The following is a 467,411-nucleotide window of genomic DNA, read 5'->3' as shown; positions in this document are numbered from 1 at the left end:
CTGTTGGATGAACTATCGTTAGGTCTACAGATGTCTATTGTATGTAGGACCCCTTATACTATGTTGCACTCATGATTATGTCATTTAGGAGCATCCAAATCCATGCCATAATTTACCAGGTTTCATTGCACTCGGGTTTCGCACTCTCCTTCTCACTGCCAGGATTTGATTGTCCAGGAGGTGTGGTGGTCAATGCCGGGTGTTCCCTGGCAATCAAAGGCATGGTGACTGCATCATCAGGTCTGAGCAACGACCCAAACAGAGCTCTAAACAGATGTTATGTCATAAATTATGTTGGCATATTAAATAGTTTTTAGGTAGTGTCCCCCACAGCACAACAGCTTTCCAGTGTACTCTGAAATCAATGACTGCCATGTAGCCGGTGAACTTGACTATTAAAAAGTGATTGATTGAACTAAAGAATTGATTAAAACTATTACTGAATTTTTATAAAACTTTTGTCATGTAATGGAGACGCATCAAAAGTTTTTATCCAGACAGGGCTGACATCAGGAATTTCAGGGCCCCATACTGGCAACATTTTTGAGCCCTGTTATGATCCTTAGTGGCTGAGGATCACGAATAGACCAGCAAGTGAATAAACTAAGGACAAGCTCTAGTGAGATGGTAACTGGACTGATCGCAAATCTGAACCTATCCAAAACAACTAGAGGTAGCCGGTGAACGTGCCTAAAAAATTCCTAGACGTTTCGAGCCAGCCTGAGGAACTAGATACGCCTAAAGAGAAAGAAAGACCTTGCTTGCCTCCAGAGAAATAATCCCCAAAGATATAGAAGCCCCCAACAAATATTAACGGTGAAGTAAGAAGAAGGCACATACGTAGGGATGAAATCAGATTCAGCAAATGAGGCCCACTAGTACTAGAAAGCAGAAAATAGAGCAGGGGTCTATGCGATCAATAAAAAACCCTTACAAAATATCCATCCTGAGATTACAAGAACCCACGCACCAACTAATGGTGTGTGGGGAGAAACTCAGTCCACTAGAGCATCCAGCAAGCAAGGAAATCACATTTTAGCAAGCTGGACAAGAAAACATGATAAACACTGCTGATCAAAAAAATGAGCAAACAAAACTTAGCTTTGTCCTGGATGGACTGGGAGCAAGGTAGTCAGAAGGAATCTGAGTAGCACTGATTACATCGACAGCCGGCAACAAGAGGAAGTAAAACAGAGCTATATAGGAACCTCCCAGAGGATAACGAACCAGCTGATAGCCAGAGACCAGCAGGATAACAAACAAAGCCACCAGGGAGAGCCCAAAGCAAAAGTCACACCATACCACCAGTGACCACAAGAGGGAGCCCGAAAACAGAGTTCACAACAGTACCCCCCCCTTAAGGAGGGGTCACCGAACCCTCATGAAAACCCCCAGGGCGATCAGGATGAGCCACATGGAAGGCACGAACCAAATCGGCCGCATGAACATCAGAGGCGACAACCCAAGAATTATCCTCCTGACCATAGCCCTTCCACTTGACCAAATACTGGAGCCTCCGTCTAGAAACACGAGAATCCAAGATCTTCTCCACCACGTATTCCAATTCTCCCTCAACCAGCACCGGGGCAGGAGGCTCAACCGGAGGAACCACAGGTACCACATACCTCCGCAACAACGAGCGATGGAACACATTATGAATAGCAAATGATGCCGGGAGGTCCAGACGGAATGACACAGGGCCAAGGACTTCCAGAATCTTATAAGGACCAATAAACCGAGGCTTGAACTTAAGAGAGGAGACCTTCATAGGAACGAAGCGAGAAGACAACCACACCAAGTCCCCAACGCGAAGTCGGGGACCCACACAGCGACGGCGGTTGGCAAAGAGCTGAGCCTTCTCTTGTGACAACTTCAAATTGTCCACCACATGATTCCAAATCTGATGCAACCTATCCACCACAACATCCACTCCAGGACAGTCAGAAGGCTCCACCTGACCCGAGGAAAAACGAGGATGAAACCCCGAATTACAAAAAAAAGGAGAAACCAAAGTAGCAGAACTAGCCCGATTATTAAGGGCAAACTCGGCCAACGGTAAAAAAGTAACCCAGTCGTCCTGGTCAGCAGAAACAAAACATCTTAAATAAGTCTCCAAGGTCTGATTAGTTCGCTCGGTTTGGCCATTCGTCTGAGGATGGAAGGCCGACGAAAAAGACAATTCAATGCCCAACTTAGCACAAAAGGTCCGCCAAAATCTAGACACAAACTGGGATCCTCTGTCAGAAACAATGTTCTCAGGAATCCCGTGCAAACGAACCACATTTTGAAAAAACAGTGGAACCAACTCGGAGAAGGAAGGCAACTTAGGCAAGGGCACCAAATGGACCATCTTAGAAAAACGATCACACACCACCCAGATGACAGACATTCTCTGAGAGACAGGGAGATCTGAAATAAAATCCATGGAAATGTGCGTCCAAGGCCTCTTCGGGACAGGCAAAGGTAACAGCAAACCACTGGCACGAGAACAGCAAGGCTTCGCCCGAGCACAAATTCCACAAGACTGCACAAAGGAACGCACATCCCGCGACAAGGAAGGCCACCAAAAAGACCTGGCCACCAAGTCTCTGGTACCAAATATTCCAGGATGGCCCGCCAACACCGAAGAATGAACCTCGGAGATGACTCTGTTGGTCCATCTATCCGGGACAAACAGTCTCTCCGGTGGACAGCGGTCAGGTCTATCCGCCTGAAACTCTTGCAGCACACGTCGCAAATCTGGGGAGATGGCAGACAAAATCACCCCTTCTCTAAGGATACCAGCCGGCTCTGAATCTCCAGGAGAGTCAGGCACAAAACTCCTAGAAAGAGCATCAGCCTTCACATTCTTCGAACCCAGCAGGTACGAGACCATGAAATCAAAACGAGAGAAAAACAACGACCAACGAGCCTGTCTGGGATTCAGCCGCTTGGCCGACTCGAGATAAATCAAATTCTTGTGGTCAGTCAAGACCACCACACGATGTTTAGCTCCCTCGAGCCAATGTCGCCACTCCTCAAATGCCCACTTCATAGCCAACAGCTCCCGATTACCGACATCATAATTCCGCTCGGCAGGCGAAAACTTTCTTGAAAAGAAAGCACATGGCTTCATCACAGAGCCATCGGGGCTTCTCTGCGACAAAACAGCCCCCGCTCCAATCTCAGAAGCATCAACCTCCACCTGGAAGGGAAGTGAGACATCTGGCTGACATAAGACTTGAGCCGAAGAAAACCGACGCTTCAGCTCCCGAAAGGCCTCCACAGCCGCAGAAGACCAATTAGTCACATCAGAACCCTTCTTGGTCAAATCCGTCAAAGGCTTAACAACGCCAGAAAAATTAGCTATGAAGCGACGGTAAAAATTAGCAAAACCCAAGAACTTCTGAAGACTCTTAACAGATGTAGGCTGCGTCCAGTCATGAATAGCCTGAACCTTGACTGGGTCCATCTCAATAGTAGAAGGAGAAAAAATGAAACCCAAAAAAGAAATCTTCTGGACTCCAAAAAGACATTTTGAGCCCTTCACAAATAAAGCATTGTCACGTAGGACCTGAAAGACCATCCTGACCTGCTTAACATGAGACTCCCAATCATCCGAAAAAAACAGAATATCATCCAGATACACAATCATAAACTTATCCAGATATTCACGGAAGATGTCATGCATAAAGGACTGAAAGACTGAAGGAGCATTAGAAAGTCCAAAAGGCATCACCAAGTACTCAAAATGGCCTTCAGGCGTATTAAATGCAGTTTTCCATTCATCACCCTGTTTTATACGCACAAGGTTATACGCACCACGAAGATCTATCTTGGTGAACCAACTAGACCCCCTAATGCGAGCAAACAAATCAGTTAGCAATGGCAAAGGATACTGAAATTTGACCGTGATTTTATTCAAACGGCGATAATCAATACAGGGTCTCAGGGAACCATCCTTTTTAGCCACAAAAAAGAATCCTGCACCAAGAGGGGATGAGGACGGGCGAATATGTCCCTTCTCTAAAGACTCCTTTATATAACTCCGCATGGCAGCATGCTCCGGCACAGATAAATTGAAAAGTCGTCCCTTAGGAAACTTACTACCAGGAATCAAATTTATAGCACAATCACAGTCCCTATGAGGAGGTAGAGAATTGAGTTTGGGCTCCTCAAATACATCCTGGTAGTCTGACAAAAACGTAGGGACTTCAGAAGGAGTGGACGAAGCAATAGACACCACAGGAGCGTCACCATGAATTCCCTGACAACCCCAACTTGACACCGACATAGCTTTCCAATCCAGGACTGGATTATGAGTCTGCAACCATGGTAGACCCAACACGACGACATCATGCAAATTATGCAGTACAAGAAAGCGAATCACCTCCTGATGAACAGGAGTCATGCACATGGTCACTTGTGTCCAGTACTGAGGTCTATTCGTAGCCAATGGTGTAGAATCAATTCCCCTTAGTGGAATAGGGAATTTTAAAGGCTCCAAATCAAAACCACAGCGCCTGGCAAATGACCAATCCATCAGGCTCAGGGCGGCACCTGAATCTACAAAAGCATTAACCAGGTAAGATGACAGGGAACAAATCAGGGTAACAGACAAAATGAACTTAGGCTGTAAAGTACCAATGGTGACAGATTTATCAACCTTTTTTTTGCGCTTAGAGCATGCTGAGATAACATGAGCTGAGTCACCACAGTAAAAGCACAACCCATTTTGCCGTCTATAATTTTGCCGTTCACTTCTGGTCAGAATTCTGTCACATTGCATAGATTCAGGTGTCTGTTCAGAAGACACCGCCAAATGGTGCACAGGTTTGCGCTCCCGCAAACGCCGATCAATCTGAATGGCCAGAGTCATTGACTCATTCAGACCTGCAGGCGTAGGGAACCCCACCATGACATTCTTAATGGCTTCAGAAAAACCTTCTCTGAAATTTGCAGCCAGGGCACACTCATTCCACTGAGTAAGCACCGACCATTTCCGAAATTTCTGGCAGTACACCTCTGCTTCATCTTGCCCCTGCGAGAGGACCAATAACGTTTTTTCAGCCTGGTTCTCAAGATTAGGTTCCTCATAGAGCAATCCAAGGGCTTGAAAAAACGCATCTACACTAAGCAATGCAGGATCCCCTGGCGCCAATGCGAAGGCCCAATCTTGGGGGTCACCACGCAAAAAGGAAATGATAATCTTAACTTGCTGAACGGCATCACCAGAGGAACGAGGTTTCAAAGAAAGAAACAACTTACAATTGTTCCTAAAATTCAGGAACCTAGATCTATCTCCAAAAAACAACTCCGGAATAGGTATTCTAGGCTCTGACATAGGACTGTGAACAACAAAATCCTGAATACTTTGAACCCTAGCAGCAAGATGATCCAGACTGGAAGCCACGCTCTGGACATCCATGTCAGCAGCTGAACTCAGAGCCACACCAAGATTAAGAGGAGGAGAGAAGCTAGCCACAGCAGCTAGACACACGGCAACAACAACAACAAAAAAAAAAATTTCTCAAGGCTTCTTTTCTCCTGCTTCTGCCATGCAATTAACACTTTACGGGCCGGCTGTACTGTTATGATCCTTAGTGGCTGAGGATCACGAATAGACCAGCAAGTGAATAAACTAAGGACAAGCTCTAGGGAGATGGTAACTGGACTGATCGCAAATCTGAACCTATCCAAAACAACTAGAGGTAGCCGGTGAACGTGCCTAAAAAATTCCTAGACGTTTCGAGCCAGCCTGAGGAACTAGCTACCCCTAAAGAGAAAGAAAGACCTCGCTTGCCTCCAGAGAAATAATCCCCAAAGATATAGAAGCCCCCAACAAATATTAACGGTGAAGTAAGAAGAAGGCACATACGTAGGGATGAAATCAGATTCAGCAAAAGAGGCCCACTAGTACTAGAAAGCAGAAAATAGAGCAGGGGTCTATGCGATCAATAAAAAACCCTTACAAAATATCCATCCTGAGATTACAAGAACCCACGCACCAACTAATGGTGTGTGGGGAGAAACTCAGTCCACTAGAGCATCCAGCAAGCAAGGAAATCACATTTTAGCAAGCTGGACAAGAAAACATGATAAACACTGCTGATCAAAAAAATGAGCAAACAAAACTTAGCTTTGTCCTGGATGGACTGGGAGCAAGGTAGTCAGAAGGAATCTGAGTAGCACTGATTACATCGACAGCCGGCAACAAGAGGAAGTAAAACAGAGCTATATAGGAACCTCCCAGAGGATAACGAACCAGCTGATAGCCAGAGACCAGCAGGATAACAAACAAAGCCACCAGGGGGAGCCCAAAGCAAAAGTCACACCATACCACCAGTGACCACAAGAGGGAGCCCGAAAACAGAGTTCACAACAGAGCCCATTTCGGAGCCCTAGGGTCCAGCCCAGCTCCACCTCTCGAACCTTCCACAGTCCCACTGCCCATTCTTGGAAAAACTCTACTTCTGAACCACGTCATCACCAATCACGCATTAAGGCCACGTTCACACTTTGCGGCCTGCTCTGTGGGTTAATCCCGCAGCGGAATTGATAAATCTGCAGGGCAAAACTGCTGCGGTTATCCCTGCAGATTTATCGCGGTTTGTTCCGCGGTTTCCGCTGCGGGTTTCCGCCTATACTATTGATGCTGCATATGCAGCAATATGCAGCATCAATAGTAATGTAAAAAATAATAAAAATTGGTTATACTCACCCTCCGATGTCCAGATCTCCTCGGTGCTGCAGGCGGCTGTGCCGACAAGGACCTTCGTGACGTCACGGTCATGTGACCGCGGCGTCATCACGGTCATGTGACCGCGACATCACCACAGGTCCTGCTAGCACAGCAACTGAGACCGGACGCCGCGGGCAGCGCTGAGAGGTGAGTATAGCATCATTTTTTATTTTAATTCTTTTTTTTACACCAAAATATGGTTCCCAGGGCCTGGAGGAGAGTCTCCTCTCCTCCACCCCGGGTACCATCTGCACATTATCCGCTTAACTTCCCGCAACGTGGGCACAGCCCCATGCGGAAAGTGAGTGGATCAATGCATTTCTATGGGTGCAGAATCGCTGCGATTCTGCACCAAGAAGTGACATGCTCCTTCTTTTTTTCTGCAGAAAAGCCGCGCAGCTTTTTCCGCGGAAATCCGCAGCGTGGGCACAGCGGGTTTTGTTTTCCATAGGGTAACATTGTACTGTACCCTGCATGGAAAACTGCTGCGGATCCGCAGTGTCAAATCCGCTGCGGATTCGCGGCAAAACCCGCAAAGTGTGAACGTAGCCTTACAGTTCCCATCGAACACCATATCACGTATGTAGTAGGGTGGGGGCACACACATCGTCACTTTCGGGCCCGAAATTCCACATATAATAGACCGCAAGGGCCCGGGGCGCGCTGGCAGCTTAAGAACAGATTCTGCAGATTCTGACGTCACTGATGTCAGACGTGGCCGGCCCCCTCTAGTGCGGCTGTTATACTGGGTGAAGGAGAAGTGCACAACAACGGCAAGAGGGAAGGGGGAGCCCAAACACTAAGGAAGAAGGGGGTGGAGACCCCTAGCCAGATCTAAAATCACCCTGTCTGCCCTAAACGTCCCTATATGGGTTCTGCACTTAATGCCGAGTAGGAACCTAATCCCTGCCTGTCCCTAGCGATAGGCTCTACATAGGGAGGGGATGGGGTAAGCACTAGTCTGTCCCCACTAAGACTAAAGACAGGAAAGATGGATGGGGGAAAACAGCTTGAGAAGACAACAGAGATGTCACTCCAGCAGTTCTCCAAGGATCCTCAGGGTAATACACTAACAGATTACTAGAACTTCCAACAAGACTGCAGCGATTATGAGCTAATACACGGACCATGCTGCAGCAATTGACTGTACTTAATCCTTCAGCACAGGTGTGTGATTAGCAGCAGAAGGTGGAGGTAACTATTGGGTCCTAGAGGGAGAAGGATATCCCTCCATAACAGAGATGCAAAAATCAAGAAGGTTCTTGAGCTAAACGCAAAGACCTTCTACAGCCGGATCCAGGATGACTGTCTGTCACAGCTGACACACCCGTGACAGCGGCAATACAATGTAAGTAGCTGTGGCTGTGATAGACTGGGGCCTCGGGGCTTATAAAAGCAAAGTAAAGTAAATAGCCTGGGCCCCGGCATGCCACGCAGTCTGCCAGACTGTTTATATAGTGGACTGGCTGTGCTGCCTCACCACGGGCTGCGCAGCGTGTGTCACCCAGTCTGGGCCCTCCTTTTTGCTTCTGCTCACAGGGCCCTATACACCAGTAATGGTAGTAATACATTAATGACGGCTCTGTGTCTATTTTCCGAGACCCCTACCGATCACTAAAGCAATGGAGCAAAAGCCCTCAGCTGAGCACTTCAAGACTGAAGACGGGATCCTCAGTATTATAGTAGAGAACAACTTTATTGGGTGCTTTTTAATTTTACCAGAAAGTAGTGATCTCAGCAACTACCGCCATCTTTGAGACAAGACAATAGTTTTCTAAAATTACACTTTAAGATCACTGAAATCTTCTATACACCTCATGGTTTTTTTTTCTACCTCCAATGCCTTCTCAATCATCCTTCCATACATATGAGCATTTTCAGTTGCAAAAGGTTAAAAAATAGGAATCAGGCATATTGAAATCCAACATACCCAACCCTTCTTTCCTCCAACACCCGCCACTTGCAGAGAGACAGGGTTCCTTATACATTACAGAGTCAGACAGTCCTGATGAAATGTGTGTTTCTGCGGACTTAGATCTAATGTGTACGGTCACCTTAAGCCTTCTAATACCTTTGCAATTGAGCAATTGTCTTCCGGGACATAATGTTTAGGTTGCGTTAATACCTTCACGCATGGCATGTCTTAATACGATGTTCGAGGTCATTAGAAGCAATAGCGGAAATGTATGCTGTATGATACAGCTCTATTACCCCCAGAAGCAATAAATGAGTAAATTCATGATGTGTGACATCATGCACCGAGCTTTAGATTAAAGTTCACCAGGAATGAACACAATGTAACAGTTTGTTTTCTTTCTAAACGTCACTCAGTTGATAGAAGGAAACATCATAAAATGAGTAATAAATAACTATTTTAAGTCGGGTTTTACTTTGTTACTATTTTTAACTTATTGATAGTATCAACGTAATTCTTCAATTTTTAGTATTGCACGCGACAGATGGGAAGAATCACTAGCATAGCACACAAAAAAAATCATCCAGGGGTCTGGGTTGTCAAGAGTCTCCCCCAATTCTCTGCATGAAACATTACAGGCTGCAATCAGAATCTGTCTGATAATATTGACACTATGTGTATGTGACATGGGAAAAACAAACACAAACGTATCACACTGCTGAGCTGTAAGGCTATGTGCACACGTTGCAGATTTCCTGCAGAACTGCAGCGGATTTTTCTGCGCAGAAAAGGTGCAGTTCCGCACTGTGATTTAGGCCATGTGCACACGTTCAGTATTTTTTGCGTTTTTTCGCTATAAAAACGTGATAAAAACGCAAAAAAAAAAGCTTACATATGCCTCCCATTATTTTAAGTGTATTCCGCATTTCTTGTGCAAATGTTGCATTTTTTTCCGCGAAAAAATCGCATCGCAGAAAAAAAAGCAACATGTTCATTAAATTTGCGGAATTGCGGGGATTCCGCACACCTAGGAATGCATTGATCTGCTTACTTCCCGCACGGGGCTGTGCCCACCATGCGGGAAGTAAGCGGATCATGTGCGGTTGGTACCCAGGGTGGAGGAAAGGAGACTCTCCTCCACGGACTGGGCACCATATAATTGGTAAAAAAAAAAGAATTAAAATAAAAAATCATGATCACCTTCGATGGCCCCCGGAGTCTTCCCGCCTCTCAGCGGTGCATGCTGCCGCTTCCGTTCCTATAGATGGTGTGTGTGAAGGACCTGCGATGACGTCGCGGTCACATGACCGCGATAACGTCGCGGTCACATGACCGCGATGACGTCGCGGTCACGTGACCGCGACGTCATTGAAGGTCCTGCACATACACACCATCTATAGGAACGGACGCCGCTGAGGAGACCGGCTGTCTGCAGAAGGTGAGTATAACCATTTTTTTATTATTTTTAACATGATATCTTTTTACTATTGATGCTGCATAGGCAGCATTTATAGTAAAAAGTTGGCCACACTTGTCAAACAGTATGTTTGACAAGTGTGACCAACCTGTCAGTCAGTTTTCCAAGCGATGCTACAGATCGCTTGGAAAACTTTAGCATTCTGCAAGCTAATTTCGCTTGCAAAATGCTAAAAAAAAAAACGGGAAAAAAACGCAAAAAAAATGCGGATTTCTTGCAGAAAATTTCCGGTTTTCTTCAGGAAATTTCTGCAAGAAATCCTAACGTGTGCACATACCCTAAGGCCCCCTACACACAATCAGGAATTCATGCAGAAAATTCCTGTGAAAATCCGGACATTTCTGCCGGATTTCCGCATGAAAACCGCATGCGTTTTTTGCACGTTTTTGACGCGGTTTTGACGCGTTTTTTTCCGGACATTTCTCAATGCATTAGACAGTGGGAAAACCGTGAAAAAAACGAAAAATTAATGAGCATGTTCATTATTTTTCCGCAATGCGTTTCTCATGCGGAAAAACACACATCATGTGCACAGAAATTGCGGATGTCATTAAAAATGATGGGATGCTTAATGTATGCAGATTATTTGCGGTTTTATAGCGTTTTTATAGTGCAAAAACGCTAAAAAAACGCAAATAATCTGCAACGTGTGCACATAGCCTTACAGTACAATGTAAGTCAATGGTAAAAGAAAAAAAAGCTGTGCAGATGGTGCAGAAAAATCAGTGCGGAATTGCTGCAGATTTAAAAGAAGTGCATGTCACTTGTTTTGTGCAGTTCTGCAGCGTTTCTGCACCCCTCAATGATAAAAATCTGCAGTGGTAAAATCTGCACTAAAACTACACAAAATCCGCAACAAAAAACGCACAAAAACTGCAGAAAATCTACACCTGCGGATTCTGCCAGGAGATGCAGATTTAGTGCAGAAAATTCTGCACCACATTTCCTACGTGTGCACATAGCCTTAGGAGCGCACAGGTAACAGTCCTATCTGGAAACTGTGCATTCTGGAAATGATGTAGGGGTAATCTATATTGTTTGAACTCTTTCCTTTCCATATTACTCAGCTAAGAAGACGTAATAGGGTTTGGTACATGATGGTGGCCCTTTTGTTACATTAGAGATCATTTCTCTTCAATTGATATGCAGAGGCTGGACTTGAAGAAAAAGGATATAAAAGGAATCAAAATTGTTGGGAGGATCATCAACAATCTTAGATACGCAGACGATACAACATTGATAGCAACAAGCGTAGATGGAATTATTACAGAGTTTCAAGATGACCGGAAGTCAATAGGTGAACAGCCACGGGCATATCAACAACGTAGTCAGCGGACTTCAAATCAAGGAACATCTCACTGGAGATGAAGACACGCCTCGTACATAACTCTGTGGTATGGATACAAAACCTGAACGATAAAGAATCAACGCCTTCGAAATGTGGTGTTGGAGAAGTAAAGATGTCATCAATACCATATGACCAGAGAAGACCCTGGTGGACCTACTGTATCTAGGCTTGCACAAGATCAATCTTCCTACAGAGCATTCATCTATCAAGTCGCCATGACAGCTGCGTGTCCCAGAATACACTGAATATTACGACAATGGATGCAGATGTTGCCAGGCTTGTCTGTGATCATGAAAGTACCCTGATTAGTGTAGGGCTCTTGTGCTTCCCTGATAATTGCCAGTCCTCTATTCAGAAGGCAGTGTACAGATAATTGCACCTTGCAGGAGCCGCCACATAGTGACATGAGGATACTGTAAGGAGATGGAGCAGCAACCAGGGACGTGGGGTCACGATGCCTGGTTGTCAGTGCCATGTTCAGGCTATAAATACGCTTTTCGCAGTACCGGTAATTGTTTTGTTGCTTCTAGTAGGTATAAAATTCTCACTGGAAAAGATGAGCTTGTATTACCCCCTGCTGACGTCTTTTTCTCTTTGTCATGAAATCCCTATTGCCTTGCAAGATTTCAGGGCGTTTCCTTGAAGAGCTTTATCTCAGGTATGTGATAAGACTGCTACCAGCAGAATATTTGCTGTTATAACCTGGGCTACTGTGTCGCTAGGATTAGATTAATAACATTGCTTATTGTACTGATCCTGCTCATTTAGATGATATGCTGATCTGTGCAGCTGGGACAGACTCTAAATGGAATCAGTGTCCTTCTGCCTCTGGCAGCTGACAATATAACTACTTTTTACTTCCCTTGGAGAAGGAGTCTTCTCGTCTATACTGCCGTGTGTAGTTCCTTTTCTGACAAGCAGGCAGAAAGCTATTTTTAATGGTTGATCTACAGTGAACATAGGATCCACTATGTACAGACCTGGCTGTGGGTGGAGAAACTGAGCATGTGCGACCACTCAGGTGGATGTGCACATTGATATATATTTTGACCACTAGGTGGTGCCATACAATGTAAATAAATGTCATTATTCAAAGACATTAACCAGCAGCTCTTCCTCGGCCAGGGTATTCAGATAATTTCACGGTAAAGGCAGCAAACTAAAACTTTGCCAAAAGAAGCCACCTTTTTATAGATCTAGCATTTTTTTCCTCTGCAACCCAGATAAAGCCTATACAGGGACATATTTCCAGACTAATCTCAAGATATAATGCAAATCTTTGCCAAAAAATTAAATTTTCCTTTTCATTCTAGAATTACGCTCTAAAGATTATTTCCCTATAGTGATCGCCAGAGGTCAAAGTGGACAGATTGATGGCATATTCTAGTGTTAAAGGATCTTTACTTAGACACTTTAAAGGCTTCAGACAGCATAGGGGATAACACACAGACGGCTGAGGGTTCTTCTACTGGGACTCCCACTAGTGATACCAAAAAATGGGGCTCTGCAGAGCCTAAGGGTGCTTTCATGTTGTGTTCTGGCACCCCTGGCATTGCGTTCTGGTGGGCCCGTCAGAGCTTACATCCGAACCCCCTGCAAAAAGTGGTTCAGACGTATGCCCAACGGGGCCATAGACTATAATGGTGCCAGCAGAGCGAACGTGCTCTCTGATGTGCATAATTTTAGGGACTGTACGGCAGACATCCAGACGTACTAGACTGCGTGTGGATGTCCACCTCCAGTAGGCATATACGCCTGAAAATGAGGCACAACAGAGCATAAGTTCGCTCTGCCGGCACCATTATAGTCTACAGCCCCATTGGCGCATACGTCCGAACCCCATTTTGCAGAGGGTTCAGACTTAAGCCCTAATAGGGCGACCAGGTTCCTGAACTCAGTGTGAAAACACGCTTATCTGAATGCACCGCCACTCAATCCATTCTCTATGGGACTGCCAATGATAGCCGAGGCTGGGGGTCCCAGTGGTCAGGAAGTTACCCACTACCCATTTAAATACTGAGAAGGCTCCTGCCACTGATCATTGGTGCAGAGGAGAGCCTAGCCATGCTGTTTACACTTTTAACTATTTTGGGGGCTGCAGAAGTGCCAGGACATCCAGGAACATGCTGCCCCCCAACCATGCATCCATAAGTACCAATAAAACATATATAAACACAGGTAAAAAAAACAGGTAACAATGTATATATAAAAAAAAGTTAAATGGATATTTCCGTATTGATCTCTATGTGTTTGCTGCTGGCAGCATTGTAGAAGTGATTCATTAGCATACGATACACAAAGTTGCCGCTCTCCTACCAGATGTTCCAGTACAAAGACTTTGTCTTTATTTACTAGATCGTCGTTATTAAATATGCATGAGGCTCAATTGTACCTTTCTCTGCTACAAGTGCATCTATTACACAGAGCGTTAAACAAGAGTGAGTTTTCCCTGGGGGCTGATGCAGGAAAAAAAATGTACATACATATATTTATTAAGGAAATAGAAAGGGGTCTTGAACAGAGTAGCATCTAGTAATAGATGTGCAGACAATCGCTGCAGGACAATTTAATATACTTGTCCAATCCAAACAGATAAAATTTTTACGTTTTTAATAGTTAACATCCTGCAGTTATCGAATCCAAATAGAACCGGGTAGGCATGGTTCGACTTACGCGTTTTGGATAATTATTTTTAAGCACAAAGTAATAAAATAAAAATAAAAAAACACTACATAATTGCAGGAGGAACGGGCTGAGTACCAGTCATGAGAACCTCTGAAGTGCCAAGGATCATGTGTATTATTTTTTATTATTTAACAGTCTTCGGCTCGATCTTGAGCCATGGCGACTTGATGGATGAACGCTCTGTAGGAAGATCGATCTTGTGCAGCCTAGATAGGTCCACCAGGGTCTTCTGCGCCATTATGTTGATAGTATCTAGCCATCAGGTTGCTGGTCTCCTCTTCGCCTTGTTCCTTCTATTCTTCTGACCATGATGTCCTTCTCCAGTGATCGCTGTCTTCGTATAATATGTCCACAGTAGGCAAGTCGTAACTTGGTGATCCTTGCTTTGAGTGACATATATGGCTTGATTTGTTCCAAAATTGATTTGTTTATTCTTCTTCCGATTCATAGGATTGATAACATCCTTCTCCTGACCACATTTCGAAGACGTTGATTCTTCTTCTGTCTTGTTTCTTTATTGTCCAGGTTTCAGATCAGTATGTTAAAGCAGGAAAGACAAGACTATGCACGAGACGCGTCTTCCTCTCCAGTGAGATGTTCCTCTCTTTGAAGACCTTGTCCAGTGACCTCATTGATGATTTGCCCATAGATGTTCTTCTATTGACTTCCACTGTTGTCGCCCCATCTTGAGTGATCATTGATCCAGGTAGATTTAAGTCCTTTACTCCTTCTAGTTCATTGCCAGCCATCACAAATGTATCCCGGTCGTACCTGGCAGTAGTCAATATCTTTGTCATCTCTGTGTTGAGTAGAAGTCCCATGTTCGAGCTTTCCATCTTGACTCTCCCTAATTTGTCCTTCATTCCATCTACACTTCTTGTATCATCTGCGTATTTAAGATTGTTGATGATTTGTCCCGCAATTTTTATTCCTTTTTCTTTTCGGAAGTCCAGTCTTCCTGAAAACAAATACCCCAAAGACAAAAAAAGTTACTTAAAGTAATAAAAAACCTCAAATGATGTTGCAGACCTTCAATTTGTAAAGACCCCTGCAAGTATGACTCAAGGAGATTAGATTTAATTTAGGAAAAAATGTCCTTTAAGTCACATTTTCTCAAACTTGTTCAAGTCTTATGAGGTTCTGACAGAATTTATAGATCTTTCCTCTGAAATATTGTGGAATAAACAGGCCGGGTTTGATGGTAACAGCTACCTGGGGTATTTACTGAAAATAAAGCCGCGTTCTCTTCACCTGAGCCATCCAGATTTTTCTTGCTGTTGTTTCACTTTATAGGTCAAACTTATTTATCTCTAAGACTTTTTTGTCACTTTTCGTATAAGGGAAGATAAGAAATTCATGGAAAAGAAAACATAAATTGCATTAGTCGGATTCTTACATTGCAGCTCGCTATGTTTTATTGGCAAAATAAAAATAAAATTGGAATTATCCGGCACCGTACAGTTCTGCACCATCCACAGAACCTGCTAGGTGCAAAATTGTGCAGTTGTATTAATTACATTGGAAAAACACAATACAAATAAAATGTAAAAAAAAAATCTAAGAGTTTCTCATGAGTTGAATGTGCATTAATAGGTATTTGCCCCTAAAAAGCCCCATAAAACACCCTAAGGGTTTGGGCACACTTTCAGACGTGTGTGACCCAAGCAAATTTTACAGGAAGACGCTTCAGAACAATCCACAAATTTTAATTTTTCAGGAAATAATCTTTTTTTTCTATTAGTTTTTGGAAAAAAAATGATTTTACTGATGCAGTTTGGAAGGTTTTTTTTTCCTCCAAAATTTGCATCTACTGCTCCAAAGTTTCCACTTTAAAAAATATGACATGCATTTTTTTCCACCAATTTCTTCAAAACCACTTCCGTAAAAAAAATACCAGCTACAAAAAAAAATCCTCATAAAAATAAAGTGGATTTCCCTTAGAAATGAATTGGGAAAGTTTTCCAAGTGTTTTTGAAGAAGTTTTGGACCCGACCTTGTTAAAAAAAAATCATCAAAAATTCTTGAAATGTAACGATCAGGAAATACTTTTCTGGGGCTTTTTTTTTCCTGTTTTGCATCCAGTTTTTTACTTGACAGTGTCAAGTTTTAGATGGATTCCATGTGGAAACATTTCCTGAAGTAGATTCCTCTTGAAAAAATGTGCCAGATTTTTTGGCCTCCGTGTGAATCTAGCCTTTTTTAAGACTGTTCTTATTCAAGTTAAATCAACTTTCAATTCTTTTTATGCTTTATCAGGTTTTGAAAACCTCGGTGTGGAAAAAAAAGTAAGTGATATGTCACTTATTTGTGGCGGATTTTGCTTCTTTCTTGTCAAAAGGCTACAAAACACTATTTTTTTGCATTTACAGCATTCCTTGTATTGCAAAAATGACCTGCCAACCTGTCAAGTCAGTACGATTCTGGCAACGCCAATTTTTTTTTTTAAGGGGTGAACATTTTTTTCATTAAAAAACAAAACCAAAAGAAGTAAAATGTCACCCCCTTCGAGAGACACCTCAGGCCTCCACCTGAGGTAAGACGCTTAGTTTTCACCTCATGGCGTCGACAGAAGCGCTAAAGTCAAGGAGTCGGGCAACTAATATAATAATGTAAAAACAATAATGAAAAATATCGTTAAAAATTGCAAAATCAAAATTTAAAAAATGTATGTGGTATCGCCGCGTCCATAAGTGTCCAGACTAATATAGAAATATCATATTTGTACTGAAATGGAAAAAAATACTAAAAAAAATCAAAGTGGCAGAACAGCTGTTTTTCTACGGAAAAAATAAAAGGAAGAAAAATCAAAAAGAGGGGCTCCCTGGCAGTGAAAAGTGTGCAGAGACTTAGAGGAGGCGTTGGACATGGTAATGATTATTTGGGGGCGAAATGTCTCAAAATTCACGTCAAATATCGTCTATAAACATACATGGGGCACACCAGACAAGACGTGGAATCTTGGTGCAGCGGCCATGTGTGTACATTGTAGAGGGGTTTTATATTTTTTGCTATTTCTCCTCATTTATTTGATATTCACTGTACAGTCAATGACACTACACCTATTCAGAGCCACACAGTTATGTAACGTCTGTCAGACACAGCCGCCTGCCCTGACTGACGAACACAGCAGCACAGAGCACAGAGGCCTGGCGTCATTCCCGCGCCTGGCAGGTTACCATGGGAACGCCCTCAGCCCCTGGAGAGCGAATCACGTGGAGGTGTTTGGACCCTGCTCGGCGCCCGTAGTCGGAGCAAAGATGGCGGCGCACGATAGTGACGGAGAGGAGGATTTTGTCACGTACGGGAAACCTCTGGAGCAGTACGAGGAGGGTGAGAGGCTGTGCGGACACTTCCACAGGGACATGGGAGCCCTCGTACCGCTGCTGCCTTGGCTCTAGCTGTGCAGAGGGTTGGTGGGGAGGGAGGGAGGGAGGGACTTTTTTTTCTGTATATCTTTATTTGTAACACAGTATTAACAATAAATACAGGCTTATGAAGGTAGAACAGGCCGCAGTGATGCACCCTGTGTAGTCTGCGGTGGTTGTCCAACTTTTTAGTGTCTTCCATAGAGTTATATGTCCCCAGTGTTCGTGGCCTGTACAGTCGTGATGGTTGTCAGTGTTTGTGGACCGGGCAGTACTGAAGGTTGTCAGTGCTCGTGGCTCAGGCAGTCCTGGAGGTTGTCAGTGCTTGTGGCCCGGACAGTCCTGGAGGTTGTCAGTGTTTGTGGACTGGGCAGTCCTGGAGGTTGTCAGTGCTCGTGGCTCAGGCAGTCCTGGAGGTTGTCAGTGTTTGTGGACCGGGCAGTACTGAAGGTTGTCAGTGCTCGTGGCTCAGGCAGTCCTGGAGGTTGTCAGTGCTTGTGGCCCGGACAGTCCTGGAGGTTGTCAGTGTTTGTGGACTGGGCAGTACTGAAGGTTGTCAGTGCTCGTGGCTCAGGCAGTCCTGGAGGTTGTCAGTGTTTGTGGACCGGGCAGTACTGAAGGTTGTCAGTGCTCGTGGCTCAGGCAGTCGTGGAGGTTGTCAGTGTTTGTGGCCTGGGCAGTCCTGGAGGTTGTCAGTGTTTTGTGGCCCTGACAGTCGTGATGGTTGATGCTGCTCATGGCCTGGACAGTCGTGATGGTTGTCGCTGCTCACGGCCTGGACAGTCATTGTGGTTGTCACTGCTCATGGCCTGCAAGGTCGTTGTTGTTGTCACTGCTCATGGCCTGCACGGTCGTTGTGGTTGTCACTCCTCGTGGCCCAGGCAGTCGTTGTGGTTGTCACTGCTCATGGCCTGCACGGTCGTTGTTTGTCGCTGCTTGTGGCCTGGACAGTCGTGGTTGTCGCTGCTTGTGGCCTGGACAGTCGTGGTTGTCGCTACTTGTGGCCTGGACAGTCGTGGTTGTCACTGCTTGAGGCCCCGGACAGTTGCTTCAGTGCCCATTTTGCCTGAGCTCCCATTTGCAGCATCCCACTTGGCTCTTCTGTCTGGCTTTGCTCCTGCCCACATCGTCTACCTCCAGATCTTTCACTGTTGTGTTTCTTTCTGTGATCGTGTCACCAGTGCCATTATTCCTGCAATATCTCATATCCTGTGTTCTGCTTTCTTAGGGGAGCAGCCCAAGAGGCCTATACCTCTCCAGGAACAGACTGTGAAAGACGAGAAAGGACGCTATAAACGCTTTCATGGCGCCTTCACAGGAGGGTTTTCTGCTGGATACTTTAACACAGTCGGGTCAAAAGAAGGTGAGACATTTTATCCTATAATCGGTAGGGTCCTGTTTTAATTTACTGGAACTGGACAACCCCTTTAAATGGAAAAGGAACATTTTATTTTTTAATGGCAGACCCCCGAGAATGTAGGTCCGAAAGTCCTGTCTGATTTGGGGCTGTCGTGCACGACTACCATAAGTCTCCGTTCAGGCAAAGGAGTTTAGTGCCCCCAATTGCTGGGAGTATTAATGGTCAGACCCCAAGTATTATATGTTTATCACTTATCTTAAATGTTACTTAGTAGGACAACCCCTTTAAGAAGCCTCCAATTGTGTAGGATGTCAGAATGGCGTACGTATGCTACATTGGGAATCATTTGCTTTTTTGTTATTTTAGGTTGGACGCCATCAACGTTTGTGTCTTCGCGACAAGGAAAATCGGAAAAAAATGTCAGTAGACCGGAGGATTTTATGGATGATGAGGTACTGAAAAGACACAGCAACGTGTTAATGCATAGTGAAATGTAAGAATCTTCATGGCCATAAATCCGTTCGTAGGAAAACTGAGTGATCCTCGGTCTCAGCCTGTGGCTGAGCTTCAATGACGGGCCAAGATGATGCTAACAGGAGTTTTCAGCAGGTCTCTGGCTGACACAATTACCCAGTGGTCTCCGGAGATCGCATCATGGGAGCCTATGCGCATTGGCACTTGCACGCTTTTCATTTAAATGCCGCTGTCAGAGATTGACAGCGGCATTTAAATGATTAAATCACGGCTGGAGCTTGGCGTCAGCTGCGACTACATATTCCTGGTTTCTGCCCCTTGTGCAAGTTGCTCAACTCCTGAGCCCCCTCCAAACGTAAAGACCCCTTCCCAGGACGTGAATGCAATGTCCTTTTGCAGGAAGACGAAGAGCAACAGATGCCTCCCAAGTGTATTGAGATATCACCTTGTCTATATCCTTACTAAGTCGTCATCATCATTGGACTCTTGACTTATGTAATCCCCCTTGATTTACAGGATCTTGGAGAGTTTGGGATAGCACCAAAGGAAATACTGACTACGGACGATTTTGCCTCAAAAACCAAAGATCGAATACGGGAAAAAGCCAGAGAGCTTGCATCGGTCACAGCACCAATCCCAGGAGCAACCATATTGGAAGATCTAATAGCTCCAGCAAAGTAAACTTTTATGTCAATTTCACTTTCAGTACATGTTAGTTACCATTTCACTGGCCTGAGCGCACTCGTGCCAGCATCAATGCTGAATAATTTACTGTAACGATCCTTGAAGCAGACAACCTTAGTATTGCTCAAAAGTTTTAAGAAACAAAATCCAGCAAGTTTTTTTTTTTTTTAGTATTTTGGTCACCGCAGCCTGCCAGTTTAATTTACTTTTATTATGTTGTGACTAGCGATGAGCGAGCGTGCTCAGATAAGGTGTTATCCAAGCACGCTCGTGTGCTAGTAGTATAGGGGCACGCCAAACATATTCTATGTTCAAGTCGCTGCGGCTACATGTCTCACTGCTGTTTGACAGCTGCAATACATGCAGAGATTGCCTGCATGTGCCGCGGCTGTTGAATAGCAACAAGACATGTAGCCGCAGCGAATCGAACATAGTATTCGAGCACACCGATGATACGCTATCGGCACACGAGCATGTTCGGAAACACCCTATCCAAGCAAGCTCGTTCATCAGTAGTTGAGACAACAAGTTAAATTGCCGCCCTACTAGCCAAGGTTCACTAAAACATTTTCTGAACAAGATTTTTTGTGTCGTCTCTTTTTTTGCATTGTTTTTTTTTTTTTTCCATGTACTTTTGTTATCTTCAGGATCACGATAGGAGTGCAACTTTTACGGCAGATGGGGTGGAAAGAAGGGCAAGGAGTAGGGCCCAGGATAAAGAGGAGAGCTCAGAAGAAAGCAGCCGGTAAGTGGAACAATACTGAAAATATCAAACCAAAGGTCCATTTATATTAGTTGACTACTTAAACGACTACTTATTTGCCAGTCGATGGTTGTTTAATAGCCTTTTTTACACAGGATGATGCCCTGTTGAGAACGATGATGTTTTTTGCTGCACAGTTGATCTGCAGTCTGTTTATCTAGGTCCTGGGAACGATCATCCATAATAGTCTTTTATCGTAAATGGCCTTACACTAGGGCTGGGCATCATACATGGGGGTGCAGGTATGAAACCTTATATGAGTAAGCGGTATAACTTTTTATTAGCTCTTATTTATACACCTACTTTTATAAAAGTGGACAACGTCTTTTAAATGTAAAAGGAATGTAGTAAAGTTTTACAGGCACATTGTTACAGAGCATTACTGGAGAAGTATGACCGTGAAAGCGATCGGTAACGTATGATTACAAGTGTGCGTGGTCAGCCACGATGGGTGAGGTTGCAATGTGTCCGGGTAAAGATCTATAGGGATTCCTGCACTGATTCATCCGTCGCCAGCAATTTCGAGAGAAGGTTATAGCAACACAAACACATCAAAAAGCAAATATCTAGCAATAAATATGGCTGCTGGAACTTGATGGTCAGGCGAGTCACCCGTGAGTAAGAATTTATACTGGGCCACGTTGTGTCATATACTTATGTGCATAGTGCAGAATGTCGGCATCTTTCATAAAATAGGTGTCGCGTATTCTTGATCATTATTGTAACCTGATTTTCTACATATTTGCTCAGAAAAAAGCAACTTACAATGAGTTGTCGTTTTTTTTTTTTTTTTTTTTTTTTTTTTTTTAAAGAAAGTTCACGTAAATCTTTGCAAGTCCAAAATGTGCATTTTGTTTTGATTTTACCGTTGATTTCACATTATTCCTATCAAGGGGTAAGAGCTGAGGTCAAAATGTGCTACTTTTTTGGGTCAAGAATGATTTGTTTGTGCAAAGTATGGATGTGGTTTTGATAATCACATCCACTTGTGCAGTACATAGAGCAAAGGCGCAGACAATTACTGATTAATCCTAAAAGGTCACTTATAATATTAAATATTGAAAGTTTTAATCAAATATATGCATTGTAGAACAGATAGAAGAGTCAAGTTTGTTAAAGTGTTATTTTTGCTTCCAGAAAGTAATGTGAAGACTTATGGCTGTGCGCTGCCTCCTACGGGCTCCGAGGAAACTGAGGTGGGTTTCCACAGCTAATGATTGTTTTACAGGAGAGAGAGTTCAGGGGGCTCCATCAAGGGGAGATCTATCACAAAGCAGAAGTTATGAGTATTTTTGCAGCTCTGGGGTATGATACAGGCGGTAGATCGGGATTGCATTAGTGACTTTTTCTGTAGATTAATTCTATACATTGTACAAGGCTGAACATTTACGTTTTCTTATTTACAGGATGAAGAGGATGACTACGTACCTGAGAATATTACATTTGCACCCAAAGATGTGACTCCCATAGACTTCACAGTAAAAGACAATGTCCATGGTCTGGGTTACCGGGGCCTTAATCCTCATGAAGCCTTGTTCGGCTCTCTGACCACACACATGAATGTATTCAGCGACGCCTCGGAAAAGACGAACAGTTTACTGGGTGATGTGCGACAAAGCAAAGGAAGGAAAGTGGGAATCTCTGGGCAGGTGAGGAGCAGGTTGTTGGTACAACTTGATATCCACTAATATGTACATGTGTAAAAGCCAAACCACAGAAGCCTGATGCTATTTTGGCTACTGGCTTCATGGGCTTTTGCCTTTTTTGTTTCCTCAGGCTTTTGGCGTTGGTGCAATGGAAGATGAGGATGATGATATTTACAGCGTCGACTCCTTGTCGAAATACGACACGGTCCTGCGAGAAGAGGAGGCCGGAGACGGACTCTTTGGATGGACGGCACCAAAAGAGTACAAAAATAAAAAAGGTACCAGACGGCTGTGCCAATCTGAGCTAAAAGTAAAACCCTGCCATGTATTACTCCCATTAGCCTCAGCAAGTCTTAATGTTGTGAAACTACAACATCCAGGATTCCCCGACAGCCGCTGACTGCGGCGATGGCATGTTGAGAGTTGTAGTTTCACAGCAATAAGGAGTGGAGTAACAGTAAACTGCAGGATCTGACTACACGCGGTGTGTTTGTAGTCTGTAACCATGGAGACACACAAGCCTGCATAAGAGCTGTATACACACAAAATATAACTGCAGCAGAGTAATAGTAAAAAAAAGAGCTGGAACTTGTACATAGTTTCCAAACATTCTGACTATAGATCTATTAGTGGGGTTCACTTTCCACCCTCCATCCGGAAAGAGCGAGTATTGTGTGGCAGCTGCATCTGTAGACGGCAGGGGCAGCCATCTATCGGCAGCCTCTCTTTCTCACACAGACTGGCGGACGCTGTGTGCCAAGCGCTTGTATGCAGAGAGGCGTGCCCGATGTGTTTATTTGCGTAGCTGTGGGCAGTGGAGTGTTTGCAGTGCACTCCTGTTTCTGTATAACCGCAGCTGTCAGATTAACCCCTTTCCTTGCTTAATTTCTCTAGTCACCTTCCACGACAGCAGTATCGGAGGATGTCTCCCCGCCCTAATATGGGACAGGAACAGAAAGAGGTTAAATACCCCTCCCCTTCCTGCAACCACCAGTGTTTTTCCTGTCCCCTATGGGGCATGAAGAGGTTCTCCGATAGTGCTGCCGTGGCCGTGCTCCGCGGTCCCCGCGTGACTTGGGACCCCCGCCCGCTCTTCCTGCGCCACCTTCGGGTGGCAATGCAGAGCGGTGTAGTGCTCCGGGGTCCTCCTGCAGCTCCCCGGCTTCCTCCTCTCCCCACGCTGCTGCGGGGTTGGCGCGCGCGCGCCGGAAGTGACGCGCTCCGGGACTTCCGGTTTTTCGAACTGGAGCTTTGGCGCGCGCCGGCCGGCGTCCTGAACCTGGGAACAGCAGCGGCGGCCAGGGCGGGCGTCTCGGACCCCCCCCAGGGACACTTTCGAGGGAGGAGCACCAAACTCGCTGGAATCTCGGTAAGACTACTTATTCCTGACTGAGGAGCCCTCCTAGTGAGACGTCTGTCGGTGACTGTACCTCTGGCGTTATGGACGGCGACAAAACCTCTCACTCTGCCACTGCAGAGCCCAGCGCGCACCCCTCTACTGTAAGTAGTGGGATGATGTCCCTTGCTGTCCATTCTTTAAAAAGTTTAAGCGGCTCAGTCCACCTTTCTCTCTCGTTCCAGGGAAACAAGGTCACTGGCACTAGGAAGCCCAGCCGCAAGTGTGGTGCTTGTGCAGCCAAGCTCCCCTCAGCATACACAAAGAAGCTCTGCCAACCATGCACAGACGAAGTGCTGCGTAGCGAACAGCCTTCTTTAATGGATAGCATTAGAACCCTCATCAGGGAGGAGGTTCAGTCCTCTATGGCAACCTTCTCTCGAGCCCCGACCCCGCAGCCTCCCCCTCCTAAGAAAAGGAGATTGGGCCGGGTAGCCTCTGACTCAGGCGAGATACATACCTCGGGTTCAGAATACAGCTGGGAAAAAGAGGGTTCTACTTCTACTTCTGCTCCCAAATCGGATAGTAGGAAGTACCTCTTCTCCTCTGAAGATTTGGAAGAGTTAATTTCCATGGTGAGAGGCACCATGGGGGTAGAGGAGGAGATAGAGGGCCATTCCGTGCAGGATGATATGTTCGGGGGTCTGAAACCTAAATCGGTAAAAGGATTCCCCATACATGAAAACATCGAGAACATTATCCTCCAGGAGTGGAGCCTGCCAGAAAAGGGGCTGAACGTCCCATCTGAGTTCAAAAATCGCTTTCCCCTGGAGGGAGATTGTTCTTTATTTGATATGCCCAAAGTGGATGTTCAGGTGTCAAGGGTCACTAAGAAAATGGCCCTACCCTTCGAAGACTCCTCCCAACTTAAAGATCCTATGGATCGTAAAACTGAGAGCTTACTGAGGAGATCTTGGGACACCTCAACTAACTTATTGAAATCCAACGTAGCCTCAACATGTGGCCAGATCGTTGTTTATTTGGCTTCGTACCTTAGAGAACCACCTCGTACAAGGTACATCCAGAGAGGACATCCTTAATTCTCTTCCCTTGCTCCAAAAAGCAACCGGATTCCTCGCGGACGCTTCCGCGGAATCAGTTCGGGTAGCCGCTAGATCTGCTGTCCGTACAAACTCAGCAAGGAGGGCCCTGTGGCTTAAGTCTTGGGGGGGAGACATTACCTCAAAGTCCAAACTTTGTGGTATCCCTTTCCAGGGCCATCATGTCTTTGGACCAGCCTTGGACGACATCCTGGACAAGGCTTCAGACAAAAAGAAGGTCCTTCCAGAACAACGGAACCCGAGGAAGCGGTTTTTTCGTCCCCCCCGTGAACAACCACCCCAACAGAACTATAGGGGAAAAGGCAAAACGGGGCGATGGAGCTACCCTAAAGGTGGGAAAGCCAGAAACATCATGGTCCCCCAGCCCCAGCAGCCCTCTGAAAAACAATGACTGCTTCCACGTCGGGGGTCGACTCTCGAATTTTCTCTCCAGGTGGCAGGAGATCACCAGGGACGAAGTGGGTCCTGCATACCATACAGGATGGCCTAAAATTGGAATTCGAGAGTCCTCCTCCTCGCCATCTAACAATCACTTCTCCACAATCTCCAAAACTTCAGGAGGCTCTGAGGTCGGATATTCTAAGCCTGCTCCGGGAGAAAGTGATTTCCCACGTACCACATCGGCAAAAAGGAGAAGGCCATTATTCCCATCTCTTTCTGGTGAAGAAACCCTCAGGGAAACACCGTATCATCGTAAACCTGAAACCTCTGAATCAGGTGATAAGATATCGAAGATTCAAGATGGAATCTATCAGATCAGCGATCCCGCTGATTGGACAGAACTGGGTAATGGCCACATTGGACCTGAGGGACGCATATTACCATGTGCCAATACACCCAGACCACAGGAGGTTCCTCAGGTTCGCCATCTCCCAAAACAAACGGATCAGCCATTACCAGTTCAATGTCCTTCCTTTCGGAGTATCATCAGCTCCACGGGTCTTCACCAAGATCATGTTGGAAGTGATAATCTTTATCCGACAACAGGGGGTCTGCGTCATTCCATACCTGGACGACTTCCTCCTCATTGCTCCATCAGCTTCTCGCCTCAATCAGGACGTGGCGAAGGTTCTCAGCATCTTAACGTCTCTCGGGTGGATTCCAAATCTGGCAAAATCAGATCTCCGGCCATCTCCCCAGAAGAAATTTCTAGGAATTCTGCTGGACTCAGAAAAGAGAATGTCCTTCTTACCCAGGGACCGTCGGATAGATCTGGTCCACAAGATCTCCAGATTCAGAGACCAGAAATTCCCAACTCTAAGAGACTCTATGTCAATCCTGGGTTCTCTAACATCATGCATCCAGGCAGTCTCCTGGGCCCAGGCCCATACAAGGATTCTTCAATCTCACATCCTGTCGTATTCAAGAGGACACCAGATGGCTTTATCCAGGAAAATTCCTCTTCCCACTCATGTAAGATCCTCCCTCTCATGGTGGCGGAACCCCCGAAACTTACAGCGGGGAGTCAGCTGGGATCAGACCCCTCTCCGAATACTTACAACAGACGCAAGTCAGAGAGGTTGGGGTGCTGTGATCGAGAAATCCCACTTTCAGGGTCTGTGGTCCCCAGAGATGAGACGCAGCTCCTCAAATTTGAGAGAGTTAAAAGCAGTGGAGGAGGCGCTAAAAGCCTCATCGGCCCTCATCCAGGGTCACCATGTACGGGTGATGTCCGACAACATGACCACTGTCGCCTACCTCCGACACCAAGGGGGCACGAAATACTCAAGCCTAAAGCTAACTGCTGGAAGGATTTTTTCCTGGACAGAGAAACACCTCCTGTCCATCTCTGCAGTACATATAAAAGGGCTGGACAATTCCCAGGCGGATTACCTCAGCAGGAGGGACTTTCATCCTGGGGAATGGTCCCTAAACCAGGAGATATTCCTATCCTTGGTCCAGAGGTGGGGAACCCCCGAGGTGGACCTGTTCGCCAGCAGACAGAACAAAAAGTCAGACCACTTTTTCTCCCTGAACATCTCAAACGAGACTCAAGGACTGGACGCATTCTCACATCCTTGGGAATTTACCCTAGCGTATGCCTTCCCGCCAATCCCATTGCTATCCAGAACATTGCAGAAAGTCCGGATAGAGCAAGTCCCAACGATTCTGATAGCCCCACTGTGGCCAGGAAGAGGCTGGTTCAACTCGTTGACAGACATGTGCTTAGAAGGTCCAATCCTACTTCCCCAGAGACGCGACCTGCTTCAACAGGGTCCTCTATTTCATCCAGACCTGCACAAGCTGAAGTTAGCAGCCTGGCTTCTGAAGCCGAGATCCTGAAGGCCAGGGGGCTCTCTCAAGACGTGATTGAAACCCTACAAAAAAGTAGGAAGCCGATAACTAATGCCATTTATGGGAAAATATGGAAGAAATTTTCTTCATGGTGTCTTCCGAACAAACCAGATCCATTTAACCCGGAAATTGCTCAAATCCTTCAATTCCTCCAGAAGGGCTTGGAGATGGGACTCTCACCAAGTACCCTGAAGGTCCAAGTGTCGGCCCTCGGATCTTTCTTTGACCAAGATCTGGCAAGTCACCGATGGATCAAACGGTTTATAGCTTCAGCAACAAGAATCCGTCCAAGACGTCTCATCCACACCCCTCCGTGGGACTTGAATCTTGTCCTGAACAGTCTGACCGGTGACCCCTTTGAACCCCTTTCAGCCTCCAACTTAAAGATCTTGACCCTAAAAACGGTCTTTCTGGTGGCCATCACTACCGCCAGGCGTATAGGGGAGATACAGGCTTTATCAATCCGGGAGCCATTCCTGACCGTAACTATGGACAGCATAATCCTGAAATTAGATCCTTCCTTTATGCCTAAAGTGGTCTCTGAATTCCACAGAAATCAAGAAATCCTCTTACCCTCTTTCTGTCCGAATCCATCTAACCCAAAAGAGGAGATCTTTCATACCCTGGACATCCGCAGAGTGGTCCTATTCTACCTTCAACAGACAGAAGGTTGGAGGGTGGATCAGAATCTATTCGTCCAGTGGTCAGGACGAAATAAAGGCAAGAAGGCAGCCAAAAGTACAATAGCAAATTGGATCAAACAGGCCATTAGCCTTGCCTACTCATCCCAGAATCTGACTCCTCCATCTTCTCTAAAAGCACACTCCACCCGTGCAGTCTCAACTTCCTGGGCAGAGAGGGGTAGCGCATCTTCAGAGCAGATTTGCAGAGCCGCCACCTGGTCGTCAGTCCATACATTCACCAGGCACTACAGGCTCAACTTCAATAGGGACCTATCGTTTGGCAGACGAGTTCTCCAGGCTGTTGTCCCTCCCTAAAGAAATTAGCGGTTGGTATTGCTCCGATACTGCTGTTGTGGAAGGTGACTAGAGAAAATAGAATTAGAACTTACCGGTAATTCTCTTTCTAGGAACCTTCCACGACAGCACTAATTTCCCTCCCTATCTGATTTATGTATTAATTGTTTCCTGCACTTAAGTGGTAACTAAACATGCTACTGTGTCCAGAAAAAACACTGGTGGTTGCAGGAAGGGGAGTGGTATTTAACCTCTTTCTGTTCCTGTCCCCTATTAGGGCGGGGAGACATCCTCCGATACTGCTGTCGTGGAAGGTTCCTAGAAAGAGAATTACCGGTAAGTTCTAATTCTATTTTTGAGCAAGAAATCCTATCCTCAGCAGAAATTAATTGGAACCGTCGGGAGATGTTTTCACGTCCAGAGACCTCACCTGTCCATTTGCTCTAATTAAAGGAGTTGGCCACTTTGCTAAAAGTGTTCCTCCGGGGTTTCCCATTGCAAGAACCTCGTCTGTACTGAGGGTGACGTGCTCAGTATTGCAGTACTGCAGCGCCCCCCACAGTGAGAATAAAGCATTGCACAGTGCAAATGAAATCCCCCAGTTGGTCGGATGTATAGTACATGAATACACCATTCTGTTTTGCAGATTTTCTCTTATCTACTTTATGCTCTGACTTATAGATCTGGGACTCCAGTTTATAACCCCAGAATAAGATGACACTGAGTTGCTTAAAAAAAAAAAAATCTTCAAAGTTCTCTGCTCCAAAAAATTATCTCTATGATTGACTCGCTATGTGACATTATTTTTTTTTTCTGCATTTTTTAAATTATTTTTACTTTGTGAAAAGTTAACTTTTTCTTTTGTTTTTGTGTTTTAGGCCCGTCCAAAGAAATTCAATATATTGGAAAAATGCTGGAAGGTTTTTGTCTGGCAGCACAAGTGCCTCCATCTAAAAAGGTAGGTGAATGGAGGATTGTCATTCTTTTTATTAAAATGATTCTTTTAAGTGGACATGTCTAAATATCATTAAAGAGGTTGAACAGGTTTTTTTTTGTTTTTAAGCCTACTCTGGAGAAGATCTAAACATCATTTTTCCATGCCTCGGCAGTCCAACGCTGATTCATGGGTAGTCCTTCGATCTCTTGTTTACAAGCTGTAGGCATGTGACCGCTGCAGCCAAACAGTGCTATAGCAATGGCACCATAGCTCAGAAACGAATGGTGCGGTATGGTACATGGCAATGGATTGGCTGCAGTGGTCACAACAAGTGGGAGGACCACCAGAGCATATCTGTACTGGATCAACGCAGGATAAAGGAGACATTTTTTTGTTATACAACATTTAATACTTTTTTATTTTATTTTATTCTATTTTTTTTTCTTTACATGTCAAATCGTGGTCAAAGATTATCTGCGTTTTTTTTTTTCTAATGGCTGCTTTTTTAGGAGTCTAAAATAGTTTGTGTTCTGCCGGGGACTCAGTTTTTTTGATACCGCAATGCTTTACACTTCACATTGCTGGTGTTTTATAACCACAAGCCCATCTGACGCCAGTGATTAACAAAGAATTGATTTCCATTACTTTTAATATTTATTGTCTTCTTTTATCCTCAGGTTTATCCAGCTCCTGACCTCCCCAAGGATTACAGGCCTGTTCACTATTTTAGACCCGTGCTAGCTGTGAACAGTCAGAATTCGGCAGTTCTCCAGGCCATGATTGAATCCTCCTCGAAACCCAGTGTGGCACCTGTCAAAGAGCAACCGTCCAGCAGACACCAACTCAATTCTTCCCAGCGCAGAGAGTTGTTGGGAGAAGCTCCTCTTCAGGGTGAGTGGGACACATCTCTACTACCCTTGCAGTCCCTGTCCCCCGCCGGTCTCTTTGCTGCTTCTTCCTTGGACAGTGTTTGACCACTGCAGCCTATCAATGGTGTAGTGGTGCTGGATGACCCCTTCACTTTAGATATTGCTTCTTATTTTCATTAATGTTTTTTTTTTATATGTCTGATTCTTTAGGATCCACATCTGTGATGGAGCTTCTTTCTGAAAAAGACAGAGGGCGAATCCAGGATGTGAGGCAGAATCTGGAAGAACAGAGAACCAAGGCCCAGAAACTTGCTCAGGAAGCTTTGAAAAAACGTTTCCAGGCTTCCGCTGTAGAAGAGAAGGACAACAAGTTGCAGCAGAGTCTGCTTGACAGGCAGCTGATCCCGGAGCATGCCGGAGAGTTTCGGCCATTCGAAAGAAATCCAGAAAAGCAAAAGAGATATGAAAACTATATTAGGAGCCTTCACAAGGGACAGAAAGGTACCAATGACTAATGAGTTAAAGGGACTGTTTACTTATGAGCGATCCATGAGCTGATGAAATTAAACATGGGGTCTGCCAATATTGACTTCATGTTGTGTTATGAAAGTTGGTAATTTTTGGTGTCTGGGATACCCTTTTAAATGAACTTTATGTTTACAATTTAGCTGAATTCTTTCTTTTTTTCAGATGCTTTGGAGAGCTGCCTAGATGCCAACATGACCGAATGGGAACGATCCCGTGAGCGAGAGGAATTCATGCGATCTGCCATGTTGTATAAGCCCACCAACTCCCATCTCTCCTCTCGGTTCACCAGGGGAAAATATGAGGACGATTCAGACACTGTTGAAGTACCGAGGGATGAGGAGGTGTGTGCGTAGCTGTATGTGTATATATACACACACACACACACACACACACACACACACACACACACACACACACACACACACACACACACACACACCCCTGTACATAAAATACGGCGGGAAATTGTTTCAAGATTGTTTCTTCCTTCACCGTCCCCCAAAAAACCTCCCTGGGTTTCGCTGTCACCAGCTTCCTCTGGGGCATGGTCAGCCACCGTTACAGTGCCATGTAAGCAGTCACCGCCCATAATTCATAAACCTAAAACTTACCCAAAACACATATTATCTCTTATTTACCACAACCAATAGATAGGATTCCAGGATATATCATAGAAAATATTGAAGAATTCTAATATATATACCGTATATACACACTGCCGGAAATACTAATTGAATTAAAAATATATATAATTATATATTTTATGAACTATTTTCAGCAGCTTCTATATTGAATATAAAATAAATGTATGGGATAGATATAGCCCCTTTAAGACATTAGAATACCCCTTTAATATTGCCCATGATGCTAACCATGCACATTAGCAATAGCGAGGGTATGAAAATTCAGAAGGTGTAATTTCATCCTTTGCCTTTGATGTAACCGCCTCTTGTTTCGCACTAACTTTATCATCCTCCTCCTGTCTCCTGCAGGGTGATATAAATGACAAGGCCTCAGCGGTGAAAATGAAAATGTTTGGAAAACTGACGAGGGATAAATACGAGTGGCACCCTGACCGACTGCTGTGCAAACGGTTTAATATCCCCGATCCTTATCCAGGGTAAGCTGCAGGAGAATGCCATTCATACAGTGTCTGCAGGCCCCGACTTGCCTGTCGGTCTGGTCAATAGAAGGACACATTAGGAATAATATGCTCCCTTCAGAAGAGAATTAAGCAAAAAGATATTGTGGAAGACAAAGAGGTCACCAACATTATTATTCACCTCAAATGGGGTATACTCATAATAGAATAAAATGGGACCAAGAATAGGACCATAATGGACAGACTGTAACAATAAACACCAAACCAACCAAGGAAAAACAGTCAGAAGTCCAAATATATATAAATGTACAGAAAAACTTTATTATTAATAATGACAGATAAAAACATAACAGAAGGAAGCAATCCCCGTGCTACCCATGGCATGCACCTGAAAAGGGCAGGGGATAGGTGCCTCTAGCATAAGCAGGTCCACCCATTAACCATAAGAAAAAAACAATCGTCGTGTAGGACTAGTAAACAGTAACTGCATGTAAAGAGCAGTGAAGTCTACAATTTAGCAGCAACGCCCACACACAATGCACAGAATACATAGGGGTGGACAGGGGTGAGGTGCCCGTTCGTATTAGGTATACTCCTGCATTAACCGGTATGTATTCTGTGCATTGTGTGCCTTTTCAGGTGCATGCCATGGGTAGCACGGGGATTGCTTCCTTCTGTTATGTTTTTATCTGTCATTATTAATAATAAAGTTTTTCTGTATATTTATATATATTTGGACTTCTGACTGTTTTTCCTTGGTTGGTTCCCTTCAGAAGAATCTATTTATTTTCTGGTACACTTTCATTCCAAATGCTCACAAAATCAACATTAAAAAAACAGGATTTTTGGTTGCTTACCATAAAATCTGTTTCTCGGAGCCTTCATTGGGGGACACAGGAACCATGGGTGTATGCTGCTGCCACTAGGAGGCTGACACTATGCAAATGAAAAAGTTAGCTCTTCCTCTGCAGTATACACCCTACCGACATGAAGTAGGATATTCAGTTAGTGAGAAAGCAGTAGGAGAAGCAACATGTAAAAGATAGAAAACTCAAACTAACACTATAACACAATAAAACAGAGCTGTTCAACTTGGGAGGGTGCTGTGTCCCCCAATGAAGGCTCCGAGAAACAGATTTTACGGTAAGCAACCAAAAATCCTGTTTTCTCTCTCGCCTCATTGGGGGACACAGGACCATGGGACGTCCCAAAGCAGTCCCTGGGGTGGAAACAGCAGAAAAACTCCATTCAGGTCGGAGGACTCACCACTGCCGCCTGCAAGATCCTTCCGCCTAGGCTGGAGCATATAACATTTGGCAAATGAGTGAATGGAACACCAGGTTGCCACCTAGCAAAGTTGTAGGGCGGATGCCCCATGGTGTACTGCCCAGGAGGCGCCCACTGCCCGGGGTAGAGTGAATCTTAATCCCAGGAGGAGTCACTCTGTTCTTGACCCGGTAAGCCTCCAGAATAGCAAGTCTGATCCAGAGAACAATCGTTACCTTGGAGGCTGGCAGGCCTCTTGGAGTACCGTCTGGAATGACAAATAGACGGTCCGTCTTCCTAAAGAAGGTGGTCCTAAACAAATAGATCCTCACCACCCTGACCAGGTCTAGCCTGTTCAGCGAACGCCCCAGAGAATAGGGCGGAGCAGAACAAAAGGTGGGAAGGACGATCTTATTCAAGTAAAAGGAGGACACCACCCTGGGAAGAAAAGGCGACGAAGGCCGTAAAACTACCTTATCCTGGTGAAGAACCAAGAAATGGGGCGACAGGAGAGAGCCACCAACTCTGAGGCATGCCTAATGGAGGTGATGGTCACCAGAAACGCCACCTTGCGGGACAGAACAGACAGTGAGGCCTCATGGGGAGGTTCAAGGGGGGAACCCCACTGAGCCTCCAGAACAAGATTGAGGTCCCAGGGATCCACAGGAGTCTGGTACGGGAGAGCCGCATGCGCCACTCCTTGAAGAAAAGTTCTGATCTGAGGATGGGACGGATATAAATCTTTGTACCGTGATAGCCAGTAGCTAAGGGCTTCTGAGAGGGACTTCAGAAAGAGAATGGAAAGGGTTGCTAACTGACCCTTTAGAGAACTAAGGGCCAGCATCAAGTCCCACCTTGAGAAAATGGACGAAATGGAAGGTTCAACAGCAAAGCTGTTAAATTGAGCAACCAAGAACTCTGTGGCAGATCGGTCCTTGGTACAGAAGATCTGGCCTGTCTGGGGGCCTCCAGTGGGAGTCCGCGAGGAGATTGGCTATCTGAGCAAACCAGAACCTTCTGGGCCAATCTGGTGTGGTCAGAATGGCCGGCACCCCTTCCGCATTGATCTTCAACAGCCTGGGAAGAAAAGGAAAGGGAGGAAACAGGGAAGTACAAATTGCGACCCAGGAATGGCCAAAGCATCGGTATCCACAACAAGAGGATCGCAAACCTGGTAAGAAACGGTGGAACCTTCATAAGCAGTCGGGACGCCAAGAGATCCGCGTCCGGAGTTCCCCATCAAAGGTAAAATTGAAGGAAGACCTCCTGATGCAGGGACCATTCTCCTGCGCAAGGCCCTCGCGGCAGAGAAAAACACTGCGGCCTAGTTGTCCACGCCGGGGATATGCACTGTGGATAGTGCCGAAACTGTCGCCTCTGCCCAGAGGAGGATCTTGGATACCTCCGTCATTGCCAAGAGACTCTGATTCCCTCCCTGGTGATTGACATATGCCACAGCTGAGGCATTGGATGTCTGGATTCTGACTGGCAGACCTCTGAGAAGCCTTTCCCAGTGAGTCAGGGACAGAAGAATGGCCCCTCTCAAGGGTGTTGATCGGCAGAGAGGACTCTTGCTCCGACCAATGCCCCCTTCACTGACGGATGGCGAGAAACCACGCCCCAGCCGGGAATGCTGGTGACCGTCGTCACCACCTGCCATGGGCGAGAAGGGAGGACCGGACCTGTGGAATGAGAGGAGATGACAGACACCAGTTGAGACAATTAGAATCGGACGGAAAGCTGAATAGGATGATCCAGAGACAGCACAGACCTGTCCCACTGAGAAAGGATGGCCTGCTGAAGTGGTCTCAAGTGGAACAGCGCAAAAGGGAACGCTTCCGATACTGTCACCATGGGTCACAGAACCTTCATTGCTGAACGGAAGGAAGGCAGCCGAGGGCCTTGCAGAGAGCGAACTCCGTCCTGGAGAATTGCCCGCTTCTCCTCGAGAAGAAAAACCCTCGACTGACGGGCGTCGAACAGCATGCCTAAGAGGACGAGGCGCTGACTCGGAACAAGACAAGACCTTGTTCTGTTGACCAGCCACCAGAAACGGGACAGGCAATCGAGGATGATGGTCAGACTCTCCTGGGCCTGAGAGAGGGGCAGAGCCTTGATGAGGATGTCTTCGAGGTATGGAATGAGCACTAGGCCCCTGATCCTCAAAATGGCCAAAAATGTAGCCATGATCTTTATGAAGACACTGGGAGCGGTCGCAAGACTGAGCGGCGGGGCGACAAAGTGGAAATGACTCTTCTGCGCCGCGAAACGCAGGAAACTTAGGGAAAATCAGAACATGGAGATAGGCTTCTTGGATATCTATGGAGCACAGGAATTCCTGTGGTTCCAAGGAAGCCAGAACTGAACAGAGGAACTCCATCCTGAAATGCCACAGGCGGAACCTTCTGTTCACTAACTTCAGAGCCAGGATGGGTCGAACTGCGCCGCTCTTCTTCGGCAGTACAAGCAGGTTTGAATAGAAACCTGTGAAGCGTTCCTGCTGTGGGACGGAAACGATAACCTCTGAACAAAGAAGGAAGGTAATGGACGCAAAAAAACCTGGGATCAGAGTAGGATTTTTTAGAGGGCGGACTTCGAAGAAGCAAGTCCGGGGCCGCAAAGCGAACCCTATCTTGTATCCAGAGGATATCACCTCCCTGATCTAAGCATCCTCCACCGAGGCCAGCCAAACATCCCTGAAAACAGGAGATGTCCGCCCAAACTGAGAGGAACGCTGGGCCCTTAGCCCGAGTTATGCCGAGGAAGATCTGCCAGGTCTAGGCCTGGTGGACCTACCATGGGAGTTGTGGGAACGCCGGGAAGGGGTAGGCTTGAAGGAAGCCTTTTCTCTAGCCAGACGAGACCGCGGTCTGTGTTAGCTAGAGGAATCTTCCGACGCCGCGAAACAGCGAAAGGACAAAAGGGAGCTGAACTACCATTTCAGTGGAGGCCGGCGAGGCTTGGAGAAAACTCGTGCCTCCCGTGGCGTCCTTAAAGGGAACCTGTCACCCCGTTTTTTCGGTATGAGATAAAAATACCGTTAAATAGGGCCTGAGCTGTGCATTACATAGTGTATTTTGTGGACCCCGATTCCCCACCTATGCTGCCGAAATACGTTACCGAAGTAGCCGTTTTCGCCTGTCAATCAGGCTGGTCTGGTCAGATGGGTGTGGTGTCCTCCCCCAGATCTTGCGTAGTTTTCCGTTGGTGGCGTAGTGGTGTGCGCATGTCCAACGTCCCGAATCCTCTGCCAGGGGTGTAAAAACAACAGCGATGTCCGTTATTCCATTGGTGGTCGGTGGGCGCGGCCATCTTGCTTTGGCCGCAGAAGCGGCGCTCTGCTGGCCGCGGCTTCAGGAAAATGGCCGCGGGCATCCGCGCGTGCGCAGATGGCTATCGCGGCGGCCATTTTCGTGAAGCCGAGATGCGAATTCTGCTTCACGAAAATGGCCGCCGCGATAGCCATCTGCGCACGCGCGGATGCCCGCGGCCATTTTCCTGAAGCCGCGGCCAGCAGAGCGCCGCTTCTGCGGCCAAAGCAAGATGGCCGCGCCCACCGACCACCAATGGAATAACGGACATCGCTGTTGTTTTTACACCCCTGGCAGAGGATTCGGGACGTTGGACATGCGCACACCACTACGCCACCAACGGAAAACTACGCAAGATCTGGGGGAGGACACCACACCCATCTGACCAGACCAGCCTGATTGACAGGCGAAAACGGCTACTTCGGTAACGTATTTCGGCAGCATAGGTGGGGAATCGGGGTCCACAAAATACACTGTTGTAATGCACAGCTCAGGCCCTATTTAACGGTATTTTTATCTCATACCGAAAAAACGGGGTGACAGGTTCCCTTTAATAATTTGTTCCAGCATGTAGTCAAAGAGAAGGGCCCCCTGGAAGGGGAGGATGGTAAGGGACTTCTTTGAAGACAAGTCCGCTTGTCGTGTGTAGAGCCGAATATTCCACCAGATGGCCACCATATTGCTGGACGCCTGAGCTGCACAAGCCTCGCATCTAGGGAGGCAGATACCAGATATTTCCCTGCATAAGAAATCTAGTCCGTCAGGTCGGCTATCTCCCCCGGAGGAGCTCCAGCCGGGGTGCCCTTACACGGCTGTTTGGTCCATCTAGCTATGGTCCTTGAGACCCAGGTAGAGGCAATGGCTGAGGCACAAAGCAGAAGCAGCCGCTTCAAAGGCTGATTTATCCAGCGATTCTATAATTGTATCCTTGGAATCCAAGAGGGATGCTGCATTGGAAAGTGGAAGGACCAAGTTGGTAGACAGTCTGGGGACTGACGAGTCCATAATTGCCCTCTTCCTGCCGAGGAATCAGTCCAGTTAGCGATGAGCTCAGGGGAGAAGGAATATAGGATGCCGAGACGCTTCCCTGACTGAAAGCATCAGGCATGGTTCACCTTTCCCCTGGCAAGTACCACCACCAATTTAGTGTGTGGGGCAAAGACCTTGGAAGTTGGTTTTGACTGTCTAAATGAAACCGTCTATTCTGCGGGTTCCGTAGAGGTATCCATGATGCCTAAGGTCTGGTTGATCGCAACAATAAGGCTATGTACCCTATCACTCATGCTAGAGGCCTGTAGTGAAACCAAGTCTGAAATTTCCTCTGCAAACATGACCGAGGACGCCCGTCTGACTCGGGAGAGGAGGATCTGGAAGAGGGATCTCACCGTTCCAGACTGGAGGGCGAGATGGAGCGGGAAAAGAACTTAGAATTTCGCTCCTGTCTGGATCTCTTGTGACCTGTGTTGAAAAGGCCGGACGGAGAATCCTGTGACCCACTGGCAACTGCGGTCAAGCACGGACACCAGGGTCGTGACATCCTGGTGAGGTCTGCCACAGACTGAGACAGAAGGAAAGCCCACCCAGGGATAGGGGTCTCGGTTAGGGACTCCTGGACGGTGATACAGTGGAGATGCTGCAGCTGACAAGAGGAAGCAGGAGGACAAGAACGCTCTCCTTTTAGTATTAGGCCTGGTGAGCAGACCCACTAAATGATTCCCGAAGGTTAGAAGGAAGGTGGGATGCAGAGGGGAGTAATAGGCTGCTAAGCCGAGCTACTCACAGCAGAAGTATAGTCCTGTAGTCTGCTCCCGGCTGTAGCTGCGACCAGCATCATGGCCCGGGTCCAGGGCACCAGCAGGGAGACGGCGACCGAAGGAGGATGCAGGGAACCCAGCTGGAGAAAGCGTGCGCTGGGGAAAGGGACCCGCTCTCAGAAGTCGGAGGGGGGAGGCGAGTTAGCCACCGGGTCCAGAGGAGCAAGATGGTGGCGATCCCAGGGCGACTGGGAAGGATGAGGGTAGTGGGCGGAGCCAGCGCCCAGTGCAGGAAGAGCATGACGGGCGGGAAAAAAGCCCGCCCGATGAAAATGGACGGAGTCGCGGCGCCGGAAGTAGGCCCAGGCAGAAGCCGGGACCTAAATTAGAGGCCAGCGACCGCCGGAGAGGGCCGCTGCGCTGAAGAACGAGCGATCCGGCGGAAAGGGGAACAGCGCGACTGCCGCCAAGGTCGCCGTGCCGGACGACAGAGGAACGTGCCCGCCGGAGGAAGTAGACAGCGGGGCTGCCTGTAGAGACCGCAGTGCCGGAGCAAGGAGGCCGCCCATTGCCGGAATAAAAGGCCGCGCGGCTGAAAAGTCGCCACGCCGGAGGAAGATTGGGCGGCCCTCCGGAACAAGGAGGGGAAGAGAGGTGCCAGCAAGGCCGCTGCAGTGCAGCGACGATCCTTGCCCGTGGGACCTGCCGAACAAAACAGGACAAGGTAGCCTAGTAACAGCAGTCCTTAGTATAATAAAAAGGCCCAGAGGGATCCCTCTCCTTTGATTTCCTAACTGGGATGGGTGGGGGGAAATACTCACCTCAAAAACTCCCACGCCGTCCGTTACTAACCTTAAGCCGAGAAAGGTGTCAGACGTCCATAGAGCTGATGGTGGACGTCCTCGTCTCGTCCAACTGACAGGCTCTGGTGGGCGAGTGGGTGGGGGACGGAGCTAGGACCGAACTTCTAAGCACGCTTGTGTGCTAGGATCATGGTCCTGCTATCGGATCTATGAGGATACGGGGTGGCAGTACACGCCGTACTCATAGTCCATAATGTGGGATTACAGGTGTGGCTGTTCACCCTGTATCCCTCAGGAAAACCTGAAAGAAAACGACGCACATTGAGGTACATAAGGGTCTAATGAAAGACCCGTGTCCACCTCCTACTGACACTAAGCTAAACTGAATATCCTACTTCCTGTCTGTAGGGTGTATACTGCAGAGGAGGAGCTAACTTTTTCATTTGCTTAGTGTCAGCCTCCTAGTGGCAGCAGCATACACCCATGGTTCCTGTGTCCCCCAATGAGGCGATAGAGAAAGAGCTTTTAACATTAAAATTCAACGGCAAGCTGATGGGGAAAAAGCTCAATGTTGGGTTTCGCTGTCACCAGCTTCCTCTGGCGCTTGGTCAGCGGCTCTTCCAGCGTCATGTAAATAGACACCGTTTGAAAGTCATAAACATAAAACATGCCCAAAACACACATAATATCACATTAAACACCTCTGGAAAAGATAAGATTCCAGGATATATGGAATGCAAGTTTTGAAAAAATTCTAACTGGAATGATTATAGATATTTGGAGATTTTATTTTTTTAGTTTATTGCATGTTTATTTCTAGGTCGACCATCATTGGCCTTCCAAAAGTCAAAAGGGACAAGTTCTCTGTCTTCAATTTCCTAACTATTCCTGAAACACATGCACCTGAGAAGTCGCAGCTGACGTCTCAAGACAGTAAGTGCTCATTTTTATTTATTTATTTATTTTACCGTAAACTTGTAGGATAAAAAACTGAAATAAAAATGGATGTTTAGGGTATGTGCACACGCTGCGGATTACTCTGCGGATTTTTTCGGACTGATTTTGGTAAATCCACAGGTAAACCTCACTGCGGATTTCCTGCGGAATTACCCCGGATTTACCGCATTTTTTTTGCAGATTTTGTGCCGATTTCACCTGCGGGTTTACACCTGCGGATTCCTATTATGAAGCAGGTGTAAACTGCTGCGGAATCCGCACAAAGAATTGACATGCTGCGGAATAAACAACGCTACATTTCCGCGTGTTTTTGTCCGCACCATGTGCACTGCGTATTTTGTTTTGTTTACATGGTACTGTAAACTCAGGGAAAACTGCTGCGAAACTGCAGCGGCCAATCTGCTGCGGATCCGCAGCAAAATCCGCAACGTGTGCACATACCCTTAAAGTTAAAACAAATAAAATAAATAAAAATGGATGCAAAAGTGCATACATCCATGGGATAAGTATTGCAACGCTCCTTACTTTTTGTAGTCAGTTATTTTGTTGATTTATACACTACAGAACCAAAGAAATCATCCAGGTGGGATATGTCCGCTGCTGAAGAAGAGAAGAAAGACTCGGTCAGCAAGTTTTTAAGTCTAGCGCGTGGTAAGAGTGAAGGAACAAAAGAAGAAACCACCACAAAACCAAAGAATTCTTCATCTACAGCAGCTGCCGATGTGCCAGCCCAGGTATGTCTATAGCTCCGGTGTAGGCTTACTTATAGATTTAGGTAAAAGGTTGTGTGTAATCACCTCCATAAAATAGTGCCGGTCCCAGAAGCAAAAGTTTATGCTCAAGGGCACAGGTCATTATTTTTATTTAAAAGCTACGTACTGGAGTCGAGCTAAAAGATTTGCAAACCTGTTCCTACCTGACGACTTTCCCGGCTCCACTGCTGACTACTAGACCCTACAAAGTCATTACATTTAGGTGTGACGCACGCCTGAAGTCACAGGGGCCTCCGAAAAGATGCTGCAGGTAGTAGGAGGTTCGCCGAACTCTTTTGAATCTTTTTTGCTAAACTCTACTATGCACAATTTTTGCAGTTATTTTTTATTCTTTATTGGTGCCTGAAGTAGGAAATTAAAGGGAACCTGTCACCCCCAAAATGGCTGGTGAGGTAAGCTCACCGGCATCAGGGGCTTATCTACAGCCCGTAGATACGGATGGGTGTCTCCGGTCCGCTCCGGCGCCTCCCATCTTCATTCCATGACGTCCTCTTCGGGTCTTTACGCCGCGGCTCCGGCGCAGGCGCACTTTGTCTGCCCTGTTGAGGCGCCGGAGCGGACCGGAGACACCCATCCGACCTGACCGCACCGGGACCGCCCCTGGGTGAGTATAATCTAACGTCTTTTTCTCCTCTTTCAGGTAACGTAGGGGGCTTATATACAGCATTACAGAATGCTGTAGATAAGCCCCTGATGCCGGTGAGCTTAGCTCACCAGCCATTTTGGGGGTGACAGGTTCCCTTTAAGCAAATCTCTGAATTACTTTAGAGTTCTTGCCTGATGCGATTTTAATCGGTAAAAAGGTGTTCCCATCTCCAAGATCCTATCTGATATGTAGCAGGTGTAGTAATAATAATATTAGCAAATATCTCCATTTTGAAATGTAGTATAGCTCTTCTGATTAGCTATGTAACTTACCCCAGATGCAGGGAATTGCGGTGGCTTAGATATTCTTAGTTACAACTGCTCAAAATGGGTTCCTTGTGGGGATTCCACTTCCTTTTATTGTGAAACATTTTTTTTATAGGGCTAAATATGTCACTTTTCTAGGGTCCATCAGATCGCACAGAGCAGGATCCTGAAGAGGAGGAAAAGAGGCCGCCGATTGACTTGTTTAAAGCGATATTTGCTGATTCATCTGATGAGAAATCCTCCTCTTCAGATGAAGAAAGTGAAGAGGATTCGTCTTCTGCCCCCAATGCGGAGGCTGAAGCCAGCAAGTCGGAGGCTGCGGCACCATCCATGGTCCAAGGTAATGGATCTTAGCATTACTGACCACTCTCTTACCGATAAACTGGGCAGAGGAAGCAATCGATACTCTCCCACCCGATCAAATGCTCATATCGTACACTTGGTGTATGCATCAAACATTTCCAGGGGTCGACATTCACTAGACAGACCACAAGTGTATCCTAGATATACTTTAATTTTTTTCCGTGTAGAATAGCAAAGCGTATCCGTACTTAATGTAGTCGGTCAATCGCAGGATCCTGCGGCTCTTCTGCTTTGTCTTATTTTTGCGCTGCAGTATTTACTGTTGTAGTTCTAGCATGAAAATAAATACTACCGTATTACTGACATCTTTGTCCCATATTTATTCACAGAACGTGAATCAAAAATTTCGGATCCTCCGGCTGTTTCTGCCGCAAAGGAAGATTCGGAAATAATGGACACGGAAGAATTTGGTCCCAAGTTACCGCCTGCACCTTCATCTAGTAAGTCGTTCAGCTGGTGCATAGAAAATTCAATCAGATGGGTAACCAATTGTATGTAAAACAAATTCTGTCAAGCACAATTTATAAAACAAATCATCCCAAGAATTTTGTGCAAAAAGACAATATTGTATAAAATAAATATTTTATTGAAAGAATAATAATATTATATATAAAATAATTAATATGACAGCTGATAGAAGCACATATAATAATCAATATATAGGTATCAGAACATACAAAAATTACATTAGTACAAAAAGCCAGGCGATGCAATAATAAAATATAAATAGCAGACACAGAGAGCCCCCCAAAAAATATCTAATAACAATACCAAATTAATATGTATACATATATCTGTGCATAAACACCAAATCACAGAAGTATAATAACCACACAATGTGTAAAGACCAAAGTGCACTAGTGCCAAACAAAAGAAATATAGGAAATATATATGTCCTATTAGGAATCAAATACAACCAAGAAAAATCTAATAAAGTGCCAATAAACTAAAGTGCAATAAAAATGTGCATTATTGCAAAACTATATTTACACAAAATGTGGAAGAAACCACAAAAAAGTGCTGTAGTGCAATGATGACAAAATTGTGTAAAAAAGTTTTTATGGAGGCAACCTATATCAGACACTCTAGGAACCTGTGTATGTATCCTATAAAGGAATCATCCATATCAGACACTGCTAAAAAACCTGTGAAATGTGCTGCAATCCCTGTGGATGTATCCTATAAAAAAGCCTTCCATATAAGGCGCTGCTGAAGACCCATAAAGTGTCGTAGTGCTAAATAAAACAAAGACTGCAATCGCCTGGCAGAAAATGTATGCAAAATTATAAAGAGTACATCATACCTAAGGCTACTTTCACACACAGCATATTTGCTGCGTATTTTTACGTGCGCGTATTTTGCTGCTGCTTTACCTGCGTTTTTTTACGCAGGCAAAAAACGCAGCTGCTTTCACACACTGCGTTTTTTGCTGCGTTTTTTGCTGCGTTTTTTGCAGCTGCGTTTTTTTCAGCATTGTGTACTGAAAATAAAGTTTGTTTGAAAAAAAAAAAAAAAGGGGAAAAAAAAGAGTCATTGAGGTCATTTCCTGTCTTTATGACTCGGAATACAATACACACTGGAGTTAACATCATGTCGATTCTGCCAGCTGCAATGGCCTTGAGCCAAAGACGCCTCAGCAAGCGGAACAGACATCAGCTGGGGTTTACTAACCCCACTGTCACTAACCCCAGGTTACTAGGGCAGGCGTCAGTCAGACGCCCCCCCTCGTAACCCTGTACGGTAAGGGTATGTTCACACGATCCTGATTTCAATCCTTTTTTTTCAGGACAAAAACCGCAGCTCTTGGCAGAAAACGCACGTGCGTTTTTGGTGCGTTTTTGATGCGGTTTTTAGTGCGTTTTTTTATGCAGTTTTCTCTGCAGATTGTCTGTGTTTGACACAAATAAAGCTTTAACTGCAGTGGGGGAAAAAAAAAAAGAAATGATGTAATTTCCTTGTCCAACCCTTTTCTTCTTCCATCCTCCATTTTGGGACTAAACACCAAAATGAGTGGACGTGTTTTGAATGACAGCGCTCCGCAGAGTGCTGAGCGTAGGCCAGATCACAGCCCGCGGATCCAGCTCTATCCAGCTATTTAAGTCTACGTTCACATTTGCGGTTTGCGCCGCAGCGTCGGGCGCCGCATGCGTCATGCGCCCCTATAGTTAACATGGGGGCGCATGGACATGCGTCGCACTTGCGTTTTGCGCCGCATGCGTCACTGCAGCGCACGCATCCGGCCGCAGAAAGTTGCATTTTTGCTGCGTCCAAAATCAATCAAAAAAAGGACGCATGCGGCGCACAACGCAAATGTGAACATAGCCTAAGTGCCACGTATTTAAGTGCCACTTATTTAAGTGCCACGTATTTCTTTGCCACGTATCACGTATTTCAGTGCCACGTATTTCAGTGCCACATATTTCAGTGCCACGTATTTCAGTGCCACGTATTTAAGTGCCACGTATCACGTATTTCAGTGCCACGTGCCACGTATTTCAGTGCCACGTATCACGTATTTCAGTGCCACGTGCCACGTATCAAAGTGCCACGTGCCACGTATCAAAGTGCCACGTGCCACATATTTCAGTGCCACGTATCAAAGTGCCACGTGCCACGTATCAAAGTGCCACGTGCCACATATTTCAGTGCCACGTATCAAAGTGCCACGTGCCACGTATCAAAGTGCCACGTGCCACATATTTCAGTGCCACGTATTTAAGTGACACGTGCCACGTATTTCAGTGCCACGTATCACGTATTTCAGTGCCACGTATTTAAGTGACACGTATCACGTATAAGTGCCACGTGTCACGTATTTAATTGCCACATATTTAAGTGCCACGTATCAAAGTGCCACGTGCCACATATTTCAGTGCCGCGTGCCACGTATTTAAGTGACACGTGCCACGTATTTCAGTGCCACGTATCACGTATTTCAGTGCCACGTATTTAAGTGACACGTATCACGTATAAGTGCCACGTATTTAATTGCCACATATTTAAGTGCCACGTATCAAGATTTTCCATGGAGAACAGACACATCCAGAGATATGTCTGCTCTCCACGGCTGCAGCAACACACTGACAGGAGCCATAGTTCCTGTCGGTGTGTCACTGCGCATGCGCGAGCGAGTTTACCGGCGGTCATTGACCCCGGCACTCTCGCTTAACGGCAGTGCTGCGTGGGAAAGTTCCGAGACGCCGGAGTCATTGAACTCCGGGACAGTACGCGATACACTGCTAGGAGCTTCGCTCCTGGCAGTGTATCGCCGGAGAGCAGGGGATCGGCGTGGGACACTCGTTTTATGGATTCTGCGGACAGGGAGTATGAATTTGGTTTATTATTTTTGGATTTTTTCCTGGAGGATCGAGGGCTTCGCCTACCAGTGTGCTGTTGGTGAGTATATACTCTATGTTATGTGTTGTATGTACTGTGTGTCATGTATGTGTATTGTGTGTAGGTGTTTTGTGTAACTTTACAATTGTGCTAAGTTGCCGGACACAGGGACAACTCTCCCATCCTAATACCGGATGGGAGTAGTAGTCCCATACGGCGACTTAGCACAATGGTGGCACTAGCGTCGCATGGGGAGACACACACACACACACACACACACACACACACACACACACACACACACACACACACACACACACACATACCAAATCGATCAGCAGCCCCACGTTGAAGGACTCCATGCTGCTTCACTGGGGGGCGGGGGCTTCCCTCTTCCTGTCCGACGTCACGTCCGGTCCTGGGTGTCAACCCCTCCGTACAAAGACGCCGACACCCAGGACAAAGGCGCTGTGTGTGGAAGGTAATATGGGGCCCTAGGGGGATACGCAGACACGCCGCTGCGTAAAGAATTGACATGTCAATTCTTTTTACGCCGGCGTGTTTGCAGACAAAAGCGCCGCGTTTTTTTGCGGTGTGTCTGAACGGCAAAGTGAATTTCTCATTCACTTTGCCGGCAGACGAAAATGACATTGCGCATTTTTGAAAAGCGCCCGCAAAATAGCGCTCAAAAATGCGCTATGTCTGAAAGTAGCCTAAATGCTCCTGGATCCCTACGTACGTTTCGGCGTTTAGCCTTCTTCCTAATAGGACATATATATTTCCTATTTTTTTTTGTTTGGCACTAGTGCACTTTGGTCTTTACACATTGTGTGGTTATTATACTTCTGTGATTTGGTGTTTATGCACAGATATATGTATACATATTAATTTGGTATTGTTATTAGATATTTTTTGGGGGGCTCTCTGTGTCTGCTATTTATATTTTATTATTGCATCGCCTGGCTTTTTGTACTAATGTAATTTTTGTATGTTCTGATACCTATATATTGATTATTATATGTGCTTCTATCAGCTGTCATATTAATTATTTTATATATAATATTATTATTCTTTCAATAAAATATTTATTTTATACAATATTGTCTTTTTGCACAAAATTCTTGGGATGATTTGGTGCATAGAAAATGTAGAGAACACAAAACACTATTTTTTGTGCCCACACGTTTCCTTAATTTAACGTGTGCTCATTGTCTCCGTCATGCAGCAGCGACACCGTGGGACCCTATCATACTTACATGTGTTCATACATGGCAGATAGGTTTATCAAATTTTTAGTTTTTTGTTGTACTCACCCACTTTCAGGCTGTCCTCCGATGTCAAGCACTTACTCATCAGGAAGTCTGAATGAACCCACTAAGAAGCAGAAACATAAAAAACACAAAGAAAAACACAAGGTGAAAAAGGAGCATAAACACAAGAAGGAAAAGGTGAGACCGTGTATCTTTTAATCTGTCATCCAGCGAGATTCTCCACTTTCTCTGCAGCTAAAAGATACACGGGGACGTAATAATAATTAACTGTCATCGTTATAGTAGAGACGCGATCAGTTAGGGTAAGTGCATCCGGGGGAAGAAAATCCGCTGAGCATTAGAATAGCAGCACCAGAAAAATCCACATTTTTATTCGGACTCCCATTATAGCACCACGAGAGAGGGGATCCGCCCTTCAGGAACAGGAACCCTACAGATACAAAAAGGGCGGCACATCTCCCATGCATCAGTTGGTTTCCTGTTCCTGTAGGGACAGGATCCTACAGATGAATCCTAAGGATCCCAGGCCGGCCGAATCAGGTAGCGGGGGGGTCTCCTACCTCGGCCGGTGCGGGAGTTCCTGGAGACGCCATGGTGGTCCTGTCTGGGCTGCACGTCGGTGGCATTTTTCAGCAGGGAGCAGAGTCTGGAGGATTCCTGTCTCCACCAGTGCCGGTAAGTATTCCCCATCCCCTTCAGGTCTGTGCGGTATGCGGTGCAGCAGGGTTGGAGGTGGGGGCCGTCCGGAGCGCTGCTGGCCGTCTCTGGCGTCCTGCGCCGCTCTCAGTTTGTGCTGCAGCGTTTCCGGGCCGCGGTGACGTCGGGGGGGGCGGAGTCTGCGAGCACTTCCGGGTTGCTGCGCATGCGCAGTCAATCCAAGATGGCGGCACCCACCGGATCCTGAACGCCAGGTTCAACGCAGGCCCTCTGACCTCCCAGCTGCATCCTGGATTGCGTGGACCAATGGGGACAGCGCGAGGCAGTCTGCTGACCGGAATCAAGGGGGATTTTTAAGCAGGTGTCAGATTCAGAACCCTGCTTTGGCCTCATTTCATCATGGAGAGTGATGGTGATCGGCAGCCTCAGCTGCTGGATGAAGTGCAACAGAAGCCTAAGGAAAAGGAGCATGTCAGGAGTGACCAGTCCAGTCGTAAAAGCTCATCCAGGCAGGGATCGAGAGCATCAACTGGGAAAGAACCCCCTCGCATTCCGGTACCTTTTTCGGCGGGCACTGGTAAGTGATCTACGTGAATGTTCACTCAGTGACGCAGGCCCCTTATACTTTGTCATTTTAGGGGAAGAAAAGTACGGGCAAGACGAAACATAAGGAGTGCGCCCTCTGTGGAATCCCCTTACCAGATTCTTGTCCCAAAAAATTATGCACCCCCTGTATACAGCAGACGGTGAGGTCTACAGGAGTGGTGGGGGTGGAGTGACATTGGGATAGAAGATATCACCTTTATTGTCCTCCCCCAGGTAGCGGAAGAATCTATGAGTGCGGCTAACTTAAAGGAAATGATCCATGTGGAAGTAAGGGAATCCCTGAGGTCCCTATCACAGGCAGGAGGTTCAAAGTATAAAGCCCCCTTGAACTCTGATTCTTCGGAGGAAGAAAGAGAAGAGGGTTCCTATGGCTCTGTTCCCTCTTCCTCTTAATCAGAAGAAGACTCTAGCCGATTCTGTCTGCCTCTGGACCGGGTAGACAAACTAGTAAAATCGGTCAGAGGTACAATGGGCATAGAAGAGCCTAAAGCGCAACCTTCCAGACAAGAGATGATGTTCAGCGGATTAGATCAAAGAAAACGTAGGTCTTTTCCGTTGAACGAAAAGATTCAGGAATTAATTCTCCGGGAGTGGAAGAAACCTGAAAAGAAAGGCTCTTTACCACCAGCATTGAAGCGCAGATACCCCTTTGATGATCCAGCTGTTGATACCTGGGACAAGGCCCCTAGATTAGATGCTGCAGTGGCGAAAGCATCAAAGAAAGCCTCCGTACCATTTGAGGACATCGGGACCCTTAAGGATCCTCTTGATAGGAAGGCAGATGCTTTCCTTAAGGGTACCTGGGAAATGGCGGCCGGATCTTTGAGACCGATAGTAGCTGCAACTTGTACGGCTAGATCCTTAATGGTCTAGCTTGATCAGTTGGAGTCTCAGCTTAAAGAAGGTGCTTCCAGAGATATAATTCTGAATGCTCTACCAGTAATTCAAGAGGCCGCTGCCTTCCTGTCGGACGCTTCAGTTGATTCAGTTAAAGGGCCACTGTCACCCCCTCCAGCCGTTATAAACTAAAAGAGCCACCTTGTGCAGCAGTAATGCTGCATTCTAACAAGGTGGCTCTTTTAGTTTTAGGTGCATGTATTACCAAAATAAAGGTTTTTATATTTTCGCCAAAATACCTTTCTTTGGCCAGGGAGGCAGGTCCTCACCCCCCTGCTTGTAACGCCACATTGCCGTCACTCAAATGTTCAGGGGCGCTGGGCACCGCCCCCTCCGTGCTGTTTACCCATGAAATCCGGCGCCTGCGCTGTGTATCGCTGTTTGGTGCAGGCGCAGAGAGCTCTGGCCGTCTGACGTCACAGCCAGGCTTGCAGACTGCGCCTGTGCGGCGAGTGCGGCCACCCACCTTGGTAATCCCAGCCCCGCAGTGTGTTATGCATTATGCAGAGTGCGGGGCTGGGATTCACAAGCAGGGCGGCCGCACAGGCGCAGTCTGCAAGCCTGGCTGTGACGTCAGACAGCCAGAGCTCTCTGCGCCTGCACCAAACAGCGATACACAGCGCAGGCGCCGGATTTCATGGGTAAACAGCACGGAGGGGGCGGTGCCCAGCGCCTCTGAATATTTGAGTGACGGCAATGTGGCGTTACAAGCAGGGGGGTGAGGACCTGCCTCCCTGGCTAAAGAAAGGTATTTTGGCGAAAATATAAAACCCTTTATTTTGGTAATACATGCACCTAAAACTAAAAGAGCCACCTTGTTAGAATGCAGCATTACTGCTGCACAAGGTGGCTCTTTTAGTTTATAACGGCTGGAGGGGGTGACAGTGGCCCTTTAAAATGGCGGCCAGAGCAGCGGGACTCTCCAACGCGGCTTGTAGAACCTTATGGTTGAAGTGCTGGTCAGGAGACATTCAATCAAGATCGAAACTGCGCTATCCCATGCAAAGGGGAATATCTCTTCGGCCCAACTTTGGATGAGTTGCTGGAAAAAGCAGGAGATGACAAGAAAAAATTCCCAAATTTATCATCAGCATCCTACCGTCGTCCTCTTAACAGAAGGAGATTTGGTCGGGGAAGGAAGCGCGTATCCTCACCCTCTACAGACAATTTTAGATGGGAGGATAGACGCAGAAGAGGTACGGGCTATATGTTCCGCCGTTCCTCAAAAGAACGTAAGAAACCGGACCAATGACTAGTAATCCCTGTGGGAGGGAGATTGTTAGTCTTCTCTTCAGCACGGTCAGACATCACGAGTAGTGTTTGGGTTCGGGGCATAATATCGGATGGACTGAGACTTGAGTTTAGTCACCTGCCTCGATATAAGTTTAAATTAACTCCCTTGCGTTCTTCCCCCTTGAACAGACGGCTTTTGAAGCGGAGGTCATAAGCTTATGCCTTAAAAAAGTTCTGATTGAAGTTCCGGAATCAGAGAGAGGAAGAGGGTTCTACTCTCCTCTATATCTGATTCAAAAACCAGACAAATCATTTAGAACTATTATAAACCTTAAGTCCCTTAATGAGTTTCTGGTTAATAAAACATTTAAGATGGAATCAATCAGTTCAACAATAAAGATGCTGTTCAAACACTGTTTCATGGTAGTTGTAGATTTAAAAGATGCATACTATCATGTACCTATCCATGAAGACTTCCAAAGATTCCTAAGGGTAGCGGTTCTTATGGGAGGAATAGTTCGCCATTTTCAGTTCAGAGCTCTTCCCTTCGGTCTGTCAGCAGCGCCTAGGGTATTTACAAAAATAGTTGCTGAGGTCATGGCGCACTTACGAGGATCTAATATTCTCGTTATTCCTTATGTAGATGATTTCCTTATAGTGGGGAATTCAGCAGACCATTGCCTTTCACAAGTAAAAACGGCCACGTCCAGACTGGAACACCTAGGCTGGATTATAAATTATGAGAAATCCCGATTACAGCCCCTAAAAATTCAGAGATTCCTAGGGCTGCTATTAGATTCGGAGGCCCAGCAATGTCGTCTTCCACCAGATAAGTTGTTGTATATTCAACAACAGGTGTCAAAGGCGATTGATAAACCCTCCATGACCCTTAGACAAGCTATGTCGCTGTTAGGGTCCCTGACTTCATGTATTCCCGCTGTCCGTTGGGCTCAATTTCACACCAGACCTTTACCGTCTGAGGTACTGGTTAATGATAGGGCCTTACAAGGGTCCTTGCAGGGTCAGGTGATATTAAGTCCAGTAACCCTTACATCTCTTAGATGGTGGCTAAATGAGGACAATTTATCGGCAGGAGTTCCCTGGGTGACACATGTGACTCGTGTAATAACCACAGACGCTAGCCCCGCGGGGTGGGGGGCACACATGGGTGACATTGTAGTTTCTTCCAATCAGAGAGAGTTAATGGCAATTGAACTTTCAGTTAAGAAGCTCCTCGTATATCTACAGGGTCACCATGTCAAGATCCTCTTGGACAACCAGGTGGCGGTGGCTTACGTAAATCACCAAGGTGGAACACATTCCGAATCTCTAATGAAAGTGGCGGATCGCCTACTCCAGACAGCAGAAAGGCATTTTCTATCTTTAACTGCCCTGCATATCAGAGGGAAGGAAAACTTAAAGGCAGACTTTCTAAGCCGAAATACCTTAAGACAAGGGGAATGGTCTCTGAACAGAGACATCTTCAATCACATTGTCCGCAAGTGGGGTCATCCAGAAGTGGACCTATTTGCCACCAAGGACAACAGAAAAAAAAGGAAATTCTGTTCCCTAAATCCCAGGGAGAATCCTCTGGCAGTGGACGCCTTCCTGATAGAATGGGATTTTCAATTCTCTATACTCCTCCTTCTAGACCTGTCCTCTGCCTTCGACACAGTTGACCACTGCCTCCTACTACAGATCCTCTCTTCCTGTGGGGTCAAAGACCTTGCCCTATCCTGGATCTCCTCATACCTTGCCAACCGCACATTTAGCGTTTCCTACTCCCATACTACCTCTTCATATCACCCCCACTCTGTTGGTGTCCCCCAAGGCTCTGTCCTAGGACCCTTACTCTTCTCAATCTATACACTCGGCCTGGGACAACTCATAAGGTCCTGTGGCTTCCAGTACCATCTATATGCCGATGACACTCAGATCTACCTCTCTGGCCCAGATGTCACCGCTCTGCTGTCCAGAATCCGAGTGTCTATCAGCCATATCCTCCTTCTTCTCCTCTCGCTTCCTCAAGCTCAATGTGGACAAATCTGAACTCATTATCTTTCCTCCATCACGCATATCTTCCCTACCTGATCTATGTATTAAAATAAATGAAATCACACTTTCCCCTGTCCCCAAAATCCGCTGCCTCGGAGTAACCCTTGACTCTGCCCTGTCCTTCAAACCGCACATCCAAGCTCTCGCCACCTCTTGTCGCCTCCAGCTCAAAAATATTTCCAGAATCCGTCCTTTCCTCAACCCACACTCTACCAAAGTGCTTGTGCATGCCCTAATCATCTCCCACCCCGACTACTGCAACATACTCCTCTGTGGCCTACCTTCTAACACTCTCGCACCCCTCCAGTCCATCCTTAACTCTGCTGCCTGACTAATTAATCTCTCTCCTCGCTACACTCCTGCTTCACCTCTTTGCAAATCCCTTCACTGGCTCCCAATTTCCCAGCGTATCCAGTTTAAATTACTAACACTGACCTACAAAGCCATCCATAACCTTTCTCCTCCGTATATTTCCACACTAATCTCTCAATATCTTCCCTCACGTAATCTCCGGTCCTCCCAAGACCTCCTTCTCTCCTCCACACTTATTCGCTCCTCACCCAATCGCCTCTAAGACTTCTCCCGAATATCACCCATCCTCTGGAATTCAGTGCCCCAACACATCCGGTTATCCACTTCTAATATAAAAATAGATTTTAATATTGATGAAGGAATACCCATAAATCAGATCTTAGAATTTCTGCAGAAGGGTTTGGAGCTAAATCTATCCACTAGTACGCTAAAAGTACAAGTCTCAGCCACTATTGGGTCTCAAGGTTTATTAAGGCATCTAGTAGAGCTAGACCGATACACAAGAATAGGTCGGTACCTTGGGATCTCAACCTAGTCCTTTCAGCCTTGACTAAGGAACCGTTTGAGCCCTTACATTCAGCCTCAATTAAGATGTTATCCCTTAAAACAGCTTTTTTGGTAGCAATAACATCTGCTCGTAGGGTAGGGGACATCCAGGCGCTTTCCAGACTTTCCCCTTATACAGAGTTTTTACAGGAGTTATCTATATATATATATATATATATATATATATATATATATATATATATATATATATATATATATATATATATATATATATATATATATATATATATATATAGATATTGATATATATATTGAGATATATAGATCTCACGTGTGGTATCTAGTTACAATGCAATAAAATATTTTTGTATATAAACTGTATATAATGTATATTTGTTTGCCACTAACCGCGGTAGTCCTCTCAGGCTCTGAAATACAACTGATGCATGGGAGAGGTGCCACCCTTTTTGTATCTGTAGGTTTCCTGTTCCTGAAGGGCGGATCCCCTCTCTCATGGTGCTGTCATGGGCCTCCGAAAAATGCCGCTACCGGTAAGTAGCTTAATGCTTTCTTAATATGTAAATGAGCTGTTAAGATCTATGGGTGGGAAAGAGATCTCTCTGAGAATCTGCCTCCAGAGCTTATTACCAGTGAGACATGTAATGACTGACAGTCTGATCTACATGTCTCACACTGGTAACGACCACTTTTATTGATAATAAGATCTGGAGGAAGATTCTTGGTGAGATCTATGTCCAGCCCGTAGATCTTAACAGCTCATTTACATATTAAGAACATCAGATTTTTCTGGAATAAATCATCTGATCGCAGATATCAAGGTATCATTTTATTCAGCTTTCTATGATTTACATGACCATATAGACGGCTTAGGAGGGCTGATCCTACTGATGGATTCCCTTTAATGAGCTAAAACAGGAAAATCCCAATTGGCCCTTATTTTTTAATTTAATGCAAGGGCAGGGAAGAGAAGTAATGCTTTTTATATGGGGGAAAGCAACAGAAAATTAGTATTAATTAAAAAAATATTGATTGTATGCCAATTTGATTTTCTGTCATAGAAGAAAAAACACAAAAAGCAAAAGCACAAAAGTAAACAAAAAAGTAGGAAAACCAATGACAAGAGCACAGACTGCGACGATGACAGCAGCGGAAGTCCCAGCGAGGCTGAAAACACAGGGGACATAACGCCCAGAGAGCTACTGAAGAGGTAGGTGGTCTTAAGTAAGGTGGTCTTATACTCTGTGGACAACTACATCAGCGATAGTTGATGTGGGTTTTGTTTTTTAGACTCCTGCTGCAGACAGGGCTAAGGGGGAGGCTCCTGCTGCAGACATGGCTAAGGGGGGGAGGCTTCTGCTGCAGGCAGGTGTCTGTAGAAGTTCTCCTTCCCACTACACAGACTCCCTCGAGTGATCCTGCTGCTGCATCTTCTCTTATATGTCGCATATGCTGTAGTGACTGAGAAGAGCCATATCCGCATAGGGAAAAGGAACATTTAATGGACTCTAGCTTTTAATATTTCATAAAGGCCAACCCTTCAGTTTGTTTTTTTTGCTGTGATTTTTTTTTAATTATGGTAAAACCATAGATGTGTTTTTTAAAACTAAAAATGTCTCTTTTGCCATAATTAGCATAATTTCTGAAAAATGTACAAAACTGTCTTCTGAAAATTCACCCATACACCGAAATGCAATTTGGCATTCAGTGTGTATATGGATATATTTATTTATTGTGTACAGTATTCATTATTATACATTATTTCTTTATTTTCCAGGTTGAAAAATCTTCCCATTCCTCCCTCAAAGCGATGATAGATCTATCCGCCAGTGAATGGATCTCCTCACCTTCTTCCCCAGCCACAATATAGTTGTGTACAAAAGCTTTAATGTAAATGTGTATATATAATAAGGAAATGTATTTCTATTAAATAAATTCAGGACTTTGTTCTATAAGGCTGTCTGCGTGTATTCAATACTCTGGTGGTCTATGCATGATCTTATATGAAATAGGGAGCAACACGGCTAAAAAGTTACTCAAAACAGACAACCCCTTTAATAGAGGGTGTTACTCACCATGGCTCTTCAAATTTTTGGCTGATATTGCAGATTTATTTTCCAGGACGTCCCCCTGACAGCACACTGGAGGACGTCCCCTCCTCCTTGCAGGGACAGGAAAAAACACAAGAGAGGTTAAAAGGTCCCACTCCGCCCCCTTTCCTTCAGTGTTTTTTCCTGTCCCTGCATGGAGGGACACACGAGAGCAGCGTGCGCGAAGGCTTACCGGAGGGCTCAGGGGGATCGTGCGGCTGGTCCAATATCCTTCCACCTGTCTAACGGCCCAAGGCAGAAACTTCCCGGTGGGGAGTCCCTCTGCCACAGAGACCAGTCAAGCGGACGGGCTCCTGGGTAGAGCCGCTTCCTCCCGGTGGGGGGCTCTCGACTCGGGTGCCAGGAGAAGAGGCATCGGAACTATGTGTTCAATACAGGAACACGGAGGAGTCGGCGGTAACAGTGCTGAGCGTCACTTCCGGTGACGTCAGCGGAGGCCCAGCGTGCGTTCCACATCGTGGAACGCGGAAGTAAGTGGGAGAAAGTAGCCGAGGTCACTTCCGGTGACGTCAGCGGTGCATCCGGGCTGGCGTTCACGGTGTGGGGGGCGGCAGGCGCCAAATTCATTTAGTCGCGTTCAGGCTGCCTAGTGTCCACATGTACAGGACCTGCGGTCATACGATCGGTGGCGCTGATTGGCGCAAAAGCTTCAGCTCCAAGAAGGGATCATGTGCAGGTGTCAGGATGCCTGAAACAAAGGAAGATATGGAAATCAGAAGCGAGGATGTCGGGGTAAGTGCGCATAGCGCAAATACACCTGAACTCACATATAGACACTAAGCCCAGTCCCTATTCTTGTATTATTAGGACAAGGATATCCCACAAACACTCCTCCCAACGGCAAAAAAGCCAGGCAAGGCCTTGGTAAAATCTAGCCGTTGCTCCATGTGCCATGTAAAGCTTCCAGAAGCGTACAAAAAAGCACTCTGCAGCACCTGTATTTCCAAGGTTGTAAGAGAAGGAACAACCAACGTTATTATCGGAGATGAGGAGTTTAATCAGGGAAGAAGTACAAGCTTCCTTGGCTACCATATCACAACAGCACCACTCCAGTCCAGGTCCGAGCCGCAAGAGACCTAGATGGGACCCAGAGCAAGAAGACATTGATAAATCGTCAAATGAAGATTCAGACTTCAAAAGCTCAGATCAGGAAGAGGGAGAACTTCCAGTGGAAGAACAGGATCAAGGAAGGAAATACCTCTTCCCAGTGGAAGACACGGAAGATTTAGTGCAAGCGGTGAGAAATACTATGCAGTTGAAGGAAGAGCCGCGTCCAAAATCCAGACAGGATCTGATGTTTGGAGGTCTAACATCTCAGAAGCAGACGGTATTCCCTGTAAGTGAACATATCCGGCTGATAATATTGCAAGAATGGAAAGAAGCAGAACGTAGACTAGTGATGTCCCGGGAATTAAGGGCCGTCTACCATTTGACCCTGAGGATGTCAAAACATGGGAAGAAATCCCTAAAGTCGATGTTCCTGTGGCTAAAGTTACGAAGAAGACTTCTATTCCCTTTGAGGATTCGCCAAGCCTCAGGTATGCCATGGACCTCAAGGCGGACATTCTCCTACGTCGTGCTTGGGAGACGTCAGCAGCCCTGATACGGGCAAATATTGCGGCGACTTCGGTAGCAAAATCCATGTTCATATGGATGGGGCAGTTAGAGGAGCATTTGGTTAATAAAACCCCACGGGCTGAATTAATTTCTTCCCTTCCCATTATAAAATCAGCTACAGCCTTCATGGCTGATACTTCAGCCGAATCTGTGAGATTTGCGGCTAGAAATAGCTCTTTATCTAATGCAACCCGTAGAGCCATATGGCTTAAATCCTGGTCGGGAGATAACGCCTCTAAAAATAAATTGTGTGCCATTCCCTTTGCAGGATCCCGGGTATTTGGACAGGCGTTAGATGACATCTTGGAGTTTGCGTCGGATAATAAGGGATTCCCTGAGGATAAACCCAAAAAGTTTCAGCCTTTTCAGAGAAGGCCGCCACCCTGCAAACCAGAATATAGGGAACAGTGGAGATCCAACAGAGGGTCCTATAAAAGTTCCTAAACCCAGAACAGAAGGGGAAGAAATTCCCTTTTTGGGTCAAGCTCTAGACCTAGGAGGCATTGACGCCATAGGTATGGGGGGCAGGCTCAGTTTTTTTCTCCGCAACTGGGGTCAGATCACACAAAACGAGTTTGTCTTAAACATAATATCCAAGGGCTACAAAATAGAACTTGTATCTCCTGCACCCCAAAGGTATATCTCACCGACAACTGTGGCAGCCGACTCTCCAATGTTCTTAGACCTGCAGGAACTTTTCAGCTCCCAGGTCATAGTTTGGGTTCCCGCATCAAAAATAGGCAGGGGTCACTACTCTTCCCTATTCTCAATCCCGAAACCGTCAGGGGAAAGTCGCACCATCACAAACCTTAAAACCATTAAACGCTTGGGTCAAATACAAGCGGTTCAAGATGGAATCCATAAAATCAACTATCCATCTCATAGACAAAAATTCAGTAATGTGCACTCTCGACCTGAAGAGTGCGTATTATCAGGTTCCAATTCATCCAGCCTCTCAGGAACTTCTGAGGTTCTCGGTAAGTTTATCGGATCAGACCTGCCACCTCCAGTTTCAATGTCTCCCATTTGGTTTGGCTTCAGCCCCAAGAATATTCACGAAGCTGATCGCAGAAGTTGTTGCATACCTAAGAAACCAGGGAATTACAATAATTCCTTATTTGGACGATTTTCTCCTGGTGGGTCGATCAGAAAAAACTTTACTCCTACACAGAGATCGAACCATAGCGGTGCTGGAACACCTGGGATGGGTCGTAAATCGGAAAAAATCTCATCTAAAACCCGAATCTCGGAAGGTATTCCTGGGAGTGCTTCTGGATTCAACTTGCAGAGAGTCCTTTCTGCCAAAAGAAAGACAAGAGTCAATGAGAAAGATGATCATACAGTTCTTGAAAGGTCGAGTTACCATAAGATCAGCCATGAAGATCTTAGGGAAAATGACAACCTGTATCAACTGTGTCAGGTGGGCCCAAGCCCACTCAAGACCATTACAAAGACAGATTTTATCGGTCTGGGATAGTTGCCTGTTGTGAATTCCGCTCTTGGGCTCCCTCCGGTGGTTGTAAGTGGCACTTTTTGTGAGTTCTGCTCTTGTGCTCCCTCTGGTGGATTTAAGTGGAACTGCTGCTCCTTGGATTTAGCAGTCAGCAGCTGCTTCCACTGATCGTCTATTCTGGCTCGGCTATTTATCCTGGCTCTATCCTTCAGCTAGTGCCAGTTGTCAATGGTTCCTGCTTGGATTCACATCTCTCTTGGATTTCCCTGATATTCTGACCAGTTCAGCAAAGATAAGTCCTTGCTTTGTTCTTTTGCTTTCCACTTGTTGTGGACTTAATCGTTCAGCACATTCTATGTTTTTTTTCTAGTCCAGCTTGTCAGTATGGATTTATTCAGTTAAGCTGGAAGCTCTGGGAAGCAGATTTACCCTCCGCACCTTTAGTCAGGTGTGGAGATTTTTGTAAACTCTGTGGTGGATTTTTCTAGTTTTTAATACTGACCGCACAGCATTCTGTCCTGTTCTATCTATCTAGCTAGATTGGCCTCCTTTGCTACATCCTAGTTTCATTCTGTGTATGTCATTTCCCTCTCCACTCAGTCAATATTTGTGGGGGCTGTCTGTCCTTTGGGAATTTTCTCTGAGGCAAGATAGCTTTCCTGTTTATCTTTAGGGGTAGTTAGTCCTCCGGCTGTGACGAGGTGTCTAGGGAGTGACAGGAACATCCCACGGCTACTTCTAGTGTTGTGTTAAGCTCAGGAACTGCGGTCAGTACAGGTACCACCTCCTCCAGAGCACGTGCCATGTTGCTCCTAAACCACCAGTTCATAACAGTACAACTGGCCAAAAATGAATTAAATGCATCTCAAAAGAAGGAAAAAAGAAAAATTCTGAGCCATTTTTTTTTTCTGTAGTCTGTTTTGTCTTTTTTTTCCTCTTAATCTCTGGGTGGTTCAGGATTTTGGCGCTGGCATGGATGTTCAGGGTTTGTTTTCTCGTGTGGATAAACTTGCTGCAAGAGTACAGAGTATCCAAAATTATGTTGTCCAGACTCCGGCTTTAGAGCCTAAAATTCCTACTCCTGATTTGTTTTTTGGGGACAGATCCAAGTTTTTGAACTTTAAAAATAACTGCAAATTGTTTTTTGCTTTGAAACCCCGTTCCTCTGGTGATCCCATTCAGCAGGTTAAAATCGTCATCTCTCTGCTGCGTGGTGACCCTCAGGACTGGGCATTCTCCCTTGAATCAGGGAATCCGGCATTGCTTAATGTAGACGCATTTTTTCAAGCGCTCGGATTATTGTATGACGAACCTAATTCTGTGGATCATGCAGAAAAAACCTTGTTGGCCCTATGTCAGGGTTAGGAAGCGGCAGAATTATACTGCCAGAAATTTAGAAAATGGTCTGTGCTCACTAAATGGAATGAGGATGCTCTGGCAGCAATTTTCAGAAAGGGTCTTTCTGAAGCCCTTAAAGATGTTATGGTGGGGTTCCCCACGCCTGCTGGTTTGAGCGAATCTATGTCTCTAGCCATTCAGATTGATCGGCGCCTGCGCGAGCGCAAAGTTGTGCACCATATGGCAGTGTCCTCTGAGCGGAGTCCTGAGCCTATGCAATGTAATAGGATTTTGACTAGAGCAGAACGGCAGGGATTCAGACGTCAGAATGGGCTGTGTTTTTACTGTGGTGATTCTGCTCATGTTATTTCTGATTGCCCTAAGCGTACTAAGAGGGTCGCTAGGTCTGTTACCATCAGTACTGTACAGCCTAAATTTCTCTTATCTGTGACCCTGATTTGCTCATTATCGTCCTTTTCTGTCATGGCATTTGTGGATTCAGGCGCTGCCCTGAACTTAATGGACTTGGAATTCGCCAGGCGCTGTGGTTTTTCCTTGCAGCCTTTGCAGAGCCCTATTCCTTTGAGGGATTGATGCTACACCATTGGCCAAGAATAAACCTCAGTATTGGACTCAGCTGACCATGTGCATGGCTCCAGCACATCAGGAAGATTGCCGTTTTCTGGTGTTGCATAACTTGCATGATGTTGTTGTACTGGGTTTTCCATGGTTACAGGAACATAATCCGGTGCTGGATTGGAAATCTATGTCTGTGACTAGTTGGGGTTGTCAAGGGGTACATTGTGACGTTCCTTTGATGTCAATTTCCTCTTTCCCCTCTTCTGAAGTCCCTGAGTTTTTGTCGGATTTCCAGGATGTATTTGATGAGCCCAAGTCCAGTTCCCTTCCTCCACATAGGGACTGTGATTGTGCTATTAACTTGATTCCTGGCTGTAAGTTCCCTAAGGGCCGACTTTTCAATCTGTCTGTGCCAGAGCATGCCGCCATGCGGAGTTATGTCAAGGAGTCTTTGGAGAAGGGGCATATTCGGTCGTCCTCGTCACCATTGGGAGCGGGATTCTTTTTTGTTGCCAAGAAGGATGGCTCCTTGAGACCCTGTATTGATTATCGCCTTCTTAATAAGATCACGGTCAAATTCCAATACCCTTTACCTTTGCTTTCTGATTTGTTTGCTCTGATTAAGGGGGCTAGTTGGTTTACTAAGATTGACCTTCGAGGGGCATATAATCTTGTTCGTATTAAACAGGGTGACGAATGGAAAACTGCATTTAATACGCCCGAAGGCCATTTTGAATACCTTGTGATGCCTTTCGGGCTTTCTAATGCTCCTTCTGTATTTCAGTCCTTCATGCATGATATTTTCCGCAATTATCTTGATAAATTCATGATTGTGTATTTGGATGATATTTTGATTTTTTCCGATGATTGGGAGTCTCATGTGAAGCAGGTCAGGATGGTATTCCAGATCCTTCGTGATAATGCTTTATTTGTGAAGGGGTCTAAGTGCCTATTTGGAGTTCAGAAGGTCTCTTTTTTGGGGTTTTATTTTTTCTCCCTCGTCTATAGAAATGGATCCTGTTAAGGTCCAAGCCATTCATGACTGGATTCAACCCACATCGGTGAAGAGCCTTCAGAAATTTTTGGGCTTTGCTAATTTTTATAGCCGTTTCATTGCCAACTTTTCCAGTGTGGTTAAGCCCCTGACCGATTTGACGAAGAAAGGCGCTGATGTGACGAATTGGTCCTCTGCGGCTGTTGAGGCCTTTCAGGAGCTTAAACGCCGATTTACTTCTGCCCCTGTGTTGCGTCAGCCGGATGTTTCTCTTCCTTTTCAGGTTGAGGTTGACGCTTCTGAGATTGGGGCAGGGGCCGTTTTGTCTCAGAGGAATTCTGATGGTTCTTTGATGAAACCGTGTGCTTTTTTTTCCAGAAAGTTTTCGCCTGCGGAGCGCAATTATGACGTTGGCAATCGGGAGTTGTTGGCTATGAAGTGGGCATTTGAGGAGTGGCGACATTGGCTTGAGGGAGCCAAGCGCCGCGTTGTGGTCTTGACCGATCATAAGAATCTGATTTACCTCGAGTCGGCCAAGCGGCTGAACCCTAGACAGGCTCGATGGTCCCTGTTTTTCTCCCGTTTTGATTTTGTGGTCTCGTATCTTCCGGGATCTAAGAATGTTAAGGCTGATGCCCTCTCCAGGAGTTTTTTGCCTGATTCTCCTGGAGTCCTTGAGCCGGTTGGCATTCTTAAAGAAGGGGTGATTCTTTCTGCCATCTCCCCTGATTTGCGGCGGGTGCTTCAGGAATTTCAGGCTGATAAACCTGACCGCTGTCCAGTGGGGAAGCTGTTTGTTCCTGATAGATGGACTAGTAAGGTAATTTCTGAGGTTCATTGTTCAGTGTTGGCTGGTCATCCTGGGATTTTTGGTACCAGAGATTTGGTTGCTAGGTCCTTTTGGTGGCCTTCCTTGTCGCGGGATGTGCGTTCTTTTGTGCAGTCCTGTGGGACTTTTGCCCGGGCCAAGCCTTGCTGTTCTCGCGCTAGTGGGTTGCTTTTGCCTTTGCCGGTCCCTGAGAGGCCCTGGACGCATATTTCCATGGATTTTAATTCGGATCTTCCTGTTTCCCAGAAGATGTCTGTTATCTGGGTGGTTTGTGACCGGTTCTCTAAAATGGTCCATTTGGTACCTTTGCCTAAATTGCCTTCCTCCTCTGATTTGGTTCCATTGTTTTTTCAGCATGTGGTTCGTTTGCATGGCATTCCGGAGAATATTGTGTCTGACAGAGGTTCCCAGTTTGTTTCTAGGTTTTGGCGGGCCTTTTGTGCTAGGATGGGCATTGATGTCTTTTTCTTCGGCGTTCCATCCTCAGACAAATGGCCAAACTGAGCGAACTAATCAGACCTTGGAAACCTATTTGAGATGCTTTGTGTCTGCTGATCAGGATGATTGGGTGGGTTTCTTGCCATTGGCCGAGTTTGCCCTTAATAATCGGGCTAGTTCGGCTACTTTGGTTTCGCCTTTCTTTTGTAATTTTGGTTTTCATCCTCGTTTTTCTTCGGGGCAGGTTGAGCCTTCTGATTGTCCTGGTGTGGATTCTGTGGTGGACAGGTTACAGCAGATTTGGACTCATGTGGTAGACAATTTGACGTTGTCTCAGGAAAAGGCTCAACGTTTTGCTAACCGCCGTCGGTGTGTTGGTCCCCGGCTTCGGGTGGGGGATTTAGTCTGGTTATCTTCTCGTCATGTTCCTATGAAGGTTTCTTCCCCTAAGATCAAACCTCGGTTTATTGGTCCTTATAAGATTTCTGAGATTATCAATCCGCTATCTTTTCGTTTGGCCCTTCCAGACTCTTTTGCCATCCATAATGTTTTCCATAGATCTTTGTTGCGGAGATATGTGGTGCCTGTTGTTCCCTCTGTGGATCCTCCTGCCCCGTTGTTGGTTGATGGGGAGTTGGAATATGTGGTGGAGAAAATTTTGGATTCTCGTTTTTCGAGGCGGAGGCTTCAGTATCTTGTCAAGTGGAAGGGTTATGGCCAGGAGGATAATTCTTGGGTTGTTGCCTCCGATGTCCATGCCGCCGATTTGGTTCGTGCCTTTCACTTGGCTCGTCCTGATCGGCCTGGGGGCTCTGGTGTGGGTTTGGTGACCCCTCCTCAAAGGGGGGGTACTGTTGTGAATTCCGCTCTTGGGCTCCCTCCGGTGGTTGTAAGTGGCACTTTTGTGAGTTCTGCTCTTGGGCTCCCTCCGGTGGATTTAAGTGGAACTGCTGCTCCTTGGATTTAGCAGTCAGCAGCTGCTTCCACTGATCGTCTATTCTGGCTCGGCTATTTATCCTGGCTCTATCCTTCAGCTAGTGCCAGTTGTCAATGGTTCCTGCTTGGATTCACATCTCTCTTGAATTTCCCTGATATTCTGACCAGTTCAGCAAAGATAAGTCCTTGCTTTGTTCTTTTGCTTTCCACTTGTTGTGGACTTAATCGTTCAGCACATTCTATGTTTTTTTTCTAGTCCAGCTTGTCAGTATGGATTTATACAGTTAAGCTGGAAGCTCTGGGAAGCAGATTTACCCTCCGCACCTTTAGTCAGGTGTGGAGATTTTTGTAAACTCTATGGTGGATTTTTCTAGTTTTTAATACTGACCGCACAGCATTCTGTCCTGTTCTATCTATCTAGCTAGATTGGCCTCCTTTGCTACATCCTAGTTTCATTCTGTGTATGTCATTTCCCTCTCCACTCACAGTCAATATTTGTGGGGGGCTGTCTGTCCTTTGGGAATTTTCTCTGAGGCAAGATAGCTTTCCTGTTTCTATCTTTAGGGGTAGTTAGTCCTCCGGCTGTGACGGTGTCTAGGGAGTGACAGGAACATCCCACGGCTACTTCTAGTGTTGTGTTAAGCTCAGGAACTGCGGTCAGTACAGGTATCACCTCCTCCAGAGCACGTCCCATGTTGCTCCTTAACCACCAGTTCATAACAGTTGCCAGGCGTCTCTGGACAGACGGATTCAACTATCAACAACAGTAAGAAGATCATTACAGTGGTGGACACAACCCAGCAACCTAAGGACAAGTGTTCCATGGATTCCGACTCCTTGTGTGGTAATCACCACAGACGCCAGTCAGTGGGGATGGGGAGCACACCTGGAAGGACGTTTTTTTCAGGGCAAGTGGCCCAAGGACGTCAGCCACAAGTCTTCAAATTTCAGAGAACTTTTAGCAGTTTGGGAGACCTTAAGACGAAACCAATCATGGCTAAAAAACAAGCATGTAAAGATTCTAACAGACAACATGACAGCAGTGTCATTCCTGAGACACCAGGGAGGTCCTAAGCACAAAGCACTTCAAGATCTAGCGCAAAAGATATTTGCCTAGGCAGAGAACACAGTTCTGTCAATTACAGCAGTGCATGTAGAAGGGTCTCAGAATACCCTGGCTGACTACCTACGCAGGAAGAAGGTCTGTCCGACAGAGTGGGAACTAAACCAAGAGGTTTTTCAACTATTATGCCACCATTGGAGAACCCCCAAGATAGATTTGTTTGCCACAAGGAAAAATTCAAAGATGCCCAGATTCTATTCTCTCAACCCTTCAGACATGCCAGAAGCTGTAGATGCCTTAAGCCAGACTTGGGACGAACCACTCTCCTATGCGTTTCCTCCATTGGCACTCATTTCGGTGGTGCTCAGAAAAATTCAGGAAGACCAAGCAACAGTTCTGATGATTGTGCCATTCTGGCCGAAAAGAAGCTGGTTTCCGTTGCTGGGATCCATGACAACAGAGAACCCAATCAAACTCCCTCTATGGAAGAACATCATTTATCAGGGTCCTGTCTTACATCAAAACCCAGAAAGGCTACACCTTTCAGCATGGATCCTGAAAGGGACATGTTGAAAGCTCGGGGTTTATCAGATGAAGTAATTTCAACTATCCAAGCGAGTAGAAAACCGGTAACTTCGGCAATTTACTACAAGATCTGGAAGAGATTTTGTATGGAAGGTGGCAGGTCTACAGTGTTACCAGATAACCCGGACATTCCCAGAGTTCTGGATTTTCTGCAATCTGGATTCAGCATGGGGCTTAGGCCTAGTACCCTTAAGGTACAAATTTCGGCATTTTCTTAGATTATCCTTTAGCTTCACACCCATGGATAATTAGGTTTGTTAAAGCCATACAGAGATTGCGTCCCACCTTTAGACAGTTAGTTCCCTCTTGGGACTTAAATTTAGTCCTCAGGGCTCTATGTAAAGATCCTTTTGCCTTAGGAGAAAACATGCCTATCTCAGTCCTACATGGAAAACAGCATTTCTAGTAGCAATTACGACAGCTAAAAGAGTGGGAGAAATTCAGGCTCTATCTATTAGGGATCCCTACCTTCAGGTTCACGATGATCACATAATTTTAAAATTAGACCCATCGTTTATCCCTAAGATAGCTTCAATACAAAACCGAAACCAGGAGATAATTTTACCATCTTTCTGCGAAAACCCCTCGAATGCAAAAGAACAATCATTACACTCCCTTGATGTCAGACAAGCAGTGTTAGATTATCTAGAGGCCACTAATTCCTGGAGAAGAGACCCTAACCTATTTATCTTGTTTGGGGGAAAAAAATAGGGGCAAAAAAGCTTCTAAAACTTCTATAGCTAGATGGATCACAACGGTAATTTCTAAAGCCTACTCATCAGAAGGGGTAGATTGTCCAGCAGGATTTAAAGCTCATTCTATTAGGGCTATCTCAGCATCATGGGCTGAACGAGCGGGTGCGTCGTTAGAACAAATATGTATGGCCGCAACCTGGGCCAGAGTAAACACATTCTGTAAACATTACAAACTTGATGTGTTAGCAACTCAGCAAACGTCATGCCGGAGAAAAGTTCTCCAAGCAGTAGTCCCACCCTAAGGGCTTGTTTCCACATGCGAGAATCATGTCCGTGTCTCGCATGTAGAAACCAAGCTCTGGTGTCTGCACTCCGGAGCAGAGCGTGCGGCCGCATAGGAACACATGGAGCCGCACAGCTCCGCTCCTGAGTGCTGGCGCCAGAGCTTGGTTTCTACATGCGAGACACGGACGTGATTCTCGCATGTGGAAACAAGCCCTTAAAGGAGTTTATCTGGTATTCTCCAGTGTGCTGTCAGGGGGACGTCCTGGAAAATGGGTATTAGACCTACCGGTAATTCGGTTTCCAGGAGTCCATCCTGACAGCACCGTTACTTTCCCCCCCTATGTATACTATTTTCATATGCTGTAATATGATGTGGTTAATAAAAAATTCTATTTGCATCTATCCATGAGTGTCAAAACACTGAAGGAAAAGGGGGCGGAGTGGGAACTTTTAACCTCTCGTGTGTTTTTTCCTGTCCCTGCAAGGAGGAGGGGACGTCCTTCAGTGTGCTGCCAGGATGGACTCCTGGAAACCGAATTACCAGTAGGTCTAATACCCATTTTCCCTGTACCAGCCTATACAGGGAGGAATAGTAATACACAAAGGTCGTTCAGATGGAAGGCCCAAGCTCCCCAGGGTGAGAACTGCTGTGTGCCATCAACTTGTGATTCTTCTGCAACTGATCCGTATCTGAAAAACTGGATGAAATCCATCTATAGAAGTCCTAGACATAAGAGTTGGGAACAGCTGCGGAGAGACACAGACAGATGTTGCTGCTACTTCGATTAAATGCTTTCTCATCCAGCACTGGATTCACAGTTACACTGCTCAATACTATTATATGATACCCTCCAAGCTACTGATGCTATTTAGTAAGTATTTTATCTGACCTCAGAGCTGGATTCACATCTACAATGTAAAAGTAAATGCACCCTTTAAATGAGCACTTTTCCACCCTAGTGCCAGTCATTAGATTTCAAGGTGGACAGAGGGAATAGAGCAACTATTATCTCAAGGGGCAGAGGAGCATAGGTGCAACTCGGGCAGCTGCACAGGGGCCCTATAGGAAAGGGGGCCACAAAACTAGTAATGGTTCCTTCTCTCTGTTAGATCACATTTGAGAAGGGGTTTTATGAAAAGTCATCAATAAGGTCTCCTATGAGCATTATTATGGCAGGAAAATAGCGCCTGGAAATCAAGGAGCTTGTTTTTAGTTTATTATCAGAGGCTGCTGTTGTTGGTGTTTGTCACCTAGATATGTATTCTCCTTAGGTTCGCTGCTGTGACATCACAACTGTCTTTCCGTCAGGTTCGCTGCTGTGACATCACAACTGTCTTTCCATCGGGTTCGATGCTGTGACATCACATCTGTCTTTCCATCAGGTTAGCTGCTGTGACATCACAACTGTCTTTCCGTCGGGTTCGCTGCTGTGACATCACAACTGTCTTTCCGTCAGGTTAGCTGCTGTGACATCACAACTGTCTTTCCGTGGGGTTACATGCTGACACATCACAACTGTCTTTCTGTGGGGTTAGCTGCTGTGACATCACAACTGTCTCTGTCCCATTAGCTACTTTGACATCACAACTGTCTTTCCGTCGGGTTCGCTGCTGTGACATCACAACTGTCTTTCCGTCGGTTTCGCTGCTGTGACATCACAACTGTCTTTCCGTCGGGTTCGCTGCTGTGACATCACAACTGTCTTTCCGTCGGGTTCGCTGCTGTGACATCACAACTGTCTTTCCGTCGGGTTCGCTGCTGTGACATCACAACTGTCTTTCTGTCGGGTTTGCTGCTGTGACATCACAACTGTCTTTCTGTCGGGTTTGCTGCTGTGACATCACAACTCTACCACCAAACCAGGAGTTGGAAGTCAAGAATCCTTCATTCTGTTCCGGCGCAGGGTCCCTAACTTCATTCACAATTTACCTAACCTTGCCCCAGTGTCAGTCGTTTCTGTCAGATGCCATCGCTTCGCTCTCTGCGGTGGGGCGAGCAAAGACGCCTTTTGGCATTGCATGTGCCGTGTATCTGACAGTCCAACCTCACTGATAGCATCTGGCCGGTCAGTGACATCACTGATGAAACGGTCAGCAGAGTGCGTCCGCTGGTTTCTCACTGAACGATAGGTCCCCTGTGACAAGCCTCTCCTGGGCAGATACTACCCCGGCCACTGGGGGCGCTGTTTTACCTGTGTCTGTCACACCCAGACCTTCTGAAATGAAACCTCAGCCGATCACCCGTGGGTTATTTGAGCCTGTTCCCCGTGTCCCGCAGAGCTCGTGGGTTATTTCTGTTTCCAAATAATGATCAGTAATAATCCAGTCAGTGTCAGAAAGAATTATTGAACCCTCCGCACAGAAAATGGTAGGCACGGTACTGTATAAGGAACGTGCCTCTGACTGCAGAGCCCTTAAGGGATAGCTAGATGGGAAAACTGTGTCAGTGCTCAATTCCCCCCTCCCACTACTTCCGCAGGTGATGTCATGATTGGGACGCCCAGCGGACCAACCGGGGAGAAGAGGGGAGTCTGGCCACACCCTCAGGGGTTAAATTCTAGTGCCGGGACCCGTGCCTCCCTCTTTCTCCCCGGCTGACCCTCGGAAGCTGTTGTCCCAGGATATCCCCTGCAGCCATGTCCGAAGCTTTGTTTGAGGTCCTGCGGCGGAGAGCAGCACAGGAAGGTGAGGAATGGTTAAGAGATTTTGCATCCAGCCTGGGGACTCACCTCCCTGTGCCCTCTCAGGACCCACTGACTTCGCCGCAGGCCTCTCCCTCTTCCCCAAGGGCGCCATCCTGGGCCGCAGTCGTCTCACACAGCCACTGAGCCCCCATCCCTTCCTGTGCCGCGGAGCTCATCGGCCCTGCATGTTCCCGCGCTCCTTCGGGCCTCCTCCGCTTTGCCCGGGCCCCCACTCCAGCCCGGACCGCTGGCCTCCCCTTCATCCCTCGGGCCCCAGTCTTACTCTGGGCTCTCCCCCCACCATAGAGGCCGCGCTACCCGGTCCCTGCTCACCTCCTCCCCCATGCTGTCCACCGCTCCCATGGCTCAGCTGTTGGAGGCAGGCAGGCGCTCCACTCGGTCCTCCCGCCCCCTGGAGCGTCTTCATGTCGGCGGCGGTCAGGCGCTCCCGAGCCGACGTGCCGCCGCTGCCGCTCCATCTGTCGCTGCTGCGGGGGACGCCATGCAGGGGCCATGGTCTGGGTATTCCAGGGTCTGGCCCCAGACAGCCAGCAGGCCCTGCATCGCGCGCACAGGTGAAGCTCCGCCCACTTCCGGTTTGCGGGCCCGAACTTCCGGTCTTGCAGCTGGCGCTCTGCTAGCTCCCTCTCCCTTCTCCTCAGTGCCCAGGCCTAATTACATGACAGGCCAGGACCGAGCCACGCTGCGCAGCGCTGCACCGGCCCCAACCACTCCGGTTCTACACTACCGTGGACCTCCGGCCAGCCCACTCCTGGCCCGCCATGTCCCCCCAGCAGGCACATCAGCGTTGCGGGGGGGCGGTCAGGGGCCAGAGCCCACCACACGGCCGCAGAGCGCGATGACCGGTCTAACCGGACCGGCCAGCACGCTCTGCAGCCAGGAGAGTACGCACCAAGCACGCACACAGTCGCACCAAGCACGAGCACAGCTACAATAAATTATTCGCCACCGACACCCCCATGGTCCCAAACGCAAATCGCTAGCAGTTTCCTACGAGCCCGCGCCCCCTTAAGCTCATCCCGCAGTGCTAGCCTAACAGTCGCTGCGCCTTTCCTCGCTCTAAACCTTACACCGCCACTCACGCCCCATAGCCAGAATAGCGACCCCCCTACTCCCGAATTAAATGCCCCCAACACAACCCCTAGACAGGGCAGTCGCAGGCATACATGCCGCAGATCGTCTTCACCGTCATCAGTAGAGTCCCGCCACCGTCCTCGCCGTCCCTCTAGCTGTCGGCATACCCACTCCAGTCGCCGACACCACTCATACAGGAGCCACCATTGATCCCGCTCCTCCAGATGGCGCTCGCCATCCACAACCGACGGTTCAGACACATCGGGGAGTCACGACGGGCGGTACCTGTCGCACACCGAAAGACGGCGATCTCACCGGTCATGCAGAGTGGTTACCCGGTGGGAACAGATATTGACACCCCCCGTCACCGACCAGGCGGAGATCGGAGCCCCAAATAGCCTCTCGTCCTCGAGCACACAACAGATCCGTCACGCGCTCCGTCTCTGCCTGCCGCACAGGGAGAACTACCATACATACCTCCCCGGTCCACCAGCCAGCACCGAACCATTGAGGCAACAGTAGCCGGAGCACCTCCCTCTCCAGGAGTCGCTCAGCACCAGACGCAATACAGCAGAAAACATCCCCATGCCACGGCGCTGGTCGTTGGCCTGCCATCTTCATTCTTCCGGGCGGGCGGTCAGCACCAGGACAGCGCCACGGCGGGAGCCAGAGTACCTTCGTCCAGAGACACTCTGCCTGCACCTGACAGCGGTGAATTCCCCGATTTCAGTGAGTGCTCTACAATACAAAATGTGGGAGAAAGCGAGCTAGCATCCGCTATCAAGGCCAACTGGCGATACAGCGGGTGAGAACGATCTACACAGGAGTCAGAGTTCCTCCATCATTGGATGTCACTCCTCCTGCGAGGTGTAAAATCAATAATAAATACGAACGAGCTACACAGGAGTCGGAGTTCCTCCTTCATTGGATGTCACTCCTCCTGCGAGGTGTAAAATCAATAATGAATACGAACGATCTACACAGGAGTCGGAGTTCCTCCATCCTTGGATGTCACTCCTCCTGCGATACACAATGATGTGCGGTGTAAAAACAACAATGAATTAATGGCGAACGAGGCAGTTACTGGAATCAATGCTGAAGTAAGTAGTTACTAAGAACTAGCGACACAGGAGTCGGAGTACCTCCATCATTGGATGTCACTCCTCCTGCGACACACAATAGTGTGCGGTGTGAAATCGATGCTGAGCGAGGCTGTTATTACAACAAGAAGACGAGAAAATGAGATTATTAATGGGCTGACATATTTTTAACCGGAGTATAGTCAAATTAATCTCAGGCTTTACATAAGTTTTTTCATCTCCTGCAAAATCATTCCGATACTGGAAATATCCGGTAATCTAAAATCTGCAGGCGATTTCCCCTAAATTTTACATCAACAGATCTAACAATAGGCTGAACTAGGTAGAGCATGAGCCCCCCCCCCCCCTTTTTCAATCATTGCTATTCAGAACTTCTAAGAATCTCGCCATTACGCATAATTAAAAAAAAAAAAAAAAAAAAAAAACCTTAAAAGATCAACGAACCCCTTAAGGTGCATCAGCTAACGACGCAAACCCCCCCACCTTCCTTACCCAAAAGGCACATCGGTTAACGACGCAATACCTGCAGAAGAGACGTCCGTAACCTACTCTTCTTTTGACAGGGCTGTCGAGCTCGTGCGCGCAGCTGGGCCCGGGGCCCTGCTGGCGAAGTCTGACATAAAGTCAGCCTTCCGCCTTTTGCCCGTTCACCCTGAGTGTTTCCATTTATTAGGTTGTGAGCGGACAGGCTATTTTACTTTGATAGGTGCCTACCTATGGGCTGCTCCATTTCCTGTCATTATTTTGAGCTTTTCAGTACCTTCCTAGACTGGGTAGTACAATACGAAACTGGTAGCAATTCAACAATTCACTACCCTGACGAATTTTTGTTCGTTGGTCCCAGGGACTCCAGACTCTGCTCCTTTTCTTCTCCAAAAGTTTAAGTTTTTAGCTTGTAAATTCGGAGTACCACTTTCACCGGATAAAAACAGTCGGCCCTTGTAACGTTCTGCCTTTTCTCGGTAAAGAAATAGATATCAATGCAATGGTTTTTCGACTACCAGCTGATAAGGTTCAAAAAACTCTGCAAATGGTTAAAAACTTCCATAAAGTAAAAAAAAAAAAAAAAGTCACCCTACAGCAGATGCAGTCCCTGCTAGGATTGCTCAACTTTGCCTGTCGGGTAATGCCAGTGGGCAGAGCTTTTTCACGCTGACTATCACTAGCAACCAAGGGCACAGCCCAGCCGAGCCACAGAATTAGACTAAACCGCTCCCTGAAGGCAGACTTGCTGGTCTGGAGGACATTCCTGGAGTCCTACAATGGGCATACATGCGTTATCGCACGGGAGACGCCAAGCAACGATTTAGGCCTAGTGGCTGGTGGAAATTTTACAGATGGTTTCGCGGCAATCTACAAGGACCAGTGGTGAAAAGGCCTATGGCCTGAACTATGGACCACGGCCGCATGGGGCCGTGAAACATCACTGGTTGAAATTTTGGCAATAGTAACATCAGTCGAGCTTTGGGGTGCCCAATTGGAAAATACGAACATCAGATTTTTAACCAAGCAGCCGAGAACAGCAAAACCCCTAAACAGCATATCCTCTTCTTCACAGCCAGGGCTCGCGCTGTTGCGCCGCCTAGCACTACTATGCCTCAAACACAACATCTGGTGCCGTGCCAGATTTACAGCGAATGTAGATGATAAAATTGTTAACTCTTTGTTATCTTCCGATTGGCAGGCATTCAAACTCTTCCTCCCCAAGGCGCAGACATCGGGCCTACGATGTCCTCCTTCCCTCTTGGACACGGTGGCCAATCACTGATGCCCTTGATTCGTGCTTCAGTGACACCGGCTACTTGGCAGGTTTACGGTAAGGCGTGGGAGGAGTGGTGCTCGCTAACTCAAGGAAGGCCAGTCGACAGGTGCGACCGGGTGAGATGCGACGTCTTAGTAGAACTCTTAGAACGGCTCAGGTGGAGAGGTGCGTCAGGGACATTAGCGCAACGTCATCTATCGGGAATAGCCTTCTTCTTTCAGCTGCTGGGGCAGGTGGATGTAACCAATTTTTCATCAAACAAGCCGCTAAAGGCGGGAGAAGGCTCCAACCTAGCCAGGAATGCCGTTGCCCAGTTTCCTTAAGGCTACTGCACGACATACTTGCAATATCTTCTCAGCGTGCAAGTCACAATACAAGGCAACGCTGATATCTGCAGCGTCGCAATCGCCTTCTTCGGGGCGCTTCGCATCAGTGAATTAGTGCCGCAGTCAAAAAACAGCATCAGTAGGCGGTTTAATCAACGAAGACCTCGTCATATGCAGCGAAGCTTTGCGCATTAGAGTAGGGAGATTCAAATGTGACGCCACCGGGAGGGGGGCATGGGTATTGGTCAAGGCGTCAGGCGGCCCTATATGCCCTCTAAAAATAGTCAAACACTATACGGTAGTAAGACGTACGGGTAGATTTTTTCTTTCACACACCGACGGGTCCCCGCTTACAAAATATCAGTTTCAAGCGAATTTTATATAGTGCCTAGAGGCAGTCAGCGTTGCCCTGAAAGAATATGAGACACATTCCTTCCGAATAGGGGCGGCTACCGAAGCAGCTAGAGCGGGGGGGTATCGGAAGTCGAGGTGCAGAGAATGGGCCGCTGGAAATCCGCATGCTTTGCCAGATACATAAGACCAGACCTGCTTTAACACTTTTTGTCTCTTACAGGCAGCTTTAAGCCCACAGTTTGGGTAGTTGGGGCATTCTTTTGTCTACTGGGCATACGAAAGAGCCAAACTGCGGCCGGGCGGAGCAAAGTTCAGTTTCCCGAAGCTGGAAGTCAACTGGAGAGGCATCAGAGGGCTTCGGTGGCATCAGATCTTCCCGGAGATGGTCGACATCGCCACGAGGGCCAAGGGGGCCGGTGGTTCTAGTGCTAAATGCCGGAGGAAATGATTTGGGCAAGCAGAAAGGGGCCGAGCTGTACACAGTAATGTCAACAGATATTGAGCGGCTTGTTTGTTTATTACCGGATATGGTGGTGGTGTGGTCTGAGATAATTCCTCGAACGGTTTGGCAAGGAGCCAAATGAGTGCGTCACGAAATGTAATTGCCCTTCTCTACTTTGCAAATAATAAACTGTGACCGACCTGTTCAACGCATCCAGGTTTGTCGGTATCTTTTATTACGGAGTGGTGGGACGGGGGAAGGCACTGGTTACGACACACGGGTCTCTGCAGTCTGGTAGGCACGGTACTGTATAAGGAACGTGCCTCTGACTGCAGTGCCCTTAAGGGATAGCTAGATGGGAAAACTGTGTCAGTGCTCAATTCCCCCCTCCCACTACTTCCCCAGGTGATGTCAAAATTGGGACGCCCAGCGGACCAACCAGGGAGAAGAGGGGAGTCTGGCCACACCCTCAGGGGTTAAATTTTAGTGCCGGGACCCGTGCCTCCCTCTTTCTCCCCGGCTGACCCTCGGAAGCTGTTGTCCCACCCTCCCTCCCTTAAACTGGTTGAATGTACTGTGCTATTATTGTTAAAATGTTTTAAATTATTAAAAAAATATATATATATATTTTTGACGTTCTTTTTATATACGTCACAGCGGTAGGTAGAGGGGGGCAAAGGTTCGTAACCTCTCATCGGCTTGCTGGCCCAGCGGTCGTCGGCGGGGCCTTCAGCAATGAGTGCGTCGCGAAATGTAATTGCTCTTCTCTACTTTGCAAATAATAAACTGTGACCGACCTGTTCAACCCATCCAGGTTTGTCAGTATCTTTTATTACGGAGTAGTGGGACGGAGGAAGGCACTGGTTACGACACACGGGTCTCTACAGTCTCAGTGAGCGGGAAACAAATCATTCCTCCTGCAAAGAGGAATCACAATGGAGCAGCAAAGTCCAGGACGATTAGTCCCAAAGTGAGTCCAGAAGAAACGTACGGACTACAGATGGAGAACGGAGCAGTCCCGGGGTGAAACGGATGCCAGCAAAGGATGGAGTCTTGCCAGGAGACGGTCACCCCTCACATTTGGGGTACTGCGGCTAACACAGGTTATGGGGGTCCTCTCTGGATGATACTGGGGTACTGCGGCTGACACAGGTTATGGGGGTCCTCTCTGGATGATATTGGGGGTAGTGCGGATGACACAGGTTATGGGGGCCCTCTCTGGATGATACTGGGGGTACTGCGGATGACACAGGTTATGGGGGCCCTCTCTGGATGATACTGGGGGTGCTGCGGATGACACAGGTTATGGGGGCCCTCTCTGGATGATACTGGGGGTACTGCGGATGACACAGGTTATGGGGGCCCTCTCTAGATGATACTGGGGGTACTGCAGATGACAGGTTATGGGGGCCCTCTCTGGATGAAACTGGGGGTACTGCGGCTGACACAGGTTATGGGGGCCCTCTCTGGATGATACTGGGGGTGCTGCGGCTGACACAGGTTATGGGGGCCCTCTCTGGATGATACTGGGGGTGCTGCAGATGACACAGGTTATGGGGTCCTCTCTGGTTGATACTGGGGGTACTGCGGATAAGACTTTTTGGTTATGCACCAGTTCAGACTAGATGGCTGTTCAGTCAGTTTTTCTATATTTACTGCGGATAACACAGGTTATGGGGGCCCTCTCTGGATGATACTGGGGGTACTGCAGATGACACAGGTTATGGGGGTCCTCTAAGGATGATAATGGGGGTGCTGCAGATGACACAGGTTATGGGGGCCCTCTCTGGATTATACTGGGGGTGCTGCAGATGACACAGGTTATGGGGGCCCTCTCTGGATGATACTGGGGATACTGTAGATGACAGGTTATGGGGGCCCTCTCTGGATGCTAATGGGGGTACTGCGGATGACACAGGTTATGGGGGCCCGCTCTGGATGATACTGGGGGTACTGCGGATAACACAGGTTATGGGGGCCCTCTCTGGATTATATTGGGGGTACTGCGGATAACACAGGTTATGGGGGCCCTCTCTGGATTATATTGGGGGTACTGCGGATAACACGTTATGGGGGCCCTCTCTGGATTATAGTGGGGTACTGCAGATGACACACGTTATGGGGGTCCTCTCTAGATGATATTGGGGTACTGCGGCTGACACAGGTTATGGGGGCCCTCTCTGGATTATACTGGGGGTGCTGCAGATGACACAGGTTATGGGGGCCCTCTCTGGATGCTAATGGGGGTACTGCGGATGACACAGGTTATGGGGGCCCGCTCTGGATGATACTGGGGGTACTGCGGATAACACAGGTTATGGGGGCCCTCTCTGGATTATATTGGGGGTACTGCGGATAACACGTTATGGGGGCCCTCTCTGGAATATAGTGGGGTACTGCAGATGACACACATTATGGGGGCCCTCTCTGGATGATACTGGGGGTACTGCAGATGACACGGGTTATGGGGTCCTCTCTGGATTATATTGGGGGTACTGCAGATAACACGGGTTATGGGGGCCCTCTCTGGATGATACTGGGGGTGCTGCAGATGACACTGGTTATGGGGGCCCTCTCTGGATGATAATGGGGGTGCTGCAGATGACACAGGTTATGGGGGCCCTCTCTGGATTATACTGGGGGTGCTGCAGATGACACAGGTTATGGGGGCCTTCTCTGGATGATACTGTGGGTACTGCAGATGACAGGTTATGGGGGCCCTCTCTGGATGATAATGGGGGTACTGCAGATGACAGGTTATGGGGGCCCTCTCTGGATTATATTGGGGGTACTGCGGATGACACAGGTTATGGGGGCCCTCTCTGGATTATATTGGGGGTACTGCGGATGACACAGGTTATGGGGGTCCTCTCGGGATGATACTGGGGGTGCTGCGGATGACACGTTATGGGGGCCCTCTCTGGATTATATTGGGGGTACTGCGGATGACAGGTTATGGGGGCCCTCTCTGGATTATATTGGGGGTACTGCGGATGACACAGGTTATGGGGGCCCTCTCTGGATTATATTGGGGGTACTGCGGATGACAGATTATGGGGGCCCTCTCTGGATTATATTGGGGGTACTGCGGATGACAGGTTATGGGGGGCCCTCTCTGGATGATACTGGGGGTACTGCGGATGACACAGGTTATGGGGGCCCTCTCTGGATGATAATGGGGGTACTGCGGATGACAGAGGTTATGGGGGTCCTCTCGGGATGATACTGGGGGTACTGCGGATGACACAGGTTATGGGGGCCCTCTCTGGATGATAATGGGGGTACTGCGGATGACACAGGTTATGGGGGCCCTCTCTGGATGATACTGGGGGTACTGCGGATGACAGAGGTTATGGGGGTCCTCTCTGGATGATAGTGGGGGTGCTGCAGATGACACAGGTTATGGGGGCCCTCTCTGGATGATACTGGGGGTACTGCGGATGACACAGGTTATGGGGGCCCTCTCTGGATGATACTGGGGGTACTGCGGATGACAGAGGTTATGGGGGTCCTCTCTGGATGATAGTGGGGGTGCTGCAGATGACACAGGTTATGGGGGCCCTCTCTGGATGATACTGGGGGTACTGCGGATGACAGAGGTTATGGGGGTCCTCTCTGGATGATAGTGGGGGTGCTGCAGATGACACAGGTTATGGGGGCCCTCTCTGGATGATACTGGGGGTACTGCGGATGACACAGGTTATGGGGGCCCTCTCTGGATGATACTGGGGGTACTGCGGATGACACAGGTTATGGGGGCCCTCTCTGGATGATAATGGGGGTACTGCGGATGACACAGGTTATGGGGGCCCTCTCTGGATGATATTGGGGGTAGTGCGGATGACACAGGTTATGGGGGCCCTCTCTGGATGATACTGGGGGTACTGCGGATGACACAGGTTATGGGGGTCCTCTCGGGATGATACCGGGGGGTGCTGCAGATGACAGAAGCTCAACGGATTTCAATGACAGTCGCCGGTGACACAGGCTGCAGCTTTTTACCACGTCACTCACACGGGGGTCTCAAAGCTAAAGGCTACTCCTGTTTATGGGGGCAAAATACTAAAATTGTAGGAGAAAAAGGAACAAAACCGTCAAATGTTCGTCACCTCATGACGCCGCACAGCGCCATTCCCGCTTCTGCAATCTGCAGCGCTATACAGACTACGGCCAAACTATAACGCGCCGCCGCCGCTAGATGGCGATACACACAGTAATAATTCCTACAACTACAATATGACATATATAACGTCACAGATTATTTTGATTATTAGTAGGAAGGACATGTCGGCGCTAGGACCCTTGTCTGCACAAAGATGGCAGGCGCCGGCAAAGTGCAGGATGAATGAGGACTTCTCGTCCATGGGATAATATAAATGTAGATGATGTCCCACCCCGGGTGTCAGTGATCTTACGACATGGGCTGGGTCACTATCTGGCCACTTCAATTAATAAAGAGAAGAAAAATAAACATTAAAAGCAGAAAACAAATGTCCAAACAACAAAAGGCACCGCTGGGATTCGAACCCAGGATCTCCTGTTTACTAGACAGGCGCTTTAACCAACTAAGCCACGGCGCCGCACGGAGGTTCAGGCTCAAAACCGGAACCCTCAGCAATAGCCTGAGCCGGCGGAAGCCTCACACAAAACGAAACCGGTCACTAATTATTTTATTCAGCTTGATTGCTCTTAATTTCATCTAACCTTATTATTTATCTATGTGGGGATGACTGGGGGGATCATACTGTGTGTGGGCGTGTTGTGTGGACATCATACTGTGTGGTGAGATGACTGGGGGGATCATACTGTGTGTGGGGGTGACTGGGGGTATCATACTGTGTGTGGGGGTGACTGGGGGGATCATACTGTGTGTGGGGGTGACTGGGGGGATCATACTGTGTGTGGGGATGACTGTGGGGATCATTCTGTGTGTGGGGTCGTGTGGCCATCATACTGTGTGTGGGGGTGTTGTGTGGACATCATACTGTGTGGTGGGATGACTGGGGGGATCATACTGTGTGTGGGGATGACTTGGGGGGGATCATACTGTGTGTGGGGATGACTGGGGGGATCATACTGTACTGTGGGGATGACTGGGGGGATCATACTGTGTGTGGGGGTGACTGGGGGGATCATACTGTGTGTGGGGGTGACTGGGGGGATCATACTGTGTGTGGGGGTGACTGGGGGGATCATACTGTGTGTGGGGATGACTGTGGGGATCATTCTGTGTGTGGGGTCGTGTGGCCATCATACTGTGTGTGGGGGTGTTGTGTGGACATCATACTGTGTGGTGGGATGACTGGGGGGATCATACTGTGTGTGGGGATGACTTGGGGGGGATCATACTGTGTGTGGGGATGACTGGGGGGATCATACTGTACTGTGGGGATGACTGGGGGGATCATACTGTGTGTGGGGGTGTTGTGTCGACATCATACTGTGTGGTGGGATGACTGGGGGGGATCATACTGTGTGTGAGGATGACTGGAGGATCATACTGTGTGGGGGTGTTGTGTGGACATCATACTGTGTGTGGGGGTGACTGGGAGGATCATACTGTGTGTGGGGGTGACTGGGAGGATCATACTGTGTGTGGGGATGACTGGGAGGATCATACTGTGTGTGGGGATGACTGGGGGGATCATTCTGTGTGTGGGGTCGTGTGGCCATCATACTGTGTGTGGGGGTGTTGTGTGGACATCATACTGTGTGGTGAGATGACTGGGGGGATCATACTGTGTGTGGGGGTGACTGGGGGGATCATACTGTGTGTGGGGGTGACTGGGGGGATCATACTGTGTGTGGGGTTGACTGGGGGGATCATACTGTGTGTGGGGATGACTGGGAGGATCATACTGTGTGTGGGGATGACTGGGGGGATCATACTGTGTGTGGGGGTGACTGGGGGATCATACTGTGTGTGGGGGTGACTGGGGGGATCATACTGTGTGTGGGGGTGACTGGGGGGATCATACTGTGTGTGGGGTTGACTGGGGGGATCATACTGTGTGTGGGGATGACTGGGGGGGATCATACTGTGTGGTGGGAGCTGTTGATTAAGGTTTTAGGCCTGAATAACAGGATCAAACGACTAAAAACTTTATAAAGAGTAGTTGGTAAGTGGTAGTGGTAAGAATGCAAACCACCATTAGTGCTATTGTAACATGTTGCAGCAGCAGCAGCAGCGCGTCACCAGAATTTTGCTCAACATTAGGCAATAAAATTAATTTTAATAATATTGAGCAGAATTTATTTACAGCCTATTGGTTTGGTATTTCACAACAGCAATGGCCTCTCATTTGGCCACTCAGGAAATTTTTATTTGCCAACCCCGACATACACGCATGTAATCACATATACATAGGCTTATACATATACACAGTAATACACACACTTATAGAACGCATTCACACTCAGCTATTCAGAGAATTATACACCTGCACATACACAGGCGGCCTCGACCAATCAGAGGCGCGGGATTTCCGGGACAGACAGAAAAACCCTTAGACAATTATATATATAGATACACACACATATAGTATATTCATATACACACACAGCACATACAGGTCCTTCTCAAAAAATTAGCATATAGTGTTAAATTTCATTATTTACCATAATGTAATGATTACAATTAAACTTTCATATATTATAGATTCATTATCCACCAACTGAAATTTGTCAGGTCTTTTATTGTTTTAATACTGATGATTTTGGCATACAACTCCTGATAACCCAAAAAACCTGTCTCAATAAATTAGCATATTTCACCCGTCCAATCAAATAAAAGTGTTTTTTAATAACAAACAAAAAAACTATCAAATAATAATGTTCAGTTATGCACTCAATACTTGGTCGGGAATCCTTTGGCAGAAATGACTGCTTCAATGCGGCGTGGCATGGAGGCAATCAGCCTGTGACACTGCTGAGATGTTATGGAGGCCCAGGATGCTTCAATAGCGGCCTTAAGCTCATCCAGAGTGTTGGGTCTTGCGTCTCTCAACTTTCTCTTCACAATATCCCACAGATTCTCTATGGGGTTCAGGTCAGGAGAGTTGGCAGGCCAATTGAGCACAGTAATACCATGGTCAGTAAACCATTTACCATTTATTTATCAATAAATTAGCATATCAAGAAAAGGTTCTCTAAACTACCTATTACCCTAATCTTCTGAATCAACTAATTAACTCTAAACACATGCAAAAGATACCTGAGGCTTTTAAAAACTCCCTGCCTGGTTCATTACTCAAAACCCCCATCATGGGTAAGACTAGCGACCTGACAGATGTCAAGAAGGCCATCATTGACACCCTCAAGCAAGAGGGTAAGACCCAGAAAGAAATTTCTCAACAAATAGGCTGTTCCCAGAGTGCTGTATCAAGGCACCTCAATGGTAAGTCTGTTGGAAGGAAACAATGTGGCAGAAAACGCTGTACAACGAGAAGAGGTGACCGGACCCTGAGGAAGATTGTGGAGAAGGACCGATTCCAGACCTTGGGGAACCTGAGGAAGCAGTGGACTGAGTCTGGTGTGGAAACATCCAGAGCCACCGTGCACAGGCGTGTGCAGGAAATGGGCTACAGGTGCCGCATTCCCCAGGTAAAGCCACTTTTGAACCATAAACAGCGGCAGAAGCGCCTGACCTGGGCTACAGAGAAGCAGCACTGGACTGTTGCTAAGTGGTCCCAAGTACTTTTTTCTGATGAAAGCAAATTTTGCATGTCATTCGGAAATCAAGGTGCCAGAGTCTGGAGGAAGACTGGGGAGAAGGAAATGCCAAAATGCCTGAAGTCCAGTGTCAAGTACCCACAGTCAGTGATGGTGTGGGGTGCCATGTCAGCTGCTGGTGTTGGTCCACTGTGTTTCATCAAGGGCAGGGTCAATGCAGCTAGCTATCAGGAGATTTTGGAGCACTTCATGCTTCCATCGGCTGAAATGCTTTATGGAGATGAAGATTTCATTTTTCAGCACGACCTGGCACCTGCTCACAGTGCCAAAACCACTGGTAAATGGTTTACTGACCATGGTATTACTGTGCTCAATTGGCCTGCCAACTCTCCTGACCTGAACCCCATAGAGAATCTGTGGGATATTGTGAAGAGAAAGTTGAGAGACACAAGACCCAACACTCTGGATGAGCTTAAGGCCGCTATTGAAGCATCCTGGGCCTCCATAACATCTCAGCAGTGTCACAGGCTGATTGCCTCCATGCCACGCCGCATTGAAGCAGTCATTTCTGCCAAAGGATTCCCGACCAAGTATTGAGTGCATAACTGAACATTATTATTTGATGGTTTTTTTGTTTGTTATTAAAAAACACTTTTATTTGATTGGACGGGTGAAATATGCTAATTTATTGAGACAGGTTTTTTGGGTTATCAGGAGTTGTATGCCAAAATCATCAGTATTAAAACAATAAAAGACCTGACAAATTTCAGTTGGTGGATAATGAATCTATAATATATGAAAGTTTAATTGTAATCATTACATTATGGTAAATAATGAAATTTAACACTATATGCTAATTTTTTGAGAAGGACCTGTAGATATACACATCCATACAGACACATACACACACATAGTACATACATAAACACACACATATATATAGTATAGATGCACACACATATACACCGTACATACACACAAACACACTGCACACACACACACATATATAGTATATACATATACACATCCATACAGACATATACACACTCATTACATCATAAAGAACCAGAATCCAATAACGAGACATAAACAGAGGTCTCTTATTTTGCATTTTCGTCCCTTTCACCTTTATTCCTGCTGTAATAACAGGCATTATAATTCACATCTAATATAAATGTGGTATCACATAGCACAGGGGCTGGTGGGGGGCACGCTGGGCAAGGTGGGCATACTGCTACACGGGGCAGAGAGGCGACAGAAGAAGCATTTGGTGATCACGTTTGCATTGTCCCAGTACATGATAGGAAACGGCTTCTTGCACTGTTCACACTGAAAAAATATGAAAACTTAGTAAACAAACAGAACTTTCCGCCTATAAAACAACAGTCTCACCCGCCACGTGACCCACATCGCCCACTCCATCACTTATACCACATATATATATATGGCGGGGCCGGCGTCCTTTCTCTTGTTCTTCGGCACATTAAGTCCTTAGTGATTGACAGGAGTATTTACCTGCGTCAGCCGAGAGCCGATCGCCTTCTTGTTCTCAATGACTGCGGGGATTTCTTCGTAATTCTCTATGTTCCACAGTCGTAGTGTAGAGTCCTGTGTGGATGGAGAGTCTGTAATCACATGGGCATTGCATCTGTCCTTACAGGGGTCATCCATGGATCAAGCTCTGGAATCAGTCATGTGCGGTGACCCCAAAACCGTCCACATATACCTCAGTATACTAATCCAGAAACCGCTGTAATGGCCGAAGAGGCAGCAGGAGCGGCTCGTGATTTTACCTTAGAGGAAGACAAGATCCACTTCTTGTTGGCGCTCAGTGCAACATCCAGGACCCAATCAGTGTGACCCTAACGATGGGATGGAGAGATGGAAGGAGGGATGGATAGAGGGATGAATGGATGGAGGGATAGGAGGATGGAAGGATAGAGGGAGGAATGGAGGGATAGGAGAATGGAAGGAGGGATGGATAAAGGGATGAATGGATAGAGGGATGAATGGATGGAGGGATAGGAGGATGGAAGGAGAGATAGGAGGGTGGAAGGAGGGATGGATAGAGGGATGAATGGATGGAGGGATAGGAGGATGGAAGGATAGAGGGATGAATGGATGGAGGGATAGGAGGATGGAAGGATAAAGGGATGAATGGATGGAGGATGGATGGATAGAGGGATGAATGGATGGAGGGATAGGAGGATGGAAGGAGGGATAGGAGGGATGGATAGAGGGATGAATGGATGGAGGCATAGGAGGGTGGAAGGAAGGAAGGGAAGGAAGGATCAAAATTTAGTGCCAGTAGAAACCTCCATGTCCACGGACCAGTAAATACAGAAAAATTAAAGAAGGGCTGCAGTCCCATATAATCTAGGTGAAAAAGTGACTTAGTGACCCATTTATTCCATGCTTGCATTTTTTCTGAAACATGGAATAAATAAATCACTTTTTCACCTGGCCTGTATAGGAGCGCTGCCTTCCTTTTGCTTTTCTGCAGGTAGGTAGATGCAGTCACCAGAACTCAGGGGAACTTACCTTTAGCACAAGCTTCTTGCACTTGGACAGAACATCCCAGAGGACAATTGTTTTATCATATCCTCCGGATAGAAGGACGGACGCTTAGGAGGAAGAAGAACATCATGGTCAGTGTCTCATAGAGACTCAGGTTAGAATTTGAACCTCTTCCTGGACTGTCCCTATAATCCAAACCTCCCCTTCCCATATTTAAGACTTTTCTTGCGCTGCAGCCCTTCTCTAGAATGCGCTACCCCAGAAAATCAGAATAATATCCAACATCCAGTGTTGCATATGCCCTAAAACCCACAATTTTTTGCAGGCCTCACACAATCCATAATCTAACTCTTCTTTATTTATCCAGTTCTTCATTATACGTCACAGTCTGATCAGTTTCCCCAGTTTTGGAAAACCTTTTTTTTTTTTTTTTAAATATATACAAACTGCGCTTTACTCACCCTCTCCGGTCTAGGGCTGAGTCTCTGCCGATGCTCCTGATGTCTGTTATTGTCAGCAGGGCTGACATCCCACCGATAGCACTGCAGCGAATCACTGAGCTCAGCGGCTCTGCCTGATTTGATGGCATGAACCCTGCAGACAATTACAGACACTGGGAGCTGTGGAGGAGACTCAGGGCTTGAATTCCCCAAAATAACTCACTATCCTGTGAGAAGACGCAAGAGCTGACTGATCCTGTGTGAGCGTTTTGGAGATGTTCGGGTCCTCTATGGCGGAATTCTCCGGTGTTAACATCCCAGACTTTTAAGCCTTTATCCCAGGATGCTGTGCACAGCGAGCGGCCATTGGGACTGAAGCCGCAGTCTGAAATCACATTGCCGTGGGCCCTGCAATAAAATGATACTAGGATAATGGTGCCGTCCTGTGTAATCCTGCAGAATACTCGTCCTCACTCTTGCCGCTACTTACCGTTTGATTTGGATGGTCATACGTTTTGCAGTTATGTCCCACAATTTTACAGATCTGTCAGATGATACGGAACAAATTCTCCGACTTTCCGGATCAAAACAGCATCTTGTTATGGTGGACGAGTGATGACCTGAAAGAGGGAAGAATCGCTTGGCTTTATATATGAACACATAAGCGAGGGTCCGTGTCTGCGAGTTACACCCCACAACTGCCAGAGGAAACGTGCACAAATAGACACTATGTGGAATTCTGTGCACCCGTCTGACCGAAGGTGCATGCTGTGGTTTTTCTCCAATTGCACATGTGAATTGTGCCATTGACTTCATAGGGCCCAGGTGCTGCCTGTATGCAGCCCGTTGAGGACTGGGACAGTAACACAGACCAAAACTACGGTCACATGAAGTTATTTCTAACTTATTGATCGCTGGGGGTTGCACCGCTCGGCACTGAACTCCACTATTTCCAACAGGGGTTCACATGCTCAACCTCTGCTCCGATTAGAAGGGGCTCTACAAAGCCTTATTGGGGTCCCTATCTTATGAGAAACCCTCTTTAACCCTATAGCAACTAATCAGATCGCTGCAGATAATTTCAGGAGCAAATCAGTGTTTGAAAGCAGAGATCTGATTGGTTGCATCGGCCCCATCTCAAGTCTGGAAGGAAGCAGAGAGTAGTATTTCCAGGGATAACTTACTATTGTAGGACTAACCCTTTAATGAGTAGGCTTACCTTTAATATACATCACTTTGGAAGCCATCGTGCAATCAATGATACAGATGCCATTTTCTACATCAACGCTGCAGACTACGTGTTTTCCATCTCCTGAAACGTTGCATGATGTAACAAGGCCATCGAGGCTCACCGACCACTGGTGACAGAATATTATATTATTTATGATACATCATATACAGTATATATAGAGTAATAGTAATTATTACATACCAGCATTTTGCCGGTCTGGAAATCCCAAAGCTTGACAGTTTTGTCATATGATGATGTCACCATCCTAGAGGTCAGGAAAATGATGATTAACACAGTAGAAGGAAACATTAATCATAAAAAGCATATAGGAATATATGAGGCTGCAGAGCTCTGGTCAGGTGAGCCGCGGTCGGACCGTGAATGTTGGATGTGCAAAATTCAAAGTTGATGAGAAAATTGTCACCTGGTGTTGTCACCTGTCGGATTGCACTCAGAGATAGGACCGCTGTGCTCATCTTTAAAATCACAGATCGAGGAACAAGTAGAGATATCCTAAAAATAAATAAAAAAAACGTAAAATTAATGTTCAGTCAGGAAGAATCAGATATAGTTATGGCTGCCTCCACATCATCACAGTGCTCTCTATAAGTGACATTACATGGCCAGGTGACCATTAACATCCAGCAGATCCCTGCTCTGGCTAATAATGGGGGCTCAATACGGGATCTTTCTATAACGTGACCATGAAGCACACGTCAGTAGCGACCATGTCAGCGTCTGAACGCAACAATTCCTGGACAATCCCTTTAAAGAAGTTTCCACTACTTTATCATTGATGTCCTAGGTCGGGGTCTGACACAAAGCACGCCCGATGATCAGATGTTCTTGGTGTCGGCGGTGGCCGGGACTGCTCAATTGTGGAGCTGTTCCGTCTTTCTGATAGTGGCGAGGCGCAGGGTACTGCATATCCTCCCCTTATTTATTTGAATAGGAGGCAGATGTGCAGTACCCAGCGGTCACTATCAGAAGACGGAGCAGCTCTGCAAATTGAGCAGTTCCGGTCAACGTTCGCCTAAGACATCTGATTGGCGGGGGTGACGGGTGTTGGACCCCGACTGATCATACATTGATGACCGATCATAAGGATAGGCTGTTAATGGTAGTGGACAACCCCTTTAAGGGCAGTATGGGACTTGCCTATGAGCACTGTATTGCCTACAATATGGATTCATAGTAGAGCCATGACGGGCTGTAATTCTGGATAGCCCATGACTAGGTGTTCAGGCTGCCAGATGACGATGACGGACCACAAAAGTGTTACAGTCATGGAAACACAGTCCCCAAATTTGCAGGTCCAGCCCAGTACCCCGGGGGGGCCACCTACCCACAGTTTTGCTGTTGCATCATGGGAACTTGTCAGGAGTTTTGTATCCTCAAAACAGAAATGGCAAGAAGTGACAGCCCCGCCGTGTGCCTTTAAGACTCTAAAAGGAACCTGAAAAAAAATAATATAAATGACAAATCTATAAAAACACAATGTGCTCAAAAATGGCGATTGTGTGAAAGGAGGTGTTGTCCACACGGTTTCTTCTGCTTTGGACAAGACATGAACACTGCAGCCGATCAGTGTCTGTTGATCGCCTGCAGCGCCCAAGTGACTGGTTAACGTTTATTCAGCTTCCACAGGAAAATCAGAAATGGAGAATGCTTTTTCTGTGGATTGTTAGCGTAATTCCTGGGGACGCGCTGCCCCTCCGGACCGTGGATCTGTCATACACCCATTTTAGCGTGAACATTTTATGAGCGGTCTGTATAAGTGTACACGGCGTGTATATATGGCGCGTGGACGTGTATTTATGCACTATATGGCGGTATTAGGCATAACACCTCCGTCTTTTGTGATAAAAAAAAATAATGACAGAATTTTTTCATAACTAATTCTTGGAAAATGTATGACTTTATTTAACCACTTCAGTTAATCCACGTGCTCTATTGTTACACTGAATATAAACAGTTTACATATAAAGCTGATTGGAAAAAAAAAATACGATACTATAAACCAATGAGACGGCACCTTTCATTTTTTTCAGTTGCTCCTGAACTATAAAAGCTGCAATGTGATTGGTTGCTATGGGTGACATAATGGTAATTATTGAAGTTATGTATACATAAAGTTGATTGAACGAAAAAAATTATTACAACCAATCAGCTTGCTCCTTTCACTTTCTAGCTACATTTAATATATGAAAGCAGAAACCTGATTGGTTGCTTTGGTCAGTGCTCGCTGAGTTTTATGTAATGATGACTGAGGGCAGTGTGACCACCTGGGACAATCTCTCACTGTTCCACACGGTCTCCTCCTCGCTCGGGTTCATTCCGTTCCAGTGAAGGGACATCTCACTTCCGGAGTTCTCATCACCATAGCAACCGGGTACAGTGGCTGCGCTGGGCCAAACTGATGTAGTAATGCGCCATCTAGTGGCCACTTGCCGGAAGTGTCGACAACTACACATTCCAGTAGTCCCCTGCAGCTGGAGGAGGCCGGGTGTCTATTTTCTAGGAACAGCTTGCAGTCACCCTTGTGTACCCTGTATTTTTAAAGGGGTGTTACAGTGATCGTCTATAATTATGACAGGCCGATAATGAGGGATCATGGGGGAGACCCCAACAGAGCAGGCTCATTTGCACGCCGCGCCAAATTAAAGGGTCAATCCCATCTTCATGGATGGATAGTGCACATTAAAACAAGCACTTTTGTAAATTAGTCCTTGAGCTCTTCACATTTTTCTTTAGTTTACAGCTCGTTGCCAAGGAGACCGACCACTGCAGCTCTCTAGCTTATAAGGACTGCCCCGAAGCTGGCCGGGGTTAGGAGGTGACAGCGCACGCTCCAGTGATCCTCGAAAACCCGACTTGTAGCGAATATTTGTTAATACAGGACGACCTTGAACCCAACATTTCCAGTAAGTGAGGTTTGTATTTCTGCAATGTTTTCCACCAGGACTGATTAACCTCCTGTATAAACACTGGGTATATACAGTGCACGTTGGGGAGAGGATGGCATTATAGATTTTATTTGTGTGCCAGTGTCATCTTTCCCACATCAGATCATCCTCATCATCACTGCGTCCAGGTAAGATCTCAAAGTGATGGTAAGTGATATGTCATCCACGTCCGACCACTGGGACCCTGGGCAATCAGTAGAACAATTCTAGGAAAGAGTTGTGCACCTATAGGCGCTACTGTCCGCTCTTATTATAGTTCATGTATATTTACATCAGGCGATTCCTGCTGCCCAAACTGAATCAGGGCCTGGCTACACGATTGCAGCCAAGGATATTATTCCCTGAAATGTTCCAGAGTTTAAGAAAAATTATACTTTGAAGATCTGGTTGGGGAATAGAATAGTCTTGTGGTGCCCCTGGCCGGCTCTTCCCAGCGCTGCTGTAAGTGACTGACAGATTCCTCCCTATGTACATGAGAGTGAGATCAGTCAATCACCTACAGTGGCGCCAGGAAGAGCCGGCCGGGGGCAGAGCAGGACTAGTCTGGTCCACCGCTATCGTCGCTGGCCAAATCTTCAACGTATATATTCTCTGAACCGCTGAAGAGTTTCAGAGGATAATATACCCGCTGTAGTTGTGCAGATTTATGATTCAGGCAGAATGAATTGCCCGAAATGAGAGGTGGTACCTAACATGTGAAGCAGATCAATCAGGGTCTTCAGACCCCCACCAATCAGCCACAAAGTGCACAGACTCTGTTGTAAGGCTGCAAATCCGCATATGGTGTCCGGACCCTTATAGTTAGTATTGATCCTGTGCATTGTGCTGTGAACTCTCTCACTGTACCAAAAAGGGGCATTTTCAGAGCATGGTGGGGCTCTCGGGTCCAATCTGTTGCATGTTAGCTAGTACCCATCATGTATGTATGTATGTATGTATGTATATATATATATATATATATATATATATATATATATATATATTGAAAACCTCAGGAATGTAATCAAGAGGATGATGGATAGTCACAAGCCATCAAACAAAGAAGAACTGCTTAATTTTTTGTGCCAGAAGCAGTGTGAAAGACTGGTGGAAAGCATGCCAAGACGCATGAAAGCTGTGATTAAAAATCATGGTTATTCCACCAAATATTGATTTCTGAATTCTTCCTGAGTTAAAACATTAGTATTGTTGTTTCTAAATGATCATGAACTTGTTTTCTTTCCATTATTTGAGGTCTGAAAGCACTGTGTTTTTTTTTTGTTTTGTTCTTTTTAATTTTGACCATTTCTCCTTTTCAGAAAAAAATACAAAATTTATTGCTTGGAAACTTGGAGACATGTTATCAGAAGTTTATAGAATAAACGAGAGTCCTCAGTGGTTGATACCTTTTAATGGCTAACTGAAAATATGGTAACAAATTGCAAGCTTTCCAGACTACTGAGGTCTCTTCATCAGGCATAGACTAATACAAATTCTGAAGAATCACATATTTAGACACAACACAGCACAGAAGTAATGCCATAGATAAGACAGGTGATGTGAAGCAGAATTATCATTATGTGAGAGGGATAGATATAGATATTGGAACAGTTCAGAGATAAGGAAGTCTTAATCTTTCATGGTCCTCTGAATGGGTCTGGTTTTTGTTGTGATGAGCCCAGAAGGTCTGAAGAGCAAATTCCTTAACTGATGTAAAAAGACATAAATCCATTCGACACACTCATTCCTGCACTGAGAGTGTCAAAGGTCGTCATAAGTTTATATTCCCAGACTCTTCTGTCTCTCCGAGATTTGAAATTACCTTTTAAAACAAGTAATTTCATGTCCATGATGCTGTGATCGGGGAAACAAAAATGTTTTGCTACTGGTAGGTCCATTCTTTTTTCTCTTATTGTGTGGCGATGAGAGTTCATCCTTGTTCTCAGTTTCTTCCCTGTCTCCCCAACATACAGACCCCCAGTTGGACATTTAGCACAAATAAATAAATGTACCACATTAGATGTGATGCAGCTGAAAGTACCTGGTATCTTGTAGTCCTGATGTGAATTAGGGTTCTTTATCTTGTCCGTGGTCATTATAAATGGACAGGTTTTACATTTTTTCTGATTGCAGGGAAATGTTCCTGCAGCTGTTGGAGCGGACAGGGAGTTTCTGATAATGATGCTTCTTTGATTTGGGGGCTGCCTAAAACACAGTAGTGGGGGTCTGGAAAAATGGATTGTAATCAGGCATCTTTTTGTAGTAAAGGTTGTAATTTCCGTGCAGCTCCCCTTAGCACCTCCAGATTTGGATTGTAGGTAACTACTAGAGGTACCCGGTTATTTTCTTCTTTAGCTTTGTAATGTAGCCGGTGATTCCTTGATATTCTGGTGGCTCTTGTAATTTGGTCTTCAATTGTTCTTGGATGGTAGCCCTGATTCAAAAAGGTTTTTCTGACGCGACCAAGGTGTTTGTCTTTATCCATTGGTTTGGAACATACACGATTGTATCTGATGACTTGGCTGTAGACAATAGAGTTTTTTATGTGTTTTGAATGGAAATTGTTCCATTTAAAGGGAATCTGTCACCCCAAAAATCGTAGATGAGCTAAGGCCATCGGCATCAGGGGCTTATTTACAGCATTCTGTAATGCTGTAGATAAGCCCCCGATGTAAAATGAAAGGTGAGAAAAACAGGTCATATTATACTCACCCAGGGGAGGTCCTGATTCTGTTCGGGTCCGATGGGTGTCGCGGTCCGGTCCAGCGCCTCCCAGCTTCAGGGCCGGCATTTAGCACAGGCAGACGAGGCAGACGAAGAAAAAAAAAAAAAAAGGGTGTTCCAGCTCCTTAAAATATCGATACTTTATTTTTCCATTAAAATCTTGATACAAACATATCCTTGCATAATTGCGAATGCTGCAGTGAGAGCTCTCACTGCAGCATTCACAATTATGCAAGGATATGTTTGTATCAAGATTTTAATGGAAAAATAAAGTATCGATATTTTAAGGAGCTGGAACACCCCTTTTTTTTTTTCTTCGTCTGCCTGGTCTGCCTGTGCTAAACGCCGGCCCTAAAGCTGGGAGGTCTAATTCATTAGCCGCAATAATCTCTTTTTACTGTTTAGACCAGGCAGACGCCTGGGGCCCCCACCTAGTTAGCACTGTTTTATCTGAAGAGTTAAAAAAAAAAATTAAGAGGGGGTTGGGGGCAATTCTTTGTCTTGGGCCCCCAATGTTTTCTGACCCTTAAGGCCCCGTCTCACATAGCGAGATCGCTAGCGAGATCGCTGCTGAGTCACAAGTTTTGTGACGCAACTGCGACCTCAGTAGCGATCTCGCTATGTGTGACACGTACCAGCGACCAGGCCCCTGCTGTGAGATTGCTGGTCGTGTCGGAATGGCCTGGACCTTTTTTTGGTCGTTGAGGTCCCGCTGACATCGCTGAATCGGTGTGTGTGACACGGATTCAGCGATGTCTTCACTGGTAACCAGGGTAAACATCGGGTTACTAAGCGCAGGGCCGCGCTTAGTAACCCGATGTTTACCCTGGTTACCAGCGTAAAAGTAAAAAAAAAACAAACAGTACATACCTTCCGCTGTCTGTCCCCCGGCGCTGTGCTTCTCTGCACTGTGAGCGCCGGCCAGCCGGAAAACACAGCACAGCGGTGACGTCACCGCTCTGCTTTCCGGCCGCTGTGCTTACTGTTGTGAACTCTGTGTTCAGGCTCCCTCTTGTGGTCACTGGTGGTATGGTGTGACTTTTGCTTTGGGCTCCCCCTGGTTGCTTTGTCTGTTATCCTGCTGGTCTCTGGCTATCAGCTGGTTCGTTATCCTCTGGGAGGTTCCTATATAGCTCTGTTTTACTTCCACTTGTTGCCGGCTGTCGATGTAATCAGTGCTACTCAGATTCCTTCTGACTACCTTGCTCCCAGTCCATCCAGGATAAGCTAAGTTTTGTTTGCTCATTTTTTGATCAGCAGTGTTTATCATGTTTTCTGTTCCAGCTTGCTAAAATGTAATTCCCTCGCTTGCTGGTTGCTCTAGTGGGCTGAGTTTCTCCCCACACACCGTTAGTTGGTGTGTGGGTTCTTGAAATCTCAGGATGGATATTTTGTAAGGGTTTTTTATTGATCGCATAGACCCCAGCTCTATTTTCTGCTTTCTAGTACTAGTGGGCCTCTTTTGCTGAATCTGATTTCATCCCTATGTATGTGCCTTCTTCTTACTTCACCGTTAATATTTGTTGGGGGCTTCTATATCTTTGGGGATTATTTCTCTGGAGGCAAGCGAGGTCTTTCTTTCTCTTTAGGGGTAGCTAGTTCCTCAGGCTGGCTCGAGACGTCTAGGAATTTTTTAGGCACGTTCACCGGCTACCTCAAGTTGTTTTGGATAGGTTCAGATTTGCGATCAGTCCAGTTACCATCTCCCTAGAGCTCGTCCTTAGTTTAATCACTTGCTGATCTATTTGTGATCCTCAGCCACTAGGGATCATAACAGTACAGCTGGCCAACAAAGTGTTAATTGCATGGCAGAAGCAGGAGAAAAGAAGCCTTGAGAATTTTTTTTTTTTTTCTTGTTGTTGCCGTGTGTCTAGCTGCTGTGCTAGCTTCTCTCCTCCTCTTAATCTTGGTGTGGCTCTGAGTTCAGCTGCTGACATGGATGTCCAGAGCTTGGCTTCCAGTCTGGATCATCTTGCTGCTAGAGTTCAAAGTATTCAGGATTATGTTGTTCACAGTCCTATGTCTGAGCCTAGGATACCTATTCTGGAGTTGTTTTCTGGAGATAGATCTAGGTTCCTGAATTTTAAGAACAATTGTAAGTTGTTTCTTTCTTTGAAACCTCGTTCCTCTGGTGATGCCGTTCAGCAAGTTAAGATTATTATTTCCTTTTTGCGTGGTGACCCTCAAGATTGGGCCTTCGCATTGGCGCCAGGGGATCCTGCATTGCTCAGTGTGGATGCGTTTTTTCTGGCCCTTGGATTGCTCTATGAGGAACCTAATCTTGAGAACCAGGCTTAAAAAGCGTTATTGGCCCTCTCGCAGGGGCAAGATGAAGCAGAGGTGTACTGCCAGAAATTTCAGAAATGGTCGGTGCTTACTCAGTGGAATGAGTGTGCCCTGGCTGCAAATTTCAGAGAAGGTCTTTCTGAAGCCATTAAGAATGTCATGGTGGGGTTCCCTACGCCTGCAGGTCTGAATGAGTCAATGACTCTGGCCATTCAGATTGATTGGCGGTTGCGGGAGCGCAAACCTGTGCACCATTTGGCGGTGTCTTCTGAACAGACACCTGAATCTAGGCAATGTGACAGAATTCTGACCAGAAGTGAACGGCAAAATTATAGACGGCAAAATGGGTTGTGCTTTTACTGTGGTGACTCAGCTCATGTTATCTCAGCATGCTCTAAGCGCAAAAAAAAGGTTGATAAATCTGTCACCATTGGTGCTTTACAGCCTAAGTTCATTTTGTCTGTTACCCTGATTTGTTCCCTGTCATCTTACCCGGTTAATGCCTTTGTAGATTCAGGTGCTGCCCTGAGTCTGATGGATTGGTCATTTGCCAGGCGCTGTGGTTTTGATTTGGAGCCTTTAAAATTCCCTATTCCACTAAGGGGAATTGACTCTACGCCATTGGCTACGAATAGACCTAAGTACTGGACACAAGTGACCATGTGCATGACTCCTGTTCATCAGGAGGTGATTCGCTTTCTTGTATTGCATAATTTGCATGATGTTGTCGTGTTGGGTCTACCATGGTTGCAGACTCATAATCCAGTCCTGGATTGGAAAGCTATGTCTGTGTCAAGTTGGGGTTGTCAGGGAATTCATGGTGACGCTCCTGTGGTGTCAATTGCTTCGTCCACTCCTTCTGAAGTCCCTACGTTTTTGTCAGACTACCAGGATGTATTTATGTATTTGAGGAGCCCAAACTCAATTCTCTACCTCCTCATAGGGACTGTGATTGTGCTATAAATTTGATTCCTGGTAGTAAGTTTCCTAAGGGACGACTTTTCAATTTATCTGTGCCGGAGCATGCTGCCATGCGGAGTTATATAAAGGAGTCTTTGGAGAAGGGACATATTCGCCCGTCCTCTTCCCCTCTTGGTGCGGGATTCTTTTTTGTGGCTAAGAAGGATGGTTCCCTGAGACCTTGTATTGATCATCGCCTTTTGAATAAAATCACGGTCAAATTTCAGTATCCTTTGCCATTGTTAACTGATTTGTTTGCTCGCATTAGGGGGTCTAGTTGGTTCACCAAGATAGATCTTCGTGGTGCGTATAACCTTGTGCGTATAAAACAGGGTGATGAATGGAAAACTGCATTTAATACGCCTGAAGGCCATTTTGAGTACCTGGTGATGCCTTTTGGACTTTCTAATGCTCCTTCAGTCTTTCAGTCCTTTATGCACGACATCTTCAGTGAATATCTGGATAAGTTTATGATTGTGTATCTGGATGATATTCTGTTTTTTTCGGATGATTGGGAGTCTCATGTTAAGCAGGTCAGGATGGTCTTTCAGGTCCTGCGTGACAATGCTTTATTTGTGAAGGGCTCAAAATGTCTTTTTGGAGTCCAGAAGATTTCTTTTTTGGGTTTCATTTTTTCTCCTTCTACTATTGAGATGGACCCAGTCAAGGTTCAGGCTATTCATGACTGGACGCAGCCTACATCGGTTAAGAGTCTTCAGAAGTTCTTGGGTTTTGCTAATTTTTACCGTCGCTTCATAGCTAATTTTTCTGGTGTTGTTAAGCCTTTGACGGATTTGACCAAGAAAGGTTCTGATGTGACTAATTGGTCCTCTGCGGCTGTGGAGGCCTTTCGGGAGCTGAAGCGCCGGTTTTCTTCGGCTCCGGTCTTATGTCAGCCAGATGTCTCACTTCCCTTCCAGGTGGAGGTTGATGCTTCCGAGATTGGAGCGGGGGCTGTTTTGTCGCAGAGAAGCTCCGATGACTCTGTGATGAAGCCATGTGCTTTCTTTTCAAGAAAGTTTTCGCCTGCCGAGCGGAATTATGATGTCGGTAATCGGGAGTTGTTGGCTATGAAGTGGGCATTTGAGGAGTGGCGACATTGGCTCGAGGGAGCTAAGCATCGTGTGGTGGTCTTGACTGATCACAAGAATTTGATTTATCTCGAGTCGGCCAAGCGGCTGAATCCCAGACAGGCTCGTTGGTCGTTGTTTTTCTCTCGTTTTGATTTCGTGGTTTCGTACCTGCCTGGTTCGAAGAATGTGAAGGCTGATGCTCTTTCTAGGAGTTTTGTGCCTGACTCTCCTGGAGATTCAGAGCCGGCTGGTATTCTTAGAGAAGGGGTGATTTTGTCTGCCATCTCCCCAGATTTGCGACGTGTGCTGCAAGAGTTTCAGGTGGATAGACCTGATCGTTGTCCACCGGAGAGACTGTTTGTCCCGGATAGATGGACCAACAGAGTCATCTCCGAGGTTCATTCTTCGGTGTTGGCGGGCCATCCTGGAATATTTGGTACCAGAGACTTGGTGGCCAGGTCTTTTTGGTGGCCTTCCTTGTCGCGGGATGTGCGTTCCTTTGTGCAGTCTTGTGGAATTTGTGCTCGGGCTAAGCCTTGCTGTTCTCGAGCCAGTGGTTTGCTGTTACCTTTGCCTGTCCCGAAGAGGCCTTGGACGCACATTTCCATGGATTTTATTTCAGATCTCCCTGTCTCTCAGAGAATGTCTGTTATCTGGGTGGTGTGTGATAGTTTTTCTAAGATGGTCCATTTGGTGCCCTTGCCCAAGTTACCTTCCTCCTCCGAGTTGGTTCCACTGTTTTTTCAAAATGTGGTTCGTTTGCACGGGATTCCTGAGAACATTGTTTCTGACAGAGGATCCCAGTTTGTGTCTAGATTTTGGCGGACCTTTTGTGCTAAATTGGGCATTGATTTGTCTTTTTCGTCGGCCTTCCATCCTCAGACGAATGGCCAAACCGAGCGAACTAGTCAGACCTTGGAGACTTATTTAAGATGTTTTGTTTCTGCTGATCAGGACGACTGGGTTACTTTTTTGCCGTTGGCCGAGTTTGCCCTTAATAATCGGGCTAGTTCTGCTACTTTGGTTTCTCCTTTCTTTTGTAATTCGGGGTTTCATCCTCGTTTTTCCTCGGGTCAGGTGGAGCCTTCTGACTGTCCTGGAGTGGATGTTGTGGTTGATAGGTTGTATCAGATTTGGAATCATGTGGTGGACAATTTGAAGCTGTCTCAAGAGAAGGCTCAGCTCTTTGCCAACCGCCGTCGCTGTGTGGGTCCCCGACTTCGCGTTGGGGACTTGGTGTGGTTGTCTTCTCGCTTCGTTCCTATGAAGGTCTCCTCTCCTAAGTTCAAGCCTCGGTTTATCGGTCCTTATAAGATTCTGGAAGTCCTTGGCCCTGTGTCATTTTGTCTGGACCTCCCAGCATCATTTGCTATTCATAATGGGTTCCATCGCTCGTTGTTGCGGAGGTATGTGGTGCCTGTGGTTCCTCCGGTTGAGCCTCCTGCCCCGGTGCTGGTTGAGGGAGAATTGGAATACGTGGTGGAGAAGATCTTGGATTCTCGTATTTCTAGACGGAGGCTCCAGTATTTGGTTAAATGGAAGGGTTATGGTCAGGAGGATAATTCTTGGGTTGTCGCCTCTGATGTTCATGCAGCCGATTTGGTTCGTGCCTTCCATGTGGCTCATCCTGATCGCCCTGGTGGTTTTCATGAGGGTTCGGTGACCCCTCCTCAAGGGGGGGGGTACTGTTGTGAACTCTGTGTTCAGGCTCCCTCTTGTGTTCACTGGTAGTATGGTGTGACTTTTGCTTTGGGCTCCCCCTGGTGGCTTTGTCTGTTATCCTGCTGGTCTCTGGCTATCAGCTGGTTCGTTATCCTCTGGGAGGTTCCTATATAGCTCTGTTTTACTTCCACTTGTTGCCGGCTGTCGATGTAATCAGTGCTACTCAGATTCCTTCTGACTACCTTGCTCCCAGTCCATCCAGGATAAGCTAAGTTTTGTTTGCTCATTTTTTGATCAGCAGTGTTTATCATGTTTTCTGTTCCAGCTTGCTAAAATGTAATTCCCTCGCTTGCTGGTTGCTCTAGTGGGCTGAGTTTCTCCCCACACACCGTTAGTTGGTGTGTGGGTTCTTGAAATCTCAGGATGGATATTTTGTAAGGGTTTTTTATTGATCGCATAGACCCCTGCTCTATTTTCTGCTTTCTAGTACTAGTGGGCCTCTTTTGCTGAATCTGATTTCATCCCTATGTATGTGCCTTCTTCTTACTTCACCGTTAATATTTGTTGGGGGCTTCTATATCTTTGGGGATTATTTCTCTGGAGGCAAGCGAGGTCTTTCTTTCTCTTTAGGGGTAGCTAGTTCCTCAGGCTGGCTCGAGACGTCTAGGATTTTTTTAGGCACGTTCACCGGCTACCTCTAGTTGTTTTGGATAGGTTCAGATTTGCGATCAGTCCAGTTACCATCTCCCTAGAGCTCGTCCTTAGTTTAATCACTTGCTGATCTATTTGTGATCCTCAGCCACTAGGGATCATAACAGCTTACACAGTGCAGAGAAGCTGATGCCGGGGGACAGACACCGGAATGTGAGTATATAGTGTTTGTTTTTTTTTACTTTTACGCTCGTAACCAGGGTAAACATCGGGTTACTAAGCGCGGCCCTGCACTTAGTAACCCGATGTTTACCCTGGTTACCCGGGGACCTCGGCATCGTTGGTCGCTGGAGAGCGGTCTGTGTGACAGCTCCCCAGCGACCACACAGCGACAAAACAGCGACGCTGCAGCGATCAGCATCGTTGTCTGTATCGCTGCAGCGTCGCTGTGTGTGACGGGGCCTTTAGCAATGCCCCTGCGTACAGCTAATAGTGGCAGACCCGTTGGCCTATATAAGGCCCCTAAATATGGGGGCCACAGTGCAATGTTATCATTTGGGGCCCCCACTTTAAATTTTTGCCTAGGGCCCCACTTTGTCTAAAACCGGCCCTGCCCAGCTTCATAGTATCAGAGAGATTAGTCTGCACTCTTGCTATATCTACAGAAGGAGCTGGTTTAACGGACAAAAAGTCCTAAGTAACGGTAATGAGAAAATACACCGCACTCACGGATGGAATATATTGCAAATAAATCATATAACAATTTATTAGTGTACATACACATCAAAGACAGCAGTGCAAATTTATGCAGTAGAAAGCGCATATACAAATGACGTTTCGAACCCAACCGGGTTCTTAATCATATAACACTTATAATGATATGTAGTAAAGAGAATTTGGGAATATCCCATATCGCTAGATAGTAGAGCCTGCTGGTAGAGAAGTGAAGAGCGGTGCTGCCGCACAGCAGGGCGCGGGAGCGCCGCTCTTCACTTCTCTACCAGCAGGCTCTACTATCTAGCGACAGCTAGCCTCCAACTGGATGCTTCCTACATCTGTTTTAGCATATCTGGCCAGTGCAATATTCTATCCCGGTTGGGTTCGAAACGTCATTTGTATATACGCTTTCTACTGCATAAATTTGCACTGCTGTCTTTGATGTGTATGTACACTAATAAATTGTTATATGATTTATTTGCAATATATTCCATCCGTGAGTGCGGTGTATTTTCTCATTACAGCTTCATAGTATGACGTCCTCTTCTTGTCTTCCTGCGGCGGCTCCGGCGCAGGCGTACTTTGTCTGCCCTATTGAGGACAGTGTAAAGTACTGCAGTGCGCAGGCGCTGGGCCTCTCTGACCTTTCCCGGCACCTGCGCACTGCAGTACTTTGCTCTGCCCTCAGTAGGGCAGACAAAGTACATCTGCGCCGGAGCCGCGGCAGGAAGACAAGAAGAGGACATTATCCTATGAAGCTGGGAGGCGCTGGACTGGACCACGACACCTATCGGACCCAAAAAGAACCAAGACCTCCCCTGGGTGAGTATAATATAACCTGTTTTTCTCACCTTTCAGGTTACATCGGGGGCTTAGCTACAGCATTACAGAATGCTGTAGATAAGCCCCTCATGCCGGTGGCCTTAGCTCATCTACAATTTTTGGGGTGAAGACACAAAAGAGCACAGTAAGACCAAAAACACTCTGATGCAAAAAAATTCACAGTAATAAACAAGTGCTAGTAAAAAGATGGAAAAAACAGGGTATTTGGTTGATATGTTTTTTGCAAAAAATGTATACTAAGCTGCTCCACCAAACGTCAAGGTATACCCATATAGAGCAGTCCTAACTGATGTATGCAATCCCTATCTGATGTACAGGTCCTTCTCAAAAAATTAGCATATAGTGTTAAATTTCATTATTTACCATAATGTAATGATTACAATTAAACTTTCATATATTATAGATTCATTATCCACCAACTGAAATTTGTCAGGTCTTTTATTGTTTTAATACTGATGATTTTGGCATACAACTCCTGAAAACCCAAAAAACCTGTCTCAATAAATTAGCATATTTCACCCGTCCAATCAAATAAAAGTGTTTTTTAATAACAAACAAAAAAACCATCAAATAATAATGTTCAGTTATGCACTCAATACTTGGTCGGGAATCCTTTGGCAGAAATGACTGCTTCAATGCGGCGTGGCATGGAGGCAATCAGCCTGTGACACTGCTGAGATGTTATGGAGGCCCAGGATGCTTCAATAGCGGCCTTAAGCTCATCCAGAGTGTTGGGTCTTGCGTCTCTCAACTTTCTCTTCACAATATCCCACAGATTCTCTATGGGGTTCAGGTCAGGAGAGTTGGCAGGCCAATTGAGCACAGTAATACCATGGTCAGTAAACCATTTACCAGTGGTTTTGGCACTGTGAGCAGGTGCCAGGTCGTGCTGGAAAATGAAATCTTCATCTCCATAAAGCATTTCAGCCGATGGAAGCATGAAGTGCTCCAAAATCTCCTGATAGCTAGCTGCATTGACCCTGCCCTTGATGAAACACAGTGGACCAACACCAGCAGCTGACATGGCACCCCACACCATCACTGACTGTGGGTACTTGACACTGGACTTCAGGCATTTTGGCATTTCCTTCTCCCCAGTCTTCCTCCAGACTCTGGCACCTTGATTTCCGAATGACATGCAAAATTTGCTTTCATCAGAAAAAAGTACTTGGGACCACTTAGCAACAGTCCAGTGCTGCTTCTCTGTAGCCCAGGTCAGGCGCTTCTGCCGCTGTTTATGGTTCAAAAGTGGCTTTACCTGGGGAATGCAGCAACTGTAGCCCATTTCCTGCACACGCCTGTGCACGGTGGCTCTGGATGTTTCCACACCAGACTCAGTCCACAATCTTCCTCAGGGTCCGGTCACCTCTTCTCGTTGTACAGCGTTTTCTGCCACATTGTTTCCTTCCAACAGACTTACCATTGAGGTGCCTTGATACAGCACTCTGGGAACAGCCTATTTGTTGAGAAATTTCTTTCTGGGTCTTACCCTCTTGCTTGAGGGTGTCAATGATGGCCTTCTTGACATCTGTCAGGTCGCTAGTCTTACCCATGATGGGGGTTTTGAGTAATGAACCAGGCAGGGAGTTTTTAAAAGCCTCAGGTATCTTTTGCATGTGTTTAGAGTTAATTAGTTGATTCAGAAGATTAGGGTAATAGGTCGTTTAGAGAACCTTTTCTTGATATGCTAATTTATTGAGACAGGTTTTTTGGGTTTTCAGGAGTTGTATGCCAAAATCATCAGTATTAAAACAATAAAAGACCTGACAAATTTCAGTTGGTGGATAATGAATCTATAATATATGAAAGTTTAATTGTAATCATTACATTATGGTAAATAATGAAATTTAACACTATATGCTAATTTTTTGAGAAGGACCTGTATTTAAAAACCTGATCATCTGTATATTACCTGTATAAGAAGGGTTCAGAGAGGAAATGTCCTTTTCCCGGCGCCTGCGCACTGCAGTACTTTGCTCTGCCCTTAACAGGGCAGACAAAGTACGCCTGCGTCTGAGCCGCGGCAGGAAGACAAGAAGACAACGTCATCCTATGAAGCTGGGAGGCGCTGGACCCGGACTGCGACGCCCATCGGACACGAACAGAACCGTGACCTCCCCTGGGTGAGTATAATATAACCTGTTTTTGTCACCATTCAGGTTACATCGGGGGCTTAGCTACAGCATTACAGAATGCTGTAGATAAGCCCCTGATGCCGGTGGCCTTAGCTCATCTACAATTTTTAGGGTGACAGATTCCCTTTAAGGTATGTTGGACGGTCAATTGGCTTCTGATACAGAGATGTCTCTATTTCATTGTTCTGCAGCTTAATGATGGTGTCCAAAAAGTTAATTTCAGTGCTGGAGCAGTTGAGTGTTAAGTTGATGGTGGGCTGAAATTGATTAAACTGTTCATGGAACGTCTTTAGCAGTTGCTAAGACTCCGTCCAGATAATTAAAATATCATCAATGTAGCGGTAGCAGGCCAGAGGCCTGATGGGACATGAGGACAAAAAGTCGCTTTCAAGCTTGGTCATGAAAAAATTTGCATACTGTGGAGCCATTTTACTTCCCATGGCTGTACCAGTCTCCTGTAGATGAATCTTGTTGTCAAATTCAAAGTAATTGTGGGTGATAATGAATTTTGTGAGTTTCACCACAGAATCAACCCCAACTGGGGGTCTGTATGTGGGGGAGACAGGCAAAAACTTAAAACAAGGATGAATTCTCATCGCCACACAATAAGAGAAAAAAGAATGGACCTACCGGTAGAAAAACATTTTTGTTTCCCCGATCATAGGACCATGGACATGAAATTACTTGTTTTAAAAGGTAATTTCAAATCTTGGAGAGACAGAAGAGTCTGGGAGTATAAATTAATGCCAACCTTTGACACTCTCAGTGCAGGAATGAATGTGTCTAATAGATTTATGTCTTTTTACATCAGTTAAGGAATTTGCTCTTCAGGCCTTCTGGGGTCATCACAACATAAAACCAGCCTCATTCAGAGGACTATAAAACATTAAGACTTCCTTATCTATGAACTGTTCCAATAGCTATATCTGTGCCTCTCACATAATGATAATTCTGCTTCACGTCACCTGTCTTATCTATGGCATTACTTCTGTGCTGTGTATAAATATGTGATTCTTCAGAATTTCTTTTAGTCTATGCCTGATGAAGTGACCTGTGTAGTCTCGAAAGCTTGCAATTTGTTACCATCTTTTCAGTTAGCCATTAAAAGGTGTCAACCACTGAGGACTCTGACTGTTATGATCCGGTGGTAAGATCACAAAACTGACCTGATAGGTAAACCTGAATATTAGGACAAGCTCTGGGGATGTGGCAACTATAGTGACTATAGTGACCGCAACCCTGATCCTATCCACACACACTAAAGGCAGCCGTGGAGCGTTACCTAAAAACCTAGACGCCTCTTCACAGCCTGAGAAACTAACTACCCCTAGAGAGAAAGCAAAGCCTCACTTGCCTCAGAGAAATAACCCCAAAGTTTAGACAGCCCCCCACAAATAATAACGGTGAGTTAAGGGGAAAATACAAACGTAGGAATGAAAAACAGGTTTAAGCAAATGAGGCCCGCTAACACTAAATAGACAGAAAATAGCAAGGGATCTGTGCGGTCAGTACAAAAACTATCAAAAACTACGCAGAAAGTGCAAGAACCCCCACACCGACTCACGATGTGAGGGGCGCACTCTGCACCCCAGAGCTACCAGCAAGCGAGAAATCACATATAAGCAAGCTGGACTGAACTCATCATATACTGAGAAACATATTCAAGGAAATAATGAGCAAAAAGCACTAGCAGACTTAGCTTCTCCAGAAGAAGACAGGTCACAAGGAAGTCCAGGAGAGATCAGAACCAGTACTGAATACAACGACAGCAGGCAACAAGTGAAGGTCCAGGTGGAATTAAATAGGGACCAGCATAGCAGGAAATGAGGTAGCTGAGCCCTGCTACAGACCTGCAGTATCGCTAAAGGCCACCAGAGAGAGCCCAGTCGGAATTCACAACAGTACCCCCCCCTTGAGGAGGGGTCACCGAACCCTCACCAGAGCCCCCCAGCCGATCAGGACGAGCCGAATGAAAGGCACGAACCAAATCGGCCGCATGGACATCAGAGGCGACAACCCAGGAATTATCCTCCTGACCATAGCCCTTCCACTTAACCAAGTACTGAAGCTTCCGTCTCGAAATACGAGAATCCAAGATCTTCTCCACCACATACTCCAATTCTCCCTCGACCAAGACCGGAGCAGGAGGATCAACAGAAGGAACCACAGGCACCACATATCTCCGCAACAATGACCTATGGAACACATTGTGAATGGCAAACGATGCTGGGAGGTCCAAACGAAATGACACAGGTTTGAGGATTTCCAAAATCTTATAAGGACCGATGAAACGAGGCTTGAACTTAGGAGAGGAAACCTTCATCGGAACATAACGAGAAGACAACCATACCAAATCCCCTACATGAAGTTGGGGACCCGCACAGCGACGGCGGTTAGCAAAGCGCTGAGCCTTCTCTTGTGACAACGTCAAATTGTCCACATCCACAATTGTTCCAAATCTGCTGCAACCTATCCACCACAGAATCCACCCCAGGACAGTCAGAAGGTTCAACCTGACCCGAGGAAAAACGAGGATGAAAACCAGAATTGCAAAAAAAAGGCGAAACCAAAGTAGCAGAACTAGCCCGATTATTGAGGGCGAACTCAGCCAATGGCAAAAAAGTCACCCAATCATCCTGATTAGCAGAAACAAAACATCTCAGATAAGTCTCCAAGGTCTGATTAGTTCATTCGGTTTGGCCATTCGTTTGAGGATGGAAGGCCGATGAAAAAGATAATTCAATGCCCATCTTAGCACAAAAGGACCGCCAAAATCTGGACACAAACTGGGATCCTCTGTCAGACACAATGTTCTCAGGAATACCATGCAAACGAACCACATTCTGAAAAAATAGTGGAACCAAATCGGAGGAAGGCAGCTTAGGCAAGGGCACCAAATGGACCATTTTAGAAAAACGATCACAAACCACCCAGATAACAGACATCCTCTGAGAGGCTGGGAGATCCGAAATGAAATCCATGGAAATATGCGTCCAGGGCCTCTTCGGGACAGGCAAGGGCAAAAGCAATCCACTGGCACGAGAACAGCAAGGCTTGGCCCGAGCACAAATCCCACAGGACTGCACAAAGGACTGCACATCCCGCGACAAGGAAGGCCACCAAAAGGACCTAGCCACCAAATCCCTGGTACCAAAAATCCCAGGATGACCCGCCAACACCGAAGAATGAACCTCGGAAATGACTCTACTGGTCCATCTATCCGGGACAAACAGTCTCTCCGGTGGACAACGGTCAGGTCTATTGGCCTGAAATTCCTGCAGCACCCGTCGCAAATCAGGGGAGATGGAAGACAAAATCACCCCCTCTCTGAGGATACCAGCCGGTTCAGAAACTCCCGGAGAGTCTGGCACAAAGCTCCTAGAAAGGGCATCAGCCTTCACGTTCTTCGAACCCGGAAGGTATGAAACCACGAAATCGAAACGGGAGAAAAACAGCGACCATCGAGCCTGTCTAGGATTCAGCCGCTTAGCCGACTCAAGATAAGTAAAATTCTTGTGATCTGTCAAGACCACCATACGATGTTTGGCTCCCTCAAGCCAATGTCGCCACTCCTCAAATGCCCACTTCATTGCCAACAACTCCCGATTACCAACATCATAATTCCGCTCTGCAGGCGAAAACTTTCTTGAAAAGAAAGCACATGGCCTCATCACAGAGCCATCAGAGCTTCTCTGTGACAAGACAGCCCCTGCTCCAATCTCAGAAGCATCAACCTCGACCTGGAAGGGAAGAGAGACATCCGGCTGACGCAAGACAGGAGCCGAAGAAAACCGATGTTTCAGCTCCTGAAAGGCCTCCACGGCCGCAGGAGACCAATTAGTCACATCAGAACCCTTCTTGGTCAAATCCGTCAAAGGCTTAACCACACTGGAAAAATTAGTGATGAAGCGACGGTAAAAGTTAGCAAAACCCAAGAACTTCTGAAGACTCTTTACCGATGTAGGTTGAGTCCAGTCATAAATAGCCTGGACCTTGACTGGATCCATCTCAATTGTAGAAGGAGAAAAAATAAAGCCCAAAAAGGAAACCTTCTGGACTCCGAAGAGACATTTAGAGCCCTTCACAAACAAGGCATTGGCTCGCAGGACCTGAAATACCATCCTGACCTGCTTCACATGAGATTCCCAATCATCAGAAAAGACCAAAATATCATCCAGGTACACAATCATAAATCTATCCAGATAGTCTCGGAAGATGTCGTGCATGAAGGACTGGAACACAGAAGGGGCATTAGAAAGCCCAAAAGGCATCACCAAGTACTCAAAATGGCCTTCGGGCGTATTAAATGCTGTTTTCCATTCATCGCCCTGCTTTATACGCACAAGATTATACGCTCCACGAAGATCAATCTTGGTGAACCAACTGGCCCCCCTAATCCGAGCAAACAGATCGGACAACAGTGGCAAAGGATACTGAAATTTGACCGTGATGTTATTTAGAAGGCGATAATCTATACAGGGTCTCAGAGAACCATCCTTCTTGGCCACAAAAAAGAACCCCGCACCCAAAGGGGACGAGGACGGGCGAATATGCCCCTTCTCCAAAGACTCCTTTATATAACTCCGCATAGCGGCATGTTCTGGTACAGACAAATTAAAAAGTCGTCCCTTAGGGAACTTACTACCAGGAATCAAATTTATAGCGCAATCACAATCCCTATGAGGAGGTAGGGCACTGGATTTGGGCTCATCAAATACATCCTGGTAGTCCGACAAAAATTCAGGGACTTCAGAAGGAGTAGAAGAAGCAATTGACACCAAAGGAGCATCGCCATGAATCCCCAGGCCACCCCAACTTGACACAGACATTGCTTTCCAATCCAGGACTGGATTATGAGCTTGCAGCCATGGCAGACCCAACACGACAACATCATGCAAATTATGTAACACAAGGAAGCGAATCACCTCCTGATGTGCAGGAGTCATGCACATGGTCACCTGAGCCCAGTACTGAGGTTTATTCTTGGCCAATGGCATGGCATCAATTCCCTTTAGTGGAATAGGGAATTGCAAAGGCTCCAAGATAAAACCACAGCGCCTGGCAAAGGACAAATCCATCAAATTCAGGGCAGCACCTGAATCCACAAAAGCCATAACTGAGTAGGATGACAGAGAGCAAATCAAAGTAACAGACAAAATGAATTTAGGTTGTACAGTACCAATGGTGACAGACTTAGCGAAGTTTTTTGTGCGCTTAGAACAATCTGAGATAACATGAGCAGAATCACCACAGTAAAAGCACAACCCATTCTGACGTCTGTGATTTTGCCGTTCAATTCTAGTCAGAATCCTGTCACATTGCATCGACTCAGGCTTCTGCTCAGAAAATACCGCCAGATGGTGCACAGGTTTGCGCTCCCGCAAACGCCGATCAATCTGAATGGCCAAAGACATTGACTCACAGACCATTTCCTAAATTTCTGACAATAAACCTCTGCTTCATCCTGACCCTGGGAGAGAGCCAGCAAAACCTTTTCTGCTTGGTCTACCAGATTTGGTTCCTCATAAAGCACTCCAAGCGCCAGAAAAAACGCATCCACATTTAGCAATGCAGGATCTCCTGGCGCCAGAGAGAATGCCCAATCTTGAGGGTCACCACGCAACAAAGAAATAATAATTTTAACTTGCTGGACAGGATCACCAGAGGAACGAGGTCTCAGAGAAAGGAATAATTTGCAATTATTTTTAAAGTTCAAAAACCTAGATCTGTCTCCGGAGAACAGCTCAGGAATAGGTATCTTAGGCTCTGACATAGGACTGTGGACTACAAAATCCTGAATGCCCTGTACCCTTGCAGTGAGACGATCCATACTAGAAGACAGACTCTGAATGTCCATAGCTACAGCTGAATTCTGAACCACCCAGAGATTAAGGGGAGGAGAGAGGCTAGACACACTGCAGAGGAAAAAAAAAATGAACTCAGGATTTCTCTTATCCCTCTTTTGCGATGCATTAACTCTTTACCGGCCTGCTGTACTGTTATGATCCGGTGGTAAGATCACAAAACTGACCTGATAGGTAAACCTGAATATTAGGACAAGCTCTGGGGATGTGGCAACTATACTGACCGCAACTCTGATCCTATCCACACACACTAAAGGCAGCCGTGGAGCGTTACCTAAAAACCTAGACGCCTCTTCACAGCCTGAGAAACTAACTACCCCTAGAGAGAAAGCAAAGCCTCACTTGCCTCAGAGAAATAACCCCAAAGTTTAGACAGCCCCCCACAAATAATAACGGTGAGTTAAGGGGAAAATACAAACGTAGGAATGAAAAACAGGTTTAAGCAAATGAGGCCCGCTAACAGTAAATAGACAGAAAATAGCAAGGGATCTGTGCGGTCAGTACAAAAACTATCAAAAACTATCCACGCAGAAAGTGCAAGAACCCCCACACCGACTCACGATGTGAGGGGCGCACTCTGCACCCCAGAGCTACCAGCAAGCGAGAAATCACATATAAGCAAGCTGGACTGAACTCATCATATACTGAGAAACATATTCAAGGAAATAATGAGCAAAATGCACTAGCAGACTTAGCTTCTCCAGAAGAAGACAGGTCACAAGGAAGTCCAGGAGAGATCAGAACCAGTACTGAATACAACGACAGCAGGCAACAAGTGAAGGTCCAGGTGGAATTAAATAGGGACCAGCATAGCAGGAAATGAGGTAGCTGAGCCCTGCTACAGACCTGCAGTATCGCTAAAGGCCACCAGAGGGAGCCCAGACGGAATTTACAACATATGACATCTAAATACTTTTCTATCTACTGGCTAACACCGTACAAAGATATATATCTTTCATGTAGAATAAATGAAAAATTTACATTTTACTTAAAAATATACCTTAAAAAGAGAAAAATCGCACAAACTGAAAATTTTGCAGTGGTCTCTTAATTTTTGCCAAAGCTGTGTATATACACACATTAATTTACAGGTACTCCTTTACTCTTTGTATTGTTAGACAGTACTCCGCTATCTCAAAAGATCAGAAATATATAGTTTCTAAAGTCAAAATGGTCAAAATCAGAAATTTATCTTGTAGGGTTTATGAACAGGTAAAAGGTTTTGCTGCAGATTTTGTGCAGCAATTCTGCATCAAAGTTGCTGTATGCAGATTTATGTCACTTTATGCATTGCATGTTCAAAATCCACAATTGCAGATCAATTCACTTACGGGAAAAAAAATTTGCAACCGCTTTGTGCCAGCTTTTTTTGTTTGTTTCTTTTTTCTTGGCGAGTCCTGCACTGACCTGTGACATGGCGCGGCTGAGAGGAGGCGTTTTTGTATGCATTGCATAAACTGCCAACTTATAAAAAAAAAAAGTGCAATGCTCCAGCAAATATTGTTTGGATCCTGATTTTACCATAAGTTCACATTGGGTGTTTTGCTGCATTTTCTTCAAGCTTTTTTAATGCTAATTTTAGCTTCTTTTCACAGTACTAGCAAAGCCTATGAGATGTCTGAAATCTCATGAACACATTTTTTTTTTTTTGTCATCAGTATTTTGTGCTTTGCATGTGTTTTTTTTGGGTTTTTTTTGCAGAGCATGTCACTTCTTTCAGCATTTTTCACCAATTGAACTGAATGTAAAAAAAAGCATGAACAAAAATGTAGCAAAATGTGAACTGAGCTTTAAAGTCAAGTTGGAAAAATTCAATGGGTTCCCATGTTATAAAAGAAGAATATTTCTTCAATAAAATAGATTACAATGTTTCTTATGTTCCTTTGTACTACTGATTTATGCATTGCTTTGATTTAGTGACAGTGACCATTTAAGAACTACATTTTGTAAGTCATTAGGCTTTCCACCTGGTTTTCGGGACATCTCCCCCAACCCTGGTCCACCATCCCCCAACCTCAACCCCTACCCTACCTCACATCGAAACCTTAATAATCTTACTAATATTATTTGCACTCCTTCATCTCCTTCTTTTAATTGTGCCCTTTGGAATCCACGGTCTGTATGTAACAAGCTTCCTTTCCTACACAATTACTTTCTGAAACACTCTCATATTCTGTTGGCCCTCATGGAAACCTGGATTCAGGATTCCGACACTGTCTGTCCTGCTGCCATTTCCCATGGTGGCTTACAATTCTCACATTCGCCGAGACCCACAAACAGACATGGTGGTGCAGTCGGCATACTCCTGTCCCCACAATGCACTTTCCAAGTCATCCCCCCAGCTCCATCACTCTCATTCCCTTCTTTTGAGGTCCACACCATCAGGCTCTCTCGTCCCCTCTCCCTCAGAGTAGCGGTCATATACCGGCCCCCAGGCTCACCCACGCACTTTCTGGACCATTTATCTGCCTGGCTGCTGCACTTCATAACCTCAGAACTCCCAACCCTTATCCTGGGAGACTTCAACATCCCCATAAACAGCCCCACTTCTACGTCTGCATCCCAGCTTCTATCACTAACCACTGCTCTAGGCCTCTCACAGCTCTCAACCTCTGAAACACACAAAGAAGGTAACACCCTTGACCTGGTCTTCATCCGGCTCTGTTCAATCTCCTACCTAGATAACTCACCGCTTCCCCTCTCTGACCACAACATTCTCTCCTTCACACTCACAATTCCTTGCCCACCCCAGAACCCTCTTACCTACCACACATTCAGAAATCTACATCCTATCAACCCAAACACACTTTCAGACTCCCTACACTCATCATTGTCCCCAATCTCCTCTTTTTCCTGTCCTAATCTGGCTGTACATCACCACAATGACACTCTTAGAAGCATCCTGGACCAAGTAGCGCCCCTCAGAACCTCCAAGCACAGAGTAAAACAGCCCTGGCTCACAGGGCCGGCTCCAGGTTTTTGAGGGCCCCGGGCGAAAGAGTCTCAGTGGGCCCCCCCCCCCTTTAAAATATATCACGATTCATGATGCCCAGATACAGCGGAGAAATATAGGTATAGTACAATGCCAGATTTCACTTCTTACATGAGTGATAGCTATTGTAAATTCTGCAGTGTATATATACAGGGGAGAGGTACTGTGCAGTGTATATATACAGGAGGAGTGGTACTGTGCAGTGTATATATACAGGAGGAGCGGTACTGTGCAGTGTATATATACAGGGGAGAGGTACTGTACAGTGTATATATACAGGAGGAGAGGTACTGTGCAGTGTATATATACAGGGGAGAGGTACTGTGCAGTGTATATATACAGGAGGAGCGGTACTGTGCAGTGTATATATACAGGAGGAGAGGTACTGTGCGGTGTATATATAGAGGGGAGTGGTACTGTGCAGTGTATATATACAGGAGGAGTGGTACTGTGCAGTGTCTATATACAGGACAGGAGGAGTGGTACTGTACAGTGTATATATACAGGAGGAGTGGTACTGTGCAGTGTATATATACAGGGGAGTGGTACTGTGCAGTGTATATATACAGGAAGAGTGGTACTGTGCGGTGTATATATAGAGGGGAGAGGTACTGTGCAGTGTATATATACAGGAGGAGTGGTACTGTGCAGTGTCTATATACAGGACAGGAGGAGTGGTACTGTGCGGTGTATATATACAGGAGGAGTGGTACTGTGCAGTGTATATATACAGGGGAGTGGTACTGTGCAGTGTATATATACAGGAGGAGTGGTGCTATGCAGTGTATATATACAGGAGGAGTGGTACTGTGCAGTGTATATATACAGGAGGAGTGGTACTGTACAGTGTATATATACAGGAGGAGTGGTGCTATGCAGTGTATATATACAGGAGGAGTGGTACTGTGCAGTGTATATATACACAGGAGGAGTGGTACTGTACAGTGTATATATACAGGAGGAGTGGTGCTATGCAGTGTATATATACAGGAGGAGTGGTACTGTACAGTGTATATATACAGGAGGAGAGGTACTGTGCAGTGTATATATACAGGACAGGAGGAGTGGTACTGTGCAGTGTATATATACAGGACAGGAGATATGGTAATGTGCAGTGTATATATACAGGACAGGAGGAGTGGTACTGTGCAGTGTATATATACAGGACAGGAGATATGGTAATGTGCAGTGTATATATACAGGACAGGAGGAGTGGTAATGTGCAGTGTATATATACAGGACAGGAGGAGTGGTACTGTGCAGTGTATATATACAGGACAGGAGATATGGTAATGTGCAGTGTATATATACAGGACAGGAGGAGTGGTAATGTGCAGTGTATATATACAGGACAGGAGGAGTGGTACTGTGCAGTGTATATATACAGGAGGAGTGGTGCTATGCAGTGTATATATACAGGACAGGAGTGGTACTGTACAGTGTATATATACAGGGGAGTGGTACTGTGCAGTGTATATACTTCAACAGCCGCCCAGCCCAGGCCCCCAGCACCTGTCCTGTATATATATTATATACACTGTATCTATACAGGCTGTGCTGGGGGCCTGGGCTGGGAGGCTGCTGTAGTATATATATATCAGCTGCAGCCGCCCAGCCCATGGCCGCCCCAGGTCACCCAGTCCCAGACTGTCAGAACATACAGCGATATAGCATTGCACTCACTCAGGTGCTGGTAGGAGCTCGGTCTCCTTGATAAGTTCAGGAGTGCACACAGTCAGGAGATTCAGAGCAGGAGAACTCTCCGCCCACAATGTCACGCTGGCTGTGTCCTTAATTAACCCCTATGTGTGCCTGGCCCTGCACTGACAGTGAGAAGATGCTTGTGCCAGCGCAAATTGAAAGGGTAGAAAGGGTTAAAGCAGCCAGATGGCTCTATGACTGTGTGAGTGGGCCCCCCTGTCTCGTCAGGGCCCCGGCAATTGCCCGGCTAGGCCGGGTGTTGACGCCGGCCCTGCTGGCTCACATCGCAAACTCGATTTCTCCAGCGATGCTTGTTGTGAATTTACCTTTTGGCTCCCTCTAGTGGCTACTAGTGTTTTTACTCTGGGTATGTCTATCATCCCTTGTATGCTCACCTGGGTCGTTAGGTCAGGGGTGTTGCTATATTAGCTCCCTGGACCTTCAGTTCAATGCCTGGCAACGTTGATATCAGAGCTAATCTGTAGTGCTCTTTTATTCTGATTCTGGTTCCTGCTTGATTAAGCTAAGTCTGCTTTCTTGCTTTTTTGCTATTGATTTTGTTTGCATTTTTGTCCAGCTTGTACATAATCTGTATCCTGTCCTTGCTGGAAGCTCTAGGGAGGCTGGAGTTCTCCCCCCGGGCCGTTAGACGGTTCGGGGGTTCTTGAATCTCCAGTGTGGATTTTTGTTAGGGTTTTCGTTGACCATATAAGTTATCTTACTACATTCTGCTATTAGTGAGTGGGCCTCTCTTTGCTAAACCTAGTTCATCTCTGTGTTTGTCATTTCCTCTTACCTCACCGTTATTATTTGTGGGGGGCTTGTATCCAACTTTTGGGGTCTATTCTCTGGAGGCAAGAGAGGTCTTTGTTTTCCTCTTCTAGGGGTAGTTAGTCCTCCGGCTGGCGCGAGACATCTAGCGACCAACGTAGGCATGTTCCCCGGCTACTTCTAGTGTTGGCGTTAGGAGTAGATATATGGTCAACCCAGTTACCACTGCCCTATGAGCTGGATTTTTGTACTTCGCAGACTTGCTGATATCTCTGAGACCCTCGCCATTGGGGTCATAACAGTTTGCCAGGCCAGTATTAAATGTTAAATGCATTGCAGAAGCGGGATTATAAGAAAGAAAGTTCTGAGGTTTTTTTTCTCTCTCTCATTTTTTTTTTTTCTTTTCCCCTTTACATCTGAGTGGCTTGTGATTGCTGCAGACATGAATGTCCAGACCTTGATTACAAGTGTGGGCCAGCTTGCTGCTCGTGTGCAGGGCATACAAGATTATGTTACCAGAAATCCTATGTCAGAACCTAAGATACCGATTCCTGAACTGTTTTCCGGAGACCGATTTAAGTTTAGAAATTTCAGGAATAATTGTAAATTGTTTTTGTCCCTGAGACCCTGTTCCTCTGGAGACTCCGCTCAGCAAGTGAAAATTGTTATTTCTTTTTTACGGGGCGACCCTCAGGATTGGGCTTTCTCGCTGGCGCCAGGAGATCCGGCATTGGCTGATATTGATGCGTTTTTTCTGGCGCTCGGTTTGCTTTATGAGGAACCCAATCTTGAGATTCAGGCAGAAAAAGCCTTGCTGGCTATGTCTCAGGGCCAGGACGAGGCTGAAGTGTATTGCCAAAAATTTCGGAAATGGTCCGTGCTGACCCAGTGGAACGAGTGTGCATTGGCTGCAAATTTTAGAAATGGTCTTTCTGAAGCCATTAAGAATGTGATGGTGGGTTTTCCCATTCCCACAGGTCTGAATGATTCTATGGCCCTGGCTATTCAAATCGGCCAGCGGTTGCGGGAGCGCAAAACCGCAAATTCCCTCATGGTGTTGTCTAAACAGGCACCTGAATTAATGCAATGTGATAGAATCCTGACTAGAAATGAGCGGAAAATTCATAGACACCAGAATGGCTTGTGTTACTACTGTGGTGATTCTACACATGTTATCTCAGCATGCTCTAAACGTCTTACTAAGGTTGTTAGTCCGGTCGTCATTGGTAATTTGCAACCTAAATTTATTCTATCTGTAACTTTGATTTGCTCACTGTCATCGTATCCTGTCATGGCGTTTGTGGACTCAGGTGCTGCCCTGAGCCCTATGGATCTGTCATTTGCCAAGCGCTGCGGATTTGTTCTTGAGCCATTGGAAAATCCTATCCCTCTTAGGGGTATTGATTCTACGCCATTGGCAAAAAATAAACCGCAGTTTTGGACACAGGTTACCATGTGCATGACTCCCAAACATCGGGAGGTAATACGTTTTCTTGTTCTGCATAAAATGCATGATTTGGTTGTTTTGGGTTTGCCATGGTTACAGACCCATAATCCAGTCTTGGACTGGAAGGCTATGTCAGTGTCAAGTTGGGGCTGCCATGGAATTCATGGAGATTCCCTGCCCTTGTCTATTGCTTCTTCTACGCCTTCGGAAGTTCCGGCGTATTTGTCTGATTATCAGGATGTCTTCAGCGAGTCTAAGTCCAGTGCACTGCCTCCTCATAGGGAATGTGACTGTGCAATAGATTTGATCCCTGGCAGTAAGTTTCCTAAGGGGAGACTGTTTAATCTGTCGGTACCTGAACATACCGCGATGCGTTCGTATATCAAGGAGTCTCTTGAGAAGGGGCATATCCGTCCTTCTTCTTCCCCTCTTGGTGCGGGATTCTTTTTTGTGGCCAAAAAGGACGGATCTTTGAGGCCTTGTATTGACTATCGGCTTTTAAATAAGATCACTGTCAAATTTCAGTATCCTTTGCCGTTGTTGTCAGATTTGTTTGCCCGGATTAAAGGTGCCAAGTGGTTCACCAAGATAGACCTTCGTGGTGCGTACAACCTTTTGCGCATTAGGCAGGGCGATGAATGGAAAACCGCATTCAATACGCCCGAAGGTCATTTTGAGTACTTGGTGATGCCATTTGGGCTCTCTAATGCACCTTCAGTTTTTCAGTCCTTCATGCATGACATTTTCCGGAAGTATCTGGATAAATTTTTGATTGTTTATCTGGATGATATTCTGTTTTTTTCTGATGATTGGGACTCGCATGTGGAGCAGGTCAGGATGGTTTTTGAGATTTTGCGTGAAAATTCTTTGTTTGTAAAAGGCTCAAAGTGTCTCTTTGGTGTACAGAAGGTTCCCTTTTTGGGGTTCATTTTTTCCCCTTCTGCTGTGGAGATGGATCCAGTCAAGGTCCAAGCTATTCATGATTGGACTCAACCCTCGTCAGTTAAGAGTCTTCAGAAGTTCTTGGGTTTTGCTAACTTCTACCGTCGTTTTATCGCAAATTTCTCTAGCGTTGTTAAACCGCTGACGGATATGACCAAGAAAGGCTCTGATGTAGCTAACTGGGCTCCTGCTGCCGTGGAGGCTTTCCAGGAGTTGAAACGCCGGTTTACTTCGGCGCCTGTTTTGTGCCAGCCTGACGTCTCACTTCCCTTTCAGGTTGAGGTGGATGCTTCGGAAATTGGGGCAGGGGCCGTTTTGTCGCAGAGAGGCCCTGGTTGCTCTACTATGAGACCTTGTGCCTTTTTCTCTAGGAAGTTTTCGCTGGCAGAGCGAAATTATGATGTGGGCAATCGGGAGTTATTGGCCATGAAGTGGGCATTTGAGGAGTGGCGTCATTGGCTCGAGGGTGCTAAGCATCGGGTGGTGGTCTTGACTGATCACAAAAATTTGATGTATCTCGAGTCTGCTAAACGCCTGAATCCTAGACAGGCCCGCTGGTCATTGTTTTTCTCCCGTTTTGACTTTGTGGTCTCGTATTTACCAGGTTCTAAGAATGTGAAGGCCGATGCTCTGTCTAGGAGCTTTGTGCCTGATGCTCCTGGAGTCGCTGAACCTGAGGGTATTCTTAAGGAAGGAGTTATCTTGTCAGCGATTTCTCCAGATCTGCGACGTGTGTTGCAGAGATTTCAGGCTGGTAGGCCTGACTCTTGTCCACCTGACAGATTGTTTGTGCCTGCTAAATGGACCAGCAGAGTCATTTCCGAGGTTCATTCCTCAGTGTTGGCAGGGCACCCGGGAATTTTTGGCACCAGAGATCTGGTGGCCAGGTCCTTTTGGTGGCCTTCCTTGTCAAGGGATGTGCGGTCATTTGTGCAGTCCTGCGGTACTTGTGCTCGAGCTAAGCCTTGCTGTTCTCGTGCCAGCGGGTTGCTCTTGCCCTTGCCTGTCCCGAGGAGACCTTGGACACACATCTCTATGGATTTCATTTCGGATCTCCCGGTGTCTAAAGGCATGTCTGTCATCTGGGTGATATGTGATCGTTTCTCCAAGATGGTCCATCTGGTTCCTTTGCCTAAGCTGCCTTCCTCTGCTGATCTGGTTCCTGTGTTCTTCCAGAACGTGGTTCGTTTGCACGGCATTCCTGAGAATATTGTGTCGGACAGAGGATCCCAGTTTGTTTCCAGGTTCTGGCGATCCTTTTGTGGTAGGATGGGCATTAATTTGTCGTTTTCGTCCGCTTTTCATCCACAGACTAACGGACAAACGGAACGAAGTAATCAGACTCTGGAGGCGTATTTGAGGTGTTTTGTCTCTTCTGATCAGGATGATTGGGTGACCTTCTTGCCGTTGGCTGAATTTGCCCTTAATAATCGGGCTAGTTCTGCCACCTTGGTTTCGCCATTTTTCTGCAACTCCGGTTTCCATCCTCGTTTTTCCTCGGGACATGTGGAGCCTTCTGACTGTCCTGGAGTGGATTCTGTGGTGGATAGGTTGCAGCGGATCTGGAATCATGTGGTGGACAACTTGAAGTTGTCACAGGAGAAGGCTCAGCGTTTTGCCAATCGCCGCCGCGGTGTGGGTCCCCGACTTCGTGTTGGGGATTTGGTATGGCTGTCTTCTCGATTTGTTCCTATGAAGGTCTCCTCTCCCAAATTTAAGCCTCGATTCATTGGTCCTTACAAGATATTGGAGATCCTTAATCCTGTATCCTTTCGCCTGGATCTTCCGGTGTCGTTTGCCATTCACAACGTATTTCATAGGTCCTTGTTGCGGCGGTACGTTGTGCCTGTGGTTCCTTCTGCTGAGCCTCCTGCTCCGGTGTTGGTTGAGGGCGAGTTGGAGTACGTGGTGGAGAAGATCTTAGATTCTCGTCTCTCCAGGCGGAGGCTTCAGTACCTGGTCAAGTGGAAGGGCTATGGTCAGGAGGATAATTCCTGGGTGGTCGCCTTTGATGTGCATGCGGTCGATTTAGTTCGCGCCTTTCACGCCGCTCATCCTGATCGCCCTGGTGGTCTTGGTGAGGGTTCGGTGACCCCTCACTAAGGGGGGGGTACTGTTGTGAATTTACCTTTTGGCTCCCTCTAGTGGCTACTAGTGTTTTTACTCTGGGTATGTCTATCATCCCTTGTATGCTCACCTGGGTCGTTAGGTCAGGGGTGTTGCTATATTAGCTCCCTGGACCTTCAGTTCAATGCCTGGCAACGTTGATATCAGAGCTAATCTGTAGTGCTCTTGTCTTCTGATCCTGGTTCCTGCTTGATTAAGCTAAGTCTGCTTGCTTGCTTTTTTGCTATTGATTTTGTTTGCATTTTTGTCCAGCTTGTACATAATTTGTATCCTGTCCTTGCTGGAAGCTCTAGGGAGGCTGGAGTTCTCCCCCCGGGCCGTTAGACGGTTCGGGGGTTCTTGAATCTCCAGTGTGGATTTTTGTTAGGGTTTTCGTTGACCATATAAGTTATCTTACTACATTCTGCTATTAGTGAGTGGGCCTCTCTTTGCTAAACCTAGTTCATCTCTGTGTTTGTCATTTCCTCTTACCTCACCGTTATTATTTGTGGGGGGCTTGTATCCAACTTTTGGGGTCTATTCTCTGGAGGCAAGAGAGGTCTTTGTTTTCCTCTTCTAGGGGTAGTTAGTCCTCCGGCTGGCGCGAGACATCTAGCGACCAACGTAGGCATGTTCCCCGGCTACTTCTAGTGTTGGCGTTAGGAGTAGATATATGGTCAACCCAGTTACCACTGCCCTATGAGCTGGATTTTTGTACTTCGCAGACTTGCTGATATCTCTGAGACCCTCGCCATTGGGGTCATAACAGATGCTCTAGGAGTGCTGAACGCTTATGGAGGAAAACTCGCACACCAGAAGACTTCATACACTTCAAATTTATGTTAAAAACCTATAACTCTGCCTTTCACGTCGCCAAACAGACCTACTTCACCACTCTGATCTCCTCACTATCCAACAACCCCAAGAAACTTTTTGAGACCTTTCCTGGCCTCCCACTTTATAGAGAAGATAGATAATGTCAGGAAATCTGCTCCCAAACACCAAGCGCAGCGACTCCCTCCCTGCATTTCCCCTGGCTCACTCTCCACATTCGATCCCATCACAGAAGTCTCCAGGCTCCTCTCTTCTTCTCATCTGACTACATGCACTACCGACCCCATTCCCTCACATCTCCTCCAGTCTCTCTCTGCAGTCAAAACAACTCACCTAACTACAATCTTTAATCTCTCCCTCTCTGGCATTTTCCCCTCTGTCACAATTCACACCGTGACTGTCAACAGTACGTCACGATCGGCGTGACCTTTGGCCAGCCCACGGCTATCACATGTGCAGGGGGCTTATCTTAATTATCCCTCCACTGCTCCAATGTGATGAAAACACAAACAAGGCTATTGACCTCACAATTTACCGCAGAGGCTTAGTTTAGTTATCCCACTGCTCTGCAATATAACACAAAGTGCAGGGATTTATGTATATCCCGCTTTACAGTTCTGCTTGAAAACTTGCAGCTGTCTGGCGGTCCCCTTACCCTCAGGTCAGATTAGGTACTGCACCTAGGGTAATTAGTCGCCAGAATGGCTGCCTCCTATGTACTGGCTATTGGGCACGCTGCAGTGAGGGCGATATAACTACTCCCACCCAGGCAGGAACAATAATTATCAATGCCGCCGTCGCTACGACTCCCAAAAGCGCAGGACAAGGTATGCCGCCACCAGCTTCGATTAACGGGTCTGAAGCTAACCCAAAACAGCAGCGTAATTCCCTTCAGAAGACTTAGGGTACGTTTTAGAGCAGGAGAATGAAGCTAGTATTTTAAATATTTTACTCCATAAAGATCAGGCAGTGTTTATAAAAAGGTATATAAAGATGTTACAATATGAGTCAAAGTATGTATGTACAAAGCAATTATAAAATAACATGGATTAAAGAAGAAAGATAAAACTCACATGTGCTCAGATCATCTCAGGCAACCATGCTGGTAGGCGGAGCCCCAAATGTCCCAATTCATGAGATAAGACCTGCTGCATCAGCTCCTCAGGCAAAACTGAATGCTGGGTGAAGTGCAGAAACTTATCACTGCAGCCTTGTGACATCACTAAAGGGGTTGAGTTAACATTGCCCTCCTCTCTCCTCAGCCGTACAGTTTTCTGTGCAACAATTCTTATAACTCTCATATCGTTGCTCGAGAATCTGGCAGAGTCATAATACACACCTCATCCATCTTGTATTAAAATTAGCTCTCTATTGATACCAAATTCGTCCTAGTTGTTCCACATGGTTCCGGAGAAATCCATACTTTTTACTCATTGCGTTTACCTGCTAGTGATTACAGTGGTTGACAGATCTACCGATGGAAGTTAGCAATATATACTTATTATTTTTGTAGCCCAAATCGGTGGCCCAATATCTTACTATAATAGAACAAAGAACCTCCTGTCTTTTGAGACAGATCAGACCAGTTTCAGCTGAAGCTGGAGGGAGATTTGTGCAGTTACAAGCGCAATAAAAATTCTTGTGGGGTTGCCATGAGGGATTTGGGATCCACATACATACATCTCTGCCAGCAGAAACACAGAGAGAAGGGGGGTCAGAGCCCACAATATGTGTGCTAACAGGGACAACTAAAAAAATATTATACATTATCATCACACTTCCCCTTCTGATGTGCGCTACGGAGGCAGGACCTCTCGGTAGTCCACCATGCGCACCTTAGCAGGTTCACCCTGGTGGGACAGTCCATCCACATTGCCATGCTCCCTGCCCATTTTGTGTTTAATGGTGAAGTCAAACTGCTGAAGGGCAAGGCTCCAGCGTAGCAACCTTCCGTGGGTTCCACACATGGCGTTTAGCCAGCGCAGAGGGTTGTGGTCGGTCAACAAAGTGAAGGCGCGGCCATACAAGTAGGGCTGCAGGCGTTGCAGGGAGCAGATTATGGCCAGGCAATCCACCGGGTACTCCTCCAGTCCTTGACGTAGTAGGTTGACCATCCGCTGAAAAGTGTCGGGCATTCTTGATGCAGATGGGCATGACTGTGGACTCATACAGTGCAAAGGGTGTGATAAAGGCGGACTTCTCCTGTGCCTTGGGGCTCAGGGGAATCTGCCAGTATCCTCGACTCAGTTCCATTATGGTCAGGTATTTTGCGCCAGCTAACCTCTCAATCAGCTCCTCGATGCGCGGCATTGGGTGCGCATCAGAGGCTGTGATGAGCCCCCTGTAGTCCATGCAGAACTGGGTGGTCCGATCCCGCATCGGGCCCAGTCTCATCTGCTCACCGGGCCCCTACCCTCCCGCCGCTGCGGCAGTTTAACGCTATTGACGTGCGGGTTCGAGCCCACACATCAATAGTTAACAGTCGCCAGCCAATCGGAGGCTGGCTGCTGACGTAACCCACAGCACGCACTTCGCCGGCGTCTGACGTCATTGTCAGCCGCCGGTGAGTGCGCGCTTCACCTGTGTGGAGGGAGGGAGCCTCGCCGCCGCAGGAGCGCAGCCAGGTAAGAACTCATGTTTTTTTTGTTGTTTTTTGAGAGCGGCGATCCAGGGGGCCCCGGGGCAGAATGCTGGACACGCTGGAGGCAGAAATGCTGGACACACTGGGGGCAGAAATGCTGGACACACTGGGGGAGAAATGCTGGACACGCTGGGGGCAGAAATGCTGGACGCACTGGGGGCAGAAATGCTGGACGCACTGGGGGCAGAAATGCTGGACACGCTGGGGGCAGAAATGCTGGTCACACTGGGGGCAGAAATGCTGGACATGCTGGGGGCAGAAATGCTGGACACACTGGGGGCACAATGCTGGACACCCTGGGGGCTGAATGCTGGACACGCTGGGGGCAGAATGCTGGACACACTGGGGGCAGAAATGCTGGACACACTGGGGGCAGAAATGCTGGACACACTGGGGGCAGAATGCTGGACACACTGGGGGCAGAAATGCTGGACACACTGGGGGTAGAATGCTGGACACACTGGCGGCACAAGTGCTGGACACACTGGGGGCAGAAATGCTGGACACACTGGGGCAGAATGCTGGACACACTTGGGGCAGAAATGCTGGACACACTGGGGGCAGAATGCTGGACACACTGGGGGCAGAATGCTGGACACACTGGGGGCAGAATGCTGAACACTGGGGGAAGAAATGCTGGACACACTGGGGGCAGAAATGCTGGACACACTGGGGGCAGAAATGCTGGACACACTGGGAGCAGAATCTAGGACACACTGGGGCAGAATGGTGGAGACACTGGGGCAGAATGGTGGAGACACTGGGGGCAGAATGGTGTAGACACTGGGGCAAAAATGCTGGACACACTGGGGGCAGAATGCTGTATTCACTGGGGGCAGAATGCTGGACACACTGGGGGCAGAATGCTGGACACACTGTGACAGAATGGTGGAGACACTGGGGCAGAATGGTGGAGAAAATGGGGCAGAATGGTGGAGACACTGGGGGCAGAATGGTGGAGACACTGGGTACAGAATGGTGGAGACACTGGGGGCAGGACTGGAGACATAGGGGGCAGAATGGAGATACGGGGCATGATTGGAGACACGGGGCAGAATGTAAGACATGGGGGCATGATTAGAGACACTGGGTGCAGGTTTGGAGACAGATCGTGCAGGATCATGGGGCAGGATGAATACAATGGAGACAGATGAGGCAGGATGGGCAGAACATATGGGGCAGGATGGGGAGATCATATGGGGCAGGATGGGGAGATCATATGGGGCAGAATGGATACTCATGAGGGCAGGATGCAAGAACATATGGCTGGAGCAGGAATGAGACACACGGGGTCTAGGATGGGGAATATTATTACCATAGGGGCTTATTAAGGGATATTATTACTGCAGTGACGTATTTATTTTATTTTTTGAGTATACTGTTTTAAATGAGGGGGTCCTGTTACTGTGTAGAGTGATACTATGTCGCCTTTTTTTCTTCATGTGGTGTAATGTAGAAGTTGGGAAAAATTAAGTAATGTGTTCTGCAAGAGGAGCTCGAGATAACTGTGTTATTTCCTGCAGAAACAAGTCCTGGCTGGAAGAAGTGATGGCGGTCTGTGCTGGATGAAAGTTGAAAGATGAAGGACTTCACCTAGAGACGTCACTGGTGAGTCAGTGTGTTACCTATACACTGACACTATACACTGTATACTATATACAGAGCTCCAGTGTATAATGTCACCAGTGATCACTGTATTACCTATACATTATATACAGAGCTCCTGTGTATAATATCACCAGTGATCACTGTATTACCTGTACACAGACACTGCATACTAAGTACAGATCTCCTGTGTATAATGGCACTTATGCTGATAGTATTGTGGTTTTTATCTTACTGATCAGTATTGTAGTATTCAGTCACTATGTGGTGGTAATATGTGGTCTGGACATGGTGTTGCGGTATTTGTCCCTTGATTGTGCTATTTGGTCACTATGTGGTAGTCATATGGTGTCTGGTCATGGTGTTGTGGTATTTGTTCCTTGCATGTGATATTATTGGTCATTTTAAAAATTGAAAAATAAATATAAATATACATAAATTTTATTGCATATTTTAATAAATATTTAATAGGTTACAGCAGAGTAGAGCCCGGCCAAAAGTGTCTACCGTGTTATGGTGGCGGCTTAAAAAATCTTTTGGCCAAAACAAAAACTGCTGGCTATATGTGTGATCTGGTGATGGGAACTATTAATGTGTGATGGGTGAGAAGTGGAGTTTTTCCGAGAGCGGTGAGACTATGGACAGTTTGAGCGGTGGAGCGTGGAGGTGGGGCTGGAGTGGAGCCTGGGCGGAGTCTCAAGGGGGCCCCGAAAAATTTGCCAGTATGGGGCCCCGAAATTTCTAGTGGCAGCCCTGACAGTACGTCACGATCGAGGTGACCTTTGGCCAGCCCACGTCTATCACATGTGCAGGGGGCTTATCTTAGTTATCCCTCCACTGCTCCAATGTGATGAAAACACAAACAAGGCTATTGACCTCTCAATTTACCGCACAAACTGCAGGGATTTATGTATATCCCGCTTTACAGTTCTGCTTGAAAACTTGCAGCTGTCTGGCGGTCCCCTTACCCTCAGGTCAGATTAGGTACTGCACCTAGGGTAATTAGTCGCCAGAATGGCTGCCTGCTTTGTACTGGCTATTGGGCACGCTGCAGCGAGGGCGATATAACTACTCCCACTCAGGCAGGAACAATAATTATCAACGCCGCCGTCGCTACAACGACTCCCAAAAGTGCAGGACAAGTTATGCTGCCACCAGCTTCGATTAACGGGTCCGAAGCTAACCCAAAACAGCAGCGTAATTCCCTTCAGAAGACTTAGGGTACGTTTTAGAGCAGGAGAATGAAGCTAGTATTTTAAATATTTTACTCCATAAAGATCAGGCAGTGTTTATAAAAAAAGGAATATAAAGATGTTACAATATGAGACAAAGTATGTATGTACAAAGCAATTATAAAATAACATGGATTAAAGAAGAAAGATAAAACTCACATGTGCTCAGATCATCTCAGGCAACCATGCTGTTAGGCGGAGCCCCAAATGTCCCAATTCATGACATAAGACCTGCTGTAACAGCTCCTCAGGCAAAACTGAATGCTGTGTGAACTGCAGAAACTTATAACTGCAGCCTTGTGACATCACTAAAGGGGTTGAGTTAACATCGCCCTCCTCTCTCCTCAGCTGTACAATTCTTATAACTCTCATATCTTTGCTCGAGAATCTGGCAGAGTCATAACACACACCTCATCCATCTTGCATTAAAATTAGCTTTCTATTGATACCAAATTCGTCCTAGTTGTTCCACACGGTTCCGGAGAAATCTGTACTTTTTACTTGGTGCGTTTAGCTGCTAGTGGTTACAGTGGTTGACAGATCTACCAATGGAAGTTAGCAATATATACTTATTATTTTTCTAGCCCAAATCGGTGGCCCAATATCTTACTATAATAGAACAAAGAACCTCCTGTCTTTTGAGACAAATCAGACCAGTTTCAGCTGGAGCTGGAGTGTTATGACCCCAATGGCGAGGGTCTCAGAGGAACGTGGAAGTCTGCAGAATACAAAAATCCAGCTCATAGGGCAGTGGTAACTGGGTTGACCATATATCTACTCCTAACGCCAACTCTAGAAGTAGCCGGGGATCATTCCTACGTTGATTCTAGATGACACGCGCCAGCCGGAGAATCTAGCTACCCCTAGTAGAGGAAAACAAAGACCTTTCTTGCCTCCAGAGAAGGGGACCCCAAAGCTGGATAGAAGCCCCCCACAAATAATGACGGTGAGGTAAGAGGAAATGACAAACACAGAAATGAACCAGGTTTAGCACAGAGAGGCCCGCTTACTGATAGCAGAATAAGAAAGGTAACTTATATGGTCAACAAAAACCCTATCAAAATCCACACTGGAAATTCAAGAACCCCCGAACCGTCTAACGGTCCGGGGGGCGAACACCAGCCCCCCTAGAGCTTCCAGCAAAGGTCAGGATATAGATTTGGAACAAGCTGGACAAAAATACAAAACCAAAACAAATAGCAAAAAGCAAAAGGCAGACTTAGCTGATATAACTGGAACCAGGATCAGTAGACAAGAGCACAGCAGACTAGCTCTGATAACTACGTTGCCAGGCATAGAACTGAAGGTCCAGGGAGCTTATATAGCAACACCCCTAACTAACGACCCAGGTGCGGATAAAAGGAATGACAGAAAAACCAGAGTCAAAAAACTAGTAACCACTAGAGGGAGCAAAAAGCAAATTCACAACAGTACCCCCCCCTTAGTGAGGGGTCACCGAACCCTCACCACGACCACCAGGGCGATCAGGATGAGCGGCATGAAAGGCACGAACTAAATCGGCCGCATGAACATCAGAGGCGACCACCCAGGAATTATCCTCCTGACCATAGCCCTTCCACTTGACCAGGTACTGAAGCCTCCGCCTGGAGAGGCGAGAATCCAAGATCTTCTCCACCACGTACTCCAACTCGCCCTCAACCAACACCGGAGCAGGAGGCTCAGCAGAAGGAACTACAGGCACAATGTACCGCCGCAACAAGGACCTATGAAATACATTGTGAATAGCAAACGACACAGGAAGATCCAGACGAAAAGATACAGGATTAAGGATTTCCAATATCTTGTAAGGCCCAATAAAACGAGGTTTAAATTTGGGAGAGGAGACCTTCATAGGAACAAAGCGGGAAGAAAGCCATACCAAATCCCCAACGCGTAGTCGGGGACCCACACCGCGGCGGCGGTTGGCAAAGCGCTGAGCCTTCTCCTGTGACAACTTCAAGTTGTCCACCACATGATTCCAGATCTGCTGCAACCTATCCACCACAGAATCCACCCCAGGACAGTCAGAAGGCTCCACATGACCCGAAGAAAAGCGAGGATGGAAACCAGAGTTGCAGAAAAAAGGCGAAACCAAGGTGGCGGAACTAGCCCGATTATTAAGGGCAAACTCAGCCAACGGCAAGAATGTAACCCAATCGTCCTGATCAGCAGAGACAAAACACCTCAAATAAGCCTCCAAAGTCTGATTGGTTCGCTCCGTCTGTCCATTAGTCTGAGGATGGAAAGCAGACGAAAACGACAAATCAATGCCCATCCTACTACAAAAGGATCGCCAGAACCTGGAAACGAACTGGGATCCTCTGTCTGACACAATATTCTCAGGGATGCCGTGCAAACGAACCACGTTCTGGAAAAACACAGGAACCAGATCGGAAGAGGAAGGCAGCTTAGGCAAAGGAACCAAATGGACCATCTTGGAGAAGCGATCACATATCACCCAGATAACGGACATGCCCTGAGATAGCGGAAGATCAGAAATGAAATCCATGGAGATATGTGTCCAAGGTCTCTTCGGGACAGGCAAGGGCAAGAGCAAACCGCTGGCACGATAACAGCAAGGCTTAGCTCGAGCACAAGTCCCACAGGACTGCACAAATGACCGCACATCCCTTGACAAGGAAGGCCACCAAAAGGACCTGGCCACCAGATCTCTGGTGCCAAAAATTCCCGGGTGACCTGCCAACACCGAGGAATGAACCTCGGAAATGACTCTGCTGGTCCACTTATCCGGGACAAACAGTCTGTCAGGTGGACAAGACTCAGGCCTATCAGCCTGAAATCTCTGCAACACACGTCGCAGATCCGGAGAAATAGCTGACAAGATAACTCCATCTTTAAGAATACCAACAGGATCAGCGACTCCAGGAGCATCAGGCACAAAGCTCCTAGAAAGAGCATCGGCCTTCACATTCTTTGAACCTGGTAAATACGAGACAACAAAATCAAAGCGGGAGAAAAACAATGACCAGCGGGCCTGTCTAGGATTAAGGCGTTTAGCAGACTCGAGATACATCAGATTTTTGTGATCAGTCAAGACCACCACACGATGCTTAGCACCCTCGAGCCAATGACGCCACTCCTCAAATGCCCATTTCATGGCCAATAACTCCCGATTGCCCACATCATAATTTCGCTCGGCAGGCGAAAACTTCCTAGAGAAAAAGGCACAAGGTTTCATAACAGAGCAACCAGGGCCTCTCTGCGACAAAACGGCCCCGGCCCCAATCTCCGAAGCATCCACCTCAACCTGAAAGGGAAGTGAGACGTCAGGCTGGCACAAAACAGGCGCCGAAGTAAACCGGCGTTTCAACTCCTGGAAAGCCTCCACGGCAGCAGGAGCCCAGTTAGCTACATCGGAGCCCTTCTTGGTCATATCCGTCAAAGGTTTCACAATGCTAGAAAAATTAGCGATAAAACGACGGTAGAAGTTAGCGAAGCCCAAGAACTTCTGAAGACTCTTAACTGACGAGGGCTGAGTCCAATCAAGAATAGCTCGGACCTTGACTGGGTCCATCTCCACAGCAGAAGGGGAAAAAATGAACCCCAAAAAGGGAACCTTCTGTACACCAAAGAGACACTTTGAGCCCTTGACAAACAAAGAATTTTCACGCAAAATTTTAAAGACCAACCTGACCTGCTCCACATGCGAATCCCAATTATCAGAAAAAACCAAAATATCATCCAGATAAACAATCAAAAATTTTTCCAGATACTTCCGGAAAATGTCATGCATAAAGGACTGAAAAACTGAAGGCGCATTGGAGAGCCCAAAAGGCATCACCAAGTACTCAAAATGACCTTCGGGCGTATTGAATGCGGTTTTCCATTCATCACCTTGCTTAATGCGCACAAGGTTGTACGCACCACGAAGGTCTATCTTGGTGAACCACTTGGCACCCTTAATCCGGGCAAACAAGTCAGACAACAGCGGTAAAGGATACTGAAATTTGACAGTGATCTTATTTAAAAGCCGATAATCAATACAAGGTCTCAAAGATCCGTCCTTTTTTGCCACAAAAAAGAATCCCGCACCAAGAGGGGAAGAAGACGGACGAATATGTCCTTTCTCCAAAGACTCCTTGATATATGAACGCATAGCGGTATGTTCAGGTACCGACAGATTAAACAGTCTTCCCTTAGGAAATTTACTGCCTGGGATCAAATCTATAGCACAGTCACAGTCCCTATGAGGAGGCAGTGCACTGGACTCAGACTCACTGAAGACATCCTGATAATCAGACAAATACTCCGGAACTTCCGAAGGCGTAGAAGAAGCAATAGACACAGGCAGGGAATCCCCATGAATACCACGACAGCCCCAACTTGAGACTGACATAGCCTTCCAGTCCAGGACTGGATTATGGGTCTGTAACCATGGCAGCCCTAAAACAACCAAATCATGCATTTTATGTAAAACCAGGAAACGTATCACCTCGCGGTGTTCAGGAGTCATGCACATGGTAACCTGTGTCCAATACTGCGGTTTATTTGCTGCCAATGGTGTAGCATCAATACCCCTAAGAGGAATAGGATTTTCTAATGGTTCAAGAGTAAAACCACAGCTCCTAGCAAATGAGAGATCCATGAGACTCAGGGCAGCACCTGAATCTACAAACGCCATGACAGGATAAGATGACAGTGAGCAAATCAAAGTTACAGACAGAATAAATTTAGGTTGCAAATTACCAACGGTGACAGGACTAACAACCTTAGCTATACGTTTAGAGCATGCTGAGATAACATGTGTAGAATCACCACAGTAGTAGCACAAGCCATTCCGGCGTCTATGAATTTTCCGCTCATTTCTAGTCAGGATTCTATCACATTGCATTAAATCAGGTGTCTGTTCAGACAACACCAGGAGGGAATTTGCGGTTTTTCTATCACATTGCACCGAATTAGGTGTCTGTTCAGACAACACCATGAGGGAATTTGCGGTTTTGCGCTCCCGCAACCGCCGGTCAATTTGAATAGCCAGTGCCATAGTATCATTCAGACCTGTGGGAATGGGAAAACCCACCATAACATTCTTAATGGCTTCAGAAAGGCCATTTCTAAAATTAGCGGCCAGTGCACACTCGTTCCAATGTGTCAGCACGGACCATTTCCGAAATTTTTGGCAATACACTTCAGCCTCGTCCTGCCCCTGAGACATAGCCAGCAAGGCCTTTTCTGCCTGAATCTCAAGATTGGGTTCCTCATAAAGTAAACCGAGCGCCAGAAAAAACGCATCAAGATCAGCCAATGCCGGATCTCCTGGCGCCAGCGAAAAACCCCAATCCTGAGGGTCGTCCCGTAAGAACGAAATAACAATTTTTACTTGCTGAGCAGAATCTCCAGATGAACAGGGTCTCAGGGACAAAAACAATTTACAATTATTCACGAAATTCCTAAACTTAAACCTGTCTCCGGAAAACAGTTCAGGAATCGGTATTTTAGGTTCTGACCTAGGATTTCTGATAACATAGTCTTGTATGCCCTGCACACGAGTAGCCAGCTGGTCCACACTTGTAATCAAGGTCTGGACATTCATGTCTGCAGCAAGCATAGCCACTCTGAGGTAAAGGGGAAGAAGAAAAAAAAAAACTCAGAATCTTCTTTCTTATAATCCCTCTTCTGCAATGCATTAAACATTTAATACTGGCCTGGCAAACTGTTATGACCCCAATGGCGAGGGTCTCAGAGGAACGTGGAAGTCTGCAGAATACAAAAATCCAGCTCATAGGGCAGTGGTAACTGGGTTGACCATATATCTACTCCTAACGCCAACACTAGAAGTAGCCGGGGATCATTCCTACGTTGATTCTAGATGACACGCGCCAGCCGGAGAATCTAGCTACCCCTAGTAGAGGAAAACAAAGACCTTTCTTGCCTCCAGAGAAGGGGACCCCAAAGCTGGATAGAAGCCCCCCACAAATAATGACGGTGAGGTAAGAGGAAATGACAAACACAGAAATGAACCAGGTTTAGCACAGAGAGGCCCGCTTACTGATAGCAGAATAAGAAAGGTAACTTATATGGTCAACAAAAACCCTATCAAAATCCACACTGGAAATTCAAGAACCCCCGAACCGTCTAACGGTCCGGGGGGCGAACACCAGCCCCCCTAGAGCTTCCAGCAAAGGTCAGGATATAGATTTGGAACAAGCTGGACAAAAATACAAAACCAAAACAAATAGCAAAAAGCAAAAGGCAGACTTAGCTGATATAACTGGAACCAGGATCAGTAGACAAGAGCACAGCAGACTAGCTCTGATAACTACGTTGCCAGGCATAGAACTGAAGGTCCAGGGAGCTTATATAGCAACACCCCTAACTAACGACCCAGGTGCGGATAAAAGGAATGACAGAAAAACCAGAGTCAAAAAACTAGTAACCACTAGAGGGAGCAAAAAGCAAATTCACAACATGGAGGGAGATTTGTGCAGTTACAAGCGCATTAAAAATTCTTGTGGGGTTGCCATGAGGGATTTGGGATCCACATACATACATCTCTGCCAGCAGAAACACAGAGAGAAGGGGGGGGTCAGAGCCCACAATATGTGTGCTAACAGGGACAACTAAAAAATCATATTATACATTATCATCACACCCTCCTCCTTCAAACACTCTATCATTACTCCATTACTAAAGAAACCCGCCCTAGACCCATCCTGCACAAACAACTACAGACCAGTCTCCAATCTACCCTTCGTCTCTAAACTCTTGGAGCGCCGGATCTACTACCACCTTACCCGTTACCTCTCCACTCATTCCCTCCTAGACCCTTCACAGTCTGGTGTCCGCCCCCTACATTCGACAGAAACGGCACTCATCAGGGTGACCAATGACCTTCTGACAGCAAAATGTAACAGTGACTACTCTCTGCTCATTCTTCTCGACCTTTCTGCAGCTTTCGACACTGTTGACCACCCTCTCCTACTCTTTAGGCTCCAGTCACTAGGCATTAAGGACACTGCTCTCTCCTGGTTCTCCTCCTATCTTTCTGACCGCTCCTTCAGTGTTCTGTTCTCTGGCTCCACTTCATCTCCTCTTCCTCTCACTGTCGGGGTACCTGAGGGATCAGTCCTTTGCCCCCTTCTCTTCTCCCTCTACACGGCCCCAATTGGACAGACCATCAGCAGATTTGGCTTTCAGTCCCATCTTTATGCTGATGACACACAACTATACACGTCATCCCCTGGCCTTACTCCTGCTGTACTACAGAACGCCAGTGACTGTCTGTCCGCAGTCTCCAACATCATGTCCGCTCTCTATCTGAAACTCATCCTCTCCAAAATTGAACTTCTTCTCCCGCCATCTACTAACCTCCCTAAATCTAACATTTCCCTCTCCGTGGGTGGCACCATAACAACACCTCGGCAGCAGGCACGCTGTCTGGGTGCTATGTTTGACTCCAATCTCTCCTTCACATCCCATATACAATCTTGCCCGCTCGTGCTGCTTACACCCAGAGAACATCTCTAGAATCCGTCCTTTTCTCATCATGGAAACAACAAAAACCCTCACTGTCGCCTTGATCCACTCCCGCCTGGACTACTGCAATGCTCTACTAATTGGCCTCCCCCTTACTCGACTTTCCCCTCTCCAGTCCATCCTTAATACAGCAGCCAGGGTTGTCTATCTAGCTATTCGTTACTCGGACGTGTCCGCTCTTCGCCAGTCGTTACTCTGGCTGCCTCTTCATTACAGGATACAATTCAAAGCACTTGTTCTCACCGACAAAGCTCTCCACAGTGCAGCAACCCCTTACATCTCCTCCCTCATTTCTGTCTATTGGCTTAACCGACCACTGCGCTCTGCAAACGACTTTCGACTAACCTCTGCATTAATCCGTACCTCCCACTGCCGACTCCAAGACTTCTCCCGTGCTGTGCCAATCCTCTGGAATGCTCTACCCCAAGATATTAGGACCATCCACAATTTGCATAGTTTTAGGTGCTCCCTCAAAACACATTTGTTCAGAGCGGCCTATCACGTTCACTAATCAAAGTCATTTTATGTTTGTGTGTGTGTAGCCCATTCACTATCTCCAGCTATCCCCCACCCCCTGAAGATGGCTGGACCACCATTGTAAATAGATCATTGTAAATACACACCTGTACTTTGTATCTCCCCCACCTCATTGTAGATTGTAAGCTCTCACGAGCAGGGTCGTCTTATTTTGCTTTAATTATTGTATTGCTTACGTTGTTACTTATGACTGTTGTGTTTGAAACTGTTAAGCAGTAAAGCGCTGCGGAATATGTTGGCGCTATATAAAGATTATTATTATTATAATTCTCTAGACTATGATTGTGATCTAAAAGATGGATTCAAAGAAGAGGACGTTTTGGTTGTGCATCGCCCTGTGGACCACTGTGCACGTGCTGAATATTCAGAGAGTGAAAGGTGTAAATGATGGTAAGGAGAGTAAGATGACGTTAACTGGGTTTTATGTAACTTTTCCACTGCAGTTACAACTATTCCAGAAGCCAAACTCCAAATTAGATTGGTCATCTTGAAAAAAAACTAATGGAATTACCCAGGACTTTCGAGTGAATGCTGATCCATAGGTTATACCACTAACATATGATCGTTGGTGTGCAATCTCAAGAACCTCCACAGATCAGAGGATCAAATAAGCTGCAGCACCCCACCTGGTCATCTCGGCTCCTTCGCTGCCGTAGAAATTTAGGTCTGATGGCCCTAGAGATGCAACAACCTGGGCTGGAATCCAACTTTTGGGATGAGTTTATATACGGTAAATCCCTTCTTAGTTTGGGTTAGGACATATAAAACATAACTTTTACTGTCATCATTAAAAATTGAACAAACAAATAATAAAGTGCTCACGCCGAAAACCGTGCAGATAAAAAACTGGTTGTGTCTCACCAATTGTAGACTCAGGTACCCATATAGATGGATCAGGGTGCCCGGGAGGGTCCAGTAACAAGATGGAGCAATGTGAAAGGGGATGGGGAATTGTTACCTATTCCCCTGTCGTGCCCCAGCATTAACTCCTGTCCTTACAAGGACAGGCCCAGATGAGCCCTACACTGGACACCCCCCGCCAGATGTGTTAGTGAAAAGCGCCTCCCAACGCGTTTCTTCTCTAGTTGCAGAGATTCATCAGGGGAGTTCCATAAAGTCCATGAGCACAATTTAGCTCAGGTACCCAAAATTTGAGGATATCAGCAGTGGCCGTATGTCCTCTGGTATCAGACAAATTTCTGTGTGGCCGTATGCCACAACCGGTGAGTCAACCAGATATGGCACCCGCTGCCTATTTATAAAGATAGTGGGCAATATCCCCCCGTAAGTGAAAACCAGGATGAACACCCCCTATGTCACATACCCCAATAAATCGCTGCGCCACACTGCGTTCCACGTCTCTGGAACGCACGCCCGCTCACATGGATGCCCTGTATCCGGCCGCCGCTTACACTGAGCGCGCCCGATAACCGGAAGTGCTGGCGCCATATTGGACGACCGACTTCCGGTGCGCCGTTAGTCATATGCGTTCCAGGGAAGGACGCACCTTATGACGTTGAGGTGTGTGCGCTGCAATATCCATCCAGCCCGCGGCACCCAGCCGCAAACATGCGTTCCGGCCTGGGACGCACCCGCGCCTCCCAAGGCATAGTTATAAGTGTGTGTTACCATCTGGAGCGCATTAACGTTTTGAACCGTACGTTACCACAGCATATGTCCCAGGGTCACTACATACCCTTATTCAAAACCCTGTTTACGTTTTGCATGGACCCTCCATGGCTGGAAATGTCCAGACCAAATATTATATGCATGCAGTCCGCACGTACACAATAGATGGAAGAGGGTAGAAGGGGTAGAGAAGGGAAAGGGGATAACAAATGTATGGTATATACATACCCTTAAAAGAAACCAGCTAATAGCTGAAAGTGGCAGCAGGAAAATTAGTGATTAATCAAGTTTGTCCAAAATGGATATATGTATCCCTCATTACTGGAAATATTCCGATATATTTTACAAAAGTTATAGCCCATCGGTACCAGATTTATTCTGAAGAGGGAGACCAAGGGGCAGTATAGTGATACTGCACCATAAGCTTGCAAGTGTTTTGTTTATCATGACTGTTTCAAGGGACCAGGACAGACACTAGTGTGTCTCCTATCAATAATGTGGATACACATAAAAATAAATAATATCACAAACAGAGAAGGATGACAATCAACAGGGAGACAGTGCGTCGGGGGTGACCATGAGAAACCCACAGGGCCTACAAAAAGCAGCCAAAATTAAGCTGCTCATTGAGTCCATGCGGGTGGCAGGTGTCCAACACAAATATCCATCTTGCCTCTCTCTGTAGCAAGATTTTATCAAAGTCACCTTCCCTAGGTGGTGGGGACACCTTGTCAATCCCCATAAAGGCTATGGCTTTAACATCTCCACCATGCTCCACGTTCACATGTCTGGCAATGGGGGTATCCCTCTGATTCCGGATATCCCCCAGGTGTTCCCCTACCCGTCTCCTAAGTTCCCGGGTGGTTTTGCCAATATAGGAGATACCGCAGATACATACAGCCCGATACACCACCCCTTTGGACTTACAGTTAATAAATTGCTTGATGGTATACGTCTTCTGTGTACGGATGTTGTAGAACTCCTTGGTCACCTGTATTGATTCACATGCAATACAGCCACTACACCTATAACAGCCCACGGGCCTCTTAGGCAGCCAAGTGGACTGCCTATCCCATATGCTCGGGTAGTGCAGAATCCGACAGCACGGTGTATGAGGGATCTGGAAACTATCTTACAAAAAGCTAAAGCTGATGACCTCATAAGCCAGGAAGAATACAACTTCCTCCTCCCTCAGCACCCGATTATGGCTACCTTTTATGCTCTCCCTAAGGTCCACAAATGCACAGTACCTTTAAAGGGGAGACCCATTGTTTCTGGGATAGGCAGTATCTGCCAGAATATAGGTACCTACATTGATCACATTTTAAGATCATTTGTGATATCCCTTCCATCGTATATCAGGGATACTATGGACTTGTTACGCAGACTAGAGGGGATCTCTATTGAATCTGGGTCATTTCTGGCAAGTATCGACGTGGAGTCACTGTACTCCTCCATCCCACATGATTGTGGGATGCGGGGGGTACGGTACTTCCTGAGTACGAGAGGACAACAATTTGTTCCTCATAATGAGTTTTTGCTTATCCTTCTTGAATATGTCCTCAATAACAACTACTTTCTCTTTGAGGGGAAGGTCCTCCACCAGCTCAGGGGCACTGCTATGGGTAGCCCGTGTGCACCTAGCTACGCCAATCTGTTCCTGGGCTGGTGGGGGGATACTACCGTATTCACTGAGGCAAATGAACATTTTACCGTCTATATTGACCTTTGGGTCCGTTATATAGACGATGTATTTGTTTTGTGGAAGGGTGATCGAGATACCTTCCACGAATTCATGGTATCATTAAATCAGAACAATCTTGGTTTGAGGTTTACATCAGAATTGGAGGAAAAAAGTCTCCCGTTCCTTGATATCTTGATTTCTAAAAACAACCGTGATGGTCTGGATACTACAATCTTCAGAAAACCTACCTCCACAAATTCGGTATTAAGGTGGGATAGTAACCATCCATATTCCCTCAAAAAAGGTATACCAAAGGGTCAATACCTTCGTCTGAGAAGGAATTGCTCTGATGAGGCAGACTTTAGGATTAAAGCAAGAGACCTCAGAATCTGGTTTCTGGAGAGAGGGTACCCGGATCGGGTGCTGAGGGAGGCATATCAACAAGCAAAAACTCGGGTCAGGAATGATCTATTGACACCACGGAGGAGGGAAAATAATGAGGTGAATACCATCAGAATGGTCTGTGCGTTCGATAATGGGGCTGCACATGGCAGAGCGGTCCTAAGTAAACATTGGGGCATCCTTGCAATGGATGAGGACCTGAGGGAGGCAGTGGGTACGGTACCCCAGGTGACCTACAGAAAGTGTCGAACACTAGGGGACCGACTGGTACACAGTCATCTCACCACACCGGTTCAGTCCACTTGGCTGCCTAAGAGGCCCGTGGGCTGTTATAGGTGTAGTGGCTGTATTGCATGTGAATCAATACAGGTGACCAAGGAGTTCTACAACATCCGTACACAGAAGACATATACCATCAAGCAATTTATTAACTGTAAGTCCAAAGGGGTGGTGTATCGGGCTGTATGTATCTGCGGTATCTCCTATATTGGCAAAACCACCCGGGAACTTAGGAGACAGGTAGGGGAACACCTGGGGGATATCCGGAATCAGAGGGATACCCCCATTGCCAGACATGTGAACGTGGAGCATGGTGGAGATGTTAAAGCCATAGCCTTTATGGGGATTGACAAGGTGTCCCCACCACCTAGGGGAGGTGACTTTGATAAAATCTTGCTACAGAGAGAGGCAAGATGGATATTTGTGTTGGACACCTGCCACCCGCATGGACTCAATGAGCAGCTTAATTTTGGCTGCTTTTTGTAGGCCCTGTGGGTTTCTCATGGTCACCCCCGACGCACTGTCTCCCTGTTGATTGTCATCCTTCTCTGTTTGTGATATTATTTATTTTTATGTGTATCCACATTATTGATAGGAGACACACTAGTGTCTGTCCTGGTCCCTTGAAACAGTCATGATAAACAAAACACTTGCAAGCTTATGGTGCAGTATCACTATACTGCCCCTTGGTCTCCCTCTTCAGAATAAATCTGGTACCGATGGGCTATAACTTTTGTAAAATATATCGGAATATTTCCAGTAATGAGGGATACATATATCCATTTTGGACAAACTTGATTAATCACTAATTTTCCTGCTGCCACTTTCAGCTATTAGCTGGTTTCTTTTAAGGGTATGTATATACCATACATTTGTTATCCCCTTTCCCTTCTCTACCCCTTCTACCCTCTTCCATCTATTGTGTACGTGCGGACTGCATGCATATAATATTTGGTCTGGACATTTCCAGCCATGGAGGGTCCATGCAAAACGTAAACAGGGTTTTGAATAAGGGTATGTAGTGACCCTGGGACATATGCTGTGGTAACGTACGGTTCAAAACGTTAATGCGCTCCAGATGGTAACACACACTTATAACTATGTCTTGGGAGGCGCGGGTGCGTCCCAGGCCGGAACGCATGTTTGCGGCTGGGTGCCGCGGGCTGGATGGATATTGCAGCGCACACACCTCAACGTCATAAGGTGCGTCCTTCCCTGGAATGCATATGACTAACGGCGCACCGGAAGTCAGTCGTCCAATATGGCGCCGGCACTTCCGGTTATCGGGCGCGCTCAGTGCAAGCGGCGGCCGGATACAGGGCATCCATGTGAGCAGGCGTGCGTTCCAGAGACGTGGAACGCAGTGTGGCGCAGCGATTTATTGGGGTATGTGACATAGGGGGTGTTCATCCTGGTTTTCACTTCCGGGGGGATATTGCCCACTATCTTTATAAATAGGCAGCGGGTGCCATATCTGGTTGACTCACCGGTTGTGGCATACGGCCACACAGAAATTTGTCTGATACCAGAGGACATACGGCCACTGCTGATATCCTCAAATTTTGGGTACCTGAGCTAAATTGTGCTCACGGACTTTATGGAACTCCCCTGATGAATCTCTGCAACTAGAGAAGAAACGCGTTGGGAGACGCTTTTCACTAACACATCTGGCGGGGGGGTGTCCAGTGTAGGGCTCATCTGGGCCTGTCCTTGTAAGGACAGGAGTTAATGCTGGGGCACGACAGGGGAATAGGTAACAATTCCCCATCCCCTTTCACATTGCTCCATCTTGTTACTGGACCCTCCCGGGCACCCTGATCCATCTATATGGGTACCTGAGTCTACAATTGGTGAGACACAACCAGTTTTTTATCTGCACGGTTTTCGGCGTGAGCACTTTATTATTTGTTTGTTCAATTTTTAATGATGACAGTAAAAGTTATGTTTTATATGTAGGGGTTATACTCTTCTAGCTGAAATTAACGGATTCCCCAAGAGTTGTGCAATAGCTTGGTCATTGCTATAGCTATAGCTGTATATATGGGTTAGGACATAGCTAAAATAGCTGGGATTGTTCATGACCAGTGGTATAATCAAGCCACTGGCCCTGACTGTGCCCTTTCCAATGCTGCAAGCAACAGAGCAGCAAATTGGCACTAAAAATGACCGCAATAATCCAAAATAAAATATATCCAAACAAAAATCAATTTATCTATTTATTGTTACACATGTAAGGACTCACAAATATGGAAACAGGGTAACATAGGTACACCTCAAAGAGATGATCGCACTTAAATGTTTCACCCCAAAAGTTTAGGAAAGTGTAAAATCTTCCAGACAAAAATGATCCCTGAGCTGTCTATGACTATAAACGTAGGAAGCCTCATCTATTCTGTTATGTTTTGCTTTCAGCACCTAGAGAATTTCAGTACTTGGAACACTACAGAACCAAGATCGCTGGAACAGATGGGGAAAATCTGGATCTTAGGTTGGTGCAAAAATCTGTAATATAAGTTTTACCTGAGAAAAAGAAATGCAGAGCCAACATTATTTTGCTAAAGTCACAAAGGTTTAAATTCACATTACCAATAAAGCAATAAATAAAATAAAAAAACACATAAAACAAAATAGGGCATTCATGCTCCCAACACAATAGTGGTAGTGCCATTTATCCAACACACATCAGGGGCAGAATATCTTCATAGTCGAAAGAAATCAGTGGGTCAGTATTTCATATATTCATTTGCTTTATCTTAGGTTTTGTCTGTTATTGGTCAGAGTGTGAATGTGCACCTACACATTGCACTTATACATACAGGAGTGATAGTCCAAGGTTTTGGTGTTCCTTTAATTTTTCTTACTTGGTACCTTTGGGGGTGTGCCTCCTATCTATTTAGCTTTCCATGTAAAACACAGTATTGTTCCCCGCAGACCCCCATACAGTATAATGTCCCCCACAGCCCCCATACAGTATAATGTCCCCCACAGCCCTCATATGGTATAATATCACTCACAGCCCTCATACGGTATAATGTACCCCCACAGCACCCATATAGTATATCACTCACAGCCCTCATACAGTATAATGTCCCTCACAGCCTTCATACATTATAATGTCACCCACAGCACCCATATAGTATATCACTCACAGCCCTCATACAGTATAATGTCCCTCACAGCCTTCATACATTATAATGTCACCCACAGCCCTCATACGGTGTAAAGTACCACACAGCACCCACATAGTATGATATCACCCACAGTCCCCATATAGTATGTCACCCACAGCCCCCATACAGTATGTTCCCCACAGCCCCCATACAGTATAATGTCCCCCACAGCCCTCATATGGTATAATGTCACCCACAGCCCCCATACAGTATAATGTCCCCCACAGCGCTCATACAATATAATGTCCTCCACAGCCCTCATATGGTATAATGTCACTCACAGCCCTCATACGGTATAATGTCCCCCCACAGTCCCATACAGTATGTCACCCACAGCCCTGACACGGTATAACGTACCCCACAGCACCCATATAGTATAATATCACCCACAGCCCTCATACAGTATAATGTCCCTCACAGCCCTCATACAGTATAAAAGTACCACACAGCACCCACATAGTATGATATCACCCACAGCCTCCATACAGTATAATGTCCCCCACAGCCCCCATAAAGTATAATGTCCCCCACAGCCCTCATACGGTATAATGTCACCCACTGTCCCCATACAGTATAATGTCCCCCACAACGCTCATACAGTATAATGTCATCCACAGCCCCATACAGTATAATGTCCCCCACAGACCTCATACTGTATAATGTCACCTACAGCCCTCATACGGTATGTCACTCACAGCCCCCATACAGTATGTCCCCCACAGCCCCATACAGTATAATGTCCCCCACAGCCATCATACAGTATAATGTCACCCACAGCCCTCATATGGTATAATGTCCCCCACAGCCTCCATACAGTATAATGTCACACACAGCCCTCATACAGTATAATGTCACTCACAGCTCACATACAGTATAATGTCCCCCATCTCCCCCATATAGTGTGTCCCCCACATCCCCCATATAGTATGTCACCCACAACCCCCATACAGTACAATCTCCCCCACAGCCCTCATACGGTATAATGTCCCCCACAGCCTCCATACGGTATAATGTCACCCACAGCCCTCATATGGTATAAAGCACCCCACAGCACCCATATAGTATAATATCACCCACAGTCCCCCCATACCGTATAATGTCCCCCACCTCCCATATAGTATGTCGCCCACAGCCCTCATGCAGTATAATGTCCCCCACAGCCCCCATACAGTATAATGTCCTCCACCTTTCCCATGTAGTATAATGTCTCAAATAGTCCCCTATACAAAAATCTATTTATCTATTTATTGGTATACATGTAAGAATACACAAATATAGAGACAGGATAACATAGGTCCACTTCAAAGAGATACTCGCACCCAAATGATCCATCCCAAAAGTTGATGACTGTACAGCTCTCTATACACTGTATTGTCATCCACAGACCCCATAAATTATGATGTCCCCCCATAGTACTCCAAACAGTATGAAGGCTTCACAATTCCCTATACATAGTATTTTCCCCCCACACAATATGATGTTCCCGACAACCCTAATATAGTATGATGTCCCCAACAGACCCAATACATTATGATATCCCCCCACATCCTACAATATAATATAATGCCCCCTATAGCCCCCATTACAGTATGTTGGTGCCTACAACCCTCTATACAATTTGATTATCTCCACAGCCCCCCATACAGTAAGAAGGCACCAACAGCTCCCCATACAGTATGATGGCCCCCGTACATTATCATGACTGCACAGCTCCCTATCTACCACAACCTCCACCTTTTCTGCCGGCTTGCCGCGCAGTGAACCGGTGTGATGCAGTGATGACATTGTGCCACCTGACGTCACTTGCATGGCGCCGCCTAAAGTAGACCCCAGGTCGGAAATTGCATGCCTACTGCTGGTATAAGAGAGAGAGTAAGGAGCCAGGAGCTCTATGCTCCGACGTAACTGTTACCACTACTGACATCCTGAGAACGCTGATACTGTTAACAATGTTGTAATCAATCCTGCCCATGGCCAGAGTGGTCCATCTGAAATTTGTGAGATTTGTCCCATGCCAGTCCGGCCCTGCACATCGGTGTCAGAACATTGTCCTAGTGGATAAGAATCAGCGGGTCAGTCTGCACCTGATATACTATCCAGAAGAGATCTAACAGATTCACACTACCCAGGTCCAGAGTCCACTTCTTTACTCCATAGAAGCCGGCCCAGGGTAGTGCGAACGTCCTCGGCCCGTAGTTGAACGCTGGCATCCTAGGTGCCACCTGTAGTTTATGGACTGGACTCACTGCTATTCACAGCCATCTGATGTGTAGGTTTGGAAAAAGGTATTAAAAGAGAATTGCAAAAATATACCCACAAAACAATTATTTACAAAAAATAAAAAATAGGCGTCATCTGCTGGTATGAAGCCTTATATACTAGTTTAAAGTTGTTTTTTTTTAAGCAAATAACGAATATTGGATGGTAACATATATTTTTTTTTTACAGGACTGAAAATCAAAACTTACAATTATGGATGGAAACGTCACGAAATGAAGACAGAGAGGAGATAGCCAAGGTGGGTGAACACATAGATAAAAGACAATGGCTCATAAGGAAATGCAGCCTGGGTGTCAGTATAACGGGAGGAACTAAAATATTACATAATACAACTTAAAGGGAATGTGTCAACAGAAAATAACTTTTTTATAAGCATAATTTTATTATTTTTCCATTGATGGAATTATTTGAGGACTTGTTTTTTGTGTGCAATCTTATTAGCAGTAGTGATGAGCGAATATACTCGTTACTTGTGATTTCTCAGGCACGCTCAGGGGTCCTCCGAGTATTTTTTAGTGCTCGGAGTTTTAGTTTTTCTTGCCGGTGCTGAATGATTTACATCTGTTAGCCAGCATAAGTACATGTGGGGATACCCTAGCAACCAGGCAACCCCCACATGTACTTATGCTGGCTATCAGATGTAAATCATTCAGCTGCGTCGCTATAATCGAGTACCGTATATTCGCTCATCACTAATTAGCAGCATTTTAAGTGGTGGAAAAAAAATCAGGAATATGTAAAAAAAAAAATTGCTTGTGTCATCATGTTGCAAGAGCCATAACGTTCCAATTTTTGGGTGATGGAGCTGTAGGAGGCTTGTTTTATTGACACCATTTTGGGGTAGATATAATACTTTGATTCATATTACATTGTAACGGGGTCTGCTGTGCTGGAGTACCTCTTTCAGTACCACCCCGTGTTTTAGGAGGTCCACTCTGCTTTGGCTGGATTCTGAATGAAGGACGCTGACTGGAATGGCTTCATTACATGGGCGCATATAAAATATCACTGCTTCTCCACGTATTTCCAGTGTGACAACACTTTACTTACAGGACACAGAATATATCACAACAGATACAGAGGGCAGGCCAATTCAAAAGCGGCAGGCCAGACATACATTACAATAGCCGCAGGTGGCCGGAGCCTGCCGATATTTACTGTGGGAATTACAAAGGTGGGGAAGGTCAGAAGGGGGATATCTTGTCCGCTCTGCCCAGGGGGCGCAGCCTGTGGGCTGATATATTAGGGACCTGCATCTCACATGGAACCTATTATACATACATATAACTGCATAACATATTCTGGGTGCTGGGGGGTTCTGTAACACGGCTCCCCCTTTCAGCGACGCAATCGGCATACACAGTCTGATCCTGAACGGATTGGTTTGGGGATGTCCGAAGTTTATGGGGTTGGTACAAGTTACGTTTGTCGACTTAGTCCATCGGCGTTACCATTTTGTTTGCCGGGTCTGTAGTGGATGGTGAAGTCCAGAAGTTGTAGGGCTAAACTCCACTGCAGTAATCTGGCGTTGTCTCCGGAGACCCGATTAAGCCAGACTAGGGGATTATGGTCCGTTAGGAGGGAAACTGTCGTCCATACAAATATGGTTGCAACTTTTTGAGTGCCCATACTACTGCCAGGCACTCCTTCTCGATGGCCGCATACCTTACTTCACAGGGCAGTAGTTTCCGACTCAGGAAAGCTACTGGGTGTTCTTGGCCCGACTTGGCTCAGTACTGCCCCCAATCCAAACATAGAAACGTCTGTGTGAACAAGGAAACGTTTAGTTGGATCGGGTGCGGCCAATACAGGGGTATTGGTGAGGGCGTCCTTTAGCTGGCGGAAGGCTTCCTCACATTCTGGGGTCCAGGTTACCTGATGGGGTTGGTTCTTACGGGTCAGATCAGTGAGGGGCTTGGCTACGCTGCTGTAATTGAGGACAAATTTCCTGTAATACCCTGCTGTCCCTAGAAACGCCATGACCTGGGTTTTCGTGCGTGGGGTGGGCCATTTGGCTATGGCCTCAATCTTGGCTGGTTCTGGTCGCTGTTTCCCACTTCCCACCCAATGTCCTAAATACTGAACCTCCGCTTTGCCCACGTGACACTTGTTTGGGTTCAGGGTGATTCCGGCCTTGTGGATCCTGTCTAATACTGTCTCTAGGTGATTTAGATGTTCTTCCCATGTCACGCTGTAGATGGCGATGTCATCCAGGTAGGCACAGGCATAGTCCTGGAGACCATCCAGAAGCCGGTCAGCCAGCCTCTGAAAGGTCGCAGGGGCATTCTTCATCCCGAATGGCATAACTTGAAACTGGAATAAGCCGAACAGGGTGACAAATGCAGACTTGGGAATAGCGTCGGGACTAAGGGGAATCTGCCAGTAGCCTTTGCATAGATCGATGGTGGTCAAATACTTTGCCCCCGCCAGCCGGTCTAACAGCTCATCCACGCGCGGCATGGAATACGCATCTGTCACCGTTTTCTCATTAAGCCTGCGATAGTCTACACAAAACCGTGTAGTCCCATCCTTCTTGGGCACTAACACTACGGGGGATGCCCAGGGACTGATTCTTCAATGACCCCTAAACGCAACATCTCTCGTATCTCTTGTCTCATCCCTTCTCGTACAGACTCAGGGACGCGAAAGGGGGGTTGTCGCAGGGGGGTCGAATCCTGGGTCTCAACCTTGTGTTGTGCCAGGTGGGTGTACCCCGGTCTCCCTGAAAACATCCTCTGTCGCTGCCTCAACAACGCCTCCGCCTGCTGTCTCTCCCAGGGACCTAGGTCTTCACCCCAGTGTACCTGGTCCCATGTTTTAGACTGAGTCCTCTCCCCTAAGACATCAGGCAAGGTGAGTCCGGCTAAATCCTCTGCTTCAGGTGCACAGATGGCCACTACCTCTTCAGGGCGCTCCCGGTAGGGCTTCAGCATGTTCACGTGGAACATGCGGATAACCCTGGGGTCGTCGCAATCGGCGACATTATAGGTGGTGTCGGCTATTTTCCCCACTACCTGGTAGGGCCCCTGCCATGCAGCTTGGAACTTGTTCTGCTTAGTGGGTTCTAACACCAGGACCTTCTGTCCTATCTTAAAGGTGCGTTCTCTGGCCCTCCGATCGTACCATACGCACTGGCGCCGTTGGGCCACCTGCAGGTTCCCACGTACAGCCTGGGTCAGCTCCTGTAGGCGGTCCCGGAATTCCAGCACATAGGGTACAATAGGTACCCCTTCTATGGTGCCCTCCCCTTCCCAGTGTTCTAGCACTAAGTCTAGGGGTCCCCTTACCCGCCTCCCGTATACCAGTTCAAACGGGGAGAACCCCGTGGATTCTTGGGGTATCTCCCGATAGGCAAACAGGAGGTGTGGCAAGAATTTCTCCCAGTCCCTATAGGTCCTGGTAAAAGTCCCAATGAGTTGTTTCAACGTTCCGTTAAAGAGTTCACACAACCCATTGGTTTGCGGGTGGTACGGGGCGCTCCTAATGGACTTTACGCCGCACAGCTTCCACAGTTGTTTGGTCACTTCTGCTGTAAACTGGGTACCCTGGTCCGAGATAATCTCCCAGGGAAATCCAACCCGTGAGAAAACCTGGAGCAGGGCAGCCGCCACCGTCTCTGCCAATATGTTAGGTAACGCAACTGCCTCTGGATACCGTGTGGCATAATCTACCACTGTCAAAATATACAGTACCTTTTCCCTGACGGACTGGGTTTGGCTAACGGCCCTATCAGATCGACCGCTACTCGTCTAAATGGTTCCTCCACAATGGGGAGGGGGCGTAATTTGGCCTGGCAGCGATCTCCTCTCTTGTCAATGCGCTGGCAAGTGTCACAGGTCTGGCAGTACTGACGAACATCATAGGTTACCCCCGGCCAAAAGAAGTTTTGTGTCAGACGATGCCTGGTGCGACTGACGCCGAAGTGCCCGGCCAAGGGTATGTCATGAGAGATTCGCAGTAACTCCTGCCTGTACTTCTTGGGAACTACCAGCTGTCGTTTTATAGTGGGGCTCGTCCCTGTGTGGTGCTGCTCGGTAACCTGGTAGAGGAGTCCCTGCTGCCATACAAACTGCTCCCCTTCCAGTAGCCCTCTCCCCTCCTGTACCTTCCCACGATGTCCCTCTAATGAAAGATACTCAAGTAACTCCTTCTTAAATTCAGCTGGGGTGGCCCAAGAAATGTGTCTGGCTATGGGAATACGTGTAGGGCTGGGGTGTCTTACCTGGGCCTCCTCTGAGTGTGATTCTGCCTCCGCAGCTCGAGCTTGTCTTCAGGTGGTCACAGGATATGTCTCAGCCAGAGGGGCGACCGAGAAGGCAGACAACATAGGCCCCAAGTCATTTCCCAGCAAGACGTCTGCAGGCAATTTCTCCATCAAGCCGACCTCAACCAGGCCATCGCCGACTCCCCAGTTCAGGTGAATCCTGGCAGTGGGCAGTCGATGTATGGCTCCCCCTGCTACACGGACTGCCACTGTCCGGTCCGTCTTCTCTTGGTCCCGGACGAGATGAGGCTTCACAAGGGTCAAAGTTGCTCCAGAATCTCTTAGTCTCTGCATACGTTTCCCATTAACCCACACGACCTGTCGATGCTGTTGTCGATTATCTGCCCGGGCCGCCTGCACGGGGTCTACTTCATGCAGCACTTCCTCCATCTCTTCCATCCCCTGGTTAGTCATAGCCCCCAATGTTGGATCAGCTTCGCCTTGGTAGCAGTGTACAGCGGCCCGGCTGAAGGTAGCTGTTCCCGCCTTTGGCCACTGGGTACGCTGAGTCCGGTTGGGACATTGTCTTTGCAGGTGGCCCAGCTGATGGCAGGTGTGGCATCACGCCCCAGGGGGACTGTGGTAGGTCAGGTTTTGAGCTGGTTCCCCGACAATCTTCTGTGGTTTGGGGGCTTCCAGACCTATGGGAGGACCCATAGTGACCATCTTTGATCCGGACGGCTGAGACCTCCTGGCATCATGGTGTTCGTCGGCCAGACGAGCGGCCTCCTCAAGAGTCATTGGTCGTCTGTCCCGAAGCCATTCCTGTGTCTCGGGGGTTAGTCCATTAAAGAATCGCTCTAACAAGAAGAGCTGGAGGACATCCTCCTTAGTGGTTGCTTGGCTCCCTTGTACCCACTGTAGCAGTGACCGCCATAATTTACAGGCCCATTCAGCGTGGGTATCGGTTACGCGTTTTATAAGTCCGCGAAACTTCTGGCGGTATGCCTCTGGTGTCAGCGCATACCGGGCCAAGATCACTTCTTTGATCCGCTCATAGTCCATACAGTCCTCATCAGGTACCATGCGATAGGCGTCTGCTGCCCGGCCTGTCAGCTTGCTGGCCAGAATCTGAACCTGTTCCTCCGGCTTCACTTGATGCAGGGCACACTGCTGCTCAAAGTCCTGCAGAAAGCCATCAATGTCTTCCTCTGCCTCCCCCAACTGTCGGAAGGCATTATACTGGATCTTTTTGTGGCTTACTGTTGAAGGTACCTGGGCGGAGGCCAGAGCTCCCCCTGCTCGCTGACTCTCCTCTCTCCGCTCTGCCATCTCCACCTTGGCCAGCTCTATTTTGGTCCGCTCTGCCATCTCCATCTTGGCTAGCTCTATCCTGGTCTGGTCTGCCATCTTTTCCTTCAGATCCGTACGCACATCAGCCATCACCTCTCGTATGATCTCTACTGCAGAGTTTGGGCCATAGAACGCCAGTCTGTTCTTTACCTCCCTCTGGAATTCAGTCTCCTCCACGTTCACATTGGGGGGCGCTGCACTGTCGTGTTCCATCATGGCTGCTATCAAATCCGCTTTTGTTTTGTTGCTGGCGATTAACCCTCGAGCTTCCACCAGGTCTTTTAATGTAGTCCTCTTTAACTTCTGGTAGTTATTTTCCATTCATTCCTTTCCTCCTGTAGATGGGGTATCACATCCCGCTGTCTGCCACCAGTGTAACGGGGTCTGCTGTGCTGTGCTGGAGTACCTCTTTCAGTACCACCCCGTGTTTTAGGAGGTCCACTCTGCTTTGGCTGGATTCTGAATGAAGGACGCTGACTGGAATGGCTTCATTACATGGGCGCATATAAAATATCACTGCTTCTCCACGTATTTCCAGTGTGACAACACTTTACTTACAGGACACAGAATATATCACAACAGATACAGAGGGCAGGCCAATTCAAAAGCGACAGGCCAGACATACATTACAATAGCCGCAGGTGGCCGGAGCCTGCCAATATTTACTGTGGGAATTACAATGGTGGGGAGGTCAGAAGGGGGATATCTTGTCCCCTCTGCCCAGGGGGCGCAGCCTGTGGGCTGATATATTAGGGACCTGCATCTCACATGGAACCTATTATACATACATATAACTGCATAACATATTCTGGGCGCTGGGGGGTTCTGTAACATACATTTTTTGAGACAGATGGAAAAACACCCACAATTTTGGCGGTTTTATTTTTCTCCTCGTTACGTCGTTTACCGATCAGGTTAATTTATTTTATACTTTGATAGATCAGACTTTAATGAACGCAAAAATACTTTAAATGCCACTGTCACAGATTAATAGCAACATTTATCTGCTTAACAGCCGCTGGAGGAGTTTTGCTCCATCTGCGGCTGTTAGAGGAAGATGATGGCTTAATAACTCAGCAATCATCTGCCGGCAAAGATATAGGCTCAGTTTCTGAGCCCGCATCAAAGTCAGGGAGCCAATATGTCATATGTCGGTAAGGGGCTAATATGTATCACACATAAAATGTAAGAAATTTACAATATATGCCCGTTTTACCAAAACCTACTTTTACATAAATGTTTCTACTCATAGGTGGTTTCCAGAGCTGTGAAAGAAAACAACAAGGAGCTAGAAAGGAAAATACCTGACATTAGAATAGACAAAGAAATAATTCTACAACTTGGATCTGATGGTCCTGTCCAACGTGCCGCAGACCACTTGTTCAGCAAGGAGACAGAAATAAATCGCCAGAAAGCCTTACTGAAATATGATGCACAATCTGAACAATTCAGACTTGTAAAAACAAATAATGCAATAGATATAACTGGAGATACCAAAATCACTATGGTTGGACATGGCGGTCACAGAGATGGCCATGTGTTTGTAGGTGGAAAAACATCTGATCAGTTGGCAAAAGATATATTGAAGCTTCGTGAACCTTCATCCCCAATTCATTGGTCTTCAGGTTCACCCAAAATTAGAGAAATCAGTATAGTCTCTTGTGATGCCGGGGCAGGGAAAGAAGGAAAAACCTTTGCGAAAGACTTCCTTTTGGACCTGGATAATGCTGGATTATCTATAGGTTCACTCTCTCTTCGCACAACGAGGGTCATAGTGCAGGAAGATGGTAGCAAACGCACTGTTGATTTTAATAATCGAGCGCTGTGGGGCAAATACATCCCAATTCACAAGCGAAAATTCTATTTAGATAATAATAAAAATCTCATGGAAGAGAGTGTCTCAAAGGAGAGAAGACCAGAATGGATAGAAAGTCAGAACATTGAATACGAGTTTGACCCTCTAGCGCCGAGGAATATAGAAAATGATCCGTTATTTTACAATGAGAATGGGGTGTTATACCACGTTAACGATGAACGTGTTGGCCAACTAATAGATGACAATGTGAGAAGGTTGTTTAACACAGAAGCTCAAGAGGTAAAGACCATAGGTTTAGATGTATATTATAAAAATAGCATGGATGAAACTAGAATGAAAGAAAATATTAAGGTCCAAGTTGTAGAAGGATTAGATAGTTTAAAAGAAAATATCAAATACATCATACAAAGTTCTAATGAGATGAGAAGGAATGAGCTGAACAATGTCGCTGATATACTGAGTAGGCATGGAATTACAATTGACAATAATAGGAATTTAAAGGATATATGGAATCATCTCTCAAATAAAAGAAATATTGGGCAAGTTAATGTCATTTTTCATCAAATTCAAAACACTTTGAAAAACACGGTTAAATATTATCGATTTAAGGACTACATCTACAGCATAAACTTGGAAGACTTTTATGTTAGATTATATGGTGTAACTAAAGCTAAACTCATAAATCAAGAATTTTGTAACATTAGAAATCAGGAAAATGTAGATTATGATACAATGAGATTGGAAAGTCCTTCATTGTTTCTGGAAATGGCACAGCAATGGGTAGGCAACCACCACCGTGATATCGGTAAGATAAATGCTTATAACGGGATGGCTGTCCTCGCCACTCATATTTCTGAGGCTGTTCGGAATCCAGCAATGTTTATCACAAATCGTCTACTGTGGGATACAGAATCATCATGGTCACAATTTCGTCACAGGAACCCAATGGCAAGAGGGGACACATGGAGTGGAAACCATGCCGCAATAGGACTGGATTACGAGACCACTGCAGCAGAGAACATGAATGATCAGGTTGCACAGGAAACAGTATCGGCAATGAAGCTTTGGTTAACCAGAAAATTCCGAACAAAATATTATCATTACAAACCTAAAAATCTACCCGAACCAATAGAAATGTCTCAAAATGAAGCCAACAGAATAACCCAAAGCATATCGGAAACTCTTCCTATAAATGAACTAAATATTGATGAAAACTGCAGAAGGCGAATATGGCCTAATACAGAGCAATTATCTGACGATGGCATGAGTTCTTTTAAAGATCTGGAAGAGAGAGCAAGGGGAAAAAGCTTAGAAACAGAATTCCACTTAAAAATGGCAGAGGACAGACAGCAACTAAAGGAGCAGATCACCAAGAATATAAAGGAACTAGTCTCTCCAAACTTTGGTGAGAAATGGAAAATAAAATCAATAGAGAGCGATGAACGTGCAACTACGATAGACTTAGAAAATGAAATGAATCCCTTGGAGACTAAGAAGATTGAAGTACCAGGTAAAAAGGGATCTCCGAGTTCAGATGAAGTCTTACATTCATACTATAATGATGTTTCTGGTTACGAAAAAGTCAATCGTGGACTTGGAATCTATGGAACCTTGATGGGATTTCAGAGCGCCAATCAGATGTTTGCGGAAGGACGAAAGTCGGAAGGATCAGTAATGTTAGCCCAAGGTGTCCATGGAATAACAGAGCTGACTGGTATCAATTCAGCAGTTAATAAATTTGTTGGCGATATTGCACAGAAATCCATTTCCCAGATATCTGTCGGACTTGAGGAAGCATCAGCAGTAAAGTTCACAAGTGCTCTGACTGAAGCCAGTGCCGTAGCTAAAACAGTCCCCATGCTTTCTTTAGGATTCACAATATTTAATATATATGAGGATCTTCATCAGAAATCTCCAGTTGGGATAACAGATGCTGCTCTTGATAGCATAATATTTATCACATCTCTGGCTGGTCCTGAAATGCTTCCAGTCACTGTGGCTTTGAGTATTGTCCGTCTTGGTATTGACCCAATGTACCATGAAATAAAACATGAGTTGGATGCTTTACCCTCTGGTGCCGGCGTAGAAGACAAATTCAAGGCTGTATTAAAGGGGATTGGATTAGCCCTAAGAGATATAGGGTACAGCTTTTTACAAATATTGCAACAGATAACTCTCCCGGGATTTTTCTATAACATTTATAACCTCGAACAAGAGCACAAAAAGTCTATGGATCTTGTACACAACCTGCAGACTGCTGAGAACTACTACAAAATCTTAGATGTAGATGATGGACACAGGTGTCACAAAAAGATAGACTTCACTGAAGGGGAATATTCTGCCTATGGAGGAAATTTACGGGTTGAGTTAACGGACCAGAGTACAATGAACATTACATTAACTGATCCTCTTACTTCGAACAAAATTGTGAAAGTGATTCCCTTTGAAACAAATTGTGAGTTGGTGGATCTGGTTATGGGGATTGGAGAAACAGTAAATATTAAAATGATGCATAAAACCGCCACCATGTTTTGGCTCATACCCTGGAAAACAAAAGATGTTATTTCTTCCATGGCACCCGAAGACAGATCTCTGCATGGTACATATGTGGGCAACTCCAAACCAAATCGATTCTATGCCGTGCAGCAGAACATTATCAAAGGACTTTCCTACACTCTGGACAGATACCACTATGAACTATTTGGCAATGATGGTAATGACATTTTTTATTTAGGGCCTCAGAAAACCTTTGTCCATGGTGGGAACGGTCAGGACATCTATTACATCCCGAAGAACGCGGGACAAACCGAGATCTGTAATCAGGCAAACGATAACGAGATGGACCTCCTCATTTTCAACATTCCTCTTCAACAAATCAATGCAAAAAAAGTACAAAATAATCTGAAACTTTTCAACAATAACCTTCATGAAATCCTGATTAAAAACTGGTTCCTTGGAGAAGAATATAGGCATATGACTTTTAAAAGTGTGGAAGGGGCTCTGTTAAAGACTGGGCAAGTTAGAATGAACAGGATTGTTCCTCTGGAGCCTTTTAGTTTAGATTTTTCAAGTAAAGACTCTGGTGCACGGATTTATCTCAATGATTCACTTTGGGAGACAGTGGTCACAGTTATCGGCAGTAACAATAGTGACATTATATACGGGAATCGCCTTAATAATGTATTTCAGGGAAAAGGTGGTAAAAATTATTTGGCTGGAAGTGACGGGATGGACATGTACATTATACAAGAGAAGGAAGATTGTGACACCATTAACAACTTTGCGTACGATGGCCTGGTAGACATTGTACAGTTGCCGGCAAGCTATGCAGACCTGAAGGTTGACGTTGTTCCTCAGCACTCTTTGAAGATTTGGAAACCCAGAGGAAAAATATGTGTGATCATGGAGGATTGGTACAGAGGGTGGCATTGGCAACACGTGATATTCAAATCCCAAGATTTAGTGGTGTTCCAGATCACCAACACGTCAGAGCCAAGGATTATTCCACTAATATTAGACTACAGTCAGTTCCCTAAGGGGATAAATATTGATTTAAATACCATTCCCAGAAACGAGAATATAATGACCGTGATTGGATCCTCTCACTATGATATCATCCAAGGTAATGAGAAACCAAATTTCATCCAGGCAGGTAAAGGTGGGGGATCTCTTACAGGAAGAGGAGGAAGTGACACCTATGTCATTGACTGTGGGAAAGAGAATATGTTCATTGATAACTATGCTGAAGATGGCGCCATGGATGTCCTTTTCATCAAGAAGAAATACAGCTCACTAAAATTCGATCTTGCTAGGTCGCAGACAAATTCCACTTTTTCATTTATTAGTCTTCAAATCCATGTTGCTGACTTTTGTAGCATTTTACTACATAACTGGTTCAGATCAGAAAGCTACAGACATTTGCAAATACAAACTGAAGATGGAATTACATTCAGTATTCCCAGTGGACTCACACCTGTAATATATGCTGTAGATAACTCCAGAGATACAATACCTGACGTTGTCATTGATACCAGGTCCGGGATCTATGAAGGAGCAACTAAGATAATGGGTCCTCCCAGATACACCATCATATTAGGAAATGAGAAAGACAATTATATTGATCCTGGGACGAATGGAGGAGTAATGTCAGGTGGAGAAGGCAGTGACACCTATGTACTGAAAAAGCATTATAAAGGCATCTACAAGCTTAACAATTATGCTTTAGATCTACAGGTGGATTATCTTATACTTGATGTCAACTTTAAAGATATTTTAGTCAGATTTGACACATATCACAAGACACAAATAGTAATAAGTTCTCCAACAGTTGCCCAATGGGAATGTAGACTTGAAATGTTGCAGAAAGCTACGGACCATATACATTTGATAGTTAAGACAAATGACGTGTTGTTCACTTTCACCGACCGTTTGGAAATCCAGCCATTATTAGTAGATGAAAGATTCTCGTCTATGGATTTACACCTTGATCTCTCTAGTAAGACTCTTCATGAAGTACCGATTGTATATGGGTCTCTCCAGAAAAGAAACTTTATTACTGGAAATACTTTAAATAACACAATCATAGGGGGTAAGGACACGGACGTAATCTACGGTCTAGAAGGAGATGACATACTTCAAGGTTCTAGTGGGAAAGATTACCTCTCCGGAGGACCTGGAGACGACAAGATTCATGGAGGCGAAGGAAACGATCTTATTTTAGGTGGTGAAGGTGATGATGTTATCTACCCCGGTCAGGGGGCAGATGCAGTTTATGGAGGTACTGGATCCGATACTTTATTATTCTTTGGAGATCTTCAAAAGAAAACTGGTGTGTTTGTAAATCTATATCTTGGATATGGAGCCGGTTCAGATGCTGAAGGTGACCTCTATTTTGGAATTGAGAACGTGGTGGGCACCAGTTATGACGACATCTTGATAGGAAACGACGATAGCAACTATATCAGAGGCGCGGGAGGTAACGATCTTATTCAACCATTGGGCGGTAATGACTTTCTCCAAGGAGGAGAAGGCAAAGATATCTATAATCTCATGGACGCTACAGGAACTAAAATGATTGATAATTATGCCAGTGATGGTAAAGCAGATGTAATTTACATTAATCATTCGGAAGAACTAGAAATAACTAAAGAGAGATCTCAAGATAACCTTCACATAACCATTGACCATAAAAATGATGAAAAATGTAAAATAATTGTCAAAAACTGGTTTAGGTCAGAAAAATACAAGCACCTCGTCATCTATACAATGGAAGAGGCAATTTACAAACAGAAAGGAAATGCTGAGAGTTTATAAAGAAGAGACTGTCAACTAGTAACAGTAATGACATCTAATACATCACAAAATAAGGATGATTGTAATCGTGAATACTGTACCGTGATATGCATTGCTTTTTGTAATTAAAATTGCCTTACAGAAACATAAAGCAATTTTAATAAACCAGCAGATTTTTGAATATACAAGTTAAAAGAGATAATTTTGACACTTTTTTCAATTCTTTTATAAGCATGTAAAAAAAATGAAAATGTGCCATTTTTCTTTCCGCTTTTGTGATTTAATAATTAAAACTTTCCTTATCACCAACTTTAAGGTGACGTCTATATGATAGAAAGAGCTTATCTAATAAGTACTACTCTAAAATCAGCAGAGACAACATACATAAAATCTGGGGAAATGAATTAAGATGAAAAACATGGGAAAATGTCAACTTTTTACAAATTAAACTTACAATGATAGCAAAAAAAACAAACAACAAGTTTTCTTGTATGTTCAAATCATAAATATACACAAATATACAAGTTTATTGCACTGGGGTCACTGGGGATTTAGTTGTGGATCTGTTACAGCAGACTCCCCTATAAAGGAGTGGTTCTGCAGGGGTGACCACAGACCTTTTACACACGTGGTCAAAATTGTTGGTACCCCTCATTTAATGACAGAAAAACCCAAATGGTTACAGAAATAACTTGAATCTAACAGTAATAATAAATAAAAATTCTATGGAAATTAACAAATGAAAATCAGACATTGCTTTTCAACCATGCTTCCACAGAATTTAAAAACAAAAAAAAACCTCTTGAAATAGGCCTGGACAGAAATGATGGCACCCTTAACTTAATTTTTTGTTGCACAAACTTTTGAGGCAATTACTGCAATCAAACGATTCCTGTAACTGTCAATGAGCCAGATTGTAGATTGTTGAAGAGAGAGATGCATAGTGAGAGTAAAGTTCAGCATGGACGTGCTGCTCAAGGAGTTTGGAAGCCAATTGGAGAAAAGATATGGGGCGGTAGCTGGACATAGCGCTCGGGTCAAGGGAAGGCTTTTTGAGGATAGGTGTGATTGTGACATGTTTGAAAGCAGAGGGTAAGGTACCAGAGGTTAGTGATAGATTGAAGAGATGGGATTAGTGTGGTGGTGAGGTTGGGGAGGAGGTGGGATGGGGTCAAGTGCACAAGTGGTGAGGTGTGATTTGGAGAGATGAGCAAGCTGTCCTTCAGTGATTTTTGGAGAGGGAAGTTATGGGGTTAGGACATTGGTCTGGCATACAAAGGGATTGTGGTGGTTTAACAACAAAGACTTGCCTTGTTTGGTCTATCTTATTTTTGAAGTGTGTGGCAAAGTCCTCAGCAGAGATTAAGGAAGTCGGAGGGGGCAGTGGTGGGCGGAGGAGGGAGTTAAAGGTGTTGAACAACCGTTTGGGGTTGTGGGATAAAGAAGATACGAGGGATGTGAAATAGGCCTTTTTAGCAGAGGTGAGCTGATTTGAATACGAGTGTTTCTTGTTTGAGTGCAGTGAAATCATCTTGCGAATGCGTTTTCTTCCAACGCTGTTCGGCGATTCTGGATACTTGCCGAAGCTTTTTAGTGATGTTATTGTGCCAGGGTTGTCTATTGATTGGTTGCACTCTATGCATGACAGGGACGACCGAGTCGATGGCTAATGCCAGAGTGGCATTGTAGAAACTAGTGGCAGTGTCTGTGTCGTGGAGTGAAGCTATGGAGGACAGTGGCTAAATAGAGTCAGAGAGTGTGCGAGGGTCTAGATGTGCGAGGTTTCTGCGGGGGTGCGCATGTTGCTGGACATGGATGACAGGTGTGGAGGACAGTGATGAGAAAGTGAGTAGATGGTGGTCAGATAGAGGGAGAGGGGAGGTTTTGAAGTTAGATAGGGAGCAGAAAGGGGTCAAGACTAGGTCTAATGTGTGCCCGTCTGTGTGGGTGGCTGAGGAGGACCACTGAGTAAGTCCAAAAGATGAAGTAAGGGACAGGAGTTTGGAGGCTGCTGACTGGTGGGTGTCAATGGGGATGTTGAAGTCACCCATGATGATGGTGGGAATGTCAGCAGAGAGAACGTGAAGGAGCCAGGTGGATAATTGGTCAATAAAGGCAGTGGAAGGGCCCGGAGGTCGGTATATGATGGCCATTTGAAGGCTAGAGGGAGAGTAGATGCGGACAGAGTGCACTTCAAATGAGGGGAGGATAAGGGAGGGTAGAGGTAGAATTGGGTTAAAGGTACAGTTGGAAGAAAGGAGAAGGCCCACTCCTCCACATTGTCTGTTGCCAGGACGAAGAGTGTGGGTGAAGTGGAGGCTGCCGTAACATAGTGCAGCATGGGAGGCTGTGTTAGAGGGTGTCAGCCATGTTTCAGTGAGGCCCAGGAAATATTTCAAAAGGTAAAGAGGTCATGAATCACGTGGAGTTTATTGCAGACAGAACGGGCATTCCAGAGTGATCCAGAGAGAGGGAGCAGGATGGTGGGCGTCAAGGGCACGGATTTGAGGTGGGCAAGAGTTCGGGTGTTTATGTTGGGGTTGGGAGCCATAGAAGGGGATAATAATGGGAGGTATGAGATGTGGGGGTCCAAGATTGGGAGATATGTCGCCAGCAGTGAAGAGAAGCAGAGAGAGACAGAGCAGGTGGGAGGAGAGTGGGCGGCTTGTTTTGTGTTTTATTAGCAGGTCAGAGGAGGAGGTCAGTTGGGAAGGCAGGAGGGTAGGAGAGATTATTACTTGGTTAGAGGGTGCTGGGGTTTGGGGATAACAAAGAAGAGTGAGGAGTAATGGAGCCAAAACTGTTAGAGCGTATGTCAGCATGATGAGAGTACGTGTGGTGGAAAGGGAAAGAAATTTAGTACATTTGTAACACCCCAGGTAACCGGTTGTTACAGTGATGTTGCCTTCCTTTCGGGGAGGGCGATATCATACTTGGTGGCAAGGAGGATTCTCTTTACCAGGTAATGCACCTACATTCAACATGTTCTGAATCCTGGCCAGAAGGGAGAGCTCTGAACCCGGATTCAGGGGAGCTCTCCTAGCTTTAAGTATCCTGGCCTGGAGGAGGAGTTAGATTAGTCTGGAGCAGACACTGAAGAGTGAGGAGAGGAGAGCAGAGAGTGCAGCCGTGCAGCCAGGACTGCGCTGCAGCTCCAGGATGAAAGGATAACCCGAGGGATTGAATGCAGTGAAGCGTTATAGGAAAGGAGCACAGAAGAAGGAATGGGGCTGAGAGGGGAACTGTGACCGGGCACCCTCAGAGCCGAAGCGCAGGAACCAGGCACCGGGAGCCCACGAGGTCATGTTGTACTCCAGGTTACACGGCAGAACTGGAGGGCATAGGACTGTATGTTATTTGCCCACACCACACCTGAAGGTGAAGCAGCACCTGAAGAGCCCGGGTCGTGATAGAGATCCTATAAAACAGCTCATGCTGCCCACCATACGGGTAACAATCCCAGGACAGGAGAGAGAGGACTTTGCCAGCAAGCTACAGGCAGCAGGGACCTCGCAAACTAGCACGAGTAGGAAGGCTTATGTGTTGTGAATTTGGTTTCTGGGCTCCCCCGGTGGTCACTGGTGGTACTAACGTGGGTTTGTCATCTCCTCTGTTCACCTGTTTCCATCAGGATGTGGGAGTTTCTATTTAGCCTTGCTCCTCAGTCATTTCTATGCCGGCCAACAATGTTACCAGAAGCATTTCTGTTGCATGTTCCTGCTCCTAGACTACTTTCAGCTAAGTTGGATTTTTGTCCTAAGTTTGTTTGCATTTTTGTTCCAGTTCTCTGTGTTTGAATATTTCTGAGACTGGAAGCTCTTGTGAACTGAAATTGCCACTCTGGTGTCATGAGTTGATATTAGAGTTCTAAAGTAATTTCAGGATGGAATTTTGAATAGGGTTTTCAGCTGGCCGTGAAGTCCCCTTTTCTGTCTTCCTTCTATCTAGTAAGCGGACCTCAATTTTGCTAAACCTATTTTCATACTTCGTATGTCAATTTCCTCTAATATCACCGACAATATTTGTGGGGGCTACTGTCCGCCTTTTGGGGAAAATTTCTCTAGAGGTGAGCCAGGTCTGTATTTTCCTCTGCTAGGGTCAGTCAGTTCTCCGGCTGGCGCTGGGCGTCTAGGGATAAAACGTAGGCACGCTACCCGGCCACTTTCAGTTGTTGTGATAGGTTTAGCTCACGGTCAGCTCGAGTTCCCATCTTCCAAGAGCTAGTCCTTTTTGTATGCTCAACTATGTTCTCTGTGTGTTGAGAACCATGACACTTATGGACCTCACCTGGGAGAGGGATCCACCTTTGGCTCCATGCCGGCTGGACCATATCATCACCTGTTCCTGGTACCCTGGACTGTGCCCTGCTACCATCAGTAAACCAGGTAAAGACATTACAACCTTGTGTCCTCCATTTCTTATCGGCATTCACCACCCTTGCCACACACATTGGGAGCCCTGGGGACCCCGCTTCACCTGTGGGAAGAGTCACCATCTTACTGCAGTAGCATCACCCCAGAGGACCCCTTTAAGCAGAGTCGGTCCCCTCTGACTGAGAACCACAGGTGGCGTCACAAACACAAAACTTTATTAATCCCTTAAGAGACCTTTCCCCTTTTACTTGGGCGCCCAGGGCCACGGATCGGGTTGCAGCCACTGTGACATCCCCTTTAAGTACCGGACCCAGTACCGAGTACCCCACGGCACTGGCAGGCGACTCACATTAACAGTGGTTAGTCGTACCTTCTGTTCTCTTCTGGCTCATTTCTGGCAGATTTCTGTTGTCATCCTTTTAGAGCCATCCTTCTGGCATATTTCTGCTGTCATCCTTTTAGAGCCATCCTTATAGAGACAGACCACGGTCCAGACAGACCTGCCGCTCTGAATTTATAGCAGGCTAAGTGCACATGAAATAGGCCAGGTGTGATCAGGAGGGAGGAGCAGCAGGGAGACTGATCACAGACACGGGAGGGGATTAATTAGAAGTCAGAAGGGAAAATGCAAAAGGAAATCATCAGAATCAAATGGAAAAATAAAGCCAACTGTGTGTTAGCATCAAAGAATTATGGTGGCAAAACATGCAGGAAGGAAAAATTAAACAGTAATAGCAGCCAGAGGGCATACCAGGAATAGCAGATGAATGCAGGGTGAGAAGAATCAGGAAAGTTGGGTGATGGTGATGGGATTGCAGCCAGAGGACATACCAGGAATAGCAGATGGATACAGGGTGAGAAGAATCAGGAAAATTGGATGATGGTGATGGGATTGCAGCCAGAGGACATACCAGGAATAGCAGATGGATACAGGGTGAGAAGAATCAGGAAAGTTGGGTGAAACACACCATGTCACCAAACAACACAGTGAGTATCTGTAGGCCCTATATACAGGCCACTCACTGATTCCAAAATTGTAGACACCTGTGATGATAGTTAGTGAACACAACATGCCCCTTTTGTTACATTATTTTCAGGGGTGCCATCATTTCTGTCCAGGCCAATTTCATGAGTTTTATTTTTTTTTTTAATTCTGTGGAAGCATGGCTGAAAAGCAATGTCTGACTTTCATTTGCTCATTTTCATAGATCTTTTATTTATTATTACTTTTGTCAGATTCAAGTTATTTCTGTGACCATTGTGGGTTTTTCTGTCATTAAATGAGGGGTACCAACAATTTTGACCACGTGTGTATCTGTTCTCATCCTATTTGGCTGTTGTTTTGGTCACTTTTGTATTTTGTCATTGCTCTCACCCCTAGAGGTACAGTAGCATGAGGCGGTGTCTACAACCCACAGAAGTTGTTCAGGTAGTGAAGCTCATCGACGATGGCACAGCAATGTGAGCTGTGACAAGAAGAGTAGCTGTGTCTGTCAGCATACTGTCCAGAGCATACATATACACTCACATATATAGTACACACACACACATAGTACACACACAGACACATATACAGTACACACACAGACACATATATATATAGTACACACACACACACACACACATACCGTATATACTCGAGTATAAGCCGAGATTTTCAGCCCAAATTTTTGGGCTGAAAGTGCCCCTCTCGGCTTATACTCGAGTCATGGTCGGCGGGTGAGGGGGAGAGGGCGCTGAGGCATACTTACCAGCTTCCGGGGCTCCTGACGCTCCCCCTGCCCGTCCCACGGTCTCCGGGTGCCGCAGCTCTTCCCCTGTTCAGCGGTCACGTGGGACCGCTCATTAGAGAAATGAATATGGACTCCACTCCCATAGGGGCGGAGCCGCCTATTCATTTCTCTAATCAGCGGTGCCCGCTGACAGAGGAAGAGGCTGCGGCACCGAAGACCAGCTGTCCGGGGGAAGGAGCGGGACGCCGGGAGCAGGTAAGTATTACATATTTACCTGTCCACGTTCCACCCGCCGGGCGCCGCTCTGTCTTCGCGTCCTCTTGCTCTGACTGTGCAGGTCAGAGGGCGCGATGACGCATATAGTGTGCGCGCCGCCCTCTGCCTGATCAGTCAGTGCGGAGAGACGCCGGGACGGGACGCTGAGGAGCTGCAAGCAAGAGAGGTGAGTATGTGTTTTATTATTTTTATTGTAGCAGCAGCAGCACAGCTTTCTATGGCACAGATTTATATGGCACATCTATGGGGCAGTAATGAATGGTGCAGAGCACTATATGGCACATCTATGGGGCAGTAATGAACGGTGCAGAGCACTATATGGCACAGCTATGGGGCAGTAATGAACGGTGCAGAGCAGTATATGGCACAGCTATGGGGCAATAATGAACGGTGCAGAGCACTATATGGCACAGCTATGGGGCAATAATGAACGGTGCAGAGCACTATATGGCACAGCTATGGGGCAATAATGAACGGTATGGAGCACTATATGGCACAGCTATGGGGCAATTATGAACGGTGCAGAGCACTATATGGCACAGCTATGGGGCAATAATGAACGGTGCAGAGCACTATATGGCACAGCTATGGGGCAATAATGAACGGTATGGAGCACTATATGGCACAGCTATGGGGCAATTATGAACGGTGCAGAGCACTATATGGCACAGCTATGGGGCAATTATGAACGGTGCACAGCTTTCTATGGCACAGCTATGGGGCAATTATGAAAGGTGCAGAGCACTATATGGCACAGCTATGGGGCAATAATGAACGGTGCAGAGCACTATATGGCACAGCTATGGGGCAATTATGAACGGTGCACAGCTTTCTATGGCACAGCTATGGGGCAATTATGAACGGTGCAGAGCACTATATGGCACAGCTATGGGGCAATAATGAACGGTGCAGAGCACTATATGGCACAGCTTTCTATGGTACAGCTATGGGGCAATAATGAATGGTGCAGAGCACTATATGGCACAGCTATGGGGCCATAATGAACGGTATGGAGCATCTATTTTTATTTTTGAAATTCACCGGTAGCTGCTGCATTTTCCACCCTAGGCTTATACTCGAGTCAATAAGTTTTCCCAGTTTTTTGTGGCAAAATTAGGGGGGTCGGCTTATACTCGGGTCGGCTTATACTCGAGTATATACGGTATATATAGTACATACACACACACACATATATGGTAGATACACACACATATATATAGTACACACACATATATAGTACACACACACGGTACATACACACATATATAGTTCATACACACACACACATATATATATATATATATACACTACATACACACTCACATATATAGTACATAAACACACACATACACCGTACATGCACACAAACACACTGCACACACACACACATATATAGTATATACATATACACATCCATACAGACATATACACACTCATTACATCATAAAGAACCAGAATCCAATAACAAGCCATAAACAGAGGTCTCTTATTTTGCATTTTCATCCCTTTCACCTTTATTCCTGCTGTAATAACAGGCATTATAATTCACATCTAATATAGATGTGATATTACACGGCACAGGGGCTGGTGGGCATACTGCTACACGGGGCAGAGAGGCGACAGAAGAAGCATTTGGTGATCACGTTTCCATTGTCCAAGTACATGATAGGAAACGGCTTCTTGCACTGTTCACACTGAAAAAATATGAAAACTTAGTAAACAAACAGAACTTTTTTTCAGGAGCAAATCAGTGTTTGGAAGCAGGGATCTGAATGGATGCATCAGCCCCATCTCAAGTATGGAAGGAAGCAGAGAGTAATATTTCCAGGAATAACCCTTTAATGAGTAGGCTTACCTTTAATATACATCACTTTGGAAGCCATCGTGCAATCGATGATACAGATGCCATTTTCCACATCAACGCTGCAGACTACGTGTTTTCCATCTCCTGAAACGTTACATGATGTAACAAGGCCATCGAGGCTCACCGACCACTGGTGACAGAATATTATATTATTTATGCTACATCATATACAGTATATATAGTGTAATAGTAATTATTACATACCAGCACTTTCCCGGTCTGCAAATCCCAAAGCTTGACAGTTCTGTCATATGATGATGTCACCATCCTAGAGGTCAGGAAAATGATGATTAACACAGTAGAAGGAAACATTAATCATAAAAAGCATAGGGAGCATTGATCCCCCCAGTGCAAACTGCCCTCATGTTCGGATCCCACATTGATGTGCCAGAATGGCACCTGGCCCACTGATGCATTACAGGGACAGTTATACAGCCGAGAGGCCACCATGTAAGGGTGCATTTCCTGTGCAGCGGCCTAGCGGATATCATCATCATGGCGGCTTCATTAATAAAAGTATATTATCTCATTGAGACAAACTGTTTAAGGCTGGTTTCATGAATCAAAAAAAAATTGACGGTCCAAGTACGAGACGAGATGTCCAAACCGACCACCATGGTTCTCCTAAACCTAACCCAACATCCTCATAGGAATATATGAGGCTGCAGAGGTCGGGTCGGGAGAGCCACGGTCGGACCATGAATGTTGGATGACTAAAATTCAAAGCTGATGAGAAAATTGTCACCTGGTGTTGTCACCTGTCGGATTGCACTCAGAGATAGGACCGCTGTGCTCATCTTTAAAATTACAGATCAGGAACAAATAAAATAAAAAATAGAAAAATTACTGTTCAGTCAGGAATAATTAGATTTGGTTATGGCTGCCTCCATATCATCACTGTTCTCTCTATAAGTGACATTACATGGCCAGGTGACCATTAACATCCAGCAGATCCCTGCTCTGGCTAATAATGGGGGCTCAGTACGGGATCTCTCTATAACGTGACCATGAAGCACAGGTCAGTAGCGACCATGTGAGCTTCTGAACGCATCAATTCCTGGACAATCCCTAAGAGGTTCCCACTACTTTATCATTGATGTCCTAGGTCGGGGTCTGACACAAAGCACGCCCGATGATCAGATGTTCTTGGTGTCGGCGGTGGCCGGGACTGCTCAACTGCAGAGCTGCTCTGTCTTTCTGATAGTGGCGAGGCGCAGGGTACTGCATATCCTCCCCTTATTTATTTGAATAGGAGGCAGCTGTGCAGTACCCAGCGGTCACTATCAGAAGACGGAGCAGCTCCGCAAATTGAGAAGTTCCGGTCAATGTTCGCCTAAGACATCTGATTGGCGGGGGTGACGGGTGCTGGACCCCGACTGATCAGACATTGATGACCGATCATAAGGATAGGCTGTTTATGGTAGTGGACAACCCCTTTAAGGGCAGTATGGGACTTGCCTATGAGCACTGCATTTCCTACAATATGGATTTATACACTGTGTGTAAAATTATTAGGCAAGTTGTATTTTAGAGGATTATTTTTATTATTGCTCAACAACTATGTTTTCAATCAACCCAAAAGACTCTTAAATATCAAAGCTTAATATTTTTGGAAGTTGGAGTGGGGTCTTTTTAGATTTGGCTATCTTAGGAGGATATCTGTTTGTGCAGGTAACTATTACTATGCAGAATTATTAGGCAACTTAATAAAAACCAAATATATTCCCATCTCACTTGTTTATTTTCACCAGGTAAACCAATGTAACTGCACATAATTTAGAAATAAACATTTCTGACATGCAAAAACAAAACCCCAAAAAATTAGTGACCAATATAGCCCCCTTTCTTTCTGATGACACTCAGCAGCCTTCCATCCATAGATTCTGTCAGTTGCTTGATCTGTTTACGATGAACATTGCGTGCAGCAGCCACCACAGCCTCCCAGACACTGTTCCGAGAGGTGGACTGTTTTCCCTCCCTGTAGATCTCACATGTTATGAGGGATCACAGGTTCTCTATGGGGCTCAGATCAGGTGAACAAGGGGGCCATGTCATTATTTTTTCTTCTTTGAGACCTTTACTGGCCAGGCACGCTGTGGAGTAGTTGGAGGCATGTGATGGAGCATTGTCCTGCATGAAAATCATGTTTTTCTTGAACGATACCGACTTCTTCCTGTACCACTGCTTGAAGAAGTTGTCTTCCAGAAACTGGCAGTAGGTCTGGGAGTTGAGCTTCACTCCATCCTCAACCCAAAAAGGTCCCACAAGTTCATCTTTGATGATACCAGCCCATATCAGTACCCCACCTCCACCTTGCTGGCGTCTGAGTCGGAGTGGAGCTCTCTGCCCTTTACAGATCCAGCCTCTGGCCCATCCATCTGGCCCATGAAGAGTCACTCTCATTCCATCAGCCCATAAAACCTTCGAGTCAGTCTTAAGATATTTCTTGGCCCAGTGTTGACATTTTATCTTCTGTTTCTTGTTCAAAGGTGGTCGTTTTTCAGCCTTCCTTACCTTGGCCATGTCCCTGAGTATCGCACACCTTGTGCTTTTTGTTACTCCAGTAACGTTGCAGTTCTGAAATATGGCAAAACTGGTGGCAAATGGCATCTTGGCAGCTTCACGCTTGATTTTCCTCAATTCATGGGCAGTTATTTTGAGCCTTTTTTTGCCCAACATGCTTCTTGTGTGACCCTGTTGGCTATTTGCCATGAAATGCTTGATTGGTCGGTGATCACGCTTCAAAGGTTTGGCAATTTCAAGACTGCTGCATCCCTCTGCAAGACATCTCACAATTTTGGACTTTTCAGAGCCCGTCAAGTCTCTCTTCTGACCCATTTTGCCAAAGGAAAGGAAGTTGCCTAATAATTAAGCACACCTTATATAGGGTTTTGATGTCATTAGACAACACCCCTCCTCGTTACAGAGATGCACATCACCTGATTTACTTAATTGGTAGTTGGCTCTCAAGCCTGAACAGCTTGGAGTAGGATAACATGTAGAAAAAGTATCATGGGATCAAAATACAACTTGCCTAATAATTCTGCACACAGTGTAGTAGAGCCATGACGGGCTGTAATTCTGGGTAGCCCATGACTAGGTGTTCAGGCTGCCAGATGACAATGACGGACTACAAAACTGTTACAGTCATGGAAACACAGTCCCCAAATTTGCAGGTCCAGCCCAGTACCCTGGGGGGGCCACCTATCCACAGTTTTGCTGTTGCATCATGGGAACTTGTCAGAAGTTTTGTATCCTCAAAACAGAAATGGCAAGAAGTGACAGCCCCGCCGTGTGCCTTTAAGACTCTAAAAGGAACCTGAAAAAAAATAATATAAATGACAAATCTATAAAAACACAATGTGCTCAAAAATGGCGATTGTGTGAAAGGAGGTGTTGTCCACACGGTTTCTTCTGCTTTGGACAAGACATGAACACTGCAGCCGATCAGTGTCTGTTGATCGCCTGCAGCGCCCAAGTGACTGGTTAACGTTTATTCAGCTTCCACAGGAAAATCAGAAATGGAGAATGCTTTTTCTGTGGATTGTTAGCGTAATTCCTGGGGACGCGCTGCCCCTCCGGACCGTGGATCTGTCATACACCCATTTTAGTGTGAACATTTTATGAGCGGTCTGTATAAGTGTACACGGCGTGTATATATAGCGCGTGGACGTGTATTTATGCACTATATGGCGGTATAAGGCATAACACCACCGTCTTTCCTGATAAAAAAAAATTATGACAGAATTTTTTCATAACTAATTCTTGAAAGATGTATGACTTTATTTAACCACTTCAGTTAATCCACATTCTCTATTGTTACACTGAATATAAACAGTTTACATATAAAGCTGATTGAAAAAAATAAAATACGATACTATAAACCAACGAGACGGCTCTTTTCATTTCTTCACCTGCTTCTCAAATATAAAAGCAGCAATGTGATTGGTTGCTATGGGTGACAGAATGGTAATTATTGCAGTTATGTATACATAAAGTTGATTGAAAGAAAAAAAAATTATTACAACCAATCAGCTTGCTCCTTTCACTTTCTGATTGGTTGCTTTGGTCAGTGCTCGCTGAGTTTTATGTAATGACTGAGGGCAGTGTGACCACCTGGGACAATCTCTCACTGTTCCACACAGTCTCCTCCTCGCTCGGGTTCATTCCGTTCCAGTGCACTGAGTGCAGGGATATCTCACTTCCGGAGTTCTCATCTCCATAGCAACCGGCTACAGTGGCTGCGCTGGGCCAAACTACAGTAGTAATGCGCCATCTAGTGGCCACTTGCCGGAAGTGTCAACTACACATTCCAGTAGACCCCTGCAGCAGGAGGAGGCCGGGGAGGTGACCATTTCTAGGAACAGCTTGCAGTCACCCTTGTGTACCCTGTATTTTTAAAGGGGTGTTACAGTGATCGTCTATAATTATGACAGGCCGATAATGAGGGATCATGGGAGGGGGGATCCCAACAGAGCAGGCTCATTTGCACGCCGCCCCAAATTAAAGGGTCATTCCCATCTACATGGATGGATAGTGCACATAAAAACAAGCACTTTTGTAATTTAGTCCTTGAGCTCTTCACATTTTTCTTTAGTTTACAGCTCGTTGCCAAGGAGACCGACCACTGCAGCTCTCTAGCTTATAAGGACTGCCCCGAAGCTGGCCGGGGTTAGGAGGTGACAGCACGCGCTCCAGTGATCCTCGCCAGCTTCAAAACAGGGACTACAAGCTCAATAGAAAAAAACACTACGCATGTTCTAAAAGCAGTGGTCGGTCTCCAAGACGACGAGCTGTAAACAAAAGTGTTACCTCAAAAACGGCTGAACATTTAAATAGAAAAATTGCTCGTATTTATAAGCTCGATCTGACAATACCCAGTTATGAAAATGGGACTATCCCTTTAAAACAGCGCCCTCTAGAGTTGCATGGCCACATCTGGTACTGCAGCTCAACCCACTCCTCTCTCTAGGAGCATCCGCTACATTATTTCTGTACATTAGCCCATACTCCCTAACGCTCCTGAAATATGCACGAATCTCCCAGGCTCAGGGGGGACATGGAAGATGCAGGACTTAAAAAAAAGGAAGAGATTTTGGAAAATGTGGCTATTATGTATTATCCCTCCAGGATGCCGTTTATATGGGATGATTTATTGGACAGAGTCCAGGTCTCTGAATGTGGCCTCGGAGGCTATGGAAGATGTATGACTTGGAAAAGAGGTCCGAATGCTTTATTAGCTATGATGTCTAAGAGGTTCAAGGGAATATATCAGCAGCAGGATTTATCTATGTAATCTGAGAGCAGAATTATGTAGGCGCAGAGACCCTTGATTCTAGTGATGTGTCCCTTATTAGATCATTACATCAGTGTTTTATCAGCAGGAGATTATTACTACAGGACTAGGTGTCTCGTGCCTCCTGGTCCAGCCCTACTGCGAGGGATCCCGTGCATTTCAATTAAACCTATTTGTGCACATAATTCAGTCTCTAATGTATCCAGCAGTTTGATGAACGGTGCCAAGAATGTTTCCATCCTACAAACTTACAGTCATTCACATAAAAATTATATAAAATGATGGACACAAGCGAAACCAAAAGTAACGAAAACCCGACTTGTAGGGAATATTTGTTAATACAGGACGACCTTGAACCGAACATTTCCAGTAAGTGAGGTTTGCATTTCTGCAATGTTTGCCACCAGGACTGATTAACCTCCTGTATAAACACTGGGTATATACAGTGCACGTTGGGGAGAGGATGGCATTATAGATTTTATTTGTGTGCCAGTGTCATCTTTCCCACATCAGATCATCCTCATCATCACTGCGTCCAGGTAAGATCTCAAAGTGATGGTAAGTGATATGTCATCCACGTCCGACCACTGGGACCCTGGGCAATCAGTAGAACAATTCTAGGCGCTACCAGGGGCTGGCTGGTAAATTTTGGCCTGGGTGGCAAGTACACAGCAGTGGCCCATTAGCAGCGGCCCATCCTTATTGTGTTTACCTCTGGCTGATTTTAAAAGGGAGTAGAGGTTACAAGGGTTTAAAAAGATAACGTCGGAGTAATGATGGGATACTTGTGGTCAAATGCTGACTAGATTCTCATCCACTTCTCTCAGTGAGCTACTCAGAGAGTTGTCTCAGACTCTAGTCTGCTCATGAGCATCGCAAGTATGCAAACTCATACTGGCGATCACTACGCTGGCAATTCCAGGGAATCGTGACCATGTGTACAGTGCTCTATCCTGATTCAGTAACATGCGATCACACAGAGTCACTGCAGAAAATCATCTAGAGCCCAGGAAACAGTGTTGGAAAAAAGAAGTGTGTGGCTTGGAAATTGCATTTTGTCCTCATAGAATTGATTCATATATACTCACCTCCATTGTAAAACAAACAAAACAGTCCACCCTAAGAAGCAGTCATTAACTTTTTTCTTTAAATCTGTGTAAGGCTATGTGCACAAGTTCAGGATTTTTCCCTATAAAAACACGATAAAGACTCTTAAAAAACGCATACATATGCATCCCCTCATTTATAATGCATTCCACAATCTTTGTGCATATGTTGTGTTTTTTTCCGCGAAAAAAGCGCATTGCAGTAAAAAACGCATGTTCATTAATTTTGCTGATTTTTCGTGTTTTTACCGCTATATAATGCATTGGGAAAGCTCCGGAAAAAAATGCGAAAAAAAACGCGAGCGGATTTCCTGCAGAAAAAGTCCAGTTTTGTTCAGGAAAATTCTGCAGAAAATCCTGACGTGCACATAGCCTAAGGCTAGTTTCACACTAGCGTTAACTGCAATACGTCGCAAATGCGTCGTTTTGCCGAAAATACGCATCCAGCAAAAGTTCTTGCTGGATGCGTTTTTTCGTCATAGACTAACATTAGCGACGCATTAGCGACGCATTTGCGATGCATTGCCAAACGTCGCGTCCGTTTTGCGACGCTTGGGCGTGTGGTAGCGGACCGTCGGGAAAAAAAAACCTTACATGTAACGTTTTTTGCTCCCGACGGTCCGCTTTTTCCGACCGCGCATGCGCGGCCGGAACTCCGCCCACACCTCCCCGCACCTCACAATGGGGCAGCGGATGCGTGGGAAAAATGCATCCGCTGCCCCCGTTGTGCGGCGGGGACAACGCTAGCGTCGGGGACCTCGGCCCGACGCACGGCGACGGGCCGAGCCCGACGCTAGTGTGAAAGTAGCCTAAATGTTAGTTTAGTGCAGTGTCAGCACAGGTGTATCTAGCCTTTCCTGCACCCGGGGCAAAGGATCAGTTTGGCACCCCCCCCCCCCAAACCTCCCTTATTTGAACCTTACCTCTATTGAAACTGTATGACCAAGCCAAGGTACATTCCTGAATCCCCATAATGTCCAGATTTCTGCCCCCATAATGTCCAGATTTCTGCCCCCATAATGTCCAGATTTCTGCCCCCATAATGTCCTGATTTGTGCCCTCATCATGTCTTGATTTCTGCCCCGATACTGTCCAGATTTCTGCCCCCCACAATGTCCAGATTTCTGCCCCCATAATGTCCTGATTTCTGCCCCCATATCATATGTTCCTCAGATTTCATCCAGCCCCCTGGCTTTGCTTCAGTCCTCACACTCAGTGACACAATTTACTACCGTTGCCCTTCGCCCCTGCTCCCTCCCTATCCTGCAGGCTCCATATAGCCGACCCCAACCAGTCCCCTTAAATTTCAAACATTATCTGATTCTTCGGTCGGTGTCTTCAGCTCCTTTACCCCGCGGTCTGGAGCTGGAGCCTGGAGAACTTACTGCCAACGCCGCAACGCAGCCTGTGCTTGCCCTGCTGTGTCTGTGAAGAGTGACGTCAGCCGTTGCTGGCGCTTCACTGATGCGGAAGTGCCAGTGGTGGTCAGGGCTTAAAGAGAAGGGATCACAAGGCAAGCCAAGGAAGGGTACTAGCGACAGCTTCGGCGGGGTCGCTGTACACTTGGGATTCGACGCGCAGCACTTTCTCTGAGTCGGCTGTTAATTTGACAGCCGGCTCAGAGAACGGGATTATCACAGTGTAGGGGCGGCAGAATGCCGCCGCCGAGGAGCCTCCTTGGACCACATCATCAGGCGGCCCGCTGGTGCCCCTCTGTCGGCTGCGCCCGAGGGAACATGCCCCGGATTCTTTTAGGGTGCGTGTCCACGGTCCGGATTGTCGGCCCTTTGGACAGAGAGGAAAACCCACTCCGCCCAAAGCGCCGTCCCCTTCTGTACAAGCGGTGTTTCCAGATGTGTTCAATGCACACATCCGGAATCTCCGCACCCCATACATAGGACTGTCTTATTTACCTTGCTGAGACGGAGCATCACCGCAAGGTGAACAGATATGCTGTGTTCTAAAAAGACGCACCGCATGTCCATAAACGTAGGGCCGCCGGATGCGTGTTCACACGCATAGTGGAGACGGGATTTCATAACATCCCCTCCACTATGCGGTAACATCTGGACGCTGCGGGTTGAACGCTGCGGTTGTACGCAGCTTTCAATCTGCAGCTAATCCGGATGTAATCCAGCCCATGGACACATACCCTAAAGCAGAATATAATTGACATACAATTATAACCTTTCTGTGTAGTAGACCTGGATATATTTAGAAATATGGATACAAGATAATACGTGACTGGTGTATCAGTGACATATCATCTGTATATACATCAAATATAATTTCTCAGAGGGGCCACGTGACAGACCATGACTGTCGTGGAGGCCAAACCAATAAGCTGAAATTAATTCTGCTCAGGGCAGAGCAAAGTTCTGCACATGTGCGGGCAAAGGCCAAAGAGTGCTGATGCATGCGCATTATACAGTAGTACTGTGCTGTGCCCTCAGCAGGGCAGACAGAAGAGCGCCTGCACAGCAGGAGCACAATGGGGAACACTGTGTGGATGACATAGGATGCATCACCCAAACGAAGGAGGGAAGGAGAACACCATCGCAAGATGAGAGGAGGCACAAGACCAGCGGCGTCCATCGGACCGGACTGCCCAGTAGGTGAGTATAATAAAACCTATTTTTTTACGTCACAGGGCGTCATATACACAGCATTAGAACACTGTCACATGGGGCTGAAAGGTGGTGGTCATAGGTTATATGGTAATAACCTGGTGACAGGTTCCCTTTAAGTATACTGACATCTCCCCTATATACAGTATGAGTCCACACACAGCCCGCCATATGAGGTATGAGCCTCCACATAACTTCTTTATCTACAGCATGAGCTGTCACATAACCCCTTATATGGAGTTTGAGCTCAACATGTTCCCCCTATATACAGTACTAGATGGTGGCCCGATTCTAACGCATCGGGTATACTAGAATATGCATGTGAAGCGCCCCCACTGTCGCAGGGCCGAGGGGTACCCGGTACCGGGCCTCTTTGTCTCGGTTCTGGGATTGTCACGGTGGCTAGACCCGGTCCGTGACCCTGCTAAGGGGCGTCCAGTAAAAGTTGAGAATGATGATGTGTGGTGCAGGGTGCGATGAATAACGACACAGGGTTGCAGTCTCTTTACCTCTTTACTGAAGGCTTCAGGATCCTCAATCCAGAGCACTGTTAACAGGGCTGGCTGAGACCGGCCGGTCCGATGGCACCTCCAGAGTTCCCTTTGCAGGTGGAAATCTGTGCCTTCCTTCTAGCGCTTGTGTGTTGTAGTCCTTCCCTGCTGAGCACCACGGGATAGTCCTCACAACTGTTGTGTCTGTTTCTGATGTTCCCTCACAACTGATTCTGATGTTCTCCTCCGTCCCCCAGATGATATGGCTAGGACGCACCCGTATGACGGGTAGGCCTGGAGTTCTTCCGGGACCCTAGAGTCGCCCCTCTCCCACTGTTGCCCCCTATGTCTGCTTAGGTGATTTAGGTGAGACAGCCCGCCTATAACTGACTGTCCTGCCATTGGTTTGAAGTAAGGCTTGGAGCCAGTACTTCCTCGGCGTTTCCGGCCACCGGCTACACGCCTCAGTAGGATGTTGCCTCGATCTTACAGCACGACTCCTACTGGTGTTTTCTCCTTGTTGCATTGATCTCGTTTCTCACTCTTCACAATAGACCTCGCTTCTTGTCCTTTCTTGGGGTACCGCCGCGATGAAGTGCAGGCGCGGTCCCGTAAAGCTCTTTCTGTTCGCTAGGCCTCTGTCAGGATCCCACCCCTGACAGGGACCCCCCTGAATCTTCCCCTGCAACACCCTCTGCCACAGGATGTTGCCTGGTTCCAACCCAGTCAGCTTTCTGTCTGCCTTCCCATCTAACCCCCAGTTTTACCAGATTGTGAGGAGTGCCCTTAGCTCCCCCTGGAGGCCAGACTATGAAGTGTATTGGTGTCTGTGATACCTGGTCAGGTGAACTCCTTCAGTGCCATCAGACGTACCATCACTCCCCTTAGCGGCGGAGCGATGTTACTGCAACGACCAGGTGTCTGGGGCGCTGCACATGTCCACGTAGTATATTGCACAGCCCACGTAGTATATTGCCCAGCCACGTAGTATATTGCCCAGTCACGTAGTATATTGCCCAGCCACATAGTATATTGCCCAGCCACATAGTATAATGCCCAGTCACATAGTATACAGCACAGAGCCACGTAGTATACAGCACAGACACATAGTATACTGCTCAGACACGTAGTATACTGCTCAGACACATAGTATACTGCTCAGTCACATAGTATATTGCCCAGCCACATAGTATATTGCCCAGCCACATAGTATATTGCCCAGCCACATAGTATATTGCCCAGCCACATAGTATATTGCCCAGCCACATAGTATATTGCCCAGCCACATAGTATATTGCCCAGCCACATAGTATATTGCCCAGCCACATAGTATATTGCCCAGCCACATAGTATATTGCCCAGCCACATAGTATATTGCCCAGCCACATAGTATATTGCCCAGCCACATAGTATATTGCCCAGCCACATAGTATATTGCCCAGCCACGTAGTATATTGCCCAGCCACGTAGTATATTGCCCAGCCACGTAGTATATTGCCCAGCCATGTAGTATATTGCCCAGCCACGTAGTATATTGCCCAGCCACGTCGTATATTGCCCAGCCACGTCGTATATTGCCCAGCCACGTAGTATATTGCCCAGCCACGTCGTATATTGCCCAGCCACGTAGTATATTGCCCAGCCACATAGTATATTGCCCAGTCACATAGTATATTGCCCAGTCACATAGTATATTGCCCAGCCACATAGTATACAGCACAGAGCCACATAGTATACAGCACAGAGCCACGTAGTATATTGCCCAGTCACGTAGTATATTGGCCAGTCACATAGTATGCACCATATCCCTGTTAAAAAAAAGAATTAAAATAACAAATAGTTACATACTCACCCTCCGTTGGCCCCCGGATCGAAGCAGCCGGTTACAGATGCTCCTCGCGCGCTCCGGTCTGAAGAATACATTGCGGTCTCGCGAGATGATGACGTAGCGGTCTCGCAAGACCGCACGTCATCATCTTGCGAGACCGCAATGCATGGAGCGGTCACTGGGGCGTTGCGAGGAGCGTCGGTAACCGGCCGCTTCGATCCGGGGGCCAATGGACAGTGAGCATGTAACTATTTTTTATTTTTTTAATTATTTTTAACATTAGATCTTTTTACTATTCATGCTGCATAGGCAGCATGAATAGTAAAAATTTGGTCACACAGGGTTAATAGCAGCGTTAACCGAGTGCGATACACCGCGGTCAACGCTGCCATTAACCCTGTGTGAGCGCTGACTGGAGGGGAGTACGGAGCGGGCACTGACTGCGGGGAGGAAGGAGCGGCCATTTTTCCGCTGGACTGTGCTCGTCGCTGATTGGTTGTGGCTGTTTTGCCACGACCAATCAGCGACTTGGATTTCCATGACAGACAGAGGCCGCGACCAATGAATATCCGTGACAGACAGACAGACAGACGGAAGTGACCCTTAGACAATTATATAAATAGATGAGCCCTCACATAGATCCTTATATTTAGTGTGAGTCCTCACATAGCCCTCTATATACAGTATGAGCCGCCTCATAGACACTTAAAAAAAATGTGAGCCCCCACATGTCCCTCTATATTTCGTATGAGCCCTCACATGGCCTCTCTATATACAGTATGAGCCCCAAATAGCCCACTATATTCAGTATGAGCCCCTATATAGTATGAGCCCTCACATAGCCCCTATATATAGGCACACATCCTACATATTAATGTATTTTAGCCAAGGTTTTGGGCAATAGATACTATTTAGACTCATGCTGCTATTATATCTATGCTGCTAAAATTCTAAATTATACGAGTTAATTTGCCTCAGTTTTCTTTCAGTACCATTTCCTGTTTTAAATCATTTTAATATTGAAATAAAAATTAATATTTTTAATACAAGTTTTTGTCACTTCTATTTTATACCAGCAACCAATTGGTGCTTTAGGTATAAAGGTTGTATAGACATGAGATGATGTCTGGATGTCTGTAACACAGTATATTACAGTGATGGCGAAGCTTTTAGAGACAGAGTGCCCAAACTGCAATCTAAAACCCACTTATTTATCATAAAGTGCCAACACATCAATTTAACCGCAATACTGAGGTTTTAGATTAGAAAGACAACTCCTACATTAGCGCCCTATAGTGTCTATACTATAGAATAGTACAGGGGTCAGGAACCTTTTTGGCTAAGAGAGCCGTAAACGCCACATATTTTGAAATATAATTCCGCGAGAGCCGTACAATATGTTTAAAGGGCCATTGACAGATCAATCGCTCCAATGTTCACTTAGTACAGCAAGGAATGCTCCTCCCTGCTGTATAAAGCCACAACTGGACTGAAACAATGGTAATTAGCAGTAAAAAAATTAAATAAATAACTTACATTGTGAGCTTGCGATGCATGACATCAGTCCAGCAGTCTGGCTTCTTCTTTTTCCTGCGCATGACTGGAAGCTGGCATTGTTCCCACCTGATGTTGAGAGAATGCCAGCTTTGAGGCATTCGCAGAAGAAAGAAGCTGGAATGTTGGACATGTCACACAACGCATTGTCAGTTATGTCAATTATCTATTTTATTATTTTACAGCAAATTATTGTTTAGGTCCAGCGGTGGCTTAGTGCAGCAGAGAGGAACACTCCTTTGTGTACTAAGTGACCGCTGGAGCAATTGTATCTGTCAGTGGCCCTTTTAAAAGTGTTGGTCTTACAGAAAATGAACAAAAAAGAGAGGCTCAGACCCATAGGGAACTAAAGCATTTACTACTTAAAGTGGTACATACAAGCAGGCACACCCAGCGTAAGTTCTGGCGTCGGCACATTGGAGCGGAGCTGTGCAGCTCCATGTGTTCCTATGCGGCCGCACACTCCGCTCTGGAGTGCCGACGCCAGAACTTGGTTACCACATGCGAGACACGGACGTGTTTCTCGCATGTGGAAACAAGCCCTAAGTGCCATTATACACAGGAGATCTGTACTTAGTATGCAGCGTCTGTGTATAGGTAATACAGTGATCACCGGTGACATACACAGGACCTCAGTATATAGTATACAGTGTATAGGTAACACACTGACTCACCAGTGACGTCTCTAAGTGAAGTCCTTCATCTTTCATCCCGCACAGACCGCCATCACTTCATCCAGCCAGGACTCGTCTCTGCAGGAAATAACACAGTTATCACGAGTTCCACTTGCAGAACACATTACTTAATTTTCCCAACTTCTACATTACACCACATGAAGAAGGCGACATAGTGTCAATCTACACAGTAATAGGACCGCCCCGCCATTTAAAACAGTATACTCAAAAAATAAAATAAATACATCCCTGCAGTAATAATATCCCTTAATTAGCCCCTGTGGTAATAATATTCGCCATCCTGGCCCCCGTGTGTCTCATTCCTGGCTCCAGCCATATGTTCTCCCATCCTGCCCTCATGAGTATCCATCCTGCCCCATATGATCTTCCCATCCTGCCCCATCTGTCTCCATCGTATCCATCCTGCCCCATGATCCTGCCCCATCTGTCTCCAATCCTGCCTCCAGTGTCTCCAGTCATGACGCCATGTCTGTCATCCTGCCCCGTGTCTCCAATCATGCCCCGTTTCTCCATTCTGCCCCTGTGTCAAGCATTCTGCCCCTGTGTCCAGCTTTCTGCCCCTGTGTCCAGCTTTCTGCCCGTGTCCAGCTTTCTGCCCCTGTGTCCAGCTTTCTGCCCGTGTCCAGTTTTCTGCTCCTGTGTCCAGCGTTCTGCTCCAAAGTCCAGCGTTCTGCCCCAATGTCCAGCTTTCTGCATCAGTGTCCAGCGTTCTGCCCCAATGTCCAGCGTTCTGCCCCAGTGTCCAGCGTTCTGCCCCTGTGTCCAGCGTTCTGCCCCCTTGTCCAGCTTTCTGCCCGTGTCCAGCTTTCTGCCCCCGTGTCCAGCGTTCTGCCCCCGTGTCCAGCTTTCTGCCCCCGTGTCCAGCTTTCTGCCCCCGTGTCCAGCGTTCTGCCCCCGTGTCCAGCGTTCTGCCCCCGTGTCCAGCGTTCTGCCCCCGTGTCCAGCGTTCTGCCCCCGTGTCCAGCGTTCTGCCCCAGTGTCCAGCGTTCTGCCCCCGTGTCCAGCGTTCTGCCCCCGTGTCCAGCGTTCTGCCCCAGTGTCCAGCGTTCTGCCCCAGTGTCCAGCGTTCTGCCCCAGTGTCCAGCTTTCTGCCCCAGTGTCCAGCTTTCTGCCCCAGTGTCCAGCTTTCTGCCCCAGTGTCCAGCGTTCTGCCCCTGTGTCCAGCGTTCTGCCCCCGTGTCCAGCGTTCTGCCCCCGTGTCCAGCGTTCTGCCCCCGTGTCCAGCGTTCTGCCCTCGTGTCCAGCGTTCTGCCCCAAAGTCCCTTCTGCCCCCCTGTGTCCAGCTTTCTGCCCCCCCTGTGTCCAGCTTTCTGCCCCCCTGTGTCCAGCTTTCTGCCCCCCAGTGTCCAGCTTTGTGCCCCCCTGTGTCCAGCTTTGTGCCCCCCTGTGTCCAGCTTTCTGCCCCCCTGTGTCCAGCTTTCTGCCCCCCTGTGTCCAGCTTTCTGCCCTGGGCCCCCCCCCCCCATCCCCCCCCCCCCCGATCGCCGCTCTCAATAAAAAAAAAAAAAAAACAAGTTTTACCTGACCGCGATCCTGCTCTGTCTGGTTATCGGTGGGGGCGGCCATCTTCCTGAGGCCGCGCATGCGCAGATGGAGATCGCGGCGGCCATTTTTCTGAAGCCGAGATGCGAACAGGTAAATTCTGCGCCGCCGGCGACCCGCCCCCCGCATTGTGCCGCCCCCCGCATTGTGCCGCCCGGGGCGGCCCCCCCCCCCCGCCCCCCCCTTCCTACGCCACAGGCTGTCTGCGAGCCAGATACGGCCATCAAAAGAGCCATATCTGGCTCGCGAGCCATAGGTTCCCGACCCCTGGAATAGTATATATTCTATTATAGAATAACAAAGAATGATGACCCCCATCACAGGGTGATTTTCCAAAGGTAAACCCAACACAGCTCTCCATACAGTATAATGTGCACAAAATGTCCTCCATACAGTGTAATGGTTCCACATAGTCCTCCATACAGTGTAATGGGCCTCACATAGTGCTCTATACAGCATAACGGGGCTCTGCATTCCATACAGAATTATGGCCCCACAGAGTGCTTGATACAGTATTGAGGTCCCACATGATGCTCCATTCTGTATAATGGCCACACAGTGCTCCATACTGTATAATAGCCACACATGATGCTCCATACTGTATAATGGCCCCACGTGATGCTCCATACTGTAAAAAGGCCACACATAGTGCTCCATACTGTATAATGGAACCAGATGATGATCCATACTGTATAATGGCCCCAATTGATGCTCCATACTGTATAATGGCCACACATAGTGCTCCATACTGTATAATGGCCACATATGATGCTGCATACAGTATAATGGCCACACATGATGCTGCATACAGTATAATGGCCACAAATGATGCTGCATACAGTATAATGGCCACATATGATGCTGCATACAGTATAATGGACCCACGTGATGTTGCATATAGTATAATGGCCTCACATTAAAAAAATCCACTTACCTCTGCCCGTTCCAACGCTGATCTGGTCTCTTCATCTATCAGTCCTACCTGTGGGCACGAGCGCCATCTAGGCAATAGTGCCGCCACCACTCTTCTCAGCCCGCACGCCATCCTCGTCCTCAGCCCATACGAGATCCCCGTCCTCAGCCCGTAAGCAGACTGATGGAACGGCGCGTGGCCTGATGGGGGAGTTAGGAGCAGAGGATAGTGGCCGTGGCACCGACGCTAGGGAAGAGAGTGGTGGCAGCGATAGTGCTGAGATGGCGCACGTGCCTACCAGGAGGGCTCTGTGTGCGTCCCCTCTGGCATGCATGCCATAGGTTCACCACCACTGGTATATTACATACCAGTCATACACTAATCTGTGTAGTAATGTCCTATACTATGAGCACATGCCTGCAGTGTTATATGCACTGATCACACCTGGAACTGGCTGCAGACCTCACATTATAATGTATGGAATTATATGTGACATATAATGTTCTGGAGCCAGGCTCAGGAGCAGTCAGTGCAGGATGACTCTGTATACTGGGGTCTGACCCTGACTGGGAGTTATTGCTGCAGTTTGAACTTTCCTGCAGATCGGGTGACGCTGGAGCCGATGACTCCCACTGACAGAGCGACCTGAGCTGCATGAAAGTTCACACTGGTGCAATAAATCCTCACACCGTGCTTCAGAGCCTCCGACGCAGGATCCGGCCCTGTCCCTGACCTCTTGCCCCGGCCCCCCAGCTGACCTCTTCTCTGAACCTGCTCTGTCTCATACCGGAGGATGGCAAGAAGCATCCTGGCCAGCGCGCTGCTGAGGTGAGATCAGAAGACATGCCCACACAGTGTGCAGAAGAGTGGGCGTGTCTACAACACAGGGATGGCCGCCTGGCATTTGTACACTTTAGTACAGAGCCACTAGCCTTCTTCTAGGCAGCAAAGGGCCGGGCGTCCCGCAACTGCTGCCGGGGGGACCGGCCCGCAACTGCTGCTGGGGGGACCGGCCTGGGGGGCACTTGCCCCTCTGCCACCCGGCCCAGCCCGCCCCTGACTGTTGCATGATCACAAACTGTTCCTGTAAATAGTTTGCACATTCTTAAAGGTGCTCTCTACTGGTTTTACAAAGGAGGCTTTTACAGAGACTGCCTCTTAACAGGAACTGCTGTTAATTCTGCTGTAACATAACTTTGCCTTTCAGACCTGAAGAAAAACCCATTGGTGCGGCAGAATTCCGGGTCAGGATTACACATCTTGTAGCCCACCCATGTCCAACGTTCGGGGGTTCGTAACAGGTCCCTCATATCACGTCACGTCGCCTTTAGGTAAACTTGTATACTGCTGATGTGATTACTTTGCACTACCTCATTGAGAGACTTGAATTCGCCTTAAAGGGATGGTTTACCAAAAAGTTAATGTATTACATAGTTAATATTATGTAGCCTGAAAGTTAGTGAAATGTTGGGTAATGATGTACTTTGAATAAAATTGAGATTTTATGTGAGTAAATTAAAGGAAAATGCAGTGAGCCCGTGGGGGTTGATAGATAGTCCTGCATGAAGAAGAGAATGTTGATTTGCACTTTGAGGTTTTATGATAGTATACCCTTAGAGGGTACTTGCACTTAGTACATAGTATACCTGTATGGGTAATTGTGTTTCATAGCTAGTTAATAACTGTTACTTACTTAACTGAAAGTCGCGCGCACAATGTAAATATGTTCCTGTTTGTAACGTTCAAGTGTTCTCACCTCCCATAAAGGGAACTGTTGTGAAATTGGATTTTGGGCTCCCCCGGTGGCCACTGGTGGAATTGAACTGGTGTGCATCATCCTCTCTGTTCACCTGTTTCCATCAGGATGTGGGAGTCGCTATTTAGCCTTGCTCCTCTGTCACTTCCATGCCGGTCAACATTGTAATCAGAAGCCTTTCTGTGCATGTTCCTGCTGCTAGACAACTCCCAGCTAAGTTGGACTTAGTCCTTGTTTGTTTTTGCATTTTGTTCCAGTTCACAGCTGTAGTTTCGTTTCTGTGTCTGGAAAGCTCTTGTGATCTGAAATTGCCACTCTGATGTTATGAGTTAATACTAGAGTCTTAAAGTAATTTCAGGATGGTATTTTGATAGGGTTTTCAGCTGACCATGAAAGTGCCCTTTCTGTCTTCCTGCTATCTAGTAAGCGGACCTCAATTTTGCTAAACCTATTTTCATACTACGTTTGTCATTTCATCTAAAATCACCGCCAATATTTGTGGGGGCCTCTGTCTGCCTTTCGGGGAAATTTCTCTAGAGGTAGCCAGGACTATATTTTCCTCTGCCAGGATTAGTTAGTCCTCCGGCCGGCGCTGGGCGTCTAGGGATAAAACGCAGGCTACGCTACCCGGCTACTGTTAGTTGTGCGGCAGGTTTAGTTCATGGTCAGTTTAGTTTCCATCCTTCCAAGAGCTAGTTCGTATGTTTGCTGGGCTATGTTCTCTTGCCATTGAGAACCATAACAGTTTGACCGGCCTAAAAGGGTTAAATTAATTGACAGAGAAAGGAGAGAAAAGAGAAGTCTGCTGAAGATTTTTTTTTTTTTTTTTCTCAGTCCTGAGTGTGCTTGTAATTGAATCTCTTGCAAGTCTGCCTATATTGCAGCCTTTCTCTCTCTCTCTCCTTCTAATCCTGGAATGGCTCTGTGTTCACCTGTTTAAAATGGATATTCAGAGTTTAGCTGCAGGTTTGAATAATCTCACCACGAAAGTTCAAAACTTACAAGATTTTGTTGTTCATGTTCCTATATCTGAACCTAGAATTCCTTTGCCTGAATTTTTCTCGGGGAATAGATCTTGCTTTCAAAATTTCAAAAATAATTGCAAGTTGTTTTTGTCCCTGAAATCTCGCTCTGCTGGAGATCCTGCTCAGCAGGTCAGGATTGTGATTTCTTTGCTCCGGGGCGACCCTCAGGATTGGGCTTTTGCATTGGCTCCAGGGGATCCTGCGTTGCTCAATGTGGATGCGTTTTTTCTGGCCTTGGGGTTGCTTTATGAGGAACCTCAGTTAGAACTTCAGGCGGAAAAGGCCTTGATGTCCCTATCTCAGGGGCAAGACGAAGCTGAAATATACTGCCAGAAATTCCGTAAATGGGCTGTGCTTACTCAGTGGAATGAGTGCGCCCTGGCGGCGAATTTCAGAGAGGGTCTCTCTGATGCCATTAAGGATGTTATGGTGGGATTCCCTGTGCCTGCGGCTCTGAATGAGTCCATGACAATGGCTATCCAGATCGATAGGCGTCTGCGGGAGCGCAAACCTGTGCACCATTTGGCGGTGTCTACTGAGAAGACGCCAGAGAATATGCAATGTGATAGAATTCTGTCCAGAAGTGAACGGCAGAATTTTAGACGAAAAAATGGGTTGTGCTTCTATTGCGGTGATTCTACTCATGTTATATCAGCATGCTCTAAGCGTACTAAGAAGCTTGATAAGTCTGTTTCAATTGGCACTTTACAGTCTAAGTTTATTCTATCTGTGACCCTGATTTGTTCTTTATCATCTATTACCGCGGATGCCTATGTCGACTCTGGCGCCGCTTTGAGTCTTATGGATTGGTCCTTTGCCAAACGCTGTGGGTATGATTTGGAGCCTCTTGAAACTCCTATACCCCTGAAGGGGATTGACTCCACCCCATTGGCTAGCAATAAACCACAATACTGGACACAAGTAACTATGCGGATTAATCCGGATCACCAGGAGATTATTCGCTTTCTTGTGCTGTATAACCTACATGATGTGTTGGTGCTTGGATTGCCATGGCTGCAATCTCATAACCCAGTCCTTGACTGGAAAGCTATGTCTGTGTTAAGCTGGGGATGTAAGGGGACGCATGGGGACGTACCTGTGGTTTCCATTTCATCATCTATTCCCTCTGAGATTCCTGAATTCTTGACTGAATATCGTGACGTTTTTGAAGAACCTAAGCTTGGTTCATTACCTCCGCACCGGGAGTGCGATTGTGCCATAGATTTGATTCCGGGTAGTAAATACCCTAAGGGTCGTTTATTTAATCTGTCTGTGCCTGAACATGCTGCTATGCGAGAATATATAAAGGAGTCCTTGGAAAAGGGACATATTCGTCCTTCGTCATCTCCCTTAGGAGCCGGTTTTTTCTTTGTGGCTAAGAAAGATGGCTCTTTGAGGCCGTGCATTGATTATCGGCTTTTGAATAAAATCACGGTTAAATATCAATATCCGTTGCCACTGCTGACTGATTTGTTTGCTCGCATAAAGGGGGCCAAGTGGTTCTCTAAGATAGATCTTCGTGGGGCGTATAATTTGGTGCGAATTAAGCAGGGGGATGAGTGGAAAACCGCATTTAATACGCCCGAGGGCCACTTTGAGTATTTGGTGATGCCTTTTGGTCTTTCAAATGCCCCTTCAGTCTTTCAGTCCTTTATGCATGACATTTTCCGTGATTATTTGGATAAATTTATGATTGTGTATCTGGATGATATTTTGATTTTTTCGGATGACTGGGACTCTCATGTCCAGCAGGTCAGGAGGGTTTTTCAGGTTTTGCGGTCTAATTCCTTGTGTGTGAAGGGTTCTAAGTGCGTTTTTGGGGTTCAAAAGATTTCCTTTTTGGGATATATTTTTTCCCCCTCTTCCATCGAGATGGATCCTGTCAAGGTTCAGGCTATTTGTGATTGGACGCAGCCCTCTTCTCTTAAGAGTCTTCAGAAATTTTTGGGCTTTGCTAACTTTTATCGTCGATTTATTGCTGGTTTTTCTGATGTTGTTAAACCATTGACTGATTTGACTAAAAAGGGTGCTGATGTTGCTGATTGGTCCCCTGCTGCTGTGGAGGCCTTTCGGGAGCTTAAGCACCGCTTTTCTTCCGCCCCTGTGTTGCGTCAGCCTGATGTTGCTCTTCCTTTTCAGGTTGAGGTCGACGCTTCTGAAATCGGAGCTGGGGTGGTTTTGACGCAGAGAAGTTCCGATTGCTCCGTGATGAGACCTTGTGCTTTTTTCTCGCGTAAATTTTCGCCCGCCGAGCGGAATTATGATGTTGGGAATCGGGAGCTTTTGGCCATGAAGTGGGCTTTTGAGGAGTGGCGTCATTGGCTTGAGGGGGCTAGACATCAGGTGGTGGTATTGACTGACCACAAAAATCTAATTTATCTTGAGTCCGCCAGACGCCTGAATCCTAGACAGGCGCGCTGGTCGTTGTTTTTCTCTCGGTTTAATTTTGTGGTGTCCTACCTGCCGGGTTCTAAGAATGTTAAGGCGGATGCCCTTTCTAGGAGTTTTGAGCCTGACTCCCCTGGTAATTCTGAACCTACAGGTATCCTTAAGGATGGAGTGATATTGTCTGCCGTTTCTCCAGACCTGCGGCGGGCCTTGCAGGAGTTTCAGGCGGATAGACCTGATCGTTGCCCACCTGGTAGACTGTTTGTTCCTGATGATTGGACCAGTAAAGTCATTTCTGAGGTTCATTCTTCTGCGTTGGCAGGTCATCCTGGAATCTTTGGTACCAGGGATTTGGTGGCAAGGTCCTTCTGGTGGCCTTCCCTGTCTCGAGATGTGCGAGGCTTCGTGCAGTCTTGTGACGTTTGTGCTCGGGCCAAGCCTTGTTGTTCTCGGGCTAGTGGATTGTTGTTGCCCTTGCCTATCCCGAAGAGGCCCTGGACGCACATCTCGATGGATTTTATTTCGGATCTTCCTGTTTCTCAGAAGATGTCTGTCATCTGGGTGGTGTGTGATCGTTTCTCTAAGATGGTCCATTTGGTTCCCCTGCCTAAGTTGCCTTCTTCTTCCGAGTTGGTTCCTCTGTTTTTTCAAAATGTGGTCCGTTTGCATGGTATTCCGGAGAATATCGTTTCTGACAGAGGTACCCAATTCGTGTCTAGATTTTGGCGAGCATTCTGTGCTAGGATGGGCATAGATTTGTCTTTCTCGTCTGCTTTCCATCCTCAGACTAATGGCCAGACCGAGCGGACGAATCAGACCTTGGAGACATATTTGAGGTGTTTTGTGTCTGCAGATCAGGATGATTGGGTTGCTTTTTTGCCTTTAGCGGAGTTTGCCCTCAATAATCGGGCCAGTTCTGCCACCTTGGTGTCTCCCTTTTTCTGTAATTCGGGGTTTCATCCTCGATTTTCTTCTGGTCAGGTGGAATCTTCGGATTGTCCTGGAGTGGATGCTGTGGTGGAGAGGTTGCATCAGATTTGGGGGCAGGTAGTGGACAATTTGAAGTTGTCCCAGGAGAAGACTCAGCTTTTTGCCAACCGCCGGCGTCGGGTTGGTCCTCGGCTTTGTGTTGGGGACTTGGTGTGGTTGTCTTCTCGTTTTGTCCCTATGAGGGTTTCTTCTCCCAAGTTTAAGCCTCGGTTCATCGGCCCGTACAAGATATTGGAGATTCTTAACCCTGTGTCCTTCCGTTTGGACCTCCCTGCATCTTTTTCTATTCATAATGTTTTTCATCGGTCATTATTGCGCAGGTATGAGGTACCGGTTGTGCCTTCCGTTGAGCCTCCTGCTCCGGTGTTGGTTGAGGGCGAGTTGGAGTACGTTGTGGAAAAAATCTTGGACTCCCGTGTTTCCAGACGGAAACTCCAGTATCTGGTCAAATGGAAGGGATACGGTCAGGAGGATAATTCTTGGGTGACTGCCTCTGATGTTCATGCCTCCGATTTGGTCCGTGCCTTTCATAGGGCTCATCCTGATCGCCCTGGTGGTTCTGGTGAGGGTTCGGTGCCCCCTCCTTGAGGGGGGGGGTACTGTTGTGAAATTGGATTTTGGGCTCCCCCGGTGGCCACTGGTGGAATTGAACTGGTGTGCATCATCCTCTCTGTTCACCTGTTTCCATCAGGATGTGGGAGTCGCTATTTAGCCTTGCTCCTCTGTCACTTCCATGCCGGTCAACATTGTAATCAGAAGCCTTTCTGTGCATGTTCCTGCTGCTAGACAACTCCCAGCTAAGTTGGACTTAGTCCTTGTTTGTTTTTGCATTTTGTTCCAGTTCACAGCTGTAGTTTCGTTTCTGTGTCTGGAAAGCTCTTGTGATCTGAAATTGCCACTCTGATGTTATGAGTTAATACTAGAGTCTTAAAGTAATTTCAGGATGGTATTTTGATAGGGTTTTCAGCTGACCATGAAAGTGCCCTTTCTGTCTTCCTGCTATCTAGTAAGCGGACCTCAATTTTGCTAAACCTATTTTCATACTACGTTTGTCATTTCATCTAAAATCACCGCCAATATTTGTGGGGGCCTCTGTCTGCCTTTCGGGGAAATTTCTCTAGAGGTAGCCAGGACTATATTTTCCTCTGCCAGGATTAGTTAGTCCTCCGGCCGGCGCTGGGCGTCTAGGGATAAAACGCAGGCTACGCTACCCGGCTACTGTTAGTTGTGCGGCAGGTTTAGTTCATGGTCAGTTTAGTTTCCATCCTTCCAAGAGCTAGTTCGTATGTTTGCTGGGCTATGTTCTCTTGCCATTGAGAACCATAACAGGGAACCACTGTTACATTAATTTGTTTTATAGCATTTCAAAATTTTGCATGTCTTTTTGCTAATGTATTGTTGTTTTCTTTTCCCAGTCCGGGAGTACTGGATATACACGGGGGGGGGTAGTGCAGCGCCTCAGAGTCCTGGTCGCTGCAGTAATGTCATTCTTCCACCAGGGGGAGTGATATTACGTCTGAGGGCAATAACAGAGATCCTCTGTCCAGGTATCACTATCCACACAACACACTTCACACTCCAGCCACTAGGGGGAGCAAAGGTTCTATTTACTAGGCTACTCCTCACACTTAGGTAAAACTGGTAGTTGGAGGAAACGTTAGAGAGTTCCTGGCTGGGGACCGAGATGAAAAGGTCTCCAGGTCGAGCTGGCTGGAGTGATCTCCAGTCAGATCCAGACTGCGGTCTGAGGAGGACGAGGGTCCACGGAGCTGCGCCTGCCCCACGTGCGGCAGCATCCTAAGAAAGAGATATAGAAGAGAAGTGTATTGCAGTGAGTGAGTACCTATCATTAGTGATGAGCGAGTGTACTCATTGCTCGGGTTTTGCCGAGCATGTTCGGGTGGTCTCCGAGTATTTGTGACTGCTGGGAGATTTAGTTTTTTTTGAGGCAGCTGAATGATTTGCGGCTGCTAGATAGCTTGAATACATGTGAGGATTCCCTAGCAGCCAGAAAACCCCCACATGTATTCAGCCTGTCTAGCAGCCGTAAATGATGCAGCTGCGTCAACAAAAACTAAATCTCCGAGCAGTCACAAATACACAGAGGATCTCCTTTATTGCCCTCAGACGTAATATCACTCCACCCCCTGGTGGAAGAATGACATTACTGCAACGACCAGGACTCTGGGGCGCTGCATATGCATTGCATAAACTGCCAATTTATAAAAAAAAAAAAGTGCAATGCTCCAGCAAATATTGTTTGAATCCTGATTTTACCGTAAGGATAAGTTCATATTGGGTATTTTTTTCATGCTTTTTTAATGCTAATTTTTACCTTCTTTACACAGTACTAGCAAAGCCTATGAGATGGCAGAAATCGCATGAACACATTGTTTTGTTTTTTTCATCAGTATTTTCTGCTTTGCATGTTTTTTTTGGCATGTTACTTCTTTTAGCGTTTTTCACCTATTGAACTGAACGTAAAGAAAGCATGAAAAAATGCAGCAAAACTGCCACCACAAAACACAGAAAAACCTGCATTTTTGCAGCAGCTCCTTTTCTGCCAAGCACTCAGGTTTTGGTGCAGGAACACCCCCGCCAGCAAAAACGCGCAGTGTGAACTGAGCTTTAACCCCTTTCTGACATTGGGGTGGGCCCGTATGACCACCAACGGGATAGTACGTCCAGCGCGATCAGCCGTGCTCACGGGGGGAGCGCGGCCGATCGCGACCGGGTGTCAGCTGACTATCGCAGCTGACATCCGGCACTATGTGCCAGGAGTGGTCACGGACCGCCCCCGGCACATTAACCCCAGGCACACTGCAATCAAACATGATCGCAGTGTTCCGGCGGTACAGGGAAGCATCGCGCAGGGAGGGGGCTCCCTGCGGGCTTCCCTGAGACGATCGGTACAAGGCGATGTGCTCACCTTGTCCCGAGCGTCTCCTCCCTGCAAGCCCCGGATCCAAAATGGCCGAGGGGCTGCATCCAGGTCCTGCAGGCAGCTGGCTTCACAGCGCCTGCTCAGAGCAGGCGCCGGGAAGCCTGGAAATGTGCCCGTCAGATCGCCGATCTGACACAGTGCACAGCATCGGTGATCTGTCACTTTACTGTGATTTCACCCCCCCGGGGAAAAGTAAAAATGTAAAAAAAATAAAATTACATGTGTAAAAAAAAAAAAAAAAATCCTAAATAAATAATAATAAAAAAAAATATTGTCCCAATAAATACATTCCTTTAGTTAAATAAAAAAAAAAAAAACAATAAAAGTATACATATTTAGCATCACTGCATCCGTAACGACCCGACCTATAAAACTGTCCCACTAGTTAACCCCTTCAGTGAACACCGTAAAAAAAAAAAAAAGAGGCAAAAAACAACGCTTTATTATCATGCCACCGAACAAAAAGTGGAATAACATGCGATCAAATAAATAAATAACCATGGTACCGCTGAAAACGTCATCTTGTCCCACACAAAATGAGCCGCCATACAGCGTCATCAGCGAAAAAATAAAAAAGTTATAGTCCTCAGAATAAAGCGATGCAAAAATAATTATTTTTTCAATAAAATAGTTTTTATTGTATAAAAGCGCCAAAAGATAAAAAATGATATAAATGAGGCATCGATGTAATCGTACTGACCCGAGAAATAAAACTGCTTTATCCATTTTACCAAACGCGGAACGGTATAAATGCCCCCCCAAAAAAGAAATTCATGAATAGCTGGTTTTTGGTCATTCTGCCTCACAAAAATCGGAATAAAAAGCGATCAAAAAATGTCACGTGCCCGAACATGTTACCAATAAAAACGTCAACTCGTCCAGCAAAAAACAAGACTTCACATGACTCTGTGGACCAAAATATGGAGAAATTATAGCACTCAAAATGTGGTAATGCAAAAAACATTTTTTGCAATAAAAAGCGTCTTTTAGTGTGTGACGGCTGCCAATCAAACATCTGCTAGAAAACGCGCTATAAATAGTAAATCAAACCCCATTCATCACCCCCTTAGTTACGAAAAATTAAAAAATTAAAAAAAGTATTTATTTCCATTTTCCCATTAGGGTCAGGGTTAGGGCTAGGGTAAGGGCTAGGGTTAGGGTTAGGGTTAGGGCAAGGGTTAGGGCTAGGGTTAGGGCTAGGGTTAGGGCAAGGGTTAGGGCTAGGGTTAGGGTTAGGGTTGGGGCTAGGGTTGGGGCTACCGTTAGGGTTAGGGTTGGGGCTAAAGTTAGGGTTGGGGCTAAAGTTAGGGTTAGGGTTTGGATTACATTTACGGTTGGGATTAGGGTTAGGGGTGTCAGGGTTAGGGGTGTGGTTAGGGTTACAGTTGAGATTAGGGTTAGGGGTGTGTTTGGATTAGGGTTTCAGTTATAATTGGGGGGTTTCCACTGTTTAGGCACATCAGGGGCTCTCCAAACGCGACATTGCGTCCGATCTCAATTCCAGCCAATTCTGCAAAAGTAAAACAGTGCTCCTTCCCTTCCGAGTTCTCCCGTGTGCACATACAGGGGTTTACTCCAACATATGGGGTATCAATGTACTCAGGACACATTGCACAACAACTTTTGGGGTCCAATTTCTCTTGTTACCCTTGGGAAAATACAAAACTGGGGGCTAAAAAACTTTTGTGTAAAAAAAAATATTTTTTATTTTCACGGCTCTGCATTATAAACTGTAGTGAAACACTTGGGGGTTCAAAGTTCTCACAACACATCTAGATAAGTTCCTTGGGGGGTCTAGTTTCCAATATGGGGTCACTTATGGGAGGTTTCTACTGCTTAGTTACATCAGGGGCTCTGCAAATGCAACGTGATGCCTGCAGACCAATCCATCTAAGTCTGCATTCCAAATGGCGCTCCTTCCCTTCCGAGCTCTGCCATGCGCCTAAACGGTGGTTCTCCCCCACATATTGGGTATCAGCGTACTCAGGACAAATTGGACAACAACTTTTGCTGTCCAATTTCTCCTGTTACCCTTGGAAAAATACAAAACTGGGGGCTAAAAAATAATTTTTGTGGGAAAAAAAAGAATTTTTATTTTCACGACTCTGCGTTATAAACTGTAGTGAAACACTTGGGGGTTCAAAGCTCTCACAACACATCTAAATGAGTTCCTTAGGGGGTCTACTTTCCAAAATGGTATCACTTGTGGGGGGTTTCAATGTTTAGGCACATCAGTGGCTCTCCAAACGCAACATGGCGTCCCATCTCAATTCCAGTCAATTTTGCATTGAAAAGTCAAATGGCGCTCCTTCCCTTCCGAGCTCTGCCATGCGCCCAAACAGTGGTTTACCCCCACATATGAGGTAACAGCGTACTCAGGACAAATTGCACAACAACTTTTGTGGTCCAATTTCTTCTCTTACCCTTGGGAAAATAAAAAACTGGGGGCGAAAAAATCATTTTTGTGAAAAAATATGATTTTTTATTTTTACAGCTCTGCATTATAAACTTCTGTGAAGCACTTGGTGGGTCAAAGTGCTCACCACACATCTAGATAAGTTCCTTAGGGGGTCACTTGTGGGGGGTTTCAATGTTTAGGCACATCAGGGGCTCTCCAAACACAACATGGTGTCCCATCTCAATTCCAGTCAATTTTGCATTGAAAAGTCAAACGGCGCTCCTTCCCTTCCGAGCTCTCCCTTGCACCCAAACAGTGGTTTACCCCCACATATGGGGTGTCAGCATGACTGCGTATCGCCAAGATTGGTCCTTCTCTCTCATGACATCATAATCCCACCATACCAAATTCCCCATAAAACCAAAACTTATTACTGAACAAATTAACACATGACCATTTTTTCCTTTGGATAAATTGGCCACAGCAGCCGTTTATTAACAAAACAAACATAATAACACTATTTATACAATTGTGTAAAAAATTTGAAGGGGAGGGTTCTTGGAGCTAGCAAAACTGGCACACCATGGGCAAAAGCCCCCCCACAAACTTTTTTAACCTAACCTTCTTTACCCTCAGCCGTATCCACCAGCTCGAGGGCACCATGTAACCCGTTTCCGGGCAAACAAACTCCAAAAGCTCCCGAGGTAAACACCCCGTCCAGAGCCCATAAACCGAAGCCAGTTCAACCCCATAAAACATCAACTCCAAGAACCCAACCCCCCGCCAAACACGAGCAGCCCTGACAACCTCAGGCTCGCGAGTGCCCCACCACCGCCACTGCTCGCTCAACTCCTTCCTGTATGGCTAGCACCCACAAGTCCAAACCTATATCGTTTAAGTGAACATCGTCATTCCTCCAAAAGTTCCCCACCCCATCTTCCAATTCCAAATGCCAAACTGCCACGCCCCCATTCCGAGAAACAAAACTTCCCACCGCCCTGTTCAGCTTGACCCGAGCCCTATTAATACCCTTATAAGAACGTGCCACCCTCCACGTCTTTCTCGGCACAATATCTGACCAAACCATCACCATCCCAGGAAAAGATACCCACAATCTCAGAAAGTCAAACCGGATATCCCGAATCAACTCCCTCACCGGCTTAGACCCCAAGTCGTTCCCTCCCAAATGCACCACAACTATATCCGGCGCGCGGTCCAACCGAACAGCATGGGCAAATTCACCCAACAACCTGCGCCACAACATGCCCCGAAATCCAACCAACGAACAACCACAGCATCTCTGCAAAAACCCAGTTGCCTCCCATTTTGCCTAACGTCAGCCCGAATCGCACCCCAATGAATGAAGAAATGTCCAAATATCCAAGCCAACAGAGGAGTCCGACCTGCAAAATACAACCACAATTAATACCAAAATCACAAATATCCCACCCCGCATCGTGATACTCCCATCAATGCCGAATGTATGACAAATATCGGTTAGACTTCCATCTTCCTAAACGCCTTATCACATCCGCACCCAAACCCAAACCATCCGCCTCCGACGCTGCACCGATTCTAAATGAGTGTGACCCGAAGAAAAAGGGGTCAAAACCTAACAACACTAAGACTTTTTTCAACACCGCCGTAAACTGAAACCGCGACAAAAACTCCCCTTGACAGTGCCTCAACAGTGGACCGGACCTACCATACCACAATCCCCAATAATCCTCCAAACAACGATGTGGACACATCAAACCACCCACCACCTTCCCTAACACCACCCGTTTTCCCCTGCCCAGCTGATCAGTCTTTGAACGTCTAATACAAAAGGAAATACCCCCTGACCAAAATTCTACATCCTCAGCTAACAAGCCCCCAGCAAAATACTTTTTAGGGGACACCAGCTCCCCTAATCTCAATGCCCCAAAAAAGGCCAAAGAAAAAGGCCAGGCGAAACAGAACAGCCTCAAAATGAGAACTAAAAATCTCCCCCAAAGCCCCCCCTAAACGTTCCAACATCCCAAAAGTTATGGGCCTCTCTTCTCTTATCGCAAGTCGAGGATCCTTTACGAAAACCCCTTAATGCCGTAACATCCAGAGAACCTTGAAGCTTAAAACCAAAAGCCACACCAGCTATAAATTTTGTCAACTTTGACACTGACCAACCCCATTCCTCCGCTGACCCTATCAAAAACAAAAGCGCCATTATCTTATCACTATCAGACACTACTGTACCCAACTGATCCAACCACTGCTCTGTTGTGTATCCGCTTTTTGGGCTCCCCTGGTGGTTGCTGGTGGTATTGGTGACTTGTTTGCACTTTGCTGCTTCTGTTCACCTGCTTCCATCAGCGTTTGGGAGTTTCCTATTTAGCCTTGCTCTCCAGTCATTTCCTTGCCGGTCATCATTGTAACCAGAGCCTTCGGTTGCATGTTCCTGCTACTAGTCTGCTGATCAGCTAAGTGGACTTTGTCCTTTTGTTTTGTATCTTTTGTCCAGTTTGCAGTTTTTGTAATTCTCTGTAGCTGGAAGCTCTTGCGGGCTGAAATTGCCACTCCTGTGTCATGAGTTGACACAGGAGTCTTAAAGTAATTTAAGGATGGTTTTTGAAAGGGTTTTCAGTTGACCGTGAAGTCCTCTTTTGTATCCTTCTGCTATCTAGTAAGTGGACCTCTCTTTGCTAAATCTACTTTCATACTGTGTATGTCTTTTCCTCTTAATTCACCGTTATTACATGTGGGGGGCTGCTATCATCTTTTGGGGTATTTCCCTAGAGGTAAGCCAGGTCTGTTCCTTCCTCTACCAGGCGTAGTTAGTCCTCCGGCTGGCGCGTGGCATTTAGGAAGCCGTAGGTATGCTCCCTGGCTACTATTAGTTGTGTGGTAGATTTAGCTCACGGTCAACTCGAGTTTTCATCACCCGAGAGCTCGTTCGTTATTTATATGTTTGTTACGTTCCCTTGCCATTGGGAACCATGACAGTATGACCGGCCAGTGTTAAACTTATTGGCAGAAGAAAGGAGAGATAAAAGAAGTCTGTAAAAAAAATTTTTTTCTTTTTCCCTATGCTTGCTCCATAGTTGGATCAGTTGTATTTCAGCTCTAATTACTGCCTTTGCCTTTCTCTCCTTATAATCCTTGAATGGCTCTGAGCTCACCTGTTTAATGATGGATCCTCAGAGTTTGGCTGCAGGTTTAAATAATCTTGCTACGAAGGTTCAAAATTTACAAGATTTTGTTATGCATACTCCTATTTCTGAACCTAAAATCCCTACACCAGAGGTGTTTTCCGGAGATAGATCTCGGTTTCTGAATTTCAAATATAATTGTAAATTGTTCCTTTCTCTCAGACCTCACTCCTCAGGAGATCCTGTCCAGCAGGTTAAGATTGTAATTTATTTGCTGCGAGGTGACCCTCAAAATTGGGCATTTTCATTGGCACCAGGGGATCCTGCGTTGCTCAATGTGGATGCGTTTTTCCTGGCTTTAGGGTTGCTTTATGAGGAACCTAATTTGGAGATTCAAGCTGAAAAAGCTTTGATAGCCCTATCTCAAGGGCAAGATGAAGCTGAGATATACTGCCAAAAATTTCGTAAATGGTCTGTGCTTACTCAGTGGAATGAGTGCGCCTTAGCGGCAAAATTCAGAGAGGGCCTTTCTGATGCCGTTAAAGATGTTATGGTCGGGTTCCCTGCGCCTACAGGTCTGAATGAGTCCATGACAATGGCAATTCAGATTGATCGGCGTTTGCGGGAGCGCAAACCCGTGCACCATTTGGCGGTATCTTCTGAAGAGACGCCAGAGAAAATGCAATGTGACAGAATTATGTCCAGAAGCGAGCGGCAGAATTATAGGCGTAAAAATGGGTTATGCTTCTATTGTGGTGATTCTGCTCATGTTATATCGGCATGCTCTAAACGTACTAGGAAGGTTGACAAGTCTATTTCAATTGGCACTTTACAGTCCAAATTTATTTTGTCTGTAACCTTGATTTGTTCATTATCAGTTATTACCGTGGATGCCTATGTGGACTCTGGCGCCGCTCTGAGTCTTATGGACTGGTCCTTTGCCAGGCGCTGTGGGTTTTGATTTAGAGCCTCTGGAAGTCCCTATACCTCTGAAGGGTATTGATTCTACACCTTTGGCTTGTAATAAACCACAGTTCTGGACGCAAGTGACTATGCGTATGACTCCAGACCATCAGGAGGTGATTCGCTTCCTTGTGTTGTACAATTTACATGATGTTTTGGTGCTTGGATTACCATGGTTACAGTCTCATAACCCAGTCCTTGACTGGAAAGCTATGTCTGTGTTAAGCTGGGGATGTCGGGGGGCTCATGGGGACACTCCTTTGGTGTCCATTTCGTCATCTATTCCATCTGAGATTCCGGCATTTTTGTCTGATTATCGTGATATTTTTGAAGAGCCTAAAATTGGTTTACTCCCTCCTCACAGGGATTGTGATTGCGCCATAGATCTGATTCCTGGCAGTAAATTTCCAAAGGGTCGTTTGTTTAACCTATCTGTACCTGAACATGCTGCTATGCGCGAGTATATTAAGGAGTCCCTGGAAAAGGGACATATTCGTCCTTCTTCATCACCTTTAGGAGCCGGTTTTTTCTTTGTCTCTAAAAAGGATGGCTCTCTGAGGCCTTGTATTGATTATCGACTCCTGAATAAAATTACAGTCAAATATCAGTATCCGTTGCCTTTGCTGACTGATTTGTTTGCTCGCATAAGGGGGGCTAAGTGGTTCTCTAAGATTGATCTTCGTGGGGCGTATAATTTGGTGCGAATTAAGCAGGGGGATGAGTGGAAAACCGCATTTAATACGCCTGAGGGCCATTTTGAGTATTTGGTAATGCCTTTCGGCCTTTCTAATGCACCTTCTGTCTTTCAGTCCTTAATGCATGATATTTTCCATGAATATTTGGATAAATTTATGATAGTGTACTTGGATGATATTTTGATTTTTTCTGATGACTGGGAGTCTCATGTTCAGCAGGTCAGGAGGGTTTTTCAGGTTTTGCGGGAGAATTCTTTGTGTGTAAAGGGTTCAAAGTGTGTTTTTGGGGTTCAAAAAATTTCCTTTTTGGGGTACATTTTTTCCCCTTCTTCTATTGAGATGGACCCTGTCAAGGTTCGGGCTATTTACGACTGGACGCAGCCTACTTCTCTGAAGAGTCTCCAGAAATTCTTGGGCTTTGCTAATTTTTATCGTCGATTTATAGCTGGTTTTTCTGGCGTTGCTAAACCTCTGACGGATTTGACTAAAAAGGGTGCTGATGTTGCCAATTGGTCCCCTGCTGCCGTGGAGGCCTTTCGGGAGCTTAAGCGCCGCTTTTTGTCTGCCCCTGTGTTGCGCCAGCCTGATGTTTCTCTTCCCTTTCAGGTTGAGGTCGATGCTTCCGAGGTCGGAGCAGGGGCGGTTTTGTCGCAGAAAAGTTCCGACTGCTCAGTGATGAGACCTTGTGCGTTCTTTTCGGCCGCCGAGCGAAACTATGATGTTGGTAATCGGGAGCTTTTGGCCATGAAGTGGGCATTTGAGGAGTGGCGTCATTGGCTTGAGGGTGCCAAACATCAGGTGGTAGTTTTGACTGATCACAAGAATTTAATTTATTTGGAGTCTGCCAGGCGCCTGAATCCTAGACAGGCACGTTGGTCGTTGTTCTTTTCCCGGTTTAATTTTGTGGTCTCGTACTTACCGGGTTCTAGGAATGTGAAGGCAGATGCTCTTTCTAGGAGTTTTGAGCCTGACTCTCCTGGGAATTCTGAACCTGCTGGTGTCCTTAAGGATGGAGTGGTTTTGTCTGCTGTCTCTCCAGATTTGCGACGTGCTTTGCAAGAATTTCAGGCGGATAGACCTGATCGTTGTCCGTCTGGTAGACTGTTTGTTCCTGACGAGTGGACCACTAGAGTCATCTCGGAAGTTCATTCATCTACTCTGGCAGGTCATCCGAGAATTTTTGGCACCAGAGATTTGGTGGCTAGATCCTTCTGGTGGCCTTCCCTGTCTCGAGATGTGCGTGTTTTTGTGCAGTCTTGTGATGTGTGTGCTCGGGCCAAGCCTTGTTGTTCTAGGGCTAGTGGGTTGTTGTTGCCCTTGCCTATTCCGAAGAGGCCTTGGACGCACATCTCTATGGACTTTATCTCGGACCTCCCTGTTTCTCAGAAGATGTCTGTCATCTGGGTGGTGTGTGACCGTTTTTCTAAAATGGTTCATTTGGTGCCATTGCCTAAGTTGCCTTCCTCATCTGAGTTGGTCCCTCTGTTTTTTCAAAATGTGGTTCGCTTGCATGGTATTCCGGAAAACATCATTTCTGACAGGGGTACCCAGTTCGTGTCTAGATTTTGGCGGGCAGTCTGTGCCAGGTTGGGCATTGATTTGTCTTTTTCGTCTGCATTCCATCCTCAGACCAATGGCCAGACGGAACGAACTAATCAAACTTTGGAGACTTATTTGAGGTGTTTTGTGTCTGCGGATCAGGATGATTGGGTTGCCTTTCATAGGGCTCATCCAGATCGCCCTGGCGGTTCTTGTGAGGGTTCGGTGCCCCCTCCTTAAGGGGAGGGTACTGTTGTGTATCCGCTTTTTGGGCTCCCCTGGTGGTTGCTGGTGGTATTGGTGACTTGTTTGCACTTTGCTGCTTCTGTTCACCTGCTTCCATCAGCGTTTGGGAGTTTCCTATTTAGCCTTGCTCTCCAGTCATTTCCTTGCCGGTCATCATTGTAACCAGAGCCTTCGGTTGCATGTTCCTGCTACTAGTCTGCTGATCAGCTAAGTGGACTTTGTCCTTTTGTTTTGTATCTTTTGTCCAGTTTGCAGTTTTTGTAATTCTCTGTAGCTGGAAGCTCTTGCGGGCTGAAATTGCCACTCCTGTGTCATGAGTTGACACAGGAGTCTTAAAGTAATTTAAGGATGGTTTTTGAAAGGGTTTTCAGTTGACCGTGAAGTCCTCTTTTGTATCCTTCTGCTATCTAGTAAGTGGACCTCTCTTTGCTAAATCTACTTTCATACTGTGTATGTCTTTTCCTCTTAATTCACCGTTATTACATGTGGGGGGCTGCTATCATCTTTTGGGGTATTTCCCTAGAGGTAAGCCAGGTCTGTTCCTTCCTCTACCAGGCGTAGTTAGTCCTCCGGCTGGCGCGTGGCATTTAGGAAGCCGTAGGTATGCTCCCTGGCTACTATTAGTTGTGTGGTAGATTTAGCTCACGGTCAACTCGAGTTTCCATCACCCGAGAGCTCGTTCGTTATTTATATGTTTGTTACGTTCCCTTGCCATTGGGAACCATGACAGTATGACCGGCCAGTGTTAAACTTATTGGCAGAAGAAAGGAGAGATAAAAGAAGTCTGTAAAATTTTTTTTTTTCTTTTTCCCTATGCTTGCTCCATAGTTGGATCAGTTGTATTTCAGCTCTAATTACTGCCTTTGCCTTTCTCTCCTTATAATCCTTGAATGGCTCTGAGCTCACCTGTTTAATGATGGATCCTCAGAGTTTGGCTGCAGGTTTAAATAATCTTGCTACGAAGGTTCAAAATTTACAAGATTTTGTTATGCATACTCCTATTTCTGAACCTAAAATCCCTACACCAGAGGTGTTTTCCGGAGATAGATCTCGGTTTCTGAATTTCAAATATAATTGTAAATTGTTCCTTTCTCTCAGACCTCACTCCTCAGGAGATCCTGTCCAGCAGGTTAAGATTGTAATTTATTTGCTGCGAGGTGACCCTCAAAATTGGGCATTTTCATTGGCACCAGGGGATCCTGCGTTGCTCAATGTGGATGCGTTTTTCCTGGCTTTAGGGTTGCTTTATGAGGAACCTAATTTGGAGATTCAAGCTGAAAAAGCTTTGATAGCCCTATCTCAAGGGCAAGATGAAGCTGAGATATACTGCCAAAAATTTCGTAAATGGTCTGTGCTTACTCAGTGGAATGAGTGCGCCTTAGCGGCAAAATTCAGAGAGGGCCTTTCTGATGCCGTTAAAGATGTTATGGTCGGGTTCCCTGCGCCTACAGGTCTGAATGAGTCCATGACAATGGCAATTCAGATTGATCGGCGTTTGCGGGAGCGCAAACCCATGCACCATTTGGCGGTATCTTCTGAAGAGACGCCAGAGAAAATGCAATGTGACAGAATTATGTCCAGAAGCGAGCGGCAGAATTATAGGCGTAAAAATGGGTTATGCTTCTATTGTGGTGATTCTGCTCATGTTATATCGGCATGCTCTAAACGTACTAGGAAGGTTGACAAGTCTATTTCAATTGGCACTTTACAGTCCAAATTTATTTTGTCTGTAACCTTGATTTGTTCATTATCAGTTATTACCGTGGATGCCTATGTGGACTCTGGCGCCGCTCTGAGTCTTATGGACTGGTCCTTTGCCAGGCGCTGTGGGTTTTGATTTAGAGCCTCTGGAAGTCCCTATACCTCTGAAGGGTATTGATTCTACACCTTTGGCTTGTAATAAACCACAGTTCTGGACGCAAGTGACTATGCGTATGACTCCAGACCATCAGGAGGTGATTCGCTTCCTTGTGTTGTACAATTTACATGATGTTTTGGTGCTTGGATTACCATGGTTACAGTCTCATAACCCAGTCCTTGACTGGAAAGCTATGTCTGTGTTAAGCTGGGGATGTCGGGGGGCTCATGGGGACACTCCTTTGGTGTCCATTTCGTCATCTATTCCATCTGAGATTCCGGCATTTTTGTCTGATTATCGTGATATTTTTGAAGAGCCTAAAATTGGTTTACTCCCTCCTCACAGGGATTGTGATTGCGCCATAGATCTGATTCCTGGCAGTAAATTTCCAAAGGGTCGTTTGTTTAACCTATCTGTACCTGAACATGCTGCTATGCGCGAGTATATTAAGGAGTCCCTGGAAAAGGGACATATTCGTCCTTCTTCATCACCTTTAGGAGCCGGTTTTTTCTTTGTCTCTAAAAAGGATGGCTCTCTGAGGCCTTGTATTGATTATCGACTCCTGAATAAAATTACAGTCAAATATCAGTATCCGTTGCCTTTGCTGACTGATTTGTTTGCTCGCATAAGGGGGGCTAAGTGGTTCTCTAAGATTGATCTTCGTGGGGCGTATAATTTGGTGCGAATTAAGCAGGGGGATGAGTGGAAAACCGCATTTAATACGCCTGAGGGCCATTTTGAGTATTTGGTAATGCCTTTCGGCCTTTCTAATGCACCTTCTGTCTTTCAGTCCTTAATGCATGATATTTTCCATGAATATTTGGATAAATTTATGATAGTGTACTTGGATGATATTTTGATTTTTTCTGATGACTGGGAGTCTCATGTTCAGCAGGTCAGGAGGGTTTTTCAGGTTTTGCGGGAGAATTCTTTGTGTGTAAAGGGTTCAAAGTGTGTTTTTGGGGTTCAAAAAATTTCCTTTTTGGGGTACATTTTTTCCCCTTCTTCTATTGAGATGGACCCTGTCAAGGTTCGGGCTATTTACGACTGGACGCAGCCTACTTCTCTGAAGAGTCTCCAGAAATTCTTGGGCTTTGCTAATTTTTATCGTCGATTTATAGCTGGTTTTTCTGGCGTTGCTAAACCTCTGACGGATTTGACTAAAAAGGGTGCTGATGTTGCCAATTGGTCCCCTGCTGCCGTGGAGGCCTTTCGGGAGCTTAAGCGCCGCTTTTTGTCTGCCCCTGTGTTGCGCCAGCCTGATGTTTCTCTTCCCTTTCAGGTTGAGGTCGATGCTTCCGAGGTCGGAGCGGGGGCGGTTTTGTCGCAGAAAAGTTCCGACTGCTCAGTGATGAGACCTTGTGCGTTCTTTTCGGCCGCCGAGCGAAACTATGATGTTGGTAATCGGGAGCTTTTGGCCATGAAGTGGGCATTTGAGGAGTGGCGTCATTGGCTTGAGGGTGCCAAACATCAGGTGGTAGTTTTGACTGATCACAAGAATTTAATTTATTTGGAGTCTGCCAGGCGCCTGAATCCTAGACAGGCACGTTGGTCGTTGTTCTTTTCCCGGTTTAATTTTGTGGTCTCGTACTTACCGGGTTCTAGGAATGTGAAGGCAGATGCTCTTTCTAGGAGTTTTGAGCCTGACTCTCCTGGGAATTCTGAACCTGCTGGTGTCCTTAAGGATGGAGTGGTTTTGTCTGCTATCTCTCCAGATTTGCGACGTGCTTTGCAAGAATTTCAGGCGGATAGACCTGATCGTTGTCCGTCTGGTAGACTGTTTGTTCCTGACGAGTGGACCACTAGAGTCATCTCGGAAGTTCATTCATCTACTCTGGCAGGTCATCCGAGAATTTTTGGCACCAGAGATTTGGTGGCTAGATCCTTCTGGTGGCCTTCCCTGTCTCGAGATGTGCGTGTTTTTGTGCAGTCTTGTGATGTGTGTGCTCGGGCCAAGCCTTGTTGTTCTAGGGCTAGTGGGTTGTTGTTGCCCTTGCCTATTCCGAAGAGGCCTTGGATGCACATCTCTATGGACTTTATCTCGGACCTCCCTGTTTCTCAGAAGATGTCTGTCATCTGGGTGGTGTGTGACCGTTTTTCTAAAATGGTTCATTTGGTGCCATTGCCTAAGTTGCCTTCCTCATCTGAGTTGGTCCCTCTGTTTTTTCAAAATGTGGTTCGCTTGCATGGTATTCCGGAAAACATCATTTCTGACAGGGGTACCCAGTTCGTGTCTAGATTTTGGCGGGCAGTCTGTGCCAGGTTGGGCATTGATTTGTCTTTTTCGTCTGCATTCCATCCTCAGACCAATGGCCAGACGGAACGAACTAATCAAACTTTGGAGACTTATTTGAGGTGTTTTGTGTCTGCGGATCAGGATGATTGGGTTGCCTTTCATAGAGCTCATCCAGATCGCCCTGGCGGTTCTTGTGAGGGTTCGGTGCCCCCTCCTTAAGGGGAGGGTACTGTTGTGTATCTGCTTTTTGGGCTCCCCTGGTGGTTGCTGGTGGTATTGGTGACTTGTTTGCACTTTGCTGCTTCTGTTCACCTGCTTCCATCAGCGTTTGGGAGTTTCCTATTTAGCCTTGCTCTCCAGTCATTTCCTTGCCGGTCATCATTGTAACCAGAGCCTTCGGTTGCATGTTCCTGCTACTAGTCTGCTGATCAGCTAAGTGGACTTTGTCCTTTTGTTTTGTATCTTTTGTCCAGTTTGCAGTTTTTGTAATTCTCTGTAGCTGGAAGCTCTTGCGGGCTGAAATTGCCACTCCTGTGTCATGAGTTGACACAGGAGTCTTAAAGTAATTTAAGGATGGTTTTTGAAAGGGTTTTCAGTTGACCGTGAAGTCCTCTTTTGTATCCTTCTGCTATCTAGTAAGTGGACCTCTCTTTGTTAAATCTACTTTCATACTGTGTATGTCTTTTCCTCTTAATTCACCGTTATTACATGTGGGGGGCTGCTATCATCTTTTGGGGTATTTCCCTAGAGGTAAGCCAGGTCTGTTCCTTCCTCTACCAGGCGTAGTTAGTCCTCCGGCTGGCGCGTGGCATTTAGGAAGCCGTAGGTATGCTCCCTGGCTACTATTAGTTGTGTGGTAGATTTAGCTCACGGTCAACTCGAGTTTCCATCACCCGAGAGCTCGTTCGTTATTTATATGTTTGTTACGTTCCCTTGCCATTGGGAACCATGACAGTATGACCGGCCAGTGTTAAACTTATTGGCAGAAGAAAGGAGAGATAAAAGAAGTCTGTAAAAAATTTTTTTTTCTTTTTCCCTATGCTTGCTCCATAGTTGGATCAGTTGTATTTCAGCTCTAATTACTGCCTTTGCCTTTCTCTCCTTATAATCCTTGAATGGCTCTGAGCTCACCTGTTTAATGATGGATCCTGTTATGACCCCAATGGCGAGGGTCTCAGAGGAACGTGGAAGTCTGCAGAATACAAAAATCCAGCTCATAGGGCAGTGGTAACTGGGTTGACCATATATCTACTCCTAACGCCAACACTAGAAGTAGCCGGGGATCATTCCTACGTTGATTCTAGATGACACGCGCCAGCCGGAGAATCTAGCTACCCCTAGTAGAGGAAAACAAAGACCTTTCTTGCCTCCAGAGAAGGGGACCCCAAAGCTGGATAGAAGCCCCCCACAAATAATGACGGTGAGGTAAGAGGAAATGACAAACACAGAAATGAACCAGGTTTAGCACAGAGAGGCCCGCTTACTGATAGCAGAATAAAGAAAGGTAACTAATATGGTCAACAAAAACCCTATCAAAATCCACACTGGAAATTCAAGAACCCCCGAACCGTCTAACGGTCCGGGGGGAGAACACCAGCCCCCTAGAGCTTCCAGCAAAGGTCAGGATATAGATTTGGAACAAGCTGGACAAAAATACAAAACCAAAACAAATAGCAAAAAGCAAAAGGCAGACTTAGCTGAAATAACTGGAACCAGGATCAGTAGACAAGAGCACAGCAGACTAGCTCTGATAACTACGTTGCCAGGCATTGAACTGAAGGTCCAGGGAGCTTATATAGCAACACCCCTAACTAACGACCCAGGTGCGGATAAAAGGAATGACAGAGAAACCAGAGTCAAAAAACTAGTAACCACTAGAGGGAGCAAAAAGCAAATTCACAACAGTACCCCCCCCTTAGTGAGGGGTCACCGAACCCTCACCACGACCACCAGGGCGATCAGGATGAGCGGCATGAAAGGCACGAACTAAATCGGCCGCATGAACATCAGAGGCGACCACCCAGGAATTATCCTCCTGACCATAGCCCTTCCACTTGACCAGGTACTGAAGCCTCCGCCTGGAGAGGCGAGAATCCAAGATCTTCTCCACCACGTACTCCAACTCGCCCTCAACCAACACCGGAGCAGGAGGCTCAGCAGAAGGAACTACAGGCACAATGTACCGCCGCAACAAGGACCTATGAAATACATTGTGAATAGCAAACGACACAGGAAGATCCAGACGAAAAGATACAGGATTAAGGATTTCCAATATCTTGTAAGGCCCAATAAAACGAGGTTTAAATTTGGGAGAGGAGACCTTCATAGGAACAAAGCGGGAAGAAAGCCATACCAAATCCCCAACGCGTAGTCGGGGACCCACACCGCGGCGGCGGTTGGCAAAGCGCTGAGCCTTCTCCTGTGACAACTTCAAGTTGTCCACCACATGATTCCAGATCTGCTGCAACCTATCCACCACAGAATCCACCCCAGGACAGTCAGAAGGCTCCACATGACCCGAAGAAAAGCGAGGATGGAAACCAGAGTTGCAGAAAAAAGGCGAAACCAAGGTGGCGGAACTAGCCCGATTATTAAGGGCAAACTCAGCCAACGGCAAGAATGTCACCCAATCGTCCTGATCAGCAGAGACAAAACACCTCAAATAAGCCTCCAAAGTCTGATTGGTTCGCTCCGTCTGTCCATTAGTCTGAGGATGGAAAGCAGACGAAAACGACAAATCAATGCCCATCCTACTACAAAAGGATCGCCAGAACCTGGAAACGAACTGGGATCCTCTGTCTGACACAATATTCTCAGGGATGCCGTGCAAACGAACCACGTTCTGGAAAAACACAGGAACCAGATCGGAAGAGGAAGGCAGCTTAGGCAAAGGAACCAAATGGACCATCTTGGAGAAGCGATCACATATCACCCAGATAACGGACATGCCCTGAGATAGCGGAAGATCAGAAATGAAATCCATGGAGATATGTGTCCAAGGTCTCTTCGGGACAGGCAAGGGCAAGAGCAAACCGCTGGCACGAGAACAGCAAGGCTTAGCTCGAGCACAAGTCCCACAGGACTGCACAAATGACCGCACATCCCTTGACAAGGAAGGCCACCAAAAGGACCTGGCCACCAGATCTCTGGTGCCAAAAATTCCCGGGTGACCTGCCAACACCGAGGAATGAATGGAAAAAGAATGGTGTGCACTAGGGATAGGGATAGGGCGAGGTGCAGGTGTAGAGGACTGATCGTCCTGATACACTAAGGATAAATTTAATACACCGCACACTCTAGGGGTATAATCTGTGACAAACTCAGAATTTATTGAAGTGCCATAAGTTTATTATTCAACAATGCGGAAGGCGACCAGAAGTCAAAACTGACAACGTTTCGACTCTTCCCGAGTCTTTATCAAAAGGTCGCTGAAAAGAACAAAACATATATAAATAACTGTACAGAAAGCATATACAATAAACGTTACATTCCATAGTGTGGTACACCAAGCCCGAAGTAGGGAAGAAAAATACATATATACATATATATACAGAACATAGCATAATACAGGTATTATATCCTGTCCCGGGTGAAAGAGAGATAATTCCTTAGTGAGTAGGATCATGGTTCTGTGTAAGTCGAAGATGGACTCATGCAGATTGGAGGACGAGGGACCCAAGAAAATACCAAACCGAAGATTACCTTAGCAAGGTGAATAAAGGAATAGCATGAATGGTATCCTTGTGGCTCATAGAATATCTATAAAGGATAGAAAGCGTTAATAGGGACCGTATACAAGAAACAATTATAGTATTAGTAATAGAAAAGGTTTACCTCATAGAATATAATGATAAAAATGTGTAGGTGGTCTTTGGCTTATTGTGTCGCAAAAGTAATCTGTTGGGGATACATATGGCAAGGAAAATAATGGGGGGGATCAATACTATGGTAGGACACACAAAATAAGGGGTGCTTATGGGTAGTGGTATGTGAAATTACCTGGCAATGCTGGTGGGCAAGAGAATGATCAATTCTTATGCAGTGTGCTAGTAACGCAGGCCTAAATTTATCCTGTTGAGCTGCAAATGGAACCTAATTACAATGCATAGGGTTAAAGTGTGTACAGGGAAGGAAGCAGGTAGAAAGACATATTAGGTAATGCCATGCAATGTTACCTGGCAATGTTTGTAAGCACCAAGGACGTTAGCCTTGTAAGTTATGTTGCCAGCATAACACGGTCCTGTAGTGTCACAGGGAAAGTCTGGTATAGAGATATATGGTTACAGTGTGTAGGGATAGTAAAAAAGGGGGGGGGGGGGAAGGGAGAAACAGCAGCACTAGACTGTTACCTGGCAATGATGGTGTGCAGCTAGCATTTGTTGTAACCAGGCCGTATGCGGGAGATCTCTGTAAGAGGATAATATATATTATCCACTCTGTCATCTGGCTCTCTCAGCCAGGGGTGAAGATGATGCAAGCCAGGTGGCTGCATCCGCAGTGGTGGATCAGGGTATTTACCTGGTGGTAGTGGGGTATGAGCGGCGCTCCTGCGCCCTGCTTCCTGGCACGTGGTGTGTATGGTGTCCCGGCCCTGCTATTTAAACACGGAGGGACCCGCGGTACCGGAAGTGCGTCATCCGGTACCGGAAGTCCCGCCGCTGTTGTGCAGAGTGTGGTGCGCATGCGCGGGCGTCGTCAGGGAGATGGAACGCTGTGGATTCACAGCGATAGTGGCGCCTGCGCTGTGCGGTAACTGAGAAGCCCGCTGTTTGGTATAAGTGGTTTAGTCCGCATGTATGGGTACTAACAGAGTGATCGCTGTACACTATAGAGAAAATAGTGTCAGCGCTAATGGGTGAACTAATGGTTTTCCATTGTGGAGTGTGTGTGTCCCATAGGTGTCCTTGACAGATGAGCCATTAACTCTTGAATATGGCTATAAAGGGGGAACCTACTAGTAAACCTTAAAGGTTACACGTTCTAATAAATCATGACCAAGAAATAACAATAAGAATAATAATAATGAAAATGAAAATAAGAATAAAAATAAAAATAAAAAGTGGAAAATGAACCTTAAAATGAAATTTATTATAAAAAATGTTTCAAGGCCCCAAAGGAACAAAAAAAGGGGGAAAAAATAGAATAAAGCAATGAAAAATGAAGAAATAAATAAATACAAAAATAATAATAATAAAATAATAATAAAGGGGGCAATGAAAAATGGAAAAATAATGATAAGGATACAGCTAAAAAAAGGATACAGCTAAAGAAAGAAAAAGTAAAAAATAAAAATGGAAATGGAAAATAAAAAATGTAACTCAAAATAAAAAGTAAAAAGTAAAAAATAAAAAATAAGAGGTGACACAAAGTCAACCTAAGGGAGGAGGAGTTAGTCATACCGAATTATGGATAGACTCACCACCATGGTCAGCGGGTCTATGGAGAGGGAGAGAAAAAAGACATATCAATATCATGATCAAGGCAACCAGTCAATCTCCCTGTTCAGGCCCTTTGGTGCTAGTGTATCAAGTGTATAGATCCAATACGTCTCTCTCGACCTGAGCAGTTTGATGTGGTCGCCCCCCCGTCTAGGCCTAGGTACCTGCTCTATTACTTGAAATTTGAGTTGCGCTATTGTATGTCTAGCAGCAGCAAAATGGGCAGGTAGGGGGAGCCATGTTTTACCACACCTTATCGTGGATTTATGACTGGCCACCCGGTCTCTCACATGTTGTACCGTCTCACCAACGTACAGAAGGCCACACGGGCACTTGATTAAATACACTACGAAATTAGATTCGCAGGTAAAGAAGCCTCTTATGGGAAAGGATTTACCAGTCCTAGGGTGTGTGATATTGTCTGATCTGATAACGTTGGAGCAAGCAGCGCAATTCAAACAGGGGAACGTGCCGTGACGGCGTGTGCTAAGGAGTTGTTGAGTAAGTTCCCTGCGTGCACTGCCCACATCGGCCCTCACAATCTGATCCTTTATGTTTGGGGGCCGTCTCGTGCTCATCAGTACCGGTGTCTGGAATGAGGGGATGTTGGGATAAGCCTTACCCAACAGAGGCCAGTGTCTTCTGATTGCTGAGTGGACTTTTGGCATGAAAGGATGGTGAGTATGTACAAATGGCATGAACCTCGGAAATGACTCTGCTGGTCCACTTATCCGGGACAAACAGTCTGTCAGGTGGACAAGACTCAGGCCTATCAGCCTGAAATCTCTGCAACACACGTCGCAGATCCGGAGAAATAGCTGACAAGATAACTTCATCTTTAAGAATACCAACAGGATCAGCGACTCCAGGAGCATCAGGCACAAAGCTCCTAGAAAGAGCATCGGCCTTCACATTCTTTGAACCTGGTAAATACGAGACAACAAAATCAAAGCGGGAGAAAAACAATGACCAGCGGGCCTGTCTCGGATTAAGGCGTTTAGCAGACTCGAGATACATCAGATTTTTGTGATCAGTCAAGACCACCACACGATGCTTAGCACCCTCGAGCCAATGACGCCACTCCTCAAATGCCCATTTCATGGCCAACAACTCCCGATTGCCCACATCATAATTTCGCTCGGCAGGCGAAAACTTCCTAGAGAAAAAGGCACAAGGTTTCATAACAGAGCAACCAGGGCCTCTCTGCGACAAAACGGCCCCTGCCCCAATCTCCGAAGCATCCACCTCAACCTGAAAGGGAAGTGAGACGTCAGGCTGGCACAAAACAGGCGCCGAAGTAAACCGGCGTTTCAACTCCTGGAAAGCCTCCACGGCAGCAGGAGCCCAGTTAGCTACATCGGAGCCCTTCTTGGTCATATCCGTCAAAGGTTTCACAATGCTAGAAAAATTAGCGATAAAACGACGGTAGAAGTTAGCGAAGCCCAAGAACTTCTGAAGACTCTTAACTGACGAGGGCTGAGTCCAATCAAGAATAGCTCGGACCTTGACTGGGTCCATCTCCACAGCAGAAGGGGAAAAAATGAACCCCAAAAAGGGAACCTTCTGTACACCAAAGAGACACTTTGAGCCCTTGACAAACAAAGAATTTTCACGCAAAATTTTAAAGACCAACCTGACCTGCTCCACATGCGAATCCCAATTATCAGAAAAAAACAAAATATCATCCAGATAAACAATCAAAAATTTATCCAGATACTTCCGGAAAATGTCATGCATAAAGGACTGAAAAACTGAAGGTGCATTGGAGAGCCCAAAAGGCATCACCAAGTACTCAAAATGACCTTCGGGCGTATTGAATGCGGTTTTCCATTCATCACCTTGCTTAATGCGCACAAGGTTGTACGCACCACGAAGGTCTATCTTGGTGAACCACTTGGCACCCTTAATCCGGGCAAACAAGTCAGACAACAGCGGTAAAGGATACTGAAATTTGACAGTGATCTTATTTAAAAGCCGATAATCAATACAAGGTCTCAAAGATCCGTCCTTTTTAGCCACAAAAAAGAATCCCGCACCAAGAGGGGAAGAAGACGGACGAATATGTCCTTTCTCCAGAGACTCCTTGATATATGAACGCATAGCGGTATGTTCAGGTACCGACAGATTAAACAGTCTTCCCTTAGGAAATTTACTGCCTGGGATCAAATCTATAGCACAGTCACAGTCCCTATGAGGAGGCAATGCACTGGACTCAGACTCACTGAAGACATCCTGATAATCAGACAAATACTCCGGAACTTCCGAAGGCGTAGAAGAAGCAATAGACACAGGCAGGGAATCCCCATGAATACCACGACAGCCCCAACTTGAGACTGACATAGCCTTCCAGTCCAGGACTGGATTATGGGTCTGTAACCATGGCAGCCCTAAAACAACCAAATCATGCATTTTATGTAAAACCAGGAAACGTATCACCTCGCGGTGTTCAGGAGTCATGCACATGGTAACCTGTGTCCAATACTGCGGTTTATTTGCTGCCAATGGTGTAGCATCAATACCCCTAAGAGGAATAGGATTTTCTAATGGTTCAAGAGTAAAACCACAGCGCTTAGCAAATGAGAGATCCATGAGACTCAGGGCAGCACCTGAATCTACAAACGCCATGACAGGATAAGATGACAGTGAGCAAATCAAAGTTACAGACAGAATAAATTTAGGTTGCAAATTACCAACGGTGACAGGACTAACAACCTTAGCTATACGTTTAGAGCATGCTGAGATAACATGTGTAGAATCACCACAGTAGTAGCACAAGCCATTCCGGCGTCTATGAATTTTCCGCTCATTTCTAGTCAGGATTCTATCACATTGCATTAAATCAGGTGTCTGTTCAGACAACACCATGAGGGAATTTGCGGTTTTGCGCTCCCGCAACCGCCGGTCAATTTGAATAGCCAGTGCCATAGTATCATTCAGACCTGTGGGAATGGGAAAACCCACCATAACATTCTTAATGGCTTCAGAAAGGCCATTTCTAAAATTAGCGGCCAGTGCACACTCGTTCCAATGTGTCAGCACGGACCATTTCCGAAATTTTTGGCAATACACTTCAGCCTCGTCCTGCCCCTGAGACATAGCCAGCAAGGCCTTTTCTGCCTGAATCTCAAGATTGGGTTCCTCATAAAGTAAACCGAGCGCCAGAAAAAACGCATCAAGATCAGCCAATGCCGGATCTCCTGGCGCCAGCGAAAAAGCCCAATCCTGAGGGTCGCCCCGTAAGAACGAAATAACAATTTTTACTTGCTGAGCAGAATCTCCAGATGAACAGGGTCTCAGGGACAAAAACAATTTACAATTATTCACGAAATTCCTAAACTTAAACCTGTCTCCGGAAAACAGTTCAGGAATCGGTATTTTAGGTTCTGACCTAGGATTCCTGATAACATAGTCTTGTATGCCCTGCACACGAGTAGCCAGCTGGTCCACACTTGTAATCAAGGTCTGGACATTCATGTCTGCAGCAAGCATAGCCACTCTGAGGTAAAGGGGAAAAAGAAAAAAAAAACTCTGAATCTTCTTTCTTATAATCCCTCTTCTGCAATGCATTAAACATTTAATACTGGCCTGGCAAACTGTTATGACCCCAATGGCGAGGGTTTCAGAGGAACGTGGAAGTCTGCAGAATACAAAAATCCAGCTCATAGGGCAGTGGTAACTGGGTTGACCATATATCTACTCCTAACGCCAACACTAGAAGTAGCCGGGGATCATTCCTACGTTGATTCTAGATGACACGCGCCAGCCGGAGAATCTAGCTACCCCTAGTAGAGGAAAACAAAGACCTTTCTTGCCTCCAGAGAAGGGGACCCCAAAGCTGGATAGAAGCCCCCCACAAATAATGACGGTGAGGTAAGAGGAAATGACAAACACAGAAATGAACCAGGTTTAGCACAGAGAGGCCCGCTTACTGATAGCAGAATAAAGAAAGGTAACTAATATGGTCAACAAAAACCCTATCAAAATCCACACTGGAAATTCAAGAACCCCCGAACCGTCTAACGGTCCGGGGGGAGAACACCAGCCCCCTAGAGCTTCCAGCAAAGGTCAGGATATAGATTTGGAACAAGCTGGACAAAAATACAAAACCAAAACAAATAGCAAAAAGCAAAAGGCAGACTTAGCTGAAATAACTGGAACCAGGATCAGTAGACAAGAGCACAGCAGACTAGCTCTGATAACTACGTTGCCAGGCATTGAACTGAAGGTCCAGGGAGCTTATATAGCAACACCCCTAACTAACGACCCAGGTGCGGATAAAAGGAATGACAGAGAAACCAGAGTCAAAAAACTAGTAACCACTAGAGGGAGCAAAAAGCAAATTCACAACAGGATCCTCAGAGTTTGGCTGCAGGTTTAAATAATCTTGCTACGAAGGTTCAAAATTTACAAGATTTTGTTATGCATACTCCTATTTCTGAACCTAAAATCCCTACACCAGAGGTGTTTTCCGGAGATAGATCTCGGTTTCTGAATTTCAAATATAATTGTAAATTGTTCCTTTCTCTCAGACCTCACTCCTCAGGAGATCCTGTCCAGCAGGTTAAGATTGTAATTTATTTGCTGCGAGGTGACCCTCAAAATTGGGCATTTTCATTGGCACCAGGGGATCCTGCGTTGCTCAATGTGGATGCGTTTTTCCTGGCTTTAGGGTTGCTTTATGAGGAACCTAATTTGGAGATTCAAGCTGAAAAAGCTTTGATAGCCCTATCTCAAGGGCAAGATGAAGCTGAGATATACTGCCAAAAATTTCGTAAATGGTCTGTGCTTACTCAGTGGAATGAGTGCGCCTTAGCGGCAAAATTCAGAGAGGGCCTTTCTGATGCCGTTAAAGATGTTATGGTCGGGTTCCCTGCGCCTACAGGTCTGAATGAGTCCATGACAATGGCAATTCAGATTGATCGGCGTTTGCGGGAGCGCAAACCCGTGCACCATTTGGCGGTATCTTCTGAAGAGACGCCAGAGAAAATGCAATGTGACAGAATTATGTCCAGAAGCGAGCGGCAGAATTATAGGCGTAAAAATGGGTTATGCTTCTATTGTGGTGATTCTGCTCATGTTATATCGGCATGCTCTAAACGTACTAGGAAGGTTGACAAGTCTATTTCAATTGGCACTTTACAGTCCAAATTTATTTTGTCTGTAACCTTGATTTGTTCATTATCAGTTATTACCGTGGATGCCTATGTGGACTCTGGCGCCGCTCTGAGTCTTATGGACTGGTCCTTTGCCAGGCGCTGTGGGTTTTGATTTAGAGCCTCTGGAAGTCCCTATACCTCTGAAGGGTATTGATTCTACACCTTTGGCTTGTAATAAACCACAGTTCTGGACGCAAGTGACTATGCGTATGACTCCAGACCATCAGGAGGTGATTCGCTTCCTTGTGTTGTACAATTTACATGATGTTTTGGTGCTTGGATTACCATGGTTACAGTCTCATAACCCAGTCCTTGACTGGAAAGCTATGTCTGTGTTAAGCTGGGGATGTCGGGGGGCTCATGGGGACACTCCTTTGGTGTCCATTTCGTCATCTATTCCATCTGAGATTCCGGCATTTTTGTCTGATTATCGTGATATTTTTGAAGAGCCTAAAATTGGTTTACTCCCTCCTCACAGGGATTGTGATTGCGCCATAGATCTGATTCCTGGCAGTAAATTTCCAAAGGGTCGTTTGTTTAACCTATCTGTACCTGAACATGCTGCTATGCGCGAGTATATTAAGGAGTCCCTGGAAAAGGGACATATTCGTCCTTCTTCATCACCTTTAGGAGCCGGTTTTTTCTTTGTCTCTAAAAAGGATGGCTCTCTGAGGCCTTGTATTGATTATCGACTCCTGAATAAAATTACAGTCAAATATCAGTATCCGTTGCCTTTGCTGACTGATTTGTTTGCTCGCATAAGGGGGGCTAAGTGGTTCTCTAAGATTGATCTTCGTGGGGCGTATAATTTGGTGCGAATTAAGCAGGGGGATGAGTGGAAAACCGCATTTAATACGCCTGAGGGCCATTTTGAGTATTTGGTAATGCCTTTCGGCCTTTCTAATGCACCTTCTGTCTTTCAGTCCTTAATGCATGATATTTTCCATGAATATTTGGATAAATTTATGATAGTGTACTTGGATGATATTTTGATTTTTTCTGATGACTGGGAGTCTCATGTTCAGCAGGTCAGGAGGGTTTTTCAGGTTTTGCGGGAGAATTCTTTGTGTGTAAAGGGTTCAAAGTGTGTTTTTGGGGTTCAAAAAATTTCCTTTTTGGGGTACATTTTTTCCCCTTCTTCTATTGAGATGGACCCTGTCAAGGTTCGGGCTATTTACGACTGGACGCAGCCTACTTCTCTGAAGAGTCTCCAGAAATTCTTGGGCTTTGCTAATTTTTATCGTCGATTTATAGCTGGTTTTTCTGGCGTTGCTAAACCTCTGACAGATTTGACTAAAAAGGGTGCTGATGTTGCCAATTGGTCCCCTGCTGCCGTGGAGGCCTTTCGGGAGCTTAAGCGCCGCTTTTTGTCTGCCCCTGTGTTGCGCCAGCCTGATGTTTCTCTTCCCTTTCAGGTTGAGGTCGATGCTTCCGAGGTCGGAGCGGGGGCGGTTTTGTCGCAGAAAAGTTCCGACTGCTCAGTGATGAGACCTTGTGCGTTCTTTTCGGCCGCCGAGCGAAACTATGATGTTGGTAATCGGGAGCTTTTGGCCATGAAGTGGGCATTTGAGGAGTGGTGTCATTGGCTTGAGGGTGCCAAACATCAGGTGGTAGTTTTGACTGATCACAAGAATTTAATTTATTTGGAGTCTGCCAGGCGCCTGAATCCTAGACAGGCACGTTGGTCGTTGTTCTTTTCCCGGTTTAATTTTGTGGTCTCGTACTTACCGGGTTCTAGGAATGTGAAGGCAGATGCTCTTTCTAGGAGTTTTGAGCCTGACTCTCCTGGGAATTCTGAACCTGCTGGTGTCCTTAAGGATGGAGTGGTTTTGTCTGCTGTCTCTCCAGATTTGCGACGTGCTTTGCAAGAATTTCAGGCGGATAGACCTGATCGTTGTCCGTCTGGTAGACTGTTTGTTCCTGACGAGTGGACCACTAGAGTCATCTCGGAAGTTCATTCATCTACTCTGGCAGGTCATCCGGGAATTTTTGGCACCAGAGATTTGGTGGCTAGATCCTTCTGGTGGCCTTCCCTGTCTCGAGATGTGCGTGTTTTTGTGCAGTCTTGTGATGTGTGTGCTCGGGCCAAGCCTTGTTGTTCTAGGGCTAGTGGGTTGTTGTTGCCCTTGCCTATTCCGAAGAGGCCTTGGACGCACATCTCTATGGACTTTATCTCGGACCTCCCTGTTTCTCAGAAGATGTCTGTCATCTGGGTGGTGTGTGACCGTTTTTCTAAAATGGTTCATTTGGTGCCATTGCCTAAGTTGCCTTCCTCATCTGAGTTGGTCCCTCTGTTTTTTCAAAATGTGGTTCGCTTGCATGGTATTCCGGAAAACATCATTTCTGACAGGGGTACCCAGTTCGTGTCTAGATTTTGGCGGGCAGTCTGTGCCAGGTTGGGCATTGATTTGTCTTTTTCGTCTGCATTCCATCCTCAGACCAATGGCCAGACGGAACGAACTAATCAAACTTTGGAGACTTATTTGAGGTGTTTTGTGTCTGCGGATCAGGATGATTGGGTTGCCTTTCATAGGGCTCATCCAGATCGCCCTGGCGGTTCTTGTGAGGGTTCGGTGCCCCCTCCTTAAGGGGAGGGTACTGTTGTGTATCCGCTTTTTGGGCTCCCCTGGTGGTTGCTGGTGGTATTGGTGACTTGTTTGCACTTTGCTGCTTCTGTTCACCTGCTTCCATCAGCGTTTGGGAGTTTCCTATTTAGCCTTGCTCTCCAGTCATTTCCTTGCCGGTCATCATTGTAACCAGAGCCTTCGGTTGCATGTTCCTGCTACTAGTCTGCTGATCAGCTAAGTGGACTTTGTCCTTTTGTTTTGTATCTTTTGTCCAGTTTGCAGTTTTTGTAATTCTCTGTAGCTGGAAGCTCTTGCGGGCTGAAATTGCCACTCCTGTGTCATGAGTTGACACAGGAGTCTTAAAGTAATTTAAGGATGGTTTTTGAAAGGGTTTTCAGTTGACCGTGAAGTCCTCTTTTGTATCCTTCTGCTATCTAGTAAGTGGACCTCTCTTTGCTAAATCTACTTTCATACTGTGTATGTCTTTTCCTCTTAATTCACCGTTATTACATGTGGGGGGCTGCTATCATCTTTTGGGGTATTTCCCTAGAGGTAAGCCAGGTCTGTTCCTTCCTCTACCAGGCGTAGTTAGTCCTCCGGCTGGCGCGTGGCATTTAGGAAGCCGTAGGTATGCTCCCTGGCTACTATTAGTTGTGTGGTAGATTTAGCTCACGGTCAACTCGAGTTTCCATCACCCGAGAGCTCGTTCGTTATTTATATGTTTGTTACGTCCCTTGCCATTGGGAACCATGACACTGCTCCCACATATGCCACGACGATTCGTAACCTGACCATGTCCTTCCCGACACCGAGGCCTGTATCAACCGACCGCCTCGTCCGCAACAATCTGCCACAAATGTGAAGGGCATCCTGTTCCTGCCTCCTCTGCGTCTGGTGCCAACTCCCGGAAACGGTTCCACTGCAAACTAGACAAAGCATCCGCAATAGAATTTTGAACGCCGGGTACATGAACAGCTGAAATCCATGTATTCAACTCCAGGCACCGCAACACCAGCTCCCGAACCAATCTAATCACCGGGGAAGAGGAAGAGGAAAGGCTATTAATCACCGCCACCACGCTGGCATTATCGCAATGGAAACGCACCCGCCTATCTTTAAACATGTCGCCCCAGATAAAAACAGCAACGACAATTGGAAACAATTCCAGCAACACTAAATTTTTTGTAAATCCATTTTTACACCACCAATCGGGCCAAACGCCAATGCTCCATTTTCCTCCACAATAGGCGCCGTAACCAACACTGCCCGCCGCATCCGTAAAAATCTCACAATCAAAATTATTAAGTTCTTCCTGTAGAATCAAAGACCTTCCATTAGTGTTGAGCGATACCGTCCGATACTTGAAAGTATCGGTATCGGATAGTATCGGCCGATACCCGAAAAATATCGGATATCGCCGATACCGATACCCGATACCAATGCATTTCAATGGGACGCAAAGTATCGGAATGGTTCCCAGGGTCTGAAGGAGAGGAAACTCTCCTTCAGGCCCTGGGATCCATATTCATGTGTAAAATAAAGAATTAAAATAAAAAATATGGATATACTCACCTCTCCGGTGGCCCCTGGATCTTACCGCTGTAACCGGGAGCCTCCGTTCCTAAGAATGAGCGCGTGAAGGGCCTTCGATGACATCGCGGCTTCTGATTGGTCGCGTGACTGCTCATGTGACCGCTCACGCGACCAATCAGAAGCCGCGACGTCAGCTGTGACGTCATCGAAGGTCCTTCACGGGCTCATTCTTAGGAACGGAGGCTCCCGGTTACAGCGGTAAGGTCCAGGGGCCACCGGAGAGGTGAGTATATCCATATATATCCATATACTCACCTCTCCGGCGGCCCCTGGACCCTACCGCTGTAACCGGGAGCCTCCGTTCCTAAGAATGAGCCCGTGAAGGACCTTCGATGACGTCGTGGCTTCTGATTGGTCGCGTGAGCGGTCACATGAGCAGTCACGCGACCAATCAGAAGCCGCGATGTCATCGAAGGCCCTTCACGTGCTCATTCTTAGGAACGGAGGCTCCCGGTTACATCGGTAAGATCCAGGGGCCGCCGGAGAGGTGAGTATATCCATATTTTATATTTTAATTCTTTATTTTACACATGAATATGGTTCCGATACCGATTCCCGATACCACAAAAGTATCGGAACTCGGTATCGGAATTCCTATACCGCAAGTATCGGCCGATACCCGATACTTGCGGTATCGGAATGCTCAACACTACCTTCCATTATAATTTTCTAAAAAACGCCTCCACACCAATAAATCCTCTCTATGCTCTTTATTCAATCGAATGAAATGATGCGCCAACCGCAGTTGCTCTGGATAACCTCCTGGAAAAAATTCTACCCATAGGCATAATTCGACATGCAAAATTCAAATGACCTAACAACGACTGTAACTCCTTCAATGAAACCTTGCACAATTTTTCAACTCTCAGCACCTCCTGCTGGAGAGACAACAACTTATCTTCGGGCAACCTGCACTCCATCCTCTCCGAATCAATAAGAATTCCCAAAAAGCTCAACACCGTGCAAGGGCTCTCCGTCTTTTCCTGCGCTAATGGAACACCAAAGTGTCCCGACACCCATTCCATGGTAGCCAACAAATTCCTACACACTAATGAATCTGGCGGCCCGACAAACAAAAAATCATCCAGGTAGTGGATGACTGAAGGAACCTGCGAAACATCCCGCACAACCCACTCCATAAAAGTACTAAAAGACTCGAACAGTGAGCAAGAAATCGAGCAGCCCATGGGTAAACACCTATCCAAATAAAACCCATCATTCCAAAAGCAACCCAAAAGAGGAATGTTATCGGGGTGAACCGGAAGCAAACGGAAAGCCGATTCAACATCTGTCTTAGCCATTAACGCACCAGCGCCATACCTATGTACCCATTGCACGGCCACATCAAAAGATGTGTATACCACGGAGCACAGCTCATCTGAAATGCCATCATTAACCGATAGCCCTTTAGGGTATGACAAATGTTGAATCAAACGAAACTTGTTAGGTTCTTTCTTTGGAACAACCCCCCAAAGGCGAAACAATCACTCCCTCCCCCGGCAAACAACTAAACGGCCCTGCTATTCGCCCTAACTCTACCTCTTTCACCAATTTTGCCGTAACTACGTCTGCATGTAAATCAGCCGACCTCAGATTCTTTTTTGAAAAAGGGACTTCATGCGTAGGATGAGGAATCCGAAAACCCTCAGAAAAACCTTCCAAAAGTAACTTCGCCTTTAACCGATCCGGATACCTATTTAGATAGGGGGCCATCTTTTGAACCTTCACTGGTGTCACCCCCTTGACCCCAACCCACGGCAGGTCTCCCCCTTGCTTTTTTAAAACATTTGGCCGCTCCATGTGAGGCCCCATTACAGTGGGAACAGACATGCTTGAATTTACAAGTGCTACTGTACTTGCATTGGCCGTCATTAAACTGCCAACACGTCCCCGTTTTGTCTTTCGTCCCCTGAGTCCCTTGACCCCCACTTCCCTGTCCCGGATGTTGCCCGAAACTCCCTTTGCCCCTGTGAAAGGACTGACCAAGCCGCGTTGGTGCCATAACTTTCAACCACAATCCTATGTCCTTCTGTTCCCATTTTATCTCAGGCCTAACCGCCTTCCTTTGCCTAAATTGCTCATCGTACCGCAGCCACGCCAGTCCACCGTACGCCCTATATGCTTCACCAATAGCATCAAAGTAACAGAAAAGACCAGAACAATTTCCCGGAAACTTTTCACCAATAACGCTTGCCAAAATAGCAAACGCCTGCTGCCAGTTTACGAATGTCTGCGGAATCAAACGCCACCTACGCTTTTCCTCCTCCTCTTTTCTGCTATCATTCTTTTTTCCCTTTTCTAGATTAAATTTCTCCAAAGGAAGGAGGGAGAAAATCTCCACATATTCATCCTTCCAAATTTTTTCCTTTACTTCTTGTTTTAAATGAGCGCCTAACATGTTAGGGCATGTTAGGTTAGGCTATGGGTTGAACTAGATGGACTTACAGTCTTCCTTCAACCTTAATAACTATGTAACTATGTAAAGGCCCTTCAAAACAAACGTAAACCTCCCCTCTTGCCCTATCATCCAATTTAACCGTATCAGCCTTATCCTTTCCAGTTTGTATAGCCACTGACACCCCACCCAACGCTGACTGCTCCCCCCACTCAACATGTCCGAACCCAAAGGCCCTACTGAACCCTGACCCAAAGAGGGTAACCACGCTCCCACAGGGGATGCCCGTAAACTATCTGCGCCCCCCCATCCAACCTCCTCAAAATCTGTGACATACTTGACAAAAGCTTTCTCATCCCGGGAATCCCAAAATTACCAGCCGCACCACAGTAATCCCCTAAGTCCCCCGACCGAACTCCACTAATTGACTATACTCACACACACGAGGCTGCATAGGTGCTGTGTTCCCACCTGCCATGCTTCCAGAATCCAGCAGTTCCCAATAGTCGCGCAGGTCACTGCAGGATCCGGAATCCTCCGCGCCGCTTTGTTGCTTCCGGCCCGTGCCCCCGGACTCCTCGTCACCGGGGGGGACAGAAGCAGGAGAAGATGATCTATTCCTTGATCTCCTTGCCGACCTCGAACTGCCAGCCGCCTTTCTGTCCCCATGCCTGCCCTCCTGCTGAGCCTCCTACTGACTTCGTCTGCGTGCCGCCGCCGTCACAGGGCCAGGCTGAGTGCCAGGAATCCGCCTGCCCGCCGATCTGCTGCTTAGTGCACCGGACCTGCCAGGTACCCCTGCAGCATCTGGTCCAGGGTCACCCGCCGCCGTGCACACATCTCCGCGCCGCTGCTGAGCCGACGATCCATTCCTGCTCCTCGTCGGCGCCGGAGCCACCGTCAGTGCCGCACCCCACCTCTCCATTGCCGCCTCTCCTCACCGCTGCCACGCGTCCCACATCCATGGCCACACCAGGTGCAGCCATCGCTTCAGGGTGCGCCTGCACCGCCGCAGCCCTAGTCCGTCTACCCACACCAGCAGCGCCGGCCGATGGATTCCTGCCAGAGGGCGGGTCAGGCCGGATACCATCAATGTGGCTTGTACCCTCTGCAGGGTCCCCGAAGGGGCTCCGTGGCCTGCGTCTACCGCGCGTACCTGCCTCAGGCGATAGACGTTCCGGTGGCCGGGTCCTCCGTGTCCTGGTGCCCTGTGTTCCTTGTGCTCCAAGAAACGTCGCCAGCTGGTCCTCCAGCCAGCCACCCTTTCTTGACCGGGCAATGTCCCGCAGCTGCGACAGCATGGAATCTACAGTGGCCATGGTAAGCACGTGTTCTTTCTTTCTTCTTTCCCTGCTAATGCCACATGTACTGTCCCTAACCACACACTTTTCTTTATATCCACACCCTCCTCAGCCTAAACACCCGCCCCCTCCTTTGTCCCCTTTCAACCAATCCCACTGCACTGCCTTTAAATGTTCCCACTCCCCTTGGCACCACAGTCATGGGGGGCTTTCATTTAGCTGTGCATATTGCAGCCCCCCCGCTTACTCAGGACAAATTGTACAACAACTTTTGGAGTCCAATTTCTTCTCTTACCCTTGGGAAAATAAAAAATTGGGGGCGAAAAGATCATTTTTGTTAAAAAATGTGATTTTTAATTTTTACGGCTCACCACACATCTAGATAAGTTCCTTAGGGGGTCTGCTTTCCAAAATGGTGTCACTTGTGGGGGGTTTCAATGTTTAGGCACATCAGGGGCTCTCCAAACGCAACATGGCGTCCCATCTGAATTCCAGTGGTACAGTGGTTTACCCCCACATATGGGGTATCGGCGTACTCAAGACAAATTGTACAACAACTTTTGGGGTCCAATTTCTCCTGTTACCCTTGGTAAAATAAAACAAATTGGAGCTGAAGTAAATTATTTGTGTAAAAAAGTTAAATGTTCATTTTTATTTAAACATTCCAAAAATTCCTGTGAAACACCTGAAGGGTTAATAAACATCTTGAATGTGGTTTCGAGCACCTTGAGGGGTGCAGTTTTTAGAATGGTGTCACACTTGGTTATTTTCTATCATATAGACCCCTCAAAATGACTTCAAATGAGATGTGGTCCCTAAAAAAAAATGGTGTTGTAAAAATGAGAAATTGCTGGTCAACTTTTAACCCTTATAACTCCCTAACAAAAAAAAATTTTGGTTCCAAAATTGTGCTGATGTAAAGTAGACATGTGGGAAATGTTACTTACTAAGTATTGTGTGTGACATATCTCTGTGATTTAATTGTATAAAAATTCAAAGTTGGAAAATTGCAAAATTTTCAAAATTTTCGCCAAATTTCCATTTTTTTCACAAATAAACGCAGTTAATATCAAATAAATTTTACCACTATCATGAAGTACAATATGTCATGAGAAAACAATGTCAGAATCACTGGGATCCGTTGAAGCGTTCCAGAGTTATAACCTCATAAAGGGACAGTGTTCAGAATTGTAAAAATTGGCCCGGTCATTAACGTGCAAACCACCCTTGGGGGTAAAGGGGTTAAAGTCAAGATGGAAAAATTTGGTTTGTACGTAAAAAGTGCAAGTCTGCGACGAATGCACAAAACGGATCTGTTGCATTACTGATGCAAACTAAAGCAGAGGGACCCCATCGATTGTTATGGGTTCCAACTTGGTTCTGCTTTGCATCTGTTTTTAGAAAAAGTTCTGCACATTCTAAAAATTGACAAAAACGGAATCCAGTTGGAGCCCATAATCAACACTTAGCGGCCTCAGTCCTCAAGTTGCGTGTACGCCACTCAGTATATGAAGGTGATGCAAAAAAAAAAAGAGTTATTTTTGGAATACTGGGGAAATCTTACTCAGGGCGACCGTTAATTATAATTCTTCACATTAGAGGGGAGCTAACGGTTTACAGGCACACAGCTATGACAGTTCTGAGCTGGAGTTGATCACAGGGGTTTTATTGAAGCTTATTTTCATCACACAGAATCACTTCTCTTCATGCAATGCTTCATCAACATACTGTATATGAAAGTCTCTTTATACATAACTTCTCTTCACACACAGTGTCTTAACCTAAGCAGAACTGTACCTTACTCATGAAGTAAGGTGGGGGTAGGGGATGAGTCTGGTGCTGTAGCTCTTCTACTTCTATATTGAGCTAATAAAGATGCTCCTGGCTTTCCTGACTGCTTCTATGATTACAGCAACCGCTTCCCAGGATTAACTGGTCTATACAGCTTATCTGGTTTCAGTCTGTCAGGAGACTCTCTAACACACACCTTCCTCTTGGATGTCCAGGACACAATAGCTGGGGCTGAGCTAGCCACTCCCTGTCTGCTATAACTATTTTAAACCCCTATAGTAGCTGGATGATTCTAAATCAAAAGTGCAGATTCTATCTGTCATACTCAATGGGTTCCCATGTTACAAAACATATGGTTATATGTTTCTTTACTGTATAGAACAGGGATGACTGCTGTGCAACCCTAAAAATGGACACCACAACTAGCAACAGTGGGAGAAGTGGCTCATGAGTGGAGAGAGAAGAATATTTCTTTGATAAGACAGATTACAATGTTTCTTATGTTCCTTTGTACTATTGATTTATGCAGAGTTTTGATTTAGTGACAGTGACCATTTAAGAACTATATTTTGTCAGTCATTGGGCTTTCCACCTGGTTTTCGTTTTTTCTAGACTATGTTTATAATCTAAAAGATGGATTCAAAGAAGAGGACGTTTTGGTTGTGCATCGTCCTGTGGACCACTGTGCACGTGCTGAATATTCAGAGAGTGAACGGTGTAAATGATGGTAAGGAGAGTAAGATGGCTTTACGTGGGTTTTATGTAACTTTTCAACTGCGGTTACAACTGTTCCAGAAGCCAAACTCCAAATTAGATCATCATCATGAAAAAAAAAAAATGGAGTTAGCCAGGACTTTCGAGTGAATGCTGATCCATAGGTTATACCACTAACATATGATCGTTGGTGTGCAATCTCAAGAATCTCCACAGATCAGAGGATCAAATAAGCTGTAGCACCCCACTTGGCCATCTCGGCTCCTTTGTTGCCGTAGAAATTTAGGTCTGACACCCCTAGGGATGCAACAACCTGGGCTGGAATCCAACTTTTAGGATGAGTTTATGTAAACCCCTTCTTAGTTTGGGTTAGGACATAGCTAAAATAGATGGGATTGTTCATGACCAGTGGCATCATCAAGCCACTGGCCCTGACTGTGCCCTCTCCAATGCTGTAAGCAACAGAGCAGCAAATTGGCACTAAAAATGACAGCAATAATCCAATGTAAAATATATCCAAACAAAAATCCATTTATTTATTGGTACACATGTAAGAACTCACAAATGTGGAAATAGGGTAACATAGGTACAACTCAAAGAGATGATCGCACTCAAATGATCCATCCCAAAAAGTTTAGGAAAGTAAAAGCTTCCAGCCAAAAATGATCCCTGAGCTGTCTATGACTATAAACGCAGGAAGCCTCACCTATTCTGTTATGTTTTGTTTTCAGCACCTAGAGAATTTCAGTACTTGGAACACTACAGAGCCAGGATCGCTGGTGCAGATGGGGAAAATCTGGATCTTAGGTTGGTGCAAAAATCTGTAATATAAGTTTTACCTGAGAAAAAGAAATGCAGAGCCAACATTTTTTTTGCTAAAGTTACAAAGGTTTAAAATCACATTGCCAATAGAGCACTAAATAAAAAAAAACCACAAAATAAAATAGGGCACTCATGCTCCCAACACAATAGTGGTAGTGCCATTTATCCAACACACATCAGGGGCAGAATATTATCGAGAGAAATCAGAGGGTCAGTATTTCATATATTCATTTGTTTTATCTTAGGTTTTGTCTGTTATTGGTCAGGGAGTGAATGTGCACCTACACATTGCACTTAAACATACAGGAGTGATGGTCCAAGGTTTTGGTGTTCCTTTAATTTTTCTTACTTGGTACGTTTGGGGGTGTGCCTCCTCCCCATTGGGCTGTGCATCCTATCTATTTAGCTTTCCATGTAAAGCACAGTATTGTTCCCCACAGACCCCCATATTGTATAATGTCCCCCACAGCCCCCATACAGTATAATGTCCCCCACAGCCCTCATACAGTATAATGTCACTCACAGCCTCATATAGTATAATGTCCCTCACAGCCCTCATACATTACAATATCACCCACAGCCCTCATACGGTGTAAAGTACCCCACAGCACCAGCATATTATAATATCACCCACAGTCCCCATACGGTATAATGTTCCCCACCTCCCCCATATAGTATGTCACACACAGCCCCCATATAGTATAATGTCCCCCACAGCCCTCATACGGTATGTCACCCACAGCCCCCATACAGTATAATGTTCCCCACAGCCCTCATACAGTATAATGTCCCCCACAGCCCTCATACAGAATAATTTCACTCACAGCCCCATATAGTATAATGTCCCTCACAGCCCTTACACATTACAATGTCACCCACAGCATTCATACGGAGTAAAGTACCCCACAGCACCCACATAGTATAATATCACCCACAGTCCCCATACGGTATAATTTCCCCCACCTCCCCAATATAGTATGTGACACACAGCCCCCATATAGTATAATGTCCCCCACAGCCCTCATACGGTATGTCACACACAGCCCCCATACAGTATAATGTCCCCCACAGCCCTCATACGGTATAATGTCACCCACTGCCCCCATAAAGTATAATGTCCTCCACAGCCCTCATACAGTATAATCTCCCCCACAGCCTCCTTACAGTATAATCTCACCCACAGCCCTCATACTGTATACAGTACCCCACAGCACCCATACAGTATAATATCACCCACAGTCCCCCATACCGTATAATGTCCCCAACCTCCCCCATATAGTATGTCACCCACAGCCCCCATGCAGTGTAATGTCCCCCACAGCCTTCATACAGTATAATGTCCCCCACAGGCCCCATACGGTATAATTTTCCCCACAGTCTCCATACAGTATATTGTCCTCCACCTTTCCCATGTAGTATAATGTCACCCAAAGCACCTCATACAGTATGATGTCTCAAATAGTCCACTATACAAAAATCTATTTATTTATTGGTATACATGTAAGAATACACAAATATAGAGACAGGATAACATAGGTCCACTTTAAAGAGATACTCGCACCCAAATGATCATCCCAAAGGTTGATGACTGTACAGCTCTCTATACACTGTATTGTCATTCACAGACCCCATAAATTATGATGTCTCCCCATAGTACTCCAAACAGTATGAAGGCTTCACAATTCCCTATACATAGTATTTTCCCCTCACACAATATGATGTTCCCGACAACCCTAATATAGTATGATGTCCCCAACTGACCCAATACATTATGATATCCCCCCACATCCTACAATATAGTATAATGCCCCCTATAGCCCCCATTACAGTATATTGGTGCCTACAACCCTCTATACAATTTGATGGGCCCCACAGCCCCCCATACAGTATGAAGGCACCAACAGCTCCCCATACAGTATGATGGCCCCCGTACAGTATCATGACTGCACAGCTCCCTATCTACCACAACCTCCACCTTTTCTGCCGGCTTGCCGCGCAGTGAACCGGTGTGATGCAGTGATGACATTGTGCCACCTGACGTCACTTGCATGGCGCCGCCTAAAGTAGACCCCAGGTCGGACATTTCATGCCTTCTGCTAGTGTAAGAGAGAGAGTAAGGAGCCAGAGGCTTTATGCTCCGACATAACTGTTAACACTACTGACATCCTGAGAACGCTGATACTATTAACAATGTTGTAATCAATCCTGCCCACGGCCAGAGTGGTCCATCTGAAATTTGTGACATTTGTCCCATGCCAGTCCGGCCCTGCACATCGGTGTCAGAACATTGTCCTAGTGGATAAGAATCAGCGGGTCAGTCTACACCTGATATACTATCCAGAAGAGATCTAATAGATTCACACTACCCAAGTCCGAAGTCCACTTCTTTACTCCATAGAAGCCGGCCCAGGGTAGTGCGAACGTCCTCGGCCCGTAGTTGAACGCTGGCATCCTAGGTGCCACCTGTAGTGTATGGACTGGACTCTCCCCTGTCTGATGTGTAGGTTTGGAAAAAGGTATTAAAAGAGAATTGCAAAAAAAACTCAAAACAATTATTTACAAAAAATAAAAATAGGTGTCTTCTGCTGGTATGACGCCTAATGAAACATCATATTTCTATTACCGTATATACTCGAGTGTAAGCCGACTCGAGTATAAGCCAAGACCCCTAATTTTGCCACAAAAAAACTGGGAAAACTTAATGACTCGAGTATAAGCCTAGGGTGGGAAATGCAGCAGCTACTGGTAAATGTCAAAAATACAAATAGATACCAATAAAAGTAAAATTAATTGAGGCATCAGTAGGTTAAGTGTTTTTGAATATCCATATTGAATCAGGAGCCCCATATAATGCTCCATACAGTTCATGATGGCCCCATAAGATGCTCCATATTAAAATATGCCCCATATAATCCTGCATAAAGGTTAATTATGGCCCCATAAGATGCTCCATACAGTTCATGATGGCCCCATAAGATGCTCCATATTAAAATATGCCATATATAATGCTGCACAAATGCGGATTATGGCCACATAAGATGCTCCATACAGACATTTGCCCCATATAATGCTGCACAAACATTGATTATGGCCCCATAAGATGCTCCATGTAGACATTTGCCCCATATAAAGCTACAAAAATGGTGATTATGGCCCCATAAGATGCTCCATACAGACATTTGCCCCATATAATGCTGCACAAACATTGATTATGGCCCCATAAGATGCTCCATGTAGACATTTGCCCCATATAAAGCTACACAAACGGTGATTATGGCCCCATAAGATGCTCCATACAGACATTTGCCCCATATAATGCTGCACAAACATTGATTATAGCCCCATAAGATGCTCCATGTAGACATTAGCCCCATATAAAGCTACACAAATGGTGATTATGGCCCCATAAGATGCTCCATACAGACATTTGCCCCATATAATGCTGCACAAACATTGATTATGGCCCTATAAGATGCTCCATGTAGACATTTGCCCCATATAAAGCTACACAAACGGTGATTATGGCCCCATAAGATGCCCAATACAGACATTTGCCCCATACAATGCTGCACAAATGGTGATTATGGCCCCATAAGATGCTCCATAAAGATATTTGCCCCATATAAAGCTGCACAAATGCTGACTATGGCCTCATAAGATGCTCCATGTAGACATTTGCCCCATATGCTGTTGCTGCGATAAAAAAAAATTAAAAAATCACATACTCACCTCTTGTCGCTCAGGCCCCCGGCACTTGCTATATTCACCTGCTCTGACTGTTCAGGCAGAGGGTGGCACGCACACTAATCGTGTCATCGCGCCCTCTGACCCGAGCGTCAGTGCAGAGGATGCGGAAGATGCAGCGGCGGCCGGCGGTGGTGGAACGGGGAGCAGGTGAAAATCGCACACTGCGTTATACTCACCTGCTCTTGGAGCGGTCCCTGGTTCCCTGGCACCGGCAGCTTCTTCCTGTAGTGAGCAATCACATGGGAGCGGAGTGGGGTCCATATTCACTACTGTAATGAGCGGTACCATGTGACCGCTCACTACAGTAAGAAGCTGCCAGCGCTGGGGAACCAGGGACCGCGCCAGGAGCAGGTGAGTATGATTACACAGCTGCCGCTCCCCCTCCCCTGCCGACCCCTGGGTATGACTCGAGTATAAACCGAGAGGGGCAATTTCAGCCTAAAAAAATTGGGCTGAAATTCTCGGCTTATACTCGAGTATATACGGTATATTAGTTTAAAGTTTGCTTGTAGCAATTAATGAATATTGGATGGTAACATATTTTTTTTTTTTACAGGACCGAAAATCAAAACTTACAATTATGGATGGAAACTTCACGAAATGAAGACAGAGAGGAGATAGCCAAGGTGGGTGAACATATGGATAAAAGACAATGGCTCATAAGGAAATGCAGATATACAAGTTACACACGGCACTCAAGGCTCCTGGGTGGTGCTCAAGTAAGGTTTCCAACCCGTCAATGAATGATTAATAACTTGGCACTCAAAAGTTCTTTTTGCAAGATGAAAACAACTTTTTCGTTTATTAGTGCAACCAGTTCAATGATTAAACGTTTTCGGTCACAAGACCTTCATCAGAAACATCTCATATGAAACTGGAAGCAGGGCAGCGCAATGCATAGGCCCGAATGGCCTGAGCACAAGTGTAACCGGGCGACTAGACCTGGAAGGTATGATGAGGGCAGATGGTTACTTGGCAGATGATGTAGTAAGCATGGAGAGTTTAACTGGTTACCTGGAAAATCCTGGGGGGTATACTGAGGTAGGGCGCACTGGAGAGGCGAGAGCCCCGCTGTAGGGAACTGGCGCTGATACGTCCAGGTCCAGGAAGCCGAGGTGCTGTGAAGCCGGTGTTGCCAGAAGCCGCGGCTTACTACATCATCTCCCCTCAATTTTGGCATTTTTATTTTTCTTCTCGTTACGTCGTTTACCGATCAGGTTAATTTATTTTATACTTTGATAGATCAGACTTTGATTAACGCAACAATACTGTAAATGCCACTGTCACAGATTAAAGGCAGCATTTAACTGCTTAACAGCCGCTGGAGGTGTTTTGCTCCATCTGCGGCTGTTAGAGGGAGATGATGGCTTAATAACTCAGCAATCATCTGCCGGCAAAGATATAGGCTCAGTTTCTGAGCCCGCATCAAAGTCAGGGAGCCAATACGTCATATGTAGGTAAGGGGCTAATATGTATCACACATAAAATGTAAGAAATTTACAATATATGCCTTTTTACCAAAACCTAATTTTACGTAAATGTTTCTACTCATAGGTGGTTTCCAGAGCTGTGAAAGAAAATAACAAGGATCTAGAAAGGAAAATACCTGACATTAGAATAGACAAAGAAATAATTCTCCAACTTGGATCTGATGGTCCTGTCCAACGTGCCGCAGACCACTTGTTCAGCAAGGAGACAGAAATAAATCGCCAGAAAGCCTTACTGAAATATGATGCACAATCTGAACAATTCAGACTTGTAAAACCAAATAATGCAATAGATATAACTGGAGATACCAAAATCACTATGGTTGGACATGGCGGTCACAGAGATGGCCATGTGTCTGTAGGTGGAAAAACATCTGATCAGTTGGCAAAAGATATATTGAAGCTTTGTGAACTTTCATCCCCAATTCACTGGTCTTCAGGTTCACCCAAAATTAGAGAAATCAGTATAGTCTCTTGTGATGCCGGGGCAGGAAAAGAAGGAAAAACTTTTGCGAAAGACTTCCTTTTGGACCTGGATAATGCTGGATTATCTATAGGTTCACTCTCTCTTCGCACAACGAAGATCATAGTGCAGGAAGATGGTAGCAAACGCACTGTTGATTTTGATAATCCAGCGCTGTGGGGCAAATACATCCCAATTCACAAGCGAAAATTCTTTTTAGATAATAATAAAAATCTCGTGGAAGAGAGTGTCTCAAAGGAGAGAAGACCAGAATGGATAGAAAGTCAGAACATCGAACACGAGTTTGACCCTCTAGCTCCGAGGAATATAGAAAATGATCCGCTATTTTACTATGAGAACGGGGTGTTATACCACATTAACGATGAACGTGTTGGCCAACTAATAGATGACAAGGTGAGAGGGTTGTTTCACACAGAAGCTCAAGGGGTAAACACTATGGGTTTAGATGTATATTATAGAAGAAGCATGGATGAAACTGAACCTATAATGAAAGAAAATATTCAGGTCCAAGTTGTAGAAGGATTAGATAGTTTGAAAGAAAATATCAAATACATCATACAAAGTTCTAATGAGATGAGAAGGAATGAGCTGAACAACGTCGCTGATAAACTGAGTAGGCATGGAATTACAATTGACAATAATATGAATTTAAAGGATATATGGAATCGTCTCTTAAATCAAAGACAAATTGGGAACCGGTATGTTAATTATATTTATCATAAAATTCAAGACACTTTGAGAAACACGGTTAAATATTATCAATTTAAGGATTACATCTACAGCATAAACTTGGTAGACTTTTATGTTAGATTATATGGCGTAACTAACGCTAATCTCATAAATGAAGAATTTTGTAACATTAGAAATCAGGAACACGTAACTTATGATGCAATGAGAATCATGGAAAGTCCTTCTTTGTTTGTGGAGATGGCACAGCAATGGGTAGGTAACCTCCACCATGCTATCGGTAAGATAAATTCTTATAACGGGATGGCTGTCCTCGCCACTCATATTTCTGAGGCTGTTCGGAATCCAGCAATGTTTATTACAAATCGTCTACTGTGGGATACAGAATCATCATGGTTACAGTTTCGTTACAGGAACCCAATGGCAAGAGGGTTCACATGGAGTGGAAACAATGCCGCAATAGGACTGGATTACGAGACCACCACAGCAGAGAACATGAATGATCAGGTTGCACAGGAAACAGTATCGGCAATGAAGCTTTGGTTAACCAGAAAATTCCGAACAAGATATTATGATTACAAACCTAAAAATCTACCCGAACCAATAGATATGTCTCAAATTGATGCCAATAGAATAACCCAAAGCATATCGGAAAATCTTCCTATAAATAACCTAAATATTGATGAAAACTGCAGAAGGCGAGTTTGGCCTAATAGAGAGCAATTATCTGACGATGGCATGAGTTCTTTTAAAGATCTGGAAGAGAGAGCAAGGGGAAAAAGCTTAGAAACAGAATTCCACTTAAAAATGGCAGAGGACAGACAGCAACTAAAGGAGCAGATCACCAAGAATATAAAGGAACTAGTCTCTCCAAACTTTGGTGAGAAATGGAAAATAAAATCAATAGAGAGCGATGAACGTGCAACTACGATAGACTTAGAAAATGAAATGAATCCTTTGGAGACTAAGAAAATTGAAGTACCAGGTAAAAAGGGATCTCCGAATTCAGATGAAGTCTTACATTCATACTATAATGATGTTTCTGGTTATGAAAAAGTCAATCGTGGACTTGGAATCTATGGAACCTTGATGGGATTTCAGGGCGCCAATCAGATGTTTGCAGAAGGACGAAAGTCGGAAGGAGCAGTAATGTTAGCCCAAGGTGTCCATGGAATAACAGAGCTGACTGGTATCAATTCAGCAGTTAATAAATTTGTTGGCGATATTGCACAGAAATCCATTTCCCAGATATCTGTCGGACTTGAGGAAGCTTCAGCAGTAAAGTTCACAAGTGCTCTGAGTGAAGCTGGTGCCGTAGCTAAAACAGTCCCCATGCTTTCTTTAGGATTCACAATATTTAATATATATGAGGATCTTCATCAGAAAACTCCAGTTGGGATAGCAGATGCTGCCCTTGATAGCATAATATTTATCACATCTCTGGCTGGTCCTGAAATGCTTCCAGTCACTGTGGCTTTGAGTATTGTCCGTCTTGGTATTGACCCAATGTACCATGAAATAAAACACGAGTTGGATGCTTTACCCTCTGGTGCTGGCGTAGAAGACAAATTCAGGGCTGTATTAAAGGGGATTGGATTAGCCCTAAAAGATATAGGGTACAGCTTTTTACAAATATTGCAACAGATAACTCTTCCGGGATTTATCTATAGCGTTTATAACCTCGAACAAGAGCACAAAAAGTCTATGGATCTTGTACACAACCTGCAGACTGCTGAGAACTATTACAAAATCTTAGATATAGATGATGGACACAGGTGTCACAAAAAGATAGACTTCACTGAAGGGGAATATTCTGCCTATGGAGGAAATTTACGGGTTGAGTTAACGGACCAGAGTACAATGAACATTACATTAACCGATCCTCTTACTTCCAACAAAATTGTGAAAGTGATTCCCTTTGAAACAAATTGTGAGTTGGTGGATCTGGTTATGGGGATTGGAGAAGCAGTAAATATTAAAATGATGCATAAAACCGCCACCATGTTTTGGTTCATACCCTTGAAAACAGAAGATGTTATTTCTTCCATGGCACCCGAAGACAGATCTCTGCATGGTACATATGTGGGCAACTCCAAACCAAATCGATTCTATGCCGTGCAGCAGAACATTATCAAAGGACTTTCCTACACTCTGGACAGATACCACTATGAACTATTTGGCAATGATGGTAATGACATTTTTTATTTAGGGCCTCAGAAAACCTTTGTCCATGGTGGGAACGGTCAGGACATCTATTACATCCCGAAGAACGCGGGACAAACCGAGATCTGTAATCAGGCAAACGATAACGAGATGGACCTCCTCATTTTCAACATTCCTCTTCAACAAATCAATGCAAAAAAAGTACAAAATAATCTGAAACTTTTCAACAGTAACCTTCATGAAATCCTGATTAAAAACTGGTTCCTTGGAGAAGAATATAGGCATATGACTTTTAAAAGTGTGGAAGGGGCTCTGATAAAGACTGGGCAAGTTAGAATTAATGGGATTGTTCCTCTGGAGCCTTTTAGTTTAGATTTTTCAAGTAAAGACTCTGGTGCACGGATTTATCTCAATGATTCACTTTGGGAGACAGTGATTACAGTTATCGGCAGTAACAATAGTGACATTATATACGGGAATCGCCTTAATAATGTATTTCAGGGAAAAGGTGGTAAAAATTATTTGGCTGGAAGTGAAGGGATGGACATGTACATTATACAAGAAAAGGAAGAGTGTGACACCATTAACAACTTTGCGTACGATGGCCTGGTAGACATTGTACAGTTGCCGGCAAGCTATGCAGACCTGAAGGTCGACGTTGTTCCTCAGCACTCTTTGAAGGTTTGGAAACCCAGAGGAAAAATGTGTGTGATCATGGAGGATTGGTACAGAGGGTGGCATTGGCAACACGTGATATTCAAATCCCAAGATTTAGTGGTGTTCCAGATCACCAACACGTCAGAGCCAAGGATTATTCCACTAATATTAGACTACAGTCAGTTCCCTAAGGGGATAAATATTGATTTAAATACCATTCCCAGAAACGAGAATATAATGACCGTGATTGGATCCTCTCACTATGATATCATCCAAGGTAATGAGAAACCAAATTTCATCCAGGCAGGTAAAGGTGGGGGATCTCTTACAGGAAGAGGAGGAAGTGACACCTATGTCATTGACTGTGGGAAAGAGAATATGTTCATTGATAACTACGCAGAAGATGGCGCCATGGATGTCCTTTTCATCAAGAAGAAATACAGCTCACTAAAATTTGATCTTGCCAGGTCGCAGACAAATTCCACTTTTTCATTTATTTGTCTTCAAATCCATGTTGATGACTTTTGTAGCATTTTACTGCATAACTGGTTCAGATCAGAAAGCTACAGACATTTGCAAATACAAACAGAAGATGGAATTACATTCAGTATTCCCAGTGGACTCACACCTGTAATATATGCTGTAGATAACTCCAGAGATACAATACCTGACGTTGTCATTGATACCAGGTCCGGGATCTATGAAGGAGCAACTAAGATAATGGGTCCTCCCAGATATACCATCATATTAGGAAATGAGAAAGACAATTATATTGATCCTGGGACGAATGGAGGAGTAATGTCAGGTGGAGAAGGCAGTGACACCTATGTACTGAAAAAGCATTATAAAGGCATCTACAAGCTTAACAATTATGCTTTAGATCTACAGGTGGATTATCTTATACTTGATGTCAACTTTAAAGATATTTTAATCAGATTTCACAAACATTTCTTCAAACAAATAATAATAAGTGCCCCAACAGTTGCCCAATGGGAATGTCGACTTGAAATGTTGAAGAAAACTACCGACCATATACATTTGATAGTTAAGACAAATGACGTGTTGTTCACTTTTACCAACCGTTTGGAAATCCAGCCATTATTAGTAGATGAAAGATTCTCGTCTATGGATTTACACCTTGATCTCTCTAGTAAGAGTCTTCATGAAGTACCGATTGTATATGGTTCTCTCCAGAAAAGAAACTTTATTACTGGAAATACTTTGAATAACACAATCATAGGGGGTAAGGACACAGACGTACTCTACGGTCTAGAAGGAGGTGACATACTTCAAGGTTCTAGTGGGAAAGATTACCTCTCCGGAGGAGCCGGAGATGACAAGATTCATGGAGGCGAAGGAAACGATCTTATTTTAGGTGGTGAAGGTGATGATGTTATCTACCCCGGTCAGGGGGCAGATGCAGTTTATGGAGGTACTGGATGCGATACTTTATTATTTTTTGGAGATCTTCCAAAGAAAACTGGTGTGTTTGTAAATCTATATCTTGGATATGGAGCTGGTTCAGATGCTGAAGGTGACCTCTACTTTGGAATGGAGAACGTCTTGGGCACCAGTTATGATGACATCTTGATAGGAAACGACGATAGTAACTATATCAGAGGCGCGGGAGGTAACGATCTTATTCAACCATTGGGCGGTAATGACTTTCTCCAAGGAGGAGAAGGCAAAGATATCTATAATCTCATGGACGCTACAGGAACTAAAATGATTGATAATTATGCCAGTGATGGTAAAGCAGATGTAATTTACATTAATCATACGGAAGAACTAGAAATAACTAAAGAGAGATCTCAAGATAACCTTCACATAACCATTGACCATAAAAATTATGAAAAATGTAAAATAATTGTCAAAAACTGGTTTAAGTCAGAAAAATACAAGCACCTCGTCATCCAGATATTGAAGAGGCAATTTACAAACGGAAAGGAAAAGCTTAGAGTTTATGAAGAAGAGATTGTCAACTAGTAACAGTAATGACATCTAATACATCATATATACGAATGATAGTAATCATGAATACTGTACTGTGATATGCATTGCGTTTTGTAATTAAAATTGCCTTACAGAAGCTTAAAAGTAATTTTAATAAACCCACAGATTTTTGATTATACAAGTTAAAAGAGATAATTTTGACACTTTTATTTCATGTCTTTTATAAGCATATAAAAAAATGAAAATTTGCCATTTTTCTTTCCGCTTGTGTGTTTTAATAATTAAAACTTTCCTTATCACCAACTTTGAGGTGACGTCTATATGATAGAAAGAGCTAATCTAATATGTCACGAATCCCATAATATGTCAGGGATCCCGGGGAAGATACCTTTATCTTCCCCACTACTCACACCAATTTGTTATGAGCCGGGGTTGTTTAGTTGCCCCTGGTTCCTTCTGAAGGGGATTTATATACAGTATATCCCATGTCACGGGGTCCTTCTCCAGTATCACACAATCAGCAGAGCAAGAGGAGAATGAACAATCCCAAGACCTCTATTTAGGCAAAAATACGAAAGGTCCATATACAATCCACCACACAAAGCATAAGATAGTCCAGAACCTGAATGCAGTTCAGTAAGAGGATAAAAGCTCTGGGAGATGAGAGTCCAACAATCCAGCAGACAGAAGATAACAGTCCATATACACTTCTTTCTCTCTGGGGTGCTGTGTTCATATCATAGTTCCACACAGGATATGCTCTGTGTCTCACCTCCCTGATATTTTTAAAGTCCCCCTCCTCATTCACATGTCAGGAGGGGGAAGGTCACAGGGGCTCATTGTTTCAACAAGCTAGTTCAATATGTCATTAGCATATTAGCAAACAGGATTATTCACTGACCCTGTGAGAAGACAACAATACAGTACTGTGGGGGCTGATATCAGATGGCAACCACAGGCATTCATCAATTAGCAAATAACTCATCCTACAAGAGAACACCATGATAAATCAGTAAAATATTAATACAAATAAAATGATATCCACATACCGTATCCCACCATCACAACCTCTCCCCCCTCTTAATAAGTGAGCACGCCATGAGGTCTACACAGACTTCTGGCCTGCTCACTTTAGTCCACATTGCTCCACTGTTTATAGTTCCTTGTACAGTGGCAGGGGTTGCAATAATCATGAGTACTTGTCCATAAAATTCCGGGTCCTGGCTTTATGGTCATACCAGATTTTTTGTCTGGACTGGGCCATCCCGAAGAACGCGGGACAAACCGAGATCTGTAATCAGGCAAACGATAACGAGATGGACCTCCTCATTTTCAACATTCCTCTTCAACAAATCAATGCAAAAAAAGTACAAAATAATCTGAAACTTTTCAACAGTAACCTTCATGAAATCCTGATTAAAAACTGGTTCCTTGGAGAAGAATATAGGCATATGACTTTTAAAAGTGTGGAAGGGGCTCTGATAAAGACTGGGCAAGTTAGAATTAATGGGATTGTTCCTCTGGAGCCTTTTAGTTTAGATTTTTCAAGTAAAGACTCTGGTGCACGGATTTATCTCAATGATTCACTTTGGGAGACAGTGATTACAGTTATCGGCAGTAACAATAGTGACATTATATACGGGAATCGCCTTAATAATGTATTTCAGGGAAAAGGTGGTAAAAATTATTTGGCTGGAAGTGAAGGGATGGACATGTACATTATACAAGAAAAGGAAGAGTGTGACACCATTAACAACTTTGCGTACGATGGCCTGGTAGACATTGTACAGTTGCCGGCAAGCTATGCAGACCTGAAGGTCGACGTTGTTCCTCAGCACTCTTTGAAGGTTTGGAAACCCAGAGGAAAAATGTGTGTGATCATGGAGGATTGGTACAGAGGGTGGCATTGGCAACACGTGATATTCAAATCCCAAGATTTAGTGGTGTTCCAGATCACCAACACGTCAGAGCCAAGGATTATTCCACTAATATTAGACTACAGTCAGTTCCCTAAGGGGATAAATATTGATTTAAATACCATTCCCAGAAACGAGAATATAATGACCGTGATTGGATCCTCTCACTATGATATCATCCAAGGTAATGAGAAACCAAATTTCATCCAGGCAGGTAAAGGTGGGGGATCTCTTACAGGAAGAGGAGGAAGTGACACCTATGTCATTGACTGTGGGAAAGAGAATATGTTCATTGATAACTACGCAGAAGATGGCGCCATGGATGTCCTTTTCATCAAGAAGAAATACAGCTCACTAAAATTTGATCTTGCCAGGTCGCAGACAAATTCCACTTTTTCATTTATTTGTCTTCAAATCCATGTTGATGACTTTTGTAGCATTTTACTGCATAACTGGTTCAGATCAGAAAGCTACAGACATTTGCAAATACAAACAGAAGATGGAATTACATTCAGTATTCCCAGTGGACTCACACCTGTAATATATGCTGTAGATAACTCCAGAGATACAATACCTGACGTTGTCATTGATACCAGGTCCGGGATCTATGAAGGAGCAACTAAGATAATGGGTCCTCCCAGATATACCATCATATTAGGAAATGAGAAAGACAATTATATTGATCCTGGGACGAATGGAGGAGTAATGTCAGGTGGAGAAGGCAGTGACACCTATGTACTGAAAAAGCATTATAAAGGCATCTACAAGCTTAACAATTATGCTTTAGATCTACAGGTGGATTATCTTATACTTGATGTCAACTTTAAAGATATTTTAATCAGATTTCACAAACATTTCTTCAAACAAATAATAATAAGTGCCCCAACAGTTGCCCAATGGGAATGTCGACTTGAAATGTTGAAGAAAACTACCGACCATATACATTTGATAGTTAAGATAGTTAAGACAAATGACGTGTTGTTCACTTTTACCAACCGTTTGGAAATCCAGCCATTATTAGTAGATGAAAGATTCTCGTCTATGGATTTACACCTTGATCTCTCTAGTAAGAGTCTTCATGAAGTACCGATTGTATATGGTTCTCTCCAGAAAAGAAACTTTATTACTGGAAATACTTTGAATAACACAATCATAGGGGGTAAGGACACAGACGTACTCTACGGTCTAGAAGGAGGTGACATACTTCAAGGTTCTAGTGGGAAAGATTACCTCTCCGGAGGAGCCGGAGATGACAAGATTCATGGAGGCGAAGGAAACGATCTTATTTTAGGTGGTGAAGGTGATGATGTTATCTACCCCGGTCAGGGGGCAGATGCAGTTTATGGAGGTACTGGATGCGATACTTTATTATTTTTTGGAGATCTTCCAAAGAAAACTGGTGTGTTTGTAAATCTATATCTTGGATATGGAGCTGGTTCAGATGCTGAAGGTGACCTCTACTTTGGAATGGAGAACGTCTTGGGCACCAGTTATGATGACATCTTGATAGGAAACGACGATAGTAACTATATCAGAGGCGCGGGAGGTAACGATCTTATTCAACCATTGGGCGGTAATGACTTTCTCCAAGGAGGAGAAGGCAAAGATATCTATAATCTCATGGACGCTACAGGAACTAAAATGATTGATAATTATGCCAGTGATGGTAAAGCAGATGTAATTTACATTAATCATACGGAAGAACTAGAAATAACTAAAGAGAGATCTCAAGATAACCTTCACATAACCATTGACCATAAAAATTATGAAAAATGTAAAATAATTGTCAAAAACTGGTTTAAGTCAGAAAAATACAAGCACCTCGTCATCCAGATATTGAAGAGGCAATTTACAAACGGAAAGGAAAAGCTTAGAGTTTATGAAGAAGAGATTGTCAACTAGTAACAGTAATGACATCTAATACATCATATATACGATTGATAGTAATCATGAATACTGTACTGTGATATGCATTGCGTTTTGTAATTAAAATTGCCTTACAGAAGCTTAAAAGTAATTTTAATAAACCCACAGATTTTTGATTATACAAGTTAAAAGAGATAATTTTGACACTTTTATTTCATGTCTTTTATAAGCATATAAAAAAATGAAAATTTGCCATTTTTCTTTCCGCTTGTGTGTTTTAATAATTAAAACTTTCCTTATCACCAACTTTGAGGTGACGTCTATATGATAGAAAGAGCTAATCTAATATGTCACGAATCCCATAATATGTCAGGGATCCCGGGGAAGATACCTTTATCTTCCCCACTACTCACACCAATTTGTTATGAGCCGGGGTTGTTTAGTTGCCCCTGGTTCCTTCTGAAGGGGATTTATATACAGTATATCCCATGTCACGGGGTCCTTCTCCAGTATCACACAATCAGCAGAGCAAGAGGAGAATGAACAATCCCAAGACCTCTATTTAGGCAAAAATACGAAAGGTCCATATACAATCCACCACACAAAGCATAAGATAGTCCAGAACCTGAATGCAGTTCAGTAAGAGGATAAAAGCTCTGGGAGATGAGAGTCCAACAATCCAGCAGACAGAAGATAACAGTCCATATACACTTCTTTCTCTCTGGGGTGCTGTGTTCATATCATAGTTCCACACAGGATATGCTCTGTGTCTCACCTCCCTGATATTTTTAAAGTCCCCCTCCTCATTCACATGTCAGGAGGGGGAAGGTCACAGGGGCTCATTGTTTCAACAAGCTAGTTCAATATGTCATTAGCATATTAGCAAACAGGATTATTCACTGACCCTGTGAGAAGACAACAATACAGTACTGTGGGGGCTGATATCAGATGGCAACCACAGGCATTCATCAATTAGCAAATAACTCATCCTACAAGAGAACACCATGATAAATCAGTAAAATATTAATACAAATAAAATGATATCCACATACCGTATCCCACCATCACAACCTCTCCCCCCTCTTAATAAGTGAGCACGCCATGAGGTCTACACAGACTTCTGGCCTGCTCACTTTAGTCCACATTGCTCCACTGTTTATAGTTCCTTGTACAGTGGCAGGGGTTGCAATAGTCATGAGTACTTGTCCATAAAATTCCGGGTCCTGGCTTTATGGTCATACCAGATTTTTTGTCTGGACTGGGCCATTCGCTGAGGTTCTTTAGCCAAGGTAGCTAGCTGGGTGAGAAGATCTCTGAACTCTAGAACATAGTGAATGATGGGCATTCCGGTATCTGCGATATCTCACTCCATTTGTTCTTTCAGAAGAGTGTGAGGCACACAGACCTTCTGGCCAAACAGATTGCTCCCCAGTGAGGTCTGGATGTCGTGGTGCTTGAAGGACCTGTAGTCGGGTGACTGCTCCCACAAAATGACACTAACTCCCCAATGTCATTTCCAAGGAGGATATCTGCAGGAAGTCCTCCCATAACTCCCATCCAACAAAATGTTTCTCCAAAACCATAATCCAAACTTACTAAAGCTCGCTGTATATATTTGCGGACACCCCCCACCAGGACAATGGGAATTCCCAGGCCTTGGTGAATTGCCTCGGGTTGAACAACACGGGGGTTAGCGATAGTCAGGAATGCCCCCCTGTCTCTAAATCCCGACACTTTGTATCCATCAATTAAGACATCCTGCAGGTGGCAATGCCGTTGCTCTGTATTTCTGAGGGACAAAGGCCGGAGTCCGTACACTTCAGGAGGGGTATCTATGGTACCTGGGTCAGTGGTCCTCTCAGGTGGGGGTGGTGGTAACTCTTCCTCAGGCAGGATGGAGTGCACAAAATGCACTGGACAAGTTGGGGATGCGTGGGGCTCCCTCCGAATCCTTGAGGGACAGCTGGATTGCAAATGCCCAGGTTGCTTACACCCATAACATCTCCTCTTGGTGATACCCCCAGGTCATGGTCGGAACTGTTGGGGCCCAGGATTGTGAGGCATGATTGTCATCGGCTTGCGACTAGGTGGTAGGGCAGATATAATCGGAGGGGGACGGGACGCGGGAGCAGGCTGTGGTTCATTGTCCAGAAGCCTCCTCCATTGCGGTCGGATAGTAAGGGTTTCATTGGCCAGGGCTGCAGCTCTATCCAGGGTACACGGCATGCGCTCCCGGACCCATTCCCGTACCTCTGCAGGGCACTTGACAAGAAATTGTTCTATAAGGGACGCCTGTATAACATCTTCCACAGTAAAGACGTTTTCTGCTTCCAGCCATCTCCGACATGCCTGGGACATCTTATGTGCAAGTGCAGCGCCCCAGAGTCCTGGTCGTTGCAGTACTGTGGCTCCGCCACTAAGGGGAGCTATGGTACGTCTGATGGCACTGAAGGAGTTCATCTGATCAGGTATCACAGACACCAATACATTTCACCGCCGGGCCTCCAGGGGGAGCTAAGGGTTCTATTCATTAGGCCACTCCTCACACACTGGTAAAACTGGGGGTCAGGCAGGAAGTTAGAGAGAAAGCTGACTGGGTTGGAACCAGGCAACACCTTGTGGCAGAGGGTGTTGTGGGGGAAGATACAGTAGGGTCTCTGTCAGGGGTGGGATCCTGACAGAGGCTTGGCGACTTGAGCGAACGTAACGGGACCGTGCCTGCTCAGGATAGCGACGGTGCCCAAGGAAGGATCAGAAGCGAGATAGATTGTGCTGAGTGAGAAACGAGATCAAAGCAAAAAGGAGAACACCAGTAGGAGTCGTGCTGTAAGACCAAGGCAACATCCTACTGAGGCGCACAACCGGTGTCCGGAACGCCGAGGGAGTATTACAACATTCAGCTTCAAGCAATACTCTAAACAGCGGCAGGACAGTCAGTCTAAGGCGGGCTGTCTCACTTAAATCACCTATGCAGTCTTGGGGGGCAACTTGTGGAGAGGGGCGACTCTAGGGTCCCGGAAGAGCTCCGAGCCTACCCGTCATACGGGTGCCGTCCTAACCGTAACATCAGGGAGGGACGGAGGATTAGCAGAACATCATCTAATCGAGTTGTGAGGGAACTTAAGAAACAGACACAACAGTTGTGGGGACTTTCCGTAAGCACAGCAGGGAAGGACCGCAACACATAGCGCTAGAAGGAAGGCACAGATTTCCACCTGCTAAGAGAACTCTGGAGGTGCCATTGTGCCGGCCGGACTTGCGCAGCCTGGTTATCCGGATTCCGGACTGAGGACCCAGAGATCTTCAGTAAAGAGGTAAAGAGACTGCAAACTTGGTGTCCTCGTTATTTACTGCACCGCACCATCTACATCCGTCACATCATTCACTGTGCGCCCCTCGGCAGGGTCACGGATCGGGCCTAGCCACCGTGACAACCCCAGAGCAGAGACTCAGAGGCCCGGTACCGGGTACCCCTCGGCCCTGCAGCAGTGGGGGCACTACAAACTTGGCGTCACGAACAGGATCTACTTAAGCCTGAGGAATCGGGTCATGTGTGCCTTGGAACTGTGATTTATTGTGCTTGGACTGTACTTTATTGCAAAGACTGTGTGTTGCCACTTGCCGCCAGAAGTTCCCGCCAAAACCGCCGCCATTACAGCGCTGAGGAGAGCGCAGGAGAAGAAGAAGGGCGTGGAAGTGGGCGTAAACAAGCTGAAGAGCGCGAAAGACAATGGCCGCCCAGTCTAAGTATTTCTGCCCCTTGAGGACGTGTCCGTCAGCAGCTGAGGTCCGCCTCCTGATCCTCAATGGTGGGCAGAGACAAAGAAAACGAAACCGCCCACGAAGGAGAGAGCGGGAAAAGGACCAGGAAGAAGAAGTCAGCGACATGGAGGACGCCATAGCCAGCCGCCCCGCCCGGAGCCGGAGCGTGGGGTCGGAGCCGAGGACTCCCCCAGCTACCCGGAGAGGCATCGCAGCCAGACCTCCACAGTTGACGCTGACCTCCTGCAGACGGGAGCGGACGAGCTGATCCACCAACTCCTGCGGACGCCGCTGAGCACTGAGGCCGGGTGGAAGAAGACCATCAATGGGAGCCTCACCAGACATCTGTCGGCAGCCTCGTCTGGTCCGGAGCAAGAAAGAAGTTCCAGCGCTCCGAAGCCAGAAAGCAAGGTCCTGCCGGAAAGCGAGATGCTGCAAACGGAGATGACAACGCCGCAGCGCAAGGCCCTGCAGCCAGCATTCCAGACCCCAGCGGAGGCAGAGCAGACCGGCACCGGTCGAACTGCATCTGAAGCAGGTATGAAGGACGACCCTGCCCTGACAACTGACACCACTCCCGCGACTGCTAGTGCCACAGCTGCTGACTCCGTTCCAGTGACTGATCTTGCAGCAGCCGCTACCTCTGCTGCAGCAAATGTCCATACTCAAGCTGCGCAGATCTCCATCGCTGCGCACGATTTAACAGTACATGCAAGATGGATTAATGGCGTTTGTCCAGCACTGGGTGTAACCCTGGACCTCACTCTTCCCAGGCCAAGAAGGGTTAAGTGCCAGGTGCAGCCCTGGAAGCCGTCCCACTAAACCTCGGAAACCTGAAACTGTACATAGTTAATTGTTTGTTTCCCTGCTTTTTGCTGCTTTAAACCCGACTAGGGTTAACTCTTAAAGGGATCCCTTTGTTTACCCGGGATCCCTTCCTCTGCTTTTGCTTTTGTTTCCTGTTTCCTCATTGTTGAAAAGAACTGCTGAATCATGAACAGTGCATGATACAAACTGCTTGTAAATAGTTGCACCTTATTAAAGGTGCTCCCTACTGGTTTTACTTCAAAAAGAACTCTTTGTGAAGATACCACACTGGAACCTTTGCTGAATACGGACTGGTAGCTTGAGAAGATATGCTACCTCATAGAGACTTGGTCCCCTCTTAAAGGGGATGTTCATTTGTTGCACTTAAATGGTGATATTGCTTTAAGACAGGTAGCAATAATGTTTTGACGAAAAGAAAGTGATGATAATGTTTGTATGAGAAAGTTATATGTATCCAACTAGTTAATTGTAAAGAAATGCTGATAACGTTCCCTGAAAGAAAGTGAAAGCTAGAAGAAGGATGCAGTGGGCCCGTAGGGGTAGACGTAGTGTCCTGCATACGTGTTAGTAAGAAAGTAATGAGAAGGTTTAATGTTATATAGAAAATGTTTGATAATGTTGATAGACAACGAGGACAGAAGGTGAACCCTGAGTCCTCCTAGGAGCCATATAGAGATGGCTCAGTGCTCTTAAACTGAAAGTAGTGTTATGTTCTATACTGTGTATAGTAGTTGAAAAGACAGAAGGCTCGGGCTGAAAGGAGCGGTCCTGTAAGAAAGGAGAGGCAGTAGGTCTGGTGCCGTTAGGACAGGCGGTCCTGCAGATTTAAAGAAGGAGAATGTAAAAGTTAAATTGCCTTATAATGTGATTATAAGAAGGTCTTTAGCGGATTCAGAGTGTACATCCTTAAGGACAATGTTAACTTATTATTCAAAAGTTTGCACTAAGTAGAATACCCGGTTGGGTAACAGGAGTTATTTATAGCCTGTAATTTATAATGTTAACCATGTTTGTAACGTTCAAGTGTCCTCACCTCCCATAAAGGGAAGCTTTGTTCAAATATACTTATTGTTATTGCACTCAACAAAACTGTATGTCTTTTTGCTAACTTGTATTGTTGTTTTCTTCCCAGTCCCGGAGTACTGTGTTTAACCAGGGGGGAGTGCAGCGCCCCAGAGTCCTGGTCGTTGCAGTACTGTGGCTCCACCACTAAGGGGAGCTATGGTACGTCTGATGGCACTGAAGGAGTTCATCTGATCAGGTATCACAGACACCAATACATTTCATCGCCGGGCCTCCAGGGGGAGCTAAGGGTTCTATTCATTAGGCCACTCCTCACACACTGGTAAAACTGGGGGTCAGGCAGGAAGTTAGAGAGAAAGCTGAGGCAGAGGGTGTTGTGGGGGAAGATACAGTAGGGTCTCTGTCAGGGGTGGGATCCTGACAGAGGCTTGGCGACTTGAGCGAACGTAACGGGACCGTGCCTGCTCAGGATAGCGGCGGTGCCCAAGGAAGGATCAAAAGCGAGATAGATTGTGCTGAGTGAGAAACGAGATCAAAGCAAAAAGGAGAACACCAGTAGGAGTCGTGCTGTAAGACCAAGGCAACATCCTACTGAGGCGCACAACCGGTGTCCGGAACGCCGAGGGAGTATTACAACATTCAGCTTCAAGCAATACTCTAAACAGCGGCAGGACAGTCAGTCTAAGGCGGGCTGTCTCACTTAAATCACCTATACAGTCTTGGGGGGCAACTTGTGGAGAGGGGCGACTCTAGGGTCCCGGAAGAGCTCCGAGCCTACCCGTCATACGGGTGCCGTCCTAACCGTAACATCAGGGAGGGACGGAGGATTAGCAGAACATCATCTAATCGAGTTGTGAGGGAACTTAAGAAACAGACACAACAGTTGTAGGGACTTTCCGTAAGCACAGCAGGGAAGGACCGCAACACATAGCGCTAGAAGGAAGGCACAGATTTCCACCTGCTAAGAGAACTCTGGAGGTGCCATTGTGCCGGCCGGACTTGCGCAGCCTGGTTATCCGGATTCCGGACTGAGGACCCAGAGATCTTCAGTAAAGAGGTAAAGAGACTGCAAACTTGGTGTCCTCGTTATTTACTGCACCGCACCATCTACATCCGTCACATCATTCACTGTGCGCCCCTCGGCAGGGTCACGGATCGGGCCTAGCCACCGTGACAACCCCAGAGCAGAGACTCAGAGGCCCGGTACCGGGTACCCCTCGGCCCTGCAGCAGTGGGGGCACTACAAACTTGGCGTCACGAACAGGATCTACTTAAGCCTGAGGAATCGGGTCATGTGTGCCTTGGAACTGTGATTTATTGTGCTTGGACTGTACTTTATTGCAAAGACTGTGTGTTGCCACTTGCCGCCAGAAGTTCCCGCCAAAACCGCCGCCATTACAGCGCTGAGGAGAGCGCAGGAGAAGAAGAAGGGCGTGGAAGTGGGCGTAAACAAGCTGAAGAGCGCGAAAGACAATGGCCGCCCAGTCTAAGTATTTCTGCCCCTTGAGGACGTGTCCGTCAGCAGCTGAGGTCCGCCTCCTGATCCTCAATGGTGGGCAGAGACAAAGAAAACGAAACCGCCCACGAAGGAGAGAGCGGGAAAAGGACCAGGAAGAAGAAGTCAGCGACATGGAGGACGCCATGGCCAGCCGCCCCGCCCGGAGCCGGAGCGTGGGGTCGGAGCCGAGGACTCCCCCAGCTACCCGGAGAGGCATCGCAGCCAGACCTCCACAGTTGACGCTGACCTCCTGCAGACGGGAGCGGACGAGCTGATCCACCAACTCCTGCGGACGCCGCTGAGCACTGAGGCCGGGTGGAAGAAGACCATCAATGGGAGCCTCACCAGACATCTGTCGGCAGCCTCGTCTGGTCCGGAGCAAGAAAGAAGTTCCAGCGCTCCGAAGCCAGAAAGCAAGGTCCTGCCGGAAAGCGAGATGCTGCAAACGGAGATGACAACGCCGCAGCGCAAGGCCCTGCAGCCAGCATTCCAGACCCCAGCGGAGGCAGAGCAGACCGGCACCGGTCGGACCGCATCTGAAGCAGGTATGAAGGACGACCCTGCCCTGACAACTGACACCACTCCCGCGACTGCTAGTGCCACAGCTGCTGACTCCGTTCCAGTGACTGATCTTGCAGCAGCCGCTACCTCTGCTGCAGCAAATGTCCATACTCAAGCTGCGCAGATCTCCATCGCTGCGCACGATTTAACAGTACATGCAAGATGGATTAATGGCGTTTGTCCAGCACTGGGTGTAACCCTGGACCTCACTCTTCCCAGGCCAAGAAGGGTTAAGTGCCAGGTGCAGCCCTGGAAGCCGTCCCACTAAACCTCGGAAACCTGAAACTGTACATAGTTAATTGTTTGTTTCCCTGCTTTTTGCTGCTTTAAACCCGACTAGGGTTAACTCTTAAAGGGATCCCTTTGTTTACCCGGGATCCCTTCCTCTGCTTTTGCTTTTGTTTCCTGTTTCCTCATTGTTGAAAAGAACTGCTGAATCATGAACAGTGCATGATACAAACTGCTTGTAAATAGTTGCACCTTATTAAAGGTGCTCCCTACTGGTTTTACTTCAAAAAGAACTCTTTGTGAAGATACCACACTGGAACCTTTGCTGAATACGGACTGGTAGCTTGAGAAGATATGCTACCTCATAGAGACTTGGTCCCCTCTTAAAGGGGATGTTCATTTGTTGCACTTAAATGGTGATATTGCTTTAAGACAGGTAGCAATAATGTTTTGACGAAAAGAAAGTGATGATAATGTTTGTATGAGAAAGTTATATGTATCCAACTAGTTAATTGTAAAGAAATGCTGATAACGTTCCCTGAAAGAAAGTGAAAGCTAGAAGAAGGATGCAGTGGGCCCATAGGGGTAGACGTAGTGTCCTGCATACGTGTTAGTAAGAAAGTAATGAGAAGGTTTAATGTTATATAGAAAATGTTTGATAATGTTGATAGACAACGAGGACAGAAGGTGAACCCTGAGTCCTCCTAGGAGCCATATAGAGATGGCTCAGTGCTCTTAAACAGAAAGTAGTGTTATGTTCTATACTGTGTATAGTAGTTGAAAAGACAGAAGGCTCGGGCTGAAAGGAGCGGTCCTGTAAGAAAGGAGAGGCAGTAGGTCTGGTGCCGTTAGGACAGGCGGTCCTGCAGATTTAAAGAAGGAGAATGTAAAAGTTAAATTGCCTTATAATGTGATTATAAGAAGGTCTTTAGCGGATTCAGAGTGTACATCCTTAAGGACAATGTTAACTTATTATTCAAAAGTTTGCACTAAGTAGAATACCCGGTTGGGTAACAGGAGTTATTTATAGCCTGTAATTTATAATGTTAACCATGTTTGTAACGTTCAAGTGTCCTCACCTCCCATAAAGGGAAGCTTTGTTCAAATATACTTATTGTTATTGCACTCAACAAAACTGTATGTCTTTTTGCTAACTTGTATTGTTGTTTTCTTCCCAGTCCCGGAGTACTGTGTTTAACCAGGGGGGAGTGCAGCGCCCCAGAGTCCTGGTCGTTGCAGTACTGTGGCTCCACCACTAAGGGGAGCTATGGTACGTCTGATGGCACTGAAGGAGTTCATCTGATCAGGTATCACAGACACCAATACATTTCATCGCCGGGCCTCCAGGGGGAGCTAAGGGTTCTATTCATTAGGCCACTCCTCACACACTGGTAAAACTGGGGGTCAGGCAGGAAGTTAGAGAGAAAGCTGAGGCAGAGGGTGTTGTGGGGGAAGATACAGTAGGGTCTCTGTCAGGGGTGGGATCCTGACAGAGGCTTGGCGACTTGAGCGAACGTAACGGGACCGTGCCTGCTCAGGATAGCGGCGGTGCCCAAGGAAGGATCAAAAGCGAGATAGATTGTGCTGAGTGAGAAACGAGATCAAAGCAAAAAGGAGAACACCAGTAGGAGTCGTGCTGTAAGACCAAGGCAACATCCTACTGAGGCGCACAACCGGTGTCCGGAACGCCGAGGGAGTATTACAACATTCAGCTTCAAGCAATACTCTAAACAGCGGCAGGACAGTCAGTCTAAGGTGGGCTGTCTCACTTAAATCACCTATACAGTCTTGGGGGGCAACTTGTGGAGAGGGGCGACTCTAGGGTCCCGGAAGAGCTCCGAGCCTACCCGTCATACGGGTGCCGTCCTAACCGTAACATCAGGGAGGGACGGAGGATTAGCAGAACATCATCTAATCGAGTTGTGAGGGAACTTAAGAAACAGACACAACAGTTGTAGGGACTTTCCGTAAGCACAGCAGGGAAGGACCGCAACACATAGCGCTAGAAGGAAGGCACAGATTTCCACCTGCTAAGAGAACTCTGGAGGTGCCATTGGGCCGGCCGGACTTGCGCAGCCTGGTTATCCGGATTCCGGACTGAGGACCCAGAGATCTTCAGTAAAGAGGTAAAGAGACTGCAAACTTGGTGTCCTCGTTATTTACTGCACCGCACCATCTACATCCATCACATCATTCACTGTGCGCCCCTCGGCAGGGTCACGGATCGGGCCTAGCCACCGTGACAACCCCAGAGCAGAGACTCAGAGGCCCGGTACCGGGTACCCCTCGGCCCTGCGGCAGTGGGGGCGCTACACATACATCCTAAACGATCCCCCTGTGGTGCATGGGAGGTCTCGGAACTTGGCCCTATATGAGTCTGGGGTGATAGGATGGTAATCCAGGATAGTCCGCTTTACAATGTTATAATCCCGATTCCGCTGTGAGTCAATGGTTCGGTAAGCCTCCGCCATGCTACCGTTCAGGAGTCCCACTAAGTAACGCATCCAGCCAGAGTGGGGCACCTCCATCACAGCACACTGCTGCTTAAAGTCCTTGAAGAACCCCTCCACATCTCTGGAAGGCTCATCAAATGGCTTGAAGTCTGTCCGGGTGATCTGTACAGGCTCCCGGATCGTTGGGTTTGCACTCCACGTTGCATTACTCCCTCTTCTTGTCTCCGCTGTGCTTGGCGAGCAGCCTCCTCCTTATACTCCTGAGAGACACCTGGACCCAAAACCGCCATCTCTTCTTTGTACCACACCATCCACTGGCTTTTTGGGGTGGGGGTCCTCGTCTCCTGGGCTTGCCCTTCAGACATACAGTATGGGAGTAGGTGGTCTGGTTAGCACCAACCAGTAGATCAATTAAGGACTCTTTAGTCAGTCCCTGGTAGTTCAGGCCCAGGTCTCTGTCTCTCTCCTGTAAACTGGATACAGTCCAATACAGTTATTTCAATTAAGGACTCTTTAGTCAGTCCCTGGTAGTTCAGGCCCAGGTCTCTGTCTCTCTGCTGTAAACTGGATACAGTCCAATTTCTGTACTCACTCTGTGGTTGGTTCTCCATTTGGTTACGCTCTGTTGATCCCACTTCTGCCAACAGTTGTCACGGGGTCCTTCTCCTGTATCACGCAATCAACAAAGCAAGAGAAGAGTGAACAATCCCAAGACCTTTATTTAGGCAAAAATACAAAAGGTCCATATACAATCCACCACACAAAGGATAAGATAGTCCAGAACCTGAATGCAGTTCAGTAAGAGGATAAAAGCCCTGGGAGATAAGAGTCCAACATTCCAGCAGAAAGAGGATAACAGTCCATATACTCTTCTTTTTTCTCTCTGAGGTGCTGTGTTCACATCATAGTTCCACACAGGATATTCTCTGTGTCTCACCTCCCTGATATTTTTAAGTCCCCCTCCTCATTCACAGGTCAGGAGGGGGAAGGTCACAGGGGCTCATTGTTTCAACCAGCTAGTTCAATATGTCATTAGCATATTAGCAAACAGGATTATTCACTGACCCTGTGAGAAGACAACCAACAATACAGTACTGTGGGGGCTGATATCAGATGGCAACCACAGCCATTCATCAATTAGCAAATAACTTATCCTACAACAGAACACCATGATAATCAGTAAAATATTAATACAAATAAAATGATATACACATACCATTTTCCACCATCACATCCCACTTCCGGCTTGGCACTTGCAGCTCTCTGGCGCCTCCCTTACCCTCAGGTCAGTCTACGTACTGCACCTAGGGTAATTAGTAGCCAGAAAGGCTGCCTGCTATGCTATTTCTGAATAATATGTGCAACTGTAGTCACAGGAACATCAACCTGCTTGGAGATGGTCTGATAACTTTTACCTTTAACATGTTTGTCTATCATTTTCTTTCTAATCTCCTGAGACAACTCTTTCCTTTGCTTCCTCTGGTCCATGTTGAGTGTGATACACACCATGTCACCACACAGCACAGTGAGGTTTTGTAGCCCTATATACCGGCCACTAAATGATTCCAAGATTGTAGACACCCGTGATGATAGTTAGTGGACACACCGTGATTTAACATGTCCCTTTTGTCACATTATTTTCAGGGGTACCATCATTTCTGTCCAGTCCTATTTCATGAGTGTTATTTTTTTTTTTTTAATTCTGTGGAAGCATGGTTGAAAAGCAATGTCTGACTTTCATTTGTTCATTTTCATAGATCTTTTATTTATTATTACTTTTGTCAGATTCAAGTTATTTCTGTGACCATTGTAGGTTTTTCTGTCATTAAACGAGGGGTATCAACAATTTTGACCACATGTGTATCTGTTGTCATCCTATTTGGCTGTTGTTTTGGTCACTTTTGTATATTGTCATTTCTCTCAACTGTAGAGGTACAGTAGCATGAAGCGGTGTCTACAACCCACAGAAGTTGTTCAGGTAGTGAAGTTCATCGAGGATGGCACATCAATGTGATCTGTGGCAAGAAGAGTAGCTGTGTCTGTCAGCATACTGTCCAGAGCATTGACCAGATGCCAGGAGACAGGCCAGTAAACCAAGAGATGTTGAGGTGGCCATAGGAGGGCAATTACCAAGCTGCAGGACCGCTACCTCCTCCTTTCTGAAAGGAAGAACAGGAGGAGCAGTGACAGATTCCTGTAAAATGACCTAAAGCAGGCCACTAACAATCATGTGTCTGCTCAAATTGTCAGAAATAGACTCAATGAGGGTGGTATGAGGGCCCGACGTCCACAAGTGGATGTTGTGCTTACAGCCCAAAACTGTGCAGGGCAATTAGCCAGAGAATACCAAGATATGATAGATGTGTAAGAGTCTGGAAATGCCGTGGAGAACATTCTGCTGCCTGCAACATCCTGCTGCCAGCAACATCTTTCAGGATGACCGATTTGGCAGTGGGTTAGTAATGGTGTGGGGTAGCATTTCTTTGGAGGGCCGCACAGCCCTCCATGTGCTAGCCAGGAGGTACCCTGACTGCCAAGGGGTACCGGGATGAGATCATCAGACCCATTATGAGACCATATGGAGGTGCAGTGGGCCCTGGGTTTCTTCTGATGCATGACAATGCTAGGCCTCATGTTGCTGAAGTGTGTTGGCAGTTCCTGCGTGATGAAGGCATTAATGCTATGAACTGGCCCGCCCATTCCCCAGACCTGAATTCAATTGATAACATCTGGCACATAATGTTTTGTTCCATCCACCAGCACTACGATGCACCACAGACTGTCCGGGAGTTGCCTAATGCTTTAATCCAGGTCTGGGAGAAGAACCCTCAAGAGAACATCCGCCGTCTCATCAAGAGCATGCTCAGGTGTTGTAGGGAGGTCATACAGGCACGTTGAGGTCACGCACACTACTGAGCATCATTTCATGGTCTTGAGGCATTTCCGCTGCAGTTGGATCAGCCTGTAATTTGATTTTCCACTTTGATTTTGAGCATCATTCCAAATCCAGACCTCCATGGGATATTCATTTTGATTTACATTGATAATTTTTAGGTTTTATTGTTCTCAACGCATTCCACTATGAAATGAATAAAGATTTGCAACTGGAATATTTCATTCAATGATATATAGGATGCGATATTTCAGTGTTCTCCTTATTTTTGGAGTAGTGTATATACCCCGGTGCGTTTACCATCCATGGCAACATGCTTTAGAAAATTGTAAAGGCATAAACAGTATTAGTGCTAGGCTGGAGATAATGACAGAATGAGGGCAATCTCTAGGGAAAACCAACACCGAACGGATATTAATAATTTGACAACTAATGCAAAAATCAGTGAATGAAAAAATAATCTATAAATAATAAATAATAGAGGCAAGATGTATTTAAAAGGCAGAAAAAAAGCCTTTCATCCTGGTGTGAGATGTTTGGAAAATCTAGATGAGTAATCGCATGAAAAAAAGAAATAATCGTAATGTTCAAGGTAAATGAGTCCCCATTATTATTATTAATAAATTACATTAATAGATTGCAAAAGTACAATGGATGGCTCCATTCAATAGAAAATAGTGCTACACTCACTATTCTGCTGGTGCAGTCACTGTGTACATACATTACATTACTGATCCGGAGTTACATCCTGTATTATACCCCAGAGCTGCACTCACTATTCTGCTGGTGCAGTCACTGTGTACAGCGTCGGACTGGAGGACCTTGGGCCTACCAGAGAAAATCATTCTTGGGGCCCACTATGTAGCTACATAGAAATAGATACAAGACCACCAATTGTGCGGTAAAAAGTGCTAATATCAGGGTATAATATAAGGTAGTTCACGTCTTAATTATGTAGCAAGGGTTGGGGTAGCCCCCTCACAGAATATAATGTAGCCCCCTCATAAAATATAATGTGGTCCCCTCTCATAGAATATAATGCAGCACTCCACAAAATATAATGCAACCCCCTCAGGTATGACGCAGTCCCCACCATAGAATATAATGTAGCACCCCCATAGGGTATAATGCAGCCCCCCTCATATAGTATAATGCAACCCACCACAGAATATAATGTAGTCCCCTGAGAGAATGCAGTTCCACCACAGAATATAATGCAGCCCCCCCATAGAGTATACTGTAGCCCCCTCATATAGTATGATGTAGCCCCCTATAATATAATGTAGTACCCTGAGTATAATGCAGTCCCCACACAGAATATAATGTAGCCCCCCAGGGCCGTATTTAGAGTTTCTGCTGCCCTAGGCACTTTTAGTGCTGTCTCCCCCTTTGGTGAGTATGACACTATCGGCAGTGATTTTGGCAAGAATCGCTGATGTGAAAGTCGCCTTTTGCAGCCGATCCGGCAGTTTTTCTGCATCTGCCGCGTAATGGATCACTTACAGCAACACTGCGTTCGGCCTCATTCATTCCCTATGGGATTTGCGGCACTTTTGCCGTGATCTGGCAAATGTGGTACCATACCTCCCAATTTTTGAAGAAGGGAAGGAGGTAGAAAGCTTGCGGCGCGCGTAGTGCGCCGCTGCAAATTTTAGGCCACGCCTCTGACCACACCCATTTCACAACTAGTCACACCCATATCCACGTCCCAACCACAGCCATTTAGCACTGCTGATCACACTGTTTCATATACAATAATTATGAACAAAAAAAATATGGCCACACAGTGCTCCATACTGTATAATGGCCACACATGATACTCAATACTGTATAACGGCCACCACACATGGTGCTCCATACTGTATAATGGCCACACACAGTTCTCCATACTGTATAATGGCCGCACACAGTTCTCCATACTGTATAATGGCCACACATGATGCTCAATACTGTATAATGGCCACACATGATGCTCCATAGTGTATAATGGCCACACATGATGCTCCATAATGTATAATGGACACACAGTGCTCCATACTGTATAACGGCCACACACAGTTCTCCATACTGTATAATGATCCCACATGATGCTCAATACTGTATAATGGCCACAAATGATGCTCCATACTGTATAATGGCCACACATGATGCTCCATACTGTATAATGTCCATTGGCCACACATGACGCTCCATACCGTATAACGGCCACACATGATGCTCAATACTGTATAATGGCCACACACAGTATAATGATCCCACATGATGCTCAATACTGTATAATTACCGCCCCCTCCTGTATGCATTGCTCATCTCCCTCCCATCCCATATGCATGGCTCATATCCCCCCCTGTATGCATGGCTCATATTCCCCCCCTGTATGCATGGCTTATCTCTCCACCCTCCCCTCCCCCCGCTCCCGCTCCTGCTCTCATCTTGCATGGCGCCCCGGCTTATGTCCTCCTTCATCCCTCCATCCCCCCGTCCCTCATACTCACCTGTCACACCGCGCGGCCGCGCCGACATCCCTCTGGCTCTGTCCCGACTCCCGGCGCAGCACCTTCTTCCTGCTTGAGCGGTCACGTGATACCGCTCATTAAGGTCATGAATATGCACATATTCATGACCTTAATGAGCGGTACCACGTGACCGCTCATTCAGGACGAGCTGCAGACTCCGAGACAGGCATCGCTGGAGCAGGGTGAGTATCGTCTCCAAGGGGGGAGGGTGGGTGGGAGGCGGGCGGCCAGGGGGGGCCCCTGGAGCAGTGGGGGCCCTAGGTAGCTGCTGGCCAGTATGCCAGCAGGTGTCAGTGCCTGGGCCCACTGGAGAATCCTCCGGTTCTCCGGTGGGCCAGTCCGAGCCTGACTGTGTACATACATTACATTACTGATCCTGAGTTACATCCTGTAGATCTTTTATTATAAAAATGAACAACATAACAATAATAGCAGAAAACATAACAAAAATATTAGCCAGAAAATAATCAGTATACTGAACACTGGTCCAGCCGCTCATTCTCTCCTCTCACACATATTATACAGTATATACAGAATAACTACTTTGACCTTCAGGTCCGGTCACCAAACAAAATAATAATAACAAATAAAATAAACAATGGAAAACAAAGACTATATACATGAACTTTTTTTTTTTTTTTTTTAGTTTTAAATAAAATAACTACAAATTAAACAAATATACACTCACTGGCCACTTTATTAGGTACACCTGTCCAACTTCTTGTTAACACTTAATTTCTAATCAGCCAATCACATGGCGGCAACTCAGTGCATTTAGGCATGTAGACATGGTCAAGACAATCTCCTGCAGTTCAAACCGAGCATCAGTATGGGGAAGAAAGGTGATTTGAGTGCCTTTGAACGTGGCATGGTTGTTGGTGCCAGAAGGGCTGGTCTGAGTATTTCAGAAACTGCTGATCTACTGGGATTTTCACGCACAACCATCTCTAGGGTTTACAGAGAATGGTCCGAAAAAGAAAAAAAATCCAGTGAGCGGCAGTTCTGTGGGCGGAAATGCCTTGTTGATGCCAGAGGTCAGAGGAGAATGGGCAGACTGGTTCGAGCTGATAGAAAGGCAACAGTGACTCAAATCGCCACCCGTTACAACCAAGGTAGGCCTAAGAGCATCTCTGAACGCACAGTGCGTCGAACTTTGAGGCAGATGGGCTACAGCAGCAGAAGACCACACCGGGTACCACTCCTTTCAGCTAAGAACAGGAAACTGAGGCTACAATTTGTACAAGCTCATCGAAATTGGACAGTAGAAGATTGGAAAAACGTTGCTTGGTCTGATGAGTCTCGATTTCTGCTGCGACATTCGGATGGTAGGGTCAGAATTTGGCGTAAACAACATGAAAGCATGGATCCATCCTGCCTTGTATGGAGCATCTTTGGGATGTGCAGCCGACAAATCTGCGGCAACTGTGTGATGCCATCATGTCAATATGGACCAAAATCTCTGAGGAATGCTTCCAGCACCTTGTTGAATCTATGCCACGAAGAATTGAGGCAGTTCTGAAGGCAAAAGGGGGTCCAACCCGTTACTAGCATGGTGTACCTAATAAAGTGGCCGGTGAGTGTATACAATACTACAAGCTATCCTCCATTCCCAACCCCCCGCACTGACCTGAGAGCTGGTCCTGCGTCTCATGCCTGAGTCCATGTCCAACGTCCATAGGCCAGATCAGGCAGTGCCAGTTTTTCCCCCAAACAACCCAATGTCCCATAGTCCCACAAGATAATCCCACCTCCCCCCTTTTCCCACCACCCAACCTAACACCTACACCCAAATCTATATCCCCATATACAATATATACATTATATACAGCAGCACACACCACAATAATTACAAAACACGAAGCCCAAGTTCGGCGCCTGCAGCCCTACATCACTGTATAATGATCAAACAAAACAAAAATCTACCGTGTCAGCAGCAGCCCACCACCAGGAAAGGAGATGACCAGACTAGGGCACACTAAAAGAAAAGCCCCTCCAGAGGAGCGCGGCCCTCCGTGTGCCCAGTCTCCCATACTCCAGAGAGCGCACCTTCACCAGGTCACCGAGTATGGTCCTAAACACATCGTCCACTGGAGGATTTTTCGTTGCGTCGATACTAAGCACCGTGCGTTCCACGTGTGATACCTAACCACTGCGCTAACTAGAAATAAGGTGCAGCGGTCCCGACCACCCAGGTCTCCGAATGCTCCATAGGCCCATTCCGCATAGGAGAGACCAGCCAGCCGAGACCAGCCAATGAAGGCGCCCACCCTGTTGTACACCTCTGTGTTGAAGGGACAATGAAGCAGGAAGTGGTCCATGCTTTCCAGCAAGGTACCACAATGCTCCCGAGGACAATTCCTGTCCTCAGAGCTCCTACACTTCAGATTGTCCCTCACACACAGTTTCCCATGGAAGCAGCGCCAAGCCAAGTCCCAAAACTTCGAGGGGATCCTGATAGAATTCAAAAGATGCAAACCCACCCCAAGATCCCGACTTGGGCAGTCCCTGAGTGCCAGAGGCCTCTGGAAATGGGTCGACAGAACCCTACTGTCAAGTAGTTTCCTTGGCAGAGTCCTGATCTCCCACATTCCCAGACCCCACCGACGAATTACCTTCAGAACCAAGGTAGCGTAAGCCGGAAGATGTCCATGCGGTGTGCGAAGATCCTTCACTTGCCCTCCTGTCTCCCATTCCTGGAAGAAAGGCTGAAACCATCCCCTACAGGAGAATACCCACGGAGGAGCCCTCTCTTTCCAGAGGTTTGCGATATTGATCTTAATGAAGGTATCCACAAGGAATACCACAGGGTTGACAATACCCAACCCTCCTAGTCTCCTCGTACGGTAAGTAACCTCCCTCTTGACCAGGTTCAGTCTATTCCCCCATAACAGTTGGAAGAACAAACTGTAGACCCGAGTCCAGAGAGATTCCGGCAAGATGCACACACTGCCCAGATAAATCAGTAAAGGGAGCAGGTAAGTTTTGCTCAGGTTTACCCTTTCCCTTAGGGTCAAAGACCAACCCTTCCATTGGTTCACCTTCTGAGTGGCGATCTCTAGCCTGCTGTCCCAATTTTGTTTGGGGTAATCCCCCTGGCCAAATTCGATGCCAAGGACTTTTGCAGAGACTTTGGGTCCTGGAAGGGTGTCCGGGAGCTCAAAACCAGGATCTCCTCCTCCCAGCCAGAGACTCTCACACTTATCCCGGTTGATCTTGGACCCGGATGCCTCCGAGTAGCGATCTACCTCTGACATTAGCCACCCCGCCTCCTCGTGAGAGGAAGCAAACACAGTGACATCATCGGCATACGCCACCACCCTCAGAGTGGCTTCCGGTGCTGCCTGATCCATCCCGATCCCGGCCAACGGTCCACGCTCCACCCTCCTAAGAAGAGGGTCAATCGCAAACACGTACAGCAGCGGGCTCAAGGGACAACCCTGGCGTACACCGGACCCAACCTCAAAAGAGCTACCAATCCAACCATTCACAAGCAGGAAACTCTCTGCCCCACTGTACAAGGTCTTAAGCCAATCAACAAACCCCCCCGGCAGGCCATATCTCAGAAGGACGGACCAGAGGTACTCGTGATTAACCCGATCAAACGCTTTTGCCTGGTCCAGTGACAGCATGTACCCCTTCCAGTGACCAGCCCTACCCTGCTCCACTGCCTCTCGGACACAGAGCACAGCACTAAATGTGCTGCGGCCTGGAACAGAGCAATGCTGGGCCCCCGAAAGGAGTCGGGGTGCAAATTTCACCAGCCGATTAAACAGCACCTTTGCTAGAACCTTCCTGTCTGCATTGAGAAGCGCTATGGGACGCCAATTCTCAATGCAAGACGGGTCCTTACCCTTTGACAAGATGATCAGAGCAGACCTCCTCATTGACTTCGGCAGAGTGCCCGAGGAAAGACACTCATTGAATACCTCAGTCAAGAGGGGAACCAAAACGTCCTTAAAGGTCTTATAGAATTCAGATGTTAAGCCATCTGGACCAGGCGATTTTTTGGGAGCAAGCCCTTCAATCGCCAACTGAACTTCCTCTTCCCTGATCATTTCTGTCAAAACGTCAAGAGAGGGGTCTACCCCTGGTTCGGGGACAGCTTCTGCCAGGAAAGCCGACATCTCATCCCAATCAAGATCCCTCTTCCCCAAGAGGTGCGAGTAGAAGGATCTGACAACCTCCAGGATCCCTGATCTGGATCGCCTCAGGGACCCCGTAGTGTCGACCAGTCCTGTAACCACTTTACTATTCACTGACATCTTGCAGTTTCTGTAAGGGTCGGGCGAGCGGTACTTCCCGTAATCCCTCTCAAAAACCAAAGATGCGTGTCTATCGTACTGACACCTCATAAGCAAAGATTTCACTCTGGAGATCTCCTCGCGGCTACCTCCAGTTGAGACAAGATGCTCGAGTTTCCTCCTCAGACCCTGATACAGGCGGTACTGTCATGATCTCTGCAGGCAGAGATCATAGCAAGCCTATAGAGGGACAAGCTCTCGGAAGATGGAACTATACTGACCATGAACTAAGCCTGCCGCGCAACTAGAAATAGCCAGGTAGCATTTCCTATTTATCGCTAGATGCCCAGCTCTGGCCTAAGACCTAAATAGCTAGCAGAGGGAAATATAAGACCTGGCTCACCTCTAGAGAAATATTCCAAAGAAGACAGTAGCCCCCCACATATAATGACGGTGAGTTCAGATGAAACAACAAACGCAGCAGGAAAATAGTCTTAGCAAATTTGAGGTCCGCTTACTAGATAGCAGAAGACAGATAGTATACTTTCATGGTCAGCAGAAAAACACTAACAAAACACCATCCAGAGATTACCTTAAACTCTGGCATTAACTCATAACGCCAGAGTAGCAATCCCTGATCAACGAGAGCTTTCCAGACACAGTAACAAAACTTCAGCTGTGAACTGGAACAAATAGGCAAAACGAAACATGGACAAAAGTCCAACTTATCTAGTAGTTGTCTAGAAGCAGGAACAAGCACTGAGAGGCATCAGATAACATTGTTGACCGGCAAGAAACCACCAGAGAAATGAGCTTAAATAGCGACACCCACTACTGATGGAACCAGGTGAAACAGGAAAGAGGATGACAAGTCCAATTCCACAAGCGGCCACCGGGGGAGCCCAGAATCCAAATTCACAACAGTACCCCCCCCTCAAGGAGGGGGCACCGAACCCTCACCAGATCCACCAGGGCGACCAGGATGAGCCCTATGGAAGGCACGAACAAGATCAGAAGCATGAACATCAGATGCATTGACCCAAGAATTATCCTCCTGGCCGTAACCCTTCCAGTTGACCAGATACTGGAGTCTCCGTCTGGAAACACGAGAGTCCAAAATTTTCTCCACAACGTACTCCAACTCACCCTCAACCAACACCGGAGCAGGAGGCTCAACTGAAGGTACAACAGGTACCTCATACCTGCGCAATAACGACCGATGAAAAACGTTATGAATGGAAAAGGACGCAGGGAGGTCCAAACGGAAAGAAACAGGATTAAGAATCTCCAATATTCTATAAGGGCCGATGAACCGAGGTTTAAACTTAGGAGAAGAGACCCTCATAGGGACAAAACGAGAAGACAACCACACCAAATCTCCAACACAAAGCCGAGAACCAACACGACGATGACGGTTGGCAAAACGCTGAGTCTTCTCCTGGGACAACTTCAAATTGTCCATAACCTGCCCCCAGATGTGATGCAATCTCTCCACCACCGCATCCACTCCAGGACAATCCGAGGACTCCACCTGACCGGAGGAAAATCGAGGGTGAAACCCCGAATTACAAAAAAACGGGGACACCAAGGTGGAAGAGCTGGCCCGATTATTGAGGGCGAACTCTGCCAATGGCAAAAAAGCAACCCAATCATCCTGGTCAGCAGAGACAAAACACCTCAGATATGTCTCCAGGGTCTGATTAGTCCGCTCGGTCTGGCCATTAGTCTGAGGGTGAAAAGCAGATGAAAAAGACAAATCTATGCCCATCCTAGCACAGAATGCCCGCCAAAATCTAGACACAAATTGGGTACCTCTGTCAGAAACAATATTCTCAGGAATACCGTGCAATCGGACAACATTCTGAAAAAACAGAGGAACCAACTCAGAAGAAGAAGGCAACTTGGGCAGAGGAACCAAATGGACCATTTTAGAGAAACGGTCACAGACCACCCAGATGACAGACATCTTCTGGGAAACAGGCAGATCTGAAATAAAATCCATCGAGATGTGTGTCCAAGGCCTCTTAGGAATAGGCAAGGGCAACAGCAGTCCGCTAGCCCGAGAACTACAAGACTTGGCCCGAGCACAAACGTCACATGACTGCACAAAGACTCGCACATCTCGTGACAGGGAAGGCCACCAGAAGGATCTTGCCACCAAATCCCTGGTACCAAAAATTCCGGGATGACCTGCCAATGCAGAAGAATGTACCTCAGAGATGACTCTGCTGGTCCAATCATCCGGAACAAACAGTCTATCAGGCGGACAACGATCCGGTCTATCCGCCTGAAACTCTTGCAAGGACCGCCGCAGATCAGGAGAAACGGCCGACAAAATTACTCCCTCCCTAAGGATACCTGTGGGTTCAGAATTACCAGGAGAGTCCGGGTCAAAACTCCTAGAAAGGGCATCTGCCTTAACATTCTTAGAACCCGGTAGGTATGACACCACAAAATTAAAGCGAGAAAAAAATAAAGACCAGCGCGCCTGTCTAGGATTCAGGCGTCTGGCAGTCTCAAGATAAATCAAATTTTTGTGGTCAGTCAATACCACCACCTGATGCCTAGCCCCCTCGAGCCAATGGCGCCACTCCTCAAACGCCCACTTCATGGCCAAAAGCTCCCGATTCCCAACATCATAATTCCGCTCTGCGGGCGAAAATTTGCGAGAAAAGAAGGCACAAGGCCTAATGACGGAGCAGTCGGAACCTTTCTGCGACAACACTGCCCCAGCTCCGATCTCCGAAGCGTCAACCTCAACCTGAAAAGGCAGATTCACATCAGGCTGACGCAACACAGGGGCAGAGGCAAAACGGCGCTTAAGCTCCTGAAAGGCCTCTACAGCATGAGGGGACCAATTAGCAACATCAGCGCCTTGTCTGGTCAAATCAGTCAGTGGTTTAACGACATCCGAAAAACCAGCAATAAATCGGCGGTAAAAGTTGGCAAAGCCCAAAAATCTCTGAAGACCCTTAAGAGAGGAGGGCTGAGTCCAGTCACAAATAGCTTGCACCTTGACGGGATCCATCTCAATGGAAGAGGGAGAAAAAATATACCCCAAAAAGGAAATTTTCTGGACCCCAAAAACGCACTTAGACCCCTTCACACATAAAGAATTAGACCGCAGAACCTGAAAAACTCTCCTGACCTGCTGGACATGAGAGTCCCAGTCATCAGAAAAAATCAGAATATCATCCAGATATATTATCATAAATTTATCCAGAAAATCGCGGAAAATATCATGCATAAAAGACTGGAAAACTGAAGGGGCATTAGAAAGACCAAAAGGCATGACCAAATACTCAAAGTGGCCCTCGGGCGTATTAAATGCGGTCTTCCACTCATCCCCCTGCCTGATCCGCACCAAATTATACGCCCCACGAAGATCAATTTTAGAGAACCACTTAGCACCCTCTATACGAGCAAACAAATCAGTAAGCAATGGCAATGGGTATTGATACTTAACAGTGATCTTATTCAGAAGCCGATAATCAATACATGGTCTCAAAGAGCCGTCTTTTTTTGAGACAAAGAAAAACCCAGCTCCCAAGGGAGAAGAAGATGGACGAATATGTCCCTTTTCCAAAGACTCCTTTATATATTCCCGCATAGCAGCATGTTCCGGCACAGACAGATTAAACAAACGACCCTTTGGATATTTACAACCCGGTATCAAATCTATGGCACAATCGCACTCACGGTGCGGAGGTAACGACCCAAGCTTGGGTTCGTCAAAGACGTCTTGATAATCAGAGAGGAACTCAGGGACTTCAGAGGGAATGGACGACGAAATAGAAACCAAAGGTAAGTCCCCATGAATACCCTTACATCCCCAGCTCAACACAGACATTGCTCTCCAGTCCAAGACTGGGTTGTGAGACTGCAACCATGGCAATCCCAGTACCAAATCGTCATGTAAATTATACAGCACCAGGAAACGAATAATCTCCTGGTGATCCGGATTGATACGCATGGTTACTTGTGTCCAGTATTGTGGTTTATTATTAGCCAATGGGGTGGAGTCAATCCCCTTCAGAGGAATAAGAGTCTCCAAAGGCTCTAAATCAAAACCACAACGATTGGCAAAGGACCAATCCATAAGACTCAGAGCGGCGCCAGAGTCAACATAGGCGTCCGTGGCAATGGATGACAAAGAGCAAATCAGGGTTACAGACAAAATAAACTTAGACTGAATGGTGCCAATGGAAACAGACTTATCAAGCTTCTTTGTACGCCTAGAGCATGCTGATATAACATGAGTAGAATCCCCACAATAGAAACACAATCCATTCTTCCGTCTAAAATTCTGTCGCTCGCTCCTGGACAGAATTCTATCACACTGCATACTTTCTGGCGTCTTTTCCATAGACACCGCCAGATGGTGCACCGGTTTGCGCTCCCGCAGACGCCTATCAATCTGTATAGCCATTGTCATGGACTCATTCAGACCTGCAGGCACAGGGAACCCCACCATAACATCCTTAACGGCATCAGAGAGACCTTCTCTGAAAGTTGCCGCCAAGGCGCACTCATTCCACTGAGTAAGCACAGACCATTTACGGAATTTTTGGCAGAAAACTTCAGCTTCGTCTTGCCCCTGAGATAGTGCCATCAAAGTTTTTTCTGCCTGAAGTTCCAAATGAGGTTCCTCATAAAGCAAGCCCAAGGCCAGAAAAAACGCATCCACATCGCGTAACGCAGGATCCCCTGCTGGCAATGAGAAGGCCCAATCTTGAGGGTCACCCCTGAGCAAGGAAATCACAATCCTAACCTGCTGAGCAGGGTCTCCAGCTGAACGAGACTTCAGGGACAAATAAAGCTTACAATTATTTCGGAAATTCTGGAAGCTAGCTCTATTCCCTGTGAAGAACTCCGGCAAAGGAATTCTCGGGTCAGATACCGGAGCATGTACCACAAAATCTTGTAAATTTTGTACTTTCGTGATGAGATTATTCAAACCCGCAGTTACACTCTGGAGATCCATTATTGTCAGGTGCACACAGAGCCATACAGAGATTAGGAGGAGAGAGAGGAAAAAGACTGCAGCAAGGCAGACTGGAAGGAAAAAAAAAAAAAAAAAAATTTCCAGCAGACTTCTTATAACTCTCCTTTCTCAACCTGGGTCTTTAACACTTTATTGGCCGGTCAAACTGTCATGATCTCTGCAGGCAGAGATCATAGCAAGCCTATAGAGGGACAAGCTCTCGGAAGATGGAACTATACTGACCATGAACTAAGCCTGCCGCGCAACTAGAAATAGCCAGGTAGCATTTCCTATTTATCGCTAGATGCCCAGCTCTGGCCTAAGACCTAAATAGCTAGCAGAGGGAAATATAAGACCTGGCTCACCTCTAGAGAAATATTCCAAAGAAGACAGTAGCCCCCCACATATAATGACGGTGAGTTCAGATGAAACAACAAACGCAGCAGGAAAATAGTCTTAGCAAATTTGAGGTCCGCTTACTAGATAGCAGAAGACAGATAGTATACTTTCATGGTCAGCAGAAAAACACTAACAAAACACCATCCAGAGATTACCTTAAACTCTGGCATTAACTCATAACGCCAGAGTAGCAATCCCTGATCAACGAGAGCTTTCCAGACACAGTAACAAAACTTCAGCTGTGAACTGGAACAAATAGGCAAAACGAAACATGGACAAAAGTCCAACTTATCTAGTAGTTGTCTAGAAGCAGGAACAAGCACTGAGAGGCATCAGATAACATTGTTGACCGGCAAGAAACCACCAGAGAAATGAGCTTAAATAGCGACACCCACTACTGATGGAACCAGGTGAAACAGGAAAGAGGATGACAAGTCCAATTCCACAAGCGGCCACCGGGGGAGCCCAGAATCCAAATTCACAACACGGTACCTGCTCAGACTCCTGAGGCTCGAGAGCTGGCGGAAGAATCTCGCCACCCTTTCCTTGAACATCTCCCACCACTCTGACCTACTACTACAAAGATCCAGTAAGGGTACCTGGCTCTGAAGAAAATCCTCAAAGGACTGTCTTATCTCCGCTTCTTCCAAGAGAGACGAATTGAGCCTCCAAAAGCCTCTTCCCATCCGGAGGGTCTCTGTAACATTCAGAGAAAACAAAATTAAACAGTGGTCGGAGAACTCCACCTCAACAACAGACACTGCTGAAGAGACAGCTTCCTCCTTTAAATAAAACCTATCTATTCTGGACCTACAGTTACCTCTATGATAGGTGAACCCCTCGTGGCCTGGGGTGTGCCGAATGTGGACATCCACCAGGCGAGCCTCACTAGCTATACTATTAAGGGCGACGCTATCATAAGTCAGCTTGTCTCTGGAACCTCCTCTATCTCGGGGCCTCGTGACAGCATTGAAGTCCCCTCCAAAGACAACCTGCCGACTTGTAAAAAGGTAGGGCTTGATTCTCATAAAGAGACACTTCCGGTCCCACTTAGATTGGGGACCATAGATGTTAATGAGCCGGAGCTCTTGTCCCTTCATGAGGACATCTAAGATCAGGCACCTCCCCATTTCTAACTCAATAACCCGTCGGCATTCCACCGGTGCGGTAAAAAGGACCGCCACTCCGCTATACGGCTCGGCCGCAAGAGACCAATAGGAGGGCCCGAGTCTCCACTCCCTCTTAGCTTTAAACACATCTGCCATGTTTGGCAGCCTGGTCTCTTGCAAAAAGAAAATGTCAGCTTCAACCCGGCTGAGAAAATCAAAGGCCGCAAATCTAGCTGTATTTGACTTTATGCTGGCGACATTAATGGACGCCAGCGTCAACGGAGTGGGTTCCGCCATCATTGGTGATTGAGTTAGATGGCTTTCTTTTTCCCACTCCCCTTATCCTCTGCCTCAGAGGAGGAATCCTTCCCCCTCTTTAATGACATGGAGGTATCCATTTCCACGCGTTTTTTATTTTTTTCGTCCTCGTCTCCGGACTCTGGGCCAGTCGCTCCCTCCAAGGATCTTACGTTCCCAGAAGGAGGAGACTCGGCGCCCCCTGTGAGCCCCGCCGAAGCCAGAACCTCACCCTCAGCTTCCTCCTCAGAGGAAGAGATGTTTTCAAGGGCTTGGAACCGGTTAGAAAGACCAACCAGAGGGGAGTCGGTTTTTCCTTCCTTAGGTACCTTGGTCAGAGTGGGAGAAGATTTTTTATCTCCCTTCTTTCTTTTCTTTTTGGTGCCGAGCTTACGCTTGTCCTCTAGCCACTGCCTATTATCCTCATCCATACTTTCATAATGGGAGGACTCTGAGGCAGTGGCACTCTCCTCCCTGTGGATCCTCCTGACCTCCTCATCCAACTCATCATCCCTTGGGGCCTCAGCAGCAAGACTGGCATCCAGGACAGGGGCCGCCCCAGTAGCCCGAGGCTCGCCCAGCTCACTATCCTTTCTGCGCTTGTCTAGACGCCTTAGCTGGGCAGGCGTCTTTTTATTGCTTTTCTTCCTTGGCCCCTCAGCTCCCTCACCCTTGCTAGTCCCTTCCCCAGCAGAATCAGCCTCACGGCTTTCTCCCACCGGGGTCACGACTGCGTTAGCGAAGGAGCAAGGACAACGGCTGAATGGGTGACCTAACTCACCACACAGGTGGCACCTAATCTCCACACAAGATGCAGCAAGATGGCCGACATCCCCACACAATGCACACTTCTGCACAGTGCAGTTTGCGCTGAAGTGTGTGGGGTCGCCGCACCTGTGACAGAGCTTCGGTTGCCCCTGGTAGAAGATCAGGATACGATCCCTACCCAGGAAGGCAGATGATGGTATGTGGGCAACCGTACCACCTGAACGCTTAAGTTTTACCATAAACGTCCAGGCCCCTGACCAGATACCAAACTCATCACGGTTTTTCTTTGGCATCTCCACTACCTCTCCATACCGGCCAAGCCACGTCATGATGTCATAACAAGAAAGCGACTCGTTACACGTCATCACGGTCACTTTCTTGACTTGATTTTGGCGAGACACCGCCTGAACGGCAAAGTCTCGCCAGCCGGGCTTATTTTTTGCCAACTCATAGTTCGACCAGAAAAGTTCAAGCCCCTCCGGCCGAACAAAGCTGACATCAAACTCAGGTGTGGAATAGGGATGTATCAAGGCGTAGATGTCAATCGCCTTGAAGCCCATCCTCAGCAGGAGCTCCACAACCTTCGACCTTGGAGGATATGCATCACTGCCCCTCCACCGAAGACGGACCACATTCCTACGCACACTACCCGGCCCGGCTGTTGGGAGGGACCACACTGTATCCCCCCCTCTTTGCTCTCGGAAGGCCCCGAGGCCATGCCTCTCTATCCAGAAGGATAGATCAACCTCTCGACCGTCTACCATTAGTGATCTCTCTCCCTTCTTTAGAGCCTCCAGGAGACGCCGTTGCAACATGCCGTCCCCAGAGACGAGGAGGACGCCCTATTTCCCCCGGAGGTGACAGCGGTATAACTCCTGACAGGTGCTGCCACCACCGGGGGGGCAACCGGACCAGTGACCACATCCACACCAACAGCATCACCATTACCCACCTCCATAACCTCCTCACCCTCCACCAAACCAGCAACCACACCACTAGACAAAGAGTTTTCCTCATCCATACCCACCATCACATTCACTCCTGCTGGACCAGTGACAACAGGGGGTGACACTTTGGCCTCCGCATCATCAGGCACAAGGGGCTGAGTCTCCTCCACAGGACTGGAGGTGACCTCACCCCTGGTTTTATGTGTGCCCTCCGCATCAGTTGATATTTTCCGCTGCTTCATGGTTGCTACCAGGCGCCGTTGATCTTTAGCTGCTGTGAGGCACCGCTGATCCTTAGCATCAGGATCTTGTTGACCAGCGACACCAACACAGAACAGGACTTTGGTGGGAGGACCGGAACGCCCAGCCCCGGTAACCCCCTCACACTGCCGCCGCTTCTCAACTAAGTGATCAGCGGCAACAGCATTCAGGGGCACCGAGGCTACCGGAGCTGCCCCTGACACCGGGCTGCTCCCCCCTCCCACTGGGGAGCGCACCACAGTATCGTGGCCTGATTTTTCGCCCGCCGCCGGGCCGCCCTCACTGTCCAGCCTCTCGGCTGATGCACCTGCTGCTACGTCCCCGCTACTACAAGCAGAGACGGAGCTCTGCGCCTCACTACATTGTTTTGTAGTCTCCCCGCGCCTTTGCACCGGATCCACAGCAGAACCCGGGCTGGGCTGGGCAACGGGGCTTATACAGCGAGCTGACCCTGCAGCCGACTCAGGGGGTACAGGGAGGGGGGCACACACATAGCTTACCGCTTCCTGGAGCTTAGGTTTGATCTTCATTACCTTTTTCTTGTGGCCCCCAGGTGCCTCCTCTGGTAAATCATCACCAAGATGGAAGTTCTGAAGGCACACTGGGGACTCCAGGAGCTTGATCTCTGCCATTGGCGCCCCTCCCTGGCCGATGTCACTGTCCTCCCCAGAGCCAGCAGAACTGCGACGAGATGTCATTGTCGCCTGTCCAGCAGGGAGCTCGCTGCACGTGGCCTGTGAGTGACTAAGCAGGCTGCCAGGTGGGGCTTTCTGCTGGTCATCCTCCTCCTTCTCATCATCATCATCATCATCATCATCCACCTGGCTCCCAGGCTGCAGCCCTATCTGCCTTTGCTCTCTGTTATCAGCCATTTCTCTGAATCGATCTTCATTTTGCAATTTTTCTTTAAATGGTCCACTTTTTTCTTGAATAAACGCTTTTCTTACCTCTAGGTCATTAATTTCCAGCTTCAGCCTCTTTACCTCAGCCTGGAATTGCGTCTTCCTGGGTCTGGAGGCGCCTGCAGCTTTTGCGCTTGTGCAGCGCAGCTCCTCCCGGAGCCTTCTCAATCTCTTGCTTGCCTCTTCATACTCACGAAGGTGGCTCATGACCCGGGAGGCATAGGTGGACACAGACTCCCGGGGTCTCTGCAGCGCCCAACCCTCCTCAGTGAGGTTGGCCTCACCTCCGTGAGCACTCAGCTTTCCTCCGGAAGGGCCGTCATCCTGCACGCTAGCAGGCTTCTCCTCCATGGAAGCCTTGCGGCTTCTCTGGGTCTCTGCAGACCTGGGGGGAGTAGGAGCCACATTGCTGCGACTCCTGGTGGAGCGTCTCACCCCCGAATCCTCTGATGTGCAGGCTGGTTGCTGGTTCCTTCTGCCCCCCGCCAGCCTGGTCCGGGAAGCAGAAGCCTGGGACTTGGCTCCTTCACTCATCCCAGGAAACCCACTCACTCCCTGGGTAAGAGAGAGAGCAGGTCCCCAGGCGGAGAGGTGGTGGTTCCCAGGAGCTCAGGAGCACACTGCAGGTTCAGTGGCGACCACACCCACAATCAAAACAGTGAGCAGCAGCTGAGCAGAGCTGCACCCACTATCCTGCTGGAGCAGTCACTGTGTACATACATTACATTACCGATCCTGAGTTACATCCTGTATTATACCCCAGAGCTGCAATCACTATTCTGTTGGTGCAGTCACTGTGTACATACATTACATTACTGATCCTGAGTTACATCCTGTATTATACTCCAGAGCTGCACTCACTATTCTGCTGGTGCAGTCACTGTGTACATACATTACATTACTGATCCTGAGTTACATCCTGTATTATACTCCAGAGCTGCACTCACTATTCTGCTGGTGCAGTCACTGTGTACATACATTACATTACCGATCCTGAGTTACATCCTGTATTATACCCCAGAGCTGCAATCACTATTCTGTTGGTGCAGTCACTGTGTACATACATTACATTATTGATCCTGAGTTACATCCTGTATTATACCCCAGAGCTGCACTCACTATTGTGCTGGTGCAGTCTGTGAGAATCAGACTGCAGTCAGATGTCATCCGAGTGCAGTCCTTTTGTGAGATCTTTTGGAATACCTGGGGTGGACCCACAGATCCACGACAACGAACCTCCCAAGGGTGAGCTGACCAGGTAGACCACCCCCTATACAGGGAGCATTAGGGGCAGACCCAAGGGAGACTTTTGCTGCAGAAGCTGGAACCCGGAAACAGGTAGTAGGAGGTACAAAATAGAGAGGCTAGGCGTATGACGGACAGAGCGGGGTAAGATGAAGTACAGTTAGGTAAGAGCTGGGTACAGGCGAGACCAAAGGAGCACTGTGAAGGGGAAGACACAAAGGAAGCAGGACAGGACAGAGACACCAGACTAACAGAGTACAGAGTGGACACTGGGAGGGCTGGACTGGACGAGGAGACAAGGAAGCCTGGGAAAGGCAGAGAAGCTGAACTGGCTGGACAGAGTGGAGACTCAAAATAGGCAGTGCAAAGACAAAGGTGGACCTGAGTCACAGAAGCACAAATGACAGACAGGCAAGGAGCAGAGGAAGGAATCGCCATATATACATGGAGTGCTGGAGGACTTCCGGGTCACGGTCCTCCAGGATCACAGAGAGGAGATGCAGAGCGCCTGTAAATCAGAAAGAGGAAGTGCTGGAATGGGAGGTGCGCAAGCGCACCCGACGAGAACCAGGGAGCGGAGAAGAATGAAGGAGAGAACGCGCGCCTGCAGGAGGAGCGCGCCGCAGCGGGTAAGTATGAGCGGAAGGAGTGGCCGTGACAGAACCCCTCCCCTTACTCCCCTCCTTTCTAAGACCAGACAGAAACCTGGATAAAATCTGAGGAGCTTGTATGTTCTCACGGGGCTCCCAAGACCTCTCTTTGGGACCAAAACCCTTCCAATCAACCAAAAAAAGAGTTTTGCCTCAAGACTTTTTCATGGCAAGAATGTCCTTAACCTCAAAAAAGACATCTGGGTCGGAGACAGGTAAAGGAGTTTGAGCAGGAGAAACATGGAACTGATTGAAAACGACAGGTTTTAGAAGGGAGACATGAAAAGAGTTGGGAATGCGAAGTGAGGTGGGCAATTTCAATTTGTTGGCAACATCATTGATACGAGACAAAACCGCGAAAGGACCTACGTAGCGTGGACCCAGTTTATACGAGGGGATTTTAAGACGAATAAACTTGGAAGAAAACCACACCTTATCACCAGGCTGAAATAACGGAGGATCCAGGTGTCTCTTATCAGCATATCTCTTAGGGTACATTTCCACTGGCGAGGAAAACGGACGAGTGCAATCCGATAAAAAATCGGATTGCACTCAGACCAATGTTATTCAATAGGTGTCTTTTCATTTGCGAATTTTTTCTCGGCCGAAATCGGACTGAGAAAAAAATCGCAGCTTGCTGCGATTTGCTGCGAGTCTCGGACGAGACTCGCCAATGCAAGTCAATGGGTGCGAGAAAAAAATCGCACAGCACTCGCACCATGCGAGTTCTGTCCGATTTTTACGCACCGGTGTCCTTTGAAAAGCCGGCAATTCAGCGCGGTGTACAGTAAAATCACACTGACAGGTTAGAATAGACTAGATATATACACATAGAATAGGTATATATACATATATATATATGTCAGTGAGACACCTATATATGTATACTAGCTGTACTACCCGGCTTCGCCCGGGTTAATGACTGCTGTTAGCAAAATAGAATGTGTTAACAAAAATTTATTCTGCACACAAAAACCACAAAACAAATAGATAGAAATGTAATTATTAAAAGGCAAAAACTAAGCAAATAGAAGCATTTCACAACATATATTAGCTTTGTTATACTGAGAATGTCTTTGTTGCCTATATTAACCAATCAGAGCTCAGGTTAATTAACTGTAGCAAAATAGAAGCTGAGCTGTGATTGGTTGCTATTGGCAGCCTGATAAATCCCCAGCCAACAGGAAGCCCTCCCCCCTGGCAGTATATATTAGCTCACACATACACATAATAGACAGGTCATGTGACTGACAGCTGCCGTATTTCCTATATGGTACATTTGTTGCTCTTGTAGTTTGCTTATTAATCAGATTTTTATTTTTGAAGGACAATACCAGACTTGTGTGTGTTTTAGGGCGAGTTTTATGTGTCAAGTTGTGTGTGTTGAGTTGCGTGTGGCGACATGCATGTAGCGACTTTTGTGAGATGAGTTTTGTGTGGCGACATGCGTGTAGCAACATTTTGTGTGTTGAGTTGCATGTGACAGGTTAGTGTAGCAAGTTGTGTGCAGCAAGATTTGTGCATGGCGAGTTTTGCGCGTGGCGAGTTTTATGTGTGGTGCATTTTGAGTATGTGCAAGTTTTGTGTGAGGCAACTTTTGCATGTGGTGCAACTTTTGTACATGTGGCAATTTTTCTGTGTGTGCAAGTTTTGCATGAGGTGAGTTTTCCATGAGGTGAGTTTTGCACGTGTGGCGAGTTTTGCGTGAGCCTAGTTTTGCATATGGCGAGTTTTGCATGTAGCGAGTTTTGAGTGGTGACTTTTGTGTTTCGACTTTTATGTGGCGAGGTTGGTGTGTGTGTGTGGTGAAATGTGTGCTGAGGGTGGTATATGTGTTCAAGCACGTGGTAGTGTGTGGCGCATTTTGTGTTTGTGTTCATATCCCCGTGTGTGGTGAGTATCCCATGTCGGGGCCCCACCTTAGCAACTGTACGGTATATACTCTTTGTCGCCATCGCTCTCATTCTTTAAGTCCTCATTGTTCACATCTGGCAGCTGTCAATTTTCCTCCAACACTTTTCCCTTCACTTTTTCCCCATTATGTAGATAGGAGCAAAATTGTTTGGTGAATTGGAACGCGCGGGGTTAAAATTTCACCTCACAACATAGCCTATGACGCTCTCGGGGTCCAGACGTGTGACTGTGCAAAATTTTGTGGCTGTAGCTGCGACGGTACAGATGCCAATCCCGGACATACACACATACATACATACACACATTCAGCTTTATATATTAGATATACCTGTATGTAATCTCCTGTATATAGTATATACCTGTGTGTCATCTCACCTATATATAGTATATATCTGTGTGTCATCTCCTGTATATAGTATATACCTGTATGTCATCTCCTCCTATACATAGCATATACCTGTGTCATCTCCTCCTGTATATACTATATACCTGTAGGTAATCTGCTCCTGTATATAGTATATACCTGTGTGTCATCTCCTCCTGTATATAGTATATACCTGTATGTCATCTCCTCCTGTATGTAGTATGTACCTGTATGTCATCTCCTCCTCTATATAGTATATACCTGTGTGTCATCTCTCCTGTATATAGTATATATCTGTGTGTCATCTCCTCCTGTATATAGTATATACCTGTGTGTCATCTCCCCTGTAAATAGTATATACCTGTGTGTCATCTCCTGTATATAGTATATAGCTGTATGCCATCTCCTCCTGTATTAGCCCTCGTTCACACGTTATTTGGTCAGTATTTTTACCTCAGTATTTGTAAGCTAAAATGGCAGCCTGATAAATCCCCAGCCAACAGTAAGCCCACCCCCTGGCAGTATATATTAGCTCACACATACACATAATAGACTGGTCATGTGACTGACAGCTGCCGGATTCCTATATGGTACATTTGTTGCTCTTGTAGTTTGTCTGCTTATTAATCAGATTTTTATTTTTGAAGGATACCAGACTTGTGTGTGTTTTAGGGCGAGTTTCGTGTGTCAAGTTGTGTGTGTTGAGTTGCGTGTGGCGACATGCATGTAGGGACTTTTGTGAGATGAGTTTTGTGTGGCGACATGCGTGTAGCAACTTTTTGTGTGTCGAGTTGCATGTGACAGGTTAGTGTAGCAAGTTGTGTGCAGCAAGTTTTGCGCATGGCGAGTTTTGCGCGTGGCGAGTTTTATGTGTGGTGCCTTTTGAGTATGTGCAAGTTTTGTGTGAGGCAACTTTTGCATGTGTTGCAACTTTTGTGCATGTGGCAATTTTTCTGCGTGTGGCAATTTTTCTGCGTGTGCAAGTTTTGCGTGTGGCGAGTTTTGCACGTGTGGCGAGTTTTGCATGTGGAGAGTTTTGCGCGTGGCGAGTTTTGAGCGGCGACTTTTGTGTTTCTACTTTTATGTGGCGAGGTTGGTGTATGTGTGGTGAAATGTGCACTGAGGGTGGTATATGTGTTCGAGCACGTGGTAGTGTGTGGCGCATTTTGTGTGTGTGTTCATATCCCCGTGGTGGTGTGATTATCCCATGTTGGGGCCCCACCTTAGCAACTGTACAGTATATACTCTTTGGTGCCATCGCTGTCATTCTTTAAGTCCCCCTTGTTCACATCTGGCAGCTGTTAATTTGCCTCCAACACTTTTCCTTTCATTTTTTCCCCATTATGTAGATAGGGGCAAAATTGTTTGGTGACTTGGAAAGCGCGGGGTTAAAATTTCACCTCACAATATAGCTTTGACGCTCTCAGGGTCCAGACGTGTGACTGTGCAAAATTTTGTGCCTGTAGCTGCGACGCCTCCAACACTTTTCCTTTCACTTTTTCCCCATTATGTAGATAGGGGCAAAATTGTTTGGTGAATTGGAAAGCGCGGGGTTAAAATTTCACCTCACAACATAGCCTATGACGCTCTCGGGGTCCAGACGTGTGACTGTGCAAAATTTTGTGGCTGTAGCTGCTACGGTTCAGATGCCAATCCCGGACATACATACATACATACATACATACACACACACACACATTCAGCTTTATATATTAGATTTATATTTAATGCAGCGCTAGATAGCATAAAAGCCGCTAATTCAATTGCCGGCTTTTTCCTTCTCCTTCACAAACCCGACAGGATATGAGACATGGTTTACATACAGTAAACCATCTCATATCCCCTTTTTTTTTTTGCATATTCCACACTACTAATGTTAGTAGTGTGTATGTGCAAAATTTGGCCGCTGTAGCTGCTCAAATAAAGGGTTAAATGGCGGAAAAAATTGGCGTGGGCTCCCGCGCAATTTTCTCCGCCAGAATGGTAAAGCCAGTGACTGAGGGCAGATATTAATAGCCAGGAGAGGGTCCATGGTTATTGGCCCCCCCGTGGCTAAAAACATCTGCCCCCAGCCACCCCAGAAAAGGCACATCTGGAAGATGCGCCTATTCTGGCACTTGGCCACTCTCTTCCCACTCCCTGTAGCGGTGGGATATGGGGTAATGAAGGGTTAATGCCACCTTGCTATTGTATGGTGACATTAAGCCAGATTAATAATGGAGAGGCGTCAATTATGACACCTATTGGGCAGTCAATTGGGCAGTCGTATGGTCGATGTGGAGGCAAGGTCTCTGCTTCTTTCTTATTAAAGACATCCAAAAAAGCCTGATACGAGAAAGGTGAATTTGAGGACTCAGAAATAAGACGAGAAGGTTTTCTTGGCTGAACCGGAAGAAGACAGTTCTTCTGACAGAAGAGACCACAACGCAGGATTTCACCTGACTGCCAGTCAAGAGTAGGCTCATGAATCGTCAACCAAGGGACACCAAGCAAAATAGTATGAGACAAGGAAGGCAGCACATAGAAGGCGATCTTTTCCCGGTGCAGAATTCCAATTTGAAGCTCCAATTCTTCGGTAACCAAGGTAACGGACAGAGGTTGACCGTCGACCGACGCAATCTGTCGAGGAGTCTCCAGGAATCTGACCGGAATCCGCAATCTCCTAACAGCCTCGAGATGGATGAAATTCCCAGCAGCCCCAGAATCTATATAGGCAAAATCAGAAAAACGCTTATCACCCAAATGCAAAAGAACAGAAAGAGTAAGGGGTTGAGAGATACCTAGGGAGACCTCTCTTACCTGCCCTAGGTGGATGCGTTTCCCGGCCTGACTGGACAAGAACGCAAAAGATGTGATGCACTGCCGCAATAGAAGCAAAGACCTTGGGTTAGCCTTTCCATCCGACGCTGTTCTACAGGCTTTAGGCGATCCACTTGCATAGGTTCTGGAGCAGTACTAGCAGAAGTCAAATCTGAACGATAACGGGAAGAACTAGGAATAGCCGGAAGAAGACGAGGAGACCTTCTCTCTCTAGCGGTTTCCCGAGAACGTTCTTGAAAACGTTAATTGATGCGGGTCGTCAAAGAAAAGCCGGATTACTTACCGGTAATACTCTTTTAGTGAGTCCACGACAGCACCCTACTGGAGAGAGGGATCCACCCCACAGGAACAGGAAACCTACAGAAAGATAAACGGGGGAGGTCCACCTCTCCTCCTCAGTTTTGATTTCAGAGTACCCGGAGGACCGCCAATGTTAGGTTTGATTTTAAATAATGATATTTGCCTATTTGCTCTATGTAAGATAAGAGGAATTTTAACTTATTAGTATATACTATTTTAACCTAGGGAGGGATGTGAGAGGGTGCTGTCGTGGACTCACTAAAAGAGTATTACCGGTAAGTAATCCGGCTTTTTCCCTTTCGCCGCGACAGTACCCTACTGGAGATTTTCCAGAGACCATCACCTAGGGGGGGACCACCGTGCTGAGGACAGTCCTCCCAAAGTCTAGGTCAGAAGTTGACGATAGGTCAAGCCTATAGTGGTTATAGAAAGTAGAAGGATCTGACCAAGTTGCCGCCTTACATATAGTTTCAATTGGGACGTCTCCTTTTTCGGCCCAGGAGGATGCCATAGCTCTGGTAGAGTGTGCCGTTATGCCTTCCGGAGGGTCTTCATTCCTCGCGGAATAAGCCAGTCTGATAGACTCCCTGATCCACTTGGATAAGGTGCGCTCTTTTTTTTTCCCTTTCTGCGGCATTGCGCATGCGTGAAAGCCGCGCTTCCCCCCGCCGCTGGCTCCGGCCTAGATGCCCCGGAAATTCAACATATACTTCCGGGCAAATCATTGGTGGCAGTCGGCGCATGCGCGGTCCGGGATTTTACATCGGACCTTCTTCCGGAACGCTGCCCTCACCTCACCTGATCAGCGAGGGCTTCTCCAGCGCTTGCTTCCACCACCTGATTCGGAAGTGATGCCAGGCGGCCTTACCCGGACCTAGCCATCATTCGGGCTTCTATCAGATGAGGAGGGAGCCGTCAAACGGAACTCCCCCGACGCTGCCTCTGGACTGCAGCCCCTGCCGTTCCCAGAGATACCGCACAGGCGGCGTGCATGCCCAGATATTTTTCCTATAGAAAGCCTGTCATTCCCGCAGGAACAGGAAACCTAAACTGAGGAGGAGAGGCGGACCGCCCCCCTTAATCTTTCTGTAGGTTTCCTGTTCCTGTGGAGCAGATCGCTCTCTCCAGTAGGGTGCTGTCGTGACGAAAGGGAAAATAAGATCCTCCAGGGAGGTCAGAGTATCACGACCCGCTAACTCATCCTTGATCCCAGGAGAAAGCCCCCGCCAGAAAGCACCTACCAGAGCCTCATTATTCCATCCTAATTCGGATGAAAGAGTGCGAAACCGGATGGCGTATTGACCCACCGAAAGCGCACCTTGATGGAGGTTAAAAAGGGACTCGGTGGTAGAGGCCAAACGACCCGGTTCGTCAAATACCTTGCGGAAAGTATCAAGAAAGATGGAAAGTTGAGAAACGAGAGGATCATCCCGCTCCCAGAGAGGATTAACCCATGCCAAAGCCTCACCCTCCAGGTGTGAAATTACAAAGTCTACCTTAGCACGGTCAGTGGGATACTGCAAGGGAAGTAACTCAAAGTGGAGCTGGCATTGGTTTAGAAACCCTCTACACAATTTGGGATCCCCACTATAGCGAGGAGGTTTAGCCAGACGAGGAGGTGGGTGAGGGACCGAGGTCGGGGAGGAAACGGGAGCAGAAGCTTGAAGAGCACGAAGGCGATCTTCCACTGAAGCCATAAAATTAAGTATATGGGCTTGAGTATCTCGCTGTTGAACTAGCTCCTGTTGGAGAGTAGTCAGCTGCGAAGCACTACCGGGATCAGAAGCCTGTAGCACGGAGAGACGAGACTCCATGGACTTCAAAAAGGACATAATCCTGGACTGATTTTCCCGTAGGAACAATAACTTCTTCTGATTTGGAGTCGAGTTCCCAGCGGGGTCCATGGCTTGTCTGTACTGTGAGAATCAGACTGCACTCAGATGTCATCCGAGTGCAGTCCTTTTGTGAGATCTTTTGGAATACCTGGGGTGGACCCACAGATCCACGACAACGAACCTCCCAAGGGTGAGCTGACCAGGTAGACCACCCCCTATACAGGGAGCGTTAGGGGCAGACCCAAGGGAGACTATTGCTGCAGAAGCTGGAACCCGGAGACAGGTAGTAGGAGGTACAAAATAGAGAGGCTAGGCGTATGATGGACAGAGCGGGGTAAGATGAAGTACAGTTAGGTAAGAGCTGGGTACAGGCGAGACCAAAGGAGCACTGTGAAGGGGAAGACACAAAGGAAGCAGGACAGGACAGAGACACCAGACTAACAGAGTACAGAGTGGACACTGGGAGGGCTGGACTGGACGAGGAGACAAGGAAGCCTGGGAAAGGCAGAGAAGCTGAACTGGCTGGACAGAGTGGAGAATCAAAACAGGCAGTGCAAAGACAAAGGTGGACCTGAGTCACAGAAGCACAAATGACAGACAGGCAAGGAGCAGAGGAAGGAATCGCCATATATACATGGAGTGCTGGAGGACTTCCGGGTCACAGTCCTCCAGGATCACAGAGAGGAGATACAGAGCACCTGTAAATCAGAGAGAGGAAGTGCTGGAATGGGCGGTGCGCACGCGCACCCGACGAGAACCAGGGAGCGGAGAAGAATGAAGGAAAGAACACACGCCTGCAGGGGGAGTGAACCGCAGCGGGTAATTATGAGCGGAAGGAGTGGCCGTGACACAGTCGCTGTGTACATACATTACATATCCTGAGTTACATCCTGTATTATACTCCAGAGCTGCACTCACTATTCTGCTGGTGCAGTCACTGTGTACATACATTACATTACTGATCCTGAGTTACATCCTCTATTATACTCCAGAGCTGCCCTCACTGTTCTGCTGGTGCAGTCACTGTGTACATACATTACATTACTGATCCTGAGTTACATCCTGTATTATACCCCAGAGCTTCCCTCACTATTCTGCTGGTGCAGTCACTGTGTACATACATTACATTACTGATTCTGAGTTACATCCTGTATTATACTCCAGAGCTGCCCTCACTATTCTGCGGTGCAGTCACTGTGTACATACATTACATTACTGATCCTGAGTTACATCCTGTATTATACCCCAGAGCTGCACTCACTATTCTGCTGGTGCAGTCACTGTGTACATATGCGGCGCCCCAGTTTCCTGGTCATCGCAGTGATGTCATTATCCTTTCAGGGGAGAAGTGATGTCATGTCTGAAGGCAATTAAAGACAACCACGTTCAGGTATCACACACATGCAACATGTTAACACTCCAGACCAGAAGGGGGAGCTCTAAGCCTGTTTTAGGTGAACTTCCCTATATAACATCCTGATCTGGAGGGAAAGGGGGTTCAGAGTTCAGTTCCTGTCAGGCAGACAGAAGAAGAGGAGGTCTGCTGGCATGAAGTGCTGCAACTCCTGGGAAAAGACACTAAAAGGTGAACATACTGCATAGGGTGTGCAGGAAAGCAGAGCACAGGAGAGAAATACCAGCGGGAGATCAGCCAGGAACAAGCTGCTCCTTTCTGAGGCGCAGAAGCCGGTAGCCAGGAACACCGAGGAGCTCAACAGGGAGATACTACAACACACAGGCGCTAGAGGAAGGCTACTGATTTCCACCTGGATAAGGGGACTCTGGAATTGCCTTCAGACCAACCGGACTCTGCCTGCCCTGTCATCTGGCGCTCCGGGCTGAGGATACCCTCTGAAGTCTCCAGTAAACAAGGTAAAAGACTGCAAACCTGTCTCCTTGTTCTTTATTGCACCTTGCCCATATATAAACTCTTTTATTGGACACCCCTGAGGACCACGGACCGGGTCAGCCACCGTGACATCCCCCAAACCGCAGGACCCGGTGCCAAGTCCCCCATTGCCCTACTCTGGGGGCAATCCATTTTGGAGTCACGAACAGGATCTACTTAAGCCTGAAAAATCGGGTCATGTGCGCCTAAGAACTGTGCCAGAACTGTATGTGAACTGCGATTTGCTTAAAGACTGTGTGTTGCAAATTGCCGCCAAAATTCGCCATTGCCGCGCCGTGTGGAGCGCGAAGGGAGGAGCCATAGCTTCGTGGGCAGAGCCAGCCGAAAAGAGCGCGAAGCAAGAAACTTCGTCCCACTGAAAAGAACCCTGACAACTACAGTTCCTTTAAGCTGGAGTTCCTTGCCATCGTTTGTACAGTGACGGAGAGGTTCAAGCACTACCTGGCCTCAGCAAAATTCACCATCTTCACGGACAACAATCCACTGACACACTTGGACACAGCAAAACTTGGTGCCTTGGAGCAGCGGTGGATGGCCCGGTTGTCCAATTATGATTTCACCATCAAGTACCGGGAAGGGCACAAGAATGCGTCGTCCAGCATGCGCAACTTGCCCGAAACGGGAGAGGACTCAGAAGCACTCGAAGAAATAGAGTTGCCAGATTTCCATCGCCCCAAGGCCACTCAGTATTCCCATTATGTGAGGAACGGGCCAGGAACAAGCAGAACGCCACGCTGAATCCCCTGCCCCACCATGGATGGGCAGAGACTCAGGACAGTGACCCCGCGGTCCGTCGGGTGAAAGAGCTCCTGACGCAGGCAGGTTCACACCCTGGCCCAGAGGATCCACAAGAGACGCAACAGCTGTGGAAGGGGAGAGGCAAGCTGTTTATCTACGATGGTAAGCTGTGCCAAAGAAGCATCGACCCACGCACCCATGAGTTGGTATGGCAGATAGTAGTCCCAAAGCAAGATGCGCCAATGGTTCTGGAAGCGTACCACGATGGAGCAGGACACTTCGGATGGAGGAAGTTTGAGAGTCTGCTTCGTGGAAGGTTCTACTGGATTGGCATGAAGAAAGCCATCTAAAAGTGGTGCCGAGAGTGTGGCCCATGTAGCCTACGCAGGAAGGACCGTGAACACCAGAGGGCTCCACTACAGCCCATCATCACCAAAGACCGCTCGAACTGGTCGTGCTAGATCATGTGAAGCTAACACCCAGCCGGTCAGGCTATGTATACGCCCTAACCATCGTAGATCACTACTCTAGATTTCTGGTAGTTGTGCCTGTCAAAGATCTGACAGCAAGGACAGCAGCCAAAGCCTTCCAGCAATACTTCTGTAGACCACACAGGTACCCGGAAAAGGTACTGACTGATCAAGGTCCAGCCTTTGAAGCGGAAGTGTTCCAGGAATTCTGCAACTTATACGGGTGTAAAAAGTAAAAAAATTAGAACGGCACCGTATCACCCCCAAACCAACGGGATGTGCGAAAAGATGAACCAAGTGGTAATCGACTTACTGAAGACCTTGCCTGTGGAGGAACGGAACTTATGGCCAGCAAAGTTGCCCGACTTGGTAGACATGTACAACCACATCCCAGTGAGTTCCACCAACTGTACCCCAGCATGCCTGATGAGAGGAAGATCCAGCAAGTTACCTGTTGATCTAGACATGGGGGTCCTAACCCCAGAAGATACCTCGCCAGATACAGATTGGGATACAGAAAGGCAGCAAAGGTATCGCAAAGTACAGGAATGCGTGGAAAGAAGTCTAGCCCAAGCCAGACAAAAACAAGAAAGGGACTACAACCAGCATGCTCCTGCAGTTCCCTTGTCACCAGGTGAACAGGTACTCAAACGGAAAAGAAGACTACACAAACTTGAGGACCAATAGGAAGCAGAACCATATACTGTCCTGCCATCCGACTTTGACAATACAAAGGTCTGTCTCATCAGCAAAGATGGAGGAGAAACTTCGACAGCAATATCCAGAGACCACCTCAAAGTATGCCCTGACAAGTTGAGAGATAGAGAAACGGGTCCAAGAACGTCTCCATCTGTGGAAGAGGAGAACTTGATACACACTGTTCTTGGCAACTTTCCCCAGTCTTGGACTCAAATAAATCAGGCCATCGTGGTACCTGTTTTAACGTTTCGTCAGCCGAAACCACCGGAACCAAATGTGATGCCAGATCATCTGGAACCAAAAGAGACTCTGCACCAACAGATTCCAGTAGCCGACGCGATCCCAGCCGTAACTCAGCCACAGCAGACTCCAACAGAGGATGCCATGCCAACAGTTGAATCGGCAAGTCCTCCCTCTGCTGTCAGTGAATCTGCCATGCCCACAATTAGTAGCAGCAGTCCTGAGAGCTCCAGCATACCAGTTCTACCTAGACTCACTAGAAGTGTAGCCAGAAGACAGTGCACCACACCAGCGATAGCGAGCACAGCGGACCCTGTTAGGTCACTAGCAACCCCTGCACTGCGGAGGTCTACACGTAGCACTAAAAATCAGACCCCAGTTCGCTACAAAACTTGGAAATATTAACGGTTGCTGCTGTTTGGTTGAAAATGTTTGTATATATATCTTTGTTACAGATTTAAAATGTACAATGGAGTAATGGACAGTGAATTGCTCCAAAACTTTCATTATACTTTTAAAAGGGATCCCTTTGTTTACTCGGGATCCTTGCTGTTTCAAGTTTGCACTCACTGAACTGGGAGTCATGAACTGTGCATGACCAAGACTTTCGCAACGTTCAAGTGTCCTCACCTCCCATAAAGGGAAGCACTACTTTTGCATAAGTTGTTCATAGCATTTCAAAATTCTATGTCTTTTGCTAATATGTATTGTTGTTCTTCTTTTCCCAGTCCCGGAGTACTGGATTTAACAGGGGGAGTGCGGCGCCCCAGTGTCCTGGTCGTCGCAGTGATGTCATTATCCTTTCAGGGAAGAAGTGATGTCATGTCTGAAGGCAATGAAAGACAACCACATTCAGGTATCACACAAATGCAACATGTTCACACTCCAGAACAGAAGGGGGAGCTCTAAGCCTGTTTTAGGTGAACTTCCCTATATAACATCCTGATCTGGAGGGAAAGGGGGTTCAGAGTTCAGTTCCTGTCGGGCAGACAGAAGAAGAGGAGCTCTGCTGGCATGAAGTGCTGCAACTCCTGGGAAAAGACACTAAAAGGTGAACATACAGCAGAGAGTGTGCAGGAAAGCAGAGCACAGGACAGGAATATCAGAGGGAGATCAGCCACGAACAAGCTGCTCCTTTCTGAGGTGCAGAAGCTGGCAGCCAGGAACACCGAGGGAGCAACTGTCTCTAAGCCTTGCTCCAGAGCCCGGCAGGACAGTCAATTCCAAGTTGACTGCCCGACCTTAATACCCAGGAGGCAACGGTGGGGGCCGGGGCGTCTCTAGGGTCCCTATAAACAAGCCTCAGGCCATCAGTCATACGGGTTTGTCCTATCCATACCATCTGGGGGACAGAGAGGAAGAAATAACATCTAGAACATCTACAAGAGTTGTGAGGACCTTACCGAGGAGCTCAGCAGGGAGGTACTACAACACACAGGCGCTAGAGGAAGGCTACAGATTTCCACCTGGATAAGGGGACTCTGGAATTGCCTTCAGACCGACCGGACTCTGCCTGCCCTGTCATCTGGTGCTCCGGGCTGAGGGTACCATCTGAAGTCTCCAGTAAACAAGGTAAAAGACTGCAAACCTGTCTCCTCGTTCTTTATTGCACCTTGCCCATATATAAACTCTTTTACTGGACACCCCTGAGGGCCACGGACCGGGTCAGCCACCGTGATATCCCCCGAACCGCAGTACCCGGTGTCGAGTCCCCCATTGCCCTACTCAGGGGGCGATCCACATACATTACTGATCCTGAGTTACATCCTGTATTATACTCCAGAGCTGCACTCACTATTCTGCTGGTGCAGTCACTGTGTACACACATTACATTACTGATCCTGAGTTACATCCTGTATTATACTCCAGAGCTGCACTCACTATTCTGTTGGTGCAGTCACTGTGTACATACATTACATTATTGATTCTGAGTTACATCCTCTATTATACCCCAGAGCTGCACTCACTATTCACACTCACAGGAAAAATGTGGGATAAACTGCCGATAATAATTTGCGAATCCGAGAAAGCGTTGAATTGCCTTTACTCCCTGCGGACGCGGCCAGTTAAGCACAGCAGACACTTTATCTGGGTCCATCCGCAAACCAGAATCAGAAATGACATAGCCAAGAAACGGTAGCGAAGTTTGTTCAAAAACGCACTTTTCGAGTTTGGCGTGAAGATGGTTTTCTCTTAGTCGAGACAGAACTTGGCGGACATGTCTTCTGTGGGAAGCTAGATCCGAAGAAAACACAAGAATGTCGTCCATATATACCACTACACTGGAGTAGAGTAAGTCCCGGAAAACATCATTCACAAACTCTTGAAACACCGCTGGAGCATTACACAGGCCGAAAGGCATGACTAAATATTCATAGTGGCCATCTCGGGTGTTGAAGGCGGTTTTCCATTCGTCACCAGAACGAATACGGATGAGGTTGTAGGCTCCACGAAGATCCAGTTTCGTAAAAATATGTGCTCCCCTAAGACGCTCAAACAACTCAGGAATGAGTGGAAGTGGATACTTGTTCTTGATCATGAGGTTGTTGAGACCACGGTAGTCTATATTGTACAAGGATGGAGGGTTTCATGCTTCTTCTTAACGAAGATAAAACCTGTGCCTGCTGGAGACGAAGATTTGCGGATGAAGCCTTTAGCCAGATTCTCCTGAACATATTCAGACATGGCTTGTGTCTCGGTAGTAGATTCGACCTCGAGGTGGAGTAGAGCCTGGTACAAGATCAATTGGGCAGTCGTATGGTCGATGTGGAGGCAAGGTCTCTGCTTCTTTCTTATTGAAGACGTCCAAAAAAGCCTGATACGAGGAAGGTAAATTTGAGGACTCAGAAATAAGACGAGAAGGTTTTCTTGGCTGAACCGGAAGAAGACAGTTCTTCTGACAGAAGAGACCACAACGCAGGATTTCACCTGACCGCCAGTCAAGAATAGGCTCATGAATCCTCAGCCAAGGGAGACCAAGCAAAATAGTATGAGACAAGGAAGGCAGCACATAGAAGGCGATCTTTTCCTGGTGCAGAATTCCAAATTGAAGCTCCAATTCTTTGGTAACCAAGGTGTAACGGACAGAGGTTGACCGTCGACCGACGCAATCTGTCGAGGAGTCTCCTGTAATCAGACCGGAATCCGCAATCTCCTAACAGCCTCGAGATGGATGAAATTCCCAGCAGCCCCAGAATCTATATAGGCAAAATCAGAAAAACGCTTATCACCCAAATGCAAAAGAACAGAAAGAGTAAGGGGTTGAGAGGGTTCAGAGATACCTAGGGAGACCTCTCTTACCTGCCCTAGGAGAAGGCGTTTCCCGGCCTGACTGGACAAGAACGCAAAAGATGTGATGCACTGCCGCAATAGAAGCAAAGACCTTGGGTTAGCCTTTCCTTCTGACGCTGTTCTACAGGCTTTAGGCGATCCACCTGCATAGGTTCTGGAGCAGTACTAGCAGAAGTCAAATCTGAACGAGAACGGGAAGAACTAGGAATAGCCGGAAGAAGACGAGGAGACCTTCTCTCTCTAGCGGTTTCCCGAGAACGTTCTTGAAAATGTAAATCGATGCGGGTCGTCAAAGAAATAAGATCCTCCAGGAAGGTCGGAGTATCACGACCCGCTAACTCGTCCTTGATCTGAGGAGAAAGCCCCCGCCAGAAAGCACCTACCAGAGCCTCATTATTCCATCCTAATTCGGATGAAAGAGTGCGAAACCGGATGGCGTATTGACCCACCGAAAGCGTACCTTGATGGAGGTTAAAAAGGGACTTGGTGGTAGAGGCCAAACGACCCGGTTCGTCAAATACCTTGCGGAAAGTATCAAGAAAGATGGAAAGTTGAGAAACGAGAGGATCATCCCGCTCCCAGAGAGGATTAACCCATGCCAAAGCCTCACCCTCCAGGTGTGAAATTACAAAGTCTACCTTAGCACGGTCAGTGGGATACTGCAAGGGAAGTAAAGGTATCTTCACACTGAACGATATCGCTAGCGATCTGTGACGTTGCAGCGTCCTGGCTAGCGATATCGTTGAGTTTGACACGCAGCAGCGATCAGGATCCTGCTGTGCCATCGTGGGTCGGAGCAGAAAGTCCAGAACTTAATTTCGTCGCTGGACTCCCGCAGACATCGCTGAATCGGTGTGTGACGCCGATTCAGCGATGTCTTCACTGGTAACCAGGGTAAAAATCGGGTTACTAAGCGCAGGGCCGTGCTTAGTAACCCGATGTTTACCCTGGTTACCAGTGTAAATGTGAAAAAAAACAAACACTACATACTTACATTCCGGTGTCTGTCCCCCGGCGCTGTGCTTTCCTGCACTGTCAGCGCCGGCCAGCCGTAAAGCAGATTACAGCGGTGATGTCACCGCTGTGCTTTCCGGCCGGCGCTCACAGTCAGTGCAGGAAAGCACAGCGCCGGGGGACAGACACCGGAATGTAAGTATGTAGTGTTTGTTTTTTTTTACATTAGCACTGGTAACCAGGGTAAACATCGGGTTACTAAGCGCGGCCCTGCACTTAGTAACCTGATGTTTACCCTGGTTACCCGGGGACCGGCATCGTTGGTCGCTGGAGAGCTGTCTGTGTGACAGCTCTCCAGCGACCACACAACGACGAAACAGCAACGCTGCAGCGATCGGCATCGTTGTCTAGATCGCTGCAGCGTCGCTAAATGTGACGGTACCTTAACTCAAAGTGGAGCTGGCATTGGTTTAGAAACCCTCTACACAATTTGGGATCCCCACTATAGCGAGAAGGTTTAGCCAGACGAGGAGGTGGGTGAGGGACCGAGGTCGGGGAGGAAACGGGAGCAGAAGCTTGAAGAGCACGAAGGTGATCTTCCACTGAAGCCATAAAATTAAGTATATGGGCTTGAGTATCTCGATGTTGAGCTAGCTCCTGTTGGAGAGTAGCCAGCTGCGAAGCACTACCGGGATCAGAAGCCTGTAGCACGGAGAGATGAGACTCCATGGACTTCAAAAAGGACATAATCCTGGACTGGCTTTCCCGTAGGAACAATAACTCCTTCTGAGTTGGAGTCGAGGTCCCAGCGGGGTCCATGGCCTGTCTGTAATGTGAGAATCAGACTGCACTCAGATGTCATCCGAGTGCAGTCCTTTTGTGAGATCTTTTGAAATACCTGGGGTGGACCCACAGATCCACGACAACGAACCTCCCAAGGGTGAGCTGACTAGGTAGACCACCCCATATACAGGGAGCGTTAGTCTCCCTTGGGTCTGCCCCTATTGCCGCAGAAGCTGGAACCCGGAGACAGGTAGTAGGAGGTACAAAATAGAGAGGCTAGGCCAGGCTCGGACTGGCCCACCGGGGAATCGGTGGATCCCCCGGTGGGCCCAGGCACTGACACCTGCTGGCAGGGCCCCCACTGCTCCGGGGGCCCCCCTGGCCGCCCCCCACCCACCCTCCTTGAAGACGATACTCACCCTGCTGCCTGCTCCAGCGATGGTCTCGGCGTCTGCTCTGCACTGCATCTTCTTCCTGCTTGTGCGGTCACGTGGTACCGCTTCATTAAGGCCATGAATATGCGCATATTCATGACTTTAATCAGTATCACATGACCGCACAAGCACAAGCAGGAAGAAGATGCAGTGCACTGTGCAGAGCAGACGCCGAGACCATCGCTGGAGCAGGCAGCAGGGTGAGTATCGTCTTCAAGGAGGGTGGCGGCCGGGGGGCCCCCAGAGCCCCCAGAGCGGCCCCCGGAGCGGCGGGTGCCCCTGGAGCAGTGGGGGACACTGGGGGGGGGGGCAGAATGCTGGAGACACACACTGGGGCAGAATGCTGGAGACACACACTGGGGCAGAATGCTGGAGACACACACTGGGGCAGAATGCTGGACACACACTGGGGCAGAATGCTGGAGACACACACTGGGGCAGAATGCTGGACACACACTGGGGCAGAATGCTGGACACACACTGGGGCAGAATGCTGGACACACACTGGGGCAGAATGCTGGACACACACTGGGGCAGAATGCTGGAGACACACACTGGGGCAGAATGCTGGACACACACTGGGGCAGAATGCTGGACACACACTGGGGCAGAATGCTGGAGACACACTCTGGGGCAGAATGCTGGAGACACACACTGGGGCAGAATGCTGGAGACACACACTGGGGCAGAATGCTGGAGACACACACTGGGGCAGAATGCTGGAGACACACACTGGGGCAGAATGCTGGAGACACACACTGGGGCAGAATGCTGGAGACACACACTGGGGCAGAATGCTGGAGACACACACTGGGGCAGAATGCTGGACACACACTGGGGCAGAATGCTGGAGACACACACTGGGGCAGAATGCTGGAGACACACACTGGGGCAGAATGCTGGAGACACACACTGGGGCAGAATGCTGGAGACAGACTGGGGGCAGAACGCTGGACAGACTGGGGGCAGAACGCTGGACAGACTGGGGGCAGAACGCTGGACAGACTGGGGGCAGAACGCTGGACAGACTGGGGGCAGAACGCTGGACAGACTGGGGGCAGATTGTTGGACACACAGGGGCAGATTGCCAGACATACTGGGGCAGATTGCTGGATACACTGTCTGGAGGCAATGCTGGACACACTGGGGCAGATTGCTGGACACTGGGGCAATATGCTGGACATACTGGGGCAGGTTGCTGGACACACTGGGGTAGATTGCTGGACACACTGGGGGCAGGACTGGAGGCATGGGCAGAATGTAGATACAGGGCATGATTGGAGACACGGGGCAGAATGAAAGACATGGGGCAGGATTGGATCATGGGGCAGGATGGATACGATGGGGTAGGATGGGGAGATCATATGGGGTAGAATGGATACTCATGAGGGCAGGATGCGAGAACATATGGCTGGTGCCAGGAATGAGATAAACGGGGCCAGGGTGGGGAATATTATTACCATAGGGGCTAATTAAGGGATATTATTACTGCAGTGATGTATTTATTTTATTTTTTGAGTATACTGTTTTAATTGGGGGGGGCACGGTCCTGTTACTGTGTAGAGTGACACTATATCGCCTTTTTTTCTTCATGTGGTGTAATGTAGAAGTTGTGAAAAATTAAGTAATGTGTTCTGCAAGTGGAGCTTGAAATAACTGTGTTATTTCCTGCAGAAACGAGTCCTGGCTGGAAGAAATGATGGCGGTCTGTGCTGGATGAAAGATGAAGGACTTCACCTAGAGACGTCACTGGTGAGTCAGTGTTACCTATACACTGACACTATACACTGTATACTATATACAGAGCTCCTGTGTATAATGTCACCAGTGATCACTGTATTACCTATACATTATATACAGAGCTCCTGTGTATAATACCACCAGTGATCTCTGTATCACCTCTACACAGACACTGCATACTAAGTACAGATCTCCTGTGTATAATGCCACTTAGGCTGCCGTCACACATTCAGTATTTGGTCAGTATTTTACATCAGTATTTGTAATCACACGTAATTGCTCTATGTTTTTACAAAGACAAATCCCTTCAAAACGAAGGGTATATGTACCACCCAGCAAAACTTCCACATATAGTGGGATCTATGCAATAAAGCGATCTCCACTATGGTACTAATATAAAATAAATTTTATTGAACATAATGTTAAAAACACAAATAGGATAAAATTACTACATGTAAGAAAGGTACACAATCCAATAAAAGGGACTATACTGCCATGGGAGATTGCAAGATGGCTCAGGCTGAATGCAGTATATATACAATACCTATGCTATGATATGAGAGTCCATGGATGGAAAGCTGCCTCTATCAACGATACCTAGCTTAATAATATGGTGTCCTAAATCAGACCCCACAAAAATACATGGCATATGCTAGAGGGACGCCGGGGTCATTGCAGCAGGCGAACAGTAAGGTAATATCCTTTTACTACCTCTAGCATATGCCATGTATTTTTGTGGGGTCTGATTTAGGACACCATATTATTAAGCTAGGTATCGTTGATAGAGGCAGCTTTCCATCCATGGACTCTCATATCATAGCATAGGTATTTCTCATTGTATATATACTGCATTCAGCCTGAGCCATCTTGCAATCTCCCATGGCAGTATAGTCCCTTTTATTGGATTGTGTACCTTTCTTACATGTAGTAATTTTATCCTATTTGTGTTTTTAACATTATGTTCAATAAAATTTATTTTATATTAGTACCATTGTGGAGATCGCTTTATTGCATAGATCCCACTATATGTGGAAATCAGTATTTGTAAGCCAAAACCAGGAGTGGGTGATAATGCAGAAGTGGTGCATATGTTTCTATTATACTTTTCCTCAAATTGTTCCACTCCTGGTTTTGGCTTACAAATACTGATGTAAAATACTGACCAAATACTGCTAGTGTGACAGCAGCCTTATGGTGATAGTATTGTGGTTTTTTTTGTTTTTTTTATTTCTGATCAGTATTGTAGTATTCAGTCACTATGTGGTGTGTTGTGAATTTGGATTCTGGGCTCCCCCGGTGGCCGCTTGTGGAATTGGACTTGTCATCCTCTTTCCTGTTTCACCTGTTTCCATCAGTAGTGGGTGTCGCTATTTAAGCTCATTTCTCTGGTGGTTTCTTGCCGGTCAACAATGTTATCTGATGCCTCTCAGTGCTTGTTCCTGCTTCTGACAACTACTAGATAAGTTGGACTTTTGTCCATGTTTCGTTTGCCTATTTGTTCCAGTTCACAGCTGAAGTTTTGTTACTGTGTCTGGAAAGCTCTCGTTGATCAGGGATTGCTACTCTGGTGTTATGAGTTAATGCCAGAGTTTAAGGTAATCTCTGGATGGTGTTTTGTTAGTGTTTTTCTGCTGACCATGAAAGTATACTATCTGTCTTCTGCTATCTAGTAAGCGGACCTCAAATTTGCTAAGACTATTTTCCTGCTGCGTTTGTTGTTTCATCTGAACTCACCGTCATTATATGTGGGGGGCCACTGTCTTCTTTGGAATATTTCTCTAGAGGTGAGCCAGGTCTTATATTTCCCTCTGCTAGCTATTTAGGTCTTAGGCCAGAGCTGGGCATCTAGCAATAAATAGGAAATGCTACCTGGCTATTTCTAGTTGCGCGGCAGGCTTAGTTCATGGTCAGTATAGTTCCATCTTCCGAGAGCTTGTCCCTCTATAGGCTTGCTATGATCTCTGCCTGCAGAGATCATGACAGTTTGACCGGCCAATAAAGTGTTAAAGACCCAGGTTGAGAAAGGAGAGTTATAAGAAGTCTGCTGGAATTTTTTTTTTTTTTTCCCTCCAGTTTGCCTTTCTGCAGTCTTTTTTCTCTCTCTCCTCCTAATCTCTGTATGGCTCTGTGTGCACCTGACAATAATGGATCTTCAGAGTGTAACTGCGGGTTTGAATAATCTCATCACGAAAGTACAAAATTTACAAGATTTTGTGGTACATGCTCCAGTATCTGAGCCGAGAATTCCTTTGCCGGAGTTCTTCACAGGGAATAGAGCTAGCTTCCAGAATTTCCGAAATAATTGTAAGCTTTATTTGTCCCTGAAGTCTCGTTCAGCTGGAGACCCTGCTCAGCAGGTTAGGATTGTGATTTCCTTGCTCAGGGGTGACCCTCAAGATTGGGCCTTCTCATTGCCAGCAGGGGATCCTGCGTTGCGCGATGTGGATGCGTTTTTTCTGGCCTTGGGCTTGCTTTATGAGGAACCTCATTTGGAACTTCAGGCAGAAAAGACTTTGATGGCACTATCTCAGGGGCAAGACGAAGCTGAGGTTTACTGCCAAAAATTCCGTAAATGGTCTGTGCTTACTCAGTGGAATGAGTGCGCCTTGGCGGCAACTTTCAGAGAGGGTCTCTCTGATGCCGTTAAGGATGTTATGGTGGGGTTCCCTGTGCCTGCAGGTCTGAATGAGTCCATGACAATGGCTATTCAGATTGATAGGCGTCTGCGGGAGCGCAAACCGGTGCACCATCTGGCGGTGTCTATGGAAAAGACGCCAGAAAGTATGCAGTGTGATAGAATTCTATCCAGGAGCGAGCGACAGAATTTTAGACGGAAGAATGGATTGTGCTTCTATTGTGGGGATTCTACTCATGTTATATCAGCATGCTCTAGGCGTACAAAGAAGCTTGATAAGTCTGTTTCCATTGGCACCATTCAGTCTAAGTTTATTTTGTCTGTAACCCTGATTTGCTCTTTGTCATCCATTGCCACGGACGCCTATGTTGACTCTGGCGCCGCTCTGAGTCTTATGGATTGGTCCTTTGCCAATCGTTGTGGTTTTGATTTAGAGCCTTTGGAGACTCTTATTCCTCTGAAGGGGATTGACTCCACCCCATTGGCTAATAATAAACCACAATACTGGACACAAGTAACCATGCGTATCAATCCGGATCACCAGGAGATTATTCGTTTCCTGGTGCTGTATAATTTACATGACGATTTGGTACTGGGATTGCCATGGTTGCAGTCTCACAATCCAGTCTTGGACTGGAGAGCAATGTCTGTGTTGAGCTGGGGATGTAAGGGTATTCATGGGGACTTACCTTTGGTTTCTATTTCGTCGTCCATTCCCTCTGAAGTCCCTGAGTTCCTCTCAGATTATCAAGACGTCTTTGACGAACCCAAGCTTGGGTCGTTACCTCCGCACCGTGAGTGCGATTGTGCCATAGATTTGATACCGGGTTGCAAATATCCAAAGGGTCGTTTGTTTAATCTGTCCGTGCCGGAACATGCTGCTATGCGGGAATATATAAAGGAGTCTTTGGAAAAGGGACATATTCGTCCATCTTCTTCTCCCTTGGGAGCTGGGTTTTTCTTTGTCTCAAAAAAGGACGGCTCTTTGAGACCATGTATTGATTATCGGCTTCTGAATAAGATCACTGTTAAGTACCAATACCCATTGCCATTGCTTACTGATTTGTTTGCTCGTATAGAGGGTGCTAAGTGGTTCTCTAAAATTGATCTTCGTGGGGCGTATAATTTGGTGCGGATCAGGCAGGGGGATGAGTGGAAGACCGCATTTAATACGCCCGAGGGCCACTTTGAGTATTTGGTCATGCCTTTTGGTCTTTCTAATGCCCCTTCAGTTTTCCAGTCTTTTATGCATGATATTTTCCGCGATTTTCTGGATAAATTTATGATAATATATCTGGATGATATTCTGATTTTTTCTGATGACTGGGACTCTCATGTCCAGCAGGTCAGGAGAGTTTTTCAGGTTCTGCGGTCTAATTCTTTATGTGTGAAGGGGTCTAAGTGCGTTTTTGGGGTCCAGAAAATTTCCTTTTTGGGGTATATTTTTTCTCCCTCTTCCATTGAGATGGATCCCGTCAAGGTGCAAGCTATTTGTGACTGGACTCAGCCCTCCTCTCTTAAGGGTCTTCAGAGATTTTTGGGCTTTGCCAACTTTTACCGCCGATTTATTGCTGGTTTTTCGGATGTCGTTAAACCATTGACTGATTTGACCAGACATGGCGCTGATGTTGCTAATTGGTCCCCTCATGCTGTAGAGGCCTTTCAGGAGCTTAAGCACCGTTTTGCCTCTGCCCCTGTGTTACGTCAGCCTGATGTGAATCTGCCTTTTCAGGTTGAGGTTGACGCTTCGGAGATCGGAGCTGGGGCAGTGTTGTCGCAGAAAGGTTCCGACTGCTCCGTCATTAGGCCTTGTGCCTTCTTTTCTCGCAAATTTTCGCCCGCAGAGCGGAATTATGATGTTGGGAATAGGGAGCTTTTGGCCATGAAGTGGGCGTTTGAGGAGTGGCGCCATTGGCTAGAGGGGGCTAAGCATCAGGTGGTGGTATTGACTGACCACAAAAATTTGATTTATCTTGAGACTGCCAGGCGCCTGAATCCTAGACAGGCGCGCTGGTCTTTATTTTTTTCTCGCTTTAATTTTGTGGTGTCATACCTACCGGGTTCTAAGAATGTTAAGGCAGATGCCCTTTCTAGGAGTTTTGACCCGGACTCTCCTGGTAATACTGAACCCACAGGTATCCTTAGGGAGGGAGTAATTTTGTCGGCCGTTTCTCCTGATCTGCGGCGGTCCTTGCAAGAGTTTCAGGCGGATAGACCGGATCGTTGTCCGCCTGATAGACTGTTTGTTCCGGATGATTGGACCAGTAGAGTCATCTCTGAGGTACATTCTTCTGCATTGGCAGGTCATCCCGGAATTTTTGGTACCAGGGATTTGGTGGCAAGATCCTTCTGGTGGCCTTCCCTGTCACGAGATGTGCGAGTCTTTGTGCAGTCATGTGACATTTGTGCTCGGGCCAAGTCTTGTAGTTCTCGGGCTAGCGGACTGCTGTTGCCCTTGCCTATTCCTAGGAGGCCTTGGACACACATCTCGATGGATTTTATTTCAGATCTGCCTGTTTCCCAGAAGATGTCTGTCATCTGGGTGGTCTGTGACCGTTTCTCTAAAATGGTCCATTTGGTTCCTCTGCCCAAGTTGCCTTCTTCTTCTGAGTTGGTTCCTCTGTTTTTTCAGAATGTTGTCCGATTGCACGGTATTCCTGAGAATATTGTTTCTGACAGAGGTACCCAATTTGTGTCTAGATTTTGGCGGGCATTCTGTGCTAGGATGGGCATAGATTTGTCTTTTTCGTCTGCTTTTCACCCTCAGACTAATGGCCAGACCGAGCGGACTAATCAGACCCTGGAGACATATCTGAGGTGTTTTGTCTCTGCTGACCAGGATGATTGGGTTGCTTTTTTGCCATTGGCAGAGTTCGCCCTCAATAATCGGGCCAGCTCTTCCACCTTGGTGTCCCCGTTTTTCTGTAATTCGGGGTTTCACCCTCGATTTTCCTCCGGTCAGGTGGAATCCTCGGATTGTCCTGGAGTGGATGCGGTGGTGGAGAGATTGCATCACATCTGGGGGCAGGTTATCGACAATTTGAAGTTGTCCCAGGAGAAGACTCAGCGTTTTGCCAACCGTCATCGTCGTGTTGGTTCTCGGCTTTGTGTTGGAGATTTGGTCTGGTTGTCTTCTCGTTTTGTCCCTATGAGGGTCTCTTCTCCTAAGTTTAAACCTCGGTTCATCGGCCCTTATAGAATATTGGAGATTCTTAATCCTGTTTCTTTCCGTTTGGACCTCCCTGCGTCCTTTTCCATTCATAACGTTTTTCATCGGTCGTTATTGCGCAGGTATGAGGTACCTGTTGTACCTTCAGTTGAGCCTCCTGCTCCGGTGTTGGTTGAGGGTGAGTTGGAGTACGTTGTGGAGAAAATTTTGGACTCTCGTGTTTCCAGACGGAGACTCCAGTATCTGGTCAATTGGAAGGGTTACGGCCAGGAGGATAATTCTTGGGTCAATGCATCTGATGTTCATGCTTCTGATCTTGTTCGTGCCTTCCATAGGGCTCATCCTGGTCGCCCTGGTGGATCTGGTGAGGGTTCGGTGCCCCCTCCTTGAGGGGGGGGTACTGTTGTGAATTTGGATTCTGGGCTCCCCCGGTGGCCGCTTGTGGAATTGGACTTGTCATCCTCTTTCCTGTTTCACCTGTTTCCATCAGTAGTGGGTGTCGCTATTTAAGCTCATTTCTCTGGTGGTTTCTTGCCGGTCAACAATGTTATCTGATGCCTCTCAGTGCTTGTTCCTGCTTCTGACAACTACTAGATAAGTTGGACTTTTGTCCATGTTTCGTTTGCCTATTTGTTCCAGTTCACAGCTGAAGTTTTGTTACTGTGTCTGGAAAGCTCTCGTTGATCAGGGATTGCTACTCTGGTGTTATGAGTTAATGCCAGAGTTTAAGGTAATCTCTGGATGGTGTTTTGTTAGTGTTTTTCTGCTGACCATGAAAGTATACTATCTGTCTTCTGCTATCTAGTAAGCGGACCTCAAATTTGCTAAGACTATTTTCCTGCTGCGTTTGTTGTTTCATCTGAACTCACCGTCATTATATGTGGGGGGCCACTGTCTTCTTTGGAATATTTCTCTAGAGGTGAGCCAGGTCTTATATTTCCCTCTGCTAGCTATTTAGGTCTTAGGCCAGAGCTGGGCATCTAGCAATAAATAGGAAATGCTACCTGGCTATTTCTAGTTGCGCGGCAGGCTTAGTTCATGGTCAGTATAGTTCCATCTTCCGAGAGCTTGTCCCTCTATAGGCTTGCTATGATCTCTGCCTGCAGAGATCATGACAGTGGTGGTAATATGTGGTCTGGAAATGGTGTTGTGGTATTTGTCCCTTGTATGTGCTATTTGGTCACCAAGTGGTGGTAATATGTGGTGTTGACACGGTGCGGTGGTATTTGTCCCTTGTATGTAGTATTATTCGGTCACTATGTGATCTGGTCATGGTGTGGTGGTATTTCTTCCTGTATGTGGTATTATTGGTCTTGGTATAGTGGATTGTGTTATGTATGGCGGTCATTTGTTCTCTCTGATATTAATTAGGAGAAGATTCTTTATTTCCATTAGAGTTTTAATGCTTTGTACACAGCGGCGGAGATGCACTTACAGGGGTTTCCTGTGGAAAAAAGTAATCACCTCTCCACAGGATAAGTGATAACATATTGATTGGTGGTGGTCAGACTGCTTGGACCCACTCAGCAAAATGTGGAACTTTTTATCCCCATTAGACTGGAGTGGCATGTCCGACTAGATCACTGATCCATTCATTCCCTCAGTGGCTGCACTTGTTTTTTTCTGGAAGCCCCAAAGAGAATGAATGGAGCTGCGGTCAGAAATCCCACCTGCCGCTGCATTTTAAAATAGTGATAAAAGTGTCCTGTCAGGGATAAAACTTCCCCAGTTTCTAATGGTCGGATCTAAGCGATCACCTATCCTGTGGAGCCCATGGATCAGTGATAACTTGTTTTACCAAGAACCACATTAATGTAAACTACCGTAATTATACATCCCAGTTATTGGGGCACACGGTAGATGTGCAGCAGCCGCCGGTGTTTTACAGCCGATGCTCCACTATGACGACAGATATTTGCATATAGCTGTAGGGTGGGCCCCTAGAGTCCATTCCTCTGGTGGGCCCCAGACACCCCAGTCCGACGCTGGGCTAGGCGTATGACGGACAGAGCGGGGTAAGATGAAGTACAGTTAGGTAAGAGCTGGGTACAGGCGAGACCAAAGGAGCACTGCGAAGGGGAAGACACAAAGGAAACAGGACAGGACAGAGACACCAGACTAACAGAGTACGGAGCGGACACTGGGAGGGCTGGACTGGACGAGGAGACAAGGAAGCCTGGGAAAGGCAGAGAAGCTGAACTGGCTGGACAGAGTGGAGAATCAAAACAGGCAGTGCAAAGACAAAGGTGCACCTGAGTCACAGAAGCACAAATGACAGACAGTCAAGGAGCAGAGGAAGGAATCGCCATATATACATGGAGTGCTGGAGGACTTCCGGGTCACGGTCCTCCAGGATCACAGAGAGGAGATACAGAGTGCCTGTAAATCAGAAAGAGGAAGTGCTGGAATGGGCGGTGCGCACGCGCACCCGGCGAGAACCAGGGAGCGGAGAAGAACGAAGGAAAGAATGCACGCCTGCAGGAGGAGCGCGCCGCAGCGGGTAAGTATGGGCGGAAGGAGTGGCCGTGACACACTCGCTGTGTACATACATTACATTACTGATCCTGAGTTACATCCTGTATTATACTCCAGAGCTGCACTCACTATTCTGCTGGTGCAGTCACTGTGTACATACATTACATTACCGATCCTGAGTTACATCCTGTAATATACCCCAGAGCTGCCCTCACTATTCTGCTGGTGCAGTCACTGTGTACATACATTACATTACTGATCCTGAGTTACATCCTGTATTATACTCCAGAGCTGTCCTCACTGTTCTGCTGGTGGAGTCACTGTGTACATATGTAGCGCCCCCACTGCCGCAGGGCCGAGGGGTACCCGGTACCGGGCCTCTGAGTCTCTGCTTCTGGGGTTGTCACGGTGGCTAGGCCCCGGTCCGTGACCCTGCCGTGGGGCGCACGGTGAATGATAGGTGTGGATGCTGGTGGTGCAGTTGTGGGGTGCAGGTCGCGGTAAATAACGAGGACACCAGGTTGCAGTCTCTTTACCTCTTTACTGGAGATCTCTGAGTCCTCAGTCCAGAATACAGTTCACCAGGCTGCGCAAGTCCGGCCGGTCCAATGGCACCTCCAGAGTTCACTTCACAGGTGGAAATCGGTGCCTTCCTTCTTAGCGCTATGTGTTGTAGTCCTTCCCTGCTGTGCTTACGGAAAGTACCCCACAACTGTTGTGTCTGTTTCTTAAGTTCCCTCACAACTCGATTAAATGATGTTCTTCTAATCGTCCGTCCCTTCCTGATGTTACAGTTAGAACGGCACCCGTTTGTCGGGTAGGCCTGGAGTTCTTCCGGGACCCTAGAGACGCCCCTCTCCCGCAATTGCCTCCCAAGACTTCATAGGTGATATGTGTTAAGGTACCGTCACACTAAACGACTTTATAACGATATCGCTAGCGATCCGTGACGTTGCAGCGTCCTCGCTAGCGATATCGTTTAGTTTGACACGCAGCAGCGATCAGGATCCTGCTGTGATGTCGCTGGTCGCTGAATAAAGTCCAGAACTTTATTTGGTCGTTTGATCGCTGTGTATCGTTGTGTTTGACACCAAATGCAACGATACCAGCGATATTTTACACTGGTAACCAGGGTAAACATCGGGTAACTAAGCGCGGGGCCGCGCTTAGTAACCCGATGTTTACCCTGGTTACCAGCGTAAAATGTAAAAAAAACAAACAGCACATACTCACATTGCGTCCCCTGCAGTCTGCTTCCTCCTCTGACTCAGCGCCGCAAAGTGAAAGTGAAAGCAGCACAGCGGTGACGTCACCGCTCTGCTCTCACTGTACGGCGCTCAGTCAGTCAGGAAGTGGACGCAGGGGGACGTGAATGTAAGTATGTGCTGTTTGTTTTTTTTACATTTTACGCTGGTAACCAGGGTAAACATCGGGTTACTAAGCGCGGCCCTGCGCTTAGTTACCCGATGTTTACCCTGGTTACCAGGGGACCTCGGCATCGTTGATCGCTGGAGAGCGGTCTGTGTGACAGCTCTCCAGCGATCAAACAGCGACGCTGCAGCGATCGGCATCGTTGTCGTTATCGCTGCAGCGTCGCTTAATGTGACGGTACCTTTAGACAGCCCGCCTTAAACTGACTGTCCTGCCGCTGTTTAGAGTATTGCTTGAAGCTGAATGTTATAATACTCCCTCGGCGTTCCGGCCGCCGGTAGTGCGCCTCAGTAGGATGTTGCTTCGGTCTTACAGCACGACTCCTACTGGAATTCTCCTATCGCTTGATCTCGTTTCTCACTCAGCACAATCTATCTCGCTTCTAGTCCTTTCTTGGGCCCCGCCGCTTCCCGGAGCTGGCGCGGACCCGTTACGTTCTTTCCAATGCCAAGCCTCTGTCAGGATCCCACCCCTGACAGAGACCCTACTGTCTCTTCCTCCACAACACCCTCTGCCACTAGGTGTTGCTTCGTCCAATCCAGTCAGCTTTCTAATCTAACTTCCTGCCTGACCCCCGGTTTACCCACTATGGTGGGGAGTGGCCTAATGAATAGCACCCTTAGCTCCCCCCGGAGGCCCTGCTGTGAAATGTATTGGTGTCTGTGATACCTGATCAGATGAACTCCTTCAGTGCCATCGGACGCACCATGGCTCCCCATAGTGGCGGAGCCACAGTACTGCAACGACCAGGACTCTGGGGCGCTGCACTCCCCCCTGGTTAAACACAGTACTCCGGGACTGGGAAGAAAACAACAATACAAGTTAGCAAAAAGACATACAATTTTGTTGAGTGTAATAACAATAAGCATATTTGAACAGGCTTCCCTTTATGGGAGGTAAGGACACTTGAACGTTACAAACATGGCAAAAATATCATAGCAACATGCTATAATTAGCTTTTCTTACCCAACCGGGTATTCTACTAAGTGCAAACATTATTGAACAATAATTTAACTTTGCCTTTAAGGACATACACTCTTAGTCCGCTAAAGACCTTCCTATAATCACATTACAAGGTATTTTAACTTTTTCATTCTCCTACTTTGGATCTGCAGGACCGCCTGTCCTATCGGCACCAGACCTACTGCCTCTCCTTTCTATTACAGGACCGCCCCGTTCAGCCAGGGCCTACTGCCTTTTCAACTACTATACACAGTATAGAACATAACATTACTTTCAGTTTAAGAGCACTAAGTCATCTCTTCATGACTCCTATGAGGACTCAGGGTTTACCTTCTATCCTAACGTTCTATCAGTATTATCAAAACATTTTCTATCGAACATTAAGCCTTCTCATTATCTTTCTTTCTATCATGCATGCTGGACACCACGTCTATCCCTACGGGTCCACTGCATCCTTCTTCTATCTTTCACCTTTTTCTTCTCAAATAACATCATTAACATTTCTTCACAATTAACCAATTGAACACATATAACTTCCTTGTGCAAACATTATCACTCTTCTCTCATCAACATTATTGCTACTTGTCTTAAGCAATATTACTATCAAAACGCGACAAATGAACATCCCCTTTAAGAGGGGATCAAGTCTTTCTGAGGTAGTTCGTCTTTTCAGACTACCAGTCCATGCTCAGCAAAGGTTCCAGTGCGGTATCTTCGCAAAGAGTCTTTAAATAAAACCAGTAGGAAGCGCCTTTAAGAAGGTGCAACTATTTACAAAAAGTTCGGATCATGCACTGTTCATGATTTCAGCAGTTCTTATAACATTGTGGAACAAAAAAGCAAAATGAAAGTGAAAGCAAAAATAAAAAGCAATAGGGATCCCGGGTAAACAAAGGGATCCCTTTAAGAGTTAACCCAGGACGGGTTTTAGCAGCAAAATAGCAAGGAAATAAACAGTTAACTATTTACAGTTTCAGGTTTCCGAGGCTTAGTTGGACGGCTTCCAGGGCTGCACCTGGCACTTAACCCTTCTTGGCCTGGGCAAAGTGAGGTCCAGGGTTACACCCAGTGCTGGACAAACGCCGTTAATCCGTCTTTCATGTACGATTAAATCATGCGCAGCGATGGAGGTCTGCGCAGCTTGAGTATGGGCATCTGCTGCAGCAGAGGTAGCGGCTGCTGCAAGATCAGTCACTGGAACGGAGTCAGCAGCTGTGGCACTAGCAGTCACTGGAGTGGTGTCGGTCGTCAGGGCAGGGTGGCTCTTCCTACCTGCTTCAGTTGCGGTTCCTCCGGTGCCGGTCTGCTCCGTCTCCGCTGGGGTCTGGAACGCTGACTGCGGGGCCTTGTGCTGCGACGCTGTCATCTCTGCTTGCAGCACCTCGCTTTCCGGCAGGGCCTTGCTTTCTGGCTTCGGAGCGCTGGAACTTCTTTCTTGCTCCGGACCGGACGAGGCTGCCGACAGACGTCTGGCGAGGCTCCCGATGATGGTCTTCTTCCACCCGGCCTCAGTGCTCAGCTGCATCCGCCGGGGTTGATGGATCAGCCCGTCTGCTCCGGTCTGCAGGAGGTCAGCGTCAACTGTGGAGGTCTGGCTGCGGTGCCTCTCCGGGTAGCTGGGGGAGTCCTCGGCTCCGACCCCACGCTCCGGCTCCGGGCGGCTGGCCATGGCGGCCTCCATGTTGCTCGCTCCTTCTTCCTGGTCCTTTTCCCGCTCTCTTCTTCGTGGGCGGTTTCGTTTTCGTTGTCTCTGCCCACCATTAAGGATCAGGAGGCGGATCTCGGCTGCTGACGGACACGTCCTCAAAGGGCCGAGATATTTAGACAGGGCGGCCATTGTCTTTCGCGCTCTTCAGCTTGTTCACGCCCACTTCCACGCCCTTCTTCTTCTCCTGCGCTCTCCTTAGCGCTGTAATGGCGGCGGTTTTGGCGGGAACTTCTGGCGGCAAGTGGCAACACACAGTCCTTGTAATAAAGCACAGTCCAAGCACGATAAATCACAGTTCCAAGGCACACATGACCTGATTCTTCAGGCTTAAGTAGATCCTGTTCGTGACGCCAAGTTGTAGCGCCCCCACTGCCGCAGGGCCGAGGGGTACCCGGTACCGGGCCTCTGAGTCTCTGCTTCTGGGGTTGTCACGGCGGCTAGGCCCCGGTCCGTGACCCTGCCGTGGGGCGCACGGTGAATGATAGGTGTGGATGCTGGTGGTGCAGTTGTGGGGTGCAGGTCGCGGTAAATAACGAGGACACCAGGTTGCAGTCTCTTTACCTCTTTACTGGAGATCTCTGAGTCCTCAGTCCAGAATACGGTTCACCAGGCTGCGCAAGTCCGGCCGGTCCAATGGCACCTCCAGAGTTCACTTCACAGGTGGAAATCGGTGCCTTCCTTCTTAGCGCTATGTGTTGTAGTCCTTCCCTGCTGTGCTTACGGAAAGTACCCCACAACTGTTGTGTCTGTTTCTTAAGTTCCCTCACAACTCGATTAAATGATGTTCTTCTAATCGTCCGTCCCTTCCTGATGTTACAGTTAGAACGGCACCCGTTTGTCGGGTAGGCCTGGAGTTCTTCCGGGACCCTAGAGACGCCCCTCTCCCGCAATTGCCTCCCAAGACTTCATAGGTGATATGTGTTAGACAGCCCGCCTTAAACTGACTGTCCTGCCGCTGTTTAGAGTATTGCTTGAAGCTGAATGTTATAATACTCCCTCGGCGTTCCGGCCACCGGTAGTGCGCCTCAGTAGGGTGTTGCTCCGGTCTTACAGCACGACCCCTACTGGAATTCTCCTATCGCTTGATCTCGTTTCTCACTCAGCACAATCTATCTCGCTTCTAGTCCTTTCTTGGGCCCCGCCGCTTCCCGGAGCTGGCGCGGACCCGTTACGTTCTTTCCAATGCCAAGCCTCTGTCAGGATCCCACCCCTGACAGAGACCCTACTGTCTCTTCCTCCACAACACCCTCTGCCACTAGGTGTTGCTTCGTCCAATCCAGTCAGCTTTCTAATCTAACTTCCTGCCTGACCCCCGGTTTACCCACTATGGTGGGGAGTGGCCTAATGAATAGCACCCTTAGCTCCCCCCGGAGGCCCTGCTGTGAAATGTATTGGTGTCTGTGATACCTGATCAGATGAACTCCTTCAGTGCCATCGGACGCACCATGGCTCCCCATAGTGGCGGAGCCACAGTACTGCAACGACCAGGACTCTGGGGCGCTGCACATACATTACATTACTGATCCTGAGTTACATCCTGTATTATACCCCAGAGCTGCCCTCTCTATTCTGCTGGTGCAGTCACTGTGTACATACATTACATTACTGATTCTGAGTTACATCCTGTAGATCTTTTATTATAAAAATGAAAAACATAACAATAATAATAACAGAAACAAAACAGAAATATCAGCCAGAAAATAATCAGTATACTGAACACTGGTCCAGCCGCTCATTCTCTCCTCTCACACATATTATACAGTATATACAGAACAATAACTACTTTGACCTTCTGGTCCGGTCACCAAACAAAATAATAATAACAAATAAAATAAACAATTGCAAACAAAAACTATATAGATAACCTTTTTTCTCTTTTTTTTTATTTTTTATTTTTTTTTATTATTATTTTTTTTTTTTTTTTTTTTTTTAGTTTTAAATAAAATAGCCCCAAAATTAAACAAATATATACAATACTAAGCTATCCTCCATTCCCAACCCCCCGCACTGACCTGAGAGCTGGTCCTGCATCTCATGCCTCAGTCCATGTCCAAAGTCCATAGGCCAGATCAGGCAGTGCCAGTTTTCCCCCAAACAACCCAGTGTCCCATAGTCCCACAAGATAAACCCACCTCCCCCCCTTTCCCACCACCCAACCTAACACCTACACCCAAATCTATATCCCCATATACAATATATACAGCAGCACACACCACAATAATCACAACTCACGAAGCCCAAGTTCGGCGCCTGCAGCCCTACATCACTGCATAATGATCAAACAAAACAAAAATCTACAGTGTCAGCAGCAGCCCACCACCAGGAAAGGAGATGACCAGACTAGGGCACACTAAAAGAAAAGCCCCTCCAGAGGAGCGCGGCCCTCCGTGTGCCCAGTCTCCCATACTCCAGAGAGCGCACCTTCACCAGGTCACCGAGTATGGTCCTAAACACATCATCCACTGGGAGGATTTTTCGTTGCGTCGATACTAAGCACCGTGTGTTCCACGTGTGATACCTAACCACTGCGCTAACTAGAAATAAGGTGCAACGGTCCCGACCACCAAGGTCTCCGAATGCTCCATAGGCCCATTCCGCATAGGAGAGACCGGCCAGCCGAGACCAACCAATGAAGGCGCCCACCCTGTTGTACACCTCTGTGTTGAAGGGACAATGAAGCAGGAAGTGGTCCATGCTTTCCAGCAAGGTACCACAATGCTCCCGAGGACAATTCCTGTCCTCAGAGCTCCTACTCTTCAGATTGTCCCTCACACACAGTTTCCCATGGAAGCAGCGCCGAGCCAAGTCCCAAAACTTCGAGGGGATCCTGATAGAATTCAAAAGATGCAAACCCATTCCAAGATCCCGACTTGGGCAGTCCCTGAGCACCAGAGGCCTCTGGAAATGGGTCAACAGAGTCCTACTGTCAAGGAGTTTCCTTGGCAGAGTCCTGATCTCCCACATTCCCAGACCCCACCGACGAATTACCTTCAGAACCAAGGTAGCGTAAGCCGGAAGATGTCCATGCGGTGTGCGAAGATCCTTCACTTGCCCTCCTGTCTCCCATTCCTGGAAGAAAGGCTGAAACCATCCCCTACAGGAGAATACCCACGGAGGAGCCCTCTCTTTCCAGAGGTTTGCAATATTGATCTTAATGAAGGTATCCACAAGGAATACCACAGGGTTGACCATACCCAACCCTCCTAGTCTCCTCGTACGGTAAGTAACCTCCCTCTTGACCAGGTTCAGTCTATTCCCCCATAACAGTTGGAAGAACAAACTGTAGACCCGAGTCCAGAGAGATTCCGGCAAGATGCACACACTGCCCCGATAAATCAGCAAAGGGAGCAGGTAAGTTTTGATCAGGTTTACCCTTTCCCTTAGGGTCAAAGACCAACCCTTCCATTGGTTCACCTTCTGAGTGGCGATCTCTAGCCTGCTGTCCCAATTTTGTTTGGGGTAATCCCCCTGGCCAAATTCGATGCCAAGGATTTTTGCAGAGATTTTGGGTCCTGGAAGGGTGTCCGGGAGATCAAAACCAGGATCTCCTCCTCCCAGCCAGAGACTCTCACACTTATCCCAGTTGATCTTGGACCCGGATGCCTCCGAGTAGCGATCTACCTCTGACATCAGCCACCCTGCCTCCTCGTGAGAGGAAACAAACACGGTGACATCATCGGCATACGCCACCACCCTCAGAGTGGCCTCCGGTGCTGCCTGGTCCATCCCGATCCCGGCCAACGGTCCACGCTCCACCCTCCTAACAAGAGGGTCAATCGCAAACACGTACAGCAGCGGGCTCAAGGGACAACCCTGGCGAACACCGGACCCAACCTCAAAAGAGCTGCCAATCCAATCGTTCACAAGCGGGAAACTCTCTGCCCTACTGTACAAGATCTTAAGCCAATCAACAAACCCCCCCCCCCCGGCAGGCCATATCTCAGAAGGACGGACCAGAGGTACTCGTGATTAACCCGATCAAACGCTTTTGCCTGGTCCAGTGACAGCATGTACCCGTTCCAGTGACCAGCCCTACCCTGCTCCATTGCCTCCCGGACACAGAGCACGGCACTAAATGTGCTGCGGCCTGGAACAGAGCAATGCTGGGCCTCCGAAAGGAGTCGGGGTGCAAATTTCACCAGCCGATTAAACAGCACCTTTGCCAGAACCTTCCTGTCTGCATTGAGAAGCGCTATGGGATGCCAATTCTCAATGCAAGACGGGTCCTTACCCTTTGACAAGATGATCAGAGCAGACCTCCTCATTGACTTCGGCAGAGTGCCCGAGGAAAGACACTCATTGAATACCTCAGTCAAGAGGGGAACCAAAACGTCCTTAAAGGTCTTATAGAATTCAGATGTTAAGCCATCTGGACCAGGCGATTTTTTTGTGGCAAGCCCTTCAATCGCCAACTGAACTTCCTCTTCCCTGATCATTTCTGTCAAACTGTCAAGAGAGGGGTCTACCCCTGGTTCGGGGACGGCTTCAGCCAGGAAAGCCGACATCTCATCACAATCAAGATCCCTCTTCCCCAAGAGGTGCGAGTAAAAGGATCTGACAACCTCCAGGATCCCTGATCTGGATCGCCTCAGGGACCCCGCAGTGTCGACCAGTCCTGTAACTACTTTACTATTCACTGACATCTTGCAGTTTCTGTAAGGGTCGGGCGAGCGGTACTTCCCGTAATCCCTCTCAAAAACCAAAGATGCGTGTCTATCGTACTGACACCTCATAAGCAAAGATTTCACTCTGGAGATCTCCTCGCGGCTACCTCCAGTTGAAACAAGATGTTCGAGTTTCCTCCTCAGAACCTGATACAGGCGGTACCTGCTCAGATTCCTGAGGCTTGAGAGCTGGCGGAAGAATCTCGCCACCCTTTCCTTGAACATCTCCCACCACTCTGACTTACTACTACAAAGATCCAGTAAGGGTACCTGGCTCTGAAGAAAATCCTCAAAGGACTGTCTTATCTCCGCTTCTTCCAAGAGAGACGAATTGAGCCTCCAAAAGCCTCTTCCCATCCGGAGGGTCTCTGTAACATTCAGAGAAAACAAAATTAAACAGTGGTCGGAGAACTCCACCTCAACAACAGACACTGCTGAAGAGACAGCTTCCTCCTTTAAATAAAACCTATCTATTCTGGACCTACAGTTACCTCTATGATAGGTGAACCCCTCGTGGCCTGGGGTGTGCCGAATGTGGACATCCACCAGGCGAGCCTCACTAGCTATACGATCAAGAGCGACGCTATCATAAGTCAGCTTGTCTCTGGAACCTCCTCTATCTCAGGGCCTCGTGACAGCATTGAAGTCCCCTCCAAAGACAACCTGCCGACTTTTAAAAAGGTAGGGCTTGATCCTGATAAAGAGACACTTCCGGTCCAACTTAGATTGGGGACCATAGATGTTGATGAGCCGGAGCTCTTGTCCCTTCATGAGGACATCTAAGATCAGGCACCTCCCCATTTCTAACTCAATAACCCGTCGGCATTCCACCGGTGCGGTAAAAAGGACCGCCACTCCGCTATACGGCTCGGCCGCAAGAGACCAATAGGAGGGCCCGAGTCTCCACTCCCTCTTAGCTTTAAACACATCTGCCATGTTTGGCAGCCTGGTCTCTTGCAAAAAGAAAATGTCAGCTTCAACCCGGCTGAGAAAATCAAAGGCCGCAAATCTAGCTGTATTTGACTTTATGCTGGCGACATTAATGGACGCCAGCGTCAACGGAGTGGGTTCCGCCATCATTGGTGATTGAGTTAGATGGCTTTCTTTTTCCCACTACCCTTATCCTCTGCCTCAGAGGAGGAATCCTTCCCCCTCTTTAATGACAATGAGGTATCCATTCCCATGTGTTTTTTATTTTTATCGTCCTCGTCTCCGGACTCTGGGCCAGTCCCTCCCTCCAAGGATCTTACATTCCCCGAAGAAGGAGACTCGACGTCCTCTGTGAGCCCCGCCGAAGCCAGAACCTCACCCTCAGCTTCCTCCTCAGAGGAAGAGATGTTTTCAAGGGCTTGGAACCGGTTAGAAAGACCAACCAGAGGGGAGTCGGTTTTTCCTTCCTTAGGTACCTTGGTCAGAGCGGGAGAAGATTTTTTATCTCCCTTCTTTCTCTTCTTTTTGGTGCCAAGCTTACGCTTTTCCTGTAGCCACTGCCTATTATCCTCATCCATACTTTCATAATGGGAGGACTCTGAGGCAGTGGCACTTTCCTCCCTGTGGATCCTCCTGACCTCCTCATCCAACTCATCATCCCTCGGAGCCTCAGCAGCAAGACTGGCATCCAGAACAGGGGCCGGCCCAGCAGCCCGAGGCTCGCCCAGCTCCCTATCCTGTCTGCGCTTGTCTAGACGCCTTAGCTGGGCAGGCGTCTTTTTATTGCTTTTCTTCCTTGGCCCCTCAGCTCCCTCACCCCTGCTAGTCCCTAACCCCTGCAGAATCAGCCTCACGGCTTTCTCCCACCGGGGTCACGACTGCGTTAGCGAAGGAGCGAGGACAATGGCTGAATGGGTGACCTAACTCACCACACAGGTGGCACCTAATCTCCACACAAGATGCAGCAAGATGGCCGATATCCCCACACAATGCACACTTCTGCACAGTGCAGTTTGCGCTGAAGTGTGTGGGGTCGCCACACTTGTGACAGAGCTTCGGTTGCCCCTGGTAGAAGACCAGGATACGATCCCTACCCAGGAAGGCAGATGATGGTATGTGGGCAACCGTACCACCTGAACGCTTAAGTTTTACCATAAACGTCCAGGCACCTGACCAGATACCAAACTCGTCACAGTTTTTCTTTGGCATTTCTACCACCTCTCCATACCGGCCAAGCCACGTCATGATGTCATAACAAGAAAGCGACTCGTTACAAGTCATCACGGTCACTTTCTTGACTTGGTTTTGGCGAGACACCACCTGAACGGCAAAGTCTCGCCAGCCAGGCTCATTTTTTGCCAACTCATAGTTCGACCAGAAGAGCTCAAGCCCCTCCGGCCGAACAAAGCTGACATCAAACTCAGGTGTGGAATAGATATGTATCAAGGCGTAGATGTCAATTGCCTTGAAGCCCATCTTCAGCAGGAGCTCCACAACCTTCGACCTTGGAGGACACGCATCACTGCCCCTCCACCGAAGACGGACCACATTCCTACGCACACTACCCGGCCCGGCTGTTGGGAGGGGCCACACTGTATCCCCCCCTCTTTGCTCTCGGAAGGCCCCGAGGCCATGCCTCTCTATCCAGAAGGATAGATCAACCTCTCGACCCTCTACCATTAGTGATCTCTCTCCCTTCTTTAGAGCCTCCAGGAGACGCCGTTGCAACATGCCGTCCCCAGAACCCGGAGACGAGGAGGACGCCCTATTTCCCCCGGAGGTGACAGCGGCAAAACTCCTGACAGGTGCTGCCACCACCGGGGGGGCAACCGGACCAGTGACCACATCCACACCAACAGCATCACCATTACCCACCTCCATAACCCCCTCACCCTCTACCAAACCAGCAACAACACCACTAGACAAAGACTTTTCCTTATCCATACCCACCACCACATTCACTCCTGCTGGACCAGTGACAACAGGGGGTGACACTTTGACCTCCGCATCATCAGGCACAAGGGGCTGAGTCTCCTCCACAGAACTGGAGGCGACCTCACCCCTGGTCTTACGTGTGCCCTCCGCATCATCAGATAATATTTTCTGCTGCTTTACTGCTGATACCAGGCGCCGCTGATCTTTCGCCGCTGTGGCGCGCCGCTGATCCTTCATATCAGCATCTTGTTGACCAGCAACACCAACACAGAACAGGACTTTAGTGGGAGGACCAGAACGCCCAGCCCCGGTAACCCCCTCACACTGCCCCCGCTTCTCAACTAAGTGATCAGCGGCAACAGTATTCAGGGGCACCGAGGCTACTGGAGCTGCCCCTGACACCGGGCTGCTCCCCCCTCCCACTGGGGAGCGCACCACAGTGTCGTGGCCTGATTTTTCGCCTGCCGCCGGGCCACCCTCACTGTCCAGCCTCTCGGCTGATGCACCTGCTACTACGTCCCCGCTACTACAAGCAGAGACGGAGCTCTGCGCCTCACTACCGTGCTTTGTAATCTCCCCATGCCTTTGCACCGGATCCACAGCAGAACCCGGGCTGGGCTGGGCAACGGGGCTTATACAGCGAGCTGACCCTTCAGCCGACTCAGGGGGTACAGGGAGGGGGGCATACACATAGCTTACCGCTTCCTGCAGCTTTGGCTTGGTGGTTTTCTTTGCCTTTTTTTTCTGGCCCCCAGGTGCCTCCTCTGGTAAATCATCACCAAGATGGAAGTTCTGAAGGCACACTGGGGACTCCAGGAGCTTGATCTCTGCCATTAGCGCCCCTCCCTGGCTGATGTTGTCACTGTCCTCCCCAGAGCCAGCAGAACTGCGACGAGATGTCATTGTCGCCTGTCCAGCAGGGAGCTCGCTGCACGTGGCCTGTGAGTGACTAAGCAGGCTGCCAGGTGGGGCTTTCTGCTGGTCATCCTCCTTCTCATCATCATCATCATCATCCACCTGGCTCTCAGGCTGCAGCCCCATCTGCCTTTGCTCTCTGTTATCAGCCATTTCTCTGAATCGGTCATCATTTATAAGCTTTTCTTTAAATGGTCCACTTTTTTCACGAATAAATGCTTTTCTTACCTCCAGGTCATTAATTTCAAGCTTCAGGATCTTTACCTCTGCCTGGAATTGCGTCTTCCTGGGTCTGGAGGCGCCTGCAGCTTTTTCGCTTGTGCAGCGCAGCTCCTCCCGGAGCCTTCTCAGGGTCTTACTCGCATCTTCGTACTCACGAAGGTGGCTCATGACCCGGGAGGCATAGGTGGACACAGACTCCCGGGGTCTCTGCAGCGCCCAACCCTCCTCAGTGAGGTCGGCCTCACCTCCGTGAGCACTCAGCTTTCCTTCGGAAGGACCGCTATCTTGCACGCTAGCAGGCTTCTCCTCCATGGAAGCCTTGCGGCTTCTCTGGGTCTCTGCAGACCTGGGGGGAGTAGGAGCCACATTGCTGCGACTCCTGGTGGAACGTCTCACCCCCGAATCCTCTGATGTGCAGGCTGGTTGCTGGTTCCTTCTGCCCCCCGCCAGCCTGGTCCGGGAAGCAGAAGCCTGGGACTTGGCTCCTTCACTCATCCCAGGAAACCCACTCCCTCCCTGGGTAAGAGAGAGAGCAGGTCCCCGGGTGGAGAGATGGTGGTTCTCAGGAGCTCAGGAGCTCAGGAGCACACAGCAGGTTCAGTGGCGACCACACCCACAATCAACACAGTGAGCAGCAGCTGAGCTGCACTCACTACTCTGCTGGTGCAGTCACTGTGTACATACATTACATTACTGATCCTGAGTTACATCCTGTATTATACTCCAGAGCTGCCCTCACTATTCTGCTGGTGCAGTCACTGTGTACATACATTACATTACTGATCCTGAGTAACATCCTGTATTATACTCCAGAGCTACCCTCACTATTCTACTGGTGCAGTCACTGTGTACATACATTACATTACTGATCCTGAGTTACATCCTGTATTATACCCCAGAGCTGCACTCACTATTCTGCTGGTGCAGTCACTGTGTACATACATTACTGATCCTAAGTTACATCCTGTATTATACTCCAGAGCTGCACTCACTATTCTGCTGGTGCAGTCACTGTGTACATACATTACATTACTGATCCTGAGTTACATCCTGTATTATACTCCAGAGCTGCACTCACTATTCTGCTGGTGCAGTCACTGTGTACATACATTACATTACTGATCCTGAATTACATCCTGTATTATACCCCAGAGCTGCATTCACTGTTCTGCTGGTGCAGTCACTTTGTACATACATTACTGATCCTGAGTTACATCCTGTATTATACGCCAGAGCTGCACTCACTATTCTGCTGGTGCAGTCACTGTGTACATATGCAGCGCCCCAGAGTCCTGGTCGTTGCAGTACTGATGCTCCGCCGCTAAGGGGGGCTATGGTACGTCTGATGGCACTGAAGGAGTCCACCTGACCAGGTATCACAGACACCAATACACTTCACAGTCTGGCCTCCAGGGGGAGCTAAGGGTGCTATGTATTAGGCCACTCCTCACAATCTGGTAAAACTGGGGGTTGGATAGGAAGTGAGAGAGAAGCTGACTGGGAATCGAACAGGCAACACCCTGTGGCAGGGGGTGTTGCGGGGAGAGACTCAGGGGGGTCCCTGTCAGGGGTGGGATCCTGACAGAGGCCTAGCGAACAGAGAAAACGTTACGGGACCGCGCCTGCACTAGATAGCGGCGGTGCCCTAAGAAAGGACAAGAAGCGAGGTATATTGTGCTGAGTGAGAAACGAGATCAACGCAACAAGGAGAAATACCAGTAGGAGTCGTGCTGTAAGACGAGGCAACATCCTACTGAGGCGCGTAGCCGGTGGCCGGAACGCCGAGGAAGTACTAGGCTCCAAGCAATACTTCAAACCTACGGCAGGACAGTCAGCTATAGGCGGGCTGTCTCACACAAATCACCTACGAAGACACAGGGGGCAACAATAGGAGAGGGGCGACACTAGGGTCCCGGAAGAGCTCCGAGCCTACCCGTCATACGGGTGCGTCCTAGCCATATCATCTGGGAGACGGAGAAGAACATCAGAATCGAGTTGTGAGGGAACACGAGAAACAGACACAACAGTTGTGGGGACTATCCCGTAAGCACAGCAGGGGAGGACCACAACACACAAGCGCTAGAAGGTAGGCACAGATTTCCACTTGCAAAGGGAACTCTGGAGGTGCCATCGGACCGGCCGGACTTGCGCAGCCTGGTTAACCGTATTCCGGACTGAGGATCCTGAAGCCTTCAGTAAAGAGGTAAAGAGACTGCAACCTGGTGTCCTCGTTATTTACTGTGGCCAGCACCGCACCGCACCACCACCACCATCCACACCTTTCATTGGGCGCCCCTCAGCAGGGTCACGGACCGGGTCTAGCCACCGTGACAACCCCAGAGCAGAGACTCAGAGGCCCGGTACCGGGTACCCCTCTGCCCTGCGGCAGTGGGGGCGCTACAACTTGGCGTCACGAACAGGATCTACTTAAGCCTGAAGAATCAGGTCATGTGTGCCTTGGAACTGTGATTTATTGTGCTTGGACTGTGACTTATTGCAAAGACTGTGCAGTGCCACTTGCCGCCAAAAAAACCGCCGCCATTACAGCGCTGAGGAGAGCGCAGGAGAAGAAGAGGGGCGTGGAGTAGGCGTGGACCAGCTGAAGAGCGCGAAAGACAATGGCCGCCCAGTCCAAACATTTTTGCATCTTGAGGACGTGTCCGTCAGCAGCCGAGGTCCGCCTTCTCATCCTCTTTGGAGAGTGGGGACCATGGAGATGGGGCCGCCCACGAAAGAGACCGCGGGAAAAAGACACTGGAGAGGAAGCAAAGATGGCGACGCCGGGAGTACCGCGTGGGGACGACCTGGCCCCGTATGAGGTTGCACCCCCCGACACAGCCCCAGATGCGCCATCGTTGCAGGGACTGGCCCTTACGGAGTTACCGACGGGCAGACCCAACTGGCCGCCGTCTGAGGAGTGTGTGGCCGCAGCCGAGGCCCGGCAGATAACACGCCGCAGGGAGGCCGACGCCCGTGTGACCGTTCGGCTGGGCCAGCCTACGGAAGTCCGTCTAACTCCGGTGTCCCCTGCTTTGCTTCCTCCATCCCGGCCGCGGCAGAGTGCGAGCTACAGGCACAGGGCCTGAGGATCCTGCCGGAGGCAGAACATCTGCGGCGCCTGATGACGGCGTGGAGGAATAGACCCCAACCTGCGGTCTAGATTGACCTGACGGATGCTGAGGAGATTCCCCCGTCACACTGGGGTGTCGTGGTGTTCTTCAACTCTCGGGAAGGACAGGGAGTCATACAAGAAATTGGAGAGCCACTGCGGGTCCGTGTGGATCGGGAAGAGGTGGAACCCTGCGGGGGAAGGTACAGTCACGACCTGGAGCCCGGAGACGCGGTAACTTACACCCGGTGGAGGAGGGAGGTTGGCTGGATAGCTCGGGGTGTCCAGCGGTGCGTCGCACTCCAAGCCGCTGCCGGGACGTCGGAGGACGAGCCTCCTGCAGGGAAGATGCCGCAACCTGCCCCCGCGGAACCCCAGGGAATCCAGGCCCGCTATGTAGCTACGGGTCGTGCTCACCCACGAGCGAGGAGGGTGTCCCGACGAGGAATCCTGTCGTTGCTGAATCCAGGACCGGTCCTTGTCACGCCACCACGACCCGTCTGCCAGGTGAGGCCCGGAAGGAGGCCGCCTCCTGTCCAGCCAGAAACTGAGTAAGCAAGAATGCTTCATCGCATGTAAATAGTTGATTGTTTATCTTTTTGTCCTTTTGCTGCTACAACCCGATCAGGGTTAACTCTTAAAGGGATCCCTTTGTTTACCCGGGATCCCTTCTTCTGCTTTTGTTTTGTTTTCTATTTTATCATTGTTGAAAGAACTGCTGGATCATGAACACTGCATGATTACAAACTCCTTGTAAATAGTTTGCACCTTCTTAAAGGTGCCCTCTACTGGTTTTATAAAAAGAAAGGACTCTTTGCGAAGAAACTGTTCCTGGAAGCAGTACCGGAGTCCTTGCTGCGTACGGACTTGCAGCTTGAGAAGTTGCACTACCTCATAGAGACTTGGTTCCTTCTTAAAGGGAACGTTCATCGATAGCACTTAAAGAATGATGATGCTTTAAAAGAAAGTACTAATAATGTTTACGCATAAAAAGTTATATATAGTCAGACAGTTGATAGTAAGAAATGTTTAATGATGTGTCAGAGAATGAGGACAGGAAGTGAACCCATACGGGGTTAGTTGGTGAGTCCTCTTTGGAGCCATATAGAGATGGCTCGGTGATCCTGAACTGAGAGATGGATGATACGTTCTATACTGTGTATAGTAGCAGAAAGGCAGTAGGCCCGGGCGGAAAGGGGCGGTCCTGCAACAGAACGAGAGGCAGTAGGCCTGGGGCAGATAGATAGGCGGTCCTGCAGATGTAAAGATGGAAAATGAAGGAAAAGTTGATTAGCCTTATAGTGTTTTATAAGAAGGTCTTTAGTGGATTCAGCGTGTACGTCTTTAAAGGCAACGTTAAATTATTGTTCAAAAATTTGCACTTAGTAGAATACCCGGTTGGGTAAGAAAAAGTTATTTATAGTATGTTATTTAAAGTATTTAACCATGTTTGTAACGTTCAAGTGTCCTCACCTCCCATAAAGGGAAGCTCTGTTCAAACTTACTTATTGTTATTGCATTTAAAAAAATTGTATGTCTTTTTGCTGACATGTATTGTTGTTTTCTTCCCAGTCCAGAAGTACTGGATTTAACCGGGGGGGGAGTGCAGCGCCCCAGAGTCCTGGTCGTTGCAGTACTGATGCTCCGCCGCTAAGGGGGGCTATGGTACGTCTGATGGCACTGAAGGAGTCCACCTGACCAGGTATCACATACACCAATACACTTCACAGTCTGGCCTCCAGGGGGAGCTAAGGGTGCTATGTATTAGGCCACTCCTCACAATCTGGTAAAACTGGGGGTTGGATAGGAAGTGAGAGAGAAGCTGACTGGGAATCGAACAGGCAACACCCTGTGGCAGGGGGTGTTGCGGGGAGAGACTCAGGGGGGTCCCTGTCAGGGGTGGGATCCTGACAGAGGCCTAGTGAACAGAGAAAACGTTACGGGACCGCGCCTGCACTAGATAGCGGCGGTGCCCTAAGAAAGGACAAGAAGCGAGGTATATTGTGCTGAGTGAGAAACGAGATCAACGCAACAAGGAGAAATACCAGTAGGAGTCGTGCTGTAAGACGAGGCAACATCCTACTGAGGCGCCTAGCCGGTGGCCGGAACGCCGAGGAAGTACTATGCTCCAAGCAATACTTCAAACCTACGGCAGGACAGTCAGCTATAGGCGGGCTGTCTCACACAAATCACCTACGAAGACACAGGGGGCAACAATAGGAGAGGGGCGACACTAGGGTCCCGGAAGAGCTCCGAGCCTACCCGTCATACGGGTGCGTCCTAGCCATATCATCTGGGGGACGGAGAAGAACATCAGAATCGAGTTGTGAGGGAACACGAGAAACAGACACAACAGTTGTGGGGACTATCCCGTAAGCACAGCAGGGGAGGACCACAACACACAAGCGCTAGAAGGTAGGCACAGATTTCCACTTGCAAAGGGAACTCTGGAGGTGCCATCGGACCGGCCGGACTTGCGCAGCCTGGTTAACCGTATTCCGGACTGAGGATCCTGAAGCCTTCAGTAAAGAGGTAAAGAGACTGCAACCTGGTGTCCTCGTTATTTACTGTGGCCAGCACCGCACCGCACCGCACCACCACCACCATCCACACCTTTCATTGGGCGCCCCTCAGCAGGGTCACGGACCGGGTCTAGCCACCGTGACAACCCCAGAGCAGAGACTCAGAGGCCCGGTACCGGGTACCCCTCGGCCCTGCGGCAGTGGGGGCGCTACACATACATTACATTACTGATCCTGAGTTACATCCTGTATTATACTCCAGAGCTGCACTCACTATTCTGCTGGTGCAGTCACTGTGTACATGCATTACTGATGCTGAAATAACAAATTACATCCTGTATTTTTTAAACTTATGTTTTTTTACCTTTTAAGGGATTTATTTATCTACAATCATTGATTACACTGTATTTCTTTATTTTGCACATTTTTTTTAAATTAATTTTGCAGTATTGTTTTTGAGGGAGGAGTCAGAATATTACATAACACGAATACTCTCGGTTCCCACTGAATCTTTATATCATTGGGGACTGTTGGTGTTATAATTGGTTTTAAATGTGTTCATACCTTTACATTCTTTGTTCATAAAAAATATATATATTTTTTTGTTAACTTTTATATGTGCTCAGACAATATTTAATGTGGTTTTGTTCTTTTGGAGTAAATAGTGAGAAGCCAGTCCCATCGCAATCATTCGTTTAGGATTTGTGAAAGAAAACCTTAAAATACTGAAATATAAGTGAATTCTAAAACTGATTATAGTTATGCAAAAGTAAATTAAGTTGCACCAAAATACCCTATTGCCAGGCACGGATTGGTAAATGGAGAGGAGTTTGTATACCCATTCTAAATACTCGTTAGAAACGTATTCTACATTGTAATAATTGTTATGTAGAATGTTACTTTGTTTTATAAATAACCTCTGCTATTTATTTTTCTTTTTTAAATATTAATAAATGTATTTCTATAACATATTTTGAAGCACTTTACAATTAAGATGAATAGTACCCAATATTTGATACTTTGCAATTTGATACATTTATTGCACATATATATATATATATATATATATATATATATATATATATATATATATATATATATATATACAGTATATATATATATATATATATGTATATATATATATATACACTGTGTTCCAAATTATTATGCAAATTGGATTTAAGTGTCATAGAAATTTAATTGTTTTATTTTTCAAATAAACTCGTGGATGGTATTGTGTCTCAGGGCTCAATGGATCACTGAAATCAATCTTAAACACATGTGATAATTGGTTTTCCAGGTGATTCTAATTAAAGGAAAACTACTTAAAAATGATGTTCCACATTATTAAGCAGGTCACAGTTTTCAAGTAACATGGGAAAGAAAAAGGATCTCTCTGCTGCTGAAAAGCATCAAATAGTGCAATGCCTTGGTGAAGAGATGAAAACATTAGAAATTTCACGAAAACTTAAGCGTGATCATCGTACTGTTAAGAGATTTGTGGCTGTATCTGAGCACAAATGTGTTTGTGCTGATAAAGGCATAATAAGGAAGATTTCTGCCAAGCAAGTTCATCAGATTAAGAGAGCAGCTGCTAAAAAGCCATTACAAAGCAGCAAACAGATAATTGAAGCTGCTGGTGCCTCTGGAGTCCCTCGAACCTCAAGGTGTAGGCTCCTTCAAAGGCTTGCTGTGGTGCATAAACCTACTATTCGGCCACCCTTAAACAGTGTTCACAAGCAGAAACGGTTGTATTGGGCCCACACATACATGAAGACTAATTTCCAAACAGTTTTGTTTACTGATAAGTGTTGAGTAACCCTGGATGGTCCAGATGGATGGAGTAGTGGATGGTTGGTGGATGGCCACCATGTCCCAACAAGGCTGCAACGTCAGCAAGGAGGTGGAGGAGTCATGTTTTGGGCCAGAATCATGGAGAAACAGCTGGTGGGGCCCTTTAAGGTTCCTGAAGGTGTGAAAATGACCTCTGCAAAGTATATAGAGTTTCTGACTGACAACTTTCCTCCATGGTATAAAAAGCAGAAATGTGCCTTCAGGAGCAAAATCATCTTCATGTATGACAATGCCCCATCTCATGCTGCAAAGAATACCTCTGAGTCATTGGCTGATATGGGCATAAAAGGAGATAAACTCATGGTGTGGCCACCATCTTCCCCTGACCTCAACCCTATAGAGAACCTTTGGAGTATCATAAAGCAAAAGATCTATGAGGGTGGGAGGCAGTTCACATCAAAACAGCAGCTCTGGGAGGCTATTCCAACTTCATGCAAAGAAATACAAGCAGAAACTCTCCCAACACAATGGATGCAAGAATTGTTAAGGTGACATCAAAGAAGGGTTCCTATGTTCACATGTAACTTGGCCTGTTAGGAGGTTTTGGCGTTAAATTGCTTTTTTGTTCAGTGAATGTGACCTCCTAATGCTGCAAATTCCGCAAATGAGCATTTTCAGTTCTTTAAAACATATCAAATGTTTAGAAATCCTACTGTGCATAATAATGTGGAACAGTGCATTTTAAGTTTTTATTCATTTTAGAGATTATGCTGTTATCATTGGGAGGTTTCTTCAATAAAATTCGATGTATACTCTATCGGGTGATGACTTTTATTAGACTGACTGTCATTTGCACCAACCATTTAGGAAAATCCGATAAAAATGTCATTTGCATAATAATTTGGAACATAGTGTATATATGGAGAGGCTCCAGTCATAGGTCAGTGTCAGGATTTCCAGGTGATCTCAGTGCAGGGATAGAGGGGGTTGGCCAGTTCCCTAAGGGGCAGTACCCTGACTGATCAGTAGAGGGAGGCAGAGAGAGGTGAGCAGGTAGGGGGCATCTGATAGAGAAGGTGTATCTGGAGGTGAGGATACCCTTCTGGTAGAATAAGGCGGGCTGGAAGAAGAGGAGGAGTGGGGGTCTTGCATATGTGTGAGGAAGTAGTGTCATCAGCTGCAGCACTAGTAGATGCTTCCTTTTCTCCACCTCCTCCTCCTCCAGCCTGCACTCCTCCTCCTCCCATACAGCACACAGACACAAGAGAAAAGGCTCCACTTTAATGCATATGTGCTGCTGGAAATGACAAGTGCTCATCCCCTGTCTAACAAAAGACACAGCTGATGTGGAGCCTCTCCCCTCCTGCACCCCCCTGGCTGCCTGACAAAGGATCACAGCCCCCCTCAACACCATGCACAGCACAGCCAGGCTGGACTTTCTCCATCATATTTCTGTCATTTGCTTCGGTGAGTACCTGTGATCCTCTTTTATAACCATTCCAGATGGCAGAGAATTAGGTTTGTGCATGATATTGGGGGTGTCTGGGCAATGCAATGGTCATAACTTGCATGGTGGTCCCAGCTCAGTGCATTTGCAGTAGTTTGTGGCGCTGTGTTGAATCCGCAGGGTCTGTCTGTACAGTGTGGGTTTGCTTCCACTCCAGCAATGATAGGGGTTAATACTATGATCTCATCTTCTAAATGTGCCACTCAGGACTTGGGCTGCTCCTGTGGCCCTTCCATCTCTGGGCTTTATCTCCTTGCACATAGCAGCTGGCAACAGCTGACAGCAGCCAACACCAAGCTCTTATGATATTATTACAGGTGGAGATCATCTGCCATTGGGTGAGAGGAGCGCTGCGCATAGCTAGGGCAGGTGATACTCATATATACATGGGCTAGGAGTTAAGTCATAATATTGCTTTATTTTCCATGATGATACCAGACAGCTTCTTTGTTATAAGCATTGACAGACATTGCGGATATATTTCGTTCCTCGTCACTCGTCTACCAGTAGGGCACATGTGGACTATCCGGCTCCTTTATCTAGGAATCCATGCTCTGATTATAGTGGAGCCATGCTATTGGGGTGCACAGAATACATCATCTCATATTATTATGTTACGAAAACTGGACATATGCATGACAGCAGAATGCGGAGTCATAAAGACACCATTAGTTTTCTTAGCCAAGGAAAATAAAAATCCCTTCTGACCTCGGTATGGTGACCCCAGCAACTAACTCTCCATATCCCATCTTCCCATAGTCATAATACAGCCGCATTTTAGGGTCACTATTATGGCTGCAATACCCAAACCACCTGTGATTCTTCTGACTTTACTTAAAGGGATGTTTCGGTCTCCATAAATCACCACCACATGGACTCCACCGATTGCCAGAAGATGAGACTAGTGTGTCCCACTGGTTCTCCCCTGACTGCAAGACCATGGCCAGGTGGAATTTTTTTTTATGACTTAAAAACTTGATTTCTACTGGATCTATTTATTTTATCTTTTTTAACATTGAAGTCTAAGAAAAACGAATCCATTAAATATCCATCAGTTTTTCTTTCATTTGAAAAGGATCCGTTTTTTACCAACTGGATCTGTTTCAAATGGAAGAAAACCAATGGCTAATTAATGGATCCGTTTCCTTAGACTTCAATGTAAAAAAAATGGATCCAGTTGAAATCAGTTTTTTTTTAAGCCAGACGAAAAAAGTTGCCTGCACAACTTTTTGGGGGGTCAACAGATTAGTGCTGGATCAGTTGTAGGGGATGATTACTGGACATGTGAACAGAGCCTTGCAGTCAGAGGAGAACCAGAATAGGGGCAATCAGTGGGGGTCCGCACACATCTATCATTCTCACCTATTCAATGGATCAATGATAATCTCTGGGGACCAGAATACATCTTTTAAGTTGCCAGCAAACCCAATCTGAGTTGCATCTGTAACATGGACCGTAGTAGATTTTTTTTTTTGTTGTAAATCCATACATCTTAAAAAATTTTTGTTGAACCCCTTTAAATTTCGGATTAGTGTGGGAGGTGTGAGTCTACTGCCATTAATGTAAATGTACCTTAGATGTGATCTCATTTCATCCTTTTCCATCTTCTGCTCTGTCCTTACATCCACCGTGGAGATCAATGATGTCAGTGTCGGGATCCATCTATCTAACATTCACCTGTCAAATACAACATGTGTGTGCATAATGTAAAGACATGATTGTGCTCTCTAAGCCATTAACTTGCAATATAGGAATACGAACATGCATTACACTGGAAGATCTGCTATGCATAGAATTGTGATTGATAGTTTATAATAAAGCTCAGCAGCCGATCGGTGGGGGTGGGGGTTTCAACTTCCAGAGGTCCCCATCAATGAAATGGCACAACTCCCATTCAATCAGCTGATAGGTGGGACCGCAAAAGTCAAACGTGCCCATCATGCTGCTGATCCGAGATAAAAATATCTGCTGTGCGTGGACTTGCCCCAACGAGACAATGAACCTTGCACAATTGATTACCAGCAATCAATGAAGTTTCAGGAGCTTACAGAATTTTTTATAGGCTGAAAACCAGTAGACTTGTACCTCCTACGTCCCTACTTTTTTGGCTGGAGCAGTAAGAAAATAAACTATTGCCTCCAATTCATCAAGACTGGCATGTAGCAAGACAGTCTTGGCGAGAAGTGTGCCAGAATAGGATGCGCCAAAAGAGGTTTGAGCCTTTTCATGAATTTGGCACCTCTTTCAGGTGCCGTGCAACTCCAAAAATAAATGTACGCCAGCCAGGAACTTTTGTGGCTTAAATGCAAAAATAACCTGACTCTAGTACACAAATTTACTTTTGCTTCTATGTAATAATTTGGCTAGCTTTTCTAATAAATAATTAGATTATACTACTTTATTCTGCAAATTGTGCCTCAAGTGCACTAACACTACTCATTAGCACTCCTTCACAGGGGCGGCCTACCGGAGGATTCTCCTGTCGGTCAGTCCGGTCCTGTGCACGATCGACATCTTCCCCAATGGTCAGTCAGCCCGCGCCCTCATACACATTAAACTGTCAATATTGCCGGGTTTGGCTGACATTAATCTAATGGGGGCCTTAAGAGTAGGTCCAAACTGGCATCTGAGCCTCCTTATTATAGTAAATGGGGTCCATCCGGCATGGTTTCTATGCATCATAGTCCAGAACAGAAACATATTGAATGCTATTGTGAACCTAGCTCCATCCATTTCCTAAACCTATTTTTTTTTTCCTTTAGGGATGTCAAACTATTGGCTTATCAGCTATTCTGATACTACAACTCCTAATGTGACAGGTTGTCAGGACATGCACAGAGTTGTAGTTTCATAGCCGATTACACATAATTGCTAAAAAAAAAAAAAAGGCATTTAAAAAAGATTCAGCATTTTTCAGATTTCTAATAATTCACATCCGCCAACAGCTTTCCTCTTAGCTGTGATCCCATGGTTTGGTTCATATCGACCTTTAATGAATCGACTCCTTTGTGTCTGATTTTCTGTCTAGATAAATGTGCGAAAACTTAAATTGATGATTCCAGTGGCGGCAGTGACAATGGGAGTGCTACATGGTATCTAGTGCTGGTGAGACCTTGTATCTGTAAATGTATAAGTCCTGTGGAGTATTATGTAACATACGGTAGTTCATAATGAAGCATTACATCATGTGTCACAGCCCAGTGCTGACGACATGTTACTAATGGCTCGGACTTGGGTTAGGAGTTAAGTCATTATATTGCTTCATTTTTCCTAATGATACCAGACAGCTTCTTTGTTGTAAACGCTGACAGATATATTTCGTTCCTCGTCACTGGTCTACCAGTAGGGCACATGTGGACAATCCAGCTTCTTTATCTAGGAATCCATGCTCTAATTGTGCTAGAGCCATGAATTTGGGGTGCACAGTGTGGATTCTCTGCGGTTCTTGTTTACGCCATATGAAGACCTGTTTTTCCATATGGGGAAATTCCTCCAGAATGGCCTTAAAGAAGAAGCAGGTTATGGGCTTTGTATTAGAGATTCATGGACTCTATCTCCATGGATTTTTAGATTACTGGTTGGCTTCTATGGAGAACTGCAACGTGGCCCCCCATATCGCATTAATCCTGGCTATTAGGACACCCAGCAAACAAGGAAGGTGCAACCTATTAGTCACTTCTTCTGCAATGGCAAGTGTAGAATTACGTGGTAGCCAAGATGAATGATTATCCATGTGGCTGATATTATGGGGCACTCCAACAGTCAATATTATATGGACACTAATAGAAACAAAAACCTCGATAACATATTGTAATCAGCAAAAATCGCATTAGATAAGGTGCAAGTGCAGCCATATATATTGCACATAGAAGGTAAGCAAAAAAAAAGAAAGCGGTGTTATAGACATGCGAAACGTGCGTCGGGGTTTTTTGGGGGGCATCGACGCCCGGGTTTGGAACCTCCCTGCCTTTGGTAAGCACTTTGTTACTCTCTGGCCGATATGCTGATAGAGTGATCTTAGAATCCTGGCTGGCTTTTTTTTTTTTTTTTTGCTTACCTTCTATGTGCAATATATTACTGCACTTGCACCTTATCTAATGCGATTTTTGCACAGAGTGGGCAGGGGTAATCAGCAGGGTTCCTTCTTTTCTGTTTCAATTTTCCTGCAGATACTTGTTATTTGATGTAATGGATTTAGTATGTTGATTTTTTTGAAGTACAAATAAATGTACTATTTTTATACCTAATGACTCCTATTATATGGACACTGTGGCTGTCACTATGAAACACTCAAGCTGCCACTATTATATGGACACTGTGGCTGTCATTAAGAAGGACGCCAGCGGTCACTGTTTTGTGTACCCCTTGGTTATCAAAATTGAGCATTGTAGCTGTCACTGTAATGTCGTCACTGTGGCTGTCAGTGCCTTAGGCCGGAGACACACTGGTGCGAGATACGGCCGAGTCTCGCTGGTTAAAAGCAAGCTGTGGCACCTGCACTCCGGAGCGGAGCGTGCAGCCGCACAGCAATACATGGAGCCGCACGCTCCGCTCCGGAGTGCCGGTGCCACAGCTTGCTTTTAACCAGCGAGACTCGGCCGTATCTCGCACCAGTGTGTCTCCAGCCTAACAGTGACAGATGGAGTGCTCCATGATGACAGCCTGAGTGCACACATAACAGTGACCGACGGAGTGCTCCATGATGACAGCCTGAGTGCACACATAACAGTGACAGATGGAGTGCTCCATGATGACAGCCTGAGTGCACACATAACAGTGACCGATGGAGTGCTCCATGATGACAGCCTGAGTGCACACATAACAGTGACCGATGGAGTGCTCCATGATGACAGCCTGAGTGCACACATAACAGTGACAGATGGAGTGCTCCATGATGACAGCCTGAGTGCACACATAACAGTGACCGATGGAGTGCTCCATGATGACAGCCTGAGTGCACACATAACAGTGACAGATGGAGTGCTCCATGATGACAGCCTGAGTGCACACATAACAGTGACCGATGGAGTGCTCCATGATGACAGCCTGAGTGCACACATAACAGTGACAGATGGAGTGCTCCATGATGACAGCCTGAGTGCACACATAACAGTGACCGATGGAGTGCTCCATGATGACAGCCTGAGTGCACACATAACAGTGACAGATGGAGTGCTCCATGATGACAGCCTGAGTGCACACATAACAGTGACAGATGGAGTGCTCCATGATGACAGCCTGAGTGCACACATAACAGTGACCGATGGAGTGCTCCATGATGACAGCCTGAGTGCACACATAACAGTGACAGATGGAGTGCTCCATGATGACAGCCTGAGTGCACACATAACAGTGACAGATGGAGTGCTCCATGATGACAGCCTGAGTGCCCACATAACAGTAACAGATGGAGCACATGATAATGAATCACTGTTTTGACTGAGGGCACTGTGTCTGTCTCTACGAAGTACTCCAGATGTCACTGATACAGACTATTGAAAAACTAACCCTGCTGTCTCACTAAGAAAACATTCCTTATAAGTTGGCCCCAAACTTGTGACTTAATGGGTTTTACATGTTTTGTAGCTACTTGTAAGTCACTTCTATTCCATGTCTTGAGTTGCTAGGAAATAACCTCTCAGATGAATTCTGCAATCCACAGCCGATTCACTTTCATCTTCAGTGAACTCTGCTCAAAGCCGGTGCACACAGGGACCTGTTTACCAGAGCAAGCCAACCTCTCCGAACGCGGCTTGCATCATAATTTTATTTATAACAAGAAAGTGCAAAAATGAGCCCAGCGTGCCGTATGCTTGACGTTTTTACCCAGTGTCTGGCTTTTTAGACCTTTAGATCTGCATTTTTTTTCCATTTGATAAGTTATCTCATGATTTATGTGTCACGTAATTTGCAATGTAAAAAAATGCATAAAAAAATAGAAGCCAAAAATTGCGCTAAATGTATCACGGGGTCCATGCTGGATTGTATATTTGGTGCCTCTTTAGATACTTTTTTCTATCTTTACACCAACTCTTGACTTGTTTTTAGACCAATTTTTGACACCACAACTAAAAGGTATTTTATTTTCTTGCAGCAGATTTTTGTTTACTCGATTTTAAAACTTTTTTATTTGTGTTTTTTCCCCATTTATTGCATGGGTAATGCCAAAAGAATTGCCGTTCTGCAGGTTTGAAAAAAAAAATGCTTTCATGGTTCAAATCCGCAAGGAAAAAAATAAATATGTGCATTCGATTTCAGAAATATCAGAAGAAATAGTACTTTAAAGTGCAGCTTTGTTTTTTTTTACCCTTTGAAAGGTAAACTAAGGCATCAAACTAAGGCATGTCGCAAGTTTTTCCTCCATCTCTGTCCAAGCAAAAATCGGATTTGTGCACAGAATGATCCGAGTGTGATCTCACGTTTTGTCGGATAGCACTCAGACAGCAAATACGCTCATCTGCGCCTTCCCTGAGCGAGAATAACTGTATAAAGCCCCCTTCACACGTCTATTTTTTATGTCCATGTGCGGTCCGTTTTTTAAAGACTGCAAATCGCCTCTTCGGAGACTAATCTCCAGATTTGGCACATCTTATGGATACGCAATTTCTGGGGTGGCTAAGGTATAATGTTCTTAGCCTGGGAGGGAGTCCAATATCCATTCCTCCTTCCCTGGCTATTAATATCGGCCCATAGCTGTCTGTTTATCCTTTGCTGGGTAGAGATTATAGCGGGACCTTCCGTAATTTTTTTTCTGGGGTTGCTTGTAAACCAGTAAAGGCTAACCAAACAGCTGTGAGCTGTTATTAACAGCCTTGGAACATTTAGGGCTATTGGCCCCTTCCCAGACTAGTAACATCAGCCCCCAGTGGTCGGCTTTTCCTCTGCTGGTTCTGAAAATTTGCAAGGGATGCCAAGGCATTTTTTAATATTTATTTGTTAATAAAAAAGGTACAGAAAAATAAATGCACAAAACAATGATTATATAGCACACTGACCTCTATCTATCATGTTCCTCATCGCTATCTCTATCTGTGAACAACTTTAATACCTAACACTCTTTAATTTCTATGTTTTATTTCATTCCATACGTGTCACACGGATGTCACATATGTTTACACGGATGGCACACCGACACGGACCAAGGATCTCACCAGTACTATTTTTTTCAAGTGCCAAAATCACCCGGATGTGTGAAGGAGGCCTAACACAGCTTGTAATGGAGCATGCTAAAGTTTTTAAACAGGGATTGTGGTCACAGTCTTGAAGCTTCAGGGTGTTTTCAAAACTGGTCATATAGCCGACTGTAGGTGACCCAGTTCTCCAGGATTGAAGTCATGGGCTGAGTACTTTGCACGAGGTGCAGAAGTGCTCCAGGAGTGATGGCCTGGAGGTGGTTGAACCCCATTTTCATGGTGGCACATTTGCATGTGCAGCGCCCCAGAGTCCTGGTCGTTGCAGTACTGTTGCTCCGCCGCTAAGGGGGGCTATGGTACGTCTGATGGCACTGAAGGAGTTCATCTGACCAGGTATCACAGACACCAATACATTTCACAGTCTGGCCTCCAGGGGGAGCTAAGGGTTCTATTTATTAGGCCACTCCTCACAGTCTGGTAAAACTGGGGGTTAGGCAGGAAGTTAGACAGAAAGCTGACAGGGTTGGAACCAGGCAACACCTTGTGGCAGAGGGTGTTGTGGGGGAAGATTCAGAGGGGTCCCTGTCAGGGGTGGGATCCTGACAGAGGCCTAGCAACTAGAGAGAACGTTACGGGACTGCGCCTGCACGATATAGCGGCGGTACCCCAAGAAAGGATAAGAAGCGAGATTTATTGTGCTGAGTGAGAAACGAGATCAACGCAACAAGGAGAATACCAGTAGGAGTCGTGCTGTAAGACGAGGCAACATCCTATTGAGGCGCATAACCGGTGGCCGGAACGCCGAGGAAGTATAGAGCTCCAAGCCAAACTTCAAACCTACGGCAGGAGAGTCAGTTACAGGCGGGCTGTCTCACCCAGATCCAGGAAGACACAGGGGGGTAACAACAGGAGTGGGGCGACGCAAGAGTCCCGGAAGAGCTCCGAGCCTCCCGTCATACGGGTGCGTCCTAACCGTAAGATCAGGGGGACGTAGAGGGAGAACATCAGAATCGAGTTGTGAGGGAACACGAGAAACAGACACAACAGTTGTGGGGTACTATCCCGTAAGCACAGCAGGGGAGGACCACAACACAAGCGCAGGAAGGTAGGCACAGATTTCCACCTGCAAAGGGAACTCTGGAGGTGCCATCGGACCGGCCGGACTTGCGCAGCCCTGTTAACCGTATTCCGGATTGAGGACTCGGAAGCCTTCAGTGAAGAGGTAAAGAGACTGCAACCTGGTGTCCTCGTTATTTACTGCACCGCACCTCCACCACCATCCACATCTATTATTGTACGCCCCTCAGCAGGGTCACGGACCGGGTCTAGCCACCGTGACAACCCCAGAGCAGAGACTCAGAGGCCCGGTACTGGGTACCCCTCCACCCTGCGGCAGTGGGGGCGCTACACATGCACTTCACTCTTTTCATTCTTTTGGGTCCCCTCCTGAACAGTCAAGAGGTGTATCCGTTACCTTCTGCATTTTCCCCTGCAACTACCTAACTCATCTTCTCCAAGTAGACAGTTTCATTGAGGTTGGGAACAAGCTGCGGAGAGGAGGCCACCGATTCCTGACCTTCTGGCCTAGAGAGATGGGGAAAGGTTTATTGGGGAGCGCTTATCCTTTTGGAATTGGTTGTGATAAACCGCATCCTGTGCACTTTTTTTTGCGTTACGCCTCTAATTTTAAGCACCCTCGGAATCTGCGATACGTCTGTGCTCATGATCTCTAATCTTCCAGGAGCTCAAGATGTTTTCTGGAGATTTCATTAAGTCATCAAAATGTGTGTGTGTGTGTGTGTTCCAATTCAGGATTGCTAACATTAAAGGCTCACGCTGCCCTAGAAAAGCATTAGAATTTCTGATATTTTGATGGTATCACATTGACACCTGGAGCGATGAGGAGAGGCGTTTGTGTTTTTCGCCTTGCGGTGTGTCTTTTATCATTATGTAAATCTACATTCTGTCTCCTCTCCTGACGTCCCCCTCCGCACCTTGCGCCCCAGCTGCCTCCACTTCTGCAGGTGGGCCCAGACGTCTTTTTCATGAAGAGATAGAACAAGCAGTTGCTTAGTCGCTCGAAATCCTGCAGCAATTTGGCAAGTGTCTTCTTGCTGGCAATGTTGTAAAGTCAATATTGAGACAGCTTCTCGCTTCCATCTCCTTGTATTCCTCGGCTGTTGAGGAATGAATTCAGACTGATCATTATCCTATTGATGGGGAAGAATTAGCTCACTTTGCAAGCAGATCGCAGAATATTTACTGGCTTGATGTTGAGAAGGATTCTGCCGATCAGCCTTCGGGGCTCACTAATTAAATTCAAATACAGATGAAAGAACAGGATGGAAAGATGAGAGCTGGCTGGCCCGCCAACGTCTGCCTACATTCCCTCTAAATGTCACCATGGATTCTAAGGGTCTGCCATCCGCTGCTTTCTGGGTGTTCCAACCGTTATCAAAAATGGCTAAACCTCTGAGGAATTGGGACTGATCCTCTCCTCTAGGAATGACCTGTCCAAGATAATCAAAAGTGGAAATCTGTTGGATGCTATGTAATGTCTGGGCCATTATAATCGATCAATGGTAATTCTACACACATATTATCCGTACCGGCCAAAGAATTTATCACGGACCCAAACCAGTAGTTTTCTTCTTGTATCTAAGGGAGGATTGTTATAGTACAAATATTCTTATACATAGGAGCAGTATTATAGTAGTTATATTCTTGTACATAGGAGCAGTATTATAGTAGTTATATTCTTGCACATAGGGGACAGTATTATAGTAGTTATATTCTTGTACATAGGAGCAGTATTATAGTAGTTATATTCATGTACATAGGGGACAGTATTATAGTAGTTATATTCTTATACATAGGAGCAATATTATAGTAGTTATATTCTTGTACATAGAAGTATTATAGTAGTTATATTCTTGTACATAGTAGCAGTATTATAGTAGTTATATTCTTGCACAGAGGGGACAGTATTATAGTACTTATATTCTTGTACATAGGAGCAGTATTATAGTAGTTATAGTCTTGTACATAGGGGCAGTATTATAGTAGTTATATTCTTGTACATAGGAGCAGCATTATAGTAGTTATATTCTTGTACATAGGGGCAGTATTATAGTAGTTATATTCCTGTACATAGAGGGCAGTATTATAGTAGTTATATTCTTGTACATAGGGGCAGTATTATAGCAGTTATATTCTTGTACATAGGAGCAGCATTATAGTAGTTATATTCTTGTACATAGGGAGCAGTATTATAGTAGTTATGTTCTTGTACATAGGAGCAGTATTATAGTAGTTATATTCTTGTACATAGGGAGCAGTATTATAGTAGTTATATTCTTGTACATAAGAGCAGTATAATAGCAGATATATTCTTGTACATAGGGGCAGTATTATAGTAGTTATATTCTTGTACATAGGAGCAGTATTATAGTAGTTATATTCTTGTACATAGGGGCAGTACTATAGTAGTTATATTCTTGTACATAGGGAGCAGTATTATAGTAGTTATATTCTTGTACATAGGAGCAGTATTATAGTATTTATATTCTTGTACATAGGGGCAGTACTATAGTAGTTATAGTCTTGTACATAGGGAGCAGTATTATAGTAGTTATATTCTTGTACATAGGGGCAGTACTATAGTAGTTATATTCTTGTACATAGGAGCAGTATTATAGTAGTTATACTTTTCTACATAGGAGCAGTATTATAGTAATTATATTCTTGTACATAGGAGCAGTATTATAGTAGTTAAATTCTTGTACATAGAGACAGTATTATAGTAGTTATATTCTTGTACATAGGGGCAGTATTATAGTAGTTATATTTTTGAACATAGGAGCAGCATAATAGTAGTTATATTCTTGTACATAGGGGCAGTATTATAGTAGTTATATTATTGCACATAGGGGACAGTATTATAGTAGTTATATTCTTGTACATAGGAGCAGTATTATAGTAGTTATATTCATGTACATAGGGGACAGTATTATAGTAGTTATATTCTTATACATAGGAGCAATATTATAGTAGTTATATTCTTGTACATAGAAGTATTATAGTAGTTATATTCTTGTACATAGGAGCAGTATTATAGTATTTATATTCTTGTACATAGGGGCAGTACTATAGTAGTTATAGTCTTGTACATAGGGAGCAGTATTATAGTAGTTATATTCTTGTACATAGGGGCAGTACTATAGTAGTTATATTCTTGTACATAGGAGCAGTATTATAGTAGTTATACTTTTCTACATAGGAGCAGTATTATAGTAATTATATTCTTGTACATAGGAGCAGTATTATAGTAGTTAAATTCTTGTACATAGAGACAGTATTATAGTAGTTATATTCTTGTACATAGGGGCAGTATTATAGTAGTTATATTTTTGAACATAGGAGCAGCATAATAGTAGTTATATTCTTGTACATAGGGGCAGTATTATAGTAGTTATATTATTGCACATAGGGGACAGTATTATAGTAGTTATATTCTTGTACATAGGAGCAGTATTATAGTAGTTATATTCATGTACATAGGGGACAGTATTATAGTAGTTATATTCTTATACATAGGAGCAATATTATAGTAGTTATATTCTTGTACATAGAAGTATTATAGTAGTTATATTCTTGTACATAGGAGCAGTATTATAGTAGTTATACTTTTCTACATAGGAGCAGTATTATAGTAATTATATTCTTGTACATAGGAGCAGTATTATAGTAGTTAAATTCTTGTACATAGAGACAGTATTATAGTAGTTATATTCTTGTACATAGGGGCAGTATTATAGTAGTTATATTTTTGAACATAGGAGCAGCATAATAGTAGTTATATTCTTGTACATAGGGGCAGTATTATAGTAGTTATATTATTGCACATAGGGGACAGTATTATAGTAGTTATATTCTTGTACATAGGAGCAGTATTATAGTAGTTATATTCATGTACATAGGGGACAGTATTATAGTAGTTATATTCTTATACATAGGAGCAATATTATAGTAGTTATATTCTTGTACATAGAAGTATTATAGTAGTTATAGTCTTGTACATAGGGGCATGTTGTGAATTTGCTTTTTGCTCCCTCTAGTGGTTACTAGTTTTTTGACTCTGGTTTTTCTGTCATTCCTTTTATCCGCACCTGGGTCGTTAGTTAGGGGTGTTGCTATATAAGCTCCCTAGACCTTCAGTTCAATGCCTGGCAACGTAGTTATCAGAGCTAGTCTGCTGTGCTCTTGTCTACTGATCCTGGTTCCAGTTATATCAGCTAAGTCTGCCTTTTGCTTTTTGCTATTTGTTTTGGTTTTGTATTTTTGTCCAGCTTGTTCCAAATCTATATCCTGACCTTTGCTGGAAGCTCTAGGGGGCTGGTGTTCTCCCCCCGGACCGTTAGACGGTTCGGGGGTTCTTGAATTTCCAGTGTGGATTTTGATAGGGTTTTTGTTGACCATATAAGTTACCTTTCTTTATTCTGCTATCAGTAAGCGGGCCTCTCTGTGCTAAACCTGGTTCATTTCTGTGTTTGTCATTTCCTCTTACCTCACCGTTATTATTTGTGGGGGGCTTCTATCCAGCTTTGGGGTCCCCTTCTCTGGAGGCAAGAAAGGTCTTTTGTTTTCCTCTACTAGGGGTAGCTAGATTCTCCGGCTGGAGCGTGTCATCTAGAATCAACGTAGGAATGATCCCCGGCTACTTCTAGTGTTGGCGTTAGGAGTAGATATATGGTCAACCCAGTTACCACTGCCCTATGAGCTGGATTTTTGTATTCTGCAGACTTCCACGTACCTCTGAGACCCTCGCCATTGGGGTCATAACAGGGGCAGTATTATAGTAGTTATATTCTTGTACATAGGAGCAGCATTATAGTAGTTATATTCTTGTACATAGGGGCAGTATTATAGTAGTTATATTCCTGTACATAGAGGGCAGTATTATAGTAGTTATATTCTTGTACATAGGGGCAGTATTATAGCAGTTATATTCTTGTACATAGGAGCAGCATTATAGTAGTTATATTCTTGTACATAGGGAGCAGTATTATAGTAGTTATGTTCTTGTACATAGGAGCAGTATTATAGTAGTTATATTCTTGTACATAGGGAGCAGTATTATAGTAGTTATATTCTTGTACATAAGAGCAGTATAATAGCAGATATATTCTTGTACATAGGGGCAGTATTATAGTAGTTATATTCTTGTACATAGGGGCAGTATTATAGTAGTTATATTCTTGTACATAGGAGCAGTATTATAGTAGTTATATTCTTGTACATAGGGGCAGTACTATAGTAGTTATATTCTTGTACATAGGGAGCAGTATTATAGTAGTTATATTCTTGTACATAGGAGCAGTATTATAGTATTTATATTCTTGTACATAGGGGCAGTACTATAGTAGTTATAGTCTTGTACATAGGGAGCAGTATTATAGTAGTTATATTCTTGTACATAGGGGCAGTACTATAGTAGTTATATTCTTGTACATAGGAGCAGTATTATAGTAGTTATACTTTTCTACATAGGAGCAGTATTATAGTAATTATATTCTTGTACATAGGAGCAGTATTATAGTAGTTAAATTCTTGTACATAGAGACAGTATTATAGTAGTTATATTCTTGTACATAGGGGCAGTATTATAGTAGTTATATTTTTGAACATAGGAGCAGCATAATAGTAGTTATATTCTTGTACATAGGGGCAGTATTATAGTAGTTATATTATTGTACATAGGGGCAGTATTATAGTAGTTATATTCTTGTACATAGGGGCAGTATTATAGTAGTTATATTCATGTACATAGGGGACAGTATTATAGTAGTTATATTCTTATACATAGGAGCAATATTATAGTAGTTATATTCTTGTACATAGAAGTATTATAGTAGTTATATTCTTGTACATAGTAGCAGTATTATAGTAGTTATATTCTTGCACAGAGGGGACAGTATTATAGTACTTATATTCTTGTACATAGGCGCAGTATTATAGTAGTTATAGTCTTGTACATAGGGGCAGTATTATAGTAGTTATATTCTTGTACATAGGAGCAGCATTATAGTAGTTATATTCTTGTACATAGGGGCAGTATTATAGTAGTTATATTCCTGTACATAGAGGGCAGTATTATAGTAGTTATATTCTTGTACATAGGGGCAGTATTATAGCAGTTATATTCTTGTACATAGGAGCAGCATTATAGTAGTTATATTCTTGTACATAGGGAGCAGTATTATAGTAGTTATGTTCTTGTACATAGGAGCAGTATTATAGTAGTTATATTCTTGTACATAGGGAGCAGTATTATAGTAGTTATATTCTTGTACATAAGAGCAGTATAATAGCAGATATATTCTTGTACATAGGGGCAGTATTATAGTAGTTATATTCTTGTACATAGGGGCAGTATTATAGTAGTTATATTCTTGTACATAGGAGCAGTATTATAGTAGTTATATTCTTGTACATAGGGGCAGTACTATAGTAGTTATATTCTTGTACATAGGGAGCAGTATTATAGTAGTTATATTCTTGTACATAGGAGCAGTATTATAGTATTTATATTCTTGTACATAGGGGCAGTACTATAGTAGTTATAGTCTTGTACATAGGGAGCAGTATTATAGTAGTTATATTCTTGTACATAGGGGCAGTACTATAGTAGTTATATTCTTGTACATAGGAGCAGTATTATAGTAGTTATACTTTTCTACATAGGAGCAGTATTATAGTAATTATATTCTTGTACATAGGAGCAGTATTATAGTAGTAAAATTCTTGTACATAGAGACAGTATTATAGTAGTTATATTCTTGTACATAGGGGCAGTATTATAGTAGTTATATTTTTGAACATAGGAGCAGCATTATAGTAGTTATATTCTTGTACATAGGGGCAGTATTATAGTAGTTATATTATTGTACATAGGGGCAGTATTATAGTAGTTATATTCTTGTACATAGGGGCAGTATTATAGTAGTTATATTCTTGTATACAGGAGGCAGTGTTATAGTAGTTATATTTTTGTACCAATTAAAGTCTAACTTAATGCATAAAATTAAAAAATGAGGAAATTATGATAAAACTGCATTAGCAATTTTTGTACGTCTGAGATCTCTTTTTCCTTTCCTTAGAATAAAGGACTTTTTTGATTCTGACAGCAGATTAGTCCTTAATCCCTCGTTTTTTAGCATGGTCATAGTCATAAATAATTGGGCAGATGTTTGTGTTGACCTTGTATGTGTTTGGAATAGTAATACAGGCAGTTTTAGATGCTGTTTTTCCAGACGTCGATACGTTCAGTTTATCACCCACATGAAGTATTTATATGTTACAACCCGACTTTAATAGGTTTCAATATAATATTTGTTTTGTATGCAGTGAATTATGGACTAGGTTGTACAAATTTACCAAACCCTGTCTATTTTTGTTATCTGAGGTTTTTCTTCTTTTGAGTCATAGATTATATTAATGGTTTTGTGGAAAAATACATGTCCCCTGTGTGTTATTTTTCCGCCCTATTAATTACACTGGCACAAAGCCCCATTTTTAGCAGCCATGTGACAAACATAATCATAATCCTGTCATGTCCTACACAAAGATTTCTATCAGTGACATATGGTGTTATGCTTATTTTCCTGGCAAATTCACGGCAGCAATGTGACCTGAGAGGTTCTGTAATACCAACGATACTAGGCAATAGACCTAACATATACCGTGTCTTCTCTCTGTACAGGCCCATATTGTTATCTGTAGAGGGCAGTATTATAGTAGTTATATTCTTGTACATAGGAGCAGTATTATAGTAGTTATATTCTTGTACATAGGGGCAGTATTATAGTAGTTATATTCTCGCGCAGGCGCGCAGGGCCTGTGATGACGTCGCGGTCACATTGCCATGACGTCATGGCAGGTCCTTGTCGCACACCAACCTTAGCACCGGAACCTGCCGCTTGCATGGACCGGTCACCGGAGCGTCGGAAAGGCGGCGGAAGGTGAGTATATATTGATTTGTTATTTTTTTTTTTATTATTATTTTTAACATTATATGTTTTTACTATTGAGGTTGCATTGGCAGCCTCAATAGTAAAAACTTGGTCACACAGGGTTAATAGCGGCGGTAACGGAGTGAGTTACCTGTGGCATAACGCGGTCCGTTACCGCTGGCATTAACCCTGTGTGAGTGGTGACTGCGGGGAGTATGGAGCGGGCGCCGGGCACTGACTGCAGGGGAGTAGGGAGGGACTAATCAGACTGTGGCCGTCGCTGATTGGTTGCGGCAGCCATGACAGGCAGCTGGCGAGACCAATCAGCTAATGAATATCCGTGACGGAAGTTGCCGACAGAAAGACAGACAGAAAGACGGAAGTGACCCTTAGACAATTATATAGTAGATGTTCTTGTACATAGGGGCAGTATTATAGTACTTATATTCTTGTACATAGGAGCAGTATTATAGTAGTTATATTCTTGTACATAGGAGCAGTATTATAGTAGTTATATTCTTGTACATAGGAGCAGTATTATAGTAGTTATATTCTGTACATAGGGACAGTATTATAGTACTTATATTCTTGTACATAGGGGCAGTATTATAGTAGTTATATTCTTGTACATAGGAGCAGTATTATAGTAGTTATATTCTTGTACATAGGGGCAGTATTATAGTAGTTATATTCTTGTACATAGGGGCAGTATTATAGTAGTTATATTCTTGTACATAGAGGCAGTATTATAGTAGTTATATTTTTGTATACAATGTCAGTATTATATTAAGTGTATTCTTCTACATACAGTAGGTGGCATCTTTTGTCATTTACAAAATGTAACTTGTATAATACATGACATCGTCATAATATATCATCTGTTGTTCTTCTAGTTAATGCACTTGGATGGGTAGATTCCACCATTCCATTTACAGGTAAGACACTTTTTTTTTTTTTTGCTTTTTCCCCATGCTATAGTATCAAGGATAGGGGTGTAGACCAGACTCTGGGAATACCAAGACGAGACCAAAATCCTGTAATTTTTTGCACATTTTTCATGTATAAATTCAAGTAGATATGTCATCTCTGATATTAGCTTTGTTTTTAGTCACCTGTGTTTCTGTTGACCCGAGCTCTAGAGAGTTTAGGTATCGAACCAGAAACACGTGGGCCACTTGCACATTGAACAAGTCTGTAGGAACCTGTTCACACCACCAGAATACTTGAAGACACAAAAGAGCACAGTGAGGTCAAAAATAATCTGTTGTAAAAAAAATCACAGTAATCAGCAAGTGCTATTCAAAAGATGTAAAGAAAACAGGGTATTTAGTTGATACGTTTTTTTGCAAAAAAATGTATACTAAGCTGCTCCACCAAATCGTCAAGGTATACCCTCATAGAGCAGTCCTAACTAATGTATAGAATCCCTATCTGATGTATTTAAAACCTGATCATCTGTATAATACCTGTATAAGCAGGGTTCAGAGAAGGACTATCCATGTGGACATGCAGGATGGAGCAGTTAAATGCAAATGACCCACAGAGGAGTGGTGGACTCCCCAGTCTTGTAGAAACAAGAGAACAATTATAGAACCAGAAACACATGGGCCACTTGCACATTGAACAAGTCTGTAGGAACCTGTTCACACCACCAGAATACTTGAAGACACAAAAGAGCACAGTGAGGTCAAAAATACTCTGTTGTAAAAAAAATCACAGTAATCAGCAAGTGCTATTCAAAAGATGTAAAGAAAACAGGGTATTTAGTTGATACGTTTTTTTGCAAAAAAATGTATACTAAGCTGCTCCACCAAATCGTCAAGGTATACCCTCATAGAGCAGTCCTAACTAATGTATAGAATCCCTATCTGATGTATTTAAAACCTGATCATCTGTATAATACCTGTATAGGATGGAGCAGTTAAATGCAAATGACCCACAGAGGAGTGGTGGACTCCCCAGTTTTTTTTACAACAGAGTATTTTTGACCTCACTGTGCTCTTTTGTGTCTTCAGAGTTTAGGTATGGCATGTGCTGGGATTTGTAGTCCTACACCACTAGAGTGCCAAGTGCCAGAGTCATGGTTACTTTAGCTTTGTTGAATTTTTCAGTTACGTCCATGTAGGACTGATTCTCTGCAGGGGAAAATCTTCTGGTTACTGTACTGTAGGGAATTTTCCATATGCATATCCCAGTGGGAAATCGATAGCTTATCAGTCCCATGTGAACGTATCCATATGCTGCAAGAGGCGACTGCAATTGCTGCAGTTATTAAGAAAGTCCTAAAACATTGAAGATTGGGAAATAGGAGTTGTTGGCCGAGGAGTCCGACCTTCTTGTCGCAGTTTCCATACATGCACTAGATTACATACCTCTCGTTGCTTCGATCCTCGTTATTTTGGCGCAGAATCTGAGCTTATGTTTTTGTATCTCAGCAGCTGCGTGCAGCGGAGAACTGGAGCAACATACGGAACGGAGAGGCGTCATTTACAGTCCCGCATGGCCCCTGAACTACCCCCCTACCATGAACTGTAGCTGGTTTATTCAAGGAGACCACGGAGACGTCATAACAATTAGGTGACTTTATCGGCAGCCGCTTCCACCCCCAAATGTATCTCAGCTTTTTTGCATATAATGTCGAATTAAATCTCGTTTTTGCACACTTTCCCAACTTATACCCCCCAACGTGTCCGTAGCCCACCAAGCACCTGGGAATGTTAAATAGTTGTCAGACGATCCGGCAGCCACGAAATACGGGCGCACCAGGGTCCCGAATAGTCATTCTGTTATCACTAGTTGATTCCAATGCATTTATGATCCTAAATTTCTGACTTGCGTAAAATACATTTTTAATGTAATTTTTTTTTTCTTGCTTTTCTTTTCCACAGTTTTAAGAATTTTGATATTCAGGATTCTCACAAGTGCACTATTGACTGGTTACTGATCGGTCCGTCTTCTAAAAGGGAAGGATATAAAGTCTGCGGATCTATTATTCCCCCGGCCTTCGTTTCATTGCGGGATCATGTTTGGATGTTCTTTCATTCCGATCCCTTCAGTTCCGGGCAGTCTCAGGGATTTCGGCTGTCGTACATAAGAGGTATATACAGGGGGACTTGATTTTTGTTTTATCTCTGATTTTATAAAATATTGCCTTTTTTTCTTTGCTTGGATACAGAGATAATTGCTTTCTTTTCTTTTTATGTACTTCTTTGCATTCCCATTTCCTTTCCGCGTGAGGTCGGTCTCTTGTGTATGCCCAGACGGCGCGCTTCTATCCATTTCATATTCCATTACCGTCTCCTTGTTCAGCGCCCCTGTCCACCCGTCTCCTCTCCTTCCACATCTCTCACATTTCCCGTTAATATCCATCTGGCAGAGGAGCGGAGGTGTTGTAAATCACAGGACATGACTGCCTGAAAATCTCTTTAAGTGGAGTGCAATTTGATAGAAATCATCTCTCGAGCCGCGAAGATTAAGCAAAGTACTCTGAGCAGTTGTCATTACAGTGGTAACTACAGCACCGTGGTTCAGATAATGGGATCGCCTCGTTCTAAATGCTTTTCCAAATTTCTCCACTGGAAAATTGTTACCTTCATCCTACTGAGCCGAAAGAGGACGAAGGTGCGACACTCGGGTCAGGAGGACGAAGGTGTGACAGACGGCTCAGGAGAACGAAGGTGTGACAGTCTGCTCAGGAGGACGAAGGTGTGACAGTCGGCTCAGGAGGACAAAGGTGCGACACTCGGGTCAGGAGGACGAAGGTGTGACAGTCGGCTCAGGAGGACGAAGGTGTGACAGTCTGCTCAGGAGGACGAAGGTGTGACAGTCGGCTCAAGAGGACGAAGGTGTGACAGTTTCCGAGGAAGATTAGCATTTATCTATAAATTAAAGTAATTATTCCCAGCATTGTAAAATGTTGGCATATAGCTAAGATCCAATTGTTGGGAACCTCACGGATTCACACTGTGACGTCCGTAATGCGTTGTCATATTTCTCTGCAGACCAGGTGATCCGAAGCGATAGGTGCAGGAAAAAAACTGCAGGCACCTCTACAAGAGGGGTCTCAGACATAAGACATGCAACAATCCAAATGTTATGACATATCGTAGCAATATGTGCTTTTTATTGCGTTACTGTCCAGGGAGGAGAGTATAATCATTAGCTGAATATGGCAGTATTAGAGAGGTATTTATTTCCTTTAATAACATATGTGGGGATCTGACTCCTGGGACCCTCAGTGATCCTGAAAATGAAAGGATGCAGCTGTGCTCCCAGACAACTGACACCGTTGACTTTAGTGGGGCCACGCTACAGTTCCCCTTCGCTCGGATCACAGAGTTTGATCAGTTTGGGGTTTACGTAATTACCCTATTCTCTTGGACGAGTGAAAATTCGGTCGTGTGACGCAAGCCTTGCTTTGTGCCCTTTCCTTCATTTCTTCTCAAAAATGCACACCTGAAGGCATCTGATGCCAAGGTGCAGCAGACCCCTAATGTGGCCCACTGTAGTATTCAGTCCATATGACACTGTTAATAATTACATATGTCAGCAACGTAACCAAACAAGACTTATTTCTTATAGAAGTTGCTTTGAAGGAATAAACCCAACGCCCGAGAGTTGCAAGACCATCAATTGGTTTATTTGTATCACATTCACTTTATATTGATTGATTAATAGAATATTTCTTTTTTATTTCCCAAAAAGGAAAAATGGGGCTAACGTCGTGTCCGACCGATGAGTTTCTCTGCGGGAATGGGAAGTGTATCCCGAATACTTGGCGGTGCAACTCCGTAGATGAATGTGGAGATAACTCGGATGAACAGAACTGTACGAACCCTTCCACCGAGATACGGACCACCCTGTGTCCTGTGGGAACGTTCCCCTGCAGCTCGGCTCACTCCACGCAATGTATGTCTAACGAATTGAGGTGCAACTCGGTAAAAGACTGCATGTCCGGCGCCGATGAAGAGAATTGTCCCGAACTTACCTGCGGCGGAAAACTCAGCAACTTCTATGGCTCTTTTGCTTCACCAGACTTATTCCGCCCAGATCACAGCCGGTCGGATCTTCGTTGTGTTTGGTACGTAGACACTCAAGACAATCGCCACGTCATTCTTCAGATTGACCTGTTGCTGGGCTACAGCGATTACGTGAAAGTATACGAAGGGATCGGCGAGAGGAGCGATAGACTGTTGCAAACCCTCTCCTTCCGCAACAACCGCCACACGGTCAGTGCCGAGTCTGCCAATGGCCAGCTCACCCTGTCATACCACGCGCGACCGAAGAGCATGGGCCACGGTTTTAACGCCACTTACCAAGTTAAAGGCTACTGCCTGCCATGGGAGCAGCCCTGTGGAAATGATGATATCTGTTACTCGGAACGTCAGACTTGTGATGGTTGGTGGCACTGCCCCAACGGCAAAGACGAAGAAAACTGTAAACCCTGTCAAAGCAACGAGTATCCTTGCGAGGGAGGAAGCGGCTTGTGCTACTCTTACCTCGACCGCTGCAATAATCAGAAAAACTGCCCAGATGGCTCTGATGAAAAAAACTGCTTCACGTGCCAACCGGGGAATTTTCACTGTGGGACCAACTTGTGTATTTTCGAAACGTGGCGCTGCGACGGACAAGAAGATTGCCAGGACGGAAGCGATGAACAGAACTGCCTGGTGATTGTGCCTAGAAAGGTCATCACTGCTGCTTTGATTGGCAGCTTGGTGTGCGGTCTGCTCTTGGTCATCGCCTTGGGCTGCGCCTTCAAGCTATATTCTCTTCGAAGCCGGGAGTATAGGTAAGACTATGCATCCCTCCACCATAGGGTGGAAATATCATTTGCTTAGACGTTGAATTGCAAATTTGTCTTGAGTTCCCTATTAATATGAGCTGCTTCCTACTCATCCTAGTGTTATCAGTAGTATGCAAAGGCGGAGTGTTGGGGTTGCCAAAGGGCTGGTGTCCTGGACGCCTATGACTTTAGGGGATCCCAGAGCTTTGCTCATGATTCAATACAAACTTCACCACTACCAAGAGCTGCTGTTAAGTTTTTTACACTTTTATTTTTATCCCTAACTATTGTTAGGGATAGGTTTACTGTAGGTAAAGGGTTAGAGCTGGGATTCAGCTTAGGAATAGGTATAGGGTTAGGGCTAGGGCTAGGGTTAGAGATAGGGCTGTTGATAGACATAGGGATATGATTTAGGGTAGGGTTAGGAATAAGAGAGAGTGATAGGCATAATTCTAGGGTTGGGGTAAGGCTAAAAATTGGATGAGGCACAAAGCTAGGAACAGAGATAGGGATTGGAGTAACGATAGGGTTAGGGATAAAGCTAGATTTAAGGTTTGCAGTTAGACATAAGGCTAGCTATACTGATAGTCATAAGGCTAGGGTTACAGATCACGCTAGGAATAGTAATAAGCTTAAGGCTATGATTGTAGGTAGGGTAATACAATAGTCAAAGGGCAAACTATATAATTACACTGAGTACTTTCCTTAAAATAGATTACAGGTGTTTTGGGGATAAGGGGTTCAATACGGGACTGGTGGAAGGGACTTGGAGGGGTTTGAGGGCACAAAATACTCGCCTTGGCCTAGGCGATGGCAACCCATGCAATGCCACTGGTTGTATGAGCTTCAAGAAAGAAAATCATCATAGCTGCTTTCCTCCAGTAATGGCGCCACCCTACTCTGTTCATGATATTACAGTTTAGTTGCATTCAAATGAATGGGCTGAGCTGCAAAAATCTGCAGGGCCAAGGAGCAAGAATGGCGCTAATATTTGAAGAAATCAGCAATTAGAATTGTGCTGAGCTGCACTGTCAGCCTGCAGGCATGAGAGGCGCTGTTTCTGGAACAAGGCAGTAACTTTTAATCTAAATCTTCTGGAAACGTATTATCTTTACAAGCAGAATCAATAATTAACATTAACATTGTATTTTTTTGAGTGACTATTTTTCTTTTGTTTGTACCTTTTTAATTTACACTTGTATAATTTTTTTTTTTCCTCTAGGGCATTTGAAACCCAAATGACCCGCTTAGAGGCGGAGTTTGTGAGACGCGAGGCTCCTCCTTCTTACGGGCAGCTCATTGCACAGGGGCTCATTCCTCCCGTTGAAGATTTTCCAGCTGTCAGTGACTCTCAAGTAAAGTCCCTTCCACTGCATTTTTTCTGCAGCACATAGTATTTCAGCTGAGGAGTGTGACGATTTCGTAGAAAGATGGTGATGGACATGAAATAAATATCTGCCCAAAGCTATGATTTGGGGGGAAAAAAAGCAGTCACCCATCTTTTGTTTATGGAGGTTATCCTGGCTATACCCCCAAAAAAATTGCCAAAGAAGGAAGGGTCATGCCTGTTGATGTTCAGCCCTACATCCTTTGTGCCCACAGGCGATAAGCAGCCTCCAGAGGTTTCTGGCACCTGCTTATTTCCCTCCCCACTGAAAACACATGCACGCTCTGCCGATATGAGCGTACATGTCTATGGGGTGCAAGGTATGGTGAGTGGTGTTGGGCCACCAGTGCACAAGACCCAGTGCCATAACCTGCACAGCAGCACAGAGTATTACAGGAGATACAATGATCTGTCCAGTTATTCACCCTATTTCTTTATTTCCAGGTGTCCATGCTGCAAAACATCCGTACGGCAATGCGACGGCAGATGAGGCGACATTCTTCGAGAAGGGCTTCCTCCAGGAGACGTCTGGGAAGACTTTGGAACAGATTATTCCATCGTCCCCGAGCGAGGGGGCAAATCCCCCTCCTGACCTCATCACTCCTTTCTCAGGCTCGGTTCGGGGAGACAGACCCCGGTAGAGGTGAAGACATCTGGCCAAGCCCTGTGACCCCTCCGGAAACTTTAAACACCGAAACACAAACTTCTAGCCAAGAAGGAGACAGTTCTGATTCTGCGGACCACCAGGTGCATCCGGAACGGGGGTCTGCGGAGCAGCTTCCTCTAAATGTCCTGCCGCAGGATCACTCTGACTCTCGAGCAGAGATGGAGACAGAGATGTCAGACTCTGAAAACCCTTGCCATGGGTATTTCAATCCAGCCATAAGGGAAAACCCAGGAGTGAGACTCGGAGAGACGTCTTCGGCTGAACTCTTGGACGCGTTTTATTTAAGGACCCATAGCCATAGACCTATCAAGGACCCATTACGATTGCCTTTAAAAAACTCTGGCCACCCAGACAGCTCAGCGAATGTCCAAAATCAGGGGAACGAGCAGCCGCGGAGCTGTGCATCTTCTTGCCATGACGAGCCTTTGGGGGTCTATGACCATTATGAACACACAGTGTTGGTGCCAACGCCGCCGACCTCGCACCCCCTGTCGGAGAGCAGCACTAGTGACGACGAATCTTTATTAATTTGCTAATTACATTGCTTCCTACCAGTGGTTTAGGAGTTTTTTTTTTTTTTTTTTTTTTTTTAAGGCCATATTTCAATACGAACCATATATTTTTATATCATACCAAAACCATACGAGGACGACGTTATCCAGCCTGTGACTATATAGATATTGTAAAACTACAACTCCCAGCAGGTAAACCATAGCTCTAGACTCACACTTTTGCGGCCAGTGACTAGTGGTCCATCAATTATTGTGGCATTTTATGTGAATGATATATGATGGCATATAATGAGGTCGTGTTATCAAAAAATGACCTTAAATCAGTGGGGGGTTTTTTGTATGTTTTTAAAAACGCTATATTAAAAACGTTGCAAGTGTTCACACTGTTCACTTGGGTTATTTTAGACTCCTATTTCCTAAAGAGTTTTCAGCAGCCTCATTATCATCACAGGCAGGATTAGAGTGATTGATAACACAAGCTTCGCCAATCACAATGGGCGACATCACAGCTCACCTCTTTCCCTCTCGCTTCACAATGACCCTTGCACACGCTCATTAGATGCTTCAATACGAAAAAAATAGGGTCAGTCTATTGCTGCTAATGTGCATGTGAATATCCTGAAAGAACAGGAAATATGAGAATAACCCCAGTGACTGTTGTGAAAATTGCAACTCATTTTTTTTTTTATTAAATACAGATTGTGCACACGATGTCTTTTTCAGGCACAATCCACCTAAAAAAGTGCCGCCAAACCGCCATGAAAAATGAGCATAATGCACAGCCATGTAAAAAAACGCTCGATCTTCAGTCTTTTGCAACTTTTTTTAACCGCTTCATGCTGCGGAACATTTTCATTCTTCGAGGGGACGCAAAAATGACCAAACTACCGCCAATACATGGAACATGAAAATAAATTTTTTTGTCATTTTCCTGTAGCGACCTAGAAAAACTCCATGGTTCTGCTGGTGGAAATAAGACGTCGTGTGCACGTACCCTTAAACTGTAGGTCATTTTCTGATGACACAATCCCTTTAATACCTCAGTGGATGGATAATGGTGGTTTCAGCATTCATGTTTTTTTTACAAGTCATGCTGGACGAAAAGAAAAGAAGGTAAAAAATGTGCTAATTTACTGATTAAAAGAGAAGATGGTTTTGTTGCGGAACCAGTCAATGACTCGTTCGTCAATGCCGAACAGAAGCAATGGCCGCCATACTTTACTATGTTGTAATGGCTGAAGCGCAGATGTGGAACCACAAGTGCCAGGCAGCAGAATTGGAGGTTAGAAGGGTGCCTACATGATTTAATACAACGCAGGAGATTCACCCCCCAAAAAAAAACTTTGTCTTTCTTTCCATTGTTCCAACTTATCGAGTGTAAATTATTTTTTATAACTTTTTATTCTTCTTTTGCATCAGGTTTTCTACATAATCATGGGCAGTACCTAAGATGGAAATTGGTGTATGCGAGTTGTGTGTCTGTATCGTCACCTAACTTATTATCTAATTTTGCTTTTTGGATGCTTTAAATCATATTTATTTATTTACCCCAATACATGAAGTCTTATTTTTTATACAATGCTAATTTATTCTTTTTTTTTTTCTATAATATTTTCTATCAAGTAATTATTGAAAATGGAGATAATTTTTTGGCGGAGTTCTCTGTTCATTATATATTGCTATCAATGGATGGTATTAATGGGGTCGGGCTTTATAATACAGGTCCTTCTCAAAAAATTAGCATATAGTGTTAAATTTCATTATTTACCATAATGTAATGATTACAATTAAACTTTCATATATTATAGATTCATTATCCACCAACTGAAATTTGTCAGGTCTTTTATTGTTTTAATACTGATGATTTTGGCATACAACTCCTGATAACCCAAAAAACCTGTCTCAATAAATTAGCATATCAAGAAAAGGTTCTCTAAACGACCTATTACCCTAATCTTCTGAATCAACTAATTAACTCTAAACACATGCAAAAGATACCTGAGGCTTTTAAAAAAACCCTGCCTGGTTCATTACTCAAAACCCCCATCATGGGTAAGACTAGCGACCTGACAGATGTCAAGAAGGCCATCTTTGACACCCTCAAGCAAGAGGGTAAGACCCAGAAAGAAATTTCTCAACAAATAGGCTGTTCCCAGAGTGCTGTATCAAGGCACCTCAATGGTAAGTCTGTTGGAAGGAAACAATGTGGCAGAAAACGCTGTACAATGAGAAGAGGTGACCGGACCCTGAGGAAGATTGTGGAGAAGGACCGATTCCAGACCTTGGGGAACCTGAGGAAGCAGTGGACTGAGTCTGGTGTGGAAACATCCAGAGCCACCGTGCACAGGCGTGTGCAGGAAATGGGCTACAGGTGCCGCATTCCCCAGGTAAAGCCACTTTTGAACCATAAACAGCGGCAGAAGCGCCTGACCTGGGCTACAGAGAAGCAGCACTGGACTGTTGCTAAGTGGTCCCAAGTACTTTTTTCTGATGAAAGCAAATTTTGCATGTCATTCGGAAATCAAGGTGCCAGAGTCTGGAGGAAGACTGGGGAGAAGGAAATGCCAAAATGCCTGAAGTCCAGTGTCAAGTACCCAGTCAGTGATGGTGTGGGGTGCCATGTCAGCTGCTGGTGTTGGTCCACTGTGTTTCATCAAGGGCAGGGTCAATGCAGCTAGCTATCAGGAGATTTTGGAGCACTTCATGCTTCCTGGCACCTGCTCACAGTGCCAAAACCACTGGTAAATGGTTTACTGACCATGGTATTACTGTGCTCAATTGGCCTGCCAACTCTCCTGACCTGAACCCCATAGAGAATCTGTGGGATATTGTGAAGAGAAAGTTGAGAGACGCAAGACCCAACACTCTGGATGAGCTTAAGGCCGCTATTGAAGCATCCTGGGCCTCCATAACATCTCAGCAGTGTCACAGGCTGGCTGCCTCCATGCCACGCCGCATTGAAGCAGTCATTTCTGCCAAAGGATTCCCGACCAAGTATTGAGTGCATAACTGAACATTATTATTTGATGGTTTTTTTGTTTGTTATTAAAAAACACTTTTATTTGATTGGACGGTTGAAATATGCTAATTTATTGAGACAGGTTTTTTGGGTTATCAGGAGTTGTATGCCAAAATCATCAGTATTAAAACAATAAAAGACCTGACAAATTTCAGTTGGTGGATAATGAATCTATAATATATGAAAGTTTAATTGTAATCATTACATTATGGTAAATAATGAAATTTAACACTATATGCTAATTTTTTGAGAAGGACCTGTACATGATCGCACAGAAAATGGGCCCTATGTTCTCCAGTTTGTCATCATTGAACGCCCCCTTTGTAAGGTAAGAATAGACCGGAGCTGCTTTGACGGTGGCGGTGGGCCCACTATGCATGCAATGTCCAGGGGAGAAGGCTGGGCAGATGCCCTAGGCACAGTCACCGATTGCGGTCCGATGTTTTCCACAAACCCATAGACTTGCATTGCCGATGACTCCTGAGCCACCAGTTAGGGAACACCACTTATTACATGTCCACGATCTGGAGGCTGATGTCTTCTAGGCATCTCTGATCCACGTACAAAGCACTTTACGATAAATCGTACGACTTTTCTACTGTGAGGACGTCCACCGTACGATCATGACAATGTGTTCCGGTCCCCCTGCATCTGTCCGGACAGCCGTCATTCATTCCTGCCATGAGCACTCGAACTTTGGGCTTAAAGGGGTTAACGACTGCTTTAACCTATCAGATCTCGCCGCAGGCGAAGACTAATAGGCTAGATGTCAGTCAAACGCTGACGTGTTAGGTAATGCACTGTACTACATGAGTAGTGCAGTGTATTGTCGATGCAAACAGGATTGCAGGTTCCAGTCCCATTGTATCATTAGCAAATGTTGTAAAAACTATTTAAGAATGAAAAAAAATCCCAATTTTAATATCAGAATTGGCGCCAGTCTGACAGCCGACACCCCAACCGATCAGCTGTTAGCGGCCTGGTGTAAACGGTGAATAGTCACCGAGTAGTGGACGATTTCTCAGTCTTGTACCCAAACATCTGTAGCCTAAAGTTCAATGTGACTGAGCTGCGGTACCAGACATGCTCGTCATATAATGGCACTGTTGCTGGAAGAAAAAAATAAAGTAATATGAAAATAATAAGTAATAAGAAAATGACCTATTATTTAAATCAGGTTTTTATATTAAATATATTGTTTTAATAAATGTTTTATAATGCTTTTTTTTTTACAATCACCATCTATTTTAAATAAAAAATGGAAACCCTGCAATATTCACCTTCAACACTGGACCTTACACTAGACTTACACTTTCTGTTCTTTACAGAAGATTTTTAGCAGACTCATTATCATCACAGACAGGGTTATAGTGAAATGTAATGTCTCTATACCCAGTAGATAACACAAGATCCTTCAACAATGGGTCAAAGCTCACCTCCTCCTGTACAATGACTGATAACACCTCTATATACAGTAGATAACACAGGATCCACCATTCACAATAGGTGATGTCACAGCTCACCTCCTCCTCCTGTACAATGACTGATAACACCTCTATATACAGTAGATAACACAGGATCCACCATTCACAATAGGTGATGTCACAGCTCACCTCCTCCTGTACAATGACTGATAACACCTCTATATACAGTAGATAACACAGGATCCACCATTCACAATAGGTGATGTCACAGCTCACCTCCTCCTGTACAATGACTGATAACACCTCTATATACAGTAGATAACACAGGATAGAACATTCACAATAGGTGATGTCACAGCTCACCTCCTCCTCCTCCTGTACAATGACTCAAAACACCTCTATATACAGTAGATAACACAGGATCCACCATTCACAATAGGTGATATCACAGCTCACCTCCTCTTCCTGTACAATGACTGATAACACCTCTATATACAGTAGATAACACAGGATCCACCATTCACAATAGGTGATGTCACAGCTCACCTCCTTCTGTTCAATGACTGACACCTCTATATACAGTTGATAACACAGGATCCACCATTCACAATAGGTGATGTCACAGCTCACCTCCTCCTGTTCAATGACTGACACCTCTATATACAGTTGATAACACAGGATTCACCATTCACAATAGGTGATGTCACAGCTCACCTCCTCCTGTACAATGACTGATAACACCTCTATATACAGTAGATAACATAGGAGCCACCATTCACAATAGGTGATGTCACAGCTCACCTCCTCTTCCTGTACAATGACTGATAACACCTCTATATACAGTAGATAACACAGGATCCACCATTCACAATAGGTGATGTCACAGCTCACCTCCTTCTGTTCAATGACTGACACCTCTATATACAGTTGATAACACAGGATCCACCATTCACAATAGGTGATGTCACAGCTCACCTCCTTCTGTTCAATGACTGACACCTCTATATACAGTTGATAACACAGGATCCACCATTCACAATAGGTGATGTCACAGCTCACCTCCTTCTGTTCAGTGACTGACACCTCTATATACAGTTGATAACACAGGATTCACCATTCACAATAGGTGATGTCACAGCTCACCTCCTCCTCCTGTACAATGACTGATAACACCTCTATATACAGTAGATAGCACAGGATCCACCATTCACAATAGGTGATGTCACAGCTCACCTCCTCCTGTTCAATGACTGACACCTCTATATACAGTTGATAACACAGGATTCACCATTCACAATAGGTGATGTCACAGCTCATCTCCTCCTCCTGTACAATGACTGATAACACCTCTATATACAGTAGATAACACAGGATCCACCATTCACAATAGGTGATGTCACAGCTCACCTCCTCCTGTTCAATGACTGACACCTCTATATACAGTTGATAACACAGGATTCACCATTCACAATAGGTGATGTCACAGCTCACCTCCTCCTCCTGTACAATGACTGATAACACCTCTATATACAGTAGATAGCACAGGATCCACCATTCACAATAGGTGATGTCACAGCTCACCTCCTCCTGTTCAATTACTGACACCTCTATATACAGTTGATAACACAGGATTCACCATTCACAATAGGCGATGTCACAGCTTACCTCCTCTTTCGGTACAATGACTGATAACACCTCTATATACAGTAGATAACACAGGATCCACCATTCACAATAGGTGATATCATAGCTCACCTCCTCCTCCTGTACAATGACTGATAACACCTCTAGATACAGTAGATAACACAGGATCCACCATTCACAATAGGTGATGTCACAGCTCACCTCCTCCTCCTGTAGAATTACTGATAACACCTCTATATACAGTAGAAAACACAGGATACACCATTCACAATAGGTGATATCATAGCTCACCTCCTCCTCCTGTACAATGACTGATAACACCTCTAGATACAGTAGATAACACAGGATCCTCCATTCACAATAGGTGATGTCACATCTCACCTCCTCCTGTACAATGACTGATAACACCTCTATATACAGTAGATAACACAGGATCCACCATTCACAATAGGTGATGTCACAGCTCACCTCCTCCTCCTGTACAATGACTGATAACACCTCTATATACAGTAGATAACAGGATCCACCATTCACAATAGGTGATATCATAGCTCACCTCCTCCTCCTGTAGAATGACTGATAACACCTCTATATACAGTAGATAACACAGGATCTACCATTCACAATAGGTTTTATATCAGGCCTAGTGGTCATGGTGAAAATTTTAAAATTACTTTATCCATTTTTTAAAATATATTAACATAAAATCCTGATTTAAAGAATAAGCCAACTTTTGACGATTCATTCCCTTTAATCTCAGATATGACAAATATTGTCCAAATGTCTGCAATCCATTAATTGTCAGCTGTCTACAGAGTTTTTTTTCTTTAAAAAACCCATCATCATGTAAATGAGAGATTCTGAGCATCTTGCTAAAGCGGAGCGCCATCTGTCAAAGCAAGAATCTAGATATGACAACACATGGAAAATTTATTTGATCATTAAAACAATAAAAAACAGACATCTAGTGCATTCACAGTATAGTTACTAAGTTATCTCAGATTTTTCCCAGAACTGGTCATGTGTGGTATTGCATCTCAGTCCCATTCCCTTTAGTAAAGCTGAGCTGCAATACCAGACACTACCATGCACAGATGTGGCACTGTTTCTGGTTTTAGTACAGGAACATAGTGACTGTGTAATGTGACAACAGAGGATTAGGTTATTGACCTTTACTGATTTGGAATTGGCTGTTTTTTGTCTAACAGCCCACTAACTGAAAAGTTCGAAAAAACTTTGCAAACTTTAGAAAACCCATTCTCTAAAAAACAGATGCCCCAAACGGATTGCTCTCCCTTCTGACCATAAATTTTGACTTTCAGCACAATGTAGTATTATGTACATTTCAGACAAGGGAATGAATGCTGACTACTATGTAATAGATGGTCAGAATGGATCCTCGTGGGCGGGAGCTTCTCTTTTCTAGGAACTTTACATTCTGGCTCATGGGTGGTCCTGAGATTAGGACCCATTTTCTAATGCCCACATGCCCTAACAGAAACCCCTTTAAGCTATGTTCACAGAGTTTTTGAGACCTTCTAAAACTATTGAGTTTTTCAAAGGGAAAAAGTTTAACGAAACGCTACTTTTTTTTTGGGGGGGGGGGGGAGTTGTTGGAGGAAACTTTTATTTCCTGAAGGGGTTTTGGATATTTTTGAAAAAGTTTTAAGAACATTTTTGTTCCTGAAGCATTTGTCTGCTTAGTTTGGAGATGTTTCCTTCAAGATCTGCTTCAAAGAGGTGACCTGCACTTTTCTTCTTGACCACGTGTCGTTTTTCAAAACTTCTTCAGGAAAACAAAAAAGTTTTAAAAACTGCTCATATGAACAGTCAAGTGAATTTCCCATAAGAATGAATGGCAAGAGTTTTCCAAGCATTTTTTTTTTTTGGAGGAGGATTTTGAAGAGGATCTGTCTCAAAAAACTCTTAAAGAAAACCTCCACGTGAACATAGGACAGTTCAGGGTCAACACATCCTCAGGGTATGCAAACACTGTCTTTTTGTTGAGTTTTTGGAGCAGAAACTCCAAGTTTTTTATGTATACAATAGGGGGTTTCATCAATGCGATACGCGCAGCAAGTCGTTTTGTTATTGTAGTACATATGCTCATTATTTTGATTGTTTCTCTAAGGCTTTTTCAGGGGTATTCCTGAGCCAAACCCCCTGAAAAAGCCGCTGTGTGCACATACCCTAAATGAGCAAAATTAACCCCTGGTACGATTAGGTGGAATGAGGCATCACTACATGTGGTTTTTTGGCAACACCTTATCTTTTTTGCTCATATTCTAAACTCCGGGTCTCAAATATAAAATATATCTCTTGCGTTAAATTTTAGTTATTTTTTAATCTGAACATCATGACTGTTTACTTGTGATCGAAGTGATGTGTTTCTATGACCATGTAAACCGATTTTAAGAAAATAAAATATTTTGTCCTACCTCATACTTTCTCAATGATCCAGTGAGGACGGACTAGGCCGCAGGCCTCTGAGGGAGGACGACATGACAGGGTTGAATGGGCCTATAGGGGGTGAGCGGAAAGGTGGGGGCGATAGTATGGAGTGAGCTGAGGGAATTATTTGAATTGGGGATTACGGATTGGCTGAGGGCAAGGTAGGCAAGAAGGTGGGGGCGACAAAGGGGGATTGACTATAAGAGGGGGCACCCATCTTAGAGGAGCAACCATTTTGGTGCCCCTCTGATTAGATAGCAAGCTCCGTGTGAGAGAGAATGGAGATTGAGGCAATTCTTGAACATCTCCGCGATGCAGCTAGAGACAGGGGTGCAGGATGGCTGCAGGCGTCTCTGCAGGGCCTGCTTCCTGTAGGGGGATCCGGGTCAGCCAATTCACTATCTGAGGGCCGCCGGCCTCGGAGGTCTCGGCCTCCGGAGCGCCTGAGCCCTGAGGTTGCCCCCCGGGCCCGTCGCCGTATGAGGAGCCCCCCAGGGGACCCTCCGGTTCCAGCAGCAGACCGCGGTTCAGGCGGGCGCTGCCAGGGAGCCGAGAGGAATCCCACCAGTCGGCGGGGCCTGCAGCGGGGGGAGGTGTCGGCCTCCCCTTCATCAGCCAGATCATCAGCGTTGCCGGAGCCAGGGAGTGGAGCGGCCGGTGCTCAGCCTGGAAAGGGGCCGGCTCAGCGGCGGCAAGCGACGCAGAGGAGCGGACGGGGGCCTGTACGGCGGGCGCCTTACAGGTCAGCACACTCACCGGTAACGGCCGGTAGACAGGAACCAGGCACAGGAGTGGCGGCGAGCCCATCCATACGGGCCGCCGCTCGGCGTGATATGAGGGATTCTCAGGCGGCAGCAGTTCAGGCCCCTGAGCGCAGAGCAGCCGGTGATGAGCGCCGGTTTAGCCACGCCCACTCGCTGACTGCTGCTGCTGATAACTGTTTCAGTGCTGGAGGCACTGTAGATAGTGTAAATGCATGGGATTATAGCCAGAGGGGGGGTCAGACAGGAGCTGCAGAAAGAACAGGGGCATTAGTCTATGGGGGGGCTGTGACAGCTAGCGGGGGGAGTTTAGCGGACCTTCACGCTGCGCGCCTTGCATCATCGCGGACAACATCCGTGGATCGGGACCACGCTGTGGGTCCTATCACCGCAGCGACATCGCAAGACTGGCCTATGGATGTTCGTGGATCATCAAGCCCACACGGACGTGGTGGAGCACAGACCGTAGGAGCGCATCTGGACCCAGGATCAGCGGCTGCTGGGATCACAGCGCCCAGGCAGCCAGGTGAGAGTGCTTCTTTAACTTCTTTATTGCCATCACTAGCTCCTAGTGTTGATTTATGTAGAGGGGAGGTTTCTGTAGGGGGGGTTAGTGTTGGCGCGGGTATTTTAATGCAAGGGTTAAAATATTTGTTCCAAATGTGGGAGACAAGGAATAGGCAAACCGAACCATCGCCGTTATCAGCGTGGTTGGGGAATGTTCGGGAGAGGGGGGTCCTGGGGACGGAAGGAGTTGGTGAATCGGGCGGGCCAGGATCCAGTATTTCACAAGGGGCCCCATTGGCACCTGGGTTAACATCAGTCGGCAGTTGCGAGGTAGTTCAGCAGGGAGGCTCGACGATAACAGAAGGTGGGACTAAAGATAAGGATGAGTCGGTCAGGGTCGATGATTCGGCAAGGGGGGAAGTATACGTGTGTTTTGAGGGGCCTTTAGGTGCACATTTGAAGCCGGAGGTGAAAGAGAGAATTTGGAAAGGGGAGTATGTTGAAATATTTTCACTGCTCCCTTTAGAGCGTTTCAATTTAGATAAAGCCCGTAGGGATGATTCCAAAAAAGAGGACGAGGAGAGGAGAAGGTTTAGATTAATCCCTCGGACTTTTTCTAACTGGTTACAAGCTTTTGCGATTTTTGCTAGCGTAATAGGAGAAAAATCGCCAGAAACTTGTGCCCCCTTGTTTTGCTATTTAGATATCATTGGGGAAGCGTACAGGGTCTATGGGGGTCAAGGGTGGATTAGATATGACGAGCAGTTCCGTCAACGTAAAGCCGTGCGTCAAAATATTAGGTGGGACCACAAGGATATTTCTTTGTGGATGAGAGTGACAGCACCGGTCAGGCCGAATCAGGGTTCGCAGTCATTTCTTGGAGGCACCGGGGGTTCAGGACAGTCAGGGCACTCGGTGGTTATGCAAAAGGGACTGTGTTTTGCCTTTAACGAGGGGACATGCAGGTTCGGGGCAAAGTGCAAGTTTAAACACGAGTGTTCTTCATGCGGAGGAAATCATGGGGCAGCGAGATGTTTCAGGGGAGGGAAGCAAAAGGGGTCAGATGGATTTGAAAAAAGGGGTGACTCCGGTGTGGCTGGCAGAGATGGAGCCGTTCCTAAGTAGATATCCTGATACAAAGGCAGCTTCCACTTTGAGAGATGGTTTTAAGACTGGTTTTTCCATACCTTTTGTGGACGTCAAAGTGCAGTGGTCCAAAAAGAATTTGAAGTCGGCCTATGAATTTCCCGAAGTAGTCACGGAAAAATTGAATAAGGAAGTGTCACTTGGTAGAATGGCCGGCCCTTTTCAGTCTCTCCCTATGGAGGAACTGAGAGTTTCTCCTTTGGGGGTGGTCCCTAAAAAGGAGGTTAATAAATTTAGGTTAATCCATCATCTTTCGTTCCCAAAAGGTTTGTCAGTGAACGACGGCATTGATCCACAGTTGTGCTCGGTTCTTTACACGTCGTTTGACACAGCTATGGAATGGGTTAGACGTTGTGGACAGGGGGCTTTATTGGCAAAAACCGATATTGAGGCTGCGTTTCGTTTGCTTCCAGTTAATCCGGATAGTCTACATTTGTTGGGGTGTTTTTGGAATGGGGGTTTTTACGTGGATCGTTGTTTGCCGATGGGTTGTTCCCTATCGTGTGCATATTTTGAATTGTTTAGTACGTTCTTGGAATGGGTAGTGAAAGATGTATCCGGGCTTCGATCTTGCATCCATTATCTGGATGATTTTCTGTTTGTGGGCCCAGCGCATTCCGCTGATTGTTCAATTTTGCTCCACTCTATGGAGAGTGTGTCAAGCAGGTTCGGTGTTCCGTTAGCCGCTGACAAAACGGTAGGTCCGGTGACATCTTTGAGTTTTTTAGGCATCGAGATAGATACGGTGGCAATGGAGTGTCGCTTACCTATGGACAAACTCGTGAGCATGAGATTAGACGTGAGGAGAGTATATGAGTCAAAAAAGGTGACGTTGCATGTGGTGCAATCATTGTTGGGGAAGTTGAATTTTGCATGCCGTATCATGCCAATGGGTAGGGCGTTTTGTCGCAGAATGTCTTTGGCTACTGTAGGAGTTCGGTCCCCTTCTCATTTTATCAGGCTTCGAAAGGCCTTAAAGGATGATTTGAAAGTATGGATGCTTTTCCTCGATTCGTATAACGGGAAGTCACTGTGGATTGCACCTGTCGTGCCTGCGGAAGATTTGGGTTTTAAGATCGGCCCGGTGGACGAGCAAGGTTTTTGTTTGGTCTTTCGAGAGAATTGGCTAGCGTGTCGGTGGCCGCCTTCATGGGAGGATAACGGTTTATCTGCAAATCGTTTGCTGTGTGCGGTTTTTCCAATTGCTGTTGCTTTATCCTTATGGGGATCAGAGGTCTGTAATATGAAGATTTGTTTCGGTTGTGAATCGGAAGGCGCTGTAAGAGCGGTAAATTCATTATCGTCCGCAGATTCAGCGTTGCTAAAAGTTTTGCAACATATGGTTTGGCTGGGTCTAAGGTTTAATTTGTGGGTCACTGCGGAATTTCGATCGTCTAATGAATCATTGATTGGTGACAATAATTTTTATTCACAGTGGGATCGGGTTCCAGATGGCATGTCTCAAGTGGATCTCGTGCGGGTTTTCTGCCCGGAGGAACTATGGAAGATTCCGTTGGGGCAGTAGGGGTGCTACTGTCTAGGTCGTTGGCGCCGGGAACTTGGTCGCACTATGTTAAGGCCTGGGATACTTGGGTGGATTGGGGTTTGTAACTGGGATCAGATATGAATGACGATGAGAAGTTGCTGTTACTGTTAGGTCAAAAATGGGATAGCGGTTGGTCAGTATCAAAAGTTAATCAATTTTTGGCTGGTTTAGCATTTGGATTTAGATTCAGGGGGCTTCATGACGTAACTAAATCATTCATGGTCCTACAGGTGATGAAGGGTTGGCGTAAAGGTTGGAAATCCTTAGATGGTCGACGCCCTGTATCCTATGAGATTTTATTGCAGTTAGGCGAACAATTACCAAGGGTATGCACTAATCAGCCGGAGGTGGTTTTGTTTAAGTTGGCATTTGCTTTGGCATTCTTTGGGGCGTTTCGTTTGGGTGAGTTGGTCAGCCCAGCTAAGAATAAAAAAGGGGGGCTGCAGGGTCAAGATGTAGTCTTACACGGGGATAAGTTGGTTATTTGGCTGCGTCAATCAAAAACTGATTTGGCTGGGAAAGGGTGTAAAATTGAGCTATTTGAAGTACCGGGTTCTCCATTGTGCCCGGTATTATGTTTTCGGGAATTTTCAGAGGGGAAGGTTTGGGTTGATGAGCCACTGTTGTTGCACGAAGATGGATCCTTTTTATCTCGGTATCAGTTTGCCACCATATTTAAGCGCTGTTTGATGCAAGGAGGTATTTCAGCAGAGAAGTTTTCGGGTCACTCATTTAGGATAGGGGCAGCTACGGAAGCAGCAAGAAGAGGTTTGGGAGAGGACGTGGTGCGGAGGATCGGCCGTTGGGAATCCGTGAGGTTCAAGTCTTATATTCGTCCGTCCTTGGTTTAAAAAGGGGATTTTTTAGAGTTGGAAAAAGATTTATTAGGGTTGCGCTTTATGATTACTATGTTTTGGTTTGTTAATTTCTTTGCAGAAAGAAGGCCGTTACTGACATGGATTGTGGGCCACTCGTTTGTGTTTTGGGCAGCGGTGCGAGCAGATGTTCGCCCTCAAGGGAGACAGCTCGGAGTGGAGAAGTCATCAGCGACCTTACGTTGGATTGGAAAACGGGGAATGTATTGGAAACAGCTCTTGCCGGAATTTCATAAGTTTGTGCGTTTGGACAGGGTGCCGGATTTATTGCTAATTCATTTGGGGGGCAACGATCTCGGTAAACGCCCTTGTAGAGAACTGATCAATGACATCAAATTTGATGTTTTAAGATTGTGGGCCATGTTCCCGCGTTTATTAATAATATGGTCGGATATTGTTCCTAGGAAAGTTTGGTTCGGAGCTCGGTCAGTGCAGGGTATTAACAGGGCCAGGATAAAGGTGAATAGAGCAATTTCACGTTTCATGGTACGGAATGGGGCTCTTGTGATTCGTCATTTGGATCTGGAGTCAGGGACGGGCGAATATTGGAGAAAAGATGGAGTGCATTTGAATGCTATCGGTTTGGACCTATGGTGTCTTGCGGTGCAGGAGGGTATTGAAAAAGGGCTGTCGGTGTGGCGGGACACAAATGTCTGAGGTGTCAGGACATTGGTGTTGGTGGCGGGGGGGGGAAAGAGGTCCTCGAAGTTGGTGGTGCTAAGAAATGGCGGCTTGGAGGGGGGGGGGATGTGTGAGATCCTGGACTCCCCCTGGTGTGGCTTAGAGAATTAAGGGTAATACAGTCGAGAGGACTGGGGACGTGGGATTTTGGCGGTTATTGGCCGGGCGAGTCTTTAAGCGTCTCTGAGCTGGTGCCTAGCGGCTGGGGGCAGGGACACGACCTGGAGGCCAAATTGGAAAGATTTGATACGAGTTGGTTGGCTCTTGGGGCTCCGAGGACCGCCTTCCCTGGGGTTTCAATGTTAACAAACTGTTTTGTTTAAATGTTAATAAAAGATGGCTGCTGTGGCCAAATTTATCCAAACGAATGTTTTATGTGTATTTATTGGGGCAGGGGCCACGACAGGGCGGGTAGTAATTAGTTATTAGTAACTAAGGTTATTGGTCAATTTGAGCGAAACTCACAGGCATCATGAATACCTAATGTCATGACTTTTAAACTTCTGTATCAGAGGGCAGAGATTAGAAACCAAAAATCTCTATAAAAATACAAAGTATTCACGAATTGAGTCAGTTAGGAGATATAAGGCTTTGTGCACACTGTTTTTTTTAAGGCATTCAAAAACAAACTTTATGATGAAAATTGCTACAAAAAAACCTCTTCTCTGGGGCGTTTTTTGCAGAGGTTTTGGTTTCCTCTGGCAGCTTCGCAGAGTATTGTTCTGCGTTTTATGCAGCGTTTTGATAGGACAGTATCTGGTCTGGAATTTTCCCATTTTTTTGACACACCTGCTCCAATAAAAAACTCTGTGCGTAGGCAAATTCTTAGAGTATGTTCACATTTCATCTTTTTGGGCTGTTTTTTTTGAGTAGCCCCGCTTCTAAAAATTCCGAAAACAGCACTCACAAAATGCTTTGGAATGCTTTTTAAATACTTAAGTTCCCACAATTAATTTTTGAGGCTTCATATTTTGAAGGTGTAAAAAATGCCGTGTCTTTGAGGTCTAGTGAAGAGGATCGGATTGATAGAAATTTATGCAGCGTCAAAAACACAATGCATCTAAAAAATTCCACTCAAAAACGCAATGAAAAAACGCGAGTTACCTAATTTAGCTAGAATTTGCAAAATAAAAAATTCACCAAATACTCACGGTGGGAACCAGCCTTAAGAAACAACCCAATTTAGAAATGACTCAGTGATGATAAACTGATCATCCAAGGTCTAGCAGCAATACTCCCTGCAATCAACTGCTACAGCTCCTCCGCAGGAGAATAAAAGTATTACACGGTATGCACTTACATAAATATGTGACTGTGTGAGTCCAACAGAATGGAATTTTGATCTTTGTCATGGCTGTCTGCTCAGATGACCCCTTTATGATGTCCATTTGCCCTTCTAACTCCTTTTTAGCTTTATTTAAACAAGTCTGGCCACACAATATGATTCTTCATAGCACATATTTAGGGTGCATTGCGTGGTGACCATTGTACAAGTGCATGGCACCCCAAGACATGGCACAAATCTTCACCTACTTTTACAAGCCTTGGCGTCAGGGCCGGCGTCAACACCCGGCCTAGCCGGGCAAGTGCCGGGGCCCTGACGAGACAGGGGGGCCCACTCACACAGTCATAGAGCCATCTGGCTGCTTTAACCCTTTCTACCCTTTCAATTTGCGCTGGCACAAGCATCTTCTCACTGTCAGTGCAGGGCCAGGCACACATAGGGGTTAATTAAGGACACAGCCAGCGTGACATTGTGGGCGGAGAGTTCTCCTGCTCTGAAATGTGTGCACTGCTGAACTTATCAAGGAGACCGAGCTCCTACCAGCACCTGAGTGAGTGCAATGCTATATCGCTGTATGTTCTGACAGTCTGGGACTGGGTGACCTGGGGCGGCCATGGGCTGGGCGGCTGCAGCTGATATATATATATATACTACAGCAGCCGCCCAGGCCCCCAGCACAGCCTGTATAGATACAGTGTATATAATATATATATACAGGACAGGTGCTGGGGGCCTGGGCTGGGCGGCTGTTGAAGTATATACACTGCACAGTACCACTCCCCTGTATATATACACTGCATAGCACCACTCCTGTCCTGTATATATACACTGCACAGTACATCTCCCCTGTATATATACACTGCACAGTACCACTCCTCCTGTATATATACACTGCACAGTACCACTCCTCCTGTGTATATATACACTGCACAGTACCACTCCTCCTGTATATATACACTGCACAGTACCACTCCTCCTGTATATATACACTGCACAGTACCACTCCTCCTGTATATATACACTGCACAGTACCGCTCCTCCTGTCCTGTATATATACACTGCACAGTACCACTCCTCCTGTCCTGTATATATACACTGCACAGTACCACTCCTCCTGTCCTGTATATATACACTGCACAGTACCACTCCTCCTGTCCTGTATATATACACTGCACAGTACCACTCCTCCTGTACTGTATATATACACTGCACAGTACCACTCCTCCTGTATATATACACTGCACAGTACCACTCCTCCTGTATATATACACTGCATAGCACCACTCCTCCTGTATATATACACCGCACAGTACCACTCCTCCTGTCCTGTATATATACACTGCACAGTACCACTCCTCCTGTATATATACACTGCATAGCACCACTCCTCCTGTATATATACACTGCACAGTACCACTCCTCCTGTCCTGTATATATACACTGCACAGTACCACTCCTCCTGTATATATACACTGCACAGTACCACTCCTCCTGTCCTGTATATATACACTGCACAGTACCACTCCTCCTGTATATATACACAGCACAGTACCACTCCTCCTGTATATATACACTGTACAGTACCACTCCTCCTGTATATATACACTGCACAGTACCACTCCTCCTGTATATATACACCGCACAGTACCGCTCCTCCTGTATATATACACAGCACAGTACCACTCTTGTATATATACACCGCACAGTACATCTCCCCTGTATATATACACTGCACAGTACCACTCCTCCTGTATATATACACTGCACAGTACCACTCCTCCTGTATATATACACTGCACAGTACCACTCCTCCTGTATATATACACAGCACAGTACCACTCTTGTATATATACACCGCACAGTACATCTCCCCTGTATATATACACACTGCACAGTACCTCTCCCCTATATATATATATATACCGCACAGTACCACTCCTGTATATATACACTGCACAGTACCACTCCTCCTGTATATATACACTGCACAGTACCACTCCTCCTGTATATATACACCGCACAGTACCTCTCCTCCTGTATATATACACTGCACAGTACCGCTCCTCCTGTATATATACACTGTACAGTACCTCTCCCCTGTATATATACACTGCACAGTACCGCTCCTCCTGTATATATACACTGTACAGTACCTCTCCCCTGTATATATACACTGCACAGTACCGCTCCTCCTGTATATATACACTGCACAGTACCTCTCCCCTGTATATATACACTGCAGAATTTACAATAGCTATCACTCATGTAAGAAGTGAAATCTGGCATTGTACTATACCTATATTTCTCCGCTGTATCTGGGCATCATGAATCGTGGTATATTTTAAAGGGGGGGGGGGGCCCACTGAGACTCTTTCGCCCGGGGCCCTCAAAAACCTGGAGCCGGCCCTGCTTGGCGTCCTACGAAATACAAAGATGCACACGGTATGACGCAGGTGGTTGAAAATTATGCTTTAATTGAGGAAATAAAAGTTCAATTTATACAAGATGGATGGCCGGAAAAAAAAAAAAAAAAAGTCCTCTTAGAATATACAGTGGCTCACTTGACTGGAGGAGAACGGCGCCATTTGGGGGGTATCTTGTGTTCTTTCCCCAGGCTGGGAAGAGGTTAATTAACATAATATATCAAAAATGCATCCGGTACCTCACATTAGCCGCCAAATCAAAGCCGTAAGTCTCTGCGATGTTGGGTTTCCGGTCATGACTCGCCGTGTCTGACGTGTTCCATTCCGTATTTCTCTATATTGCTAGACCTTCAAGTACATTTTCTCCACATATTTGCTTGTAAACAAAGATGCAGGGAAGCTTGGACTTGGAAAAAAGCTCATTGCATTTTGAGGGACTTTTCGTTGTCGGTCACCAGGGCGTCGTTGCAGTGGACCAGGTCCTCTTCTGGAAGGTCTGGTTGAGGGTAGACAACGTAGCAAACTTTCTGTCCACAGTATGTCATCTTTTCTGAAACAAAAACACAAAGAACATGTTTGTGGTGTGAATGTGGTGGATCTTGTTGATCAAGAATGTCTCTACGGAGAAATTTGCCCTTACTCCCAAAGGGGGTCTCAAACTGGTCACATCAACACAGGAAACAATTCTAGAGGTGGACTTTAGAATAGACTTTATAATTAATAATCCCCTCTTGTCCTGCTCAAAACACCACAAACTTTTTATCAAGAACAGACCATAAGGATTGCCCCCCAACCTATTTTCACCTAAGATGATGTACCCCTCTGGCTCGTATCCAAAGGAAGCCTTGCTTTGGTTAAACAAACCGTGAAGAATGAGTCCAACCTGATTTGGGCCCATGGCCAATATTTTTTCCCACTAATAGTCCATAAAATACATTTTTAATTATTGAGGTCAGACTACTAATCCTGAGACGGAAGGTCTACGTCTCAGAAGCTAGCTGTAGATCTGAAGCCTCTGTCACTCCAGCTCTACTCCCCGCCTAGTGCCACCTCCTCCTGCTTAACTGATGGCTCCTTTGCCTAAAGTCACACAGCATAGAGGCTGTAAGTCAGGGTAAGGGCTCATTTCCACTTGCAAGAGCAAAAACGGTCCGTAATCTGGACCGAAAAAACGGATGTAGCGTATGCGATTGTCATGCGAGTGTTATGCGAGTGCAATGCGATTTTTAATTGCTCCATCCGTTTTACATCCGTATGACATCCGTATGCAATCCGTTTTTTTCTCTGCAACTATTTTTATACAGTCATTTACAGGACCATTTACAGTGTTCTATGCCACAGAATGGTAATGTATCCGTAAAAAATGGACGGAATACGGATGGTCCGTATTCCATGCGTTTTTTTCACGCACCCATTGACTTGCATTGGCGAGTCTCGTCCGAGACCCGCAGCAAATCGCAGCATGCTGCGATTTTTTTCTCAGTCCGATTTCGGCTGAGAAAAAAAATCGCAAATGAAAAGACACCTATTGAATAACATTGGTCCGAGTGCAATCCTATTTTTTATCGGATTGCACTCATCCATTTTCCTCGCAAGTGGAAATGAGCCCTAAAGGAGGCAATGGTGGGTGGAAAATAGCGCTGGAGTGACCAAGGCTTCAGATCTACCATAGCTCTTCAGCTTCATTTGCATATCAATTCAAATGCTGATTTCTCAGTAACGGAGCAACGGACTAACCATGTAAAGGTATTGCAGGACTTGTCTTTGAAAGAGCTACATGTACATATAAGTACCATAGTTTGGGGGGATGAAATCATGCAGACGGATCCCTTTAATGCTACCAGCAAGGGTTTTTTCCATTTTTTGTGGGTACAAGACCCACTTCTCAACCCTGGTGGGTGTAAACGACCTCCATTAAGTGCACAATGACTTACCAATAAATCTATCTACACACTTTGGTTTATTCTTCCAGTAAACTGCCAGGAAGAAGACTGGCACACCCGTTAAAATAATGATGAGTCCGACGCCACACACTATTGGTTCTGAATAAAAGCTGAATATCAGTAGGAACGCCCAGAAGCATAGATAAGTGATGGGAATCAGCAGATTCACCTGAAATAAAACAGAAAATGATAAAATAATGGTATTTTTTTTTTACATCTGTCCATATTTTTACTAAAGTTCCCCTTTAAAAAAAAAACCTGCAGAATCAATGCAATCCCAGTGTCATACTGAGTGTTCTGCAAAATCTGCCAGAGCTAGAAATAAGTATATTACTTAATAATGCATACTGTCATCTGCCAGTCCTGACCGGGTCAGCATTATTACCAGCGCCAGTAGCATCATGTGCGTATTAGGAGGAGACGGCCTAAAAACAATGCAAATCTATGATTATGATGTATACACCTGTATTTTTGCATAGGATTCCTTCATAATTACATTTAATACGTAGGTGCATGCAACAAGATAGCTTATTTTTTTTCCAAAACTGCAGTCAAAACATTTTTTTTCTGAAAATTCCAAAATTAAATCACAGAAAAAAATACAATACGGTTGCATAGTGTGAACGTACCATTATCATTAGATTTACAGTTACAGTATCATACAATATCTGATCACTTCAAACGACCCAGATTAAATTTATGCAATAATAGTCTAAAAGTATGTGCACATGGAGACTTTTAATGAAGTTTTTGGCATCAATCCAACACTATAATCCAACATTAAAAGCCCACGTAAAATCTGCTTGCTAGGGTATTTTCATGCACCAATCTTGGGGGCGAGGATATTGAAGTGGATCCACATCAAAATCCACATCAGTGAGTATTTGAAAAGGTTTTATGTGGATTTCGTAGCTGATTCTCTTCAATATCCACACTTTAAAAATATCTGCGCCAATGTTTTTTTCCTGTGAGTTTTTTCCACTTCTAAATCATGGCAAATATTTTTTTTTGTCATATTTATTTGTAGGTTTTGATGTTTTTTTTGGAAGGAAATTTTTGCTGCTCCAAAAAACATACCCTACTATATTGTAATTAAAAATGCACCGAAAACCGAACTGAAAGAAATGTAAAAAAATGAATGAAAACAGCATCAAATACTGAGTGTTCTTACAAAACAGAGCAAAAAACCATGTGTTTTTGAGATGTATTTTAAATTGGGGATTTTTCAGCCACAAACTCTAAATAAGAAAACTCCATGTGCCCCTGCACACTGGGTGGTAAAGTTGCTAAGGAGGAAACTTGCAGATGCCAAGCAATGGCATGTCTCAAGCATCAGTGGACTCCATCCAAGAGAGTAACGCCCGCATGACCACTTCAGATAAAAGGTACAATGCCAAACGGACACTCTTGGGCATCAGTTGGTTGCATAGGGCACTACAAATACAATTGGCATATGTGCACAAGCTTTTCTGGTGTAAACATACGCTGAGGCCCGGTTCAAACATTCATTTTTTTTTTCGTATACGTGAAACTATAATAGGTATGTATTCATTGCGTAAAACTGTACATGAAAAACAGATGTCTGAATGAAGTCTAAGGCAGTGTGAACATAGTCATAACTAGATGATGCAATCATATCTTGTAGAATAATTGCGCTGCCTTGGTACGGTGTCTAGTTCGATTCTACATGGCAGCCGGATCAGGGAAATCTTCACTTCTACGCCTGGCATACTGGGTGCATCTGACATGATGTCATGGTAGACCTAGTAACGAGGCCTCATGTGATGTCATGGCGTTGAGACGTGACATCATGATGTCGGGGGCCTTAGCAACGAGGTCTTAAGTCATGTTCTGACATCCATTAAGATGTGACATCATGATGTTATGGGAGGCCTCATGTGATGTCATGTCGTGCGTTAAGACGTGATATCATTATGTCATGGGAGGCCTAGTAATGAGGCCTCATGTGATGTCATGGTGTGTGTTGAGACGTGTCATCATGATGCCATGGGAGGCCTAGTAATGAGGCCTCATGTGATGTCATGGTGTGTGTTGAGATGTGTCATCATGATGTCATGGGAGGCCAAGTAGCAAGTTCTCATGTGATGTCATGATGTGTGTTGAGACATGTCATCATGATGTTATGGGAGTCCTAGTAACAAGGGCTCATGTGATGTCATGGCGTGCGTTGAGACGTGACATCATGATGTCGGGGGGCTTAGTAACGAGGCCTTATGTCATGTCATGACATCTGTTAAGATGTGACATCATGATGCCATGGGAGGACTGATGTGATGTCATGATGTGTGTTGAGATGTGACATCATGATGTTGGATGGCTTAGGAGTGAGGCCTCGTGTGATGTCATGATGTGCGTTAAGAAGTGATGTCATTTGAGGACTAGTAACTAGGCCTCACTTAATGTCATGACGTGCATTGAGACATGACATCATGATGTTGGGGGGCTTAGTAACGAGGCCTCATGTGACATCATGACACGCATTGAGACATGACATCATGATGTCGGGAGGCTTAGTAACAAGGCCTCATGTGATGTCATGACGAGCATTGAGACATGACATCAAGATGTAGGGGAGCTTAGTAATGAGCCTTATGTGATGTCATGACGTGTGTTGAGACATGACATCATGATGTCATGGGAGGCCTAGTAACGAGGCCTCATGTGATGTCATGATGTTATGGGAGGCATATTAATGAGACCTCATTTGATGTCATGATGTGCATTGAAACGTGAATGACTTCTTGTTGGGGGCCTAGTAATCGCCAGAGACGCTCACGATAGAGAACTGCAGGAGTGAAGACGACTCAGCCAAGGAGGACCGCATTGGACATCGCACCATTTTATCTAATATGTTTTCTTTCAAGGATGCAATAATGATAGACGACCGGAGAGCGACACATGGTGTTTTGCTGCGGAGCTCTTACCTTAATCGGTCGGAACATTTTGGGTTTCTTGAAGCGAAGAACAATTAACCCCATAATTGTTACTCCATAGCAGAGGTAGTTAATAAAAGACACGTAGTTTATCAGTGTGTATGTATCACCAACCAGCATGATGATAATTGTCGCTCCGCACTAAGGAAAAAAAACATGGGGTTATCATGAATGTCCCAACGGGAAAAACAAAAAAAATTCCGGATGCAACTTTTTCCCCCACAAGCACAGTTTCTACATTTGGCGAGATTTGCGCCAAATTTATTTTAAGGCGCCCGTCTCGTAATAAACTCTGCACATTTGTAATTAATTAATGATTTTACGTGTTTTTAGCTATTCATAAAAGTTTAAAATGATGGAAAGTGGCGCAGCGTGAGGATGGGGCGTCTGAAAGATAAAAAAGTGAGATGAAAAGTTGGTGCAAATTATAGGACAAATATAAGTATATGTTCTGCTCATGTAAAAAACACAAACAGAACATGCAAAGGAAACATGGAGGTAACTTGCGCAATTTTAATAAAAGGCGTTTTCTTTGAGATAAATCTGGTGTATTTTGAACTATGTTAAAAGGGGCAAATTAAATCTCTGCATATGTGATCACATTTGTACAATAATTTTATTTCCACATAATAAATTTAGCATACATTGCATTTCCCTTGCTCCATAGCAACCAGAAGTAGGGTCAGTGGCCCATAGCAACCAATGAGAGTTCATTTTACTTTTCCAAACCTGCAGTGGGAGAATGAGACCAGTGATCTGATTGGTTGCTATGGGTTCAGTGTACAGGATGCACCTGACAGGTGAGCAGCACAGGTGGAGAGCTGCTCCCATTACACACAGTCCTGTCACGAGTACCAGACTGCAAGCGTGAGGTGAAGAGAATAACTGATCTATGTGTGGCTGTGGTCAGTGTCCGTGAGGGAAAAGCTTCTGTCTGCAGGTGTCGTGCAATGTTCTGTGTCATGAAGGAAACGCTGCAGCCATAGTTACCTATATCTATATATATATGGTGGACACTGTGGCCGTTGTTATATATATATATATACTAGATGGTGGCCCGATTCTAACGCATCGGGTATTCTAGAATATGCATGACCACGTAGTATATTGCACAGCCCACGTAGTATATTGCCCAACCACGTAGTATATTGCCCAGCCACGTAGTATATTGCCCAGCCACGTAGTATATTGCCCAGCCCACGTAGTATATTGCCCAGCCCACGTCGTATATTGCACAGCCCACGTAGTATATTGCCCAGCCACGTAGTATATTGCACAGCCCACGTAGTATATTGCCCAGCCACGTAGTATATTGCACAGCCAACGTAGTATATTGCACAGCCCACGTAGTATATTGCCCAGCCACGTAGTATATTGCACAGCCCACGTAGTATATTGCACAGCCCACGTAGTATATTGCACAGCCCACGTAGTATATTGCCCAGCCACGTAGTATATTGCACAGCCCACATAGTATATTGCCCAACCACGTAATATATTGCCCAGCCACGTAGTATATTGCCCAGCCACGTAGTATATTGCCCAGCGACATAGTATATTGCCCAGCGATGTAGTATATTGCCCAGCCACATAGTATATTGCCCAGCCACATAGTATATTGCCCAGCCACATAGTATATTGCCCAGTCACGTAGTATACAGCACAGAGCCACGTAGTATATTGCCCAGCCACATAGTATATTGCCCAGTCACGTAGTATACAGCATAGAGCCACGTAGTATACAGCACAGACACGTAGTATATTGCCCAGTCACGTAGTATATTGGCCAGTCACGTAGTATGCACCATATCCCTGTTAAAAAAAAGAATTAAAATAAAAAATAGTTACATACGCTCCGTTGGCCCCCGGATCGAAGCGGTTACCAATGGTCCCGGATCGAATCGGTTACCGATGCTCCTCGCGCGCTCCGGTCTGAAGAGTGCATTGCGGTCTCGCGAGATGATGACGTAGCGGTCTCGCAAGACCGCACGCCATCATCTCGCGAGACCGCAATGCATGGAGCGGTCACCGGGGCGTCGCGAGGAGCGTCGGTAACCGCTTCGATCCGGGAGCATCGGTAACCGCTTCGATACGGGGGCCAACGGAGGGTGAGTATGTAACTATTTTTTATTTTTTTCATTATTTTTAACATTAGATCTTTTTTTCTATTCATGCTGCATAGGCAGCATGAATAGTAAACGTTGGTCACACAGGGTTAATAGCAGCGCTAACCGAGTGCGTTTCACTGCGGTCAGCGCTGCCATTAACCCTGTGTGAGCAGTGACTGGAGGGGAGTATGCGGGCGCCGGGCACTGACTGCGGGGAGTAAGGAGTGGCCATTTTCTTCCAGACTGTGCCCGTCGCTGATTGGTTGTGGCCGTTTTGCCGCGACCAATCAGCGACTTGGATTTCCATGACAGACAGAGGCCGCGACCAATGAATATCTGTGACAGACAGACAGACAGAAGGACAGACAGACGGAAGTGACCCTTAGACAATTATATAGTAGATGAGGTGGACGCTGCTTTCCTCGCCGTATATATGAGGGGGCGCTGCTTTCCTCGCCGTATATATGAGGGGGACGTTGCTTTCCTCGTCGTATATATGAGGTGGACGCTGCTTTCCTCGTATATATGAGGTGGACGCTGCTTTCCTCGTATATATTAGGGGGACGCTGCTTTCCTCGTCGTATATATGAGGGGGACACTGCTTTCCTCGCATATATGAGGGGGGCGCTGCTTTCCTCATATATATGAGGTGAACGCTGCTTTCCTAGCATATATGAGGTGGATGCTGCTTTCCTCGTATATATGAGGTGGACGCTGCTTTCCTAGCATATATGAGGGGGACGCTGCTTTCCTCATCATATATATGAGGGGGACGCTGCTTTCCTCGTATATATGAGGGGGGCGCTGCTTTCCTCGTCGTATATATGAGGGGGACACTGCTTTCCTCGTCGTATATATGAGGGGGACGCTGCTTTCCTCGCCGTATATATGAGGGGGACGCCGCTTTCCTCGTCGTATATATGAGGGGGACGCTGCTTTCCTCGTCGTATATATGAGGGGGACGCTGCTTTCCTTGTCGTATATAAGAGGCGGACGCTGCTTTCATTGTTATATATACAGTACAGACCAAAAGTTTGGACACACCTTCTCATTTAAAGATTTTTCTGTATTTTCCTGACTATGAAAATTATACATTCACACTGAAGGCATCAAAACTATGAATTAACACATGTGGAATTATATACTTAACATAAAAGTGTGAAACAACTTAAAATATGTCTTATATTCTAGGTTATTCAAAGTAGCCACCTTTTGCTTTGATGACTGCTTTGCACACTCTTGGCATTCTCTTGATGAGCTTCAAGAGGTAGTCACCGGGAATGGTCTTCCAACAATCTTGAAGGGGTTCCCAGAGATGCTTAGCACATGTTGGCCCTTTTGCCTTCACTCTGAGGTCCAGCTCACCCCAAACCATCTTGATTGGGTTCAGGTCTAGTGACTGTGGAAGCCAGGTCATCTGGCGTAGCACCCCATCACTTTCCTTCTTGGTCAAATAGCCCTTACACAGCCTGGAGGTGTGTTTGGGGTCATTGTCCTGTTGAAAACTAAATGATGGTCCAACTAAACGCAAACCAGATGGAATAGCATGCAGCTGCAAGATTCTGTGGTAGCCATGCTGGTTCAGTATGCCTTCAATTTTGAATAAATCCCCAACAGTGTCACCAGCAAAGCACCCCCACACCATCACACCTCCTCCTCCATGCTTCACGGTGGGAACCAGGGATGTAGACTCCATCCGTTCACCTTTTCTGCGTCGCACAAAGACACGGTGGTTGGAACCAAAGATCTCAAATTTGGACTCATCAGACCAAAGCACAGATTTCCACTGGTCTAATGTCCATTCCTTTTGTTCTTTAGCCCAAACAAGTCTCTTCTGCTTGTTGCCTGTCCTTAGCAGTGGTTTCCTAGCAGCTATTTTACCATGAAGGCCTGAGGCACAAAGTCTCCTCTTAACAGTTGTTGTATAGATGTGTCTGCTGCTAGAACTCTGTGTGGCATTGACCTGGTCTCTAATCTGAGCTGCTGTTAACCTGCCATTTCTGAGGCTGGTGACTCGGATAAACTTATCCTCAGAAGCAGAGGTGACTCTTGGTCTTCCTTTCCTGGGGTGGTCCGCATGTGAGCCAGTTTCTTTGTAGCACTTGATGGTTTTTGCCACTGAACTTGGGGACACTTTCAAAGTTTGCCCAATTTTTTGGACTGACTGACCTTTATTTCTTAAAGTAATGATGGCCACTCTTTTTTCTTTACTTAGCTGCTTTTTTCTTGCCATAATTCAAATTCTAACAGTCTATTCAGTTAGACTATCAGCTGTGTATCCACCAGACTTCTGCACTCACACAACTGATGGTCCCAACACTATTTATAAGCCAAGAAATCCCACTTATTAAACCTGACAGGACACACCTGTGAAGTGAAAACCATTCCATGTGACTACCTCTTGAAGCTCATCAAGAGAATGCCAAGAGTGTGCAAAGCAGTCATCAAAGCAAAAGGTGGCTACTTTGAAGAACCTAGAATATAAGACATATTTTCAGTTGTTTCACACTTTTTTGTTAAGTATATAATTCCACATGTGTTAACTCATAGTTTTGATGCCTTCAGTATGAATGTACAATTTTCATAGTCATGAAAATACAGAAAAATCTTTAAATGAGAAGGTGTGTCCAAACTTTTGGTCTGTACTGTATATATGAGGCGGACGCTGCTTTCCTCGTCGTATATATGAGGAGGACACTGCTTTCCTCGTCGTATATATGAGGAGGACGCTGCTTTCCTCGCCGTATATATGAGGGGGACGCTGCTTTCCTCGACGTATATATGAAGGGGACGCTGCTTTCCTCGTCGTATATATGAGGAGGACGCTGCTTTCCTCGTCGTATATATGAGGGGGACGCTTCTTTCCTCGTCGTGTATGTATGAGGGGGACGCTGCTTTCCTCGCCGTATATATGAGGGGGACGCCGCTTTCCTCGTCCTATATATGAGGGGGACGCTGCTTTCCTCGTCGTATATATGAGGCGGACGCTGCTTTCCTCGTCGTATATATGAGGGGGATGCTGCTTTCCTCGTCATCTATATGAGGGGGATGCTGCTTTCCTCCTCGTCTATATGAGGGGGACGCTGCGGCCGTCGTCTATATGAGGGGGACGCTGCGGCCGTCGTCTATATGATGGGGATGCTGCGGCCGTCGTCTATATGAGGGGGATGCTGCGGCCGTCGTTGTCTATAGGAGGGGGACGCTGCGGCTGTTGTCTATATGAAGGGGACGCTGCAGCTGTCGTCTATATGAGCTGCGTGTATGGAGGGGGAAGACACTGTGGCCGAAGTTGTATATATTTTAAGGATGCTGCATACCTGGGTATGCAAATTGCAAAAATTGATTTAAGACCTAAATTTAGGGCATGTGCGCACAATGTTTTTCATGCGGAAATCGCTTCAGGAAGCACTTTTGTATGTGGTATTTTCTAGGTGATTTTTTGTCCTGAAGTGTTTTTGGTTAGCTTTCTGTTATCTTTTTCTGCTGTCTTTTGTTAATGGTTTTTATGCATTTTTTTTATTTTATGATTTTTCTCATGTTTTTTGAAGTCTATAAAGCAATAAATAGAACTCTACCGTAAGGTGAAAACGCCTCAAAAATGCATACTAAAATCTCAAAAAGACACCCAGGAGTGCCATTTTTGCATCTTCTCTTGTAAAGCTTGGGGCTGTTTTGTTGAGGAGAGCCATAAGATCAAATACTTAATTAACCTCAACACATAAGATAATTGAGGGAAGCAACCTATAACATGTATTGTTTAACCTTACATAAGTTTTCCTCAGACAAAGTAAGACACTTAAGATGGCTGCCATCTCCTCTACCAGAGCCGTGTGCTCTGGTATCCAAGATGAACAATGAAGACACTGAAGATGGCCGCCATTTCCTGTTTCAGCATGCCGTGTGGTCTGGTATCCACGATGACGCCCATCCTGATGACCTCATGGATCCACCCACAGCGACGCCCACTCTGATGACCTCACGGACCAACCCACCCTGATGACCTCATGGATCCGCCCATGGACTTGCTCATGCCCAACCCACTAACCAATGGAATACATCCGATCACTCCCATTTTAGAGCTAACCGAGCCCCCTTACAGGAGATATATAACATTGTGTTTTCACTAATAAAATACCCTTCTTGGAGCTGAGCCACACATTGATCAAGGAGAGTTACAGCTGACTGTGTCTGGTGTATTTCTTTAGTGCACATGATCAATATCCATTAGGCCAGGAGTAGGCAACTAGAGAATTGAACATTTATATTAATTGTTCAACCCTAATATTTGGCCGCCCAACCTGGGGCCAGCAGAGGAGAGCCCTGAACCCTGTAAAACCGGCGGGTGGAACGGCTGGATGCACTGAGTACCCCGAATCTGGAGACTGATCACCTCTTTAACAGAACACGGTAAGTCTGCTGATTTTTTATAATCTGTAGTCTTTACCTGTGTCTTTCGGGGTATCCTGTGCAGATTGCCTGACCGTGTCCGGTTTTCTTGGTATCTGTAAGACGGCAGAAAGGGTATCTCCGCTGCTGGTCATTTAATTGCAAGAACCGTCACATGTTTTAGTTGCCTACTGCCTGTTACATGTTGTGAAGAGGGGAGATGACTGATAGTGAAGAGAAGTATTGTGTAAGGACAGTCAAAGCAGGTTTCTAAGAAAGAAAAAAAAAGCAAGTGTTTACAGAGGGCTAGAGGCAAGTGATAAAACAGAAAAAACGGGTTTTTACACTGGTAGTTAGGAGAAGCATTGTGTTTGGAACAGGACAGGTTTCTAGGAAGGAATAAGCAAGTGTTTACAGAAAGAAAAGCATGTGGTAGGACGGGAAAAACAGGTTTGTTTATAGAGAAGGATAAGCAAGCAAGTGTAGAAAAAACTAAAATAATTTTTGTCTGTGGTATACGGTTGTCGCCTGTGATAAGATTTTCAGTTCTGTATAAGAGAGACTAGGACCTGGAGTAATTGACTCGGCCTAGGGGGGCCCGGTAAATCTTGGAGCAATTGGCTCAGTTCGGGCATAATAAATTGTGTAGCGGCTCATTGAAACTTGGAGCAATTGGCTCAGTTTGGGCCAATTAAATTTATAGTTTTTCTTTTTTTGCCCCGTGACATCGAGTAATTGACTCTGCACGGGGACCGGTAAGTTAGGGAGCAATTTAACAAAGTAGGGAATAATTGGTTTGTAAAGTACGGAGCACGGAAGTCAGACAGGGACCACGTGACAAGAAGCAATAGGAACTGAGTACTGCAGACTCAGTTCCCTTTAGAATCTCAGGTTTGAGTCATCTCCCCCGTCTTATTGTTTGTTTGGTGTTTGTTATCTTGATAGATAGATAGATAGATATATATATATATATACTGTATATCTATAGAAAGATGGAGAAATTAATGCAGTTCTGCTGTATGGGCACTAAGCCAAATTCAGATGGCAAGTTAGACTCATGCAAATTAGTGGAAATTGTGTGGAATGCCAGAAGGGGGGATGGTTACAGCCCCTGGAGTGGAAGATTGTCTTAGAAAAAAAAAAAAAAAAAAAGGAAAGAAAGAAAAAGGTATCCTAGAAGATAATGGATTGTTGTCTATTGCTAGGGCAGGAGAAAGAGTCTCTGAAAGTCTGTATTTAAAAAAATAAAAATAAAAAAAAAATAAAAATAAAAATTGGAAATTGGGTAGAAGAGAAAAGGAATAGAAAGAATAGAGTTTTGAGTTGTGTATTATAAAAATATATCCTGTGAGCGGCCACCACCGTATAATGGTGGCCCAGAGCCATGTGGTAAATGTAATGGCGGCCATTTTGTTAATGGCGAATGTGTTAAATGTAATAGCAGCCAAAATGGTGGCCCAGAGCAATGTGCTAAATGTAATGGCGGCCATTTTGTTGGTGGTAAATATAATTCTGACGGCGGCCATCTTGTTGGTGGTAAATACAATTCTGACGGCAGCCATCTTGTTGGTGGTAAATATAATTCTGATGGCGGCCATCTTGTTGGTGGTAAATATAATTCTGATGGCGGCCATCTTGTTGGTGGTAAATATAATTCTGACGGCAGCCATTTTGTTGGTGGTAAATATAATTCTGATGGCGGCCATCTTGTTGGTGGTAAATATAATTCTGATGGCGGCCATCTTGTTGGTGGTAAATATAATTCTGATGGCGGCCATCTTGTTGGTGGTAAATATAATTCTGATGGCGGCCATCTTGTTGGTGGTAAATATAATTCTGATGGCGGCCATCTTGTTGGTGGTAAATATAATTCTGATGGCGGCCATCTTGTTGGTGGTAAATATAATTCTGACGGCGGCCATCTTGTTGGTGGTAAATATAATTCTGACGGCAGCCATTTTGTTGTTGGTAAATATAATTCTGATGGCGGCCATCTTGTTGGTGGTAAATATAATTCTGATGGCGGCCATCTTGTTGGTGGTAAATACAATTCTGACGGCGGCCATTTTGTTGGTGGTAAATATAATTCTGATGGCGGCCATCTTGTTGGTGGTAAATACAATTCTGATGGCGGCCATCTTGTTGGTGGTAAATAAAATTCTGACGGCAGCCATTTTGTTGGTGGTAAATATAATTCTGATGGCGGCCATCTTGTTGGTGGTAAATGTAATTCTGACGGCGGCCATGTTGTGGATGGCGAATGTGCTGCTCCTGGTGGTGAACATCTCAGATTAAGGCTACACGCCACATCACCAAATCCTTGTTACCCAGTAATGACCACTAACGGCCAATACTATATTCCTTCGGGAAGTGAACAGGCTTTACCCATGTTTCCTATCTCAGTTGTTTCCAATGGGGCACCAACCCTTTCCCCTATCACTCCTGTTGTGAATCCAGCAGTCCTCCCACCTGGATCGTCCCCAGCACCTACCCTTTCTACTGTCACTTCCACTGCCAATTTAGCCGCACACCCACATGAGATGCTCCAAGCAGCGGCCTCTCCTCCCAATGCTTCCACAACAGCACTCTCACGCAGCCTACATAACCCTATGCCCAGTACCTCACAGGCTGTCTCGCAGCCAAGCGCACACCTGTATGGGACGGTGGCAACTGTAACAAGGGGGGCTCAATCTGGGAGGGAGATACCAATAGCACAGGAAGCACAAAGGGGAGGGAATGTTGGCAACCTATTTTTGAAAAAGAACTTCCTGAGGGACCCTTGTTAGTTGGTGGGAAAGGGTGACATAACAACAATGGAGACAGACGCTATTGTTAATGCTGCCAATTCTCGGTCAGAGCACAATGGAGGTGTAGCTAGAGCTATAGTGGAAGCAGGAGGGGCGACTATTCAAGCTGACAGTCAAATCATTGTTGAGTCACATGGTCAGATAGCTGTTGGGGACATAGCGGTGACTAAAACTGGCAATCTCCTGTGTAGAATGATCATACACACTGTGACCCCTACTTATGACCCTATTCATCCAGACGTTAGTGCTCAACAACTTCGTGCAGCAATAACTCGCATTAATGAGGACAGGACTGTTAAAGCTTTTAAGACTGCCTGCGTCACCTGGAGCCCATACCATGATACTGGAGCTGCCCAAATAGAGCCCCTCATTCCAGGACTGTTACCTCCTCCGGCTCCTCATACACAAGGGACTACATCTGCACTCCCGGTGCCATCTCTACTCCCGCTTCAGGTGCCACCGCCAACAGTGCCAATGCTCATGTCTGAGGAGCCCACCATCTATGTCAAGTTTACACCCCAGCAAGCTGCTACTCTGTTGAACCAGCTTCCAGATCCAGAAAAACAGCCGATGCCTTTCTACAGGAGCATGCTTCAAATACAAAGGAATTACTCAGCCACGTGGCAAGATCTAATTTCCCTGGCAAATCTTAAAGCGGGCGATGCATATTGGCCTGTTATGGAGGCCGCATTCAATGATGCCTCACTTGCCAGTGACACCACATGGGACTCTGGTATTTTGTTTTGCTAACAACTTAAGACATGGGCCTCGGATAAGTTGGCGGATCAGTCAACATCTTTCAAGGATGTCACGCAGGAACCAGGGGAATTAGTGGAGAGATATCATGCTCGTTTAGCCCAAATGTTTAATGACCTTGGCTTCAGTACCTGGATGGTCTTACCACAAGGAGCACAGAACTCACCAAGTCATTTCTCTCAGGCCCTTGCCACTTGTCTACAGCCATGGAGAGAGATTAACCATCAAGTTGTCCTCCTTCGATATGTGGATGATCTCCTACTATGCTGTCCTAATCAGGCGACCGCTGAAGAGTCAAGTCTCAGTCTTCTTCATCTTGCACAACAAAACTGTAAGGTTTCCCTCAACAAAGTCCAGTGGTGTCAGCCTAAAGTCGTGTTTTTAGGCCACTGTCTCTCTCCGAAATTGAAACACCTAACGGATAAAAGGAAGCTTGCTATTAAGACCGTTCCTCTACCAAAAGGAACTAAGCAGTTACAAGCTTATTTAGGACTTATCACATATTGTCGCCAATGGATTCCAGACGCCTCCAAGCTGATGCAACCATTGTACGATGACCTTAAAACGTCAGCATTTCCACTATGTCCCAAATCTGTTGAAGCCTTCTATGCTCTTAAACAGGCCATACAGTCTGCACCAGCTCTTGGAATCCCAAATTATCAACTACCTTTTTACTTGTTTGTCAGTGAAGTAGCAGGACATGCTTCCGGAGTCCTAGCACAAAAACATGGGGGAAGAACAAGACCAATCGGCTACTACTCTGCCCGCCTGGACTCTGTGTCTCAAGCTTCCCCGACTTGCCTCAGAGCTGTTCATGCTGCACATATGCTTCTGGACAAAACTTCTGATATCATCTTAGGACATCCGGTTCTCTTAATGGCTCCACACGACATAAAAGCTATATGAGACTCCAATGTTTCCTCTTGATTCCGGATAATGTCACTCAAACTGTCCACGCTGCTTCCTCTTTCCAGGGGGGATGTGGATGATACTGATGCTCTCGGAGAAGATGCCTCTACACACTCAGAGGATCATGACTGTCTTGAACAAATGCATGAAGAAGTAGCCTCCCAGAAAAGCGTGTCTGAAGACCCACTCCCACATGCTGACCTGACGTTCTTCACTGATGGTTCCAGATTTGCAGATGAAACAGGAAGATTCCATACGGGGTATGCCGTGGTTACACATGACCAGGTCATCTCAGCTGGATCGCTACCACCGCACATGTCTGCACAAGAAGCGGAACTTAAAGCTTTGACGTTGGCTTGTCAGGAAGCGACGGAGAAGGTGGTCAACATCTATACGGATTCAAGATACGCTTTTGGAGTGGCTCATGACTTCGGCAGTATCTGGGCAGCCAGAGGATACCTAATGTCCAGTGGAACTCCTGTAAAACATGCTGCTATCATACAAGAACTTGTGGCCGCTCTAGATCTACCTTTGGAGGTTGCAGTAATCAAGATCAAAGCTCACGGGAGATTGGATTCTCCAGAAGCAAGGGGGAATTTCTTTGCTGACAAAACAGCAAAAACCTATGCTGTGCATCCATTCGGGAAAGAAAAAGCAGCGGTGTACGTGTCACAAGACACTGAAGAAGGGACTAAAGGCTCTCTTATGAGAATCATCCATCTACATCAAGACAAGACATCAGATGATGAAAAGAAGTCATGGCAAGAAGGAGGAGCTAAAAAGGATGAAGATGGAGTCTGGAGGGTGAACACAAAGGTCTACCCCGTAATCTGTACCCCTCAGTGACAGAATGGGCACACGGTATCACCCACAGAGGCAAGAATCGGATGAATGACCCGATTTGGAAGACCTACATGGCACCTGGGATTTCTACTGTCACCCAAAAATATTTCAAGTCCTGCCTTGTGTGTGCAACATGCAATCCAGCACCGCCTCAGAAAGTTACTCAGAAACATTTGGCTAAACCACTTTATCCCTTTCAGAGAATTCAGATTGACCACATTCAAATGCCAAAAGTAGGGAAGTGCGAGTATGTACTGGTAGTGACTGACATGTTCTCAGGATGGCCCGAAGCCTATCCAGTAACCAACATGACTGCCAGAGTGACTGTTAAGAGACTGATGACTGAAGTAGTATGCAGATATGGGGTCCCAGAGGTAATTGAGAGTGACCAAGTACCTGCGTTCACTGCAGCACTGACTAAGGAACTATGGACATTGGTGGGAGCTGATTTGGGTTTACATACTCCATATCACCTACACAGCAGTGGGAAAGTAGAAACACTGAATGGCACCTTCAAAAATAAAATACTGAAAGCCAGTTAGGAGGTCAGACTTGGACAGACATTTTGCACGTTGCCTTATACTCAGTCAGAAACACTCCAAGGGGTCCCACTAAACTCACACCATTCTTTTTGGGGGGCCTCCAAGATTGGGTCAATATTTTCCACAACAGCTAGCCTTGGGAAGTGATACTCTTGTAAATTCTGTAATTGTTGTTACTAAAGAACTGTCAGTAACACATGTACGAGTTTTATCATCCATTCCAGGTCCAGATTCCAGTGAAGGTACCTATGCTTTCCAACCTGGTGACTACATGCTGGTAAAGAAGTTCATAAAAAAAGGCGTCCCTGGAGTCGAGATTTAAGGGTCCCTACCAAGTGCTCCTGACTACTCCTACTTCAGTCAGGGTTGCTGAGCGCCTCCTGGATCCATCTCTCACATTGTAAACTTCTTAGACAGGTAGGGACAGAGTAGGATCTGACCTGCTTGTCAAAGTCCAGCTACAAAGGGAGGTTTTCCACAAGGGAAAACTTGTCTCAAACTGGTGAAAACTCCAATTCCCCCCTCCCGGGCAAGACGGTCAGATCTAGGATGTGTACAACAGGGTTAGTCGCACATGTGTATTTTATGTAACCATGGAGATGGAAGATTGGAGAGTAATAGATCCAGCAGGTTGGGAAGTCCCGAGGACACTGGTAACACGCTCCGATATACCTCCTCAGTATACCCATAATTGGTCACACATTCTCTGGTGTCTATAGCATCCATATTGTCATGAAGCCTCTGATGTCATAATAACACTTAACATCGGTGGGTTAGGGAACCACGGTGGGATCAAGATAAAAGAAAAGGTTAATAAAGTATTTAGGGGGGACTGTTGAGGAGAGCCATAAGATCAAATACTTAATTAACCTCAACACATAAGATAATTGAGGGAAGCAACCTATAACATGTATTGTTTAACCTTACATAAGTTTTCCTCAGACAAAGTAAGACACTTAAGATGGCTGCCATCTCCTCTACCAGAGCCGTGTGCTCTGGTATCCAAGATGAACAATGAAGACACTGAAGATGGCCGCCATTTCCTGTTTCAGCATGCCGTGTGGTCTGGTATCCAAGATGACGCCCATCCTGATGACCTCATGGATCCACCCACAGCGACGCCCACTCTGATGACCTCACGGACCAACCCACCCTGATGACCTCATGGATCCGCCCATGGACTTGCTCATGCCCAACCCACTAACCAATGGAATACATCCGATCACTCCCATTTTAGAGCTAACTGAGCCCCCTTACAGGAGATATATAACATTGTGTTTTCACTAATAAAATACCCTTCTTGGAGCTGAGCCACACATTGATCAAGGAGAGTTACAGCTGACTGTGTCTGGTGTATTTCTTTAGTGCACATGATCAATATCCATTAGGCCAGGAGTAGGCAACTAGAGAATTGAACATTTATATTAATTGTTCAACCCTAATAGTTTCATAGCAGAATACCCATGAGGAACGGTCAGGTCACTCCTTTTAAACGCTTGGCTTTTTTGAAAACCAGAAGCAAATAACAAATGATCAAAAGACTGAGAGTAAGAATAGCAAGTCACTTCACAATCGAGATTCTATAGAGTCTTTCAAGCATTTTTTTTTTCGGCCATGTGTAAGAGGGTGGTGCTGTTTTGGCAGTAACACGCTGCCACTTTAAGAGACAGCACCCCCTTGTCTGGTGTGATGGAATGTTCTGTTTCCCCCTGCTGTAGACTGTGAAGATAAACTGCCCTAGGATAAGGGGAGGAGTTGAGCCTGAACTGTGTGTGTGAGCTGAAGCTGCTAAAGAAAGAACTTTGTGCTGTATTCCACAAGAAAGGTCCCACAGCCTGGGACAGAGTGTACTTGTGAAATTTGCAAGACTTTTCCGGGTACAGCAAAGGTGGCTGTTCTGTGCTAGTTTGTGAAGCCACGAAGATACAGAGAAAGGGAATTACAGTTTCCAGGAGCATCCCTAGGACCCAGAAGCAAGGAGAAGAGCACGCTTCACAGAGCTGACAGAAAGCCGTGCGCACCACCGTAATAGACTGCTGGGGACCCCCCATGGGACTGGAGCTGATTCTCCAACATCACCGTGAGTCTGTTTCTGTTTGGTGCACCTCTTAGGGCCTAGTGTAGGCTTCAATAGTAAGTACACGGGAGCCGTGTGGCCTGCTTAGTAAAGGCCAGGGAGGTTATATGTAGAGTAGCTTCATCACTTGTTTATTGCTTACATTTGTTTGTTAGACATATATTGAGTCTGCAATAGTTGTAGCACCGTGCTATTTTACGGGAAAGATAACGTTTATAACTCTTGTAAAGTGTCTTTTGCCATTGTATACCCCTGTTTGCATCTTCCTCATTCCCTTCATTCCTTGCCTTCCAATAAATCTACCCTTTGTTGTTTGCACCTTATCTTGTGTACAGTAGTCTTCCTGCACCGTGGTGGTCCCCCGGCCATCACTTCAAGTGGCGCTGCGAGCAGGGTACTGTCACTAAGATGGAGGCAGCAGACAGCAATGGCGGGAATGCTAATGTTAATGGAGATGCTGTGGGCATTGGTGGAACCCCTACAAGGACACTCCCTATAGGCACCATATTTAGTGTGCTACCAAAGTTTGATGGCAAGAAAATGCCACTGTCCGACTGGGTGTCCCGGCTGCAAGGCACCCTGAACATTTATAACATCAGCCCAGACTTCGAAGTGGACATTGCGTTAACTGCCCTAGAGGGAGAAGCCCGTAGAAACATCTGCCTACAACCAGAACTCACCCGCAGTACCCTGAAGGAGCTAGTGAAGTTCCTGGAAGAGATCTACGGCGAGACTGCTAGCGCCGGACACCTTCGCGCCAAGTTTTTCTCTAGGCTGCAGTGGGAAGAAGAAGGAATTTCTCAGTATGCAACAGCACTGCAAGAAGTGTTAGCAGAGGTGCAGAGAAAGGATGCGGATGGATTTGGTGGCATGGGCTCTAAAGACCGGATACTCCGGGAGCAATTCATTCTGGGACTGCACAGCACATCCTTGAGGCGAGCACTGTCAGAACGGGTCCGGGCAGATCCGTCTCTTACGTTTCGTCAAATCCTGGCGGAAACAGTGGCCCAAAGGAAAGAAGAGAGCTATGCGTCTGCGGTGATGCGTGTCCAGGGCGCCAATAGCAGCGGGGACCCAAACCATCAGGAGGTGCTGGTCCAGGTGGTGCAGGACTTGCAGCGGTCCCTTGTCAACGTGCAAGAGAAACTGACCCAGATGGAGCGAAGAGTGGGGGAACTACAACAGTCTGACCCACCGTACTCATGCAACCATTCTTCAGCCCGACCGATAAGGGATCGGTGGGAGCAAGCCCCCTCCCATCAGGCATCAGAGGCACGAGGACTGGCTTGAGGTACTCCCCGGCGAGGAGGAGGCATCCAATGCTGGGAATGTGGAGGACGGGGGCACCTTGCCAGAGACTGTCGGAACTATACTCAAGGCCAGCGGAAGCCGCCGTTAAACTACCAACCCCTGCAGTAGTGCGGCACTCTGCGGGGGAGGCGAGAAGAAAGGCCACTCCATATCATAACGAACACTTGATTGCTGGGAGCCCCATCCTACGTGCTGAATTCGAAGGAGTTCTAGTGGATTGCCTGATAGATACCGGGTCACAAGTGACAACGATGCCAGAAGCGTATTTCAAGCAGCATTTCCAGGACCTGGCCAAGCCAGAAAAAGAGACATTGATCCGGTTGTTTGCTTCCAACCAACAACCGATCCTGGTCACAGGGGTCGTGTGGATGAATATTCGAATCTGTGGGCAAGAAGTTGGGAGAAAAGGGGTCCTGCTAGTCCCTGAGCCTATCAAGGAAGGTGTGCCTGTAGTACTTGGAATGAATATCCTACGTGAACTCGATCAGATTATGTTTACCAAACGGGGACGCAGAAGAGTGTGCCACCTTATCAGACTGTAGGGGTCATCAGGGCCCCTGGCAAAGAACCTGTAATCCTACCTCCCGAGCAAGAAACTATAGTATACCTTCCAGTGGGGACTCACCGCAACCTTGACAGGTTGGAAGTGGTTGTTCAGCCTGTGGTAGGCGGAAGAGTGGACCAAGAAGTCATGATAGCTCGTACGATAGCTGTGGTCCAGCGAGGACATGTCCCCATAAGAGCTTTGAATGTGGGCCCCGGGGAGGTCACCTTGCTACGAGGGACAGATCTGGTCCTGGTGTACCTACATAAGGGTGAAGTGATGAGTCAGAAGGAGATGTCTTTATCACCGAAAGAAGGTGCGGGGTGGACCTTAGCAGTTGCTGCAGGGGACAAAGAGACGCCATCCCCGGAGTGGACGGGTCATCCTTGATCAAATGGAAGTGGATGTGAAGGCTCTGGGCCCTGAGCGTGTGAAAGCAATAGAAACTACGCTGTGGGAAAATCAGGCTGCATTCGCCCATCACGCTGAAGATTTCGGCTGTACTGAAGCCATCACGCATGAGATACTGACTGGGGAAGCTCGTCCAATTCGAGAACGATACAGATCCCGCCCAAGATGTATCAAGAGGTGAAAACATTACTGAGGCAGATGCTGGATTCAGGAGTGGTGCAGAGTAGTCAGAGCCCTTGGGCAGCCCCGGTGGTGCTCGTCAAGAAAAAGGATGGGACCATCCGGTTCTGTGTAGATTACAGGAAACTCAAGGCCTGCACTGTTCGAGACTCGTATCCATTGCCCCGCATCGAGGAATCCTTGACAGCGTTGGGGAAAGCCAAGTACTTCTCCACCCTGGACCTAGCAAGCGGATACTGGCAAGTAGCCGTGGCAGAGAAAGACAAAGAGAAAACCGCCTTCATCCTCCCTATGGGGCTGTTTGAGTTTAACCGGATGCCCTTCGGGCTCTCCAATGCTCCAGGCACATTTCAACGGCTGATGGAAAAGTGTTTGGGAGACTTAAATTTTGAGGCTACCCTGATCTATCTGGATGACATCATTGTGTTTTCGGCCTCATTCAAAGAACACCTTGCCCGGCTTGGACAGGTACTTGGAAGACTGTGGGCTCATAACCTGAAGGTGAAGCCAAAGAAGTGCCCCCTCTTCAAGAGAGAGATCGAGTACCTGGGCCACATAGTGTCACAAGATGGAGTTCTACCCTCGCCAGAAAAAGTGGCTGCTATCCAGAAGTGGCCAGTCCCTCGAACAGTGAGAGAACTCCAGGCCTTCCTGGGACTCGCTGGGTACTACCGCCGGTTTGTTAAAGACTTCGCAAAGGTGGCGGGTCCTCTTAATGAGTTGTTGAGGGGGACCACTGGAGTGCCGAAGACCCAGCGCATCCCCTGGGCACAGGGACAAGACGAGGCCTTCCAGGCTATAAAGAATGCCCTTACCTCAGCCCCGATTTTGGCCTACGCAGACTTCGATCAACCATTCCTGTTGTACACAGATGGTAGTCTTCATGGATTCGGTGCAGTACTTTCTCAGACTCAGGATGGACATGAGAAAGTCATCGGGTATGCTAGCAGGTCCCTGCGAGACAGCGAAAGAAACCCTCACAATTACAGCTCCTTCCGGTTAGAGCTCCTGGCCCTGGTGTGGGCCATGACAGAAAAGTTTGCAGGCTTCCTGACAGGTACCAAGGTTCAAGTTCGAACAGATAATAATCCCCTGGCCCACCTTGAGAATGCTAAATTGGGGGCCTTGGAACAACGGTGGGTGGCTCGCCTAGCCAAGTTCGACTTTACCATCCGTTATCGCTCTGCTACTGAAAATGCTAATGCTGATGGGCTGTCAAGAGTGACTGTGGAGACTCCAGTGGGAGATCTTGATGAGCAACTCGAAGAGGAAGAAACCCCAGACTTTCATAAGTTTAAGCCCCCAATGGTTGCGGCCCAGTCAAGAAGGGAGGCCTGCGCATTACCCCAGTCCCTGGGAGAACCAATGAGGAATGGGGACACGTTCAGGATGAAGACGAAGGGCTGAGACAGATGAAATGGTGGGTAACTCAAAAGCAGAAGCCTGGCAAACAAGAGAGAGATGATCTGGACTCTGAAATGAGGAGTGTGTTACACCAGTGGGATAGACTGGAAGTGCGAGACTCAGTGCTATATCGTAAGAGGCAACAGCCAAAAGATATGGAAGTAAGGTGGCAAGTGGTCATCCCAGGAAGAATGGCTCAAGGAGTAGCTAAAGAAGCCCACGAATTTGGAGCACACTTCGGGCCCACAAAGACCTACCAATGGTTACAGCGATATGTATATTGCCCCCGGTTGGAGTCTGGTGGAAGAGGTTTGCCGGCAATGTCAAGTATGCTACCTCATTAAGAGTACCGAACAGAGAGCACCTATCCAGACCATACAAACTAAGGAACCGCTAGAAGTCTTGATGATCGACTATCTCCTCGCGGGACACTCGGCCCGGGGGCTACAGTACTGTTTGGTGATGACTGATCATTTCTCCAAGTTCGCAGTAGTTACCCCGACTAGAGATCAGACTGCAGAGTCGGCGGCGCGAGCCATCTGTCAAGACTTCATCCTGGTGTATGGGTGCCCAAAGCGCATCCACTCCGACCAAGGCGCTTCTTTCCAAGGCAAGGTGATGGAAGAACTGTATCGTATGTATGACATCGAGCGGTCATGGACCACCCCTTACCACCCTCAAGGCAACGGAGCTTGTGAGCGCTTCAACCGAACCTTACTTCAAATGCTGAGAACGTTGGAGGAGGATAAGAAGGCGTGTTGGCCAGACTATCTTCCGGAATTGGTCTGGACATACAACAATCGGGTCCACTCCACCACGGGTTATACCCCCTATCTACTGTTGTTTGGAAGAGCTGGACGAGAGATCATTGAGCTGAATTTGGAACAGCCAGAGGAGCTGATGGAGCGAACTGTCACCTCATGGGTGAAAGAGCATCGGCAACGATTGCAAATGATACGGCGATTGGCAGGTCAGCAGCTGCAAGAAAAAGAACATACGGGCCGCAAACCGACTCAAGAGTTACCGCTCCAACCTGGAGACCGAGTATTAGTCAGAGAGAAACGCACCAAGGGAAAACTAAGTGAGAGATGGGAAGTACAGCCGTACAAAGTTATCGAGCGAGTGTATGCTAATGGCCCTGTCTACAAGGTACAGATTGAGACTGGGGCATCCGCCCCTAGAGTACTTCACAGAATTATGCTGCGGCCTTGCCGGTCTGAGGTCTGTTCTACGCCATTGTTGCCTGAAGGCGCTACTCCACTTCCTGAATCTGTCATGCCTGATGGTGAAATTGATGATGAGTGGTGGACCGTCCCTGACACAGTAGGGGTTCCTCAACCGCACAGAGACGGTAATTCCATGGATGTACCAGTACCGCCATGCGAGGACGAGACCAGACAAGAGCTCACAATGTCTCCTGCAACAAGTGTTCCTCTGGAAGAAAGTCAAGCCTTACCTGACAGCCAAGAACTTCAGCGATCCCAGAGGTCTAATGCAGGGGTTCCACCAGTCCGATATGTAGAACAGTGTGCTCTGTCTGTTTTTCCAACTTTGTTGCCTCCTCTATAGGTGCTGTTTCGGCATTGCACCTTCCTTCATTACACTTCGACCTTGATGCTGTGATGGCCGAGGACAACCATCATTAAGAAGGGAGGCATGTAAGAGGGTGGTGCTGTTTTGGCAGTAACACGCTGCCACTTTAAGAGACAGCACCCCCTTGTCTGGTGTGATGGAATGTTCTGTTTCCCCCTGCTGTAGACTGTGAAGATAAACTGCCCTAGGATAAGGGGAGGAGTTGAGCCTGAACTGTGTGTGTGAGCTGAAGCTGCTAGAGAAAGAACTTTGTGCTGTATTCCTCAAGAAAGGTCCCACAGCCTGGGACAGAGTGTACTTGTGAAATTTGCAAGACTTTTCCGGGTACAGCAAAGGTGGCTGTTCTGTGCTAGTTTGTGAAGCCACGAAGATACAGAGAAAGGGAATTACAGTTTCCAGGAGCATCCCTAGGACCCAGAAGCAAGGAGAAGACCACGCTTCACAGAGCTGACAGAAAGCCGTGCGCACCACCGTAATAGACTGCTGGGGGCCCCCCTGGGACTGGAGCTGGAGCTGATTCTCCAACATCACCGTGAGTCTGTTTCTGTTTGGTGCACCTCTTAGGGCCTAGTGTAGGCTTCAATAGTAAGTACACGGGAGCTGTGTGGCCTGCTTAGTAAAGGCCAGGGAGGTTATATGTAGAGTAGCTTCATCACTTGTTTATTGCTTACATTTGTTTGTTAGACATATATTGAGTCTGCAATAGTTGTAGCACCGTGCTATTTTACGGGAAAGATAACGTTTATAACATTTGTAAAGTGTCTTTTGCCATTGTATACCCCTGTTTGCATCTCCCTCATTCCCTTCATTCCTTGCCTTCCAATAAATCTACCCTTTGTTGTTTGCACCTTATCTTGTGTACAGTAGTCTTCCTGCACCTTGGTGGTCCCCCGGCCATCGCTTCACATGTTTTGGAGTGAACCCGTTTTAAAAGAGCTCCTGAGAATACTCTGTGTGCACATAAGAGAATGCTCCTACAGACCCTAACTACCTTTCGTTATGGCATTAATGCAAAATTGGTGACATCTAAAGCATAGATTGATGTGCTGCGGATTTCTCCATTTCCAGCAGTGGTATAGTAACATAGTGGATTTATCCTGCAGCATGTGCATGAATTTTCAGAAAATATATGATATCTTTGGATATAAGTGGATATTCACATGCATGTGACCGGGGTTGTTTCTGCAGCTGGCCCATATATTTTGTTGACAACAGAAATAATTAGGTTATCAGTCAGATCTATATTATGAATGAAGTACTTACACAAACCAGCAGAGCAGGTACTGGGGTGCAATATTTAAAATGGATCATGGCCAGTAAGCTGGGCAAGTGGCCTTCTCGGGCTCCGGAGAAGCATAGCCTATGGAAAGAGCAAGGGCAAAAGCTAACTTTTTTTTTTTTTGCAACCATGAAGTGTTTATTTTAAAGTGAATCTCCACCTTTTATTGCCATGTCATTCTGTGGTCCAAAATTCTGAGCTGATTAATTTCTTAATCTATTTAGCAATGACTGGAGATTTGTTTTTCTGATTTCAATATCACTTGTATAGGTATAGTCATAGCATTAAATTATACAAATGCCGTTGCTTGCAGCCACCACTAGAGGGAGCTTGCTGCATATTGTGTATACATGGAAAATGCAATATTACACCAGTCTGCAATCAGTGCCTTCTAGTGACAGCTATAGGCAGTCAGAATCTCCCATCTTTTTAATGTCTAAATATCGGGGTATTCCAGCCAGAAGCATTTATCACCTATCCACTAAATACTGAGTGACTAATGGGAGTCTAACAGAGACCACCACTTATTTTCAACACAGAGGACTTTTCTCCACCAACCTTTTCCTCCCGCCACAACTTTCTGACTGGGTATTAGTATGAATGGATTTGTATTTGAGCACTTTGCCTGTCGATTTCTGTTTGCACCATAGACTTTGAATTAAGTGTCACAGCGCATGCCGCTGGGGCAAACTGGCTGTTTTTGCCACCCGGCGGACAAGTTAAAGGCTATGTGCACACGTTGCAGCGGATTTGATGCTGCGGATTTGCAGCAGTTTTCCATGTGGTTTACAGTACCAGGTAAACCTATGGAAAGCCAAATGCGCAGTGCACATGCTGTGGAAAACTCTGCATGGAAACATTGCGGTTAATTTTCCGCAGCAATGCAATTCTTTGTGCGGATTCCACAGCGTTTTACACCTGCTCCATAATAGCAATCCGCAGGTGTAAATACGCAGGTGAAATCCGCACAAAAACTGCGTTAAATCTGCAGTAAATCCGTGCGGAAAAATCCGCAATGGAATCCGCAACTTGTGCACATACCCTAAAAGTTATTTTTTTCTAGCTGGAAGTATTTCGCACATCATTTTGGACCCATTTGAGATAAAAAAGCAAAATGGTGTTTAATGGTGGACATTCACTTTAAGGCCCAATAGCATTTAGCGCATCGGTTCATCAAGGCTGTTTTGATTGTCTTGTGTTAACACAAAAGTATAAAGGATACTGTAATATAAATTAGCAGTGAAAACATTTTAATCTGTGTTCCTCAAGATCAGGTTAGAGCACTATGTTAAAAAAGGAAAATTAGTGAAAGTATTGTACAGGAGTCATGGCACCGACCACTGATTACACAGCAACTTTGCACTGACTATCATTCTAGTTATGCTCCCTGTATGTTACATGGCACTTATTCTACACATGTGCAGTGAATAGTTTTCCTTTTCTGTGCCGTGACCTTTGCTTTGTTGCATTCTCTGGTGTGCAAATTTTGCACCATGATGTAACCCTCCACAGTGTCTTCATCATGGATCCGCTTAGTGACAGTCTTTAGAGACTCGACATATTCCTATGGGACATTGCATGATGAGTTATCATGCTTCATGCTGATGTGATGGGGACGGTTTTGCGTGCTATCAGACATTACACTGCACTTTTAGGGCTCATGCAGACATTCGTGCAAATCGGTCCTAGCACGGACCACAATGCACCGACTGCCTGCGGCTCTCCCGACCTGAGCGTAATCGCTTCATATATGTTTATGAGGCGGTGACACTCGGGTCGGGAGATCCGCAGCCAGTCCATCCATTGCAGTCCGTGCTCTGACCGGACATCTGCATGAGCCAATAGGCCGTGTTCCCACGTATCATTAAAGGGGTTGTCCACTACTAGGACAACCCCTTCAATCTAAATATTTTGCCCCGATATAAAATAAAAAAAAAGTTTATCTCGCCTCCCATGCTGGCGCCATTCCAGTGGTGTCAGCACTTGCTTTCCCAGGGCTCTAGTGTGGTTGCTTGACACATGAGCCTGGCACCCTATGAGCGCTGGCGTCACTGTCCCCCCCTTCTTATGAATTGAAGAGGAAGTCAGACAGCAGCCGCAGCCCTGACCTCCTCTTCATGTTCAATTCGACAGAAGGCAGGGACAGTGACGGCAGCGCTGATTGGGTGCCGGGCACCATGTGTCATAACAACCGCTCAAGAGCCCCGGGACTGCGAGTGCCAGCACGGGAGGTGAGTATTAACTTTTATTTTATTTTATTGGGCCAAACATTTAGATCGAAGGGGTTGTCCTAGTAGCGTTTTGTTTTTTGGTGCAGAAAATCTGCTGTGTTTATTAGTTAAAGCAAAGTGGATATCATTCCATGAAAATTCATGTTCACTGTGCGCTGTGTCGGACTGGGGTGCCACGGGCCCACCAGTAACATGCACTTTTCACCTTTATAGAAATATTACACTACCCTTGTTTACAAATTTACCTATATTTCCTTATAATAATAAACTGGGTAGTTTGGTTAATGAATGATGAAATGCCGCTTTTTTCTGTACAGAGTGAATCAAGTGAATTATGCTAAGTACTGCTCATACAGTGGGGCTGGGGGCCCAGATCTGCACAGAGGCCCACCGGTGGATTCCCCTGTTCCCCTATGGGCCTGTCCGAGCCTGAGTCTGTGTGTTTAAAGAAGCTGTTGAACTGTGCATTTTTTGGTGCATTTTCTTTTCTTTTCAGGCTTCTATGGGGGGGCTGAATGAATTGCATGTTTAGAAAAAAAACAAGTGTAGAATTTCTGCACTAAATAAAAAGTTTAAAAAAATCTGCACCAAAAAGACATTAGGGCTAGGGTCACACAACTGTTTTTCTCTCATCCAAGTGCTAATCATAGCATGATCAAAGTTTGATCAGCGTGGGATCCAATTTTTTTGGGTGTGGAGAATTAAAAAAAAGTTCCCAACCTTCTCAATACTTTCAGTCTGAAAATCAGACCGCACTTAAATGTTGTGCAAGTGAGGTCCGTTTTTTTTTTTTTTTCCATAAACATGAATGATCGAGTGCGATCAGATGCAAGTCCTGCATGCTGCAATTTTTTCCCTTGGGCAACTTGAAAGAAGGAAAAAAATTGGACACGTGAACGGCCCCATAGAATAGTCCAGGTACGAGTGCTATCCGTCACAACGACAGACAACACTCCCTGGCTCTTTACAGACGAAGAAACATAGTGATTTACAGTCACAGCAAAGTGAATGACATTTCTGAAATCTCAGACACACGCTGCTAATTTTTCCTTGCGGATTTGAACCCTCAAAGCGTTTTTACAAATCTGCAGCGTGTGAACACACAACCAATGAGACAGCGTAGCCCAAACTGAAAAAATCAGAAGAAGCAGTAGTTAGGTTTATCGGAGATTGACTACTGATTGTAGAAGCAGATGTTAGACGCTAACTCTACAACGGTCAATCACACAGCATCCAACCTTGATGAGGTAAAGAGGTATCCATTAATCCCTCCGAAAGTGGACAGCGCTACTGACACTGGCATGATCCAGGAAAAATATCCCAGTAACTTTTCACCAAAAGTCTAAAGCAACAGAAGGGGGGGAGGAAGAGGCTGAAAATATATGGATGGAAACAAGACTGACCAAATGTGGTTGATCATGGGCTACTTACAACTGCCACCGCATTGGACGACATCAGTTCTTCCGGCGTCATAGCCGTAAAATAAGCTATGTTAGTGAACGTGTAGACAAATGTCACCAGCGGGATGGAGATGAATATGGCGCGAGGTAGATTCCTAGAGCATAAAACAAGATTATAGTTTTTTTTTCTCATTTACATTGAGTTAACATTTTTAATTTTTGAGTTGCATTACGACATCTTGCAGTCCTATGCAAAAATATCTTGTGGCTTATTCACATAGGCTCTGGCCTCCTCTCCCTTTTGTCTGCACTTGATAAGGGATCCCCAGTAAAAGCACCCTTTGCCTTTTAATGGGGTCTGCCAAGTTCTGTTGTGAGTTAATGGAGACCCCAATGCCATGTGAGGACAGACTCAGCAGTAATCTTCCATAAAAGCTGCATCCCACTGATAAAACTATATCCGCAGAAGGGTTGCACTGGTCCCTCAGGAGTTACGAGGGTCTTGCTGCTGAGGTTTATATAATTGAACTGGAAATGCACATGTCCTGTAGTGATGGACGGTAGATGATCAGCATTGTCTCATTTATCGGGGTCCATTGTGGGCCACATTGTTTTTCAGGAACAAAACAGTAATGAATGATAAAACAGTAATGAATACAGGATTGTCAGAAATGGTAAACTCACCTTCGGGGATCAACCAGTTCTTCTGTGACATAATTCAGAAAGTTCCAGCCACTGAATGCAAAAGACCCCTGTAAGAATGCCAGAGCCAGCTGTCCAACCGTTGGGGTCATCCAAAAATTAAATGCATTACTAGGTTTTAATTCTTCGTAGTTTCCTGGAGATAACAGACATGAATTATGCTTATCTCTTCTTGTCAGACTGTGCATTTTAATTCTAAATATGTTAAAGGAAATTTATGCAAAGTGCATAAAAAAAAACAACTTTGCTATTTTTTTTGTAAAAATCTTCCACATCATTATCTATATTTAAAAAAAAGCTGCACAAATCTTGTACTTTTCACACAGACCACTAGGCCTAATATTAACTTCATCCTTCCTACTCTTTTCAGAAGTCGCATGGACATAGGCAGCAATAGACTGACTGCTTCATTCACTTCTTTAGGAAGGCGTCCTAGCATTGTAAATCTTAAAAAAAAAAATCTTCAAAAAAAGGTAATCTAATAACTTTATTAATTAATAACATGACAATGGTAGAAAAAATAATGTACAACAAACAAAATAAAAGAAAAAAAAAAGAAAAGAAAAAAAGTATATATATTTTTTTAATTCTTTTGTTTTGTCTTTTGTGCAATTTGTCTTTTAATCGTTATCATGTTATTGTTTTTTCATTAATAAAGTTATTATTGACTTATTTTGAATATATTTTTGTAGGATTTATATTATTAACGGTATTTGTTGGCTGTTGCATAATATTTATATTTCTTATCTATGTAGATTTTCATTTCACTTCCTAGCATTTCTCTGATATGGGCAAAGGTGTGCCTTTCTGAACACCTTTAAGCCTCATCCTTCCCAGGGACATACGGCCGTGTTACGCTCTTGGCAGGGGCGTACATACCTTTGGTGCAACCTGTGCAAGATGTAAGGGGGCCACTATGACCTCCAAAGCACATGGAATTGTGCATTTTGATGAATATTGGACAGCACAGGGCAACACAGGTAGGGATTGCCAGTTTGCGAGACATGCAAGCTCAGGAACGTGAACATAGTATTCGAGCATGCTGAAGATACTTGGTTCGCACATGAGCATGCTCAGATAACACCTTATCCGAGCACGCTCGCTCATCACTACTTGGGACCCTTTAATGTCTGCGTCCGCCAGTGGTTCTTGCTCTGCATATTGGAACTCCCAGTTTTGGCTTTATGCAACTGGACAGGAGGAACACACAAAGGTTATTAATAAAGGGGGCATCTCTGGCCATTGTGGGCACCCAGAACTTGCTACCCCACTAGTGCAATGGAATGGAGTGCACTATAAACGTGTGAAGGTGACCATAAGAGGTCATGATCATTACACCAATCAATATAAGGCCAGCTGCTCTATGAATGACGGCAAAGCAAAATGTTGCACCTTTAAATATCTGCATAAACCCAACGACTATAATAAGGCCCAATGCTAGAAGCTTCCCGGCAGTGAATATGTCCTGGATCCGTGTCGCCCACCGGACGCTTGTGCTGTTCACCCATGTGAGGAGCACTGCAAAGAAAAAAAGAGGCTAATCAGGCCTGATACAACTGCAAAGCTTCAATCTATATTTCTATATGCTTTCATTCCTGACTTCAAGAACTTGATCCTCATGGGATGCTGGGACTTGTAGTGCTGAACGATATAAATCCTGATTTTGGATCTATGTACTGACTGTTAGACGCTTCAGGCAAGAATATTTCAATATGATTATCTAGCGAAAAAATTTTTTTTTATTTTTTTTTATCTGCATACGGTAAAATCATCTATAACCTTTCATAATCATAAAATCTTTTTTGATAAGATGCATTTATTTTTTTTAAATTAAGAGTCACTAAAATACTTTAAAAGAGACATATTGCCAGAAAATCCCTCATTTTGGGTGGTTCTTTCACTCAAGACCCAATGAGCTGATATGTTCTTATACTAAAGGGATGGCCATTCATGTTGACAGTTAAAAAATGGAAATGTGTGGCTTCCCCCAGTAAACTCAGCTGATGGCTAGAGGTAAAATAATAGATTGCATCTTAGGAAATGAAACAATTAAAATAATAAAGTTAAATCAGGAACATAAATAATTGGATATTTTCCAAGGAATGTGATCTATCTTTTCTGTAATTCTCTACAGCAGAATCATTTCTTATATCGCGCTGCCATCTGGTGGTAGATATGTGCAGCACACACTATGATCCCATGATGCGCATTTGCTGAGTTTTTGATGTCACAGATTTTGTGCACCATTTCTGCATCCATCAAGTAAAATAGGTCACTTACATTTTCTTTTTAGAAAATACGCAGCGTAAAAAACTCATTGTGGAAACGTAGTCTTACACGGTAAGTAGGGAGTGCTTACAATCCAACACATAGCCTTGGGGTTCATGCACGGCTCCGTATCAGCTCTGAATTATATGGCACCTATACAATTCTTTGAAGTCACATAATATCCTAATTGCATATATTATTTTATTTTTTTTATGCTGGAATTTTACAGAATCTGATTTAATTTTTTTTTTACAGCAGATTCCTCCACAAAACAGATAAACACACAAACGTAACCTGACCGATGAAGATGCAGTAGGGAGTCAGTCTTCCCAATTAGTAAATGGGGTGAGGATTTTACAGAATCTGACAAGGTTTTATTGGTTTACAAGTGGCTTAGCTAAACTAATAAATTAATCATAAGGTGTGTAATTGTAGTAGATTGTGGTTATAGGTGAGCAATGAGGACAATTGCATGCAAGCTCCAAATATTTTTGCTGCCGAAAGTCCACCAAACCACAAACGTAGGCAGAGGTATAAGAAACCATGGTGGAGGGCATAGATTGCCCTATGATTATGCCCCTGCAGACTGGTGAAACATTGTTGCAAGTAAGGACTTAGGTGACCTCTTGACTTTGGATATGTATCAGTTTTCTTGTATTACAAAGTTATTTACACAAAGCCTTATGTTTCAGGTATATTTGTGCAATCATGCATCCTTCTTAAACAAAAGTGACCTCTTTTTCAAATCCAAAAATTAAAACTGAAAAATTTAAGAACAATATCCAAAGAAAAAGTCTAATGAGACAAAAGAGCAACATTGTGTCATACTCACACAAACAGACCAGAGAAAGAGTTCTCGTGGCATCATATGGCGGTATACAGTCTGGAAATACAGGCTGCAGGACATAGTTTGAGAACGTCAATGCAATGACTGCAAGGCTTGTAGGGTACATAATGAGAACCGCACTCCATAGCAGCAAGAAACTGGAGGAACACAGAAGAAGGGTCATCGGTCTCATTATATAACGACGTACTGTATATTAAAGTACCCCCTTACACAACCCCTTATACAGTCATGACCGAGAGTGTTGGCACCCTTGAAATTTTCTCCAGAAAATGAAGTATGTCTCCTAGAAAATTATTGCAATTACACTTGTTTTGTTATACACATGTATATTTCCTTTGTGTGTAATAGAACAGCACAAAAAAAAATTGAGGAAAAAAAGACAAATTGGACACAATTTCACACAAAACCCCTAAAATGGGCAGGACAAAATTGTTGGCACCTTTCTAAAATTGTAGGTAAACAACTTTGTTTCAAGCATGTGAAGAAGCATGTCAAGAAGTTTACAACCCATGGCACTGTTGCTAATCTCCCTGGATGGCTGAGAAAAATGTATGAAAGGTTGCAACACAGGATGGTGGATAAACAGCCCCAATCAAGTTAGAAAGAAATTCAAGCTCCCCTGTCGGGGTGCATCAATGTCAACGCAAGCTATCCATCCACATTTGAATTAAATGAAATGATATGGCAGAAGACTCAGGATGACTCCGCTGCTGACACAGAGGCATAAAAAGTTAGACTGCAGTTTGCCAAAATATACATGTGTGAGTCAAAATCCTTCTGGGAAAGTGTCTTGTGGACAGATGAGACCAAGATAGAGATTTTTCTTAAAGCACATAATTCTATTGTTTACCAAAAATGGAATGAGGTCTACAAAGAAAAGAACACCATACCTACAGTCAAATATGGTGGAGGTTCAAAGATGGATTGGGGTTGTTTTGTTGCATCTGGCCCTGGGTACCATGACTGTGTGCAAGGCATCATGAAATCTGAAGATTACCAAAGGATTTTGGGTGGTAATTTAGTGCTCAGTGTCAGAAAGCTGGGTTTCTGTCCTAGGTCATGGGTCTTTCAGCAGGACATTGACCCTAAACATACTTCAAGAAGCCCCCAGAAATGGATGGAAACAAAACATTGGAGAGTCCAGAAGTGGCAGCAATAAGTCCGGATCTAAATACCATTGATCACCTATTGAGAGAGATTAAAATTGCTGTTGGGATAAGGCGCCTTCAAATACGGAGACTTGAAACAGTTTGCAAAAGAAGAGTCGTCCAAAATTCCAGGTGAGAGGTGTAAGAAGCTTGTAGATGGTTATAGGAAGCGATTGATTGCAGTTATGTCTTCCAAATGGTGTGCAACCAATTATTAATTTGAGGGTGCCAATAATTTTTTCCAGCCCATTTTGGGGGTTTTGTGTGAAATTCTGTTCAATTTGCCTTTTTTCCCCTCTGTTTGTTTGTGTTGTTCCAATACACACAAAGGAAATAAGCATGTGTATCAGAAAACATGTGTAATTGCAATAACTTCTTGGGAGAAATACTTCATTTTCTGGAACAATTCCAAGGGTGCCAACACTTTCAGCCACGACTGTATATGTATAAGTACATGCAATAGCCTATGACCTCTGTCTACATTTACACATTTAGATTTAATCTGTACCTAAACATAAATGCATTATTTTACCCAATTAGCCATTCATAGCGATCTCTTGAGAAGAGAACAGACAATATTTATAAAGGTCAGTTTTAATTTACATACAAATTGTTCATGGGCCCTGGCATTTATCAATCTCCTAAGAGAAGTTTGCACTGCAATGTCCTGGGGCATGATATGGAGTATAACCTGCTTCTCCAATAAGTAATACTTTGCAGGCTGAGAGATTAAGAACAATTACGAGTACGTGAGAGTTTTTGAACTCCTATTACTTTTGAGTCCACAACATTAATTAGGAAAGTTATATTCATTCTTAGTAAAAGTTGTAAAAGGGACTTGCTTTGACTCTTTGAAAAATAGAAAAGTCGTAAATAGTAAAGTGGTTGTCATAGTTGATTAAGTGTTAAACCCCTTTCCTCCTCAAAAAAAGAAAAAAAAAAAGCCATTCTGTATAGTCCAAAATGTTGGACTCTAATCCATAGAGACAGAGATCATAGTGAATGTGGCTCTCCCCATTGTAGTGTGAGGGATGTGAAATGCTTATTACTCTTTTATCAATTAAATGACCGCAGATATAGCCGTGCTTATACATGGCCAACTCGACTCCTTTTTCTCTGGAATTCTAAAAAAGGGGAGCACTGGGACTCCCCTCTTTCTCCAGATAAATGGGAGTTATAGAAATAAAATGTAACGAGTAAGGACTGTGTCTGAAATGTCTGCTTTTTATTTATTGGTGTTGCATTTGGATTTTTTTTCCCTGCCATTTTCTATGTTAAATTAATTACGTTTATAAGGATTCACCTTGCTGGAATTTAATAGAACCCCTGTTTTTCTGTTCTTTTTTTTTGTTTGTTATTTGCAGCATTTACTGCAATCCAAACAAGAGTAGCTTTTACTCATAGCACATTATAGATTTTCCTATGTTAAACATTTCTCCAGGGTCAAAAAATCCTTTTTTTTTCCCTCTCCATCTTAAGCAATTTGCAACATCAAATACAATAAGATATCCATCAATGACAGGGAAGGAAAATTAGAATTGTGATATGAGGGCCGTGTGCGTCTCACGAGCCGATGACAGCAGCTCTGTGTCATATACGCCACATTACGTTTCAGCACCAAGGCCAGGGGCAATGCAGGCTCTCCTCTAACCACATCCGAAGATTAGCCGTTCCTCTCCCCACTCCATCCTCCAATTAATCTCCACCATGATACAAGCAGAACCACAAGAGCAATAAGATTATAAATGTAGCAGTGATACTGAGGCCGTGGCCTGGGTGCTGAATAGGCATGGAATGAAAAAGGGTTACATTTGGGGCCAGTCACGTCTGCAATTTTTAAACCCGGCCTCATATTTTTCAATATTCTCTGGAACCCATCCTAAATAATTCATATTTTAAAAACGGAACGGTGGTTGTCGTTAATGTTGCCCCCTGATTTCGGGGATGGGGATGTAAAAATGCAATGTAAAAATCATACAGCATAAGTACTTACCCTGTTAACCCACCAAAAATCTCAGTGACATATGAATAATCACCTCCTGATTTAGGAATCGTGACTCCAAGCTCTGCATAACACATGGACCCGAGGGCGGACACGCCACCACCAAGAACCCAGACAATTAACGCCAAGCCCACAGACCCGCTGTGTTCTAGGACCCCCTTTGGAGAAATGAAGATACCGGAGCCTATAATGTTACCTTGAAGAGAAGGACAGAGATTAAGGTAGGATAGACATCAGCGGCATAACAACAGAGTACTGTGCATGCAAAATATACATGGAAGGGTAACTTGGGTTACACCCTTTTAGCACCTCAAAATTAGTAAAGGCATGGCTGTGTTTTTTTTTTCCATGAGCGTCAATTTTAAAGACATAGTCCAGGTTTGGCGCACTGCATGTGACTGCAGACTTGTGAATCCGCACAACGCGCATTGTCAGGATTCTCTGGTGCCGGCGAGGAGACTGGGCAATCATAGAACCACAATAATGGATTATGCGTACCCGCAACCATTTTCTGACTAGACATAGGCATGTCTACTCGAAATGTAGACAGAAGTATGACTATCACACACTTGCGCTTATATGACCCCCCCAGGTCTCGTCACCAGCACCAGAGAATCCAGACCATGTAAAGGTGTTGTCCAGGTTTGGTACAAAAATCTGCAAACTTTCATGCCAACCTGGACAAACCCTTTAAATTATTGGTGAGTGTATATCCTTCCCTTATCTGACAACCCATACTACAAGTATCTTTTGGCATTCGTTTTAGATAGAGAATTTAGAATTTGCACACAATTCTGCTAATCCTGGTGTCTTATTCAGTTGTAATACCTAGCATGTAGAATGTATGTAATTATAAGCTGATTACAGGTCAACAGCTATGACACAATGGACTGTAGAAGAAGCATAATAACAAAGTGTTTTGCCATTGGATGAACTTAACAGGTGGATTTCCTGACAGATGAGGTAGTATAACCAACAGCATTCATCACCTATAGGTTTGTTTTTAACTTGTTACCTTTGTGTGGAAAGGCATACTCAGCTGCACTATTCATATACAACAGAGAACATAAAAGCCAACCAATACCGGCCTCCATCTCGTACTGAGTGATTGTCGAGCCATTGATACATTGAATTAATACCAGTGCAAAATGCAGTGCAAAACCATTCTAAAAGCCGTATTGTCCTATTAAAACTAAGGTGTCACAGCCATTTTTGTAATGTGGTGGCCAGATATTGTATGTATCAGTTTATATACAGCTCTGGCAAAAATTAAGAGACAACCACATCAAAACCCTGTCATGGGCAGCCCAATCTCCAGACCTGAACCCAATTGAAAACCTCTGCAATGCAATCAAGAGGAAGATGGATAGTCACAAGCCATCAAACAAAGAAGAACTGCTGGAAAGACTGGTGGAAAGCATGCCAAGACGCAGATTGTTTTTTTTTCTTTTCTTTTACTATTTTTGGAAAATATTTACCCTTTTTTCCTTTCCTGTTATATTATTGAAATTTTCTAAATAAAGAATATATGCAAAATAAAATCATGGTTATTCCACAAGATATTGATTTCTGATCTCTTCCTGAGTTAAGACATTAGTATTGTTGTTTCTAAATGATTATGAACTTTTTTTTTTTGCATTATTTGAGGTCTGAAAGCACTGTTTTTGTTTTTTTATTTTGACCATTTCTCCTTTTCAGAAAAAAATACGAAATGTATTGCTTGGAAATTCGGAAGTTTATAGAATAAAAAAACAATTTACATTTTACTCAAATATACCTATAAAGAGAAAAATCAGACAAACTGAACGTTTTGCAGCGGCCTCTTAATTTTTGTCAGAGCTGTATGTATAGATTTTACATAGTAGGAATTTGCCCCTTGACTATCTCTCCTGCCTTTCCCATACATATGAATGGATTTTCATGTATTTTTAGTGGGGATAGGGGAGAACTCCTCTAGCAATACATTTCTTTTCAAGGAGAACAAAAGGATTGGCAATATAATTCAAGCTTCCCGATCCTTTTCTCCTAAGGCATCATCTGCCTAGATTTCGGAGGCCCCCATACACATCAGGCCGGTTTCACACGTCAGTGGCTCCGGTACGTGAGGTGACAGTTTCCTCACGTACCGGAGACACTGACACACGTAGACCCATAAAAATCAATGCATCTGTGCAGATGTCATTGATTTTTTGCGGACTGTGTCTCCGTGTGCCAAACACGGAGACATGACAGTGTTCGTGGGAGCGCACGTATTACACGGACCCATTAAAGTCAGTGTAAAACACGGACCACACACGGACCTTCTCCTTTTGCAGTCCGTGTGGCGTGCAGGAGACAGCGCTACAGTAAGCGCTGTCCCCCCCACATGGTGCTGAAGCCGCGATTCATATCTTCTGTGCAGCAGCGTTTGCTGCATAGAAGATATGAATAATAGTGTTTAAAATAAAGATCTATGTGTCTGCCGCCCTCCCACCCCCTGTGCGCCCCCCCGCTGTTCTGAAAATACTCACCCGCTTCCCTCGCAGTGTTCTGTGCTGGCCGCCCCTTCTACTGTATGCGGTCACGTGGGGCCGACGATTAGAGTCATGAATATGTGGCTCCACCTCCCATAGGGGTGGAGCCGCCTATTCATGACTGTAAATGAGCGGCCCCACGTGACCGCATACAGGAGAAGATGGGGCCAGATCAGGAAGCAGCGGCAGCCAACGAGGGAGCGGGTGAGTATTTTCAGAACAGCGGGGGGGAGCACAGGGGGTGGGGGGGCGCACAGGGGGTGGGAGGGCGGGGGACACATAGATCTTTCTTTTAAACTATTATTCATATCTTCTATGCAGCAAACGCTGCTGCACAGAAGATATGAATCGCGGCTTCAGCACGATGCAGTGTACCACACGCGTGGGTACCACACGCTCCGTGTGGTACCCACTCGGCACACGGGCTGCACACGTGTGCCGCACGTATGGCCTACGTGAGCTCACGGGCACACGGACACGGATAACTCCGGTACCGATTTTTTCCAGTACCGGAATTATCTGGACGTGTGGGACAGCCCTCAGATAGTCGGCTAAAGCTGCCATATAATTAGATTTATCCGACTGATCTAAAGTGACCTTCAGGCCAATAAACAGAATTGAAGGTGTGATGGACCCAATGCATGGGAAATATAATTAGTGCCCAATGTCCACATAGTTTTGTAGTATTTCTAGAAAAAATAATGCTGCACGCTTTGCAGTTTTTGCACTGGAGAAGATGTGAACACAACTTTACAGGTTCATAATTTAGTGTAAATTCTAGAGGAGGCTTTGATGTTACATAAATGTTTTGCTATTGTTTTATTGCATAAATACATCGTACAACTCTTTTTAAAATCTGTTTTCACAACAAGTTTCAGGTTTGAGGTGTAAAGAGTCTTCATGCATCATCCCTTTTAGTTTTATACGTACACATGACTGAGATCTTTCTTGCCCCTTTAAAAGCCTTTTGTGCCAGGATCAGAGAGGCCCCATGCACGCTTCTATTGTGACTGGCATTTTCCCCTGCGCTGGCTGCTTTGCATGCAGAAGGATCCCAGTTTTAACTCCAAAGTTTACTCTCATGATGTGTCAGCAATGTTGTCAACCCAGACTAGATACACCGAAGACAAGGGGCCTACAACCCAGCCAGAGGGGGACCCTCCGATCGGACAAATTCCATTGCTGGAGCATTAGCCATGCAAATGACTTACACGGAAAGGCCAGATGTAGTCTCAAAGAACAAAGGCGGGCTATCTCCCACCGCAAGGCAATTGAATAATCCGCACTAATGTTCCTTTCGGATAGGAAATCTCATTCGTAATTTGCAGGACCTCTTTATTACCCATCAAAAGTCCTTTAGCTCTGTGGCACAGGGTCAAGCTAACACCCCTGCCACATTCAGTCCCTTCTCCTCTCCCCCCCCAGCAACCACCTTGAGAAGTTGTGCCCCTTTTCTCCCAAGTGCTCCCTGCTTGGCATGCAGAATTACAGCCAGACATTCACGCTTGTGCTAGTGAAAAGTCAGCCAGAATCAGGAAGGACATCACTGGGCACTTAACCCACTGAAAGCAGCTCAGAAACTGCCATGTGCTCTACTAACACCTGTTAGAAGAGTGACTCATACTGAATGTTGGAATGTTACTAGCAAATATGCTTATGTGATATATCTGGTGTGTATATGTATTACTTGTACCAGCTGTAACTATAAAATTCTATACCAGAAGATGCCTAGATTATTGCAGCTTGGTTCATGTAACTATTTGCAAGAAGAAACAGGAAAACGTATCGGTTTCTCTAAATAATTTAATTCAGGTGTTTAATTCAGTCCCATTACCCCTGTTGTATAACAACCGACCCCATCGCTCTCGGTGTATATCCTCCGACCCCTCGCCTCCAGTGTATAACTTCCGGCCCCCCGTCATGCTTTACGAGCATGTGACAGAACATCCGGTGGTGCAGAGCTCACTGATGCCAGCACTGGTCCTGTAGTAGGAGCCACCGGAATAACAAGTCTGTCCATGACATATTTTCCCTCCTAAACCTTCCTCCATCACTTGTGGGTGATATTATTGAGAAGTGTAAGAAACAGCAGCTACTCAGCTGCGAAGTGGGGACCCCGTAACATTACAGATTTGGGGGGACAAGTGCTGAAGAACAAAGAACAGAAAAGTCACCAGGAACAAGCAGCCGTACATCACCAAGCACAATGCCGAGCTTCGGATGGAGAGGTGTAAAGCTGCCACCACTGAACTCTGGAGGATTGGTGCTATGTCTTCCTGTAAATACTGTTGTTTGTTTGTTTTTTTATTGCTGACAGTTTACCTTTGATTCCAATCTAATCCGTCTTTCATAATCTGAAATCTTTTTAATTACCGTAGGTGTTTTACGGTTTCCACAGGTTAGTTTTATAAACATGCATTTATGGGAAAAGTGCTACCAGATCTTAAAGGGAACCTGTCATCAGATTCATGCTGCTGGTGTTTGCAGCCAGGTATGTTTTACACTAACACACAACTTCATTTCAGAGAAAGCATGCATCTTGAATCAGACTGGAGACGAATCCGAGACCAACTTCTCCCCATTCCTATCCCTTAGGGAGAGACCTGTCAGTCAACTGCATTGGGCAGGTGAGAAAGAGGCTGGGGACCCACCTTGTGTTAGTTAGCCGGATGGCTTTTAAATGTATTGTTTCTTTTTTTTTCTGTTAAACCTTCCCGACGGTGCAGCCAGTGACTGATTCATGATGCCTGTGGTTTGGGCAGCATGAATCTGATGCCCAGTTACCTTCAGTATTAATAAAGTTCTACACGTTTAATCTCCATAGTATTTTCCGATACCCCTCCTGAGAAAAGCATCAGCAGTTTTCTGGATATTAAATCAGTATTGGTGATATAATCTCTGATTCCCCAAATGACCTAGTGCCTGCATGCATTGTAGCGGCCGCTCTCCCAGACTCGGACTTGTGCATGTAACGACATGAACCATCATTGTGTGCAGTAAGTCTGACATTCCTCAAAGGCTTTTTTCCTAAGGCTTAGGACCTCTAAGCGGATTATGCCACGTACAACTGTACAGGTTCCTAAATGAATCTGATAGTCACTCATTCTTCACAGCTGTGTAGTAGGAGAGACCACGATGCCATGAACTGCGCAGGGGAGATGACTAGGAAGCGTAAACCCGCTGTGTAGTAGGGGTTCGAGTACAACACACATTTCTACTCTTCTCTTCATGCTCTGTACATTTTGGTCTTTAGTCTAAGGTATATAGTGTACTAAAAGGCACTTCATCCATTTATAAGCTATAAAACAACATTTTAGGGTGGAGAAGGGCGCAAAAGAATGATAAAATGTGCCCTAATTGGGAGATAAATGTGGCCTTTCTGCCAACTGATGCAGGTCCCAGTGGTCAGACTTGCACCATTCATAAGTAATTACCTATTATCATCAGACAACCTCTGTATGCTCTCCACAAACACTAGTTCAACTGGGCGTTATCATTTATGACCTATTTTTTATTTGTTTTTATTATTTTTATTTTTTTTGTTGGGGGGGTGTAAATTAAATGCATGCATTTTTGGCAAAAAATACTTTTTGCAGTTTAATTAAACATTTTACACCTTTTCGCTTTTTCATATACACTCACCGGCCACTTTATTAGGTACACCATGCTAGTAACGGGTTGGACCCCTTTTGCCTTCAGAACTGCCTCAATTCTTCGTGGCATAGATTCAACAAGGTGCTGGAAGCATTCCTCAGAGATTTTGGTCCATATTGACATGATGGCATCACACAGTTGCCGCAGATTTGTCGGCTGCACATCCCAAAGATGCTCCATACAAGGCAGGATGGATCCATGCTTTCATGTTGTTTACGCCAAATTCTGACCCTACCATCCGAATGTCGCAGCAGAAATCGAGACTCATCAGACCAAGCAACGTTTTTCCAATCTTCTACTGTCCAATTTCGATGAGCTTGTGCAAATTGTAGCCTCAGTTTCCTGTTCTTAGCTGAAAGGAGTGGTACCCGGTGTGGTCTTCTGCTGCTGTAGCCCATCTGCCTCAAAGTTCGACGCACTGTGCGTTCAGAGATGCTCTTAGGCCTACCTTGGTTGTAACGGGTGGCGATTTGAGTCACTGTTGCCTTTCTATCAGCTCGAACCAGTCTGCCCATTCTCCTCTGACCTCTGGCATCAACAAGGCATTTCCGCCCACAGAACTGCCGCTCACTGGATTTTTTTTCTTTTTCGGGCCATTCTCTGTAAACCCTAGAGATGGTTGTGCGTGAAAATCCCAGTAGATCAGCAGTTTCTGAAATACTCAGACCAGCCCTTCTGGCACCAACAACCATGCCACGTTCAAAGGCACTCAAATCACCTTTCTTCCCCATACTGATGCTCGGTTTGAACTGCAGGAGATTGTCTTGACCATGTCTACATGCCTAAATGCACTGAGTTGCCGCCACGTGATTGGCTGATTAGAAATTAAGTGTTAACAAGAAGTTGGACAGGTGTACCTAATAAAGTGGCCAGTGAGTGTATACCTTGCTGTTTAATGAATTAACAAAGAATTTGTCAATGAGTTTGTTCTTTAGAGGAGTTTGTAACTCTTTTCTGTCTTTTTCTAAACTTCTGTCATGTGTCTTTATGACCACATCAAAGCTCTCCCTTGATGTGGTCTGTGATTATAAATCAGCAAAGAGGAGATCAGAAAAAGACAGAGTTACAAACCCCAACAGTGTCCATATTGTTTAGTAGAGTAAGAGCTTAAGAGACTGTATTGGTACCTCTTATCTCCTAGAAGTATTGGTATTGGACTACATTTCACCTGTCAGATCAGCTCCTTTCTCCTCACTTCCCACCTTGCATTATGCCTGCCACGTCTAGTGACCCCTACTTTTGGAATGTTTTTTTCTTGGTAAGACAACATAATTTTTAAATAAAGTGATTTGCAGATTGTCTATTAATCACATTATCTGTATTTATCATATTCTTATCCCAAGAATGGAAAGTTCTGCTGCTACATCACATAGGTGCATAACACTATTCTCATAGGTCAATGACGAGTTCCTCAGACAACATGCTTTTTCTGCTTCTGATGCCAAACATTGCCCTTATATTTAGGTCTTGTGCCACAACACAACACATACAATCATTCCTTCTGCCCAGCTACTACCGATAGTCCTTGAAACATGGACCACAAAGGGGCACAGACACAGTACAACACAATCTATAAATTACATACAAAGCACATACACAGGGTAGTAATATAAGATCCTAAATAAACATGCTCTTAAAGTGGCAGAATGGACCTGGGAGATTATAGGCGAAGACGTTCCGTTCTTCGGTCACCTGATAGCCGAGGCTTATGATTGACAGGAGCAATTAGCAATGTCCTCAAAGTCACCCTCAGAGGCCTCTGTGATTAGGAGACCGAAGAATGGGATGCCATTGCCTCCTGTCTCACCGGAGCAGACTACACTGCAGCTTAAAGCGGGTAAGTATACATTGTACACTCCTTAACATTGAAATTGCAACACCAAGAAAGTAAAGTTGTGGAATTGTGGAAATCACAGAGTCAATAGACATGGTAATGGCATGCAAATTATGACAAAATGGAAACACATTTCTCAAAACATCTTGATTTATTCAGTAGTAAGTATGAGCTTAGAAATATCGACAATTCCAGCCTTGGCTGCTACCAATGAGGTAACTTGGGCAAATCATCAAGATCCACTTCTGGCAGCTCCTGTGTCATCACTAATCAATGAGGTCTCAGATGTGCTAAATAGGAGACAAGTCTGGAGACGCTGCAGGCCATGGGAGCATGGAGACCACACAGACTGCTCACAGTAGCACGGACAACAAGTGGCCTGACGTTATGGTGTTTAAAGAACATTTGGGAGAAATGGTGGCACCAATGGTTCCACTACCAAATCAATATAATGTAGAGATTTTAGTGTAGCTGGTATAAAGGCCAGAGTGATCCAGTTCGCTTATGCCACCCAACACCATATGACCCGTCTGACGTTTCATCATGAAGGCCTCTTCATTGCATTGACCATGTGGTCTTCAAACAAATCTCTGGCTATGACTGCATTCAAGAAAAAAGCGGTATTCATCACTGAACAGCCTCCATTTTCATCTTGCTGTGCACCATGATGGCCTTGGAGGGCATTGGTGTGAGGTCAGTGAAACACCTGTAGATGGTGGTCTGGCTTGTATCCACATTTCATGCAACCACGATGGTTTGTGTACTCACCGTTTGATGCTTTATACTTGGACCAAGGATGGAAGTGCATGTGTTTGTACGCAACGGGCTCTTACTCCTTATTGAATAAACCAGGATGTTTTGAAAATTTTGATTCCATTTTTTTCTACCATTTGCAGATCGGTGACGTCTCCATCCTGTTATATTCGGCATTCCGCGGCTTTTCCTTCTTGGTGTTATTTCAATGTTGAAGAGCGTATATACCATATACATTTACTATGTTTTTCCATTCTTCTTTAAAATTCCACTGATGTCCCTACTAAGGTGGGAGCAATATTTCTAGTGGCATATCGCCTTCTTAACACAAGAGTGCATAAATCACTATGTAGTAAAGGAATCAGATATAATCACACTTCTCATCAGTCCCCTTTAAAGTTCTGCTTTTTTTTAACTCTTTTATCATGAGCCTACTATCTGCTTACGGTTATTAAATCGGGCAGGTTTAAAGTGTCCCCGCTGGATCCAGTAATTGGATGTTATCCTTTCGCTCAAGTGAAAGTTGATCTGTAACAATGCTAAAAGACTTCCGAGCGCATCCAATTACCACTCGGAGCCCTGCTAGGGACGATGCACTCGCTTTATGGAGGGTATTAAATATGTGATTTAAATAAATGGCATTGTGCTCCGCTCCATAACACACTGCCGCACTCCTTGCCCTGCCACCCAGCTGTACAATTTACTACGACCAACAATGCCTATTTATTAAGGATTACTAAAGGTTGGAACTAGGATGAAATCCACTTATTTTTATTTATTTTTTTTAAACGCCAAGGTTTTTGTTGAGTTTTCTAGATAATACAAATTTAAAAATGTAATTTGTAAAGGTAGCGTTGCAAAAAGTTGTCAGCCCAAAAATTATATTTTACAGATACAAGTTGAAGTATGTGCATGGTAGTCTTTCTGTTTCTCAACTTTCGCAACGAAAAAGATGTAGGAAAATCCACAGTGGTAAATTTAATGGTAAACATACTACTCAAGCCCATTTTATTAAAAGATGCAGTCTTTATATTACACAATGAGACAGGGCTTGCACAATATCGAGACTACCGTATATTACTGCATGCTGAACCACATCACAAGGTGCTGTCAGTATATCACAAATGTATTGCGGTTATAGAAAGCATCTAAAGCCCCAAGCCATACACATACACAGTGTGCAGAATTATTAGGCAAGTTGTATTTTGATCACATGATACTTTTTATACATGTTGTTGGATCGCCCCCAGGCGCAGGGCAGTGGGGTACTCGGTACCGGGTCCCTCGGTCTCGGTTCTGGGGATGTCACGGTGGCCCGACCCGGTCCGTGGCCCTGCTAAGGGGCGCCCAATTAAAGGTGTAGTTTGTTGTTTGTACGGTGTTCGTGACGCCACCTGTGGTATTCGGTCAGGATGACCGACGCTGCTTAGGGGTCCGCTGGGGTGATGTTATGGCAGCTAGATGGTATACCTTCCCACAGGTGAAGTATGTCCCCAGGGCTTCCCAGTAAGGTAGATGATGATGGTGTAAGTCGCAGTAAATAATGAGGACACAAGGTTGCAGTCTCTTTACCTTTTACTGTAGACTTCAGCGTCCACAATCCAGAGCACTGCTAACAGGGCTGGCTGAATCCGGCCGGTCCGAAGGCACATCCAGAGTTCCCTTTGCAGGTGGAAATCAGTAGCCTTCCTACTAGCGCCTGTATGTTGTAGTACTTCCCTGCTGAGCACCACGGGATAGTCCTCACAACTGTCGTGTATGTTTCTGATATTCTCTCTCCGTCCCCCAGATGGTATGCATAGGACGACCCGTATGACGGGGTAGGCCTGGAGCTATTTTATATGGACCCTAAAGACGCCCCTCTCCCACAATTTGCCTCCGTTGTCTTCATTAGGTTAAAGGTTGGGCAGCCAACTTGGAATTAACTGTCCTGCCGTAGTTCAAAGTAATGCGTAGAGCCAATTACTCCCTCGGTGTTCCGTCCACCGGCTACGCGCCTCAGAAGGAGGCCGCCGATCTCGGGGCAGACCCTCCTCCCGGTGTTATCTCCTTGTGCTGTGATCTTGTTGCTCACTCTCCACAATATACTTCGCTTCGTGTCCTTTCTTAGGATGCTGCTGCAATGTAGTGCAGGCGCAACTCCGTAACGTTCTATCTCTCGCTCTGTCTCTGTCTCTGTCAGGATCCCACCCCTAACAAGGACCTCTGTCTGCAGCTCAGATGTTCCTCCTTCTCCCCCTGTCTGCCTGACAGGTCTTCCCTGGGTCAAGCCCAGTAGTGTTCTGCCTAACTTCCCTTCCAAACCACCAGTTTTACCCGTGTGTGAGGAGTGGCCTAGTACATAGAACCTTTGTTCCCCCTGGTAGACTGGAGTGTGAAGTGTAGTGTGTGACTGTGATACCTGGTCAGGTGAACTCCTTTTGTTTCATCAGACGTAACATCACTCCCTCTGGTGGAAGAGCGACATTACTGCAACGACCAGGACTCTGGGGCGCTGCACTCCCCCCCGTTAAATCCAGTACTCCCGGACTGGGAAAAGAAGAACAACAATACATGTTAGCGAAAGACATACAAAATTTTTGAAATGCTGTAAACAAGTAAATATAACAATGCTTCCCTTTATGGGAGGTGAGGACATTTGAACGTTACAAACAAAACATATTTACATTTTGCGTATCACTTTAAATAACAATCATTAAATAACTAACTATAAATAACCATTATTACCCAACTCGGCATACTATCTACTAAGTGCAAATACAAAACGGTATCTCTCCTTTAAGGGCATGTACCCACTAAAGGTATACTATAAAACTCAAAAGTGCAAATTAACATTCTCGTCATTCCTCTTCCACCTTCACGTATGCAGGACTATCTGTCTACCCCTACGGGCCTACTGCATCTTTCTTCAGCTTTTCTTCTCATGAAATTCTAATAATTACTTTAACTTCGATTTTATTCAAGAACATTATAAGACATTTTCTATTCCTAGCTACATACTATCACTATGTAAAACATTATCACTAGTTAACTTTCTTTAGGCAACATTATCATGTTTTAGGCCAAGTGCAACAAATGAACATTCCCTTTAAGGGTAAACCAAGTCTCTTCTGAGGTAGTGCAAACCATCAAGTTGCAAGTCAGTTTAAAGCAAGAACCTTTGCGCTGTAAGCAGGAACAGTCTCTTCAAAAAGCTCTTCTTTGTAAAACCAGTAGGAAGCACCTTTAAGAAGGTGCAAACTATGTACAAGCAGTTTGTAACCATGCGACTGTTCATGATTCAAATGTTCTTTGGCAAAACAGTGATGAACCGGTGCAAAACTAGAAACAATAGGGATCCCGGGTAAACGAAGGGATCCCTTTAAGAATTAACCCTGAACGGGTGTTTGAGCAGCAAAACGACAAGCAAACAAACAGTTAACTATTTACAGTTTTTCGGGGCCTCGAGGTTTCATAGTAGGTTGCAAGACATCAGTCGGTAATGAGCACTTCTTGACCGGGGAAGCTTTAGTCCCGTGTTCTCATCTGATGCGGTGTCAATATCATCTTGTTGTCCCCCGGGTGCGGTCAAGTTGCCAGGGGTCTGGATTCGAATGTCGGCTTTGGTAGCAAGTTCAGCAGCGGTGATAATGCACACCGTAGTGGTCACGTTAGGATTCGTCAGTTCAGGCAGGACAACGGGGGGCGCTACAGTAGGCTCACATCACCTGATGCTCCGGGCACACTAACCTTGTGCACTCCGATGGCGAGTGTAGGTCACCTGGTCCCCTCTGCGTAAAATTCGGTTATCATATCCGCTGCGGGACTGGGCCTTCATGTTGTAACTAGTGTTGAGCATTCCGATGCTGCAAGTATCGGGTATCGGCCGATACTTGCTGTATCGGAATTCCGATACCGGGATTCCGATACTCTTGTGGTATCGGGTATCGGGTATCGCAACAACATTAATGTTAAAATGTGTAAAAGAGAGAATTAAAATAAAAAATATCGCTATACTCACCTCTCCGACGCAGCCGGGACTTCAGCGAGGGAACCGGCAGCGTTGTTTTTTTAAAATTCGCGCTATTACTTGGTTACGTGAATTCCCGGCTTGTGATTGGTCAGGTCGGCCATGTTGCCGGGACGCGGACCAATCACAGCAAGCCGTGACGAAATTACGTCACGGCTTGCTGTGATTGGTCCGCGTCCCGGCAATATGGCCGCCCTGACCAATCACAAGCCGTGACGTCACGGGAGGCTGGACACGCGCCCATTTTAAAATGAGCGCGTCCAGCCTCCCGGCTTGTGATTGGTTGACCGCGGCGCAACCAATCACAAGCCGTGACGTCACGGGAGGCTGGACACGCGCCCATTTTAAAATGAGCGCGTCCAGCCTCCCGGCTTGTGATTGGTTGACCGCGGCGCAACCAATCACAAGCCGTGACGTCACGGGAGGCTGGACACGCGCCCATTTTAAAATGAGCGCGTCCAGCCTCCCGGCTTGTGATTGGTTGACCGCGGCGCAACCAATCACAAGCCGTGACGTCACGGGAGGCTGGACACGCGCCCATTTTAAAATGAGCGCGTGTCCAGCCTCCCGTGACGTCACGGCTTGTGATTGGTCAGGGCGGCCATATTGCCGGGACGCGGACCAATCACAGCAAGCCGTGACGTAATTTCGTCACGGCTTGCTGTGATTGGTCCGCGTCCCGGCAACATGGCCGACCTGACCAATCACAAGCCGGGAATTCACGTAACCAAGTAATAGCGCGAATTTTAAACAAACAACGCTGCCGGTTCCCTCGGTGAGGTCCCGGCTGCGTCGGACAGGTGAGTATAGCGATATTTTTTATTTTAATTCTTTCTTTTACACATTTATATGGTTCCCAGGGCCTGAAGGAGAGTTTCCTCTCCTTCAGACCCTGGGAACCATCAGGAATACCGTCCGATACATGAGTCCCATTGACTTGTATTGGTATCGGGTATCGGTATCGGATTGGATCCGATATTTTGCCGGTATCGGCCGATACTTTCCGATACCGATACTTTCAAGTATCGGACGGTATCGCTCAACACTAGTTGTAACTGGTAAAGAAGACCTCAGTCGGCAGTCCCGGTTCCTGTATAAAGCCCCAACCCCTTTTCGGGTGAAAGGCTAGTACAGTCCCTTGTTTTACCAAGTTCTTAGTACCGCGTTCGGTTGTTGGCTTTTGTACTGTCGGTGGATCGATTCGTTCTGTCTCTTTTCGGTTTTTCCAGTGTGAAATTAGGCATTGTTTGTACTGCTCCCAGGTGAGCGCAGCAATATAGATTCCTTCTTCTCGGGACCCATCTGGTCTAGTCCTTGGCGCGTCCCATTGGAAGATCACCCCCTCGGAACTCACGTCTAGTGGTTCTCCCATAGCTGTTGTTAACGGAGGTACTGTCTTCTCCACGGTATCAAGGGCTACCACGACGAGCTCAGCGGCGGGGAATCGGTCACTGCCGGGGCGGGGAGCGGTCACGGGAGCAGGATCGGTCGGTAGAGCAGGGGCGCTTTCCATACCTGCGTCTGATGTGATTCCACCGATGCCGATCTGTTCCATTGATGAGGACACTGGAATCGGCTGTGGCTCGGACCACGGGTCTTCCAATGCGACCCTCTGGCACAGCTCTGACTTCCATTGCTTCACATCTGCTGGCTCCGCGTTCGGGATAGGTTGACTCGGCTCTTCCGCCTGCGGCTCCAAGAGGTTCGGATCCTCCAGCGGCGGTGGGTTCGGATCCGCCTCTGGTTGGCGGGGACAGTCCGGGATCACTTCGTCGTCGTTCAGGTACTCGTTGGTCGCCCTCGCTGCTTCGAGGTCCGTTGCCACACAGGCACATGGCTCAGCCATTTTCTGAGGGTGGAGCCCCTTCTTGTCCTGGCTCCTGCCGTTGCAAATCAGCGGGCGGTCCTCCTGTGCTTCGGGGCACATCGCCCTCTTGCAGCAGTAGTCCGAGAGGGCGGTCATCACTTTTGGCGCCGCTTTGGTAGTCTCCTCCCATGGCACGCCCTTCGTCTTCTCTGGCGCTCCTCGTGGCGCGGCAATGGCAGCGGTTTTGGCTGGAATTTTTGGCGGCAAGTGGCAATACACAGTCCTTGCAGTAAATCACAGTTCAAGCACAATTCTGACACAGTTCTTAGGCACACATGACCTGATGTTCAGGCTTAAGTAGATCCTGTTCTTGACTCCAAAGTTGGATCGCCCCCAGGCGCAGGGGAGTGGGGTACTCGGTACCAGGTCCCTCGGTCTCGGTTCTGGGGATGTCACGGTGGCCCGACCCGGTCCGTGGCCCTGCTAAGGGGCGCCCAATTAAAGGTGTAGTTTGTTGTTTGTACGGTGTTCGTGACGCCACCTCTGGTATTCGGTCAAGATGACCGACGCTGCTTAGGGGTCCGCTGGGGTGATGTTATGGCAGCTAGATGGTATACCTTCCCACAGGTGAAGTATGTCCCCAGGGCTTCCCAGTAAGGTAGATGATGATGGTGTAAGTCGCAGTAAATAATGAGGACACAAGGTTGCAGTCTCTTTACCTTTTACTGTAGACTTCAGCGTCCACAATCCAGAGCACTGCTAACAGGGCTGGCTGAATCCGGCCGGTCCGAAGGCACATCCAGAGTTCCCTTTGCAGGTGGAAATCAGTAGCCTTCCTACTAGCGCCTGTGTGTTGTAGTACTTCCCTGCTGAGCACCACGGGATGTCCTCACAACTGTCGTGTATGTTTCTGATATTCTCTCTCCGTCCCCCAGATGGTATGGATAGGACGACCCGTATGACGGGGTAGGCCTGGAGCTATTTTATAGGGACCCTAGAGATGCCCCTCTCCCACAATTTGCCTCCGTTGTCTTCATTAGGTTAAAGGTTTGGCAGCCAACTTGGAATTAACTGTCCTGCCGTAGTTCAAAGTAATGCGTAGAGCCAATTACTCCCTCGGTGTTCCGTCCACCGGCTACGCGCCTCAGAAGGAGGCCACCGATCTCGGGGCAGACCCTCCTCCCGGTGTTATCTCCTTGTGCTGTGATCTCATTGCTCACTCTCCACAATATACTTCGCTTTGTGTCCTTTCTTAGGATGCTGCCTCAATGTAGTGCAGGCGCAGCTCCGTAACGTTCTATCTCTCGCTCTGTCTCTGTCAGGATCCCACCCCTGACAGGGACCTCTGTCTGCAGCTCAGATGTTCCTCCTTCTCCCCCTGTCTGCCTGACAGGTCTTCCCTGGGTCAAGCCCAGTAGCGTTCTGCCTAAGTTCCCTTCCAACCCACCAGTTTTACCCGTGTGTGAGGAGTGGCCTAGTACATAGAACCTTTCCTCCCCCCGGTGGACTGGAGTGTGAAGTGTAGTGTGTGACTGTGATACCTGGTCAAGTGAACTCCTTTAGTGCCATCAGACGTAACATCACTCCCTCTGGTGGAAGAGCGACATTACTGCAACGACCAGGACTCTGGGGCGCTGCATTGTCCTACTCCAAGCTGTTCAGGCTTGAGAGCCAACTACCAATTAAGTAAATCAGGTGATGTGCATCTCTGTAATGAGGAGAGGTGTTGTCTAATGACATCAAAACCCTATATAAGGTGTGCTTAATTATTAGGCAACTTCCTTTCCTTTGGCAAAATGGGTCAGAAGAGATATTTGACGGGCTCTGAAAAGTCCAAAATTGTGAGATGTCTTGCAGAGCGATGCAGCAGTCTTGAAATTGCCAAACTTTTGAAGACTGAGACTGATCACCGAACAATCAAGCGTTTCATGGCAAATAGCCAACAGGGTCGCAAGAAGCTTATTGGGCAAAAAAGGAGCAAAATAACTGCCCATGAATTGAGGAAAATCAAGCGTGAAGCTGCCAAGATGCCATTTGCCACCAGTGTTGCCATATTTCAGTGCTGCAACGTTACTGGAGTAACAAAAAGCACAAGGTGTGCGATACTCAGGAACATGGCCAAGGTAAGGAAGGCTGAAAAACGACCACCTCTGAACGAGAAATGGAGCGCCCCCACACCGCCGCAGGGCCGAGGGGATACCCGGAGCCGGGCCTCTGGGTCTCAGTCTCGGGGTTGTCACGGTGGCTAGACCCGGTCCGTGGCCCTGTCCGTCAGTGGGGGACGTCCGGTGTAATAGGTGGTAGTAATGATAGCGGTGGAGCGGTGCAGTTGTGGGGTGTAAGTCGCGGTAAATAACGAGGACACCAGGTTGCAGTCTCTTTACCTCTTTACTGGAGATCTCTGAGTCCTCAGTCCAGAACACGGTTCACCAGGCTACGCAAGTCCGGCCGGTCCAATGGCACCTCCAGAGTTCTCCTCTCAGGTGGAAATCTGTGCCTTCCTTCTAGCGCTATGTGTTGTAGTCCTTCCCTGCTGTGCTTACGGAAAGTAACCCCACAACGGTTGTGTCTGTTTCTTAAGTTCCCTCACAACTCGATTTGATGTTCCTCTGTAATCCACCCCTTCCCTGTATTCAGGTTGGAATGGCACCCGTTTGTCAGGTAGGCCTGGAGTTCTTCCGGGACCCTAGAGTCGCCCCTCTCCCGCAATTGCCCCCCAAGACTTCATAGGTGATATGTGGTAGACAGCCCGCCTGAGACCGACTGTCCTGCCGCTGTTTGGAGTATGGCTTGAAGCTGTATTCTAATCCACTCCCTCGGCGTTCCGGCCACCGGTATTGCGCCTCAGCAGGGTGCTGCCTCTTTCAACAAAACCCCTGCTGGTATTCTCCTTCTGCTTGATCTCGTTTCTCACTCAGCACAATCTATCTCGCTTCTAGTCCTTTCTTGAGTCCCGCCGCTTCCAGGAGCCTGCGCGGACCCGTTACGTTCTTTCAATGCCAAGCCTCTGCCAGGATCCCACCCCTGGCAGAGACCCTACAGTCTCTCCCTTCACAACACCCCCTGCCACAGGGTGTTGCTCCGTTCAATCCCGTCAGCGTTCTCTCTAACTTCCTGCCTGACCCCCAGTTTACCCACTATGGTGGGGAGTGGCCTAATGAATAGCACCCTTAGCTCCCCCCGGAGGCCCAGCTGTGAAACATATTGGTGTCTGTGATACCTGATTGGAGGAACTCCTTCGGTGCCATCGAACGTACCATGGCTCCCCTTAGCGGCGAAGCCACAGTACTGCAACGACCAGAACTCTGGGGCGCTGCAGAAACATAAGATAAAACGTCAACACTGGGCCGAGAAATATCTTCAGACTGACTTTTCAAAGGTTTTATGGACTGATGAAATGAGAGTGACTCTTGATGGGCAGATGGATGGGCCAGAGGCTGGATCAGTAAAGGGCAGAGAGCTCCACTCTGACTCAGACGCCAGCAAGGTGGAGGTGGGGGACTGGTATGGGCTGGTATCATCAAAGATGAACTTGTGGGACCTTTTTGGGTTGAGGATGGAGTGAAGCTCAACTCCCAGACTTACTGCCAGTTTCTGGAAGACAACTTCTTCCAGCAGTTGTACAGGAAGAAGTCGGTATCGTTCAAGAAAAACAGGATTTTCATGCAGGACAATGATCCATCACATGCCTCCAACTACTCCACAGCGTGGCTGGCCAGTAAAGGTCTCAAAGAAGAAAAAATAATGACATGGCCCCCTTGTTCACCTGATCTGAACCCCATAGAGAACCTGTGGTCCCTCATAAAATGTGAGATCTACAGGGAGGGAAAACAGTCCACCTCTCGGAACAGTGTCTGGAGGCTGTGGTGGCTGCTGCACGCAATGTTGGTCGTAAACAGATCTAGCAACTGACAGAATCTATGGATGGAAGGCTGCTGATTGTCATCATAAAGAAAGGTGGCTATATTGGCCACTAATTTTGGGGGGTTTTGTTTTTGCTTGTCAGAAATATTTATTTCTAAATTTTGTGCAGTGATATTGGTTTACCTGGTGAAAATAAACAAGTGAGATTGGAATATATTTGGTTTTTATTAAGTTGCCTAATAATTCTGCACAGTAATAGTTACCTGCACAAACAAATGTCCTCCTTAGGGTATGTGTCCACGGTCAGTAAACGCTGCTTGTTTGACGCTGCGCAGAGCTGCAGCGTCAAACACGCAGCGTCCAGATGTTCCAGCATAGTGGAGGGGATTTTATGAAATCCCGTGTCCACTATGCGTGGAAACACGCATCCGACTTCCCTGCAACTCCGGACATGCTGCGCGTCTTTTCAGATCGCAGCATGTCCGTGCTACCTGCGTCGCCGCTGCGTCGCCGCAAGTAATATCACAGGGCGCTATGCGAGGGTGCGATGATCCCGGATGTGTACAGTTAACACATCCGGCATCATCGCGTCCCAGAAAGGGGGTGTGGCTTAGCGCCGAGCGGCTTCGCCGCTCCGGCGTTACCGCCGGCCATCCTGACCGTGGACACGTACCCTAAGATAGCCAAATCTAAAAAAACCCACTCCAGTTTCCAAAAATATTAAGCTTTGATATTTATGAGTCTTTTGGGTTGATTGAGAACATAGTTGTTGATCAATAATGAAAATAATCTTCTAAAATACAACTTGCCTAATAATTCTGCCCACAGTGTATTACTTGGGTCTGCGCCGCTCCAAAAATACTCTTCCTAGTGGTACGCTGAACCTCCTAACCCCGCAGTTTCTCATCTTTCTCGTAGACTGGTGGCGTGGGAGAGCCCAAGTGGAGTAAACCTTTTATGAAGCCAATATAATCTAGTAGATCATCCATATCACTATACTTTCACCCCCCAAATTATTTATTTGGTTCTTTCAAAGACAAGTTCAACAATGCATTTACATGGTCAGTCCGTTCCCCAGTTACTCAGAATTGATGAACAAATGGCTATGGTAGATCTGAAGCCTGTGTCACTCCAGCTCTATTTCCGACCCAGCGTCGCCACTTCCTGCTTGACTGACAGCCTCTATACTGTGTGACTTCAGGCATGGAGCCATCAGTCAAGCAGGAGGAGGGGAATAGAGCCGGAGTGACAGAGGCTTCAGATCTACCATAGCTTTTCAGTCTCATTTGCATATCAATTCAAACGCTGGTTTCTCACTAACGAAGGAACGGACTGACGATGTAACGGTATTGCTGGAATTGACTTTAAATGGTGAGCAGTGTAAAATCCATCTGATAGACGCCCTTTAATAAATCGCCTATGTGGTCCCAGTATATGGATGTTAATTTATGACTGATATAATCAGAAAAAAAATATAGTAAAAAGTGCAGATAAGTGATGGAATTGGAAAGCTAAGTATTTATCATTGAGGCATATGTAAAGTGTAACTTCAGCCCAATATAAAGGCTACAAATGAAGAAGCCATTGTCCCAATATTAATATTATATCGGAGCGGTATTTCCCATCCAGGGTTGGTCAATGATTCCTCTAGTCCTGGGGGTTTTAGCTGCCGGCCCCTGGTGGTCAGCTGTTTACTGGTCTTAGAAGATGATCTTCTCCCCTCTGACAGGTGATCATAACACTACAGCCGGCTAATGGACCAGCCAGCAGGTCACAAACTTCTCCAGTAACGCCATACGAATCGCCAGGGCCGTATTTGCCACTAGGCACTTGAGGGCACGTGCCTAGGGCGGGACAATGCAGGGGGCGGCACCTGAGCAAGGTTTTTTCTTTTTTTATAAGTCCTGGGTCGCCTCCTGACCAACCACCCCCCACCGCCCCCCACGCCCCCCTCCGCCTGCCCGCCTCCCACCCACCCTCCTTGAAGACGATACTCACCCTGCTCCAGCGATACCTGGTTTCGGCGTCTGCAGCTCGTCCTGAATGAGCGGTCACGTGGTACCGCTCATTAAGGTCATGAATATGCGTATATTCATGACCTTAATGAGCGGTATCACATGACCGCTCACGCAGGAAGAAGGTGCTGCGCCGGGAGTCGGGACAAAGCCAGAGGGATGTCGGCATGGCCGGGCGGTGTGGGAAAGGTGAGTATGAGGGACGGGGGACAGGGGACGGGGGAATGAAGGAGGACGGTAAGCCGTGCCATGCAAGATGGGAGCGGGGGGGTGGAGAGATGAGCCATGCATACAGGGGGGGAATATGAGCCACGCATAAGGGGGGAATATGAGCCATGCATACAGGGGGGGGATATGAACCATGCATACAGGGGGGGATATGAGCCATGCATAAGGGGGGGAATATGAGCCATGCATACAGGAGGGGGGCTGGAATATGAGCCATGCATACAGGAGGGGAATATGAGCCATGCATACAAGGGGGGGGGAATATGAGCCATGCCTTTTAGGGGGGGAATATGAGCCATGCATACAGGGGGGGGAATATGAGCCATGCATACAGGGGGGAATATGAGCCATGCATACAGGGGGGGATATGAGCCATGCATACAGGGGGGGGAATATGAGCCATGCATACAGGAGGGGGAATATGAGCCATGCATACAGGAGGAGGAATATGAGCCATGCATACAGGGGGGAATATGAGCCATGCATACAGGGGGGAATATGAGCCATGCATACGGGGGGGGGGGGGAAATGAGCCATGCATACAGGTGGGAATTTGAGCCATGCATACAGGGGGGAATATGAGCCATGCATACAGGGGGGAATATGAGCCATGCATACGGGGGGGGGGAAATGAGCCATGCATACAGGTGGGAATTTGAGCCATGCATACAGGGGGGAATATGAGCCATGCATACAGGGGGGGAATATGAGCCATGTATACAGGGGGAATATGAGCCATGCATACAGGGGGGAATATGAGCCATGCAAACAGGAGGGGGAATATGAGCCAAGCATACAGGAGGGGGAATATGAGCCATGCATATAGGAGGGGGGATATGAGCCATGTATATGGGATGGGAGGGAGATGAGCCATGCATACAGGAGGGGGGTCATTATACAGTATTGAGCATCATGTGGGATCATTATACAGTGTGGAGAACTGTATGTGGCTATTATACAGTATTGAGCATCATGTGTGGCCGTTATACAGTATGGAGCATCATGTGTGGCCTTTATACAGTATGAAGCATCATGTGTGGCCGTTATACAGTAAGGAGCATCATGTGTGGCCATTATACAGTATTGAGCATCATGTGGGATCATTATACAGTATGGAGAACTATGTGTGGCCGTTATACAGTATGGAGCACTATGTGTGGCCATTATACAGTATGGAGCACTGTGTGGCCATTATACAGTATGGAGCACTGTGTGGCCATTATACATTATGGAGCATCATGTGTGGCCATTATACACTATGGAGCATCATGTGTGGCCATTATACAGTATTGAGCATCATATGTGGCCATTATACAGTATGGAGAACTGTGTGTGGCCATTATACAGTATGGAGCATCATGTGTGGTGGCCGTTATACAGTATTGAGCATCATGTGTGGCCATTATACAGTATGGAGCATCATGTGTGGCCATTATACAGTATGGAGCACTGTGTGGCCATATTTTTTTTGGTTTATAATTATTGTACATAAAACAGTGTGATCAGCAGTGCTAAATGGCTGTGGTTGGGACGTGGATATGGGTGTGACTAGTTGTGAAATGAGTGTGGTCAGAAACGTGGCCTAAAATTTGCCGCGGCGCACTACGCGCGCCGCAAACATTATGCCTCCTTCCCTTCTTCAAAAGTTGGGAGGTATGGTACCGCATTTGCCAGATCACGGCAAGTGCCGCAAATCCAATAGGGAATGAATGAGGCCGAACGCAGTGTTGCCGTAAGTGATCCGTTACGCGGCACATGCAGAAAAACTGCTGGATCTGCTGCAAAAGGCTACTTTCACATCAGCGATTCTTGCCAAAGTCACTGCCGATAGTGTCATACTCACCAAAGGGGGAGGCAGCACTAAAAGTGCCTAGGGCAGCAGAAACTCTAAATACGGCCCTGCAAATCGCAACCTAGAAGGTCTGTGCTGCTTCTGCTGATGGCACCAGCTGCATTTATAGTTTTGCAACTGCTAGAAAGTCACAAGCTGGAGATCAAAGCCCTAAAATCCTTAAAGTCTAGCATGCCATTTTTGCAACTTTTTGTCTTGAACGATTGGTGTAATTCAAGAGCATGGCACGGTTTCTATCCGATTCAGTCTGGATGTTTTTGCTCCCCATCCACCAACATTCTGCATTAGATTCATAACAATGTCACCGCCACAGAGCTGGAAACAAGCAGCCGCACAGCAACCCAAAGAACTTGGGGCCTTGCCAGGCCAGACTTTAAACTGCAGATTTATGTGATACTGGAGGAAGAATACCTCTCAGAATGCGATGTCCGAGTTCACATCCGCTGATTATTCCCCGGAGATCTGTATTCTGGTGTGGACACAGGGGGCAGGTACCTGGTCCCCACCACAAAAGGACCAATGACTTATTAATGAGCCGCACACCAAGAAGCCTTTCTGCATTCATTGTTGCCCATTCATCCACATGCAATTAAACCTCAACCCTGTCCAAGCGTAGCAAACTTCCTATCTTTATACCTCCATAGCTGCAAGACGTAACATTGTGAGATTGTGATACAGTGTATGTAACAGAGAAAATCGTTCGCAGGCTTATGACACACGATGTAAATATTTTCCATGAGCCTAAAGCTTTATTTATATGCCCCGATCATTTGGACACTAGCAAATCCGCCTTTGTATAAACTAGTCTGTAATGCACACAATATATACTGTATATTAGGTAATGGGTCGGCCAATTATATAAATGCATAGCATTCACTAAATAATTTTGCCATTTTCAGATTTACTGCAATTAGCCATGAGTACCTTCTCCAAAACTCTCCATCTTTTGTACGCATGCATACATCCAACATGGCTGCCTCCAGAAGCACAATCTGAAGCTGCTGTGTGTATTAAATCTCTAACTGATCCCCTTTCCCCAACCATCATTCATTTTGGCAATAGATTAAATAATATCCCTTTTAAAGGGCTCAGGCAGATAACCGTATTTTCGGTCTGGCAAAACATTGGATCGAGCTCGGACTATTATTATTCTATGGGGCGATGTCCGATTCTTTCTCCTCTGACCAATTTTTGCACCTGTAAATCGGATGGCACTCTTACCAGAGTCTGATTAACAATCTGATCAATTTTGTCTTACGAGATAAAAATACATGTGACCCTAGCCAAAAGGGAATTAATCTGGTTACAAAGAGTAGTCCTTTATTGTCACACATGTGCTACTTGTCTAATGGCGGGGGTCCAAATACGTAGACTCGACCACAGCACCATTCACAGAGGAATCTGGTGATTGCTGGGGTTCCTAGTGGTCAGTCACCCACCAATTTTCTGGTTATCACTTGGACCACTCTGGAGTGTCCCTTGTAGTGGCAGAGAGAACATTATTTCAGTAGTAAAGTGTAAGTGACTTTTGTATTCTTTGCCTTAGTGGTTAGGGCTATACAGCAACTTTGGTCATACAGAAAAGGTTTGTGTGACTTGTCTATGACTAGTAGATAAAATTTAGCTGTTAAAAAAAAAGCCAAATAGCAGACAGGTCACATGTAAGCTATATACATTGGACAGTATTGGGGCAGAGTCACGCGGAGTGGCCAAGAATCCAATACAGTAGGATCGTTTTGCAATGATTGAATGGAAATCACAGGTCACAACCTGATTCTACTAAAGATCATCAGAAGCAGCACCCGAATGCAATCCTGCAATCTTCATGTTATGCAATTATGCAGCCCGAGTTTTGCCATCCGGAGAGGTCACTAGCGGCAATGATAATACTAAGAAAGGATCATCAGTCATCGACTGAGAGCACATATATGGCCACTTCTCTAGGTATTGTATGCATCCCAATGCTCTGACTGGCGTGGCACAATCCTGAATAGGAAGATTTGATAATAACCAATCATCTGGTATACAGTTATATGAAAAAGTTTGGGCACCCCCTATTAATCTTCAGCTTAATGTTGTATAAAAATTGTTTTTTTGCAACAGCTATTTCAGTTTCATATATCTAATAACTGTTGGACACAGTAATGTTTCTGCCTTGAAATGAGGTTTGTTGTACTAACAGAAAATGTGCAATCTGCATTCAAACAGAATTTGACAGGTGCATAAGTATGGGCACCCTTATCATTTTCTTGTTTTAAATACTCCTACCTACTTTTTACTGACTTACTAAAGCACTTTTTTTTTGTTTTGTAACCTCATTGAGCTTTGAACTTCATAGCCAGGTGTATGCAATCATGAGAAAAGCTACTTAAAGTGGCCACTTGCAAGTTGTTCTCCTGTTTGAATCTCCTCTGAAGAGTGGCATCATGGGCTCCTCAAAACAACTGTCAAATGATCTGAAAACAAAGATTATTCAACATAGTTGTTTAGGGGAAGGATACAAAAAGCTGTCTCAGAGATTTAACCTGTCAATTTCCACTGTGAGGAACATAGTAAGGAAATGGAAGAACACAGGTACAGTTCTTGTTAAGGCCAGAAGTGGCAGGCCAAGAAAAACATCAGAAAGGCAGAGAAGAAGAATGGTGAGATCAGTCAAGGACAATCCTCAGACCACCTCCAGAGAGCTGCAGCATCAACTTGCTGCAGATGGTGTCACTGTGCATCGGTCAACTATACAACGCACTTTGCACAAGGAGAAGCTGTATGGGAGAGTCATACGGAAGAAGCCGTTTCTGCAAGCACGCCACAAACCGAGTCGGCTGAGGTATGCAAAAGCACATTTGGAGAAGCCAATTTCTTTTCGGAAGAAGGTCCTGTGGTGTATTGATGAAACCAAGATTGAGTTGTTTGGTCATACAAAAAGGCGTTATGCATGGCGGCAAAAAAGCACAGCATTCCAAGAAAAACACTTCCTACCCACAGTAAAATTTGGTGGAGGTTCCATCATGCTTTGGGGCTGTGTGGCCAATGCCGGCACCGGGAATCTTGTTAAAGTTGAGGGACACATGGATTCCTCTCAGTATCAGCAGATTCTTGACAATAATGTTCATGAATCAGTGACAAAGTTGAAGTTACGCAGGGGATGGATCTTTCAGCAAGACAATGATCCAAAACACCGCTCCAAATCTACTCAGGCATTCATGCAGAGGAACAATTACACTGTTCTGGGATGGCCATCCCAGTCCCCAGACCTGAATATCATTGAACATCTGTGGGATCATTTGAAGAGGGCTGTCCATGCTCGGCGACCATCAAACTTAACTGAACTGGAATTGTTTTGTAAAAAGGAATGGTCAAAAATACCTTCATCCAGGATCCAGGAACTCATTAAAAGCTACAGGAAGCGACTAGAGGCTGTTATTTTTGCAAAAGGAGGATCTACTAAATATTAATGTCACTTTTCTGGTGAGGTGCCCATACTTATGCACCTGTCAAATTTTGTTTGAATGCAGATTGCACATTTTCTGTTAGTACAATAAACCTCATTTCAAGGCAGAAACATTACTGTGTCCAACAGTTATTAGATATACAGTATGAAACTGAAATAGCTGTTGCAAAAAAAACTATTTTTATACAACATTAAGCTTAAGATTAATAGGGGTGCCCAAACATTTTCATATAACTGTATGTTCTGATGTGGCCAATGACGCCACTCAGAGACCATCTTTTCCCTTTAAACTGGATATTCATAGCATGAAAACGCAAAATCAAAAATCCATAAAAGTTAAGATTTTATTGAATCTCATGATAATGTGGCCATATATCCATTTGTCCTGATGGTAAAGCAATGGTTAGTGAGACCACCATCCGTAATTTTTTTCAAGTGAATGGTGAATTAAGCTGAAATCGTCCAACATATTGGAAATCTCCTTGTCTGATATTAAACAGCTCTGACTGTGAATGACCTTTTTTAATCTTGCCTTTTAGAGGCCCAATTCTTGGCCCAAAAGTCATTCCTGGGTCATTACACTGACCACATGTAGAGAACATCACCGGTTGATGTCCAGTCTAGTTTATTCTACCAATTCCCAGTAGTTTTAAAATAAACTCAGTAATCACGTTCACACGTTCAGTATTTTACATCAGTATTTGTAAGGCTTCTTTCACACTAGCGTCGGGCTCGGCCCGTCGCAGTGCGTCGGGCCGAGGTTACCGACGCTAGCAGTGAATGCGCCGCACAACGGGGGCAGCGGATGCATTTTTCCAGCGCATCCGCTGCCCCATTGTGAGGTGCGGGGAAGTGCGGGGAGGTGGGGGCGGAGTTCCGGCTGCGCATGCGCGGTCGGAAAAAGCGGACCGTCGGCAGCAAAAAATGTGTGTCAATGTGTCGCAAAGCGTCGCTAATGTTAGTCTATGGGGCAAAAACGCATCCTGCAGACAACTTTGCAGGATGCGTTTTTTCCCCTAAACGACGCATTGCGACGTATTGAAAAAAACGCCAGTGTGAAAGTAGCCTAAGCCAAAACCAGGAGTGAGCGAAAAATGCATTAGTGGTGAAGTGTTTCTATTATACCTTTTCCTCTGATTGTTCCTCTCCTGGTTTTGGCTTACAAATACCGATGTAAAATACTGACTACATACTGAACGTGTGAACGTGGCCTTATACTGGTCTCAAACAATCGTACAACCTGTTTTATTTCAACTCCCAGCGTGGGCTACCTGTAGTAAAAGTACAAAGGACGAAGCAGGTCTGAAACATGTTGCCTGGGAGCACAGCAGATATTTATTTTCTGTTTTTGTTTTTAATTTTTTGCTGTTTTTTGTGCCTTTTTATACTACTGGATCAATAAAACCATTTTTTTTAAGAAGATGTGAGTATTTGCTATTATTCGGACTGTTGCTATTACTGGAGTATTTTGCCGTGCACCTGGACAGGTGAGCCGATTGCTCTTTTTCACATTAAAAGTATAAATGTTAATGGAGCCAAAGATTGGCCGTTTCGCACCAACGTAATAAGCATAGAAATGGTTAACATATGATCTGCTGCATTAGCAGCAAGGTGGTTCTTACCTATGATGATGGCGCAAGCGCTTACGAGGCCTATCTCTTTTTTAAGGGTGACTTTTTCTGTGGTGGTGTCCTGGCTTGGCGTGGCATTAGGAAGGTGCGGTGTGGGCTCTGGTGGCCCATGCCCCGGACTAGGGCTGCTGCAGTTGGCGTTTTTGATCTCATTCTCCCCTGCCATGTCTCCCGTGTGTCCTGGATTCCTTCAGCCCAGCTCAGCTGCCAGCCAAGACCCTTGTGCAGCTCAGGGTGAACGGTCCCGGTCTGTTCTTGCAGGGGACCTTGCGTCTACCAGGTACCCTCTCTCCGCTGCACCTGCAGAGCTTACAGTGGCACCACAGAGACGGACACACAGAGTACACTTTACATGCTGCTTTCCACAATCAGGTCCAAGAGGAGGGGGCACGCTTTCTCCGCTCTTAAAGACACAGAGCCTTCATCCAATGCCCACCCCTCCTCCCTTTTTTTTTTTCTTCTCCAGCAAAGGGAAAAAAGAAAAAAGTTCATTATAATCTTTCAGCTGTTAATGCAAATATTTTCTGCACTTAGGCATTTAACCACACCGCAGGGTTCCTCCTGAAAATCCCTGTTAATCTTCATTATATTGGTCAGACCCATTTTTTTCCAGCATCGCGTGAATATATTTTTTCTTGTTCGGGGTAGTAAAGAGGAATGCAAGCATCTAACTTGACGGTCCATTGCTTTACATGCAGATGAAACGCGTTACATATATTTATTTCTATAGGGAATGCCTCTTCTTGAGGTTAATTGCATGTAGATTTTATTTCGTGCATATATTCTTTATTTGTGCGTTTTTTTTGGTTGCGAAAAATACAGTAGGGCCATCAGTTTCAATTTGGTGTCTTATTGAAATAAATGGGTAAAATCCGAAAAAAAAAAGGTGCGTTTCTGCAACAGAAATTGACATACTATGGATTTATAAAAAAAAAACCAAATAAAACAAAACAAAGACTATTAATGATCTGATTTTTGTACTGAATCACAACCACTTGAAGCATTTTTTTTAAAGTTAAGTCATCCACTGTGCCGGTACTGTAAAATGCTGTGGATTTTACACTTGGAAAATTTACACCAAGGACAGAACATGAGGACCTAGCTTTAAGGGCTCCGTCAGATAAGCGTATAAATCAGATGTGTTATCCAATTGCTATACTAGCAATAGATGAGTCCTGTGCACGCTCTATTATCCATGCACACTTGGTACAACCCTCCACAAGGTTGTAGCAATTCAGAGAAATCCGGGAACTAGGGCACCCGACGTTGCCTTTATCTTTATTAGTGCAGAAAAATCGCAACAGTTCGGCCTCCCAGGGCCTTTATCAAGCAATGGAAAGAAGAGCGAAATCCAGAAACCAGGGCACCAGACGTCCTCCTTTTGATATCTTTATTAGTGCAAAATCACAACATTTAGGCCACGCAGGGCCTTTATCAAGCAATGGAAAGAAGAGCGAAATCCAGAAACCAGGGCACCAGACGTCCTCCTTTTGGTATCTTTATTAGTGCAAAATCACAACATTTAGGCCACGCAGGGCCTTTATCAAGCAATGGAAAGAAGAGCAAAATCCAGAAACCAGGGCACCAGATATCCTCGTTTTTGGTATCTTTATTAGTGCAGAATAATCACAACATTTCAGCCACCCAGGGCCTTTATCAATCAATGGAAAGAAGAGCGAAATCCAGAAACCAGGGCAGCAGACATCCTCCTTTTTGGTATCTTTAATAGTGCATAAAAATCGCAATGTTTCGGCCATGGAGGGCCTTTATCACGCCATAGGAAAAGAGAGAAATACAGGAACCATTTGGTCTGTGAAAAAAATCGGATCCCGCATAGACCATCCGCTTGGCATCCGATTTTTGCAGATATATTTCTATTATAAACCTAGAAAATTGTATGCAATCATCTATGTGGTTGTATGAAAACGGATTGCATTACATGGACACAGGGATGCATGTGGATGAAAATCTCATGAAAATTAGAAAAAATCATCCAAGTTTTTCGGATGAAATTCAAACAACTTTTCACATGCTCGTCTGCTGCCGCATTAAGGGTTAACTTACCTTGCGGTTGTGCGGCGCCCCCGCACCGCCGCAGGGCCGAGGGGTACCCGGAGCCGGGCCTCTAGTTCTCAGTCTCGGGGTTGTCACGGTGGCTAGACCCGGTCCGTGGCCCTGTCCGTCAGTGGGGGACGTCCGGTGTAATAGGTGGTAGTAATGGTAGCGATGGAGCGGTACGGTTGTGGGGTGTAAGTCGCGGTAAATAACGAGGACACCAGGTTGCAGTCTCTTTACCTCTTTACTGGAGATCTCTGAGTCCTCAGTCCAGAACACGGTTCACCAGGCTACGCAAGTCCGGCCGGTCCAATGGCACCTCCAGAGTTCTCCTCTCAGGTGGAAATCTGTGCCTTCCTTCTAGCGCTATGTGTTGTAGTCCTTCCCTGCTGTGCTCACGGAAAGTAACCCCACAACGGTTGTGTCTGTTTCTTAAGTTCCCTCACAACTCGATTTGATGTTCCTCTGTAATCCACCCCTTCCCTGTATTCAGGTTGGAATGGCACCCGTTTGTCAGGTAGGCCTGGAGTTCTTCCGGGACCCTAGAGTCGCCCCTCTCCCGCAATTGCCCCCCAAGACTTCATAGGTGATATGTGGTAGACAGCCCGCCTGAGACCGACTGTCCTGCCGCTGTTTGGAGTATGGCTTGAAGCTGTATTCTAATCCACTCCCTCGGCGTTCCGGCCACCGGTATTGCGCCTCAGCAGGGTGCTGCCTCTTTCAACAAAACCCCTGCTGGTATTCTCCTTCTGCTTGATCTCGTTTCTCACTCAGCACAATCTATCTCGCTTCTAGTCCTTTCTTGAGTCCCGCCGCTTCCAGGAGCCTGCGCGGACCCGTTACGTTCTTTCAATGCCAAGCCTCTGCCAGGATCCCACCCCTGGCAGAGACCCTACAGTCTCTCCCTTCACAACACCCCCTGCCACAGGGTGTTGCTCTGTTCAATCCCGTCAGCGTTCTCCTCTAACTTCCTGCCTGACCCCCAGTTTACCCACTATGGTGGGGAGTGGCCTAATGAATAGCACCCTTAGCTCCCCCCGGAGGCCCAGCTGTGAAACATATTGGTGTCTGTGATACCTGATTGGAGGAACTCCTTCGGTGCCATCGAACGTACCATGGCTCCCCTTAGCGGCGAAGCCACAGCACTGCAACGACCAGGACTCTGGGGCGCTGCACTCCCCCCTGGTTAAACACAGTACTCCGGGACTGGGAAGAAAAACAACAATACAGATTAGCAAAAAGACATACAATTTTGTTGAGTGCAAAACGATAAGTATACTTGAACAGGCTTCCCTTTATGGGAGGTGAGGACACTTTTAACGTTACAAACATAGTCAACATTATAAATTACAGGCTATACATAACTCCTGTTACCCAACCGGGTATTCTACTTAGTGCAAATTCTGGAACAATAAATTAACATTGCCTTTAAGAAACATACACTCTTAGTTTACCAAAGGCCTTCCTATAATCACATTACAGGGTAAGGTAACTTCACATTCTCCTACTTTGAACCTGCAGGACCGCCTGTCCCTATGGCACCAGACCTACTGCCTCTCCTTTCTTTTACAGGACCGCCCCGTTCAGCCAGGGCCTACTGCCTTTCGCTACTATACATAGTATAGACATAACATTCCTTTCGTTTAAAGAACTCTGAGCCCGCTCTACTCGGCTCCTTTAAGGACTCACTCTCTAACCCCTACGGGTTCGCCTTCTGTCCTTAGTAACAAAGTAACTTTCTATGGGGACGCAGGGTTGACCTTCTATCCTCACCTTCATCATTACTTCCTTACTTTCAGCTATGCAGATCTCTATCTCTACCCCTACGGGCTCTCTGCATCTTTTCTTTCTGCAAAACATTATTTAGATTTCACATTTCAACAAATTCAACACATATAACTTTGCATGTAAAACAGTTACATTTCTTTTTCAAGCTTCATTATCACATTACTGTTCTGCAACAGTATCTTTCTCAAGTTCAATTTCACACATCCCCTTTAAGAGGGGACCAAGTCTTTCTGAGGTAGCTCGTCTTCTCAGCCTACCAGCCCACGCAAAGGTTCCGGTATGGTATCTTCGCAAAGTGTCTTTAACTAGAACCGGTAGGAAAGGTATCTTCACAAAGTGTCTTTGGCTCAAACCAATAGGGCAAATATCTTCGCAAAGTGTCTTTGGCTAAAACCAGTAGGGAGCACCTTTAAGAAGGTGCAAACTATTTACAAAAGAAAGTTCGAATCATGCACAGTCCATGATTTCTGCAGTTTGTGTAACTTGGTGCAAAAACTTCAAGAAAAAGAAAAACAAACAAAGGGGATCCCGGGTCAACAAAGGGATCCATTAACCCTAGACAGGTTTAGCAGCAACTCAAAAGAACAAACAGTAACTATTTACATTTTCACAAAGCGAAATCTTACTCTTCTTTCAGAAGTTTCCATGAGGCGCCACCTGGCGGGCGGACCCCTGCAATTCAGGTTTCAGGTCCACTCCCGCTGCCAGATACACCCCATGGGTTCGGGTCTGTTGCACGACCAGGTCGTGCGCGGCGATCAAGGTCTGTGTCCCCACTTCTCTCTGTGCTGGTACATCCGGAACATCGGTCACTCGAAGGGGCACCTCCTTAGGCACGACGGTGGTGGCGGCGATCGGGTGGCAGATCGCAAGTTCTGTGGTCAGGCAGGTAGGGCCGACCAGGGTGGTTACAGATCGGTCACACGGCGGCACTTTGGCCACAGGGGCTGGTTTCTCTTTCTTGTAGACGTTCAGAGCGAACCACCCCTTTTCCCCAAGATGCCGGGTGTAGGTAACACTGTCTCCCGGATAGAGGTCTCGATCGGGGTGACCCTCTCTAAGGTGTGACTCGACATCCCGTCGGTTAACAAAGACCTCCGCGTATAGCCCCGGTTCTTTAATGAAGCCCCAGCCTCTTTGGAGTTTAAAGACGGTGATGATGCCCTGCCTGCGCGGGGCCTGGTGAGTGGTGGGGTCCTTACGGGCCCGGTCCTTGACCGCCAAATCTTTTTGATGGTAGGCCTCCCGTTTAGCCTGATGTGTTTCCTCTTCCTCTCGCCACCGCTGTTCTAGCTGGATCTGGTATTCTTCCCAGCTTAGGGCCTGTACCATTTCTCCCTTCTGGGTCTCCACCCCGGGGAACCCCATGAGATTGGATCCAGGGTTCACCCAGCGGCACACCGTGCGCTCCGCGCTGACCTCACACGGCAAGGGAGTAGGGGTGATTGGGGCTCGCATACGGTGTTCCATGCCCGTGGCTTCCTCCCATGGTAACAGGCGCTGAAGTCTATGGGTCCCCGGGAGAGGTGGTGCTGCTACGGGACCCACTAACACACCCTCTGCTGGTGGGGCAGGATCGGCGGACTCACCCACTGGTACGATTCCACTTTCCGCAACAGGTCCCGCTGGTTCTTCCGATGTCCGGGAATCCACTGCCGGTCCCACCTGATGCGGGGCCTGGACTCTTACATGCAGTTGGAGGAGCTGGTTATATAAATCCTCCATCTCGGCTCTCAGGAATTTGGTGTTATCCACGGAGGACAGGCTGCTGGGCTCATCCGGGTAGTCAGGGGAGACTTCCACTTCAACCCCGCTGTCGGGTTCGGAGCTGCTGGCCATAGCGTCCTCCACGTGGGTCGCTTCCTGGTCTTTTTCCCGCTCTCTCCTGCGTGAGCAGTTTCGTTTTCTCTGCCTCCGCCCCCCATTAAGGATTAGGAGGCGGATCTCTGCTGCTGACGGGCACGTCCTCACTGCACAGAAATATTTAGACTGGGCGGCCATTATTCTTCGCGCTCTCCAGCTCGTCTACGCCCACTCCACGCCCCTCTTCTCTTCCTGCGCTTTCCTCAGCGCTGCAATGGCGGCGGATTTTGGCGGCAACTGGCGCAGCACAGTCTTTGTAATAAAGTACAGTCCAAGCACAACAAATCACAGTCTCTAGGCACACATGACCTGATTCTTCAGGCTTAAGTAGATCCTGTTCGTGACGCCAAGTCCTGCGGCGCCCCCGCACCGCCGCAGGGCCGAGGGGTACCCGGAGCCGGGCCTCTAGTTCTCAGTCTCGGGGTTGTCACGGTGGCTAGACCCGGTCCGTGGCCCTGTCCGTCAGTGGGGGACGTCCGGTGTAATAGGTGGTAGTAATGGTAGCGATGGAGCGGTACGGTTGTGGGGTGTAAGTCGCGGTAAATAACGAGGACACCAGGTTGCAGTCTCTTTACCTCTTTACTGGAGATCTCTGAGTCCTCAGTCCAGAACACGGTTCACCAGGCTACGCAAGTCCGGCCGGTCCAATGGCACCTCCAGAGTTCTCCTCTCAGGTGGAAATCTGTGCCTTCCTTCTAGCGCTATGTGTTGTAGTCCTTCCCTGCTGTGCTCACGGAAAGTAACCCCACAACGGTTGTGTCTGTTTCTTAAGTTCCCTCACAACTCGATTTGATGTTCCTCTGTAATCCACCCCTTCCCTGTATTCAGGTTGGAATGGCACCCGTTTGTCAGGTAGGCCTGGAGTTCTTCCGGGACCCTAGAGTCGCCCCTCTCCCGCAATTGCCCCCCAAGACTTCATAGGTGATATGTGGTAGACAGCCCGCCTGAGACCGACTGTCCTGCCGCTGTTTGGAGTATGGCTTGAAGCTGTATTCTAATCCACTCCCTCGGCGTTCCGGCCACCGGTATTGCGCCTCAGCAGGGTGCTGCCTCTTTCAACAAAACCCCTGCTGGTATTCTCCTTCTGCTTGATCTCGTTTCTCACTCAGCACAATCTATCTCGCTTCTAGTCCTTTCTTGAGTCCCGCCGCTTCCAGGAGCCTGCGCGGACCCGTTACGTTCTTTCAATGCCAAGCCTCTGCCAGGATCCCACCCCTGGCAGAGACCCTACAGTCTCTCCCTTCACAACACCCCCTGCCACAGGGTGTTGCTCCGTTCAATCCCGTCAGCGTTCTCCTCTAACTTCCTGCCTGACCCCCAGTTTACCCACTATGGTGGGGAGTGGCCTAATGAATAGCACCCTTAGCTCCCCCCGGAGGCCCAGCTGTGAAACATATTGGTGTCTGTGATACCTGATTGGAGGAACTCCTTCGGTGCCATCGAACGTACCATGGCTCCCCTTAGCGGCGAAGCCACAGCACTGCAACGACCAGGACTCTGGGGCGCTGCACTTGTGTCACCACTCCACAGGTGGTTCATGTGTGATAGTTGAGGGTTGGTCTGCTGGTAACCCCCCACTAATCTTGAGAATAGAGTCCTTGTGCTCATATATGGCCAGAACGCTATTCACTTTTATGGGATTAATGGGACAAGGTGTCCATCACTTCTACAGACGTGAATATAGAGGTGGTCACTCGCACATACTACCACTCCTGTCACGGAGATTATTGGGGCTCATGTTCTTGGTATTAAGCAATTAAACCTTTATTGTCAGTACTCTACATCAAGGGCCATGGTCTGAAAAGTCACTACGAGTGTAACCCTCTAATGGAACCAGATCTACAGTGATTGTATGTACAGATTGTGTATGCTACCCCTATAGCTACATCACTAAAGTGGTTTGTGAAAACGCACACCTCTGCGATCCAGGCTCTCCATGGATACATGTTTAATGAAGTAAGCTTTTCCTAAGTAAATCCCTCTTAATATACTTAAATACTACATATTAATCCCATGTGGAAAACTGTACTAGGCTCCACACTCAGCAACGAAGGGAGCAATCCCTGGGTAAATGTTGTAACATTTCATCACAAATAATTATTGTGCAGATATGTAATATTTGACAATATACAAAGATATATCACTTATTCTTATGGCAAAAGAAGAGTTAACAATTTTCGCTGGTTCATAAATGGCACAAATGTTGGCACCCCCACCAAACAAAAAGCCAGAATGAATGGCCACTATTCTCCCGTCATATCTCTCCTCCTCGATTTATGAAGACGTTTTGACTCTCTTGGATCCGACACAATTATTCTTTTGTTTTCGGGATGGTGTGTTTGCGATGACAAAAAAATAACTTTCATCAGAGCGTACCTTGATAAGACAGAACAGGGAGTGAAAGTCCCTTACATCAGCAAGAAAGCCAGAGAATTCACAGGGAGATTGCTAGCTTCCGGGGACAGCCAAGGTAACTGGAAGTCTCCGAACTTCACAACAATATCTGAAAGTTTTCCCGCAGTAATTAAACTTTTTCTTAAAACTTAACATAGGGTGGTATAAATTGCCGTGATGGCCTGACGCACCAAGATACATCAATACTTAAGGCCCTGTATACATTATAGTCAGCCTCCCTCCCCTAGGCTGTCCATCTAATGGTATAGGAGTCTCTTGATGCTCCCCTGGACGATGATGTCATTGGAGAGAATGATGGGCCCTGCTGAATTTTGTGGCCCTATCCTTTAGTTTTTGCTGGAGATAAGTTTGTGGCAATGGTTTAGGGCGACATTTGGCATTACAGTGCCGCTCACCATTATTGGCACCCTTTCATTTATTTTCATAGACTCTACAATATCTTCAGAAATAAATGGAAATGTACCAAAGTTATCTCCTTAGGATTTTTTAATTAGTGGTCCAAAGTAATAACAATAAAAGATTGTTTTTCAACTTACATGTTGCAATTTCAAAAAAGAAACAGAATAAACAGCATGAGCAGCAATAAAGGTACCCCTAATAAATACTTTAGCATTGATGACAACCTCCAAAAGTTTCTTATAGCCATCCATAAGCTTCTTGCACTTCTCAGCTGGTATTTTCTCCAACTCTTCCTTTGCAGTTTGCATGTTTTTTTTCCCAATAACAGATTTTAGCTCACCCCAAAGATTTTCAGTGGGATTGAGGTCAGGACTCATAGATAGCCATTTTAAAATAGTCCTGTTTTTCGCTTCCAACCATTCCTGTGTACTTTTGCATGTGTGTTTTGGATCATTGTCTTACTGGAGGACCCATGATCTTCAACTCAAACCAAGTTTTCTTACACTGGTAGGACACTCTAAAATCTCTTGATAATTCTCTGAATTCATGATTCCTGTGGTACGGTTAAGGCCTCCAACCCCACAGCAGTATGGATCCTCCACCATGCCTAATTGTTGGTAGGGTGTTCTTTTCCTTATAAGCTTCATTGCGCCATCTGTAAACAAATTATTGTTTTTTTTTTTCATTTTTGTTTCATCTGTCCACAGAACATTTTCCCAGAAGGATTGAGGATTGTCAACGTACTTTTTGGCAAAGATCAGTTGTTACTTTTTATGTCTTTTCTTCAGCAATGGTTTCTTCCTTGGCCTTCGCCTATAAATCTCTGTTTGGTTTAGTGTGCGGCGTATGGTACTTGTTGAAACAATTACCCCAGACTGTTCCAGGTTGGCCTTCTGGTCTTTGGATGTTTGACGTGGTTTTTTTCCACCATTCGCACCAAACTTCGAAGATATCTCTTGTCAATTTTCCTCTTTCCAAACTTCTAGGGAGGTTTCTGGCAAACTCCTTAACATTACACATTGTTAAAACTAGGATGCTTATCCCTGCGCAGGTCAGTTCTGCGTCGGGAGGTGAAGGTCACCGGGTACATCACATCTGCAAATACGGTCATGCAGGTTGTGTACAGCAATTTTTATTTGTAGTGTGATAAAAATGTAGGTCCGACCTCATATATTGTGGTGTATTAATAAGATGTTTGTCCCACTAATGTGACATATTTCTATAGGAAGGAGACCATGTTGAGCAGAAAGGTTGTCAGAAATCTTATACTAATCCATGGGAATTCCAACTTCAGCGATGTGTCAGGTCTTCTGTTTTCAAGATACTTGAAGGTCTCATTTGTGAGATCTGCTTCTGTAAACATTTTAGCATTGAGACTTGCCTATTCAAATGTATGAGTGCACAAAAAATGGATCCCATGTGGATCGGCCACCACTGACGTCTAAAAACGAATGCTGTACGGATTGCGTATTTATGACACTACAGATGAAAAATCGTCACCTTCGTCTGGACTGGAAATCACGGTCTCTGTGCAGACCATGAAACTCAGACATGTGATGTCGACCTTATGGCACATTTGAACAAGGCAATAATCGGCTTGTCCACATTGTAACTCCTTGTCTGTGCAAATAAGGAAGCCAACAGATCATAGTATGCCGACCAATGCTTGTATCATCCCCGTACATACAATGCAGAAGTTTTCTTTTTTTCCTTTATTAGAATTCCTTTTTTCCTTTTTTTTATTACATTTTTAATAGTAATGAGCGAATGTGCTTGAATAACGTGTTATCCAGTATGCTCCAGTGTTATCCGAGTATCTTGAGTGTGCTCAGTTATGTTCGAGTCCCCGCGGCTGCATGATTGGCGGCTGTTACACCGCAGCAACACATGTGGCATTGTCTGTTTGTTAGGCAATCCCTGAATGTGTTGTGGCTATCTAACAGGGACTCCAATATATTATCCGAGCACACCCAAGATACTCGGACAACACATTACCCGAGCGTGTTCGCTCATTTCTAATTTTTAATATTATGAAATTTAGCCAACATCTTTGTATTTTTTACCACCTTGATCCCCCTGCTCTATGCATTTAGGAGCTCCTTTAATTTCTCTCTGTCTGTAGTTTTCTCCCTGCATTCATTCAGCAGGCAGCCCTACATTTCCCATCATTAGATAGGTAATTTTTGATAAATAGGAATAATACCTTAGTTTGTTAATGCAGAAGATCGGAGTTTGCATATACCACTTTAATTTATATCACACTATTATCTGTGGGCTTTCTATACATTGCAGGTCCTCGTGCAACTTATCTTATCTATATTCTCTATAAGTAAAGTCCTCCCCTACACATCAGACTAATGGAGGCTGATGTACAGATAATGACAGGTTCGATCAACAGTCTAACAACTGTACAACTGATTGTCAGGGGAGATAAGGGTCTGGTACCTCCGATTTTAGACTGCAAATCCTTCTGATTTCCTAAGATAAGCTGCCACCAGAGATGTCTACAGGGGTTCTCAGCTCCTGTGTACGGGGGAGATGGCTGAGATGGCTGCTGGCAGAACGATCAGCCAAACCATTGTTGGACCTGTATATGGTGCTGTCCTGCAAACGAAGATTCATACGAACGATAAATGATCTTTTCATCAGTCGATTGATTCTATGATTGTCACCTTATGTATATGGCCGGCTTTAAAGCCCCATAAACATTAGATGGCGTTCGTCCACCAGCCATCTCAGCCGACTCTCCCATACACAGGAACGTTCATTTAGCTAAGCTCTCTTGTGGTCTTTATGAGGGCGGAAGAACAATGTGATCGGCAGTCTGAAATCAGACATGTACAATCGACACCTCCCTCGACCATCAGTTTGCCGGTGCACCCATGCACATTTGATCCGCCTCTTCATCTGTTACGACCGTTCTAAAATAAAACCTATTCCATATAATGGAGATCTCTATATCTGTCATGGATTGGAGGACAGACTTTTAAAAACGACAGATCAGTTTTCTGGCAGATATCCTATTTAGATCAACTGGCCATTTACACACACCAATTTGGATTGAAATAGCATTTTTTTTGCATACGAGTGTTCAATGTAAAAAATGGCATAAAATACGCACATAGATGTAACCTGTCCCCTGCACAAAAGAAGCGCCGCTATCTACTGCAAAAATCAGGTTTGCAAACACTACTAATTGTGATTGTGTGCGTGTAACGATCAGAGCCTGTCCTTCTAGAGGTCCAAGCATTGCCGGGGAAGGTTGAATGAATGTATTAGCCGGCAGGAAGGCTAGCGTTCTTTGCAACTAAATGGTCGCTGCATAGCAACTAGACAGAGGATGCAATGAAGCTTGTACCGTTTAACTTCTCAGGTCCGCTCTGCCCAGATTTTCTCAATGAATTCAAACATACCACCATAATTGCATATTTTCAAACAGACTATTGCTTTAAGGAAAGTGCCAATAGAGGACCCCCACGTGTCAGGTGTGTCGCTTTAACAAGAGACACAAGTCATATTAATAAAGGTGATTTTGCTCTAATGTAGAGCCGGGTTTCTGGAGTCAGATGATTCCCGGGTCTTTTATGTCTCTGTCTGCAGGACGGAAGTCAACGACCCTGCCCATTGACACAGAAAGTCACTTGCCATGTTCTTGCATGCATAATTGGAAAAGTGGTGCCCCCCTCGTCTATTGATCAGCCTGTATCATGGCGATTATAAAGCCTTTTGATTTTAGGTGATTCCACCAAGACATGTTATACGTGCATTCAGTTATCTACCAGCGGTTCTTACTACATACTGGTTTGCTATTTTTGACTTGAGATGCTTTTTTGGCAAGATGGGCATAGCTAAGAGCAGGCAGGTCAAGTGCACTGGGTGCCAGGTCAGGTGCCAGCGGATGGCCGTAGTATTTAGATGCAGGACTAGGGCAACAAACCCTTTTCCAAAAATGGCAGCAGATTTAGAAACTTAGACCGCGGTCATAAAGTTATGGCATATTCTACTGACATTTTTTTAATTCTAAGCTTGATAGCGTACTTGTCATTTCAAGGGACTTTTCAGAATAAGCTGAGTATGTAGGAGTACACAAGGAATAACACTTATATGACTTGCATCCTGCATTTTTCACCAGTTTTTCCCTCTGCAGATTCTAGTTCTAATTGTTGTCTCTGAGCTGGTGAGTAGAGAAAAGCTACTATGATATCTCCCATACACAGACATGAAGGATCCCTGCTCACCTGTCTCTATATAGCACATATTCAGGAGATGCAGTAACACGGAGCACATTATACAGCGGTACTGAGCAGTGTAATGTGATTCCAGCACTAGGGTGAGATCAAACACTTACCAGAAAGCAGCAGCCCCCATCTATGTATTTTCCTCTATGTTTCCCTGCTTCTCCCCTTCAATAGGCAGCTGTGACCTGCTTCCTCAGTGAGCCGACAGTCTGTCGTGTTTTTAGCTTTTAAAAGTGAATTCTAAGTTCAGGAAGCAAGCAGAGAAGTGGCTCATAAGTGGAGAAAGAAGCAGATTTGTAGCATATTTTACAAAGTCTTTTGGATTGTCTTGTGCTATTGATTTATACAAAGTTTTTAAGCAACTACTTAACTGTATAGCCGAAGCATAGTAAAGATAGAGCTTGTTTTTTTCACTTTTTTTTTTCTGCTTGTCTAATTGCTAAATTATTCCTAATGGAGAGATCTCAAATCTATTATTCTGAGAAAGGATGAGAGTGATGACTTAAAATATTAAATGACAAAAAAATATATATTTTTTTCACCACATCTTCAGCTTGTTATTCTGCAATATTTTCTGCAGCCGTGATGGGAAGTCTCGTCGTGGCCAGAGCAGCTCTCTGTTTGTCCTATTTGCAACAGTTTTGGCTTCTAGAAGGATTGTCGTTCCACATGACAGCACATGTCACATCGTATCCCCCATCACATCTGCTGATTATCTGTCATTGGGAGAAGACAGGATGCCACCACTGCCATAATTGAGTCTATTCTCAGCTTGTACTATCTTCTGAAGTCCAGAGGATCTCTGCAATTTTCCTTCTACCAGACATATCAGTTTCAACCTGGACTATGCAGAATGTAGCGGCGATGGTCATCTCAAGTCACAAACCGCTCCATCGGGGGTAATCCTGTGCCGTTTTTGGACCAGACTGTACTAAATAAGGGATTAAACTTTTATCAATCAAGATATCAAGCTCTTCTAAATGCAGCCTGTAGCATATTTTGCAAAAATAATCATAAAAGTGGCCCTTGAAGAAATGTATGCAATGAATTAATTTAAAAAAAAAGTTATAATGCAAAGATGTGTAACTTTCCAAAACGCTTTTCATTTCCATCACATTTTCAAGATCTCTGCTTGCTATCGGTGAATGGACGCATTCATTGTTCACATCCAGAAGCTGAAAACCAGCAGAGACCTGATATTTCTCAGAGCTAAATTATTGCCATCATTGTATCCAGTCCAAACATTTTCTATCCACTGCACAAACCTTTAAGATAAATGTATCAGTCCGGGCTGCTTAGCTCATTAGATTGGACAATGAGAAGTATTAAAGGGAAACTGACAGGCGATTCCACAGGCAGCATGAATCGCAGCTGAGGTGCATGAAGCTCTGTATCATTTCCGAAAAATTATACTCTTGAAGATCCGGCCAGCGACCATAGCCAAAGACTAGACTAGTCCAGCTCCGACCCTGGTCGATTCTTCCTACATTGCTAAAGGTGGTTGGCAGGTCCCTCCCTATGTGCAGGCAAGGGACAGACCTCTCAATCACCTGCAGCGATACCTGGAAGAGCCGGATTCACAGTATATTTTCTCTGAAACGCTGCAAAACTTCAGAATAATATGCCTGGTTGCGATTCGTGCTGCCTGCAGTTTAGGCAGCATATTGCCTGACAGGTTCACTGTGTGGGGTTTCAGCATCTGGATGTTAATGACAAATGGATTCATTGACAGCAAGCGGAGAGCTTGAAAATGATTGGGAGTTGAAACTTAAGAATATTGGAAAGTTACAAAACTTTTTTTTTCCTTTAATTTGATAATGGAGATAAATGTGCACCGTTCTGCCAATCGATGGGGGTCATAGTGGTAGGACCCTCACTGATCTCTGTTATCACCTATGTAGTAGATACTGTAGGTGATAATACGTTAGCTTCACTCAACAACCTTTTAAAATCAATAGCACAGAAAATGTTAACACATCTTTATCAGAAAAATGTGCTTCTTTTCCACTTATGAGCCACGGAGGGGTCTGCTGCTTTCTAGTATGTGTTTATCTCAAACCAATGCTGGATTCACAGCTACAATGCTAAGCAATGTGGTATAATGTCATCTATGTTGCTGCTGCCTCTGAACATAAACTACAGGAGAGCAGGAATCCCTCATGTCTCTGTGTGCTGTGTATGGGAGACACCATAGCAGCTAGTCTACACCCACTATTTTATGCATCGGTCCTGAATCTGTGCCCTGGCTCTTTCAGCCAGTTCAGCTAGACGCTGTTATGCTCCACGTGCTTTGCAGATGGCCATGCGTGATCCCATGTGAGCATCCACTCGGGCCTCTACATAAAGCTCACCAAAACACACACCTTTGTCTTGGTATTAATGCTTCAGTGTTGCTACACCTTAACCTGCTCGGCCGCTGTCTGCATCCTGCCTGCCTGTGATTTCCAAAATCCCACCTGTCTGCCTCCAGTCTCCTGTACTTCTCTCACCATCTTGTGATTATCAGCATCCCGCCTGCCTGCTGGGGGTCTCTTGGATGTCTCCCGCCTGTCTGCGGTTTGCAGCATCTTACCTGCCTGTCTGCTGTCTACTGGACGACTCCTGCCTGCATGCAGTTTTCAGCATCTCACCTGCCTGGGGTCTCCTGGATGTCCCCTGCCTGCCTGCGGTTTTCAGCATCTCACCTGCCTGCGGTCTCCTGGACATTCCCTGCCTGCCTGCGATTTCCGGCATCCTGCCTACCTGCGGTTTCCTGGATGTTTCCTGCCTGTGGTTTCCAGCATCCTGCAGAGGGCAAAACTGGTAAAAATGCAGGATACAAGTCATTTAAGGACCAGAAATAGTGTTATTTACAGTGCCTTGCGAAAGTATTCGGCCCCCTGGAATTTTTCAACCTTTTCCCACATATCATGCTTCAAACATAAAAATACCAAATGTAAATTTTTGGTGAAGAATCAACAACAAGTGGAACACAATTGTGAAGTTGAACGAAATTTATTGGTTATTTTAAATTTTTGTTGAAAATTAAAAACTGAGAAGTGGAGCGTGCAATTTTATTCGGCCTATTATCCGGCCCCTTTAACTTAATACTTTGTTGCGCCACCTTTTGCTGCGATTACAGCTGCAAGTCGCTTGGGGTATGTCTCCAGGCTCGGACTGGCCCACCGGGGAATCGGTGGATCCCCCGGTGGGCCCAGGCACTGACACCTGCTGGCAGGGCCCCCACTGCTCCAGGGGCCCCCACTGCTCCGGGGGCCCCCCTGGCCGCCCCCCACCCACCCTCCTTGAAGACGATACTCACCCTGCTCCAGCGATGGTCTCGGCGTCTGCTCTGCACTGCATCTTCTTCCTGCTTGTGCGGTCACGTGGTACCGCTTCATTAAGGCCATGAATATGCGCATATTCATGACTTTAATCAGTATCACATGACCGCACAAGCACAAGCAGGAAGAAGATGCAGTGCAGAGCAGACGCCGAGACCATCGCTGGAGCAGGCAGCAGGGTGAGTATCGTCAGGGGTGGGATTCAGCCGGTACGACCCGGTACGGGGCAGCCGTTTACTAAAATTTCTATCTGCCAGCGTTCCGGTAATTGAAAATGCCATTTTCAATTACCGGAACGCTGGCAGATAGAAATTTTCAAAATGGTTACCACTGGCAGTGGCGTAGGAAGCGGGGGGGGCGGGCCGCCCCGGGCGTCACAATGCGGGGGGCGGCACAATACGGGGGGCGGGTCGCCGGCGGCGCAGAATTTACCTGCTCGCATCTCGGCTTCAGAAAAATGGCCGCCGCGATCTCCATCTGCGCATGCGCGGCATCCCGCGGCCATTTTCCTGAAGCCCCGGTCAGCAGAGCACTCCACCTGCGCACGCGCGGCCTCAGGAAGATGGCCGCCCCCACCGATAACCAGAGAGAGCAGGATCGCGGTCAGGTAAGCAGAACTTTTTTTTTTTTTTTTATTGAGAGCGGCGATCGGGGGGGCCCAGGGCAGAAAGCTGGACACAGGGGGGCAGAAAGCTGGAAACAGGGGGTCAGAAAGCTGGACACAGGGGGTCAGAAAGCTGGACGCTGGGGCAGAACGATGGACGCTGGGGCAGAACGCTGGACGCTGGGGCTGAAAGCTGGACGCTGGGGCTGAAAGCTGGACGCGGGGGCAGAAAGCTGGACACGGGGGCAGAAAGCTGGACACGGGGGCAGAAAGCTGGACACAGGGGCAGAAAGCTGGACACTGGGGTCAGAAAGCTGGACGCTGGGGCAGAACGATGGACGCTGGGGCAGAACGCTGGACGCTGGGGCAGAACGCTGGACGCTGGGGCTGAAAGCTGGACGCTGGGGCAGAAAGCTGGACACGGGCAGAAAGCTGGACACTGGGGCAGAAAGCTGGACACAGGGGGGCAGAAAGCTGGAAACGGGGTCAGAAAGCTGGACACAGGGGGTCAGAAAGCTGGACGCTGGGGCAGAACGATGGACGCTGGGGCAGAACGCTGGATGCTGGGGCTGAAAGCTGGACGCTGGGGCAGAAAGCTGGACGCGGGGGCAGAAAGCTGGACACTGGGGCAGAAAGCTGGACACAGGGGGGCAGAAAGCTGGACACGGGCAGAAAGCTGGACACTGGGGTCAGAAAGCTGGACGCTGGGGCAGAACGATGGACGCTGGGGCAGAACGCTGGATGCTGGGGCAGAACGCTGGACGCTGGGGCAGAACGATGGATGCTGGGGCTGAAAGCTGGACGCTGGGGCAGAAAGCTGGACACGGGGGCAGAAAGCTGGACACTGGGGCAGAAAGCTGGACACGGGGGCAGAAAGCTGGACACAGGGTCAGAAAGCTGGACGCTGGGGCAGAACGATGGACGCTGGGGCAGAACGCTGGACGCTGGGGCAGAACGCTGGACGCTGGGGCTGAAAGCTGGACGCTGGGGCAGAAAGCTGGACACGGGCAGAAAGCTGGACACTGGGGCAGAAAGCTGGACACAGGGGGGCAGAAAGCTGGAAACGGGGTCAGAAAGCTGGACACAGGGGGTCAGAAAGCTGGACGCTGGGGCAGAACGATGGACGCTGGGGCAGAACGCTGGATGCTGGGGCTGAAAGCTGGATGCTGGGGCAGAAAGCTGGACACGGGGGCAGAAAGCTGGACACTGGGGCAGAAAGCTGGACACAGGGGGGCAGAAAGCTGGACACGGGCAGAAAGCTGGACACTGGGGTCAGAAAGCTGGACGCTGGGGCAGAACGATGGACGCTGGGGCAGAACGCTGGACGCTGGGGCAGAACGCTGGACGCTGGGGCAGAACGATGGACGCTGGGGCTGAAAGCTGGACGCTGGGGCAGAAAGCTGGACACGGGGGCAGAAAGCTGGACACTGGGGCAGAAAGCTGGACACGGGGGCAGAAAGCTGGAAACAGGGGGTCAGAAAGCTGGACACAGGGGGTCAGAAAGCTGGACGCTGGGGCAGAACGATGGACGCTGGGGCAGAACGCTGGACGCTGGGGCTGAAAGCTGGACGCTGGGGCAGAAAGCTGGACACGGGGGCAGAAAGCTGGACACTGGGGTCAGAAAGCTGGATGCTGGGGCAGAACGATGGACGCTGGGGCAGAACGCTGGACGCTGGGGCAGAAAGCTGGACACGGGGGCAGAAAGCTGGACACTGGGGCAGAAAGCTGGATACAGGGGGGCAGAAAGCTGGACACAGGGGCAGAAAGCTGGACACTGGGGTCAGAAAGCTGGACGCTGGGGCAAAACGATGGACGCTGGGGCAGAACGCTGGACGCTGGGGCAGAACGCTGGACGCTGGGGCTGAAAGCTGGACGCTGGGGCAGAAAGCTGGACACGGGGGCAGAAAGCTGGACACTGGGGCAGAAAGCTGGACACAGGGGGGCAGAAAGCTGGAAACAGGGGGTCAGAAAGCTGGACACAGGGGGTCAGAAAGCTGGACGCTGGGGCAGAACGATGGACGCTGGGGCAGAACGCTGGACGCTGGGGCTGAAAGCTGGACGCTGGGGCAGAAAGCTGGACACGGGGGCAGAAAGCTGGACACTGGGGCAGAAAGCTGGACACAGGGGGGCAGAAAGCTGGAAACAGGGGGTCAGAAAGCTGGACACAGGGGGTCAGAAAGCTGGACGCTGGGGCAGAACGCTGGACGCTGGGGCAGAACGCTGGACGCTGGGGCTGAAAGCTGGACGCTGGGGCAGAAAGCTGGACACGGGGGCAGAAAGCTGGACACTGGGGCAGAAAGCTGGACACGGGGCAGAAAGCTGGAAACAGGGGGTCAGAAAGCTGGACACAGGGGGTCAGAAAGCTGGACGCTGGGGCAGAACGATGGACGCTGGGGCAGAATGGAGAAACGGGGCATGATTGGAGACACAGGGGGCAGGATGACAGACATGGCGGCATGACTGGAGACACTGGAGGCAGGATTGGAGACAGATGGGGCAGGATCATGGGGCAGGATGGATACGATGGAGACAGATGGGGCAGGATGGGAAGATCATATGGGGCAGGATGGATACTCATTAGGGCAGGATGGGAGAACATATGGCTGACGCCAGGAATGAGACACACAGGGGCTAGGATGGCGAATATTATTACCATAGGGGGCTAATTAAGGGATATTATTACTGCAGTGATGTATTTATTTTATTTTTTGAGTACACTGTTTTAAATGGAGGGGCGGTCCTATTACTGTGTACAGTGACACTATGTCGCCTTCTTCGTGTGGTGTAATGTAAAAGTTGGGAAAATTAAGTAATGTGTTCTGCAAGTGGAACTCGAGATAACTGTGTTATTTCCTGCAGAGACGAGTCCTGGCTGGATGAAGTGATGGCGGTCTGTGCGGGATGAAAGATGAAGGACTTCACCTAGAGACGTCACTGGTGAGTCAGTGTGTTACCTATACACTGACACTATACACTGTATACTATATACAGAGGTCCTGTGTATAATGTCACTGGTGATCACTGTATTACCCATACACTATATACAGAGCTCCTGTGTATAATGTCACTGGTGATCACTGGATTACCTGTACACTGACACTGCATACTAAGTACAGATCTCCTGTGTATAATGGCACTTATGGTGATAGTATTGTGGTTTTTTTTTTATTATTGATCAGTACTATAGTATTCAGTCACTATGTGGTGGTAATATGTGGTCTGGTCATGATGTTTTCGTATTTGTTCCTTGTATTTGATATTATTCGATCACTGTGGTGGTAATATGTCATCTGGTCATGGTGTGGCGGTATTTGTGCCTTGTAGATAGTATTATAGAGGGGGGGGGCGCCCTGTAGCCTCCCCCTGGGCCCTGCAGCCCCAAGTCCCCACCAGCCTCCCCCTGGGCCCTGCAGCCCTCTAGCCTCCCCCTGGGCCCTGCAGCCCCAAGTCCCCACTAGCCTCCCCCTGGGCCCTGCAGCCCTGTAGCCTCCCCCTGGGCCCTGCAGCCCCAAGTCCCCACCAGCCTCCCCCTGGGCCCTGCAGCCCTCTAGCCTCCCCCTGGGCCCTGCAGCCCCAAGTCCCCACTAGCCTCCCCCTGGGCCCTGCAGCCCTGTAGCCTCCCTCTGGGCCCTGCAGCCCCAAGTCTCCACCAGCCTCCCCCTGGGCCCTGCAGCCCTCTAGCCTCCCCCTGGGCCCTGCAGCCCCAAGTCCCCACTAGCCTCCCCCTGGGCCCTGCAGCCCTGTAGCCTCCCCCTGGGCCCTGCAGCCCCAAGTCCCCACCAGCCTCCCCCTGGGCCCTGCAGCCCTCTAGCCTCCCCCTGGGCCCTGCAGCCCCAAGTCCCCACTAGCCTCCCCCTGGGCCCTGCAGCCCCCAGTCCCACTAGCCTCCCGCTGGACTCTGTAGCCTCCCCCCTGGGCCCTGCAGCCCCCAGTCCCACTAGCCTCCCGCTGGACTCTGTAGCCTCCCTCCTGGGCCCTGCAGCACCCAGTCCCCACTAGCCTCCTCCTTTGCCCTGCAGCCCTCTAGCCTTCCCTGGGCCCTGTTGGATGTGGCAGCCAGTCATGGACTATATAGGAGGGAGAAGCTGATGTGTATATGACACGATCGTGTTCATATAGACATCACAGTGCCCCTAACACTTTCTCTCTTATTTTTAGCTACCAGCTGAAGCTGCTGGCTAGAAACACAGTGGATGCCACGTTGACATCATGGAAGACTCCTCAAGGTTTGTTTGGTCCTTGAATAATGTATAGAGAAATGCAGAGCTGTAGTACACAACCCGTATAACACCCCTCTCCCATATACAGTATCAGCGCCCTGTTCTTTGGTGCTAGCATTCTTAGAATTATAAAATTGTAGAGTTGGAAGGGACCTCAAGGGCCATCGGGTCCAACCCCCTGCGAATGCAGGTTTACCTAAGGGCAGGCGCACACGGACGATTTTGCTGCGATTATACGGTGCGTATAATCGCAGCAAAGCGGCTGTCAAACCTGCCCTGCGAGCGGGTCTGAGAGTGCTGGAGGGAGCGCATACCTGCGCTCCTGTTCAAAGCCCGGAGTCGACCGCAAGTGTCCTGAACGGGACTCAAAGAGGCAGCATCGCGCTGCCTCTCTGAGTCCCGTTTAGGACACCTGCGGTCGGGGCGGGCTCTGTAACAGGAGCGCAGGTATGCGCTCCAGCACTCTCAGACCTGCTCGCATGCTTCCAAAAATATGAATCGTGCCACTGGGCGTGGCTTATTAGTATGGGCGGGGTTATTGAAAATGGGCGTGGCCAAAATTCCGGCCGCCGCGACTTAGAGGACCTGTTGTTAAAAATTTGAATCCCACCCCTGAGTATCGTCTTCAAGGAGGGTGGGAGGGTGGCGGCCGGAGGGCCCCCAGAGCGGCCCCCGGAGCGGCGGGTGCCCCTGGAGCAGTGGGGGACACTGGAGGGGGGGGGGGGCAGAATGCTGGACACCCACTGGGGGCAGATTGCTGGAGACACACTGGGACAGAACGCTGGACAGACTGGGGGCAGAACGCTGGACAGACTGGGGGCAGAACGCTGGACAGACTGGGGGCAGAACCCTGGACAGACTGGGGGCAGAACGCTGGACAGACTGGGGGCAGAACGCTGTACAGACTGGGGGCAGAACGCTGGACAGACTGGGGGCAGAACGCTGGACAGACTGGGGGCAGATTGTTGGACACACGGGGGTAATATGCTGGACACACTGGGGCAGATTGCCGGACACACTGGGGCAGATTGCCGGACACACTGGGGCAGATTGCCAGACATACTGGGGCAGATTCCTGGACACACTGTCTGGGGGCAATGCTGGACATACTGGGACAGATTGCTGGACACTGGGGCAGATTGCCGGACATACTGGGGCAGATTGCTGGATACACTGTCTGGAGGCAATGCTGGACACACTGGGGCAGATTGCTGGACACACTGGGGGTAATATGCTGGACATACTGGGGCAATATGCTGGACATACTGGGGCAGGTTGCTGGACACACTGGGGGTAATATGCTGGACACACTGGGGTAGATTGCTGGACACACTGAGGGCAGGACTGGAGGCATGGGCAGAATGTAGATACAGGGCATGATTGGAGACACGGGGCAGAATGAAAGACATGGGGCAGGATTGGATCATGGGGCAGGATGGATACGATGGAGACAGATGGGGCAGGATGGGGAGATCATATGGGGTAGAATGGATACTCATGAGGGCAGGATGCGAGAACATATGGCTGGAGCCAGGAATGAGATAAACGGGGCAAGGGTGGGGAATATTATTACCATAGGGGCTAATTAAGTGATATTATTACTGCAGTGATGTATTTATTTTATTTTTTGAGTATACTGTTTTAATTGGGGGGGCGGTCCTGTTACTGTGTAGAGTGACACTATGTCGCCTCTTTTTCTTCATGTGGTGTAATGCAGAAGTTGTGAAAAATTAAGTAATGTGTTCTGCAAGTGGAGCTCGAGATAACTGTGTTATTTCCTGCAGAAATGAGTCCTGGCTGGAAGAAATGATGGCGGTCTGTGCTGGATGAAAGATGAAGGACTTCACCTAGAGACGTCACTGGTGAGTCAGTGTTACCTATACACTGACACTATACACTGTATACTATATACAGAGGTCCTGTGTACAATGTCACCAGTGATCACTGTATTACCTATACACTATATACAGAGCTCCTGTGTATAATACCACCAGTGATCTCTGTATTACCTCTACACAGACACTGCATACTAAGTACAGATCTCCTGTGTATAATGTCACTTAGGCTGCCGTCACACATTCAGTATTTGGTCAGTATTTTACATCAGTATTTGTAATCACACGTAATTGCTCTATGTTTTTACAAAGACAAATCCCTTCAAAACGAAGGGTATATGTACCACCCAGCAAAACTTCCACATATAGTGGGATCTATGCAATAAAGCGATCTCCACTATGGTACTAATATAAAATAAATTTTATTGAACATAATGTTAAAAACACAAATAGGATAAAATTACTACATGTAAGAAAGGTACACAATCCAATAAAAGGGACTATACTGCCATGGGAGATTGCAAGATGGCTCAGGCTGAATGCAGTATATATACAATGAGAAATACCTATGCTATGATATGAGAGTCCATGGATGGAAAGCTGCCTCTATCAACGATACCTAGCTTAATAATATGGTGTCCTAAATCAGACCCCTCAAAAATACATGGCATATGCTAGAGGGACGCCGGGGTCATTGCAGCAGGCGAACAGTAAGGTAATATCCTTTTACTACCTCTAGCATATGCCATGTATTTTTGAGGGGTCTGATTTAGGACACCATATTATTAAGCTAGGTATCGTTGATAGAGGCAGCTTTCCATCCATGGACTCTCATATCATAGCATAGGTATTTCTCATTGTATATATACTGCATTCAGCCTGAGCCATCTTGCAATCTCCCATGGCAGTATAGTCCCTTTTATTGGATTGTGTACCTTTCTTACATGTAGTAATTTTATCCTATTTGTGTTTTTAACATTATGTTCAATAAAATTTATTTTATATTAGTACCATAGTGGAGATCGCTTTATTGCATAGATCCCACTATATGTGGAAATCAGTATTTGTAAGCCAAAACCAGGAGTGGGTGATAAATGCAGAAGTGGTGCACATGTTTCTATTATACTTTTCCTCAAACTGTTCCACTCCTGGTTTTGGCTTACAAATACTGATGTAAAATACTGACCAAATACTGCTAGTGTGACAGCAGCCTTATGGTGATAGTATTGTGTTTTTTTTTGTTTTTTTTATTTCTGATCAGTATTGTAGTATTCAGTCACTATGTGGTGGTAATATGTGGTCTGGAAATGGTGTTGTGGTATTTGTCCCTTGTATGTGCTATTTGGTCACCAAGTGGTGGTAATATGTGGTGTTGACACGGTGCGGTGGTATTTGTCCCTTGTATGTAGTATTATTCGGTCACTATGTGGTCTGGTCATGGTGTGGTGGTATTTCTTCCTGTATGTGGTATTATTGGTCTTGGTATAGTGGATTGTGTTGTGTATGGCAGTCATTTGTTCTCTCTGATATTAATTAGGAGAAGATTCTTTATTTCCATTAGAGTTTTAATGCTTTGTACACAGCGGCGGAGATGCACTTACAGGGGTTTCCTGTGGAAAAAAGTAATCACCTCTCCACAGGATAAGTGATAACATATTGATTGGTGGGGGTCTGACTGCTTGGACCCACTCAGCAAAATGTGGAACTTTTCATCCCCATTAGACTGGAGTGGCATGTCCGACTAGATCACTGATCCATTCATTCCCTCAGTGGCTGCACTTGTTTTTTTCTGGAAGCGCCAAAGAGAATGAATGGAGCTGCGGTCAGAAATCCCACCTGCCGCTGCATTTTAAAATAGTGATAAAAGTGTCCTGTCAGGGATAAAACTTCCCCAGTTTCTAATGGTCGGATCTAAGCGATCACCTATCCTGTGGAGCCCATGGATCAGTGATAACTTGTTTTACCTAGAACCACATTAATGTAAACTACCGTAATTATACATCCCAGTTATTGGGGCACACGGTAGATGTGCAGCAGCCGCCGGTGTTTTACAGCCGATGCTCCACTATAATGACAGATATTTGCATATAGCTGTAGGGTGGGCCCCTAGAGTCCATTCCTCTGGTGGGCCCCAGACACCCCAGTCCGACGCTGTATGTCTCTATCAGTTTTGTACATCAAGCGACTGAAATTCTTGCCCATTCTTCCTTGGCAAACAGCTTGAGATCAGTGAGGTTTGATGGAGATCGTTTGTGAACAGCAGTTTTCAGCTCTTTCCACAGATTCTCGATTGGATTGAGGTCTGGACTTTGACTTGGCCATTCTAACACCTGGATACGTTTATTTGTGAACCATTCCATTGTAGATTTTGCTTTATGTTTGGGACCATTGTCTTGTTGGAAGACAAATCTCCGTCCCAGTCTAAGGTCTTTTGCAGACTCCAACAGGTTTTCTTCAAGAATGGTCCTGTATTTGGCTCCATCCATCTTCCCATCAATTTTAACCATCTTCCCTGTCTCTGCTGAAGAAAAGCAGGCCCAAACCATGATGCTGCCACCACCATGTTTGACAGTGGGGATGGTGTGTTCAGGGTGATGAGCTGTGTTGCCGTTACGCCAAACATATCGTTTGGCATTGTTGCCAAAAATGTTCAATTTTGGTTTCATCTGACCAGAGCACCTTCTTCCACATGTTTGGTGTGTCTCCCAGGGGGCTTGTTGCAAACTTTAAACAACACTTTTTATGGATATCTTTGAGAAATGGCTTTCTTCTTGCCACTCTTCCATAAAGGCCAGATTTGTGCAGTGTACGACTGATTGTGTAAAGATTATAGAGGATAACTCAGGAGACTCTTTGCGTGGAACAAGACAACTACAGGACACAGTTTTATAAGTAGTAAAGTCTATATTATCACACGGTGATTCAAACAGGTGCAGAGCGAAGCTCAAGTCCACAACACTTGGTGTAAATATAAAATGCAGCTTAACGGTCTATAGGAACTTTAGAGGAAAAACGCAATCAAGCAGAAAGTCTATGAAGCACAGTTGTACTTGAGGATACTTGACACGAATAAGTCCTTGATTAGTCCAAACACAGATAGATATGCTTATAAGGCAGTTCAAGCAATGTCTTAGCTCAACCAGGAAGGCCTGGGTGATAATCTCAGATTTAAGCAGAGCAGCAACAGCTTACATGTCCAGCAAATGCAGATGGAAACAAACACAAGCAGCCAGATGGAGGAGGATTACTGGAAACCGATGTATGCAGCAGAAACTCAGAGCTGAGTACCAGGATCTCCACACAGGATCACAGGAGCAGGTGCAGGTGCAAAGCCAGGGAGTCACCAGGGTAGAAGCTGGATGCAAGGCAGAATACTCTAGCACAGACTAAAGGCTGTGGTGGAGTTATATAGCAGGAAGACACAGTGCACATGAGACCAAAGACGCCATCTTGGAAAAGGGCAGTAATGCACAAAAGGTAATCAAAAATGTTCAGAGTCCAGACATTACTCCCTCCTTAGAAGCGGCCTCAGGACGATCCTGGACCTGGTTTCTCAGGGAATCTTTGATGAAAACGAGAGATCTTCTGTTGGGCATTGATGTTTTCCACAGGTTCCCAAGAGTCTTCCTCAGGGGGATATCCCTGCCATCTTATAAGATATTGGAGCCGATTCCTGCGAATACTGGAATGAATAATCTCCTCCACCACAAATTGTTCTTGCCCATCAATCACCACAGGCTGCGGAGGTGGCACAACACGTCCCTGGAAGGTATTAAGAGATACAGGCTTTAGTAAAGATACATGAAAAACTGGGTGTACCTTCATAGTCCTAGGCAGCTTCAGCCGGCAGGCCACAGAGCTCACAATACCGTTGATCTTGAAAGGGCCAATGAATTTCTGTCCAAGTTTTTGTGAAGGAACGTTTAACTTCAGATTCTTAGTTGATAACCACACGGAACCTCCTACCTTGAACATGGGTGCAGGTTTACGGAATCTATCAGCCGATCTCTTATAACGTTCTTGAGCCGTGGTCAGGGATTCTTTCAGAACCTCCAGATTTTGCCTCATCTCAGTCAGCCTTTCCTCAACTGCTGGAACCGGAGAATTAATCGGAGACCTAGGTAAGATACATGGATGATAACCCAGATTGGCAAAGAATGGAGTGAACTTAGTGGAGGCGCTCTGAGAATTGTTATATGAAAATTCGGCTAATGGCAGTAACTCCAACCAATCATCCTGGAGATGGCTGACATAGTATCTTAGATATTGTTCCAACGTCTGGTTGGTACGCTCAGTCTGACCATTTGTCTGGGGATGGTAAGCGGAAGAGAGACAGACATTAATATTGAGTGCAGAACAAAACCCCTTCCAGAATCTTGAAGTGAACTGTACTCCACAGTCAGAGATGATCTCATCCGGGACCCCATGCAACCGGAAGACATTCTGAATAACCAAGTTCACTGTATCCTTAGCTGAGGGGAGGCCGGTGCATGGAACAAAATGAGCGGCTTTAGTCAGGCGATCAACTACCACCATGATCGTATTCATGCCCCCCGATGCAGGCAGCTCCACAACAAAGTCAATTGATATAGACCCCCAAGGGCGGGACGGAACAGGTAATGGTTGCAGGAGACCCGTAGGTGCCACATGAGGAGTCTTGTAACAAGCACATACCTCGCAAGAGAGAACATAGTCCTTATATCCTTCAGGCAAGTTGGCCACCAGAAAAATCGGCTCAGGAACTCTTGTGTCTTCTGTACCCCCCTGTGACCAGCCAACTTGGAGTCATGTACCAACTTGAGGATCTGCAGACGGACGGCCTCAGGGACGTAGATATGTCGATCTCTGAACCACATGCCACCCTTAAAGACAAGATTAATATCAACAGGTGGGTTGGCCAGAAATACATCACCGTCATAAGCCTCTCTGCACTTCTTCCACAAGTCCTGATCGTGGATAACTCCGATGAAATTGGCATCAGATAGAATGGTCTTGGACGGGGCTCCAGGTACGGAATCCGCAGCACGGATTCGGGATAAAGCATCAGCCTTCCCATTACGAGAACCTGGACGGTACGAGATAACAAAATTAAATTGATTTAAAAATAAATTCCAATGAGCCTGACGAGGAGAAAGACATCTAGCGGATCTGAGGAACTCTAAATTGCGATGGTCAGTAAGCACTACAATCTGTTGTGCAGCTCCTTGCAGATGATGCCTCCATTCTTTGAAAGCAGCAATAATAGCCAACAATTCCTTGTCTCCCACGTCGTAATTCTTCTCTGCTGAGGTTAGTCTACGGAAAAAGAAAGCACAAGGATGTAGCAGACCCTTCTCTCCAGTTCTTTGGGAGAGAATAGCCCCCAAAGCATTATCAGAAGCGTCCACCTCCACAATGAAAGAAAGTGTTGGATCTGGGTGTATCAACAGCGGTGCTGAGGTAAAACAGATCTTAAGCCGATCAAAAGCTTCTTGAGCCTGTGATGACCACTTAAAGGGCTTTTCCTTTGTCAAGGAAGTAATGGGATGGACAATATCAGAAAAATTTTGAATAAAACGTCTGTAGAAATTTGCAAAACCAATAAAACGTTGGACCTCCTTAACGTTCTTGGGTACCGGCCAGTCAAGGATAGCCTGAATTTTACCAGATTCCATGTTCAGCCCCTGGGGAGAGATGATATAACCTAAGAACTGTATCTCAGAACGATGGAACTCGCATTTCTCCGGCTTGATATACAGATGGTTCTCTTTCAGACGTCTTAAAACAGCATTGACATGTTCTTCATGTTCCTGTTGAGAGTCAGAAAAGATTAGAATATTGTCCAAATAGATCACCACAAACTGGTCCAACAAATCTCTGAAAATGTCATTAGCAAGATGTTGAAACGTTGCAGGGGCATTACAAAGCCCGAAGGGCATCACAAGATATTCAAACTGTCCATACCGGCATCTGAATGCTGTCTTCCACTCATCCCCTGGACGAATACGCACCAAATTATAAGCCCCACGAAGATCCAGTTTAGAGAACACCTTAGCATGGCGGACTCTTTCCAGTAATTCGGGAATCAGAGGCAAAGGGTAACGGTTCCGTATGGTTACCTTATTGAGCTCTCGATAGTCCACACAGGGTCTCAGGGACCCATCCTTCTTCTTTACAAAAAATATAGGTGCCCCTGCTGGTGAGGAAGAAGGACGTATGAAGCCCTTGGCCAGATTTTCATCAATATACTCCTTTAAGGCTTGAAGCTCAGGTGCCGCCAAAGGGTATACGTTACCAAAAGGAATAGCTGCCCCAGGAAGCAACTCAATGGGACAGTCATAATGCCTGTGTGGAGGAAGCTGATCTGCATTCTTCTTGTCACAGATGTCAGAGAACTCTTTATATGCTGAAGGTAAATACCTGTACCGGTGGTTCCGTAGCTGTGGACTCGGGGACAACTTCAGTTAATGCTGAGTTGCTCCTTGTTGGAAAGATAATCTCCTTGGTCTCCCAGTTGATAGTTGGATTCTGAGAACGTAGCCAGGGGATGCCTAAAATCACAGGAAAATGAGGAGAAGAAATTAACAAGAAAAAGAGTTGCTCCCGATGATTAGGCTCCAACAAAATCTCAAGGGGTGCGGTCTCCTGATCCACAGGCCCGGAGATTAAAGGTGACCCATCCACTGTTTCCATGGTAATTGGAGAGGCTCTTTGCTGAATTTCAATACCATGTTCCTTGGCAAATGCGATATCCATAAAATTGCCACCTGCACCAGAGTCAATCATAGCTGCACTGGAAATCCACTGTCCTGTACATGTACACAGGATCTTAATTGGGAGAGAACAGTGAGAGTTCTTTTCATTTAGCTGCTTGGCTGGTGAAGTCATAGAGAGTGAATGGAATACAGCGTTTAAAGGCAGGCTACATTCAGAGATGTCAGATTCATCATCATAGTTGTCATACTCCCCTACCGCTGCTAGCACCTTGTTAGGCCGCTTGGGACACTTGGGACAGTTGATTAGAAAGTGGTCACACTGGCCGCAGTAGAAACATAGACTTTCTCGAAGGCAATGCTCCCGGCGCTCATTACTCTCGCGCCTCTGAACGGAATCAATTTGCATGGGCACCTCCTCTACCTCTCGAGATGTTTTACCTGCAGGCTCTTTAGAAGGAAGGGAAAAGTTAGAAATACGGTTATATGCAGCAAACTTCTCCAGCCTACGCTCAGTAAGGCGAATGTTAATGCGCACACAATGCTGTATAAATGTTTCTAGCTCTTGTGGTGATTAAGAGCGAGCTAATTCATCCTTTACAATGCTAGACAGACCCCTTTTAAAAATAGGTAATTGTGCATAACTGTCCCAATTAGTATCTACTGCTAATCTCCTGAATTCAGTAGCATACTCAATAACAGAACGTTTAGCCTGGCGTAAAGACAATAAAGCAGATTCAGCGGTTGCACGGCGATTAGGGTCATCAAACATTAATGCCATAGCGGCCAAAAAATCATCCAAATTATTTAACCGCGGGTCACGAGACTCAATCATCGGATTCGCCCAGGCGAGCGCTCGTGCGGTCAGCAGCATTATTACACACAATACTTTGGATCTATCATTAGGAAAACGGTCAGCATGCACATCAAAATATAGCATACATTGATTCACAAAGCCACGAAATTTGTCGCGATCACCATTAAATCTGAATGGGGGCAACTTAGGTGGGCTAGCAGGTGACGGTTGCCCAGAGGGTAATGAGGCTTGTGCCGCTACTTGTGTGCTTATGTCCTGAAAAGCCTTTCCATACTGGGACTCCATGCCAGCAAGTTTGTATTCCTGGACTGCCATTCGAGTGCTTAAGTCCTGCAAAGTTTGTCCAAACACTTGTTGATTGTGTTCAAAGCTTCCAAACTTCTTTTGCAGACCTTCCACATCTTTCTGCAGTGATCTAATTATGGAGAACACCTGCTCTAGTCTGCTTTCTGCAGTCATTGTTCCAGCAGTCTTCTCCTTTGAGGCTAGAGTATCCTGTAAAGATTATAGGGGATAACTCAGGAGACTCTTTGCATGGAACAAGACAATTACAGGACACAGTTTTATAAGTGGTAAAGTCTATATTATCACACGGTGATTCAAACAGGTGCAGAGCAAAGCTCAAATCCACAACACTTGGTGTAAATATAAAATGCAGCTTAACAGTCTATAGGAACTTTAGAGGAAAAACGCAATCAAGCAGAAAGTCTATGAAGCACAGTTGTATTTGAGGATACTTGACACGAATAAGTCCTTGATTAGTCCAAACACAGATAGATATGCTTATAAGGCAGTTCAAGCAATGTCTTAGCTCAACCAGGAAGGCCTGGGTGATAATCTCAGATTTAAGCAGAGAAGCAACAGCTTACATGTCCAGCAAATGCAGATGGAAACAAACACAAGCAGCCAGATGGAGGAGGATTACTGGAAACCGATGTATGCAGCAGAAACTCAGAGCTGAGTAGCAGTATCTCCACACAGGTTCACAGGAGCAGGTGCAGATGCAAAGCCAGGGAGTTACCAGGGTAGAAGCTGGATGCAAGGCAGAATACTCTAGCACAGACTGAAGGCTGGGGTGGAGTTATATAGCAGGAAGACACAGTGCACATGAGACCAAAGACGCCATCTTGGAAAAAGGCAGTAATGCACAAAAGGTAATCAAAAATGTTCAGAGTCCTGACAGATTGTTGTCCTATGGACAGAATGTCCCACCTCAGCTGTAGATCTCTGCAGTTCATCCAGAGTGATCATGGGCCTCTTGGCTGCATCTCCGATCAGTCTTCTCCTTGTTTGAGATGGAAGTTTAGAGGGACGGCCGGGTCTTGGTAGATTTGCAGTGGTATGTAACTCCTTCCATTTCAATATGATCGCTTGCACAGTGCTCCTTGGGATGTTTAAAGTTTTGGAAATCATTTTGTATCCAAATCCGGCTTTAACCTTCTCCACAACAGTATCATGGACCTGCCTGTTGTGTTCCTTGGTCTTCATGATGCTCTCTGTGCTTCAAACAGAACCCTGAGACTATCACAGAGCAGGTGCATTTATACGGAGACTTGATTACTCACAGGTGGATTATATTTATCATCATTAGGCATTTAGGACAACATTGGATCATTCAGAGATCCACAATTAACTCCTGGAGTGAGTTTGCTGCACTGAAAGTAAAGGGGCCGATTAATATTGCACGCCCCACTTTTCAGTTTTTGAACTTCCACAAAAATTTAAAATAACCAATAAATTTCGTTCAACTTCACAATTGTGTTTCACTTGTTGTTGATTCTTCACCAAAAATGTACATTTGGTATCTTTATGATTGAATCATGATATATGGGAAAAGGTTGAAAAGTTCCAGGGGGCCGAACACTTTCGCAAGGCACTGTATCATGTACACACAAGTCCTCTTATTTTAAGAAATCATCTGAAATTACAGCTGCACTTGAAGGATGACTGTCAATAAGGTGTATAACAGTAATGTATAAGCATTAACATTGGGACCTGTGGTGGCATTTCTGGGCATCCCCATTAACCCCCTCACATAAGAGTGAGTAGAGAATACAAAGCTAGTAGTTGAATAGAAGATACACCGAGGAACAGAGCAGGTTTTTTTTATTGTTTTGTCACATTAGTTAGCAATTATGGGAACAAAAAAAGGTTAATTTACAATTAGCTTTTTATTTGTATCTACTTTACCGTTTACTGTTACCGGACAGTCAGTTTGTAGAATTACAGTTTGCTTGGAAATACTCTGTAACTCTGCTACCGATACAGCTTCAAAGATGTTTTCATTTTTTCCCCACAACGCTTTGTCTGCATTCATATAGCAGAGCCGCTTTTTCATTGAGCAAAATGGACATGACATGTAAATTTGTAGAAAATAGATGAAATCCTGAGTTATTACAGAGGAGCCGAAGAAGACGTGCGTACTCAGATTAAGAGAACAGGTAATAAGGAATCACTGTAAAGTCTCCGGGGAATTTATAATCCTTGCAAGAGAAGAAAAGCAACAAGATTATAAAACGATAAAACTTTCTGCAGAGGCGAAATAGGTTCTCAAATCTATCAGGAACAAAAAAAAGATGAAAAGAAAGGACACGGCGACTTCAGGAGATAAAACCTGATTATATAGGATGTGAAATCAGATTTATTTCTTTTATGAACTATCTAGCGGGGAGGAACCGGCGTTTCAGCAGTAAATTAAAATAAGCGGCTTCTTTTCAGAAACGCACACCGCATTCTCTCTGGAGGGAAAAGATAGGCAGGTACTACATTCTTACAGACCCTGAACTGATATATTTTACAAACCTCAGAATCCTCCATGGGGAAGACAATGCAGTAGGATTATAAATAAAAAAAAATGTCAATTTAGCACCTTGTGTAGGCAAAAATGGAACAATTTGTGTTAAAGGTGCAATGTTGCGTGGACAAACAAGTATGTAATGCGGGTGAAAGTAGCCCCCTTTAGCTGACACAGAGCAGTAATGTAAGTGTGGGGGTGAAAAGCAATCACAACACATAAATGTTTACAAAGAAGCGCCAATAAACATTCTATACGTGTGCAGCCATTTTATTTGTGTAAAAGGACTATTGTTACATAAATCTTTAAATATATCATAGTGACATGCCAAAAGTTTTGATCTGTGGAGATCCAAGAGCGGAGACCCCTTCTCCATTCACTTAGCTTTTGACTCCCTCAGTAGATTGTGGTCATCCATCTGGTGCAAAGTAAATTAATTAATCTACAGATCACTTTAGGATTGAATTCCTGGATCCCTTTGTAGGAAAAAATAGTGCTTGTGTGACACAAAAGGGTTGCTCAGGTTTGGCACGAAAGTCTGCAGTCAGTCTATGTGATTGCAGACTTGTGAATCCTCTAAGCGTGCATGGCACACACTGTCAGGATTCTACGGTGCCAGTGGCGACACCGGGTGATCAAATGCATACTTCCGACCATGGTCCGACAGGATGTGGGCAGCCTGAAATTACTTGTGAGCCCACACATATCTAGTCGGAATGTAGCTGGGAGTACGCATATTACTTACTCCCTGGAATTGGCACGGGAGAATCCTGACAGCGCGCATCATGCACGTTGTGAGCATTCACAAATCTGCAGTCACATGAAGTTACCGTAGACTTTACAACCCTTATAAGATTTTATTACTTATCTTGCTATTGCTCTTGGCATGGTGGGCAAGTTTCCACTTTATGGGGTTAAGTATTCTGTGACTGGTACAGGGGGGCTTTAAATGTGAATATTACTATGGCAAGTTAGTTCTTACAATTATAGAGGTGCATAATCTCCATGTACAGTTGGGTCCAGAAATATTTGGATAGTGACAGGTGTTGGCATTTTAACTTTCTACCAAAAGATATCCAAGATCCAGTTAGCAGCCCCCGGAAGATGCCCACGCGAAATGCGCGTCGGGGCGGCGTGTGCGGCACCATAGGCAGTGATGGGTAACAGCAATATTTATCTATGACTATTGTGGCAACTTTGTCAGCGGTATTTATATAGAATCACCTCACTTGGAGAGTTATTGTGAAATGTTGTAAAAAAAAGTCTGAAGATCCCAAAAATAGCTTTTATATACTTACAGATGGGTCTGTATGGTCAGATGGGCGTCTCTGGTCTTGATCGGGCGTCTCCTTTCTTCTCCTTCCCTGTTTCGTGTTGATGACACATCCTACGTCATCCACGCAGTGTCCTCCATCACACTCCTGTGCAGGCGTACTTCTATCTGCCCTTCTGAGAGTAGAACAAAGTACTGCAGAGCATTTAGGCAGTCATGGCCTACAAAGGATTCTCTACAAAGTATTAAAAATTTACATTTTATTTGTCCAATTACTTTTGAACCCCTGAAATAAGGAGGCTTTGTAGAAAAATGGTTGCAATTCCTAAACGTTTCACAGGAGATTTTTATTCGACCCCTTTAATTCAACCGAAAAGTCCCCACTTCCATTTCAGTTGTTCAATTTTAAATAAAAAATAGTGGCCTTCAGAGCTGAAATCACAAAGATTCGGTCACTGTCCAAATATTTCTGGACCTAACTGACAGATTTGCTACGTATTTTGAGTAGTGTTGACTACAATTTTTATATTTTGGGGTCCATGAGGCTATTGATGTGCAAGGGGCAATATAGTGGATCTGCCCAGGAATTAGAAGGAGAATTCCGATTAAAAACAAACTTTGCAGAGGTCCCCAAAGTCGTTTCCTAAAAGTAGCTAAGAATATATTAATTCTTACCGGAAAGTGAAAAGATACCAAATAACTTAGAAAATGTGTCATTTTTGTATCCACTCCCTATCTAATTTACTATATAGCATTGCAGTAAACTAAAATTAAATGGAATTTTAATCTCCGGAGCTTCGCCTGTCGCTGGATGGCTTTATAGAATGGTCTGGAATAACATCTATTTTGTAATGAGTCATTTTCTGCTTTGTTGCCAACAGCGAAAAGGCGGACACTGAAAACCAAAATGACGGTGATTGTGTGCCTTAAGATGCAAAAAATCTCATTGCAGATGTCTCGGCTACACTATCATCAGAAGCGATGGCTCCAATTAAGGTTCCATCGAAAATAGTTACAGCCGAACAGATGACACGGTGTCATCACTTAAGCACACCTCGGATTGTTCGCCGTCTCGCTGGATCCCATCAGTGTTTTATAACCTCCATAAAATATTATAGGTTTATGGTTATCATAGATCATTTTGCACATCCACGTTTTGTTGAAAGACTTTTTGATATATACTTGCGTCTATTACCTGCTCTTCGGTCGTCCTGCACAAAAAAAAGAAAAAAAAGAGACTTGATTTAAACTAGCCGAAATGTCATTATCCTACTTTTCTCCGAGCGATTCTAAATATCAGAGCGGGGGGGTGACATGTTTCTCATAATTGGTAGGAGGCTGTATTTTATTTTTCTTCCCATTGCTGCTGGTGTAATGTAATTTAAGGGCAGACGTGTTCAGACTGAGTAATGAACATGGCGCATTATGTTCCCAGAGTCCAATTTACATCTGATACCGTTTCTTAAGGGTTGCGTCGACTTAGAGACGCAAGTGTCCACCAGTTATTCATTAAAAGCCCCTTTGCCAACTGAGAAGACACCAGTATTGCAAACGGTATATGGTAGGTAGGCAGCCATCCAAACAGATTTTGCATCAATTCCAGGAATTTTAGGTTACGCCGTGTTAAACACTAAGGTCTTCAGTGACCATAGTTATCAGCAGGAGTGTTGGCAAATTGGGTAAGCTTCCGTCCTACCATGGCCTCACCACAATGCTACCCCAACCATGTAAACCCCAAACCTTCGTTGACCGGGACACTACAAATTGACTGGAATGGTTGGTGAAAATTTGGGACAGTTGGCATGTATGCACTCCCCTCCCAATGTTCTGCTAAAGCATTCTTGTTTGTAGGGTGCTGGGTTCAGTTTACTATCCAAAATCTCTAATTTGATTGGCGCAAAGTATCTACAAGTTTTAATGGCTGCTTTATTGGGATCACTGGTGTTTTTGGCTTCTATTTCCTAACACAAAATCCTTAAATACATTGTCTACTTCACAACATTCTTTGTTGGAAGGATTTTAAAGAAGTTGCCAAGCCAATAAAGTTGTCCAAAAAACCCACCAAAACAGCTTAAAATACCGAATTAATTCCTATTCACCTTACCAATCCGGTGTGGGCCCTTTCCCGTTCCTCATTGGTCTCTTTACCATTTACAATGTTACGTTGATGGAAGAATGGGATCCATGCAATCAGTAACTGGGTGTAGCATCTCTGACGACTCCTCTGGGACCATTAATTGGCCAGAAATGGTCAGATGTCATATTGACAAGTCAGCATCGAGAAAAGGAAGGAATCGAGTATGGGGCCATGCGGGGAGTGGGTATTATTTCATTTATTATTTTAAGACCATAAAAGCTGTTATTTAAGGAAAAAAAAGGAGCTGGTCAACCCATTTTAATATCCGTGCAGTCACCAAGGGCTGTAGGAAGTGTTATGCTCTTCATATGATGATGAGTGAGATCACTTGGGATCTACTGACATAGTGAGATAAATCCTGTTTGTCATAAAACACTGGATCCGCTCTTCTTTCTGCGCGGTTTTCTACACATGCCTAGTATTCCTTTCTCTTGACCTGATGATTGTGGCTCATTTCCCCCCGATGCCCCTGCTAAATGCATGTGTTTTTCTGCAAGACAGGGAGGCTAGAACTCTGACTACCGCAGATAATATCAAGTTCAAGCCAAAACCTAAATTATTAAAATGATACGAATTGCTTAGATGAAAAAGAGGGAAATCGATAGCGGGATCAATACAATTCTGAGGATCCTGAGATCAAACACATCTCCAGGCACAAGAGCCAAAATTTGCACAAAAAAAAAAAGATGAGAGCTTAAAAGTAAACTTCTGCTTTTTTTAAGTTGCCCTATAATAACTGCTTCAGAAGTTCTGAGTAAGAATTTTAGAAAATTAGAGTTTCTCGCAGACTCGCCCTCTTTAAGGGTATTTTCTGATTAGACTTTATGAATTGCTCATATCTTTTATATTTCAGGTACTAATGATCTGTTTTCTTCTTTTTTTCTTTCTTTCAGTGTTTAATTGCTGCTGGTCGTCTGCGCAAAAGTCTAAGAAATTTCACATAAAAGGTTCGTCTTAAATTAGTCATACTGCCAGCAATACTGAACTAGATATGCTGCAAAGTGGAGATTATGGATTTAGGGTAGGGTCAGAAGGTACAACTGATGCGTGCGACCGAAAGTGACAGCTATTTGTGGGGTAGATTGAGTGCACTGCAAACCCATGCTCACTTGCACCCGCAGGTGAGTAAATCTTTTGGCAGCTGCACAGTCAGAACAGTAACCTTATGTGTGGATGAGGTTTTGCGCGATCAGACACGTACCCAGTGCCGGCTTTAGGGGGAGGCAGAATGGCCACTTGCCCAGGGCCCCCTAGACAGAGAGGGCTCCTGCTGTGAGTATGACTGGGCTTAGCTATGTGTAACCTCTGCACAGGCCGGCTCTGCCTTACCATTAATGTGAATGAGCTTTTGAAAACATGATCCACTTGATATGGAAATTTTCAGAGCAGAAAAATGAGAGCGCTGCGCTTATTCCTTTGTATAAATGCCACAGATTAACATTTAAGGTGAATTGTCCGTAAAATCTGCACATGCACTATTGCTTCTGAAACACAGCAGAGTCACTGTGGATTTCTTCTGACATGTCGGGATGTTACTTTAGTGCTCTTTAAGGTTTTGCATAGGACTGCAGGTAAGTGAGTCACATTCTATATACAAAAACCAGTAGTGCTTACACCCTCTTAAACCTGCAGCAGATAGTGTTACGGTAACACCCGTCCGTAACTGAAACAATAAATATAATAAAATGGGAAAGCTATCTGCGCTGGATTAGAGTTTGCTGTTCTGTATGAGGAGGCCCAAATAACTGGTTTCTAAAAATATCAATCCCAGAAAAGAGGGTAAATGAATGAATACCTACGTAAATGTAACCGCTATAAAAGATTTAAAAATATACCGTAGGAACGGAAAAGGACATTAGAAAATAGATTATGTACCTGATAAGGCTTTCCCTGTAAGATGAAAGTCTTCCGTAATTGGATTCACTCGTAATGCCCACCAGAAGGGGACGGGATCAGATGAATGCTGTATGTAGCCTTCCTGCAGCAACAGGTCCGGCTGCCGTTACAATGCATGATCTTCCATGGTACCGTGCAGTTACGTTCCCAAAGGGGAGAGGAATCCAGTAAATGCAGTGTGTTGCCTTTAGAGTAGCGGGCTACAGGCACTGCCCCGGCCGGTGGCAGAAAGATCCTGCGCTCGCGTATTCTCTGGAGTAGGTCAATGTTGCTAGGCTTAGCTGCTGGGTACTCTGCAGTTGCAGGACCTTGCGTGACGTCACGGTCACGTGATTACTCACGTGACAGGCTATGGAAAGTGTATAGGACCAAATCCTACGCGTTTCGGAGACAAACGTGCTCCTTCCTGATTACTCACGTGACAGGCTATGGAAAGTGTATAGGACCAAATCCTGCGCGTTTCGGAGACAAACGTGCTCCTTCCTGATTACTCACGTGACAGGCTATGGAAAGTGTATAGGACCAAATCCTACGCGTTTCGGAGACAAACGTGCTCCTTCCTGAGGAGGAAGCAACACCTAAGGATTGGCCATCAGTTTTGTTAGACAAGAAAACCTCTAACTTGGCATTGTGAAGAGTAAAATGTCAATTTATGCTGCGGATATAAACTGTGCACCGCATGTCAGTGTACTCACTTGTTATTTTCATGCTGCGAGTCGATCAGATTGGATAAAATCACATTCACTTTACTGCTACTGATGTGGATTTTTCATCTCCTCATGTGAACATACCTTTATACGAGGTCTTCCAGGATAGGGTGAACTTATTATTAGTTGTGAAACCCTAATGATCTGCTTTGCTTGCCGTTTCGAAAGGTTCTTACGTGAGTGCTAATGTGTGATTTGTATATTTCCTTCTCTTCCTGCTTCTCTAAATGGAACCCCTTTAAATCTTCGTTTTCTGCTCTGATACCAATTTGCTTTTTGTGCAGGACACGATAGTTAGGACACGATAAGAGCATAAACAGGCATCTCCTTTGATAGATTTTTTTTTTTTAATCTTTTGACAGGGGAGACAAAAAATCCTAATCTTGACCATTGATCAGGTCTGAGTGTTTCTCTTGCACTAACTAGTTTTGGACACTAGGTGGCAGCATTGTTCCTTTCTTTGGCCCCTGGACAGCTCTTTATAAGTAAAAAAATAGTTAACACTTCAATAAAAACCCAGCGTCTTTTGAAGTTTATTGATGTTTGTTGTCCCTTTGAAATCTGCTGCTTCATATTGTGGAATCAAATGCATATTGTTTTACATTGCCTTTTGGGGATGAAATATGCCTAGCGATGGGCTATAGGCTTTGTTTTCTTTAATTGCGTATGACAGTTTATAAAGTGAATCCTGAACTGCTTCCATCAGCATGAAAATCATCATCGATTTTTCTATTCAGTTGAAATGACAGATTTATCTTCATATTCACAGTAGGAACTGATTTTTAGATCCAATCCAAATGTGCCTATAAAAAGCATGTTCACATCTAGGAGTAGTAACCACAGGATATTTAGGATGGAGTCATAAACATGACTTTTTGAACCAAAATCTTGACTCAATCCAGACTGAAAAGGCATCTATGCAATCCAGGGGCGATCGTACCATTGGTGTAGCCACACAGGGGCCCAAGAGGTAATGGGGCCACTTCTACCTCCAAAGCAGGTGGAATTAGGCATTACAATGAGCTACTGGACTGCAAAGGGTCCGTATATTGTTCTTGCACAGGGGCGAGCACCAGCTGTCATCTGTGAGTGACCACCAAAGATTCCATGTTTCACGGCATCCACAATTACAGCACCAGAAGTCCGTCACCAAGCAGGCGAAATGAGAAAAACCTTTATAGTTAACCCAGTTGTTGAAAGTAATCTTTAAAGGGTTATTCCCAAAACTGTACTCTGCCGCTAGCTCCGGCTGTACCATAGACCACGACTGGCCAACGCTCCCTTCCATTGCAGCATTTCATTGCCTCATTCTAAGGATTACTGGGCGTCTCTGTGATCAGTAAAGTATCACCTATTCTGAGAATAGGGGATACTACTTAGTGTAACACTCGAGCTACTGCACCATTGACTATAATTGCAAAGATTTGTGTACCTTCTGGAGTTCAGTTCTTTAGTAGTGATGAGCAAGTATACTTGTTGCTCGGGTTTTCCCGAACATGCTCGGGTGTCCTTCAAGTATTTTGGTGTGCCTGAGTTTTCATCGCCACAGCTGCATGATTTGCGACTGCTAGACAGCCTGAATACATGTGGGGGTTGCCTGGTTGTTAGGGAATTCCCACATGTGTTCAGCCTGTCTAGCAGTCGCAAATCATGCAGCTGAGATGAAAACTAAGTCTCCGAGCACGCCAAAATACTCGGAGACCACCCGAGCAACGAGTATACTCGCTCATCACTATTCTTTAGTTCTTCCAGGGCTGAGTCTGCATGAGGTTTGTTGCTATTCCTCACAGGTTACTAATAGGCATCAATACATTTTTATCAGTAGGTATAAAAGTCTGTAAGCAATGGTAAGGCATGCTATGATTTTAGACATTTGCAATAGGTCTACTCTAAGTAGGATTGCGGAAAACTCTACTTATTAAACATGTGTAAGAGAGTGGGGAGCGGAAGATGAAGTTAGTCAACGTTTCCAAGCACTCTGTACCCCCATCCGCTGGTTGAACCAAACAGAAAGGAACTGAAAGATGGGAAGAGTATTTCCGGAGGGAAGAGCTTGAAGGGGACAGGGTGAGGTGACAGCTGTGGTGTAGTTGCTAACTCTAAAAGGACTGGATGGTGAAGCTGGAAGACAGTTGGCATCGGAATGTGAGAAGGGAAGGACTTTTGAGCAGTGTAGAGGGCTTGCGGTCATCCCCGGAGTGAAGGTACCTGAGAATGATTGGCTACGAGAGACATTGAGATGTCATTGGTCAAGCACTAAAGGTCAGACTTTGCCGGTCAAGACTCAATGGCCAGACTTCGCCGGTCAAGACTCAACGGCCAGACTTCGCTGGTCAAGACTCAATGGCCAGACTTCTCCAGTCAAGACTCAACGGTCAAACTTCGCCGGTCAAGACTCAACGGCCAGACTTCGATGGTCAAGACTCAACGGCCAGACTTCGCCAGTCAAGACTCAACGGCGAGACTTCGCCGGTAAAGACTCAACGACCAGACTTCGCCGGTCAAGACTCAACGGCCAGACTTCGATGGTCAAGACTCAATGGCCAGACTTCGCCGGTCAAGACTCAACGTCCAGACTTCGCCGGTCAAGATTCAATGGTCAGACTTCGCCAGTCAAGACTTAATGGCCAGAGTTCGATGGTCAAGACTCAATGGCCAGACTTCGCCGGTCAAGACTCAACAGCCAGACTTCGCCGGTCAAGACTCAAAGGCCAGACTTCGCCAATCAAGACTCAATGGCCAGACTTCACCGGTCAAGCAAGCGCTCTCTGCCTGTACGCTATGAGAGAGCCGCTGTGAGACATCTCCGGTGGCGGATTATGTCTTGGAGACCAAGAGGAATCAGTGAGCGTCAACACAAATCAGACATAGATATCGGCGGCTTCAGCTGACGTTGGTCAATTTCGTATGAGGGGCTTTACCCCCCACATCTAGTCTAGCACGGACTATTTCTAAAGAAGATGAAATTGGCTTCCTACAGGATGATAATCTGCAGCCAAACAAGCTTAGGTCATAGGCTGAAGTAAGCTTATAGGCATTGATTCAGGTGTCTATCACATAAGTCGAATTACTTAGAAACCTATTGTCCACATTTATTTGCATATTATTTCTAGCAGGAAATAAATGTCACAAAGCAAACACGGTAAATGTACCCGGCGAGGGTTCACTGCCTTCTGGCTTTACTGTAAAGTCCTTAGTCACCCTGCTAATAATTAAGACCTATTATTAATATCTAGCATGGATTGTCACCTTCTGTGATGAGCACAAGGTGTTCCCCTGTCTCATTGTATAATGAAGCATGGACATTTTTACTATTTTTTTCATTTTCTCTCGGTTGACAATAATCTGTGCTTGCCGTCAGCGATTGGGAACACGTTTATATCTAACGTCTTAAAACTCTTACAGACCTAATGTAATCTGCAAGTTAGTGTTTGCACAAGATGCCTCTGCTTTGTGTGCAGCTACTCAGGCTTTCTAGATTGATAAGCTGTCCCCAGGATAAGTCGTCGATATATTGGTGCTGATCCGGCTCGTCGTTGATCAGTTGTTTTTAGCTCCAGCAGCGACCGGATGTAACCACTCCACAGGGTGAGACTGGCCCACCGGAGAATGTCAAGCGCCAAAATGCACATTGGGGTGGGCGCCCCGCCATTATGGAACACTTATTGATTACATTATATATTGCCCAGCTTTGGTTGTTTTATGTATTTGACACTGTTACGCAGTTAGTATGTTATGATTCCCACTAATTCTAATACTATATTTCTAGTATTCTATTTCATTGCTGTCGTATATCCTGCTACGTGTATTGCCAATCACGTTTTGATATGCAATTTTTAATACGCAAATATTGCAAATGAATAAAGATTGCGGATTGTTGTGGATCTGAAAACAGGTGGAATCGCTCTTTAAGCAGCTTTTTTCCCCTAAACTAGATTCCTTCATGCCAACCAACTGGAAACGTTTTATCAGGTTTCTGCATGACTAGTGTGTTTCAGCAAATTCTACAGTCTGATAATTGAGTGGGGTCCATGATGTGCCTGGTGCCGGTCCCAAGACTCAACGCTTTATCTTCTGTAGTTAAAAATACCAAATACACCCCCAGAGCTATTTCCTGGAAAGTGCGTGGAAAGCTGATAATAGAATTGATCATTGCCGCAAGTAGCTGCATCTACAGAAATCATTGCCAAATTATACCTCCTATGTCTCTGCTGAAATGCTACACATGCCATTACTTAACCAGAATACTCTGCAGAGAAGTTTCCCACTCACTTTCCTGCACCTCTATCTGTGCACAATTGTGTTTAATAGGCCTACAACCTAAAATAAACTTTAAATGATTCTTGCGGTCCAGATCTTTCATCCTCCAGTCCTTACTGAAACTGTCTATTCCCCAAAGTAAAGCTTGATGTCTGCCACTAGATAGATGGTAAATGACATGGGGCTTTCCCTTCCTCTTCACAGAAGTTATACAGTAGCTGGAGACTGAGGTACACCTTTGTAATAACTCAGAATCCACTGAAGAACATAATACAATTCTGCAGCATATGATAGGCATTTCATAATACAAAATAGGGGAAGATATGTGTAAGAATTAGAAATAATGCATACTATTATAAAAACAGACAGCAATATAGCCACTATAATACTGCACCTATGTACAAGAATATTACTACTATAATACTGCTCCTATGTACAAGAATATAACTACTATAATACTGCCCCCTATGTACAAGAATATATCTACTATAATACTGCTCCTATGTACAAGAACATAACTACTGTAATACTGCTCTCTATGTACAAGAATATAACTACTATAATACTGTTCTTATGTACAGGAATATAACTAATATAATACTGCCCCTATGTACAAGAATATAACTGCTATAATACTGCCCCTATGTGCAAGAATATAACTACTATAATACTGCCCCTTATGTATAAGAATATAATTTCTATAATACTGCCCCTATGTACAAGAATATAACTACTATAATACTGCTCCTATGTACAAGAATATAACTACTATAATACTGCCCCTATATACAAGAATATAACTACTATAATACTGCCCCTATGTACAAGAATATAACTACTATAATACTGCCCCCTATGTACAAGAATATAACTACTATAATACTGCTCCTATTTAC

General features: G+C 46.1%; 7 protein-coding genes and 1 non-coding gene across 17 annotated transcripts; 4 read left to right on the top strand and 4 right to left on the bottom strand.

The window, feature by feature from the left end:
- Window positions 1–17,270: 17,270 nt before the first annotated feature.
- On the top strand, window positions 17,271–54,591 carry GPATCH1 (G-patch domain containing 1). The gene is made up of 20 exons (XM_077288649.1): window positions 17,271–17,476; window positions 18,740–18,874; window positions 19,238–19,323; window positions 19,862–20,022; window positions 20,677–20,774; window positions 21,930–21,988; window positions 22,199–22,441; window positions 22,569–22,716; window positions 29,046–29,125; window positions 29,782–29,995; window positions 30,184–30,474; window positions 30,664–30,842; window positions 31,494–31,621; window positions 39,558–39,670; window positions 40,259–40,428; window positions 41,518–41,719; window positions 42,072–42,182; window positions 46,402–46,526; window positions 53,696–53,844; window positions 54,412–54,591. Exons 1-20 carry the CDS (start codon window positions 17,404–17,406, stop codon window positions 54,446–54,448), a joined length of 2,802 nt encoding a protein of 933 aa, XP_077144764.1. The 5' UTR covers window positions 17,271–17,403; the 3' UTR covers window positions 54,449–54,591.
- A 23,235-nt stretch (window positions 54,592–77,826) lies between these two features.
- TRNAT-AGU (transfer RNA threonine (anticodon AGU)) lies at window positions 77,827–77,900 on the bottom strand. The gene has a single exon. It is a non-coding gene; the product is annotated as a tRNA-Thr (tRNA).
- Window positions 77,901–82,098: 4,198 nt separating this feature from the next.
- WDR88 (WD repeat domain 88) lies at window positions 82,099–87,782 on the bottom strand. The gene is made up of 11 exons (XM_077288645.1): window positions 87,465–87,782; window positions 86,525–86,635; window positions 85,604–85,692; window positions 85,381–85,444; window positions 85,168–85,306; window positions 84,439–84,568; window positions 84,172–84,356; window positions 83,533–83,615; window positions 82,785–82,853; window positions 82,507–82,599; window positions 82,099–82,320 (listed from the first exon to the last, which is right to left on the bottom strand). Exons 1-11 carry the CDS (start codon window positions 87,651–87,653, stop codon window positions 82,174–82,176), a joined length of 1,299 nt encoding a protein of 432 aa, XP_077144760.1. The 5' UTR covers window positions 87,654–87,782; the 3' UTR covers window positions 82,099–82,173.
- A 191-nt stretch (window positions 87,783–87,973) lies between these two features.
- LOC143807276 (uncharacterized) lies at window positions 87,974–153,753 on the top strand. Of its 3 annotated transcripts, none has more exons than XM_077288641.1 (5): window positions 87,974–88,103; window positions 131,620–131,734; window positions 137,751–137,826; window positions 140,957–141,026; window positions 147,598–153,753. In XM_077288641.1, exons 2-5 carry the CDS (start codon window positions 131,641–131,643, stop codon window positions 153,472–153,474), a joined length of 6,117 nt encoding a protein of 2,038 aa, XP_077144756.1. In that variant the 5' UTR covers window positions 87,974–88,103; window positions 131,620–131,640; the 3' UTR covers window positions 153,475–153,753. The 3 variants fall into 3 exon arrangements, with proteins under 3 accessions (XP_077144756.1, XP_077144755.1, XP_077144754.1); XM_077288640.1 differs by having other exon boundaries at window positions 87,974–88,112; XM_077288639.1 differs by lacking the exon at window positions 87,974–88,103 and adding an exon at window positions 88,196–88,273.
- LOC143807280 (WD repeat-containing protein 88-like) lies at window positions 137,723–318,360 on the bottom strand. 3 transcript variants are annotated; one of them, XM_077288646.1, is made up of 4 exons: window positions 318,262–318,360; window positions 161,904–161,967; window positions 161,691–161,829; window positions 137,723–137,858 (listed from the first exon to the last, which is right to left on the bottom strand). In XM_077288646.1, exons 1-4 carry the CDS (start codon window positions 318,291–318,293, stop codon window positions 137,779–137,781), a joined length of 315 nt encoding a protein of 104 aa, XP_077144761.1. In that variant the 5' UTR covers window positions 318,294–318,360; the 3' UTR covers window positions 137,723–137,778. The 3 variants fall into 3 exon arrangements, 2 of the variants coding, with proteins under 2 accessions (XP_077144761.1, XP_077144762.1); XR_013221691.1 differs by lacking the exons at window positions 137,723–137,858; window positions 318,262–318,360 and adding exons at window positions 161,354–161,529; window positions 165,816–165,915; XM_077288647.1 differs by lacking the exon at window positions 137,723–137,858 and adding an exon at window positions 161,354–161,529.
- On the top strand, window positions 167,402–233,116 carry LOC143807275 (uncharacterized). 2 transcript variants are annotated; one of them, XM_077288637.1, is made up of 6 exons: window positions 167,402–167,534; window positions 178,959–179,082; window positions 220,771–220,885; window positions 221,604–221,679; window positions 225,998–226,067; window positions 226,996–233,116. In XM_077288637.1, the coding sequence occupies exons 3-6, from the start codon at window positions 220,792–220,794 to the stop codon at window positions 232,903–232,905; spliced, it is 6,150 nt and encodes a 2,049-aa protein (XP_077144752.1). In that variant the 5' UTR covers window positions 167,402–167,534; window positions 178,959–179,082; window positions 220,771–220,791; the 3' UTR covers window positions 232,906–233,116. The 2 variants fall into 2 exon arrangements, with proteins under 2 accessions (XP_077144752.1, XP_077144753.1); XM_077288638.1 differs by lacking the exon at window positions 178,959–179,082 and having other exon boundaries at window positions 167,494–167,534.
- LRP3 (LDL receptor related protein 3) lies at window positions 316,279–342,899 on the top strand. Of its 3 annotated transcripts, none has more exons than XM_077288643.1 (7): window positions 316,279–316,649; window positions 333,727–333,768; window positions 335,272–335,410; window positions 335,722–335,930; window positions 337,538–338,624; window positions 339,841–339,973; window positions 340,450–342,899. In XM_077288643.1, exons 1-7 carry the CDS (start codon window positions 316,595–316,597, stop codon window positions 341,206–341,208), a joined length of 2,424 nt encoding a protein of 807 aa, XP_077144758.1. In that variant the 5' UTR covers window positions 316,279–316,594; the 3' UTR covers window positions 341,209–342,899. The 3 variants fall into 3 exon arrangements, with proteins under 3 accessions (XP_077144758.1, XP_077144757.1, XP_077144759.1); XM_077288642.1 differs by having other exon boundaries at window positions 335,269–335,410; XM_077288644.1 differs by lacking the exons at window positions 316,279–316,649; window positions 333,727–333,768; window positions 335,272–335,410; window positions 335,722–335,930 and adding an exon at window positions 336,557–336,678.
- A 16,070-nt stretch (window positions 342,900–358,969) lies between these two features.
- Window positions 358,970–423,569, bottom strand: SLC7A10 (solute carrier family 7 member 10). Of its 3 annotated transcripts, XM_077288633.1 has the most exons (11): window positions 423,191–423,569; window positions 395,583–395,787; window positions 392,427–392,578; window positions 390,719–390,844; window positions 389,309–389,462; window positions 388,656–388,779; window positions 388,463–388,566; window positions 384,978–385,074; window positions 363,835–363,984; window positions 360,881–361,058; window positions 358,970–359,496 (listed from the first exon to the last, which is right to left on the bottom strand). In XM_077288633.1, the coding sequence occupies exons 1-11, from the start codon at window positions 423,363–423,365 to the stop codon at window positions 359,366–359,368; spliced, it is 1,596 nt and encodes a 531-aa protein (XP_077144748.1). In that variant the 5' UTR covers window positions 423,366–423,569; the 3' UTR covers window positions 358,970–359,365. The 3 variants fall into 3 exon arrangements, with proteins under 3 accessions (XP_077144748.1, XP_077144749.1, XP_077144751.1); XM_077288634.1 differs by lacking the exons at window positions 384,978–385,074; window positions 388,463–388,566 and having other exon boundaries at window positions 359,224–359,496; window positions 423,191–423,510; XM_077288636.1 differs by lacking the exons at window positions 392,427–392,578; window positions 395,583–395,787 and having other exon boundaries at window positions 359,224–359,496; window positions 423,191–423,510.
- Between the last annotated feature and the right edge of the window lie 43,842 nt (window positions 423,570–467,411).

Source organism: Ranitomeya variabilis, chromosome 2 (genome assembly GCF_051348905.1).
Source record: "Ranitomeya variabilis isolate aRanVar5 chromosome 2, aRanVar5.hap1, whole genome shotgun sequence".
Lineage (NCBI taxonomy): Eukaryota > Metazoa > Chordata > Amphibia > Anura > Dendrobatidae > Ranitomeya > Ranitomeya variabilis.
The sequence above is the reverse complement of the archived record's forward strand: the minus strand, read 5'-3'. Positions and strand labels throughout refer to the sequence as shown.

Bases quoted from the DNA above. Each gene is read 5' to 3' on its own strand.
- LOC143807280 (XM_077288646.1), bottom strand. From the start codon at position 318,293: ATGGAAAAGGATGAAATGAGATCACATCTAAG. The intron at 161,830-161,903 runs GTATGTAATAAT...TTCTGTCACCAG, and splicing joins TGCAGACCGGGAAAGTGCTG to TGGTCGGTGAGCCTCGATGG. The intron at 137,859-161,690 runs GTAAGCCTACTC...TCTTTTTCTCAG, and splicing joins CAAAGTGATGTATATTAAAG to GTAAAACTTATATTACAGAT.
- SLC7A10 (XM_077288633.1), bottom strand. From the start codon at position 423,365: ATGGCAGGGGAGAATGAGATCAAAAACGCCAACTGCAGCAGCCCTAGT. The intron at 392,579-395,582 runs GTAAGTACTTAT...GTGTTCCTCCAG, and splicing joins ATTTTTGGTGGGTTAACAGG to TTTCTTGCTGCTATGGAGTG. The intron at 389,463-390,718 runs GTGCAACATTTT...TGTTATCTCCAG, and splicing joins GTTTATGCAGATATTTAAAG to GAAACTACGAAGAATTAAAA.
- WDR88 (XM_077288645.1), bottom strand. From the start codon at position 87,653: ATGTGTAGTTGTCGACACTTCCGGCAAGTGGCCACTAGATGGCGCATT. The intron at 85,693-86,524 runs GTAGGTGGCCCC...ATTTATTTTTAG, and splicing joins ATGCAACAGCAAAACTGTGG to GATATCTCTACTTGTTCCTC. The intron at 85,307-85,380 runs GTATGTAATAAT...TTCTGTCACCAG, and splicing joins TCCAGACCGGCAAAATGCTG to TGGTCGGTGAGCCTCGATGG.
- LOC143807276 (XM_077288641.1), top strand. From the start codon at position 131,641: ATGGATTCAAAGAAGAGGACGTTTTGGTTGTGCATCGCCCTGTGGACC. The intron at 137,827-140,956 runs GTTGGTGCAAAA...TTTTTTTTACAG, and splicing joins GGGGAAAATCTGGATCTTAG to GACTGAAAATCAAAACTTAC. The intron at 141,027-147,597 runs GTGGGTGAACAC...TTCTACTCATAG, and splicing joins ACAGAGAGGAGATAGCCAAG to GTGGTTTCCAGAGCTGTGAA.
- LOC143807275 (XM_077288637.1), top strand. From the start codon at position 220,792: ATGGATTCAAAGAAGAGGACGTTTTGGTTGTGCATCGTCCTGTGGACC. The intron at 220,886-221,603 runs GTAAGGAGAGTA...TTTTGTTTTCAG, and splicing joins AGTGAACGGTGTAAATGATG to CACCTAGAGAATTTCAGTAC. The intron at 226,068-226,995 runs GTGGGTGAACAT...TTCTACTCATAG, and splicing joins ACAGAGAGGAGATAGCCAAG to GTGGTTTCCAGAGCTGTGAA.
- GPATCH1 (XM_077288649.1), top strand. From the start codon at position 17,404: ATGGCGGCGCACGATAGTGACGGAGAGGAGGATTTTGTCACGTACGGG. The intron at 18,875-19,237 runs GTGAGACATTTT...TTGTTATTTTAG, and splicing joins CACAGTCGGGTCAAAAGAAG to GTTGGACGCCATCAACGTTT. The intron at 20,775-21,929 runs GTAAGTGGAACA...TTTTGCTTCCAG, and splicing joins AGCTCAGAAGAAAGCAGCCG to AAAGTAATGTGAAGACTTAT.
- LRP3 (XM_077288642.1), top strand. From the start codon at position 316,595: ATGCACAGCACAGCCAGGCTGGACTTTCTCCATCATATTTCTGTCATT. The intron at 316,650-333,726 runs GTGAGTACCTGT...TTGTTCTTCTAG, and splicing joins TATTTCTGTCATTTGCTTCG to TTAATGCACTTGGATGGGTA. The intron at 335,411-335,721 runs GTGACTTTATCG...TCTTTTCCACAG, and splicing joins GGAGACGTCATAACAATTAG to TTTTAAGAATTTTGATATTC.